The sequence below is a fragment of the Lithobates pipiens genome, unplaced genomic scaffold (genome assembly GCF_037356315.1).
Source record: "Lithobates pipiens isolate NorthernLeopardFrog02 unplaced genomic scaffold, aLitPip1_a1.2 Scaffold_3, whole genome shotgun sequence".
NCBI classification, from domain to species: Eukaryota; Metazoa; Chordata; class Amphibia; order Anura; family Ranidae; genus Lithobates; species Lithobates pipiens.
In genome coordinates this window covers 171,545,501-172,000,309 of record NW_027507790.1, presented here as the reverse complement: position 1 = coordinate 172,000,309, position 454,809 = coordinate 171,545,501, and the positions used below count along the sequence as shown (strand labels likewise).

General features: G+C 45.1%; 1 protein-coding gene across 3 annotated transcripts; it reads right to left on the bottom strand.

Moving 5' to 3' along the window:
* Nucleotides 1-122,991: 122,991 nt before the first annotated feature.
* On the bottom strand, nt 122,992-404,532 carry TNPO1 (transportin 1). Of its 3 annotated transcripts, none has more exons than XM_077462501.1 (24): nt 404,319-404,531; nt 359,037-359,112; nt 313,159-313,308; nt 292,876-292,982; nt 255,835-255,968; nt 247,252-247,333; nt 227,243-227,365; nt 222,318-222,436; nt 209,598-209,658; nt 209,337-209,505; nt 208,220-208,372; nt 193,586-193,811; nt 191,534-191,705; nt 189,506-189,592; nt 163,152-163,259; nt 160,430-160,573; nt 160,231-160,318; nt 159,013-159,111; nt 152,071-152,166; nt 132,944-133,019; nt 131,734-131,833; nt 131,179-131,253; nt 128,698-128,841; nt 122,992-125,004 (listed from the first exon to the last, which is right to left on the bottom strand). In XM_077462501.1, exons 1-23 carry the CDS (start codon nt 404,421-404,423, stop codon nt 128,734-128,736), a joined length of 2,658 nt encoding a protein of 885 aa, XP_077318627.1. In that variant the 5' UTR covers nt 404,424-404,531; the 3' UTR covers nt 122,992-125,004; nt 128,698-128,733. The 3 variants fall into 3 exon arrangements, 2 of the variants coding, with proteins under 2 accessions (XP_077318627.1, XP_077318626.1); XM_077462500.1 differs by having other exon boundaries at nt 160,430-160,588; nt 404,319-404,530; XR_013263933.1 differs by lacking the exons at nt 122,992-125,004; nt 132,944-133,019 and having other exon boundaries at nt 128,773-128,841; nt 160,430-160,588; nt 404,319-404,532.
* Between the last annotated feature and the right edge of the window lie 50,277 nt (nt 404,533-454,809).

Here is a 454,809-nt window from a genome sequence, read left to right as displayed (position 1 = left end):
CCTGCTATAGTTAACTTTCATAAGCTCCAACCTCCCACTCCACCTTTACACTGTGTTTATATTATAGTGTAGGAGGTAAGAAGAAACTTTTTTTTTGGTTTGGGCTACAATCCACTCAGTGGCAGATCTAAAGGCGATTCACCATAGATCGCTCCCTACATCCTTTTAATTGAGGATTTTCTGTGCAAACCTATGCAAGAGCTACGTAATTGATTGTTTGAAGCCTGCAAATAGCTATTTACCAGGCTAAACTGGTAACCACCTCTTCTAGAGAGGTCTTAAATTGGTCTCTAGGGCTGGGCTCATTGAGACTTTAGTTGCTAATCGGCACCACCTGGATTTGTGCTGGCTAGCGTTTGCTCAGTCTATGGAGGTAAGGTAGGACAACAACTACTACTAATAGTAGGGTGTCCAACCATTTTAGGATCTGTTCCTTCACTGGTGGTGAAGGTTTAGTATCTACAGCCCAGGCTATGCCTATGAAATAAATTGCCTGTTGGTTATTTCATAAAGGGATAGACCATGACTCCTCATTGGCTGCACACCAGTAGACCTCAGTAGTGAAGGTTTGTGCTTGCTGGGATGTTTTTGTGGCACAGCAGAAATACACATTGAGATTTGTGACATCTCTGCTTAATAAGGGCTATATTGCTGTACATCAGAAATGCACTGCACTGAAGCTTGTTTTCTGTCCTTTATATACTAAAGGTACTGCTTTGTTTGGCTACAGATCAGAAAAATACAACAGTGAAGGTGGTCTGTACTTTCTGGTTTTGTGTTGCACAGCAGAAATGCACATCATTGAGTCTGGTGACATCTCTGCTCATAATGGTTATATTGCTGCACATCAGACATACACAAGATTGAGGTCTGTCTGTGGGGCTTTGTGTCCAGTTTTACTGCCTTGTTGGTTACTTATCAGAAAGGCAGCAGTGAAGTCTGATGGTCCTGATTTGCGTGGCATTGTGCTGATTCAGACAGTGCGATTAACGGCAATGGCTGCCGAGTTTAAGCATGCGATTTGACATGTTGAGTCGCATGACAAATCATTTCAATATGGATGTGCTATCTCTATTCATAGTGTTTTATTGTTGCACATCAGATTTATACAGCATTAAGGTCTGTGAGGTTTTGTGTCCTGTATTACTGCCTTATCAGAAAGGCAGCAGTGAAAATTGATGGTTCGAATTTGTTGGGCTACATAGCAGGAATACAAATTGAACCCCTGCCAGGTGTAGTACATATACTGCCTTTGGTAATCCATGTAGCACCACAAAGTGGTGTTGTGCTGATTTTAGCCATGCGATTTGACATGTTGAGTCGCAAGGCCAAATTGCTTCAATATGGATGTGCTATCTCTATTCAGAATTGTTATATTGTTGCACATCAGACATATACAAGATTGAAGGTTGTCTGTCCTTTTATGTCTTGCATATACTGCCTTATTGGCTGCATATCAGAAAGGACACAGCAGTGAAGGTTGCTTGTCTTTTTCTGATTTTGTTTTTGCTGCTCAGCTGAGAGACACATTGAGGATGGTGGCCTCTCTGCTCAGTATTGGTATATTACTACACATCAGACATACACAAAGATTGAATGTTTGTGTCCTGTATGTCCTATATTTACTGCCTTATCGTTTGTATATCAGGCACAGCAGTGAGCAGTGTTTCTCATGGATCTACCTTTCTGCATCTTAGGGATACACAGCAGGGGTTTGTTGGCTGCAATCCTCCAGGGAGTCACAGCATTGGGGACCCCTTACTTGTTCGACCTGAAAATTGCTTTTTTTTTTATTTTCCCTGCGACCTGTGTAATCTTGAGGTCTGTGGATCCAGGAATCAGGGACTGCTGGTGTCGCACAGACACAAATGGTACCCACTGGAAGCCATAGTATATGACTTCTCATGCGTCTTGCAGTCCCAAGTCGCAGGTTGGGTCGCATGGGTGTGGGAACCCTAAACTTATCTGTCCCTTCTGATTGAGGTTACACAGCAGGAATACTCATCATAGCGATATTGTTTTATTTTGCAGCAGACCAGAAAGATTGCAGCTGTAAAGGCTGTCTGTCTTTTTCCTCAGTGTCTGCTTTTATGTTGTTGCACAGCAGAAATACTCAAGATTGAAGCTTGTTGGTGCTTTCTGTTTCAGAAAAACACAATGCTGCAGGTCGCTTGTGTCCTTTCTCAGTGTTGGTTCTATCTGAACTACACTACAGAAGTGCATGACAGAAAGGATTGTCTTGTGTTCCATATTTTTCCCTGTGGCATAGCAGAAATGCACAACACGGGAGTTGGTGTTCATATTAATCTTATAACTGTGGTGGTTTGTCAGAAATACACAACATAGAAGTTTGGGTCTTTCTGTCTTTATATTTATAGCCTTGTTTTGCTGTACATAGGTAAAGCACAACAGTATAGGGGGTTCCTGTCCTTTCTGTATTTATATATCAGTTATGACCTAGCTAGCTGCACTAAAGAAATACGCAGCATTTAGGGTTTGCTTGAGTCTTAATGTTTTTACGTCTTGGCAGCACATCAGAAAACCAGACTGTGAGGACTGTTTGTCTACATTGAGGTTCAGATTTGGGTCTCTTCCCATATTTGATATATTGGTTTAGCTAGTCACACTCAGGCACACAACATTGTTGTCTATGCTTGTGTCCTTTCTGTCTAAATCTATTGTGCCGTGCCCACAATCTATGATCATTTTATTTGTGATATTAATAATGCATGTATCACCTTTTTGTATTTCAGCCTTCTTTTCCATGGAGGGGCCAGGAGTTCGGGCTGCAGATGCCACATGTCAGAAAACCTTGACCACTTGCATTCAGGGATGCCAGAACCATTTCCTAGGGTTGAAGCCCTGTAGGGTTATGGGACACTGGAGGAAGGGGATAATGAATCGCCCTGTTTAGTAAGAACTTGGAGAGTTCTGTTCAGAGGAGTATTAGGGCCTGAGGATGAAGTATAAAGATGTATACCCGATCGAATAGGTTTCGGCTCGGTGCATGGCCTTCATTTTGCCCTTTTAGCAAAACTAGACATAGCAATATGGGTAGTCTACTCCTGCTAGGGACTTTAATCTCCTGAAGAAGGCTCTCAGGCGTAAGTAAGGACATAGATTGGGCATGCCTTAAACCCAGGGTTCAAGCTTCTGTTAATCTATTTCCCTTAAGTAGGCTTCCCTTTAGTCTTTTGCTGACATAAAGATAAAAAGGAAGCAGTTTTATTTCCCTCAACATGATGGTGTTAAGACAGGCCCTCTTATTGATTAATGTAGTGTCCTTGTCTTACATAGGTCTCTTATTTATCTTTTTAGTGGTTCTAAGTAGCACCTACAGGCATAATAGGCCATGGTTGTTAGATGTGTGAGATAGGCAACATTGCTAACCTACAAGTTTAACATGTTTTCTGATTCCATTTTTAAGAGCCCATTTCACCTAGATACTGCATCTGAAGGGGAAAAGGCAGGAACATCTGTGGAGCAGACCTGCAGATCAGCCGCATGATCCAGCTAAGATGCCTTCATCAAGCATATGAGCGTATGGAGTGGAGGTAAAGCTCACTGCAGAGCCAAGGTTCGCCAAGAGGGTCTTGCAGTGGCCCCACCCTAAGGTAGGCCTGAGGTACTTGTTTATCCTCTCAGGTGTGCCGTCCTGGAAGATGACTTGAGAAAAGTACCAGTTACTTACCGGTAACTGTCTTTCTGGGAAATCTTCCAGGACGGCAGGCCTACTTCCCGCCCGTTGGAGGAGGGAAAATTCTAGAACACTAGAAGGTGAGTACCTATGAGGAATGATTTCCCTTGTGAACCTGGTTCAGGAGTTACTTCTCTACAAACTGAGGATCAAGGGGAAGGGTGGGGACTTAAAACAGCTGTCGATTGATTGTGTTTCCTGTAGGGAGGAGCCTCTCATCTCTCAGGTGTGCCGTCCTGGAAGATTTCCCAGAAAGACAGTTACCGGTAAGTAACTGGTACTTTTTTTGGTGACAAGTTCTCTTAAATGAGACATCAGATGGTAACAGGGGAGTGTGGAAGGGACCCAGCCACCAGATTGTCTACAGTTGTGCTCATAAGTTTACATACCCTGGCAGAATTGATGATTTCTTGGCCATTTTTCAGAGACTATGAATGATAAACCTAAAAACTTTTCTTTCACTCATGGTTAGTCAACTGTGTTTACTCTTTTTAAATCACAACAGAAACTACCAAAATAACCCTGATCAAAAGTTTACATACCCCAGTTCTTAATACCGTGTATTGCCCCATTTAATGTCAATAAGAGTTTGAAGTCTTTTGTGGTATTTGGGGATAAGGCTCTTTATCTTCTCAGATGGTAAAAGTGCACATTCCTCTTGGCAAAAAGCCCCCAGGTCCTGTAAATTCTTGGGCTGTCTTGCATGAACTGCACGTTTGAGATCTCCCCAGAGTGGCTCAATGATATTGAGGTCAGGAGACTGAGATGGCCACTCCCGAAAGTTCACTTTATTCTGATGTAGCCAATGACAGGTCGACTTGGCCTTGTGTTTCAGAGGATTGTCATATTGGAATGTCCAGGTATGTCCCATGTGCAGTTTCCTGGCTGATGAATGCAAATTTTCCTCCAGTATTTTTTGATAACATACTGCATTGATCTTGCCATCAATTTTGACCAAATTTCCTGTGCCTCTGTAGTTCACACATCCTCAAAACATCAGTGATCCACCTTTGTGTTTCACAGTAGGAATGGTGTACCTTTCATCATAAGCCTCATTGACGCTTCTCCAAATTTTGGTCTCATCACTCCAAATGACTTTGTGCAAGAAGATTTGAGGCTTGTTACTGTGCTGTTTGGTATATTGTAAGCGGGATACTTTGTGGTATTTGCGTAGTAATGGCTTTCTTCTGGCGACTTGACCATGCAGCCCATCTTTCTTTAAGTTCCTCCTTATTGTGCATCTTGAAATAGCCACACCACATGTTTTCAGAGAGTCCTGTATTGCACCTCTAGTTATTCGTGTATTTTGCTTTGGATCCCAAACAATATTCCTGGCAGTTGTGGCTGAAATTTTAGTTGGTCTACCCGACTGTGGTTTGGTTTCAACAGAACCCCTCATTTTCCACGTCTTGATTAGAGCTTGAACACTGCTGACTGGCATTCTCAATTCCTTGGATAATATGATTTTTAAATACAGCTTACCTGTAAAAATCCTTTTCTTGGGAATACATCACGGGACACAGAGGCTTAGCAATTACTTTAGTGGGTTAGATAGTCACCTTTAACCACTTGAGATCCGCGCTATAGTCAATTGACGGCTACAGCGCGGATCTCCTTTTCCGGGACTACGTCTATTGACATCGTCCCGTGTACGAGCGGCCTGCGTGCCCGGCGCGCTCTGTGATCGGCGAGTCCATGAGACTCGCCTGATCACCGATCCGTGCAAGGGGTCGATCCCGACCCCTTATCACGTGATCAGCTGTCAGCCAATGACAGCTGATCATGTGATATAAAGGAGACGGTAATCGGCTATTATTCCTCCTCGCGCTGACAGCGCGAGGAGAAAAAAAAAAAGCAGATCACTGGCGGCCGTGATCGGGACATCAGTCCCAATCACGGCCAGCCCTGCTAGCGACCACCTGCCCCCTGCCAGTGCCCACCTGCCCCCTGCAGTGCCCCACTTATTAAAAGTAAGTGCCCCCCGTCAGTGCCACCCAGCAGTGCCCATAGTGCCACCCAGCAGTACCCACAGTGCCACCCAGCAGTGCCCACAGTGCCACCCAGCAGTGCCACCCACAGTGCCACCCAGCAGTGCCCACAATCTGCCTCAAAGGTGCTGCACCCCAGTGCCGCCCATCAGTGCCCAGCAGTGCTGCCCATCAGTGCCCAGCAGTGCCGCCCATCAGTGCCCACCAGTGCCGCCCATCAGTGCCCACCAGTGCAGCCTATTAGTGCCGCCTTAACTATGCCTATCAGTGCCCACCAGTGCAGCCTATCAGTGCCCACCAGTGCAGCCTATCAGTGCCCACCAATGCAGCCCATCAGTGCCCACCAGTGCAGCCTATCAGTGCCGCCTAATCAGCGCACTTCAATGAAGGAGAAAAATGACCCGTTTGCAAAATTTTATAACAAACTATTAAAACATGATTTTTTTTTTTTTTTTTGCATCTTTTTTTGTTTGTTTAGCAAAAAATAAAACTTCGAGCTGTAACTAAATACCACCAAAAGAAAGCTCTATTTGTGGGAAAAAAATGATAAAAATTTCATTTGGGTACAGTGTTGTATGCCCGCGCAATTGTCATTCAAAGTGCATCAGCGCTGAAATCTGAAAATTGGTCTGGGACTGAGGGGGGTTTAAGTGCCCAGTAAGCAAGTGGTTAAGGTGATTGGACACTGGTAACCCTAATTACAAGTCAGTTCCTCCCCTATATAACCCTTCCTATATGGAGAGTACCTCAGTTTTGTAGCAAAGCAATAAGTACCCCAATGTATAATCCCGAAGAGGGGCGGAAGCTCTGTGTCCTGTTATGTATTGCAAGAAAAGGATTTTACAGGTAAGCTGTATTTAAAAATCCTATTTTCTTGTTCACAGGACACAAAAGGCTTAGCAATTGCTTAGTGGGATGTCCTAAAGCAATGCCAAATTGAGGGGAGGGAGACAGATCAGAAAATACAAGACCGCCAATGGACAAGAGGATCTAAACTGCTGCCTGCCGAAGGCGGCATCCACATGCCCTCTTACATCCACCTCATAGAATCTAATGAATGTATGGACTGAAGACCAAGTTGCAGCCTTGCAGATCTGAGCCAAGGAGGCCTGGTGATGCACTAACTGCTCTAGTTGAGTGTGCTTTAACCTGAAAAGGAGGAATCTTGTTTTTTTTTAAACCATAGGTCTGAATAATAACCTGCCAAATCCATCTAGAAATAGTGGATTTTGACGCTGCCTGGCACTTTCTCGGGCCTTCTGGCAGAAGAAACAGACAATCAGACTTTCGTATCTGAGCGGTTGCCTGCAGATAAACTCTTGCGATGTTGTAAGAGCAGTCAGTAACAACTCCTCTTCCGCGGACTGCGGATCTGGAAAAAAGGACGGTAGGACCACATCTTGATTCAGATGGAATCCTGACACTACTTTAGGTAGAAAAGTCAAGGACTCAACACCACCCTGTCTTTGTGAATAATCAAGTATGGCTCTTTATAAGAAAGAGCCGCTAATTCTGATACCCTTCTAGCCGAGGAAATGGCTACCAAAAAGACCAGCTTTGTTATCAGAAGAATTAAAGAAGCATGGTGTAATGGTTCAAATGGTTGTTCTTGTAAAACAGACAAAACCAAATTCAGATCCCATGGGCAGACAGGAGGTTTGGCTGGCGTATTCAAGCAGTGCCCCCTGAACAAAGGCCTGGACCAGGGAATGTGAGGTAATTGGCTTTTGAAAGAATACTGATAAGGCCGAGATCTAGACCTTGATCGTGCTCAAAGCCAGTCCCATTTCAATGCCTAATTGAAGAAAGGCAAGAATCCTGCTAATGGCATACTTTCCTGATGTGAACCCAGGGGATGGCACCCTAGAAACATATGCCTTCCAGATTCTGTAGTAAATGAGCATGGAGGCCGGCTTCCTAGCGTTAACCAGAGTGGAAAGGACTGATTCCGAGAGTCCATGGCCTTTTAGAATGTGGGTCTCAGCAGCCAAAACATCAAATTTAGATCTCTTAAAGCAGGATGGAATATTGGACCTTGTGAGGGTAGATCTGGACACATCGGAAGAACCCAAAGTCTCCCCACTGCCATCTTTACGATCTCTGCATACCAAGGTCACCTGGGCCAAGTCGGAGCCACCAGAATGATTGACTTTGCTTCCCTCTTGACCCTCCGAAGGAACCACGAAAGAAGCAGAATTGGAGGGAAGGCATAGTTCAGAGTGTACTGGAATCGTTAAGGCATCTGACCCTTGTGGTAGCAGATCCTTTGTCCTTGATACAAAGCTGTTCAGTTTTTTGTTGAACCTGGACGCAAACAGGTCTACATTCGTGGTGACCCAATTTTGACATATGATCTGAAATATGTCGGGGTGTAGGGACCATTCTCCTGGACACAGCTGCTGGCGGCTTAGAAAAACTGCCTGCCAATTTTCTACCCCTGGAATAAAGACCGCAGACAGTCAGGGAATATGCCTTTCTGCCCAGAAAAAAATGTGATTCACTTCCTTTTGAGCATCCATGCTCTTGGTTCCTCCCTAGTGCTATAAGCCACAGCCGTTGGACTGTATCCAGGCAGGATGACCCTGTAGTCTGCGAGTCCAGATCCTGAGGGCTAAACGAATTGCCCGAATTTCCAGAATGTTGATGGGCAAGAGTTTTTTTGGCTCTGGACCATCTTCCCTGGGTGGAAGCTTCTTCCAGAACTGCTCCCCAGCCTATTAGGCTGGCATCTGTGGTTACGAGCTTCCAAGTAACTGGGACAAAGGTTTTTCCTTTTAGAAGATTCTTGTTCAGTAACCACCAATTGAGGCTCTGACATACCCCTGGGGGTAGGCACATTGGAATATCCAAGGCTTGGACCTTCTTGTTCCAGGCAGAGAGAATGCTGTTTTGTAAAGGCCTCGAGTGAAACTGGGAGTAAGGGACAGCCTCGAAAGAGGCGACCATCTTCCCCAATAGTCTCATACATAGTCGGATAGAGGGTTTTCTTTTTACTGAGACTACCAAGACTAAATTCTTTATGGCCCTGGCTTTTGACCTGGGTAAGAACACTCTGCTTTGGACTGTGTCTATGACCATGCTCAAATACTCTAGCCTGCATGGAGGGATTTTTCTAGATTAAGGACCCAACCTAGGTACTCTAATTACCTTACCGTGCAGAGCACATTGTGGTTTGGGCATGTTGTGGAATATTCTACATGTAGTAAATCATCCAGAGAAGCTATCAAAAGCTATGCCCTGAGCCCTTGGATTTGCTAGGGGCAGGGCTAGAATCTTTGTGAATACTCGAGGGGCAGTAGCAATACCAAAAGGAAGAGCCACAAATTGAAAGTGGTGCTGATCCACCACAAACCTTAGGAATCTTTGGTAAGCGGGAAATATTGGCACATGCAAATACGCTTCCTTGATATCTATTGACACCAGAAATTCTTCCCCCTAAAGGGTGGAGACTACTGAGCGGATAGATTCAATGCGAAAAGGACGGATGTCTAGAAATTGATTCAGGTCTTTTAGATTCAGAATAGGTCTGACATCGCCATTTGGTTTTGAAACCGTAAAGAGGTTTGTGTATGTCCAGACCTGGACGTAGCTGGTGATTTTCTGGTGCCTCTTTTACCTCCCCCTGAAGCCCTCTTACGAGGAGACATAGTCCTAAGCTGCAAGGCAGAGGCACTAAAGTGTAAAGCGCAATCACTGTTGTGCTATAGTCTTATAATATAAACATTTGCTATACACTGCACAACCTGATGCTTATGTAGGTGTCTTGGTTTTGCCAGGATATGATCCACTGGGATGCTTACCAAGCCCACAGCTCGGTCTCCCGCCGTTTACAGGAGCTCTGTTGCTTTTGGCTTTTAAAAACAGCCGCTTTGCGCCTGCACACTGGCGCTGCAACCACACACCCCCTTCCCTGCCAACCCTGCTGTAAAAGCGCGCGTAGGACCGTCATGGTGGTGGCCTGGGTGGGGGGGGGGGGGTGGAGGAGACCATAGGAGGACTGTGTGAGACCCCCAGTAAAAAAAAAAAATTATAAAAAATGCCATAAAACTATCCCCCATTTTGTAAACGATCTCACTTTTGTGCAACCCAAACGCTTATTGCGTTTTTTTCTTAACCAAAAATATGTAGAAGAATACGTATCGACCTAAACGGAGGAAAAAAATATTTTTTTTATATATTTTTGGGGGATATTTACTATAGCAAAATGTAAAAAAATGTGTTTTTTTTTCTTTAAATTGTCACTCTTTTTTTGTTTATAGCGCAAAAAAAAACAACGCAAGGGTAATCAAATACCACCAAAAGAAAGCTCTATTTGTGAGGAAAAACGTCCGTCAATTTTGTTTGAGAGCCCCGTCGCACGACCGCACAATTGTCAGTTAAAGCGACGCAGTGCCGAATCGCCAAAACGTTTTCTGGTCTTTGACCAGCAAAATGGTTCGGGGCTTAAGTGGTTAAAAAAAAATTTATATATTTTTTTAAAGTGTCAGTTTAAGTGGGTATGTTAAGGGCGCCGGACACAGGGGTGCTATTGGAGGAATGACCCATGTGTAAACACGTGACTGGGGCTAAGAAGCTCTATTGGCATAGTTTAGAGTTTGCTCGAGGCTATAAGCTCTGCTCCCCAAAAACTCCACCTCTAGCATTAGGTTTCCTGTTGTTGTAATTGATTGGCGGGTCTGTAGGGTGGGGGTTTTATTGCACCTGCGATGTCATTGGCTCACATGCTGCCCGTCTCCTTCAGCAAGTGAGGGTAATCACCAGCAGAATGGTGGCGGGCTCAGGGCAGACAGGGAGCAATAGGTCTGTGCAGAGGTAGAGGCAGCTGTCCATTCATCTCCCTGTGACACAGGCTCGGCATCCAGCAGTGCACACAGAAATCTCCAGGTACAGTACATGCCAGGAAGGGAGGGGGGCAGAAGAGGCTATTATCACTGTGTCCTGAGTGACTCCACAGCAGCACTTTTAATCTCCAACTTTACTTCCCCTCTCTCTTCCCTATCACACTGATCCTCCCCCTCCTTCACTATCTCCTGTTTGCATAGATCTTCACTGCCCTCAGAATTGACCATTCCAATCCCTGACTGCCACCCTTTACTTCCCAGACTACTTTATATCTCTTTTACCTGTTCAGCAGCTCAGTACATTCTCTGCACTCATTTAAGGTGGCTGTAGTAGGAATGAAATTAAAAAGGAATCATCTATTCTATGGTCACCTTGAATGAGTGCAGAGAATGTACTGAGCTACTGAACAGTTTGGAAGAGATAAAAAGTAATGTTGGATGGAGAGGGTTTCAGTCAGTGATTGGACCCCTAGAGAGGAATGCCCAGATCCGAGACAACACTTGTAAAGAAGAACTCCGCACAGGGATGATGGTACTAGCGTTTGTAATGGAGATATCACATTTGTGATGCGGCAAATTATGAAATCTCTCAATGCAGCGTACATTCTCTTCTTTATAATGGGATAATAATGAAGCTGCTTTGCTTGTAATATTGACAGATCTGCCAAATGTATTTCAATTTTTTTCTTCTAGTGATCTCCAGAAGAATATATACATCTTTTGGGTCAAGTTACCACAACATCATTATCTCATAGTTTTTAAGCTCAACGATACAACTATGTTGGTGTCCCTTGTTAATTTGACATTGTATTTTTGTACCTTTGTATATGAAATGTACCTGCTTACTCACAAACTGTCCTTTTTTAAGTAAAACACATAGTCAAGTCTTTTTCTAAATAAATATTTTTTTTTGAATAGGGAGCACAAGGTCATATAAAAATCAAGAGGAAGACAATGATGGAGAAACAGTTGCAATTGGTGAAGCACTTGTACCCCAGGGCAGACATCAATTATGTGAATTTCAAATTTGGTAACCTGAGGAGTCCATTTAATAGGGAGCACAATACAGTCCTGGACTCAGAGAGATTGGGAGCAGAAGCAGATGACATAAGTCCTGAGGCTGTGGTCTTGCAACATTTTTTGCCCGACCAGACCGTTCCCAGGCCATCACTCAATGCTTCCTTTCACACAAATAAACTAAATTAAAGAAAAAAATGCATTCTCTGCACACAAAAAAACGCAAATTATAATTTTCTAAATAAAAAAAAAACAAAAACAAAAAGATAAATTGTAGGGTTGAAAATCCCCAGTGGGCTTCTTGGGGGTGTTGGGGCTGCATTTTCCACAGTCTGCCATGCTGCTGTGGTGGGTGGGATGGCTGTGGTGTCTCTTTGAGGTGGTGGAGAATTGTGCTCTAATTCGCATATGCAGGTTTTTGGGGTAATCTGGCTCCTCCCCTTGTTGAGGAGCTGCAGGATCATCTTCTCGCACATATGGCGTTGGTCCTCCATAATCTTCACTTTCTTGGCGGTCATGCATCCAAATGCCTCCTGTGCCACTGGTGCCGTGCTAATGGTACTTGTTGCATGCTTGAGGAAGGCAGTCATGGCTTCATCCAAATTTCTTGTTTTCCTGGCCCTTTTAGTTGGAGGGCATAGGGGAGGAATCTGAGACTCAGTCTGGCTGCTGGGCATGGGCTCCTCCTGACAGACTTCCCTGTATATGAAAATGGGACATATTTTTAGGTTTTCTGTCAATCACACGCAATTTTGAGCTCTTGACTGTTGTAAATTGAATGTTAACAAATAGAAAAGACTATCATTCTGACCCCAGCATTTTTCATTCTTCTCCCAATCATTTTTGGCCACTACTGTCTATTGATATGTAAACCACTTGGTTAAGACAGAAATTTGGGATCAATAACATCTAGTTAACATCATTCAATTTTTGTCTACAAATATGTTCAACAATGCTATACCTGGGTCAAGCTGGGCTCCTCCACAGTTCTTCCTGTGTAGAAGGACCAGGGTGGACCTCAGGAGCTGTGGCCTCAGCCGATGTGGAAGGAAGCGTTGAGAGTGATGGGCGTGGTTCTGTTTGGTCTGACAAAAAATGCAGGCTGTTGTAGTACCACAACCTAGGGACATACTGTATATGTCATCTACTGCTCCCTATTATATGTACTACGCAGGCGACCAATTTTGGCCTTCAAATAATTGAGGTCTGCCGTGGGATACAGAGGCTTCACCAATTCCAACAGTTTCTAAATTGCTACCTTCATCTTGATTTTATTGGAGTAATCCCTACTTTTGACTTGCCATAGACACGGCAGCTCCTGGTAATGCTTAATAAAATCTGGCAAAAAATCTGGCAGTGTGAATTTATCCACCATTGTGCCTGCAAGACACAAGACAAACCCTAATGTCAGGCTAAACTCAAATAATCTGGCCCCAATATAGGCCTCAATCTATAAGCAGTATAGGCCACTAACCACTGATGTCCCAATTTACAATTGTACCTTAGTTTTATCCATTGTTTTGGCAATGTCGATCGTTTGTTCTCCACTCCCAGATCATTCCTACGGCCATAACAATGACCGCGCGTTATGGCTTTATATACACAGCACATGCGTGAAACTCTACTCTCAGTGCGTCATGACGCTGGTGCGTGACCGTCTCTCTTCACATGGCGGAACAATTGGGAGTGTGACAGCATGGCAGATTCCAAGCATCCTCATGGTGGTGTATCTTATAGGAGGCACAAAGCCTTCCCCATGAGCAAGGCTGAGATGGTGCATATCCTTAAGAAGCATGACTACAATTGTAAGCTGCACAACTATGAAAGGCCCAATAGCCGTAAAGACCTCATTTTGGAGAAGGTCCTCGCCATTTCAGAGGTCGAATCTTTGGTCAAATGAACGAAGGGCCAAATCTGAAAGCGATGGTCAGATTGAAAGCACCTCGAGCAAGAGCAGATGGAGTCCATCCATCACATCAAAAAAAGTAAAAATATTTGTATGTAAACAATATGTATGTGTGTAAATTGGCTGTCTGTATATGTGCTTTCTGCAAGTAGGTTTTTAAAATTCTAGAAGTTTTCTCTAATCTTTGTCTGAATTTGTTTTTTTTAACATGAAGTTAAATATAAAGCAGATATGACCATTTAAATATTTTTGCAATTTTTTGTGTAAATTATTTTTTTTTTTAATCTTCTTTCAACAGGGAAGCACAAAAAAAGGGGGCTACAGACAAGCCACCATGCCCAGGCCCCAACAGGGGAGACTTCAAGACCATCTTCCCCCCAAAATCGTAACTGACAGCTTCCAACACTCATTTAGCCACTGACAGGGGTGATTCTAGGTGTGCCAAAGGCTCTGGGCTTACTAAAAAACACTTTGTTTGATGCCTGAATCATCGTTGCCCATTAACGCAGCCTTGCCAGGGTAGACATGGGTAGAGGAGAGGCAACGGGGATCACAGTCACACAGAGTCACGCCTGCTAGAATGAGCCTCATATATCTCCTATCCCATAGGAGACAAGAGGGGTGGAGGGCAATTGCATGAGTTTTTCAATGTTGGCACTTGTCCAGCGTTTCCCCTCTCACCTTCCCTTTTCGATGTATTTTTAAGGGGAAAAAAACCCACAGTGCAGTATGGTATAGTCCACTAGTCATGAGCAAACATTGTCTCCAGTGCAAGGTTGGTCAACTAATGCAGCAAAATGGATGCTAGAAACATATGTGGCTTGGGGGGGAGGGGGGATTTATGAATGTTGTTTTATTTATTTTTAGAGGAAAGTGAGTGCTCTCAGCTAAACCAGGATGTTGGCTTGGAGGCGTGGGATATGACACCTGGACCCAGCACAGACCTTCCTATTATGGATGTCACATCCTCTAATGCAAGTCAAACATAGGGCAAATAGAGACCCTGAAGTGGAAAAAAAAATATTTGTGAGCTTCTTGTTTGCGCAAGTATTTTTGGAATCTGTCTTCAAATGTTTATACATGTCAAATGTTAAGATGTCCAAAAGAAACACCCACGCAACACATTAGCTAAGTATGTAGTGCCTTAACATTAACATGGAGAAGGAAGAGGTGGAAGGAGCTGGCAGTATTGCTGGGTACCCGAGTTTTGTAGACCCAGGCACCAGGGCCAAGATTACAGAGCAGTTGCCGTTCAGATGCCTATACTACTAGGAATGTAAAGAAGGTTGCAAGCAACAATGGACTGGGTAGGTAAGTATTTCCCCAATTTAACACAAAATCCGGAATTCCCTCATGATCCCATGCCCAAAATGTGTCTTTCCCTACATCTAGTTTGCTAAAGCCCCACAACACACAGTGTGTCAACATGTGCTATTTGCCATCATGGGATATCAATGTATGCATTTTGGGGGTTCAACCCCTTCCTCAAAAGTAAAAGTAGGTGAGTGGAAGGGGTTGCACCCCTGAAACACATCCATTGATCCCCCATGATGGGAGCTAGCACATGTTGACACACTAGCACATGTTGACACATTTCTGAAAGGCAGATCCACTTTGCACTACAAGTGCACTTACACTGCACTTGTAGTGCAAAGTGGATTGGCTTTCAGAAATACTACTTTAGTTTTGAGGAAGGGGTTGCACCCCCAAAACGTGTACATTGATATCCCGCAATGGCAGACAGAACATGTTGACACACTGTGTGTTTTGGGGCTTTAGGAAATAACCGGTTTCTACCTACACACATTTTAGGCAGGAGATCATAAGGGACATTTAACATTTATGCCTCTATGTGTAAGTGGCTTCAAATTTTGGCTTTTAGAGGGGTGAGATCACCCCATCTGAGGTAGGCAACATCAACACAGTTTTTGGATACTAATGTCTCATATAGCCTTCACTCGAAGTTTGTAAGTTCCTGAGTTGGGGATGTGTATGCTATGTTTTTAAATATGCCTGTTTAGCCCAAAAAAAGGCAAAATAATGCCAAACATACATGTTATACACCAAGATGTTGGTTTGTTCAAATACCTTTTAAAAAGCACATGTGAATTTGCTTGGAGTAAAATGTTTTATATTAAGCAATGTGTGGCTTCTTATTTCAATACTCAATACCAATGTATTTGTTAAGTTGGTGTAGTTACAGTGACAATGTGCTCTAAAACGTGGCAAACTCAGGCAATCTTAAGGCCTCAAAGCAATTAAAGGAGTTGAAAAGAAAGAATATTTTTTATCATTAATGCATTACATACATTAACAATAATAACATTGTATGTGTGTAGCAGACCCACAGCACAACATAATAGTTAGCTGAAAAAGAGATTGTCACCTCATGGAGCAAATAAAGTATGTTTGCACTACTGAAGAAAATGGCCAAAATTAAGGCCATTTGAGACCCTAGGAGACAGATAAGAAACACTAACAGTAATTCAAATGAAAATAGGATTTTTATAACAGCTTACCTGTAAAATCCTTTTCTTTAAAGTACATTATGGGACACAGAGCCATAGTAGTTACTATGTGGGTTATAGGCCACCTTCAGGTGTTGGACACTGGCACGCCCTAAGACAAGAAGTCCACCCCCTATATAACCCCTCCCACTACTGTGAGTACCTCAAATTTTGTATACCAGAAAGAAGGGAGGGACCTCTGTGTCCCGTGATTTACTTCAATGAAAAGGATTTTATAGGTAAGTGGTTATAAAAATCCAATTTTCTTATCGTACATCACGGAACACAGAGCCATAGTACTATGTGGGATGTCTCATAGCAATGCCAACTGAAGGAAGGGAGACACAACAAAAGTAAGGCACCAAGAGACTAGAGGACTTATACTGCAGCGTGCAGTACACTGCGCCCAAAGGCGATAGCCTCATGACCTTTTACATTTACTTGATAGAATCTGGTAAATGTATGGACTGAAGACCAAGTTGCGGCCTTGCACATTTGAGCCATGGAGGCTTGGTGATGTACTGCCCAGGAAGTACTAACAGTCCTGGTGGAGTGCGCTTTAATATGAAAAGGTGGAATTTTCCTCTTCAAACCATAAACTTGAACAATCACTTGACAAATCCATTTAGAAATAGCAGATTTCAATGCTGCCTGTCCTCTCTTAGGACCTTAAGGCAACACAAACAAAACATCTGTTTTACAAATCTGAGCAGTCGCCTTCAAGTAGACTTTGACTGCTCTCACCACATCAAGAGAATGCAGTGACCTTTTCTTACGTAGAACAAGGTTCTGGGAAAAATTAAGGTAGAACAATATCCTGGTTTAAATGAAAACCTGACACTACCTTTGGTAGAAAATTAGGATGAGAACGTAATACAACCTTATCCTTGTGACTCAAATATGGCTCTTTACAATAAAGAGCAGCCAACTCTGATACCATTCTTGCAGAAGATATGGCTACCAGAAAAACAAATTTCCTTGTCAAAAGGGCCAAGGGAATATGTCGGATCAGCTCCAAAAGCAGTTTCTGTAATGCTGACAGGACTAAATTCAGGTCCCAAGGGTTCAGGGTGACCTAATCCGGAGGAGTAAGCAATGTTATCCCATGAATAAAGCTAGGAACCAGAGAGTGCGAAGCAAGTGATCATTGAAATAATACCGATAAGGCCAAAACCTGGCCCTTGATGGTACTCAAGGCCCATTTCATTTTTAATCCCATCTGTAGAAAGTCAAGGATCCTACCTATAACATATTTCCTGGGGTGCCAACCCCTGGATTCACACCAGGAGACATAAGCCTTGCAGACTCTATAATATATGACTCTGGGGGCCGGCTTCTTTGCATTAACCAGAGTAGACACTACTGAACCGGATAGCCCACACTTCTTCAGAATGTGGGTCTCAATAGCCAAACCGTTAAATTTAGCATTTCTAAAGTAGGATGGAATACCAGACCTTGCGAGAGAAGGTCTGGCTGCGGCGGTAGGTTCCACGGGTCTCCTATTGCCATCTTTATGATCCCTGCATACCAAAATCTCCTGGGCCACGCGGGGCCAAAAGAATCACCGCCTTCCATACCTGTTTGATCCTGCGTAAAAGCAACAGAACAGGAGGGAATGCATAAAACAGTGAAAACTGATTCCACGGGAAAACCAAGGCATCTGTTCTGCATGCCAGCAGATCCTTTGTCCTTGACACAAGTTGTCAATCTTTTTGTTGAACCTGGACGCAAGCAGATCCACGTCCAGAATTCCCCTTCTTTGACATATTGACAGAAAGATGTTGGGGTGAAGAGACCATTCTCCCGGGAGCAACTGCTGGCGACTCAAGTAGTCCACTGGCCAATTCTCTATTCCTGGTATGAAGACTGCCGATAGGCAATGTATGTTTTTTGCCCAAGTTAGGATATGATCCATCTCTCTGGGCCACACGACTTCTCGTGCGCCCTTGGTGATTGATATAGGCCACTGTTGTGACATTGTTGGATTGGATCCTGACAGGACAATTCTGTAACCCGAGCGTGCAGGCCTTCAGGGCCCGAATCTCTAGAATATTGATGGGCAAGGTCATTTCTGATTTGGACCATTTTTCTTGGATATATCCTTCTTCCAGGACTGCTCCCCAGCCCAGAAGGCTGGCATCTGTTGTTAACACCTTCCAGGTAACTGGTAGGAAGGATTTTCCTTTTTGGAGATTTTTGGCTATCAACCAACTGATGCTTTGGCGCACCTTTGGGGATAAACTCCTTGAGAAGTCTAGAGCTTGGACCTTCTTGTTCCAAGTCGATAGGACATTGTTTTGCAGGCGTCTTGAGTGAAATTGAGCATAAGTAACGGCCTCGAATGAAGGCACCATCTTTCCCAACAATCTCATGCAAAGTCAAATAGAAGGATTCTTCTTCGCTTTGACCACCTGAATCAGTTCCCTTATGGAGCTGACCTTTGGGGCAAGAACACCATCTTCTGAGCTGCATCTTTGATCAAACCCAAGTATTCCAATCTCTGATGGTTTTAAGGAAGATTTCTCTAAGTTGTGAATCCAACCTAGGTATTCCAGGTAGCTGACTGGTGATCAAACTTTGGTCTAAGCGGGCTACCGACTGGTCTATCAAGAGTAGATCATCTAAGTAAGCTAGAATCGTTATACCTTGAGCCCTAAATCTAAAGGGGAACCAAGACCTTTGTAAACACTTGAGGTACAGTAGCTAGACCGAAAGGCAGAGCTACAAACTGAAAATTAAGATTTTTCTATCTCAAAGCGTAGATATTTCTGGTGAGTGGGAAAAATAGGTAAATGGAGGCAAGCATCCTTGATGTCTATTGACGCTAGCAGTTCTCCACCTTGTAGAATGGAGACCACTAATCGAATTGACTCCATGCGAAAAGAGCAGATATTCAAAAACCGGTTTAGATCTTTGAGATCTAAAATGGGCCTGACACCCCTGTTTGGTTTTGGTACCGTTAAAAGGTTTGAATAAAGCCCTAATCCCTGCTCTTCCATGGGGACCACCTATATCATATTTTGAGACAAAAGATGGTCCAAATCTTGATCTCTGGAAATGTTAGATCTGAGAAAACGGGGAGATGGGAACTCTAGTTTGTATCCTAGAGATATTGAAGAAGCCATCCATTTGTCTCTACACTCTTCCTGCCAGACCCTTGAGAACTGCAGAAGTCTTCCCCCACTTGAGCGAGCAAGGGCGCCCCTTCATAAGGAGGTCTTAGTATTTTGTTTTTGTGGGTTTCCTTCCCCAGGGCCTCTTTTGTCCCTGGGGTTGACCCTGAGGTTTACCTCTTAAACTTGATGGTGGAGGCCATCCTGACTGCCTGGAGGCTAATGCTCCCAGCACTGGAGAAGAAGCTTGCTTAAAAGAAAAACTTGGGCGTGGTCTGACTATGGAGGAGTGAGGACGTGCTGTGCCCGAGCTCCGTCCGATCTGCAGCTACAACAGCTACAGGGGAGAATACCCCCCTTTCTACATCCAGGGAATGCCACAACGGTGTCGGGCACCCTCACAGCCCAAAAAAAACATATCAGCAAGGCCAGGGATCATTGGATTTGTTCCTCTCCGACACCCCCCATCAGCAGAGGGGAAAATCCAAGATGACGCCGGAACGAGCGGCCCTGCAGCAGCAACACGCGGCTAAGCCTGCACCGCCAGCGCTGTCTCCTATCCCCTCTCCCAAGGTGGTAAGAGACTCCACCCCCCGCTCCACCTCATCACAAGACCAGGGCACGGAGTTAGCAGACCTGGCAGCAGACAGGGACATAAGGCAGCACCTGTGGTCTCTCCGCACTAAAGACGACCTGGAGCGTTTCACCAGCAGGATTGAAAGGGCTTTTAAGCAGGACATTGAGCAATTGAAGACAGACACCACTGAGCTAGGACACAGGGTAGAGACTTTGGAGCATAAATTGATGATACTGTGCCCACTATTTCTCAGCTCAGAGAACAGTCTTTGGCCCACGGTCACCAAATTGAAGCCCTCTTATGTCAATTAGATGACATGGAAAACCGCAGGAGACGAGTGAACATTCGTATGCGTGGCTTACCAGAAGCAACTGCACCCAAAGACATTATACGCTGCAGGGGGTGTTCTGTGAAATCCTAAGCCTACCACCCTTGACCTTGAGATAGATAGGGCCCACAGGGCTCTCAAGCCCCCATCTGAGGACCCGGAAAACCCCAGGGACATCATTTGCAAACTCCATAAATATACTTTAAAAGAGCGAATCATGCAAAAGATGCGCAACAGACCGGTTTTTGACTTTTATGGAGCTTAGCTGTCCTTTTAACAGGACCTCTTCAGACATACCCTAATGCAGCGACGGGTCGTGCGTCCACTCCTGGTGGAAATTCAAGCAGCAGGCCTCACTTATTGCTGGGGCTTTCCATTCAGCCTCCAGTCGTCCAAAAGTGGCTGATGGGCCATGCTGCGCACTAAGGATGACCTCTCCACTTCCTGCACACTTTGGAGCTTGGCCCTGTTGATTTCCCAGATTGGTGCAACATCCCTGATATCCCAATTCCACAGCTACCTCAACCGTGGATCCAAGCAGCTGGTGGGCGCCGCTCCCGTGGCCGCAAAAGGCAGACGGAGGGACCTTCTCCGGGCATCTCTGCCACTAGAGACTGACCATGCCACCGATGAGCTTATCCATTATTCCATAGTCCCTTGAAAGGACCAAGATCACCTCCTTCCCTCTTTACTGGACCTTGTAAAGGAGCTAATAGACACAACCCTGTAGGACAGACCCATTCCAGAATTGACACTGAATCTTGATGCCTCTGTGTTACTATCCAGCATTAAGTTGAGACTCCTGCTGCACACTGGAATGGAGGTCTTGTTATGCAGCCCACTGTTTGGATGCCGTTTTTCTTTTTTGCACTTTTGGGGAGTACAACTTCAAGTACTCGGTTTCTACACCCTGTTCATTTGGTTTCATGGACTGGACGGGGCACTGGGTCCCACGTCCCCTTAGTGGTTCCCCATGTACCCCACCTAACGAGGCAGTTTATACCCCCCTGGGTGGGCTTTTTAGTTTAACACTGTACAGTGCACCAGACCTGCTAGACAAGGTCTGGCCCTTATTTACTTTTGTGTCTTATCCCTCTATTCTTCCTCTTTCCCCTCCTCCTCCTTCCCTCCTCCTTTTTCCCTTCCCCCCAGCTCATACCCCCTGCCTGCCTTTCCCTCCTTCTCTTACTCTCATCCGTGCCTTCCATATCGCTTCTGATAACTGTTTGCTGCTTTGGCCTTCAGGTTGATTTTTTTTCAAACTCGTGAAGGCATGCAAAGGACTTAGAGGGGAACAGAGGGTCCGATTGTCAGCGATTTCAGGTATGCCATCACTGAAAATACTGTAGTACAACGTTAGGGGACTCTGCTCTTCACAAAAGCGCTACAAGCTGTGGCTCGAACTAAAACACCTAGGGACCCAGACAGTGTTCTGCAGGAGACCCACTTTAGACAGCAATCACTCCCTAAGATACCAATGCATCTCTATAACCAATGGGTCTTTAGCAACTCCCCGGTGGCTAAATCACGAGGTACAACCATCGTATTTCACAAATCCTGCCCATTCTTAACCTCAGAGAGCTACATGAATGGGATCATGGGCAATACAAAATTCACGTTTGCAACTCTTTACGCGCCCAATACCCAACAACTCTCTTTCGTAGATTCCGTGCTAGAAAAACTGACTTATTTTATGGAGGACATCCTAATCCTTGGAGGCGACTTCAATGTTAGTCCAGACCCACTTCTAGACACATCTCATGGCCACCCCATGCACTTCCAGGCCTTCCTCAAACATTTTTCAAATCATTGCAAAATAACTTCCTGTTAGACACATGGAGAGCACTGCATGCGTCGGACAGAGATTATAGCTACTACTCAGGGGTACATTATGTTTATAGATGCATCAATCTTATGTGCGTCGATCATGATACCTTAGAACTATTGCAGTCAGCTGAAATAGGGAATATCACCATATCTGATCACGCCCCCGTTCTTGCTGTGATCAAGTTCCTCGATGGGTCACCGAAGGCATGGTCTTGGAGACTCAATGAAAATCTCCTGGACGATGCCTCAGTGGTAGCTAAGGTGTCCGAAACCATCACACACTTTTTTGCAGAAAATGTGTCTGTGGAAATAGCAGAGGGAGTTGTATGGGAAAGCCACAAGGCTGTACTCAGGGGCGCACTGATCTCATTGGGCTCTAGACTCAAAAAGGAAAGACCGAGAGATTTCCAAAGGGTGCTGTCAGCTTTGCAACAGGAAGAACTTAGACATAAACGACAAGGGGATGCTGAGACCTGTAAACAGCTGACTGAGCTGAGGGAGTTATTCTCACGCCTCCTTGACCATCGCACCCAAAGGCAACTACGCTACCTATCCCATAAATATTACGAACACGGTAATAAGTGCGGCAGAATGCTGGCCAGAGCACTTTGAAAGCGACGAGTGTAACCTCCCATATACACAAGCTTTGATCCCCTGACAGTACGGCATTCCTGCACTCTTCCGGGATTACTTTTACATTCAGAGACCATTATGCAGACCTGTACCACTTAGACAAAGACATTTCCCAGACGGAACAGACTGCTAAACTACAAACTATCGGCAGCTACCCCGCCTCGGCAGGGCTCCCCTCTCTGACACCAGAGCAACAGCTAGACCTCGAATAACCCATTTACCCCCAGGAGGTTATTGGGACAGCGAAGGCTCTACCTAATGGGAAGAGCCCTGGCCCGGATGGATATACCAAAGCATACTACGTTAATTTTCTCCCCCTTCTACAAAATCACATGTACAGGTACTTTAATTCCTTTGCCACAGGCCACCCGATCCCACCTGAAGCCTTGCTGGCTCATATTACAGTGCTTCCTAAGGAAGGCAAGGACCCGACCCTCCCACAATGCTACCGACCTATATTGCTACTTAATGTCGATATAAAAATGTTAAAAAAAATTATGGAAAACCAACTAAAACATATCATACCATCCATCATTCACCCCGATCAGACAGGATTTATATCAGGCAGAGAGGCCAGAGACAATTCCATCTGGGCCATGCAACTCATTCAATGGGCTCGCCTCCGCAATGACTCCACTCCCTACCTCATTCTGTACACAGACCCCGAAAAGGCCTTTGACAGAATAGACTGGTCATACCTAAAGGCGGTTCTGGAAACCCTGGGATTTGGCCCCCACATACTCCAATGGATTATGGCCCTCTCCACGACCCCCATCGCAAAGTTTAAGGTTAATGGCCATCTGTCTTTTGGATTCCCCATACGGAATGGCACGAGGCAGGGGTGCCCCCTCTCACCCCTTGGCTATGGAGCCTCTTCTTAGAACAGTGAGGGCGAGCAGGGATATTAGAGGGGTGAAGGTGGGGTCCACAGAGCACAAACTCTCAGCTTATGCTGATGATGTGCTTTTTCACCTGACTAACCCCCTTGTCTCGCTCCCAAAAATTATGAAAGAACTTTTTTGGACAAATATCTAATTTCAAGATTAACTACACTAAATCTGAGGTCCTGCCCATCACTATACCTGAGACGATGGTCATTAATCTACAGCAAGGTTTCCCATTTAGATGGGCCAAAGCCTCTATTAAATACCTGGGAATCCAACTCACAGACCAATTTGACACAATATACTCTGCTAACTTCCCTTCTGGGCACGGTGCGTAGAGAAAATACCAAAACCAAGACCAAAATATTCTTCAGGTGGCTAGGCAAAATCAACATACTTAAAATGAATGTTCTCCCTAGAGTACTTTTTTATCTGCAGATGCTACCTATTCCCCTCCCCAAAATTTTTTTCACACAGCTCCAAAGCCTAATGATTGGCTTGATATGGCACAATAAAAAACCCAGGCTAGCCATGTCCTTACTACAGAAACCTAAGGAGATGTGCGGTCTCGGCCTCCCAGACATCCGTCGCTAATACAGAGCCATTGCGATTCAACACATCCTAAACTGGTGCCACCACTCTGGCACCAAAATGTAGGTCTCCTTGGAGAAAAGCCTAGCGGGTCGCAACCTGTCATATGCTCCTTGGCTTCCCCGGGAATACAGAGGGCTATCACAGACAACCTCCCCACTGACCACCCATGCCCTGCGGGTTTGGGACCGCACCAACACTTTGTATGCCCTTGCGCCCCCATGCTCTCCGCTGGCACTGCTGGGGGGGGGGGTTCAGGTGGTTCCCTCCTGGGGAGCAGGCAGCCTTTTTTGGGTCCTGGGTCAGCGATGGTAACTATAGCGGTGGCAAATTCCTATATAAGGGTAAGCTGATACCCCTAGATACCTTGAGGGATAGACATGGAAGATTTCCAATAGACTGGTGGAGACAAACAGCTCCATCACTTAATTGTAACCCACGGTGCCACGATAAGAGGACTAGACACTCTTACCTTGCTTGAAAAGTTGTTTATAGGAGAGGAGCCCACTCCCCACCTGATTTCCGAACTATATCAGCTTCTAGGATCAGCCTCTACTGTCAGCAGATCGGCTTTTATACGGGAATGGGAACATGATCTGCAGATTGCATTCTCAGCAGACCAACGGTCGCATATGTACAGTGCCTTGCAAAAGTATTCGGCCCCCTTGAACTTTTCAACCTTTTGCCACATTTCAGGCTTCAAACATAAAGATATAAAATTTTAATTTTTTGTGAAGAATCACCAACAAGTGGGACACAATTGTGAAGTGGAACGAAATCTATTGGATAATTTAAACTTTTTTAGCAAATAAAAAACTGAAAAGTGGTGCGTGCAAAATTATTCTGCCCCTTTACTTTCAGTGCAACAAACTCACTCCAGAAGTTCAGCGAGGATCTCTGAATGATCCAATGTTGTCCTAAATGACTGATGGTGATAAATAGAGTCCACCTGTGTGTAATCAAGTCTCTGTATAAATGCACCTGCTCTGTGATAGTCTCAGGGTTCTGTTGAAAGCGCAGAGAGCATCATGAAGACCAAGGAACACACCAGGCAGGTCCTTAATACTGTTGTGGAGAAGTTTAAAGCCGGATTTGGATACAAAAAGATTTCACAAGCTTTAAACATCCCAAGGAGCACTGTGCAAGCGATCATTTTGAAATGGAAGGAGTATCAGACCACTGCAAATCTACCAAGACCTGGCCGTCCCTCTAAACTTTCAGCTCAGACAAGGAGAAGACTGATCAGAGATGCAGCCAAGAGGCCCATGATCACTCTGGATGAACTGCAGAGAACTACAGCTGAGGTGGGAGAGTCTGTCCATAGGACAACAATCAGTCGTACACTGCACAAATCTGGCCTTTATGGAAGAGTGGCAAGAAGAAAGCCATTTCTCAAAGATATCCATAAAAAGTCTCGTCTAAAGTTTGCCACAAGCCACCTGGGAGACACACCAAACATGTGGAAGAAGGTGCTCTGGTCAGATGAAACCAAAATCGAACTTTTTGCCCACAATGCAAAACGATATGTTTGGCGTAAAAGCAACACAGCTCATCACCCTCAACACACCATCCCCACTGTCAAACATGGTGGTGGCAGCATCATGGTTTGGGCCTGCTTTGCTTCAGCAGGGACAGGGAAGATGGTTAAAATTGAGGGGAAGATGGATGCAGCCAAATACAGGACCATTCTGGATGAAAACCTGTTGGAGTCTGCAAAAGACCTGAAACTGGGACAGAGATTTATCTTCCAACAAGACAATGATCCCAAACATATGGCAAAATCTACAAAGGAATGGTTCACAAATAAATGTATCCAGGTGTTAGAATGGCCAAGTCAAAGTCCAGAACTGAATCAAATTGAGAATCTGTGGAAAGAGCTGAAAACTGCTGTTCACAAACGCTCTCCATCCAACCTCACTGAGCTCGAGCTGTTTTGCAAGGAAGAATGGGCAAGAATTTCAGTCTCTCGATGTGCAAAACTGATAGAGACATACCTCAAGCGACTTGCAGCTGTAATCGCAGCAAAAGGTGGCTCTACAAAGTATTAACGCAAGGGGGCGGAATAATTTTGCACGCCCCACGTTTCATTTTTTTATTAGTTAAAAAAGTTTCAAAAATCCAATAGATTTCGTTCCACTTCATAATTGTGTCCCACTTGTTGATGATTCTTCACAAAAAATAAAATTTTTATATCTTTATGTTTGAAGCCTGAAATGTGGCAAAAGGTTGAAAAGTTCAAGGGGGGCAAATACTTTCGCAAGGCACTGTATAGACTCCTCGCACACTCCAGCTCCATTGATTCCAGGACACAAGAAACTAACTACAAGCTTCTGACCCGCTGGTACCATGTACCGGTGGTACTATCCCGCATCTACCCCTTGGTCATGGACCGCTGTTGGCGTGGCTGTGGTCAGAAAGGCACTCTCTCGCCTAGAGGCGATTCAGTTCGCATTGTGCGCTATATAAGTATTTCATTCATTCATTCATTCACTCTCCTCCATAGTTGGTGGGACTGCCCTGTAGTAAACCCATTTTTGGTTGTGATCCATGCCTTAATAAAAAATGCTCTGCAGATCGAGATTCAGTTTTCCCCAACCCAATTTCTCCTGCACCTCCCCGCCCTTCCTTTGAGCCACTACAAGAAGAGCGCACTTCCCCACCTCTTAAATGCTGCTAAGCGGATTATACCTCTCCATTGGAAATGCCTGCAGATCCCTACTATAACAGAGTGGCTTAAGAAGGTGGATGAAATTAGGGAGGTGGAGGAATGGGTGGCAAGGTGCAAGGACAGGAGTGAACGTTTCAACGGTATCTGGGATCAGTGGTGGAATCATACTGCCGACACGGACCCAGTGCCATCTAGCCTGGATGTTGCGCTGTTGGAGTTATCAGAGCCCTCACTGAGGCTGAGGAGGCCAGTGAATAGTTATGTGCATGCCTGATCATGGTGCTTCACCAACCCTAATCACAGTGGAATGACCTGTACCCCTCTTTTCTTCTCTAAGGTTCACAAGGCCTACAATGGAGAACTCCAAGGTGCAGCACACCCTTTGTAATCTCTTGATATGTTTTACCCCTTTAGCCACTGTCTTCTCTGTACTCTGACAGTTGCATTGCATGGAGGACAGACCTGGTGGCCCTGGGGTTATGGTAGGACCTACAACCAACAAGGCCATGGCGGGGGCCCGGGAGATGCTCCCCCCTCAGATGGAGGTATGATGGAGGCTCTTTAGCCCCTCTCCAGGGGGTTATCTGTCGGGACCCTATTGGCTACAGGGGGGTGAAGTGCCCCAATATAAGAGCAGAAAGCTGAGGGGTGTGGGTCCTGTCCGGGGTCACCGGGGTGGAACTTCCTCCATGCTGTAAAACAATTCCGGTATAACCCTGTTCCCCATCCCCCTCCCCATGTTCCTCCAGTTTTTATGGTTATTGCTTTATGCTTTACTCAGACTCAGGTGTTGTACAAAGTCAGGTCTTTTTGGCTAGAACAGCCACGGAACACCCTCAATAATGATACGTTGTTGAATATTGTGCATTATATGTTTTGTATGTTCAACAAAAATAAAGATTATATTAAAAAATATTAAAAATAAAAAATAAAAATGCTTACTACTCCTCTTAACTGGCAAAAGGGAACTTTTGCCATTATAAATTCTTTGGATATATTCATCCAGATCGTCCCCAAACAGCCATTCACCGCAAAATGGAAAACTAGCCAGGAGCTTTTTGCATGGTGCTTCGGCTGATCAATTTTTCAACCACAGAACTCTATGCATATGCACCAGCCCAAGCGTAAGCCGGGAGGCCTGGAGAATAGAATCTCTCATAGCGTCTATTGCCAAATATTGGGCCTGCTGATCAGGAATAATCTTGAGCACCTGTTTAAACTGGTCTCTTAAGGACTGACATACACCAATTGCTGCTAGCGCAGGCTGAGCCACTGAACCTGCCAGAGAAAAATTGTTCTTAAATAGGAATTCCAACTTCTTATTCGTTGGATCCTTCAGCATTTGAGCATTGTCTACTGGACAAGTCAAAATTTTATTCACAGAGGATATAGCAGCATCACTTGCTAGCACCCCCCATTTCTTATTAAATTCTTCCTCCAAAGAATAAAGTGTTGAAAACCTTTTTGGAGGAAAAAGCTTTATCTGGGTGATCCCACTCAGAGTACATAAGCTTTTTCAGCAATAGATGAATAGGAAAAGCATGAATAGCTTGGGGAGGCTTTAGCGAACCCAAACAAGAAGTAAGATCATCCACTGACTCAGCTAATGGCAGCATGAATGTGGAGCAGACCAATTCAGTAAAAGATTGTACTATCAATCTTTCAAATTGTGAACCTGATCCTTCCGTATTTGACTCTTCAGAAGAGGAGTCATCAGCCTCTTCCCAGTCCCCTGAGAGAAATTCCTCATCTCTCTTCCCCCGTTTGAGGGTCCTGGGTAATGGAAGGGGACCTGTCGTGCTTAGTCCCACACTGGGATGCAATTAAAGCATAAATCTTCTGCTCCAACCCTAAAAAGGTTGAGGAAAAAACCTCTTCAGTAATATATACAGGGGCTGCAGTGGTGGCTCACTCTGACCAGCCACCTCAGAACTTTCAGGGGAGGATGCCTTTTTAAAATGGTTCTAGGCTTTTTTGTGGCTGAAGTCTTTTTTGAGCCCTACTTATTTGGGGTGCTTTTACCTCCCCTTCCGACCATAGCTCGATGCACAAAAACAGAGGTACTACCAGAAGGATCTCATCCACTGCTTGAGCAATAGTCCAGCCCTGCCACTGCAATTAATGCTCAGCCTGATGCAAATAGTAAATGTGTCAATAGGAAATGCCTGTGTCACCAAACCTCTTTCATGCCCCTCTTTGCTCATGTCCATCCGACACCTTGCAGCAGCACAAATGGATTTTTTAAAAACACTCCGGCAATGGACGTTGCGGGAGTGTGTCTTTCAAAAAGTTTTCCTGCGCGAGCACGGGCCTCCGATCCAATGGGATCAGCTTGTGAGTGAGGAGGGATGGCGAGGAGGAGATCTGAGAGCCACCGCTGTGCAGGGGCAGGATCAATTTAGCTCTCCCCTTCCCAGTGAAGAAAAGGAGAGTTTAGCACAGGTGGGGGTATCTGTTGAAGCAAATCCCCGCCCCCCCCAACTCACTGGAGTTCTGCCTGCTAGCCAGAGGAAAAAGCCTGCTGCTACCTGACAGAGCGTGATCTCTGAGGAAAGCATGAAAAGGTACGTGCTCTATACAGCCCTCAGTGGTGACACTTAGGCATGACAACATTTACTTTTTAAAGGAGACATTTCATAAGAAAATGTTAAAAATTCCTTGTAAAAACTCCACTTACCTTTCCCGCCGCAGGGTTTTCTGTGGTAAAAATCAACAGACCCAATCTTTACCCTTCACGGTGTGTTCCGTTAACAAACCTTCAGGAAACGGGGACCCTCGGGGAACCCACACTCCTGGACCTGTAGTAGCACCCTGCCGGTAAAACTTTATGGCTTTAAAATACCAAAAGTACTGGATCTCGGGGTCCAGCTCTCTAAAAAGAGAAGCGTTACAGGCAAAACCTTGTTTCTTCGGACACGAGCCCCGGGTACCATTCAATTTGGCCTAAAAGACACTTTGAATGGATCCAGCTGCATAGCTAGCCCCAGCAAGGATTGCTCCAGTGGAGCTCAGCACAGCACATCTTTAGTCGTGACCAACACCTTAGACACTGGCGAAAAAACTGAGGTACTCCCAGTAGTGGGAGAGGTTATATAAGGAGTGGACGTCCTGTCTTAGGGTGTGCTAGTGTCCTTTACCTGAAGGTAGCCTATAACCCACATAGTAACCACTATGGCTCTGTGTCCCGTGGTGTACGATAAGAAATAGGAGTTTAGTATCAAATAAAAGTTTTATTCCACATCAGCAACATTTTGCTGCAAAGCCACTGCCCCTCAACCCCATTCTTCAAGTAATTGTGCAGGATGCAGCAGCACAAGACAACATGATTCAGCTAGTATTGGGCCAGGTTAATTGCTGTTAGAAAAAGTCTGAACCGACTTGATAGTATTTCAAATACATTTTCAACAACACTTTGGGCATGAGACAGCCTTTAGTTGTAGATCCTTTGCTCTGGGGTGAGGTTCCTCATGGGAAAGGGCCTCATAAGATGTTCAAATACAAAATTGAGGCCCTCGACATTCTCCTCAGGAGGTGGAAAATGTAAGGTCCCATTCTGTAGCCGATGGTAGAATTTGGTCTAGGCAATCACTCCTCCATCCGAGCTGTGGTCGTTCTTCCCAACATCAAGGTACAGGAATTCATAATTTGCTGACACCACAGCTAGCATCTCTATACTGCAAAAGCCGTTATAATTATAATAAAAGCCAGAGTTGGGTGGTGGGACAATGCGCACATGCTTCACATCGATTGCCTCACCACATTTGGGAAAATACCACTGATGGTGTAATTAGGAAGTAACAGCCTGCCATTCCTGTGGGTTGGGAGGAAACTGCGAAGCAGTGGAACAAGAAAAAAAAATCCACTTTTGCACATAACATTGCAAGCGGATTAGACACAAACATTCTTGGCCAACATAAGTATAACATTTATTTGAATCAATATTTAAAGACAAAAGTATAAGGTCAACATATGAGATTCCTCACCCATTCTGGTGGCCCATTCTAAAAATTTTATGGGGGGGGGAATAGCTACATGTTAAGGACAGGTAACCCTTGCCACTTCAATGAGAGCTGAATGCATAAATAACCACTTGCTGACCGCTGCACTCCAATATACGTCGGCACATTGGCAGCGGTGGGCAAATGGGCATACCTGTACATCCCCTTTAAGAGCCGGAAATATCAGGCATGCGCGCTCGCCACATACAGTGTTACCGTGCCCGCGGGACCGGCGAACTATGTCTGCCGGTCTCCCGGCAATTGTGTCAAGGCGCCTCAGAACGGGGAAGTGCCTTTTTAAGCAAAGCATTTCCCCGTACTGGCTAGTCTCATGACAGAGATCACCGCTCCCCTCATCATCTGGAGCGGTGATTGCTGTCCTGTGACTTAAAGCCCACCCCTCCGTTAGAATCACTCCCTAGTACACCCTAACCCCTTCATCACCCCCTAGTGGTTAACCCCTTCACTGTCAGTGCCATTTACACTGTAATCAGTGCATTTTTATAGCACGGATAGCTGTACAAATGACAATGGTCCCAAAATAGTGTCAAAAGTGTCTGACGTGTCCATCATAATGTCGCAGTCCCAATAAAAAAATCTGATAGCCGCCATTACTAGTAAAAAAAAAAAAAATGTAAAATAAAAATGCCATAAAACTAGCCCCTATTTTTTAGACGCTATAACTTTTGCGCCAACCAATCAATATACGCTTATTGCGATTTTTTTTTACCAAAAACATGTAGAAGAATACATATCGGCTCAAACTGAGGATTTTTTTTTTTATATATTTTTGGGGGATATTATAGCAAAAAGCTAATTTTTTGTTTATAGCACAAAACATAAAAACTGCAGAGGGGATCAAATACCACCAAAAGAAAACTTTATTTGTGGAAAAAAAAAGGACATCAATTTTGTTTGGGTGCAAAGTCACAAGACCACGCAATTGTCAGTTAAAGCGACGCAAGTCCGAATCGCAAAAAGTGCTCTGGTCAGGAATGGGGTAAAATCTTCCGGTGCTGAAGCGGATAATATGTGATACTTTGGCAAGCCCCTCCTTACACACACTATTGGCAGCCCACTGGACAGGTAAGAAATGTCATAATCCAAAAATATGGATACACACTGTCCAAACTGAATTTTTTTTTACATTCATAAATTTGTTATCAAGATAATAGAAGACAAAAACTTTCAACAGTACCATTTTAAAGTATTCAGGCAGTCCCTTGCACTACATGCTCTGGTGAATTCATCCAGAAATATGACCACAAAAACATAATTTATTTAAAACAGCTTACCTGTAAAATCCTTTTATTTGATGTACATCAGGGGACACAGAGCCATAGTACTTACTATGTGGGTTATAGGGCCACTGATAGGTGATGGACACTGGCACGCCCTGAGGCAAGACGTTTACTCTCTATATAACCCCTCCCACTGCTGGGAGTCCTCGGTTTTGTAACCAAGCAATACAAGTGTATACCAAGAAAGGAGGGACTGCTGTGTCCCCTGATGTACATCAAAGAAAGGATTTTACAGGTAAGCGGTTATAAAAATCCTGTTTTCTTTTCTTACACAGTGCCATAGTACTTACTATGTGGGATGACTCATAGCAATGGCAACTGAAGGGAGGGAGACACAACAAAAAAGGAGGCCAGAGGACTCATACTGCAGCCTGCAGTACACTTCGCCCAAAGGCAATATCCTCATGACCTTTAACATCGATTTGATAAAATCTGTTAAAAGTATGAACTGAAGACCAAGTTGTGGCCTTACAGATCTGAGCCATAGAGGCCTGATGATGCACCGCCCAAGAGGCACTAATCGCCCTGGTTGAGTGTGCTTTAATATGAAAAGGAGTAATTTTCTTCTTTAAACCATAAGCCTGAATAATGACTTGACAAATCCATTTGGAAATAGTAGATTTTGATGCTGCCTGTCCTCTTTTTGGACCTTCTGGCAGTACAAATAAAACCTCTGTTTTGCGAATCTGAGCGGTCACCTTTAAATAGACTCTGATCTTGGCGCATGGCGAGAGCAGACGTCTGAGAGACCAGCTCCCGCTCCCATCTTCACTACCGGCAGCAGCAGCGCGGACCGAGACCTCCCTGGCTTCCCCTATGAGCCGGAGAGGACCCAGCAGTACCCCCCACACCTCCGGGACCTCCAAATCGGGAGAAATAGGTAGCTATTTCCCCACAAAGAGCACAGGAACCAAGGCCGCACAGACGCCCAAGATGGCGGCGACCCGCTCGGCGGCCGCACACGCTGTACATGGCGCAAATAAGTTACCATCCACCGCTCACTCTCCTCATGCTCCTCACTCCCCCCGGTCCTCTGACCCAGATTCTGACCATCCCAAAAGTCCTGCACAACCCAGGAGCCCATCTCCCTTCCATCACACCCAGAGGGACAGTTGAGACATGGAGGCCTACATTAAAGCCCTCCCCACTAAACAGGACATACATCAGCAGATTGGAGAGACCATATGAGAGAAAGATTAACAACCTCTGGCAAAATATAGGACACAGATTTGAGGACATTGAACACACAGAAGAGGAGTCCACCGCCAATCAGAACATGAGGCTTAAGGATGATCTGAACACCCTCCGGTTTGATTCGCACCAGAACCTGCGAACAGACCTAAAATTTGCGTGAACTTTAGAACCATATTAAAGTCTATGGGACTCGAACGTTCAAAAACAAAAGTGCTAATTTTAAATGTTAATATGCTAGTTATTGTCATAAAAAGTGTTTGGGGACCTGGGTCCTGCCCCAGGGGACATGTATCAATGCAAAAAAAAACTTTTAAAAATGGCAGTTTTTTCAGGAGCAGTGATTTGAATAATGCTTAAAGTGAAACAATAAAAGTATAATATTCCTTTAAATTTCGTACCTGGGGGGTGTGTATAGTATGCCTGTAAAGGGGCGCATGTTTCCCATGCTTAGAACTGTCCCTGCACAAAGTGTAGTTTCTGCAGGGAAAAAAAGTAATTTAAAAGCACTCGTGGCTATAATGAATTGTCAGCTCCCCGTAATACAGAAAACAGTCATTGATAAAAAAAAAAAAAATGCGTGGGGTTCCCCTCAAATTCAATTACCAGGCCCTTCAGGTCTGGTATAGATACTAAGAGGAAACCCGCGTAAATAAAAAAAAAAAAATGAAGTGGGGTTCCCCCTAAATATCCATACCAGACCCTTTATCCGAGTGCGCAACCTGGCAGGCCGCAGGAAAAGAGGGGGGAACGAGAAAGCGCCCCCCAAACCGTACCAGGCCACATGACCTCAACATTGGGAGGATGCTTTGGGGGTCTGTGACCCCTCAAAGCACCATGTCCCCATGTTGATGGGACAAGGGCCTCATCCCCACAACCCTCGCCGGCGGTTGTGGGGGTCTGTGGGTGGGGGGCTTATCAGAATCTGGAAGCCCCCTTTAACAAGGGGACCCCCAGATCCCTCCCCCTGTTTGAAATGGTAACGAGTACATTGTACCTACCATTTCACAAAAAAAGTGTAAAAAATTGTTAAAAAACACACAGACACGTTGGGATAAGTCCTTTATTAAAAAATAAAAAAAATAAAAAAATGTATTCCAGCGGTGGTAATCCATCCTTGGTATCCAGCAATGGGTGATCTCTTCTCCGGGGTCCAGCGATGGGTGATCTCTCTTGATGGAGACACTATGGGAATCCCGGCAGCCTGACAGGTTTCCGTTACATCAGAGGGGGGCAGGGTCACCCACACGTCACCGGGGAAGCCCGGGTTTCCCCTTGCGTCAGAGGGGGCGGGGTCAGGTGATGGGTGGCACCGTCCTCCTCAGCTAAGACCCGTCAGACTGCCGGGATTCCCGCAGTGTCTCTGGTGGAGACAGGATGTGCCATCGGGAGAGATCACCCATCGCTGGACCCCGGAGAGATGATCAGCCATCGCTGGATGCCAAAAGTGGATTACCACCGCTGGAATCTTTTTTTAAAATGTTTTTATTTTTAATAAAGGACTTATCCCAGTGGTGTCTGTGTGTTTTTTAACAATTTTTTACACTTTCTTTGTGAAATGGTAGGGGTACAATGTTTAAATTTGGGGGGAACCCCACGCATTTATTTTATTTTTTTATCAATGACTTTCAATGATTGTTCTCTGTATTACGGGGAGCCGACAATTCATTATAGCTGCGAGTGCTTTTAAATTACTTTTTTTCCTGCAGAAATTACACTTTGTGCAAGGACAGTTCTAAGCACGGGAAACATGCACCCCTTTACAGGCATACTATACACACCCCCAGGTTCAAAATTTAAAGGAATATTACACTTTTATTGTTTCACTTTAAGCATTATTAAAATCACTGCTCCCAAAAAAAACGGGCGTTTTTAAAACTTTTTTTTGCATTGATACATGTCCCCTGGGGCAGTACACAGGTTCCCAAACACTTTTTATGACAATAACTTGCATATAAGCCTTTAAAATTAGCACTTTAGATTTCTCCCATAGACTTTTACAGGGTGTTCCGCGGCTTTTCGAATTTGCTGCAAACACCCCAAATTGTTCGCTGCTCGGCGAACAGGCAATGTTCAAGTCGAATATGAGTTTGACTCGAACTTGAAGCTCATCCCTAATGAGGTTAAATTGCAGGCACATACCAATCAAATCCAGCAACTGTTTTATGGATTAGATGCCGCAACAATATTCGCATACACGGATTACCAAAAACTGTGGAAAACAAGCATCTTACTAAGGCGGACACCAAAGTGTTCAACCAACTCCTAAATGTCCCAGCTGACACTCCGATCGAAATTGATTGCATCCATATAGATCTTTGGGCCCCCGTAACCCAAATACTGCTTACCCCAGAGATGTCATATGTCGTATACATTTTTTTAATGTGAAATCTGACATCATGCAGGCAGTCTGTCTTTAGAAGTCCATCATGTTTAATGATACCCCTATCCTGCTGCTGACTGACCTCTCTAAAGAAAACCCTACTCATGAGAAAAGCACTGAAACCCGTCACGGCTGCCCTCCAAGCTAAGCAGATCAAATACCGTTGGGGATTTCCATTCCAGTTATTGCAACTGCAACTTAGAACGGCACTACTGCGACAATGCACACTCAGGGGGACCTGGCCACTTTCCTAGGAACTTTTGAACTACCTCAAATCCAAATCCCAGACTGGCCTCTCCACCCCGCCACCCCGGGCCTCCCCATCTCGTCTGGCTGGAAAACAATCTACAAGAAGAAATGCTCCCAGTCACGCACCTCTAACTCACCAGCGGGATGAACCCTCTAATACCCCACCAGCTGATGGGGACCCTATCCAACTTATTTCTCTCAGTCCACGATTCTCAGGGACAAGTTTGCCGTTTATATTTTCATTATTCTGGTTACAATGCACCTCAGATACCCGGGACTTAATGTCGTTAGAAATATTTTGTCTATCTCTCCGAGTGGTGCATATTTTACCCACACTCTAACTTGAATTAGCACTTATTATTAATTATTAATTATTATTAAATGGCTATTTTACTGTTACTTTAGACTTAGACAGGGGTGGGACACCTCTTGTTAGACCACCCACGTTCCCACCCTTAGGACTAACATAAGCTTCGTTACCTCTGTACTTACAGTTTACTTAACTATCCCCCTTAGGTGATCAAGGTACACTATGTCGCACACAACTTCCCGAACCTCAACATAACCTCCCTCTGCATCCCTTCTCAGGACACTTTGCGCTCATAACAAAGACAACTGACTGCAACATGCCACTACCTCATTACAAGGTCCATTCCCTACTTCTTTGCTCCCCTCTCACACCTCCTTTCTCCCCTTCCACTCTCAGCACTCTTTCTTGTAAACAAACTCCCTGGCTTCATGAGCATACATTATATGCCACATTACTCTCACGCCGCCATCTCATGGCTTCCACCTTAGAACTTAAGATATCCTCGCATAATTGCAGAGGATTCAATACACCTGAAAAACGCAGACAGATCTTACATCACATTGAGCCTTTGAAGATGTGTGGCCTCTCTCAAACACCCAAGCATCCGTTATCCCTAATCTACAAAGACATACAGTTACACACATACAACTAGAGATGGCCTTGCAGTTTGCCCGGTTGGTTCGCGGCGAACTTTGCTCGTTCGCGATTCGCCAAACCGGCGGACTTCTGGCGCTGTTCGCGGCGGACATATTCGTTTACATTGTGAAGGACTTTGACCCATGACACATCCATCATGGGGTACAGGACAGCCAATTGAGACATTTCAGCACATGGACATACCCCCTACCTTTTAAATAGACCTGATCTGGTGGCCATTTTACATTCTGTCTTTTGTCAGTGTAGGGAAAGGACACTGTGTGGAGCAGGGACAGTCAGTAATCACTAGCTATTACTATTAGGTCCACAAAGGTCCTTTTAAGGACTGGTATAGGTGTACAGTATATAGGGTTGTAATACACTTATTATATACTTTCAAATATAGAAAGCATATTATAGTGCACTGCAGTGCTGACCGATTCTGCAGCTGTCTTTTCTCAGTGTAGGGACAGTTTGGCGTTTGGAGCAGGGACAGTCTGCAATTCACTAGCTACTAGCTAGCTACTATCAGGTCCACAAAGGTCCTTTTAAGGACTGGTATAGGTGTACAGTATATATGACTGTAATACACATATAAAATACTTTCAAATATAGAAAGCATATTATAGTGCACTTCAGTGCTGCTGACTGATTCTGCAGCTGTCGTTTCTCAGTGTAGGAACAGTTTGGTGTTTGGAGCAGGGACAGTCTGCAATTCACTAGCTACTAGCTAGCTACTATTAGGTCCACAAAGGTCCTTTTAAGGACTGGTATAGGTGTACTATTTGGTGCGCAGTACATAGGGGTGTAATACACGTACAAAATACTTTCAAATATAGAAAGCATAGTATAGTGCATTTCCACTGTGCAGCATTGTGACTGCTGAGTGGTTCTGCAGCAATACTACACAGAGTTACAAACGCAATTAGAAAAAAGTATTATAACTGGTGTAATAGACCAGTGGCCCCCCAAAACGACAGATTGAAGTGTGGTGTTATATACCTTCTTCCACATATACTGCACTTCTCTAGAGACTTTTGTCACAGGGTCATTTAAAAAAATTACAGGCAGAGGAAGAGGCAGGCCCTTCCGCAGGGGTGGTAGGGCAGGAGCAACAGGCTTGAGCCAAAGTGGCAAATTGCAGAAGGTGCGTTCGATTACGCCAAAGGACGCACCAGACTTGGTTGAGTGGCTCACTCAGCCTTTCTCTTCTGCACCCTCCTCATCCTCTCGATCTGCACCCTCTTCACTCTTTGCTGTGTGCACCCCCAAAGAAACTACCACCAACACCACCACCATATACCCTCCGCTTGAGTCACAGGAATTATTTTCCGATCCATCACAAGACATTGCCCATGCGCAGCCATTCTTGGCATTGGATCAGGAAGAGGAGGTAGCAACAACCGCCACTAAGCAGTCTGACGACAGTACCCAGATCAGCCCAAGGAGGTTGGTCCCTGGTGTTGCTGCCTACTCCGAGATCTCTAATTATAGCGGTGGGGAAGGTGACGTTGATGATGACATGTCTAGTGATGTCACGTGGGTGCCCACAAGAGAGGAAGAGGAGGGGAGTTCAGAGGGAGATATGGACCAGCAGATAGGGAGGAGAAACATATAAACTGGTGGACTCGGAGGCCTTTCGAAAATGTGTGGCCATTGGAACACCACAATGGAAGGTCCCAGGAAGGAAGTATTTCTCACAGAAGGGCATCCCAGAGCTATATGGCCATGCTCAGCGGCAAGTGAATGTATCTCTGGCACACAGTGTCGGTGCCAAGATACATCTGACCACAGACACGTGGTCTAGCAAACATGGGCAGGGAAGGTATATAACTTTTACTGCCCACTGGGTGAACCTTCTGACGGCCGTCAAGCATGTAACCTGTGGCACCCGTGTAGATTTGGTTTTACCGCCACGGATTGCATGCAGGCCTGCCTCTTCTTCATCCTCCCTCTCCTCCTCGGTGGACTCCTCCTTTTCTGCTGCTAGCGTCTCTTCCGCTGCGCCGCCCAAGATCCCCAGAACCTATTCGACATGCCAGGTGAGACGTTGCCATGCTGTGCTGCGTCTGTTGTGCCTGAAAGCCAAGAGCCACACTGGCCCTGCACTCCTTTCAGCTTTGTGTTCACAGGCAGATCAGTGGCTAACACCACTCAATTTGACAGTTGGTAAAGTGGTGTGTGACAACGGTGCCAATCTGCTTAGCGCATTGAAACAGGGCAAAATTACACATGTGCCATGCATGGCACACGTCTTAAACTTGGTCGTGCAGCGATTCGCTGTCAAATACCCTGGGGTCCAGGACATCTTGCGGCAGGCAAGGAAAATCTCGGCCCATTTCAGAAGATCTTACACGGCCATGGCTCACCTTGCTGACATTCAGCAGCGACACAATCTGCCGGTCAGACGTCTTATTTGCGATTGCCCGACGCAATGGAACTCAACCTTCTATATGCTTGATAACTGCACGTCTCTGCTGGAGCAGCCTAACGACTACCTGTACGAACTCTGCGGTAGAACAGGTTCTGGGGAGCTTTTTTTTTCACCGCGCCAGTGGCTGCTCATGGGCGACACATGCAGACTTCTGCGGCCATTTGATGAGATCACCAAACTGGTCAGTCGCAGCCATGGCGCCATCAGTGACATTGTACCTTATGTCTTCTTTATGGACCGTGCATTGCGTCGTGTCACTGATCAAGCTGTGGAGGAGCAGGAAGATGAGGAAGTCGCAATGCTGGATGAATTCCCAGGGGGGCTACTCTATCTGAGACAAGTCAACAACAGGAGTCTGAAGAGGAGTCAGAGGAGGATGGTGTCGGGGCGGATGAGGAGGAACAAGAAGAGCATGCTTTAAAACTTTCTGGGATTCCTGTTGTTGTCCATGGATGGGGGGAGGAGAACGAGGAGGACGGCATTATCCTGGATGATGAGCAGGAGCCAGGCCACCACACCGCTTACAGTTTAGTGCAAATGGGGACCTTCATGCTCCAGTGTTTTAACAGGGACCCCCGTATAAAAAGCATAAAGGTCAAGGACCAGTACTGGGTGGCAATGTACTTAGACCCCCGGTACAAACACAAAATGGCGGAAATGTTACCACCATCACAGAGGGCTGTTAGAATGGAGCACTTCCAGGCCTTGCTTAGAGAAATGCTGCATTCTGCTTTTGTGTGCGCAGAGAAAGAGTTGCAGGTACCAATCCAACAGCGCCTGCAAGAAGAGGGCGGTTTGAAGATGTGTTGGTCAGTTCTGGTATGAGGTCATTCTTTCAGCCGACCCATCGACAGGTGTCATCCGGATCCAGCCTCAGGGAACGCCTAGACCGACAGGTGTCTGACTACATCAGGTTAACGGCCGATGTGGACACTCTGAGAAGTGATGAACCCCTGGACTACTGGGTGGGCACGCTTGACCTCTGGCTAGAGCTTGCACAATTTGCAATGGAACTGTTGGCTTGCCCCTCGTCCAGTGTCCTGTCCGAAAGGACGTTCATCGCAGCAGGGGGGATTGTGACGATAAGCATACTCGCCTAGCTCACAACAGTGTTGACTACCTCACATTTATAAAAATGAATGAGGCATGGATCTCGGAGGAATTCAAGACATGTGACCAGTAGACCATGTATATGCATAACTCTATAAACGATTTATATAATCTAGCACACGGACCTTTTTTCTACCTTTGGCTCACTTGTACAAAAAAAGCACACTGTACTATATTCCCGTACCCTCCTGTTTGAAGAGGTTGAGCGGTGTCATATTTTTGGGTCCCGCAGAGAGTTGCTGGTATCATTGCTCTCTATCACGGTGCTGGTGTGGTGTCAGTGCTATCACGGTGCTGGTGTCAGCGCTCTCTATCACGGTGCTGGTGTCAGCGCTCTCTATCACGGTGCTGGTGTCAGCGCTCTCTATCACGGTGCTGGTGTCAGTGCTCTCTATCACGGTGCTGGTGTCAGCGCTCTCTATCACGGTGCTGGCGTCAGCGCTCTCTATCTTGGTGCTGGCGTCAGCGCTCTCTATCTTGGTGCTGGCGTCAGTGCTCTCTATCTCAGTGTTGGTGTCAGTGAGGGAGATAGCAGCGGAGAAGCCAATCAACAGGCAGTACCAGCACCATGGCTGAGGATCAGCACTGGACTGGCACCTCCGGACCACCGCAGTGGAGCCCTGCATAGGTGGGGGTAAGGGCCGGGCAGAGGGAGGGGTCAGGGGCTCAAGCACAGGTTGGCACACTGGGACACTGGCACAGGACTGCGCTGCCCTGACTGTGGCACTGATCATCCCCTGCTCCCTCTTCATAGCCTGGCCTGACCTTGCCTCCATGCGCTCCTGAATTGACAAAATTTCACAGATAAAAAAAAGAATGCTTCTTGTTGTCGATCCCAGATTCACTTAATACCTCTGGTATGTCAGTGTCCATATTGTGGGACTATGTGTGCACAGCTAATAAGTATTTTGTGGCTGAAAATATGACCTGGAGGTTTGCCTGCCATTAAATTGAATGCGGTTCGCGAACATTTGGGCACATTCGCGGATCGCACTCTACCAAGCTTCACTCAAAAATGGTCATGAGACCTGGGTATGGAAATATCCCCCGCACAATGGAACACCTCATTCATAGTAACACAAATCTTCCATATCCGGATTCTCACAAGAGAAAAACTATAAGTTACTATCCCGATGGTATAGAGATCCAGTCATGGCGAGTAAAATGTATCTAGGAACGTCGGACAGATTCTGGCGCTGCCATGGAGGAGAGGGCACATGCGAACATGTGTGGTGGAGCTGTGACTGGATTCAACCGTTCTGGGACAAGGTATTCAATGTCTACAATGCTCTATGGTTCCTTCCCCACAAATAGCACGGCTATCCATCTTTCCAGGGACAATTAGTTCACACGGTAGGAGCCTTCTCAGGTTTTTTCTGTCTGCAGCTCGTCACGTTATATCAAAATTTTGGAAGCCCGACGCCACCCCCCCCCCCCCGATTACAAGATGGGTAGATACCATGAATGATATTATGCTCATGGAGGAGCTGCAGGCAAAACAAAACGATACCTGGGATGAATACAGTTCCCTGTGGTTCCCCTGGCTCCATCACTCTTCGTCTGACCCCTTCCTCGGCAGCATTGCTGTACAAATGGGGGGGGGGCCCACATCCGTGGAGGGATGAGAGGGAGGAAAAGCACCAATCTAACTTTAAAAGAACTCTATATGATCCACAATGTTATGTGACTATCGAAATGTTGCGAGAGCTATGCTGCTGAGTACCACCCCCCCTTTTTACCCCTTTACCCTGCACCCTGGACTTGTTCCGCTTTGTACCCAGTTACTTCACCCCTTACCTGTCCTATACCCTCCTATAAAGGTTAGCTTGTCCACCAAGCAAATGTTCCAGGCAGTGCCTTGAGATAGATGACACTGCGTGGATGGGTTTCACAAGTATTACTTTACTGAAATGCCTTGATTGGACATGTAATATATAATCTGTGTTACTAAACATAATGGATGATATATACGAGCATTTCACCCCTCACCCTGTCCTTCCCACCAACCTTTTTTTACCCCCCCCCCTTTCTTCTTTTATACTGTGGTATATGTTACACTGAAATTTAATAAAAATATATTCAACCTTAAATAGACACTGATCGCTCTTACTACATCAAGGGAATGTAGTGCCTTCTCTTCCCTAGATTGAGGCTCTAGGAAGAATATTTCTAGTCAAAAGAACCAAGGGAATTTCTCGTAAAGGCTCAAAAGGCTGATTCTGCAAAGCCGATAAGACCAAATTCAAATCCCAAGGATTTATAGGTGCCTTGATAGGGGGATCGTCAGGTCAACTTGAGGCGAGGTGACAGATGCACACCGTAGGGATCAGGAGTGCACCGCAAGGTTGTGGACCCTACGGCTGACTGCTGCGGACGGGAGACAGATCCCACTGGGGTTAGAGCGTATGATTCCCTGGGGCGCGGAGTCTAAGAGCCAGCAGGTGTTCACCAGCACCTCTAGTGGTGAGGATGGACTTGGCTGCAACTGGCTCCAGGTCGCGACCCCCAGGGTCCCCCAGCTCACACCCACAGTAGGCAACAGGAGGATAGGGATAGTGAGGGACAAAGCCAAGGTCGGGGCCACAAGCAGACAGGAATAGTCAGGGACACACCAAAAAGGTCAGGATCACAGGCGAACAGGGATAGTCAAGGAAAGTCGGTAACGGAAAACAACAGAAGAGCACACGGCAGGTAACAGGAAGCTAACACACAAATGTTGATCAGCAGGGTTGGCCTGCAGTGCACAGGTTAATATAGAGCTCCCTGATAGGAGCTAGGGTGGAGCCATGCCAGAGGATGGATTACAAAAGCAGACAGGTGCGGGTCGGCTGGTCTCTAGATGAACACATGGAAACAGGTAAGCAGACAAACTATTGCATAACCATGACAGGGATTAATCCGTGTTACCCCCTGAAGAAAGCTACGCACCAGAGAGTGGGAAGCAAGAGACCATTGAAAAAATACTGACAATGCTGAGATCTGGCCCTTGATAGTTCTCAAGGCCAGCTTCACTTCTAATCCCATTTGCAGAAAATCAAGAATCCTACCTATGACATATTTACTGGGGTGTCAACCCCTGGATCCACACCAAGAAACATATGCTTTCTAGACTCTATAGTAAATGATTCTGGAAGCCGGTTTCCTGGCATTAAGCAAGGTAGACACTACCGAAAGAGACAACCCATGATCCTTTAGAATGTAGGTATCAATAGCCAAGCCGTTAAATTTAGCGTCTGTAAGGTAGGATGGAATACTGGACCTTGTGCGAGAAGGTCTAGCCATAATGGCAGAGTCCAAGGGACTCCTACTGCCATCTTTATGAGCTTCGCAAACCAAGATCTTCTAGTCCATGCTGGGGCCACAAGAATTACCTCCTTTTGTTCCTGCTTGATCCTGTGAAGACGATGCAAAAGTAGCAGAACTGGAGGAAACGCATAGATCAGTGAAAACGAATCCCATGGGAAGATTAATGCGTCTGTTTCGCATGCTAGCGGATCCCTTGTTCTCAACACAAAGTTGTCGACCTTGTTGCATCTGGACACAAACAGGTTCATGTCCGGAGAACCCCATCTCTGACATATTGCTAGGAAGATGTTGGGGTGAAGAGACCATTCCTGGAAATAATTGTTGGCGACTCAAGTAGTCTGCCTGCCCCCCCAGACCTGAGACTGAATGATCTATTAAAAGTAGATAGTCTAAATAGGCTAGGACCGTTATGCCTTGAGCCCTTAATCTGGCTAAAGGAGGTGCTAAAGGAGGTGCCAGAATTTTTGAGAACACCCGTGGTGCTGTGGCTAGACCGAATGGCAGGGCCACAAACTGAAAATTATGATTTTCTATTTTGAAGCACAGAAATTTCTGGTGAGCGGGGAAATATTGGCACATGGAGATATGCATCTTTGAAATTGATAGAAGCCGAAAACTCCCCTCCTTGCAGGATGGAAACAACCGATCGGATTGACTCCATGCGAAAGGATCAGTTGTCTAAGTGCTGATTCAGATCTTTGAGATCTAGAATAGGTCTTACCTCTCCATTTGGTTTTGGAACTGTGAAAAGATTTGATTAAAACCTGTGCCCTGTTCCACTAAGGGGACCTCTGATATCACCGACTGGGATAATAGATGATCCAGAGCTAGAAAGAGAGACTCTGGGTCTTTGGGAACATTTGACCTTAGAAAACGAGGAGACGTAAAACCTTGGAACTCTAGTTTGTAACCTAGAGAAACTGCAGAAGCCACTCATCTGTCTTGACATTGTTCCTGCCAGATCCTTGAGATCCTAATCCTAATCCAGATCCTAAATGAGGAGGGTGCAGATCAGCTGGGATTGAGGATGGCCAAAAAGTTAGAGGGTTTTTTAAACTAGGTGATGGGGGGGTGGGTTCAGAGATAGAGATAGTCAGCGTGGAGCATATTCCAGAGGGTAATATTAGGGGCATTAGTGGTGGGGTAACCAAAGCACATAAACCCAAGGTAAATATAGTAGCAAGTCCTAGTTGTAATCTTGGAACACCCAAGAGGATAGTGTGTGACCGGTCAAAATATATTAATACATTAAAATGTTTGTTCGCCAATGCCAGAAGTCTGCCAAGCAAAATAGGCGAGTTGGAAGCTCTGGTGCATCAGGAGAGCTATGATGTAATCGGTATTGCTGAAACTTGGCTTCATTCCTCACATGACTGGGCTATTAATATTCCTGGCTATGCACTCTTTCGGAAAGACAGAGTAAAAAGGAAAGGTGGAGGGGTCTGTCTGTATGTGAGAAGTGATCTCAAAGTGAGTGAGAAAGAGGACCTAGTGGATAGAGAGTGTGATGAGTCTGAAGCATTATGGGTGGAACTGCATACAGATGTGCGTAGTTCAAAGTTAATCATTGGAGTTTGTTATAGACCACCCATAGTTAATGAGGAGGTGGAGACTCCGCTCCTTGCACAGATAGAAAGGCCTGCAAGGGCTGGGACAGTGATAATAATGGGGGATTTTAACTACCCAGAAATTGACTGGGGTAATGGCACTGCTGGGACAGTTAAAGGGCAAAAATTTGTAAACATATTACAGGACAATTTTATGGTACAGTTTATTGAGGCCCCAACTAGGAATGATGCTCTGTTGGACCTGGTAATCTCAAACCATGCAGAACGTATTACTAATGTTCAGATAAAGGAACATCTGGGTAGCAGTGACCATAACATGATTTCATTTGATGTTAGCTGTAAGCCAAAATCACATACGGGAAAGATAAAAACACTTAATTTCAAGAGAGCAAATTTTCCAAGGATGAGGGCTGCTCTCCAGGACTTAGACTGGGAGAGAATATTGGCACCAATGGGCACAGAACAGAAATGGGAATTCTTCAAAAAGCTTGTTTGTGATCTCACGGCAAAGTATATTCCCATGGGCAATAAGTTTAAAAGGTTAAAAATAAAGCCGATGTGGCTCACGGCCAAAGTTAAAAAAGCTATAAACTATAAAAAAAGAGCTTTCAAAAAATATAAAAATGAAGGAACACTAGTGTCATTTAAATGTTACAAGGAATTTAACAGAATATGTAAAAAGGAAATCAAGGATGCAAAAATTCAAAATGAAAGACAGATTGCAAAAGACAGTAGGACAAACCCCAAAAAATTCTTCAAATATATTAATAGTAAAAAGGTTAAGTCTGAGCATGTAGGCCCTTTGCAAAATAATCTGGAGTGGGTGACTGGGGACAAAGAGAAGGCTAACTTATTAAATACTTTCTTCAGCTCTGTGTATACAAAGGAGCATGGGGGAGCTCATGTCCACAATGGGGGTGGTACTGATGCAGCCCCTAATCCACAATGGCTCATAAGTGATATGGTCCAGAAATATTTGGACAGAATAAAGGTGGAGAAAGCACCTGGACCTGATGGCATCCACCCACGGATCCTAAAAGAATTGAGCTCTGTAATTTCAAAGCCATTGTATCTAATTTTTAGGGACTCATTAATGACAGGAATAGTACCACTGGATTGGCGCAGGGCCGATGTGGTGCCTATATTTAAAAAGGGAACAAAGTCTTTACCAAGTAATTATAGACCCGTTAGTTTAACTTCTATAGTTGGGAAGATACTGGAGGGATTAATAAAAGACCACATAGATGAGTTCTTGCAGGAAAAAAATATTTTGAGCAACAGACAGCATGGATTCATGAAAGACAGGAGTTGTCAGACAAACCTGATTTCTTTTTATGAGGTGGTAAGTAAAACCTTGGACAGAGGGGTGGCGGTGGACGTGATATATTTGGATTTTGCAAAAGCGTTCGATTCTGTTCCGCACACACGGCTCATGTGTAAGGTAAAGTCTACAGGTTTGGAAACATCAGTTTGTAGATGGATAGAAAACTGGCTAAAAGACAGAATTCAGAGAGTAGTGGTTAATGATTCTTACTCTGAATGGTCTAAGGTCTAAGTGGTGTACCCCAGGGTTCAGTGCTGGGACCCTTACTTTTTAATATCTTTATAAATGATATTGGGTCTGGGATCAAGAGTAACATTTCCGTCTTTGCAGATGACACCAAGCTATGCGGTGCAATAACGTCCTTACAGGATGTCACCAATTTACAAGCAAACCTCAATGCTCTGTCTAATTGGGCGACTATGTGGCAGATGAGGTTTAATGTTGAGAAATGTAAGGTTATGCACTTGGGGGCTAAGAATATGCATGCATCATACACGCTAGGGGGAGTACAACTGGGGGAATCCATAGTGGAGAAGGATCTGGGGGTTTTGGTAGATCATAAGCTCAATAATAGCATGCAATGCCAAGCTGCGGTTTCCAAAGCGAGCAAAGTCCTTTCCTGTATTAAGAGAGGTATGTACTCCAGAGAGAGAGATATAATTTTGCCCCTGTTCAAATCATTAGTAAGACCTCATCTGGAATATGCCGTTCAGTTTTGGGCACCAGTTCTCAAAAAGGATATCGGGGAACTGGAGAAAGTGCAGAGAAGGGCAACCAAACTGATAAGAGGCATGGAGCAACTCAGCTATGAGGAAAGATTAGAGGAACTGAATTTATTCACTCTTGATAAGAGGAGATTAAGGGGGGATTTGATCAACATGTACAAATATATAAGGGGTCCATATAGGGAACTTGGTGTCGAGTTATTCACTTTAAAGTCAACAAAGATGACAAGGGGGCACTCTTTACGTCTAGAGGAGAAGAGATTTCATCTCCAAATACGGAAAGGTTTCTTCACAGTAAGAGCTGTGAAAATGTGGAATAGACTCCCTGCAGAGGTGGTTATGGCCAGCTCAGTGGATTGCTTTAAGAAAGGCCTGGATTATTTCCTAAGTGTACGTAATATAACTGGGTACTAAAATTTATAGGTAAAGTTGATCCAGGGAAAATCCGATTGCCTCTCGGGGGATCAGGAAGGAATTTTTTTCCCTGCTTTAGCAAATTGGATCATGCTCTGCTGGGGTTTTTTGCCTTCCTCTGGATCAACTGTGGGTATAGAATTGGGTATATGGGCTGGTATATGTATATGTGTATGTATGTGTATATATATATATATATATATATATATATATATATAGTATATATATATATATTTTTTTTTTGTTGAACTGGATGGACTTGTGTCTTTTTTCAACCTGACTAACTATGTAACTATGTAATTGCAGGAGCCTTCCCCCCACCGGAGTGAGCTGGGGCGCCCCTTTATAAGGAGGCATTAGCATTCTGCTTTGTGGGCTTTCTGCCCCAAGATCTCTTCTGACCTTGGTGCTGCCCTTGGGGTCTTCCCCTTGAACCTGACGGTTGAGGCCGTCGAGATTGCCTAGAGGCTGATGCCCCTGGTACAGGTGAGGCAGCACATTTAAAAAGGAGAAATGTTTGAACCTCTTTGCTGTTAAAAGAGAGCTTTTCCCATTAGAGATCCTTTGGATGTATTTATCCAGATCGTCTCTACATAGCTGTTCCCTATGAAAAAGGGAAACTGGCTAAGAGCTTTTTACACAGTGCTTCGGCTGACCAATTTTTTAGCCATAGAACTCTGCAAGAATGCACTAGTCCAAGCATAAGCCGTGAGGCTTGAATGATAGAATCTTTCATAGCATCTACTGTGAAACACATTGTGTCTGATATACCAGCTCATTGCTGGGCCTGCTGATCAGGCAGAATTTTAAGTATCTCCACAAACTGTTCCTTAATGGACTGGGATACACCAATTGCAGCAAGAACCGGCTGCGCTACTGAGCTTGCTAAAGACATATGGCTTTTAGAAAAGTTACAACTTTTTATCTGTTGGATCCTTTAACATTAGCGCATTATCCACTGGACATGTGAGATTCTTGTTCACTGAGGCGATTGCAGCATCAATCGCTGGAACCCCCCATTTTTTATAGAAATCCTCTTCCATAGGATAAAGTGTGGAGAATCTCTTAGGAGGATAATATTGTTTATTCGGATGTTCCCATTCAGCATACTTAAGTTTCTTTAGCCATGCATGAATAGGAAAGGCATCCCCAGATGGGGGAGGTTTTAATGATCCCAAATTAGAGGTGAGTTCCTCAAGAGACTGCGCTGCAGGCAGCAAAATGGTTGAACGAACCAATTTAGTTAGAGAGTGCACAAGCAACCTGTCTTGTGATGTTACTCCTTCTATATTAGGATCCTCGGAAGAGGATAAATAAGTATCTTCCAAATCTTTGGGAAGATCTACCTGATCCCCAGCCACCTGAACCTCAGTAAAGAGGGTCCTGAACACTAGATGGGAATCTGCTATGTTTGGCCCCACTATGGAGAGATATCATGGCATCAATCTTTTCCAAGTTACAAATGGTAGAACAAAAAAACTCTTGTGTGATATATACAGGGGCTGAAGTGCCTAGCACAGCTGCAACAACAGATTCCCCCAACGACTTAATCTGACCAGCCGCATCACTCTCAGAGGAGGATGACATTCTTTTGGAAATGGATTTAGTTTGTTGTGAAACCATTGACCCATTAGAACCCTTAGAGGAGTTCCTGGTCCCTTTACCACTCATAGCCTGAAGCACAAAGCAGAGGCACTATAAGCAAAAGAATGTAAACTGCTAGGTTATAGTCCAGTGCTAATAGCTGCTATTAATACCTAGCCTGGTAAAGTACAGTGTGTCACAGGGAATGCCTGTGTGACCAAACCTGAATCCAGCCAACCTTATGATCACGTGTCCCTCCGCAGCCAGTACACACACAGCACTTTAATAACTTCCTCCACATGTGGCCAGCATCTGACGCCGTTAGCCATGCCCCCCCACACAAATTACTCCCCTCCTTTCCTTTCAAAAGGAAAGTTTTTTCCCATTTGAGCGGCGAACTCAGGCGGTCTGTCCCTTTTTTAATTTTTTTTTAAAAGGAAACTGCTTTTGGCATATCAATCCCCCAAAGGGGAAAAAAAAAAAATATCGGGCGCAGGAGGAGAGCCAGACCCCCCTTTGTTACCGGAGGATCTGCTTGTGGCCTGAGGAGAGGAGAAATGAAGGCTTCTGTTTCCAGCATCAGGTGATGAGTGCTCAATACAGCCCCCAGTGGTGACATGTAGGCATGACAGCATTATACACAGAAGGAGAAATTCGTAAGAAAATCTCCCTTACCTTTCCTCGCAGCAGGGTTATCTGATCTTCAATCAGTGCAATAATTTTCAAAAACTTTATGTGACACGTATCTCTCAATAGGTGTATGCTTACCCTCACCCTAACTAAAAATAAAAATACCAGTAACATTCACATGTATAGCATTAAATATATATGTAATCTGTGCTAAACATATAAAAATATATATATAAATAATTATATATATAATCAGTGCTAAATATATATAAATAAATATTCCAAAATCTCCCAGTGCAATTGAATCACATAAATATTCAAAATTAATTGAAATACATAAAAATAAAAAAAATTGAAATATATATATCAATCCAAATGAATAAAATCCAATAAGTGAAGTCCACGTGAAAAGTGATGATCAGTGTCCACAAAAATTAAATTGCTCCTTCACCACACCAGCTGTGATCGTGAAGACCCCCTGTTGTGGGTGCACTCACCGGCTCATAAGCCTCACACCCACGTGTTCGGCAAGACAAGCTTTGTATCCTCTAAATAGATGCCAACTGTATACCACCAGACTTGCAGAGCTCATGTGTCTTGATCCCTTCTCATCAGGTCATATAAGTATATACCTTGCGAAAGAATGACAGTGGAAGCCTCCAATAGCGTAATACAGTTAAACACTTTAATTAAAATCAATCAAAATCCAATGCACTCACATGAAAAAATAAACGACCAAGCCCAAATATAAATCCACTCCACACTTGAACACTTGAGGTATCTCAATATCCTGGGGCATTGGTGGTCACGGCGGACCTTTAACTAGAAAAACAAGTTGCTTCCTTCTCACCCCTCCTCACACTCGGTCTCGCACAGCTGATTAGAGGCCAGTGTGGGTGTTTCCAGCAATCTCCTTGGTTTCCCTCCGTCCAACACCACCGCACATCACCCAGAGCTCAAGATAATCCACAATTAGATTCGCCAGATAGCCACGCCCCAACATGTTTCGTCATCCAATAGACTTATTCATGGGTTTGGCTATCTGGCCTGGTGACTCCCCTTTTATTTATCTCCCACAACTAGTCCGCAATCAGTGTCTGAGTCTCGCGCATGCGCAGATCGTGTCTTCCGCGCATGCGCAGTTCGCGTGTCCCCATACCACCAATGCCTCAGCATTTACATCATAAATGGGAGATAACAACACATTTCTAACTCCCTTCTATAGATATGGTGTTCACGGCAAATTCAAAAGGCCGCGGAACACCCTGTACAAGTCTATGGGAGAAATCTAAAGTGCTAATTTTAAAGGCTTATATGCAAGTTATTGTCATAAAAAGTGTTTGGGGACCTGGGTCCTGCTCCAGGGGACATGTATCAATGCAAAAAAGAGTTTTAAAAATGGCTGTTTTTACGGGAGCAGTGAAACAATAAAAGTGTAATATTCCTTTAAATTTTGTACCTGGGGGTGTGTATAGTATGCCTGTAAAGGGGCTCATGTTTCCCGTGCTTAGAACTGTCCCTGCACAAAGTGTAATTTCTGCAGGAAAAAAAAGTCATTTAAAATCACTCGCAGCTATAATGAATTGTCGGCTCCCCATAATACAGAAAACAGTAATTGAAAGTCATTGATAAAAAAAAAAAGCGAAGGTTCCTCCAAATTCAATTACCAGGCCCCTCAGGTCTGGTATGAATATTAAAGGGGAACCCCGCATCAAATTTAAAAAAAAATGACGTGGGTTCCCCCCAAATATCCATACCAGACCCTTCAGGTCTGGTATGGATTTTAAGGGGAACTCCACGCCAAATAAAAAAAAAATGGTGTGGAGTTCCCCCTAAAAATCCATACAAGATCCTTTATCTGAGCACACAACCTGGCAGGCCACAGGAAAAGAGGGGGGGACGAGAGAGCGCCCGTCCCCCCTCCTGAACCATACCAGGCCACATGCCCTCAACATTGGAAGGATGCTGACGTGTGGGTGACCCCACCCCCTCTGATGTAACGGAAACCTGCGTTACATCAGAGGGGGCGGGGTAACCCATACATCACTGGGGAAGCCCGGGTTTCCCCTTGTGTCAGGGGGGGCGGGTTCAGGTGACGGGTGGCCCCGCCCTCCTCAGTTAAGAAGTGTCAGGCTGCTGGGATTCCCACAGTGTCTCCGGTGGAGACAGAGGATGGATGCGCTGCGCTTGAGAGAGATCACCCATCGCTGGACCCCAGAGAGATGATCATCCGTCGCTGGATAGGAAGAGTGGATTACCACCCCTGGAATCTTTTTTTTATTTTTAATAAAGGACTTTTCCCAACGGTGTGTGTCTCTTTTTTACACTTTCTTTGTGAAATGGTAGGGGTACTTTTGTACCCCCTTACCATTTCAAACGGAGGGGGGCCGGGATCTGGGGGTCCCCTTTGTAAAAGGGGGCTTCCAGATTCTGATAAGCCCCCCGCCCACAGACCCCCCACAACCACCGACTCATCAACATGGGGACAAGGTGCTTTGGGGGGGACCCCAAAGCATCCTCCCAATGTTGAGGGCATGTGGCCTGGTACGGTTCAGGAGGGGGGGCACTCTCTCGCCCCCCCTCTTTTCCTGTGGCCTGCCAGGTTGTGTGCTTGGATAAAGGGTCTGATATGGATTTTTAGGGGGAACTCCATGCCATTTTTTTAACCACTTTCAGACCGGACCATTTTGCTGGTAAATGACCAGAGGTCTTTTTACACTTTGGCACTGCGCTGCTTTAACTGGTAATTGCGCGGTCATGCAATGTTGTACCCAAACAAAATTTGCGTCCTTTTCTTCCCACAAATAGAGCTTTCTTTTGATGGTATTTGATTGCCTCTGCGATTTTTATTTTTTGCGATATAAACGTAAAAAGACCGCAAATTTTGAAAAAAAATGATATTTTCTACTTTTTGTTATTAGAAAAATCCAATAAACTCAATTTTAGTCATACATTTAGGCCAAAATGTATTCAGCCACATGTCTTTGGTAAAAAAAAAGTCAATAATTGTATATTTATTGGTTTGCGCAAAAGTTGTCACATCTACAAACTAAGGTACGTTTTCTGGAATTTACGCAGCTTTTAGTTTACGACTGCCTATCTCATTTCTTGAGGTGCTAAAATGGCAGGGCAGTACAAAACCCCCCCAAATGACCCCATTTTGGAAAGTAGACCCCCTAAGGAAATTGATAAGAGGCATGTTGAGCCCATTGAATATTTTATTTTTTTGCCTCAAGCGATTGAATAATGACAAAAAAAAAATTTTTTTTTTTTTTTTTACACAAAGTTGTCACTAAATGATATATTGCTCACACATGCTATGGGCGTATGTGAAATGACACCCCAAAATAAATTCTGCTGCTTCTCCTGAGTACGGGGATACCACATATGTGGGACTTTTTGGGAGCCTAGCCGCGTACGGGGCCCCGAAAACCAAGCACCGCCTTCAGGCTTTCTAAGGGCGTACATTTTTGAGTTCACTTCTCACTACCTATTACAGTTTTGAAGGCCATAAAATGCCAAGATGGCACAAAACCCCCACAAATGACCCCATTTTAGAAAGTAGACACCCCAAGCTATTTGCTGAGAGGCATGTTGAGTTCATGGAATATTTTATATTTTGCCACAAGTTGCGGGAAAATTACAAACTTTTTTTTTTTTTTTTTTTTTTTCACAAAGTTGTCACTAAATGATATATTGCTCACACATGCCATGGGCATATGTGAAATGACACCCCAAAATAAATTCTGCTGCTTCTCCTGAGTACGGGGATACCACATATGTGGGACTTTTTGGGAGCCTAGCCGCGTACGGGGCCCCGAAAACCAAGCACCGCCTTCAGGCTTTCTAAGGGCGTAAATTTTTGAGTTCACTTCTCACTACCTATTACAGTTTTGAAGGCCATAAAATGCCAAGATGGCACAAAACCCCCACAAATGACCCCATTTTAGAAAGTAGACACCCCAAGCTATTTGCTGAGAGGCATGTTGAGTCCATGGAATATTTTATATTTTGCCACAAGTTGCGGGAAAATTACAAACTTTTTTTTTTTTTTTTTTTTTTCACAAAGTTGTCACTAAATGATATATTGCTCACGCATGCCATGGGCATATGTGAAATGACACCCCAAAATAAATTCTGCTGCTTCTCCTGAGTACGGGGATACCACATATGTGGGACTTTTTGGGAGCCTAGCCGCGTACGGGGCCCCGAAAACCAAGCACCGCCTTCAGGCTTTCTAAGGGCGTTACAGTTTTGAAGGCCATAAAATGCCAAGATGGCACAAACCCCCCCCAAATGACCCCATTTTGGAAAGTAGACACCCCTAAATTTAGGGGTACACTAGTGAGACTAGGTAATAAATGGCGGGTGCCCTGAAACTATAAAAAAAATAACTAACCAATCAGCGTCACCTGTAACAGTTATATGGTGATCACTGGTGAAAGGGTTAACTAGGGGGCAATCAGGGGGCTTTATGCGGTAGTATATGGGGGTCCCTGGCGCTATAAAAAGCTGCGGCGAACCTAAATACCTACCTGCCTAACTAGCGTCACCTGTGACACTAATACAGCGATCAGAAAAACGATCGCTTATTAGGCTGGGTTCACACTGGAGCGATGCGGGAACGCCACGAATGCGCGGCGGGTTCCCGCATCGCATGCCTCCCGGCGGCAGTTCACACTGCCCTATGCGAACTGCTGGGAGTGTCAGTGAAATGTTACTGACACCCCCAGATCAGTTCGCATATCGCAGTGCGATCTGCAAACTCGGATCGCATGGTGTGAACACCCATGCGATCCGATTCTGCTGCGGGCCAAAAAAAGGGTCCCGTGCGAATTTGCGGCGGGTGCGGCGGGTGTGGCGGGTGCGGCGAATGGCTGAACTCGAATCGCACAGAGATCGGATGTGATTTGCACTGCAGTGCGGTGCGAATCACATCCGTTCTCAAACCGCTGCAATGTGAACCCAGCCTTAGTGACACTGGCGACGGGGGGTGATCACGGGGTTAAACCTTTATTGGGGGGGTTAGGGGGGTACCTTAGAACTAAAGGGGGCTAACCCTAACTGCCCTAACAGTTATTAGTCACAAATGACACCCGCCGGGTGATCAGGGGGTTAAACCTTTATTAGGTAATAAATGGCGGGTGCCCTGAAACTATAAAAAAATAACTAACCAACCAGCGTCACCTGTAACAGTTATATGGTGATCACAGGTGAAAGGGTTAACTAGGGGGCAATCAGGGGGCTTTATGCGGTAGTATATGGGGGTCCCTGGCGCTATAAAAAGCTGCGGCGAACCTAAATACCTACCTGCCTAACTAGCGTCACCTGTGACACTAATACAGCGATCAGAAAAATGATCGCTTATTAGGCTGGGTTCACACTGGAGCGATGCGGAAACGCCACGAATGCGCGGCGGGTTCCCGCATCGCATGCCTCCCGGCGGCAGTTCACACTGCCCTATGCGAACTGCTGGGAGTGTCAGTGAAATGTTACTGACACCCCCAGATCAGTTCGCATATCGCAGTGCGATCTGCAAACTCGGATCGCATGGTGTGAACACCCATGCGATCCGATTCTGCTGCGGGCCAAAAAAAGGGTCCCGTGCGAATTTGCGGCGGGTGCGGCGGGTGTGGCGGGTGCGGCGGGTGCGGCGAATGGCTGAACTCAAATCGCACAGAGATCGGATGTGATTTGCACTGCAGTGCGGTGCGAATCACATTCGTTCTCATAAACCGCTGCAATGTGAACCCAGCCTTAGTGACACTGGCGACGGGGGGTGATCACGGGATTAAACCTTTATTGGGGGGGTTAGGGGGGTACATTAGAACTAAAGGGGGCTAACTCTAACTGCCCTAACAGTTATTACAGTCACAAATGACACCAATGCAAAAAAAAAAAAAAAAAAAAAAAAAATGACATTGGTGTCACTGTGACTGGGGGGCAGGGGTAATTGGGGGGGTGATCGGGGGGTAAAGGGGGGGTGTGAGTGTGCCTGGCATGTTCTACTGTGTGTGGGATGTGTTGGTGCAACTTACTGATCCGCTCTCCTCCGTGTCGGAACGAAAAATACCGACACGGAGGAGAGAATACATCACTTCCTCTCCTGTGTTTACATTACAGGAGAGGAAGTGATGTCACCGGGGATTTCTATTCGTCGGGAGCGATCGCGAGGGGGTGGCCATGAATGAATGGCCGTCCCCTCGTCCGGGATCGCTCCCGTACGAATACCGACCGCCGCAGGCACCGGGCGGGGGCCCGATCGGGCCCCCGACCCGCGGGAGGCAAGGGACGTACATGTATGTCCTTATGCCTGCCCGTGCCATTGTACCGACGTACATCGGCGTGCGGCGGTCGGCAACTGGTTAAAAAATTGGGCGTGGAGTTCACCTTAAAATCCATACCAGACCTGAAGTGTCTGGTATGGATATTTGGGGGGAACCCCACGTCATTTTTTTAAATTTGATGCGGGGTTCCCCTTAATATCCATACCAGATCTGAAGGGCCTGGTAACTGAATTTGGGGGAACCCCACGCTTTTTTTATCAATGACTTTCAATGTTCTCTGTATTATGGGGAGCTGACAATTCATTATAGCCGTGATTGATTTTAAATGACTTTTTTTTCCTGCAGAAATTACACTTTTTTTTTTTCAAATATAAACTTTATTCATTTTTAGAGATGCCCAACATGGGCGTTAACAAAACATGTACACAAAAGGGGGGAGGGAGGAGACAGCAATACATAAAAATGGGGGGCATATACATATGCATATTACATATATAACATATACATCTCAGATATGTCAATGTATTTCTGAAAAAAAAAAAAAAAAGTAAAAAAGAAAAAGGAAGGGGGGGGGGGGGGGGTTAGTTCTGGTTGATTCTGGACAGCCCTGGTTTTGGCGCTTGCTGAACTAATGGCCTCAGCGCAAGGTCCTGAGGGAGGTACCCTCCGTCGAGAAGATGAACTGGTGCCACAGTGCCCAAGTCTTTGTAAATTGTTCGTGTTGTTGTCTCGCAGTGAGCACCAGGTCTTCCATTTTACTGACGTCTTCTACTTTCTTAATCCAGGACGCCACCGAAGGTGGGGTTTGGCTTTTCCACTGAAGGGGGATACAGGATTTAGCGGCGTTTACCAGGTGGCATACGACCGATTTTTTGTATCGTTTAGTGGACATTGTGTTTACGTGTAGGAGGAAAAAGGCCGGGTCGTCTGGAATAACGTATTCTGTGAACTTCTGAATAATGGTCCTGACTGTAGACCAGAAATAGGATAGCTTCGAACAGGACCAAAATATATGTAACAAAGTGCCCCTTTCCCTCCGACATCTCCAGCAAAGCGCCGAGGTGTGCGGGTAGTAGGTATGTAAAGTTTGGGGGGTGAGATACCACCTTGTCAAGAGCTTGTAATTAGTTTCCTGTACTTTCGTACAAATAGAGGATTTTAGGGCAAGTGTTATGATACGTTGAGTCTGGTTCGAAGTGAACGTACAGTTCAGTTCCCTCTCCCATTTTTTCAGAAAGGCCAGGTGCGCGTCATCTCGGGGGGCGACAAGAAGGTTATACATTGTGGACAACGTTTGCGGGAGTGTGCCCTTTTCGGAGCAGTAGCCTTCAAAGGTAGTCTGGGGTTTGGCAAACCCTTGTGGGGAGGGCAAAGAGGCAAGGAAGTGTCTTAGTTGGACGGCGGTCCAGAAAGGTAATTTGAAAGGGCCCGTGGTATTACTTAATACCTCTATGGAAGGCCATGAGTCACTAGTCCAGAAGTGTCGTGCCTGTGTGCAATTTATAGCCGTCATAGCGTTCCTAATGTGGGGGTCTAGTCCCGGAGGGAATAGTGGGTTCCCTATAATAGGGTACAGCAGAGAATTGGGCTGGGATAGTGAGTGTGTAGTACAGGATTGTGATCCCACTCTAAGTGTTGTCCCTATCAGAGGGTGTGTTCTCACTCCCGGTGCGAGATGGGCATAGCACCAGACAGCCCCTTGCAGGGGAACTTGTATTTGGGCTTGCTTCAGCTGTGTCCACAGCTTCAGCTCCTGATGCCTCCACCAATCTATAATCCTACCAAGGTGTACAGCCTGGTAGTATTTCCTCACATCCGGGACAGCCAGTCCCCCATTAATCTTGGGTAGGGAAAGCAGGGTTCGGAATAATCTCGTTTTTTTTATTAGCCCATATAAATTTAGTGAATTGACTGTGCACCTGTCTGAAAAAAGATGTGGGGATTGCAATTGGTAGTGCCTGCAGTAAGTATAAGAATTTGGGCAGAATGCACATCTTAATAAGATTGCACCTGCCAAACCAGGAATGTAGGCCTTTATTCCAGGAGTCAAGTAAGGCTCGAGTTCGGGTCAATAATGGCGGGAAGTTCATTTTAAAAGTGTGGTTTAAATTTGCTGGGACAGAGGTACCCAGATATGTCAAAGCTACGGACGCCCATTTGAAGTGGAAACTAGATTGTAGAGCCTGCAGTACTGTTCGCGGGATCTCAACGCTCATGGCCTCTGACTTATTATAGTTAATTTTGAGATTGGATATCTGCCCATACTCCTCAAATTCCCGTAAAAGGTTTGGAAGGGAGATTACCGGATTTGAAAGGGAAAACAACAAGTCATCTGCATAGGCAGAGACTTTGTACTGGATATCTCCTACCACCAGGCCCTGGATATCTGGATTGTTCCGAACTTTACACAGAAAAGGTTCCAAGGAAAGAGCAAGGGGGAAAGCGGGCAGCCCTGCCTAGTCCCATTCCTGATAGGGAGGGGGTCTGAGAGAATCCCATTTACTTTGACCTGAGCTGTAGGAGTAGTATAGATCTGAGCAATCCATCTGAGCATTGTTTCACCTAATCCTATATGGCGTAAAACCGTGAACATATATTCCCAATTAACCCTGTCGAAGGCTTTTTCGGCATCAATGTTTAGAAAAATCGAGGGTGTACTAGTTTGAGTAGCTATATGTATTAAGTTTAGCACCTTAATCGTGCTATCCCTAGCTTCCCTCATAGGGATGAAGCCCACCTGATCCAAGTGGACTAGAGGCTGTAAGTTACGGGCTAAGCGGGTCGCAAAAATTTTGGTGAACAACTTAAAGGGGAGGGCCACCCTGAAAAACAAAAAAATGTTAAAAATTACAAAAAATCTAAAAAAAAAAAAAAATGAAAATTTTTTTTTTTTTTTACTTACCAGAAATGCCTGTTGCTAGGCACTTTATCCTAATCTTCCTCTTCCTCCTCCGCGGAGATCTTCTGTCTTCTCTCTTCGTCGCGGCGTCTTCTGGGTAATGAGTCGCGCTGTGTTCTGGGAACTGTGTGTTCCAGAACACAGCGCGTCCCATTCAGAAAGCGCTGCGGGACTCGCGCATGCGCAGTAGCTGCGGGACTCGCGCATGCGCAGTAGGAAACGGGCAGTGAAGCCGTAAGGCTCCGCTGCCTGTTTCCCTTACAAGGGATGGCGGCGCCGGGACCCGAGAGCCGAGGGACGGGTCGGCCTCGGGTGGCCGACATCGCGGGCGCCCTGGACAGGTGAGTGTGTTTATTAAGTCAGCAGCTGCAGTGTTTGTGTTTTTTTTATAACCGGCCCTCCGCTTTAAGATCCGTGTTTAGGAGAGATATCGGTCTGTAGCTGCTGCAAGCTAAAGGGTCTTTGCCTTCTTTGGGGATGACCGTGATATGTGCCCGCATGGTATCGTTAGAAAAGGTCGCTGTGTTCCCTATATCATTAAAAAATGATACCATCTGGGGGCAGAGGGAAGGGAAGAGTGTTCTATAATATTGGAGGGTAAAGCCATCAGGCCCAGGAGCTTTCCCCGGTTTGGTCAAGTTGAGTGCCAATTCCAGTTCTTTGGGGGTTATTGGGGCCTCCAATTCGGCTACAATTTCCGGGGACAATGTAGGCATCTGACTAGCAGTCAGATAGGTTTCTATCCTGGATTGCATTCCCGATGGTGTCTGCAAGTTGTATAAGGTTTTATAATATTCTTGAAATGTGTTTGCTATTTGGTGTGGCAAGCTAACCTTCACATTCGTCTCTGTCTTAATATGGGGGACATAAGTTTGCCTCTTAACCTCCCTGACCGCTCTTGCCAGAATGCGCCCGCATTTGTCCCCTGATTCGTAGGCTATAAGCTTACACCGTTGCATCGCGCCTTTAGCTTTATAACCGAGTATATCATTAATCCAGCTCCGAAGGGAGGACAGTTCAGCCTCCACCAATGGGTCAAGAGAGTGTTTATGTTTTAGCTCTATAGTGTGAAGACTGGACAGGAGCGAGTCTAGTTGTTGCCCCGTTTCTCTCTTTATACGTGCACCATGTTTGATAAAGATACCCCTGACGACCGCTTTATGTGCCTCCCACACCGCTCCCGGGGAGCAGTCGGCTGTTGTGTTAGTTTGGAAATAGAAAGTTAATTCTCTGGCCACCTCCTCCATGACATCCGAGTTCTGCAAAAGGCTCTCATTTAGACGCCAAAACCGCATCCTTTGGGAGGGGTTTGTGGATAGAGCGTAGGTCAAAGAGATCGGGGCGTGATCCGACCACATCCTCAGGCCTATAGCGGAGTCTGTGACTGCGTGCAGTTGACTATGAGGGATTAGAAAATAGTCTATTCTTGAATACACTTTGTGGGGAGGGGAATAGAACGTGTAATCTCGTTCATTTGGGTGCTGGAGACGCCACACATCAATTAACTGTGTATCATGGAGATGTTTAGTGATTTGTTTACGCATTCTCAATGACATGGAGGAAGTACCCGAGGAGGTGTCCACAGTAGGGGCTAAGGGTACATTCCAGTCTCCCCCCAAGATCAGCTGACCCTCCTGAAAATTAATCAGTTTAGAGAGATTGTTTTGCATAAAGAGATCCTGATCTTCGTTGGGGGCATATATGGTCGCTAGCGTCAGTTGCGTTTCTCCGATAAGCCCTTTAAGAAAGACATACCGCCCTTCTGGATCCACGAGAGAATCGCAATGATTCCAGGGTATCCTGCTGGAGAGGAGAATGGAGGCTCCTCGGGATTTAGTCTTATTGGTAGAGTGGTATGTCAGGGGGAAGAATCTGTTTTTGAGGACTGGAAAGCGGTCCTCTTTGAAATGAGTTTCCTGGATGAAGGCTATATCTACCCGGTCTCGTTTCAAATCCTTCATAAGCATACGCCTTTTCTCTGGGGTGTTAAGACCCTTCGCGTTTAAGGAGTAAATCTGCAGGCTGTCCATCCTCAACCAGAAAGAAGAAGGGAAATAAAAATAAAAAAAATAAATAAAAAAAGGGGGGGGGGGGGTTGTGAATTAAGGGAAAGGGAGGGGATAACAACTAACCTCAAGCCAGATGCTTGAATTTGCACTTCTCAACCGATAGCAGTCGAGGAGCGTGCTGGCCTATGTGGGGTAGTGGCTGGAACGGGCTGCGGAGGAGTGCTCCCGACCCCCCCCCCGCCCACCGGAGCTCCGGGATCATTATACACAGAAGCCGCCTCATCTATGGACTCCCCCCGTCCACCCCCCCTAGCCCCCAACACCCAGGTAACAAGGAGAGAAAAAATATGAAAAATGGGGGGGAGGGGAGGAGGAAGCGAGGGCCGCCAGTTCAACACTCCGGGTCACCGTGCGCACCGCACTGTGAGGGCCTAGAGTCTCCGCACAGCCGTAAGGAGCTAAGTAGCAACCTCACTACAGCCCACTAACAATAGACCCATCCACAGCCGGCGTAGAAAAAGGTGGATCTCGATGAAACACAGAGATCGCCCACCGGCCCAAGTGGCCCCATTCGTTGGATTCGACTGCAGGCCCCCATACAAGTTTGGGGGTCTTAGCTATGTTAAATAACTTACCCATGCAGCCCCTCACCACCCAAAGCCTCCACTACATCACAGCTTTGGCCCAGGGTGGAATGCTCGCCCGAGCAGCCGCCCCATAACCGACCTTCTTTCACGGGGGATGCTGCTGAGCGGCGACCCCCCTGCACACATTCGAGGAGCTACGTCGCCCTGTATTCGGCAGCGGGTCAGCGCATGACGTCAATCACTATATTAAGGAATAAAACGTATAACCAAAAGGCATATAAGCAACATGTAAATTATACAAACATATAAAGATATAACAGGAGGGGATCAATTGTGGAACTAGTTTATCCCACCCCTGCCCCCCTCAGCCAGGTGTCCAATGTCGGGCGGTCCCCTCATAGGTGAGGAGGGGAGAGAAAAGCCTGCCTCACCCCATGGAACTGCAGCCCCTCTCCCCGAGCCCAGGGGAAGTGTCAGCTGTTTCATCTCCGGGTGCCATACAAGATTAAGCCCCACCCCCTCCCTCGGTCCCCAGTACGAACCCTATAGGGACCCCAGATCCTCGACACCTCCGCATAAGTTCAGCGGCCGAATTTCAGTTGATGCATCGGTGCAACATGAGAACATCCAGAGGAGGGGGGGGGGAGGGCCGCACACCAGGTGTGGTGGGAGAGAGAGATATCCCCCGTCACGGGGTGTGAGGCAGCCAGGAGGGGGGGAGGGGGAGCAGTCATTATCTAGTAACAGCAATAGGCCATCCATGAACCGTCAGCAGGTTTCGTTGAGCGTTGACCTCCATTGCTCTCCCCCCCTCCCTAGCAGCCACCCCCCCACCCCAGCAAGTCAATGTCGCCTGCATAGAGGAAATGACGAATGTCCAAAAACATAAAGGGCCCGGGGGGGACAAAATTCAGCCAGGGCAAGGGGAGCACCTGTATGGTGGTTCTAGTCTCCCCCATAAAGGGGAAGACCCTCACAACTCACGTGTCCCCTCTGGAGTAGCCACCCGTGACCGTCGGCGCTGCCTCTGAAGTCCCGGCCGAGTATTCCCCTGCAGGGACTGCGATCCAGAGCGGCCTCCCGGCGGCGGAAGGAACATCAGCCAGTTTTGTACTCTGAGGGGTTCCATATCCAGAAAGGCGAACAGATCAGGTAAATCTCTTAGGGAGCGGAGGTAAAATGACCGTTGATCCCTCCGGAATGTGACCGATAACGGGTATCCCCAGCGGTAGGTGGCTCCCTTTCCGACGGGCTGCATCCAGCACCGGGCGGAGCATGGCTCTCCTCTGTAGTGTGGCTCTAGACACATCCGGCAAAATCTTGATCGTCGCTCCATCAAAGTCTGTCTCATCCGCTTCCCACGCTCTGCGGGCAATTAGTTCCTTATGGGAGTAGTGATGAAGACGGCAAACCACATCCCATGGTCTGTTGACATCCTGCGACTTCGGTCCCAACGCTCTATGGATTCGATCAAATTCCAGGGTCGGGGGAGCGGGTCCCCCGGTAGCGCTCGGAAGATGGCAGTGGCGGTGGCCGCCAGGTCGTCTGGTCAGGTCGCCTCCGGGAGGCCGCGCAGGCGGAGGTTGTTCCGTCTGCTCCTGTCTTCCATCTCTTCCTGGTGTAATTGGAGCAGTATCGCGGCATCAATATGGGCATCCTGGAGGCGCTCCAGAGCACAGACCCTGCTCGTCAGATCTGCCACAGACGACTCCTCCGCTGTCAGCCTGGTTCTTATTGAGCCCAGCTCCCCCCGCACCTCCTGCATGTCCTTGCGATGCTGTGTGTCTATACGGCTGATGAGGACCTCGATATCTGCTTTAGTGGGGAGGGCTTTAAGAAGTGCCCATATCTCGGCCGTTCCCCCGGGACCCGAAGAGCTCGTCAGCGGCTTCCCGATCTCGAATGCAAGGCAGGGGGGATATCTGACATAGAGTCCGAGTCAGCTGAGGCCGCCGGCGACATCGGTCGGCTCCTCAGTTCCACGCCGTTCTCCCCACGTGAGTTCGCCATATTAGAGGCAGTGGAGGGGAGCCGGGATTGCCGCAAGTAGTGCTCGATAGAGCCTCCGGAGTCCCTCGGTCCCGCTGGTCTGGTCTTCCCCCCGGTTCTCCTCTTCCTAGCGGACATGCCTCGAGCAAAAGGTAAAGTTCAGATCATAATAGGCTCCGATAGCTGGGAGAAGGCCGGGAGCTCGGAATACAAGCGTCCTCACCCAGCCATGCCCAGGCCACGCCCCAGAAATTACACTTTTATTGTTTCACTTTAAGCATTATTAAAATTACTGCTCCCAAAAAAACTTCAGTTTTTAAAACTTTTTTTTGCATTGATACATGTCCCCTGGGGCAGGACCCAGGTCCCCAAACACTTTTTATGACAATAACTTGCATATTAGCCTTTAAAATTAGCACTTTTGATTTTGAATGTTCGAGTCCCATAGACTTTAATAGGGTTCTAAAGTTCACACGAAGTTTAGGTCTGTTTGCAGGTTCTGGTGCGAACCGAACCGGGGGGGTGTTTGGCTCATTCTTACTCTGAACCAACACCTTAGACACTGGCGAAAAAACCGAGGACTCCCAGTAGTGGGAGGGGTTATATAGGGAGTACCCTTCTTGCCTTAGGGCGTGCCAGTGTCCATCACCTATTAGTGGCCCTATAACCCACGTAGTAAGTACTATGGCTCCGTTTTCCCTGATGTAAGAAAAGAAAGAGGTTGATTAAGCAACCAATTCTTGGTCCAGGAACAAGCGGGTGGAGGAGTTCTGGGATCAAGGTCAAAGCAATAACTCCAAGACCAATAATAGCAAGATCTTTCCGAGGAGAACGCCACATGGCTAGTAGACGAACAGCCGTTCACAAACAAACTGACAAAAACGCATTGAAAATAAAAAAGGACCTGACAAGCACGACATGAAAATCAGAAACGACCTGACAAACACGCACTGGAAATCAGAAGCGAACAGAAAAGAACGTACTGAAAATCACAAACAACCCGACAAGTACGCACTGACAAGCACAAGGCTGAAAAGCACAAATCGACACTCAAACTTCTACTAACACAAGATTAGCAGAAGGAGCCCAAAGGGTGGTGCATGACTAGTGAACTTCCTTTTTATCGGCTGGTAGTACATCACTACATTCGGAATTGTTGGTCAACGTTTGTGTGGCCGTGTGTGCAAGACAAGTTTGGGCCAATGCCCTTCGGACAAAATTTCCTGGTTTTGTTGGCGAACAATCCAATTGTGCATACGAGGCTTAAGGGAGGGATGTGTGCCCCTGGAAGCAAACAGTTTGTATTCGGCTCCATTCATTTGTCCCTATACCATGTAAATGCTTGGGTGTACATTCACCAACACAGTGCACTTACCTACATGGAATGTCAGCTTCCAAAGCAATCCTTCAGATATGTGGTATACCATACACAGTCGCTAACATTTCCAAAAAGTTTTTAGGAACACCTTTTTATTCTGTGTCCAGGAAGCCATTATAGGTAGAGCATGTACGTTAATTAGTGGGTGGGACAATCATTTAAAATCGGCGTGGTTCTACAAGAAGCATTTCATTAATTGAAATTGTTTTTTTCTATGTATTAGATCAGAGTTTGGTGATTATTTAAATTCAGGACTCAGGGATCCCTTGTATGCTCTCTGTATCATGCTCATCAACGTGCTCTTTAGATAGTATTCTGACTACTGGGGTGACGCTGTACATTGTATTGTGATAATTTAGGTACGCTTTAAAAATGATGATTTAAATCGATTTATGTAAAGAGCAACCAACTGTCATCTCTGTCCTGGCGCGGCTCCTCCTCTGACCCACTGTTATTTCACCGACAGCCACATTCGCTTTAATGGGGCGGCTGGTGATGCGGCAGTGACAGAACAAGGTCAGGGACGTGGCAGGCAGCAGGTGAGTGGATTCCCGCTAACAAGCACTGCCATGATGGATCCGTAATGACAGGTGCTCATTAATCATAAGGACTTATTCTTGCTGGTAGTTAGAATCTTTAATATTTGCAAACAAAATAAAGGTTTCCCATTTTAAATAATAAACTGTCAGGTAAGTAATGGTAGTTTCATGTCATGGTTACTGTGACATTGTGTGAATGAATCAATACAGTGTATGTTATCGCAGCTTGGATTCATCGAATGAGTTTACCAAAAATGTCAATATTGCAGAATATACAGCCTCATGCTATATAACTAAGCTCCATATCATGGATCCTAAATAGAAAACTATCTTTAGATAGATTTTTAGTCCAAAAGCATTTTATTAAAATAAATTTGATAAAAAAATAAAAAAAAATGATTAAAAAAATAAATCATTGAATTTTATACACCTTTCTCTTCATTGTATACTGATCACAGAGTGCTTTCTATATTATATACTGATTACCATGGTGCTCTCTACATTTTTTACTAATCTCAGGCACTGCTCTCTACATTGTATGTTGATCACTGGGATACTGTGCCTTTTTACCCAATCATTGGCGTGTACTTTATACAGATCGCTGTGATGCTTTCTAAGAAGAAGTGAGTTCACTTGCCTCCTCCTCTGGTGTGTTGCTTTCACACACTCTACAGCCTCACACATGCACTAAGGCAGGCCATCTACCCGAAGGCCGCCCAATCAAACAAGCCCTGCAGGCTCCACCCCTCAGGAGATGCTCTGTAAGTCTAGAAAGAGTGCCTGATCATCAGCTGCTGGGAATGAAAAAACGAGATTCCCGTGTCACTGAACACAGCTGTGTTGTTTACATTCACAGATCTGTGTTTATTGAAGCTCAGGACGATCACCGGCCAATCATTGGCTGGGATTCGGTGATAAGCCTGTGCTGTGAATATTCTCTACACAGCCGGGCAGGTGTGAGCTCCCTACCTGTAAATGCAGAATCACTAATCCTTCCTGTGCACTGGTCCAAATCATTTGGTGGAGGGGGGATTATAGTATGGGGTTGGCCCCTTAGTTCCAGTGAAGGGAACTCTTAAGGTGTCAGCATACCAAGACATTGTGGACAATTTCATGCTCCCAACTTTGTGGGAACAATTTGGGGGTGGCCCCTTCTTGTTCCAACATGACTGCAAGACTTAAAGCTTGTAGTCCACAGTGTATGCAAGGCACGATGGGATATCCATGTCAATGGAATGAGACGTGTAGAAGTGGATGGATGAAGGAAAGATTACTCCCTGTCAATTTTTACTGCTGCCTGTGTCCCAAGCTGGTGAGATCTGATCCTTTGTCTTGGTGATCATTATAACAGGGATAGAAGAACAACTTTTACAACTGTCACCAAAAAAAAAAAAAAAGAGGGGAAAATCTAATCAGCAGGAAACGGACAGGGGCTTTAACCACTTCTCGTCCAATCATCAATTTAGCGTTCCCGGGTAGATGTCATATGACATCCTCCCAGAACGGGCCTCCTTGTGGCTCAATCTGGCACCGGTTGTGTCCATCAGACAGCTATCACCACGTGATAGCTGTAACCAATAACAGCAGATCACATGAAAATTGTAAACAATGGATGGCTTTCTTTAACCACTTAAGGACCGCCGTATTGTCATTATACGTCATCAGAATGGCACAGGCAGGCACAAGCACGTAGATGTACGTGCCTGCCTTCCAGTGGGTGGGGGGTCCGATCGGACCCCCTCCTGCTGGATACGGCGGTCCGTTTCCCTCCAGCAGCGATCCGTGATGAGGGGATGGCCGTTGGTTTCTGGCCACCCCCTCTGGATCGCTCCTGGCCAATGACGAACTTCCTCCCACTGTGTATTGTTTACACAGGAAGGAGGAAGTGATGTCATTCTCCTCGGGGCGGTCTTTTTGACCGGACTACGAGGAGAAGACTAATAGTAAGTGTGCACCAACACTACACTGACATGTAGGTACACACAGGCACACAAACCCCCCCCCCCCCGATCCCCCTCCCCCCCCCAGTCACAGTGTCACTGATTGCAGTGATCATTTCTTTACTGATCACTGTATTCAGTGTCAGTTGTGACTGTAAAAACTGTCAGGGCAGTTAGTGTTAGGTCCAGGGTAGCCCCCTATCACCCCCCAATAAAGATTTAACCCCCTGATTGCCCCTAGAGTTAACCCTTTCACCCCCTTTTGCCAGTGTCACTAAGCGATCATTTTTCTGATCGCTGCATCAGTGTCGCTAGGTAGATATTTATCTTTTTAGGTTCACCGCCAGGTTTTTATAGCGCTAGGTACCCCGATATACTACCCAATGATGGTTTTAACCCCCTGATTGCCGCTAGTTAACCCTTTCACCCCCTTTTGCCAGTGTCACTAAGCGATCATTTTTCTGATCGCTGCATTAGTGTCGCTACGGTCGCTAGGTAGCTAGTTATTTTTTTAGGTTCACCGCCAGGTTTTTTATAGCGCTAGGTACCCCGATATACTACCCAATAATGGTTTTAACCCCCTGATTGCCGCTAGTTAACCCTTTCACCCCCTTTTGCCAGTGTCACTAAGCGATAATTTTTCTGATCACTGCATTAGTGTCGCTAGTGTCGCTAGGTATCTAGTTATTTTTTTAGGTTCACCGCCAGGTTTTTATAGCGCTAGGTACCCCGATATACTACCCAATAATGGTTTTAACCCCCTGATTGCCGCTAGTTAACCCTTTCACCCCCTTTTGCCACTGTCACTAAGCAATCATTTTTCTGATCGCTGCATTAGTGTCGCTACTGTCGCTAGGTAGCTAGTTATTTTTTTAGGTTCACCGCCAGGTTTTTATAGCGCTAGGTACCCCGATATACTACCCAATAATGGTTTTAACCCCCTGATTGCCGCTAGTTAACCCTTTCACCCCCTTTTGCCAGTGTCACTAAGCGATCATTTTTCTGATCGCTGCATTAGTGTCGCTAGGTTTTAGGGTCAGGGTCTGCGTCGCCCCAGGCAGCGCTAGGTTAGTGCCAGTACCGCTAACACCCACACGCAAAGCATAAACCTCCCGTAGTGGTATAGAATCTGAACAGATCAATATCTGATCTGATCAGATCTATACTAGCGTCCCCAGCAGTTTAGGGTTCCAAAAAAACGCATTGTTAGCGGGATCAGCCCAGATACCTGCTAGCACCTGCGTTTTGCCCCTCCGCCCAGCCCACCCAAGTGCAGTATTGATCGATCACTGTCACTTACAAAACACTAAACACATAACTGCAGCGATCGCAGAGTCAGGCCTGATCCCTGCCATCGCTAACAGTTTTTTTGGTAGCATTTTATATTTAAATCCGGAAGGCAGTGCTTGGTTTTCGGGGTCCCGTACGTGGCTAGGCTCCCAAAAAGTCCCCTACATGTGGTATCCCCGTACTCGGGAGAAGCAGCAGAATTTATTTTGGGGTGTAATTTGACTTCTGCCCATAGCATGTGTGAGCAATATATCATTTAGTGACAACTTTGTGCAAAAAAAAAAAAGTTTGTAATATTCCCGCAACTTGTGGCAAAATATAAAATATTCCATGGACTCAACATGCCTCTCAGTAAATAGCTTGGGGTGTCTACTTTCCAAAATGGGGTCATTTTGGGGGGTTTTGTGCTATTTTAGCATTTTATGGCCTTCGAAACTGTGATAGGTAGTGAGGGGTGAAATCAAAAATTTGCACCCTTAGAAATCCTGAAGGTGGTGATTGGTTTTCGGGGTGCCGTGCGCAACTAGACTCCCAAAAAGTCCCACACATGTGGTATCCCCGTACTCGGGAGAAGTAGCGGAATATATTTTGGTGTGCAATTCCACATATAACTATGGCATGTGTGAGCAATATATCATTTAGTGACAACTTTTTGTAAAATATATATATTTTTTTTTATTTGTCATTATTCAATCCCTTAGGACAAAAAAAATTAATAATGGGCTCAACATACCCATCAGCAATTTCCTTGGGGTGTCTACTTTCCAAAATGGGGTCATTTGGGGGGGGGTTTGTACTGCCCTGCCATTTTAGCACCTCAAGAAATGAGATAGGCAGTCATAAATTAAAAGCTGTGTAAATTCCAGAAAATGTACTCTAGTTTGTAGACGCTATAACTTTTGCGCAAACCAAAAAATATACGCTTATTGACATTTTTTTTACTAAAGACATGTGGCTGAATAAATTTTGCCCTCAATGTATGACTAAAATTTAGTTTATTCGATTTTTCTTATAACAAAAAGAAGAAAATATCTTTTTTTTTCAAAATTTTCGCTCTTTTTCCATTTATATCGCAAAAAATAAAAATCGCAGAGGCAATCAAATACCATCAAAAGAAAGCTCTATTTGTGGGAAGAAAAGGACGCAAATTTCGTTTGGGTGCAATATTGCATGACCGCGCAATTACCAGTTAAAACAGTGCAGTGCGAAATTGGAAAAAGACCTCTGGTCCTTAAGGTGTTTATTGGTCCGGGGCTGAAGTGGTTAATGCCATCCATTGCATATAGTTGTGTTGCTAGCTGCGATTGGCCACAGTGATCAAATGGTACAGACAGAGCAAATCACAGTCAATCTTTACCATGCAATCAGCTATGGCCAATCACAATACACACTGAAGGAATCCATTTCATTCGGTAAAAATGGTTGCTTATACCTTTCAGGGCTGGCTTAGACCCCTTTCACACTGGGGCGTTTTTCGGGAGTTTTTCATACGCTTTAGCGTTAAAAAAAGCACCTGTAAAGCACTTGAAAGAAGCTGCAACTGCAATCCCAGTGTAAAAGCCTGAGTGCTTTCACACTGAGATCCCTTTCACACTGGGGAGTTTTTCAGGTGCTTTAGCTTTAAAAAAAAAAGCGCCTGTAAAACGCCTGAAAGAAGCCACAACTGCAATCCCAATGTAAAAGCCCAAGTGCTTTCACACTGAGGCGCTGCGCTGGCAGGGCGTCAAAAAAAGTCCTGCAAGCAGCTTCTTTGCAGTGCTTTTGGAGCGGTGAATACAACGCTCCTAAAGCGCCCCTTCCCATTGAAATCAATGGAAAGCGCCTGTAAAACGCCTGAAAAGTGCTATTGGCAGTAGCGTTTTGTGGGCGCTTTTAACCCTTTATTTGGCCACTAGCAGGGGTTAAAAGCACCCCAATAACGCTTGAAAAATGCTGGTAAAGCGCTGATAGTTGAAGCGGCGCTTTACGAGTGTTTTTCGGGTGCTGACATTGTGAAAGGGCTCTTAAAGCACTTGGGCTTTCCCATTGGGACTGCAGATGAAGCTTCTTTCAAGCGCTTTACAGGCGCTTTTTTTAATGCTAAAGCGCCTGAAAAACGCCCCAGTGTGAAACGGGTCTTAGCCCTTCCTTCTCTGGGCTGGCTGCTCAGCTGTCGGCTAATTGCCAGCTCTCATCTCTCTCCACAGTTACCAGCTGTTCCTTATCCAGCTCGTCTGACCTTCATACTTAAAGCTGTCCAGCTCACATCATATCTGCCTTCGCCTTGGTCACATCACCAGAAACCATCTCCTGCAGTTCTGTTTAAAGACTGGATTGCTGACATCTCTTCTGGCTCCTTATCCTGCTTGCTGTTGCTCCACTTGGATCCCTGACTTCTGGCCTGGCTGATTATCTGATTCTTGAACTCTGGACTGGCTGACTACTCGATCCGGTTACTGGACTCTGGCTATGCTTTGAATACACTTACTCTATTTACCTTTTTATTAAAAAACAAGTGTGATTTAATTGTACTTCTGTCTCGGTCTGATTCATGGTTTCTGACAATACCACTGAAATTTACAATTACTGAATAAGCAATCCAAAAAATAATAATAATAAATTGCACACACCAGTGTCTTTGATCACCCACATCCAAAACTATCCAAAACTAAAAAGAAAAAAAAAAAAACACATTTTGGCTATGGTACATGAGAGCTTGCCACACAAGATGCAATCTGCTTTTTTACAATCCCCACCATCCCCTATATATGACTACACATGTATCAACATGATCATTTAATTGATCATCCAAAGTGACCAATAGTGACTCTAATCAAATGATTCTTCACTGAAACCGATAATATGATCAAATCTATGAATTATCAAAAACCCACAAACTGTGTCACTGTTAGTTTTGAGCAAAAGCAATCAATATAAGGAAATTATTTTGAGCAGTCTTGACAAAAAATCCAATAGTAACAAAGAAATAAAATAACATGATCATTAAAGTAGAACTAAAGGCAACATTTATATTTTTTAGTTTTGAGTAAAGAGTGATTAGAATACTTGTTAGGCAGTGGTGTATTTAGGCTTTATGCTGCACTAGGCAAGATTACAAATGGGCACCCCCCCCCCAGCCAAATATGTCCCATAACTGGCGCCAGTCTCTGCCCAGTCCGCCCCATAACACTAGTGCTACAGCAAGCTGCGGACTGTTTTTGTGCTGGAGGCAGGGACAAGGAGGGGGAGTCTTTTTGTGAAGGGGCTTTTTTTTGCTGCCCCCCACAAAGTGCCACCCTAGGCCAAGACACAGCGCTGCTGTTAGGTTAGTATTGGTATCTGTGCCCCCGTTAGGATGATTTACCCTCTCTATTTTTCCTGCATTACTGATATTACTGGGAGTGAACGAAAATTCACAAATTTTAGGCTGCCCCCAGAACAGGAAGAGAGGGGGAACTCTCTTAATGGGAGTTCTGGTGACAACCAGGGATTCCCTCACTATGGAGGTATTTCTTCACACTTCCTGTTTTGAATATGGGCCATGAAGCAAATTAAAATCTTCCCAATAGGACATTCTTGTGTAATATAAATAAAAAACCTTCCCTTACCTATCAAAATTGAATAGAAAAGTTTTGCCTTTAGTTCTACTTTAATGCAGAGTTCCACCCACTTTTACAACTTGTTTTAAAGGAAAGACCACACCTCCTTTTTGGACAACTATTTTTTTTTCTTTCTTACCTTTTCTGAAGTACATAGTGTACTTCCATCCCAGCTTGGCCTCAGCCCAGTGTGCCATTTCCTCCCCCACTGCCTTATGGGAATTGTGCATGTCCCAGAAGACGAAGGGGCCATTTAGAAAGCGACTCGCACATGAGCAATAGGAAACCAGCTGTGAAGCCTAAAGGCCCCACTCCTGTTTCCCTTGGTTACAATGGTGGCGCCTGCACCCGATAGGATGGAAATATTGGCCTTGGGGGGCCAGCATCGTGGGCTCCCTGGACAGGTAAATGTCCTTATTAAAAGTCAGCTACGGTGTTTGTAGCTGCTGATTTTTAAAAAAAAATGCGGCTGGAACACCGCTTTAAAGGCCTCATTCAAACTGTTAATTTCAAATCTACATCTATATACATTTAGAACCCATTCCTAAACTCAAATGCATGCAATGATTTTTCAATAGCGCCATTCAAACATTGCCTATACCTGCAGTTAGGTGCAGTCAGTTTAGCTGCCTTTAGAGAAACACAAAATTCAGATAAACGCATGTAAATGCAGCTAAACCTACTTTTAAGCAGACACATCTAACGCCTTCATTCACATTGCATCTGAGCAACTGCTGTGTCCCAGTTGAAATTAATTGGACTACCTGCACAGGAATGCAGAACAACTGTGCAACCCCGTACATGCAAACAGGGCCCTCGCATGGGTCTACGTTTAAGTAGGCCCCTATGAACAGCACTTAAACTTAAGAAAAAAGTGATCTGTGAGGCATAAAAGTTGAATACATTTCCCAAATAACTTCCCCTTTGGTTAGAAAATCTAAATGGAGGAGAACCAGTGTGAATTTATACAAATCGTTTTTTTTTATTCCACAAAAAGGGGTAAAAAAACATGTTTGCTTTAAGCTTTACTATTCTGGAATGTTACCTAAAGGTTGCCTTAATACAGGGGTGTCCAAACTTTTTTGAAAGAGGGCCAGATTTGATGAAGTGAACGTGCGTGAAGGCTGACCATTTTGCCTGACATTCTTTGAACCATTAAAATTCGGTCCAAGTGTGTTCATCCGAGCATCAATACACTGCCCAACAAGAATTCTCTTGCCTTTGTGGCTGTGTGGGGAAGAGATGAGCTTGGATGTGTTATTTAGAGATTATATATCTTTTTTTCTCTTTTGTGGGCCCCAACGAATCCCCGAGCTCTACTCAGGACTAAGGATGAGCTTGAGCATGTTAATTGTATATACCGTATTTATCGGCGTATAACACGCCGATAAATCCCTTTAAGAGGCAAGTATTAGGAAAACAATTACATTTTAAATAAAGAACTGTGAAGGAAAATAAGATTTGGGTGTTCATCAATCCAGCCTAATCAGTGCCCATCTGCAGGCTTACCATTACCATCAATGCAACCTCACCATTGACATCAGTGTAGCCTGATCAATTCCCAGCTGCAGCCTCGGAGGGGAGCAGGACGAGCGCCAACAGATTACATACAGGGGAATCTCCCGTTTACTTGGCAGCCTCTTTAAAACAAAGTCCCGCCTCCTATGATAGACAGTCATCCAATGCCAGCCCAGGAGATGGGACTTCCTATTACAGAGGCCGCCGAGTAAACAGGAGATTCTCCTGTATGAAATCTGTCTGCGCTCGTCCCACCCCCTCCCTGTCCCCTCCGAGGCACATATAAATATGGGTATGTATCTTGTGGCCCCCACGGCGCTTGGGGATCCGTTGGGGGCCACAAAAGATATAAATAGCCAAATTACCAGTGGGGCCGTTTGATACTAGAACGCAGACCAGACTTTGGACATACCTGCCTTAATGTGATATCATTTTAAATAGCATTTGGGATAAATTGATGTGGGTGGGCTAATTTCAAAACCATAGCATTTGGAAAAATTACAGAAAAAAAATTGCAATTTTTCTAATTTGTTACCATCAATAAACAATACGTATATGTATCCTAATTTGCTACTAAATTAAAGCCCTATTATGACAAAATTATGACTAAGTATTGTAAGCATCTGCTGCCCTCTAATGTGAGCTAATATGCTAGTTTTATGTAGAATTATGTAATAGCACTCCCTATATCTGGTGGGATAGCTTAAAAACCCCCAGGGGGAGGAAGTAGAGGGAGGCAGAAGCTGACCCCATGTGTCCACATACAGGAGTTTCATTACTGCAGTAATTTTTGGTTATGTGCTACCTATGGTGAATGGACACTGGCAGATCAAACAGACAGGAGTGCCTCAGTTTCTAGCAAGCAATGAACCCCCAGAAAGAGGGAAGGGACACCGTTTCCCACGATGTACTCCAAGAAATGCATTTTACAGGCAAGTACAAAAAATAGGATTTTTAGAACAGCTTACCTGTAAAATCCTTTTCTTGGAGTACATCATAGGACACAGAGTCTCAAGTAATTACTTGATGGGTTATGGGCCTACCTTCAGGTGTTGACGCTGGCATAACCAATACAGGAAGTTGACTCCCTTATATAACCCCTCCTCCTTCCAGGAGTACCTCAATTTTTGTAGCCAAGCAATATAAGTAATATACTCTCACACCGAAAAAAAAGAGGGGCGGGAGCTCTGTGTCCTATGATGTACACCAAGAAAAGGATTTTACAGGTACAGTAAGCTGTTCTAAAAATCCTATTTTCTTTATCGTACATCATAGGACACAGAGTCAAGTAATTACTTGGTGGGATGTCCCATAGCAATGGTACTTGAGCGGAGGGAGACACAACCCTTAGGATAACCCCCAGACCTGAGGAATTATACTGCTGCCTGCAGCACACTGCGCCCAAAGGCGATGTCCTCATTCCATCTTACATCCACTTGATAACATTTTGCAAATGTATGTACAGAAGCCAAGTAGCGGCCTTGCAGATCTGAGGCATGGAGGCCTGGTGACGCACTGCCCAAGAAGCACCAACCGCTCTGGTAGAGTGCGCCTTCACTTGCAAAGGGGGAATATTTCCCTTTAAATCATAACTTTGAACTATAACTTGCCGAATCCACTTAGAGACAGTGGATTTCAACGCTGCCTGTCCCTTCTTAGGACCCTCTGGCAGAATAAATAAGATGTCAGTCTTATGAATCTGAGCAGTTTTCTTTAAATAGATCTTCACTGCTCTCACTACATCAAGACAATGTAGAGACTTTTCTTCCCTGGAACCTGGTGTTGGGAAAAACGAAGGCAGGACAATATCTTCATTCAGATGAAAGCCTGAAACCACCTTTGGCAAAAAGCCTGGACGAGGGCGTAACACCACTCTGTCCTCATGTTCTTTACAAGAAAGAGCAGCCAATTCTGACACCCTCATTGCTGACGATATAGCAACCAAAAATACCAGCTTCCTTGTCAAGAGGACTAAAGGAATATGCTGTAATGGTTCGAATGGCTGTTTTTGTAACACAGACAAAACAAAATTTTAGTCCCAAGGGCTTAAGGGCGATCTAACTGGCAGATTAATCCGCAGTACTCCTTGCGTGAAACCCCGGACTAAAGAATGCGTAGCAAGCAGTCTTTGAAACAAAATTGATAAGGCTGGGACTTGGCCCTTAATAGTACTCAGGGCCAACTTCATCTCTGCGCCTAACTGTAGAAAGGCAAGAATTCTGCCTATGATATATCTCCGAGGGTGCCAACCCTTGGATTCACACGAGGAAACATAAGCTTTCCAGACTCTATAATATATAGCTCTAGAAGCTGGCTTCCTAGCATTACAGTAGAGATAACTGACCTGGAAAGCCCACGCTTCTTCAGAATGTGGGTCTCAATAGCCCAGCCGTTAAATTTAGCGCTCGTAAAGTAGGATGGAATATCGGCCCCTGGGATAGCAGGTCCGGCCTTAGTGGAAGGGTCCAAGAACCCTCCACTGTCATCTTTACGATCTCTGCGTACCATGACCTTCTGGGCCATGCTGGTGCTATCAGTATTACCAACTTTCTTTCCAGCTTGATCCTGGAAAGAAGCCGAGGCAGCAACCGGATTGGGGGAAAAGCATAGATCAGTGAGAACTGATCCCACAGGGTCACCAACGCATCTGTTCCGTATGCGAGTGGGCCCCTTGTCCTGGACACAAAGTTGGCTAGCTTTGTGTTGAATCTGGATGCTAGGTCTATGTCCAGAGTCCCCCATCTTTGGCAAACAGCTCGAAACACTTCGGGGTGAAGAGACCATTCCCCTGGGAATAGCTGCTGGCGACTTAGATAGTCCACCTGCCAATTCTCTACCGGAATGAAAACTCCCGATAGGCAGGGGACATTCTCTTCTGCCCAAGTTAGAATCTGGTTCACCTCTCTCTGAGCTGAGAGACTTCTGGGGCCCCCTTGGTGATTGATCTATGTCACAGCCGTGGCATTGTCGGATTGAATCCTGACAGGAAAATTCTTTAACCTGGAGGTTCAGGTCTTTAGAGCCAGATACACTGCCCGAATATCTAAGATATTGATGGGTAAGGTACTTTCGGTTCCTGACCATCATCCCTGGACAGTCATCTTCTCTAGTACTGCTCCCCAGCCTGAAAGGCTGGAATCTGTCGTTACTACCTTCCAGATAATTGGTCTGAAGGTTTTTCCCATCAGCAAGTTCCGGGATAGTAACCACTAACTGAGGCTCTGGGACACTCTTGGGGACAGTGTCAGTAAAATTCCATTCCTCTTACTGATCAGTCAACTCCGGTAATGTTGATTAGAAGACAGATTTATTACAGATGTACCAGTACAAACGGATGCGGGACCCTTCTAGCAGGAGGTCCACAGCAAAGTCATACCAGGAAATATCTACACAGTCATTTTATAGTAGTATTTGGCAACCTGCCATTGGCTAAGGCACACTGGTGACTCATGGTGCATTGTCAGCTTTATTGCCAAAGCCAGAGTGCCTTTTACAAGCTTTTAGTAATATTTGGTAATATCTGCTAGTTTCTCAAGTATTGCCTCAGGTCTTGGTCAGGCTCTTTAGCTACACAAAGTACATATAAGGAACAAGGCAAACATCGATATCACCTGTAATTCTTTGCATATTTCTTATCATTCCCTCCTCGGATATCTATATTTGCCTCCTCAATTTATTATTTCAGTGCAGGTCCGTTCCACAACTGGGTTTTCAGACCTTAGGCCGCGTACACACGGGCGGACTGTTCGCCCAACTTTGTCCGCTGAACAGTGTTTCAGCGGACAGTCCGCTTGTGTGTGGGCTTCAGCGGACAGTTTCAGCGGACTGTTTGACTAACAAAGTCTTTACGGAATTTCCGTAAAACTGTTCGCTGAAACTTGGTTTCAGCGGACAGTCCGCCCGTGTGTGGGCCAGTCCGCTGTACTTTCGAAATGAGAGGACTGTTCCCGCCCGGAGAAAAGTCTGCTCATTTCGAGCGCGTCTCCAGGTAGGCGGGGCCCGCGAAGGAGACGTCGCGGGCTCCGCCGCCTGGTATGGACTTAAAGGGGAACTCCAACGCCGAAAAAAATCGGCGTGGGGGTTCCCGCAAAGTCCACAACAGACCCTTGTCCGAGCACGCTACCCGGCCGGCCAGAAAAGGGGGGCGAGCGAGCGCGCCCCCCCTCCTGAGCCGTACCAGGCCGCGTGCCCTCAACATGGGGGGTGCCTTGGGGAAGGGGGGGCCGCGCGGCCCCCCCACCCCAAAGCACCTTGTCCCCATGTTGATGAGGACAAGGGCCTCTTCCCGACAACCCTGGCTGTTGGTTGTCGGGGTCTGCGGGCGGGGGGCTTATCGGAATCCGGGAGCCCCCTTTAATAAGGGGGCCCCCGGATACCGGCCCCCCACCCTATGTGAATGAGTATGGGGTACAATGTACCCCTACCCATTCACCTGTAAAATAAAAGTACCCAAAAAAAAACACAACACACGAGATAAAATATTTTATTGCACAGCTCCGGGGGTCTTCCGTCTTCGGGGGTCTTCTCGCCGGACTCCTCCACTATCTTCTTGTAGCTCTTTTGCTAGCGGAGGAGTCCGGCTTTCTTCCTCCCCGCCGCCGGCCTCTTCTCCCGACTTCAGGGGTCTTGTCCCCCTCTTCGGTTCTTCTGCCGGGCCACCGCGCCTTCTTATAGCTCTTTTGCAGGCGGTGGCCCGGTCTTCTGTCGCCGTCGCCTTCCGTTCTTCTTCTTCTTCTTCTTCTCCAGGAGATGTTGACACGTCGCTCTCTCCGGCCGGAATGCCAGAGCCGCGCTGCGTGGCCGCTTATATAGTGACAATGGGGCGGTGTCACATGGTATATGTCACATGGGTTGGTCACATGGGTTGATGTCACATGGGGACTATGACATCGTAAGGGGGCGGGGTCACCATGTGACCAACCCATGTGACATATACCATGTGACACCGCCCCATTGTCACTATATAAGTGGCCGCGCAGCGCGGCTCTGGCATTCCGGCCGGAGAGAGCGACGTGTCAACATCTCCTGGAGAAGAAGAAGAAGAAAAAGAAGAACGGAAGGCGAGGGCGACGGCGACAGAAGACCGGGCCACCGCCTGCAAAAGAGCTATAAGAAGGCGCGGTGGCCCGGCAGAAGAACCGAAGAGGGGGACAAGACCCCCGAAGTCGGGAGAAGAGGCCGGCGGCGGGGAGGAAGAAAGCCGGACTCCTCCGCTAGCAAAAGAGCTACAAGAAGATAGCGGAGGAGTCCGGCGAGAAGACCCCCGAAGACGGAAGACCCCCGGAGCTGTGCAATAAAATATTTTATCTCGTGTGTTGTGTTTTTTTTTGGGTACTTTTATTTTACAGGTGAATGGGTAGGGGTACATTGTACCCCATACTCATTCACATAGGGTGGGGGGCCGGTATCCGGGGGCCCCCTTATTAAAAGGGGGCTCCCGGATTCCGATAAGCCCCCGCCCGCAGACCCCGACAACCAACGGCCAGGGTTGTCGGGAAGAGGCCCTTGTCCTCATCAACATGGGGACAAGGTGCTTTGGGGTGGGGGGGCCGCGCGGCCCCCCCTTCCCCAAGGCACCCCCCATGTTGAGGGCACGCGGCCTGGTACGGCTCAGGAGGGGGGGCGCGCTCGCTCGCCCCCCTTTCCTGGCCGGCCGGGTAGCGTGCTCGGACAAGGGTCTGTTGTGGACTTTGGGGGAACCCCCACGCCGATTTTTTTCGGAGTTGGAGTTCCCCTTTAAGTCCATACCAGGCGGCGGAGCCCGCGACGTCTCCTTCGCGGGCCCCGCCTACCTGGAGACGCGCTCGAAATGAGCGGACTGTCCTCCTCGTGTGTGGGCGAGTCCGTTCATTTCAAAAGTTGCGCGGACTTAGTACGACGAACTTAGTCCGCTCAAAAAGTGCCGTGTGTGGGCAAGTTCGTTCATTCAAAAGTTTGAGCGGACTGTTTGACGAACTTAGTTTCGGCAGACAGTCCGCCCGTGTGTACGCAGCCTTACTTCATTCAGAGGAGTACTCTCATCATCATAGATATCTTCTCCTTGGGGAACTGTGTGGTACATTGTCCTGGTCATGGCTGTCTCAATTAATCTTTGAGAGAGTCCTCGAATACAGGGAATACATCATCACCCACAAATGACTAAGATGGCTAAAACCACGGCGATAGAGATCAAACATGAGGTGACAAATCCAGTCCATTTCCCAAACCAACCTTCAAGCCAATTTGTGAATGGATCATTAATACCCGAGTTTTCTACGAATTCATTCGATAAAGCTGTCAATCCTTTGAGGGCTCTAGTCACGGTTCCTCCAGGAGCTGTATTGTTAGGAATAAAAGTGCAACACATACCGCCAAACATTTTACAGACCCCTCCTCTTTCTGCTAGGATCATATCTAATGCCATCTTATTCTGCCATGCCATCAGAGAGGTAGGGGCTAATTGCTCTGCTAATCCCTTAACTGCATCCCTGGTGTAGTTTACAAACCTTTGTTGGTTATAGTGTATATATAGTTAATCTAGTCAACATTCTTGTTTACTGTCACCCACCAAAGAAGAGACTCAAATCCAGCTGCCACTTGATTCCTAGCCTTAAACTCACTCGGCACTCCACATGGAACCCCAATCTCATCCATGTAGATCTGGGGGTCAAAAGACCCTGCAGAAGAGGTGTCCCTTCGGCTCCTCTGGTGACCCTTCTTCCAAAGGGACTCTGACAGTAAGCACAGAGGCATTGCCAGCTATACCAGGGCACAATCCTCTCGGGAATTGGCTGGGATTCAAGCTCTGAGCCTCTTATCTCCGCATAAGCACCAGACGTCCGCCCTCTGGGTGTCATGCTCAACCCAGTCGTCACCCTCTCCCTTTACAATTTTGTTAATCCTCTCCATGCAGTAGTCATCCGGTAAAGACCCCAAATCTGTGCTACTCTCATTCCCCCGGAAGTGCAAAACAAGTAAAGTTGCCAGGGTATGCCATGACAGCTGGGGGTATCTGAGGTCTCTGAACCTGGGGAAAGAACAAACTTAACGTGTGACAGGAAGTGTTAGTGTCAGGTTTGTATGTTTTTTGATACAGCTTTAGCATACACCCTAAGCCATCTGGATCTGTATTATTATTTAAGGGAAAGGGCACTGTAGCTAACTGGGGTCTGGCCCCTGCACAGACCAAGCAGTTCTGTTTTTAAGGGTATTAGCAGTATATATTAACTATTCAAGCCATTCATTCTTATCCTGGTATCCTGTTTCTAATATTATAGTTTCTTCCACTGTGAGATTGGTGAATCTCACTGTGGGTCCTAATACCTCTACTGTAAGTTGGTCCTCATTAGCTAATTCTTTCTTATTGTTTGTCTCATTCTTGGGCTTGACTTCAAGGAAGAATTTTCCCAAAGGGTCAGTTCCTGATATCCAAGCTCCTATACGGTATAACCTCTGATCTTCTAGTTTTGGGTCCTTCAGGGAAATCAATAATATATTGAAATTCTTTGGCTCTGTACAGGGAGAGTGGGCCGCTTTAGTTATGATTAATCTATTCTTTAAATCTCCTGCTGCTGGGATCTCATATCCCCAATCCTGGGCTGCAGTTGTCCACATGACTGAATCCCAAGTAGTACACCCGGTAGTTCCAGTCAAGTAGCACACGTATTTGTCTGCCCAGGTCAGCTTACCCGCTACCTTATCTCCACAATCTGTCATCTGGCAGAAATCCACCTGTATAGTACTGGTGGTTCCCTCATCAAAGGTGAGGTTCAATGCTCTTCCTGCCTCTTCCCAATTGATTGGTTCCACTATCCTCCTGTGTCTCCTACCTCCCCGTATAGAGGCCTCACCTAGAGTCACCAATGCTGCCACAAGGAACAAAATCCCTAACATCCTATCTGAAGTGAGGGGGGCCTAAATAGGGCCTTTTCTTCACAAAGGTTGAGACAAGCAGACCTTTTATCTGCCTCCCTTTGTAGTTGGACTTTCCCCCTCCTTCAGTCTTTCCGTCCCTACTCTGCCTATGTTTACCTTTTTACAGTGGGATTGGTGAATCCAGGTAGACCTTTCAGCAATTCTTACTGCGGTGGGAGTAGTAAGGAGTACTTGATATGGACCATCCCACTTAGGGGAGTGCCAGTGATTCTTTTTGATCACCTTGATGAGGACCCAGTCTCTGATTTGTACTTCGTCTTCTCCTATAGGCTCTCCACTTGGTTAATTTGTTTCTGTTTTAATAACCTTGACATGTATTCTGCTAAGGTTCTCTCCACTTCCTCTATGTGGGTTTCATTTGGTAATAAAGGTATTTTATAAGGTCTACCATACATCATTTCAAATGGACTCAGCCCCTCCTTAGTGGGGGTGATGTGCATGCTTAAAATAGCTAGTGGGAGACAGTACATCCAATTTTTCCCTGTCTCTGCCATAGCCTTTTTTTAGCTTGCTCTTTAATATCCCATTATGTCTTTCTATGTGCCCTGCTGACTGAGGGTGATATGCACAGTGATTCTTTACTTCTATACCCATCACTTCTGTCAAGTGTCTTATGGTCTGATTTACAAAATGTGGACCATTATCACTATAAATCTTCTTTGGTATCCCAAATCGTGGAATGATATCTTTTAGTAAGGCTTTGGCTACTGTTAAGGTATCAGCACTTCCTGTGGGGAATATCTCTACCCGTTTGGTCAATGCATCAATGATTACTAAACAATATTTCTTCCTTTCACATTTGTCTAATTCAATAAAATCAATGCAAATGTGTTGGAATGGATATTGAGGTGTGGGGGACTTCCCTTTCTGTGGTCTTATGCCTCTCTGAGCATTGTCTTGCACATATAATGCATTGAGAACAAAAAGTTTTTTTAGTAGTTTGTAAAGCCATAGGCTGCTACCACTTTATTTAGTATCTCACTCATCCCCCTGTTTGACACATGTGTTACTCCATGGATCAAGAATGCTGCATACTTAAATAAAGTCTTTGGCGGGCCTGGTTTGTTCTCTGGAGATATATATATATGTCCTCCTGTAGGGTGCATCCTTTTGTGACCCAAAGTTGTTTTTCAGATGGGGGTGCACAAATTTGCATATCCTTCAAAATTGTGTGATCTAATTGTATATCTTCCTGTTGTACTAAGATTTGTGTAGATTGATTAGCTGCTTGTTTATCAGCTTTGTCTGCTTTTTTTATTCCCCTCACATATTGGGTCTTTGCCTTTTGTATGGGCCTGACATTTACATATTGCCAGCTCCATTGGAAGCTGGATAGCATTGAGTAATCCTAAAATGAAATCAGTATGTGAAATGGGTTTGCCCCCAGAAGTGACCATTCCCCTGTTTTTCCATTGCTGGGCAAATACATGTACTGTAGAAAATGCGTACTGGCTGTCTGTGTAGATGGTGGCCTTTTTCCCTTCAGCTAGGGTACATGCTCTTGTAAAAGCGATTAATTCTGCTACTTGTGCTGAGTAATGACTAGGTAACATTTCAGCTTCCAGTACCTCTGTTTGTGTGACGACTGCATATCTAGTAGCATTCGTGCCATTGGGATTCTTTCTGCTGGATCCATCAACAAAAAGTGTCATTTCAGAATATGGTAATGGGGTGTCTTTAAAGTCAATCCTAGGTAATACCTTCTCAGCAATAGCAGCCGTACAATCATGTTTTTCACCGTCTGTTGGAATTGGCAGAAGTGTGGATGGGTTTAAAGTAGTGCACCTTTGGATGGTTATATGCGGTTGTGTCAAAAGCACAGTCATACAGGATAAGTGTCTTGCTGGGCTAAGGTGTGAAATTTTCTGTTGTAGTAATATTACTGATACAGCATGTGGGACTTTTAATATGAGCGGGTGATACAGTACAATGGAGGCTGAAGACTTAATCGCTTCTGCTGCTGCGACCACTGCCTGCACACATGGGGGAAGTGCTCTTGTCACATTATCAAGTTTAGTAGAGTAATATGCGATTGGTCTTTGTTTACCCCCATGTGTCTGTGTCAGTACTGATGTCATGTGTCCATTTCTTGAATCTACAGTTTGCTCAAACAGTTTCTCATAGTTGGGTAGTCCCAGCACTGTTCTTTTTAATTCAGTAAAAGCTGTCTCACTTTCTTCATTCCACTGTATGTCATCCTTCTTTGTTCCCTTCATTCCTACCTCTTCCTCTATACCTGCCCCTTCCTCTCCCCCTGTTGCCACCCCGACCTCTCCCTCTGTTCTCAGGCGCGGCATCAACAGTATATTCCTCCCCATCATCCTCATTATTGTCACCTTGCAAGAAAACTTTCACTTTCACATTCTTCTTTCCTTTCTCCTTAAGCCACCTTTCATTATGTTTTGTCCATTGTAATGTGTCTAACACTCCAGCCGTTCTATATGTGACCATACTTTTTGTGCTCTGGTTTTAATCCATTAACAAAAGTAATCTTCAGCTGTTGCTGATATGCACTATTAACGTCCTCTGATTCCGGTAACCCGGAGTATGATTTGAAAATTTCCCTTAATCTATTTAAATAATCGTTAACGTTTTCCTTATCCTCTTGTGCAGTCATATTGATATTTTGTCAATCTGTGCGCTGGATGAATCTATTAGTTATTCGTTGGAGAAGATTATTTACTCTCGCATTTAAATCTGCGTGATTTGGAGCAAGAGGGAGTCCCCTATTCCCTTGGTGGTCCACTGCACATGGTTCCCAGTCTCCTTTTTACTGAGGCCCAATCTGGCCCCAACTGATTGCCCGCTCTACCTCCACCCCATTTAATTTATAGCTATCTCGTAGCCCTTGAATATTTTTAACAAATTCTGCTGGACCTAATTTGGGGTGCTTAATATGTTTGGTGGCTTTTTGCACATTACTTTCAGTCCAGGGCCGATATACGGTCATAGTAAGAGGCTGGGCTTGTCCATTTATGTTTTGACCTGCCATTGGATTAGGGACCTCAATCAGAGGGCACATATTCTCCTCCTCGTCCTCCCCAGGGTATCTTGTGGGAGCTCTTTGATTTTGGGCTGTTTCCCCCCCTGTGCCCACCCCTTAGCAATGGCTTCCATTAATGTCTCTATCATGGATCTGTTTAAGCTAGGGCTGTCATGGGCTGCTTGTGCAATAGGGGAGACGCCCAAGCCTTCCTGTGGGGGCTGGTTGGGTCCCTTCTTGGGGGTGGAGGCTTGAAGGGGAAGAGGGTGTGACTGCAGGATGAAGGGGTTAGTTCCAGCCCCCTGCGGCAGGGTGGAATATGTTGGCTGTGGAGGGGGCGGGGCATGATAGGGCAGTGGTTGCTGCACTATACACATAGTATCATCTTCTCCATCAACCAAAGGCAACTGCATTCGGGATTTATTCCTTTGGTTTGATTTAGCTTTACTTTCTGCTCTACTCTGCGCTTGTTGCAACCATTCCTCTGCTACTTGAAGTCCATATCGCTTCTAAACCGTGGGGCCAAACATTTTAATTCTATCTACTAAAGCTTGACAACCCCTCACTGTTAGTTTCCCATTTACGGCAATATTTAACATTCTTTGGACGTTTACCATGCATACATTTCTTATCACCTTCTAATGGTACATTTGGTACACAGCAACAACACAAACAAGCGCAAGAAATACCTTTGCAGAGTCTATTCCCCATGTCTGTCTGTCTTTTTTTTTTTACACACACACAAATAAACAAAAAGGGAAGTGCACTAGAAGTCCGTGGGGGGGGGGGGGGGGGAAGGGTGAGTCCAGTGTTTTTTTTTAACCACAAATCTGCAGGGACACAGAGATATAGAGAGAGATTTTATATATATATATATATCTGCCTTAGCAAACAAATTCCCTACCATTAGCATTTAAGCGGGCCTTTTATCAATTTGTAAACCACCAGACTAGCAACCCTTGGATCATGAACAATAAGAATACAAGAAAAGCAAAAATATCAAGACACTCCACACTCAGTAGAGAATCCCAAAAAAAATTGCTGCAGTAAGGTTAAACATGAGGAAGAAAGACCAAGAGAGTTAGTCTCATGTGTTAACAAATGCAGCAAAAGGAACAGTGCTAGAAATATTACTCTCGAGAGAAAAAGAGAAAAAAGATTTGATCTATGGGGGGAAGTGTTGCTGAGAAAGTTACTCACACATTCACTTCCTCTTTTGTCCCAACCATCAAAAACCTGAAATGGCCATCGTGACTCTCTGTAATCTATCCAGAATACTTGTAGTCACTATTCACAACAATTATCAATCATCTTCCTGTACCTTATATTTTTTGTAATCTGTCTGGGACAGCGGGCTACGTCTATTTACCATAGGCAACGTCCCCAAGTGCTTCTGTCTTCGGCCACTGTGTCACCTAGCCACAGTGCCGCCATACTCAAATAAAAAAAAAAAAAAAAAAAAAAAAAACCAAATCACCTTCAGTAGAAGAGAAAAGACAAGATCTGTCTTACCTTTCACAGACGGAGGACTGGATCAAATAAGTCCAGTAGCAGAGCTTAGGTGTGGTTCCGGAACCGACCAGCCTCTTTTTACCACTTAACTTGAGTGGGAGGACCTAGGTCTCGGTGAGAGGGAGTCTGATACTCACCGATATTTTGGACGGAACCGTTCGATCCACCACCTAATCCTTGCTTCCGGCTCGAAAGGACCATGATGTCAGTAAAATTCCATTCCTCTTACTGATCAGTCAACTCCGGTCATGTTGGTTAGAAGACAGATTTATTACAGATGTACCAGTACAAACGGATGAGGGACCCTTCTAGCAGGCGGTCCACAGCAAAGTCATATCAGGAAATATCTACACAGTCATTTTATAGTAGTATTTGGCAACCTGCCATTGGCTAAGGCACACTGGTGACTCATGGTGCATTGTCAGCTTTATTGCCAAAGCCAGAGTGCCTTTTACAAGCTTTTAGTAATATTTGGTAATATCTGCTAGTTTCTCAAGTATTGCCTCAGGTCTTGGTCAGGCTCTTTAGCTACACAAAGTACATATAAGGAACAAGGCAAACATCGATATCACCTGTAATTCTTTGCATATTTCTTATCAACAGCCGCATTGGCAAAGCCAAAGCTTGAATCGTCTTGTTCCAAGCAGACAGGATACTGCAGTCTCAAATGGAATTGAGCATAGGGAACTGCTTCGAATGAAGCTACCATCTTCCCCAACAATCTCATGCAAAGGCGAATTGAAGGATTTTTTCTTGACCTGATCATCCTCACTAGCTTCTGTATGGAGTTGATCTTTGCAGGAGGCAAGAACACCCTCTTCTGGGCTGTGTCTATGATCATGCCTAGATACCCCAGCCTCTTTAATGGCTTCAAGGAGGACTTCTTTAGGTTGAGAATCCAACCCAAACTTTTCAGGTAACTGCTTGAAATGGCTACACCCTGTCTTAAGTGAGCCACTGACCGGTCTATTAACAATAGATCGTCTAAGTAAGCCAAGACAGTTGTGCCCTGTGCCCTTAACCTGGCTAGAGGTGGGGCAAGTACTTTTGTGAATACTCGAGGTGCTGTAGCAAGGCCGAAGGGCAAGGCTACAAACTGAAAATGCTTGTTTTCTACCTCGAAACTCAGAAACCTCTGGTGAGGAGGGAATATAGGGACATGCAGATATGCATCTCTGATGTCGATGGATGCCAGAAGTTCCCCTCCTTGTAGGATAGATACGACTGACTTGATTGACTCAATGCAAAAGGAGTGGATCCTCAGGAACGGATTTAGATTCTGTAGATCTAGAATTGGTCTAATATCTCCATTCGGCTTTGATACCGTAAATAGGTTTGAGTAAAAACCCAAACCCTGCTCTTCTTTGGGAATCTGCATGATCTCCCCTTGAGCCAATAATTGGTCCAACGCGTGCAACAGGGATTGCTTTTTGGCTGGATCCCTCGGAACGTTTGATCTGAGAAAATGGGCCCGGTGGAAACTCGAAATGCTATCTTGTATCCTAGAGATACAGTTGAGAGGGTCCATCTGTCCTGAATTTCCCTCTGCCAGCCTTTTGAGAACTTCAGAAGTCTTCCCCCCCACCTTGGTGAGGGAGGATGCCTCTTCATGATGAGGCCTTGGTATTCCACTTTGCAGACTTGCGGCCCAGGTCATCCTCTGTGCCTGGGTCTGACCCTAAGATCTTCCCGTGGGGTCCGGCGGCAAAGGCCGTCGCCCCAGTCTAGAGGAGGATGCCCTTGGCGCTGGGGAAAAAGTCTGTTTAAATGAAGGACGTTTATATTTTCTTTTGACTGGTAAAAGAGTACTCTTTCCCTGGCAGAGAAGCCCGTGACAACTCAATTAAAGTTCTCAATCTACTTCATATAGCCAACTCTAGGGGCACTCCATGTGTATTCCTGAGTACCGATGCTGAAAAAGCGTTTGATAGAGTGAATTGGAACTTTACGATTTATGGTCCTCGCCACATTGGTCTAGGACAGTGATGGCGAACCTTGGCACTCCAGATGTTTTGGAACTACATTTCCCATGATGCTCATGCACTCTGCAGTGTAGTGGAGCATCATGGGAAATGTAGTTCCAAAACATCTGGGGTGCCAAGGTTCGCCATCACTGGTCTAGGAGATAAGATGCTGGGTTGGATAAGCAAGATATATTCTAATCCCACGCCGCAAATGAAAGCGAATGGACTACTCTCGTCCCCCTTCCCCATTCTTAATGGCACCAGGCAAGGTTGCCCCCTATCACCTCTTCTCTTTTCACTCTCCCTGGAACCCTTCCTGTGCAAAATAAGATTAAACCCAGACGTTCAGGGACTCACAGTAGGCGACATAGACTGTAAAATAGCAGCATATGCTGATGACCTACTGTTCACTCTAACTAACCCGCAGATTTCTCTCCCAAACCTTCTTAAAGAATTTGACGTGTACGGCGCACTATCAAATCTGAAGATAAACTTTTCCAAATTGACGGCCATGGGACTGGCCATGACCGCTCAGGTCGTGAAGTCCCTGCAGCCGTGTTTTTGCTTTAAGTGGACGAGTGTAGCGCTTCCATACCTGGGCACCCAAATCCCGACAGACATCAAACACACCTTTGAGCTGAACTTTCCACTCATCCTGATTACAGTCCGGACCCTCTTGGCGAAGTGGAGTCATGGCCTGCCCTCCTGGTTTGGCAGGTGTAACCTCCTCAAAATGTGCATCCTACCTAAATTTTTGTACTTACTCCAAGCTCTTCCCATTCACATCCCAACCTCCTTTTTTAAGCAGGTACATGCTTTGTTCAGCCGCTTTGTCGGGGCCAACAAAAAACTGCGTATAAAAAGGACCCTCATCTCTCTACCAAAGCAACAGTGAGGATTGGCGTTATCAGACGTCAGAAAATACTATTTAGCCGTACACTTAGGCCGCATCGTAGACTGGAGGAGCAACGCGGCTTCCAAACTGTGGGTACAGGTGGAGCAAGCCCAAGTGGCTGTTGACCTGAAGCGTGCACTTTGGTGCTATGACTCTCTCTCTAGAGACCTGAAAGCGCACCCTCTATTGGGGGCTATTCTCCGCCAGAGTAGACGGGCAGCGGCTCAATTTTCCCTCACCTCCAACTCCCCTCTCTCCCCGATCTTAGGAAACCCATATTTTGCACCCGGCCTCACCTCTGAGGTGGTTGGCACCCTGAGGAGGTCTGGCTATGACCATGCTGCCAAGTTTGTGCTAAACGGACGATGGCCCACTATAATGGAGTTGACAGCTCCTACAGGTGAGTACCAGCTCGCCTTTTGGAGAGCGGCACAATTACACCACTTCCTGCACTCACTGGCGAATCCCAGTAACTTTGGCAGACAACTGCTGCCCTTTGAAGATCTCTGCTCGGGTGTTGGTGCGCTCACAAAATCTCTCCCCACAATGTATGGCCTACTCAACACACCCTCCACACGAACTATCCTGCCATATTTAGAGAAATGGGAAAGGGAGCTTAACTGTAAATTTTCAAAGTCGCAACAACAAAAAATTGTTGATTGCACAGTCAAATCCTCCATCTGCACTAAGACACAGGAAAACAATTACAAAATTATGTCCCACCGGTACCTTACTCCCTCCAGATTGCACAAGTGTTTCCCCAACACCTTGGACCGCTGTTGGCGCTGTGGGGAAGGGGAGGGTTCAATGTTGCACATCTTCTGGTCCTGCCCTGCTGTCAGAAACCATGAAACAGAGAGAAGTACAATCAAATCACACTTGTTTATTAATAAAAATAAAAAGGTAAATAGAAAAAAAAGCCTAGTCAAGCATAGCCAGAGTCCTGTAGCCAGCTCGGGTAATCAGCCAGGCCGAAGTCAGGGATCCAAGGAGAGCAAATGCAAGCAGGATAAGCCAGGTGAGATGTCAGCAAGCCAGTCTTGAAACAAACAGCAGGAGATGGTTCCCTGTGATGTGACCAACAGGAAGGCAAATGAAAAAGTGAGCAGGAAGGCTTTATATAGGCAGGTCAGACGAGCATCATCGGGAACAGCTGGTAACTGTGGAAAGAGAAGAGAGCTGGCAATTAGCCGACAGCTGAGCGGCCAGCTCAGAGGAGGAAGGGCTAAGCCAGCCCTGACAGTAACCCCCCTTCAATGACCCCTCTCCCTCGGAGGGCCACCGGGCTTGAGGGGAAACAGTCTATGGAACTCGAGGAGGAGAACAGGGGCATGTACGTCAGAGGATGAAACCCAGGAGAGTTCCTCTGGATCGTACCCCTTCCAATGCATCAGGTACTGTATGCGCCCACGGAACCTACGGGAGTCAACAATGGATTGTACCTCATACTTCTCATGGTTCTCAACCAGAATAGGGTGAGGACGTGGCACTGAGGTGGTAAATCGCTTACAGACCAACGTTTTCAATAAGGAGACATGAAACACAGAGATGCGCATACTAGGAGGAAGGTCCAACACGTAAGCTACCGGGTTAATCCTGTGAAGGATACGGAACGGCCCAATAAACCGAGGTGCAAACTTCAGTGAGGGAACGCGAAGCCGGAGGTTGCGAGATGACAGCCAGACCCTGTCCCCAACCTGGTAGGAAGGCGGAGGCAGGTGTCCGCGGTCAGCATGGAGTCTGTAACTATCATTAGCATGACGCAAAGCCTCCTGGACTTGTACCCAAGTGGAATGAAGACCACGGAGATGCTCCTCTAGTGCAGGAATACTCTGCGGAACTAGTCAGGCAACATGGAAGGTTGGAAAACATAATTCACCATAAATGGAGACAATCGGGAGGCAGAATTCAAGGCACTGTTGTGAGCAAACTCTGCCCAAGGTAATAGGTCAGACCAGTTGTTATGATGGTCAGAAATATAAAGCAACGTAGGAATTGCTACGACTGATTGGCTCGTTCTGTGGCCCCATTAGACTGCGGGTGATACGCAGAAGAGAACGCAAGCTGGATTCCCAACTGTGCACAAAAGGCTCACCAGAACCGGGAGACAAACTGACTGCCCCATCCGAGACAATCACCTTGGGTAGCCCATGAAAGTGAAAGATCTCCCGAGCAAAAATGGAAGCCAGTTCCTTAGAGGTGGGCAACTTCTTAAGTGGAATACAATGACACATCTTTGAGAACCGGTCAACCACCATAAGGATAACAGTGTTGCCTTGGGAGTTGGGCAATTCCACAATGAAATCCATAGACAGGTGAGTCCAGGGCCTCTCTCCATTGGGTATGGGTTGTAGGAGGCCCACTGGAAGGTGTCGTGGAGTCTTACTCTAAGCACACACGGGACAGGCAGCTACCAGAATTGTTGGGAGATGGCCCAAATTAGTTGATTCTTCCCAGGATGGCCAGCTGCCTTGGGAGAATGGCAAGTCTGGAGCACTGCAGTACGGACACTCTCTGGGACAAAGCAGCGGTCACAAGGTTTCCCAGGAGGAGCATGGACCTGAGCAGCAAGAATTTTGTCACCCAAAGGAGAAGTAAGACTGGTGCGAACCGTAGCCAAGATACGATCAGGAGGAATCATAGGAACCGGAACCGACTGACTTGGAAGTGGAGGAAAATTGTCGTGACAAGGCATCAGCCCTTACATTCTTAGTACCGGGTAAGAATGAGACAATGTAATTAAAGCTCGACAAGAAAAGAGCCCATCGCGCCCTTCTGGGAGAGAGTCGCTTAGCCTCAGACAAGAATGTAAGATTCTTATGGTCAGTAAGAATAAGCAGTGGTACCTTCAAGGAGATGTCTCCATTCTTTCAGGGCTAAAATGATCGCCAACAGCTCTCTGTCACCAATCTCATAATTGCATTCAGCAGGTGACAATTTCTTGGAAAAGTAGCCACACGGATGCATAGCGCTCTCAGAGTTAGGACGTTGAGACAGAAGGGTGCCAACTCCCATCTCAGAAGCATTAACTTCCAGGATAAAAGGCAACGTAGGATCAGGATGTGCCAACACAGTAGCAGAAACAAAGGCAGCCTTGAGAGTCTCAAAGGCCTTAATGGACTCTGGAGTCCTTTCTGGTCATATCAGTCAGAGGCTTGACCAGAGACGAGAAGTTACGAATAAACTTCCGATAGTAGTTGGCAAAGCCCAGGAAATGCTGCAGAGGACGTAAACCCACGGGTCGAGGCCACTGTAGGACTGCCGACAGTTTCTCTGGGTCCAACGAAAAACCAGCAGTGGAAATGACATAGCCCAGGTATGTAACCTGTTCACAATGGAATTCGCACTTCTCCAGTTTACAATAGAGATTGCTCTCTTAGTTTCTGAAGTACACAACAGATATCTGTGTGGTGGCTCTCCAGGGACTTGGAAAATATGAGAATATCATCGAGATAAACCACCACACACAATTGCAACAAATCTCGGAGGACATTGTTAATAAATTCCTGGAAAACTGCTGGGGCATTACAAAGGTCAAAAGGCATTACCAGGTATTCATAATGGCCTGTTCTGGTATTAAACACAGTTTCCCACTCGTCGCCCTCCTTAATGCGCACAAGATTGTATGCCCATCTAAGGTCAAGCTTTGTGAAAACCGTTGCTCCCTTGAGGCAGTCAAATAACTCCATAATCAATGGAATCTTGTAGCCATTCTTAATCGTGACACGATTGAGACCCCTATAATCTATACAAGGTCTCAGTTGACCACTCTTCTTTTTCACAAAGAAGAAACCAGCACCAGGAGATGAGGACTTGTGGATGAAACCTCGAGAAAGTGCGTTAGCAACATACTCCTCCATGGCCTTATCCTCCAAGACTGACAAAGGGTAAACCCGGCCACGAGGAGGTATGGCACCAGGTTGAAGGTCAATTGTGCAATCATAAGGCCAGTGGGGAGGCAAACTACCAGCTTGACCTTTATCAAAGACATAGCAAAAATCACGGTACTCCTCCGGCAAGGAGGGGAGTGAAGCTGTGCACAGGACCTTGGATACCCTCAGGAAGCATGTCTCACTGCATTGTGGTGACCAGGAGAGAACCTCAGCACGGAGCCAATCAAAAGAGGGGTTGTGCCTCTGTAACCAAGGATAACCAATAACCAGCGGAAACCTGGATGAGGAAATAACTTGAAATTGGATTATCTCATTGTGAAGAGCCCCTACGGCCATGGACAATGGAACAGTCTCATGAGTCACGTGGGCAGGCTGTAAAGATCTCCCGTCAAGAGCCTCAATGGCAAGTGGAGTGTCACGCAGCTGCAGCGGAATAGAGTGCTGCGAAACAAATGCAGCATCAATGAACAGGCCTGCAGCCCCAGAGTCGATTAGAGCCTGTATCTCGATGGACGACTCAGCCCAAGAAAGGGTGACCAAAACCAGGGGCTTATCCTTCTGGATAACTGGGGACGAAACAACGCCACCTAAGGTCTGTCCATGACAGGACCTCAAGGTTCGGACGTTCCCTGGACGGATAGGACAAGACTTCAAAAAGAGACCTGCCTGGCCACAATAAAGGCACAATCTCTCCCTCCTCCTAAAGGCTCTCATCCGCAGAGAGACGCGTGAAGCCCATGTGCATGGGTTCATCTTCACTGACCAACTCGGTACCAGGAGGCATGGGAGGTGAGGGAGGCATGGGTGGGACTACAAAGCTCGGAGGCAAACGTACAGGAGGCTTCCGCAAGCGCTCCTTAAGAGAAAGTCTTTCTCTGAGTCTGGAGTCAATGAGGATGGCAAATGAGATCAAGCTCTCCAGCTCAGTGGGTATATCTCGGGCTGCTATCTCATCCTTGATGGAATCCGAGAGACCATGAGAAAAAGCAGCCACGAGGGCCTCATTGTTCCAAGCAACCTCTGCTGCCAGAGTACGGAATTCAATGGCGTAGTCGGAAACAGTTCTCGTACTCTGTTTGATGGACATGAGGCACTTAGCAGCAGAAGCGGAGTATGCGGGAACATCAAAAACCCTTTTAAAAGGAGGCCACAAACTGAGGGTAACTCAAGACAACAGGTTTTTGCGTCTCCCATAGAGGGTTAGCCCAGACCAAGGCTCTCTCAGAAAGCAAAGATATCATGAAACCTACTTTGCTTCTGTCCGTGGGAAACGCCTGGGGCAGCATTTCGAAGTATATCTCAACCTGATTGAGAAACCCTCTGCATTGAACTGGATCGCCCCCAAATCGCTGGGGAAGCGGAGCAGAACCAGACATACCTCTTATAGAGGTAATACTCGTCGACGGGTGTCTGCACAGAGACTGGCGCAGTAGCAGGGACAGCCTGCGACTCAGGTTGTACCAGATGCAGCCACCGTGGGGGATTCCAGGTGAGCCGTGCGATTCAGGAGCGTTTGTATCGCCAGGGCAAACTGATCCATGCGTTGATCTTGCTCATCCAATCTGGAAAAAACATTACCAACAAGTGGATTGACTGTATCTTCTGAATTCATGGCCTTCGCGTACTGTCAAAAACCATGAAACAGACTGAGACAGAAGTACAATCAAATCACACTTGTTTATTAATAAATATAAAAAGGTAAATAGAAAAAAGCGTAGTCAAGCATAGCCAGAGTCCTGTAGCCAGATCGGGTAATCAGCCAGGCCGAAGTCAGGGATCCCAGGAGAGCAACCGCAAGCAGGATAAGAAGCCAGGTGGGATGTCAGCAAGCCAGTCTTGAAAAACAGCAGGAGATAGTTCCCTGTGATGTTACCAACGTGAAGGCAAATGAAAAAGTGAGCAGGAAGGCTTTAAATAGGCAGGTCAGACGAGCATCATTGGGAACAGCTGGTAACTGTGGAAAGAGAAGAGAGCTGGCAATTAGCCGACAGCTGAGCGGCCAGCCCAGAGGAGGAAACGCTAAGCCAGCCCTGACACCTGCCCTGTTAAATTTCTGGAAGGTTAGATGTATCACGCAGTTGTTTACGGAGTATAAGATCCCCGACGAATCGGCCTTTTTCCTCCTTCACTTATCGGCAATCCCGATGAATAGATACAAAAAATCATTGACCCGTCATCTGGTAAATGCGGCTAAGACGTGTATCCCAACCCGCTGGAAACAGCAGTGCCCACCGATGGTGGCGGATTGGCTCCATAAAGTGGAGGAAATTCGTAAGTTTGAGGACTTGGTTCTCACAGCGCAACACCACCGCAAGACGTACTTAACAACCTGTGGCAGGTGGAATATTTTCCTTTATTCAGCTGAGGGAACCTCCCTCTTGCATCCCCGACTGGCGGTTTGAATACGCAGGCCGGATAGAGCCCAGGAGTGTCACAACGGTCTTACCCTCCCTCTGGCTGCTGCACCCTCCCTTCACGCCCCCCCTCCTGGCTCCGCCCCCAACCTCCCTACACCACCGCCCTGCCCCCCCCCACCCCTTACCTTCCCCATATAGTTTGACTTTCCCAACGTCATCACCAAACTAAAAGAAAAGTGGAAGACACGGGGAACAATGCCAGCTATAGATAGTCTTTCGTGTGCAGCCATGACATCCGTGGGTCTAACAGTCGCGACTGTTGCATGTTGGGTAGCCTGCTTATAGTGTATGTACCTTTGCTGGTTTTCAAAACTGTACAGTATGACGATGCTTGTAAACATGCACGTTTTCTTATGACTTCATGTATTGCTGTTTTTTTTTTCCCCTAAGTTGGCGTTCAATAAACCTTTTTTTTTTTTTTTTCAAATATAAAGAGTACTCTTTCCGCTGGAAATAGTCTGAATGTATTTATCCAAGCTATCTCCAAAAAGGCGTTCTCCATTAAAGGGGAACCCAGTTAGAAGATTTTTACAAGGTGTTTCATCTGACCAACCCTTTAACCAAAGGGTCCTTCGCACGTGTACAAGTACAAGCGTCAGACGTGATGCCTGGTGAATAGAGTCCTTTATAGCATCTATGGCAAAGCATAATGCTTTAGGAAGCTCGGCCAACTCCTGAGCTTGTTGTGCAGGGAGCTCTTTGAGGGCATCTGTAAACTGGTCCTTTAAGGACTGACAGATGCCTATGGCTGCTATTGCAGGCTGGGTTACGGTCCCTGCTAAGGAAAAATTGTTTTTTAACAGACCTTCCAACTTTTTATCTGTTGGATCCTTTATATGCATTGTCCACTGGACAAGTTAAATTTTTATTCACATTGGAAATCGCAGCGTCTACTGCTGGCATCTTCCACCTTTTAGTGAATTATTCCTCCATAGGATAGAGATTAGAGAATCTTTTGGGATGGGAGAAATGCTTATCCGGATGATCCCATTCAGAATAAATAAGCTTATCAAGTAATGCGTGTACTGGAAACGCATATAAAGGCTGAAAAGGTTTTAAGGATCCTAAAGAGGATACCGGACCTTCAGCTGACTTCGTTAGGGGTAACATGAAAGTAGAGCGAACTATCTCTGTAAGGCTCTGTACTTCAGTTTGTGAAGGTGAATTTCCAAGTACTGTTTCCTCTGCAGAGGGATAACCGGCTTGTTTTTCTTCCCGATCATCTGCGGGAAAGACCTCGTCATGTCCCCATAGTTCTTTAGGACCCTCCACTGACTGTAAACAGTGTAAGGTGGGGGAGAGAGATCTAGGAAGTTTCCTATGCAACTGGATAGATGATGCGATTAAAGTCGCTAATCTTCCTTCTAAGCCCTGCAGGGCAGAGGAAAGTGCTTCTTCAGTCACATAAACAGGGGCTGAAGTGTGTGAAGCAGTTGCACCACCGCTAGCTTCCAATGACTCACCCTGGCTTGCCATGTCTGATCTCTCTGAAGAGGAAGACAGTATGGAGACATGACTGGGGTTCCCAGCACCTGAGGGTGACACCTTAGGTACCTTTACGGTAGGTCTGGAAGACATAATGCCAAGTACAAAAGCAGAGGTACACACATTATCATCTGCTAAATAATTCGAGCCAAACAATGCATGCTAACAGTTCTTTTCCTGTACTGGAAATGCCTGCTTTACACCCTTACGTCCCTTGCGCTAAATGTCTCTTAGTATAACAGACTCCTCTCCTTAGTGAACTCTGGCTGTGAAGGCTGAGTTTTCTTGTAGCAGAGTGCTTTAATGTGTGAGCCTCAGGTGGACCCGATTGGCGTCCACAGCGCTTCAACCTCAGTAATCAACCCTGTATGGATAGACACTGTCTCATACCTAGCGTCATGTGACCTACAGCCACGCCCCTCTGCATCCTCCGGCAACCCCCCATTCAGCTTGAATGTGCTTAGCTCGTGCGCGCGAGGCATACAGGTCTGTATTATGCAGATCTGAAGGGAGAGGGAACCCACGCTGCTTTGAAAACGACTGGCGGTTTATGCCGCGCCACAGCAGGCTAGGATACCTACCATAACTGAGTAATATATAAAAAAAACGCCAAACTCCTCCTAAAGGAGGAGAGGGGGAGGAAAGGGGGGGTTCTGTCAGCATGCTGCTAAACTCTGCAGATCTTTAATGATTATGGGTGGCACAGTGGTGTAGTGGGTAACACTCTCACCTAGCAGTAAGAAGGGTCGCTGGTTCAAATCCGACCACGACACTACCTGCCTGGAGTTTGCATGTTCTCCCTGTGCCTGCGTGGGTTTCCTCCGGGTTCTCCGGTTTCCTCCCACAATCCAAAGACATGCAGGTAGGTTAATTTGCATCTAGCCAAAATTGGCCCTAGTGTATGAGTGGGGACCTTGGATTGTGTGCTCCTTGAGGGTAGGGACTGATGTGAGTGGGCAATGTACAGGAATAGGGACAATTGTAGATACTCACTCAGGTTGAACTGGATGGACTGTTGTCTTTATTCAACCTTAGCAACTATGAAACTATGGGAACTTTTCCCCTTAGCTACTAAGCAGCTGATAACCAGCCTGCTAATTCCCTCAGGAAAGCAAGAACCCCCTCTGCTGGACAACACATATGCTGAGACAGCGCTGTTCTATGGCATTAAGGCATATAAAGGATTCTCAAGAAAAAAAAAAATCGCATAACCTTTGGGTCTTGTATAGCACCCCTCAGGACAGTTTTAGGAAATGTAGCAAGACCAAAAAGCATCCTGGTTCCTAGGGTCCAGCTCTCAAAGAGAAGAATTACAGGCAAAACCTCGTTCTTGCATCAAGGTCCAGGTACCATCCTATTGCCTCAGTGGCGAGGAGAGATCTGATTGTGGAGGTTTCTTTAAATCCAGCATGGATCCCTCCTGGAGCTCCTTAGAGCACATCTTCACTTGTGACCAACACCTTTAGATCACTGGCGAAAAAACTGAGGTACTCCTGGAAGGAGGAGGGGTTATATAGGGGAGTCAACTTCCTGTATTGGTTATACCAGTGTCAACACCTGAAGGTAGGCCTATAACCCACCACGTAATTACTTGAGACTCTGTGTCCTATGATGTACGATAAAGAAATGGAGAATAATACAAAAAAAAAAAATGCGTTTATCCGTTTCAGTTATAAAACTTTGCAAATAAGTATTTTTTTCTTCACTGATGTGCGCTGATGAGGCTGCACTGATGAGAACTGTTGAGAAGGCACTGACAATCGGTGCCCTGATCATCAATATTAATGTGCCCTGTTAGCCTTGCCGCTAATCGGCTCTCCTTTCCTCACACAGTGAAATCGCATGAGGAAAGGAATGCCGATAATCGCAAGTTTGTTTACATGTGATCAGCTGTGATTGGACCCAGGTGATCAGATGGTAAAGGGTCACTGTGATTGGTGTTTTACCTTTACCCTTACCCCAAGGGGGCACACAAGTGGTCTGTTGTGGGAGGACATCCATGGACGCACTCTCAGAACAAGAAAGCCATGCTGTAGCCTTCTTTCGGCTATGGCCGGTAATAAAGTGGTTAAATCCCGAAATGCACTGGGGGTCTAGGGGCACTCAGTTGTTCAAACGATTGAACTCTCCTGTTCCGTTTGGAATAGAATTGAGCATATGGAACCACCCCAAACGTGGCCACCATCATCCCTAGAAGTCTCATGCAAAGATGATTAGATGGGAATCAAACTCCTTGGTTTTGCTACCCCATTTCTCAGACAGGCTCTTTCCCGGAGGCAAAAACGGCTTTGCCTGAACCATGTCCAGGATCAGGCCTAGATACTCCAGGGCTCTGTGCTGGCTCTAATGCGGACTTCTTCAGATTAAGAATTCAGCCCAGACTCTCCAGCATATAAAGCTTGAGACCCACATTTTGCCTCAACCGAAAAGCCAACTGCTCCCTGAGCAACAGGTCGTCCAAATATCCCAGGATGCAAACACCCTGAATTCTCAACAGGCCCAGCACTGGAGCCTGCACTTACATAAATACCTAAAGGGTTGTGGCAAGCCCACAAACTGAAAGTGCCTGGCATTAGGGACGAGCCGAACACCACCAACACCACCACACACCCCCCCCCCCCCCCCCCAGGTTCGGTTTGCACCAGAACAAAAAATTGTGTGAACACTGTTAAAGTCTATGGGACATGGACATGAAAAGTCAAATGTGCTCATTTTAAAGGCTTATATGCATGTTATTGCCATAAAAAGTGTTTGGGGAACCAAACTCCCTGGGTGAGTGCTTCTCCTAGGGGGTTATCTGATGCAGGGAGGAGCTGAGAGAGCTGCCGAGTGACCCCAGAAGATGGTGTTCGGGGGCCACTCGCTGCAAAATGAGCTGCATAGTGGAGGCAAGTATGACATGCTTTTTTTTTTTTTTTTAAATAATCAAAGCTTTACAATCACTTTAAGGGAAACCCCACACCAAAATTGTGTAGGGCGTCCCCCCAAAATCCATACCAGGCCCTTCAGGTCTAGTATGGCTGTTAAGGGGAACCCTGCACCAAACAAAAATGGCATGGGGCCCCCCAAAATCCAAACAAGACTTATCTGAGCATGCAACCTGGCAGGCCGCAGGAAAAGGGGGATTGATCAAACCTCAAATTTGGTTGGGATTTTTAAGGCAATGAAAAAAATATACTGAATATATAAAAAAGTAATTTTTATTACAAATACAAAGACAAAATACAGCAAAAGAAAGAAATTCCATAAAATAACATTGTTTTGCTAGCATATATGTGAAGCATAAAACGATACCACATGCATAAATTTATGCGGCAAAGCAAGCGGCTATTTACCCTACGCTTTCCGAAAATGTGTAAATAGTATCTTCTTCAGGGAAGCCACTTTCTGTAAACACATAACAAGCAATGAATATATCAAAAAATACATTTACAAACTTAACATAATAGGCTTGAATCCCAACACTTGAATACTCACATTTTTGTTTTTAATACCTGGAGGACATTTTTCTCTTTGTTTGGCTCCGCCCAAAAGCAAAAAAGACAGGCCAAAAAAGAAAAAATTATTATTAAACCAATGATGAAGATGGTCTGCTATATTGTCACCACACTGCAAAGCCCCGGAGTCAGAAAGACTCAATAGTAGATGGGAATAAAGGACTCCTTTAATAATATGTCCAATGGCTCAACGAATGGGGAAACGACACATTGTGTGAACCCAATTTTATCTGGAAAACCTAAGGCAGAAAAGAGAACCAGGAAATATTTAGTCCAACCCCTATCCTTGCACTTTTCATAAAGAGAGAGGTTACTGAATCTTAGCTTACCGCCGTATCAAGGTTCCATGTTCATAGACCTGTGTTCCCCAGTTGTCCTGCCAGTATAGTTAGATCTTAAGAATCCAAAGGACATATGGAGAGTTCCCATCTGATCGGACTTCTGGCGTCTGCTTTAAATACCCACATTCAATTGATTAGCACCAAAAGATCCTCCAATGAAAACACTGGCTCCTCCTAGTTATCCACAAACTTTTTTTGATAGGAGGTTTCTACAATACACGCCTCCTCACCATTAAACGACTTCTTTAATAGGCAGTCTAACTTGGAGACTCCTCCAATTGCAGAGCCTATTGTTACCCGGACAGCGGCGTCATTGCCGCAGTCCTTCGCACTTCCGGTGTGTCATCATATACCGGAACCAGAAATTACGTCACCCTCCGGCACGTTATCCTCAACCGGAACCGGAAGTGACGCTTCTCAGGAACTTCTAGATGTAACAACCTTTCCACAACAGGAAGTAACTATATTAAACAATAGATAGCTTGAGCATATACCTCCGGAAGAGCAAATATGGAGATGTCGGCATAGTTACCAAAGGGACAGCGCCGTCCATCTCTATTTATATGCACATAAAGCTGTATCTAAACAGGCAAAAACCAAATAAGAGATTATGAATCGCTGAATGTATTGCAATTCTAATCAGACTTATAATATAATTTTAAACTCACTACAGTACTCAAGGGGGCCTATCTCAATCAACTCTTTTAAAAGGGCATGTGGAAATTTAATCCACACAAAATGGCAATTTATTCACAGACAAACCTCAATTAGATTTATCAAATGTGATGTGCCATTAAAGGCAAGAACTGAAACCACCGACACAGGAATAACTTGGAAAAGCCCATGACAGCCACATAAAATGGAGGCCAAGAGTAGAACCAGTGCCCATCTGCGGTCACTACACTCCCGGCACAGGTAAGCCCACCTGTATGGCCCTAATGGGAGGGGTTTTGTTGGGGTTTCAGTCCACCCCTTTTTTTCTCCTTTCCAGATTTTGGGGTCTTTTACGTGGGCACTGGTTCTAAAAAAAAAAAAAAGAGCCGATCACCGGCGGCCGTGATCGGGACATCAGTCCCGATCACGGCCAGCCCTGCCAGTGCCCACCTGCCCCCTCATTAATAAATAAGTGCCCCCGTCAGTGCCCATAGTGCCACCCAGCAGTGCCCACAGTGCCACCCATCAGTGCCCATAATCTGCCTCAACAACGGTGCTGCACCCCAGTGCCACATATCCGTGCCCATCAGTGTCATCTACCAGTGCCCATCAGTGCCACCTATCAGTGCCCATCAGTCCCATCTATCAGTGGTACCCATCAGTGCCCCTTAGTGCCACCCATCCGTGCCATCTTATCTGTGCCCATCTTTGCCCATCAGTGCCACCTTATCTGTGCCCATCAGTACTGCCTTATCTGTGCCCATCAGTACTGCCTTATCTATGCCTATCAGTGCCCACCAGTGCAGCCTATTAGTGCCCACCAGTGCAGCCTATCAGTGCCGCCTCAGCGCACTTCAATGAAGGAGAAAAATGACCGGTTTGCAAAATTTTATAACAAACTATTAAACGTGATTTTTTTTTGCATCTTTTTTTGTTTGTTTAGCAAAAAATAAAACTCCCAGCTGTAATTAAATACCACCAAAAGAAAGCTCTATTTGTGGGAAAAAAATGATAAAAATTTCATTTGGGTACAGTGTTGTATGCCCGCGCAATTGTCATTCAAAGTGCATCAGTGCTGAAAGCTGAAAATTGGTCTGGGCAGGAGGGGGGTTTAAGTGCCCAGTAATCAAGTGGTTAATATAGTTACATCCTGTTGTGGAAAGGTTGTTACATCTAGAAGTTCCTGAGAAGCGTCACTTCCGGTTACGGGTGAAAATGACGTCACTTCCGGATAACGTGCCGGAAGTGACGTCATTTCCGGTTGATGACACACCGGAAGTGCGATGGACGGCAACGACGCCGCTGTCCGGGTAACAATAGGCTCTGCAATTAGAGGAGTCTCCAAGTGAGACTTCCTATTAAAGAAGTAGTTTAATGGTGAGGAGGCGTGTATTGTAGAAACCTCCTATCAAAAAAAGTTTGTGGATAACTAGGAGGAGCCAGTGTTTTCATTGGAGGATCTTTTGGCGCCAATCAATTGAATGTGGGTATTTAAGGCAGATGCCAGAAGTCCGATCAGATGGGAACTCTCCATATGTCCTTTGGATTCTTAAGATCTAACTATACTGGCAGGACAACTGGGGAACACAGGTCTATGAACATAGAACCTTGATACGGCGGTAAGCTAAGATTCAGTAACCTCTCTTTATGAAAAGTGCAAGGATAGGGGTTGGACTAAATATTTCCTGGTTCTCTTTTCTGCCTTAGGTTTTCCAGATAAAATTGGGTTCACACAATGTGTCGTTTCCCCATTCGTTGAGCCATTGGACATATTATTAAAGGAGTCCTTTATTCCCATCTACTATTGAGTCTTTCTGACTCCGGGGCTTTGCAGTGTGGTGACAATATAGCAGACCATCTTCATCATTGGTTTAATAATTTTTTCTTTTTTGGCCTGTCTTTTTTGCTTTTGGGCGGAGCCAAACAAAGAGAAAAATGTCCTCCAGTTATTAAAAACAAAAATGTGAGTATTCAAGTGTTGGGATTCAAGCCTATTATGTTAAGTTAAGTTTGTAAATGTATTTTTTGATATATTCATTGCTTGTTATGCGTTTACAGAAAGTGGCTTCCCTGAAGAAGAAACTATTTACACATTTTCGAAACGCGTAGGAAATATAGCCGCTTGCTTTAACGCATAAATTTATGCATGTGGTATCGTTTTATGCTTCACATATATGCTAGCAAAACAATGTTATTTTAATGGAATTTTTTTCTTTTGCTGTATTTTGTCATTGTATTTATAATAATTACTTTTTTATATATTCAGTATATTTTTCTCATTGCCTTAAAAATCCCAACCAAATTTGAGGTTTGATCAATCGTATTTACCATTTCAGGGATGATGGCAATAACATGCCACAGCACATGAGTCCAATCAATATTTCCAGCAAGAAAAGGGGGGACATGAGAGAGCGCCCCACTCCTGAACCCCCAGACCTGAAGGGCCTGGTATGGATTTTGGGGGGACTCCCACGTAATTTCTTTCTTCAATTTTGGTGTGGGGTTCCCCTTAAAGTGATTATAAAGCTTTGATTATTTAAAAGAACAAAAACATCATACTTAACTCCACTGTGCAGCTCATTTTGCACAGTGTCCCCAAATACTGTCTTCTGGGGTCCCTCGGTGGCTCCTCCCTGCATCAGATAACCCCCTAGGAGTCCATCATTTGGCGTCCATAGCCTCCGAATGTATGACACGCCCCTGCCCCCTTGTCATTGAATTTGATTGACAGCAACGGGAACCAATGGCTGCGCTGCTATTTATCCAATCAAGAGCCGAGAATCCTGGCAGAGGGACAACGCATCCCCGCCGGGTGAAGTTCCAGGGCTCAGGTAGGTAAAACAGAGGGGGGGTGTTCACTGCCAGGAGTTTTTTTACCTTACAGCCCCTTTAATATTCATACCCAACCCAAAGGGCATGTGGCCTGGCACAGTTCAGGAGGGCTGGGGGCACTCTTGCGCCCCCCTTTTCCTACGGCCTGCCAGGTTGAGTGCCCGGATAAGGGTCTGATATGGATTTTGTGGGGGACCCCCATGCCATTTTCTTATTCAATTTTGGCTCAGGGTTCCCCTCAATATCCATACCAGACCCAAAGGGCCTGGTAATGGATGGTGAGGGGAACTCACCCCTTTTTTTGCACAGATTTTTTATTATATTTCCGGGATCCGGCAATACATTACAGCCGTGAACAGTTTTAAATTATACTTTTTCCTTTACAAATATTTTGCTGCTCTTATTCATAAAACTATGTATGGCTGCTATGTAAGCAGTCTAACATAGCGTGGGGCATGGACTCAGCCCCCTGAGCCATGATTGGCAAAAGACACCCTGCAGAGCACGCTGTGATTGGTCAAAGCACGCAGGTCAGGTGCATGCTTTGGCCAATCAGCAGCCTTCAATGCACTGCGATTTCGCAGTGCATTGACGGTCTCGCTGTTCATTATGGGGCGTTCTGCGGACACTCAAATTCCCTGCTAAAGCCCCCTTAATGTACTAAATTTGGCGAACAACCGATGTTAGAGTGGAACTTAGGTTTGTCGCGAACATCGTTCTCATACTAGTAATTTTTGATGCATGGGAAAAATAGGCACATGGAGATGAGCATCCCTGATGTCTAAAGAAGACAGAAAATCCCCCTGCTGGATGGAGGCCACCACTAACCAAGCGGATTCCCTACAAAAAGACTGAACTTTTAGAAACTTGTTCAGATTCTTAAGATGCAGGATTGGTTACACATCCCTGCTCGGCTCTGGGACCATGAAGAGATTGGAGAAAAACCAGAGGAACCTTTCGGTCACCAGAACCACCTTGATTACATCTGGAGTCAAAAGATGATTGAGCACCTAAATAACCCAAAAACGGCAACTTGTACACATGGGAGACTGCGGAAAGAACCCACCTGTCTGAAAACGCATTGTACCAGTCTTCTGCAGACGTTTGCAGCCGCCTCCCCACCTGCACAGTTTGGGGCGCCCTTTTATGACAGCCTGGTTTCGCCAGAAAGAGTCTCCCTTTGCCCCTAACCCTGCGCTTTGCCTCTGGACCCAGCCAACTGGAAGCAGTGAAAGGACTGCCTAGAAGAGGAACCAGGTGCTGAAGCAGCTGATCCCCCTATAGGCTGGACACCTGCCCTTTTTCTTAAAGTGGAGTTCTACCCAAATATGCAATTTCCCCTTTAAGGGAGGGTCCCAGCTCCCACTTCCCCCCGGCGCACCGCGGCATCAGAAGGGAGATCACCTCTCCCTCTCGGCAATCATCTGGGACACGTCACAGTTCCCAGATTGCCCAGACAGCCACGGTGCGCACATGTGCAGCAGGTGTCCAGGTGTGAAGCCCGCATCGCTGGACCCTGGGACAAGTAGAAGCAGAACTCCCCTTTAAGTGGCAAGAGGGAGCGCTTTCCACCATAGATCGTTTGGATGCATTTATCTAAATCTTCTCAGAACAGGCACTCTCTGTGAAAGGAAACCCTGCTAGTCGTTTTTGACAAGGTAGTTTGGCGGAACAGCTCTTTAACCCAAGAACCCTCCACATGTATAAAAGTACTAGAACAAAATGAGAAATCTGTTGGATAGAGTCCTTCAGGGTATCTATCACAAAAAACAGAGCCCATGACAGCTCTACTAACTCTAACCAAAGTCCGTCGCTGCCTGTGCTGGGTTTTCCTTTACCAACCTTTTAATGCAGTCCTTGAGGCTTTGGCAAATGTCAATGGCTGCTACTGCAGGTTGCATAACAGAAGCTGCCAAGCAAAGGAGGACTTCAACAATTTCTCAAGCCTTTTGTGAGCTGGGTCCTTAAAAGACCTGGACATTGCCCAAGTGTATGCCCGATTGGGGAAACTGAGGACTATACAATCGCAAGAGACATCATGATATCTCCTAACAGGGAATATTAGGTATCTTTATGACCTGCTGTATGGTTCAGGTATATACGATATACCAGCCGTTAAGATGTCATTTTTTTAAACTCATTGTAAATAAAGTTTGTTTTATCTCATGATTTTGCTACTGCCTCTAAAGTCCAATGGCAAAATATAGAATTTGCTTATTGCAATAGTGTTCATATGCAGAGTCTTTTTAGTTAACCATCTCTTCTGGTCTGAGATTCTACAGCTAGTTTTAGTTCAAGGCTCAATAACCAACACAGGCCAAAGCCAGGTTAAGCATCAGACTGTCACTTCTGATAGAAGTCCGTTTGCATGACAGATTAGATGTTACTAGGGAGAGACTAAAGCACAGAGTAGAGTAGATAGGCCAACTCTGCATTCCAGTGCTACACCACAGTTCTTTCTGGTGAGAAGTTGCATTCCAGGCTGTTAGGAAAACAGTTGGAGGATCCAAAGCCCCCCCAAATCACCGCTGATCTTGTCTCTAACACAGACACACATTCATCTGGAGGTATCTCTTTTTTTTTTTTTCAAAAAAATTTTATTCAAGTTTTAACAAACGTCTACAAACATTGGTTACACGGTGTAAGACAAATCACGTATGTAGTACAGAAATACAATTGGCCGTCATACTTATAGTGTATATGAAAAACTGTTTGAATACTTCGTAGAGATAGAGAAGTAAATGAAGTAAGACGCAATATAAAAAGAAGATAAACTAAAATAAACTAAACTAAACTAAACTACACTAAAATAAAATAGATTCTGTTGCAGATGTGCATAGGCCAATTAAAGGAACAAACGGTTATTCCCTCCAAATATGAGGGCAGATAACATTGGGTCAAGTAGCATTGTTAGATTTAAAAATAAAATAGCACCTCAAAATGCATTAGTAATTAAGGAAAGGGCATAATAAAAAAGTTATAGGCTATACAGCATTGAGTCTATTGTGCAGAATATCATCTCCGGTCACCCCTACTGGGATCTGACTGTGACCGGCGACGGAATCGATTAGGGATTCCTAAAAGAATGATTATCAACACCTAACTGCCAGTGATGGCACTAATAACTTTTTAAAAACAGGTAAATATGCACAATTCCAGCATGATTCCTATCGAGCCCTTTACTGATCAAATCTGTTTGTACATTGGCTGCATGGACTAATATTAATCTCTTATGTATAAAAGCTGTACTAGCTTCATACTTAGTTATTTTTATATGCTGTCACAGTTGTTTCTCAGCTCCCAATTCATTTTAATAAAATACTGGTGATTTTCCTAAGAAGGAAAATCCAGGCCCTGTCCTGGATGGAGACACTGCCAATTTTACTATCAAACCAACTCTTCCACGTAGCGAAGTGTTTTGCTTTCTTATAAGGTCAATAGCCCACTGCATCTATTAATCAAACCAGCTGCCTATGGCTGGTATGGGATGTGGCACAACCAGTGCACTTCAAAAAACCCACTACTGTACTGCTGATCTGGTGCAGTGTGAGCCGTTATCACTTTAGGACAACCATAAGCAACGACAAGTTTCTGAAGTTGAAGCGTTGAGGCTTGATCTGCACGTTTGCAAGGATGAACAAGCAAAATTCCTGAATAGGTGCCCACTGCAGTACAATAATATCTTAGTCCATTGTTTCCCCGGGACAGATGAAGTCAATCTGCCATATCTCTGCAGGCCGATCTCCCCTCTTAATCGACCCAGTGTAGTACTTTTGCAATGGCCATTTTTGCACTTCACACACACTGTACAATTCCATATTACAGTCTTTATCATGTCCATGGATATAGGCAATCCTCTCTGCTGTGCCCATTCATATGTTGCTTTCTGCCCCTAAATGTACAGATTGCTTGCGGGCCCAGTTGGCCAAATTCATCAAGACAGGATAAATTGGCACAACTGCTTTCACTTTGGCAATTTAATCTGCCACTCTGTTCTAGTTCTCAAAGTCTGGGACCAGAAGCACATATGCGTCAACACGCCCCTTTTATGGTGCGGGAGTGAACTTCCTTCCAGATGTAGTCCCAGACTTCCTTGCCTCCCCACATAACCTTTACACAAATCATCCATTTATTGGACTTACATGTGGGCATCCAAGTTGTAAGTCCTTTAAAGGCCACCCAGCTGTCAGTGTAGATAGTGACACGTGAAGAAGGATCCTCCTGAAGAGTCATCACTACAGCTTGTAAGTCTACTGACTGAACCCTTCTAATTATGGTCTCCTGCAGGACTGTGTCTGTACTTGGGTTGTAGAATGCTGCTGTCCATTGGCGCCCAGGTGAGGCAACTATGGCGGAACCATCAGTAAACCAGACTGACTTTCATGTCTTCCGACAGCCTCAAAGGGGTAAAGGAGGATGACTACAGCACAGGAATTTTCTTCTGGCTGGGTGCTGGTAGAAGTAACATGGCCTGCCAGCTGTTTTGAAATGTTTCTGACATCACCCCTCTTTCTTGAAGGTACCACTTCCATTTCATCAGCGTCTGGTTCTGGGCTACAGCTGCCCTAGTGGTCAGTCCATTATCTCTCACCCATACTGCTATTGGCAATGCAGTATAAATGGTAACTGTGTCCTTTTCTGTAATGGTCTCTACATGTTGAAGTGCTGTGCAGGCCCCAAACAGGTACATCTCTATGGGGCATGCATCTCTTCTGTGCCCGTCAGTTTTTGGACCAAAATCCAATGGGTATTGCTCTCCATCCTTTTTCATTTGGCTGCCACAGACTCCAAGATATGATTCCATCCTGCTCCACTACATCCAGTTGAAATTGTACTCGTCTCACGGGTCCCAATCCTTGATGCTGCAAAATGGCTCCTTTAGCAGCAAGGAATGCAGTCCACTGCTCTGAACCCCATGAGAACTCTTTTTCCTGGTAACCTTGTATATAGGCCTCAGAATCAGTCCAAGATGTGTAATGAACAAGCTCCAGAATCCCACAACTCCAATCAATTTCTGTGCCATCTTTTTGGTAGTAGGGGATGACAGCGCCTGGATAGTTTGCACAACTGTCTCTGGAATTTTCCTCTGTGGCCCAGTCCACATCATTCCTAGAAATGTTGCCTCTGTGGCAGGTCCTTTGTCTCTGTTGATAGCCCACCCTCTGTGCTCCAAGTGCTGTATCAGCAGGTGCAGTGCTTCAGTTACATCTCCTTTTGTCACAGAGATCACAAGGTCATCAATGTAGCAAAACAGAGCGACTTTCAAATTCAGGGTACTTAAATCTCAGGCAATCAGTCCATGACAAAATCGTTAAAGAATGAAGATAGCCTCGTGGAAGGAGAGTGAAAGTGTACCGACGACCGTCCCATACCATAGCAAACTGGTATTGACACCCTGGGCCTTTCAAAATTGAAAAGAAAGCATTAGCCAAGTCTATCATGATATTCTGCCTCTTTCGCAATTTTCTCAACAATCGAGATCATATCCGGTACAGCTGACTTCAATGGAGATGCCACTTTTAGACCTCTGAAACCCACAGTCATTCTATATGTCCCTTCAGTCTTCTTTACCGGGAACACCGGAGATGAGAAAGGACTTACAGCAGGTCTAAGGATCCCTACTCTCAACAGTTCTTGAATAGTCTTCCCAATTTCTTTGTGGCCTCCAGGAAGTCTGTACTGCTTAAGACAGATTGGCATCTCTGATAGAGGTATGTAGATAGGGGTCCATTTCGCATGACCTCTGACCACAGGCTTCACCGCCCTAACCAGATACGCTTTATCAGGATACCCGAATGTGAATGTACCTTTTTTAGTCTGAATTGACTGACCTTGAAGTACATCCATCCTAAGAATATTTTCGGGTAATGCTGATACCAAAACTTTTGTCATAAATCTTGAACCCTTGTCAATAGCCAATTTCACCCGTATCCTAACTGCTGGTGTGGTTTGCCCTCCCAAACCTTATACATAAATCATTTCTCCTTTGTGATGGGAAGGATTTCCTTGCAAAAGTGTAACTTCAGCTCCGGTATCAAATAAAGCTATTAAGAGACAATGACTTCCCCCACCATACAGTGACAGGTGCATATGGGCGTCGGTCTGCTGTTACTGTCCTCACTGCTATTACAGGAGACTTACCTTCCCTTAATAAACAAGGAACCTCCCAATCCCCTTTTCCAAGTCTCTAACTCCTCCCCAGGATAAAGGGATTTGGGTTCATGTTCAGTTTGGGGAATTGGTTTGGAGCCAACAGGAGGGATCTGTTCTGTTTTCTCTAGGCTGATGTTATCTTCACTAGGAGTAGTGTTTCTAACTCTGACAGTTTTCCTCATTAAATGTTTCCACCTCTTAAGCATTTCTGCAGCAGAAACCCCATCCATCTCATCTTTAGGTACCTCTGCCTTTAATAGGTCCACCCACATTTCTTTCCTAGAAATAACTAGCCTGGGTTTCTCTTCACCTCCTGTCTTCTCTGTAAAAGTTATTTTCTGCTTGTATTCTTCTTGTGTGGCCTTGACCTTATTTACTGCCCTGACAGGTTTTGTTTTGGTCTCCTCTAGCTCCTCCAACTGGCTTAAAAGGGTAGTGGCTTCATGAATCTTACCATTTAATCCCAGGCCTCCCAGCAAGGACAATAAAGGACCCCTGAGATTAAATATCATTCGGGATATATATTTTATCCAGTTATACAACCCATCTCTCGTAACCTGAAAATACCCTCTTCCTATTGTTCTTCAGGAGTAGGTATTTTCCAGGTCAGTGGAACTAGCGTATACTAGGACTATTCCATCTCTCAAAAGTGATTGCTCAGGAGCATAGGTAAACCAAAAGGAGCCTGTTTTTCCAGGTTGACATTTTTAGTTAAGAGTTCTTGAATGGAATTGAGCAAATGATACTGCTTCAAAAAGGAGGCTACCATTAGACTTCAAGCTCCCATGGGGAACCTCATCGTAGAATGTCACTTGGATTTCGCTATAAAAGCATGATCCTGAAATACAGGGTCATGATGTTTTTTCTGTCCTAGTTCAGTTAGCTGCAGTTTGACATACAGTGCATCCAGAGAGTATTCACAGCACTTTACTTTTTCCAGATTTTGGTGTTACAGCCTCATTCTAAAATTGAATAAATCATTATTTTCCTCAAAATTCTACACATATCCTATAATGACAACATGAGAGAAGTTTGTTTGAAATCTGCAAATTTATTTAAAAAAAATAAAAATCACATAAGTATTCATAGCCTTTGCTCAATACTTTGCTGAAGCACCTTTGGCATCAATTACAGCCTCAAATCTTGAGCACGCTGCTACAAGCTTGGCCCACCTGTTTTTGGGCAGTTTCTCCCATTCGCCTTTGTAGGATCTCTCAAGCTCCATCAGGTTGGATGGGGAGCATCAGTGCACAGCCATTTTCATAGCTTTCCAGAGATGTTTAATCAGGTTTAAGTGTGGGCTCTGGCTGGGGACTCGAGGACATTCACAGTTGTGCCATAGCCACTCTTGTTATCTTGCCTGTGTGTTTAGGGTCGTTGTCCTGTTGGAAGATGAACCTTCGCCCCCAGTCAAGTCCAGCGTGCTCTGGAGCATCAACGATGTCTGTACATTGCTGCATTCACCTTTCCCTCAATCCTGACTAGTCTCCCAGTTCCTGCTGCTGAATAACATCACCACAGCATGATGCTGCCACCACCATGCTTCACTGTAAGGATGGTATTGGCCAGGTGATGAACGGTGCCTGGTTTTCATTGCCATTCAGGTCAAAGAGTTCAATCTTTGTTTCATCAGACCAGAGAATTTTCTTTCTCATGGTCTGAGTGTCCTTCAGGTGCCTTTTGGCAATCTCTGGGTAGGCTGTCATGTGCCTTTTACTAAGGAGTGGCTTCCGTCTGGCCACTCTACCATAGAGGCCTGATTGGTGGAGTGCTGCAAAAATGGTTGTTCCTCTGGAAGGTTCTCCTCTCCCCACAGAAAAACACAGGAAATTGTCAGTGACCATCAATGTTCTTGGTCACCTCCATGACCAAGGCCCTTTTCCTCTGATCACTCAGTTTGGCTGGGCAGCTCACTCTAGGAAGAGTCCTGGTGGTTCCAAACGTCTTCCATTTATGGATGGTGGAGGCCATTGTGCTCATTGGTACCTTCAATGCTGCACAAATTATTCTGTTACCTTCCCCAGATCTGTGCCTAGATACAATAATGTCTCGGAACACACAAATCCTTGGACTTCATGGCTTGGTTTGTGCTCTTACATGTACGGTTACCTGTGGGACCTTATATAGACAGGTGTGTGCATCTTTCCAAATCATGCCCAATCAACTGAATTTACCAGAGGGGGAATCCAATCAAGTTGTAGAAACATCTTACGGATGGTCACTGCAAACAGGATTCACCTGAGCGCAATTTAATGTGTCATGAAAAAGGCTGTGAATACTTAATTTTTTTTTATTATAAATTCTCAAAGATTACAAATTTCTTTCATGTTGTCATTATGGGCTATTGTTTGTAGAATTTTGAGGAAAATAATGAATTTAATCTATTTTGAAATAAGGCTGTAACAAAACAAAATGTGGAAAAAGTGAAGTGCTGTGAATACTTTTTGGATGCACTGTAATGAAATTGCAAGAACGGGTTGCAGGGCTGTGCCTGCAAGAGTAAAAGCCTTAAAGTGTAACTCCACTTTTGTTGAGAATAAAAAAAAAAACATTCCCCTCTGGGTGATCTATGTACATTGCAAGGATAACAACCTTTCTTGCAGATTCCTAGCTTTTATTATTCTGAAGAAATCCAAGTGTTGTCTGTGCCTCTGTACTGAGTGGGTCTAATTGGAGTGGTTTCATAATTAACTGTCAGGTGTGCAGCTGCTGGGCACTAATGAGGAAAACTGCTGGGCCTGTATCCCTTTAGATGTGCTTCTATTAAAAGTATTTCTCCAAAAATGAAATGTTTGTTGGTGAGCCAATCACACAAGCAGGAAATTATATTTCTGGGGAGTGGGCAGTACAGTCTGTACAGAACTCCAGGTAGACATTTTGCATTCTCAGAAAATTACAGTGGCTGCAGATTGAAAAGTTACGGTCATTTTTAATAACATTCATTCATAATAGGATTAGTGCCAAAATTACGTGTGCTGTATTTTTTTGCCTTTTTTTATCCATGAAAGTGAGTTGCCCTTTAAGAAGCATCTCATATTTTATGTCTGCAGAATCTTTGAAAGAAGGAACATCTTCTAAAAGATACAGTGAGATCCGTATGACAGACAGCAGGATCAACCGTACTTCTTTGCAAACTCTTTACCACTAAATAAAGTATACCAATGATTTTAGGTGAGCGAAAACACTTTCTAGCTCGATCCAGCTGTCAGACTGCACATCATAATCATAAACAGTATATTTTGCTGGTATTTTTGTACCCAAAGGGGCATGGCAAGACAGGAGATTCAGGTTGCACAATGGCAAGTCTTTGGTAGACGGAGCAATGACCTTTTTAGCCTTTGGCAGCGCAAATGTTCACCTGTGAATTTGCCTTTCGTACCCTTTACGATTTCCGCCATAGCTAAAAATGAAGGCATTTTTCTGTGGAGTATGCACTAGTAGAGTGCAGAGAATAGGTTAAGCAAATCCATAAGGAGTATGCAGTAACCTATGTGTAGAACATCTTGTAACAAATCCTCATGGAGAAATGGTAGAAGGCAGCACTTGATTATAAAGGCTTTAGGCAGAAGTAGCGGTACAATGTATGTGTGATGGAACATAAAGTCACCCCTCAGACTTCAAAAATTAGTGGCACAGTTTTAGGGCCAAGTTTAAAAAAAAAAAAAAAAAAAAAAAAAAAAAAAATGTACACTGAGGTGAATGCATTCCAAATGTAGCTCTTTTTCTTTATTATGGTGACCCTGTCCTAGATGCTGAACAGTATATGAAGTCAAGGGTTCGCCAGTCACGGATGACATACCCTGAAGTGGCCTTCAGGGACTGGGTTCCTTAGCAATGGTTAACAGCTATAGCATATTCTATCTTTTGTGTGGTCCTTATCTGATATATGGAATAAAGGATAAAAGCATCTCTACAGTGTGGTGTGCGGCCAATTTCCTCTATATTCCTTAGCGATGGCCCTGGTTCTGCATCTCACCCTGTGGCTAAATCAACTTGTTGGACCAAGTGCCAAAGTGAGCAGCCATGTATTATACAGGATTTATATAGCATCAACAGTTTACACAGTGCTTTACAATAAAAAGGGGGAAGTCCAATTACAATACAGAAGGAATAGGAGGGCCCTGCTCATGGAGCTTACAATCTAAAGGGAGGGGGAGATGGTACAAAACGGTAATAGCTGCAAGGGATGATCTGATGGAGAAGACAGTTCTTAGGTGAAGGTGGGGTAAGCTTCCCTGAATAAGTGAACTTTCAAGGATTGCCTAAAGGCAGACAGGGTGGGCGCTGACTGGACATACTGGGGCAAGAAGTTTCAGAGGATGTGAGGCTCTGCAGAAGCCCTAGAGGCTTGCATTGAATTAGGTAACAAGGGAGATAGAGAGAAGGAGGTCCTGGGAAGGGCAGAGAGGACTATTTGGGCGATATCTGCAGATAAGGTTGGTGATGTAGCTGGGGCAAAGTTGTGGATGACCTTGTATGCTATGGTTAGTATTTAGAATTTTATACAATGGGGTAGGGGAAGCCAGTGAAGAGATTGACAGAGAGGCAACAGTCACAGATTGGTTAGTAAGGTGTATTAGCCTTACACCCAGCAACCTGGCGTGTGGTGGGACCAATGGTTGTGCCATTGATGTCAATGGTAAAGTTATTCGGAGGGGAGGAAATATTACAAGCTCAGTTTTAGACAGATGGAGTTTGAGGAAGTGGTGCGACATCCATACTGATAGGCAAGTTGAGGAGTCGAGACACAGATTTGGGTGTAGTCAGCATAGAGGTGTTATTGGAAGCCATAGGAGGTTATTAACTGGCCAGGGGAGGAGGTATAGAGAGAATAGGAGATGTCCAAGGCTAGAGGTCTTGGGGTACCCCAACAGGAAGAGGAGCGGAGGTGTTGTATGCGACAATAAAAGTGCGCTGAAATAGGTAGGAGAACCAGGAAAGTGCAGAGTCATGGAGGCCGAGGGAGTGGAGTTTGAGTAGAAGTGGGTGGTCAACTGTGTTAAAGGCAGCAGAAAGGTCTAAGAGTATGAGTATGAAGTACTGGCTGTTGATTTAAGCATTTAGTAGGTCATTGGTGAGTTTTATTAGGGCAATTTCAGTGAAATGTGAGCGGAAACCAGACTGTAGGAGATAGAAAGGTTGGTGTCACTGAGGTAGCAACTCGCTGTAGGATTGTATGTTGGCATTAGAAGATACCAGGGGGTAGATTGAAGAAGCTGAAGAGAAAATATTCAAGAAAAACAAGCAATTTAAGCTACCAGGCGATTTTCTGTTAAGGAGAAAAGGTCCATCTTCTTATTCAAAACATGTCACAATAGAACCTGTTCCTGGCTGACTATTTTAAATAAAGAACATTTTTCATCTCTATGTACGGTGTTCTTGTTGCTGATACAATTAATTTGGTGGAGAGCTGAAGCTCCAACTAAGACTTAATCATGGAATGTGGAGTCTGATTTCTCCTTGAGCAGCATGTGGAATATTTGATTCTGGATAGATATCACAGACAACTGGGCTAAATAAACCACAGCACACAGTATTATGACAGCTGTCATGCTTATAAACATCCACAGATTGCTCAGTGAAGATCATGCAGTGCAAAGAAATTGAGGACCAAACTTAAACTAAAGACAATATTTTTTTTTTTAAAGTTTTGGACAAAGTGTAGATGGATTACAATACCTGTCAGATCTTTATTCCAATAGGGACACCTATGGGACCCCAAAAAAATATCTTAATTTCCTGTTTTAGCTATGGGGCAAGTGAATGGAAATCTCCCCAATGGGAGGGATATAGATAGCAAAAAAATTACAGGTGTTCTAACCTTCCCTTACTCTATTCAAAATAAAAATAATAATTGCCTATAGTTTAAACTTTAAAGCCTTGCCTCCTATTGTAAATACATGATGCATACTTTATAATTGAGGATGTTAGCCAAAAAATGATGCCAGTTTGTACTTAAACAATTTTATTAACACAGCCAAGCAGTGATTAACATTCACATCTATTATCACATCATACAAATGTAAATACAAAATTACTACAGTACAATATATATATTCTCTGCATGATCCAAAATATTTGGTGGCCCCAAAAATGTTTAAAATTCAGCAGCTTATCAAAAACTAAAACCATATTTATTTATTTTTTTCTTTTATTTAAAGTTTAGTTCAATAATCATAGGCAAACTTGAGAAATATCACTCAGTTGAATAGACCGGCAAAAGGAAGCCTTTGGCTCTCCAGCTATTGAGCCTCCATGACATGCACATCCTGTTTGCATCTTCAATGCTGGACAGCCACAGGTTGCCCTACACCTGTATTAGACTGTTACGTAGCATGAGGATACAAGTCTAAAAATGAACATTGTCTAGGGTAAGATAAAGAAATTGAATATAAAGCTTTCATTCAGAAATGCTCTCAACCTAAGTTGCTAGCAGAAAGATATCTTATCTGCTTGTAACGAAGCAATACAGTGGATGTTTTTCATGGGAACATCAATCCCAAATTCTTCTTTATGTATATGTGCATATTGCTTTATAAAAATATTACATTTGATTGTTTTCTCACATGGCTGATTGAACTGTTCAGAAATCACAGTGCTAGAGATTCTATTTCTGATGGCTATCTATTCCAAATTTAGTGCTTAAGTACCCCCACCCTACCCAAAGCAGTGGTCCTCAAATTTGTCCTTCGGACCCTGAGAAAAGACATCTTGGGGAATCTTGAAAAACATTCGTCTGATTCATAAATTAGTAACATTCACCTAAAAGCACAAAATATGCTTGGTTCTAGAAAAATAAACCTAAGAACCACTTCCAAGGCTAAGTTATTTTTTTCCCCATTTATTAGTGAGCAATACATAGAGAAGAGTAGTAGCTGTGTCAACATGACATTGGAAATGATGCACAATGAAACATGCCTGTTTTCACAAAATGATCACACAAATGACAAACTCAATGTTGTTAAGAAAAGTACACATAACACACATACATACTATTTTAATGTTGTGGAATCACCTCCAAAGTAGCCATCTACCAGGCATCATTTAGATTAATTCAGTTTGGTTACTTTTTTTTTTTTTTAACTCCAAATGGATGCAAAACAGAAATGGGTGCACTACTTCACAGCTACCAATCAGCATTTAACGTGCTTGAGAAGACCAATGCTTAGAACCTGTTTAATGGCCCGCCTACTACTCAGAGCGAGAATCAAGCAGGGAGCATTCCATGAAAGTGCTGGTAGGGTTGAGTGGACCCTACAGAACTGGGGCATCTCTAGGACATGATCAGTTCTGCACAGCACAGCGCTGGCAGAAGAATGACTGGAGGAGAGAGCACAGCGAGCAAAGGAATGAGCTCATCAGTCCTCTGTGTCTGAGCTAATTAGGCTGTACTGTTTAAATGCATTAAAGAAATTGGATTACCCAACTGGCTCCACATTCTGGCTGGGCTGTGTAAATCTCAGACCGGATGAACAAAAATGCAAGTCCTTAGGCATGTAAAACAACGCATTTGTATTTAGTCATTTTCTTAGTGTTCAGCTATTAAACAATTCTGCAGTTTCATAAGAGGGAGCTCAGATGGGCTATCAGACTCTCTTTAACCGATTCCTGACCAACCGCAGCAGTTATACTACGGCAGGTTGGATCCCCTGCGCGAGCCGTCATAGCAATGTCGGCTCGCGGGGCCGGGATAGCAGACACATGCCCCCTGCAAAGCAGTGGTGACTGTGCTTGTGGCCATTCAGGATGACTGCCAGTCACGAGCGATCGTGCGCAGGAGAGACAGAACAGGGACGAGTGTGTGTAAACAAACCCTTCCCTGTCGTGTTCTGACAGATCGTGTGTTCCTATTAGCTAGGAATCACAATCCGTCACTTCCTCCAGTCAGTCTTCTCCCCCTTCAGTTGGATTCACCTCCCAAGGAACATAGTTAACCCCTCGAGCGCCCCTAGGGTTAACCCCTTCACTGCCAGTGATATTTTTACAGTAACCAATGCAATTTTATACCGTTAATGGCTGTATTAATGCCAATGGTCCCAAAAACGTGTCAAAATTGTCCGATGTATCCGCCATAATGTCACAGTCACAATAAAAATCGCAGATCACCACCATTACTACTAAAATTTTTTTTATAAAAATGCTATAAATCTATCCCTTATTTTGTAGACGCTATAACCTTTTGCGCAAACCAATAAACATACGCTTATTGCAATTTTTTTTTACCAAAAATATGTAGAATACATAACAGCCTAAACTGAGGGGAAAAAAACAACGTTTTTTTATATATTTTTGGGGGATATTTATTATAGCAAAAAGTAAAAACGAATGCTTTTTTTCAAAATTGTGGATTTTTTTGTTTATAGCGCAAAAAAATAAAAACCACCAAAAGAAAGCTCTATTTGTGGGGGAAAAAAAGGACATCAATTTTGTTTGGGTACAACGTTGCACAACCGCACAATTGTCAGTTAAAGTAACACAGTGCCGAAATGCAAAAAGTGCTCTGTCAGGAAGGGGGTAAATTCTCCAGGCGCTGAAGTGGTTAATCACTTTAACCCCGGAAGAATTTACCCCTTTCCTGATCAGGCCATGTTTTCTGATACGGCACGTATCGCTTTAACTGACAATTGTGCGGTCATGCGACATTGTACCCAAACAAAACACCCCCCCCCCCCCCACACAAATAGAGCTTTCTTTTGGTGGTATTTGATCACCATGCGGTTTTTATTTTTTGTGCTATAAACAAAAAATTGACAATTAAAAAAAAAAAAAAAAAAAAACACAATATTTTATACTTTTTGCTATAATATTCCCCCCCCCCCCCCCCCAAAAAAAAACATTCATCAGTTTAGGCTGATATATATTCTTCTACATATTTTTGGTAAAAAAAAAAAAGTCAAACGTATATAGATTGGTTTGCGCAAAAGTTATAGTGTCTAAAAAATAGGGGATAGATTTATGGCATCTTTTTATTTCATTGTTTATTTTTTTACTATGTAACGCCAGTGATCTGCCATTTTTATTGGGACTGCAACATTGCAATGGACAGACACTTTTTTGGGACCAGTGACATTTATACAGTGATCAGAGCTAAAAATAGTCACTAATTAGTGTATAAATGTCACTGGCAGGGAAGGGGTTAACACTAGGGGGGGATCAAGGCGTTAAATGTGTTTCCTAGATGTGTTCTAAGGGTGGATGGAATGTGGCTGACTAGAGGCAAGATCGTTGTTCCTACTTAGTAGGAACAGACGATCTGACTCTTCTCCCCTGACAGAACCAGGATGTGTGCGTTTACACACAGATCCTGATTCTTGCTCTGTCACGAGCGATCGCGTGTGCCCAGCGGTCATCGTGCTCCAGGGAACGCTGCGGGAGCCTGCTACCGCATCTTAAAGAGCCAAGATAGAGCTACAGCAGTGCCTTCCCGTCGCAGCTGGTTTGGAAGGGGTTAAAGCCTAACTCCTGGAATAACTTTACCAAGGTTAAAACTGTAAAACATTTTTTTCCCTAAAGAGCAACCTGGATTTCTTATACATCCATCAAATGTGCCTGCTTGCTTGAATTAGTACATTTCCTTGCATTACTTCTGGTCAGCTCAGATTAAAGAGCTGCAGGCCTCATGGACCCCAGTGCTAAAGTGGTGTCTTCACCTCCCCCTCCTCCTAGCAATTCACAAAATGAAGTTTGGGACCATTTTTTTTAATTACCTGAATAAAGGGGGAAGGAAGGGCCGTTGGCTTTGGCAAGACAGCAGTGCCGAGTTCTATGAGACCTGCATAGCTTATATCAGCACTACATAAGCACCAATGAGAACTAATTGCATTGGTTTGTATAGATTATAGCACACCACTGTTCTTCATGACTGTAAAGCATTATGCAGTGCAGCTCTTTCTCATATGAGATCTTGCCATCTATATCTCAGCTTTACATTACTGCTATATCATTAACCAGAATGCAACCCTAGGCACATGACCATCAGTAATTGGTCATCCTTTCTGAGATCTTTGTACTTCTCTCACTAGTGACAGTTCTTTTACTTGCACCTGTGTATTGAGGGCGACATAGTAGCACATTGCTAATGCATTATATGCAAAGTCTACCCTTCCAATATCAGAACCCATACAAGAACACATGTCAAAACTACACATTTACATGGTTGAATACCTTCAGTCTGTACAGGGTTTATTTTTTATTTTTTTACAAAATCAAAAAAAGCTGAGATGCTATAACAAAAACTTAAATTAAGTTTTTATATATCATTTTAAGTTATAACTAAGTTATTGGGCTCTCTGAGTTTAGTAATTAGAAATAGCAGAGAACAGTAGGTGCCAACTGGAAATGCTAGCCCAAACCTTTATATATACTAAAATGTGCCTTACCTGATCTCAAGAGCATGGGCTTTTGAGAAATTACTTAAAACATACATTCTCTTGGTGCAATGCACAATAAAAGCATTTCATAAGCTGTACTAGAGAATGCATCCTCTAATCTTAAGACTAGTGACATGACTAAAATAGTGGCTCAACTTATGACATTGGGCTTAAAAGACAAGTACTTACAAATTCTGTTAATATGATCCAATGTAAAAGATTTAACATTTTACATTTACATGTTTGGCTGGATTCCAAAATGCTTACATTTTGGGTTCTTACATCCCTTAGGGACACCCAGGGAAAGTTCTCTTACTTCCCTTAACTTACTACTGCTGTTAACCACTGCATATACTAATTGGATGTCCCATTCCCATAAAAGGAATTACTAGTATATATTTTACAAAGAATGCAGGAGGAAGGGCTATATACCCTTTGCAATGACTGCAGTGAAAAGCCTTGGTTATCTGGAGAGATCAACTGCTACCCCCTAGTGAGATGTTAGAAACTTGGAGATGATTCAACCCACCAGAATCCACCTATAATTCAGCTGTGGATGGCTTCAGCCTTTAACTACAGCACTGAAGTGAGTCCCAAGAGAGGTCCTTCCTACATGTCAACTGAAGAATGTGTATGTTTTAAAAGTGTTCACTTTCTGTTACCAACTTAGGTTGACGGGCAGTTTTGATCATAGTTAGAGTCCTTCAAAACAGGGAAGCTCAAACAGGAAAGAGAAGGTAGATATAAAAACAGTAAACACAGACCCTCCTGAGGTTCCTACAACATAAAAATATTCAAGTAGAGAATCTACATCACATAGCAGCGGCTATTTCTGTAGTTTAGCACTCTAACAGCACTTTTATTCAGTGTGAAAGACAGACAGTTGTAAGCCGTGCTTTTAGCATGCCAAGAGGCAGAAAACACTGGAATGTAACAAGACAAAGACCCACAATTCTATAAACATTCCACCGACATTCAAAAACTGTCAAAACGAGACTACAATAGTAAGATGCTTTTAAATATCCCATGATGCAAGAATTGAACAAAAAAAAAAAAACACACAACTAAAAGGCAACCCTGTCTCCTGTAGCCATCAAGACGAAAAGACTGGTATTACAGTGTCAAACATGGCTTTTATGTGAGGGAATTAAACAGGTTAAAAAAACTCGTTTTGGTAAAATGCATATCAATTTTGCATTTGAATGGTTTTATAAAAATGTTCCGACTTATGCTGGCAAAGTTTTGTGACAAATCACATGAATTGCAATGGACATTAATATAATAAACTATAAATACAAATTATAACTGTTACGCATTTGCCTTGTCAAAACTGAAGATCTACAATGAACACGTTATCTCTGGAAATTAAATCAAGTAAGAATTTCTTTAAAATAGTAAATGGTTAAAGTGTAACTAAAAAGGCAAAACTTTTTTTTTGGCTAGCGTAAAGGAGGGTTATAAACCTAAGTTTTTTTTGTCACCGGTTTCCCATTGGGTAGATTTGTCTTCACTTCCTGTGCCATAGCTAAAACCGGAAGTTAAAGGAAATCCCTCCAAAGTGAGGGAATCCAGGTGTGTCACCAGAACTATCGTACCCCATTGGAAGATTTCCCTTCCATTAGTGTTCTGATGTCAACCCAAAATTTGGGATTTTCTTCTACTTTTGATGATGATCGTACAGGACAGAGTATTTCACCCTGCAAGTAGCACTGATAGCAATAAAAAACTGGCAAATTGTTCGAATCCCTCTCTACTTATTAAAAAAATTATGATTTTAAACTTTAAATGCCAACCAAAAAAAATATATAATTGTGTGCACTGTCCATTAAAGACGACTAGAGAATCTAAGCACTTGGCAAATTTTCAGTTTTCTAAAGAAAAAATGAATTGGAGAGCAAACTTTACATTTTATTAGATTATTAAATACCTTAGCAGCACTATTAATACTAATGATTGATTAGGTATAATAACTTATAAAATGCTGGCATTCATCTTTTTTTTCCCACACAAAATGCAATTTTTTTTTTTATCTTAACACAAAACAAGAAATGTTGTCAAATGAAAACATTTGCTTTTGCTTTCTAGGATTACTTTTAGACATCATCCCAGAATCCTTTGGTTTCTTTGCATTTTTCATCACTTATCAAAATAAAATAAATTAGTTTTAGCAAGCTATGAATATATTTTTTTACTTGCCAAGGATTTGCCAGAGCAAAACTACACACTTCCCAGCACCCTTTTTAAGTTTTCTTTTGAGCTCACCTGTCCTCAGTTACCATTAAAGCTTTAATAAAACCATGCAAAATTAAACAATACTTCTTACAAAATTGATTTCAATTGTTTAATTGCAAAACGAGTTTAGGGCAAAGTAAATATTCTTTTAAAAATGGTTATGGCTTAACATTGCAAGTTTTTATAATCTGCTTTAAGAAAGTGTAAAAGTGTCTGTTTCAGCTCTGGCCCGCAGAGTTTAAGTCCGTTACTTTTCTTTATCATCATGGGATACCTTTGAGGCGACTTGAATTATTAAAGACTTGCACTTTTACATCAGCACTTCTGTTAAAGAGTGCCAGTTAAAGTTTTCACATTCACAGTACATAAGAAAATACACATGGAAAGAAAAATAAAAGGTTAACTTAATAAGGGTTTATTCACAGGAATACAAATGAAGGGAGAAAAAAAGCAACATAAAAGCTGAACAAATTAATTTTGGGATGTAAAGGGGGACCACAACCCAACATTCATTCTGTAGCTATTTAAATTATACCCCAAAAGTTTTAGCTCAGGGTACATAGGGCCACCAACATGCGCCATCGATACAGTGCATATACCCTGCATCACATCTACAAAATCAATGCTTTATGATCATGCTTTGACAAACATAAAAAAAAAAAAAAAAAAAAAAAAAAAACTTATGATGGGTAATATGTTGTGAAGTGACAATGAATACAAAATCATAGCAATTAACTTGTTGTCTAAAGTTTTCAGTATGAGCCATCTAATTTGATCTTACTCCATGTAACTTTTAGTAATCACTAATACTTAATCATGCAGAAAGCACATCACACTGATAGCACAAAGGCAAACAGGTTTTTGCACAATTCAACCAGCTTTCCACATTGTGTTGCTATATGACGTTTATTTTTTTTTTTCCCTATGCTGGAGATTTTATCATTTAACCCTCCCTTTCCCATCAATGAGACTCACAGGGCAGTGAGGTAGGCCCTGCTGACAGACAAAAGGGCTAGGGTTTAACCGTATTCTATAGCACTTAAAGCAATAATCTATCTAACCTAAAACAGACAATATGGATGCAGGGTGAAACTTGATGAATAAACCGCAAAAAAAAAAAAAAAAAGGCGCATATAGGTAATGTTGACCTACCTTACTATGTGATACAAACTTAACCCCACTAAATTTATTAATTCTTAACGACTACAAGAATCCTGGACTGCATGCCCCGGGAGAAGGAAAACCCTCACGACACTGGTGCAAAGCACTTCATATTCTCCTCTAAACTGGAAGAAACAATATGCCTTGGTCTATTTTTTTTACTATTGCTGCCAAAAAAAAATTGCAAATTATCATTCAGCAAAGGAGTGATTCTTAAAAAAATATATACTTATATTAAAGGTTCTTCGTAAACTAAAATAAGGAGTTTTTTTTTTTTTTTTTAACTTGTTCCTTCCCCTCCTGAAGAGAAAAAAAATAAATAATATAAAAAAAAAAATACTAAATTTGGCATTTTGGTGGACATCAATTTACGCAGTAGATCTTAACTTATTTCACAGGCATTTGAAGTGCAGACTGCAATTATCTGCTCGTAATACGCGCAGCAAGCTGTGTTTAACTTTGCCAACTTCATTTATGTCTTCATTAACATGCAAACACAGAAAATTCCCAATTAGCGGGATAGTTAGGCAACCCTTTTGCTTTAATATAAATGCCATTTACTGCTATAATCCCCCATTCTTAAGATTTCCTCTGAAGTGTGCAAAAATTAGTTTCTTCTTACTTAACCCTCTAGAGTTCAATTATAAAGTACTCTTAAGTACAATTCCCTATATACCAGAATGTGCTGTTTGGCGATGAGAATTTGCTTCTTCACATCCAGTGCAGAATTGTAAAGGAGACATATTTCCACCCACAAAGGCTCCAGACGGTTTAAACGTTTCCCAACATCGACTTAATACAGTGACGGCAACACCTCCCTCCCGCCCCTCCCAGTAGGCTTTGGGATTGTACTGTATTCCCTACTGGTTTGCCCTTCCCCCCTCTTAAAGGGTAGCTTTTTTTCCCTGGGTGCAGAGGCTCCCCCGCTGTCTCCCAGACTGAAGGACCTATGAGAGGGGGAAAAAATATATATATATTAAATATACATACACACAAGCTTTTCAAACAGTTTAGGTTTCTTCTTCATGCATTACAGAACATTGGATCTGCAAAACCACATACACAGATAGGAACATATCCAATCAATGATTATGAGTGGAGGGGGAACTGACTGATATGTTTTAGAGACAAGTGTGGGACAACCTTAACCACTTGCCTACTGGGCACTTTTATACCCTTCATGCCCAGGCTAATTTTCAGCTTTCAGTGCTGTCGCACTTTGAATGACAATTGCGTGGTCATGCAAATTTGTACCCAAATGTAATGGGGTTTTTTTTGAGACAGAGCACTTTCTTTAATGATATTTAATCACCAGTTTATTTTTAATTTTTTTCCTAAACAAAAAAAAAAAAAAAAACAAAAAAAAAAAAAAAAAAAAAAAGAATACTGAAAATTCTTTATTTCTGTTATAAAAATTTTCAAACAAGTAATTTTTCTTCTTCACTGATGCGTACTGATGAGGCTGCACTGATACCATTGATGAACAGTGCCCTGATTACTGGTGTAAATGTTCCCAAAACTGGACAACCACACTGTAGCCATCTTTCAGCTATAGGGGGGTAGGCATGTGGTTAAAAATAGATCCTTCAGGGAGCCAAAGGGGGCTCAAATTTCAGGCGAACCCTGCTGAATTGGCAGAAAATTTAAAACCCATCCATCATTTTGCAATCCCTTATCCAAGACGTGATTCTAAGCCTTATTTTTTATTTATCCCCTTAGTGCCGACCGAATGCACATATGTGGCCTGTAGGTTTAAAGTGGAAGTAAACCCCCCTATCGTTTTCAGCCAATAAAGTATGCAAAAAATAAATAAAATAAGAAAACTGTTTTTTTAAAGCGCCCTAGTCCCCGCAAGCTTGCCTAGCAAAGAAAAGGCGCACGCAAGTCAGCTTGCCTTAAGTGGACTCCAGTTGTGCAATATATCTTTGGATTTGAAAGTGGACTTTCATCTTTAACTACTTCCATACAGGGCATTTTCGCCCCTTCCTACCCAAGCCAATTTTCAGCTTTCAGCGCTGTCACACTTTGAATGATATTTGCGCGGTCATGCGACGTTGTACCCAAATTACATTTTTATAATTTCCCCCCGCCCCCCACAAATGGAGCTCTCTTTAGGTGGTATTTGATCACCTCTGCTTTTTTTTTTTTGCACTATGAACAAAAAAAGCGTCAATTTTGAAAAAAAAAAAAAAAAAAAACGCAATATTTATTACTTTTTGCTATAAATAAATATCCCATTTAAAAAAAAAAAAAAAGTTCCCTCAGTTTAGGCCGATATTTATTCTTCTACATATTTTTGATAAAAAAAAAAAAATCCCAATAAGCGTATATTGATTGGTTTGCGCAAAAGTTACAGTGTCTACAAAATAGGGGATAAATGTTTTTTTTTTTACTATTAACCGGTTCCCGACCGGCGCCTGCCGATGTACGTCGGCAGAATGGCACGGGCAGGCATATTGGCGTACAGTTTCATCCAATCTTTAATGCAGCCCTGCCACCTCGAGCACGCCCCGTCTCACGGGTCGGCTGAGTGGAGAAATGCTGTTGTAAACAGCATTTCCCCGTTCTGCCTAGCACCTAGTGACGCTGATATCTGCTCCATGTGATTGGAGCAGAGATCAGTGTTCACTAAATGAAAGCCCAGCCCCCCACAGTTAGTAACACACCCCTAGGAACACTTAACCCCTACACTGCCACCCACTGGTTAACCCCTTCACTGTCAGTGTAATTTACACAGGAATCACTGCATTTATATAGCAGTGATTGCTGTATAAATGACAATGGTCCAAAAATGTGTCAAAAATGTCCGATGTGTCTGCCATAATGTCCTAGTCACAATAAAAATCGCTGATCGCCGCCATTACTAGTAAAAATAACTTTTGCGCAAACCAATCAATCGCTTATTGCGATTTTTTTTTACCAAAAATATGTTTATATACGTATCGGCCTAAACTGAGGGAATTTTTTTTTATATATATATATATATATATATATATTTTTGGGGGATATTATAACAAAAAGTAAAAAATAATGCGTTTTTTTCAAAATTGTCGCTCTATTTTTATTTATAGTGCAAAAAATAAAAAACCGCAGAGGTGATCAAATACCACCAAAAGAAAGCTCTATTTGTGGGGGGGAAAAAAAAAGGAAGTCAATTTTGTTTGGGAGCCACGTCGCATGACCGTGCAATTGTTAAAGCGACGCAGTGCTGAACCGCAAAAAGTGTTCTGATCTTTATCGTGACTGACATTGCGGCGGACAGATTGGACACTTTTGACACTATTTTGGGACCATTCAAATTTATCAAAGCGATCAGTGCTATAAAAAATGCAGATTACTGTATAAATGTGACTAGCAGGGAAGGGGTTAACACTAGGGGGCGCTGCAGGGGTTAAATGTGTGAACTAGGGAGTGAATCTAACTGTGGGGGGAACGGACTCATGAGGGAAGGAGACTGATCGGTGTTCCTATGTACAACGAACATCAGTTCTCCTCTCCCCTGACTGTGTTTACACACACACAGAGCCACGTCCCAGCTCTGTTACCGGCAACCGTGGGTGCCCATGGACATCGCGGCCGCCGGGAATGTGCACCGGGTCCCCAGCGATGCGGTGAGCGTGCTCTCCATAATGCCGGGAAGCAGAAGACGTCACAATGCCCACCCGGAGGAACAGTTCCTGCCGCCATTTTACAATAAGGCGGTAGGGAACTGGTTAAATTACATTGTGGACCATCCATATAAACTTTTTATAGCAATTTTGTGTGGTAATCAATACTATCTGGTTCCTTCTAGTGCCTGCACTACACCCATTTTTTGGAGCCAATCGCTCCCCACTGCTCTCAATCTACCCCATGAGGAAAGAGTGGGAAGCACCACTGCTGTTGGATACATCACTGGATGGAGATCAGGCAAGTACATAAGTATAGGGGGTAAAAAAACCTTAAGGCTTTAGAAGCACTTCCCAAATAAAAGTATGGTGGAATCCAATGGGGATTTTCTGGAAAAAGGTAAATATCTGGCTGGTATGTTGACTTTGATACTTTCTAAATCACTGACCAAGTACAATTATGGATATCAAGTCAGAATAAAGTCAAAATTCCTTATCTGAATATTTTATTTTGGTTGCGTGAACTAGACTACTCAAAGAGTTTTGCCAAGCATCGATCACTTTCAGAGGGGAAGATAACAGATGGCAATTTCAAAGCTTCCTTCGGGAAAGGATTATCTAAAGCCGAGTATACATTAAAAGTTTTTTTTTTTCCCGTTCAACCCAGCGAGCTGAAGGGGGGGGGGGGAACTGACAGCTCAGGTCAGAGCTGCTGTACTAGCAATCCGATGTTAGTGCAGCGATCTACCCTGCTGTTCTGACGGGGGCAGCCCCCGCGCCAGAACACTCCAGTCAGCGCTCTCGGCTATCGCCTTCTGTCGGACCGGCTGAAGTACACATGGACCGAATGCCAGTCGGTTTCTATTGAACCACCGATGCCACCCGGCATGTGGCCCGTGTACTAGGCTCTAGTCTTAAAAAAAAAATGGCAACCAATGAGCTAGAAGATTCAGATAATTTTAACAAAAGAGCATGCATTAGTAAAGGAAGGAGAAGCTTAAATATTGCATACCAATTTGTAATGCTACTTACCCCTAACGGTGAGACTGCAGCTAGAGCACATCTAGGTTAAACTCCATAGTATGCTGCAAGACGCTCTTTAAGGGGAAGTGGAAATTGGTCTGAAAAGCGTCTCCAATTTTCATCCCCTACTTGGTTTTTAAACCCATGAAGAATCTACAAAGAAAATGAAATGCATTTGCCTGAGACTCCAGAATCAGAATGAAACAGCTGAATTTATTAATGCATGCTTTGGTTTAAAAAAATAAAAATAAAATAAAAAAACCCCACTAGCTTAAATATTGGTAAACAATGTTCTGTGGTATATCTTGGTTTTCCCATAAACACTATTATGCAGATTCCATACCTACCCTGTCACATAAACTCCTGCGACATCAATCATCTCCCTCTAAATACTGACTTCACTGCTGTCAAACGTTTGTCCAGAAAAATCAATGGAAGTGAGGAGATAGATGAATAAAGGCTTTTGTCTATGCCATCTGAAGCTACCCAAATATGGCTGCTCCAGAGCATCTATCTACTTAGAAAATACAGACTACATGTGGTCCACAGATTGCCTCTAAGAACTCTGGTATGAAATTACATTAGGTCAATCAAAAAGTATATATAGTGTGTGAAAATTAGTTTGTCCAGAAAGTATTCACAACTGTTACAGCCTTATTTCAAAATTGATTTCAATTATTTTCCTAAAAATTCTACAAACAAATGCCCCATAATGCTAGTGATGGAGTGAACAAAGTCCAATTAATATTTAAAATGAATCATGCAGTCTTCCGTCACCAAAAGTGCAAACACCAAAAAGAATACACGCTTACCAGATGGCAAACATCAATAGCTTGCATAAAATAACCGACAGGGTCCCTGTAGTAGATCTCATATGGCAAAACAGCAAGTCAGAAATGCACTGGAATGCACATCCGATAGTAAGCCAGGGAGACTTTCAATTGTGGGATGTTGGTCTCTCAAACGAAAAAACAAAGGGACTTCTCATAGTGTAAATCTGATGGATAACTATTATAAAATAAATGGAAATACTCAAAGGTTAAAATCAGCATATATGCCGGCCGGCAAGCGAGTGCCCGTTCGCTCAAGATCCCACGTGACTGCGCCAGCACATCCTAGCCACCCGACGCGAGTTTTGTCACACAAGGACGTCTTCTGGGGTAACCCTTACTATCGGTGTGCATTCCAGTGTATTTCTGACCTGCTGTTTTGCCATATGAGATCTACTACGGGGACCGTGTCGGGTATTTTATGTGAGCCATTGACGCTTACAATCTGGGAAGCGTGTATTCTTTGTGGTGTTTGCACTTTTGTGTTTGCACTGCATGATTCATTTTAAATATTAATTGGACTTTGAGTTCTTTCACTTTGGACTTTGTTCACTTCATCACTATTTTTTATATATTTTATTTGAATATTTATATATATTTTCATATTTATTAATTTAAAGTAGCTTAATATCATTTTCGCATTTGTATTCATTATTTCACGTGAATGTTTGATTATTTAAGAGATTCACTTATAAATTAAGGTTTCCCACTAGATGGGATAAAGTATTATTAGCACAGCTATTTTTTCCCTTTTTTCTTGTATTTGGTGTGTATCAGTAAAAGGCACATAACAGCCGCCTGGAGTTTGCCAAAAAGCACCTGAAGGACTGAGCATGAGAAACAAAATTCTCTGGTCTGATGAAACAAAGACTGAATTATTTGGCCTGAATGACCAGTGTAATTTCTGGAGGAAACCAGACATTGCTGACCACCTGGCCAAAACCATACCTACCATACCTACAGTGAAGCATGGTGGTGGTAGCATAATCCTGTGGCGATGTTTTTCAATGGCAGGAACTGGAAGACTAGTCGGGATTGAGGGAAAGATGACTGCAGCAATGTGCAGACATCCTTGATGAAAAACTGATCCAGGGCGCTCTAAACCTCAGACTGGGGCAAAGGTTCATCTTCCAACAGGACAACGACCCTAACACACATCCAAGATAACACAGGAGTGGCTACAGGACAACTCTGTGAATGTCCTTGAGTGGCCCAGTCAGAGCCCAGGCTTGAACATCTCTGGAGAGATCTGAAAACAGCTGTGCACCAACGCTGCCAATCCAACTTATTGGAGCTGGGAGAGGTCCTGCAAAGAAGAATGGGAGAAACTATCCAAAAATAGGTGTGTCAAGCTTGTAGTATCATACTCCAAAAGACTTGCTGCTGTAATTGGTGCTAAAGGTGCTTCAACAAAGTATTGAGCAGAAAATGTGAATAGTTATGTACATAGGATTTTTTCATTTTTTATAAATTTGCAAAGATTTTAAACTGCTTTCATGTTGTCATTTAATCCATTTTGGAATAAGGCTGTAACAACAAAATGTGGAAAAAGTGAAGCGCTGTGAATACTTTCCAGATGCACTATACATTTTTAGCACATGAAATAATGCTTCAGTTTCATAACAGTGAAACAGTGCATAAAACTAAAAGCATGTTATACCTTACAGAACATGTCCCGAAGATCTTCCTTTGGATTAATCCACGATGCAACAGCATCACAGAAAAATATAAAATCCTGAAAACAACAAAACATTAGATCAATAGCCAAACATTACATTGGAGAATTAAGTTTCCTTTCTAGAAAAATTCATAAACACTATAAATCACCCAATCCTATGATAAATGTGTACACTGAGGAGCATGCCCTGTATGAGCTCTGTCAAGAGCGCATACAGGGATGATTATAAAAACAAAAAAACACATGACTACATTTTAAAATACAGAAAAAAAAACCCCATAGGCATAGATACAGAAGCCAATACCATAAAAACACAAGTACCAAATAAAACAGGCTTTATTGAGTAACTTCTAGACAATTCATCTGCACTACATTGTTTTCATAAATCTGGCAGCTGTTTCTACTTAAGCAAATGCGGCAACGAGAGCAGAATTTCCAAATTTAGTCCTGTAGAAACCATGAATCCCTTTCAAGTGAAGAAAGCTAACCTTTTATGAAACGTCCTAGGAAAAAATAAAAATGGATGGATAAATTTACCTGAACTACACCTCCAGGATTAACACTGATCATAGTACAAATTCCACGAAAAGCAGAATCCTTCTCCTCATTGTCCCGAATGTTTCGTAATGAAGTACACCTAAGGAAATCCCAGACAAGTTACACTACCCTCAACTTTAAAATAACAAATAGAAAGATACAGAAGCAGGTGTTAAAACCCTAATACAAAGTTGCTGTAGAGCTGAGGTTTTCTTTTAAATTTTCAGAAAATAGCATTTAACAGGCTAAAGAAAAAAAACAAATGGTATAGCAAATCTCTCACTATAACCACGATTAAAATGGGCATTCATATACAGATAATCTGCAGAGTAGGATAATTTAACAAGACTCTGCCATTAACCAGCACACACTTTAGCGGTCACTGACCTTTACCTGCTGGACATCTGAACAAGGAGAAAGATATGATTTGAGATCTGTGGTCTTTAAGGGAACATTATTTGACTAGGTTTTTATCATATTTGACCATCAACACTGATGGTCATCCCTGCTGTATAAGAGGCAGCCAAAGCAGAGAAATCTAAGGTGGCTCCATATGCCTGTGTATGTCCTCCTTTTTAACAAAAGTCCCCATAGTATGGACCATGCCTAATATATTTTTAATGTAGCAAAATACAAATTTTAATTGTATATTTAAAACTGCCATATACCACAAAAAACTATAGATTTCAGGAAAGTCGCCAATGTAACTACTGCATTGTAAGACATAATTCATTGGCGTGCAGAATATGAGCATGCATCATTTCTATCAATTCACAATTGATGCCGCTTTACGTATACTTGTAGTTTACTCATGGAAGCGGGCTCCATAATGTATTTTAACAATAAGATCACTAGTTTCTAGTACAGCAAAGAGGCAACCTTCACAAAATGGATCCCTCCAATGTCTAGACTACAGGTATACTTGTATACAACAAGCTCTAGACACAGCAAGCATGTGACAATCTTATCCCATGCTCCCATGCATCATCAATTAGTTAGCCACAACAAAGAAATAGGTAACAATTTACATGACAATGTTTGAAGAAAAAAAAAATTGACGAAACCTAGGACAAGATTAGTCACATGGCTGACAAATGACTTCATGTAATAACTGACGAATAAATAAATAAAATTAAAAAAATCCAAAAGATGTGAACTATAAAGAAAACATGAAGAGAAATGAATTAAAAAAAGATTGAAGAATACACACCAGGGTCTTATAAACTGCTGTAGCATGGGGGCCACCTCTTGAGGACAAACGTAACCAAGACGACCAATTGTTATTGCTAAGGCAACGCAATCACGGTTATACACCACCAAACGCCAACCAAGACATGAGCAAATGAGGGGGGAGGGGAGGAGAAAAAAATAAAGAAAAAAAACAACAAATAACTCAGAAACAGAAAACAGAATCTGTGTATGATAATAACATAAGATATCACTAGTGTAGTTTATGAGCACTGCCTTTGCAAAGGTAGTGACACATGACAAAACCATCTGAGGAAGGTTAGAGGTTTGGAGGGGAAGGCAAGGAGAATGAAGAGGAGGAAATATGAGAGAACACCTAAAACACAGAGCCTACTTTGCTCCTTTGACAGACTAAATGCATAAATATGGAAATTTTAATTTTTTTTTATTTTTACTGCCGAAACCACTCATAAAAGCTCTCAAGTTCCATATTGTCAGTGATCTATTTTCTAGGCTTCTGATCCATCCCTTAATCTTTTTTTTCCATCCATTTAATAATCAAAGTCACCAATTTTTACAACACATGCAATGGCACTGTTCTGCCATTAGTGAGAATGCAATTAACTAACTACATCAGCCCCAGAAGATTTGGCTGCTCAACGACAAGGCCATTTTTTGCGATACGGCACTGCGTCTCTTAACGGACAATTGAGCGGTCGTACGACGCTGTACCAAAACAAAACTGATGTCCTTTTTTCCTCACAAATAGAGCTTTCTTTGGTGGCATTTGATCATCTGTGCGGTTTTTATTTTTTGCGCTATAAGCAAAAAATAAAGAGCGGCAAGTTTGAAAAAAACACAACATATTGTACTTTTTGCTATAAACCGCCAATTATAATTTTTTTTTTTTTTAAAAGCTAATTTTTGTTCTCAGTTTAGGCAGATATGTATTCTACATATTTTTGGTAATAAAAATCACAATAAGTGCATATTGATTAGTTTGTGCAAAAGTTATAGCATCTACAAAATGGGGTATAGATTTAAGGCTTTTTTTGTTACTAGTAAAAGCAGTGATCTGCGATTTTTATTGTGACAGACATTATGGTGGACACTTGACACATTTTTTGGACGATTGACAATTACACAGTGATCAGGCATACATTTCAAATCTAATTTGACTACCTATTACACTTTTGTGAGGCACTCTATTGGCATTGATGAGCAGTGGATGGCTGAGCGTGGATGGGATGAATGAGCGTGGATGGGGGTGGATGGGATGAATGAGCATGGAGGGGGGTGGATGGGATGAATGAGCATGGATGGGGGTGGATGGGATGAATGAGCATGGATGGGGGTGGATGGGATGAATGAGCATGGATGGGGGTGGATGGGATGAATGAGCATGGATGGGGGTGGATGGGATGAATGAGCATGGATGGGGGTGGATGGGATGAATGAGCATGGATGAGTATTGCTGAGGATGGATGAGTATTGCTGACTAGGGATGGTTGGCGGAGCATTGCTGATTAGGGATGGATGGCTGAACGTGGATGAGTATTGCTGATTGGGGATGGGTGTATGAGTATTGCTGATGGATGGATGACTGAGCATGGACTATGGATGGATGGCTGAGCAGGGATAGATGGCTGAGTGTGGATGAGTACTGCTGATTAGGGATGGGTGGATGAGTATTGCTGATTATGGATGGATGAGCAAGGATGTATTGTGGAGTAGGGATGGATGGCTGAGCATGGATGAGTATTGCTGACTAGGGATGGATAGATGGCCGAGCATGGATAGATGGCTGCGCATTTTGGGGTGTCATTTTTGCCATTAACATGTGTGTTAGAAATATTGTATAAATGGACATCTGTGTAAAAAAAAATTCATTTTCTTTCCACATTTTCCAAAAACTTGTAGAAAAAAAAAAAAAAGGACATGTGCAAAAAGCACGATATGCTTCAGATTATACGTTGGGTTGTTTTCTTTCCAAAATGGGGTCATTTTTGGGGCATTTCCATTATCCGGGTGCTCCAGGGCCTTCAAAGTGTAATAGGTAGTCAAGAAATTATATGGAAAATTTATGCTCCAAGAACGCCTGAATGTGCTCCCTGCATGTTGGGCCTCTGTATGCGGCCACACTGTGTAAAACTCTCACACATGTGGTATCGCCATACTCAGTAGTAGAATGTGTTTTGGGGTGTAATTTGTGCTATGCATATGCTGCGTGTGAGAAACCTGCTAATAACCTGCTAATATAACAATTTTGTGGGAAAAAAATAAATAAAAAATCTTGATTTTGCAAAGAATTGTGGGAAAAAATTACAACTTCAAAAAACTCACCATGCCTCTTACTAATATCTTGGGGTGATTTGGGGGGTATTTGTACTTTCCTGCCTTGTTAGGGTCTCAAGAAATGAGACAGGCCATCAGTACATCAGGTGTGATAAATTTTCAGAGATTGGCACCAAAGCTTGTGGACTCATTTGGATTATTTTTACCAAAGATATAAATTTTGGCCAACATTTATGAAGAAAAATTACTAATTTACTAAATTGTATAACAGAAACGAAGAAAAATGCTATCATTGAATCAGTAGTGATTAAATACCACCATATAAAAAGGTACAATGTTGCATGACTAACTGTAATTGAAAATGTGAGAGCACCAAAAGCTGAAAATTGGTCTGGTTAGGAAGGTGGCTTTAAGTGCCCAGTGGTCAAGTGGTTAAGCCCGATCAGATCTGTTTTTTTGCTAGCCATGAGTTTAAAGGATAAGTTCACATCCATCTACGTCCATATTCAGGGTGTAACATGTTACAAAAAAATGTGCATTATTTTTTGTTAAAAAGTGAACTTATCCTGCATGTCATATACACCTCAGAGACCACTTTTAGCTGCAAGAGGACTGTCCCCACTGAAGATACCGGGGTTATTGCAGCTAGCTGCTGCCATAACAATGATATTCTTCATCAAAGTACAGACGTAAAACTGCAATGGGTGGTCTGTGAGTGGTTAAATCCAGGAGCACACTGACCTCTTTAGGAAGCCTGTGTGCGACTACTTTTTAGGACTATTTCTTTATTTTTTTCAGATTAGCAAGTACACTGAAACTTGCAACTTAGGCCGGACAAACACGGTTCAAATCTCAGCCAGTTCCTGGTGATCCCACCAAGATTCAAACTGTTAAGGGACAGGCTGAATGAACCAAGTCGACTGATCAACTTGGGTGCAACCAGCCTGCCGGATTACTGCTAGCGGCTGCTTCCCCTAAAGGGTTATGCAAACACTATTCAGGATGAGGAGATAAAGCTCATCTAAACTCAAGAACACACACTCTCATATATATATATATATATATATATATATATATATATATATATATATATATATATATATATATATATATATATATATATATATATACATATACACACATATATATATACATATACACACACATATATATATATATATATATATATATATATATATATATATATATATATATATAGTGGTTGCACTAGCTTCCTTTATTCAGGCTTTAATTTCAACCTGGTAAACCTGCCAGTAACACGCTCTTTCCCCCTAAGGTGGCAGCACTCACTAAAATGTAATAAAATATAGCTAGAAGTTGTAGAACCACCCCAGGCTGCTCTATCATTTGGACTGCAAACACCTCCACCCTCCCATCTTCATACCATAGCAGGGAAGCTTCCTGTTTACATTAGAGCTTCAGTTTAGTGCACAGGAAAAAAAAAATACTGGGGGAATGTATTAAAACTGCAGCAGACAGAAGCTTATTGGTTACTATGCTCAACTGCTCAAGAGTCTATTTAAATTTATTCAGTTACACTTTGAAAATGAAAGGCAGAAGCTGATTGGATGGGATGCACAGCTACATGTTAGCCCAAAAAAAAAGGGGGGGGGGGGGGGGTAAATACATCCAAAGGCTTTGACAAGCTGCAATTTTTTTTTAAAGCAGAACAAAATCAATCCCATCCTTTACAGCCAAGGAAGCGGCTATCTTAGACTCTGATCTGCAGTATCCATGATGCTGCATGTGTTTTCAGTTATAACACCAGCTATCTGATGGCTTGACAGTTCAACTAAGAGCTAACATAAGCATACTAGCAAATTTAACAGTTCTCATTTAAGAAAATTAAATTGTTCGGTTTAATTCCATTTTAAAATTTTGTTGTTGGGTTTAGATATACTTTGTAAAGGAAATTGATTTAAAAAAAAAAAAAAAAAAAGTGTAGACCCCAGTTACTGGTCACAGGGTCCCAAAACCAGCTTGTATGTGTGTTGTGTCAGGAACATATACCTGCCTGCCATGGAATTAAACACGTTCACTTCACACATTGTATAAGATGGGGATTTGAATACACACATACCATTATCATCAAAAGTCAAGTTATTTCAGAGGCAAAAGTGACTAGGAAACCCTAGGAAACACATAACCAAGATGAAAGTGTAAAAAATGTGAAAGCAAATCCCAAGCATTAGAAGAATGAAATGTTTTTAGGCATTATATAATTTTATTTCAGTCTGTGCATTTTAGGTGTGCTCTCTCATTTGGGATGATTTAATTGTCTAGACAAGAGAAATGACAGGGGATGCGGGAAGTAATTTTAAAACTCTGTAAGCAAAGTAAACAAATACTAAAAACTCAGCAGATCTGTATAGAAGCAGCATAAAACAAAGCCTATGTTCAGGTGACACAAACTATGCAACATTCCCATTAAACAGGCATTTGTGAACAGTCTGATGACAGCATGCAATTAAAAGCAGATGATGTTCTTTCCGTTTAAAAGCTCAATGTGGGATCATTACCTAAACAAATCACTAATTGCCCTTGTGACAAGTGTTCTCTGGGACAAAATGAACGGAAATCAAAAGTTAATGTTTGTCTCTCTCACTTTGGAGATGCTTCTACTCATACTTCCTGTTTTGTCCACAATACAGAAAGTGAGAAAGTATTCCCAAAGGGGATACAGATAAAAGAAACAAACAAACCTGGAGACGCAGTAATGGAGGTCTACAATAATGATCTATTAGAACCGCCATAGGGAGAAATGTAAGCTTGTCATTTTACATCCTGGTATTTAGCCACTGTGCATGACATGTTTTACTCCACCTGATGATTCTTTTTTTCTGCCGCCTTTCATGTAACTGTAAATGCTGTGACCCATGCTCTCATGTTTCAAATAAAAGATTTGAAAAAAGAAAGAAAAGAAAACAGCCCATTTAAAAAGAATTTAGTTTGAGCTGTATTTTAAGCTAAAATGTTCCAGTAATTTGCTTTTCACACACATGTTGCTGCTCAATAAGCAAATCTTCACAGCATAGCTTCACTCAAAAAGGATTGTTCTGCTTTAACAGACCCCCCCCCCCCCCCAAATTGGGGGGGGGGGTAGCAAGTATCTGGTTTTGACAGGCGATCTGAGCAGAAATTCACCCCAGCAGTCTTCTGGGACACGTCATAGGTTCCAAAAGACTGCAGGACCATGCACAGCGCCGCTCGCCCAGTGGGAAGTCCCAAGCTGTAGCAGCCAGGTGCCGACAATTGAGACGCAATCGCCAGAAAACCAAGGGAAGGTACAATTCAGATAAGCACATCACAGGATACTGGGACAGGCGATTGTCTGTTAAAAGTCAGCAGCTACAGTTTGCAGCAGCTGCTGATATTTAACATACATTAAAATGACTGGAGCTCCTCTTTTAAAGTGTCATCTTAAAAAAAAAAAAAAAAATAAGTGGTTAAATTAAGCCACTGCTTCACAAAGCTACACAATCACTGTAGTGCCCAAGGGCAGCACGTAATTATGCAGACATTAAATTTACTGTGGGATGTTTGCAATTATCATACATCACCTACCTAGACTCAGCTTTGTCAGCATCACCTTTATACACTACCCAGCAAATATCTGCACGGTTTCCCTTTCCTGTCCCTACTCTGTCTGCTAAAGATTCCCATAACTGCTCTCTGCCATATCCATCTAACACAGAAACTTCTCCCCCAAAAAAATAGCCAGTGATCACAAAAGTCAACAAAACCTGTCCACACTCTGTATCACCTCATTCTAGTACAGAACTCTCCATAGGTTATCTAGTAGGAACCCCGTCATATTGCAGCAAGCCGTCGACAGTAAAGCTGTCCCGTAGATGGATCACAATTTGGTTGGTTCAGCAGGGACTGGCCAGTTTTATTTATCTCTTTATGGCCATTTCCACCCAAGAGCAATCAATCTAAGGACTGACTCGCTCTGGAATGGGCTTGTTGGCAAATGTTGCTTTGATCAACGCTACATGCAGCTGATCAGTGTATTCTGATGGCAGGGGTGTCCCCGCTCTCAGAATACAATACAGCAGGGAGTATTTCCCCCTCCACCATGCTTGTGTGGAAGGGGGGCATCTGTTTAGCTTTTTTGACCTGCATGCTGACTGATACAGTGCATCCAGAAAGTATTCACAGCGCTTCACTATTTTCACATTTTGTTATGTTACAGCCTTATTCCAAAATGGATTAAATTCATAATTTTCCTCAAAATTCTACAAACAATACCCCATAAGAACAACGTGAAAAACGTGTTTGAAATCTTTGCAAATGTATTAAAAATCAAAAAAATCCAATGAACACAAGTATTCACAGCCTTTGCCATGACACTCAAAATTGAGCTCAGGTGCATCCTGTTTGGACCGATAATCTTTGAGGTGTTTCTACAACTTGATTGGAGTCCACCTGTGGTAATCTCTATGATTTGGAAAGGCACACACCTGTCTATATAAGGTCCCACAGTTAACCACATAAGCCCCGGACCATTTTGCTGGCCAAAGACCAGAGCACTTTTTGCGATTCGGCACCGCGTTGCTTTAACTGACAATTGCGCGGTCCTGCGGCATGGCTCCCAAACAAAATTGACGTCCTTCTTCCCCCTCAAATAGAGCTCTCTTTTTGGTGGTATTTGATCACCCCTGCAGTTTTTATTTTTTGCGCTATAAACCAAAAAAGAGCGACAATTTTGTAAAAAAAAATATTTTTTTACATTTTGCTATAATAAATATCCCCCAAAAATAACGAATTTTTTTTTTTCCCCTCAGTTTAGGCCGATACGTATTCTTCTACATATTTTTGGTAAAACAAAATCACAATAAGCGTTTATTGACTAGTTTGCACATAAGTTATAGCGTTTACAAAATAGGGGATAGTTTTTTTTTTATTCATTTATTTATTACTATTAATGGCGGCGATCAGTGATTTATCGTGACTGTGACATTATGGCAGTGCTATACAAATGCATGTGTAAATTCCTGTGTAAATGACACTGGCAGTGTAGGGGTTAAGCGTGTCCTGAGGCATGTTTCTAATTGGTGGTGGGGGGCGTGGCTGTGTGACAGTGACAGGAAGCAGAGATCAGTGACAATGTCACTAGGCAGAACAGGGAGATGCTTGTTTATATTAGCATCTCCTCGTGAGACGATCACGGGTATCCCTGCAGTGATAGAGTCCGCGGGACCCACGATCCAACTCACGGAGTCCCTGACCAGCGCGTGCACGCCACCAGCCGTGCGCATGCGATGCCACGGTGGAAAATTTAAAGGTACGCCCATTTGCCTCTCTCTGCCATTCCGCCGACATACATCGGCGTGCACGGGTCGGGAAGTTGTCAACAGTGCATGTCAGAGCACAAACCAAGCCATGAAGTCCAAGAAACTGGCTATAGACCTCCGAGACAAGATTGTATCGAGGCAGAGATCTGGGGAAGGGTACAGAAACATTTCTGCAGCATTAAAAGTCTCGATGAGCACAGTGGCCTCCATCATCCGTAAATGGAAGAAATTTGGAACCACCAGGACTCTTCCTAGAGCATGCTGCCCAGCCAAACTGAGCAATTGGGGAGAAGGGCCTTAGTCAGGGAGGAGACCAAGAACAGGATGGTCACTAACTGAGCTCCAGTGTTTCTGTGGAGAAAGGAGAAACTTCCAGGAAAGCAACCATCTCTACAGCACTCCATTAATCAGGCCTGTATGGTAGAGAGGCCAGGCGGAAGCCACTCCTCCGTAAAAAGGCACACCTGGAGTTTGCCAAAAGGCACCTGAAGGACTGTCAGACCACGAGAAAGAAAATTCTCTGGTCTGATGAAAGATTGAACTCTTTGACCTTAAAGCGGGAGTCCGCCGTTTTTTTTTTAAAAGCCAGCAGCTACAAATACTGCAGCTGCTGACTTTTAAAATAATGACACTTACCCGCCCAGCGCGCCCGCGATGTCGGCACCCCGAAGCCAATCTCTCGATGCTGCCGCCGCCGCCATCTTAGGTATGGGAATCAGGAAGTGGAGCCTTTCGGCTTCATTTCCTGGTTCCCTACTGCGCATGCGCGAGTTGCGCTGCGCAATAAGGATGGTCCCCGCTGTCTCTGGGATCCGTGTTTCCCAGCAGGGGACCTTCGGAAAGGGGCGTAGATTCTGCAGAAAGCGGCGTACCTTCTGCAGAATCTACGCCGGAAGTGGGTGCAGATACCTGTACTGTACAGGTACCTGCACCCCCCCCCCCTGAAAGGTGCCAATTGTGGCACCGGAGGGGGGGAGGGTTCCAATGAGCGGAAGGTCCACTTTAGGGTGGACCTCCGCTTTAATGACAAGCATGTCTGGAGAGAACCAGGCACCGCTCATCATCTGGCCAACACCATCCCTACAACGAAGCATTGTGGTGGCAGCTTCGTGCTGTGGGGACGTTTTCCAGTGGCAGGAACTGGGAATAGTTAGTATCGAGGGAAAGCTGAATGCAGCAATGTACAAAGACATCCTTTATGAAAACCTGCTCCAGAGCGCTCAACCTCAGATTGGGGCAAAGGTTCACCTTCCAACAGGATGACCCTAAGCACACAGCCAAGATAACAAAGGAGTGGCTATGGGACAACTCTGCGAATGTCCTTGGGTGGCCCAAGCAGAGCCAAGACTTGATCCCGATTGAACATCTCTGGAGAGATCTCTGGAGAGATCTGATCGGAAATGCACGGTTTGTCAACCAACCTGATGGAGCTTGAGGGGTTCCTGCAAAAAAGAATAGGAAAAACTGACCAAAAATAGGTCTGCCAAGCTTCATACTGAAAAAAGACTTACGGCTGTAATTGGTGCCAAATGTGCTTCAATAAAGTATTGAGCAAAGGCTGTGAATACTTTTGTACATGTGTTTTTATTTTTTTAAATAAATTTGCAAAGATTTTAAACAAACTTCTTTCACAAAGTCATTATGGGGTATGGTTTGTAGACTTTTGAGGAAAATAATTTAATCAATCAATTTTGGAATAAGGCTGTAACATAAAATGTGGAAAAAGTTTAGCATTGTAAATACTTGAATACCTATAATTACCGCATTTATCGGTGTATAACATGCACCCTTTTCCCCTTAAAATCAGGGGATAATCGCAGGTGAGTGTTATATGCCGATACCCCGCCGTTGAGCGTCTGGGCAGCTTTCAGCCACCTTCGGGCCCTTCTCGGCCGCCTTCGGCCCTTCTCGGCCGCTTTCGCCTTCAGCCGTTCTCGGCGGCCGAAAGCCGCAGAGAACTACAGAGTGCCGCTGAGATACACAGGACATCCGGCTCTATATCTCGGCGGTGCTATTTTTAAAAGGAAAAGCTGCAAAAAAAAAAACTGACAAGGCTGCAAATGGACAAGGCTGCATGACAAGACTGCAAATGACACTGACAAGGGTGCGATGGACAAGGCTGCAGGTGGACACTGATAAGGCTGCATTGATGGGCATTTAAATGTATTTTTTTTTCCTTAAAATTCCCTCCTAAATTTGGGGTACGTGTTATACGCCGATAAATACGGTAATTAAATCCATAGATCTAATCTGAATCTAAACTGAATCTAAACTGAATTTTGGCCCATCCAAACCAAAGTTAAGTAGGCTAAATTGTACACATTTAACCACTTCAATACCGGGCACTTAAACACCTTCCTGCCCAGACCAATTTTGAGCTTTCAGCGCTGTCGCACTTTGAATGACAATTGCGCGGTCATGCTACACTGTACCCAAATAAAAATATTATAATTTTTTTCCCACAAATAGAGCTTTCTTTTGGTGGTATTTGATATCCTCTACAGTTTTTATTTTTTGCGCTACAAATAAAAAAAATACCGAAAATTGTGAAAAAAAAAATGTTTTTTCTTTGTTTGTTTCAAAACTTTGTAAATAAGTACGTTTTCTCCTTCACTGATGGGCACTGATAGGGCTACACTGATGGGCACCAATGAAGTGGCTCTGATGAGGTGGCATTGATGGACACTGATATGTGACACGGATGGGCGACACGGATGGGCACTCATAGGCGGCACAGGTGGGCACTCATAGGCGGCACAGGTGGGCACTCATAGGCGGCACAGGTGGGCACTCATAGGCGGCACAGGTGGGCACTCATAGGCGGCACAGGTGGGCACTCCTAGGCGGCACAGGTGGGCACTCCTAGGCGGCACTGGTGGGCACTCATAGGCGGCACTGGTGGGCACTCATAGGCGGCACTGGTGGGCACTCATAGGCGGCACTGGTGTTATACTGTACTAATGGATGCCAATCAGTGCCAAACAATAATGCATGCCAATCAGTGAAGCCCATTGTGGGCACTGATTGGCATCCATTATGGACACTGATTGGCATCCATTGTGCTGACTGGCATCCCTGGTGGTCTAGGGAGGATTACCTATTCCCTGGTGGTCTGGTGGCGTCCCTGGTGGTCCAGTGTGGGCATCCTCGGGGGGGGGGGGGGGGGGCGGGGGGTTGTGCTGATAATCGTTCGGCACAGACCCCCCGTCAGAGGAGCAGCCGATCGGCTCTCCTCTACTCGCGTCTGACAGACGCAAGTGAGGAAAAGCCGATCACCGGCTCTTCCCATTTACACTGTGATCAGCCGTGATTGGACACGGCTGATCGCGTGGTAAAGAGTCTCCGTCGGAGACTCTACCGAGATCGTAGTTGCCGGGTGTCAGACTGACACCCCGCAACAACGATCGCCGCGATGCGCGCCCCCGGGGGCGCGCAGCGGCTCATAATCCTGATCACGTCATATGACGTCCGATCAGGATTATGAAACCACTTTGCCACCGTCAATTGCCTATAGGGCGGGCGGCAAGTGGTTAATACACCTACAGTGGGGCAAAAAAGTATTTAGTCAGCCATCAATTGTGCAAGTTCTCCCACTTAAAAAGATGAGAGGCCTATAATTGTCATAGGTATAACTCAACTATGAGAGACAAAATGTGGAAACAAATCCAGACAATCACATTGTCTGATTTGGAAAGAATTTGTAAATTATGGTGGAAAATAAGTATTTTGTCAATATCAAAAGTTCATCTCAATACTTTGTTACATATCCTTTGTTGGCAATGACAGAGGTCAAACGTTTTCTCTAAGGCTGGCCATACATTATACAATTTTCTTCTATAGATTTCCTTTAGATTTTCCAAAACCATATAATATGAGGTCAAATCTAAACACTTTCAATTTGTGTGCAATCAGGCAGGCCCTTCTACTACGCAGTTGAAGGTAAATCTAAAGGAAATTGAATAAGAAAGTTGTATGGTGTATGGCCAGCTATAGTCTGTCCAAGGTTGTCACACACTGTTGCTGGTATGTTGGCCCATTCCTCAATGCAGATCTCCTCTACAGCAGTGATGTTTTGGGGCTGTCGCTGGGCAACACAGACTTTCAACTCCTTCCAAAGGTTTTCTATGGAGTTGAGATCTGGAGACTGACTGGCTAGGCCACTCCAGGACCTTGAAATGCTTCTTACGAAGCCACTCCTTTGTTGCCCGGGTGGTGTATTTGGGATAATTGTCATGCTGAAAGACCCAGCCACATTTCATCTTCCACATTTCATGTCTTAGCTGATGGGAGGAGGTTTGCACTCAAAATCTCATGATACATGGCCCCATTCATTCTTTCATGTACACGGATCAGTCGTTCTGTTCCCTTTGCAGAGAAACAGCCCCAAAGCATGATGTTGCCATCCCAATGCTTCACAGTAGGTATGGTGTTCTTTGGTTGCAACTCCGTATTCTCTTTCCTCCAAACAGGATGAGTTGTGTTTGTACCAAACAGTTCTACTTTGGTTTCATCTGACCATATGACATTCTCCCAATCCTCTTCTGGATCATCCAAATGTTCTATAGCAAACCTCAGACGGGCCCGGACATGTACTGGCACTGCAGGATCTAAGTCCCTGGCGGCGTAGTGTATTACTGATGGTAGCCTTTGTTACGTTGGTCCCAGCTGTGCCGGTCATTCACTAGGTCCCCCATGTGGTTCTGGGATTTTTGCTCACCGTTCTTGCGATCATTTTGACCCTACAGGGTGAGATCTTGCGTCGAGCCCAAGATCCAGGGAGATTATCAGGGGTCATGTATGTCTTCCATTTTCTAATTATTGCTCCCACAGTTGATTTCTTCACACCAAGTTGCTTGCCTATTGCAGATTCAGTCTTACCAGCCTGGTGCAGGTCTACAATTTTGTTTCTGGTGTCCTTCACCATAGTGGAGTTTGGAGTGTGACTGTTTGAGGTTGTGGACAGGTGTCTTTTATACTGATAACCAGTTAAACAGGTGCTATTAATACAGGTAATGAGTGGAGGACAGAGGAGCCTCTTAACATCCCTAGCGGTAATCCCGAGTCTGGCTCGGGCTGCAATTTCAGTACCACGAGCGGTAACCCCGAGCCAGACTCGGGATCGCATTGCTGGATACAGGGAGAGGTTACTTACCTTGTCCCCTGGATCCAGCGATGTCCCCCCGCTGTGTGTGGAAGCCGTCCTCTGCTCAATTCACACAGTGCCCGAGTGCCGTCAAACTCTGTTCCCTCCGACGCACAGGAGTGGAGATCGGCACCAAATTCAAAAAAGTTAAAATACACAAAACACATAGTACTGTAATCTTACAGATTACAGTACTGTATAAAAAAATACACATCCCCTTTGTCCCTAGTGGTCTGTCCAGTGACCTGCATGTAGTTTTATATTATAAATACAGATTTTTTTTCTGCCTGGAATTTGGAGATTGTCCATAGCAACCAAAAAGTGTCCCTTTATGTCAAAAGTGATTTTAGACCAACTAGAAAACAGCGATAATAAATTATTATCACTTGCAGAATTGAGTGATAGCGATTTGTGGGGCAATTTTTCAAACAATAAATCTAATGACAGCGACAATTCTGCAAATGAGCAAATTTCAGTGTTTTCGGATTTGATTACATTATTGAATAATTTTTATTATTTATTATCATTATTTATTATAAACTTTATCATACCCAGGATGTCTACTGGACTCTTGTTTGAGCAGATTTGAGAGTGTTATTCCTACGAATTGCAGGCCTACAATATAAAACGCCAAATTTCCATGCAAAATAATTGTACCACTTTCAGCACCTAAAATCAGAAATAATCATACCGCCATGGAGGTTAAAAAAACATACAGGTCTGTGAGAGCCAGAAATCTTGCTTGTTTGTAGGTGACCAAATACTTATTTTCCACCATAATTTGCAAATAAATTCAATAATCCAGGCCATCTTTTTAAGTGAGAGAACTTGCACAATTGGTGGCTGACTAAATACTTTTTTGCTCCACTGTACATGGCTTAACTTTCAAAAAAGACAAAATGATACACTGTGGCCAGTACTGGTCATATTGCTGACTCCACAACTGTAAACAAGGCCCGGGCCACTGCTTTGGCCTTCCTGTTAAGGTCCTTAAGTGCAGGAGTCCCCTCTACCGGGACTTTGTTTAACCTGGATACTGGGGGGTTGGGTGGGGTCTACGACCGGAGGAGCTGACCATTTTTTAAGGCGGCTCTACTCAAAAGGGGTAGCGCACCGCCATTCTTTTAGGGACCGAAAAGTTGCATGCTTCCCCCATTCCTTGTATATGAAGTTGTTGAAATAAGGACCCGTACGGGGACTCACTGTCCGATCAGTCCTGGTCAGCGTCATCTGAAACAGAGCAGGGGCCCGCCAGTCATCAGCAGGGCCCGAATCTGCGTCAGAGCTCTCCCCGGGGGGGGGGGAGCTTGTGTGTGGCTGGTCCCGCTTTTTACCCCCTTTGCGCCCGCACACTGCCTCCACCCTGGCAACGAACCTTTCAAGGACTGCCGACAAAGCATCCAAAGGCTCTGCACAGTTTGCAGACGAGCCAGGTGCAATTGCAGGGAGTTCTGGGGAAGAAAGCCATGCTGACCCACCCCGTCTGCCACCCTTGGGGACTTAGGACAGGTGCACACCCTCCTAGCTACTGCAGACTGGGGGGTCCCCACCGCAGGACTCACCACCCTGACCGAATGCTGCGCCGTTCAGTTACAGGTGTCCGGTTCCAGTACCAGCTGTCCTGAGCAAAAAAAAAGTGCCGTTCTGAGCAGCAGGGACCAGCTCTGAGGATAAAAAGCTGGGCCACAACAAAATAAAGGGACATAATCACAAAGAAAATGGCCACTGAGCTACAGAAAAATGGCCCCTGACCACGCTTTCCACTAAGGCACACCAAAAATGCCCGACAAACAACTGTACACAGTTAAAGGACAGAAAATGGCGCTAATCGATCAGCACATGCAGACCTCCAGGCACCCAGCGAAGAGACCACAGATACCCAGCACAGCCCCCAATCTAAGGTGAGAGCCCGCCAGGGGACCCCTGGCTACAGGTACACACACCGCTCAGCAGCCCATCATGCAGCAGTGGGGGACAGGGAGAGAAGAAAGGGAGGAGATGGACCCCCTAATTGACCTCCCAGGGAATGCCTAGCTGCTCAATTCCACCGAGGCAGGAAGAGGTGTACTTACCATCCGGACAAGCTGGGGACATCCTATCAGAGACCCACTCCCGAGCAGTACAGGGTGGCTGCTCGCCACGGCACACTGTGACAAGGACATCAGTAGTCTGGTCATATGTGTGCCCCGGAGCGTTGCGCTCACAGGCCGCCCCAGAGCCTAAGGGGCATGTCGTGGCTGACCCAGCGCGTAGCTAGGGTCTGCATATGCTCGATCGCCAGCCTGGGGAGACTACAAGGATATAAATAATCCAGCCTGTCACCCAGCCGGCTGTTAATAGCAGATCACAGGATCTTAAAATCTTGCGCAAAAGGCAAACATTCAGCAAAAAAAAAAAATCACAGGACTGATGGTCCCGCAGGGAGCCTAGGTCCTTCTCCTTCAGTATGCAGAAAAAAAAAACAGAGTTGCAGGAAGCAGGCTGAGGGGATATTACCAGAGGGACCACCCCTTGGGGGCAACTAACGTTCTGTTTTATCACATGTATTACATGTTCTGCCTAGTCCTCTCCTGAAGGTGGCGTAATAACCCTATGGTCAAGATTAATGGAGCTGTGTCCATCAATGAACGAAAGAGAAATGTGCATTTTTTTGTTGCAGGCACCTGTAAAGCATTGCACCATCTATTAGTAGATTGCTCATGCCATGCAGGTCTCCTGCACACGGTCAGTGTATCTGCTTACCCGTACATCCCATACGGGTAAGCAGATGTTCCGACAGGATGACTCAATGAACTACCAGAGCACCGTGGTTGTTCATTGGTAACTACAAGCCAACCACCACTAAAATCGGGTTGAACATGCAGCATGTTCCCAAGAGTGAACTTATCCTTTAAGCTCAAAAGTTTTTGTGAAACAAAGGTTGTATAAAAAAAATAAAAATAAAGTGATCTAAAGGGCCGGGAATTGAACAGGAACGTGCTACGCATTCCTGTATGATTCACATGCAGTTATTCCCTTCCAGGTGTGACAGATACTTGCACCCCTGGTAGCATGACGTGGTTCCTCCTTCAGATTCATATGTTCTACAGTGACATAGGAGATAATGGGTGGAACCAAAACATGCAGGAGGAGGTATGCATCACACCCAAAAGTGTAGTACCTGCAGCAGTTAAATTTGAAGAGAAGGGCCTCTGGAAACTTAAGCATGCACTTTTATAGCCTGGGCTGTGTTTACAAGGTACTCTGTGGTGTCTGTCACTTCAAAGGATGGTTTATTTGCTTGCATGTCACATAAATATACATTTTCTTTTATTATCAGGGCCAACGTCTACATTTTGGGAGAAAATAAAACATCTAAGGCTGGCCCATACATGTTCAATTTTCTTGTACAATTTCCCTATAGATTTACCTTAAACTATGTAGTGCAAGGGCCTGCCTAATTGGATACAGATGGAAGTTGCTTTGTTTTGACCTCATATTATATGTTTTTTTTTGGAAAAGCTAAAGTAAAATTGTACAAGAGAATTTAACATGTATGGCCAGCCTTAGTCTGGTGAAATGGGAAATACTGCCTTTGAAAACTTACTTTTTCCAGACAGCAAGAGGAGCTCCAGGTCCTGTTCGCATATTACCAGATAATCTTAACTGCTTAACTGAAAAGGCTTTAGGTTTAGGTTGCTCAAATAACTTGCCCCAACAAGCATAAATGAAGGAGTCAGAAACGTTTACCACATATTGTATTCTCTCAAGTCATTTATCATCCCACAGTGAACTTTTAGTCAAAAAGCACATCACATTTAACATTTATAAAAAGAAAATACAAAAAGTAACTAAACAAAAATACAAGAGTATATGAGCCTTACAATAATGTTGCTATAATTATCGACTTTTTCCTTACTATGGCTTGGAGATAATATTTCTCTTTTACACCATCTCCAATCACACAGGATTAAATCATTCACAGGGTAGACACCCTGCTGTAACGGACAGCATTGAGCTTCCGTATATACAGGCACTCCCTTTAAAGCTTAACACACAGCAAAAATACATTAGTTTGTAAATGTGGAAGTTTTCTGATCATTTAAAGTAAAGGCTAAAAAAAAAGCAGTTTAAATACCTTGCCCTCCCCAAATAAATATGCTGCTTGCAATAAATACTGTGTAAATGCCTGTTTACTCTTTTTTTTTTTTTGTTTGTTTTTAGATCGGTCATGTTGCTACAGAGCTTTGTCTGTTGTGTGTCAGTGCAAGGCTTGCTAATCTCCCATCCTTGATAAACATTACAGCGGTGACGTCACAGTTAAGTGAATTCAGTACTGCCATCAAGCCTCTCACTAATGCACAGTATAAGGAAGCTCTGCGATTATTTAAGTGACTGCTCCAAAGTGGAGGGTGGTATTGATTTATTGCAAACAGTATGAGGCATATTAACTAGAGGGGGAGACAAGGCCTTAAACCTTCATTTCCTCTTTTAAATTCACATTTTATAAAAAATATGCTAAAATGTACAAGTCCAGTCCATTACACTAAAGCGGTAGAAACCTAGAACCCTCACTTTTTTTCTGGGGGTTCTCGTCTATAGGAACCCACACATTCTCTTTGTTGAGAAACCTAGAGCAGCATGACCTACCATTTCTAAACCATTTCCATAGTTGTCAACGGAAGTAAAAGTTCCCTGGCTTCTTAAATATGAATTCCAGATATGGTACATTTTTACAATTACATTGATCCAACTTGGAGCAATATTGTATCTGTATATCCACACCATACCTGGCAGATGCCCCTGAAAACTGGAACTAAATTGGACACCGCTTCTCTAGTTGATCTCCTCTTGGTTCTGTGTCCTGAGCAGCTGGCCTGCTGCACTGAGAACACAGGTAGGCGGCCATTGGGCATCTGCCCGCCTCTCCTTCTCATTCAATCAGAGAAGGCTTTGCATTGATTCAGAAAATGCAAACCAGTCTCTGCATGGTGGGCATGCTGAGCAGCCAACCTTCTGTGTACAGAATGCCTCAGCCCAGCCACTCGGCATGAGACACAGAAGTGGAGATCACTAGAGTAGCGGTGTCTACTTCAATGATTTCTTGATTCCAATGGCATCAGCCAGGTATGGTATATATACAGTTACATTAGTCCAAGCTGGACCAATGTAACCATACCCATACCTGAAATTCAGCTTTAAAGCCAAACTCCAGCCAAACTTTAATATTTGGGATAGACATGTAAGAATACTTAAATTGTTTATATTGCTGTTCATAACCCCATTGTTTTCATCTCCCTTCCTAACCCCATGTCAGCAGGACAAGAAATGAGAAGAGCAATAAAAGGGAATCATTTCACTTCCTGTTCTGACAGGAAGGGGAAACTTTGCCAACAAGGACATACACAAAAAATATAAAATAAATTCCCCACTCAGTCCAAAACTAAATATTGAACAAATGATTTGGCTGTAGCTGTGCTTTAACTTTAGGTGCTGAACCAATTTTGTTTTTCCTCACGAGTTAAAATTAAAATATTTGGCCTGAAAATTACTTAAAATCCAAAATACGTTACACATTTTGAGAAAGCAGAGGACCTGTGGAATAAAAGATGGCAGTTGAAAATTTTAAAGTCATAAGAAATTAACTAAACTTTATCAAACCAATATTTGCAGAAAAGATACAATTTTAGTGTACAAAAACACAATATCTATTTTTTGTAAAATAAAGATGAGACTGTCAAGCCAATACCAGCTATGTCAGGACTCAAAAATCCATACGCCTACAAAACTACCACAAATTACAATATTGTAGTAATTGCACATCGGGAAGGTTAAAATTTTTACAGCTCATCAATTTAGAGTGACGGTAAAATGATGACCCTAGAATTATTCCTCTCACTCTGGTGTGCGTGATTATACCCAATACGTGTTACACAATCGCTTTACATATTACATGTGCATTCTAGGTGTATATTTAAAATGGTGTTCCCTTGTGGGCCAAATGCATGAAAATGTAAATCTCTCTCGGCGACAACATTTTCGTCACCTGGAACACAGACTTTAACCCATTTACTGACCTGGAAATGAATGCCTAAGCTGCCTTTTTTTTCTAGACAATTTTGGAGAAGGCAACACTCCCTTAGGAAAAAGTGGCTCACCCACATGGACTAAAAGTGAAAAATGTCAGTGAAAGAGATAAAATACAAAGCGTGCTTCATTAATTCTCCCTAGGCTGTACAGCACTGAAGAACATTTTCTTTTGATAATTGCTAAATGTAGTGAACTGTAAAAAAAATCTGACTTGTAGACATTTTGGCATTTGAAGAAGTGATTGAGTATAAAAAGCAGAAAACTCCCACATCTTAAAGCAAACTAAGCGTTTTACTCGCTCTTCAAACAGCTGGCATAAGGTACCTGTATTCTCTAAGAGAGTCTTTGGCGTGTTGGGTTTGTTAATGATTTCTACAAGTTGGTGCAACACCATTGGAACATAAGGCTGCATTTCAAGTCCTAAAAAAATAAAATAAAAACAGGCTTCTTAGTTAAGACACCTACTGCGTATTCACAAAAAAATAAATAATAATAAAAAAATAAATTCACAGAGGTCTTTCACTTTCAGGTTATATTGGAGTATTGGGCAATGGAAAACAGTAGGCCAGCCAGAGAACAATTCAGTTTTGCAGCAAAGCAGTACAGAGTATGATCATAAACACAATGTGGTGGAACATATTTCCCTCAAGGGACTCCAAGAGAAGGATTTCACAATAAGTACAAAAATCCTATTTTCTTTCTTATCCACTGTAGGGACACACAAGATTTCACCTCTGGAAAAAATGTAAAAAGACAACCAGGTGGCAACGTTGCTTAATGCCAAAAATCCCAAGAAGTACTAACTGATCTAGTAAATTGCACCTTCATAGAAAAGGGTGGGTCCTAATCCTTGAGAACATAAGTTTAAAATGATGGCTCTGTCTGAGCCACCTAAAGATAATGGAAGAAGTGGCACATGCATCCTTACCGCTCCATTCGATCCCCATAACGTCCAATGGCAGCCTGATTGTGGTGCAATTTTGCCGCAATTGTCGCCTGACAAATCGTGGTAAAATCGTACAAAACCGAATCGCAGGTCATTTGTCGTCCCAAAAGAAGTTCCCAAACGGGGCATAGGGTGCCCCGTGATTTGCAGCGATTAGGGATCCCGGCAATCCGGGATGCCTGGATGTGAACGAAGCCTTAAGAGATCATCTGGGATGAAGAGAGGAATCCATCTTTCTGAAAGAAGCAATAGCCAAGAAATAGACTCTCTCAGTCTTTAAACCACATCTAGAGAATGGAGGGAAATTCACTTTGGTTCACTGTAGCCGGTAGTGGTGAAAGGCAGAAAATACTTTAGGCAGGAAGGAAGTCCTGGGCCTCAACACCACCATGTCAACATGCACAGCCAGAAAAACCTCCTTTTAAGACAAGGATGCAAGTTCAACTTTCACCCTTCAAAGGTGAAATCTACAAAACACCACTTGTGGGTAGGAGTAGAAGAAAGAATGTTTGACCAGTTCAAACAGCAGCTTGTGAAGTGCAGAGAGAACTAGATTCAGATCTAACACATTGGAACATTTGGGGGAGTTGCATGGAAGACTGTAATAAGGCGTGGGTCTCTGAAACAAGATAGAAAATAAAAATGGCAGAAATCAGACCTTAAGTAATGTTCACAGTCAAAAGCTGGTCTAGACCCAGCTGAAGGAAGGAAAGGATCCATCCCACAGGGAAACTGCTAGAGTGGGAGCTCCGAGACACTCCACATGTAAAATATCCCTTCCTAATGACAGACCTTGCTGGAAAGACTTCCTAACTTACAGCATCAAGGAGAATCTGACTCAGATGACCATTTCTCAAAACTTGAGCTTCAACAGCCATGTTGTTAAAGGCAGCAAACAAAGCAGGATGACAAATCAGTCCTTCAGACAAAATATCCAAATGATCTGGCAGAGACCACGAAGCACCTAACAGGACTCTTGCCAGGTTGCATTTAACATCTGCCTGGAACAGTGCAGAAGGCCCCCTAAGGGCCTTATGTGATAGATAACCACAAGGTATTTATAAAATATGCAAGGTTTGGATCACCTCAGTTTACCATTCTTAGATGTATGATACAGGGATGCCCTCTATCCTCCAAATAATGTGCCCCTACAATTGAATCTTGACCCTCACTATAAAGGCAAACCTGGATGTCTGAAGCGTAGAGGTGGCCAGATACCAACAAAAAGCTTGCCCTTTTGCAGATCCTTGTGTCCTTTTGTGTCTTACTACTACCACCACAATCTCGCTTCCAAACCTTATTCAAATCCTCAATGACTGTCATTGCAGGATCGCAAACAAATTATTTGAAATTCATGGCCTTAAATGTTACATTTACAGAGGTAAAAGTCCAATTTCCCAAAGATACCTTTTCTCATCGCGTCTCCATTTAGGAGCTATTCACACATATTACAAGACTTTGCATCCAAGCTAGCTGCACAGTGTTTTTTTTTTAACAAAACGTATAATTGAATCCTGGAAGAAAAATCAATATATTGGCTGGGAAGGACAGTAACTGATAAGGACGCTATTGTCCTAAACTGTTGTACCCATTCAGGGTCCACCCTTTTAACGGTCCTCTGCACTTATGATTCATTCAAAGCGCATGTAAGCGGTTAATCTGACAAGATTTTAGACCAAGACATTAGCAATACCACATATTACTTACTACTTAGCAGCACAAATCGCCACCCCCTCTTCATCATATAACCTTCAACACTCCATTGTGGGACAGCATAGAAGAATACTGGATCATGTCCCTGCTGATACATGGTCCTATGGATGGCTCCAGACTATCAAACAATTTTGTGCGCAAGCGCTTGCTGAAGATATGGGAGTCTTAAAATATTCTGGTAGACTGCCATCACCACTTACATCCTTTGCAAACCTCACTAAAAATCCCTTTTTCCCCCCAGGATTCAATGAGCCACATTGATTTTGTGTCAGTATAAAGGCAGGTTTTTGCTGGGCATTATGTTAAGATATCCTTCACTGTAATCTTCACACAAGGCTCCATCTACAGATAACGAAATTTGAACCATTTCACCATCTTCAAATTCAAAACTATGTGCAGTCGACCCTAAAACACAGATTCGCTTTTGACTCTCACCCCTTTTGAACATATAAGCCTGCACGATTCATTTTCTAAAGGTATACCACCTTCAATCGAAAATTCCTTTTTTGCAGAGCAATCGGTTATGTCGGTCGGTACGAAAAAGACCTGGGTGGTCCACTGGAGCCGCAACAGTGGAAACAACAAACCTGGGATACAATCGCACATAGATTGCTAAACTCATTTATTGAAGTCAACAACAAGCTTTGGTTTAGGTGGTAAGTGGTACCTTATAGACTGGCCATATTTGCCCAGGACACCTCGGACCTTTGCTTTCAGGTTGATCGGCTGGTACGCTAGCATAATTTGGTGGGAGTGCTAGAATCAAACTTTTGTACTAGGTACGATCAACTAGATTACATGGCCTTGGACTTTAGTATCCCTAAAATCCCTCTGAAGCCTTATTACATTTAAAAACCATTTTAAACACATGTCAGAGGAATTTAAGTTCTGCACTTAACTTCACGGTCACTAAATAGACTCTAGCTAGACTATGGTGGTTTGGAACTGGTTTTGAGCACTGCACAGATGAAACACAAAATGTCAATACTTCAATCAAAAGCTGGCATCTATTTTAGAGGATAAAGTACAGCTGGGCGATTTTCTCCCAAAAAGTTTTTTGATGGACATCGCAGGTCCTGAGGATCAGTGGGCAGGAGTTTTAAGGCGAGGCTGCGGGTTCGGCCTAGTCCACGGTGTCCAGCCTCACAGACTAGGCCGAAGCCTCGCCTAAAAACTCCTGCCCGCAGCGCCTCAGGACTGGTGCAGTGTCAGCGCTGATCCTGGTGAAAAACAACAACAATAAATATCTAAAAAAAATAAAAAATCGATTTGCTAAAAATTTGAATTGATTTGACCCCTCAACTCGATTCAAGATTCTAATTGATTTTTTCCCCAGCCCTAAGATAAAGTCACAATTTTTACAAAAGGTTTGGAATCCATGGATGTCTCATTACTTCAGGAGTTTTCCCATGGGTAAGTTAAAAGAGAAAATTGGGTTTTCAACAAAATAAGCCTAGGTGATTGCAACATTGATCCGATGCTGCAGCTGTCCCCCGCCAGCTCTACACAGAGAACTTGCGCGATCAAAAACAGCTGGTCGCTTAGATCTAAAATTGTCTCTGAAGCTGGACTTAACTATTGTTGCTCATAAATAACTACGTTTGTGGGTAATTTGGAGTTGGGCTGTACTAACTGGACTCCAAGAGGAAGTGGCGTTTTCTACTCAGTAATAGCAGCAACTAGAAAGATTTTTTTGTTGTATAGTTTATTTTTGTATGTTATTTGGTTCACGATTTAAACCTAGGTGGATGCAGCACCGATCCAATGCTGCAGCTGTCTCCTGCCTACACTACACAGAGAACTGAGTGTTCAAAGACCCCCGATTGCTCAGTTCTCGGGTCTGCTCTGAGCACAGAGAGGCGACTATCAATCATTGGATAGCCCTGAGAGGCAGAGCCAGCTGCCGTCAGGCATCTGGGTGGAACCCACCGTTATCAAACTTTCATCATTTCTGTTGTAACTTGGAATACACACAGAATGGTGAACAGCAGCAATTTGAAAAAAAAAAAAAAAAGTTAAGGCTGATGTGGAGAAAATTCAAATCAAAGGCCAACCAGCTATTAACGATAAGCTGCCAAGCCTTCCGCAAACCATTACAACTGAAGTTAAAGCCATTTTCTCCATGCATTCTACGCCCAATAGAGCTATAAAGGGGACTCTGATGAATGGATTAAAGGTGCAGAGGGCAGCAGTATTAGAGGCTGCAGATGTTGGCACAATCGGGATGTGTGCTGCAAACAGTGCTGGAGCTATTAATAAAAGTCAAAGTCTGAAAGCACTCACAAAACCCAGACAACTGGTAGCAGGTGGGGGTCAGATGACTAGAGGCGAACAAACTAACTGGGTGGGCAATAGTTATGAATGAAGATCACAATTCAATGTGGCTCTTTGCAAGCAGATACTGTAGCAAAAAAAAATTTTGGTGGGAAAGAGCCCATGCAACACTCCATCCAGTGGGGGGATGTCAGTGCTTTGGGTCAGTCTCAACTCATTCCATGGTAGAAACAAGCAAGTGACTTTTTAAAGGCATCTTTACAGACAGGGCAAGTGCTGAAGCAATGGTAGCTGCTCTGGACCTGGAAAGTGTTCTGCGGTTAACTACCAGAAGGGAATCTGAAAAGCACATTACGTTGAACCCAGTTTTCAAATGTTGTTCTCAGGCTATCAGTGTCCAGTACAGCAGAATTCAGACATGATACTTTAAATCCAAGCTGAGGACAGCTGTTTTGGATAGCTGCGTGAAGAGGCAAGCTCCAGCAGCGATGTAGAGACATCAAAAAAAAAAAAAAAAGAATGAGGCATGCTGTACTGAGAATGCCAAGAGCCCCCCCCCCCCCCCCCCCCAGATATCTTACAGGAGGCAGTATAACCTGAAAGTAAAGATAACTGTGACCCTCAAAGGACAAGAAAGAAAATTTTTTAAAATAAAAACACAGCATACTAGGATGAACACACAGGAGACTAGGTAACAATAAAAACACGTATAAAGTAAATATGACAGTTTTGAAGTAGTCAGTTTGAAAAAGGTTGTGGGTTTTTTCTATAAATGTGCCACGTAAACAAAATCAGCTATTACACTTACACCAAATTTGCTTTTCAGGCACTTTTTTCAAGGCAGCACTAATAAGCTAGATTGTCTTAGCATTCCAACTTGAACCTAAAAGTAGGGGGCTGAAAAGGCCTTGCTTAAACCAACTCTTTCTTTTGCCAAATAAGTTACAGTGAAAGCCACTTATCAAAGCATTCATAATAAGGAAATAATTATCAGGGCGCTTTCAAGATTTCCCCAAAAGCAATTACTGTAACCATGCTCAACTTGCACCCCAGCACTTTTGCAAAGAGGTTAATAAGGGTTCCCTGAACTACAACCTGTTGATGCCGGCCAAGTTTTAGCATCAACATCTCATAGCAGAGCCAGTAATGCAGAAGCAGTGAAACCTCTTCTCTCATCTCTCGGGTAAGAAACCAAGAGTCTGTAAAAAGGAGCATTCATTCACTAGCCATGTATGCAAGAACCCCTCTCCACTAACCCCCCATGTATGGAAACCCTTTTGCAATGATCAAAGTGTTTTTTTTCTGGGCGTTCTACATTTCTGAACAAGGTGCTTGGTGAAAAAAAAAAAAATAAATAAAAGTTGAGAAAGGCTGATGTGGAGAAAATTCAAATCAAAGGCCAACCAGCTATTAACAACCTAATAGTATAATTTTATTTAAAAGTAAAAAAACACAGCTTAAAAGCAACGACACCATGAACAACAAAGAAATGCTAAAAGGGAAACTGATCGTCAACAGTCCCGAATCAAATGAATAAGGTGATAATCAGATTATTTTTTTTTTTGTCTAGTATTTTTGTAAGTGTATAGGGTTAATACCTGCTATTTTTTTTTTACATCTTTATATGTAGGCCAAGTTGGACAGCAAAAAGGTACAGTTATAGAGGGACATATCACTGCCAGGGGGCTTACAAGGGTTGGCTTTTATTCATACGGCTTTAGGGCCAGTTCACACCACATGCAGCCCATTGCATTTTTTTTCTACTGTCAAAAATGCATGGAAAGTAGGTTATATGGTTTCCAATGGCATAGTTCACACCAGTGTGATCAGTTCCAGGGCTTTCAAGTTCCAGAAAAAAATGAAATAAAGAACATGCTGCATTTTCCCTTCACTGAACTGTACTGGAACACAGAAAAATCATCAAAAAGGCACCAAAACACACAAAGACGCCCCAGACCCCAATAAAGCTTGAGAGAGAAAAAAACAAAACAAAAAAAATCTGTAATGGATCCGGAAACGCATCAAAAACATGTTAATGAGCATGCAGAAATGCACCCGGAAGGGATCTGGAGTGCGTTTTTGTGGTGTGAACCAGTCCTTAAAGCGGAACTTTACTCATAACGCAACAGCAAGGGTATTTTTTAAACTTTTCCCCACAGAATTCATGTTCAAAAGGTAAGCGGAGTGAATTCTAGTTTAACATTGCAGTAATTTTAAGAGAACGTTAGCATTTCACAAACCGATTACTCATTTCATTTTAAACACCGCTGAACTATACCTAAATTGAGTACCTGACAGACAACAGTCAAGTTTACACCTTAAGTAAAACTTACCCATTTGTATAGAAATTTCACCAATTGCCCAGGTAGCATTGTTGCATACAGAAATTAGCTCAGGGTTTAGGTTTGTTCCTAAGATAGGCATAAAATCCGCTAAAAGAAAAAAATAAATAAAAATTTTAAAAAACTGGAGCATGTGTTATAAAAATGTTTACGTATTATAAGTTATAAGGTTAAAAGCAACAGTCACAAAAATAATATAACCCAATAAAAGTAATATTATATTTATCTGTCCTGTCACCCATGTCTTTTAGTCTTTGCTCTCCTTAACAGTTAAATGTAAACCCAAGCATTTTTACCCCCTTCACGCTCAGACCAATTATCAGATTTCAGTACTGTTACACTTTGAATGACAATTGTGTGGTCATGCTACACTGTACTCAAACAAAAGGTTATTTTTATTTATTTTTTTGAGACAGGGCTTTCTTTTGGTGGTATTTAATCACCACTGGGTTTTTCATTTATTGGCTGAACAAAAAAAAAAAATTGGGGGGGGGGGAGAAATTTTTTTTCTTAATTTTTGTTATAAAATGTTTGAAATAGGTAATTTTTCTCCTTTACTGATGTGCACTTATGAGGCTGCACTGGTGGGCACTGTTGGGACTGCACTGATCATCAGGATACTGATGATCAATGCCCTGATTATCAATGTAGATGTCCCCTGTGTGGATTTGTCCGTTATTTTCTCTCCTTACATGCCCAATCTGTGATCAGCTGTCCACCAAGCACACAGAAACCACAGATCCACACCAGTGCTTGCCACAGGAGGCGAGCAGGAAGCTTGATAACGCCCATAGACAGCCTCCCAGCAATGTGGGCTCACGCTGTAGTCTTTTGGCTATAGTGCAGGCAGGAGGGATTAAAGTCAATTGGTTGTTTTACAAAGGTGATCGTTTACAATCACGTTCATCTTAAAAATCCAATATGTACAAGAGAGTGTCAGATGCCTGGTCCCCCACTGCAAGCTTAACACAGTAGTGACTGGAGCCCAGAAAGAGAAACAGTGCAAGGGACAGTGGGACCAGGCATCTATTGCTCCCGGCAGATGCTAAAGATTCTTCAACCAATGTAGTGCTTGAAAATAGTGAAGACCAGAAGTAAAAGTGCATGACTGATAAGTATAACCCCCTTTAATAGATGGGTGTTTTTTTTCCATATTGTTTGTGACAGAGTGGCTTTAACTGGAATAGGAAAGCATAGCAGTATACGTACCAATGCATGATTTGACATGTTGAAAGCATGCCTTGGTAAGGTCTCCCAATAATGCAAAAGAACTTTGCCTCACCTCTGGCATCTTATCCTATGGAAACAAAGTTTACATGGAGGTTAAAAGGCTGTAATACAAAATGGCTTAATATTTACCAATAGATGGTCAAATTTTCTACTGTGCTGTCACAGTCAGATCTCTTACCTGCATACACTGGTACATTAGAGTCAGGATGTTGCTCCGAGCCACAAGCTGTTCAATGTTACCACCAAGCCCTTCAGCCAGCCCACTCAGTAGATCTAGGGCCACAATCATAAAATCTTTATCTGGAGACTCGTACTGGTCTGGCTGTGCATTGTGCATCTAAAATTGAATAAAAAGTCACTACTTTCTATAGAGGTTTAAATAATCATAGTTTTTTGCTTTATTATATTATCACAGGTACATATATAGCATTGTTAATTTTTGCAGCACATTACATATATATTGTACATTCACATCAGTCCCTGCCCTCAAGGAGTTTACAAACGAAGATCCCTAACTCACATTCATACATATACTAGGGCCAATTTAGACAGGAGCCAATTAACCTACAAGCATATCTTTGGTGTGTGGGAGGAAACCCACGCATATAAACTCCAGGCAGGTAGTGCCGTGACTGGGATTTGAACTGATGAACCTAGTGCTGCTAGGCAGAAGTGCTAACAACTTAGTCACTGTGCTGAAAGATATTGCTTTTTCTGAAGAGATTTAAAAATGTACAATTAAAGTGGAAGTAAACCCATAGATATAACAGTTTCAAAAAAAGTTACATTTCCAGCACATGCCGGGACTGTAAGAGCTAGTTTACACTTGCTTCAAAACATGGCTTCGGGCACGCTTTGTTAAAGCTCTCTGAACGCCAGTTAAAGCTCCTGTCGCCAAATAAAATGGGTAGCTTACAGTCCTGTTTACACCTTGCTTTTGCTTGGTACTTCAATGAGGCTTCAAGCAAGCTATGCAATAGGCTTTTATGGAGGCTTTGAAGATGCTTTGAAGCACCACTAAAGCTACATGTGGTATAATTTTTCAAACAAAGTCAAGCCAAAGCAAAGCAAAAGCAAGGTGTAAACAGGACTGTAAGCTAACAATTTTATTTAGTGAAAGGGCCTTTGACTAGTGATCAGAGAGCTCTAAACACTTCAGCCCCAGAAGAAATTGACCCCCTTCCTGACCAGGCCATTTTTTGTGATACGGCACTGCGTCACATTACCAATTGTGCGGTCGTACGGCGTTGTACCCAAACAAAATTGATGTCCATTTTTTACCCACAAATAGAGCTGTCTTTTGTCGTTTTTTTTTACTAGTAATGGCAGTGATCAGCGATTTTTACTGTGACTGCAGCATTGCAGTAGACAGATCAGACAGCGATCAGAGCTAAAAAAAAAAAAAAAAAAAAAAAGCAATTGATTACTGTATAAATGTCATTGGCAGGGAAGGGGTAACACTAGGGGGCGATCAAAGTAGCCCTGCAACTAACGATTAGTTTGTCGACTAATCTATCGATTATTTTTTCGATTAGTCATCGACTATATAATTTTTTTTTTTTATTAATCTAGTGTTTTTTTTGATTTGCTAATTAATCCTTTGGGTAACTTTACAAAAAATGATAAGTACATAAAAAAAAGGTAAGATAAAAGAATATAACTAGTACATGCATATTATATACACGTATGTAGTTATATTCTTTTATCTTACCTTTTTTTTATGTACTTATTTTTTGTAAAGTTAAGATAAAAGAATATAAATATATATATTCTTTTATCTTAGCTTTTTTTATTTTCTGTTCAGAAGTTCATGAATGTTTATAATTTTTTACAATGCTTTCTTTTTTTTAAGGGGGCGGGTGTGTGGGGACAGTGTCAGTGTGTTTTTTTGTTTATTATTTTTACAATTTTTTTTTTATTATGTATTGTAATTTTTTTTTATCAGCCTTGTTGGGGGGGCTATGGTGAGATATCAGGGGTCTTAGACCTCTGAAATCTCCCATTTGAGACAGGGAAAGGGACTGGGGACAGAGATTCCCCAGTCCCTCTCTCTGCAGCACTGATAATGAATGGAGAGAAGACAGCGGCTTCTCTCCAGTCATTAACTGAGACATCTTAATCACAGGAGGTTACAATGTTTCAGTTATGGGAATGGACAGAGTCAGTGGTCACTGACTGTCCATTCTGAAAACGAAGGAGCTGGGTTTACCGGCTCCTACCTCCGCTCTCCATCCTGAGATACGGAGGGGGAGAAGAGAGGGGGACAGATGCACGGAGGGGGAGAAGAGAGGGGGGTGGCAGTACGGAGGGGGACAGGTGCACGGAGGGGGAGAAGAAAGGGGGGCAGCAGCACGGAGGAGAGCAGGAGACCCGGAGCAGGATGAGAGAAGCACCATGCTGAAAGCCGCAGTGGGGGTGTGGACCTGCAACTCTCACTGTGTGACGCATTGACGCCTTGCACGCACGTCAATGTATTTTCGTAGTCGACGTAATTGATTACGTTGACTCTTTGTGGCAGCTCTAGATCAAGAGGTTAATTGTGTTCCCTAGGTGTGTTCTAATTGTGGGGGGATGGGACTAAGGGAGGAGACTGATCGGTGTTCCTACTTAGGACCACACAATCTGTCTACTCCCGAGAGAACCAGGATCTGTGTGTGTAAACACACAGATCTCGATTCTCGCTCTGTCATGAGCGATCACAGGTGCACGGAAGTCACATACATATATTGCCAAATGCTTTTGAACACCTTATCACATATATATCAGCCCGGCCTCTCTCATTTGAATAATTGCAAGCCAAAAAACATTTGTGAAGCAGATATGACAAGAGCTAAATGTAAAATAAAGACAGACAGCCTTTTACTATACTAATGTGTAGACTTCTGTTAAATAAACTTTACCATTGCTTGCTGAAGAGTCTTTTGTACCAAGTTCACACAACGCTGGTATACAGGTTCACAGTATGGTAAGAAACCAGACTGAAGTGCAGTAGCAACGGAAGATAGGCACTGAAACATAATGAAAAAAATACATACTCAAGATTATTTTTTGTGTAGGAGCCCATAGTATTGTGAGTATTTTAACGGCTTTATGTCTTTTTTCAAGGTGAAAAGATTTATAAGTCACAACTTTCACAACATATTACACACAATGGACAATGAAATAGTTATGTTCAGTTTATTATTATTATTTTTTTTCGCAAAAAAATAAATAATAATAAAAGGATTAAAATTTAAAAAAAAAAAACTATATAGAGTTCTAATGAACCAATAAATGGTTTTATTAAACCTGCAGTATTTGTTAGCTAAACACATTTAGCACAATGAAATAAACATTCCCTAGTAAACTATGGGGGCATGGTCACTGCCAGGTGTTTTTTCACCTTAATGCATGGGATGCATTAAGGTGAAAAAGCACAAAGGTTTACAACCCCTTTAAGCCAGTCTGTTTCTGTTGATGTACAGAGTGTAAAGAGACATAACTAGCATGCAAGGGTGGCTCCACAGGATGCTGCAAGAGAAATAAGCCACCTTGAAACGGGGACTGTCTGCAACACACCTAAAAAAGGGCCAACATCTAAAGTAAGGCAAAAAAATGTTTAGTCTTGTATAAATTACAGAGGGATTAGAACACGTTCATTCTTATTGTGGTCTGTGCCCGTCATCTTCTATTTATCCTGCTTACCATTATGATTGAAAGTAAAAAAAAAAAATCCAAAATTTTGGGTTGTCACCAGAGAAGTAATACAAGGGAAATCTTCCAATGGGGGCATTCGTTTTGGTGACCTGGGGGTTCCCCAAAGAATGTCCTTAATTTGCAGAGATTTAATAGCTTCCTGTTTGCCTATGGGACAAGAAGTGAAGGGAAATATCTGCAACAGGACACAGATGGGAAAGAAATAAAATAAAAAATCTGATAGGGGTTATAACCCTCCCTTGGTCCAGCCAAAATAGGGGGGGGGGAATAAAAAAAAAATAGGATTTTTTATACTCACCGTAAAATCCTTTTCTCTGTAATTCACAGACCGACACAGCTCCTCTCTAACTAAATGGGTTGTATAGCCTGCCATTAGGAGAAACTAGGCAAAATTGTTACACAATACACAGAACTTTAATCCCGCCCCATGCTATCAACCCTTCCCACTGCTCCTAGCAGCTTCAGTACGTCAACAAGCAGTATAATGTAGAAAAAAAAGGAGGGGTGGGTGTTGTGTCGGTCAGTGAATTACAGAGAAAAGGATTTTACAGCAAGTACAAAAAATCCTATTTTCTCTTATATTCACCGACCGACACGGCTCCTCTCTGTAACAAAGCCCCAAGCAGTGCCAAATGAGGGGTGGGAAAAACAGCATTAAAAAAAACTTCATCCACCATGGCAAGTGGGAACTAGTGAAACTAAACCCACAAAAAAAATAAAAAAATGCAGTGTGTGGAAAAACAGAGTATCCTCAACAGGAGTGATCCCCAAGACCGCAACATTGCGGAAGTAATGCAACAGTGCATTAACCAAAACAGTACTGCGTTTTTAATCGAAAAACCAGGAAACAATTCAATTGCAACTACACGGCCGCCTGCAAAACAGGCATCAGCCGATGCACTGACGTCTACCTTGTAGAACTTGGTAAATGTATGGACAGACGACCAGGTCGCCACCTTACACACCTGAGCGACAGACGCTTGGTGTCGGAAGGCCCAAGACGTTCCGATTGCTCTTTTAGAGTGGGCCGTGACTGGAAAGGGAGGCACCTGCCCCTTCAAGGCATAGGCTTGGACTACAATCTGTCTGATCCACCTGGAAATGGTGGCCGACGAGACCGCCATGCCGTTCTTAGGAACAGCCAACGAAACAAACAGTGAGTCTGACTTCCGAAAGGAAGCTGTGGCAGACAAGTACACCTTCAGAGCCCTAACCACATCCAGAGCGTGAAGGGCAACCTCCTTGGGGTGCTTCAGCTTAGGACACAATGATGGCAATACAATGTCCTCATTGATATGAAAGGCCAAGACCACCTTAGGTAGAAAGGACGGTTGCGGACGCAACACCACCTTATCCCTGTGGATGACCAGATAAAGTGACTTGCAGGACAAGGCTGCCAGTTCCAAAACCCTCCTGGCCGATGTTATGGCCACCAGAAAGACCACCTTCTGTGAAAGGGTCAGCAGAGGAATCTCCCTGGTATTCTCAAACGGCGGCTTCTGAAGCGCCGACACCACCAGGTTCAAATCCCACAGAGGTAACGGAGGGCGCACCGGAGGGACTACATGGTCGCACCCCCTGCACAAAAGGTACTCACTAATGAGTGAGACGCCAGGGGTCTTTGAAAAAAAGACAGCCAGAGCTGAAATTTGCCCCTTGATGGTGCTCAACGCCAACCTCTGGTCTACACCTTGCTGAAGAAACAGCAGGATCCTGGATATAGAGAAGAAGCGCGGATGCCATCCTTTCTCCTCACACATGGAGATGTAGGCCTTCCAAGTACGATGATATATCTTTCTGGAAGAAGATTTTCGCGCCCTCAGCATAGTTGGAATCAACGAGTCCGACAGACCCCTGTTCCTCAATACCTGGCTTTCAATAGCCGTTAAAGCCAGCGATGGTAAAGCAGGGTGAAGGATTGGACCTCGAGATAGGAGGTCCTCTCTCAACGGCAGTCGCCAGGGAGAGTCTGCCACCAGGTCTGCGTACCAGGCCTGCTGAGGCCAATCTGGGGCAACCAGGATTACTGGAATCCCCTCGGCTTTCACTCTGCGAAGTAGATGTGGCAACAGTTTCAGAGGAGGAAAGGCGTAGATCAGCTGGTACTGATCCCACGGAGCCACCAGTGCGTCTGACGCGTCTGCCCACGGATCTCGTCCTGGACACGAATCTCTGCACCTTACGATTGAGCCGGGAGGCCAATAGATCCACATCTGGTGTGCCCCATTTCAGGCACAGCCGTCTGAATATCTCCGGATGCAATGCCCATTCTCCTGGATTCAGCATCTGACGACTCAGATAGTCCGCCTACCAATTTTCCACCCCCGGGATGTAAACGGCCGACAGGGCCGTAACATATCGCTCTGCCCACCGAAGTATGTGAGCGAACTCCCGAGCAGCAGCTGAACTTCTTGTTCCCCCTTGGTGATTTATGTACGCCACAGCCGTGGCATTGTCTGACTGTATCCTGGTCGGATGCCCTCGAAGACACGCCGACCATGTGTGGAGGCACAGCCCGATTGCTCTCAATTCGAGCAGATTGATCGGCAACTTGGATTCCTCCGTCGACCAGTGGTCCTGACCCGAAAATCCCCATCACTCCACTCCAGCCGGACAGACTGGCGTCCGTGGTGACCACCGTCCATTTTAGGAGGAAGGAACGATTTTCTGGCCTGAATCACCGGGGACCTCAACCACCAGATCAGGGAGTCCCTGACTGGCTGGCTCACCTGGATCTGCCGATCCAGGAACAATGGAGATTTGTCCCATTTAGTCAAAATCTCCTTCTACAGGACTCTGGTGTGGAACTGGGCATAAGGTACTGCCTCGAAGGCAGCCACCATGAGCCCCAGCACCCGCATGCAAAAGCGGAGTGATGACCACTTGCTGTTCAACAGTAGTTTGACCGCAGATCTGAGAGTCAGCAATTTGTCTGAGGGGAGAAAAACCCTCGCTTCCCTGGAGTCCAATAGTAACCCCAGGTACTCCAGACACTGAGTCGGTACCACCACCGACTTCTTTAGGTTCAACAGCCATCCAAACGCTTGCAGGGTCTGCAAGGTGATCCGCCACATCCTCCTCTAACTCTGAGGCCGAAGAAGCTCTCAGGAGGAGATCATCTAGGTAACCCACGATCGCGATCCCGCATTGTCTAAACAACGCCAACACTGGAGCCAGTACTTTGGTAAAGACTCGGGGGGCTGATGCCAGGCCAAAGGGAAGAGCCACAAACTGGTAATGGGCTTCCCCGACTGCCAAACGCAGAAACTTTTGATGCCAAAGGCATATGGGTATGTGCAAGTAGGCATCCTGAATGTCCAAAGGACGCCAGGAAGTCGCATTGATGAGTGCAGCGACTACTGAGCAAACTGATTCCATTCTGAACCTCTGCACTTTTACAAAATGATTGAGAGCTTTCGAGTCCAAGATTGGACGTACCCCTTCCTTCTTGGGAACCACAAACGGATTGGAGTAGGACCCCTGGAAGCGTTCCGATTACGGAACTGGTACAATCACCCCCTGATTCAGCAAGTCCCTCACTGCCGCTAACAGGGCCTCCCGGCGAACCGGGGACACGGGTATGCTGGAGGGGAAGAATCTGTTTGGTGGCCAAGAGAGAAACTATCTTGTAGCCTGTAGAAATCAGGTCGCAGACCCATTGGTCGGATAACCGGGAGGTCCAACGGGCTGCAAACTCTCGAAGACGACCCCCCCATCTGTGGGTGGGGGCAGACCTTCATGCGGTAGATAACTTTTGTTCGCAGGCTTGTTAGGCTTGTGGTTCCAGGGACGCTTCTGACCGTCCGTGAGCATCCTGTCGGGCTGGGGGCGTTTTGTCGAAGCACCCGGCGGACGAAAAAGCGGATTGTGAGCGGAAAAGGAAGGCCCTTGCCTGCGGCGTGGCTCCTCAGCCTTCCTGGCCTGTGGGAGTAGTGTACTTTTTTAAAATAATGTCATCCAACGAGGCTCCAAAGAGCCGATCACCAATGAAGGGAAGATCCATCAGGGCTTTCTTGGATGCCTGGTCAGCGGACCAGCATTTCAGCCAAATAAGGCGCCTCAGCACCACAGCTGACACTGAGGCCGTGGATAACAGAGGGAGAGTATCCAGGGCCGCGTCACAAACGTACTTAAGGCCACGCACTAGTTGGTCTGCTAACTCCACGCAGACAGGGGAGGCATTCTGCTCTCCCAATTCGCAGTGCAAAAGTTTTGCCCACTCAGTCTCTGCGACACCAGTGCGGATGCCAGTACAGGTCGCACGGCTGACCCCACAACCGTAAACAAGGAACGAGCCACTGCTTCGGCCTTCCTGTCCATGGGATCCTTGAATGCAGGAGTCCCCTCAACCAGGATCGAGGTTACTTTATTTAACCTAGACACTGGGGGTCCACGACCAGAGGAGCCGACCACTTTTTGAGAAGGCTTTCCTCAAAGGGGTAGCGCACCGCCAAGTTTTTGGGGACCGAAAAGGTCCATTGCGGGCGACCCCATTCCCTGTAGATGAATTTGTCAAAATAAGTCAAATACGGGAACACCTTAGGTGAACGTGCTGGCTTGTGGGACCCAAAAGGGACTGGTACATCAGCAGAGGAATCCGCTGGCTCCTGAATCTTCAGGGTATCACGCACAGCTGTGATAACTGCTCCATCAAGCGCCTTGTCGTGCCCGGATGGGGAATCATCCTTACTGTCCTGGTCAGCCACGACTGATAGGTCAGAGCAGGGGTCTCCAGCCAAAGCAGGGCCCGAGTCTGCATCAGAGCTTTCCCAGGAGGGGGGGGGGGGGGCAGAGGCCTCTTACGTGCGCTTTCCTGCCACGTGCCGCATCTATCTTAGCAACATAGGAGTCCAGGAACGCCATCAGGGTGTCCGTGCGCACCAAACTAACCGCAGGTGCCCCGGTTGCTATAGCCTGGATTTTGGGGGAAGAAACACCAGTTTCTGAAGCCATGCTGACCCTATCCTGTCTGCCACCTGCAAGGAAACTTAGGACAGTGAAGGTCCCACCCTCCTGCTGCTGCCGCGTGGGGGTGGGTGCTTAGTGCTAGACTCACCACCCTGGGGCGTTCTGTGAACAGTGCCTGTAGTCCCTAGGAAGTTCCCAGATGCAGAGGAGAAAAACTGTCAGCAGCAGCAGCTCTAACAGCGGTGCAACGTCTGCAGAACAGCTTCAGCGTTCCACACAGAGCCATCCAGTGTCCCTCACACACAGGGAATACAGGAAGTGACAAGAGAAAGCACATTGCAAGCTGTCACAAGAGGCCAGTGTTGAAGAAAGAATTTTGCCAAAATGGCTGTCAATATAATCCATAGGAATCCCAGGGAAAATTAGGTGCCATTAGGAACGGAGCCATTAGGTGAAAAAAAAAGCAAAAAATAAAAACGAACTGCCTGCTGACACACAGACATCCTCCACAAAAACTGCCTTTTTTGGACCCCCAGACCTGGACCAGGCCTGAACAGCAACCGAACAGAGCCCCACAGGTGAGAAACAGCAACCCACACACACACACACCTCCCGCAGCGCATGCAGACACCCCCCTCAGAGGGGGGAAGGAGGGGTGATAGGGACTTGGGAGAGAAGATAAGGAGGTGAGATGGCCCCCTAATCGCCCCCCCTCCCCGGAAATGCCCAGCTGCTCCCTCCACCGAAGCAGGGAGAGCCGTACTTACCAGTCCTGAAGAGCCGGGAGACATTCCGTGGTAGCCAACTCCTGCGCAGTTACAGGGAAGGTTACTGGCCCGGTATACTGTGATCCAGACATCAGTAGCCCGGTCATATGTATACCCCGGAGCATTGAAGCTCACCGACCACCTCTGGAGCATGAGGTATGTCGTGGCCTGCCGAGCCGTAGCCGTGGCCTGCTCACGCTCGATGGCCGGACTGGGGAGACAACAAGGATTTCATTAACCAGCCTGTCACCCAGCCGGCAGTTGATAGAAGATCTCAGGATCTCTCTTGCGCAAAAAGCAGCAAACCTGCAGAAAAAACATGGACCAAGAGGCCTGCAGGGTTTCCTAGGTCATTCTCCTTGCTAGGCAAAATAAAAACTGAAGCTGCTAGGAGCAGTGGGAAGGGTTGATAGCACGTGGCCCGCCCCCATGGGGCGGGATTAAAGTTCTGTGTATTGTGTAACAATTTTGCTTAGTTTCTCCTAATGGCAGGCTATACAACCCATTTAGTTACAGAGAGGAGCTGTGTCGGTCGGTGAATATAAGAGAAAAAAAAAGTTTTGTTTATAGTTCTACTTTAAACCTGACCTAGACGAGTACAACCCTGTAATATAGGGGAAGCTACTAATGACCAGGAGAACACAGAAGATCATCCTGATGTTCAAGACCAGGACAGAGGAAATAACCACCAGCTGGGAATTAAGGGACACTGAGCCTGAAACCAAAAATAAATCAAGCAGGTATAAAAACCAAGACAACCTGATTGGCAAAGAACAAACCCACGACACAATATGGACAACTGAAGAAAAACACGGTCAATCCCCAGGAAAACCGGTCCCCACAAGGAAACGCAATAAACAAAATTTCATGATCAGAAGGTTGCCTACCTAGAAAACCAATCTCAAAATATCCAAGAATATTGAGCAGCATCACAGCACAATAGTCAATTAAGGGTTGTAAGGTGATCCTTGAGCCTAGTAGAGAACTCAAGGGTACAGCCCCATAAAGTCCATCAACAGAAAGGTGTAGAATGCATGGGAGACACCGCCATAAGGCTAGGCAGGGATAGAAGTTATACATTAATAAAACATCTACTCTAAAGTGAAGTACGTATGAATAGTTTTGTTTAGGTATTGTATTCTGATGGTGAGGACTCCAATGATTGGCTGATCGAATGAACGTTTTCTAGCAGTCCAGTTTGACAGGAGTAAATCTACAGTCTCTGCCGAAATTCTGATAAAAGTGTACCCAGATTAACACCTGGAGGTGTTTCTGGAGAGTTTGGCAGGGACATATGTCTAACAATCGCCTTACCGTTCCCCAGTCCAGTGAAACACCCATAGCTGGGGAACACAGAATAGAACAGGACACCTAGCCTCACTGCTAAGAATTGCCTGATTAAGGGCAAACACTACCTCAAGGCGGTGTTGCAGATCATCCAAAGAGGACTTGTACTCCTAGGTCAGGGGTAGGCAACCTTGACCCTCCAGCTGTTTTGAAACTACAAGTCCCATTAGCTACTGCAAGACCCTAACAATCACAGGCATGACTCCTAGAGGCAGAGGTATGATGGGATTCGTAATTTCACCACAGCTGGAGTGCCGAGGTTATCTACCCCTGTCCTAGGTGATCAGGTCCAATGAAGGCATCCCATTGTAATTTATTCCCCAGGTGTGCAAAACCTCTTACTTCAGCGCAGACACTATTGGGTGAGGAGAGACAGTTCAAAAGTAGGGGCCAGAGTACTTGACTTGCTGCAGGGAGAACTCAATCTCCTTTTTGGATGTGAAGGCTCTGTGATGTTCAGAATTACTAGCACTTTTAGTTCTTAGGACAATGGTTATAGCCTTCAGATTTAATTTTGTTACTAATCTAAAGAGGTCATCTTTAAATCTGTAAACTCCATTTTAACTTCGCACATGTATTTTTGATAGGTCTCCCCCCCCCAATCTCTATCTAAGTGGTCAGGACTTCTATTCAGCCTATACGTAAGATTATAGTTTCACCATCATCACTAGAAAGGAGAGAAGTTTGGCTGATGGGAGGAATGTTCTTGCCTAATATGGTTTCTATACCATATAGAGGAAGACTATGGGAAGTTACCAAATATAGATTGTGGTTTGTATACCAAAATAAGAACTGTAGTATGTCTGCTCTTGTTTGTATAAATGTAGGTCTGAGAACCATTGAGCAGAGCAATTTCTATCTGAAGCTTATGTCACTGCTGTGCCATTTCAAACACACTTTCAAAGCCGCATTTTAGTGCGGGTTCATGCACAGGTGTCTACTGAAATCGTCACCAAAAGTAGTGCAGGAATTACTTTTGGAAACCGGTGCAGCGCTGCAAAGTCAGCTTTGCACTGGTTGGGGATGCTCCTATTTCCAGCAAATCGCACCGATGTGAATGGGGGCTCAAAGTAACGCAACAGTTGGCACTCAACTGGTGGAGAATTTGGGCACAACACAGTCTAGAATGGAGGACGCAGGCACAGCTTTCTTAGGTTGTGTGTGCTTATCCCTGAAGAACAGCTTTCTAAATTTACTTTGAGGATAAAACCCTGTGGCTGTGAGGGTCATCCTGGACGGTTGGGTGGTTGTTGCATCTGTGCACCCCCTTTGATGGTGGACGTCTTATGGATGCCCATGCGTCACCACCCATACAGGATGCTGTGGGCTTATCTAGACATTCAGCACGGCTGGGATTCCGATTCACAACTTGACGATTGCATAGAGCAGTCACATCTCTAAAAACAAACTGACAACCACTGGATTTTTCACTCCATTGCGGTACAATTTTTTTAACTTTCTTGACACCTATTGGGTTTTGTTACATTGATTTTATACACATGTAATACATTTCTATATTGCCCCGTAGTCTCTCTGCCCATACCAGCTTTATAACTGTGTTGGCCTGCATTCATGCATCTACCATATTCCAGATAGTCCTTCTTACCAACATACTCTGAATTAAGCTTATTATTTATTTACATCTTTATGTGTATATAAATTTTAGAACCTTATACATTAAGCTCATTTTGCAATTATGATGCCCTCCGATATATGTGCATCCTTGCAGACATTTTCCAGACATGATTTTAAGGGTCTAAGTGGAGACCGCAGTGAGAAATACCCCTATCCAGACTGTGCTGTTCCTGCAGATGTTCCCCTGTTGTGGCCTTGGTTTGTTCCAACCCCTCAGCTCCCAAGCTGGATGCACTAAACGGCTGCCATTTTGATATCCAGCGTTTGGCGATGTATCTCGGACCTTCAGTAAGTATGAGGTCTCTGTTTCAGACCTCTCTTGCCAATTATTCCGCCTGCCCCCATTTATCAACATACATTTATCGATCTTATTTACATTGCAGATACAACATTCTTGCATCCGCCCCTGAAGAAATGAGCAGGGTCTTGCGAAATGCATAGGGCTTTATTGATGCTTGTTTTATGCCAGTAGATGCTGGGTATTATTGATGTCTGCATACTCCCCTGTCGACATGTATGTACATTTTATTTTGTTATTGTGTATGTGTATTTACTGACCCAGCAACTTTCAAGTTTTTTTGCTCATGGATGTACAACATTTGTAATAAATCTTTGTATATTTACTTTCATCTGTGTTGTGTACATTGGCTATTATGTCAGGTAACTCACAATCATTGTTGTTGCCGCCCTGTTAAATAACATTTTGAAACGAATTGATTTTGTCTCAGTGTTCGCTGTGGACATTGGCTTAACCTCTCTCACCTTATCTAAAGTCCCAGGACTATTTTTCTTGTTTTTTTGTGTGCATTATTAGGGATGGAGGTGTCACACCAGACCTTAATCTCCCTTCTTTCATCTCTCAGACCTGCAAAGGCCTAAACCGAATTACCATAATGCATTTCCTCCATCTCGAACATTTTTTAGCGTCCTCTTTCGATCCAGAGCTGTGCCAGGCTGCAACTCTTCTCATCCTCCTTCCTGGATTCACAGGCTATACTGAAAGCAACAAGAGCTAAAGGTTCCTGATGCTGTCTGTCAAATTCTGTGAGCAGAGCCCCTCATATCTATGGGCGCACACAGCCGGGATCAGGAACGCGTCCACATGTGTGCCCACCATAGCACACAGCTTACTAGGTGGGCACTTGGGTGAGGAGCAGGCAGAGAGCCGAGAGGGGACTCCCAGAGGAGGTAAGGGACAACTCTTCAAAAACTGCACAAAAAAAAAAAATGCAAAAACGCAAATCACGTGTTCAAAAATCAAAAACACAATCAAAAGCAAACTGCATAGGTGTGTACCAAGCCTTCGCTGGCCACACGGATCAAATTTCAGACGAGAATATTGACGAAAAATCTTTGCACATTTGCCGAATATTGTGGTTTTTAACATTCTGTTAAAATGAATGTTAATTCTAAACGAAAACCACATACATTCTCTGAAAATTCCTTTTTTTTTTTAATTCTTTAATTTTATAAATTTTTCAGCATACAAAAAACATAGAACAATTAAAATTACATACAATCTTTATTCAAACCCCCCCATTTTCCCTACCCCCTCCCTCTGCACATGTATTTCTGTCCATGCGGCAGTCAGCAGACTCCTTTCCCTTACTTTTCTCATCTTCTCCCCTGATCCTCCCTTCTCACTTCTCTCCTGTCTTATTTTCTAGTTCGAGTTATCTCCAAGCGCTTTTAAACTTATCCGACTCTTTCCATTTATCCTTCCATTCTACCTCTACTAACTGGTCCTCCTCCCATTCTTCATCCCTCTCTAATTTTTGTATGGTATTTACTGCAAATATCCAATCTCGAATTTTAGGGCTATTTCCTGCCATTTTTGGGGATTGAGCTCTTTGTTACATTAAGCAAAGTTGGGATTATCAAAACTTTATATTGTCTCACTGATCTATTTGTCCTATGGAACTAACATGTCCATGGGTCTGCTGGAATAGTTTCGTTAGTAATTAGCTTTATAAGTTCTAAGGTCTCTATCCAAAATTTTTTTTAATGATGGCGCACTCCCACCATATGTGGAGCATTGTACCTTTGATTTTACACCCTTCTCCAACACTCAGAGAACCTCTCTTGCTGGAAGTTACTTGGTTCTGTCAGGCGTATAATACCATCTTGCCAAGCATTTATAATTTGTTTCCGCCATCTTGGAGTCTATCGCGGAGCCATGTGTCAATTTCCAAATTTTTTCTAATGTGTTTAGTGCAGCTAATTCCTATTTCCCTTTCCCATTTCTTGACATATGTAGGGACCTCCAATCCCTCTCCCTCTGAAAGAATTTTATAGAGTCGTGCAATGTTATTTTTTGAGTTTGCCTTCATAACAAGCCTCTCCATCGGAGTATAATCTTCTCCAGATCGAATTGGGATTGGTAATTTCCCCACAAAATATTTCAATTGGATGTACCTCCATATGTCAATATTCATCCCCTACGTGTCCAATTGAAGTTCTTGTAAAGTGCGGATTTTAAAAATTTTTACTATATCTTTCACTTGCGCGTTTTCTTTTTTAATCCAAATTTCCTCCAACTTTCATCATCCCAGGCTCAAAATATTCATTTTCATTTAAATAAATCAAAGGTGAATTGTAATTGTGTTTTTTTGTGTATGTACCCTATCCCATATTTTAAGTGTGGTGCGTGTTATATCATGTGTATTCTGTCCCAATGTCTAAATTGTGGTGGGTTCCATATTATGTGACCTAAATGTATATTACTCATAGTGTATTCTATATTTATCCATCTCTTATCGCTAAATTCTTTTGTCCATTCTATTAATCGTGAAAGTGGCACCACATTATAATATTTTTTATAATCCGCCACCGCTAGGCCTCCCTGATTTTTTTCCTAGGTTTTTTTTTTTATTGCGAAATATAAAGCTAGATATTATACCCTTTAAGGTTCTAAAAAAAGGATTGTGGAATTTTTACGAGAGCATCTGAAATTTGTAGAGGATTTTGGGGATTACTTTTACAGCGTCTATTCGCCCGAACCATGACAGGGGGCAGGTTGTCATTTTTTTTATTTTCTCTTCTTCTTTCTCGTCTAATAAGGGTATATATTTTATCAGGTAGATTTTCCCAAGGGTGTCCGTTAATATATTTTCTCCATGAGAAGTGAAATTGTTTTGAGAGTTTTTCTTCCTCTAGTTTATTTATATTGATGTTTAATATTTCCGACTTATTAGGGTTTATTTTAAGATTTGAGAATTCTCAATTCTTTTTTTTTTTAGAACATTTAACAGATTGGGGATCGTTGTCCTGGGATTTGTTATAAAGAGCACATCATCAGCAAATGCTGCAATTTTGTGCTCCTCCTCTCCCACCCTTATCCCCCTAATGTCCACACATTTTGTAATGGAAGCCAATAAAGGCTCCAATGATATGGACAATAAGGGGGACAGTGGGCACCCCTGTCTTGTTCTGTTTTTCATTGAAAATGGGAGAGCGGATACTTCATTCACTTTTACCGATGTTTAGGGGTCCTTATATAACACTTTTATCCAGTTGATCATCCTGGGGCCAACTCCCATGACCTTCAAATATTTCAACATGTAACCCCAGTCTACCCTGTCGAAGGCCTTTTCAGCATCCATCGACAGGAGTAGACTGGGGTCCCCACCGATCTTAGTTGCCTGCAGGAGCAATATAGCCCAGACACAAATATCCCTTCCTTCTCAGGCAGATATAAATCCGAGCTGATCTGGATGGACCAATTCGGTCATCTTCTCCTTCAGTCTTTTGGCCAATATAATTGTGTATAATTTGGCGTCAGCGTTCAATAAATCAATGGGTCTATAGCTAGAGCATAGCTGGCTATCCATGCCTTCTAATATCACTGTTATTGATGCAGACAATGCATCTCTTCCCATTTCACATTCCACTCCTAATTTATTCCAATAGTGGCAGAGTTTTGGGACTAATATTTCTTTATACTTTTTACGATAAAGCGTCATAAAGCCGTCTGGCCCCGGGTTTTTGCCTGAGGGAGACTTTAAGGCTTCATATATTTTCTCCTGTGTTATTGGTCCCTCCATGATGTTTGTGTCACTCTCTGATAATGAAGTTAATGCACTATTTTCTAAGAACTCTTATTTTATTCTTTCTCCTTTTGCTTGGGCTGGTCCTTCTTCTTGACTGCATGAAGTGATTTATAATAATTCCTAAACTCCTGCGCGATCTCGTTTGTAGTGTACACGGTCTCTCCTGCTTTATTTAGAATTTTTTCAATGAAGTTACCTTCCCTTTTCTTTTTCACCAACCTGGATCAATCTTTACTTGATTTATCTCCCCAATGGTGCTTATCTTGTAGAATTCTATTTTTCTCCTTTCTAGATTCTTGCTCAAAAACATTGTTAAGCTCTTCTCATTTACCAATGCATGAAAGATTTCCTGCTGTTGACCCCTATGATTTTTATGCTCTTGTTCTAGTCTAAAAATTTCTTCTGTAAGATTTTTTTCCTTTTCGTTTTCCCCTCGCCCCTATGGAGATGAGGATCCCTCTAATATAGACCTTGTGCGCCTCCCATAGCGAGGCAGCCGAGGTTTCCCCAGTATCATTATACAAGAAGTAAAACTCAATTTCTTTCCATACTTCTTCAGCCGTCTCCTCCTCCTGTAGCAAATTTTCGTTTAACCGCCAGGTAAACGGCACTCTTTGGATCCCCGGGATCCTCATCGAGACCAGGCATGGTCTGATAATGACATTGTTTCTATCTTAAACTTCCCTCACTTGTTCTAACAGTCTGTGATCTACTAATATATAGTCTAATCTTGAGTAAGTCCCGTGCACAGGGGAGAAGAAGGTATAGTCTTTAACGTTAGCATGTTTTACCCACCATATATATATCTATCAATTGGCATTGATGCAGCTTGGATTTTATCCCTTTTAATTGAACCTTACTCGTCCCCTGAGCACAGGACGTACTATCCATCAAAGGGTCCAAGCCAAAATTAAAATCCCCCGCCAGGATAACCTTTCCCACCTTGAAACCCTCCAAACGGTTCAACACCTGCTTCAGAAATCTTACCAGGCTTTTATTTGGGCAGTAGAGGTTAGCCAAAGTATATGTGTTCTCTCCCAGTCTACCCTTAAGTAAAAAGCGGCCCTCCGGGTCAGACACACTAATACCGTCAATTTTATTTTCTTAGAGAACCTGACTGCCACCCCCTTTAGCCCACTAATAGGGGAGTCACTGCAATACCAAGTGGGGGAAGTCTTTTGAATATATTTTAATGTTATTTTCCGGAGTTAAATGTGTCTCTTGTAAGAACAACACATCTGCCTGGCTTTGTTTAATTTCTCTAAGAATCTTATGTCTCTTAATCAGGGAATTAAGTCCCTTGACATTATGTCAGAAAATGTAATTCTATCTTCTACCTGTTTTTTAGATAAAGTTTATCGGGAGCAATTGTACTGCCTTAGACTCTTGTAGATTACTCGTACCTATAAGGTGCACCCCATCCTACGCTCCTCCCCCCAATCGCCATCCCCTTCACCCTCCCCCCTCCAGCCATAACTCAGCCCTGTGCCCACAGTTGGGTATCTGAACTGATCCCATCTTGGCCACCATCTCCTGAGGGTGGATCTCAGGCCATATAGGCCCATGTCCAGACAAAAAACAATGCAAAAAGGCAAGCACCCACAAAATTAACCCTATATCAATATCAGTTACATATTGACCACCGCCCCTTCCCACACTACAGATCTTATTTCCTTCCACTAGCTTGGAATGCTAGGGACTGGGATGTCCAGATATTTACAAAACTCTTGGAGATCATTGAGAAACCTCAGTCGAACTGTCCTCCCTTCTTTGTGAACCAATAGCAATGACTGGAAACCCAAGCTATACTTTAAATTTGCCGCCCTCAATGAGTCTAAAAGAGGTTTCAGTTTTAGTCTCTGGGCGAGTATCCCTGACAGACCAAAGAAGACTTGAATCTCAGTTCCTTCAAATTGTAGTGGGGGGTATTCCTCTAAGTTTGCTCCAAATCTTATTTTTAGCCTCATAAGCACAAAGCTTAACAACATCTCGAGGTATCCCTTCTCTCAACCCCGGGGGTTTCCTGATCCTATGGACCCGGCCTATTTTTAGAACCTCTCCTCCTCTACCTAGGATTGGGTTAAATATCTTTTTCATTTTTTCCATCAAGTCCTCCCCTTGCTGTTCTGGTAGGGATCTGATGCGTAGGTTTTGGAGTCTACTTTGGGTCTCCTGCTCTTCCAACTTATATAGAATATCTCTATGGTTAGTTTGCAAAGCCTTCACTTGAGATTTAAGTCACATTATATCTTGCGCTTGCTTTCCAGAAATGTCCTCCACTTCCTCAATCCTCCTTAGAAAATGGGCCATATCCATCCTTAGATTGTTAATATCTGATTTAATTGAAATTTCTAGTTTGCTAAACATTTCCATCATTTCTATTTTCGTAGGGATTTATGCCATATCCCCCCTTGTTCAACTGTCTAATTTAGTACCCGTGCTCCCTCTAAGCCTGTTTCCTCCCTAGATTTATCTTCCTGTTCTGCCTTTACTTCTCCAGTTCCTTCTTTTTTTCCTTTAGTTATGCATTTCTTTTTTTCCATTCCTGGGCTCTTTAAATTACCGTCCTTAAGATATTTCTGAGCTGAGCTGGTGTATATGCTCTCCCTTGTGTTCTTGGGATCCGTCCCTCTCTGGGGACGTCCTTTCATAGTTATTTGGATTTCCTTATTCTGTAAATCTCTGCAATTTTCTCTCCTCGTCCCCCCCCCCCCCCCCCAGTGGGAGAGAAATATCTCTTCTACTTCCGCACAGTATCCTAGTGCTGTTAGCGCATATAATTATCCCTCAGGAGGAAAGAAAAAAAAAAAAAAAAAAAGAGGAAAATCTCATAGTCCCTTCATCCTGCACCAGAGGGGAATAGAACACTGCTGACTCTTGTAATTCAGCCATGTTGGATATCACAGGCACAACCGTCCAAAAGTTACTAAGTAATGCAGGCTCAATACCTTAAGCTTGAGAATATAAAATTATCAATATTTCTCCACTATGAACACAACTTCACATACTGTGTGCATTTATGCTTAGCTTATTTGCTTACGGATCATTCAGCCATAATTCAACCTCCTTGGAGTTTCTAGCAAGTCTCTGTTAAACAGCTATGCGGTCTTTTATCATTAACCATTGAGAGCTTTAAGATCACACCTGTGGAACAGCACCCAGCCCCATTCTCTAACTTTGACGGTCTTTAAAAGTGGTGGAATTGACATTCAGGTGGGGTTCTAGCGTGTACTCATAGATGAGAGTTAAATAGCTGCCGCTAGACACAGGGGGCTTCCAACCCCAGCAAGTTGGGCGGTCTCTGGCGGCTCCTGGAGGTTCCTGGGTGCAATGCAGCCTGCCACTTTGCTGCTCTGCACCCCTGTGCCTGCCGTGTTCCTTAATCGGTCGCCGGTCTCTTCGGACCTGCGAGTCTGGGGGGCTCACACACGGCGGACAGGAGACTCCCGTCTGGCGGGGCCAACGTGGGCTCTCACTCCGCCTATCCTCCCCCGCTGGCTTTCCGGAGCATCTCCTCTCCGCTCGCTTGTATGGCCGACACCACCTGGCCCCTCCCCTCTGGCGTGTCACGTTCGCATCTCACACAATCATTCTAATCTGACTGAAAATTGTTTTGACCAAGAAGTTTTCCATTTCCAAATTTTCCCGTCACTGTGGTTGAAAATGAATGTCGATATTACCCCACTAACGATTAGAAAATCGAATGTTCTTAAAATGACTTTTTGAAGGAAGAAATTGTTTTTTTAAATAAAAATGTGATGTCCAATATTTAACAGATTCACCCTCTAGTATATCTCTAATAGTATATACAGTATATCTCTGCTAATAGTATTTAAAGTATATCTCTTCGGTCTGTTATTCTCAGAGTGGATTAGATATTTTGCTCCCTAACCATATAGTTGGTTATTTATATTTACCACTGCATAGAGATATTAAAGAATAAATTGCCTTTTTTTTAAACTTTACATATTATACAATACACTTTTTTTCTTAAGGTTATTAACTGATTAATCGAAAATATGCCAACTAACAGATTATGAAAATAATCGTTAGTTGCAGCCCTAAATAAGAATTTGATAATGGTTCTCTTTTCAGGGTCTGTGCTGATAACCAGCACATTATCAGTGTAGCCCCCATCAGATGTGCCCATCACCTGCCAACCAGCGACCCATAATAAACACCTGCCAGTGCCTATACTATTGCCCCATCAGTAATGCCTGTCAGTGCCCTTCAGATGCCACTCAGTCATGTCTGTCAGTAGCTCCTCATCAGTGGTGCCTTTTTTTAATTATCTTTTTGTGTCATAAAAATATGCAAAATAGCCATAAAAGATAAGGTAACAGCATTACAAAACTGTGCAACAAAAGCTTGATTTTGAAATGCCCAAGGCATGATAATAGATCTGGTAGAATGAGCCCATAAAGTAGTATTAAACCCAAAAGCAATCATCATATTGCAGCTTACCAATTCTTAGAGGTGGTGGCTGCATTTTTTCTTTTAGGCTTTCTTTCCTTTATTTTCACCTGGTGATCCGGCCAGTAAGTCTGTTTTTGAAAAAAACAAGCTTGCTGATGTAGCAATTACAAGGATCAGACAAACCATATACCACTGACAAACTGTTGCTATAACCAATTGTGTAACTGCAGTGTGAGCTGGAGTCTGGCTTCGATTTGTTAGTGTATCTAAACATGCTAGTACATTTAACACCTGTCTAAAGGTGCCCCCCTGTGCTCCTTCATCCAGAAGGGTATTCTACTACAGGGAGTATTTTACTGACCAGATCACCAGAAGGAAAAAGCCTAAAGAAAATGAATGCAGCCACCACATCTAATGATTGTTATGCATTTTTGGCTTAATATCGCTTCGTAAGGGAGGTTCCTTAACTCGGAAAAAATTGGCCAGAAAAATCACCTGGCAAATTCACCGTGCAATCATGGATTATGATGCAAAATAACCCCTTTAGATCACCTTCAGGCAAAACAAAGTTAATCTCAGTAATATTACTTTTTTAGGGATAAGTGGGTTACCCAATTATAACTGTTCAGTTTCAAGATAAGGGTACAAAGGCTTATATGGTACTATCAAGTTATTGAAATTTTCTGAGATAAACGTTATGATACCTACTGCAAGTTCACATTATTTGAATGAAGAATTCACTAGGATCATGAATAATAATGGATTTAAATGTTTCTGCTTTTGTATAAAATGCAAGATACCAGTACACTCTAGCACAGATAAATTTGCATCTGAAGCTCATCTCACTGCTGCTATATTATTTCATGATCAAAAATCAAGCCAGCCAACGTCATCTTTGGCTGAGCGCACTAAAGTCTTGAGATAACTGACTGATGCCAACATGCAAACACCAAGGTGATGTCCAATGGATTCCAACATAGAAAGCGGTCTCAAGAAAGGCTCCATCATTGTGAAGGGAAACCTCTGTTCTGGAGTGCCAGACTGAAGCCATGGTAATGGAGACAACCCCAGTACATGGAGTCCCCACGGGGGGTCACACCAGGGATAACCTGGTCCATAAAGAGAATTTGATTGTATGCAAGTATGAGGAAAGACTCTTTACAGGAAAGGGCCCTCCAATTCAGAAACACGCCTGAAAGACTTTATAGTGACCAAGAATCTGCAAGGGAATATCCCTGATGGATTCAAAGGGCAAGTCAAAGAGAAACAAATTAAGCTCCGATGGAGGCAGTGGGTGCTTGTAAAGGGGACCTGACATGAGAAACACCATAGATAACAGTTTTAACAAGGGTATGCAAAGCCAAAGGCCTTTGAAAAAGGATGCAAAATGAGGATACCTGTCCTTTCAGGATGTCAAGAGCCATATTCTGGTAAAGTCCTGTTTGCAAGAAGGTAAGAATGTGACGCAAATAGTAATCTCTAAGATCCAATAGACTAAGGCTGCACTAGGTGACCCTGGATTTCCAGGTATAATAAATCTTCCTGAAAGTAGATTTCAGTAAGGCAAGAAAAAAAAAAACTGAAATCCCTCTATCCTTTTACAACTGGGTTAACAACTAGGAGGGCCTTGGGAGAACAGACCTGGCCCCTTGGGAAGAGGCCAAGAGTCTTCTGTCAGAAGTCTGAGCAAGTTTGTGTAACAGGTTGCTCAGGGCCAATTTTGTGCCAGAAAAATCACTGTCTTCCTTTTTTGCCCTATTTCATCTGTGAGGAAAAAGATTTTACTACTGTTCATAATTGCAGTAGTGATCCACCAGGACAAGGATTTTCTTGCTTGGGCTGTTAGAAGCATTATTATTATTCAGGATTTCTATAGCGTCAACAATTTACGCAGCGCTTTACAACATAAAAAGGAAACAATATAATAAAATACAAGAGGATTAAGAGGGCCCTGCTCAGAAGAGCTTACAATCTAATAGGGTGGGGCAGGTGGAACAAAAGGTTATAATTGTGGGGAATGAGCTGATGGAAGTGGTAGGAGATTAGTTGGAGACAAGATAGGCTTCCCTGACGAGATGAGTTTTCAGGGATCTCCTGAAGGTAGCAAGAGTAGGGGATAGCCGGACCAGTGGAGGTAGCAAGTTCCAGAGGATGGGAGAGGCTCTGGAGAAATCCTGGAGACGAGCATGGGAGGAGACAAGAAGCATGGGGAGATCTAAAGAAAGACGGCTTTTTCCATTTCGATAGAATATTTACTGAAGTTGGAGAATACTTGAAAGGAATTGGGTGAAAGATACTGTCTCAAAGGCGGCCACCATTAGGCTCAGAACTCACTGTGGATTTTATGAGCTCTTCGAGAACTTTTTCTTCTGTGAGAAAGACCTTTGCCAGAGATGTTTTTAGGATTAGACCCAAGTATAGGGGGTGCAGGGAGGGCTGGAGAGCAGATTTGTTGAAGGCGATTTTTGGACATTTGATGAGACCTGTAAGGTAGGCGACTACTTCGGGATAAGGTCATCTAGATAGTCTGTCACCTTTGCCTTGTCAAGTAGGCAAAAAGTGCTAAGATTCTGGTGAACACCCTGGGGAAAGAAAACAGGCCCGAAATGCAATGCAACAAACGAAGTGGTCACTGCCAGTGCAAAGCATAGGAAGCGCTGATGAGTTGGGTTGAATGGAAATTTGTAGGCAAGCATCTTGCATGTTCTCCTTGTCTAGAAGTGCAATTTATGACCTTGCAGATTCCAAACAAAACATTAGAACGTGTAGGAATTCATTAGGGGAGTTCAAGTCTGTTGAGTTTTGGCACCATGAACAAGTTTGAGTGGAACCTCTTCTGTGGCTGTACTGATACCACAACTGCCTTTGAGAAGAGGTAGCCTTAGTGGGCCAAGTCTCGTGTCAAAAGTAAGGTCTGAACTTCGGTAAAGTTGAAGCCTAGGGAGAGCATGGAGGTGCTCAGCGTTTAGAGGAGCAAGGATTTGCCTCCTGGGGAAATAAAACTTTCACACCCATCACCTTTCATGAATTGGTCAAGTGAATCAAACAGGCATCTTTCCTGGAAAAGTACATGTGTGAGGAACCTTTTACAGGTAGCTTCCAAGCCTGAGCCAAAGAAATCTGCACATATAAAAAGGAGATTGAGACCATTCTCAATTTTTGTCTCATGACGTGCTGCAAGGCACAGAAACACAGAAAAGACGAGCAGAAGGCAGTGTTGGCAATTGCACAATCAACCACAGGAAGAGCCCATTTTTTGCGCAAACACGTGTTTCACTGGGTACATTTTCCATTAGAGGTGGTTCTCTTTAAGGGTTACCTTGGGCCAGACACTGGTCAAGACCAGACTGCAGAAATGCCAGAATACAGAGTATTCCCCAGAATGCACATTTGTCTTCACACCAGGCAAGGTAAGCAGGACCTACGATGTATGGCATCCTCACGCTGGACACCACGGCAATCTTTTTGGTTTGAAACAAATTATTACTCCTTGATACACAAGTGGGTTACTTTAAAAAATAATTGATTTTATTCGTACATACTACACTATTTTTATTTCACTGAGGATATGTCCATATGCCTTAGATCTGTGCCAGCTATTAAATCATGATTCAACCCTTGAAACATCAGTGCCACTGGAGGGTTTGTGGGATCTGCATAACCTTGACCTTTTGTGACCACTATTACTTGAGGGTCCCTTATATTTTGTAAGCAGCTTGGGTTGATCACCTTGGTGCCAAGTGCCATCTTATATCACATTGGCCGGTGTTGGATTATTTTGTTTAATTTCTATATTGATTCAGTAGTCTCAATGCTAATGTAATGAAATGTGTATGGACTTTATTATAACATTTTAGCGCTGCATATTTTTTATAGTTCATGTGGGGGGTAGTTTTCTATATTTCAAGACCTGGGTTTCAGCAACCATGTTAAAGACAGCCACTGAGAAGCAGGGTGGAATAGGGGCCTTGTGCAAGGAAGGGGGGTCTGTTTGGAGGAGGTCAAGGCTCGTGTGCTAAGAGTGAGCAGGTGTTTATTTCCAGTGGTGTGCTTAGGGTGGATCACATACAGGGGTTTGAAAAAAAGATGGAAACACTGCATGATTTGCAGGTGTGAAAGCGACAAGTTTTGCATTGAAAGCAGAAGTAATGCAACATTCTTTTGCTTCCACTGTGTGATGAGACTTAGCAAAAAGGTGGGAAGCCTCGCTTTCGTCGCAGCTAGGAGTACAGAGTCATGTCAGAGCCTACCGAGTTTTAGGGCAAATTGTTGGTGCCCGCTTAGCTGTTGACTCTGACTGAAGTTGCCAATCTGCAGCAGCGTGAGGTACAGTATCAAAAGATTATGATGGCATATACAGTTTCCAAGAATATGTAGTCTGACACGCATAAGCGCAGTTGAAATGGTCAACTAACTGAAAGACAAAAAAGGACATTGCGCAGGATGGTGACCTGGAATAAGAAAAGTGCAAAATTGACTGCAAATTGCCAAACCACTAGTGATCTATATTAATGCTCAGAAGAGGAGAGTGTGGTGTAACACTCAAATTGTGGACCATCGATCAATGGAAGACTAATATGGTCCAATAAATAGAGCTTCGCACTATTCCCAACCACCGGACATGTTTATCTGGCGAACACCATTCCAAGTTTATGACCGTGGACACCCCATGGTAAAGACACTGTTTCCCGAAAAAAAGCATAATTTGCCAAGACCATAATGCTCCAATTCACAGCTGGTGTTGTCAAATCGTGGTTTGATGAGCACACAGATGAAGTCTCCCACCTTCCTGAGGTCACCGTACATCAATATCATAGAGCCACTATGGTCAATTTTGGAGAACGCGGCTCCTTTTACGAGTCAGGCATTTCTGCAACTGTTTTTGCATGAAGAGTGGTATTTGATTCCATTGTCCACCATCCAAGACTTATATTTGTCAATTTCCAGGAGAATTCAGGCAGCCTTGGATGCCAAAGGCGGTCTAGCACTAGATTAGGAATCCATACTGTTTTTAACTAGTGTTTCCATAATTTTGTCCAATTCTTGTATATCCTTTATACATAAATGTTTAGGGATGTGCTCTCCTCTGGTCCCTGGCAGCGCCTCCTAACCCATCCTGCCTTGTAACTGCCGATATCCACATGATTGCATATGGATGTTTATGTCTTCTTTTAGTATGATAAATACTAGATTGTTTACACATCATCGACCCCTGAAGATGCTGGAAATATTCAACAAAACATGTTTATACTATAACTAATGTACTGTTAAAAGATAGGGGAATAAGGTGTGTAGTTCTTAAGATGTTCTACTATGTACGAGTTTTGCTGTAGTAGGTTAGACTATGTAAAATTTTATGACCGTTCAAATTAAATATCAATTTTGATTACATTGTATGTACTTTAAGACTTTTCTCTAGTACTTTAAAGCGTTTGTTAACCCAAAAAAAACTAAGATACTGTTCCTTTAAAGCACTTTATACAGCACAGTGCTTATGCTGTGTATTTTGGCCCCCTGTATCACCTGAAATACCTGGCTGATCCTGCCAGTTTCTAACTTTGCCCTCTGTATGCTGAATCTGATATATCAGGGCTGCTGAGCCCTGACACTGTTGTCAGCGTACGTGGCTCCGTCATACGCTGCTATCTGCAGCTCTCCTGCATCTCCCTTTGTCCTCCTCCCCGCCATCTCTCACTATCGCTGATCTGCTCCTCCCCCCACTGCTTCAAAACAAACTGATCTGTATATCATCCCCTCTGTCAGATAAAAAGCTGCGTCTTCGTGTCTATGCTTTATTTTTTATTTATTTTTTTCATAAAGATTTCTACCTGTTTAACAGGGTCTTCCAGGCTCTCTGCTCCTGTCCTCTCTGGCCGACAGCAGGGGAATCTTGGCCCCACCCACTGGAGATATATGGGGAGAGCAAAAGCCTGGAGTCATCTCATCCTTGAGAGATGCTGTTTAAACAGGTAGAAATCTTTTATTTTATTTTTTAATCAAGCACAGGCACTAGGATGCAGCTTTTTATCTGACAGAGGGATGATATAAATATGACATAGTGGGCTTAACAACCACTTTTTAGGCTCGGTTCACACATATGCATTGCGAGAACCCGTGCAAATCCAGCAAAGGTTCCAGCATCGCATAGGGCTCCCAGGCAGTTCACACTGCCATATGCGAACTGCTGGGAGTGTCAATACAAAGTTAATGACACCCCTAGGATCGGTTTGCACATCGCAGTGCGAACGATCAATTCAGAACATGAATCGTATCAGATTCTGGATTGGACCAAAAAAAAGGGTCCTGTACAACTTTGGTCCGAATGCGATGCAAATTTAGTCATACAATCTGTACACCTCGCATCGTGAACCCAGCCTGAAAACCCCACTATACAACCTCTTTAGATGTCACTGTTCACCTTTATGTCTGAGACTTGAGACATGTACATAAAACCATAAATGCTGAAAAAATAAGTTACACAAGTACCAATAAACCAGGTCATCCTTAGAGCCCGTTCACACAGCGGCAACTCAAGATCTGACTTCAGGTTGCCCCTAGTTGCACTACATGTAAAAATCAATGTAAGTGAATGAGAGCCGAATTAATGCACTCCAACTTCAGAAAAAGGTTCCTGTACTACTTCTATCTGACTTCTAGGCGACTGGTACCCATTGATTTCAATGGAAGTCACCTCCAAGTCGGATCTCAGTCTATATTGAGGCGACTCTCACAGAACAATCGGCTCTCGAGAGGGAACTCCACGCCAAATTTATTTTAAAAAAATCCGGCGTGGGTCCCCCCTCCGGGAGCATACCAGGCCCTTAGGTCTGGTATAGATGTTAAGAGGAACCCCCCCCCCCCCATGCCGAAAAAAACGGTGTGGGGGTCCCCCCCAGGTCCATACCAGACCCTTATCCGAGCACGAAGCCTGGCCGGTCAGGAAGGGGGTTCGGACGAGCGAGCGCGCCCCCCCCCCCGGACTGTACCAGGCCGCGTGCCCTCAACATGGGGGGTTGGCGCTTTGGGGAAGGGGGGCGCCCCCCACCCCAAAGCACCTTGTCCCCATGTTGATGAGGACAAGGGCTTCTTCCCGACAAGCCTGGCCGTTGGTTGTCGGGGTCTGCGGGCGGGGGCTTATCGGAATTCGGGAGCCCTCTTTAATAAGGGGGCCCCAGATCCTGGCCCCCCCACCCTATGTGAATGAGTAAGGGGTACATTGTACCCCTACCCATTAATCTGGGGAAAAAAAGTGTCAATGAAAAAACACAAGTTTTAAAAGTAATTAATGAGCTCCGGGGGTCTTCTTCCGACGTTGGGGGGGGGGGGGGGGGGGGGGGGTCTTCTGACGACTTCTCCGCTCTGTTCGGCCTCTTCACCCACGTCTTCTCCCGGGCTCCTCCGCTGTCTTCTTGGAGCTCTTTTACTAGCGGAGGAGCCCGGTCTCCTCCATCCTCTGCCCTTCTTCCCATGTTGACACGGCGCTGTCTTCCGCTGTACTGGCTTGTGCGACTTATATAGGTACAGGGCGTGGTCACCGGGTGAAGTCCCTTTATGACGTCACAGTCCCAGCATGCCCAGGACGTGACGTCATAAACGGGTGGGGTCACTGTGACATCACCCGGTGACCACGCCCTATAGCTATACAAGTTACCTCGGACATCGCACAAGCCAGTACAGCGGAAGACAGCGCCGTGTAAAAGAGCTCCAAGAAGACAGCGGAGGAGCCCGGGAGAAGACACCAGAGAGCAGGAGGAGAGGCCGAACAGAGCGGAGAAGTCGTCAGAAGACCCACCAACGTCGGAAGAAGACCCCCAGAGCTCATTAATAAATTACTTTTAAAACGTGTGTTGTGTTTTTTAATTGACACATTTCCCGAGGTGAATGGGTACGATGTACCCCTTATTCACATAGGGTGGGGGGCCAGGATCTGGGGCCTCCCTGGATTCCGATACGCCCTCTGCCCGCAGACCCCGACAACCAACGGCCAGGGCACCAACCCCCCCCCATGTTGAGGGCACATGGCCTGGTACGGTCTGACTGGCCAGGCTTCATGCTCGGGTAAGGACCTTGGGGGGGGGGGGAACCCCCACTCCATTTTTCCGGCGTAAGGGGGTTCCTCTTAACATCAATACCAGACCTAAGGGCCTGGTATGCTCCCGTCCCGGAGGGGGAACCCATGCCGTTTTTTTAAAAAATTTGGCGTGGAGTTCCCCCTTGAGTGCTCATTCTCTGATTGGCCACAGCCAAAGTCGCCTGGCCTGGGGCGACTTAAAGTCGTGTTGTAAGTCGCCCCAAGTCGTTTTGACAAGTCGTGTCCAAGTTGCCTACAAAGGTGGCATTGGAAGACGCGTTGCCCCGGTGTGAACCGGCTCTTACACATGACATTCTTAAAATAACCAAAAAAATCCCTCTGTCATCACGCTCAGAAGGGCTTACCTCAAGTAAAGGGAAAAGATCCTTATCTTCATCCTTTAAAACATTCCATTTTTGAATAAGTGGAGGCATCAGCATCTGAATATATTCCTGACAAAAGTAAATGATTCAATTAGGCCATATCCAATCTGCTTCACTGTATTAAATAAATACAATTGTAATGATTCAAATATGTGCTCAAACAAGCTAGAAAACCAAGATTAGTTCTGCAATACAAATTACAGAAAGTAGTATTAATGGCTAACTGCATTAGGATTAAATCCATTTTATATTAAGTTTGGATTTTATCTTCCTTTGTGGTGCCGATTTTGGAACATTTGCGTCTACAAAGATCTTGCAACCAGGATATATCCCTAGATGAACATATGAAGGGTGAGCTGGTTGTTACAACATTTTCTATCTATATACCCAGTAAATAGAGGAAAAGCAAATCTTGATAATTATAAAGATCTGTTTATCTGTGCAGGCATTTTGTACCTGGATGCAATGACTGGCAGAAGAGGTATAATGGTTGTGAACCCTTACATGCACCCACTGAAGTGACTAGCCTCAGGTGACGATAGGATAAAACAAATCCTTAAACATAAAATTGTACCCGTTTATCTGGAGCTCTCTCATCTACATCCTCCTAAAACACATATAAAAGGCCACATCTCAGCATTAGAAAGGGGCAAGCATCTGACATCACATACTGCAGAGGTAGAGCACAGAGCTCAGTGAAACCTAAGTGAGGGTATGGACACAACTGCCTCTACACATTGAGAGGGAAACATACAGAGTTAAAGCTGTCAGCTGCTGTGTACCAAGGAGGGGAGAGGGAGAGGTGGTCATCAATGTAGATAAAGGGAAGAGAGCTCAAAGAGAAATGACACTTGGGGCAAGTACAAACGATATGCTTTGTTCATTTTCATGTGAGAGATTTAGAACCACTTTAAACTATATTAGGCTAAAAGGTCTCTTGACAAAGGGTATCTCTATATGTTTAACCGGTTCCCGACTCGCGTACGCCGATGTACATCGGCAGAATGGCACAGCTGGGTAAATGGGCGTACCTGTATGACCCTTTAAATTTGCCTCTGTGCCATCGCGCGCTGGCCGGGACCTCGTGAGATGATCGCGGGTATCCTTGCAGACACCAGCGATCGCCTCACAGAGAGGAAGAATGGGGAGATGCTAATGTAAACAATGCCATTTTAAATTGCACTGATCGCTGTATAAATGAATGGTCCCAAAATGGCATCAAAATTGTCCGATGTGTACGCCATAATGTCGCAGTCACGATAAAAATCTGATTGTCATTACTAGTAAAAAAAAAATTATTAATAAAAATGCCATAAATCTATCCCCCATTTTGTAGGCTTTTGCTCAAACTAATCAAAAGCTTATTGCGATTGTTTTTACCAAAAATATGTAGAAAAATATGTATTGGTCTAAACTGAGGAAAAAAATGTTTTTTTAAGATATTTTTGGGGAATATTATAGCAGAAAGCAAAAAAACAATGCTTTTTTTTTGTCAAAATTGACGCTATTTTTCTGTTTATAGCACAAATAAAAACCGCAGAGGTGATCAAATACCACCAAAAGAAAGCTCTATTTGTGAGGGGGGGGGGGGGGGAGGGGAATAGACGTCAATTTTGTTTGGGAACCACACAACCCCATTGCACGACCACGCAATTGTCAGTTAAAGCGAGGCAGTGCTGAATCGCACAAAAGTGCTCTGGTCTTTGGCCAGCAAAATGGTCTGGGGCTTAAGTGGTTAAGACCACTTCAGCCACTGCAAACTTTAATCTGAGCAAAAAGTTAGACATTCCAATATTTAACAATGGTAAACAGAATTCCTAGTGATGCTTCAGCATCATACTTGTGCATAGAAATTTCTGATGCCCAGACTTAAAACTGTTTATTGCACTGTTGATATATAAAACTTGATATGTCAAAACCAACAATTCTTACGTTTTTACGAAATGGCTTTGTATATGAAAAAGCCAACAGCCAGTATAAAAACCGTCAGGAAGAATTTTATGTACTCACTGCCTTATTTAGGTGATGTCCAACAGAATCCGCTAACGTTCCTATAGCATCATAAAGGATGAGAAGGTTTTTGTGCTGGTATTTACTGAATGCAAAGACCAATGTATCCAGAATGTAAGCTAAGTAGGGAACGAGCTCAGTACAAGCTTCCTCTTCTAAAGTAGCAAAGGCACTAAGGGAATACAAAAACAAATGACATTTAGCCAAACACATCAGAAAAATTATACCAGAGTAAGCTTTGTATACATAAACATCAGATGCTACTTTACATCTAGCACTCATCTTTTGCTTCAACAGGTAGTTGAACACTCATGTACTGAAATTTTTTTTTTGACTGTTAAGACTTCAAATAGTTTATATTTCACAGGCCTAAAACAAGCATGTGGCAACTGAAGCTGAAACTCCTAATCTGTATACTTGTTCCAGGTTAGTGACTCAAAAACAAAGCCTGGGAGTCTTAAAGGGGATGTAAAGCCTCAGTTTTTCACCTTAATGTATTCTCCAGCCACTGACTCCATCCTCATTGGATAGACTGATAACAGCAGGATCCATTGGCTCTGGCTGCTGTCAATCAAATCCAGTGATGGGAGCAGGGGACAGGGCCAAAGTCCTGCTCTCTGTGCCAATGGACGCAGCAGCAATACTCGGCAGCGTGCGCATGGGTGCCCCAAAGGAAAGTAGCTCTCCAAGGGGGCACCCAATGAAGAGAAGGAGCCAGGAGCACCTCCAGGGCCCCCCAGAAAAGGAAGATTGTGGCTGCCCTTTGCAAAAAAATAAAAAAAATAAAAAAAAATTAACATTTACAATCACTTTAAAGGTGAACTACTCACCTCCAATCCAGTGATGCTCCCTTGCCCAGAACTCACCGTTGGCCACTGCCTTCTTCTGGCTTCCAGTTTTGGGTATTGATTGCCAGTCGCCATCAGCCAGGCCGAGATTACATCACTCACACGCATGTGCAGGAGTTATGTCAGATTCGGCATTGCTGAATTTGTGTACTGAGCTGTGCTTGCACAGCTCACTGTACAAGGGCAGACAAACAGGTAAGTAGCTTTAATGCAGAAGAGAAAGCCTGTCTGTCCAACCATTTTAATTTTGGAGCCTAACATTCTACTTCAAAATGGATCTAAAAGGCAGGAGTTTTCTTTCCCTTAAACATAAGGTTTTTGTTTTGTTTTTCAATAAAAATAACAAATGTTATACTTACCTGCTCTACGCAGTGGATTTTCACAGAGCAGCCCAGTTCCTCCTCTTTTTGGGTCACTCTTCACTGCTCCTGAATGCATTAAGATAAAAAAACCTTCTACCTCTACAACTCCTTTAATGCATCCTCTACATTAAGGTAAAAAACAACCTTTTATGTTCAGCTACCCCCAGACCCCCTAAATACTTACCCTGAGCCTGATCTCAATACAATGCTCTGTTCAACAGCTGCAACACTGCTCTCCTCTCTCCCCTCATAGGAGACAGCAGCAGGAGCCATTGACTCCTGCTACTGTCATTTAAAAACTGAGGAGGGAGCAGGGCTGAGCTGCGCACATCAATGGACACACAGACTAGTTCAGAAGCAAGCCCACAAGAGTTCCATCCATAGAATGTGGCTTGCTGAGGGGGCACTCAGGAGGGGAGAAGGGGCCGAAAGCTCCAGTGGCGGACCCCAGAATAGAAGGGTTTGAGGCCGCTCTGTACAAAACTATTGTACAGAGCAGGTAAATATAAAAGTTTTAATTGATAACAAAAAAAAGCTTTACAGTCACTTTAAATGCAGTCAGATGACGGCAGTCTCCAATTTCCAGATTAATTCACCGTTTCTCACTCAGGCATCATAAGGACATAAATGTATACAGAATTTTATAATACATGTGGGATGATGGGATTGTTTAAAAAATAAATTGACTACAGTACCTTATTGCTATTGCCCCCCCACAGCATTATAGTTAGAAAAGACTATGCATTAACACCAATGTAAGGCATAAAATACCTAATCTCTTGCAATCCTTAACAAAAACATTTGATATAAAACACCAACATATACACCAAACGTAAGCATACCTGCAAGCAGCTTCTTGTACACGCTTGTTGCTGTCAAGAATGCGTTTTAGAAGCTCTGTCATTAATGGCTTTAAATACATGTCTGGTGGCTGGCTGACTACCCAGTGTGCATAGCGGCTAAGGGTCCAGCAAGTAATGGAACGCACAAGAGCCTTTTTATCAGAAAGGCACTGAATAAGATGGGGGATCAGCTCAGGAAGGTAAGGAATCATACCCTGCATGCAACCTGGAACACAAAACATGAGCAATCATTGACAATCATGTATTCTACCATACATTTTATCACTACCTGACAAAAGTTGCGGTTTACCCCCTTTACATTTTTCAAGCCATCTATAGAGTAAAGGGGGGAGAAAAAGGTCAAATGGTCTTTATGATCATGTTTATGCAAGCTTCTTTACCGTTACAAGCTTAACCTAAAGCCTAAATCAACCTCCAGTTTAAATGGTCTAAACACATCCCAGGTGCATCAAAACAAAAAAGATATTTAAAGTGGTGTTCCACACAAAAATAAAAAAATTATAAAAATTCCAAAAAACTCGCCTCCAAATGGCTGTTGCTAGGGGGCCCCTCGTAGTCTGCCTCCCTCAGTGCCTGGGCTTCTGACGTCACTTCCCCTCGCCACAGGAAGGGCTCAGCTCTGCTCCTTTCCTCCTGTCAGTCACCTGGGACACGTGACAGGTCCCAGATGACTGTGCGGCCAATCACGGTGTGCGGCGCAGCTCGCGCATTTGCGGTGGGTGCCCGGCTGTGAAGCCACAGCCGAGTTCCCACAGTTATAATGCCGGTGCCGCAGAGAGGAGGGGGGAATGAGCGAGGCTTCGTTCCCCTGCATCGCTGGACCCTGGGACAGGTAAGTGTCCGATTATTAAAAGTCAGCACCTGCAGTATTTGTAACGGTTGACTTTTAATTTTTTTTTCAGGGGAACTCCTCTTTAAGATCTTAGGCAGGCCATAGGCTGTGCAAGTTTCTTTCCTGCAACCACAGGTTACAGGAAAGAAATTTGTACAAATACCGCGACGCACAGATAGCGCTGACAGGGACATTGCCGAGACATTGGGTTCCCCCAGCGGAAGGTGGGGGTCGTGACCGCCGGGAGAAGATAGTGACTATTGCTAGTGGCTATGATAGCTGCTCACAAAAAACATGCTCTCAATCTTTTGCTGGCTGGAATTCCGCCAGCAAAAGTCAGATGAAGCATACACATGGTTGCAATTTCCGACCAAAAGATCTCATCGGACTTTTGCTGGCGGAATTTCCGCTCGTGTGTACAGGGCATAAGGGATTGAACACCTTTTGTTTTGAAGAACCTGGAACATATTTAGTAGATTTACTACTAAAGGTTCAATTAGCCTTTAAATAATTACTGCTGTATCTACATTGCACAAATAAAAAATTTTCATACATAAAATCTATTAGCATAACAATCATGGAAAAAATCCATGTCATATCAAAATTTCAGCAAACAAATCGGAAGATGCTTAAAACCTGCAAAAGAGACAAACGCTCGCTAATATATTTTCCCCATAGAGCAAAGCAAAAAAAATAAAAAAAGGGGGGCAGAGGCACATGTCATAAAAAACAAAATAGGATTTTTTGTACTACGCGTAAAATCCCTTTCTCTGTAATTCACAGACTGACACAGCTCCTCTCTTAGACCACTGGGTTGTTACACAACCTTTAGGAGAGGACTAGGTATAACATGTTAAAGAGGAAGTAAACCCTAATGGGTTTACTTCCTCTTTCATTCCCTGCAAAGGCAAAGCATAATGGCCTACTATGCATCGCATAGTAGCCCATTATGTGTCACTTACCTGACACAGGAGCCAGCGATGTCACCGCTGTCCCCTGTAGTCCGGCGCATCCATCTTTTCGGTGGGGTCTCGCAGCTCCGCCGCTGTCATTCGGCGGAGCCGCGATGACTTCACTCCCGCGCATGCGCACGGGAGCCGACACGCGCGGCAGCTCCGTTGTTGGAAATTATGTGCTCAGTGCGCCTGCGCGCCGCTGTCTACGGCGCTTGCGCCGTAGACAGCGGTGCCTGTCTTCGGGCAAATATCTCCTAAACCGTATAGGTTTAGGAGATATTTCTTGGACCTACAGGTAAGCCTTAATCTAGGCTTACCTGTAGGTCAAAGTGGTTTGTAAGGGTTTACAACCACTTTAACATGTAATATAAACCGCAGAACTTCTAGTTCCGCCCAAGGGGCGGTCCCTTAGGTAACATCCCCACAGCCTGCCATGCAGCCTCAGTACGTCAACAAGCAGTATAACGTAAAGAAAAATAGGAGGAGGGGTGGGTGCTGTGTCAGTCAGTGAATTAAAGAGAAAAGGATTTTAGAGTGCGTTAAAAAAAATTCCTATTTTCTCTTATATTCACCGACTGACACAGCTCCTCTTAGACCATTGGGACGTCGCCCAAGCAGTGCCAAAACGAGGGGTGGGAAAAACAGCACAAAACTTCATCCACCATAGCAAGTGGGAACTAGTATGAACTTTACCCACAAAAAAAAAAAAAAAACAAAAAAAAAAAAAAAAAAACAGTGTGTGGGATAACCAAACTTTTACCCACAAAAAAACAGGGTGCTCCTCAACAGAGAAGCACTACCATCAAACAGCAACAGAACTGCGGTAACAAATGCAACTTTGAAAAGTGCATTTACTGAAAAGTACTGCGTTCCCCCCCCCCCCCAAAAAAACGGGGGGGGGGGGGGGGAATGCATGTGCAATTGCAATTATACAGCCGCCTGCAAAACTTTGCAGCCAAAACAGGCATCAGCCGATGCACATCTACCTTGTAGAATTTTGTAAAAGTGTGAACAGACGACCAGATCACCGCTTTACACACTTGAACGACAACGCTTGATGTCGGAAGGCCCAAGACGTTCCGATTGCCCTTGTGGAGTGGGCCGTGACCGGAAAGGGGGGCACCTGCCCCTTCAAGGCATAGGCCTGTACTACAATCTGTCTGATCCATCTGGAAACGGTGGCCGACGAGACAGCCATGCCTTTTTTCAGACCAGCCCCCGAAACAAACGGAGTCTGACTTGCGAAATGGAGCAGTGGCAGACAAAATACACCCTCAGAGCCCGAACCACGTCCAGGGCATGAAGGGCCACTTCCTTAGAATGTGTCAGCTTAGGACACAGATGGTAACAAAATGCCTTCATCGATGTGGAACGCCAAAACCACCTTCAGCAGAAAAGACTGTTGCGGACGCAACACCACCTTATCCCTGTGGATAACCAGATAGAGCGACTTGCAAGACAAGGCTGCCAGTTCCAAAAACCCTCCTGGCCGATGTTACGGCCACTAGAAAGACCACTTTCTGGGAAAGAGTCAGCAGGGGAATCTCTCTGATATTTTCAAATGGCGGTTTTTGAAGCGCCAATAACACCAGGTTCAGATCCCAGGGGGGTAAAGGTGGACGCACCAGAGGAACTACATTTCGGACCCCTTGAACAAAAGTGCTCTCTAGAGAGGGAGATGCCAGGGGTCGCTGAAAAAGACACAGCCAAGGCTGATATTTGTCCTTTAATGGTGCTTAAAGCCAATTTCTGATTTACTCCTTGCTGTAGAAACAGCAGGATCCTGGATATAGAAAAGGAGCACGGACGCCATCCTTTCTCCTCCCACAGAGATGTATGCCTTCCGGGTACAATGGTATATCTTCCGGGAAGATTACCGTGCTCTCAGCATAGTTGGGATCACAGAGTCCGAAAGACCCCGGTTCCTCAACACCTGGCTCTCAATAGCCATGCCGTCAAAACCAGCGATGGTAAATCAGGATGAAGAATCGGACCTCGAGACATAAGGTCTTCTCGTAACGGCAGTCGCCAAGGGGCGTCTGCCACCCCCCGTGCGGCAGCAAAGCTTCTTGTTCCTCCTTGATGATTGACATATGCCACCGCCGCGGCGTTGTCTGACTAGATCCTGATCGGGCGCCCTCATAGTCTTATCGACCATGATGAGAGGCATAGCCTGATCGCTCTCAGTTCGAGCAGATTGATCAGCAACTTTGATTCCTCCACCGACCAGAGGCCCTGGGTCGACTGAACTCCCATTACTCCACCCCAGCCAGATAGGTTGGCTTCCGTTGTGATCACTGTCCATTTCAGAGGTAGGAACGACTCCCCAGACCAAAGTGCCAGGGACCTCAGCCACCAGAGCAGGGAATCCCTGACCAACTGGCTCACCTGAACCTGCCGATCCAGGGACAACGGAGATTTGTCCCATTTTGTCAAAATCTCCTTCTGCAGGACTCTGGTGTGAAACTGGGCATATGGTACTGCCTCGAAGGAGGCCACCATGAGTCCCAAGACTCGCATGCAGTAGCGTAGCGACGACCACCTGCGGTTCATCAACAGTTTTGCCACAGCTCTGAGGGTCAGCAGCTTGTCTGAAGGGAGAAACTCTAGCTTCCATGGAGTCCAGTAGTAAGCCTAGGTACTTCAAACGCTGAGTCGGTACGATCACCGACTTTTTTAGGTTCAACAGCCACCCAAATTCCTGCAGGGTCTGCATGGTGATCGCCACATCCTCCTCTAACTCTGAAGCGGAAGATGCTCTAAGGAGGAGATCGTCTAGGTATCCACGATCGCGATCCCGCGTTGTCACAGCAACACCAAAACAGGAGCCAATATCTTGGTAAAGACTTGGGGGGCTTATGCCAAACCAAAAGGGAGAGCCACAAACTGATAGTGGGCTTCCCCGACTGCAAATCGCAGAAACTTCTGATACCGAAGGCATATGGGTGGGTGCAGGTACATATCCAGGATGTCTAAGGACGCCAGGGAGTCCCCTTGATGGAGTGCAGCAACTACTGAGCAAACAGATTCCATTATGAGCCTCTGTACTTTCACAAAGTAATTGAGGGCTTTTAGGTCCAGGTTTGAGTAGAAAACCTGGAAACATTCCGATTCCAGAACAGGTACTATCACCCAGCGACTCAGCAGGTCCCCCTTACCGCCCCCAATAGGGCCCCCCGGCTAGCCAGGAGTATGGGTATGCTGGAGGTGAAGAATCTGTTTTGTGGCCAAGAGAGGAACTCTATCTTGTAGCCTGAGGAAATCTGATTGCAGACCCATTGGTCGCACAGCCGAAAGGCCCACTGGGCTGCAAACCTTCATGCGGTAGCACTTTTGCTCGCAAGCTTGTTAGCCTTGCAGTTCCAGGGACGCTTTGGTCCTTCAGAGGTCGACCTGTTGGGCTGGGTACGTTTGGTGGAAACCTGTTGCTCTCCCAATTCGCAGTGCAACAGTTTTTCCCACTTGGCAAGTGCGGATGCCAGCACTGGTCGCATGGTTGACCCCGCAACTGTAAATAAGGAACGAGCCACTGCCTCAGCGTTGTCCCCTCTACCGGGATCAAGGTTACTTTGTTTAACCTGGATCCTGGGGGGGTCCATGACCGGTGGAGCCGACCATTTTTTGAGAAGGCTCTCCTCAAAGGGGAAACGCACCGCCATGTATTTGTGGACCGAAAAGGTCCGTTGAGGTCGACCCCCTTCCTTGCAAATTAACTTATCAAAATAAGTCAGATACGGGAACACCTTAGGTGAACGGGCTGGCTTACGGGGCCCAAAGGGAACCGCTATATCAGCAGAGGGATCTGCTGGCTCCTGAATCTTCAGGGTATCACGCACAGCAGTGATAAGTGCTCCAACAAGCGCTTTGTCGTGCAGGGACCCGGACGGGGACTCATCCTCACTGTCCAATTGGTCCTGGTCAGCGTCATCTGAAACAGAGCAGGGGTCACTAGCCTCAGCAAGACCAGAGTCTGCATCAGAGCTCTCCCCGGAGGAAAGGGGGGGAGGGGGGGCAGGGGCAGTTTTTTACCACCTTTGCGCCCATGCGCTGCCTCCATCTTGGCAATGAACGAATTGAGGACCGCCGACAAAGCCTCCAGAGGCACTGCACAGTCCGCGGGTGAACCGGTTGCAATTGTCTGGCTTTCGGGGGAAGAAACACCAGTTTCTGAAGTTATGCTGACCCTACCTTGTCTGCCACCTGATGGGGACTTAGGACTGTGATGGTCCCACCCTCCTAACTGCCGCTGGCTGAGGGACTCTCTCCTGCAGGACTCGCCACCCTGACTGGTTCTGCGCTGTCCAGCTAGTAGTGTCTGTGTCAGCTCCCAGGTGCATAGGAGATCACACTACACTGTCCAGAGCTGCTGCAAATGGCGCTGAAACTGATCAAAAACGTGGTTAGGGTTCAAGAAAATGGCCACCGAGCGTCCAGTATAAAGGACAAACACAGGGAAAATGGCAGCCGAGCTACAGGAAAGCATGTTGCTCCTTGCCCCACCAAAGATGGCCGCGAACACTGTATACCACGAGGGACAGTGAAACAAACACAGGCAGATAAATGGCAGTGAACAGCGCTACAGCGATCACAGGTACAGCCTCCAGACACTCCCAGGGAGAGAGCCACACACATCCAGGGCACAGCCAGGCAGCGCAGTCCCCCCCGGTGAGAGCGCCCCTGCATATGGACAAACACACACTGCTCAGAAGCCTTATGCAGCATCCCCCACGGGGGGGGGGGGGGGGGATATAAGGACAGGGAGAGAAGAGAGGGAGTTGAGGGACCCCAAATCGACCTGCCAAGGAATGCCCAGCTGCTCAGCCCCACCGAAGCCGGGAGAGCTGTACTTACCAATACTACAGAGCTGGGAGACATTCCATCACAGACCCACTCTCCGATCAGTACAGGGTGGCTGCTGGCCCGGCACACTGACACAGACATCAGTAGCCTAGTCATGTGTGCCCCGGAGCATTAATGCTCACCGATCACCTCTGGAGCTGAGGTACATCGTAGCTGACCCAGCATGGAGCTCTGGTCTGCACACGCTCGCTAGCCAGGCTGGGGAGACTACAAGGATAAGAGTATCCAGCCTGTCACCCAGCCGGCTGTCGATAGCAGATCACGGGATCTTTAAACTTGCGCAAAAAGCAAAGCTTCTGCAGAAAAAACATGGACCGATGGGCCCGCAGGGTTCCTAGGTCCTTCTTCTTCACTAGGCAAAATAAAACTGAGGCTTCATGGCAGGCTGTGGGGTTGTTACCCAAGGGACCACCCCTTAGGCGGGAACTAGATCTGAGTTTAATATTACAAGTTAACATTTTAATGCCTAGTCCTCTCCTAAAGGTGGCATAACAACCCAATGGTCTAAGAGGAGCTGTGTCAGTCGGTGGATATAAGAGGAAATATACTTATCCAGTCAGCTCTAAAAAGGTTAATCAAGAGACTGCCAGCAAAAAGGGTAGATATACAGACTTAGAAACAACAAAGTAAACACATTTTGCAGCACACAAAAAAAAAGAAAATAGGATTTTTGTACTCACCGTAAAATCCTTTTCTCTGCAATTCACCAAGTGACACAGCTCCTCTCTGTAATTAAATGGGTTGTTTAGCCTGCCATTAGGAGAACTAGGCAAAATTGTTACACAATACACAGAACTTTTAGTCCCACCCAAGGGGGGCGGACCCTGTGCTAACAACCCTCCCCACTGCTCCCAGCAGATTCAGTACATCAACAAGCAGTATACGGTAGAGAAAAGGAGGGGTGGGTGCTGTGTCGGTCGGTGAATTACAGAGAAAAGGATTTTACGGTGAGTACAAAAATCCTATTTTCTCTTATATTCACCGACTGACACAGCTCATTTCTGTAACTAAATGGGACGTCCCCAAGCAGTGCCAAACGAGGGGTGGGAAAAACAGCATAAAAACTTCATCCACCATGGCAAGTGGGAACTAGTGAAACTAAACCCACAAAAAAACAGCAGTGTGTGGAAAAACACCACCATATAACCGGGTATCCTCAAACAGGAGTGATCCCCAAGACCACAACATTGCGGAAGTAATGTAACAGTGCATTAACAAAACGGTACACCGTTTTTATTGGAAAACCAAGAAAAAACTCAATTGCAACTACACGGCCGCCTGCAAAACTTTGCGGCCAAAACAAGCATGAGCCGATGCACTGACGTCTACCTTGTAGAACTTGGTAAACGTATGGACAGACGACCAGGTCGCCACCTTACACACCTGAGCGACAGACGCTTGGTGTCAGAAGGCCAAAGACGTTCTGATTGCTCTTGTAGAGTGGGGCGTGACTGGAAAGGGGGGCACCTACCCCTTCAAGGCATAGGCTTGGACTAAAATCTGTCTGATCCACCTGGAAATGGTGTCCGACGAGACCACCATGCCTTTCTTAGGACCAGCCACCGAAACAAAGAGTGAGTCTGACTTCCGAGAGGGAGCTGTGGCAGACAAGTACACCTTCAGAGCCCTAACTACATCGAGAGCGTGAAGGGCCACCTCTTTGGGGTGCTTTGGCTTAGGACACAACGATGGTAATACAATGTCCTCATTGATATGAAAAGCGGAAACCACCTTTGGAAGAAAGGACGGTTGCGGACGCAACACCACCTTATCCCTATGAATGACCAGATAAGGCGACTTGCAGGACAAGGCCGCCAATTCTAAAACTCTCCTGGCTGATGTGATGGCCACTAGAAAAACCACCTTCTGAAGCGCCAACACCAGGTTCAAATCCCATGGGGGTAACTGAGGACGCACCGGAGGGACTACATGTCGTACCCCCTGAACAAAGGGTACTCACTAATGAGTGAGACCCAAGGGGTCGCTGAAAAAAGACAGCCAGGGCTGAAATTTGCCCCTTAATGGTGCTCAACGCCAATTTCTGGTCCACTCCATGCTGAAGAAACAGCAGGATCCTGGATATAGAAAAGGAGCGTGGATGCCACCATTTCTCCTCACACATGGAGATGTAGGCCTTCCAGGTACAATGCTATATCTTCCGTGAAGATTTCCGCACCCTCAGCATAGTTGGAATCACTGAGTCCGACAGACCCCGGTTCCTCAATATCTGGCTCTAAATAGCCATGCCGTTAAAGCCAGCGACGATAAAGCAGGGTGAAAGATTAGACCTTGAGATAGGAGGTCCTCCCTCAGTGGCAGTCCCCAGGGAGAGTCTACCACCAGACGCACCAGGTCTGCGTACCAGGGCCGCTGAGGCCAACCTGGGGCAACCAGGATTACTGGAATCCCTCAGCTTCCACTCTGTGAAACAGACGTGGCAACAGTTTCAGTGGAGGAAAGGCGTAGATCAGCTGGTACTGATCCCACAGAGCCACCAGCGCATCTGACGTGTCTGCCCACGGATCTCTTGTCCTGGACACGAATCTCGGCACCTTCAGATTGAGACGGGAGGCCAAGAGATCTACATATGGCGTGCCCCATTTCAGGCACAGCAGCTGGAATATCTCCGGATGCAACACCCATTCTCCTGGGTCCAGCATCTGACGACTCAGGTAGTCCGCCTGCCAATTTTCCACCCCCGGGATGTAAATGGCTGACAGGGCCGGAACGTGCCGCTCTGCCCACTGAAATATGCGAGTGACCTTCCGAGCAGCGGCTGAGCTTCTTGTTCCCACCTGGTGATTTATGTATGCCACAGCCGTGGCGTTGTCTGACTGTGTCCTGGTCGGATGTCCTTGAAGACACGTCGACCACATGTGGAGGCACAGCCTGATCGCTCTCATTTCGAGCAGATTGATCGGCAACTTGGATTCTTCCTTTAACCAGAGGCCCTGAGCCGACTGAATCCCCATCACTCCACCCCAGCCGGAAAGACTGGCGTCCATAGTGGTCACCGTCCAGTTCAGAGAAAGGAACGATTTTCCGGACTGAATCACCGGGGACCTCAACCACCAGATCAGGGAAGTCCCTGACTGGTTGCCTCTCCTGGATCTGCCGATTTAGGGACAACGGAGATTTGTCCCATTTTGTGAATATCTCCTTCTGCAGGACTCTGGTGTGGAACTGGGCAAAAGGTACTGCCACGAAGGAGGCCACGCATGCAAAAGCGGAGCAAAGACCACTTGCGGTTCATCAGTAGATTGACCGCAGACTTGAGAGTCAGCAATTTGTCGGAGGGGAGAAAAACCTTCATTCCCTAGAGTCCAACAGTAACCCCAGCTACTCCAGACGCCGAGTTGGTGCAACCACCAACTTCTTTAGGTTCAACAGCCACCCAAATTCTTGCAGGGTCTGCATGGTGATCGCCTCAGGAGGAGATCGTCTAGGTAACCCACGATCGAGATCCCACGCTGCCTCAGCAACACCAACACTGGAGCCCGTACTTTGGTAAAGACTCGGGGGGGGGGGGGGGGGGGGCTAATGCCAGGCCAAAAGGAAGAGCCACAACGCAGATATTTTTGATGCCGAAGGCAAAATGGGTATTTGCAGGTAAGCATCCTGGATGTCCAAGGACGCCAGGAAGTCCCCTTGATGGAGTGCAGCGACTACTGAGGGAACTGATTCCATTCTGAATCTCTGCACCTTTACAAAGTGATTGACGGTTTTTAAGTCCAAGATTGGACGTACCCCTTCCTTCTTGGGAACCACAAACACATTTGAATAGAACCCCTGGAAGCGTTCCGATTCCAGAACTGGTACAATCACCCCCTGATTCAGCAAGTCCCTTACTGCCCCTAGCAGTTATGCTGAAGGGGAAGAATCTGTTTGGCGGCCAAGAGAGAAACTATCTTGTAGCCGTTGGAAATCAGATCGCAGACCCATTGGTCGGATAATCGGGAGGTCCACCGGGCTGCAAACTCCCGAAGACGACCCCCACCCGATAAGTGGGTGGGGGTAAACCTTCATGCGGTAGCACTTTTGTTCGCATGCTTGTTAGGCTTGCGGTTCCAGGTACGCTTCTGGCTGTCCGTAGACGTCCTGTCGTGCTGGGGACGTTTTGCCCGTGCGGACAAAAGACACGTTTGAGTGGAAAAGGAGGGCCCTTGCCTACGGCGTGGCTCCTTAGCCTTCCTGGCCTGTGGGAGTAGTGTACTCTTACAACACGTGGCATTTTTAATAATGTCATCCAATGAAGCTCCAAAGAGCCGGTCGCTGAAGAAAGGGAAGATCCGTCAGGGCTTTCTTGGATGCCTGGTCAGCCGACCAGCATTTTAGCAAAATCAGGCGCCTCACCACCACAGCTCTGGATTACAGAGGGAGAGTATCCAGGGCCATGTCACAAACTTACTTAAGGCCTTGCACTAGTTGGTCTGCTAGTTCCACGCCGACAGGGGAGGCCTGTTGCTTTCAAAATTTGCGGTGCAAAAGTTTTGCCCACTCCGTCAGTGTCTGACACCAGTGCGGATGCCAGTACTGGTCGCGCGGCTGACCCCACCACTGTAAACAAGGAAGGAGCCACTGCCTCGGCCATCCTGTCTGTGGGATCCTTGCATGCCGGAGTACCCTCAACCGGGATCGTGGTTACTTTATTTAACCTGGACACTGGGGGTTCCACGACCGGAGGAGCCGACCATTTTTTGAGAAGGCTTTCCTCAAAGGGGTAACGCACCGCCAAGTTTTTGGGGACAGAAAAGGTCTGTTGTGGGCGACCCCACTCCCTGTAGATGAATTTGTCAAAAGTCAAATACGGGAACACCTTTCTGTCGCGCCCGGACTGGGAATCAGCCTCACTGTCCTGGTCAGCCTCGTCTGATAGGTCAGAGCAGGGGTCATCAGCCGCAGCAGGGCCCGAGTCTGCATCAGAGCTCCCCCCAGAGGACGGGGGGGGGGGGGGCAGGGGCCTCTTACGTGCACCTTTCCTTCCACGCACCGCCTCTATCTTAGCAATAAAAGAGTTAAGGACCGCTGTCAGGGTGTCCATGTGCACCGCGCTATCCGCAGGTGACCCGGTTGCTATAGCCTGGATTTCGGGGGAAGAAACACCAGTTTCTGAAGCCATGCTGACCCTAGCCTGTCTGCCACCTGCAAGGGGACTTAGGACAGTGAAGGTTCCACCCTCCTGCTGCCACCGCCTGGGGGGGTGGGGGGGGGGGGGGGTACTAAGCGCCAGACTCACCACCCTGGGGTGTTCTGTGAATGCCACTAGCCGTGCCTGTAGTCCCTAGGAGGTTACCCGCAAGCAGAGTGGAGAAAACTGTGTCGGCAGCAGCTGTCTAATAGTGGTGAAACATTCTGCAGAGATCGCTCTAGCATTCAGTAAAGAGCCATCCAGCGTCCTGTACACACAGTGGACACAGGAAACAGCCTGTGAGAGCACATGTAAAGCTGTCACAAGAGAACTGCGGTGAAAAGAGCGCTCGGGCTTCAGGAAAATGGCCGCCAATGCAACTAATAGGAGAAGCCCATAGAAGATGGCTGCTGAGGCTCACAAGGGGAACCTGCCTTTTCCACAGTCAAGATGGCCGCCAGACAGCACCATGCGGTGACAGGACAAACCCAGAACAATGCTGCCTGCCTACAGCCAGAACACCTCCACAGACACTTTTTGGGACCCCCCAGACCGGGGACCAGGACCAACGCTAGCCGCACCCAGCCCACAGGTGAGAGACCCAGCGAACCCTCCCCACACACACCGCCCGCAGCGCATGCAGCCACCGCCCTCAGAGGGGGGAAGGAGGGGAGATAGGGACTAGGGAGAGAAGATAAGGAGGTGAGGTGGCCCCTGACTCGACCCCCCAGGGAATGCCCAGCTGCTCACCCCACCAAAGTAGGGAGAGCCGTACTTACCAGTCCTTAAGAGCTGGGAGACATTCCATCACAGACCTACTCCTGCGCAGTTACAGGGTAGCTGTTGGCCCGGTATACTGTGATCCAGACATAAGTAGCCCGGTCATGTATATACCCCGGAGCATTGAAGCTCACCGACCACGTCTGGAGCTGAGGCATGTCATGGCCTGCCGAGCCATAGCTGTGGCCTGCAGACACTCGATGGCCGGACTGGGGAGACTACAAGGATGACATTACCCAGCCGGCAGTTGATAGAAGATACCAGGATCTTTCATATTGCGCAAAAAACATCAAACCTACAGCAAAAACATGGACCAAAAGGGCCCGCAGGGTTCCTAGGTCATTCTACTTACTAGGCAAAATAAAAACTAAAAGTTCTGTGTATTGTGTAACAATTTTGCCTAGTTCTCCTAATGGAAGGCTAAACAACCCATTTAGTTACAGAGAGGAGCTGTGTCGGTCGGTGAAATAAAAAATTGAAAATTATTATATAAATCCTAACTAAAAGGTGATGAAGTTCTTATCAAAGTTCATCCCAGTGAATCAACTAAATCAGTCTTAAAGCGATTGTAAAGCCTCATTTAAAAAAACAAAAATATTATACTCATCTCCTCTGTGCAGTTGGTTTTGCACAGAGCAGCCCGGATCCGCCTCTTTTCAGGTCCCACTTTGCTGCTCCTGGCCCCTCCCTCCTATCGAGTGCCCACAGTCAGATGCTTCCTATGGGGGCACTGGAGACGAGTCACAGACACAGAACCCCGACCCGGTCCCCTCTCTCCCCTTATTGGATGGCTGACAGCTGTAGGAGCCAATGGCACCGCTACTGTGTTTCAGCCAATCATGAGTGTCCCGGATAGCTTAGACATTCGTGGGCATTGCTAGAGAGATGGGGCTCGGGTAAGTAATTAGGGGGGGGGTGCTGGGGTGGCTGCAACACACAAAAGTTTTTTTTTTATCTTAATGCATGGAATGCATTAAGATGAAAAACCTTCTGCCTTTACAACTCCTTTAACTGTCACCTCATCTGATTGTGAGCCCAAATCTTGCAGTGTGTAGTATCCAATCACAAAGTGAATCTCTCACCAGAAATAATGGCTACAAAGAATTTGCTGCAAAAACAGCCTGAGTAGGCAGTGTGGCAAACTTACTTGGTATGCCAGCTCCTGCCTGTGACAGATGTCAATATGTCCTCCTCTATGCCATCAGGGGGCAGTAGGACCACCCAACAACTACAACAAAGCACAGTGCAAAATGCTGATGTCATTGCAGTGATAAATAACAGGAAGGTGGTAGAACAAGACACTTATATTATAACCAACTTTCCTTCTGCAATGTAGCTGCTTTGCCTTCTTTCACAAAACTTGATAAACATAATACTTTAAAATTACTTCAAATATCAAAAGTCTGCCAAACCTGCAGTATGCAGTGGAAACAGATATTTCCACTGCATAGTGCAGGTTTGGAAGACACTTGATGTTTTTAGTCATTTCAATGCTAAATATGCTTACCAACTGTGTGAAGGAAGTAAAACTATGAGAGTAAAGCAGAGACACTGCAAAATAAAAGATGGTTCTGAGTGCCTTGTTCTATCACCCTCCTGTTCTTGACCACTGCGATGACATCAGCACTGTGCTTTGTTGATACAGCTGCTGGCTGGTCCTAATGCTCCCTAGTGGAGTAGCGGAGAAAGCCACATCTGTCACAGGCACAGGATGGCATGAAGAGGGAACCACTGTGTCTAAATCAGGCTGTTTTTTTCTGCTAAAACCTATAAAGCCATTATTTCTAGTGAGTGAGCGATTCATTTGGTGAATGGCAGATAATACAAACTGGAAGATTTTTGGTTTACAATAAGATGAGGCGGCTGATGCTATAAGATTAATTTGATAGATTCACTGATATTAAGAACTTTTCATCCCCTTTTGGTTTGGATTTATATTACAATTTTCATTTATTTGCATTAAACTCCTCATTTCACAGATGTATGCAAGTGGATTAGGGACGATGTGCACTCTCAAAAAGGTCATAAGCAAAAAAGGAGAAAAAGCAAATAGTAACCTTCTGCAATAGCTCCAAGAACAAGGATTCCAGATTCCTTGACCACCCATTCTTGATGAAAAAGGAGTTCTTTTAACAGAGGCAAAATGTGTGGCAGAAGTTCATCCCGAAATACATTGGCTAGAACATCAAGAGCTGCAGCTGAACATTTCCCTTGAAAAAAAAAAAAGAAAAAAGGAGACATTAATCAATAGTACCAGTTTGGTTTGGATATCCAGTTTTGTGTCAAGCTAAAAATGTTTAATAAAATGCACAAGTCAGTCACCAATTCATTATCTGTGTTTACAGCTTTTCTGTGTGTACTATGGCAGGATTCTAAGACGTAATAATCTTCAGTTCTGTTATAGGGAGTTCATCCCAAAACCTTACTGGGGCTAAAAAAAAAAGCTGCAGTGCTACATCAAATTCTCAAAATCCATACATACTATACTGAGAATCCAACAGTGATTCCACTTTTAGCACCCCCATCCCAGGCATAAAAGGATAGTTTATCCACATGGCCAAGCAACTGAGCATAAAGTTATCCTTCCTGTGAATAGAGAAGAACTTAAAAGACTTAAGTGTTTGCTAACCCAACATTTCATATTCTTGATATGTGCATGCTGTACCATGTAATTGTTTTCCTTTTTAACCTGTTCGCCAGCTATTTCAAGCAAAGGAAACCATGCAAAGAAACCTTGCTAGTCTGCCTGCTTTTCTATTGCAAAATGACCACACTAGGCTTGAGAGCACATCCATCCCAGTGTGGTCAGTTTATGGTTGCGCTGGTAGCACAGCATGCCCGTCGTCCATTGGCCAAGACTGTGCAAGGGTAACGATAGATTCCTCACCGGTGCTCTCCACTGCTCCTCTTCCGAATATGCTCCCATAACAATTTGTATGCTATGGGGGAACATGTGTGAACTCCCTGCTCTCTTCTCACTGGATTTGACTGACAGCAACTGAGTGAATTCAGGAAGAGGAAAAAGGAGCTGCAGCAGATGGGCACAGCACTGGATCGAGAATGGACTAAGGTAAGTGTTAAAGGGGGGGCTGGGGGAAGCGACTAGAGAGGTTTTTTAATGCAGAGAATGCATTAAGGTAAAATAATTTTGCCTTTAGATGCACTTTAACGCACTTATATTCCAGTCCGATATCGTGTCATCATCATCAAGGTCATCATCATCATCCTCCTCTTCCTCAATACCATCCTCCTCATGAGCCTGGGCCACCGTTCGCGATCTGTGAAACCGAGGTCGGATATCCTGCTCACTGTCGGGCACAGCTTCATCCTCTTCTACATCACCCTACAAAGTAAACAAACATGGCACAATCAAAACCTACACAGTGTGAGAAACAGAAGGGACACCTGTATAAAGCATACTGTAAGGTCCCTTACCTTTAGTAAGATGATATCTATTTCTGAATATTTCATCCCATTCACCAAGATCGGTATCAACCTATCAAGAAAAGATTATAAAACATTTTTAGGAAGTCACTTTCTTGGTGACGTCAAACAGTAAAAGGAAAAAGCCAATAATATGTCAAGGTATGTATGTGTCTCTCTAAAATGTACATTCACCCTGCACGTATGAAAGGCTTAATACCAATAGAAACTCCCTATATAACCCCCTTCCAGGAGCACATCAGTTTTTGTAGCAAAGCAATATACTTAAATCCCAAAAGAGGGGAGGGACCTCTGTGTCCCAATGATGTACTCCAAGAAAAGGATTTTACAGGTAAGCTGTAATAAAAATCCTATTTTCTTTATCGTACATCATGGGACAAAGAGCCTTAAGTAATTACTTAATGGCATGTCCCATAGCAATGCTACTTGAGGCGAGGGAGAGACAACCTGCAGGGTACCCCCAGACTTGAGGACTTATACTGCTGCCTGCAGCATACTGCGCCCAAAGGCGATATCCTCATACCGCCTTATATCCATCTGATAACATTTTTGTGAATGCATGCACTGAAGACTAAGTTACGGTTATGGCCTTACAGATCTGAGCCATGGAGGCCTGGTGATGCAGAGGCCTGGTGATGCACAGCCCAAGAAGCACTAACCGCCCTGGTAGAGTGCGCCTTGACTGGAAAAGGGGAAATCTTACCCCTTAAATAAGTTTGAGTTATAACTTGCCGAATCCACTTAGCGACAGTGGATTTCAATGCTGTCTGTCCTTTCTTATGACCCTCTGGTAGAATAAATAGGACATCAGTCTTACGAATCTGAGCAGTTGCCTTTAAATAGATTTTCACTGCTCTCACCACGTCAAGACAATGTAGTGACTTTTCTTGCCTGGAACATGGTTTTGGGAAAAAAACGATGGAAGGACAATTTCTTGGTTCAGGTGAAAACCTGGAACTACTTTTGGCAAAAAGCTTGGATGAGGGCATAACACCACTCTGTTCTCATGAATAATCAAATATGGCTCTTTACAAGAAAGAGCAGCCGATTCCAAAACCCTCCTTGCAGAGGAACAACCAAAAATACCAGCTTCCCTGTTGGAAGGGAATATGCTGTATCGGTTCAAATAGCTGTTTTTGTAACACTGACAAAACCAAGTTCAAGTCCCAAGGGCTTAAAAGGTGATTTAACTGGAGGAATTATCCGCATCCCCCTTGCATAAAACCCCAGACTAAGAATGCGTAGCAAGCAATTTTTTAAATAAAAAATCGATAAGGCTGAGACTTGGCCCTTAATAGTACTCAAGGCCAACTTCATCTCTATGCCCAATTGTAGAAAGGCAAGAATTCTGCTTAAGACACATCCCCAAGGGTGCCAACCCTTGGATTCACACCAAGAAACATAAGCCTTCCAGACTGTATAATATATAGTTCTGGAAGCTGGTTTGCATGCATCAAAGTAGAGATAACTCAACCGGAAAGCCCACATTTCTTCAGAATGTGGGTTTCAATAGCCAGGCCATTAAATTTAGCATTCGTAAAGGAGGGTGTAATATCGGCCCCTGTGAGAACAGATCTGGCCCTAGGATCCTCCACTGCCATCTTTATGATTTCTGCATACCATGACCTTCTGGGCCACGCTGGTGCTGCCAGAATTACCATTTTTCTTTCCTGCATGATCCTGCAAAGAAGTCGAGGCAGCAATTGAATAGGGGGAAATACAAAGATCAGTGAAAACTGATCCCACGGCATCACCAACGCATCTGTTCTGCATCCGAATGGATCCTTTGTTGTGGACACAAAGTTGACCAACTTTATGTTAATCTTTGACAAACAGCCCGAAAATATGTTGGGGTGAAGAAACCATTCCCCTGGGAATAACTGCTAGCGACTTAAGAAGTTCGCCTGCAAATTCTCTTTTCCCAGAATTTAGACTGCTCAAGATAGAATATGGTTCACCTCTCTCTACACTGAGAGACTCTTGGTGCCCACTTGTTGATTGATATAGGCCACAGCCGTGGCATTGACAGATTGGATCCTGACAGGACAATCCCTTAACCTAGAAGTCCAGGTTTTCAGAGCCAGACGCACTGCCCGAATCTCTACAATGTTGATGGGCAAGGCTCTTTCGGTTCTTGAACACTGTCCTTGGACAGCTGTCTTCTGTCGTTACCACTTTCCATATAACTGGTCTGAAGGATTTACCTTTTAGCAGATTCTTTAGTAACCACTAATTGAGGCTTTAGGACACCCTTGACAGCTGCATTGGCAAGTCCAAAGCTTGGATCATTTTGTTCCAAGCAGATAGAATACCGTTTTGCAACAGTTTCGAATGGAACTGGGCACAGGGAACTGCTTTAAATGAAGCCACTATCCTTTCTAACAATCTCAAGCAAAGGCGAATGGAGGGATCTCCTTTTGACCCGACCATCCGCACCAACTCTCTTATGGAGTTTTTTTTTGCCTGGGCAAGAACACCCTTTTTCTGGGCTGTATCTATGATCAGACCCAAATACAATTTTTTAGGGGTTTTAATGGAGAGTTCACTAGGTTGAGAAGGCAACCCAGACTTTTTTCAGGTAACTGATTGTAATGCGTACCCCTTACACCAAACATCGATTGGTCTGTTAGCAATAGATCTTCTTGATATGCCAAGACTGTTTATGCCTTGTGCCCTTAACCTGGCAAAAGGTGGGGCTAGCACTTTTGTGAACACTTGAGGTGCTGTAGCTAGCCCAAAGGGAAAGACTACAAACTGAAATGGTTCTGTTCTACTTCGAACTGCAGAAACCTTTGGTGAGCGGGAAATATAGGAGCAGGCAGATATGCATCTCTGATGCTGATTGACGCCAGAAATTTTCCTCCTTGTAGTATAGAAATTACTGACCTGATCGACTCCATAGAAAGGAGTAGATCTTCAGGAACTGATTTAGATTCTTTTAGATCTAGAATGGGTCTGTTTAATTTCTACGTGGATATGTACAGGAAATGCATGAAAAAGGCAGTGAAGGTTTTAAGGAACCTAAGAAGAAACCGATCAGCTGAGTCTACTAGAGGTAGCTTGAAAGAGGCATGAACGATTTCTGTAAGATTAGTACCAGCAATCTTTCAGATTGCGAGGCTGAAAAAAGGTTCAAATCCAGTTGTCTCCTCTGCAGAGTAGTAATCGGTTTGCCTTTCTTCCTGATCACCTGAGAGTAACCCCTCATCCTCTACCCACTGTTCCCTTGATGAGGGATTTAAGGTGGGGGATCCATCACGCTTGAAAAACGCATTTTCAATCATGCATACAGGGGCTGAATGTTCTCTCCTCTAGAGTCTGACGGTGGAGGCCGTCACTACTGCCTAGAGGCAGCTGCCCCTGGTGCAGGGGAATGAGTCAGTTTAAATAAAAGGACATTTATTCATTCTTTTGAACAAAAGAGTACCTTTCCTGATAGAAATCATTTGGATGTATTTGACCAAATCTTCCCCAAATAGTCAAAATAGATGCACACTGCGCTTCCAAATATAGAGAGACTATACTCATTAAGTGTATGTGACAACCAAAGTGCATAAATAATTTGTGAACCATACAGTGAAACACAGTTTCAGACAACTGCAAAAAATGACCGTAGTGCAGAAAAAAAAAAAAAAAAAAATAATATATATATATATATATATATATATATATATATATATATATATATATATATATATATATATATATATATATATATATATATATATATATATATTATATATGTGTGTAAACAATAATGCAAGAAATGTTCAAAACTTATGTGCTACTGTGCATCCATATGGCAACTAATAGTGTGTGATATATATATATATATATATATATATATATAAATAAATGTCCGTGTGTGTCCATAGGATCATATATGCTGAACTTGATCCACTAAAAAAAAAAAAAATCAAAAAATAGTGCTTCCATGTGCAAATGTGACATACAATTGTGTCCATTCAAAAGTGCTTAAAGTCCATGTGATTTCTGGAACTGCTACGTGGATAATCCAAAGCAAGCCGTAGACATCACACTCAGGTGCTCCCCTTTGGACTTGAGTTTAGTCTATACATGCCTTTGAACCACCTCTGGGGCTCTGCAGTTTCAATCAGACTCCTGAACCCATCAGCACAATACCTCAGTATAGTAAAAAGGGACAGGAATATAGTTTGAACAGTTTATTGATCACACATAAAACCCTAATGCGGGGTACTTGCATAGACCAGGTGCGTCAGTGTGCCACTCTACATCAAGCAGAAGTGTATAAAAAAAACGGACTGTTATCGGGATGGGCGAATATGATTGGACGGCTGACCTGTCAGTTAATATAGATTGTCCATAACCATTTTGATGTGGCCTGAGGACACTAGTGCTAGAGCCTATATATTTAATGCAATTACTCCATGGAATTCAGCTGCCTGGAATAATTCATTGAGAATAGCAGGATAAGAACTCAATTATGCCGGTGCCCTACAGTGTCCTGCATATTCCACCCATGCTGGCAAAACAATTTAGGCATTTTACTACTAATCAGGACGAACACGATGGAATTTGCATGCCATCCCGTGTGGTTATTAGCATAATCTGATAGCTCCCCACACAATAAATAACACATTAAAATTCATTATAAAAACATTACCAAATTGTATATATAAAATTATATAAAAGGACCGTAAATAACAAAATCCTATTATGTTTAAACGAGGTTATTGACATTAACATTGAAAAATTGCATCTAAAAGATGCATTACAATAAAATGTTTCATTAAAATTCTTTAAAAAAAAAAAAAAAAAAAAAGGCGGAAAGGGGGTCTTATTAAAATCCTATAACTACATAAATATTGAAATGGTAGATATGCAATAAAGAATTATTCTGAAACTCCAGATTATATAGATAAAAAGATAAAAATTAAATATAATAAAAATATTGGCACGTGGAGATAGGCATCTTTGATATTGATTGAAGCCAAAAACTCCCTTCCCTGCAGGATGGACACAACCGATCGGATTGATTCCATGAGAAAGGATCGGATGTTTAAAATGCCAATTCAGATCTTTGAGATCTAGAATGGGTCTTAGCTCTCCATTTGGTTATGGAACCATGAAAAGGTTTGAATAAAAAAACCTGTGCCCTGTTCCACCAAGGGAACCTCTGATATCACCAACTGGGACAATAGATGATCCAGAGATAGAAAGACTTATTTTTCTCTAGATCCTTGGGAACATTTGACCTTAGAAAAAGAGGAGACGGAAACTCTCGGAACTCTAGTTTGTAAACTAGAGCAACTGCAGAAGCCACCCATCTGTCTTGACATTGTTCCTGCCAGATCTTTTAGAATTGCAGGAGCCTTCCCCCCCACCCGAGCCAGGGGTGCCACTTCATAAAGGAGGCTTTAGCAATTTGCTTTGTGGGCTTTCTGACCCAAGATCTCTTCTGACCCTGGTTCTGCTCTTGGGGTCTTCCCCTTGAACCTGACGGTTGACGTTGAGACTGCCTAGAGGCTGATGTCCCTGGCACAGGAGAGGTAGCATGCTTGAAGGAGAAAAGTTTGAACTACTTCTTTAATAAGAGGGTCCTAAGCACTAGATGGGGGATCGGTTAGGTTTGGCCCCACTATGGAGAGATATCGTAGCAATCTTTTTTTTATTTTTATTTTTTTCAAATTACAAATGGTAGAAGACAAAACCTCTTGTGTGATATATACAGGGACGTGTCTAGCGCAGCTGCAACAACAGTTTCCCCTCAATCTGACCAGCCGCATTACTCTCAGAGGATGACATTCTTTTGGAAATGGATTTAGTTTGTTGTGAAACCATTGACCCTTTAGAACCCTTAGAGGAGTTCCTGGTCCATTTATCACTCCTAGCCTGAACCACAAAGCAGAGGCACTACCAGCAAGAATGTACACTGCTAGGTTATAGTCCATCGCTATAAGCTGCTATTAATACCTAGCCTGGTAAAGTATAATGTGTCAAAGGGAATGCCTGTGTCACAAACCTGAAAAAAGCCATCCTCCTGCACGTGTCTCTCCACAGCCAGCAGCAGCTACACACAGTGCTTTAACAGCTTCCTCCATGTGTGGCAGGCGTCTGATGCTGTTAGCCATGGCCCCACGCTAATTGCACCCCCCCCCTTCTTTCAAACGAAAGTGTCTTCCCGCACAGGCGGCGGACTTCAGGCGCCTTGCAAACAGCTGATATGGCGGCGGGGGGTAAATCTAACGCAGAGCAGCTGCGCGGTTCGTCTTTGTTTTTGCTATAAAAAAAATGCCTTCGCCATACAAGTCCCCCGAAGGGGGAAGATTCCAACATTGGGGACACAGGAGGAGAACCAGTCCCCCCTTACCCCGGTAATTACACCACCCCCTTTCAAAATAAAATGTCTTCCCGTGCGAGCAGCGCCTTGGGGGGGGGTTGGTAAGTCTACCGCCGAGTGGCTTTTTTTTTTTAGAATGCTTTTGGCATACAAGTTCCCCAAAGGGGGGGGGGGAACAACATTGGGGGCGCAGGAGGAGAACCAGACCCCCCTACTTACCGAAGGATCTGCTTGTGGCCCGGAGGAGAGGAGAAATGCAAGCTTCTGATACAGCGCTGTTTCCAGCATCAGGCAGCGAGTGCTCAATACAGCCCCCAGTGGTGACATATAGGCACAAGAAGATTAAAACTTAAAATAAGAAATTCTTAAGAAAATCTCCACTTACCTTTCCTCGCTGCAGGGTTATCTGAGATGAACCCAATCTTCACCCTTCACGGTGGGCTCCGAAACCTTCAGGAACAGGGGAATCTAGAGGTTACCCACAATCCTGGACCTGCAACAGCACCCTGCCAGTAAAAACTTTATGGCGTTACTACCAAAAAGTAATGGATCCCAGGGTCCAGCTCTCTAAAAAGAGAAGCATTTGCAAGCAAGCCTCGTTTCTTCAGGCACGAGGCCCGGGTACCATTCCTTTAGCCCAGTGTTTCTCAAATCCAGTCCTCAGGCCCCCCCAACAGGTCATGTTTTCAGGATTTCCCTCAGATGAAACGGCTGTGATAATTGCTAAGGCAGTGAAACTGATCAAATCACCTGTGAAAAATAATGGAAAACCTGAAAACATGACCTGTTGGGGGGGCCTGAGGACTGGATTTGAGAAACACTGCTTTAGCCCATGAAAGGACATCTAAAACGGATCCGGTCAGCATGGTTAGCCCCAACAAGGCTTGCTTCCAGTGGAGCTCAGCACAACACATACTCGTGACCAACACTTTAGAGGGCTGAGGACTCCGAGGAGTGGGAGGGGTTATATAGGGAGTACACTTCTTGCCTTAGGGCGTGCCAATGCCCATCACCTATCAGTGGCCCTATAACCCATATAGTAAGCACTATTGCTCTGTGTCCCTGATGTAAGAAAAGAAAGTTTTTAAAAGTAACTCATTTCAGGAAGGCTAAGTTAATGGGTTCGAAAGGTTCCCTGGTCAGGGCCTGTAGAACTGATAAGTCCCATACTGGACAAATTTTGTTCACCACTGGTCTAGACCGGTTGAGAGCCTTTAAGACGCTAATCACTAAGGGTTCAGATGAAATAGGTTTTTCCAAAAATACCCCAGTGCAGCAACTTGAACCTTGAGGGAGCTGACCGCTAGACCCTTGTCCGCTCCATCTTGCAGGAATTCCAAAATAGAGGAAATTTGTTTTGATGATCTGCCAGATGCTGTGCACCAGGAATTGAAGACTTTCAAGACTTTTGAATATGTGCTCTTGTAAACTTCTTTCTGCTAGATAGGAGGGTCGACAATCTATCCAAGAAACCTTTTCTCCTCGAGAGCTGCCGTTTAGAAGCCAAGCTGTCAGTTTTAGCTTTACTACATCCTGGTGAAGCAGAGTACCATGTAATAGAAGGTCGAATTAACGGAAGGTGCCAGTACGGTTTTAGTTGCATCTGTAGAAGGGATGAAAACCAAGGCCTTTTGGGCCAGAAGGGAGTGATGAGGATTACTGTCGTATCCTCTTTCTGGATTTTTGTTATGACCCGAGGGATAAGCGGAAACGGGGAATGCGTAACAGAGGTGAAATTTCCAAATGTGCGCCAGAGCATCCACTCCCAGTGATGACTCATTCCTGTTCAGGTAGACGAAACGAGACAATTGTGAATTTTCCAGAGTCGCAAAGAGATCCACTCTTGGCCGCCCCCATTTCTTCACAATCAAATGGAAGACCCCTGGATTCAATTGCCACTTCGTTTCGAATACCTGGTTCCTGCTGTGGAAGTCTGCTACCCTGTTTAGAGTTCCCTTTAAGTGGACCTCGGACAAGGATAGAGTATGGAGCTCTGCCCAACTTAGAATGCCTCTTGCTAGGTCTTGCAGAACTCTGTTTCTGGTTCCCCTATGTTTATGTAGGCCACCGCTGTTGCATTGTTTGCCAGGATCTGAGTATGCTGTCCCTGGACTTCTTCCTGGTGATAACAGATTTTTAACAAAAAAATAAATAAATTCGCATAGGTCTGAAATGGAGCTTCGCCCACTGAACTGCCGGTATGGAAGACGTCAGGGTTCCCAACACTGACGTTATCTTCCTAATGGACAGAATCTGATTGGACTGTAGCAGTGACACCTCTTGTACCGATTTTTTTTCTGTTTTGCTTCAGGAAGAAGCATTTTTTGCTCCAAAGAGTTGATACGGAAACTTGCTGTGAGGAAATCAGATTTGATTTGAAGGTTTAAGATCCTAGGTGAACACGGGCTCTAAACAAGTTTTCTTGAAGACCTTCTCTGGGTTTAAGCAAAAAACAGCAGATCGTCCAGATAAGGAATCACCTAGATTCCTTCTAGGCACAGAGGCGCCAATGCTGCGGCCATTATTTCCGTGAACACCCTTGGGGATGATGACAGACCGAATGGAAGTGCTCTGAATTGCAGATGTACCACCTTCTTCCCTTCTTTCAGTGCTAACCTCAGATATTTCTGGGACCTGGCGGCAATAGGAATGTGGAGGTAGGCATCTTGTAAATCTATTGATGCCATGTAGCACCCTTAAATCAGGAGGTTTCTTACTGAGAAAATGGAATCAGCATTTGAGATTTAGTATGAGGCTGAACTTTCCTAAAGGTTTCTGAACAGGGAATACATGCGAGTAGAAACCCTGGAAGAACTCCCCTGTCGGGAATGGAACAAAGACTCTGAGTTTTCAGTTCCTGAATTAGGGACTTCATGGCGAGAGCCTTGACCGGATCCCTTGGGACGATGGTCATCAAGAATCTTTTTGGAGGTTCTTCCGTGAATTCTATCATGTATCCCTGGGAGAGCATATTCACAATAAACTGGTTTGAAGTAATGGCTCTCCACTGAGGAACAAACTCCTGGGTCTTCCCTGACCTTGAGGGGAGAAGTCATTGCGGTTTTCCGTAGGATTGAAGAACATTCCATTCCTACCTTTTGTCTTCTGGGAAGACCATGGCTTCCTCTTGTGCTGCGGTTTTCCTACCTGCTGCCCTTTTTGGGGCTGAAAAAACGTTTACGGGTCTGCATCGGTTTCTTCTTGACCGGAACGACTTTTTATCAGCCGTACGGTCAAGAATGGACTCTAGCTCCGAACAGGACAGCAGATCTCCTGCAAAAGGAATACTACACAGTTAGATGCAGCATCCCCTGGCCAAGTTTTCAGCCACAAAGCCCTCCTCGCAGAATTAGTTAAAGCTGTTGACCTGGCTGACATGCAAATAGATTTTGCTGAAGCATCCACAATGTATGATATTGCTGCAGACAAAGTTGAAAAGGAGTCTAGAATCTCCCGTTTTGGGGAATCTGCTGTAACATGGGCCTTCAGCTGGTTAACCCAGTGATCTAAATTCCTTGCAACACAGGTTGTTGCCATTGCCGGTTTTAGATTGTTCATCACCGATTGCCAGGTTCTTTTAAGAAACAGGTCCATCCTTTTATCCATGGGCTCCTTCAGAGAGTCCATAACCTCAAAGGCGAGGTCCGTAGACTTCGAGACCTGAGAAAAGGCAGAGTCCAATTTTGTAACTTTGCTTCATATGGAGTCCGGATTTTGCTCAAATGGAAATCTCTTATGAGCCTGGGAAAAGAATGTATTTTTCTCGGATTCCAGCCATTCTTTTTTTAATCATACCTGTGATAATTGAATGGACTGGAAAAGGGCCTTTTGAATCTCCTAAACCAGCGTACATACGGTCATGTAGGGGGAGATCCTTCTTTTCCTCTTGTACCCCCAAAGTAGTATGGATTACTTCCAGGAGTCCTCCAACCTCTTCTAGCAACACTTTGTATTTAGAAAACACACCCGTTTCATTTTCCTCCTCCTCAGAATCTGATTCATTTGGAGCGAGGGAAACTGACTCTTGGGAAGTGTCCTGGGATACCGGACCCCCTATTATTTGACAGCCGCCGTGTGATTCTGAAGATGTCTGCGGAGCCCTAGGATCCCTTGAGGGACCCGATTCTTCTCTTAGGTTTGACCTAAAAGCTTGACAGGTTAAATTTGCAATGCAATCTGCTCAAAGTGTTTTGGTCCAAGCTTTGTTTAGCTTTTCCTTGCAGGCAGGGCACCTTCTCTTAACTGGTTGGACAGAACTTTTGACCTGGACAAACAGAAAGAAGACAAGGAACCCACTTGAAATGCTGTTTCATATCACAGATAAAACACCCAGGTACACTAGGAAAGACCACATCTTACTCCCCTGTGCCCAGCAAGTTACCACCACCACCTAAAGGTCCACTGTTGCTAAGCAGATATGCCAACACTAGCCACTGCAAACAAATATTCCCAGGGAGATGGGGGTGGGGGAGGGGAAAACGGCCCAGAGTTACCTTGGTCTTGTTGGTGCCTTAGCTTGCCCCCTTATCCGCTGCATCGCTGTCCATAGCTGCACTGTGGACACATGGTGAAGAACGCTGGTTCCAGAACCGGAACTTTAAGGCACTAGGTGACCCTGCCCTCTCCCCCTGTGCTTGCGGCCAGAAATGACGCCACGCGCCGACCCGGAAGTACTGCCCTTTCCTATACAGGAAATGGCCGAGGCTCTCTTTGGCCATGAGAACAATGGTGGCTGCTACGTGTGCATCCCGCAGTACAGGTGTCAGTGGGGAAACAAAAAACAGCTACCACCCACCTGAGAAAAAGGGGAGACAGCACTGCCAGCCGTACAGGCTCTTCCCAAGCACGGGAGAGGGCGCCCACGGGACCATCCAAGCAGGAGGTAAGTGGGAGGATCACTCTCCCAGCAGAAAAAGACTAACAGGTGAGAACCCGTGTCTCCCAGGAAAGTCCTGTGATCATGGCTCCCAACCACAGGTGTTCCTCCAGCTGGAAGAAACACGAAAAAAACTGATGGAAGCAACGTGGAGGCCTCCTATTTAGGACTTAATTGATGAGGTGTTTCCTGTGGGAAGAGGAGCCATGATTTCTCTGGTGCTGTCCTGAAAGAAGTTTTGGAAAGTTTTTTTTTTGTTTGTTTTGTTTTTTATATGATCATCTGAGGGTAATACCTCATCCTGTGCCCACTGTTCCCTTGGTAAAAGGGTTTGAGGTGGGGGAGGGGGGATCTAGCACCCTACCTATCCCCATAGATGGAGGATGTGATTAAAGCTGGTAAACTTCCTTCTAAGCCCTGCAGGGCAGAGGAACTTTGCTCATGCCTCTGAATCTGCTTCAGTACTACCTGTCTGTGTATGGCCCAGGCTTACCTGACCCTCATGCCTGTTTTGAGGCTTACAAGAAGTGTGATTTAGCCTTTAGTGATGTCACACTGAAAATATGCTCAAAAAAACTGATCAGGATGCAATGTACTGAACTGTACCCGTTTCCCCAAATGGGGGGGGGGGGGGGGGAGAGGAAAATATGCTGCTAGGACACCCCACACTGTTGTGGCTGGACACAGAGCTGCTGAAAGGATTATGTGTATTCTTACTCCCTCTAGAGGAGATTTTAAGGCATTACACTATAATGTGAAAAAAGAAGAGGCATAGGTGGACTTTGCAGTTCCTAATCTTTTCTTTTACCTTTTCCTCACTGAAGGATACTGCTGAAAACAGACAGATCCAAACTCCAACCATCACTGTGGGCAGCGTAGTTAAAACTTCAAAGACCGGTTCCCTTTTAATAGGGCTTCCACTCCTTTGGACCTGTATAGCACCTCTCAGGACAGCTTTAGGTAATGCAGCAAGACCAAAGAGTGTCCTGGTTCCTAGAATCCAGCCCTCAGAGAGAAGCCTTACAGGCAAAACCTTGTTCTATGCGAGGCCCAGGTACCATCCTGTGGCCGCAGTGGCGTGGATGGATCCGGTTGTGGAGGTTTTTTAAAGCCAGCATGGATCCCTCCTGGAGCTCCTCAGAGCACATCTTCACTCGTGACCGACACTGGTGAAAAAACTGATGTGCTCCTGGAGGGAGGAGGGGTTATATAGGGAACTCCTTGATTGAGTATACCAATTTCAATACCTGAATGTGGCCATAACCCATTACTTAAGGCTCTGTGTCCCATGATGTACGATAAAATAGGCCTGGTCCTTAAGTGGATAAAAAGAGCTCAAGCATAAAAGTTAACCCTCTTGTACAACAGTGAGGTACCACAACCTGGGCAATGTCAGGTGCAACAGTAAGATTTGCTTAGTGGGGAAATCAGTAAGAAACCAGTGGGTGAGTCACTTCAACATATAGCATTTTAGGAGGGCTTGCACTTCAAATGTACAAAGATGGTCACTTACTTTGCAAGATGCCGGGTGAGGACTTCTTTGCAAATCGGCTGCTCAGCAAGTGTCAGCCAAAACTCACAAGCCTCCAACGCCACATTCTCATCATGGTCCTGCGTCCTCAGCAGCATGTACTGTTGTCACAAGGAAGAATAAGGGAGAAGTCAAATAAGAACATTATGAGCTGTTAACATAATACAAATTATGTAAACGTTTGGTCGATGTGTACAATGGCAGTCACTGCTAGGACACACTGAAACAATTGGCACTCCAATACAGGTGTGTTACTGGCCAGATCAGCAGGTAAGAACAGAGAAGAAAAAAATAGGATTTTTGTACTCGCCGTAAAATCCTTTTCTCTGTAGTTCACCAACTGACACAGCTCCTTTACTTTAGACCATCGGTTGTTACACCAACTTCAGGAGAGGACTAGGCAGAACATGTTAAGTACAAAAAAACTGAACTTTTAGTTCCGCCCAAGGGGCGGTCCCTTCAGTAACAACCCCCCAGCCTGCATCCTCAGTACATCAACAAGCAGTATAACATAATCAATAGGCAGTGTCATAACGAGGGGTGGGAAACAGCATAAAAAAAAGTAAACCACAAAACAGAAGTGCTCCTTAACAGAGTCACCACCTTATCTAAACGCATCAGAACTTGCGGTAACTTAAATACTGCATTATACATAAAGGTCACTGTTTTACAAAAAACAGAAAAAATGAAGTGCAATTGTGGCCAAAACAGGCATCAGCCGATGCACTGACATCTACCTTGTAGAATTTTGTAAAGGTGTGAACAGATGACCAAGTCGCCGCTTTGCACACTTGACCGACAGACACTTGATGTCGGAAGGCCCAAGAAGTTCCAATTGCCTTGGTGGAATGGGCCGTGACAGGAAAGGGGGGCACCTGCCGCTTCAAGGCATAGGCCTGTACCACAATCTGTCTCATCCACCTGGAAATGGTGGCCGACGAGACCGCCATGCCTTTTTTCGGGCCAGCTACAGTCTGACTTCCGAAAGGGAGCCGTGGCAAATACACCCACAGAGCCCAGACCACATGCATGGAATGAAGGGCCACCTCCTTAGGGTGTGTCGGTTTAGGACACAAAGATGGTAACACAATGTTTTCATTTTTGTGGAACGCCAAAACCACCTCTGGCAGAAAAGAAGGTTGTGGACGCAACACCACCTTATCCTAATGAATAAACAGATAAGGCGACTTGCAAGACAAGGCCGTCAGTTCCGAAACCTTCCTGCCCGATGGAATGGCACTAGAAAGACCACTTTCTGAGATACAGTCAACAAGGGAATTTCTCTAATATTCTCAAATGGCGGTTTCTGAAGCGCCAATACCAGGTTCAGATCCCAAGGGGGTAGAGATGGACGCATCGGAGGAACTACATGCCGAATCCCCTGAACAAAAAGGTGCTCACTAGAGGGGGAAAAAAAAAAAACAGCCAAGGCTGATAATGGTCCTTTAATGGCGCTCAAAGCCAATTTCTGGTCTACTCCTCGCTGTAGAAACAGCAGGATCCTGGATAATAGGAGCGCGGATGCCATCCTTTCTCTTCACACAGATGTAGGCCTTCCAGGTATGATGATACATCTTCAGAGAAGATTTTCATGCTCTCAACATAGTTGAAATCACCAAGTCCGATAGGCCCCGGTTTCCTTAGCACCTGGTTCTCAACAGCCATGCCATTAAAACCAGCGATGGTAAAGCAGGATGGAGAATCAGACCTCGAGATAGAAGGTCCTCTCGTAACGGCAGTCGCCAGGGAGCATCCACCACCAGGTGCACTAAGTTGGCGTTCCAGGGACGCTGAGGCCAATCTGGGGCAATCAGAATTACTGGAATCTCCTCTGTCTCCACTTTGCGGAGCAAACGTGGAAGTAGCTTTAGCGGAGGAAAGGCATAGATCAGTTGGTACTGACCCCCACAGAGCCACCAGTGCGTCTGACGTGCGTGCCCAAGGATCTAGGATACAAATCTCTGCACCTTCCAATTAAGACAGAAAGCCAGGAGACCCACGTCTGGTGTGCCCCAAGCCCGCAAGCACAGTAGCCTGAACACCTCCGGATGCACCGCCCATTCTCCTGGGTTCAGCATCTGGCGACTTATGTAGTCCGCCTGCCAGTTTTCCACTCCCGGGATGCAAATGGCCAATAGGGCCGGTACATGTCGCTCTGACCACTGAAGGATGTGAGCAACCTCCCGTGCTGCGGCCAAGCTTTTTCCTGCTTGATGATTGACATATGCCACCGCAGTGGCGTTGTTTAACTGCCCTTGAAGTCTCATTGACCATGTGGAGAGGCATAGCCTAATCGCTCGGAGCTCGAGCACATTGGTCGGCAACTTTGATTCCTCCCCCGACCAGAGGCCCTGGGTCGACTGTACTCCCAGTACTCCACCCCAGCCGGTCAGGCTGGAGTCCGTTGTGATCACTGTCCAGTGTAGAGATAGGAATGACTTCCCGGACCAAAGTGCCGGGGATCTCAGCCACCAGAGCATGGAGTCCCCGACTGACTGGCTCACCTGAATCTGCCGATCCAGGGATAATGTCCGATTTCGTCAAGATCTCCTTCTGCAAGACTGGCATGAAACTGGGTGTACAGCACTGCCTCGAAGGAAGCCACCATGATCCCCAGGACTCGCATGCAGAAGCGTTGCGACGACCACCTGTGGTTCATCAACAGTTTTACCAAAGCTCTGAGAGTCTGCAGCTTGTCTGAAGGGAGAAACACTCTCGCTTCCATGGAGTCCAGCAGTAAGCCTAGGTACTCCAGTCGTTGAGTCGGTATAAGCATCGACTTTTAGGTTCAACATCCACCCAAATTCCTGCAGGGTCTGCATGGTGATCGCCACATCCTCCTTTAATTCTTAGGCAGAAGATGCTCTCAGGAGGAGATCGTCTAGGTAACCTACGATCGTGATCCCGCGTTGTCGCAGCAACGCCAGAACTGGAGCCAATACCTTGGTAAAGACTCGGGGGGCTAATGCCAAACCAAAAGGGAGAGCCAAACTGGTAGTGGGCATCACCAACTGCAAATCGCAGAAACCTCTGATGCTGTAGGCATATGGGTATGTGCGGGTATGCATCCTGGATGTCCAAGGACGCCAGAGAGTCCCCTTGATGGAGTGCAGTGACTACTGAGCGAACCGATTCCATTCTGAATCTCTGTACTTTCACAAAGCAATTGAGGGCTTTTAGGTCCAAGATTGTGGTTTACAAAAAGGAAGTGGTATGTTCAAACCGATTTGAGTAGAACCCCCTGGAATCTTTCCGGCTCGGAAGAGGTGCCATCACCCCGTGACTCAGCAGGTCCCTTACCACTTCCAATAGGGCTTCCCGGCGAGCCGGGAGTAAGGGTAAGCTGGAGAGGAAGAATCTGTTTGGTGGCCAAGAGAAACTATCTTGTAGCCAGAGGAAATCAGTTTGCAGACCCATTGGTCGGACAGCCGAGAGGCCCACCAGGCTGCAAACTCCTGAAGGCGACGAACCCACCCCCTCAGAGGTCATCCTGTTGGGCTGGGGACACTAAGCCAAAACCCCAAAAAAGCAGTTTTTGAGTGGAACATGAGGGCCCTTGCCTACGGGTTGGCTCCTTAGCCTTCCTGGCCTGTGGGAGTAAGGTACTCTTCCCACCTGTGACATTCTTAATGTCATCCAATGAGGCTCCAAAGAGCCATTCACCAAGGAAGGGTAGATCCGTCAGGGCTTTCTTAGATGCCTGGTCCGCCAACCAACATTTTAGCCATATCAGGCACCTCAGCACCACTGCTGACACCGAAGCCCTGGATAACAGAGGGAGGGTATCCAGGGCCACGTCACAAACATACTTAACGCCTTGCACTAACTGGTCTGCTAGTTCCACACAGACAGTAGAAGCCAGTTTCTCACCCAATTTGCGGTGCAAAAGTTTTGCCCACTCGGTAAGTGTCTGTGACTTAAGTGCGGAGGCCAGTACTGGTCGCATTGCTGACCCCACAACCGTAAACAAGGACCACTGCCTCTGCCTTCCTGTCCGTGGGGTCCTTAAAGGCAGGAGTCCCCTCTACCGGGATCGTGGTTACTTTATTTAACCTGGATACAGGAGGGTCTATGACCGGAGGAGCAGACTATTTTTTAAGAAGGCTCTCCTCACAGGTGTAACGCACCGCCATATTTTGGGACCGAAAAGGTCTGTTGCGGTCTACCCCATTCCTTGTATATGAACTTATCAAAATAAGTCAGATACGGAAATGCCATAGGTGCACGGGCTGGCTTACAGGACCCATAAGGGACTGCTACATCAGCAGAGGAATCTGCTGTATCCTGAATATTCAGGGTATCACGCACAGTTGTGATAAGTGCTCCAACTAGCGCTTTGTTGAGCGCGGACCCGGACGGGGACTCATCCTCACTGTCCGATCGGTCCTGGTCAGCGTCATCTGAAACGACAGAGCAGGGGCCGCCAGTCTCAGCGGGGCCTGAGTCTGCGTCAGAGCTCTCCCCAGAAAAAAATCCCCAGACCGATGGGACCGCAGGGTTCCTAGGTCCATCTCCTTCACTAGGCAGAAAAAAAACAGAGGCTGCAGGATGAAGACCGGGGGTTGTTACTGAAGGGACCGCCCCTTGGACGGAACTAAAAGTTATGTTTTTTGTACACGCTAACATGTTCTGCCTAGTCCTCTCCTGAAGGTGGCGTAACAATTGATGGTCTAAAGTAAAGGAGCTGTGTCAGTCAGTGAACATAAGAGAAATAAAGAAAACAGATGCAGCCAACACATGTAATGATTGGTAAGCTGCAAATACACTTTTGTTTTGGGTTTAATACTGCTTTAATATACTGAGATCAAACAAATCAAAATTATGTGAAAAACATAAAAGCTCTTATAAAATAATACATTTAAAGCCATACAAATATATAATCATGATGTAATTAAGTGAAAGCTAACCTCCACTATGTTGTGCATATGAGGAAACAGGCGGTCCATCCGAACTTCAAGCAGCATTACAAGTGCCCGGCAAACATTTTTCCGAACTTCTGGCTCATCGTCTGTGGCCAATGCAAATAAGTTCTGTAAGAGAGCACACTAGTTACTTTTGCTACATGCCATGCAGATCTGTACAGTCTAAATTCTTGACATACTTGTTTTGGGGCAATGATTCAACAACATGACATGTAGATAAATATTTTCAGATGGAGAGAAGAGTAGAAGAAGCCCTTTTGTTTTTGTAAAGACAAGTTTTTTCAAATCTGTTGGAGGATCACCAGGGAGCATGGATAAATAAATTCAGAAAGCTGAAGCCAAGCTGACTAATCTAGGAGCAGAGGCACGCACATGTGAGTCTACGGACAATAGAAGCTCATGAATTAGATCATGCCTAATCTCGAAGAGGGAAGTCAGATTCCAACCGTTCTACTTGTTTGGGGACGGGGCTTTCTAGAATAAGGAGCCTGTTATGGGTGACTTGGATACCCTTGAGCTTTCAATATTTTTTTTTGTACTTGTGTACAGGCAAAGGTGAATCCACTTGCTTTTGCAATGCACCAGCATATACACTCATGAGCCATAACTTTATGAACACCCACCTAATACTGAGTAAGTCCCCTTTTCTGTCGCAAAAAAAAAAAAAACTTGACCTGTCACAGCATGGATCACACTAGAGCTTTAAAGTATATTGTGGTATCTGGCACCAAGCTGATACTAGCAGATCTTTCAAGCCCTGCAAGGTGGTGGTGGTGCCCAACTTGCATCTGACTTGCTTTTACAGCCCATCCCAAGTCAACATCTAAAAACTCGTTTAATGTTGCTCATAACACTAACTTTTCAGTGCGACAGGGCACATTATCCTGTTGAAAGATGCCACTGCCATCAAGCAATACTGTTTCCATAAAGGGGTGTATTTAGTCAGAAAATGCTTATATAAGATGGTACATGTCAAGCGACCCAGCAGAACACTGCCCAAAGCATCACAAAGCACACTTGGTGCCATCTTTTCTCAGGTAAGTGACACATGCACCAAGCCATCCACATGATGTAAAAGAAAATGTGATCAGACTAGGTCACCTATTCTGTTGTCCAGTTCTGGTGTTCAAGTGCCCATTGTAGGTGCTTTTGGCTGTGGACACAGGAGAAGATGAGCACCCTGACCAGCCTGCAGCTACTCTGCCCCATACACAAACTGCGATGCCCAATTTTTTTCTGCTTCCAACATATCGGCTTCAGTGACATGTTTACTCACTGCCTAATGTATCTCAATGAAGATCAGATGCCACTGTAACAAGATAACCAATGTTAAACACTTAAAGCATAAGTTTAAATTTTTTACAGAAAATCTGTAAGGTAAACTTACACTGGACCACATCGCACCCGGTCCCGCTGTACAGATTGTTCTGTAAAAAGGTGAACTTACCCTTTAATCCGTCAGTGATCTTAATGTTATGGCCGATATTGGTGTAAGTGAATTCGAATTTAGATCAAATGATTATGACCAGAAATGTATTTGTAGGTGAACATTTGAAAGCTTTTTATTTTGCGCTCTCCCTCCAAAACAAAATGCATATCTGAGGCAAAACTGCAGTGCCCCTATTTATGTGCGTCACAATCCATAAGAGCGTATGCTGGTTTGAATTAAAGCCAATCCAAGATGATAGTGCCTTCATTTAAGGTCAGACCTATGCAATACACGCCCCGCCAGTACACCCAAGAGAGGAGAAACTAAATGTTGTACATTCTGTGGATATTTACCCATAACAGATACAACCCTAACTCCAAATAAGGCTGTGTAAAATCTACATAAAAACAGAATGCAACGATTTGCAAATATCATAAAACCATATTTTATTCACAACAGAAAACATCAAATATTTAAACTGAGAAAATGTACAATTTTAAGACAAATATAAGGTGACTGAAATTAATGGCAGCAACAGGTCTCCAAAAAGTTGGGACTGGGCAATCATAAGCTGGCAAAGTACAACCGCAATTATATATATATATATATATATATATATATATATATAAAAAAAGAGAAGATGGGACAGGGTCATGTTTACCACGGTGTAGCCATCCCTACTTTTTTTAAACACTTGGAACACTGGGAACTGAGACCAGTTGCTGGAGTTTAGGGAGAGGAATATTGTCCCTTTCATGCCTGTTATAGGCTTCTAACTGCTCAACAGCCCTGGGTTATCTTTGCGTTTCAGGATACACCAAATATTTTCAATAGGTGATTGGCCCGGACTGCAGGCAGGGATATGGGATATTGCACTGAAAAAAACAGAATATGACTCCTTTCAATTCTCACACCCCGCTATGGCACAATACCCATATGCCTGTACTCGACACAGTTCCAGACCCAGTGCTACGGGCCTCATATGGTATAACATACAGTGGTGTGAAAAAGTGTTTGCCCCCTTCCCCATTTCTTGTTCCTTTGCATGTTTGTCACACTTAAGTGTTTCGGAACATCAAACCAATTTAAACAATAGTCAAGGACAACACAAGTAAACACAAAATGCAATTTGTAAATGAAGGTGTTTATTATTAAAGGTGAAAAAAAATCCAAACCATCAGGGCCCTGTGTGAAAAAGTGATAGCCCCCCTTGTTAAAACATACTATAACTGTGGTTGTCCACACCTGAGTTCAATTTCTCTAGCCACACCCAGGCCTGATTATTGCCACACCTGTTCACAATCAAGGCATCACTTAAATAGGAGCTGCTTGACACAGTAAGGTCCACCAGAAGATCCTTAAAAGCTACACATCATGCCGAGACCCAAAGAAATTCCGGAACAATTGAGAAAGAAAGTAATTGAGATCTATCAGTCTGGAAAGGGTTATAAAGCCATTTCCAAAGCTTTGGGAATCCAGCGAACCACAGTGAGAGCCATTATCCACAAATGGCAAAGACATGGAACAGTGGTGAACCTTCCCAGGAGTGGCCGGCCGCCCAAAATTACCCCAAGAGCGCAGCGACGACTCATCCAAGAAGTCACAAAAGACCCCACAACAACGTCCAAGGAACTGCAGGCCTCACTTGCCTCAGTTAAGGTCAGCGTTCATGCCTCCACCATCAGGAAAAGACTGGGCAAAAATGGACTGCATGGAAGAGTTCCAAGGAGAAAACCACTGCTGAGCAAAAAGAACATCAAAGCTCGTCTCAATTTCTCCACAACACATCTTGATGATCCCCAAGACTTTTGGGACAACATTCTGTGGACCGATGAGACAAAAGTGGAACTCTTTGGAAGGTGTGTGTCCAAGTATATCTGGCGTAGAAGGAACACTGCATTTCATAAAAAGAACATTATACCAACAGTAAAATATGGTGGTGGTAGTGTGATGGTCTGGGGCTGTTTTGCTGCTTCAGGACCTGGAAGACTTGCCGTGATAAAAGGAACTATGAATTCTGCTGTCTACCAAGAGATCCTGAAGGAGAATGTCCGACCATCTGTTCGTGTACTCAAGCTGAAACGAACTTGGGTTCTGCAGCAGGACAATGATCCTAAACACACCAGCAAGTCCACCACCGAATGGCTGAAGAAAAACAAAATGAAGACTTTGGAGTGGCCTAGCCAAAGTCCTGACCTGAATCCTATTGAGATGTTGTGGTATGACCTTAAAAAGGCCGTTCATGCTCGAAAACCCTCTAATGTAACTGAATTAGGACAATTCTGCAAAGATGAGTGGGCCAAAATTCCTCCAGGACGCTGTAAAAGCCTCATTGCACGTTATCGCAAACGCTTGGTTGCAGTTGCTGCTGCTAAGGGTGGCCCAACCAGTTATTAGGTTTAGGGGGCAATCACTTTTTCACACAGGGCCATGATGGTTTGGATTTTTTTTCACCTTTAATAATAAACACCTTCATTTACAAATTGCATTTTGTGTTTACTTGTGTTGTCCTTGACTATTGTTTAAATTGGTTTGATGTTCCCGAAACACTTAGGTGTGACAAACATGCAAAGGAACAGGAAATGAGGAAGGGGGCAAACACTTTTTCACACCACTGTACCTGTCCAAAGTTGTGACGGAATCCGGTCCTAAGACCTTTCAAGCACTTAAAGAGGAATTCCCACTCCAGAACCATTCATTGTTTAGATACCTATAACTTGGACACGCTGTTCAGGCACAGTTCACTAGTATTGCGACTAGACACCCACTCTGTCCTTAACACCTTTCTGGGGGCAGAACTATCCAACATCTACTACACCCTTAGACTCTAAAGGGCAAATGCAGTTATTCAGACAGCTAAACTTGCATGGGAAACTGATGTGGGATCCATAGATGACTGACTGGGTAGAAATACTGGAGGGGGACAAAACCACATCTCCTAAACTTTCAGACAGACTGACGCAACTGTACATAGTACACCATGCATACCTAACACCACTGAAACTAGCCAAGTTTCAAACCACAAGAAGCCCACTATGCCTCCTATGTATGCTGGTCCCTGGCTCATTCTATCATTTGACATGGGACTGCCCTAACATACAAACATACTGGGTGCAGACAGTTTGCTTCCTTCATGACATCATGGGCTCCCCAGTTGTCCTGGACCCAAAGCTATGTCTATTGGGCTTATTGGCCGACGTCAAAGTTGACAAATACCAGGCCATATTTATGTATGAAACCTTATTCACAGCACAAAAAGTGATAGATCTTGGATGCAGACATTGCCCCCTACACTTCACATCTGGAAAAAGGAAATTAATGATACCCTTCCATACAGGAAAATGATCTATACAGAGAGGATATACACAAAAATACTGTAGAGTGTGGGATACATGGCTGGAGGATGGCGAGACATGTACCTAACCGATCCACTCTATTGAGGGCAAATAAAAATAATACAACGGTTATTGTATAAACACATTTATTAAACATATGGTATGTACAATACTATATATTTGTGTTGAATGTACCTATGTATACGATGTTTACATCAGTTTTTTTTTTTTGAAAAAACAAGACTGCTGGGTTTCTAGATATGTTCAGATATGGCTTCTCTTTGCATGATAGAGCTTTATCATGCATTTTTGGATGGCACAGTGAACTGTGTTCAGACAGCAATTTCTGGATGTATTCCTGAGCACATGCAGTGATGTCCAATACAGAATTATGGCTATTTTTAATACAATGCATTCAGAGGACCAAAAGATCATGGGCATCCAATATTCAATGTCACGTACTGTCGATGAGAAGTACTGTAAGGCCAGGTTCACACCGCTGCGATGCGGGAACGTCGCGAATCCGCGGCGTTTTCCCGCATCGCATTACTCCCGCCGGCAGTTCACACTGCCCAATGCGGACGGCTGGGAGTGTCAATGATATGTTAATGACACCCCCAGATCCGTCCGCATATCGCAGTGCGATCTGCCGACTCGCACAGGAATCGGATCGCATGGTGTGAACCCCCATGCGATCCGATTCTGTTGCGGACCAAAAAAAGGGTCCCGTGCGAGTTTGCTGCGGGACCGATGCGAATTCAGCCATACTATCTGTATGGCTGAACTCGCATCGCTACGGAGATCGGATGTGATTTGCGGTGCGAATCACATCCGGATCTCCCCCCACAGCAGTGTGAACCCAGTCTAAATGATATATTTGAAGGCTTTGCAATTTTACATTGAGGAACATTACTCTGGAATTGTTTAACAATTTTTAGACACAGCTTTTCAAAGATTGGTGAACCTTTACTACTGAGACACTGACTCTCCAAGATGCCCTTCTTATACCCAATCATATTACTGACCGGTTGCCAATTAATCCAATTAGTTGTTAAATGTTCTTCTGGCTCTTCCTACTTAGTTAAACTTTGCCAGCTTTTTGTTGCCTTGTTCAACCTTTTGCTTCCATCAATTCCAAAAATAACCTATTAAACTGGTACATTTTCTCAACATTGGATATGTTTTCTATTATAAAAAAATATGGGTTTAGGAGATTTGCAAATCATTGCATTCTGTTTTTATGTAGATTTTACACATCGTCCCAACTTTGTTAGAGTTGGGGTGGTATAACAAATATTCACTAATTCCATAATATGAAAACAAGCTTTTTTAAATGACCGTGCAATTGCATTTTATTTTAGATAACCTTCCATCCTGTGTTACAGAAGCCTGTGTTACGAAAGAGCCAGCATCAACTGGGCAGATCATCTGCTAGCATATTAATAGCATTTCAGCTGTGTCAGATTCAAATACTGCAAGTACTAACATACTGCTGCTGTCAATATCTGCAGGTGTCAAACACATTATCATCCTGATCAGTTGGTCATGCTAATTGAAATCATTGGAATGCGAGAGATATGAAATAATTTCAAAGCATTAATGTTGTTCTATCACATCAGTACACTGCAGTAATGCGATGAGTGTCCACAGCATTGAATGAAAATGAATAAAATAAATAAAATGTCCTTGGTCTTATTCTCTTTAGAGACATAACTTGCTTTAAGGAAATATGTTGTTTCTGCATTGCCTTTCTTTATCTTTATGGGTTGTTTCAACGTGTATATTTCTGAGGCACAGAGAGCTTTCATTTCAGGGCAGATGTGATAAATGCATGTTTTTCATTAGGAGCAAGGGGGGAAAATCCCCTTATATTTGGCCTCCCCCCCCCCCCCCCTTAATTTAATCTTTTTATTTATTTATTTATTTATTTTTTTATTTTTTTACACACTGGGCCAGATTCAGGGGGCCTGACCCCAGCCTTTAAATGATCCTCAAACAAAACAATACTTAACTGAAGTTTTCAGTCACTGTAGGAAGGAATGGGCAGAGTTGGATCAACTTTGTTTGCCCATCTACACAAGTCCATGCCATGTTATTTGTTTTAAATAACGAGCGCTGTAAATACCCAATATCAGCTGTCTTCAGGCCGGTCCCATCACTTGCGGCCCCTTTACAGCTAAGATACACATCTTCTGAGTGAGGGGCAGTGATCTCTCTGATGTCAGCCGGAGAGATTACTTGGCCGCTCGTCTCCTCTGCAGAAAGCAATGCGTCATAGCTGTAAAGCGGTCGTGAGTCCCATGACCAGCCTGAAGACGCCTGATATTAGGTATACAGTGCTCGTTTTTAAAAACAAAGGACAGTCTGCTATGCCAGTCTAATAGAGAGGCTGGCAGTGAAAATTTAGCAAATGTAATTTTACAAGAATAGCAGCGGGGGCAGGCCAGAGAGACACACAGGGAATGACAGGCAGGGAGGAGGGTGAGAGGAGAGAGGTAAGCAGAGCAGCCCATCACAGAGGAAGGCACTTTGACCACTGTGATCAGGGCGGAGCTGCCCTGGTTATAGTGGTCTGATAAGAGAGGGCATGCAGTTTACACAGCACAAGTACTGTGCTGTGTAATCTGCTTTAAGGGACCAGAATCTGCAGTTTCTTGGGGGGTTAAACTCTTTAACCACTTCAGGACCGCCGTATTGCCATTGTACGTCAGCACAATGGCACAGGCAGGCAGAATCACGTACATCCACGCGATTGCCTTCCAGCGGGTGGGGGGTCCCATCGGACCCCCTCCCGCTGGTTACGGCGGTCCGATTCGGTCCAGGAGCGCTCCGTGATGAGGGGATGGCCGTTCGTTTTCGGCCACCCCCTCTGGATCGCTCCTGGCCAATGAGAAGCTTCCTCCCCTGTGTATTGTTTACACAGGAAGGAGGAAGTGATGTCATTCTCCTCGGGGCGGTCTTTTTGACCGGACTACGAGGAGAAGAGTAAAAGTAAGTCTGCACGAACACTACACTGACATGTAGGTACACACAGGCACACAAACCCCCCCCCCGATCCCCCCCCGCCCCCCCTCCCCCCCCAGTCACAGTGTCACTGATTGCATTGATCATTTCTTTACTGATCAATGCATTAAGTGTCAGTTGTGACAGTAAAAACTGTCAGGACAGTTAGTGTTAGGTCCAGGGTAGCCCCCTATCACCCCCCAATAAAGATTTAACCCCCTGATTGCCCCTAGAGTTAACCCTTTCACCCCCTTTTGCCAGTGTCACTAAGCGATCATTTTTCTGATCGCTGCATGTGTCGCTAGTGTCGCTAGGTAGCTAGTTATTTTTTTAGGTTCACCGCCAGGTTTTTATAGCGCTAGGTACCCCGATATACTACCCAATAATGTTTTTAACCCCCTGATTGCCGCTAGTTAACCCTTTCACCCCCTTTTGCCAGTGTCACTAAGCGATCGTTTTTCTGATCGCTGCATTAGTGTCGCTACAGTCGCTAGGTAGCTAGTTATTTTTTTAGGTTCACCGCCAGGTTTTTATAGCGCTAGGTACCCCGATATACTACCCAATAATGTTTTTAACCCCCTGATTGCCGCTAGTTAACCCTTTCACCCCCTTTTGCCAGTGTCACTAAGCGATCATTTTTCTGATCGCTGCATGTGTCGCTAGGTAGCTAGTTATTTTTTTAGGTTCACCGCCAGGTTTTTATATCGCTAGGTACCCCGATATACTACCCAATAATGTTTTTAACCCCCTGATTGCCGCTAGTTAACCCTTTCACCCCCTTTTGCCAGTGTCACTAAGCGATCGTTTTTCTGATCGCTGCATTAGTGTCGCTACAGTCGCTAGGTAGCTAGTTATTTTTTTAGGTTCACCGCCAGGTTTTTATAGCGCTAGGTACCCCGATATACTACCCAATAATGGTTTTAACCCCCTGATTTCCGCTAGTTAACCCTTTCACCCCCTTTTGCCAGTGTCACTAAGCGATAATTTTTCTGAACGCTGCATCAGTGTCGCTAGTGTCGCTAGGTAGCTAGTTAACTAGGCTCCCAAAAAGTCCCCCACATGTGGTATCCCCGTACTCGGGAGAAGCAGCAGAATTTATTTTGGGGTGTAATTTGACTTCTGCCCATAGCATGTGTGAGCAATATATCATTTAGTGACAACTTTGTGCAAAAAAAAAAAAGTTTGTAATATTCCCGCAACTTTTGGCAAAATATAAAATATTCCATGGACTCAACATGCCTCTCAGTAAATAGCTTGGGGTGTCTACTTTCCAAAATGGGGTCATTTGGGGGGGTTTTGTGCTATTTTGGCATTTTATGGCCTTCGAAACTGTGATAGGTAGTGAGGAGTTAAATCAAAAATTTGCACCCTTAGAAATCCTGAAGGTGGTGATTGGTTTTCGGGGTGCCGTGCGCGACTAGACTCCCAAAAAGTCCCACACATGTGGTATCCCCGTACTCGGGAGAAGCAGCAGAATGTATTTTGGGGTGTCATTTCACATATAACCATGGCATGTGTGAGCAATATATCATTTAGTGACAACTTTTTGTAAAAAAAAATTTTTTTTTTTTTTTTGTCATTATTCAATCCCTTAGGACAAAAAAAATAAATATTCAATGGGCTCAACATACCCATCAGCAATTTCCTTGGGGTGTCTACTTTCCAAAATGGGGTCATTTGGGGGGGGATTTGTACTGCCCTGCCATTTTAGCACCTCAAGAAATGAGATCGGCAGTCATAAATTAAAAGCTGTGTAAATTCCAGAAAATGTACTCTAGTTTGTAGACGCTATAACTTTTGCGCAAACCAAAAAATATACGCTTATTGACATTTTTTTTACTAAAGACATGTGGCTGAATAAATTTTGCCCTCAATGTATGACTAAAATTTAGTTTATTCGATTTTTCTTATAACAAAAAGAAGAAAATATCTTTTTTTTTCAAAATTTTCGCTCTTTTTTCATTTATATCGCAAAAAAAAAAAATCGCAGAGGCAATCAAATACCATCAAAAGAAAGCTCTATTTGTGGGAAGAAAAGGACGCAAATTTCGTTTGGGTGCAATATTGCATGACCGCGCAATTACCAGTTAAAGCAGCGCAGTGCGAAATTGCAAAAAGACCTCTGGTCCTTAAGGTGTTTATTGGTCCGGAACTGAAGTGGTTAAACACTTTCCATTCGCTATACATCCATCTTCAACAATTTATTCTCTAGGGTCTCCAAGTAATTTTCTAGCAAAAATATGTATTTTAACTTGTACGCAACAAATGTCAGAAAATGCCCTGGTCTTCAAGTGGTTAGTTAAAGATACCAATTTTTCCAGAGGTGTGTGCAAGTTTAACCACTTGCTTACTGGGCACTTAAACCTCCCTCCTGCCCAGACCAATTTTCAGCGCTCATGCACTTTGAATGACAATTGCGTGGCCATACAACACTGTACCCAAATGAAATTTTTATCTTTTTCCCACAAATAGAGCTTTCTTTTGGTGGTATTTAATTACAGCTGGGAGTTTTTTTTTTGCTAAACAAAAAAAGATGCAAAAAAAAAAAATCATGTTTCATAGTTTGTTATAAAATTTTGCAAACAGGTCATTTTTGTCCTTCATTGAAATGCGCTGATGAGGCGGCACTGATAGGCTGCACTGGTGGGCACTGATAGGCACAGTTAAGGCAGCACTAATAGGCACAGATAAGGCAGTACTGATGGGCAAAGATGGGCACAGATAAGATGGCAAGGATAGGTGGCACTAATAAGTACCACTGATAGATGGCACTGCTGGGCGGCATTGATGGGCACTGGTAGATGACACTGATGGGCACGGATATGTGGCACTGGGATGCAGCACTGTTGAGGCAGATTGTGGGCACTGATGGGTGGCACGTTTTTATTATTATCTAGGTGGCACTGGCAGGTGGGCACTGATGATCTGGTCGTGATCGGGACTGATGTCCCGATCACGGCCGTCGGTGATGGGCTTTTTTTTTCTCCTCGCGCCGTCAGCAAGAGGAGGAAAAATAGCCGATTACCGGCTCTGTTGTGTCACATGATCAGCTGTTATTGGTTGACAGCTGATCACGTGATAAGGGGTGGGGCGCGCAGGCCGCTCGTGCACGGGACGACGTCAATAGACATATTCCCGGCAAAGTAGGTCCGCGCTGTAGCCGTTATTTGGCTATAGCGCAGATCCCTAGTGGTTAAAGTGTTACTAAACCCACAACAGTAAAATCGGTCAGTATAACCAGCATGCTTTACTGCATATACAAACTGTGGGACCAATGTGGTTAACCTTCTGTACTGTGTAAAAAAGCCATTTGATTTGTCTTATCTGATCCTCCCCTTCTTTTGCCATCCCCAATCTTATAGAACAGAGACGTAGAAGGCACTCTGCACATGCTCAGTTTGGTGTGGACTGCTTTAATTTTGTTTTGGGAGGGTACATGTGATCAACACAGGGCCAATCAGCACTGTTCAGACAGGAAGTCATGGGTTATGCAGCCTTATAAAACAGTCATAGGAGAATTAAAGCTCTTTGCCCATGTTGTGTTTTTGATGCTGTTTTTGAGTCATGTGATCAGGGCCGTCTTCAATATCGATTGGACCCTGAGCAAACATTTTTTTGGGCCTCCCCCAATGCAATTTCACTCTCCATCTGCTCTGAGACATACAATAAATAGCAGCTAGACTTAAAATCAGTTTACTGTATCAGATCAGGCAGCAATTGCAATTGGTTGCCAGCAGTTTCAGCATATCATTACTGCTTACTGACTGGTTGCTAGAGGTTACAGCAAATGATTACTGTACAGTATTACTACTCACTGATTGGTTGCTAGAGGTTACAGCACATTTCCTCACTGCAGGGGGGCATGATATACATATGAATGCTGCCTTTATTTACATATCAATACCGCCGGCCGCAGCTATTTACTTATGAATGCTGGTTATTTACATGTAAACACAGGTTCTGCAGGTGAGTCATCTGTACACAACAATAAGGCAGAGCTGTGCAGCATTAGTACCAGCACTTCACACAGATATTGGGACACAGCACAGGACAAGGGAATTTAAACTGGGATAGTTGGCAAGTATGAGGCAGCTGCTTTGGGCCCCACAACAATGACAGGGCCCAGGGCAGCTGCCTCTTTTGCCCTGCCCGTGACCCATGAAAAAAGCAGTTTTCCCATGGCCATTATTGCCTTTTTTCTATTGGCAAAATGCTGATAACCCTACTTTTAATCGATAGTACTGCTATATACTGTGGATGAAAAAAGGTATTTAAGCGTTATTTACTAAAACAATTGCATTTCCACGTACCGTAAGAGACCAGATATAGTAACTGCCGTGTCCTGGGTTTAGAAACACTTGAAGGTTTGACATGCTGGGTAATCATTTACATAGCACAACCTCATCTTTTACATTTTACCAAAAACTGAGACATATATTGCATTTGTGTGCCCTATGATTAATTAGCTTTAATTTTCTTACTGAATATTTGTGCTTAAAGTGGTTGTTAAAATGGAAGTAAACCCTTCCAAACAACTTTGACCTACAGGTAAGCCTAGATTAAGGCTTACCTGTAGGTCCAAGTAATATCTCCTAAACCTATATGGTTTAGGAGATATTTGCCCGAAAATGGGCACCGCTGTCTACGGCGCATGCGCCGTAGACAGCGGCGCGCAGGCGCACTAAATGCGGCAAGTCCAAGAATGGATTTGCCAAATTTGTCTACTCCCGTGCGCATGCGCGGGAGTGACGTCATCGCGGCTCCGGCGAATGGCAGCGTCGGAGCTCCGAGACGCGACTCCCGTGCGCATGCGCGGGAGTGACGTCATCGCGGCTTCCCCGCTGTCATTCGTCGGAGCTGCGAGAGACGCCACAACCAAGATGGATGCGGCGGACTACAGGTGACAGCGGCGACTTCGCTGGCTCCTGTGTCAGGTAAGTGACACATAATGAGCTACTATGCGATGCATAGTAGTCCATTATGCTTTACCTTTGCAGGGAAAAAAAGAGGAAGTAAACCCATCAGGGTTTACTTCCTCTTTAAGTCACTTTCACATCTTCATATCATACCCTCTGTTTTCTAAATCCTGTGTGCCCCTGTGTGATTAAGAAAAAAAAAAAATCTGCTATGCCTAAATTTCAGAGCTCTTCTCAGCGATCACATGATAGGCTGGCTTTCTTCTCTCCCGTCTGATAGATGCTGCAAGCAGGGCGGAGATTTCCCCACTGAAAGCATTTGGGAGAGGAGAGAGACAGGTGATCATGTGATCGCTGAAAAGAGCTCTGAAATAAGGTATAGCAGTTTTTTTTATAAATCATTAACACAGGGGCACATAGGATTAGAACACAGAGTGGATGGTATGAAAATGTGAAAGTTATGTGAGCAGTGGGAGTTGAGGGGGCAGGTACTGTTACAACAAGCCAACAGGCGGGGGGGGGGGGGGGGGGGGGGGGAGCACAGATGAGACAGATAGCAGGCTGCGTATGAGGGATGCAAGTACAGATGACTGGTGTCAAGGCTCAGCAGCCCTGATATATTGGAGAAAGCATAGAGGAGGAGGGTATAGCCAGGCATTTCAGGTGTTAAGGGGGCCAAATGACACAGCACAAGCACTGTGCTGTATAAAATGCTTTAACCACGAGGCCTATTTTTCAAACTTGTTGTTTACAAGTTACATTTTTTTTGCTAGAAAATTACTTAGAACCCCCAAACATAATATCTTTTTATGACACCCTAGAAAATAAAATGGCAGTCATTGCAATACTTTATGTCACACTGAATTTGCTCAGCAGTCTTACAAGCGCAATTTGATTGGAAAAAATACAACAGTAAAGTTAGCCCAATTTTTTTCTATATTGTACAAGATAATGTTACGCCAAGTAAATTGATACCCAACATGTCATGCTTCAAAATTGCGCCTGCTCGTGGAATGGTGTCAAACTTTGGCACTTAAAAATCTCAATTGGCGACATTTCAAAATGTATGCAGGTTACCAGTTTTGAGTTAGAGGATGTCTGGTGCTAAAATTATTGGGCTCACTAACGATTGTGGCGATACCTCACGTGTGGTTTGAACACTGTTTTCATATGTGCACAACCTATGTATGCGATTGCTTCTGCGTGTGAGCTTGGAGGGACAGGGCGCTTTAAATGATTTTTTTTTTTATACTGTCCTTTTTTCCATTTAAAAGTTTTGGGTCACTTCTATTCCTATTACAATGTAAACCTCCCTTGTAATAGAAAAAAAAAAAAAAACATTACAGGACCTCCAGGCCTGTAAGGGGATAGGATCGGATCATCTCCGCCACAACAGACTGCTCTTAGAGACGACCGGAGTGTGGCGGGAGGGGGCACCCCTCCTGTCGCTGATCTCGCAGCGAATCTGCCACAGAGATTGACTGAAAGCAGACCGGCCACCGTTTAAGATAATGGGGTTATGGAAGATATCTGCTGCTATAGCGACAGTATTCCACATCAAAGTACTGATGTATAACGACGGCGGCTGGTCCATATGTGGTTAAACTGCAGGGGTGTCCACACTTTTTTCAAAGAGGGCCAGATTTCATCAAGTGAACATGCGTGAGGGCCAACCATTTTGCCTGACTTTCTTTGAACTATTAAAATGAAATGCAAATTAAATATTTTATGCAAAGTTTATTGCAAACCGCATACTTTTCATTTTGTCACATGGATGACAAATCTAAACAGGTGTTAAATCACTCGACCTTTCATATCTGAAGGCCAGATGAAGAAAAATCCAAGAAGCTGAAATGTATGTCAGGAACATTGTAAAGTACATTACATATTATTAGTTGTAAACTTTTAAGTTAAAAAAAATATGAACAGGAACATAACACCAAGTATACATCTTGTGTCCAAATATATTCATAACTGATTTAGACCAATTGACATTAACTGAGATTTTACAATATATTCATCTCAATTGTTAAAAAAAAAAAAAAAAAAACTTGCCTGCACTAATGTGAAGGGTGAAACTGAGATCTGGACTGCAGCACATAGGCTAGGTCTGGGTCAGAGGCAGTGGTTTTGATGCGCAAAATGTCACGCAGGTAAGTCACTGAATCTTGCCCTCACACAGTTCTTGTTAAAGTTCATAGCAGAGAATGTCTTCTCACACATATATGTTGAGCCAAACAAGCTCAGCATTTTCTTAGCCAATGTTCGAATCTCTTGAAACTGGTTCTTATCCAGTTGGGGGTAAAAGTTCACAAGAGAGCTGTTTGTGACGACTGCGTAACTCGCTATCACAATGCAGCTCAATGAGCTCGATCTGGAGAATTATTGGGGTCAACAGAGAATGGAGAGGAGAAAAGGCTGAGCTCCTTTTCAACAGCTGCAAAATCCTGAAAGCGCCATTTAAACTCCCCAGCAAGAGATGTGATGTCTGCTGCATACCTGCGCACTGATATTGTCCTGTGGAAAACTGTTCATTAGTTCCTGCAACGCTGAAAAATTTATAGTATTGGGCTGCGTTTGTGACAACTGCCTTATGAAAAGTTGCAGCTTTGTTCCAAAGGCTTTGAGGTGTGAATAAAGTTGGTTCACCGCTGCATCTTTCCCCTGAAGACTCGTGTTCAGTACATTCAGATGCTTGGTTATGTCAATTAGAAACCCCAAATCAGCCAGCCAAATTGGATCAGATAGTTCTCGCATCGGTTGTCCCTTTGTTTCCAAGAATTTTCCAATTTCCTTTCTGAGAGAGTAGAAATGCTGCAGTACAGACCCCCGACTGAGCCATCTTACATTGTAATATAAAACATCTTCGTATTCAGCCTGGATGTCCAGTAGAAACTGTTTAACCACTTCCCGACTGGCGCACGACGATGTACGTCGACAGAATGGCACGGGCAGGCATAAGGGCTTACATGTACGTCCTTGCCTGCCCGCGGGTCGGGGGCCCGATCGGGCCCCTGCCCGCGGGTCGGGGGCCCGATCGGGCCCCCGCCTGGTGCCTGCGGCGGTCGGTATTCGTTCGGGAGCGATCCCGGACGAGGGAACGGCCATTCATTCATGGCCACCCCCTCGCGATCGCTCCCGACGAATGAAAATGCTCCGTGACATCACTTCCTCTCCTGTAATGTAAACACAGGAGAGGAAGTGATGTAATCTCTCCTCCGTGTCGGTATTTTTCGTTCCGAAACCGAGGAGAGAGGATCGGTGAGTTGCACCAACACGACACTACACAGTAGAACATGCCAGGCACACTCACACCCCCCCGATCACCCCCCCCCCCCCCCAATTACCCCTGCCCCCCAGTCACAGTGACACCAATGTCATTTTTTTATTTATTTTTTGCATTGGTGTCATTTGTGACTGTAATAACTGTTAGGGCAGTTAGGGTTAGCCCCCTTTAGTTCTAATGTACCCCCCTAACCCCCCCAATAAAGGTTTAACCCCGTGATCACCCCCCGTCGCCAGTGTCACTAAGGCTGGGTTCACATTGCAGCAGTTTATGAGAACGAATGTGATTCGCACCGCACTGCAAATCACATCCGATCTCTGTGCGATTCGAGTTCAGCCATACAGACAGTATGGCTGAATTCGCATCGCACCCGCCGCAAATTCGCACGGGACCCTTTTTTTGGCCCGCAGCAGAATCGGATCGCATGGGTGTTCACACCATGCGATCCGAGTTTGCAGATCGCACTGCGATATGCGAACTGATCTGGGGGTGTCATTAACATTTCACTGACACTCCCAGCAGTTCGCATAGGGCAGTGTGAACTGCCGCCGGGAGGCATGCGATGCGGGAACCCCGCCGCGGATTCGTGGCGTTCCCGCATCGCTCCAGTGTGAACCCAGCCTAATAAGCGATCGTTTTTCTGATCGCTGTATTAGTGTCACAGGTGACGCTAGTTAGGCAGGTAGGTATTTAGGTTTGCCGCAGCTTTTTATAGCGCCAGGGACCCCCATATACTACCGCATAAAGCCCCCTGATTGCCCCCTAGTTAACCCTTTCACCAGTGATCACCATATAACTTACAGGTGACGCTGGTTGGTTAGTTTTTTTTTATAGTTTAAGGGCACCCGCCATTTATTACCTAGTCTCACTAGTGTACCCCTAAATTTAGGGGTGTCTACTTTCCAAAATGGGGTCATTTGGGGGGGGTTTGTGCCATCTTGGCATTTTATGGCCTTCAAAACTGTAACGCCCTTAGAAAGCCTGAAGGCGGTGCTTGGTTTTCGGGGCCCCGTACACGGCTAGGCTCCCAAAAAGTCCCACATATGTGGTATCCCCGTACTCAGGAGAAGCAGCAGAATTTATTTTGGGGTGTCATTTCACATATGCCCATGGCATGTGTGAGCAATATATCATTTAGTGACAACTTTGTGTAAAAAAAAAAAAAAATTTTTTTTTTGTCATTATTCAATCGCTTGAGGCAAAAAAATTAAATATTCAATGGGCTCAACATGCCACTTATCAATTTCCTTAGGGTGTCTACTTTCCAAAATGGGGTCATTTGGGGGGGTTTTGTACTGCCCTGCCATTTTAGCACCTCAAGAAATGAGATAGGCAGTCGTAAACTAAAAGCTGCGTAAATTCCAGAAAACGTACCTTAGTTTGTAGATGTGACAACTTTTGCGCAAACCAATAAATATACAATTATTGACTTTTTTTTTTACCAAAGACATGTGGCTGAATACATTTTGGCCTAAATCTATGACTAAAATTGAGTTTATTGGATTTTTCTAATAACAAAAAGTAGAAAATATCATTTTTTTTCAAAATTTGCGGTCTTTTTACATTTATATCGCAAAAAATAAAAATCGCAGAGGCAATCAAATACCATCAAAAGAAAGCTCTATTTGTGGGAAGAAAAGGACGCAAATTTTGTTTGGGTTCAACATTGCATGACCGCGCAATTACCAGTTAAAGCAGCGCAGTGCCAAATTGTAAAAAGACCTCTGGTCATTTACCAGCAAAATGGTCCGGTCTGAAAGTGGTTAAACTGGCAGTGGCACAGGGCTTTAGAGTGAATAAAATTAATAGTCTTCACCACCGGTTTCATAACATGATCATATTTGAGATGTTTAGCACAGAGAACTTGATGAATGATACAATGGAGTTTAATAGCTTTGCCTCCTTCGATTACCTTGTTACAGATTAGGGTTGCTAATCCACTTCGTTCACCAGCCACGGCAGGTACCCCATCAGTAATAATATCAGTAAGTTTGTTACAAGGCAGTTTCATGTCGTCTATGGCAGAGCTAACAAACAAATAAATCTGTTCCTCTTGTTTGGTCCGTAAGGCTCTGGAGGTCAAGTAGCTCTTCAGTCACATTCATTTCATCATCCACCCCTCTCATAAAAATCAGCAACTGAGCGTGTCAGATAGGTCCGTGCTTTCATCACAGGCTATTGAAAAGAAGTCCAAATCCACTCCTTTGGATGTTAACTGTCTCAATATCTGTTGAAATCTCTTCAATTCTCCTTGCTACAGTGTTACGAGCCAGGCAAATGTTAGCAAACTCTTGCTTCTTCTCAGGATAGATATTCTCAGCCATTTTTATAACGCATTCTTTGATAAAGTCGCCCTCAGCAAAAGATTTGCAATTTTTAGCAACGTTGCCACCTCATACATAGCTGGCCTTTGTGGCATTTTCATTTGACTCATGGGCTCTTGTGAAAAATTGCTGTTGTGAGATTAAAATAGCTTAAAGTTGCTTCAACTTTTCACTTCGGTCGCGCTCTGTTAGCTTGTTGTATGTGCTATGTCTCTACTGGTAGTGTCTCTTGACATTCAATTCCTTATAAACAGCTGCAGTCTCTTGGCATATCAAACACAGTGATTCCGTATTTCAGAGAAGAAATTTTCCATTTGTCCTGGAAGCGGCGGCCCTCACTCAACTTTCCTCCTCTTGTTTACAGTCGCCATTTTAGAAATTGACCAGAAGGGGAAGGAATCATGTGAGCGCAGTGCCAGAGGTATTGGTCTAAGTGTGTTCGTCCGATACACTAAACAAGAATTCTCATACCTTTTGTGGCTTTGTGTGGTGAAGTGTCTGAGAATGAGCTGTATGTGTAAAATTTTATATATATATATATATATATATATATATATATATATATATATATATATATATATATATATATATATATATAATTTCCTTTTTGGCCCCCAATAAATCCAAGAGCTCCGCTGAGGGCAAGTATGAGCTCAGTTTTTACTAAATATTTATTTTCTCCTCCATCACTTCTGTGGCCCCCAGGCTCTGATCAGGGCAAGGATGAGCTTTTGTTTTTATTAGTATCTCTGGGCCCCACTTATAATTTGCCCTTATCTCTTCTGTGGTCTCAGGCTCCAATCAGGGCAAGGATGAGCTGTGTTTTTTTTATACATCTCTTTGGCCCCCACAAAGATAAACTGTTTTTTATATATATATATATATATATATAACTCTAGGCCCCCACAAGGATGAGCTCGTTTTTTTTTTTTTTTTATTATAAAAAAAAAAAAAAAAAAAGAGGTGTATATATATCCCCTGAGAAATCCCTGAGCGCCACTCACCGACACTCACAAGTCGATGTGCCCAAGCCCCCTAGGATTCTGATAGCACGCAGCGCCGGCAATCACGGGCACCGAGTCTGAGCTCTGCAGCGGTGGAAATGACTTGGTGTCTGTTATTGGTGTGCTGTCCACTTCCCAATGGGCTTTGGAACATGCCTCAGCAACAGCTAGCATCACGCCCCAGCTTATCAGTGAGAGGCGCTCAGGATTTCTCAGGGGATATATATATATATATATATATATATATATATATATATATATATATATATATATATATATATATATATATATATTTATTTTTTTTTTTAACCGGGCTACCGGGCTCATCCATACCCTTGGGGGCCACGGGCCGCGGGTTGGACTTTGGACATGACTGGGTTGAACAGGATTTTTTCGGGTTAAACGCTTTAATAAACTGTGTTGCAGATCTAGCACGTTTTATTCTCCAGGGTCTCTGCTTTCAGAAAATATATACTCTTATCTTATTTAAGCGTTAAATGGTTATCTATATGACGCATCATCTAATCTCAAATTAAATTACTGTATAAAAACTACCACTTAAAAGGCAGCGAAATTTACTACTTTTATTGCAGCAGGCTAAAAATTTCTACTTGTCTATGTTGTTTGCTTTTGTTGCTATTTTCCCAACTCTTCATTATTTAGCACTGTGTATTACACAGGAGATCAACAATCATACCTCAATAAAGGAATCAATGTGCATCATAAGAGCTTGTGTTCTCCCACTAATGAACTGGTTGACACAGGCAACAGCATGTGACCTATGTTGAAGGAAAGAAGGAATACAAAATCAAATTCATAGGCAATAAAAACGGTTTACACACAGAACACACTACATAAATATGAGATTGTGGAAAGAGAGAGGATACAAAGAACATATTAAAATGCCTTATTGAGATTGTTGTAAATCTCAAGTGCCCCTAAAAGGAAGCTGATACCCATGACGACGTTCGCACATTCTTGATCCTGAACCAAGCTGTTTGCGTCAATTCAGACACAGCCCGACTCAGCCATGCCCTCTGCTGACAGGGTTTGATTGTGTGACAGATGAGTAATTAGATGGGGCAGTGCTACCATTAAAAAAAACTTTTACCTTTACAATCAATTTAAGGAAGAAATACTTTATAACAGCACAACTAATGCATGCAAAGTAAAATTAGCTAGACAAAGCAAGCATTGTTCTAATAAAACCATTCAGTAAGGTCTTTCCTACTAGTTTCATTCAGATTTGATCATAATAGAATCACTTAATGAGCACAATACAGAACTTTTTAATGAATAAAACCTTGCAGCAGAGGTACAGTTAGGTCCATATTTGGACACAAGCACAATTTTCTGGCTCTGTATGCCACCAGAATGAATTAAAATGAAACAATCCAAATGAATTTGAGGTGTAGACTTTCAGCTTTAATTCAAGAGGTTCAATATAAAAATAGGATTTTTATAACAGCTTACCTGTAGAATTCTTCTCTTTTGAGGTACATCATGGGACACAATGTTTCAGTAATTACTGGCGGGTTATAGGGTATCACTAGGTGATTGGACACTGGCACACCCTAGACAGGAAGTTCAACCCCCTATATAACCCCTCCCCTTACTGGGAGTACCTCAGTTTTGTAGCAAAGCAATATAAAGTGTATTAGAAGAGCGGAGGGACCTCTGTGTCCCATGATGTACTTCAAAAGAAAAGGATTTTACAGGCAAGCTGTTAAAAATCCTATTTTCTTTCTCATACATCACGGGACAGTGTCTCAGTAATTACTGATGGGATGTCCCAGAGCATGCTATCTGAGGGGAGGGGAACCACACAAAGTAGGGTTTAATCAGACCTGAGGACCTTGTACCGCTGCCTGCAGCACACTACGCCCAAAGGCAATAACCTCATGTGTTCCCAAACCCACCTGATAAAATTTGGTGAATGTATGGACTAACGTACAGGTTGTGGCCTTGCAGATTTGAGCCATGGAGGCCTGGTGATGCACTGCCCATGAAGCACCAATAGCCCTACTGGAGTGCGCCTTGACCTAAAAAGGCGGAACTCTCTGCTTCAAACCATAAGCTTGAACAATTACTTGTCTAATCCACTTGGCAATGGTAGATTTAGACTCTGCCTGTCCTTATTATGACCTTCTGGCAATACAAACAAATCATCCGTTATGTGAAACTGAGCAGTCGCTTCCAGGTAGGCTTTGACTGCTCTCACTGCATCCAAAGAATGTTGTGACCCTTCTTCCGTAGAACAGGGATTTGGAAAAAAGGAAGGCAGAACAATATCTTGGTTTAGATGAAAACCTGAAACCACCTTTGGTAGAAAACTAGGATGGGGGCGTAACACCACTCTATCCTTGTGCATTATTAGATATGGCACTTTACAAGAAAGGGCCGCTAATTCTGATACTCTTCTGGCAGAAGAAATGGCCACCAGAAAAAATAGTATTTTTATACTCACCGTAAAATCCTTCTCTGTAATTCACCGACCGACACAGCTCCTCTCTAACTAAATGGGTTGTATAGCCTGCCATTAGGAGAACAAAGCAAAATTGTTACACAATACACAGAACTTTTAATCCCGTCCCAGGGGGACGGACCCTGTGCTATCAACCCTCCTCTGCTCCCAGCAGCTTCAGTACGTTAGCAAGCAGTATAATGTAGAAAAAAGGAGGGGTGGGTGCTGTGCCGGTCGGTGAATTACAGAGAAAAGGATTTTACGGCGAGTACAAAAATCCTATTTTCTCTTATATTCCCAGACCGAGACAGCTCCTCTCTGTAACTAAATGGGACGTCCCCAAGCAGTGCCAAACGAGGGGTGGGAAAAACAGCATAAAAAACTTCATCCACCATGGCAAGTGGGAACTAGTGAAACCAAACCCACAAAAAACAGTGTGTGGAAAACCTCCACCATATAAGCGGGCATCCTCAACAGGTGTGATCCTCAAAACCACAACATTGCGGAAGTAATTTAACAGTGCATTTAAAAAAAAAAACAGTACTGTGTTTTTATCGAAAAACCAGGAAAAAAAAAACTCCATGGCAACTACACAGCTGCCTGCAAAACTTTGCAGCCAAAACAAGCATCAGCTGATGCACTGACGTCTACCTTGTAGAACTTATAACGTATGGACAGACGACCAGGTCGCCGCCTTACACACCTGAGCGACAGACGATTGGTGTCGGAAGGCCCAAGACATTACGATTGCTCTTGTAGAGTGGGTCATGACTGGAAAGGGGGGCACCTGCCCCTTCAAGGCGTAGGCTTGGACTACAATCTGTCTGATCCACCTGGAAATGGTGGCCGACAAGACCGCAATGCCTTTCTTTGGACCAGTCAACGAAACAGAGTCTTGACTTCCGAAAGGGAGCTGTGGCAGACAAGTACACCTTCAGAGCCCTAACCACATCCAGAGCGTGAAGGGCCACCTCCTTGGGGTGCTTCAGGTTAGGACACAACGATGGTAATACAATGTCCTCATTGATATGAAAAGCCGAAACCTCCTTTGGTAGAAAGGACGGTTGCGGACGCAACATCACCTTATCCCTGTGGATGACCAGATAAGGCGACTTGCAGGACAAGGCCGCCAATTCGAAACCCTCCTGGATGATGTGATGGTTACTAGAAAGACCACCTTCTGTGAAAGGGTCAACAAGGGAATCTCCCTGATATTCTCAAACGACGGCTTCTGAAGCGACAGCACCAGGTTCAAATCCCATGGGGGTAACGGAGGACGCACCGGAGGGACTACATGTCGTACCCCCTGAACAAAGGTACTCAATAATGAGCGATACACCAGGGGTCGCTGATAAAAGACAGCCAGGGCTGAAAACTGCCCCTTAATGGTGCTCAATGCCAATTTCTGGTCCACTTCATACTGAAGAAACAGCAGGATCCTGGATATAGAGAAGGAGCACGGATGCCATCCTTTCTCCTCACACAGCCAGCGATGGTAAAGCAGGGTAAAAGATTGGACCTTGAGATAGGTCTTCCCGCAGTGGCAGTCGCCAGGGATGGTCTGCCACCAGACGCTCCAGGTCCGCGTACCAGGGCCTCTGAGGCCAATCTGGGGCCACCAGGATTACTGGAATCCCCTCGGCTGCCACTCTGCGAAGTAGACGTGGCAACAGTTTTAGTGGAGGAAAGGCGTATATCAGTTGGTACTGATCCCACGGAGCCACCAGCACGCGTCTGAGGCGTCGGCCCACAGATCCCTCGTCCTGGACACGAATCTCGGCACCTTCCGATTGAGATGGGAGGCCAGCTGGAATATCGCCGGATGCAACGCCCATTCTCCTGGGTCCAGCATCTGACGACTCAGGTAGTCCGCCTGCCAATTTTCCACCACGGGATGTAAATGGCTGACAGGGCCAGAACCTGTCACTCTGCCCACCAAAGTATGTGAGCAACCTCCCGAGCAGCGGCTGAGCTTCTTGTTCCCCCTTGGTGATTTATGTTTGCCACAGCTGTGGCATTGTCTGACTGTATCCTGGTCGGACTCCCTTGAAGACACATCGACCACGTGTGGAGGCACAGCCTAATTGCTCTCAATTCGATCAAATTGATCGGCAAACTTTGATTCCTCCGTCGACCAGAGGCCCTGAGCCGACTGAATCCCCATCACTCCACCCCAGCCGGAAAGACTGGCGTCTGTAGTGATCACCGTCCAGTTCAGAGGAAGAAACTATTTTCCCGACTGAATCACCGGGGACCTCAACCACCAGATCAGGGAATTCCTGACTGGTTGGCTCTCCTGGATCTGCCGATCCAGGGACAACGTAGATTTGTCCCATTTTGTCAATATCTCCTTCTGCAGGACTCTGGTGTGGAACTGGGCATAAGGTACTGCCTCAAAGGAGGCCACCACGAGCCCCAGCACTCGCATGCAGAAGCAGAGCGACGACCGCTTGCGGTTCATCAGAATGACCGCAGACCTGAGAGTCAGAAATTTGTCCCCTGGAGTCCAACAGCAACCCCAGGTACTCCAGATGCTGAGTTGGTACAACCACCGACTTCTTTAGGTTCAACAGCCATCCAAAAATTCTTGCAGGGTCTGCATGGTGATCGCCACATCCTCCTCTAATTCTGAGGTGGAAGATGCTCTCAGGAGGAGATCGTCTAGGTAACCCACGATCGCAATCCCGCGCTGCCTCAGCAACGCCAACACTGGAGCCAGTACTTTGGTAAAGACTCAGGGGGCTGATGCCAGGCAAAAAAGAAAGAGCCACAAGCTGGTAATGGGCTTCCCCTACTGCCAAACGCAGACATTTTTGATGCCGAAGGCAAATGGATATGTGCAGGTAAGCATCCTGTATGTCCAAGGACGCCAGGAAGTCCCCTTGATGGAGTGCAGCAACAACATATTCCATTCTGAACCTCTGCACCTTTACAAAGTGATTGAGGGCTTTTAAGTCCAAGATTGTGGTTCCCAAGAAAGAAGGGGTACGTCCAAACAGATTTGAGTAGAACCCCTGGAAGCGTTCCGATTCCGAAACCAATCACCCCGATTCAGCAAGTCCCTTACTGCTCCCAACAGGGCCTCCCGGCGAACCATGGATGCTGGAGGGGAAGAATCTGTTTGGCGGCCAAGAGAGAAACTATCTTACAGCCTGTGGAAATCAGATCGCAGACCCATTGGTCAGATAACTGGGAGGTCCACCAGGCTGCAAACTCCCGAAGACGACCCCCCACCCGATAAGTGGGTGAGGGTAAACCTTCATGCGGTAGCACTTTTGGTCGCAGGCTTGTTAGGCTTGCTGTTCCAGGGACGCTTCTGACAGTCCGTGGGCGTCCTGTCAGGCTGGGGGCATTTTGTCAAAGCACCAGGCAGACGAAAAAGCCGATTGTGAGCGGAAAAAGAGGGCCCTTGCCTGTGGCAAGGCACCTTGGCCTTCCTGGCCCGTGGGAGTAGTGTACTCTTACCACCAGTGGCATTTTTAATAAGGTCATCCAACGAGGCTCCAAAGAGCAGCTCGCCAAGGAAAGGAAGATCCGTCAGGGCTTTCTTGGATGCCTGGTCAGCCGACCAGCTTTTCAGCCAAATTAGGTGCCTCAGCACCACAGCTGACACTGAAGCCTTAGATAAGAGGTAGAGTATCCAGGCCCGTGTCACAAACGTACTTGAGGCCTTGCACTAGTTGGTCTGCTAGCTCCGCGCAGACAGGGGAGACATTCTGCTCTCCCAATTCGCGGTGCAAAAGTTTTGCCCACTCAGTGTCTGCGACACCAGTGCGGATGCCAGTACAGGTCGCACGGCTGACCCCACAACCGTAAATAAGGAACGAGCCACCGCTTCAGCCTTCCTATCCGCGGGATACTTGAAAGCAAGGGTCCCCTCAACCGGGATCGTGATTACTTTATTTAACCTAGATACTGGGGGTCCACGACCGTAAAGGCCCGTTGCGGGGGACCCCATTCCCAGTAGATGAATTTGTCAAAATAAGTCAAATACGGGAACATCTTAGGTGAACGTGCTGGCTTGTGGGACCCAAAAGGGACCAGTACATCAGCAGAGGGATCCACTGGCCCCTGAACCTTCAGGGAATCATCCTCACTGTCCGAATGGTCCTGGTCAGCCATGTCCGATAGGTCAGAGCAGGGGTCACCAGCTGCAGCAGGGCCAGAGTCTGCATCAGAGCTCTCCCCAATGGGGGGGGGGGGACAGGGGCCTCTTACGTGCACCTTTCCTTCCACATGCCGCCTCTATCTTAGCAACATAGGAGTCAAGGACCGCCATCAGGGTGTCCACGTGCACAGCGCAGGTGACCCGGTTGCTATAGCCTGGATTTCGGGAGAAGAAACAACAGTTTCTGAAGCCATGCTGACCCTAGCCTGTCTGCCACCTGCAAGGGGACTTAGGACAGTGAAGGTCCCACCCTCCTGCTGCCGCCGCGTGGGGAGGGGTACTTGGCACTAGACTCACCATCCTGGGGAGTTCTGTGAATGCCACTAGCAGTGCCTGTAGTCCCTAGGAGGTTCCCAGTTGCAGATAGGAGAAAACGGTCAGCAGCAGCTGCTTATAACAGCAGTGAAACATTCTGCAGAGCTAGCTTCAGCATTCAGCAAGGAGCCATCCAGCATCCTGTATACACAGTGGACACAGGAAACAGCAAGTGAGAGCACATGTAATGCTGCCACAAGAGAAATGCGACGAAGAGCACTCAGGCTTCAAGAAAATGCCCGCCAATGAAGCTCACAAGGGGAATACAGGCTTTCCCACATCCAAGATGGCCGCTGGACAGCGCCATGCGGTGACAGAACAAAACTACAAATGTGCTGCCTGCCTACAGCCAGAACAACCTCCACAGACACTTTTTTGGGACCCCACAGACCGGGACCAATGCCAGCCGCACAGAGCCCCCACAGGTGAGAAACCAGCAAACCCACACACACCGCCTGCAGCGGATGCATCCACCCCCCTCGGAGGGGGGAAGGAGGGGTGATAGGGACTTAGGAGAGAAGATATGGAGGTGAGGTGGCCCCCGAATCAACCCCCCAGGGAATGCCCAGCTGCTCACCACACCGAAGCAGGGAGAGCGGTACTTACCAGTCCTGAAGTGCTGGGAGACATTCCATCACAGAACTACTCCTGCGCAGTTACAGGGTAGCTGTTGGCCCGGTATACTATGATCCAGACAGCAGTAGCCCGGTCATATGTATACCCCGGAGCATTGAAGCTTGGAGCTGGGGCATGTCGTGGCCCGCTGAGCCTTAGCTGCGGCCTGCTCACGCTCGATGGCCGGACTGGGGAGACTAAGGATATCATTAACCAGCCTGTCACCCAGCCCTACATGTTGACCCCTTTCCAGCCAGTGTCTTAAGTACAGTCACAGTGTATTACAGTAGCATCACTGGGGATGTCAGTGGCAGTTAGTCAAAGTCAGATCGCTCACCACACAATCACATAAGTCGCTGATCACCATGAGTAATATAAAAAAAAATAATAGAAATTCCACATACACTTATTGGGATTTTCTATGAGGAAATTATATTTTGTTTTAATTGGAATACATTTTATAGCAGAAAGTAGCAAATACTGTTTTTTCGAGAGGTTTCAGATACTGGGAGACAATGCTTATGATCATGTGACCTGACATGATCAGAAAACTCCCAATTGCAAGAAGCAAATCAGGAGCTTTCCATTAGCTGCCAACTGTCGGGATCACAGCTGTGTCTGCTAACTGGTGGGCGAATATTCGGCCACTCTGCCCCAAGTCGCACCTGCCGAGAGGCTGCATATTTGCATAATGGCAGCACCTGGGGTTTAAAGACAGCAGCCTTAAGGACCCAAAACGGGCATCAGATGGGGACTTAATGTCCACATGGTAAGAATAGTGAACAATTGCAAATCTAGAACAGTTGCTTCATACCAAAAAGCCCAAAAATCACTCAGAGGTCTAGCAGAATGCACCTTGAGATAATAGGATTGGATGCTGGTCTGTCTAAGCCATCTTGAGAAGGTGGAATAAAAAAACAAGTCCACCCTTACAGGGACAATCTGGAATAACAAAAAGGAAATTGATATTGATCAAATAAGCAGATAGGTAGATACAGCTCAAACCACGACCAGACTATGAAGTGAAATTTTCTTTTGGTGAACTGGAGCCAGACCGAGGGAGAGAAGAAAGATGTACTTGAAGTGAAAGGCAGAAACTACCTTCATCAAGAAGTCCTGGGACCAACACATTTTCCCCAATGCAAACCCAGGAAGGGTTCCTTGCATGATAATGTCATCAGTTCAGAGTCCTGTCCATTTTTCAGTCTGGTTCAGGTGCGAATTCAGGTAAAAATTTGCATCTGGACCAATGAACAAAACCACACCAGACTCCTTTTAAAAACTGTGCTGAAAGCACAGCTGGACATGTGTGAACCGAGCTTTAAGAGAGGGATGTCTCTACTGGGTATAAATGGCAGCTTATGAAGCACAGAGAACCACATTCTAGGAGTGGTCTCTGAAATAGCCACCCTTTAAGACACTAGCTCAATGGCACTGGATGTTATACAGGGCTGGCCAACAGTTTTTTTTGCCAGTGTCCAATCTTCTTGTCGAGGGTAGAATAACCTGAAGGTCAAAACCTTGTGGACCCCAATAAATAGGCATGAATGTAAATGCTCGTGTGCATGATCTGGGCAGATTCTTTTTAAAGAAGCGAGCACAACTATGACTTCACATTAAGCAGAAAATTAAAACTTAAAAGTCCTGACAGCCTGCTAAATAGAATGGGATGCGGTAAGTCAAATCTCACACGGTCACAAATAAGAGAAAAAGGTTACCTTATTTTTGGACTACTGTGTTTGAAGAACTGCAAAAACTTTGGAATCATAACATTAAGCGGCCTTTCCAACACATCACTGTCTAAAATTTCAGTAGAGTCTTCACAGATTTTCTGAAGGGCTCCAAAAGCTCCCTGGGGTCAGAAAAAAAAAAGTTAAAGCACTACATTTATTTACGTAAAGGACAATAATCAACAAAATGTATTTTATGCTAATCAGGAAGCTTGGGAATTGCTACCAGTAAACAAAAATACTTCTCACATGAACACAGGGCTGGACAATTCTTTGTCAACAGGTCACCATGGCAACCTGAGAAAAACCCTGTCAACTACATTGAGATCATCAAAATAGGTTACGGATAATCAGAAAATAAATAATACCCTGTAGCGCTAATACTATGTTAATATTAATTCACCCAATCTGAAAAAATTCCTTTGTGCTTATTGCATAGATCAGTATACTAAATACACTCCATACACAAAAAAATTGCATCAATTTCAAGTATCCACCCCTCAAAGTGAAAATAAACATAACATATATAATTTCTTATAAATAAAATATAGTGAACAAAACCGTGCAACTGCAATTATCCAAAAAATAAAATAAAAAAAAATATATATATATAGTCTGTCACCAAGGGGTGATTCAAAATCTTCCAACAGTAATCCCTCTATCAGTGTGAAAGGCTATTCAGTGTCCAAACTGCTTTCTTAACCTCCCTGGCGGTATGATTCAGTCTGGAATTAGGTGCTGAAAGCGGTACAATTATTTTGCACGGAAATCTGGCTTTTATTTTGTAGTCCTGTAATTCTTAGGAATAACGCTCTTAAATCTGTTCAAACCAGAGTCTAGCAGACATCCCGGGTATGATAAAGTTTATAATATAATAAAGAATAATAAAAAGTATTCAATAATGTAATCAAATCCTAAAACACTGAAAAATTTACACTTTTTGGTTGCTATGGACAATCTCCAAATTCCAGGCAGTAAAAAACAGTATTTATAATATAAAAGTGCATGCAGGGCACTGCACAGACCACTAGGGACAAAGGGGGTGTGTATTTTTTAATACAGCACTGTAATCTGTAAGATTACAGTGCTGTGTGTGTTTTGTGTGTTTTTACTTTTTTGAATTTGCCGCTGTTCTCCGCACCCGTGCGCCGTAACGCCGCAGGGAACGGAGCTCGGCGGCATTCAGCACTGTGAACCGAGCGCTGGACGGCTCGATCACTCCCCTGCATCGAGCGAAGCCATCCCGAGTCTGGCTCGGGGTTACCGCTAGGGGGGTTAAATCCTTCACCACACCATCCGTGATTGTGACTAGGAGCGTGATTAGGAGCACTCACCAGCTGATGAGCCTTGCACTCTCATGCTAGGCTAATAAGGCATTAAATCTCTCACGAGATGATATCAGATATTCAATCACCAATCTCTGGACATTCTCCCTTTAAAAGGCTCTTGTAAGTATACCTCAAAAGAAAAGAGACCTCCAATAGTGCAATACTGTAAACACACTTTAATTTAAAATAATCCACTCTTTATGCACTCACATGAACAACTTGAAAGAAAGCACTCCAAAAAAAACATCAAATCACTCCATTCTTCAGTTCCAACACAAGTTACTCCGGGGCATTGGTGGTCACAGCGGACCCTTTTTATTAGCCGGTAGCGTAATTGCTTTCTCTCACCCTTCCGCCTGGTCCCACACAGCAGGTATGCAGTTTGAATAGGGCGCCTCAGCTTGCTAGTACCATCCCTTACGTCCAGCACCTCCTTCCGCCTTCGTATGTAAACTTAGTGTCTCAATGTTAGTTGCCAGATAGCCACGCCCCCGACATGTTTTGTCATACCAGACTTAAACATGGGATTGGCTATCTGGTCTAATGTTCCGCCTTTTATTCCAATGCCGCCCATCCTATAATATCACGTCTGCCGATCGCGCATGCACACGATCGGCATCAAGTCAAGTGCACAGATGACCTCACCATCCACCCGGCGTCCCAAACAGAGCACTCACGCATGCACGAGCCTCTCACTCCCACGTCTCATCTCATGCACATAACGAACCGCCCATCAACTTCTTCATATTACGCTGTCACTCTGCCAACCCACTATACCAGTGCCGCGCTTGCGCAGACACAATCCACCCCATCTTCCATACGTTCTCCTACGCAAGTGACAGTCTTCTATGCCCACATAAAGGATATACAGGCTCCGCATAAGCGTAAAGATCATTCCCTTATATTCCTCACATATCCCTACATGTGCGAGTCTTCACTATTTACTGTGCTCGAGAGACATCCAATCTCTAACACTGCTCAGACCCCGACAATCGTCATTGCGCATGCTCTACCCCTGATACTTATGTCCCCAATTGTACATTGTCCAGGCAGTGTGTCTGTGTCACCAATGCGCCGGCGTTTCCATCAAACATTATTTTTAATCAGCTTTATAGAAATACACATCTATATCCGCTTCCCATAGTGGTGCACAATAAAATAAGAATTAAAATAAAATGCAATAAATACATTGTGTGTATGTATATATATATATATATATATATATATACATATATATACATATATATACATATATATATATATATACATATATACATATATATATATATATATATATATATATATATATATATATATAAATAAGCCTCTAAGACCTTTATAGAGATAAATTGTTTATCTGTTCATCTGTGTAGAAATAAACAACTAAACTCCTCATACTATCCCCTACCCAAATGGTATATGGCCCTGGGTGACCCCCTAACCCCCTACACTTATTTCTGCTGGCTATATGAGGCCCATATACATCACATTAGGAAACCTCTCAGGAAAAAATACTAAATTAAATAAGGTGTCACTTACAGCATCCCAATTTTCAAGAATTGTTTTATAAACAATTCAAGTCCAGCCCCCTCGGCGCAAGGCTTCTCATCGAGATCCATTTCGTTTCCCTCTGGGATAAATCCCTAACTCGATTTGAGCCCCTCCAAGAGGGATGAACATAATCTATACCACAGAACTGTAAAAGGCTAGGGCCCTGTTGATCGCATTTCTTAAAATGCATTGATACACTGTGGTATTGGTAACCCTTCCCAATGTTGGCTAGATGTTCCGAAATACATATCCTCAGCACCCTTTTGGTGCGTCCCACATAGAAAAGGTTGCAGGGGCACCATAGTATATACACCACATACGACATATTACATGTCAAATTCATCAATCCTAAAGATTTCTCCCTCTCCATTAGTCACTGAGGTCACGCCTCTATTTATCTGCCGAACAGTTCTACAGCAGACATCTTCTACAAGCATAGAATCCTCTCCATTCCCCCGAAATTGTCTGTCTCACCGGGGGGTCAAGAATCTTTTTTACGTTCCTATCCCCAATATTGGGTGCCCTTCTGTAGATAAACTTGGGGAGTTTAGGTAATATAGATCCCAAATGCTTATCCCTACCTAAAACGTGCCAATGTTTCACAAAAATCTGCTCAACCTCCCTATATTGATGGTGGTACCTTGATAAAAATTTTAACTGGTGCTGTACCTCATCCACTCTCTTATTACTTCCCTGAAGGCATAGCGCCCTAGGAGTATTAGCAACCTCTCTAATTGTATCCTCCAGACCGGTCTCCTCATATCCCTTCTGTACAAATCTATTTTTCAAGATCTGAGATTGGGATATAAAGTCCTCATTAGTAGTGCAATTCTGACGGACCCTTAAGAATTGTCCTTTCGGAATATTCTTAATCCAGGAGGGATGGTGTCCACTTCTCGTTGACAAATAACAGTTTCGATCAGTGGTTTTGAAAAATACAGTCGTGTTCAAGCTACTTCCCTTTCTCTCTATAGTGAGATCAAGGAAGTTCACCCTAATGGGGCTAATATTGAATTCCAGTCTAATGTCATTAGAATTGGAATTCAATCTTTCCAAAAAATCCATAGCTGACTGTTCTGTTCCCACCCATATGAAGAACAAGTCATCTATGAATCTTCGGTAGAAGATTAATTGCTGACAATTAGTTCCAAACACATACCTATCCTCCCACTCGGCCATGAACAGGTTGGCAAGGCTCGGAGCATACTTAGCCCCCATTGCCGCGCCAACACATTGGGAGTAAAATGCCCCATCGTACCAGAAGTAATTGTGGGCCATGCAAAACTCTAACGCATGGCCCACAAACACCTTCTGTGCATGGGAGACATCCTTCCTCCTGCTCATGGCCCAATTAAGGGCCAGCAAGGCGTCCTGGTGTAGGATGATAGTATATAGGCTCGCCACATCGGCTGTCACCAAATATACCTCAGCCAAAGGGGGCACAGATACCTCACTCAGTGCTTTCAAAAGATCTGTGGTGTCCCTCAGATATGCTCTACTATTTCTTACACTGGGCTGGAGGGATTTGTCAAGATATTGGCCTAATCTAGACGTCACTGATCCTATCCCATTCCCAATAGGGCATGGAGGGGGGGGCCACCACATCCTTGTGAATCTTAGGCAAGGTATAAATCACCGGTATCCTACAGGCACTGGGGATCAGATATGTTTTCTCCTTAATACTCAGGACTCCCGTTCCATAACCCCACTCAAACTGCAGTGTGCTCGTATATATCCAGAAGCATCTGGCTTTTTAATGTTCTGGCTAGTGCATGGGGCAGCAGGAAGGCAAGTAAAGATTTCCCCCACAGGATGGATCCCTTTTTATGTCCAGGAGACAAATCGGGAAGTGTGAATTTATTCTCGGTCACCAGAATCAATGTTCCCATTAGAAGATTTTACACACATTTTTTTTTTTTTTTTAAAAGAACAGTGAAAAAAATAAAAATAAAAGTTAAAATAAGAAAAAAAAATATATAGTTTTAAATGCGCCCTGTCTTGCCAAGCTTGCGTGCAGAAGCGAATGCATATATGAAAGCGGTGTTCAAACCACACATGTGAGGTATCGCTGCGATCGGTAGAGTAAGAGCAATAATTCTAGCCCCAGACCTCCTCTAACTCAAAACGTGCAACCTGAAGAATTTTTTTAAACGTCGCCTATGGAGATTTTAAAGGGTAAAAGTTTGTCGCCATTCCATGAGCGGGCGCAATTTTGAAGCGTGACATGTTGGGTATCGATTTACTCGGCGTAACATTATCTTTCACAATATAAAAAAAAAATTGGGCTAACTTTACTGTTGTCTTTTTTTTTTTTATTAAATAAAAAATTTTTCCCCAAAAAAAGTGCGCTTGTAAGTCCGCTGTGCAAATATGGTGTGAGACAGTATTGCAACGACCACCATTTTACTCTCTAGGGTGTTAGAATAAATAATAAAAAAAATATATATATATATATATATATATATATATATATATATATATATATATATATATATATATATATATATATATATATATATATATATATAAAAATATAATATATATATTTTTTTGTTTTGTTTAGGGGTTCTAAGTAAAGGGATGGAGAAAGACTGGCAGGCAATCCCATTAGCATTGTTGGTTGTAATTCCAACGGCCACCACAAGAGGGTGCCAGATTCCAGAAGGAACCATAGGATCACAGAAGGCCTCAAAGCCAGGGGATCAATTACCGGCCGCCTGCGGCGCGGCCCGACGCGATCGCGCGGGGGGGGGGGTCCACGGAGACGGGATACCCCCAGCTATGCTGCCCCAGGCGCAAGGTCGCTGATTCTAGTCGCCAATGCGAGCACTGTTGTAAAGGGCCATACACCCACATATGCATGAAGTATCATAGTATCTAAAGCGGCAACAGGAAATCCAAGTGGGATCATAAGCAAGTGGAATAGTAACCCCAAAGGTGGAGAAAGGGTTTCCTGACCTGGTACTAGGCAGGTTCACTCTATAAGGGGAGTGCATAAGTAAACAGTGTTGGTATTCAAAGTGTATGCAAGTACATTTGTACAGTTTCCATTGCCATATTAGGGGCTAGGGAGGTACTATGGTAGGCCATTTATAAGTTTCTTTTGAACCTCTCATGTTCTTTAGCAAGACAGCTTGGCCTTTGCATCATATCTTTCTGACATAAAGTTCACTTTGTATTTATATTATTTTGTGTGTGGATACTTGTATGACTGGTAAATTGCCTTTTTCCTTTACAATAAAATATGTAGAAAAAAAACCCCACCGAAGGTGGAAGAGGAGAATAAATGTTTTGGATGCAATGAATCTTCTATTTAGATTTGGAGAGGTAGGAAAAATTAATAATATGATACATACTACAACCAGCAGCAACACTACTGATCATCAGCCTAGGGAACTATTAACCAATTAAGGACCAGGCCACTTTTTTAGACTTGGTGTTTACATGTTTAAAATATTGATACCCAACATATCATGCTTCAAAATTGCACCCGCTCGTGGAATGGTGTCAAACTTTTACCCTCAAAAATCTTCATAAGCAACATTTAAAAAAAATTCTACAGGTTGCATGTTTTCTGTTACAGAAGAAGTCTATGGCTAGAATTATTGAATCGCTCTACCGATCGCGGCGATACCTCAAGTGTGGTTTGGCTACAGTTTTTATATGCGGATGCTACTCATGGATGCTTTCACTTCTGCGCGTGAGCTCGTCGGGACAGGGTGTTTTAAAAAAGATTTTATATTTTATTTTTAAACCGTTAATTAAAAAAAAAAACACTTTTATTCCTATTACAAGGAATGTAAACATCCCTTGTAATAGAAAAAAAAGCATGACAGGTCCTCTTAAATATGAGGTCTGGGGTCAAAAAGTCCTCAGATCTCATAATTGGACTTGAATGCAAATAAAAAAAAAAAAAGTCATTTGAAAAAAATTATTCTTTAAGGGCTATGGGCGGAAGTGACGTTTTGACGTCGCTTCCACCTTCCTATGGTATAGAGACGAGTGGGGGCCATCTTAGCCTCACTCGTCTCTATACCCAGCAACAAAAAGGGCCCGATCACCTCAGCCACTACCGGCGGATGGTGCGGAAGGGGGGGTGTCACCTCTCCCGCCGCCTATAATGGTGATCTCGCGGCGAACCCATCGCAGAGACCACCATTATCGTAAACAGGACCGCCTCCTGTAAAGAGGACAGCTGCTGCCGTTACCAAGATATCCCTCTTCAAAGTCCTTAAAGTGGAGTTGCCCCCCAAAAAATAAAACCACTTAAAAATCTTTAAAAAAATAAAAAAAAAATAATTGGCAAAAAAAAAAATTTTTCCTCACCTCTAAATACCGGTTGCTAGGGGGTCCCTCGTAGTCTGCCTTCTTCATTGCCCGGGCTGGTGACATCACTTCCCCTCGCGCCGCACATTCACCTGGGACCTGTCACGTGTCCCAGGTGACTGTACGGCGTATCACGGCGCCCTGCGCCGCTCGCGCATGCGCAGTGGGTGCCCGGCTGTGAAGCCACAGCCGGGTGCCCACAGTATGCATGACGGCGCCGCGAGCGGAGCGGGGAGCGAGGGGGGGGGCTTCGTTCCCCTGCATCGCTGGAACCCGGGACAGGTAAGTGTCCGATTATTAAAAGCCAGCAGCTGCAGTATTTGTAGCTGCTGACTTTTAATTTTTTTTTTTTAGGGGATACCCCACTTTAAGTAAAGAACCAGTAGCCAATACCCCAATAATACCTTGGAACAAAGGTACTGTAATACATCAGTTAATCAATATTATGGATATGATGGGAAGGAACAATGGAGTCCATAACCCATTCCTACCTCTAATCTGTAGGAGATATTAAATGATTATAGTGCCAAAACCTCAAAACCAGCGGAACCCTTGGAGAGAACGCCCTCCAAAAACCATCCAATACCACAGGGATCAATGGGGAAGACCTTGCAGTCATTTGGAGACAAGAACAAAGGACGGAGAGGTTGTAGAAGTGGACAGAGAACCCAACAAAAAAAGCTGAAGGGAGATAGATTAGCGGGGATCTATAATTTAGCTAAACTAGAACTAAAAAGGAAATCAATATTCTGAATATAGGACTAAAGTGTGCATTTAAACCGATTAGCAAGTTTAGCTTCTATATAAATGTGCATAAATACATAAGGGAAATTAACATGAAAAGATATTTAGGGATTAAACCAGGTTCAACAAATAGAATGTATACCACATCAATTGGTATTGACAGTGGCTTAAAAAATAGATTTAATCCTCCACAACCTTCCAATAAACATGTAGAAGTGTTCAAACAAATGGTTTTGAAGGATGTTGATAATTTAGCACTCAAAAGGAATATTAATCCTAAATATATAGAGGATGGCATTAAATCTTTAGAGAATAGAAATAATGTGATTATCAGACCAACAGATAAGGGGAGAAGGGGCGGTGATTTTAGAAAAAAAGTTTTCATCATTCTCAATTAAAAAGGTATGTTGGAAGATAAGGACACTTATGTGGAATTAAATTATAGGAAGGACCTCAGCAACTTGGCAGATTATGGTTAAGACTCGAGTGCTTAATAAGAGGGAAAGGAGGTATTTGATTGCTAGTTTTATTTGGGTGCCAACGATTTATACACTACCCAAAGTCGATAAGGACCCTCAGAACCCTCCAGCTAGACCTATAGTGAATACAATTGGTTCTGTGTCCTCTAGAGTAGGACAATATTTGGACAACTTCCTTTAAAAAAAAAAAAAAAAAATTATGTTTTACAACTTTTAAAAGAAATTTGTATTCTAGACTCAGATGTGTTTTTAGTAGCAGCCAACGTTGCATCATTATATACTGTGATACAACACAATAATGCTTTTCTAGCTTTGAACTGGGCATTCAGTTCCACGCATACAAAAAAAGTTTGTAGGGATCGCTTTAGCTCGTTTGTCCCATAATTATTTTTGGTACGCTGGTAAATTCTTCATTCAGAAGAAAGGCGTAGCAATAGGTGCCAAATTTAGCGAATCTCTGCATGAGTGCAGGATAGATTCATTTATGGTCAACAGACAGGGGAGATTTTATTTTATAAAAGGTTTATTGATGACCTGTTCTTTATTTGGGTTGGTACAGAATTATCCCTGACAGAATTCATTGAAGGACTTAATCAAAATAAAAATAATATTAAATTAGAATGCCAATGGAGTAGGGAACTAATTATTTATATGGATGTTACAGCAATGATAAGCAACAGATAATTATTAAAGTTTACTTCAAACCAACAGATTGAAATAGCCCGACATAGCTTAAAAACATACCAAAAGGGTAATTCACAAGAATTGGAAGGAATCGTTCATGTGATGAAGATTTCTTAGCACAGGCCCAAATAATTAAAAAAACAATTCATTGAAAAGGGTTATAAACAGCTATTTTTAGATAACACCATTCAGGAGGTTAACCAAATCTCACAAGATATGTTCCTAGTGGATAAGGAGAGGCAAACTGACACTAAACACGAATGGGGCTTCATTAGTAATTATGATGCCCAGCATAAAGAAGTGAAAATGATTTTCAGGAAGTATTGGCCAATATTGGGCATGGATAAAATATTGATGAAGGGTATTCCAGAAAATACAGTCTGTGTTTACAGAAAGGGACTATAATTTGGGCATAAGGTGATGCAAAAAAACAAACAAATCTTAGATCCACCCACAAAACCCTCTGTTCTGGGATAGACCTGGGATTTTTTTCATGTTGAAGGTGTCTATCATGTTGACAGGTGCATGCACATATTAGGGCATTAACAATATTCCAATCTACAGCCAATGGGAAATCGTTTATCTCATGTAATTCTACTTATGTGGTGTATGCGCTCCAATGCCCGTGCGGTCTGATGTATATTGGCCGCATTAAACGTACTGTAGGGAAGAGGGTATCAGAGCACATTAATAACGTTAAGATTGTGTTTAACCACTTAAGCCCTGGACCTTTTGGCTGTCCAAAGGCCAGAGCACTTTTTGCGATTCGGTACTGCGTCTTTAAAATGACAATTGTGCGGTGGTGAAATGTGGCTCCAAAACAAAATTCACATCCGTTTTTCCCCACAAATAGAGATTTCTTTTGGTGGTATTTGATCACTTCTGCAGTTTTTATTTTTTGTGCTATAAACAAAAAATAGCAACAATTTTGGGGGGGGAAACAAATTTTTCAATTTTTGCTATAATATCCCCCAAAAAATACTTTATTTTAATAATCGCAATAAGTATTTATTAATTGGTTTGCGAAAAAGTTAGTGTTTACAAAATAGGGGATAGTTTAATTGCATTTTTATTTTTTACTAGTAATGACGCAATCAGCGATTTTTATAGTGACTGCGACATTATGGCAGACAGATCAGACACTTTTGGCCCGATTTTGGGACCATTCACATTTATACAGTGATCAGTGCAATTAAAAATGCATTGATTACTGTGTAAACGTGACTGGCAGTGAAGGGGTTAACCACTAGTTGGCGCTGCAGGGGTTGTGTCCTAGGGAGTGATTCTAACTTGGGGGGTTGTGTGTGACATGACACTGATCACCGCTCCCAATTACAGGGAGCTGTGATCAGTGTCACTAGGCAGAATGGGGAAATGCTTGTTTACATCAGCATTTCCCCATTCTTCCTCTCCGTGAGACGATTGCGGGTATCCTCATGAACATAGAGTCTGCGGGACCCGCGATCACACCCGAAGAGGTTGCGTTGAGCACACAAACTGCTTCTTAAATGGCCATTATACGTTAATCTGCCTGTACATGCCCTTCTGCCGACATATCGGCGTGAGCCGGTCGGCAAGCGGTTAAAGACCACAGCGTGTCAAATCACTTTAGACTAAAACACAATAGGGATTCTTTAGGTCTCAAATTTTGGGGAATAGAAAAAATGCACCCAGAATGGAGAGGGAGTAATAGGGTCAGAGAGTTTTCAAAGTGAGAGACAAAATGGATTTGACTTTATGTCTCGGGAATGAACGTTGAATTCGTTTTTTTTTTTTGTTTTTTTTCCTTGTTAAAAGATTTTATTGCATGTACAAATGACATTCATATTAGATACAATAATGATTATACAAACAAGGTAATGAAGTTTACTCACACAGATCTCAAAGTATTATATGAATTCATTTAAAATAGTAAATGTTTAATCAATCAGTTATATCCTAATAATTTGTAAATCAAGAACCTTGCAAAATAAGATGCAATCCTCGGAACTATAATTAGACAGAAACAACTTGTATGCATATTTTTAATGATATGCGAGTATGAGTATAGTAAAAGAAAAGAAGATGAGATCGAAATGAAAAGATACAAAGAGAAAAAAGGAAAGGAAGAAAAGAAAGAGGGGAAGGGAAGAAGTCAGCGGAAATGGGCTGAGAGCCGCCACTATTTCTGAAATAAATGCATTCAGGATATCTTCTCAATCAACTGCCTAGGAAAAAGCACTTTCAAGTCAAATGGCGGTGATAAAAAGATATCTATCCATGGCTGCCATATTTTTCCAATTTAGGAATCGTGTTCAACTCAAGAGCTATCCATTTAGCATGAGACATAGTATTGTTCATTCTATTCCCAGCTTCGTTAGTCACCAAGTCCGGAGTTCTCAAGGCTTTTGCCATCGTCTATGAAAATTTGAACCAGCAGGTTAAATTGGTAATGTGATATGTAATCCGGTTTTAAAATTAAGGAGAGCCATTACAGGATCAATAGGGATTTCCTTTTTAAACAATTTAGATGCCATATTGAATATTACTATCTAAAAAGTTTGTGCTGTAGGTAGAGGTCGACCGATATATCGGCCGATATTTAGCATTTTTTAATTAATCGGCAGATTGTGCTGTTAAAAAAGGCCGATGATATATTCAGAGCGACTTGCAAATGACTTCAGTAATAGAAGTCAGTGTAAGTTGCCTGGAGACTTGAGTGAAGCGACTTGTCTCCTCTCTGGGCAGTCTGCCAAGAAAAGATCAAAAAGATACAATGTGTACACTTGAATGAATGAACTCATCCCAGTGTGTAGAAGTTCTCAGTTTAACCATTTAAAGACTAAATCTTTTTTGACACTTGATGCTTACAACTAAAATCCCTGTATTTTCTGCTAGAAATTCACTTAGAACCCCCAAAACTTATATATATTTTTTTAGCAGAGATCCTAGGGAATAAAATAGCGGTTGTTGCAATATTTTATGTAACACGGTATTTGCACAGCGGTCTTTCAAACTCAATTTTTTGGGGGAAAAAATACACAGATTTAAAAAAACAAAAAAAAAAAAAGTAATGTTAGCCCATTTTTTTTTTTCATCCAAAAGTTTTGATTACCTGTTTTTGTGTAAAATATTATATATATATATATATATATATATATATCATTCTAAATTATACATACAAGTGAACTGTTTGGATGTTTGTTTTGTTTAATAAATGTAAGAAATTTTCTGTATCACTTAAGGCTGCTTTCATACTGGAGCGAGCAGGCGTTGACGGTAAAACGCTGCCAGTTTTAGCGGCGCTTTACCGTCATTTTAGCGGGGCACTTATAATCCAGCTAGCAGCCCAGGAAGGGGTTAAATGTGCCCGTGAAGCGCCGCTGCCAAATCGCATTGCAGGTGCTTCGGCAGCGGTGCCCATTCATTTCAATGGGCAGGAGTGGTGGAGGAGCGGTATACACCACTCGAAAGATGCTGCTTGCAGGACTTTTTTTTAACGTCCTGCCAGCGCATTTCCTCAGTGTGAAAGCACTCGGGGCTTCCACACAGACTGCAGGGGAGCCGTTTTGCAGGCACTTTACAGGCGCTATTTTAAAGCGCCTGAAAAACGCCCCAGTGTCTGTTAGATTTTATGAAAAGAAGGGGAAAAAATAAATAAATAATCGGCCTAACATATCGGCCCACAAAAATCGGCATCATATATCGGCCGTGGCGATTTCTAAATATCGGTATCGGCATCGGCCAGAGAAAACCCCATATCGGTCGACCTCTAGCTTTAGGGCATACCCACCAGGTGTGGAAATATGTGCCCAAATCGGAACAACCATGGAAACATTGTGCTGAGCAATTCTGTGCATATTTAGCAGTTCTAACTGGTACAAGGTACCATCTGGTTATCACTTTGTAGTTTGCCTCAACCGCCAATACATTGGGGGAGATTGCTTTTGTTACTGACCAAATTCAGTTCCATTCCGCATTTTCAAATGTTCTTTCCAGATCCAACTCCCATTTTTGTACATAGGAAGGTTTTCCCAATTCAGGATGTGTTAAAATCTGGGAGTAGATTAGTGATATTATACCCCTAGTATGAGGAACATTCTTACAAATACTTTCAAAAGTAGTGAATTGATCAAGTATCAGAGTTTAGGTAGGTTGTGAAGACATTTTTAATTTGGAGGTATCGAAATAATTCAGATTGCGGTATAAACCATAAGATTCGCAGAGACAGAGAAAGGGATAAAAGGATGAGGAGTTTAAGATTTTATGCATCGTCAAGAGGTTAAGGGATACCCATTCTCTAAATCAGGGGTGTCCAAACTTTTTTCAAAGAGGGCCAGATTCGATGAAGTGAACATGTGTGAGGGCCGACCATTTTGCCTGACATTCTTTGAACCATTAAAATTCGGTCATTCAAGCACTCATACCTGGCCCAACAAAAATTCTTGTGCCTTTGTCGCGCTCGTTTGCCCGACACACAGACGAATGCTCTGTTCTTTAGGGGTACCGTTAAGTCTTAATGGTACCCCACACATTGGAAACATGGGGTGCTTTTGGTGCAGCGCAATTAAAAAAAAAAAAAAGCTCTGGGACTTCTTTCCCTGCATTTTTGTGGGTATGGAAGCCCATTGAAATGCATGGGCTGCCCTACACACAGCATGCAGCCATGCAGATGTGAGCCAAGGGCTTATTGGAGGGGCAGTAAAACTACATGGTTAAGCTGTTTTTACCACCCCCAACTTCTCCCCCTTTAGCTGCAGAGGGAGCAGCTGGGGGTGTACACATGCTGTGGCTGCAGCTGGAGGTATGCTCAGGGTGAATGGGCCTGCACTGCAACTACCTGTGCGGTATAGTGATGCTACATTTACGGGCTTAAAACAGGTGGTGAGGAGGCAACATAATGCCTCTTTACCACCTTTCAAATGCCTCTGAAAAGCGATCTGTATATGGATTGCTTTTCAGAGGAGCAGCAGTCCTGGCTGCTATCACACACACAAGCACCGCAAAAGCAGTTCTGATGGTACAAGAATGGGGGGGGGGGGGGGGTCTGGATTAAAAGTAACACACATGCATACACATACACACAGACATACACACATACAGACACATGCATACCTATACAGACACATGCATATACTTACATACATACAGACACATGCACACACACACATACAGACACATGCACACACGTACATACATACATACATACAGGCACATACATACATACATACAGACATACACGCACATACATACACGCACATACAGACATGCATACACACACACACACACACATACATGCACACAGATACATACAGACACACATGCTGCACACACATACATACAGACAGACATACACGCACATACATACAGACACACATGCACATACGCATACATACAGACATACATGGACACACACACACATGCAATCATACATGCACAGACACACACACACACACACACACACACACACACATGCACACACACACAGACACACATGCACATACAGACACACATACACACACACACACATACATACAGACAGACATGCACACACACACACACACACACACATATAGACACACATGCACACACATACACAGACACACATACATACAGACACACATACATACAGACACACATACATACAGATACACATGCACACACACACACATACATACAGACACACATGCACACACATGCATACAGACATGCACACACACACATACATACATACAGACATGCACACACACACATACATACATACAGACATGCACACACACACACATACAGACAGACATGCACACACACACACACACACACACACACACACAGACATGCACACATACAGACACACATGCACACATACACATACAGACAGACATGCACACACATACATACATACAGACACACATGCACACACACACACACATACACATAAATAAAGCCTTTTTAAAACGAATCTAGCTTGTAGTACAGTACCTTTCCATTCCATTTCCTCATTCAGCCGGGTACTGCACTGTAGGGGGAAGCAGAGAGCACAGCACACTCCTCTGCACTTTACTTTCACTTTTGAAGCCGACGGAGCTTCACACAGTGCCGGGGATCGGCTCATTTGACAGCCCTGATCCCGCAGCACACCAGGCGGGCCGTTCAAAAGCGGACTGCGGGCCGCGATTGGCCCGCGGGCCGGACTTTGGACATGCCTGCTCTAAATGATTTGAGAGAAACCCATGCAGGATAGAAAGCTGTATTTTTGTAGAATGAGAGGAGAGGATTGTGCATTGATTGCAAACAGCTCCCAATTTTAGTTTTATCCCATAGAGAAAGAAAAAGCTTAGTAATAAGATTACGCAATTCTTTGGGGTCTTTCGGGGAAATCTAAAGTAGGTTGGAAATAGACAATGGGTCACATTCTGCAGCTTCTATGGTTGAATTGGATAAATCTGTTTTATTAGTGATTATTAAATGCAGTGATTTTAATTTATATATTTAAAACAATTAACTAATCAGCTTATGTAGTTAGCAATGATATTTTATTAAGATTTTAAAGTATTTATTGAATTTAACGTGTATTAACATTTTATAAAAGGTTTATGGTAAGAGTAACAATTTAATATATCAATACAGTTGATGAGATATATCACGGTAGTATGATAAAACGTTTATGTTGAGATTGATTATTCCTGGCACATTATGTTATTCCTTGTGATTGTTTAGAAAAAAACTTGGATTTTTGTACTAAAATCATTTTCTCTGAACTTCATTGACGGACACAGCTCCTTGACCTTAGGGTTATTACACCACCTTCAGGAGAGGACTAGGCAGAACATGTAACACATGTAAAAATAGGATATTTTTTTTGTACTTCTCGTAAAATCCTTTTAGCTATAATTCACCAACTGACACAGCTCCTCTCTTAGCCATTGGGTTGTTTGCCCTATTACTAGGAGATACTAGACATTAGTTGTAACAACACTCAGAACAGGGGGCGATCCCTTGGGCAACAACCCTCTAGTCTGCCAAACAGACCTCAGTACATCAACAAGCAGAATAAAGTAAAGGGAAAAAAGGAGGGGCAGGTCCTGTGTCAGTCAGTGAATTACAGAAAAAAGGATTTTACGGTGAGTACAAAAAATCCTATTATCTCTTATATTCACCGACTGACAGCTTCTCTCTTAGCCATTGGGACGTCCCCAAGCAGTGCCAAACGAGGGGTGGGAAAAACAGCATAGCAACTTCATCCACCATGGCAAGTGGGAACTAGTGAAACTTTACCCACAAGAAAGTGCATGGAAAAAACCCACAAAAACCAGGGTACCCTCAACAGTGATTACCCAAAACCGCACCAAAAATTGCGGAAGTAATGCAACAACGCATCAAATTAACAGTACTGTGTTTTTAACGAAAAACCAGGAAAAAAAGGAAAAATTATATACAATATCTATATCTATCTCATATTCAATTGCAACTATACAGCCAATGCACTGACATCTACCTTGTAGAACTTGGTAAACATGTAGAGAGACGACCGGGTCGCCGCTTTACACACCTGAGCGACAGACACTTGGTGCCGGAATGCCCAAGACGTTCCGATTGCCCTTGTGGAGTGGACCATGACCAGAAAGAAGGGCACCTGCCCCTTCAAGGCGTAGGCTTGTACTACCATCTGTCTGATCCACCTAGAAATGGTGGCTGACGAGACCGCCATGCCTTTCTTTGGACCAGCCACCGAAACAAACAGCGAGTCCAACTTCCAAAAGGGAGCCGTGGCAGACAAATACACCTTCAGAGCCCGAACCACGTCCAAAGCATGAAGGGCCACCTCCTTAGGGTGTTTCGGCCTAGGACAGAGAGATGGTAACACAATGTCCTTAATGTTCGGTAAAAAAGACGGTTGCGGACGCAACACCACCTTATCCTTGTGGAAAACCATATAAGGCGACTTGTAAGACAAGGCCGCCAGTTCTGAAACCCTCCTGGCCGATGTGATGGCCACTAGAAAGACCACTTTCTGGGAAAGAGTGAACAGGGGACTCTCCCTGATATTTTCAAACAGCGGTTTTTGAAGTGTCAACAACACCAGGTTCAAATGCCATGGGGATAACGGTGGGCGCACCGGAGGGAATACATGTTGTACCCCCTGAACGAAGGTGCTCACTAATGAGCGAGATGCCAAGGGTCGCTGGAAAAAGACAGCCAAGGCTGAAATTTGACCCTTAATGGTACTTGGCGCCAATTTCTGGTCTACTCTTTGCTGAAGAAACAGCAGGATCCTGGATATAGAAAAGGAGCGCGGATGCAATCCTTTCTCCTCACACATGGAGATGTAGGCCTTCCAGGAAGAATATTTTCATGCTCTTAACATAGTTGGGATCACCGAGTCTGACAGAACCCGGTTCTTCAACACCTGGCTCTTAATAGCAATGCCGTTAAAGCCAGCAATGGTAAAGCAGGATAGAGAATTGCACCTTGAGACAGGAGGTCCTCTCGCAACGGCAGTCGCCAGGGAGCGTCTGCCACTAGACCGTCCAGGTCTACGTGCCAAGGACGCTGAGGCCAATCTGGGGCAACCAGTATCACTGGGATCCCCTCAGCTTCCACTCTGCAAAGCAGGCGTGGTAACAGTTTCAGTGGAGGAAAGGCGTAGATCAGCTAGTACTGATCCCACGGAGCCACCAGCGCGTCTGCCGCGTCTGCCCACGGCTCTCTTGTCCTGGACACAAATCTTGGCACCTTACGATTGAGACGGGAGGCCAGAAGATCCACGTCTGGTGTGGCCCACTTCAGGCACAGTAACCTGAATATCTCCGGATGCAATGCCCATTCTCCTGGGTCCAGCATCTGTCAACTTGGATAGTCCGCCTGCCAGTTCTCCACTCCCGGGATGTAAATGGCCAACAGGGCCGGTACGTGGCGCCCCACCGAAGTATGTGAGCGACCTCCCGTGAAACGGCTGAGTTTCTTGTTCCCCCTTGGTGATTGACGTATGCCACTGCATTGGTGTTGTCTGACTGGATCCTGATCGGATACCCTTGCAGTCTCATCGACCATGTGGAGAGGCACAGCCTGATCGCTCTCAATTCGAGCAGATTGATCGGCAACTTGGATTCTTCCGTCGACCAGAGGCCCTGAGCTGACTGAACTCCCATCACTCCACCCCAGCCGGATAGACTGGCATCCGTTGTGATCACTGTCCACTTCTGAGGTGGAAACGATTTTCTGAACTAAATCACCGGGGACCTCAACCACCAGATCAGTGAGATTTGTCACATTTTGTCAAAATCTCCTTCTGCAGGACTCTGGTGTTAAACTGGGCATAAGGCACTGCCTCGAAGGAGGCTACCATGAGTCCCAGTACTCGCATGCAAAAGCAGAGCGACTACCAGTTGCGGTTCATAACCAGTTTTACCTCGGATCTGAGAGACTGCAGTTTGTCTGAAGGGAGAAACAATCTCTCTTCCATGGAGTACAGCAGCAAGCCTAGGTACTCCAGATGCTGGGTCGGTACAATCACAGACTTCTTTAGGTTCAACAGCCACCCAAATTCTTGCAGGGCCTGCATGGTGATCACCACATCCTCCTCTAATACTAAGGTGGAAGATGCCCTCAGGAGGAGATAGTCTAGGTATCCCATGATCTCCAACCCACGTTGCAGTAGCAACTCCAAAACTGGAGCCAATACCTTGGTAAAGACTCGGGGGGCTGATGCCAGACCAAAAGGAAGAGCCAAACTGGTAGTGGACTTCCCAGACTGCAAACCGCTGAAATTTTTGATGCCGAAGGCATATGGGTATGTGCAGGTATGCATCCTGGATGTCCAAGGATGCCAGGGAATGCCCTTGGAGTGCAGCGACTACTGAGCAAACTGATTCCATTCTGAACCTCTGCACTTTTACAAAGTGATTGAGGGCGTTTAGGTCCAAGATTGGACGTACTCCCTTCTTGGGAACCACAGATTTGAGCAAAATTCCTGGAAGCGCTCCGATTCCAGAACCGGTACATCCACCCCACGGGTCAGCAGGTCCCTTACTGCTCCCAAGAGGGCCTCCCGGTGAACCAGGGATACGGGTATGCTGGAGGGGAAGAATCTGTTTGGCGGCCAAGAGAAACTATCTTGTAGCCTGTGGAAATCAGATCGCAGACCCATTGGTCGGATAACTGAGAAGACCACTGGGCTGCAAACTCCCAAAAGGCGACCCCCCCCCCACCCGAGATATGGGTGGGGCAAACCTTCATGCGGTAGCACTTTTATTCACAGGCTTGCGGTTTCAGGGACGTTTTTGACCATCCGTGGGCATCCTGTCGGGCTGGGGATGCTTGGTCAAAGCCCCGGGCGGACGAAAAAGTCGTTTGTGAGCAGAAAGAGAGGGCCCTTGCCTACAGCGTGGCTCCGTAGCCTTCCTGGCCTGTGGGAGTAAGGTACTCTTACCACCGGTGGAATTTTTAATAATGTCACCCAAAGAGGCTCCAAAGAGCCGGTCGCCAAGGAAGGGAAGATCCGTCAGGGCTTTTTTGGATGCCTGGTCAGCAGACCAGCATTTTAGCCACAGCTGACACTGACGCCCTGGATAAAAGAGGGAGAGTATCCAGGGCCGCATCAAAGACGTACTTAAGGCCTTGCACTAGTTGGTCTGCTAAAGCCACACAGACAGGAGAAGCCTGGTGCTCTCCCAATTCACAGTGCAAAAGTTTTGCCCACTCAGTGTCTGCGACATAAGTGCGGATGCCAGTACTGGTCGCACGGCTGACTCCACAACCTTAAACAAGGAACGAGCCACTGCCTCTGCCTTCCCATCTGTGGAATCCTTGAATGCAGGAGTTCCCTCAACCAGGATCGTGGTTACATTTTTTTAACCTGGATACTGGGGGGTCCCCGACCGGAGAAGCCGACCATTTTTGAGAAGGCTCTCCTCAAAAGGGTAACGCACCGCCATGTACTTGGGGACCGAAAAGGTCCATTGCGGGCGACCCCATTCCTTGTAAATTAACTTGTCAAAAGGTCAGATACAGGAACATCTTAGGTGAACGTGCTGGCTTACGGGACCCAAAAGGGACTGGCACATCAGCAGATGGATCCGCTGGCTCCTGAATCTTCAGGGTATCACGCACAGCTGTGATAAGTGCTCCAACAAGTGCTTTGTCGCACCCGGACAGACTCATCCTCACTGTCCGAACGGTCCTGGTCAGCGTCTGGCAAGACAGAGCAGGAGTCATCAGCCTCAGCAGGACCCGAGTCTGCATCGGAGCTCTCCCTAGAGGACGGGGGGGGGGGGGGGGGGGGGCGCGCTTTAGTGCACCTTTCTTTTAACGCATCGTCTCCATCTTGGCAACAAACTAATTGAGGACCGCCGTCAGGGTGTCCATGGGCACTGCGCAGTCCGCAGGTGACCCGGTTGCAATTGCCTGGATTTCAGGGGAAGAAACACTAGTTTCTGAAGCCATGCTGACCCTACCCAGTCTGCCACCCGAAGGGGACTTAGGGCAGCGACAGTCCCATTCTCCTTGCTGTCTCTGGCCGAGGGGCTCTTTCTCGCCGGACTCACCACCCTGAGGAGTTATGCGCTGTCCCACAAGTGTTGCCTGTAGTCCCTGTGTGCTCCCAGGTGCAGGGGAAACAAAAGCTGTGTCGATGGCAGCCGCTGTAATTAGCGCCAAACCGCTGTGAAATGTGCTCAGGCTTCAATAAAATGGCCGCCCAGCGTCCAGTACAAAGACATAAAACACAGTGAAAATGGCTGTGAGAGCACATGAGCCATGCTGCTGCTAGAGAACACTGAAAAAACGTGTTCAGGCTTCCAGAAAATGTCCGCCAGTGTCCTGAATAGGAGATCACTAGGAAAATGGCCGCTGAAGCCCAGGAAGGCATGCATGCTCTCGCCAACACCTAAAATGGGCGCCAGCCGCTCCATGAGATACAGAAAGAAAAACGATGGCAGAGAACACAGCGCCGTACAAGACATCAGCAAACCCTTACAGGCACCTTCCCGGGGCATGAAACACAGGACCCAGGACACCACTAGGCAGCACAGCCCCCCAACGAGCCCCTGTATAGGGGGGCGCACGCACACACACGCACGCACGCTCGCTCAGCAGCCACATGCAGAATCCCCCGGGGGGAAGATAGGGACAGGGAGAGGAGAAATGGAGGTGAGGGACCCAAGAATCGACCTCCCAGGGAATTCCCAGCTGCTCAGTCCCACGAGGCAGGGAGAGCTGTACTTACCAGTCTTGAAGAGCTGGGAGACATTCCATTACAGACCCACTCACTGATCAGTACAGGGTGGCTGCTGGCCTCGGCCCACTGTGACGTAGACATCAGTAGCCCGGTCATATGTGTGCCCCAGAGCATAAAATATCACGACCACCTCGAGCTGAGGTTTCGTCGTGGCCGACCCAGCGCGGAGCTCTGGTCTGCACACGCTCGATGGCTGAACTGGGGAGACTACAAGGAGAAGGGTTATCCAGCCTGTCACCCAGCCAGCTGTTGATAGCAGGATCATTTATCTTGCACAAAAAGCCAAGCTTCTGCATAAAAAAAGCATGGACCGATGGGCCCGCAGGGTTCCTATGTCCTTCACTAGGCAAAATAAAATGGAGGTCTGTTTGGCAGACTGGAGTGTTGTTGCCCAAGGGACCGCCCCCTGGGCAGAACCAAGTTCTGAGTGTTGTGTTACAACTAATGCCTAGTATCTCCTAGTAATAGGGCAAACAACCCAATAGCTAAGAGGAGCTGTGTCGGTCGGTGAAAATAAGAGAAAACAGCAAGACTGCACATCACCGCCCAGGGGGCGCTCCCTCTGGCTATGACCCCCTTACCCTGCTTCCTGCAGCTCAGTTAGTCAAAAAGCAGTACACCAGTAGGAGGGGTGGGTGCTCTGTCCGTCTATGAACTTCAGAGAAAAGGATTTTACGGCAAGTACAAAAATACCATTTTCTCTGAAGTTCATTGACAGACACAGCTCCTTTAATTCTTGACCTTAGGGACATCCCCGAGCAGTGTCAAAAAAACAAGGGGTGGAAACAGCAAAACATAACTTCACCCACAACAAAAGGAACACCTCAACAGAGGAGCTGCCTTCTTAAACGGATGCCATCAAAACATGCGGCCAACTTATGCATCGAAAGATGAGTTCACAATAAAACGTGTAACTTAAGCATAATTTCAACCTTGCACAGTCACCTGCAAAACCTTGTGGACAAAACAAGAATACTAAGATGCGCTTACATCAACTTTGCAGAATTTAGTTTAAGTATGAACGGACGGCCAAGTCGCAACCTTACACACCTGGGAGAGAGATGCTTGATGTCGGAAAGCCCAGGAGGTTCCAATTGCCCTGGTGGAATGAGCCGTGACAGGCAAAAGGGGGCAACAGCCCCTTTAAAGGCAAAGGAAGGCCTGAACCACGATCTGTCTCATCCACCTAGAAATTGTGGACGAGACCGCTAGACCTTTCTTTCGGACCAGCCACCGAAGCAACAGTCTGATTTCCGGAAGGGAGCAGTAACAGACAGACACCCGTAGAGCCCGGACCACATCCAGGGAACGTAAGGCAACTTCTGCTGGGTGTGTCAGCTTAGGACAAAGGGATGGTAACACGGTGTCCTCATTTAGATGGAATGCCGAAACCACCTTTGGAAGAAGATAAGGCTGCGGATGTAGCACCGCCTTATCCTTGTAGATGACCAGGTAGGGAGAATTGCATGACAAGTCCACCAACTCAGAAACCCTCCTGGCAGATGTAATAGCCACTAGGAAGACTAATTTCTGAGAACGTCAACAATCTCCCTAATGTTTTCAAATGGCGTTTTTTTTGGAGCGCCAATAGCACCAGATTCAGATCCCATGGAGGTTGAACCGAAGGGACTAGGTGTCGAACCCCCTGCACAAAGGTACCCACCAATGAGTGAGTCACCAAGGGACCCTGGAAAAAGACAGCCAAGGCTGATATCTGTCCCTTGATCGTGCTTATGGAAAGTTTCTGATCCATCCTTTGCTGCAAAAACAGCAGGATCCTGGAAACTAAATAAGTGCGTGGACGCCACCCCATCTCCTCACACATGGAGATGCAAGCCTTCCACGTACAATGGTAAATCTTCCGAGAAGAAGACTTCAGTGCCCTCAGCATAGTGGAAATTACCTAGTCTGACAGACCTTGGTCCCTTAGCACCTGGTTTTAAACAGCCATGCCTTTAAAACCAGTGACGGTAAAGCAGGATGACGTATCGGACCTTGCAATAGAAGGTTCTCTCGCATCGGTAGCCAAGGAACATCCACCACCAGTCGTATTAGGTCGGTGTACCAAGGACACCGAGGCCAATCTGGGGCAATCAGAATTACTGGAATCCCCACGGCCTCCACTCTGCGCAGCAGATGTGGCAGAAGTTTGAGTGGGGGGGGGGGGGGGGAAGAGGCATAAATCAGCCGATAACACCCCCATGGAGCCACCAACGCATCCGACCAGGGGTCTCTTGCCCTGGACACAAACCTCTGCACCTTCCAATTGAGCCAGGAGGTCCACATGTGGTGTACCCCACCTTAGGCAAACGAGCCAGAAAACATCCAGATGCAACGACCATTCACCTGGGTCCAGCATCTGACTAGTTAGTCCATCTGCCAGTTTTCTACACCCAGAATGTATATGGCCGACAGGGACTGCAAACGTGTCGCTCTGCCCACTGGAGGATGTGAGCGATCTCCCGTGCTGCAGCCAAGCTACTTGTGCCTCTTGGATGGTTGACGTACACCACCACCGTGGAGTTGTCCGACTGGATCCTGATCGGACGCCCCTGTAGCCTCCTTGACCATGTGGAGAGGCACAGCCTGATTGACCTCAAGCACCTTGATCGGCAGTTGGGATTCTTCCCACGACCAAAGGCCCTGGGCTGACTGGTCAGGTTGTCGTCCATTGCAATCACCGCCCAATGGAGAGAAAGGAATGATCTCCCAGACCGAAGGGTCAGAGACCTCAGCCAGCAAAGCAGGGAATGCCTGACTAGCTGGCTCACCCAAATTTGACAATCCAGGGATAATGGAGATTTTCCCCATTTCGACAAAATCTTTTTGCAAGACCCGATTGTGTGAAATTGAGCGTATGGTACCACTTCGAAAGAGGCTACCACTAGGCCCAGAACCCGCATGTAAAAGCGCAGCGGTCGACCACCTGCAGTTCACCTCACTGCAGCTTGAAGAGTTTGCAGCTTGTCTGAAGGGAGAAAAACTCTCACTTCTGAGGAGTCCAAAAGTAAGCCCACGTACTCCAGGCGTTGAGTCAGCACCAACACCAACTTCTTTAGGTTTAGCACCCAACCAAACGCCCGGAGAGTCTGCATGGTGCATCCTCCCTTAATTCTGAGGCAGAAGCTGCCCTCAGAAGGAGGTTGTCTAGGTAACCCATGATTGCGATCCCACGTTGCCTTAACAGCGCCAGAATTGGAGCTAACACTTTGGTAAAGACACAAACTGGTAGTGTTCTTCCACGACTACAAATCGCAAAAACCTGATGCCTGAGGCATATGGGTACATAAGTCCCCCTGATGGAGTGCAGCGACCACGGAGCAAACTGATTCCATCCTGAATCTTTGCACTTTCACAAAGCTATTGAGGGCCTTCAAGTCCAGGATTGGAGGTACCCCTTCCTTTTTGGGGACTACAGATTGGAGTAAAATCCCTGAAACCTTTCCAGTGTCGGTACAGGTCATATCACCCTACGTAGTAGAAGGTCCTGTACTGCCCCGAAACAGCGCTTCCCGATGAGCCGGAAGTAGAGGTAGGTTGGAGGGAAAAAAATCTGTTTGGTGGACAAGAAAGAAACTCTTGTATCCCAATGAAACCAGTTCGCAGACCCATTGGTCGGACAGTAGAGACGTCCACCGAGCTACAAACTTCCAAAGGCGACCCTCCACGAGAGTTGGGCGGGGGCAAACCTTCATGCGTTAACATTTTTGCTCGCAGACTTGTTTGGCTTACGAAACCAGGGACGCTTTTGTCCTTCAGCAGGCGCCTTGTCGGACTGGGAACGCTTACCTGCCGCCGCGGGCGGCCAAAAAAACAATTTTTGAGTGGAAAGAGGGCCCTTTCCTATGGCGTGGCTCCTCACCCTTGGACTGTGGGAGCAACGTGTTCTTCCTACCGGTAACATTTTTAATAATGTCATCCAGCCTAGCTCCAAATAGCCTCTCACCTTGAAAGGCCAAATCCGCCAGTGCTTTTTTTGGATGTCTGGTCCGCAGACCAGCATTTCAACCAAATCAGGCGCCGTAGAACCACTGCTGCTCTAGAGAGCAGGGGGACCGTATCCAAGGCCGCATCACAGACATACTTAAGGCCATGCACCAACTGGTCTAGCAGCTCTATGCAGACCGGGGGAGACTGTTGCTTCTCCAATTCACGGTGCAACAACTTTGCCCATTCAGTAAGCGTCTGCGACACTAAGGCCATGGGCAGCACAGGCCGTAACGCTGACCCCACAGCCGAAAACATGGACCGGGCCACTGCCTCGGCCCTCCTGTCGGCAGGGTACATGAAGGCAGAAGTCCCTTCTAACGGAATCGTGGTTTATTTAACCTGCATACCGGGGGGTCAACGAACGGAGGAGACGGACATTTTTTCAGGAGGCTCTCCTCAAAGGGGTAATGCAACGACATTCTTCTTGGAACTGAAAAGGCCCCCTGCGGACTTCCCCATTCCTTGTAGATAAACGTATTAAAATAAGTCAAATACGGAAACACCTTAGGCGTATGGGCCGGTTTGCGGGACCCAAAAGGGACCGCCACCTCAGCAGAAGTTCCTGTTGCATCCTGTATCTTCAGGGTATCCCGCACTGCAGTGATAAGTGCTCCTACTAGCGCTTTTTCCTGCGCTAGTAGGAGCCATTCTCACTGTCCGAACAGTCCTGGTCCGTATCCTCTGGCACGTCCAAACAATGGCCGACAGCCACTGCGGGGCCAGAGTCTGAATCAGAGCTCTACCCCAGAAGACAGGGGGCATTTTTACCCCCCTTTCTCCCACACACAGCTTCCACCCTGAAACAAAGGTCTCCAGGAGCACCGACATACAGTGGTGTGAAAAAGTGTTTGCCCCCTTCCTCATTTCCTGTTCCTTTGCATGTTTGTCACACTTAAGTGTTTCGGAACATCAAACCAATTTAAACAATAGTCAAGGACAACACAAGTAAACACAAAATGCAATTTGTAAATGAAGGTGTTTATTATTAAAGGTGAAAAAAAATCCAAACCATCATGGCCCTGTGTGAAAAAGTGATTGCCCCCCTTGTTAAAACATACTATAACTGTGGTTGTCCACACCTGAGTTCAATTTCTCTAGCCACACCCAGGCCTGATTATTGCCACACCTGTTCACAATCAAGGCATCACTTAAATAGGAGCTGCTTGACACAGTAAGGTCCACCAGAACATCCTTAAAAGCTACACATCATGCCGAGACCCAAAGAAATTCAGGAACAATTGAGAAAGAAAGTAATTGAGATCTATCAGTCTGGAAAGGGTTATAAAGCCATTTCCAAAGCTTTGGGAATCCAGCGAACCACAGTGAGAGCCATTATCCACAAATGGCGAAGACATGGAACAGTGGTGAACCTTCCCAGGAGTGGCCGGCCGCCCAAAATTACCCCAAGAGCGCAGCGACGACTCATCCAAGAGGTCACAAAAGACCCCACAACAACGTCCAAGGAACTGCAGGCCTCACTTGCCTCAGTTAAGGTCAGCGTTCATGCCTCCACCATCAGGAAAAGACTGGGCAAAAATGGCCTGCATGGCAGAGTTCCAAGGAGAAAACCACTGCTGAGCAAAAAGAACATCAAAGCTCGTCTCAATTTCTCCACAACACATCTTGATGATCCCCAAGACTTTTGGGACAACATTCTGTGGACCGATGAGACAAAAGTGGAACTCTTTGGAAGGTGTGTGTCCAAGTATATCTGGCGTAGAAGGAACACCGCATTTCATAAAAAGAACATTATACCAACAGTAAAATATGGTGGTGGTAGTGTGATGGTCTGGGGCTGTTTGGCTGCTTCAGGACCTGGAAGACTTGCCGTGATAAAAGGAACTATGAATTCTGCTGTCTACCAAGAGATCCTGAAGGAGAATGTCCGACCATCTGTTCGTGTACTCAAGCTGAAACGAACTTGGTTTCTGCAGCAGGACAATGATCCTAAACACACCAGCAAGTCCACCACCGAATGGCTGAAGAAAAACAAAATGAAGACTTTGGAGTGGCCTAGCCAAAGTCCTGACCTGAATCCTATTGAGATGTTGTGGTATGACCTTAAAAAGGCCGTTCATGCTCGAAAACCCTCTAATGTAACTGAATTAGGACAATTCTGCAAGGATGAGTGGGCCAAAATTCCTCCAGGACGCTGTAAAAGCCTCATTGCACGTTATCGCAAACGCTTGGTTGCAGTTGTTGCTGCTAAGGGTGGCCCAACCAGTTATTAGGTTTAGGGGGCAATCACTTTTTCACACAGGGCCATGATGGTTTGGATTTTTTTCACCTTTAATAATAAACACCTTCATTTACAAATTGCATTTTGTGTTTACTTGTGTCGTCCTTGACTATTGTTTAAATTGGTTTGATGTTCCGAAACACTTAAGTGTGACAAACATGCAAAGGAACAGGAAATGAGGAAGGGGGCAAACACTTTTTCACACCACTGTAGCATCCATGGGCACCGCTGTTTTAGCAGTTGAGCCGTTTGCAATAGCAGGGATGTCTGGGGAAGAAGCGCCAGCTTCTGACGCCATGCTGACCCTCGCTCGCTTGCCACAACTTAAGGCTCATAGCAGACTGAGGGGGGCCCCCCGCAGGACTCCCCACCCTGACAGAGTGCTGCGCCATGCTGCCACTGACAACTCTACCCTGTGTCAGTCACCAAGTGCCCAGATTTAAAACCTCGCTGTTCTGAGGTAAACAGATACAAGCATTAGAGATAACCTGCGCTGAGGCTACAAGAAAATGGGTGTCATAGCAAAAAACAAACAAAAAAAAAAACACCAAGAAAACCTTCTGGAAAATGGCTGATGGCACAAACACTGCATAAGACTACAGGAAAATGGCAGCGGCCTCTCCTCCTGCTCAAACAGCCCAAGTACCTCACAGTGAAGAAAAAAAGGGCAGAACACACAAAACTGACCCCAACAGTCAGCGCAGCCCCCTGCCAAAGCCCTCCGTGACTGGGGATGAGGTGCGGTGTATGTACCTGGATGGGGGTCCATGCAGCTACCTACACTGTCCAATCAGCTGTCATCTCAACCTGGGAACACTGCTCCTTCAAAGAACAGTAGAGTGGTGAGAGATAGACACGCGAGTGAGATGGGATTGATAGTTATATGCTTGATATTTTTATATGATTTGTAAGTGCACATTTGTAAGGGGGGATTTTTTTTTTAAATCATTAAATCTTTACTGGATTATGCTATGTGTACACTCCTTTCTTGTTATGAGCAATATCTAGATGGAAGGATGCAGTGCCTGTATAAGGAATGTATGCAATTGATGCATTCATCTGGTAAGTTCATTACCACAGGAGTTTTCACACGCTGTGTGGTAACAGGATTCAGTTTGGACTCCTACCCCATATGAATTTTTAACGATGGACTTATGATTCATTCATTTAAAATTTGGACACTAGTTTTAAGTTTTAGCGCTGCTAATGTTATAGCTTCACTGTAGCATATTTAAGATTAGTTTATATATATAGCGGCTGCTTATGTATCTGTTAGGAAACATCAGTATTATTCTATGAGCGCTGGGAGAGAGGGACCAATTACTTTTGTTTTTGACTACTTTTCACATTTTTAAGAAAATTACCCCAGTGTTGTTTATACAACCCAGAAGTATGGTATGGGATAAGACTACCAGATTTCTCAGAATAGGCCAAAACGTGCCAAGAGAGGGCTGCATGACCAGGAGAGCAAGTTGGGTCTGGCAAACATATCTGGCCACATACAGACGGTTTTAGAAATACTCAGATTAGGCCAATAGCCTCAAAATATTCATATCAGTGGACATTTAGCAAACAAAGAATCCTAGATAGTTTAGATTGTAAGCTGTAATGAGCAGGGCCTTTTGATTCCTCCTTTATTGAATTGTATCTGCTGTTATAAAGCTCTGTGCAAACTGCTGATGCTATATAAATCCTGTAACATACCATAACATGGAGAGATCAGATTGCACAAGCTGTTATGTGACTAAGGACACAACTTAGTTATGCATAGTATATCATTCCAGAATGTCATTACATATACATATACATATACATATATATATATATATATATATATATATTTTTTTTTAATAAATGCATATAATTGTATTCTGTTTGAATGTTTTTTAATGTCTACATTAGTCTAGAGCAGGGATATGCAATTAGCGGACCTCCAGCTGTTGCAAAACGACAAGTCCCATCATGCCTCTGCCTCTGGGTGTCATGCTTGTGGCTGTCAGAGTCCTGTTATGCCTCATGGGACTTGTAGTTCTGCAACACCTGGAGGTCCGCTAATTGCACATCCCTGGTCTACAGCAAGGTTTCTCAACTCCAGTCCTCAAGTACCCCCAACAGGTCATGTTTTCAGAGTTTCCCTCAGATGAAACAGCTTGTGGTGATTACCAAGGCAGTGAGAAACTGGTCAAATCACCTGTGCCAAATAATGGAAAGCCTGAAAACATGTCCTATAAGGGGTACTTAAGGACTGGGGTTAAGAAACATTGGTCTAGAGCAGGGGTGTCAAACTCAATTTCATTGCAGACAGAATCAGCATTATTGGTTGCCAGTGGCACAAAAAATATGTTTGAAGAAAAAAAATAAAAAATGATTGCAGCCACTGTGCTCTTAAACGCTGTGCCACTGTGCCCATCAAACACTTCTGCTGTGATAATTCACAGTAAAAGCCGGTCTGTGGGTGCCTGTCTCTATACAGCTGGCCTCTTACTACAGAAAAACATGCAAAATAAGCAGTTGAATTTAATGCTACGGGATCACTGCCCTTTAACACTAACAAAATATCGGGCATAATTAGGCTGCAAGTTACTTTAACTGCAGTGATTTTATCACATCAACATGCAATGCTTTCTTTAAAGCAGCACTCCAAGCACAGATTTAAATAGGAATTCTATAAATTTCTAATATTAATACCTAAACTTCTTAATGTCAGCCTCCTGTAACCCCCTGCACAGCAGCACTTACAAAAAGGATAGGCAGCAGAATAAGTGTCTGAGCTCTACAGTATTGAGCAGTGCTCGTTGGCTTAATGCAGATGCTAACAGAAGAGGAAAACATGCGATACCCCTCATCAGTATCATGCTGATACTTCACTGCCCAATCAGTAGGCTGGAGCATGAGGGACTGCAAAGTAAGGCCTCTTTCACACGGGGCGGATCAGTAAAGATCCGCCCCGTGATGATCCGCTCGCTCAGCGGGAATCGCTCCGTTGTCCCCGCTGAGCTGGCTGCGGACAGGGCGGTCTCCGCACACTGTGCGGGGACCGCCCTGTCAGCTCTCCGCTCTCCTCTATGGGGATCGGACGAGCACGGACCGTGTGTCCGTTGTTCATCCGATCTGCAGACGGACAGAAAAATAGGATTTTCCTCCGTCTGCAGAATCGGACAGTTGCGGAGGCGGACAATAGCGGGTGTCTGCGGATGCTCATCCGCAGACACCCGCTATCCCATAGGGATGAATGTATGGCCCGTATTTCATCCGCAAACGGATGGATGAAATACGGACATACCATCCGCATGTGTGAAAGGGGCCTAAAACTATTACTTTCCTTTTGTCCAATTTCAGATGGATAAGTACAAATACTGTAGCATGAGAGGAGAAAGTATGTAGAACTGTGCACAGAGATAAGGGAATTTATGAAAACTGGAGCAGACAGAATCTGGAGCAGCTGTGCCTGGCAACTAATCAGCTTCTAAATTCAGCTTGCTCATTTAACCACTTCAGCCCCGGACCAATAAACACCTTAAGGACCAGAGGTCTTTTTCCAATTTTGCACTGCGCTTCTTTAACTGGTAATTGCGCGGTCATGCAATATTGCACCGAAACGAAATTTGCGTCCTTTTCTTCCCACAAATAGAGCTTTCTTTTGATGGTATTTGATTGCCTCTGCGATTTTTATTTTTTGCGATATAAATGGAAAAAGAGCGAAAATTTTCAAAAAAAAAAAAGATATTTTCTTCTTTTTGTTATAAGAAAAATCGAATAAACTAAATTTTAGTCATACATTGAGGGCAAAATGTATTTGCATGTCTTTAGTAAAAAAAATGTCAATAAGCGTATATTTTTTGGTTTGCGCAAAAGTTATAGCGTCTACAAACTAGAGTACATTTTCTGGAATTTACACAGCTTTTAATTTATGACTGCCCATCTCATTTCTTGAGGTGCTAAAATGGCAGGGCAGTACAACCCCCCCCCCCCCAAATGACCCCATTTTGGAAAGTAGACACCCCAAGGAAATTGCTGATGGGTATGTTGAGACCATTGAATATTTTTTTTTTGTCCCAAGGGATTGAATAATGACAAAAAATAAAAAAAATTTTTTTTTTTTTTACAAAAAGTTGTCACTAAATGATATATTGCTCACACATGCCATGGTTATATGTGGAATTGCACCCCAAAATATATTCCGCTACTTCTCCTGAGTACAGGGATACCACATGTGGGGGACTTTTTGGGAGCCTAGCCACGTACGGGACCCCGAAAACCAAGCACTGCCTTCCGGATTTAAATATAAAATGCTACCAAAAAAACTGTTAGCGATCGCAGGGATCAGGCCTGACTCTGCGATCGCTGCAGTTATGTGTTTAGTGTTTTGTAAGTGACAGTGATCGATCGATACTGCACTTGGGTGGGCTGGGCAGAGGGGCAAAACGCAGGTGCTAGCAGGTATCTGGGCTGATCCCGCTAACAATGCGTTTTTTTGGAACCCTAAACTGCTGGGGACGCTAGTATAGATCTGATCAGATCAGATATTGATCTGTTCAGATTCTATACCACTACTGGAGGTTTATGCTTTGCGTGTGGGTGTTAGCGGTACTGGCACTAACCTAGCGCTGCCTGGGGCGACGCAGACCCTGACCCTAAAACCTAATTGATATCACCCGCCGGGTGATCAGGGGGTTAAACCTTTATTGGGTAATAAATGGTGGGTGCCCTGATGCTATAAAAAGTAAACTAACCAGAGTCACCCATAACACTTATACGGTGATCACTGGTGAAAGGGTTAACTAGGGGCAATCAGGGGGTTCAAATTTTTATTAGGTAGTATATGGGGGTCCCTGGTGCTATATAAAAACCTGACGGGGAACCTAAATAACTAACTGGCTAACCAACGTCACCAGTGACACTTATACTGTGATCGCTGGTGAAAGGGTTAACTAGGGGCAATAAGGGGGTTAAAACCATTATTGGGTAGTATATGGGGGTACCTAGCGCTATAAAAACCTGGCGGTGAAGCTAAAAAAAAATAACTAGCTACCTAGCGGCACTAGTGACACTAATGCAGCGATCAGAAAAACGATCGCTTAGTGACACTGGCAAAAAGGGGGTGAAAGGGTTAACTAGGGGCAATCAGGGGGTTAAAACCATTATTGGGTAGTATATTGGGGTACCTAGCGCTATAAAAACCTGGCGGTGAACCTAAAAAAAGAAACTAGCTACCTAGCAACACTAATGCAGCGATCAGAAAAATGATCGCTTAGTGACACTGGCAAAAGGGGGTGAAAGGGTTAACTAGGGGCAATCAGGGGGTTAAAACCATTATTGGGTAGTATATCGGGGTACCTAGCGATATAAAAACCTGGCGGTGAACCTAAAAAAAGAAACTAGCTACCTAGCGACACTAATGCAGCGATCAGAAAAATGATTGCTTAGTGACACTGGCAAAAGGGGGTGAAAGGGTTAACTCTAGGGGCAATCAGGGGGTTAAACCTTTATTGGGGGGGGGGGGGTAGGGGGCAACCCTGGACCGAACACTAACTGCCCTGACAGTTTTTACTGTTACAACTGACACTGAATGCAGTGATCAGCAAATAAATGATCAATGCAATCAGTGACACTGACTGGGGAGGGGGAGGGGGGGAGGGGGGGCGGGGGGTTTGTGTACCTATGTGTCAGTGTAGTGTTTTGGTGCACTTTTTGTCTTCTCCTCGTAGTCCGGTCAAAAAGACCGCCCCGAGGAGAATGACATCACTTCCTCCTTCCTGTGTATACAATACACAGTGGGAGGAAGCTTCTCATTGGCCAGGAGCGATCCAGAGGGGGTGGCCAGAAACCAACGGCCATCCCCTCATCACGGATCGCTCCTGAAGCGAACCGGACCACCGTATCCAGCGGGAGGGGGTCCGATCGGACCCCCCACCCGCTGGAAGGCAGGCACGTACATGTACGTGCTTGTGCCTGCCTGTGCCATTGCGATGACATACAATGGCAATACAGCGGTCCTTATGTGGTTAAAGTGTTTGTTAACCCAACATTTCATATTTTGACAAGTGCCTGCTGTACCATGTACTTGTATGAGAAAGTATCCTGTTCCCTTTGTATTGCTTCTTTTGTGTGAAATCCCTTGGGTTATTGCTACTCCCTCTGCTTTCCTATTAAAAACTGACCACTCTAATGCCTGGTTTACTCAATAAGATTATTGGAAGAATGATGGTCTTTTTTTTGCATGCTAACCTCAGATTGAACCTGAAGTTTATTAACCACTTCAGCCCCGGACCAATTTTCAGCCTAAGGACCAGAGGTCTTTTTACAATTTCGCACTGCACTGCTTTAACTGGTAATTGCGCAGTCATGCAATGTTGTACCCAAACGAAATTTGCGTCCTTTTCTTCCCACAAATAGAGCTTTCTTTTGATGGTATTTGATTGTCTCTGCGATTTTTATTTTTTGCGATATAAATGGAAAAAGACCAAAAATTTTGAGAAAAAAAAAAAAAAAAGATATTTTCTACTTTTTGTTATAAGAAAGATCGAATAAACTCAATTTTAGTCATACATTTAGGACAAAATTTATTCAGCCACATGTCTGTAGTAAAAAAAATGTCAATAAGCGTATATTTATTGGTTTGCGCAAAAGTTAAAGCGTCTACAAACTAGAGTACATTTTCTGGAATTTACACAGCTTTTAATTTACGACTGCCTATCTAATTTCTTGAGGTGCTAAAATGGCAGGGCAGTACAAACCCCCCCCCCCCCCAAATGACCCCATTTTGGAAAGTAGACACCCCAAGGAAATTGCTGAGGTGCATGTTGAGCCCATTGAATATTTTTTTTTGTCCCAAGTGATTGAATAATGACAAAAAAAAAAAAGTTTACAAAAAGTTGTCACTAAATGATATATTGCTCACACATGCCATAGTTATATGTGGAATTGCACCCGGAAATATATTTTGCTGCTTCTCCTGAGTATGGGGATACCACATATGTGGGACTTTTTGGGAGTCTAGCTGCGTACGGCATCCCGAAAACCAATCACTGCCTTCAGGATTTCTAAGGGTGCAAATTTTTGATTTCATTCCTCACTACCTATAACAGTTTCGAAGGCCATAAAATGCCAAAATAACACAAACCCCATTTTGGAAAGTAGACACCCCAAGCTATTTACTGAGAGGCATGTTGAGTCCATGAAATATTTTATATTTTGCCACAAGTTGCTGGAATATTAAACTTTTTTTTTTTTTGCACAAAGTTGTCACTAAATGATATATTGCTCACACATGCTATGGGCATAAGTCAAATTACACCCCTAAATACATTCTGCTGCTTCTCCCGAGTACGGGGATACCACATGTGGGGGACTTTTTGGGAGCCTAATCGCGTACGGGACCCCGAAAACCAAGCACTGCCTTCCGGATTTAAATATAAAATCACTGGTGAAAGGGTTAACTAGGGGCAATCAGGGGGTTCAAATTTTTATTAGGTAGTATATGGGGGTCCCTGGCGCTATATAAAAACCTGTGTGCCTGTGTGTGCCTATGTTAGTGTAGTGTTGGTGCACATTTACTGTGTCCTCTCCTCGTAGTCTGGTCAATAAGACGGCCCCGAGGAGAATGACATCACTTCCTCCCTGCCTGTGTTTACTATACACAGTGGGAGGAAGCTTCTCATTCGCCAGGAGCGATCGAGAGGGGATGGCCAGAAACCAATGGCCATCCCCTCATCCCGGATCGCTCTTGCAGCGAAACGGACCGCCGCATCCAGCGGGAGGGGGTCCGATCGGACCCCCCACCCGCTGGAAGGCGAGCACGTACATGTACGTTCCTGTCGGTGCCATTACACCGACGTACATTGCCATGCGGCGGTCTTTAAGTTGTTAAAGTCATGAAAATTCTCATACAACAGAATAAAAATTTGGAATTATGTCATGTGTTGTAGCGTATTTGCATTGCATTTTCAAACGACAACTGTACAAACGAAAACCATATGATCTGGCATCATACAAAAAAATAAAAAAAATTGTGCATGTTCGATCAAATAATATCGGGTGAACTGCCCCGAGTGGATTTTCGAAAACTCTGTACTAACAATCAGATTATCGCACGATTGCTTTGAAATCTGTATTTTTCGTACGATTTTCTGATTGTGTGTGTATGGGGCTTAAGGAGGAAAAAACATCTTGCTCAGTTCTCTTGCTGTGCTGGGAATTCAGCCTGCTCTCCACCAATGATCAGATTTGTCCTGACATGCTACCCCTGCAGAGCCATTCAGTGAGAAGCTTAGTGTACTGTTGCTCTCCCCCCCCCTCGGCTCCTATGCAGCTAACAGAGGGAATGTAATCACTTATATTAAAAAAAAAAAAAAAGGGGGGGGGGTATGTTTATAAATGTTTTAACTTTCATTTCTATTTGAAACTAAATGGGTTGTTTTACAAGGTGATCGTATACAATTACTATAAGCCTCGATCTCGCATAGCCAAAACGTGTATTCCCACTTGCAATTTTCATGCGCTTCAACATGTTGCGCATAGGGCAGCCAATTCACTTGAATGAGCTGCCATATGTGTCATTTGTTATGCAAAGAAACTCATGTACCTTTTTGGACGATTCTGCCAAGTGAGTTTTTGACGTGCGATAATCGCCAAAAAAACAAACTGCGCTTGGAGTGCTAGTAAGAACGAATGTCATCCAAACACATATTGTACTTTCCCTGCGATTTGGAATTGCAAGCAAAATCACAACGATTCTGCCCGCGTTTCCAAATTGCTAGGTGTCAAGTGGAGCCTAATGGCCCCTACACACGATCCAAAAATTGGAAAACCGATCATCCGACTTTTTTCGCTTAATAGTCACAAGTAGAAATTGGATAAGGTTAACTAAAGTCACAAAAATTACCGTACGACAGAAAAAATACAAAATAAAATAATCGGAAGTGATGTCATGTGTTATAATATATTTGAATACTATTTTCGGTCTTCAACTGTACTGACAAATGAAAAACGTATGATCTGGTATCGTACGAGGAAAATGTCCGCGCTTGTTCGATCGAACAATAAAATCGGATGAATTGTCATGATCAGCTCTTGAAAGCTCTGTACCAACGATCCGATTATCGTACGATCGCGTCAAAAGATGTATTTTTCGTCCGATTTTCAGATCGTGTGTACGGGCCATTAATCATATTCCTCCAGAGAATGTTTTCAACCATTTAAAGTAGAACATTGAGGTACACAATTGAGATCCTGATATGCTATTTTTCTGGAGTTCTACTTTATCTAAATGAAAGCCTTTAATTTCTAACGAACCAGTATGAACCTTCCAGAAGGCATCAGTATTTTAACATAGATTTAGAATTGACTTTTACAATCAAAACACTAAAACCAATAAAATGTATGGGGCAAATGCAACAGATACTTGCTGTAAAAACATCAGTGAACAGAAAAACACATTTCATAAGCACTACAGGGACACTTAAATATTCTTACTTCACATGTGTTATAATCCTCCGAGTCCAACAGACTACACAACTTTGGCAACAGTTCTGGCCAATTCTGCAACTCTCCTTTTGAGGCAATCGTCGTGATCAAAATTCCTAAAAACACAATAAAAAACAGATATGTAAAAATTAGTAAACAATGGCCTTCACACACAGCAACATAAGGCCTCTTTCACACTGACGTCCCGTTCAGGCCCGCCTGTCAGTTTTTCAGGCGGACCTGAACGGGTGCTCCATAGAGCTCTATGGAGCGTCGGATGTCAGCGGTGACATGTCCGCTGACATCCGACCCGCTCCGATCCGAAAAAGTGTAACGGAGGAAAAAGCTATTTTTCCATCTGTCTGCGGATCGGATCGGGTGACGGCGGGCACTGCGGTCCGTCGTCATCCGATCTCCCATAGGGGAGAGCGGCGCTGTGACAGGTCCGTCCCTGCGCAGTGTGCAGAGACGGAGCCGTCATCTCCCTGCTCAGCGGGGATCGGCGGAGTGATCCCCGCTGAGCAAACGGATATCCACGGGGCGGATCGCCCCGTGTGAAAGGACCCTAACACTTTAACTTTCCCCACACCTGACTTTCATAAATGATTTCCCTGGGGAGGAACGGTTTCTTAAAAGCCTGTGAAAAAAAGGGGGGGGGGGGGGGGGGTGCAGAGAGCTACTTTTTTAATTGTCATTTTTGATGATCCAAAAAAAAAAAAAAACCAAAACAAATGCAAGTAGTATTAAGTGTTGCTGGAAAGACACCAATGATTTTCTTTTAAGCCAGCTGTCAAGAGTCAAAAAAATACAGTCCACTTTTCGATGCTTATAGGAATTTGAAAAGCATGTCGTAACAAATGAAAGCTTAAGGCCTCATGCACACGGACGTTTTTACAGCCACTTTTTTGAGCTTTTTTTGCAGCTTAAAAACGGCTGTCCATGTTAGTCTATGGCTTCATGCCCACCTAGGCGTTTTTGAGCTGCAAATGGCATAGGCGTTTTTAAGCTGTAAAAAAAATCCAGGACCAGTGCGTTCCGTGGCATGGAGCTAGAGCTGTAAAAACGCGAATCGCGGGGAAAACGTGCAAAAACGCGCAACATATTTTCTTTGTTTTCTGAGTGCTATAGCCAAGAGATGTGTTTCTTAAAAAACGCTACTTAACGCTAACGTTAAAAAACGCGCAAAAACTTGCAAAAACGCCAATGCAAAACGCGGTAAAAAAAATCACGTTTTTAACAACAATTTTTCCAGGCATCGGAGCTAGCTTTGCAGCCAGTTTTTTAAAACGTCCGTGTGCATCAGCACTTATAAAGGAAGATAACACACTTAATAGGAAAAAATGAATTTTTTTTGTACCGAACTACTACATTTGTCGGCTTAGTATTTAGAAAAGGCTCCTTTCCCCCAGTTCTTAGTGCTCTTCTAATGTGTTTGTTTTCTTCTCTACAAGCAGTTTGTATGTAATCTGGCACTTGTCTGCATTTCCAGTTATATAATTGCGTTGCCGATTTTTGTTCAGCGATCTCCAGGCATCTTAAATTCTCTCTTTGTATTCTCTCAATGTATGCCGCTACTTCCAAGGACCGAGTACCCTGGAAACAGTTTTTTTTCTTGCTTTCCTGGGGCTCTTTCTCCCATTCTGTCATTTTCTCGTGCCATGTCAAGCCTGAAGGCATTTCAAACTTTTTACATTTAACCTTATGTGTGGGGTCTCATGTATGGCTACCTGTCATGTCTTTACATGGGAATAGACTACTCTTCTCTTGCCTCACAGGGCAGTCATGCTGTGGGATTCCATCCTCCTCTTCACCACATCTTCGGGTACGACTTGGGGTAGGACGTACCCCCCCCCCTTTTCTTTGTAATCTTTTTTAATGGGGGGGGCGCATCGTCACGGTACACTGGGAGGGGGGTCCAGATGAAGCCTTCACCAGTCTACAAACACCTTAAGGTAGTGGTCTTGGTCTACGAATCAATTCTGTGTAATGTACTGTACTCCAAAGTACAAAATGTATAGGTACATCAAATTTCCTATTGTCTACGCGCACTGTAAAATCCTTTTTTTGAAGGCCACTGCCGCAAGTCCCATCCCTCTTCATTTATCACTCTTTGTTCTGCTTTGCTACAAAACGGAGGCATGCTGGTATTGGGAGGGGTTATTTTGGACTGGCCTACAGTTTTGTTTGCCAGTGTCCAATCCTCCTTTAGGCAGCAAAATTAGCCAAAAAGTTTAAAAAATGTTGACTCTCAATGGACACCAAGAAAAGGATTAAGGCGAGTACAAAATTTAAATTTGATAAGAACGGCTTCATAGCCTGTAAAATAAAATGAGTGACTTGACAATCCACAGCTCTGATTAGAGGAGGGAAGGGCAAAATTAGAACTCATGGCAGAGTCTGAGGGTTGCAAGCCATCAAAATATATGTATTATGATAAGGGGTAGAAGAAGTTCTAGCTAGTGGAGCTAACCACACATTTAGGGAAGAGGAGAGTCCCAGTGATGCTTGTGTGGGGAAAGCCAAGTACAGGATGTCTCAAAAAGGTCCCTCAGCATAACATGAGAGGATTTCTCAGATGGGCAACCAAGCTACCAATAAGTATGTTCCTGAATATGGAAACAGACAAATGACATGCTAAAGGAGCGTGTCGATGTTACACCCAGATACCCCAGAGAGCATAAAGTCAGGGGAGGTGCCTGAAAAGGAGTGATCAACCATGAAGTTGAAACGTGAGCATCAGCACTGGGGCATATGGTTCAAAGAAACAGGCACAGGAGCTATGTAGTTGAAGGAGGATTTTGAAAAGTAGTTCTATCAACTGACATCTGCAGATACATTATCAGACAAAAGTGGCACACACTAGTCATGGGTAAGAATTAAAGCAGTGTTTTTTTTACATATTTGCGTGTGTCCAGCATCCATCACGGAAGCTGATCATGATGAACTGAGTCTGAAGTCTCTCCTGTGGAAGAAACGATCTGGCCTAAACTACATCCAGTACTAAACCCAAATACTTCAGAAAATATTGATGGTGTAGACTCATTATTTGAAGTTTTAGAATACATCAGAACCAATGTAATGTTTGGACAGTCAAATAGTCATGTTGGCCAGAGCCCTCGCCGACTGTGGAGGAGGTAGTCAAAGTATCCCACAACTGGGATGCCACAAAAACAGAACGAGGCTAGTACAGGGCCAACACCTTGGTGAACTCCCAAGGTGTACATGATCAGGGGAAGAGCAAGGCCACAAATTAGTTGCATTAAAGGACCCACAACAGAATGAGAGAATTGCAGATAAGCTAGAAAGATGGGCACGTGCATCCTTGGCATCCACAGAAGCCAGGAGAGCTCAATTGGTCAACAAAGTGGATTCAATGTGAAATTTCTTGGCTCAAAGAATGACATTTAAAAACTTCAAGGTCTAAGATGAGACAGATACTCCATTTGATTTGAACAGGCTCAAGTAAAACATCTGTAACTGTTCTTCCAAAGAAACTGGGAAACCTCCTGGTCCAGGCAACCCAAGAGGACTTGATGGGAGATCTGCCAACCTGTGTGGTGACAAATGAAGTTGGAAGTAACTGAGGTGGTTTGATGGAACAAAGTTCCAGCTTGTATTTCTGGGATACCACCTCCTACACCCCACGCGTCTGAAATGCAAGCTCTCCAAAGATCCACAAAATGCAATACAAGCAACCCCCTAGTTCAAGCTTGGTCCTTCACGTTAAAAAGACTTCTTCCACCGATATGATAATTGCTTTCTTAAAGTGAGACACTGCCAGATACACAATGGTGATAAAGCCACTTTTCCACAAAATACTACCCAAAAGGTTACAAGGCTTTTCAGAGTATCTCCATCGAGGGGAGAAAAGAAGAAAAAGTTGAACAGTAGGTGCATTGGAAGAGTCTTTGTTGCCTTAGGCACTTTGAAACAACCCAAGATTGAAATCAGTACTAGTAGAAGGAACAGGCTGATCTAGTTTCAGAATGGTGTGTACTACATCAATAAGAAAAAAACAGGTCTTCTCCTAATTTGGGAGAAAGAGCAGTGAACTGACTACAAGGGGCCCCGTGCTTACAAATAAGATAGGGACTGTAGGTTTGTTCTTAAGTTGAATCGGTTTGTAAGTCGGAACAGGTACATTTTTTAAGTGTAGCTCCAGCCAAAAAAATCAATTTTTAAGCTTTTTGGATAACAGACAAGGGTCATCACCCCTGTAACATTTGTTTAGCTGTCTGTGCCCTTGTACAGATGATTTCACCTCACTTTCTGACCCAATGATAATTGTATTTTGAAAATTTGGGGCTGTTAGGGAAACAAGGATTGGTGATAAGCATCAGTGGAGACACTTTTTTCACATATTAATTCTTACAGGAGACAATTTCCCTGCCTAGAGGTAGATTTCCTCTTCCTTCCGGTTATCTCCCTCCGTTTGTAAGTAGGAGTCGTTTGTAAGTCGGATGTTTGTGACAAAGCCACAGGAAAAACATGCAATCTGCAGGAGGTGGTGTTGGAATGTGCTTGCTGCCTTTGTGATAGAAGTCAGAAAATAACTTGGCCATTTGGACTATAAAGGCTTTCCCAACTATTAAAAACATCAGTCAAAAGGAAAGCGTTACTGGTCATATCCAACAGTTAGAGGGGACTCTAATAGCTTGGAAAAGCCCTGTGATCGAATTACTAATATTGAAACACACTTACTAGGATTTGGCTTAACCAAAAAAATTGTCAGCACACTTTGAGATAAGCAATCGCTGTTCAACAAAGTTTGAAAACCTCGACTGTCTTACCTACAACTACCACCTGAATAGCGGTGGATTAGCGGTGGGGCGGTGGCGGGCTCCTGGCCAGCTGTTTTCCCTTACTTCTTCTCCCTACTTCCTCCTGTACTCTTGTCTTGCCCCTTCTTTGTACCCTTTGTACTTGGTTGCATTCACATGGTAATTTTTTTCCCCCTTCTTTAACCACTTTCAGACCGGACCTGGCTTTGCTGGCTTAAGACCAGACCACTTTTTGCGATTCGGCACAGCGCCGCTTTAACTGACAATTGCGTGGTCATGCAATGTGGCTCCCAAACCAAATTGATGTCCTTTTTTTCCCCACAAATAAAGCTTTTTGGTGGTATTTGATTACCCCTGCAGTTTTTTATTTTGTGCGCTATAAACAAAAATTGAGCGACAATTTTGAAAAAAAAAAAAAAAAAAAGAAAAAGGCATTTCTTTTTACTTTTAGCTATAATAAATATCCCCCAAAAATATATATTAAAAAAAAAAAAAAAAACTTTTTCCCCTCAGATTAGGCCGATGCGTATTGCTCTACATATTTTTGGTAAAAACAAAAAAAAAAAAAGATCGCAATAGGCGATTGGTTTGCACAACATTTATAGCGTTTACAAAATAGGGGATAGTTTTATGACATTTTTAGTACTCTTTTTTTTTACTAGTAATGGCAGCGATCTTTATTGTGACTGACGTTATGGCGGACACATTGGACATTTGAGAAATTTTTGGGACCATTGTCATTTATACAGCAATCAGTGCTATACAAATGCACCAATTCCTATGTAAATGACACTGGCAGTGAAGGGGTTAACCGGGGAGTGGCAGTGTAGGGGTTAAGTGTGTCCTAGGGGCTCGTTACTAACTGTGGGGGGCTGGGCTGTGTGTTAGAGAACACTGATCTCTGCTCCAATCACATGGAGCAGAGATCAGTGTCACTTGTTGCTAGGCAGAACGAGGGGATGCTGTTTACAACGGCATCTCCCCGTTCAGCCTCCCCGTGAGACGATCACTGGTATCCCCTCGGCGATAGAGTCCGTGGAACCCATGACCAGACTCACGGGATTCCCGACCGGCACGCGCCGTCGGTGGCACACACGAGATGGCAGAGCAGCAAATACAAATGGACCTACTTGTACGCCAATTTGCCTCCCCGTGCCATTCTGCCGACGTACATCGGCGTGCGTCGGTTCGGATGTGGTTAATTATTCATTATAGGACATGGTGCTTATACAAGTATTGTAATTCCACAAAGGCCATAGATTTATTCCTCTATGGTATCCCAAGTCCCTTATCTTGGGTTGGGTTCCATATTAGAACTTTATTACAGAGTTCAACACTCATGAGATACTGCTGTTAGCCCTCCCAGGCTTCCTTGACCCCAGGAACAACACCTCACACCATATCTAGCTCCCAAGAGCATTATGCTCAATTTAGCTATGTACTGAAGGATATTTTGCCCTTATGCACTACTTTGATTGTTGCACAAAACATTTTCTATTGTTTAATTGTACACTTTGCCATCAGAGAAGTATTGTTACATTTTCCTTTTACTGAATAACAAAGTACTGAAATAGAAAGAGGACGAATGATGAAAAACTCGCAGCTAGGAGCAACATACAGTGGATAGAAAAAGTCTACACACCCGTTAAAATGTCAGGTTTCTGTGATGTAAACAAAATGACAAAAATGAATCATTTCAGAACTTTTTACACCTTTAATGTGACCTACAAACTGTACAACTCAGTTGAAACAACAAACTGAAATCTTTTAAGTGAAGGGAAGTAAAAAATAAGACAAAAATAGGATTTTTTGTACTCACCATAAAATCCTTTTCTCTAATTCACTGACTGGCACAGCTCCTCTCTTTAGACCATTGGGTTGTTGCGCCACATTTAGGAGAGAACTAGGCATAACATGTTAACATGTAATGAAAAAACTCAGAACTTCTAGTTCCGACCAAGGGGCGGTCCCTTAGGCAACAACCCCTGAGCCTGCCATGCAGCTTCAGTACGTCAACAAGCAGTAGAACGTAAAGAAAAATAGGAGGGGCGGGTGCTGTGTCAGTCGGTGAATTACAGAGAAAAGGATTTTACGGCGAGTACAAAAAATCCTATTTTCTCTTATATTCACTGACTGATAGAGCTCCTCTCTTTAGACCATTGGGACGTCCCCAAGCAGTGCCAAAACGAGGGGTGGGAAAACAGCATAAAACTTCATCCACCATGGCATGTGGGAACTAGTAAAAACTTTACCCACAAAAAAAACAGTATGTGGGAATAACCAAACTTTGTGCTCCAAACAGAGAGGCACTACCCTCAAATCGCACCAGAACAGCAGTAACAAATGCAACAGTGCATTTACTTTAAAGTACTGCGTTTTTTCCCAAAAAAACTGTAAAAAATGTATGTCCAATTACAATTATACAGCCGCCTGCAAAACTTTGCGGCCAAAACAGGCATCAGCCGATGCACTGACGTCTACCTTGTAGAATTTTTAAAAGTGTGAACAGACGACCAAGTCACCGCTTTACACACTTGAGCGGCAGACGCTTGATGTCGGAAGGCCCAAGATGTTCCAATTGCCCTTGTGGAGTAGGCCGTGACCAGAAAGGGCAATCTGTCTTATCCACCTGGAAATAATGTGGAACGCCGAAACCACCTTCGGCAGAAAAGAAGGTTGCAGAAGCACCACCACCTTATCCCTGTGGATAACCAGATAGGGCGACTTGCAAGACAAGGCCGCCAGTTACGAAACCCTCCTGGCCAATGTAATGGCAACTAGAAAGACCACTTTCTGGGAAAGAGTCAGAGGAATCTCTCTGATATTTTCAAATGGCGGTTTTTGAAGCACCGATAACACCACGATCAGACCCCATGGGGGTAAAGTTGGACACACCGGAGGAACTACATGTTCAAAACAAAAGTGCTCACTAGAGAGTGAGCTGCCAGGGGTCACTGAAAAGAGATAGCCAAAGCTGATATTTGTCCTTTAGTGGTGCTTAACCACTTTCAGACCGGACCATTTTGCTGATCAATGACCAGAGGTCTTTTTACAATTTGGCACTGCGCTGCTTTAACTGGTAATTGCGCGGTCATGCAATGTTGTACCCAAACAAAATTTGCGTCCTTTTCTTCCCACAAATAGAGCTTTCTTTTGATGGTATTTGATTGCCTCTGCGATTTTTATTTTTTGCGATATAAACGTAAAAAGACCGCAAATTTAGAAAAAAAATTATATTTTCTACTTTTTATTAGAAAAATCCAATAAACTCAATTTTAGTCATACATTTAGGCCAAAATGTATTCAGCCACATGTCTTTGGTAAAAAAAGTCAATAACTGTATATTTATTGGTTTGCGCAAAAGTTGTCACATCTACAAACTAAGGTACGTTTTCTGGAATTTACGCAGCTTTTAGTTTACGACTGCCTATCTCATTTCTTGAGGTGCTAAAATGGCAGGGCAGTACAAAACCCCCCCAAATGACCCCATTTTGGAAAGTAGACACCCTAAGGAAATTGATAAGAGGCATGTTGAGCCCATTGAAATTTTTTTTTTTTTTTTTTTTTTTTTTTTTTACACAAAGTTGTCACTAAATGATATATTGCTCACACATGCTATGGGCATATGTGAAATGACACCCCAAAATAAATTCTGCTGCTTCTCCTGAGTATGGGGATACCACATATGTGGGACTTTTTGGGAGCCTAGCCGCGTACGGGGCCCCCGAAAGCCAAGAACCGCCTTCAGGTTTTCTAAGGGCGTAAATATTTGACTTCACTCCTCAATACCCATTACAGTTTTGAAGGCCATAAAATGCCAAGATGGCACAAACCCCCCCAAATGACCCCATTTTGGAAAGTAGACACCCCTAAATTTAGGGGTACACTAGTGAGACTCACAGGTAAAAAAGCACCTAGGCTGTCAGCGACTGTATCAAAACGCTACAAGAAAAACTGTTAGCGAACGCAGGGATCAGGCCTGACTCTGCGAACGCTGCAGTTATGCGGGTTGTGTTTTGTAAGTGACAGTGATCGATCGATACTGCACTTGGGTGGGCTGATCTGGGCTTGGTGGAGGGGCTAAACGCAGGTGCTAGCAGGTATCTGGGCTGATCCCGCTAACAATGCGTTTTGGGAAACCTAAACTGCTGGCGACGCTAATATAGATCTGATCAGATACTATATTACTAAGGGAGGTGTATGCTTTGTGCGTGGGTGTTAGCGGTACTGGCACTAACCTGACACTGCCTGGGGCGACGCAGACCTTATCTGACCCTCAAACTTATATCACCCGCCGGGTGATCAGGGGGTTAAACCTTTATTCGGTAATAAATGGCGGGTGCCCTGAAACTATAAAAAATAACTAACCAACCAGCGTCACCTGTAACAGTTATATGGTGATCACTGGTGAAAGGGTTAACTAGGGGGCAATCAGGGGGCTTTATGCGGTAGTATATGGGGGTCCCTGGCGCTATAAAAAGCTGCGGCGAACCTAAATACCTACCTGCCTAACTAGCGTCACCTGTGACACTAATACAGCGATCAGAAAAATGATCGCTTATTAGGCTGGGTTCACACTGGAGCGATGCGGGAACGCCACGAATCCGCGGCGGGTTCCCGCATCGCATGCCTCCCGGCGGCAGTTCACACTGCCCTATGCGAACTGCTGGGAGTGTCAGTGAAATGTTAATGACACCCCCAGATCAGTTCGCATATCGCAGTGCGATCTGCAAACTCGGATCGCATGGTGTGAACACCCATGCGATCCGATTCTGCTGCGGACCAAAAAAAGGGTCCCGTGCGAATTTCCGGCGGGTGCGACGCAAATTCAGCCATACTATCTGTATGGCTGAACTCGAATCGCACAGAGATCGGATGTGATTTGCACTGCAGTGCGGTGCGAATCACATCCGTTCTCATAAAACGCTGCAATGTGAACCCAGCCTTAGTGACACTGGCGATGGGGGGTGATCACGGGGTTAAACCTTTATTGGGGGGGTTAGGGGGGTACCTTAGAACTAAAGGGGGCTAACCCTAACTGCCCTAACAGTTATTACAGTCACAAATGACACCAATGCAAAAAAAAAAAATGCAATTGGTGTCACTGTGACTGGGGGGGGGGCAGGGGTAATTGGGGGGGGGTGAAGGGGGGGTGTGAGTGTGCCTGGCATGTTCTACTCCTGGCCTGGCCCCCCAGCCGCGGGAAGGCAGGGACGTATATATACGCCCATATGCCTGCCCGTGCCATTCTGTCGACGTATATAGTCGTGCGGCGGTCGGCAAGTGGTTAAAGCCAATTTCTGGTCTACTCCTTGCTGTAGAAACAGCAGGATCCTGGATATAGAAAAGGAGCGCCGACCACATCCTTTCTCCTCACACAGATGTATGCCTTCCAGGTACAATGGTTTATCTTCTGAGAAGATTTCCGTGCTCTGAGGATTGGGATCACTGTGTCCGAAAGACCCCAGCTCCTCAACACCTGGCTCTCAATAGCCAGGCCATCAAAACCAGCAATGGTAAAGCAGGATGGAGAATCGGACCTTGAGACAGGTGGTCTTCTCATAATGGCAGTCGCCAAGGGGTGTCTGCCACCAGGCGCACTAGGTCTGCGAATGAGGGATGCTGGGGCAATCAGTATTACTGGAATCCCCTCGGCCTTCACTCTGTGAAGCAGACGCAGTAACCGTTTCAGTGGAGGAAAGGCATAGATCAGCCAGTACTGATCCCACGGAGCCACCAACGCGTCTACCCAAGGATCGCTTGTCCTGGACGTGAATCTTGGCACCTTCCGATTGAGACGGGAGATCGAGCCAGAGACGCTGGAAACCACCGGCGCCACCGGACGAGACGCTCCAGCGCAAGAGGATCACCTTCCCCTGAGAGTCCTGTGATGAACTCTGGAAAATTTTCCTTACATACATGGTGTGCCTGATTTTCTCCTACACAGAGTGAGTACTACATTCTAAATAAATATTTGTGGACTTTAACCTCCCTGGCGGTATGATTCAGTCTGGTTTAAGGTGCTGAAAGCAGTACAATTATTTTGCATGGAAATTTGGCGTTTTATTTTGTAGTCCTGTAATTCTTATGAATAACTCTCTTAAATCTGTTCAAACCAGAGTCTAGCAGACATCCCGGGTATGATAAAGTTTATAATATAATAAAGAATAATAAAAATTATTCAATAATGTAATCAAATCCTAAAACACTGAAAAAGGGAAACGTTTTGGTTGCTATAGACAATCTCCAAATTCCAGGCAGGAAAAAACAGTATTTATAATATAAAAGTGCATGCAGGGCACTGCACAGACCACTAGGGGTGTGTCATTTTTAATACAGCACTGTAATCTGTAAGATTACAGTGCTGTGTGTGTTTTGTGTCTTTTTACTTTTTTGAATTTGCCGCCGTTCTCCGCTCCCGTGCGCCGCAACGTCGCAGGGAACGGATCTGGCGGCATTCGGCACTGTGAATCGAGCCGAGGACAGCTCGATCACACCGCGCAGAGGACATCGCTGGATCCAGGGGACAAGGTAAGTAACTCTCCCTGTGTCCTCCCCTGCATCCAGAGAAGCGATCCCGAGTCTGGCTCGGGGTTACCGCTTCCGTTAGTGAAATCGCAACCCGAGCCAGACTCGGGATTACCGCTAGGGGGGTTAATACTGCACTAAGGTTGGTGCCGTTTTGTGTTTCTGCTTGTACGACTGGAGGAGCCAACCATTTTTTGAGAAGGCTCTCCTCAAAGGGGTAATGCACCGCCATGTATTTGGGGACTGAAAAGGTCCACTGCGGTTGACCCCATTCCTTGCAAATTAACTTATCGAAATAAGTCAGATACGGGAACACCTTAGGTGAACGGGCTGGCTTACGGGACCCAAAAGGGACCGCTACATCAGCAGAGGGATCTGCTGGCTCCTGAATCTTCATGGTATTACGCACAGCTGTGATAAGTGCTCCAACAAGCGATTTATCGCGCACGGAGACTCCTCACTGTCCAAACGGACCTGGTCAGCGTCATCAGCCTCAGTAGGGCCCGAGTCTGCGTCAGAGCTCTCCCCGGAGGACGGGGGGAGCCGCTTTTTCTTCACCAGTTTCTGAAGCCATGCTGACCCTACCCTGTCTGCCACCTTATGGGTACTTAGGACAGTGATGGTCCCACCCTACTAACTGCTGCTGGCTGAGATGCTCTTTCCCGGAGGACTCACCACCCCGACTGCTATGTCCAGCTAGTAGTGCCTGTGCCAGCTCCCAGGTGCATAGGAGAACCCACTGCACTGTCCAGAGCTGCTGCAAATGGTGCTGAAACTGATCAAAAATGTGCTCAGGCTTCAAGAAAATGTCCGCCAAGCGTCCAGTATAAAAGGACATGAACACATGAAAGATGGCCGCCGAGCTACAGGAAAACATGCTGCTCCTTGTCCCACCAAAGATGGCCTCCAGACACCCCCAGGGCAAGATCCACACACATCCAGGGCACAGCCAGCCAGCGCAGCCCCCCCCCCCCCCCCCAGTTGAGACTCCCTGCATATGACACACACACACCGCTCAGCAGCCTCATGCAGCATCCCCCACGGGGAGAGGGAGGGAGGGAAGATAGTGACAGGGAGAGAAGAGAGGGAGGTGAGGAACCCCCAAATCAACCTCCCAGGGAATGCCCAGCTCCTCAGCCCCACCGAAGCAGGGAGAGCTGTACTTACCAGTCCTGCAGAGCTGGGAGACATTCCATCACAGACCCACTTTCCGATCAGTACGGGGTGGCTGCTGGCCCGGCACACTGACACAGACATCAGTAGCCCGGTCATATGTGTCCCCCGGAGCATTAACGCTCACCGACCACCTCTGGAGCCGAGGCCTGTCATGGCCAACCTAGCGCGTAGCTCTACACATGCTTGCTGGCCAGGCTGGGGGGACAATAGGGATAAGGGTATGCAGCCCGTCATCCAGCCGGTTGTTGATAGCAGATCACAGGATCTTTAATCTTGCGCAAAAAGCAAAGCTTCTTCAGAAAAAAACATGGACTGATGGGCCCATCAGGGTTCCCAAGTCCTTCTTCACTAGGCAAAATAAAACTGAAGGTGCATGGCAGGCTGAGGGGTTGTTGCCAAAGGACCGCCCCTTGGGCGGAACTAGAAGTTCTGCGTTTTTTGCATTACGTGTTAACATGTTATGCCTAGTCCTCTCCTAAAGGTGGATTAACAACCCAATGGTCTAAAGAGAGGAGCTGTGCCAGTCGGTGAATATAAGAGAAAATATGGTTGCTTAAGTGTGCAAACTCTTAACCACTTCCCTACTCGCCCATTGTCATATGACATCTGCAGGAACACTCTGTCCCTCCGACCGGGAGTCATACAACGCCCTTGGCTTCCCGGCGGTATATTGGGGGAGTGCGCGTGCCACGTCACTTGGGAGCCGATGGATCTGTGTGTAAACGCACAGATTCATGTCCAGTCAGGGGAGAGGACACAGATTGTGTGTTCCTAGTGTATAGGAACACCGATCAGTCCCCTCGCTCCAGTTAGAATCACTCCCTAGGTAACACAGTTAACCCCTTGATCGTTCTCTGGTGTCAACTCCTTTTACTGCCAATGACATTTATACAGTAATCAGTGCATATTTACAACACTGATCGCTGTACAAGTGTCACTGGTCCCAAATCGGTGTCAAAAGTGTCCGATCTGTCCGTCACAATCAAGATAAAAATTGCAGATCGCCTCCATTCCTAGTATAAAAAAAAAAAACGAATAAAAACGCCATCAATCTATACTCTATTTTGTAGGCGCTATAACTTCTGTGCAAACCAATCAATATACGCTTATTGTGATTTTTTGTTTTACCAAAAATATGTAGAATACATATCGGCCCAAACTGAGGGATATTTATTAGAGCAAAAACTAAAAAAATTTAGTTTTTTCAAAATTGGCGGTTTTTTGTTTATAGCACAAAAAATAAAAACCGCAGAGGTGATCAAATAACAAAAGAAAGCTCTATTTGTGGGGGGAAAAAATGATAATTTCATTTGGGTACAGTTTTGCATGACTGCGCAATGGTCCCACTCTGCGAAAACACTTCAAATCTGTCAGGTTGCAAGGGCATTTCCTGTGCACAGCCCTGTTCAGACCACCCCACAGATTTTCAAATCAGATTCAGGTCTCGCCTCTGGCTGTGCCATTTAAAAAACCTTTACTAATCTTCTGGTGAAGCCATTCTTTTGTTGATCTGGAAGTATACTTTGGGTCAGCGTAATGCTGAAAGATGAAGTTCCTCTTCATTAGGGATGAGCTCAGGCGTGTTCGCATGGAACACGTGCAGAGCCCGCCAGGAAGTCGGTGCATTGCTGCGCTAATCACAGGCAATGAGAAATTGACCTTGATCTCTGCAGCCGCACATCGGGGCAATGTCTCACTGCCTGTGATTAGCGCCGCCCTGCACCGACTTCCTGGGGGGCTCTGCATGTCTTCCATGCGAGCACGCCTGAGCTCATCCCTACTCTTTACGTTCAGCTTTCTAGCAGAAGCCTGAATGTTTTGTGCCAATATTGACTGGTATTCAGAACTGGTCATAATTCCCTTTACCTTGACTAAGGCCCCTGTTCCAGGTGAAGAAAATAGCACCAAAGCATGATGCTGCCACCTCCATGCTTCACTGTGTGTATGGTGTTCTTTTGGTGATCTGCAGTGTTTTTGCGCCAAACATATCCTTTGGAATTCTGGCAAAAAGTTCAAACTTGGTTTCATCAGACCACAACACATTTCCCCACATGCTCTTGGAAGACTTCAGATGTGTTCTGCAAACTTTAGCCAGGCTTGGACATTTTTCTTCATAAGAAAAGGCTTCTGTCTTGCCACTCTAGCCCAGACATATGAAGAATACAGGAGATCGTCACGTACCACAAAGCCAGAACTTGCCAGATATTCCTGCAGCTCCTTTAATGTTACTGTAGGCCTCTTGGTAGCCTCCCTGAAAAGTTTTCTTCCCGTCTCTTTCATACATTTTGGAGGGATGTCCAGTTCTTGGTAATTGTGCCATATTTTCTCCATTTGATGACGACTGTCTTCACTGTGTTCCATGGTATATCCAATGCCTTGGAAATTTGTTTGTACCCTTCTGACTGATACCTTTTAACGAGATCCCTCGGATGCTTTGGACGTGCTCTGCGGACCATGGCTTTTGCTTTAGGATATGACTAAGAAAATGCCAGGAAAGACCTACTAGCTGAACTAGTAGCTTAACTTTAGTTGGGGTTAATAAGAGGCACTTTAAATGATGGCAGATGTGTACTAACTCCTATTTAACATGATTTTGAATGGGATTGCTAAATTCTGAACACAGCAAAATCCCCAGTTATAGGGTGTGCAGTTATGCAACCACATTAATTTTTAGCCGTTGTCACCGCAGGTTCAGATCCCACGGGGGTAAATGTGGACGCACCGGAGGAACTACATACCTAACCCCTTGAATGAAAGTGCTCAATAGAGAATGAGACGCCAGGAGTGATTGGAAAAAGATAGCCAAGGCTGATATTTGTCCCTTAATGGTGCTTAAAGCCATTTTCTGGTCTACTCCTAGCTGTAAAAACAGCAAGATCGTGGAAACTGAAGAGGTGTGCGGACGACACGCTTTCTCCTCACACATGGAGATGTAGGCCTCCCAGGTACGATGGTATATCTTCAGAGAAGATTACCGTGCTCTCAACATAGTTGAAATCACAGAGTCCCACAGGACCCGATCTCTTAGCACCTGGTTCTCAACAGCCATGCCGTTAAAACCAGCAATGGTATAGCCGGATGTAGAATCGGACCTTGACACAGAAGATCCTCTCGTAACGGTAGTCGCCAGGGAGCGTCCGCAACCAGGCGCACTAAGTCGGCGTACCAGGGGCACCGAGGCTATCTGGGGCAATCCGTATTACTGGATTCCCCTTAGTCTCCACTCTGCGGAGCAGTCATTGTAGTAGCTTTAGCGGAGGAAAGGCGTAGATCAGTCGATATTGACACCAGGGAGCCATCAGCGCGTCTGATGAGTCTGCCCAAGGATCTCTTGTCCTGGATAAGAATCTCTGCACCTTCCAATTGAGGCGGGAAGCCAGAAGATCCACGTCTGGTGTGCCCCATCGCAGGCACAGTAGCCTGAATACCTCCAGATGCAACGACCATTCTCCTGGGTCCAGCACCTGGTGACTTAGGTAGTCTGCCTGCCAGTTTTCCACTCCCGGGCTGTAAATGGCCGACAAGGCCGATACATGTCGCTCTGCCCATAAAGGATGTGAGCGACCTCCCGTGCTGCAGCCAAGCTTCTTGTTCCTCCTTGATGGTTGACATATGCCACCGCCGTGGCATTGTCTGACTGGATCTTGTTCGGCCACCCTTGAAGTCTCAGCTACCATGTGGAGAGACATAGCCTGATCGCTCGAAGCTCAAGCACATTGATCAGCAACTTGGATTCCTCCCCCGTCCAGAGGCCCTGGGTCGACTGTACTACCAGTACTCCACCCCAGCCGGTCAGGCTGGCATCTGTTGTGATCCCTATCCAATGTAGAGGTAGGAACGACTTCTTGGACCAAAGTGCCGGGGACCTCAGCCCCCAGAGCAGGGAGTCCCTGACTGGCTCACCCGAATCGGACAATCCAGGGAAAACTGAGATTTGTCCCATTTTGTCAATATCTCCTTTTGCAAGAGACTGGTGCGAAACTGGGCGTACGGTACTGCCTCGAAGGAGGCCACCATGAGGCCCAGAACTCGCATGCAAAAGCGCAGCAATGACCACCTGCGGTTCATCAATAGTTTTACCACGGCTCTGATAGTCCGCAGCTTGTCTGAAGGGAGAAAAACTTGCTTCCATGGAGTCCAGCAGTAAGCCTAGGTATTCCAAGCGCTGAGTCGGTATGAGCACCGACTTTTTTTTAGGTTCAACAGCCACCCAAATTCCTGCAGGGTTTGCATAGTGATCGCCACATCCTCCTTTAATTCTGAGGTGGAAGAAGCTCTCAGGAGCAGATCGTCTAGGTAACCTACGATTGTGATCCCGCGTTGACGCAAAACAACGGCAAAATTGAAGGCAATACCTTGCTTGCAGACTCGGGGTGCTGATGCCAAGCCAAAAGGGAGAGCCACAAACTGGTAGTGGGCTTCCCCTACTGCAAATCACAGAAACCTCTTATGCCAGAGGCATATGGGTATGTGCAGGTACGCATCCTGGATGTCCAAAGACGCCAGGAAGTCCCCTTATTGGAGTGCAACGACTACTGAGCGAACTGATCCCATTCTGAACCTCTGTACTTTTACAAAGCTATTGAGGGCTTTCAGGTCCAAGATTGGACGTACCCCTTCCTTTTTGGGGACTACAAACAGATTGAAGTAGAACCCCTGGAACCTTTCTGACTCCGGAACAGGCACCATCACCCCGCAGCTTAGCAGGTCCCTTACTGCCCCCAATAGGGTCTCCCAGCGACCCGGGAGTAAAGGTATGCTGGAGTGGAAGAATCTGTTTGGTGGCCAAGAGAGGAACTATCTTGTAGCCAGAGGAAATCAGTTCACAGACCCATTGGTCGGACAGTTGAGAGGCCCACCGGACTGCAAACTCTCGAAGGTGACCCCCCACCTGAGAGACTGGCAGGGTCAAACCTTCATGCGGTAGCACTTTTGCTCGCAGGCTTGTGGTTCCAGGGTTGCTTTTGTCCCTCAGAGGTCATCCTGTGACTGGGAATGTTTAGCTGAAGTCCCGGACGGATGAAAAAGCCTCTTGAGCAGAAAATGAGGGCCCTTGCCTGCGGCGTAGCTCCATAGTCTTCCTGACCTGTGGGAACAAGGTACTCTTCCCACCTGTGACATTCTTAATGATGTCATCCAATGAGGCTCCAAAGAGCCGCTCACCAAGGGTAGATCCGTCAAGGCTTTTTTAGATGCCTGGTCCGCAGACCAGCATTTTAGCCAAATTAGCGGCCGCAGCACCACTGCTGACATAGAAGACCTGGACAGCAAGGGAATCCGTATCCAGGGCCAAACAACAAACGTACATAAGGCATGCATTGACTGGTCTACTAGTTCCACACAGACGGGAGTAGCCTGCTGCTTCTCCAATTCGGGGTGCAAAAGTTTTGCCCATTCAGTAAGTGTCTGCTACACAAGTGCTGTGGCCAATACAGGTCGTATTCTGGACCCCACAACCGTAAACAAGGAATGAGCCACTGCCTCTGCCTTCCTGTCAGCAGGGACCTTAAATGCAGGAGTCCCCTCTACTGGGATCGTAGTTACTATATTTAACCTGGATCCTTGGGGGTCCACGACCAGAGGAGCCTACCATTTATTAAGAAGGCTCTAGTCAAAGGGTAACGCAATGCCATACTTTGTGGACCGAAAAGGTCCGTTGCGGGCTTCCCCATTCCTTGTATATGAACTTGTCGAAATAAGTCAGACAGAAACACCTTAGGTGTACGGGCTGGCTTACGGGACCCAAAAGGGACCGCTACTTCAGCAGAGGGACCTGCTGTATCCTGAATTTTCAGGGTATCACACACAGCTGCGATAAGTGCTCTAACTAGCACTTCGTCTTGCGTGGACCCGGATGAGGACTCATCCTCACTGTCCGATCGGTCCTGGTCAGCGTCATCTGAAACAGAGCAGGGGCCGCCAGTCTCAGCAGGGCCAGAGTCTGCGTCAGAGCTCTCCCTGGAGGGCAGGTGGGGGGCAGGGGCCGCTTTTTTACCACCTTTGCGCCCGCACACCGCCTCCACCCTGGCAAGGAATGTTTCAAGGACCGCCGACAAAGCGTCCAAAGGCACGGCACTGTTTGCAGAAGAGGCGGTTGCAATTGCAAGGAGTTGTGTGGAAGAAACACCAGTTTCTAAAGCCATGCTGACCCACGCTGTCTGCCACCCTTGGTGACTTAGGGCAGGTGCACAGTCCCACCCTCCTAGCTGCTGACTGAGGGGCCCCCACCGCAGGAGTCACCACCCTGACTGCCGTTCAGCTACAAGTGCCTGTGTCCTGTGTCAGCTCCCAGGTGTCCTGAGAGAAACCGCGCTGTTCTGAGAGGCAGGGAGAGGCAGGGACCAGCGCCAAGGATAAAAACCACTCTGGACTACAACAAAATGGCCGCCCTGTATAAAGGACATAATCACAGAAAATGGCCGCCGAGCTACTGTAAAATGGCCCCTGACCATGCTGTCCACTGAGGCACACCAAAAATGGCCGACAAACTGTACACAGTGAAGAGTGTGAAAATGGCGGCAGAACAGTGCTATGGCGATCAGCACATGCAGACCTCCAGACAACCAGCGGGGAGACCAGACACCCAGGGACACAGCCACCCAGCTCAGCCCCCCAACCAAAGTGAGAGCCCCCCCAGGGGACCCCTGGCTACAGGTACACACACCGCTCAGTAGCCCATCATGCAGCATCCCCCATGGGGGGGGGGGAGATAGGGACAGGGAGAGAAGAGAGGGACCCCCTAATCGACCTCCCAGGTAATGCCCAGCTGCTCCATTCCGCCGAGGCAAGGAGAGCCATACTTACCATCCGGACAAGCTAGGGACATCCCATCACAGACCCACTCTCCGATCAGTACGGGGTGGCTGCTAGCCACGGCACACTGTGACAAAGACATCAGTAGTCCGGGCATGTGTGCCCAGAGCGCCACACTCACCGGACGCCCCTGGAGCCTGAGGGGCATGTCGTGGTTGACCCAGCGCGTAGCTATGGTCTGCACATGCTCAATGACCAGGCTGGGGAGACCAGGATAAGGATCTCCAGCCTGTCACCCAGCCGGCTGTTGATAGTAGATCACAGGATCCAAAAATCTTGCACAAAAGGCAAACTTACGCAAAAAAAAATCCCAGGCAGAAAAAAAAACTGAGCTGCAGGAAGCAGGCTGAGGGGATGTTACTGGAGGGACCGCCCCCTGGGCGGAATTGTAAAGTTCTGTTTTTTTCACATGTATGACATGTTCTGCCTAGTCCTCTCCTGAAGGTGGCGTAACAAAACGCAAGAGAAAAACTATTTTGAAGCTTTTTGGATAGCATAGGGAAGGGTCAACACCCCTGTAACGTTTGTTTTGCTGTCTGTGCCCGTGTTCAGAAGATTTCACCTCACTTTCTGTCCCAATGACAATTGGATTTTGAAAATTTTGGGTTGTTGTGGAAACAAGCCTTGGTGAATAAAAGCATCAGTGGAGACACCTTTTCCCCATAGTAACTCTTACAGGAGTTAATTTCCCTTCCTAGGTGTAGCTTTCCTCTCACTTCCTGTTGTCTCCCTCCGTTTGCAAGTCAGATGTTTGTAACTAGGGGACCGCTTGTAGTATGACCCTTTCTTGAATGGGATCTTAAGAGATGCTACAGTAGATAGGCATAAGGCATCCAACTAAAGAAATTGCTCTCCCGGTTAGGGATTTGGGAGGTGTTTAAACAAAAAAAAGTGTGGGCAATTTCAACTACACAATTTTACTGTCCTTATTGCTGCCCAGATAAAAACTGATGTGATGTTTACTGACAGTGTGATTTTACCAGAAAGCACTTACCTACAGTTGCTCTAATTAGTGGGGATGAGTCACCAATGTTATTCAAGCACTCGCTCTTTATAAAGTCCGTCACCCCATTGGGGAAGTTCTGAAAATGAGCTTTCACATTATTTTTCAGGATCAGTCCACTCAAAGAGCGTGTAGGCTCATCTGTAAGACAAAAGCATTTGGCATAGAGTCATGATTGGTTTAACTAGAGCTTAACAGTATAGCCATAAAAGTCTGTAGCGATATGAAAATTAAAATTTTTTTGCAATTCACTTAAATCATGAACTTCATTCACCTTCTCTCCAGCTCGATCAGCATCTGGGTCCCTCTCCTCATAGGCAGAGACTTGCAGAGCTGTGCATTGACCAGCTATTTGCTAATCTATTTATAGCACCCGACCCTGACAAAATTTCAGGCTGGTTTTATCACAGTTGACAGAGAACTTGCAGAAGTTATGCCAATAACAGAAGAACGGTGCAGGAAAAAGCCACAGGACATAGTGTTTTGAAATTTCATAAATCAGGTTTACATCCACTTTAAACTTGGCACAGAGAAAGAAATTAGATGAAGTTAGGAAGATTTGGTTGGACTGTGATCTTTCTGTAGCCTAATGATTATATGGATTGCACTAATAGGGAGGAGGTTGCCTGGGTGGTGATGGATATGGGTGTATATGGCTCTGTACTTCTTGTACTAACAATGTGATAATATTAGGGACTGGACTGCTGCTTAGATAGCTGCATATAGGGATGACTGATGGCCTTATTACCCCGAGAACTGCAAAATCGTTATACTAATGCTTATAATACGTTGGTATAGTTGCCCCTTCTTTGATTTAATGGAATTGCATCCGGGAAGGTGGATTTGTCCACAGGGTGGTGAACCTGGACTGGGAGGGGTGTTGTGGGAGTTTCTAATTTTTACTTGTTTTTTCTATGAATCCCACCCTGCGTGGCCTGGTTTTGTTTACTTTCTTTTTGTGCCTTTTCTATTATGCAAAATATATAAAAAATAAAAAAAATTGGTATAGATAAAAAAAAAAAAAAATCATCTATAACTATATCTATATTTGTGATGATGAACATTGCCTACATATGCAGTTCACCTAAAAGCCGACTTAAGGGTGCTATAGCCTGTATAGCACAAACAAACTGTTATGTTTTTGATAACTGGAGCCGCCAGGAGATGTGTGTTATCTAGCTTCTGTTACTCTGATGCAGTGGCTGTACTGACAAAGTATGTAAAAGTAACTAAATTGTGCGCTCGTCTCTAAAATATAAAACGCCACAAACTTATAAGATTAAATACTGACTGACAAAGCCACATGTTCCAATTTAACAAGTATGAGTGGGCAAACCTGCAGTCACACTGTCTGTACAGTCACTCCATCACCACAGAGTAACATAGGCTGCATGCTCGCAGCTCAATAAACAGCTTGTGCACACTGTAAGGGCCACAGAGTCCATGTGAAAGCGCCTTTCCCTGAATACCGGGTAGAACAAAGTAAAAGCCTGTGAAAAAGGCAACTCCACATTCTTTTCTGACTATAAACTGAGAAGTCTTGATTGCATACGTATTCCTCCCAATATATAAAGAACATCCTATATAAGTTCGGATGTAAATGCATTGGAGGAAAAAAAAAAAACACACACACACACACACACACACACACACACACACACACACACACACACACACACTCTCCTCTGAATACTATGGGGCTATCAGAGCGATTTCTGCTTTTCCATCTTAACCACTTGCCGACCATGCAGGACGACACGATCACACGAGCCGGCATAGCTGTACATCGGCTCCTTTAACCACTTGCCGCCCGCCCTATTACAAATTGACGGTGGCAAAGTGGTTTCATAATCCTGATCGGATGTCATATGACGTGATCAGGATTATGAGCCGCTGCGTGCCCCCGGGGGCGCGCATCGCGGCGATCATTGTTGCGGGGTGTCAGTCTGACGGAGACTCTTTACCACGTGATCAGCCGTGTCCAATCACGGCTGATCACAGTGTAAATACGAAGAGCCGGTGATCGGCTTTTCCTCACTCGCGTCTGACAGGGGGGGTCTGTGCTGATCGATTATCAGCACAGCCCCCCCGAGGATGCCCACACTGGACCAACAGGGACACCGCCAGACCACCAGGGATGCTAAGCAAAAGGTAATCCTCCCTAGACCACCAGGAATGCCAGTCAGCACAATGGATGCCAATCAGTGCCCATAATGGATGCCAATCAGTGCCCACAATGGGCATCACTGATTGTCATGCATTATTGTTTGGAACTGATTGGCATCCATTAGTACAGTATAACACCAATGCCGCCCATTCGTGCCCATCCATGCCGCCCATCCTGCGCCCATCCGTGCCGCCCACCCGTGCCACCTATCAGTGCCAATTTGTGTCGCCCGTCAGTGCCGCCCGTCAGTGTCCATCAATGCCACCTCATCAGTGCCACTTCACTGGTGCCACATCATTGGTGCCCATCAGTGCCGCCTTATCAGTGCCCATCAGTGTAGCCCCATCAGTGCCCATCAGTGAAGGAGAAAACATACTTATTTACAAAGTTTTGAAACTGAAACAAAAAAAAACATTTTTTTTCTCTAAATTTTCAGTATTTTTTTATTTGTAGCGCAAAAAATAAAAACCGTAGAGGTGATCAAATACCACCAAAAGAAAGCTCTATTTGTGGGAAAAAAAATGAAAAATTTTTTAATTTGGGTACAGTGTAGCATGACCGCGCAATTGTCATTCAAAGTGCGACAGCGCTGAAAGCTCAAAATTGGTCTGGGCAGGAAGGTGTTTAAGTGCCCTGTATTGAAGTGGTTAAGTGGGATAGCAGCCACGTGCACGCTGCACTGCGGAGGTGCAGATGCTGGTGACCAGCGGTCGCAGGCACAAGAGGCAGAAAAGGTACGTGTGTGTGTAAACACACAAATCCCTTTTCTGAGAGGAGATGTAGATCGTGAGTTCATAATATCTAGGAACCACATTCTAATATCTCCTCTAGTCAGTCCCCTCCCCCTACAGTTAAAACACACAGTCGGGGAACACAGTTATCCCCTTCCCCGCCAGTGACATTTATACAGTAATCAGTGCATTTTTATAGCACTGATTGCTGTATAAATTGTCAGTCGTCCCAAAATTGTGTCAAAAGTGTCCGATGTGCTCGCCATAATGTCGCAGTCACGATAAAAATTGCAGATAGTCGCCATTACTAGTAAAAAAAAAAAAAATTAGTAATAAAAATGCCATGCATCTTTCCCCTATATTGTAGACACTAACTTATGTGCAAACCAATCAACATACGCTTATAGCGCTTTTTATTACCAAAAATATTTAGAATACATTAGACTAAAAAGAAAAAAAAAAAATTATTTTTGTAATCACCGTAAAATCCCTTTCTCTGAAGTTCATTGACGGACAAAGCAGCTTTTGTTGACCTTAGGGTTATATCTCCCCATTAGGAGAGGACTAGGCAGAAAGTGTTAAAAACAGCAACACTTGCACAGGGGCGGTCATACTGGCTATAACCCCTCACACTGCATCCAACAGCTCAGTTCGTAAAAAGCAGTACAAACAGAAACAGGAGGGATGGGTGCTGTGAGTACAAAAATCCTATTTTCTCTATAGTTCATTGACGGACAAAACAGATCTTCTTGACCTTAGGGACGTCCCTAAGCAGTGTCAAAGAAACCAGGGGTGGGAACAGCAAACAACAATAACTTCAACCATAGCAACCAGACCTCCTCAACGGAGGAATTGCAACCTTAAACAGCCACCTGCAAAATGAAGTAAGCATCCGAAGATGCGCTCACATCAACCTTGTAAAATTTAGCGAAAAATGTGAATGGACGAACAGCGAGTCCGACCTCCGAAAAGGAGCCGTAGCTGACAGATACAACCGCAGAGCCCAGACCACGACCAGGGAATGCAAAGCCCCCTCTTTGGGGTGTGACGGCTGAGGACATAAGGACGGAAAAACAATGTCCTCATTTAGATGAAAGGCTGAAACAACCTTTGGAAGAAAAGGCTGCGGACGCAGCACTGCCTTATCCTTGTAGAGGATCAAGTAGGGAGACTTGCAAGACAAGGCCGCCAACTCATAAACCCTCCTGGCAGATGTATTGGCCACTAGAAAGACGACTTTCTGAGAGTGTCAATAAGGGAATCTCCCTAATGTTTTCAAACGGCGGTTTCTGAAGCACCGAGAGCACCAGATTCAAATCCCACGGCGGTAGCGGTGGTCGAACCGGAGGGGCCACAAATGTCGAACCCCCTGAACAAACGTACTCGCCAATTAATGAGTCACCAAGGGACACTGAAAAAGAAAAAAAAAAAAAAAAAAAGACAGCCAAGGCTGATATCTGCCCCTTAATGATGCTTAAGTTTCTGATCCACTCCTCCCAGCAAAAAACAGCAGGATCCTGGAAACCGAATATGTACACGGACGTCACCTGATCTCTTCACACATGGAGCTGTAGGTTTTCCACGTAGGATGATAAATATTCCGAGAGGACTTCCATGCCCTCAACATAGTGAACATAATGGATATTACCAAATCTGACAGACCTCGGTCCCTTAGCACCTGGCTTTCAAAAGCCATGCCGTTAAAGCCAGTGACGGTAAAGCAGGATCAAGTATTGGACATTGAGACAGAAGCTCCTCTCGCATCAGCAAAGAACATCCGCCACCAGTCGTACTATGTCAGCATACCACGGACACCGAGGCCAATCTGGGGCAATCAGAATCACCGGAATCCCCTCAGCCTCCACTCTAAGTCAGTGATCCTTTGACCTGGCCACAAACCTCTGTACCTTCCGACTGAGTCAAGAGCCAGGAGATCCACATCTGGCATGCCCCACCTAAGGCACAGTAGCACTGAACACCTCTGGATGCAACGCCCATTCTCCTGGGTGCAGCATCTGTCTACGCAGATAGTCCGCCTGCCAGTTCTCCACTCCCGGGATGTAAATGGCCGACAGGGCCGGTACATGTCGCTCTGCCCACCGAAGTATGTGAGCGACCTCCCGTGCAGCGGCCAAGCTTCTTGTTCCTCCTTGGTGATTGATGTATGCCACAGCCGTGGTGTTGTCTGACTGGATCCTGATCGGACGCCCTCGCAGTCTCATCGACCATGTGGAGAGGCATAGCCTGATCGCTCTCAGTTTGAGCAGATTGATCGGCAACTTGGATTCCTCCACCGACCAGAGGCGCTGGGACGACTGAACTCCCATTACTCCACCCCAGCCTGATAGGCTGGCTTCCGTTGTGATCACTGTCCATTTCAGAGGTAGGAATGACTTCCCGGACTGAAGTGCCGGGGACCTCAGCCACCAGAGCAGGGAATCCCTGACTAACTGGCTCACCTGAATCTGCCGATCCGGGGACAACAGAGATTTGTCCCATTTTGTCAAAATCTCCTTCTGCAGGACTCTGGTGTGGAACTGGGAATACAGTACTGCCTCGAAGGAGGCCACCATGAGTCCCAGGACTCGCATGCAGAAGCGTAGGGACAACCACTTGCGGTTCATCAGCAGTTTCACCGCGGCTCTGAGAGTCTGCAGCTTGTCTGAAGGGAGAAACACTCTCGCTTCCATGGAGTCCAGCAGTAAGCCTAGGTACTTCAAACGCTGAGTCGGCACGATCACCGACTTCTTCAGGTTCAACAGCCACCCAAATTCCTGCAGGGTCTGCATGGTGATCGCTACATCCTCCTCCAACTCTGAGGCGGAAGATGCTCTCAGGAGAAGATAGTCTAGATAACTTGCGATCCTGCGTTGCTGTAGCAACGCCAAGATGAGCCAATACCTTGGTAAAGACTTGGGGGGGCTGATGACAAACCAAAAGGGAGAGCCACAAACTGGTAGTGGGCTTCCCCCACTACAAATCACAGAAACTTCTGATGCTGGAGGCATATGTGCAGGTACGCATCCTGGATGTCCAAGGACGCCAGAGTCCCCTTGATGGAGTGTAGCGACTACTGAGCAAACTGATTCCATTCTGAACCTCTGTACTTTCAGAAAGTAATTGAGGGCTTTCAGGTCCAAGATTGGACTTACCCCTTCCTTCTTGGGGACTACAAACAGGCTCGAGTAGAACCCCTGGAAACATTCTGAGTCTGAAACAGGTACTATCACCTCACAACTCAGTAGGTCCCTTAGCGCCCCCCAAAGGGCCTCCAGGCCCACTCAGTGTCTGCAACACAAGTACGGATGCCAGTACTGGTCGCATGGTTGACCCCACAACCGTAAAGAGGAACGAGCCACTGCCTCAGCCTTGCTGTCCGTGGGATCCTTAAATGCAGGAGTCTCCTCTACCGTGATTGTGGTTACTTTGTTTAACCTGGATACTGGGGGGGTCGACCGGAGGAGCCGACCACTTCTTGAGAAGGCTTTCCTTCAAAGGGTAACACACCGCCATGTATTTGGGGACCGAAAAGGTCCTTTGCGGTCGACACCATTCCTTGTAAATGAACTTGTCAAAATAAGTCAGATACGGGAAAACCTTAGGCAAACATGCTGGCTTACGGGACCCAAAAGGGGCCGCTACATTAGCAGAGGGATCTGCTGGCTCCTGAATCTTCAGGGTAGCTGTGATAAGTGCTCCAAGAAGCGCTTTATCGTGCATGGACCCAAAATCATCCTCACTGTCCGAATGGTCCTGGTCAGCGTCATCTGAAACGACAGAGCAGGGGTCACCAGCCTCAGCAGGGCAAGAGTCTGTGTCAGAGCTCTCCCCAGAGGGGGGGGGGGGGGGGCAGGGGATGCCTTTTAGCACCTTTGCGCCCAGGCACCGCCTCCATCCTGGCAACGAACAAATTGAGGATCGCCGACAAAGCATCCAGGGGCACTGCGCATTCTGCAGGCGAACTGGTTCCAATTGCCTGGATTTCGGGGGAATTAACACCATTTTCGGAAGCCATGCTGACCCTAGCCTGTCTGCCACCTGAAGGGGACTTAGGACAGTGATGGTCCCACCCTCCTAACTGCTGCTGGCTGAGGGGCTCTTTCCCACAGGACTCACCACTCTGACTGGTTCTGCTCTGTCCAGCAAGTAGTGCCTGTGTTCTGTCAGCTCCCAGGTGCAGAAGAATTCCCACTGTCATCCAAAGCTGCTGCTTATGGCACTGAAAAGGATCTGCAATGTGCTCAGGCTCAAAGAAAATGGCCGCCAAGCATCCAGCATAAGGATATAAAGCACTGGGAAAATGGCCACTGGACTACAGGAAAGCATGCTGCTCCTAGAGACTAAATGAAAAATGTGCTCAGGCTTTAAGAAAATGGCCGCCAGCATCCAGCATAAAGGACCAAATAACAGGGAAAATGGCCGGCAGTTACAGGAGAGCATGCCGTTTCTTGCCCTCACCTAAGTTGCTCAGCAGCCACATGCAGCATACCCCCCAAAGGGAGGGGAGGAGGGAAGATAGGGACAGGGAGAGAAGAGAGAGGTGAGGGACCCCCGAATTGACCTCCCAGGCAATGCCCAGCTGCTCAGCCCCACCAAGGCAGGGAGAGCTGTACTTACCAGTCCTGAAGAGCTGGGAGACATTCCATCACAGACCCACTCTCCGATCAGTACGGGGTGGCTGTTGGCCTCGGCACACTGACGCAGACATCAGTAGCTCTACTCCTTCAGAGATGGAAGTTGTCATATGTGCGCCCTGGAGCATAAAAGCTCACCGAATATCTCTGGAGCTGAGGTATGTTGTGGCCGGCCCAGCGCAGCTCTGACCTGCACACGCTTGCTGGCCAGGCTGGGAAGACTACAAGGAGCTGTGTCAGTCTGTGAATATAAGAGAAATCTGTTTATACAGAAAGCACAATGACATCCCCAGCCCTGAAATCCAGGAGGAGACCATCACCCCCCAAACCCTGCCATGTACACAGCACAGGGGATCCTCTACCTCTGATGTTCCTCACCTGCAGGACTGATGACCATCCTAACATTCTCCCTTTGATTCTTCCATCCTTCAGTTCCTATCTCCAGACTCTTCCGGGTCTTCCATTCTCTATCCATGGATTCCTCCATCCCCAGACTCTTACATCCTTCCATTCTTATAATTATTGAATTCCTCCATCCTTCAGTCCCTACCCCTCCCTCATATCCTGCACTCTTCCATGTCCTTGTCCCGCTATATGCAGGGAATTTTTTTTTTTTTAAAGCTGATAAAATGTAAAAAAATGTTGTTCTACATGTTTAAAAATTTTTTTGATGGAAACCATCAAATTTTTTAAAAAGTTTTTTTCATTTAAATAAGATTTTTTTTGAGATTATATTTGAGAGAAGTTAACTTTTTCAGTATCACTTGCAATGTATGGACCAAATGAGTCATGCGATTCAAATATCGCATGCAATATGGTTTAGTGAATTGAGCCTTAAAGTCCGTAAACATCCATTTACAGTCAATTGTCAAGAAACGACTCAGGAGAGAACATGGAAGTGTTACACGTTAAACTATAAATAAAAAAAAGTCACTTCTGCCAATGCCATTTATTCATAATGTGCTAACAAAGGCACAGTTCAGCTTTAAAAATAAAATCTGGTAAAATATTAGTTGGCCAAATAACCCAACAGATGGATCTTATTTTTCATTCCATTTGATTTACACAAGTCGAATCAGGAATAAATGGAAAAAATTAAACCAATTCATTGGCATGATAAATTTACAGGGAAAAAAAAAAAAAGTGTAGGCTGAAGCTGCACATATTTCATAAACATTTAACATACTTTAACCACTTTCAGACCGGACCATTTTGCTGGTAAATGACCAGAGGTCTTTTTACACTTTGGCACTGCGCTGCTTTAACTGGTAATTGCGCGGTCATGCAATGTTGTACCCAAACAAAATTTGCGTCCTTTTCTTCCCACAAATAGAGCTTTCTTTTGATGGTATTTGATTGCCTCTGCGATTTTTATTTTTTGCGATATAAACGTAAAAAGACCGCAAATTTTGAAAAAAAATGATATTTTCTACTTTTTGTTATTAGAAAAATCCAATAAACTCAATTTTAGTCATACATTTAGGCCAAAATGTATTCAGCCACATGTCTTTGGTAAAAAAAAAGTCAATAATTGTATATTTATTGGTTTGCGCAAAAGTTGTCACATCTACAAACTAAGGTACGTTTTCTGGAATTTACGCAGCTTTTAGTTTACGACTGCCTATCTCATTTCTTGAGGTGCTAAAATGGCAGGGCAGTACAAAACCCCCCCAAATGACCCCATTTTGGAAAGTAGACCCCCTAAGGAAATTGATAAGAGGCATGTTGAGCCCATTGAATATTTTATTTTTTTGCCTCAAGCGATTGAATAATGACAAAAAAAAAAATTTTTTTTTTTTTTTACACAAAGTTGTCACTAAATGATATATTGCTCACACATGCTATGGGCGTATGTGAAATGACACCCCAAAATAAATTCTGCTGCTTCTCCTGAGTATGGGGATACCACATATGTGGGACTTTTTGGGAGCCTAGCCGCGTACGGGGCCCCGAAAACCAAGCACCGCCTTCAGGCTTTCTAAGGGCGTAAATTTTTGAGTTCACTTCTCACTACCTATTACAGTTTTGAAGGCCATAAAATGCCAAGATGGCACAAAACCCCCACAAATGACCCCATTTTAGAAAGTAGACACCCCAAGCTATTTGCTGAGAGGCATGTTGAGTTCATGGAATATTTTATATTTTGCCACAAGTTGCGGGAAAATTACAAACTTTTTTTTTTTTTTTTTTTTTTAACAAAGTTGTCACTAAATGATATATTGCTCATGCATGCCATGGGCATATGTGAAATGACACCCCAAAATAAATTCTGCTGCTTCTCCTGAGTACGGGGATACCACATATGTGGGACTTTTTGGGAGCCTAGCCGCGTACGGGGCCCCGAAAACCAAGCACCGCCTTCAGGCTTTCTAAGGGCGTAATTTTTTGATTTCACTCCTCACTACCTATTACAGTTTTGAAGGCCATAAAATGCCAAGATGGCACAAAACCCCCACAAATGACCCCATTTTAGAAAGTAGACACCCCAAGCTATTTGCTGAGAGGCATGTTGAGTCCATGGAATATTTTATATTTTGCCACAAGTTGCGGGAAAATTACAACCTTTTTTTTTTTTTTTTTTTCACAAAGTTGTCACTAAATGATATATTGCTCACGCATGCCATGGGCATATGTGAAATGACACCCCAAAATAAATTCTGCTGCTTCTCCTGAGTATGGGGATACCACATATGTGGGACTTTTTGGGAGCCTAGCCGCGTACGGGGCCCCGAAAACCAAGCACCGCCTTCAGGCTTTCTAAGGGCGTTACAGTTTTGAAGGCCATAAAATGCCAAGATGGCACAAACCCCCCCCAAATGACCCCATTTTGGAAAGTAGACACCCCTAAATTTAGGGGTACACTAGTGAGACTAGGTAATAAATGGCGGGTGCCCTGAAACTATAAAAAAATAACTAACCAACCAGCGTCACCTGTAACAGTTATATGGTGATCACTGGTGAAAGGGTTAACTAGGGGGCAATCAGGGGGCTTTATGCGGTAGTATATGGGGGTCCCTGGCGCTATAAAAAGCTGCAGCGAACCTAAATACCTACCTGCCTAACTAGCGTCACCTGTGACACTAATACAGCGATCAGAAAAACGATCGCTTATTAGGCTGGGTTCACACTGGAGCGATGCGGGAACGCCACGAATGCGCGGCGGGTTCCCGCATCGCATGCCTCCCGGCGGCAGTTCACACTGCCCTATGCGAACTGCTGGGAGTGTCAGTGAAATGTTACTGACACCCCCAGATCAGTTCGCATATCGCAGTGCGATCTGCAAACTCGGATCGCATGGTGTGAACACCCATGCGATCCGATTCTGCTGCGGGCCAAAAAAAGGGTCCCGTGCGAATTTGCGGCGGGTGCGGCGGGTGCGGCGAATGGCTGAACTCGAATCGCACAGAGATCGGATGTGATTTGCACTGCAGTGCGGTGCGAATCACATCCGTTCTCATAAACCGCTGCAATGTGAACCCAGCCTTAGTGACACTGGCGACGGGGGGTGATCACGGGGTTAAACCTTTATTGGGGGGGTTAGGGGGGTACCTTAGAACTAAAGGGGGCTAACCCTAACTGCCCTAACAGTTATTAGTCACAAATGACACCCGCCGGGTGATCAGGGGGTTAAACCTTTATTAGGTAATAAATGGCGGGTGCCCTGAAACTATAAAAAAATAACTAACCAACCAGCGTCACCTGTAACAGTTATATGGTGATCACTGGTGAAAGGGTTAACTAGGGGGCAATCAGGGGGCTTTATGCGGTAGTATATGGGGGTCCCTGGCGCTATAAAAAGCTGCGGCGAACCTAAATACCTACCTGCCTAACTAGCGTCACCTGTGACACTAATACGGCGATCAGAAAAATGATCGCTTATTAGGCTGGGTTCACACTGGAGCGATGCGGAAACGCCGCGAATCCGCGGCGGGTTCCCGCATCGCATGCCTCCCGGCGGCAGTTCACACTGCCCTATGCGAACTGCTGGGAGTGTCAGTGAAATGTTACTGACACCCCCAGATCAGTTCGCATATCGCAGTGCGATCTGCAAACTCGGATCGCATGGTGTGAACACCCATGCGATCCGATTCTGCTGCGGGCCAAAAAAAGGGTCCCGTGCGAATTTGCGGCGGGTGCGGCGGGTGCGGCGAATGGCTGAACTCGAATCGCACAGAGATCGGATGTGATTTGCACTGCAGTGCGGTGCGAATCACATTCGTTCTCATAAACCGCTGCAATGTGAACCCAGCCTTAGTGACACTGGCGACGGGGGGTGATCACGGGGTTAAACCTTTATTGGGGGGGTTAGGGGGGTACATTAGAACTAAAGGGGGCTAACTCTAACTGCCCTAACAGTTATTACAGTCACAAATGACACCAATGCAAAAAAAAAAAAAAAAAAAAAAAAAATGACATTGGTGTCACTGTGACTGGGGGGCAGGGGTAATTGGGGGGGTGATCGGGGGGGTAAAGGGGGGGTGTGAGTGTGCCTGGCATGTTCTACTGTGTGTGTGAGTGTTGGTGCAACTTACTGATCCGCTCTCCTCCGTGTCGGAACGGAAAATACCGACACGGAGGAGAGAATACATCACTTCCTCTCCTGTGTTTACATTACAGGAGAGGAAGTGATGTCACCGGGGATTTCTATTCGTCGGGAGCGATCGCGAGGGGGTGGCCATGAATGAATGGCCGTCCCCTCGTCCGGGATCGCTCCCGTACGAATTCCGACCGCCGCAGGCACCGGGCGGGGGCCCGATCGGGCCCCCGACCCGCGGGAGGCAAGGGACGTACATGTATGTCCTTATGCCTGCCCGTGCCATTGTACCGACGTACATCGGCGTGCGGCGGTCGGCAACTGGTTAAAGTGTGAGTAATACACTGTACCACCGACTCCCAAGAACGGCTTCTCCTAAACACTAAACTTGTGCATTTACAAGCAAAATAAAGAAGCTAAAAAGCACATGGACAAAATACATAGCACACTAGATTAAAAGTCGATATATCATTTTAAAGTCAATATAGAGAGACTTTCAACCTGGGTGGTGAGAAAATTAGCCACCAGTCAATCTTGCCTTTTGAAAATGCCAGTTGCTTGGCCATGCTTCGTGCCACAATGCTTGGAGGAAAAAAAAAAAAAAAAGGAAGGAAGGAAGGACAGTCACTTCCAAAAAACTCCCCACCTGCTAATGCTCAACTTTACACGCTCTACTCCTTCAGAGATGGAAGTTTAAAACTTTTAGGGTAAAGTCTCTTAGGCCTCATACACATTGGACAAAATAAAAACACAAGCAGCGTTAGCTGTAGAAAGCTGTAGCAATAGAATGAGTTTTGCATAGTTTTTGCAGTAGCTTTTTTTTTTTTTACAAAACTACACTCTCACAAAACTTATGGTTCAAAAGACGCTAATAAATGGCAAATAGCCACATTTTTAAACTTTTATCAGAGTTGGATCATTTTAAAAACTGAAAAACTCCTCTAAAAACCCACTGGTTCTGGGTGTTTTCCCAGCCAAAAAAACGCTGATAACAGCCTATGTGTGCATGGATACATAGGGGTTATTTACTAAAGGAAAATCCACTTTGCACTGGAAGTGCAGTCACAGTAGATCTGAGGGGGGCATGCAAGGAAAATAAACAGCATTTTAGCTTCCACATGATTGGATGATAAAATCAGCAGAGCTTCCCCTCAGATCTACGGCGACTGCACTTCAAAGTGCACTTGTAGTGCAAAGTGGATTTGCCGTTAAATATGCTGGGGAGTTTACTGGCTGCAGAAAAAAAAAATAGCAGCTGTAAAAACATTGAGTGTGCATGAGGCCTAACATGACGGTATTTGGGTCAGGCAAATGACCACCCTGGCCAAAGCAAAGCGTCCTGGGAGGTGGTCACATGCTCCTCGCATTAACTTCAACAGCAAAAGTGCTGGTGGCAGAGCATGGGCGAAAGTATCATCTAATAGCCGTACACGCGATCCGAAGACGAGATGAAAAATGCAGCATTTCGACACGATCATACGATAATCGGATCGTTAATGAAGAGCTTTTGAGAGCCGATCACAACAATTTATCCAATATTATTTGGACAAGCGTGAAAAATGTCCTCGTATGATACCAGATCATACGATTTCCATTTCGTTAGTACAGTTGTCTTCCGAAAATACAATACAAATACATTAGAACACACGACATCACTTCTGTTTTTTTTTCTCCCTGACGTACAAGAATGTGACTTTAGTAAATTATTCAATTTCTACTTGCGACTATTAAGTGAAAAAAGCCGTGCAATCTGTCATACGATATTCAGATCATGTGTACAGGCCATAAGGCTGGTCATAAATTGATCAGATTCTCCCATCGACACATTCAGGGGGTGGATAAAAAGGAATCCTCCCAGCTGCGCTATTGTATTGACAGCTTGACTTCTAATGCTCAGTACACACAATAAGATTTCTCGGACGATTGACCGTCTCTTTGCATGATAATTGCAGATCGAATCTGATGAGGTTACTAAAAATGTCATGAAAATTCCCATACAACATAATAAAAATTCGGAAGCCATGTCATGTGTTGTAATGCATTTGTATTGCATTTTTGAACGATGGCCGTACCAATTAAAATCATGCGATCTGGCATCATACGTAAAAAATTTCCATTCATATCCGACTGTTTAATCAGATGACCTGCCATGGTCGGCACCCGAAAGCTCTGTACGAACGATCCAATAATTGTGCAATCGATTCGAAAGCGGTGTTTTTTTGTACGGTTTTCTGATCGTGTGTAGGGGGCTTAAGCTGTCAGAATACACTGACTAGCATTAAAGCCATCTACGGCATTTGCTGCTTCCCTGGACCGAGAATGGTTCGAAATTTGGCTGGTCACTGCTGATTTTCTAAGATGGAGTTACTGACCTAGAACAAGAGTGCATGCTGTGGGTCTTATTCAGCATGGAAGGGAGAGAAAATATGCAGGTAGCTTATCTCATTCACATGACAAGGCAGTTGAAAAGTTTGTACTCTTTCCATTCAGTCCCATGGGGAATTTATACAAGTTAATGGCACACCATGCCCTGAGCTGAAGATCAAACCCTGCTTCTCGGCCAGCATTGAGTAACCACCAGTCTGTATGACCCTGTCCATCAATGTGTTTTGTTACTCTTGCTTATTGCACTTCCAAGCATAAGTCTGGCATAAGAGAGCTTCAAGTGTGTCCCTGGTTTGTACCAGCCACGTGCCTACTCAAAAACAAATCTGCTACATGCAAATGCTAACATTTTTAAAACTTTATTTTCAGGATTTATAGTGCCAACAGTTTCACAACACTTTGTATAAAGGGAGACAGTAATTACAATACAATTCCAGATGTGAGATTTGGGAGAGCACTGCTTATGAGCTCACAATGTAAAAGGGAGGAACAATTCATACAAACAGCAATAACTGTGGAGGGGGGGGATGAGTTGATGAAGGTAAACGTTACATTTTTAGGTAGGAGCAGCATAGAGGAGAGCTGTCAAGGATCAGCTAAAATGCAGAAATGGTGGGAGGTAGGAGATATTGAGTAGGGATTTCAGAAGTTTGGAGAGATTCTAGAGAAGTCCTGGAGACTAGCATGGGAGGTGGCAATGAGGGAGCAAATGGGCAGGAAATGTTGAGACATGGCGATATTAACCGCTTCAATAGCCGACTTTTAGCCCCTTCCTGGCCAGGCCAGTTTTCAGCTTTTAAGGCTAGTTCACACCATAGAAACGCAGTCTGGATGCGTTCCGGTTGCTTTTCTGCATGCGTTTTTGACACAGTCCGGTGCATTTTCCCCCCTATTTTCCTTAACCTAAAATGAGGAATGTGCATTTTTGATGCTTTTTATAGTGTTTCAGTACAGTTCAGGAAAAAATGCAGCATGTTCTACTTTTTTTTCCTGGAACTGCAAGCACTGGTATGAACTATGCCTTTAAAAACCATACAACCTACCTTCCATGCATTTTTGATGCAGAAAAAATAAAAAAATAAAACACTGGACTGCATGTGGTGTGAATTGGCCCTTAGCGCTGTCATACTGTGAAGGACAATTGTGTGGCCACGCCAACACTGTACCTATATTAAAGGGGTTGTAAAGAGATTTTTTTTTCTTTTTTTTAAAAACAACCACCACTGTGCAGCTCGTTTTGCAGAGTGGCCCCGAACCTGCTCTTCTGGGGTCCCTCGGCGGCTGTCTCTGCTTCTCCCCACAAGTACTTCTCACATTTATGCAAGCTCCCTCGCGTGGTGAGAAGCACTTGCGAGCGCGCTCCCTTGATACAGCCAGCGGCTATAGCCATTAGCTGTATCACTCGGCCCCGCCCCCTGGTGCGCAGTGTCATTGGATGTAATTGACAGCAGCGCGGGCCAATGGCTGCACTGCTTTCAATCCATCCACTCCAGCCAATCAACGGCCAGGCTGAGCGGCAAAGAGGAGGTCGGGGGCGAGCACGGGACTTTCAAGTGGTCAGGTAAGTAAAACGGGGGCTGAGGGGGCCGGCACTGTCAGATGTTTTTTCACCTTAATGCATTGAATGAATTAAGGTGAAAAAACTTTTACCTTTACAACCCCTTTCAAATTAAATTTATCCATTTTTTCCACATAAATTGCATTCTTAACCACTTCAATACAGGGCATTTTCACCCCCTTCCTGCTCAGGCCAAATTTCAGCACTGTTACATTTTGAATGACAATTGCGTGGTTATGCAACACTACCATTTTCCCCCCACAAATAGAGCTCTCTTTTGGTGGTATTTGATCATCTCTGGGGTTTTTATCTCTTGCGCTATAAACAAAAGTGACAAGTTTGAAAAACAAAAAACAAAGAAAAGCATCTACAAAATAGGGGATGACATTTTTTTACTATTTTTATCGTGACTGACATTGCAGTGTCGGATACTTGACACTATTTTGGGACCATTCACATATATTCAGCGATCAGTGCTATAAAAATGGGAACTGGAAACATACGATCTGTCTCCTCTCTACTGACAGGACATGGAGCTGTGCGTTTACACACACCCACACACAGATCCATCCTCCGGCTCTGTTACTGGCAATCGCGGGTGTCCGGCAGACACAACGGCCACCGGGCACACGCATTGGCTCCTGAGTGACACGGCGGGTGCACGCACCCCCTAGACAGCCGGGAAGCCGAGGACGCCATATGACAACCGTCCAGGATGGGAGATCCCTCCTGCACACATCATTTGACTATGGACGGGGTAGGAAGTTAATCACTGCTGTTTTGTTTTGCAAAATAAAATGGAGACTAAAAACTAGGGATGCACCGAATGGGTTTTTGGTGCTCAAACCGATACCGAAGATACAGTGGTGTGAAAAAGTGTTTGCCCCCTTCCTCATTTCCTGTTCCTTTGCATGTTTGTCACACTTAAGGGTTTCGGAACATCAAACCAATTTAAACAATAGTCAAGGACAACACAAAACACAAAATTTACAAAATGCAATTTGTAAATGAAGGTGTTTATTATTAAAGGTGAAAAAAAACCCAAACCATCATGGCCCTGTGTGAAAAAGTGATTGCCCCCTAAACCTAATAACTGGTTGGGCCACCCTTAGCAGCAACAACTGCAACCAAGCGTTTGCGATAACGTGCAATGAGGCTTTTACAGCGTCCTGGAGGGATTTTGGCCCACTCATCTTTGCAGAATTGTCCTAATTCAGTTACATTAGAGGGTTTTCGAGCATGAACGGCCTTTTTAAGGTCATACCACAACATCTCAATAGGATTCAGGTCAGGACTTTGGCTAGGCCACTCCAAAGTCTTCATTTTGTTTTTCTTCAGCCATTCGGTGGTGGACTTGCTGGTGTGTTTAGGATCATTGTCCTGCTGCAGAACCCAAGTTCGTTTCAGCTTGAGTACACGAACAGATGGTCGGACATTCTCCTTCAGGATCTCTTGGTAGACAGCAGAATTCATAGTTCCTTTTATCACGGCAAGTCTTCCAGGTCCTGAAGCAGCAAAACAGCCCCAGACCATCACACTACCACCACCATATTTTACTGTTGGTATAATGTTCTTTTTCTGAAATGCAGTGTTCCTTCTACACCAGATATACTTGGACACACACCTTCCAAAGAGTTCCACTTTTGTCTCATCGGTCCACAGAATGTTGTCCCAAAAGTCTTGGGGATCATCAAGATGTGTTGTGGAGAAATTGAGACGAGCTTTGATGTTCTTTTTGCTCAGCAGTGGTTTTCTCCTTGGAACTCTGCCATGCAGGCCATTTTTGTCCAGTCTTTTCCTGATGGTGGAGGCATGAACGCTGACCTTAACTGAGGCAAGTGAGGCCTGCAGTTCCTTGGACGTTGTTGTGGGGTCTTTTGTGACCTCTTGGATGAGTCGTCGCTGCGCTCTTGGGGTAATTTTGGGCGGCCGGCCACTCCTGGGAAGGTTCACCACTGTTCCATGTCTTCGCCATTTGTGGATAATGGCTCTCACTGTGGTTCGCTGGATTCCCAAAGCTTTGGAAATGGCTTTATAACCCTTTCCAGACTGATAGATCTCAATTACTTTCTTTCTCAATTGTTCCTGAATTTCTTTGGGTCTCGGCATGATGTGTAGCTTTTAAGGATCTTCTGGTGGACCTTACTGTGTCAAGCAGCTCCTATTTAAGTGATGCCTTGATTGTGAACAGGTGTGGCAATAATCAGGCCTGGGTGTGGCTAGAGAAATTGAACTCAGGTGTGGACAACCACAGTTATAGTATGTTTTAACAAGGGGGGCAATCACTTTTTCACACAGGGCCATGATGGTTTGGATTTTTTTCACCTTTAATAATAAACACCTTCATTTACAAATTGCATTTTGTGTTTACTTGTGTTGTCCTTGACTATTGTTTAAATTGGTTTGATGTTCCGAAACACTTAAGTGTGACAAACATGCAAAGGAACAGGAAATGAGGAAGGGGGCAAACACTTTTTCACACCACTGTAAATCTTCCTTGATCCCGAAACAGCACCGATACCGAAATTGACTGTTTTTAAAAAATATTTTTATACAGGAGCTGGCCAGAGACTGCAGACGTGCTACAGGAGATCAATGCAGCCTCACCAGTGCCCATCATATGCAGCCTCACTGTGCCCAGCAGCCTACCAGTGCTCGTCATGTACCCTGCCTGTGCCTCACCAGTGCATATAAAACACACACAAACACACACACGCACGCACAGATGCATACAAATTATATACATCAGGACTCGACAAACCCCAGGCGCCAGGTCGCCAATGTGACCAGAAATCGCAACCCGACGCCTAAGCTGCCACCAGCCCACTCACTATTGATGCCCCAGACATGCAGCAGCATTAACACTGACTGCCGTCCTCCTCCCTCCTCCACACTCAGCGGCGCCGCGCTGACAAGCAACGGAGAGAGGAGGATCTGTCAGATTTCAGCCTGATGTCGGGGTGGGAGGGACCCGGCCGGGGTGGGAGGGACCCAGCAGCTATCAAACACCAGCCAATGGGATCTGGGCGGGCCGCTACGTGTATGTGGCCCGCCCCTTTTCTTAAGCAGCCCAATCGTATCGTTGATAGCTGCTGAGTCCCGCCCACCCAGCCGACCCCGACATCAAGCTCAAATCTGACATATCCGCCTCTCTGTTACTTGTCAGTTTCACACCCCAGCTGGGTCCCGCCCATTCCGACATTAAAGCGGAGGTCCACCCTAAAATGGACCTCCGCTCATCGGAATCCTCCGGCGCCACAATTGGCACCTTTCAGGGGGGAGGGGGGGTGCAGTTACCTGGATAATCCAGGTAACTGCACCCACTTCCGGGATAGCTGTCTGCGGAAAGGGGCGTAGATTACGCCCCTTTCCGCAACTGCCCGCCCCTTTGCGCAAGTGCCCCGCTGCCTGCTGGGAAACACACAGTTCCCAGAGGCAGCGGGGACCGTCCGGATTGCCCCGCGCGGCTCGCGCATTCGCAGTAGGGAACCGGGAAATGAAGCCGAAAGGCTCCATTTCCTGATTCTCATACCCAAGATGGCGGCGGCAGCACCCGAGTGTCGATCTAGAGATCGGCTTCGGGTGCCGACATCGCGGGAGCGCTGGACAGGTAAGTGTCACCATTTTAAAAGTCAGCAGCTGCAGTATTTGTAGCTGCTGACTTTAAAAAAAAAAAAAAAAAAAAAAAACCGCGGAGTCCTGGCGGACTCCCGCTTTAAGCTAAATTCTGACAGCTCCTCTGTTACATTTCAGTAACAGAGTGCTCCGTGTGAAACCTGCCAGTGCCACCTGCCAGCGCCAACCAGTGTCATCTGCCAGTGCCAACCAGTGCCACAGCCAATCAATGCCACCTGCCAGCGCCAACCAGTGCCACCGTCAATCAATGCCACCTGCCAGCGCCAACCAGTGCCACCGTCAATCAATACCACCTGCAACCTACCAGTGCCGAGTGTCACCGCCAGTCAGTGCCACCGCCAGTCAGTGCCACCTGCCAGTGCCACCTGCCACCGCCAGTCAGTGCCACCTGCCAGTGCCACCTGCCACCGCCAGTCAGTGCCACCTGCCAGTGCCTTCTGCCCCCGCCAGTCAGTGCCACCTGCCAGTGCCACCTGCCAGCGCCAACCAGTGCCACCTGCCAGCGCCAACCAGTGCCACCACCAATCAGGGCCACCTGCCACTGCCAATCAGTGCCACCTGCCACCGCCAACCAGTGCCACCTGCCACCGCCAACCAGTGCCACCTGCCACCGCCAACCAGTGCCACCGCCAATCAATACCACCTGCAACCAACCAGTGCCACCTGCCAACCAGTGCCAATCAGTGCCACCTGCCAGTGCCGAGTGCCACCGCCAATCAGTGCCACCTGCCACCGCCAACCAGTGCCACTGCCAACAAGTGCCACCTGCCACCGCCAACCAGTGCCACCGCCAATCAGTGCCACCTGTCAGTGTCACCACCAATCAGTGCCACTTGCTAGTGCCAACCAGTGCCACTGCCAACCAGTGCCACTTGCCACCGCCAACCAGTGCCGAGTGCCACCGCCAATCAGTGCCATCTGCCACCGCCAACCAGTGCCACCTGCCACCACCCAGTGCCACCGCCAACCAGTGCCACCAACCAGTGCCACCTGCCAGTGCCACCGCCAACCAGTGCCACCTGCTAGTGCCAACCAGTGCCACCGCCAATCAATACCACCTGCAACCAACCAGTGCCACCTGCCACCACCCAGTGCCACCACCAATCAGTGCCACCTGCCACCGCCAATCAGTGCCACCGTGAACCAGTGCCACCTGCCAGTGCCACCGCCAATCAGTGCCACCTGCCATCACAAATCAGTGCCACCTGCTAGTGCCAACCAGTGCCACCGCCAATCAATACCACCTGCAACCAACCAGTGCCACCTGCCATCACCAACCAGTGCCACCGCCAATCAGTGCCACCTACCAGACAGTCTTTTTTAAAAATTGGCAGCTGCAGCTCTGTACCTTCAATCTCCATGCTGGGTACTGCACTGTAGGGGGAGGCAGAGAGCACAGCACACACTGCTAGACATCTCTCCCTTGCTTTCACAGTAAACAGCGTGACCGAGCTCCTGCACAGCCGATTTACACATTGGCTGAGGAGTCATATGCAGCCACCACTGGGGAGAGCGGGACTTTACAGCGAGTCCCCGCAGGCCGCCTGCAGCATGGGTGAGGAGGGAGGGGAGGAGGAGAGAGTAAAGATGGGCACTCCAGAATGACACCCGATGGGCAGCACCCGGGGGTGGGTGTTGGAATCAGACAGGAATTAATATTATACATCTACACAGCTGTTTGTACAGCCGAACTCAGCCATATTGATACCATGCAGTCTCACATGTTTAAAAGCAAGGAATGTGACACCAAGACACAATTTGAATAGCAGAATGAGTTCTATTCAGCCCACCTGGAATGTACTGAACTTCAAAGAAAATATGGTGCCGGCCTGTCTGCAAGAACAAAGAAGATAGTTTGTGAGCGGGAGGGGGCGTCTGAGATCGAACCACAAGATGGGAACCCAGTCGGAGCAGTTGCAATTCATGGGCAGACACTGCCCCCCAGAGGCCAAGTATGGCAGGACTGTCCGAGGTGATTAGCCTGGGGGAGGAAACGCCCCAGAGACGCTGATTGGTCCACGGGAAAGGCAGGGTGGACTATGGGGTGTGGTATGGCTGAGGTATGTTTAACAAAAAGGGTTGCAACAAGAGTTTGGTCTCTCTCACTTCCATCATGAGGCTTAGCTGCGAAGGTCTGATAAGTATGGCTTATATTGTAATTTGATTGTATGCTATGTATTATTGTAACTTCTATTGACACTTGATGCACGTTTTCTTATTTCCTTGGGAAATAAATGAGATTTAATTGAACTTAGACCATGTATTGATTTCATAGCCAATGGCGATAGTATTGTGATATTAACAATAGCATGTGCTTGGCGTATTTGAGGCTTAGCTGAACTATAGGGACTAGACAAAGGAATACATAACTGATAATAATAATAATAGATTGAATTGATCAGTTACTTCAGTGGGGCCAAGCCCAGCAGGCCCTGTCCCATTTTCGACACCAGTATCTGCGAAAATTCTTTCGGCTTTTTGCTGAAAGGGCCCTTTTCGGGCGATACGTTTCGGTGGATCCCTACTAAAAACATTGGGGGAACAAAGCGTTTTTGGCTTCTGTTAAAGCTTTGCAAATAATATTTCTTCATAAATTTAGACCAAAATGTATTCTGCTACTTTTTTTGAGGGAAATAACATAAAACAGTTTATATTTAGTCTGTAGAAAAGTCCACAAACTATAATGGATAAAATGGCACCAACAGTTTGTGCAGTGCTTTACAATGTAGGGAGACACTACAACAGTACGACTCAAAACGAGAGGGTTAGAGGAGCCCTGCTCATGACAGTTTACAATCTAAGATAAAGTATACACACATACACACTATACAGATAAATCAATCCTGACGTATCTACTCATTTCTTGAAGTCCGAAAACGTCAGTACAAAATATCTCCCAAAATTACCTCTTTTTGGAAAGTAGACAGTCCAATGTATTTATGAAGAGGCATTGTGTGTTTTGTTGGGGTTTTTCCCCCAAAAATAGTGACAAATTACAATTTTCGGACATGCTGTCACCAGTGCAGTACAGCGTCATAACTGGTGTGGCGGTGATCAGGGACATTGGTGACAGTATGTAAAAAAAAAATGGTTCATTTTCTTCAATTTTCTTATCTTAAAATTACTTTTTTTACAATTTATTTTTTCCACATACAGTGACCAGAGACATACAATACGCCATAGCAACACTCTGGGGATCAGGATTTTATTTTTTTTTTATTTTTTTTTTAACTACACACCATGATTGCTTAGAACTAAATTTTTACAATTAGAAGCAACCATTTTTTCTATAAAACTACTATATGGCTATAAAACTACTCATTCCATATTTACTACTGTGATTAGATGCAATTGGCCACAGCTAATAGTACACAATGAAAGGCATGAGTCAAAGCCTTTCATTGTGTATAACACGTGGTCTGCTGTAATTGGCCACAGCGATCACTTGGCAGCGGGAGTGGGCCAGGACAGTGATCTATCATTGCCAGTGTCCGGTGGACATGGAGGGTAACCGATAGCGCCAGGGTGTGGGCCATGAGGCACAATCCTGGAAGGACATATGACATTAAGGAAATGTTACATATGTGAATGCGGCAAGATTTGGATTGAATGTGCTGCTGAAAGGAGTGGTCAGAGTCCAGGATTACACTTAGCACCCTGGAATGAAGAGAAGGACTGATTTGAGTTGTACTACTGATCTCAATGGAAGTCAGTGGATGACATATGGGATAAATGAATGGGCAGGCTTGAGCACGCTTTCAATATTATAGGTGCATATGTCACCTGGATACCACACAGAATCTCCTGATAACTCATTCAACTCCACATTTAGAAACAGCTTACAGGTTCAGGTAGTAATAATGTACATGAATGTAAATCTAGTACATTTAGCACAGAACTATTGAAAGTCATGCAATTAAGAGTAAATGTGCCAGTGTCTAAGGACAGTGATTACCCTTTGTAAATCACCACTGTCAGAAGCCAATTTGTATTTTTCAGCCTAGAATGGGGGCAGGCAGAATGATGTGGAACTGCATAGAAAACCAGAAACAGAAAATGCTCACCGCCAAAAAGGCTTTGACTGCAAGAGAACTGTGCAGACAATAGACACTATTCAGAAAATCTGCCTATTGTAAAGCAGCAGTTGCTAGCCAAAAGAAAATTAACTATACAGATTATTGCTGCACGTGAGGAAAAAATGTGAGACCACAGTACAGATCCATGTCACACAATTTATAGTTTGATGGTGTGCACATTGAAAGAAACCATATTTATAATATATATATATTTATATAGGGCTGAAAGGATTAATCGAAATTGTCAACGATTTTCATTATCGATTAGCTGGTCCGCACCATGCGATCCGCGGAGCGGGCCGCGGCCTTAGGAAAGGCCGCAGCTTCGGCCTAGCTCCGGAGCTGGCGGCCATCTTGGTACACCCGGCGGCAACGAGCTGCGCGCTGATGTCACCCCCAGCACGTTGTTCAGCCTGTGTCAGCCCAAGTGAAGGAATTCTGGAGGAGTCACGCTGGATGCCTTGCCTGCCCTCATTTAAAACTTCTTTTATGCAGGTACCACTACATTTATTACCTAATCTAACCTAATAACTAACTACTATGTATTAGATAGTAGTTAGTTATTATCTAATCCTATCTAAGCCTTTCCACTTGCTCGGCACAGCCACATTGTTGATTTAAATAAAAAGGTACAACACTATCTCTCCCCTCAATAAAATGCAGCTTATTACAAGCATAAAAACATAGCATATCACTGACGATTTGCGCCAATAGGCATCCCGGGACTCTTCACGGCGGTCTGTTTGGAGGAACTTTGATCGGTGGTGAGCTTGGCGCAAATCATCAGTGATATGCCGACTATGTTTTTATGCTTGTAATAGCTGCATTTTATTGGGGGGGAGATAGTGTTATACCTTTTATTTAAATAAACAATGTGGCTGTGGGGGGCGGGGATATTTTTTTTTTTTGCGGATCCGAAAATTGATCCGATCCGTGACTCTGATCCGAGGAACGATCCGATCCGTGAGTTTTTTGATCCGTTGCACACCTAGTCCGCACCTTCCCCCCTGCCAGTCCGTTAGAATCCTGTGTATCCTCCCGTGTCCTACGCATGCACCACGTCCATGAGCACGCAACTACGCCTGCTTGCATTCTCCACCCAGCTGACGTCCCGCCAGCAACGCGCCTGTGCCGCTTTCAGCTCCTCCTCCTCCCCCTCTACCCAGCAGCCTTCCGATAGACCCGCCGCAGAGCGCAGGCGCGGCAAAAGCCCTCGCCGGGCCGCTTTTCAGCGCTGCCGTGATTGGAGGTTGTGCTCTGCACATGCGTGCATCCATCTCCTGGCTTCGGGGTGTCCTTCGCTCCATTCGGAGGAGTCGGCCGAGTCACGTGTGGCGGGTCCGAACTGAGACCCCGCCCCACACCACCCGGCACACCGAAGAGGAGCCGCTGTCACCATGAAGGGATGAGAAAACCCGAGACACCGGAGGAGGGGGGGGGGGGCACTGAGAGGAGGTGGGGCAGTGACACCATGTGAGAGGGGAGGAATGTGTCATCTATACTGGGGGGGGGGGGTTACGTGTGTGTGTGTGTGTGTGTGTGTGTGTGTGTGTGTGTGTGTGTGTGTGTGTGTGTGTGTGTGTGTGTGTGTGTGTGTGTGTATATATTTCTCCCCTTTTTCAGTTTTGTTTTTTATCCGGTTAATCGAAAAAATAAATCGGCCGATTAATCGATTATGAAAATAATAGTTCGTTGCAGCCCTAATACATATACACATATCTATCTATATCTCTATCGATATCTATCTATCTATCTATCTATATCTATCTATATCTATAAAACACTAACCCCCGGAGGAGTTGCTGGTTTGATTGGGCTTACCATTACCTTCTTCACCTCGATTTGCGTCTAGGGGTTCCCGTGGTAGATGGCCCAGAAACTTTAGAGACTGGCGACAGATCCGCTTATAGGGATTTTTATTTGCAAAAAAACGTAGTTAAAGTGGTTCTGCACCTAAAAAAAAAAAATATTAAAAGCCAGCAGCTACTAATATTGCAGCTGCTGACTTTTAATAAAATCACACTTACCTGTCCCAGGGTCCAGCGATGTCGGCGGCAGATGACGAGCGATCGCTCGTCTCGCTGCTGCCACCGCCACCATCCTCTGGCATGGCAGCTTCACTGCCCGGTTCCCTACTGCGCATGCGCGAGTCGCACTGCGCGTCTCTTCAGATCCCCGCCTCTGCCCGCAAGTGGGTGCAGATACCTGGATTATCCAGGTAACTGCACCCCCCTCCCCCATGAAAGGTGCCGACTGTGGAGGGGGGAGGGATCAGATTAGCGGAACTTCCCCTTTAGGGTGAAGAACCGTTTTAACGAACAGTCTCTTAGAACAGGATCAGAGAGTTAGGAGGACAAGTTCAGGTACTCTTAGTGTAAAAAATCAATAAAATAACTCTCTTACATTGACTAAATCCAGAGAATAGCCATTCACAGCTGGATGTTCACTAAAGTTGGATTGTCCCTCTCACAAGGCCTAGCAACCAACAAGGTGCTTAAATCAGGAACAAGTCTCTGCCACAGACATTGTTGTAGAACATGTAGGAAACTAGAACTTGTAGAACACTCGTGTAATACCTGGATGTTTCAGCCGGTTTGGCGATATCCACAAGATTGGATTCACTTGAGTACTTCAGCCTCACCAGGCTCTTGCTAAGAAGCCAACCCGTACGTGGCCTTTTTCTGAAGAGTCCTCCCCTGGATGGCTACAAAGTTGCTGGGCCTCTCCCCGACCGGAGACAGCACCGGACCACCTTGGAATCCTTTTAGTTTCCTTGTCTCGAGCTAGCCAGCCCGAGACAAAGTCGGGTGGATCCGCACCCCAGGGCATAGCTTTCCTGGGGGCTGGTCAGAAGGACCAGGATCATTGAGTCAGAACATACTTTCTGGACCGGAACCTCGAACCACGTGACATGCGCATCTTAAGTACCCTCTCAGAAAGCACAGCAAGAGTGACACTCCCACTGGGCGGGCGGGCTCGGAGAGAAAGTAACCTTAAAGCACCCAAGACTGTGGTTCCATGCCTGTCAGAAGGGACAGTGCACCCGGTGGCCAGGCTGAACACCCTATAGAGTCCAGTCAGACTGATGCTGAGATCAAAATTTGGAATAATCATACCCAAACCAAACTGCAGTTCAGGTGTAACCTTAAAATTTCAAAAACACAGCGTGTGCTCTTCAGGAGCCGGCGCCATCTCTCAATTATTTTTTTTTTTAGGGGACCCTGTTCCCCAGTGTTCCGACGCAAACGTAAGACGCAAACATACGCGAGGTAAGGCCACGAACGTCAGAAAAAGAACAATTCAAGCACCAGACCTCCTGCATACTCCACTGGTAACCTATAAATACTTTTAAAGCGTACATAAAATTTTAAAGCATGACATGTTATGTTACGCCCAGTAAATGGATGCCTATTTTGTATCTCAACAAATTAGGTATTATAAATTGTTTGGGTGCAATAAAAATTGCGTTTGAAAAAACGCTGCGCAAATAACTTGCAAAATAAAAAATTGTAACAGCCACCATTTTATTCTCTAGGGCCTCTCCTAAAAAATAAATACCAGGGGCGTGGCCTGGACATGGCTGAGTGAAGCTGCTTTTTTACAGAGCTCCCAGCCTCGACCTCTACAACCCGGAAGAAAACACCCTAAAAATTGGTATGCAATCAGCCAAAAGACATAGGACGAGAGCAGTGACACAAGTGAAATATACAATTATTTCAAGAACTTACAAGTGATCTCACCCGGAGCAAGAGTGGTGGCATCACGAGGCCTAACACATGGCGCCCCACAGAAAGCACAAGATCAAGCTACACGACCTCCAACTCCTAGCCCTCCTGCCTCACCTGACCACCACCATGATACACCAAGGAGCCAAACAACCATGGCATCCAACTCCCAAACACCCGAAAGCACCCCGATGGAACAAGACATCCACGCACTACTGCAAGCCCTCCCCACCAGGATGGACATCGAGGCTCTGATACTCCGCCTGGAAGAGATTCGCCGTTGTGATATACAGAAGGTGAGGGAAGAGGTCTCCAACTTGGCAGACAGGGTGACGTCAGGAATAGCATTGGCCTCCTCGCTAGGATGGATGGCGGCTTTGGAGCAGTCCAGAGACCAACACCGCGACACCGCCATAGCACTGCAGCTCCACCTGGAGGACATAGAAGACCGGAGCCGCAGAAACAATCTGCAGCTCTGGGGACTACCAGAAGGAGCGGCTATGGAAAACCTGGGAGGTGTAATCACGGAGATCTTCCGCATGGTGCTCGGTAGGGGTGCAACGGATCAAAAAACTCAGGGATCAGATTGTTCCTCGGATCAGAGTCACAGATCGGATCATTTTTCGGATCAGCAATTGATAGAATATGCAAAAACCTGTGAAAATTCCACCACCATATAGTCCCCACTGTAATATCCACATCTCCCCCACTGTAATATCCACATCATCTCCCCCACTGTAATATCCACATCATCTCCCCCACTGTAATGGACATCTCCCCCGCTGTAATATTGGCTGGGTACAGCTGAGCATGGCTGGGTATTACCGAGTATTGCAGGGTATGGCAGACTATTGGCAGAGTATGGAGGGATAGCTGTGACTGCAATTGTCACAGAGCAGCGCTGTGGGCACTACAGATCCAGATCACAGCGCCGCTCCCCCCCCACTGTACAGATAAGTACACAGAGGGGAGAGAGGAACCGGCATCATGACATGACGCTGGTTTGTTTACAAGTGATCACTCTGTGGAGCGATCACATTGTAAAACGGCCACCAGGTGTACAAAGATGGCCGCCACTCGAGATAGGCCAAAGCCGTGGCCTTACCTAAAGCCGAGGCTGCGGAGCGCTCCGCGGATCGCGGCGTGTGCCGATCCGAACAGGGTGACCCGTTCGGATCACGGATCGGTGACGATCCGCTGCACCCCTAGTGCTCTGGGAAACGGACTCTACCATAGTCCTAGATCGATGGACCCGACCATGTCACGAGATGTAGCATGTAGGCTGCATCGCTACACCAAAAAAGAGGCAATCCTCCGGTGGGCCTGGGAGCACGGAGACATGGACGCAGGGGGCTCACAGGTGAGGATTTTACCGGACCTGTCAAGGGCGACATTGATACGAAGAGCACTGCTGCAGCCCATCCTTGACCTCGCTAGACAAAATGGCTTCACATACCGCTGGGCATATCCACTGGCTGTGACATTCCGCAAAGAAGCAACAGCCTTCACCTTACAGTCCCCAGCAGATCCCCCAGCGCTCTTACACTATATGGAAACAGAACCGATCCCGGTACCAGACCGGCTCCAAATACTCCATCGTGCCACTGGCAGGTCGGGAATCTCCACATTCCGCAGGCCCCTGCCACCATACCAGCAGAGAGGCAGGAGACCTCAGACTGCCTCAGGAGGGGAAGCACTGAGCCAAGTCACCCCTGACTAATAACCCCCACCATACCCACAGTATTTAACGTTTAAAGAGGAAGTAAACCCTGACGAGTTTACTTCCTCTTTCATTCCCTGCAAAGGTAAAGCATAATGGACTACTATGCATCGCATAGTAGTCCATTATGTGTCACTTACCTGACACAGGAGCCAGCAAAGTCACCGCTGTCCCCTGTAGTCCGGCGCATCCATCTTCTTGGTGGGTCTCCTGCTCCGCCGCTGTCATTCGGCGAAGACGCGATGATGTCACTCCCGCGCATGCACACGGGAGCCGCCACTTGCGGCATATCGCCATTGACCGCGGCGTACTCAGTGCGCCTGCGCGCCGCTGTGGTTTAGGAGATAAAGGAGATATTTCTTGGACCTACAGGTAAGCCTTAATCTAGGCTTACCTGTAGGTCAAAGTGTGTTGTAAGGGTTTACAACCACTTTAATATGCAGTAAGAGGCAGACCTGCACCGTCTCACTCTAGGACTCCGCTTCTCTCCCCCCCCCCACCAGAGCATGCATGTAAAAAAAAAAAAAAAAACAGGGCTTGAGACAATCCTGCAGCACACACTTAAAACACAATACAGCCCCCTCCTAAGCCAGGCAAGCAGCCTAGCATAGTCCAGCACAGCGCCAAGAGTGGCCGTGCAGGATTTCCTCCCCCCCCCCAGAACTGCGTAATCTCCAACATGCCTGGGACGCCAGTATCCTCAAAATCTCATGCTGCTTGCAAGGGGTGCCTCCATTTTACCCCGCTCTAAAACTGACGGAGACACAGAGAATAGTCTTTCAACACAAAACACCCTGACCCCAATGAAAACTGCACAACGCTGTGAAGCGCACCACAGGAATGCACTTGGAGGCTGACAGAGGATGGACTACCTGAATACCACAGTGACATTTCCTCGACCAATGCCTCTGCCCACCCAAACTAAGAGGAAAATGCAATCCCCACCAGGTTCAACAAAGAGATGGTGGAAAAAGACACCATGTAGAACTTAAAACTACACACCAAAGAAACAGATGGACAGTAGTAGAGATGGGAAAACTGAAGCTGCAGGGAAAGGACAGGATTCCCCATCAGATGACAACTCCGATATGAGGGGTATAACTCAACTACCACAGTAACTGGGCTGGGAAGAGGGAAATGTTCTCATCAGAAGTGGAAAACGGGGTGCAGGGTGGGGAGAGGTTGTCCCAAAAACGTCATGCCCAGCTGCACATAAGAACCTCTTGCGGGACAATTAAAATAACAGGCGACTCCTTGAACTGGGAACCGTTAAGGGGAACCACTGACACATGAAAACTTTCCTGCCAAATATAATGTGTTGAATGGGTAAATTGAGGGGCCGAATTTTTTTGAAATTCCCTAGTCAGGGACAGGAAAGAAAGAAAGCTCAGAACAAATAATATATATCCTGTTAGTCAGGGGTTGACAAATTTGCTTGGAATCTAAGAGCCAGCTTAAAAAGTTAGGAGCCAGGTCCGTGACGACGATCCGGACCTGTCCCTGGCCTGACATGGAGACGAGTGAGGGGAAGATAGCAGCGCCGTCGCCGCCCCCCCACCCCCCACCCCGTCTCCAAGTCATTGCCCATAGCTCTTAGAGGGACATTTTTTTTTTTTTCAAATGACAATTTTTTTTTCAATTGCATTTTAGTGTAAATATGAGATCCGAGGTCTCTCTGACCCCAGATCTCATATTTAAGAGGACCTGTCATGCTTTTTCTATTACAAGGGATTTTTACATTCCTTGTAATAAGAATAAAAGTGACAACATTTTTTTTAAAAGAACAGTGGAAAAAAAAAAAGTTAAAATAAAGCAGAAAAAATAATAATTTTTAAACGCGCCCTGTCCTGCCCGCATATAAAAATCGGTGTTCGAACCACACATAGGAGGTAGCGCCGTGATCGGTAGAGCGAGAGCAATAATTCTACCCCAGACCTCCTCTGTAACTCAAAACGTGCAACCTGTAGAATTTTTTTAAACGTCGCCTATGGAGATTTTAAAGGGTAAAAGTTTGTCGCCATTCCATGAGCGGGTGCAATTTTGAAGCGTGACATGTTGGGTATCAATTTACTCGGCGTAACATTATCTTTCACAATATAAAAAATAATTGGGCTAACTTTACTGTTGTCTTATTTTTTTATTAACTAAATTATTTTTCCCAACAAAAGTGTGCTTGTAAGTCCGCTGCACAAATACGGTGTGACAGACAGTATTGCAACAACCACCATTTTATTCTCTAGGGTGTTAGAATAAAAAATATATATAATGTTTAGGGGGTTCTAAATAAAGGGAAGAGGCAGGTAATATAATACAGGCAGAGGAATCTTCATTAACATTGCTGGTTTGTCATACCAACGGCGACCACAAGAGGGCGCCAGATTCCATAAGGAATCATAGGACCGCAGAAGGCCTCAAAGCCGCGGCCTAAATTTTCGGCCGCCGGCGGAACGGCCCGACGCGATCACGCTGGGGGGGTCCACAGACACAGGATACCCCCAGCTGTGCTGCCCCAGGCGCGAGGTCGCTATTTCTAGTCGCCAATGCGACCTGGCGACCGGGTTTTGTCGAGCCCTGCTGTTAGTAAAGTATTACTCATACTGCCTAACTGTTGGTAATGTTTATGCCATTATTGCCTTTTAAAATGTTACATACCTCAAAACAGTTCAGTCTTCTACATACTGATTTAAGATACAAAATCAACAATTGCTGGGGGTGGAGGAAGAGGTCCGGGTGCTCGCTTCCCAAAACTGTCCCTCTATCAACCCACATAGGCCGGCGCCCAGTAACCAGAAATTCTCATGAGCGTTCTAGCAAATTTTTGCTAAATTAGCACTTTCTCTTACGGCTGAACACTCTAGTGACAGCCCAACACTATCCTGAAACAGTCTGAAACACCCCACTCTACTAATACCACTCCCCCTCTCTCCGATTCTGAAACTCTTGCTACACCCCAAACCAAAATATACCCATGACCTACCCTATACCCCTTCTACCCTTACAATCCACAAACATGGAGGTACTGAACATAGTCTCATTGAACGCGAAAGGACTGAACATGCATGAAAAGAGGCGAATGCTGCTTCATGACATGCAACGCATGAAAGCAGACATCATCCTATTACAGGAAACACAATAGAGAAAACACTCTGCCAATACTAAAACACAGGCATTATCCCACAGTATACCACTCCACATACACTGAAGCTAACTCTAGGGGAGTATCTATACTAATCTCAGCCAAAATACCATGGACGCACTTAGACACAAAAAATGACCCACAGGGACGATATCTATTTCTAAGAGGATGGATTGGAGAAGTAAAGGTTACCTTTGCAAATCTATAAGTCCCAAACGACCATCAGGATAGGTTTCTAAAGCACCATCTAAATCAGCTTTCACAATACTCGGAAGGGCAGATCATCATAGGAGGCGACCTTAACATCCCCTTGATGCCTACAGAGGCTGCTTCCTCTGGTCTGTCCTCAACCTCAAGAGACATTACGCAAAAGAATATACACGCCATTACATACCGCTCAATTGATAGACGCTTGGCGCCTCTTATCCAGGAGAGAGAGACTACACATTCTACTCTACCACACCAAACATATTCCCAGATTGACTATTTCCCAATCCCACAGTCACCTACAAGCAGTCAGACACCACAATAGGGCCAATCACGTGGTTAGATCATGCCCCAATAACCCTGAGATACGCCATATCATATCCAAAAAGCACAGAGACAACCATGGAGACTAAATGAGAGCCTATTACAAGACCCAGAGATCCTGGTAGATGTGGTAAAGGAACTAATTACTTCAGCGCCAACTCCACCCCCAACAGTAAGAAAGGACTAGTTTGGGAAGCGCACAAAGCTGTAATACGGTGAACACTCAAACACGGCTCCCAACTTAGACAAAAAAATGGAACAAACCTCACTATTTAACAAATTACTCGAGACAAACAGACCCTAACCGGGCAACTAGGTGTGGCACTCGACACTACCCGCAAACAGATAACTGACCTTTTACAATTTAAAGCCAAGGCAGCACTACAGATCTACTAGCCTCTTGCATACCACACATTATATCCCCCACAGGGCAAAAAACGTCTCTACCTCTACACATCTCACAGGTATTTAGATCCTTCTACAATTCCCTCTATAACTTGAACTCAACGCAACCACTACCAGAAACTACGACTGAATACATAACTTCCTCCCAAATGCCAACCCTACCTGTTGAAGCAATAGACTTGCTAGAAGAACCAATCACACTACCAGAACTTCGGAGGGTTTTAGGTAACGCTAAACCAGGTAAAGCACCAGGCCCAGTTTACCTCACTGTCCCATATTACAAGATCTTACTCCCATATCTTGGCAATCACCTGATAAACTTGTTCAACGAACTTAGTTTCGGGGCAAAACTACATGGAGTTACATTGCAAGCGCAGATCTCAGTCATACCAAAAAAAAAAAAGGTAAAGACCCAGCCCAATGAAGAAGCTACTGCTCAATCTCCCTTTTAAACACCGACCTTAACTCTTCACCAAGATTATAGCCACAAGACTACAACATTTACCCCATCTATCGCATACCCTTAGATCAAGTGGGCTTTGTGCCACCCAGAGAAGCCAGAGACAACAGTACCAAAGTACTGAATTTACTACACATAGCCAATAACAAAAAAAAAAAAAAAACACATGTGTAGTCATCGGAAAAGACAACGGAAATACGTTTGATCGGGTTAGCTGGTAATTCATGTTCCAGACACTAAGATATATAAGGATAGGCGAAAAAAATGATAAATTGGATATCGGCAGCATATTCGGGCCCGACTGCGAGAGTAAGAGCAAAATGGTGTGATCTCAGACGCATTCCCGATAACCAATGGGACTAGACAGGGCTGCCCACTTTCACCCCTACTCTTCGCACTTTTCCTAGAACCATTCTTGTGACATATAAGATCAAACCCAGATATCAATGGAGTGAAAATGGGCAACTCACAATATAAAGTCTCTGCTTACACAGAGGACTTGATGTTTTCACTAACAAAAAAAATAAAAAAATCAACTTTAACAAATCAGAAGCTATGGGGCACAACTCACACACTTACGAGCTAGTTTTAAGTTAAAATGGACGGACACGGCCCTGAAATATCTAGGCACACACATCCCCCGAAATTCTCACAATTTAAACTTAACTTGCCACCCCTCCGCAAAAAATGTCCAAACACTCCTCAACCAATGGAACATTGGCCTGCAGTCGCTGTAACATTCATATCCTTTTGGGCAGGGAAAAAAACCCTGATTACACAAAAAGTTACTTTACCTACCAAAACAATATGGAGGTATAGCAATGCCAGAGATTCGCACCTATTATCAAGTGGCACACATAAGTAGACTTGTAGACTGGTGCCGACAAAGAAACAAAACCATGGGCACAGCTAGAGCAAGCACAGAGTGCGATCCCTCTACATAGAGCACCATGGTGTAGTGAAGCCCTACCGACGCATATTAAAACGGCATCCACTGATGGGTAACACTACCAATATGAGCCCAAATATCCAAAACCACCCTATCCTCCCAAAACTCACCCTTACGACCTATACGAGTGAACCCCCACTTTGAGCCAGGCATACAAGACCCGAAGTTCCGTGACTTCAGAACCTCGGGCCTATATCAAGCCTCTCATTTCAGCATAGCGGGGAGATGGAATACAATTGCGGAACTCTCAGGCCCCACAGGCCAATACAAACTGGACTTTCTTTGAACGCTTTAGTTTTGCCACTTCCTCAGTACCCTACCACCTCCTAGCAATGCTAACCAAACACTCACAACTTTGGAAGAGCTCTGTACAGAAACAGGAACAATACTGCACACACTTTCCCCATCATATAGCATGCTGATAAAACCACTAGAGGATTACCAACTCCCAAGTCTCATCAAATGGGAAAGATACCAAAATTGTCAGTTTAGCACCCCAAACATATCCTTAAATTCACACATAAATCATCCATATGCACCAAAATCTAAGAGACCAACTACAAAATCCTCACACGTTGGTATAGAACCCCAGCTCTATTGCACAAACTCTTCCCCACATCATCAGACCAATGCTGGTGATGGCAAAAAGAAAGGCACCCCGTTACATATTTTCTGTTCATGCCCCCGATCCAAGAATTCTGAGGGGAAGTCGGCCGGATCACACAGAAATGCACAGACCGCGTGGTTCCAGATGATCCGGCGTACTACCTTCTACATGCAAATGACACCCCTGCACGCGTATATAAGAAAAATCAGTAATACGCCATATACTAGACGCAGCCAAAGCTTGTATCCCACTTAACTGGAAATCACAACATCCGACAATTGGCCTGTGGCTCCAAAAAGTAGACGACATTAGCAAAAAATTGAAGATCTCATCCTCATAAGCCAAAACAGATAAGAGACATACTGCAAAACATGGCAATTATTGAACATTTTTAAATACTCAGAAGGACAATCCCCCGGGGACAGCAAAACAGTAAATTAGATGCCCAATGCCTCGCTTACAGTGCACACATTGAGTGAAAGTAAAGATCCATGTTCGTGGATTCTACTTAACCCCCCCTTCCCACTTGCCACACATTTCTTCCTTCCGCTCATCTTCCCGCTACCTCTTTCTCTTTACCTTCTAGGGATCTGCCCACTCTCCACTACCATCTTCTCTTTCTAGTTATATTTAAGAAAAAAAAAAAAAGGGGGGGAATTGGGCCCGCAGGGACATTACACCCTGTTTCAGTGCGAACGGAAACAAGAAATAACCATGCGGAAAAGGTGTTTAAACAACTCTACAAGAGGATAGAAGTGTTAACATCATCCGTAATTATTCTACCCAACACCAACCAGCATAAGATAAAGATGCTAGTTCGAAAATCACACACACATGCTGTAACCTACACCAAGGTACCCATGTCTGTATTTGTACTGCTGTTACTCTGACTATACTGTGGTCTATGTGGACCTTATTTTTTCCCTGTTTATAAATTTAAAAAAAATACATACCGTATTTATCGGCGTATAACACACACCTTCCTGTTAAGAGGGAAGTTTCAGGAATACATTTTTTTAAATAAACACCTTTGAAGCCAATTAAGGGTCAGTGCCCATGAACGCAGCCTCCTGCCATCAATGCAGCGAGATCAATGCCCATCTGCAGCCTGATCAATGCCCATCTGCAGCCCATCTCCCATCAATACAGCCTGGTTAATTTTTTTTTTTTTTTAGCCTCACCATCTCTCAAAGCAGCCTGAACTGTGTAGGAAAGCACCGAGCAGTCATCTCCCGTTTACTCGGCTCCCACACACACAGTCCCGCCTCTGTCAGCATTGGACCAGCTCCTGACCGAACACTGGTCCAAAGCTGGTGGCAGAGGCGAGACTGCGTGTGTGATGTGGGAGAGTAAACAGGAGATGACGGCTCTGAATTCCGGCAGCACTCATGCCCTTCCTTCCCCTCCGAGGTACACTATCGTCATATAACACACCCATGCTTTGCCCCCTATTTTAATAGGGGGGGGGGGGGAGTGGTTGTTATACACTAATAAATACGGTATTTGGATTATCAAGTCCACATCAAGCCACAGCCGGATGCCCACAATTAGAATGGCAGCATTGCCGAGTGGAGGGGGGAACTAGCGGGGCTTCGTTCCCCCGCATCGCTGAACCCTGGGACAAGTAAGTGTCCGATTATTAAAAGTCAGCAGCTGCAGTATTTCTACATTCTACATATTTCTACATTTCTACACTAAAACTAGATACATGATCCAGCGCAGGAGAGCCGATCTGCCGCCGTACTCTTAAGGGACACTGTCGGCAAGCAGTTAAACGCATTTTTTTAAATGCAAGCAGTGGAGGCATCTGAATTTGACCTAGTACCAGCCTCTTGCAATCCCTGTGCAGTACAAATGGAGTGAGGAAATAGCAGTACAAAGAGCCAACCTGTTTACATGCCGACAAGAAGCATGCAGATAGGAGAAAGCAGAGAAAAGGCAGTCCATCACTGCGCTGCTTCTGCTTTCACTGTACAGTCACAGGTTTCAGATTGTTGAATGACGTTGGACATCAGATTTAAGACATCTAGCAACAGAAACAACTACTGCAGGGGAGAATCCTCTGGATTACAGGTGCAGGTTAGTGTCACAATTTGTCCATTTGGTTGAGTTATACTTGCAGGAAACGTAATTAAAATAGATATAGATACAAACACACATATATACACTACCACTAATTGTTAAAGGCCTGTTTACAGAGCTCACTTCAGCAGCAGAAACTAAAGTTCACTTACACAAGTCTTGGATGTTTCAGAGACGATGAGACCAATTTGCTAATGGTGAGGAAAAAAAGATGCATGACTATTCACTTCAGTTATCCAAATCTAGTGAAATGCATGATTGGATATTTGCAGTGATCAAGATGACATGATTGGATAAAGGAATTCAAAATATTCACTCTTTTCAGTGAAGATTTTCAACTTTAGCCTCAATGTGTCTTGAAGGAAAACTTCTGCTGTATTCACGCTTTTTAAAATCATTTTTTTGCATACGATTTGTAAAACAAGGATTTACTATATCGCCTCAAACAATTTAATCAAATCCAGCCTTGAAATTCATTGTGACAATTAGGGCTGCCCATTACAGTGATGGGGCAGGAGTTATTGGGAAACTCAAGCTCTTTGCTAGTCAGAACGGTCATGCATTTAGGATTTTTGACCTACTAGTAAAATCTCATTTTTTGGAGAACATTAACCACACAAATGCGCTTAAACCTCTACAATACAGGACACTTTCACCCCCTTCCTGCCCAGGCCAATTTTCAGTTTCTAGCACTGCCACATTTTGAATGCCAATTACTTAGTCATGCAACACTGTACCCAAATTAAATTTTTATAATTTTTTTGAGACAAAGCTTCCTTTTGCTGGTATTTAATCACCACTGGGTTTCTTTTACTCATTATATAAAATTTAAAAAACTGAAAACTTTGTAGTTTCCATTATAAAATTTTGCAAATGATCATTCTTTATAAAATTTAGGCCAAAATGTATTCTGCTACATTTCTTTGGCAAAATAACCCTAGTCAGTGTATATTATTTAGTCTGTGTGAAAATTAGAGAGTCTACAAAATACAGTGCATTTGAAAATTGATCAATCCTGAACTGACGGCCTCTCATTTTTTGAGGCCCTAAAATGCCAGGACAGTACGAATATCCCTTTTTTGGACAGCAAACACCCCAAGATACTGGGGTTAATCATAGACCCTGGGTTTTATGCAGCCGCCTTTAGGCGAGTGGGCGCTGGCAAACAAAATTGTAACAGAGCAGATTTCTGGCTTAGGATTCTTATTTCTACTTAGATTGAAAAATTCCTCATCGATTTTCACAGACATTCCTTTCTCAACCAGGCTGCACCTACAGCTTCTGGATTTGTACTAACTACTCTGCACCAACTACACTGCAACAGCCTTGGAGGCGATACCTTAGGTCAGCCCCTAATGTTGCCTCCAGCAGGGGTTGCTGTGTTTGGTGCTTGTGACAGCGCCCTTCTTCAACAGGATTAAGTCCACCGTAAATAAGTTTCCGTGACCAGTACCAACACAATCCAAGACCCCTTAGCTCTATAATATATGGAATTACTTGGATTTCTACTTTATGAAAGTGGAGATCAACCATGAAATTCACAACAAAGTTTAACATAATAAAAAAAAACAAAAAAAAACACACACCTAAAAAAGGTAGTAACACCACTTTTATAGAGGAAAAAAAAAAATCCACTTTGGGCGATGTACATTGCAGAATTTTAACAAATTTTGTTCCAGATTCCAACCTTTTGTTATTCTGAAGAAAAAGTTGTGTCCAAAATAAATGTGAATAGGACTGACTGTATAATCATCAATCAGCTGCTGCACTTGCAGGGTTCCAATGAGGCAAAGTGGGAGGTTCCACATTTCTTTAGATGCAATTTCCCTTCAGGAGTATCCCACCAAAAATACATTTTTATTACAGGGGATGCCCAAAGTCTGACTTCTCTTCATGCGAACTTCTGAGAAAATCAGTAGGGCAATCACAAGCAGGAAATTAGATTGGGGGGGGGGGCGGGGATTCTTTATACCATCTGTGTACAGAATGCCTCCAGGTTGCAATATTGCACTGTACAGAAAGTTGCAGCTCTGCAGATTGAAAATGAAAGGTAACTTAATCCCACGAAAGTGGAGTTACCCTTTAAACACTATAGCAAATAATCCAGACTGGCATTAAGTGAATTCTTGCAGGTTTTGCTTCATCAGCAGAAAGGTTTTGATGCAGCTGCCAATTAGACCTGCACAAAAATTAGGAGGAACATTGGATCACTCTTCCAAAAACGCCTCAGTTCATTTTTATTTCTTTGATTATTTTCATTAACAGCTCTTTGGGTCACATCACAGATTTATTATTGATGTTTGCACTTTCTCCTTCAAAATTCCAAGATCTCTTCAGCTCAAGCCATTCTGCTGTGTTAAAAAGGCATTGCCATATTGTACAAATCAACCTCTACTGAAGTATATTAAAAAAAAAAAAAAAAAAAAAAAAAAAAAAAAAAATACTCCTTTAGCTCCATTTTGATTTTGGTAATTGTACCACTGAAAGTGTTGTGTCTGTTAGGTTAAAAAAACAAAAACACACAACTACCCATTGTGTCAAATTTAGATCTATTCTGTGTACACTTGCTGCGTTCTCTCAAGCTGTCCTCCAAGTACTTATCTTAATCTATGGAACAAATCAGTCCCTATGGCAATGAAGGGTCAAAATGTTTTCTTGTACAATAGTCTTTATTGAAAATTCACACAATATGGAAAATAGATTTGTGCGAAAAACAAGCATATATGCATATCTTCAACAGGAACATAAAAAGTATACAAATGACCATCCTAAGGAGCATACGTAGCATTTGTCCATAATAATTCATTAGGTTACCATAATTTTGAAAAAATGATGCAAGTTCTACATTTTCTGAAAATCTAATAGAGGTCATGGCAAAAATTTAAAACATGTATGGTGATCTATAAAAAGGTGAGAGTACAGTGAAGCCTTGTAATAGGGCACTAGAGTGATGCATGTTTGTTGCCATCACAGCATGTGTCAGGGATAGAGAGAAAAGCATGATTGAATAGATAAGAGTAGAAAGGGAAAAATACATGGGATGGGAGGATTGGCAGGAAAGAAAGGGGTAAACCATATAGAGCAGGGGTGCTCAACCTGTGGCTCTTCAGCTGTTGCAAAACTACAAGTCCCATCATGCCTCTGCCTCTGGGTGTCATGCTTGTGGCTGTCGGAGTCTTGCTATGCCTCATGGGACTTGTAGTTCCGCAACAGCTGGAGAGCCACAGGTTGAGCACCCCTGATATAGAGTAAAGAAAAGGCATTCAGTAAGTGGGATGAGGGGGCAATACCTCAGGGTGGTCCGATTATTTTATCAACTCAAGGCTCTGGTATTTGGTTGGAAAACTTAACCAGAGGGACCAAAATTTTGAGAAATCAGTCACAAACAAAAAAAGATGCCAATTTTCCGTCTGACATGGTCCCCTTTAGGAAAATTTTAAAGTGGTTGTAAACCCTTACAACCAACTTTGACCTACAGGTAAGCCTAGATTATGTATATATCAAAGATTGGACTAAAATTCAAAATGGAGAATAAACTGAAATCCACAATCTTTGTACTTCGGGACAAGTGCACCAAGAATAAAACACAGTTCTGTCGTGTCCAGTTACTAAAACAGAGTGGTGAGAACTGAGGTCCAAATTTGGTGATATGGGAGGGGCGAGATTGGCAGCAAGAAAGTGCTTTGTACGAGTGCTCTTGAGGTAGACTGTTGAAAAACAATTTGTTGTAGAGGCCCATAGCTCCTCCCGGCACACATCTGGCAAAATTGTACCCAGCTCCTCCTTCCAGCAGAGTATATATTGTGTTTTAGGATGAGTTTTAGAGGAACATCTTGGGGGGGGGGGGGGGGAACCCTCACACACTTTATTTGCCCATTTTACTTCAATACCACTTCCTGCCCAAGCCCATTTTCAGCGCTGCAGCAATTTGAATGACAATTGCGCGGTCATGCTACACTGTGCCAAAATTTTTAATCGTTATGTTCCCACAAATAGAGCTTTCTTTTGGCATTTGATCAAAAAAAGACCAAAAATTTTGAAAAAACAAGTTTTTGTTTCTGTTAAAAATGTATGTAATTATGTTTTCTTCAATGACGGGCACTGATGAGGTGGTACTGATGAGGTGGCACTCATAGGCGGCACTGATGGGTGGCATTGCGGGGCATCACTGTTTATTTTGCTACATGGTGCCCAGTCACTGACAGGGTCCTTGAAAGAAGGGGACCCTTCAACCGGAATCATGGTCACCTTATTCCACCTGGATACTGGAGGGTCAACAACCAGAGGAGATGTCCAATTTTTCAGGAAGCTCTCCTCAAAGGGGAAACACACCGCCATTCATCTCGGGACTGAAAAGGCCTACTGTGGGCTTCCCCACTCCTTGTAAATAAACATATGAAAATAAGTTAAATAAGGAAACACCTTAGCAGTGCGGGCTGGCTTGTGGGACCCAAAAGGGACCGACACCTCAGCAGATGCCCCCGCCGTATCCTCTATCTTTAAGGTATCCTGCACCGCTGTGATAAGTGCTCCTACTAGCACTTTTTCCTGCGCTGATACGGACGAGGAATCTTCCTCACTGTCCGAATGGTCCTGGTCCGCATCCTAAAACATCAGAGCAGGGGCCACCTGACACAGCAAGACCCAAGTCTGAATCGGAGCTCTCCCCAGAAGAGCGGGAGGGAGCGTTTACCCCCCCCCCTTGCACCCGCACGCCGCTTCCACCCTGGAAACAAATGATTCCAAGACCACCGACAGAGCATACATAGGCACCGCAGGTGCAGGAGAACCGGTTGCTATAACTGGGTGTCTGGAGAAGAAGCGTTATAATTAGAAACACAGCAGCAACATATCAGCACTGAGTTATGACAGTCCCTCTACCAAGCTTCATAGTGTGCATTTCTGTGGGAAAAAAATTATTCACAGAACACAGAAAACATATGATTGGAGACACTGGTAAGTTCAAGAGATTCCTGAAATGCAGTTTGGTTTTTGGAGAGCACCCACTCCTAGAGAGATTGGCAAACAGCAGTGCAAGGAATTGTCAGCCCACAAACATGAACGTAGTGACATACTATGTGGTTTTTCAGCTCTTTAGCACCAACCTTTGGGCTCTCTGCTAATTTTGTGTTAGAAGTTTGTTGAGCGTTGATTCATGCTATTCATTTTGTTTCTGAACAGCCATTCGTCAACCAGACATGTTACGATATTGGATGAGATAATGTGTTATTTATTATTGACCTTGGTGTTATTGCTTTGACCCAAGTCCAGTCCAGGAACAGGAGGAGGAGTTCTTGGACCAAAAATTGGTTGCTTTATTAATCATGTCCAATTATGTCATATGCCTTTGCTGCGGGAGCTCCAGGAGAATAATCCGGATATTTAGAATTATCTTCGGATGACAGACCCCTGCTTTGACCAACTCTTGGCATAGTTGACACCCTATATTAAGAAGCAGGACTCATGCATGAAGCTTTTATTCTATTCTTTGGTTGAATAATAATTTGATATATTTTTGGATGGATAGAATGTTCTATTCGCTAATGGCATGTCTAAATTTGTTTTCTTTCTTTAATGCACAATAAAAAAAAAATCGTGGCAAATACTACTTGGCTATATGTTTTACATCAATCAGTTTGGGAGTAGGCATTTTCAAAAAAAAGAAAAAAAAAAATGTAAAATTGACAAGGGACACCAACATAGTTGTATCTTTGATCTTAAAAACTACGGGATAATGGTGTTATGGTAACTTGCCCCAAGAAAAAAAATAAAAACAAAAAACATCATATTCTGGATATCACTAGAAAAAAAAAGCCTTTGAAAATTTGTTTGCAATAACTCCATCAGTATCACCAAAGCAGCTTCATTATCCCATTAACCACTTAGACCGGACCATTTTGGTGGTCAAAGACCAGACCACTTTTTGCGATTCGGCACTGCGTCGCTTTAACTGACAATTGCACAGTCGTGCGACGTGGCTCCCAAACAAAATTGACGTCCTTTTTTTCCCCACAAATAGAGCTTTCTTTTGGTGGTATTTGATCACCCCTGCGGTTTTTATTTTTTGCACTATAAACAAAAATAGAGCGACAATTTTGAAAAAAACACATTCTTTTTTACTTTGTTATAATAAATATCCAAAAATATATATATAAAAAAACAAAAAAAATCATTTTTTCCCTCAGTTTAGGCCAATACGTATTATTCTACATATTTTTGGTAAAAAAAAAAAAAATTTTTTTGGGACCAGTCATTTATACAGCGATCACTGCTATATAAATGCAGCGATTCCTGTGTAAATGACACTCGTAGTGAAGGGGTTAACCAGTGGGTGGCAGTGTAGGGATTAAGTGTTCCTAGGGGTGTGTTACTAACTGTGGGGGGCTGGGCTTTCATTTAGTGAACACTGATCTCTGCTCCACGGCGCGTTTGCGATGGCAGGGCGGCATTGAAGATTCGTGCGCTGGTCGGGAACCAGTTAAACAAGAGAATTGTGTGCTGCATTTCGAGATTTCATAATTTGCCACCTCACAAACGTTTATTCTCCATTAAGAATGCTAATTACAAGACCGACCGCTTCTGGCTCGTCCATCCTTTCAAGCATGTGTGTTTGTACTTTGGACTTTTGTCCGACGGACTTGTGTACACACGTTCGGAAAATCAAACAGACATTTGTCCGCAGAAAATCCGACAATTGTCCGATGGAGCGTACAAACTGTCTCCGCCAACAGTCTGTCATCACATATTTCCCATCAGAAAATCCAATCGTGTGTACGAGGCTCAACTGTGTGTAGAATTCTGACACTGGAGAAAAACAGGAGATCCGTGTTTCTGCTTAGCAGAAACACAAGATCTCCATTTTCCTCCCTCAAAGAATGGGAGTCTGCCTTGTTTACATAAGCAGACCGTGGTTTTTTTCTCTTCTCTGAAGGATCGGCGTCCCAGCGGCTGGACCAGCCGATTGGCTGCAATGGCACGTGCCCCAGCAGAGTAGACATTAGCGTTCACGTACAGGTACCCGATTTTGCGCTTAAGGGCCGCCCTGCCGCCATAAATGTACGTTGGGTGGTCCTTAAGTTTTTAGAGTTACTCCACTTTTTCCCCCCTTAACAAAACACAACCCCCTCTGGGTGACCAACGTACATTGCAAGGACATAAACTTTGTTGCAGATTCTTACTTTTTTTGTTCTTAAGGACGAGCTGCCTGCTTGTGCACAGTGAACATGCATAAGGGAGTGACTTTTTCATGATCAATCAGCTGATTGCCTTGCAGGGTTCTAAAGAGGAAACAAATCTAAATCCCTTTAGATATGATTAACCCTTTGGAGGTACCAAAAAATCTGACCTGTATCTTAAGCCTGGTACAGTTTTTTTTTTTTTAATCGCCCAACTCAGTGGCTTGAACAAAAAACGAATAAATAAATAAAAAACACAACTTGTCAGCTCCGGTCAGAGCAGCTATACTAACAACTCAATGTTGGTACAGCAATCTCCTCTGCTGAGCTGTTGTGTTCTGACAACAGGAGGGAGGGCGGCTTCTGTTGATCTGGCTGGCACACACACAGGCCAAATGTCGAACAGATCAATGCCACCCACCATTCAGCCCCTGTGTACTAGGCTTAAAAGCGTTACCCAAAAATAAATGGATCCTGTTCCTCTAAAGCACTAATAACAGCACAGTGCTTGTGCTGTGTAATTTGGCCCCTTCTAGCAACTAAAATACCTGGCTGATCCTGCCTGGCGCTGCCCTCCCCCTGTAAACTAACCATAGTTTATCATGGCTGCTGAGCTAGACACCATTGTCAGTTTACGTGCCTCTGTCATCTGCAGCTCTCCTCTGTAATCCCCCCCCCCCCCCCGCCGTCAGCCCATACCAGTGGCCGCCCCCTCCCCTCCTGCTGCTGATGTAACTATCATTATCATAACTATGAATCCCCAGTGTTAGATAATGCAATGTCTCCACGGTATGCGCTTTATTTAAAAAAAATGCTGTTGTATATTATAATATTATATTTCAGAGCGCCGCTCTCCTCCTCCCAACTCATTTCAGGGAGCATTCACAGCCCCCATCACTGAAGCTGTGAGATCAGGAAAGGGAACGGCGACGCTCTGAAATATGGTATACAACAGCATTTTTTTTTTTTTTTTTTTTAACTAAAGCACATACAGTGGAGACATTGCATTCTCTAATGCAAGGTATTGCCTAAAAATTATAAAGTGTGTTTACAACAAGTTAAGTGCAGACTTCTAAGAAACTTAGCAGCTCAGAAAGAGAACACGAGCAGGAAATTACATTACTGGGGCATTTTGTACACCAGCTTTGTACAGAGCACCTCCAGCTTGCCATATTGCAAAGAATTTTAGAGAAAATTGCAGAGCCACAGACTGAAAAGGAAAGGTAATTTTATACAACAGCCAATTACAAAACAACTTGTAGTAGTTAAATAAGCTCTATTTATATTTTATTTTTCTCCACACAAAGTGAAGTTACCCTGTACAAATTCATAAACACACAGAGGAAAATGGCACTTACCTTCTGATTTTAACTTTGTAAGAACAAAAATTAGATAATTGTTGAAGTCTGGAAACTGGTTTAGCTGTTCCAATTTCTGAGACACTGAGTCAAGGATGTAACATGCACAATATAAACAGGACAAAAAAAAAAAAAAAAAAAAAAAAAAAAAAAACACACACACACAAACTTTTTGTTATTATCCATACTGATAAAACAATTCTGTCAAGCACATTTACCGAAGAATGCTACCAACTCAACCGCTTAACTCCAAGCATACACAAATATGCAGCCCCACTGGACTGGGCTTTTTACCGTGGGGCTGAATATTTGCATATCTCCCTTTGTGCTGGGAGCACGACACGGTGCACTCCCAGCACAGAGACGAGGGTCTCAGCAGGAGCCCCGTACTAACCATCGGGACCTAGAACTCTGGATTCCGGGTCACCTGACTGCTGTGAAAGCATCTGATCTGCTATCACAGTCATCAGTCACTGTGAAGCCTGCCCATGTTTTCTCTCTCTGTGAATGGAGGCGAGAGATCGAGTCTCTATCCTTGCAGAAGAAAAACTGGATTTTTAAAAACAGCTTACCTGGAAAATCCTTTTCTTTGATGTACATCAGGGGACACAGCCATAGTACTTACTATGTTGGTTATAGGGCCACTGATAGGTGATGGGCACTGGCACGCCCTAAGGCAAGAAGTGTACTCCCTATATAACCCCTCCCACTACTGGGAGTCCTCCGTTTTGTAGCCAAGCAATAGTGTTCTGCAGGCTGCAGTATGAGTCCTCTGGCCTCCTTTTTTATCTCCCTCCCTTCAGTTGCCAATGCTATGGGACATCCCAGATAGTAAGTACTATGGCTCTGTGTCCCCTGATGTATGAAAATAAAACAGGATTTTTAAAACTACTTACCCGTAAAATCTTTTTCTTTGATGCACATCAGGGGATGTGTATACCCTTCTTGTTATACACTTGTATTGCTTGGCTACAAAACTGAGGACTCCCAGTAGTGGGAGGGGTTATATAGGGAGTATATAGGCATATAGGCAATATCCTAATGACCTTTAACATTGATTTGATAAAATCTGGTAAACGTATGAACTGAAGACCAAGTTGCAGCCTTACAGATCTGAGCCATAGAGGCCTGATGATGCACCGCCCAAGAGGCACTAATCGACCTGGTTGGGTGTGCTTTAACATGAAAAGGAGGAATTTTCTTCTTTAAGCCCTAAGCTTGAACAATGACTTCAATCAATTTGGAAGTAGTCGATTTTGATGCTGCCTGTCCCCTTTTTGGACCTTCTGGCATCACAAATAAAACATCTGTTTTGCGAACCTGAGCGGTCGCCTTTACATAGACTTTGATCGCTCTTACTACATCAAGGGAATGTAGTGCCTTTTCTTCCGTAGATTGAGGCTCTGAAGAAAGGAGGAACAATATCTTGGTTTAAATGAAAACCTGTTACCACTTTTGGTAGGAATTCAGGATGAGGACATAAAGCCACCTTATCCTTATGCATGATCAAATATGGCTCTTTACAAGACAGACGCTAATTCCGATACTCTTCAGAAGAAATGGCAACCAGAAAGATCATCTTTGTCAAAAGAACCAAGGGAATTTCTTGTAAAGGCTCAAACGGCTGACTCTGCAAAGCCAATAAGACCAAAATTTAAATACCAAGGATTTAGAGGTGCATTGATAGGGGGGATTAATCCATGTTACCCCCTGAAGAAAGCTACGCACCAGAAAGTGGGAAGAGGCCATTGAAAAAATACTGACAAGGTGGAGATCTGGCCCTTGATAGTACTCAAGGCCAGCTTAATTTCTAATCCCATTTGCAGGTAATCAAGGATCCTACCCATTACATATTTCCTGAAGTGCCAACCCTTGGATCCACACCAAGAAAACGTATGCCTTCCAGACTCTATAGTAAATGATTCTGGAGGCCGGTGTTCTGGCAGATAGTGTCCTGCCATCATATAGTGTCCGCCCCGTACTGCACATGCGCAATACGGGGCAGAAGAAGTTTCGGAAAATCTCCGAAGATGAATGGTGCCTGCGCCGTGAGTGGAGGTGGTAGCCCCACCATCCAAGCGGACCTAGGGTTTGGAAAATTAGAGGGCTTCACGCGCCATGCTTCGGGCTTGGCCTCGCTGCGCTCAGCTCTTTTATATTCCTACTCTATGTCCACTTGGATGGTGGGGCTAGAACCTGGACTCACGGTGCAGGCGCCGTTCATCCTCGGCTATTTTCGGAATCTGTGTGTGCTGCGCATGCGCAGTACACAGCGGACACTATCCGATGGGGGACCATATGTGATAGGACACCGGCTTCCTAGCATTAATCAAGGTAGACACTACCAAAAGAGAAAACCCACGATCCTTTAGAATGTGGGTCTCAATAGCCAAACCATTAAATTTAGCGTCTGTAAGGTAGGATGGAATACCGGACCTTGTGGCCAGAAGGGACTCCTACTGCCATCTTTATGATCTCAGCAAACCAAGATCTTCTGGGCCACACTCCTTTCGTTCCTGCTTGATCCTGCAGAGAACACGCGGAAGTAGCAGAACTGGAGAGAACGCATAGATCTGGAGTGCCAAGGTTCGCCATCACTGATGTTTTGGAACTACATTTCCCATGATGCTCAACTACACTGCAGAGTGCATGAGCATCATGGGAAATGTAGTTCCAAAACATCTGGGGTGCCAAGGTTCACCATCACTGGCATAGATCATTGAAAACTGATCCCATGGGAAGACTAATGAGTCTGTTCTGCATGCTAGCGGATCCCTCCTTCCACACAAAGTTGTCGACTTTGTTGTTGAATCTGGATGTGAACAGGTCCAGGTCCAAGTCCAAAATACCCCATTTCTGACATATCGCTAGGAACATGGCAGGGCGAAGAGACCATTCCCTCTGAAATAATTGTTGGCGACTCAAGTAGTCCGCCTGCCAATTCTCTATTCCTGGAATGAATATTGCCGATGGGCAGAACACAACATTCCTTGCCTAAGCTAGAACATGATCCACCTCTTTTTGGGCTGCACGACTTCTCGTGCCCCCCTGGTGATTGATGTAAGCCACAGATGTGGCATTGTCAGACTGAATCCTGACAGGACAATCCCGTAGTCTAACCGTCCAAGACTCTAGGGCCAGATGTATCGCCCGAATCTCCAAAATGTTGATAGGCAAGGTCCTCTCTAAAGAATCTTCTTCCAGGACTGCTCCCCAGCCTAGAAGGCTGGCATCAGTTTTCATCACTTTCCAGGATACTGGTAGAAAAGATTTTCCCTTTTGGAGGTTGCTGGATATTAACCACCAATTTAGGCTCTGACGTACGTCGGGAACCAATCGTATTGTAAAATCCAAGGCCTGAATCTCTTTGTTCCAGACCGAATGCACAGAATCTTTGCGAACACCCGTTGTTCTGTGACTAGACCAAATGGCAGGGCCACCAACTGAAAATTAGGGATGCACCGAAATTTCGGCCGCCGAAACATATCAGCTGAAAATGGCACTTTCGGCAAAAAGCTGAAAGAGAATTTTCGTTGATACTGGTGCCGAAAATGGGGTGGGGCCTGCTGGGCTTGGCCCCGCCCATTACGGCGGTGTCATTCCGTCTTTACCCTCTCCTCCTCCCTTCCCTCCTCACCCATGCTGCAGTCAGCCTGTGGGGTCTCGCTGTAAAGTCCCCCTCTCCACAGCGGTGTCTGCATACGGCTCCTCGGCCAATGTGTAAATCGGCTGTGCAGGAGCTTGGTCATGCTGTTTACTGTGAAAGCAAGGGAGAGGAGTCTAGCAGTGTGTGCTGTGCTCTCTGCCTCCCCCTAGAGTGCAGTACCCAGCATGGAGATTAAGGTACAGAGCTGCAGCTGGCAATTTAAAAAAAATAAAAAATATATATATATATATTTTATATGTGTGTATGTTTATTTACATGTCTGTTTTTATATGCACTGGTGAGGCACAGGCAGACTACATGACAGGCACTGGTAGGCTGCTGGGCACAGTGAGGCTGCATATCATGTGCACTGGTGAGGCTGCATTGATCTCCTGTAGCCCGTCCCCAGTCTCTGACCATCTCCTGTAGCACGTCCCCAGTCTCTTACCATCTCCTGTAGCACGTCCCCAGTCTCTTACCATCTCCTGTTGCACGTCCCCAGTCTCTTACCATCTCCTGTAGCACGTCCCCAGTCTCTTACCATCTCCTGTAGCACGTCCCCAGTCTCTTATCATCTCCTGTAGCACGTCCCCAGTCTCTTACCATCTCCTGTAGCACGTCCCCAGTCTCTTACCATCTCCTGTAGCACGTCCCCAGTCTCTTACCATCTCCTGTAGCACGACCCCAGTCTCTTACCATCTCATGTAGCACGTCCCCAGTCTCTGACCATCTCCTGTATAAAAATATTTTTTTTTAAATGGTCAATTTCGGTATCGATGCCGTTTCGATATCGGTTTCGGGATCGAGGAAGATTTATTTTCGGTCTCGGTTTTGGCACCAAAAAAAAAACAAAAAAAAAACAAACATTCGGTGCATCCCTACTGAAAATGATGATTTTCTATTTTGAAGCGCAGAAATTTCTGGTGAGTGGGAAATATTGGCACCTGGAGATAGGCATTTGATATCGATTGAAGCCAAAAACTCCCATCCTTGCAGGATGGAAACAACCAATCAGATTGACTCCATGCGAAATGATTGGATGTTTAAGTGCTAATTCAGATCTTTGTGATCTAGAATGGGTCCTACCTCTGTTTGGTTTTGGAACCGTGAAAAGGTTTGAATAAAAACCTGTGACCTCTTATATCACCAAACTGGCATAATAGATGATCCCTAGCTAGAAAGAGACTACTTTTTCTCTGGATCCCTGGGAATATTTGACCTTAGAAAACAAGGAGACGGAAACTCTCGGAACTCAAGCTTGTAACCTAGAGAAACGGAAGAAGCCACCCATCTGTCCTGACATCGTTCCTGCCAGATCTTCGAGAATTGCAGGAGTCCCCCCCCCCCCACCCGAGCGAGCGGGGGCGCCCCTTCATAAGGTGGCTTTAGCATTCTGCTTTGTGTGCTTTCTGCCCCAAGATCTCTTTTCACCCTGGTGCTGCCCTTGGGGTCTTCCCCTTGAACGGGTGAGGCTGTCGACACTACCTAGAGGCTGATGCCCCTGGCACAGGTGAGATGTTTTATCTGTTGGATCCTTTAACATTCACACATTATCCACCAGACACGCAAGACTCTTGTTGACTGAGGCGATTGCAGCATCAATTGCTGGAACACCCCATTTTTTATAGAAATCCTCTTCCATAGGATAAAGTGTGGAGAATTTCTTAGGAGGATAATATTGTTCATCCGGATGTTTCCATTCAGAATACATAAGCTTTTTTAGCCATGCATGAATAGGAAAAGCATCCCCAAATGGGGGAGGTTTTAATGATCTCAAATTAGAGGTGGGTTCCTCAAGAGCCAGCGCTGCAGGCAGCAAAAAGGTTTGCAACAACAGTCTCCCCTGACAGCTCAATCTGACCGACTGCATCACTCTCAGAGGATGACATTCTTTTGGAAATGGGTTTAGTTTGTTGTGAAACCATTGACTCTTTAAAACCCTTAGAGGAGTTCCTGGTCCCTTTACCACTCATAGCCTGAAGCACAAAGCAGAGGCACTACCAGCAAAAGAATGTACACTTCTAAGTTATATTCCAGCGCTATAAGCTGCTATTAATACCTAGCCTGGTAAAGTAATAATGTGTCAAAGGGAATGCCTGTGTCACCAAACCTGAAGCAAGCCAATCTCCTGCTCATGTGTCCCTCCACAGCCAGCAGCAGCTACACACACAGTGCTTTAACTTCCTTCTTGACGTGTGGCCGGTGTCTGGCGCTGTTAGCCCCGCCCCCGCACAAATTACACTTCCCCCTTCTTTCAAAAGAAAGTGTCTTCCCGCACAAGCGGCAGACTTCAGGCGCCTTGCAAACAGCTGATATGGTGGCGGGGGGTAAATCTAATGCAGAGCGGCCGCACGGTTCATCTTTTTGTTTTTGTCAAAAAGTAAATGCTTTCGCTATACAAGTCCCCCGAAGGGGAAGATTCCAACATTGGGGGCACAGGAGGAGAACAAGTCACCCCTTACCGGAGGAGAGGAGAAATGAAGGCTACTGACAGCGCTGTTTCCAGCATCAGGCAGTGAGTGCTCAATACAGCCCCCAGTGGTGACACATAGGTATGACAACATTATAACAAAGTGGTTCTCCACCCTAAAGTGGAAGTTCTGCTCATGTGATCCCTCACCCCCTCCGGTGCCACAATCGGCATCTTTCAGGGGGAGGGGGGGGTGCAGTTACCTGGATAATCCAGGTATCTGCACCCACTTCCAGGACAGACCGCAGCAGATGCCCCGCCCGTTGTGTTCTGGGAAACACACAGTTCCCAGGACACAGCGGGAACCAGCAGAGACACGCAGCACTTGTGCATGCGCAGTAGGGAACCGGGCAGTGAAGCCGCAACGCTTCACTTCCCGATTCCCTGACAGAGGATGGCGGCGGGGGCAGCAGAGACGAGCGATCGCTCGTCATCTGCCGCCGACATCACTGGACCCTGGGACATGCAAGTGTGAATTTATAAAAAGTCAGCAGCTGCAATATTTGTAGCTGCTGGCTTTTAATATTTTTTTTTTAAAGGTGCAGAACTGCTTTAAAAGGAGAAATTCTTAAGAAAATCTCCACTTACCTTTACTCACTGAAGGGTTATCTGAAATAGACCCAATCTTCACCCTTTGCGGTGGGGTCCGAAAACCTTCAGGAACAGGGGAACCTAGAGGTTACCCACAATCCTGAAACTGCAACAGCACCCTGCCAGTAAAACTTTATGGCCTTACTACCAAAAAGTACTGGATTCCCAGGGTCCAGCTCTCTAAAAAGATAAATGTTCCCAAGCAAAACCTCGTTTCTTCGGACACGAGGCCCGGGTACCATTCCTTTAGCCCATGAAAGGACACTCTGAACGGATCTGGTCAGCATGGCTAGCCCCAGCAAGGATTGCTTCCAGTGGAGCTCAGCACACTCGTGACCAACACTTTAGACACTGGCAAAAAAAACTGAGGACTCGCAGTAAACAAACCAACACCACACACAAATGAAATAAAATATACGAATACCCAAATCAAGGTTTTATCTAAGTCAGTGCCAGGGTTTTTTTTTTTTATCATTTGTGTTTTAGGTAGAAAAAAAAAAAAAGCAGGTCCATCCAGCTCAACTAAAAAAAATGTGAAATAATCATACAATCCCATATACACAATCCTTCCCGCAGGTGATCCAGAGGAAGGCAAAAAAAACAGCAAAGCATGATCCAAATTGCTACAGCAGGGGAAAAAATTCCTTCCTGATCCGAGAGGCAATTGGATTTTCCCTGGATGAACTTTACCTATAAATGATGGTACCCAATTATATTATGTACATTAAAGAGGAGTGCTACCTTAAAAAAATTATTAAAAGTCAGCAGCTACAAATACTGCAGCTGTTGACTTTTAATAAACTGACACTTACCTGTCCCAGGGTCTAGCGATGTCAGCAGCAGATGACGAGCAATCGATAGTCTCTCGGGTGCCCCTGCCGCCATCCTCTGTCAGGGAATCGGGAAGTGATGCGCTGTAGCTTCACTGCCCAGTTCTCTACTACGCATGCGCGAGTCGTGCTGCATGTCTTTACTGGTCTTCGTTGTGTCCTGGGAACTGTGCGTTTCCCAGAACACAACGGGGGGGGCGGGGTATCAGCGGCTAGCTATTCCCAGAAGTGGGTGCAGATACCTGGATTATACAGGTATCTGCACCCCCCTCCCCCCTGAAAGGTGCCAATTGTGGCACCGGAGGGGGGAGGGTTCCAATGAGCTGAACTTCCACTTTAGGGTGGAGGTCCGCTTTAAGAAGAGAATTCAGGCCTTTTTTAAAGCAATCTACTGAGCTGCCCAGAACCACCTCTGGAGGGAGTCTATTCCACATCTCTTACTTTGAAGAAACCTTTCCGTATTTGGAGTTGAAATCTTTTTTCTTCTAGACATAAAGAGTGACCCCTTGTGCTCTGTGATGACCTTAAAGTGAAATAACACCACCAAGTTCACTATATGACCCTTATGTATTTACAAAATGTTGATCATATTCCCCTTAATCTCCTCTTCTCAAGAGAGAATAAATTCAGTTCTTCATAGCCGAAATAATATATATATATATATATATATATATATATATATATATATATATATATATATATATATATATATATATATATATATATATATATATATATATATATATATATATAGGCTAACTTTATTGTTGTTATATTATTTATTTTTTTTGTATTAAAGAAAAGTGAGAATCGTTTCCAAAAAAAAAGCACGCCTGTAAGACCGCTGCGCAAATACTGTGTGACAAAGTATTGCAATGACCGCCATTTTATTCTCTAGGGTGTTAGAAAAAAAAATGTATAATGTTTGAGGGTTCCAAGTCATTTCTAGCAAAAAAAAATAGTTTTTAACTTGTAAACACAGGCTTGGTCCTTAAATGGTTAAGATTTTTTTACCCTTATGCGCAAAGGGGTTAAACTGAACATAACCTGAAAACAAGTTGTAAAACAAACTCCTCTCCCCCCCCCCCTCCCCCCATAAACACACAGAACATCTTTATACATCAGTAAGGTTTGGTTCACACCTATGAAAATTCACATACGAGGAGAATAAGCCCGCATGCGCAGTACACAGTGGACACTATCCAACGGGGGACAGTATTTGACAGGACACCGGTTCAAATGTCTCGGGGGCAGCTGCGGAGCACACTGCACAGAAACGCTGTGTGTCTTTGGCTCTGTTTCAGGGCTGAAATCAGGCAAAGATTCTGCCCAGATTCTTCCCCGATATGGAGAACAGGGACAGACAGCTTTGCTGTGCATTCCGCACACGGTTCAGGTGTGAGCTGAGCCTAAGACCCCATTCACAGTGAACGCAACTTTGTAATCGTGCTACTTCAATTGAAGTAGAAAAATTTCAAAGCCGCAGGTCAGTGCAACTGCAGATGTAACTTGCCTGACAACTGTCCAACAGCATGAATAGATGTCAATTCGCACTAGAAATCGCAAAAAATGTGTACGAAAAAATGTTTTAAATGAGTGCAGCACTGCAAGGTCGGAGTCACACCAATCAGTTCCATTCCCAACAATAGGGTGCTACTTACAGTGGGGATCTAATGTTTGGGCACCCCAGGTAAAAATGTGTATTAATGTGCATAACGAAGCCAAGGAAAGATGGAAAAATCTCCATTCTTATATGTCAAAAAAGTTACATTTTATTTCCATCATTTACACTTTCAAAATTACAGAAAACAAAAAAATGGCGTCTGCAAAAGTTTGGGCACCCTGCAGAATTTATAGCATGCACTGCCGCCTTTGCAAAGCTGAGACCTGCCAGTGTCATGGATTGTTCTCAATCATCTTCTGGGAAGACCAGGGGATGTCAATCTCAAAGGCTTTAAATGGCCAGACTCATCTGACCTTGCCCCAACAATCAGCACCATGGGTTCTTCTAAGCAGTTGTCTAGAAAACTGAAAGCAAAGCGTTTTCAGATGTCAATATCCTCTGTTCGGAAGGTAATTAAGAAATGGCAGTCATCAGGAACAGTGGAATTTAAAGCAAGATCTGGAAGACCAAGAAAAATATCAGACAGAACAGCTCACAGGATTGTGAGAAAAGCAATTCAAAACCCACGTTTGACTGCACGATCCCTCCAGAAAGATCTGGCAGACACTGGAGTTGTGGTACACTATTCCACTATAAAGAGATACTTGTACAAATATGGTCTTCATGGAAGAGTCATCAGAAGAAAACCTCTTCTATGTCCTCACCACAAAAATCAGCGTTTGAACTTTGCAAATGAACATATAGACTGAGGCATTTTGGAAACAATTTCTGTGGATCGATGAGGTTAAAATAGAACTTTTTGGCCGGAATGAGCAATAGGTACGTTTGGAGAAAAAAGGGCACAGAATTTAATGAAAAGAACCTCTGTCCGACTGTTAAGCATGGGGGTGGATAAATCATGCTTTGGGGTTGTATTGCAGCCAGTGGCACAGGAACATTTCACAAGTAGAAGGAAAAATGGATTCAATAAAATTTCAGCAAATTTTGGATGGTAACTTGATGCCATCTGTGAAAAAGCTGAAGTTAAAGAGAGGATGGCTTCTACAAATGGATAATGATCCTAAACACACCTCAAAATCCACGGGGGATTACATCAAGAGGCGTAAACTGAAGGTTTTGGCATGGCCTTCACAATCTCCTGACCTCATTATTGAAAATCTATGGATAGACCTTAAAAGAGCAGTGCGTGACAGACAGCCCAGAAATCTTAAAGAACTGGAACACTTTTGTAAGGAAGAATGGGCAAAGATACCTCAAACAAGAATTTAAAGACTCTTGGCTGGCGTTTACAAGCTGTGATACTTGCCAAAGGGGGCAGTACAAGATATTACCTCTGCAGGGTGCCCAAACTTTTGCAGACGCCTTTTTTTGTTTTCTGTAATTTTGAAAGTGTAAACGATGGAAATAAAATCTACATTTTTTTGACATATTATAAGAATGTCTAATCTGTAATTTGATGATTTTTACATCTTTCCTTGGCTTCGCTATGCACATTAATACACATTTTTACCTGCGGTGCCCAAACTTTTGATCCCCACTGTATGTGATTTGCAACTGCCAAATCGCATGACAAGTCGCACAGGTGTGAGCAGGGGCTGAAAGTGACATTCCAATTCTTTAAAGGTGGTGAATCACCATTTAAAAAGGTTTTTTTCCCCCCCTAATGATACTTACCTAGGTGGATGCAATTTATTTTAACACTTTTCTATACTGAGAACCGAGCGATCGCAAAAGTGAAACATCACAATGGAAAGTTTTACATATACTTAAAAAAGGAGAAGTAGATGGATCACAGGAGTGCAGAACAAACTCATTTTCAGCTGACAGCGGACTGAAGCCCACCGTTGGCTGAAGTCACAGATAGTCCAAGCTCAGGCAAGAACACAACAATGAAGTCGGGATCCGCCCACATGCCTGGACCGGCAACTGGCTCAGCAAGCCGCTGAGAGCCTGAGCTGGGCACTCCAGTCCCATTCACAGCTTAACACTTCAGTGAGCAAGAAGGGGGCAGAGCAGATAGCGGTGACTGAAAGTCACCAGATCTCTGCTCAAGGAGCCCCGAGAACTGAGCGATCAGCGGTGTTAGAGCCGACAGGGGGGACCGATGCAATATCAAAAAAATAAAAATAGAAATATATATATATATATATATATATATATATATATATATATATATATATATATATATATATATATATATATATATATATACACACACACAGTTTTTAACTGAAGTGGAGGCAGCAATTACAATTTTCTACAGAAGCATAATGTATATTATTACTAGCTTTTGTAGGACACAACTTGCACATTTCAAAACTAATTTTGAAAACACTATAAATATGTCCGTGCATTCAAGAGTTATGCTATGAATGTAAAGTATATTCCTAACCAGCATCTATTTTTACTCTTGATGATTGGTTATATTAATAACTTTGTGACAAAGCGCTGCATCAAGTCCCTTCTAGCCACCTCCTCCCTATACAGCACAAGACAAAATTCAGTGATTACATTACCTCGAGTAATTCCATATATTACCATAAAAGTATTAAAGAATTAACATCAATGCAACAAGTTTGTGGTCTCATGAAAGTGTTTACTAAACCAACAGTAAAATCAGTGAGTATATGCAGTAAAGCATGCTCGTTCTACTCTACTAATCCTCTTCTTCCACTGTCCCCAATCTATCTGCTGACAGTACAGTAGCGAGGGGGAAACTGCACATGCTCAGTTTGTAGTGTATTGCTAGCGTTTTTTGTTTTTTTCCTTGGTAGGGTGCATGGGATCAGCACAGGGCCAATCAGCACTGTCCAAACAGAGGGTCAGGGGTCCTGTATCCTCAGACAATCATGGGAGAATGAAAAACACCTACAAGCTTTAACCAGATACTGATAGAAGTCACATGACTGCTAACTGCTGATGTGAAAAGGTATTTAGCAGTTTATACTTACTAAGCTTATTGCATTTCCATGTTCTGTGTACTGAGGGAGACTAAATATAGTGAATGCAGGGTCTTAGGTTTAGTAACAACAACATAGGTCTGTGGAAAAGCAAATTCAAAGGCTCTCTCCAGAAAATCAAACTTGACTGAAAGCAGGGAGGACAGGACTTGAGCAAAGTGTCTGAGAGTATCCAAACCAACTCTTATCACAAGAGGTGCTCCTATGCCTCCCAGGTGCTAAACAAGTAACTAGCTCAATATGCACCAATGTTCATCCCAGGAAACGTTCCCAAAATTGATGAGGATCCACCATTGCTGAAAATATAGAACATGATACAGGAAATGAGAAATCACCGAAGACAGGAACTTGCTGGAAGAAATAGGATTTTTTGTCATACTTGCCTGTAAAATCCTTTTGAATACATCACGGGACACAGAGTGAGGCCATTATTCCTTACTAGGTTATACTCCATCTCCAGGTGAATGGACACCGATAGACCAAAATGTCTTTGGACAGGAAGTGATTCCCTATATAACCCCTCCCATACAAAAAGTACTTCAGTTTTGTAGCAAACACTTAATCCTCAAAGAGGGGAGGGACCTGTGTCCCATGACATAGTCAAAGAAAAGGATTTTACAGGTATGACAAAAAGGGAGGGAGAGATCCTGCCAAAACAACAGCTATCAGACCGATATGACAGCCTGCAGTACACTGCAACCGAAAACCAAATCCTCGGCTGTTTGAACATCCACTTGATAAAATTTTGTGAACGTATGCACTAAAGACCAGGTAGCAGCCTTACAAATCTGAGCCACAGATACCAGGTGGGCGAAAGCCAAGGAGGTTCCTCCACATCTGGTAGAATGAGCTCTCACCCTGAAGGGAGGAACCCTACGTTTCAGACCATGGGCCTTAATTACCAAATGGCAAACCCAATTGGCAATGGAAGCCCTGGAAGCTGCCTGTCCCTTCTTGGGTCTTTCTGGTGAAACAAAAAAATGATCAGATCTCCGCAGATTTAGACAAAAAAAATCTGACTGCTCGCACTACATCCAAGAAGTGCAGTCTTTTCTCTTACGCTGAACGAGGCTTAGAGAAAAAAAGAAGGCAAAACAATTCAAATGAAAGGCCAACACCACCTTAGGCAAGAAGGATGGAACAGGTTGTAACATGACCCCTTGTGGTGAAGGATCAAGTATGGTTCACTGCACAAAAGGGCCACCAAGTCCGACACCATTCTAGTCAAGGTGATGGCCATCACGAAGGCCAGCTCGTATGACAGCAATACTAATGGAATTTCCTTGATAGGCTCAAATGGTTGTTTCTGTAACACAGACAGTACGAGGTTTAAGTCCCAATGACACATAGGTGACCTAATGGGGGGGGGGGGGGGGGGAGCAAATGAGTTAGCCCCTGCATAAACGTTCGGATCAGGGAATGGGAGGCTAAGGGCCTTTGGAAGACTACTGACAAGGCCGATATATGACCCCTGATTGTACTCGAAACCGATTTCCACAGCTGACTGTAGAAAAGAGAATTCTCTCAATCATGTATTTCCGAGTATGCCATTTTCTTGCTTCACACCAAGCAAGATAGGATTTCCAGATACTAGGATAGATCTTCCTAGTGAGCGTTTTACTGGAATTCACTAAGGTAACACCACCAGTCCCGAGATGCCAAGATCCTTTAACACCCTAGCTTCAATAGCCATGGCATCAAATTTAGAGACTTTAAATTGGGGTGGAATATAGGACCTCAAGACAATAGATCGGGGCGGCGTGGAAGCGTCCATGGCGCATCTATTGCCAATTTCATGATCTCTGGGAACTAGGGCCTGCTGGGCCACCAGGATGATTGGAACCCACCCCCCCCCCCCCGAATCCTGTGCAGCAAATGTGGAAGGAGAGGGATCAGGGGGAAAGCATAAACAGGGAGAACTACTAGGAGCATCTGCTCCGATTGCCAGGAGATCCCTTGTTCGGGACGCAAACTGCTGTAGCTTGTTGAATCTGGATGCCATTAGAGTGACCTCTGGCCATCCACAACACTGGCAGATTTCCCAAAACACATTTGAGTGTAGGGACCATTCCCCCAAGCAGATCTGCAGACGGCTGATATAAATCTGTCTTCCAGTTCTCTACTCCTGGGATATGGACCGCTGATAGAACTGGTACATGTCCCTCTGCCCAGGTTAATATGCGATTCGCCTCCTCCCGAGTTGAACAGCTCCTGGTACCACACTGGTAATTGATATAGGCCAATGCAGTGGCATTGTCTGACTGAACTCTGATGGGGTAGTCCTGAAGCACAACCGCCCAGGACCGTCGGGTCAGACATACCACCCGCAACTTCAGGATGTTGATGGGAAGGCTCTGCGCTCCTTTAGTATCTCCCGAGAGAGATTGGAGTCTGTGGTCAGTACTCTCCATGACACCGGGAGGAAAGATCTTCCCTTTTGCAGGTTCTGATCCTACAACCATCAGCTTAAGCGTGTTGTGGGAGATAAGGTCATGGGGAAATCCAGGGCTTGTGCTCTCCTGTTCCAAGCCGACAAGATGTTTTGTTGTATAGGCCTGGAATGGAATTGAGCGTAGGGAACTGCCTCGGAGGAGGACACCATCTTTCCCAGAAGACTCATACAGAGCAAAATGAAGGGAGGGGGTTGCCTGGTGCCCCTTATCCAACGTGATCCTTCAGGGCACAGATCTTTACGGATGGCAGAAATACCTTTGCCTGAACCATATCCAGGATCAGACCTAGATATTTGAGACGAAGGGTCCCGTGGGCATGGTCACACACTACGCGGTGGGTGCCCGCTATCCCGCCAATTAAAAGGGACGTACAGGTACGCCCATTTGCCCACTGCTGCCATTGTGCCAAGGTATATCAGCGTGCAGAGGTTGGCAAGTGGTAATGACTCCAGTTTCTTTACAACAGGGTCTTTCAAGCCTTGCGCGTTATCCACTGGACAAGTTAAGTTCTTGTTTAAAAAAGACTGCCGCCAGCATCTACAGCTGGTATGCTCCATTTCTTAAACTTTTTCTCCATGGGATAGAAAAGGGAAAACCTCTTAGGAGGAAAAAAAAATGCTGCGAGGATGTACCCAATCAGCATACACATGTTCCAACAGCAGGTGCAAGGGGAAAGTCTGTGCAGCCTGAGGAGGCTTCAGGAACCCCAAAGAGGACAAGGGTGGCTCAGAAACCTCAAGAGGGAACTTAAAGGCAGAACAAACCATCTGGGTAAGAGTCTGGATCAAAAGCCTCTGCAATTGGGAGGCCGATATCAACTGGACATCATCTGGTCCAGATCCCTCAGAAGCAAACTCATCTGCTGGGACATCTCCCAAGTCCTCGTTAGCATATAGCTCTTACCCTTCCTCAACCCATTCCTGCTTCAAAATTAGGAGGTTTGGGGGGGGGGGGGGAGGGGTGCGGAATGGAGGCAAACATGCCAGCAATCCTGTGCTGTAACCAGGCTAGGGCTGAGGACAGGGTGAAGCAGGAGCGTTGACTGTAAGCACAAGACCAGACAGACACAGCGGCTTAGATTGCCCAGGAGCCTCTGGTCTCTCAGGGGATACGACACTAGGGTTTCGACTAGGCTCCTCAGGAACTACTGACAACATAGGTGTGCCCTTCCCTGTAGTGTTAGCCCCGCTCCTCTTTTTTGAAGACATTGCAAGACACAAAAGGGAGTACCTGGGTTTAGTATTTTACCCCAGAAGGGAGATCCTTTAACCACTTAAGCCCCGGACCAATTGTCAGCCTAAGGACCAGAGGTCTTTTTACAATTTCGCACTGCACTGCTTTAACTGGTAATTGCGCGGTCATGAAATGTTGTACCCAAACGAAATTTGTGTCCTTTTCTTCCCACAAATAGAGCTTTCTTTTGATGGTAATTGATTGCCTCTGCGATTTTTATTTTTTACGATATAAAAAGAAAAAAAAAAAAAGACTGAAAATTTTGAAAAAAAAATAAAAATGATTTTCTACTTTTTGTTATAAGAAAAATCGAATAAACTAAATTTTAGTCATACATTTAGGCCAAAATGTATTCAGTCACATGTCTTTAGTAACAAAAATGTCAATAAGCGTATATTTATTGGTTTGCGCAAAAGTTATAGCGTCTACAAACTAGAGTAAATTTTCTGGAATTTACACAGCTTTTAATTTATGACTGCCTATCTCATTTCTTTCTTCGTGCTAAAATGGCAGGACAGTACAACCCCCCACCCCCCCCCCCCCCCAAATGACCCCATTTTGTAAAGTAGACACCCCAAGGAAATTGCTGAGGGGCATGTTGAGCCCATTGAATATTTTTTTTTGTCCCAAGTGGTTGAATAATGACACAAAAAAAAAAAAGTTTACAAAAAGTTGTCACTAAATGATATATTGCTCACACATGCCATAGTTATATGTGGAATTGCACCCCAAAATATATTCTGCTGCCTCTCCTGAGTACGGGGATACCACATATGTGGGACTTTTTGGGAGCCTAGCCGCGTACGGCACCCCGAAAACCAATCACTGCCTTCAGGATTTCTAAGGGTGCAAATTTTTGATTTCACTCCTCACTACCTTCGAAGGCCATAAAATGCCAAAATAACACAAAACCCCCCAAATGACCCCATTTTGGAAAGTAGACACCCCAAGGAAATTGCTGAGGGGCACGTTGAGTCCATAAAATATTTTATATTTTGCCACAAGTTGCGGGAATATTAAACTTTTTTTTTTTTGCACAAAATTGTCACTAAATGATATATTGCTCACACATGCTATGGGCATAAGTGAAATTACACAACAAAATAAATTCTGCTGCTTTTTCCGAGTATGGGGATACCACATGTGGGCGATCTTTTGGGAGCCTAGCTGCGTACGGGACCCCGAAAACCAAGCACCGCCTTCAGGATTTAAATATAAAACGCTACCAAAAAAAAAAAAAACTGTTAGCAATCGCAGGGATCAGGCCTGACTGCGAACGCTGCAGTTATGCGTTTAGTGTTTTGTAAGTGACAGTGAGCGATCGATACTGCACTTGGGTGGGCTGGGCGGAGGGGGCAAAATGCAGGTGCTAGCAGGTATCTGGGCTGATCCCGCTAACAATGCGTTTTTTTGGAACCCTAAACTGCTGGAACGCTAGTATAGATCTGATCAGATATTAATCTGTTCAGATACTATACCACTACGGGAGGTGTATGCTTTGCGCGTGGGTGTTAGCGGTACTGGCACTAACCTAGCGCTGCCTGGGGCGACTCAGACCCTGACCCTAAAACCTAATTGATATCACCCGCCGGGTGATCAGGGAGTTAAACCTTTATTGGGTAATAAATGGTGGGTGCCCTGATGCTATAAAAAGCAAACTAACCAGCGTCACCAGTGACACTTATATGGTGATCGCTGGTGAAAGGGTTAACTCTAGGGGCAATCAGGGGGTTAAAACCTTTATTGGGTAGTATATGGTGGTACCTAATGCTATAAAAACCTGGCGGTGAACCTAAAAAAATAACTAGCTACCTAGCGGCACCAGTGACACTAATGCAGCGATCAGAAAAACAATCGCTTAGTGACACTGGCAAAAGGGGGTGAAAGGGTTAACTCTATGGGGCAATCAGAGGGTTAAACCTTTATGGGGGGGGGGTATCAGTAAATAAATGATCACTGCAATCAGTGACACTGACTGGGGGGGGGATATCGGGGGGGGTGATTTGTGTGCCTATGTGTACCTACGTGTCAGTGTAGTGATTGGTGCACTTACTAGGTCCTCTCCTTGCAGTCCGGTCAAAAAGACCGCCCCGAGGAGAGCGACATCACTTCCTCCCTGCCTGTGTTTACACTACACAGGCGGGGGAAGCTTCTCATTAGCCAGGAGCGATCGAGAGGGGATGGCCAGAAACCAACGGCCATCCGCTCATCCCGGATCGCTCCTGAAGCGAAACGGACCGCCGCAGTCAGCGGGAGGGGGTCCGATCGGACCCCCCACCCGCTGGAAGGCAAGCATGTACAGGTACGTGCTTGTGCCCGTACATGCCATTCTGCCGACGTATATCTCCATGCGGCGGTCCTTAAGTGGTTAATAGGGCTTACCAAGGCCCTATACAACAATCCTGCTAAGCACTTTTAGCTTGCCAACCAACAGCGGCTTAGATTGCCTGGAAGCCTCTGGTCTCTCAGGGGATACGACACTAGGGTTTCGACTAGGCTCCTCAGGAACTACTGACGACATAGGTGTGCCCTTCCCTGTAGTGTTAGCCCCGCTCTTTTTTGAAGACATTGCAAGGCACAAAAGGGAGTACCTGGGTTTAGTATTTTACCCCAGAAGGGAGATCCTTTAATAGGGCTTACCAAGGCCCTATGCAACAATCCTGCTAAGCACTTTTAGCTTGCCAACAACACCTGGTGACTCATGTGCCCTGGGTAAGTAGGAACGAATTGCTGAAAGCAAAAATGTTTTCAGAGCCTGCTGTGTCTCACAACTATCCCCTGGAAGCGGCGTATGTCAGCCACTCTCAGCTTAAATAAGATGGCTGTGTGCCGGGACACTGAGCACCCAAGGGCACGCGCACGGTTTGTGCATGCAACAAATTTTTGTGTACGGACCATCCACAAGAAAGCAGCCACAACAAGGTGGTACTTAGCCCAAAATTCCCCTTCGCGGTCACTACGCAGGAGTTCAGCATTAGCTAGATTGACAGTTTGTTACACACATGAGGCACCCCACAATAAATAAGGGGGGGATTTCCCTTACCCGTCCAGGAGTAGGGAGCAACTAGAGAAACTAGGAGCCTAATCTTCGGGTTCCGTCCCTTGGGGGGGAGGGGAGACAATCAAGGACTGGGTACCCTTTTCACGTTTTAGGCTTACGCTCACTTGGACTTGTGCAGCACCATGCAGGAATGCCTTAGCTCTGTGGTGTCCAGGATTCCATTACGCAGTGTCCAGCAACCGGAGGTCGCATTACAGGCAAAACCTCGCTAGATCGCTGCGTCTTTGCAAGGCTCCAGTACCATTTATCTAAGCACATAAGCCAGATTCAAATGTATCCGATCGGTCAATCCTTTGATACATCTAAGACCCGTGCTGGGACTCAAGACCTGCTGCTTGAGAGCACTCAAACAAAACGTGCACATACACCTTGCAGACATTGAAAAAAATTCAGAACTGGAAAGCTGATTAATCATCATTAATCGTCTGACTTTTTTTTTTTTTTTTTTTTTTTTTTTATTAAGGTAAAGCTGAACTCTGGAATGTAAAACAAAGCAGTTAGTTTTAAACCTCACCTTGGACCTCAACATGGACTAATTTCTGTGACATCTCTTCAATTCATATATAGAAATTGAAGCTTCAGCTGGCTCCGGGAGGAGATGCAAATCCAGCCATGTACATCACATCCTGTTCCTCACACTCCCTTATGAGAAACTAGTTCCAATTATGGGGCAGCACAGTGGCCAAGTGGTTAGCACTTTCGCCTAGCAGCACTAGGGTCGTCAGTTCAAATCCCAACCAAGGCCCTACCTGCCTGGAGTTTGCATGCTCGCACTGTGCCTTCATGGGCTTCCTCCAGGTACTCCAGTTTCCTCCCACACTCCAGACATGATGGTAGGTTAATTGGCTCTAGTGTATGCATGAATGTGGGTTAGGGACCTTAGAGATTGTAAGCTCCTTGATGGCAGGGCCTGATGTGAAAATAGATCCACTGCCAATTTACACAGCACTTAACTTGTAATTGTAGTGAATGGGTCTTATTGAGGGCATGGGCTGGTACATTTACCATGCAGTTACTGGACTTGATGAGCCTGTTCGGCCACCTGCACACCTCTAGCTGTGCCTGTGCCCCTCTCCCTTCTGGTTAAATCTCCATGGACAGCTGTGACAGACCAAGAGACTCTTGGCCTGTCAGTCATTTTATGAGGACATAGGAGATAGGACAGACTGGGAGCCTCCTAGCATGTCAATTAAATGTTGCTGCATCAGCAGGCAATTCAGAACGGCAGTCTCAGACTCCCAAGTAAACTGACTACAGTGAGCAGTGCGTAATTGGTTCTTTTCAAGAGAGCAGTGACATAATTACACAACTGCTCTCTTGGAAAAAACCATAGCCGGACAGAAACAAGTCTGGTGGCTAAAGGGATACATGGCATAGTAGCCACCATTCTTACAACACAGATGTCACAAAGAATTAAGCCCCGATTTTAAAAATGCAGACTGGATTTCTCGCAGATGAAACAAAAAAAAAAAAATGTATTGGCAGAGGTACGAAAGCACCAATATTGAGGGGCCATAAATTTTCTGCCTTGAGTTCAGCTTCAAATCTAAACTAATAACCTGTAAAAGGCTTTTAAAGTAGCACCTATGTAGAAACGGCACCAGACAGGGGTGCCCCTCGTCACCCCTGCTGTTTGCACTCACGACTGAACATCTTGCACAAGCGATTCGGGCCAACCCGGGCATTCACGGGATCCCGACCCCCACAGAACCCAGCAAACTCTCGTTATACGCAGATGACCTGCTCATTTACATTACCCAACCACTAACTAGTATCCCGGCATTACTACACAAGCTTGACCGATTCGGAGCTCATAGTAACTTTAAATTAAATATAACAAAAACTGAGGCCTTGAATGTATCTCTGAAGCCACGAACAGTATCTTTACTAAAACAGAGGTTCCCATTTAAGTGGCAATCGCAATCGGTTAAGTACTTGGGGACGGAGATACCCAAGAATTTCACAGACATCTATGCCTTGAATTACAGCCATATGTTGGCGAAAATTCGTCACTCGCTGGAATCTTGGCATAAGCTCAAACTATCCTGGTGGGGCCGTATGAATTTGCTGAAAATGGACAACCTGCCTAAGCTACTTGTACTTGTTTCAGACATTACCCATAACTCTTCCCTGGGCCTTTTTCCACACACTTCGCTCCTTAGCGGTCAGGTTCATCTGGCAGAATCACCCACCCAGACTAAGACACAGGATTTTATGCGCCCCTAAAGACAAGGGGGGCATGGGTCTCCCAGACTTTCAGTTGTACCACCTATCAGCCATCTCGTCACGACTCCTTGAATGGTTTCCACGCCCCTTGACTAAACCGTCCACGATAATTGAACAAACCATGGCTCAGGTTGACCTTAGAGCCCTCCTGTGGGGCTATCATGTGAAATTTCGCACCATGTCCGGACTATCCCCTTTGACGATAGCAGCACTCACCCTCTGGTACCGCAAAAAAATGTCTTCTCTCCACGGATCCGAGCCCATTGTCACCCCTATTTGACAATCCGGCAATCCCGACACTTCACACGGGGAGACAATGCGTCTCTTACTCTAGGGACCAGTGGCCTACCGCCAAACAGCATGTACAGGCCTCCACCAGTCTATTTTGGGCACCTGTAGACCCCCGACCATTGACCCAGATAGACTGGCTCTCCAGACTAACTATTACACAATACTGTAAGTCACTCCATCTCTCTGGACAGGTACATAGACCTCTCACAACCTTTGATATGTGTGCTCTCTCTCAAATGCCTAAACACTCATTATCTCTGATCTACAAGGACATCCAACTACATTCTTATGACACACTTCCAAATTTCACACAAAAATGGTCCAGGGACCTCGGCACTGAAATATCCACGACACAATGGAACACATCGTTTATGAAAACTCACAAATCTTCCATATCTGGATTCACACAAGAAAAAAATTACAAACTGTTGGCGAGATGGTACAGGGATCCAGTCACGGTGAGCAAAATGTATCCCGAGGCCTCAGATAGGTGCTGGCGTTGCCACGGAGTGGGCACGTATATCCACGTGTGGTGGGATTGCGACCAAGTACGCTTATTTTGGGATAAGGTATTCAAAATTCATGATAATTTGTATGAGGTCTCTGTGTTACCGACACCACAAATAGCTTTACTTTCCATACTCCCAGGACCCCTGAGCTTACACCGAAAGTCTGTTACGGTTCTTTCTGTCCGCAGCTCGTCATGTCATCTCGCAGTTCTGGGAAAAGGATGTTGTCCCCCCGATTGCGAGGTGGACTGATGCCATGAATGATATTATGCTCATGGAAGAACTGCACGCCAAACGAACTGACAAATGGGATAAGTATATGTCCCTCTGGTACCCCTGGCTCCTTCACTCCTCATCGGCCCGTTTTCTCAGTAGTGTGGCTTAGTGACAATGAGGCCTTGTAAACATGGGGCACAGGCAGACTGTTAGGGGTGGTCTCACGAATCAAAGGGCTTAACCCGGACCCCCAGGTGGACAATCCGGGACCTTTCTTGAATCCCTCTTATTTGCACCCTGCCTCCCCCTACCTAGGTGGACCAAGAGGTCACGCAAGCAGCGAACCTGTCTCATGCCGCATAGGCTACCATTTTAGGCTCACAAGCTCTCTGACTACATAGACCCCCCGAACAAGGTCCTTGTATGGACGTAACCGCAGAGGAGGGTTTATGATAATTTCCTTCTTGTGTGGGTTTCACTGTAACTTGATGAGCGAACTCTGCAGATGCCTGCAAGTTGTTTTGTATGCAATGCACTCCCTACCCTTTCCCAACCTTCTTTATTCTGTACCCCCCTTCCCCCCTCAATTCTTATTGTATTAAACTGTTACCTGAATTGTAACAATAAACAAATATTCAACCTTAAAGTAGCACCTATGGAAATATTTGTACTGAAGCTTACCGCTCTCTCAGGCACGTGCAGTTTTAGGCTGGGTTCACAGTAGTGCGAATTGGATGCGGATTTCCCTGCATCCAATTTGCATGACATGTGTGCCTGGCTCTCAATGGAACTGGTTCACCCATCTCCATTGCGGCTGCGGAGCGGATTGCACAGGGGTCCTGTGCGTCTTTGGCTCCGTTTCAGGTCCGAATTCAGGCAAAAATTTGGGCCCGAACAAGAGAACAGGGACACACCGGACCCCTGCTGTGAGACACATCCGTATTAGGTGTGAGCCCAGCCTTAAAGCTTGGAACGTTTGGTATCTATTTATACGGCACAACCTAATCTTTATTATTTTTATTTTTTTGCAAAAATTGGGCAATATATTCTGTTTCTGAACAATAAAATTAACGATGTACTTATACTGGAAATTTGGATAAGCCATTGTGCCAAAATCATGTGACAAAAGATTGGAACTACCACTATTTTATTCTCCAGGGTCTCTGCTTTTCAGAAAATATATTAAGTTTTAGGGTTTTAAAAAGGGCTCTGGCAGCAAAAGGGTTAAGGGATTTACAAATTCTGTAATAGTTTGACAGATTAAGGTCACAGCAAGAATAGGGTGAAGGGCAGTACCCACCAGCGAGAACCGGGTGTTAAAAAAAAAAAAACGAAAAAATAAAAAAACCTTAGAACATAAGAATGCTCACTGTGCCAAATCTGAGCCAAAATCTTACTGAAAAATATTTAAAAGCAGATTGGTTTCTAGGTCAGTTCAGATTTGGGGGCTAGGGAGGGTGGACTTATTAAAAAAGATTAGTAAATTTAACCAGAGGCCATTTGTGCCTAAATGCCCAAGCCAAATTTAGCAGTGTCAATTTGACAATAACTCATTTGATTACTTAAGGACATTAGACTTTTTTTTTTTTTAATTAAAGACTCCACTAAAGACCGTTTTCTTTAACCAGTTCCCGACTGACGCATGCCGATGTAAGTCGGCAGAATGGCACAGCTGGGCAAATGGGCGTACCTGTACACTTTGCTGTCAGCGGAGCGTGCGCCGGCCGGGACCTCCGTGAGTTGTGTTGCGGGTCCCGCGTACTCTATCGCCGCAAAAACCTCTGGAGGAACCCTAAGATTACAAGGATCTCTGGCTGAGAATTGCTGCCATGGAAATAATAAATAAGCACAGTAAAATTATTAACCACTTGACAACTGGGCACTTAAACCCTCCCTCATAAGGAGACCAATTTTCAGCTTTCAGAGCTCTCACACTTTGAATGACAATTACTCAGTCATGTAATAATGTACCCAAATAATTTTTTTCATCCTTTTTTCATACAAATAGAGCTTTCTTTTGGTGGTATTTGATCACCTCTGGGTTTGTTTGTTTTTTGCGCTATAAATGAAAAATAAAGACCGAAAATTTTGAAAAATAAAAAAATTTTCTTTGATTCTGTGATAAAATTTTGCAAATTATTCTTTTTTCTTCATAAATTTTGGTCACAATTTATACAGCTAAATATCTTTGGTAAAAATAACCCAAATTTGTGGATATTATTTGGCTCGTGAAAGTTAGAGTCTACAAGCTGCTGTGCAAATCATAAAAAAATGTATCACATCTGATGTACTGGTGGCCCATCTCATTTCTTGCAACCCTAACAAGCCAGAAAAGTACAAATAACCCTTTTGAAAGTAGACATTCGAAGGTATTTAAGAAGATGCATGGTTAGGTTTTTTATGTCATTTTTTTCACCACAATTCTTTGCAAAACGAAGTTTTATTTTTTTATTTTTCAAAATGGTCATTGTAATAGGTTATTTCTCTCACATGGCATGTGTATACCACAAATGACAGCCCAAAATACATTCTGCTACCCCTCCTGAGTATTACGATACCACGTGTGGGACTTTTTCACAGTCTGGCCACATAGAGGCCCAACATGCATGAAGCGCCATCATGTGTTCTAGGAGCATAAAATTACACATCTAACTTGTTGACTACCTATTACACTTTTGAAGGCCCTGGAGCACCAGGACAATGACACGTGACACTGATGTGGCACTGGGGAAACAATTTTCTTTCCCTTACTCTGCAGCCGTTCGCTGTCACTCCTCACCCGCCGTCTGTGTGAGGAGGGAGAGCCCGCAAAGAGAGATGATCTCATATGTTTACATATGAGATTATCTCTCATTGGACACTCAGAGAGCTAAATGGCCGCTGCGATTGGCCAAGGGACACGGCCAACACAGAATTTCCCCTCTGTGCGCCAAACAGGAGGATGTCCAGGGACGCCCTCCCGGCAATTGGCGACCACGCTGAAGCCGTCTTTCGGCTATAGTGTGGACACCTAGTGGTTAAAGCATGTAAATGTGGATCAGACTATCAATATTGAAAAAAAAAATAAAAAAAATTGCATGCAATTTGCATAAGTAAAGCACATCCTTATGCAAAAAGCATGGAACGAATGAATTGCAAAGTAGCATTTTATCAGGGGAAGGTTTTTGCCCCAGTGAAACCAGCATAGTACAGGCCTGGTAACCAGGTCCATCTCAGCATTTTCTGATACTCCTGATGCCAAATCCAGCAGAAAACTTCTAGGAACAGCCCCCCCACCATCGGCACATAAGCAGCTTTTAGCTACAGCTCTGCCAGAACTAAGGAGTTTGAATTAGATGCCTCCACACCTACTTTTCCATCAAGATGTGGAATCCACAAGCACACAGATAAAATGCCCACTGCTTACAGATGGAGGAATGTTTTTCCAAGTAATCTTCTAGGATCAAACTCCATATCACATATTCCATAATGGAAGATTCCTGGAAACTAATCCAACAAACCGACTTTAAAGCAAAAAAAATTTCATGCTTAAAATATATAGTGAAAACTGCCTTGCATGCAAGTGTAAAAAAATCCCACAATTTATGCAACACCAACAGAATTTAATTTAGTGATGCTGCCGATATAATATAGTGCAGGTATAGGAATATACATCGTTAAAGATCACAATATATGAAACAAAAATCTAAGCAAAATGCAAGAAAAGCTCAGCATAAACCAAAATTTTATGTGATACAAACACAAGATCATGCATCTCTCCATACAGTAACCAATTGGATGTCAATCGCCCCTGGATGGCTTTCACCCATGGGCAATCGTAGGACTACCAAATACCACCTATTATGCCAGGACAATGAAACGCTATCTGTATTTAAAGAGCATTTTTAACAACTGCAGAAATTACATTTAATAGACTGTTTAAGCAGCCCAGCTTCTGAAATGTCAAAGGCATTCGAATATACATGAGGATTCAAGCAAACCAATAGACATTACTCCTCAGAAACCTTCTCGTACTGATAGGCATGCAGAATATTTTAAAACATTAAAAACTATTTGGCATATACTTTATATACACATATAAAAATATATTTTTATTAAAATAAATAGGATATAATCAATAGCTTTGTGCAATGGGAATGCATTGAGCAGCCCCGAACATCCTCTTCTGCGATCCCTTACCAGAGATGTTGGATCCTTCTCTTCCGTGCCTGCGCCCTTTGCAAGTGGACTGCTATGGGGTAGAATCGCAGGATTTTTACTAACAGCAGCAGGAGCCAATGGCCCCCACTGTTCTGTGTAGCGTAATGAGACCAGGGAGAGGGTAGAGAAGACCTGCAGAAAGGCACAGTGCTGGACTGATGTAGAACCCAGTAAATAAGTGTTTGGGGAGAGGACGGCACAGCAAGTGGCAAAATGTTTACTGGTGAAACTTGTTTTAGTTTTAGAACCACTAGTTAAATGGCACGTTCTAAGGCCTCATTTCATTAGTTCCCAAAAAAAGCGCCATCCACAGTTGAACAGGGGCTCATGAGCAAAGCAGGACAGAACCAGCTTGGCAATTAAAACAGGGAAGATAAATACATATAAAGACAGATACTAAACAAATCTAAGCTAAAACAATCTGATCACTTTCTTTGTCATATCAGGGGAAAACAATCCCATAATTCACCTCTAGGTAAAATCATTACAATAATATCTCTGCTGATGTCCCCACCTGTGGCCATTTGTAAAATTTCCTTTACATAATCCAGTGTGTGCAGTTGTGCTATCAGTTAAAAGAAAAATGCCCAATAGAGCTGCACAATTAATTGTCAAGAATCGTTATCGCGATCATGACTAAAGGGTTGCCCGAATCTTTCTATGCAAAGAATTCTCTCTGCTCTTCTGAAGCCACAGCCATCAAAAGAAAGGAAGAGAAAAACTGGGCAGTCTGCCAAGAATCAACAACATTCTTTATCAGTTGAAGTGTAAACATTGTAACAGTTTGTCAATGGAATAGACTGTGGGTGTAAGTGAAAAAAGTTTAACCACTTAAAGCGGAGCTCCACCTTAAAAAAAATTATTAAAAGCCAGCAGCTACAAATACTGCAGCTGCTGACTTTTAATAAATGGACACTTACCTGTCCAGGGTGCCCGCTATGTCGGCAGCAGATGACAAGCAATCGCTTATCTCTCGGCTGCCCCTGCCACCATCCTCGGTCAGGAAGTGAAGCGTTGCGGCTTCACTGCCCGGTTCCCTACTGCGCATGCGTGAGTTGCAATCAAAAAAGCTGTCCTTAGAACCACCCAGTTGACAGATTTTTCCAGCGGACTTTTTGTAAGTGCGCTGAGTACCAAGGATAGATCCCATGAGGGATCTTCACCGCCCTGGACCTGGAGAGAGCCTTAAAGAAACTCCTCATAAAACGATCTTGTTGCAGGGAGACCTGAAAAAAAAAAAAAAAAAACGCTCAAGCCAGTAGCCTGTACCTTCAGGGTACCGATAGAAAGACCCAATTCCACTCCTGCCTGGAAAAAGTCCAACACTGCCGGAATTCCTGGTTCTTCCTGCCCCTGTTCCTCTAACCAGGAATTGAACCTCTCCCAGACCTTGATGTAGATAGCTCCGGTTACTTGTTTGCGGCATTCTAAGAGTCTTGATAACTCTTTCCGAGAAACCCTGGGCCCTTAACAGCTGTTCCTCAGATACCACGCTGTATGTCTGAGGGTCTCTGAGGATGCCGGATAGGACCTTGTGTTGCCAGATTCTCCCTCGTCGGAAGAGGAATCTGAAGACATATGGCCAACCTCTTTAGGACTGTCAACCAGGCCCTCCTTGGCCAAAATGGGGCCATCAAACTGAGATGTTTTCTGGGTCAGAAACTTTTGGAGGGCCGCCTTGCTGGGACACTGTTCGAACAGTTCCTGGTCCCTTTTAAATGTACCGCCAATAGAGAAGCCAGATTTGATTTGGCCCAAGTGAAAATTTCACCAGCTATCCTCTGCAAAGCAGGGCTCCTGGGTCGTCGTCGTCCCCCCTGCTTGTTTATGTATGCGACCATTGTCTGACCTTACTTAAAAATGCCATCCCACTATTCTAAGGCTTCTAGCGCCCTCTGTACTGCCAAAAGCACTCTCTGATTTGAGGTCCACCTGGCTTCCACCTGAGACCAGGACCCGAAAGAGCTGGCGTTTGTTGTCACCACCAGAGCTGTTGGTCTGAACCACAACAGACCCTTATCCAACTTGTGATTGGTCCGCCACCACCAGTGTCCTTTTGACTGTGGTGGATATAGGCATAGGTTGATCCAAACCCTGCTGGCTGCCATCCCAACACTGCAGAAGGAGAGCCTGTAACAGGCACTAGTGGAACCTTGCCAAGGGACTGCTGGAAAACAGGATGTCATTAACCCTATCACTCTCGTGACATCTCTGACTTTGGCTTTCCGATTGGTCTGAAGCTACGCTACTTCTAGACCTACTTTATCTTTTCTGATGGGAGAAAGACTTTCTTCTCTACCGAAAAAAATCTGTAAACCAGGTACTGTACTTCCTGGGTTGGGATCAGCTGGGACTTGTCCAGATTGATCAATCAACCAAGAGAACGCAGGAAGCTCTGTAGATTTTCTCCTAGCTGCTGGTAAGACTGGGCGACAAACAGAAGATCGCCGAGATAGGGGATCACTGTAATGGGCCTGACGTGCAGCGGAGCTAGGGCCTCTGCCAGAACCTTCGTAAAAATCCTGGGAGAGGATGCTAGGCCAAACTGTAGTGCCCTGAATTGGAAAATTTCCGAATTCACCCTGACTGCCAGTCTGAGGAATTTCTGGAATTCCCGATGTATCGACACATGTAAATATGCAACCCTGAGGTTGATCATTGCCATATAGCAATCGGGAAACGGGAGACTCGTTACCGAGAAGATAGAATCCTAAAACGCTTGTATCTGATAAAATTGTTCAGTGCCCGGAGATTAAGAATCGACCTGAACTTGCCTGATGGCTTTCGGACTACGACAACATGGGAATATACCCCCTGTTCACGTTACGCATCTGGTACTTGGCTGATGACCTGTTGATCCAACAACTCTCCCAACAGTAAACTCAGAGCTCCTGCTTTCTTACGGTCTCTGGGTAATGGGGGGTTACTAAAAACATAGGTGGAGGAATTGCACTGAACACCAACTTGTAGCCATTTTCTATTGCCCGCCTGCCCTATAGCCGAAAGACTGCTACAGAGCGGACGCTAACTGCCGGGAGGCCGTTCCTGGACGACAACCTGTTTACTTCCGCAATGCGCGCTCCCGCGAGCGCGCATTGGGGAAGTTCTGTGCTGGTCGTGTCCCTCGGACACAGCCAGTCACAGATCGCTGTAAACGGCCAATCACAGCGGCAGTTTACAGCGCAATCAGCGTGTCCAATGAGAGATGATCTCATATGTAAACATATGAGATCCACTCTCAGCGCCGTTCTCCCTCCTTACACAGACATCGTGTGAGAAGGGAGAGATCAACGGCTGCAGCGGCCGCGAGTATAAAAAAATAAAAATAAAAAAAAAATTAAAAAAAAAACGGAAAACGTGCCATCCTCGCCCCCAGTGCCACCTATCCCCCGTGCCACCTGTCCCCCGTATCAGTGCCACGTGCCATCTGTTGTCAGTGTCATCAATGCCATTTATCAGTGCCAATTGTCATGCGTCATCGGTGCCACGTAATAGTGCAACCTGTCAGTGCCACGTGTCATTGTCCTGGTGCTCCAGGGCCTTCAAAAGTGTAATAGGTAGTCAACAAGTTAGATGTGTAATTTATGCTCCTAGAACACCTGATGGCGCTCCCTGCATGTTGGGCCTCTCTATGTGGCCAGGCTGGGAAAAAGTCCCACACATGTGGTATTGTAATACTCAGGAGGAGGAGCAGAATTTTTTTGGGGTGTCATTTGTGGTATACACATGCCATGTGAGAAAAAGAACCTATTACAATGACAATTTTGTGGGAAAAAAAAAAATCTTAATTTTGCAAAGAATTGTGGGAAAAAATTACATCAAAAAGCTCACCATGCCTCTTACTAAATACCTTGGAATGTCTACTTTCTAAAAAGGGGTCATTTGGGGGGTATTTGTACTTTCCTGACTTGTTCGGGTCGCAAGAAGTGAGATAGTCCACCAGTACATCAGATGTGATCAATTCTGTATGATTCGCACCACAGCTTGTAGACTCTCTAACTTTCTCAAAGACCAAATAATATCCACTAATTTGGGTTATTTTTACCAAAGATATGTAGCAGTATAAATTGTGGCCAAAATTTATGAAGAAAAATTAATAATTTGCATAATTTTGTCACAGAAACATTCGTTTTTTTTCCCAAAATTTTCAGTATTTTTTCCAAAATTTTCAGTCTTTTTTCATTTATAGCGCAAAAAATAAAAAACCCAGAGGTGATCAAATACCACCAAAAGAAAGCTCCATTTGTGGGGAAAAAAAATAAAATAAAATAAAAAAAAAAAAAAGGACAAAAAATTCATTTGGGTACAGTGTTGCAGGACTGAGTAATTGTCATTCAAAGTGTGAGAGCACCGAAAGCTGAAAATTGGTCTGGGCAGGAAGGGTATTCAAGTGTCCAGTAGGCAAGTGGTTAATATAAACGGGCTTGAAGTTGTATTGGTCCATTGTCTGGGGCGCTTTGGGGTGGTTTGAGGAGGATTGAATAGTATTCCTCCTCTGCCATGTCCCTTGTGACCTGTCCAGTGTTTTTTAGGATGACCCTCTCTCTCCTGCTGGGTCTGTTGCCTAAAACCTTGAAAGAGACATCTGCCCTCAGCTTTCCCAGAGAAAAAAAAATCTTTCTTGTCCTGGGTACGCTCCAGGGCCTCCTGGAACCCAGGACCAAAGAGGTGATCACCTGAGAAAGGCAATCCACAAAGCCTGAGCTTTGATGCTGCATCACCCGTCCAAGCTTTCAACCATACAGCCCTTCTTGCAGCATTAACCAAAGCTGCAGACCTGGCTACTAGCTTTACAGATTCCGCAGAAACATCAGCTAGGAACTCAACAGCTTTAACCACTTGCTTACTGGGCACTCAAACCCCACTCCCACCCAGACCAATTTTCAGCTTTCAGTACTGACGTATTTTGAATGACAATTGCGCGGTCATACAACACTGTACCCAAATTAAATTTTTATAATTTTTTCCCCCCAAATAGAGCTTTCTTTTGGTGGTATTAGATCACCTGTGCGAATTTTTTATTTTTTTTTTACAAAAAAGATCAGTTTTGTTATAAAATGTTAAAAAAGGGTAATTTTTGCCCACTACTGGATGGTGGGCACTACTGATGGTGGGCAGCACTTATGAGCCATAATTGCCTCTTCCGTTTCGGGACCGATGTCCCTTTAAAGGTGAGCCAGTGATTGCCTTTTTTTCTCCTCCGCTGTCAGCGTGAGGAGAAAAAAAAAAAAAAGTGATCACCGAGCTTTTGTTTTGATCATGTGATCAGCTGTCATTGGCTGACAGCTGATCACATGGCAAGGGGCCGGGACCGGCCCCGCCCCTTACTCAGATCGGTGATCACCCAAGTCTCAGTGACTCTGATCACACCGCGCGCAGGGAGCGTGCACAGGGGTGGACGTCATGACGGCCTCCCGGGAATTCACATCCACACTGTGGCCGTCATTCAGCCATAGCGTGGATGTCAAGTGGTTAAATAATAAAGGAAAGGATTTTAGCCGCTGTTGTCGGGACTTACCTGCAGAAATGTGATAATGCAACTGGGTTAACCAGCATTCTAAATTTCTAGCGACACAGGTAGCTACAAGGGCTGGTTTAAGCCCAATAGAAGAGGCATCTCATGCCCTCTTTAGCAGCACATTACCCCTTTTGTCCATGGGGTCCTTAAGGGATCCCAGATCGAAGGCCAAAATCAGTCTTTTTGGAAACCTTCGCTAGTGGTGCATCCAGCTTAGGAACCTTGTTCCAAAGATGGGCGGTATCCTTTTCAAAAGAGAAAATAGGATTTTTGTACTCGCCGTTAAATCCTTTTCTCTGTAATTCACCGACTGACAATGATTCTCTCTTTAGACCATTGGGTTGTTATGCCACCTTCAGGAGAGGACTAGGCATCATATGTTAACATGTGATAATAAAATTAGAACTTTCTAGTTCCGCCCAAGGGGCAGTCCCTTGGGTAACAGCCCCTCAGCATGCTACTGCAGCCTCAGTACCTCAACAAGCAGTATTACGTAAAGAAAAATATGAGGGGCAGGTACTGTATCAGTCGGTGAATTACAGAGAAAGGGATTTTACGGCGAGTACAAAAAATCCTATTTTCTCTTACATTCACTGACCGACACAGCTTCTCTCTTTAGACCATTGGGACGTCCCCAAGCAGTGCCAAAACGAGGGGTGGGAAAACAGCAAAAAAAACTTCATTCACCATGGCACGTGGGAGCTAGTACAAACTTTACCCACAAAAAAGCTACAGTGTGTGGAATAACCATCACAAAAAAAAAATAAAAAAACAGGGTGCTCAGAGAACACTACCCTCAAACCACGCCAAAACTGCGGCAACAAAAGCAACAGTGCATTAACTTAAAAGGTACTTCGTTTTTACCCCAAAAAAATAAAACACAGGAAAAAATTATATGTGCAATTGCCATTACAAAGCCACCTGCAAAACTTTGCACCCAAAACAGGCATCAGCCGATGCACTGACATCTACCTTGTAGAAATTTGTAAAAGAGTGAACGACCAAGTCACCGCTTTACACACTTGAGCGACAGACGCTTGATGTCGGAAGGCCTAAGACGTTCCAATTGTCCTTGTAGCGTGGGCCGCGACCGGAAATGGGGCATCTGCCCCTTTAAGGCGTAGACCTGTACAACAATATGTCTAATCCACCTGGAAAAGGTGGCCGACGAGACCGCCATGCCTATTTTCGGATCAGCCACCTAAACAAACAAGGAGTCTGACTTCCGGAAGGGAGCCGTGACAGACAAATACGCCACAGAGCCTGAACTACATCCAGGGAATGGAGAGCCGCTTCCTTAGGATGTCGGCTTAGGACAGAGGTGGTAACACATGCTTCATTGATGTGGCACGCCGAAAAACACCTTCGGCAGAAAAGATGGTTGCGGACGCAACACCACCCTATCCTGTGGATAACCAAGTAGGGCGACTTGCAAGACAAGGCCGCCAGTTCCGAAACCCTCATGGCCGAGTGATGGCCACTAGGAAAGATCACTTTCTGGGAAAGAGTCAACAGGGGAATCTCTCTGATATATTCAAATGGCGGTTTCTGAAGCACCGCCAACACCAGATTCAGACCCCACAGGGGTAACGGTGGACGCACCAGAGGAACTACATGCCCTGAACAAAAGTGCTCACTAGAGTGAGATGCCAGGGGTCGCTGAAAGAAAAAAAAAGAAAAAAAGAAAAAAAGAAAATACAGCCAAAGCTGATATTTGTCCCTTAATGGTGCGTAAAACCAATTTCTGGTCTAGACCTTGCTGTATAAACAGCAGGATCCTGGATACAGAAAAAGGAGCATGGACGCCATCCTTTCTCCTCACACCTGGGAGATGTAGGCCTTCCAGGTACGATGATATAGCTTACAAGAAGAAGATGTCCGTACTCTCAGCATAGTTGGGATTACCGAGTCCGAAAGACCCTGGTTCCTCAACACCTGGCTTGCAATAGCCATGCCGTTAAAGCCAGCGATGGTAAAGCAGGATGGAGAATCGGACCTCCAGACAGAAGGTCCTCTTGCAAAAGCAGTCGCCAGGAAGAGTCTGCCACCAGACGCACTAGGTCTGTGTACCAAGGACGCTGAGGCCAATCTGGGGCAACCAGGACGTCTGGTATCCCCTCTGCGAAGCAGACGTGGTAACAGTTTTAGTGGAGGAAAGGCGTAGATCAGCTGGTACTGATCCAACGGAGCCACCAGCGCGTCTGACGCATCTGCCCACGGATCCCTTGTCCTGGACACGAATCTCAGCACCTTCCGATTGAGATGGGAGGCCAGAAGATCCATGTCTGGTGTGCCCCACTGCAGGCACGGTAGCCTGAACAGCTCCGGATGCAACGCCGATTCTTCAGTTTCCAGCATCTGGTGACTTAAATATTCTGCCTGCCAGTTTTCCACTCCCGGGATGCAAATGGCCAACAGGGCCGGTACATGTCGTCCTGCCCACCGAAGTATGTGAGCGACCTCCCGTGCGGCAGCCAAGCTTCTTGTTCCTCCTTGGTGATTGACATATGCCGCAGCCGTGGCGTTGTCTGACTGGATCCTGATCAGACACCCTCGCAGTCTCATTGACCATGTGGAGGCATAGCATGATCGCTCACAGAGCAGATTGATCGGCAACTTGGATTCCTCCGTCAACCAGAGGCCCTGAGTCGACTAAACTTCCATTACTCCACCCCAGCCAGATAGGCTGGCGTCCGTTGTGATCACCATCCATTTCAGAGGTAGGAACGACTTCCCGGTCTGAAGTACCAGGGACCTCAGCCACCAGATCAGGGAATCCCTGACTAACTGGCTCACCTGAATCTGTCGATCCAGGGACAACAAAGATTTGTCCCACTTCGTCAAAACCTCCTTCTGCAGAACTCTGGTGTGGAGCTGGGCATATGGTAGTGCCTCGCAAGAGGCCAGGACTCGCATGCAGAAGCGTAGCGACGACCACTTGCGGTTCATCAGCAGTTTTACCGCGGCTCAGAGTCTGCAGCTTGTCTGAAGGGAAAAACACTCGCTTTCATCGAGTCCAGCAGCAAGTCTAGGTACTCCAAGTGCTGAGTCGGTACGATCACTGACTTCTTTAGGTGCAACAGTCACCCAAATTCCTGCAGGGCCTTCATGATCGCCACATCCGCCTCTAATTCTGAGGCGGAAGATGCACTCAGGAGAGCATCTAGGTAACCCACGATCACGATCCCGCGTTGTCGCAGCAACCCCAAAACGGGAGCCAATACCTTGGTAGAGACTCAACTGCGAATCGCAGAAACCTCCAATGCCGGAGGCATAAGGGTATGGGCAGGTACGCATCCTGGATGTCCAAAGACGCCAGGGAGTCCCCTTGATGGAGTGCAACGACTACTGAACGAACTGATTCCATTCTGAACCCCTGTACTTTTACAAAGTAATTGAGGGCTTTTAGGTCCAAGATTGGACATATCCCTTCCTTCTTGGGGACTAAACAGTTTGAGCAGATCCCCTGGAAACGTTCCGATTCCGGAACGGGCATCACCCCCCGATTCAGCCGCTCTCTTACTGCCCCCAAGAGGGCCTCCCGGTGAGCCGGGAGTACAGGCATGCTGGAGGGGAAGAATCTGTTTTTCGGCCAAGAGAGGAACTCCATCTTGTAGCCGGAGGAAATCAGATCGCAGACCCATTGGTCAGACAGCCGCGAGGTCCACTGGGCTGCAAACTCCTGAAGCCGACCCCCCACCCGAGTTGCGGGTGGGGGCAAATCTTCATACAGTAGCACTTTTGTTCGCAGGCTTGCGGTTCCAGTGATGCTTTTGTCCTTCAGAAGCCATCCTGTCGGCCTGGGGACGTTTGCCCGACGCTCCGGGCGGACGAAAGCCATTTGTGAGCGGAAAAAGGGGGCCCTTGCTTATGGTGTGGGCTCCTTAGCCTTCCTGGCCTGTGGGAGTAGTGTACTCTTACCACCTGTAGCATTTTTAAGAATGTTATCCAAAGAGGCTCCAAAGAGCTGGTCGCCAAGGAAGGGTAGATCCGTCAGGGCTTTCTTGGATGCCTGGTCAGCAGACCAGCATTTTAGCCAAACCAGGCCCTTCAGCACCACAGCTGACACTGAAACCCTGGATAACAGAGATAGAGTATCCAGGGCCGCGTCACAGACGTACTTAAGACCTTGCACTAGTTGGTCTGCTAGTTCCAGATAGAAGAAGCCTGTTGCTCTCCCAATTCGCGGTTTAAAAGTTTTGCCCACTGAGTGTCTGCGACACAAGTGCGGATGCCAGTACTGGTCGAACGGCTGACCCCACAACCGTAAACAAGAAACGAGCCACTGCCTCGGCCTTCCTGTCCTTGGGATCCTTAAATGCAGGAGTCCCCTCTACCGGGATCATGGTTACTTTGTTTAACCTGGATACTGGGGGGTCCACGACTGGAGGAGCCGACCACTTCTTGAGAAGGCTTTCCTCAAAGGAGTAACGTACCACCATATAATTGGGGACCGAAAAGGTCCGTTGCAGTCGACTCCATTCCTTGTAAATGAACTTGTAAAAATAAGTTAGATATGGGAATACCTTAGGTGAACAGGCTGGCTTACAGGACCCAAAAAGGACCGCTACATCAGCCGAGGGTTCTGCTGGCTCCTGAATTTTCAGGGTATCACGCACAACTGTGATAAATGCTCCAACAAGCGCTTTATCGCGTACAGACCCGAACGGGGACTCATCCTCACTGTCCTGGTCAGCGTCTAAAAAGACAGAGCAGGGGTCACCAACCTCAGCAGGGCCCAAGTCTGTGTCAGAGCTCTCCCCGGAGGGGGTCCCTTTACAGCACCTTGCGCCCATGCACTGCCTCTATCTTGGCAACAAACGAATTGAGGACCGCCGACAAAGCGTCCAGGGGCACTGCGCATTCCACAGGTGAACCAGTTGCAATTGCCTGGATTTCAGGGGAAGAAACGCCAGTTTCTGAATCCATGCTGACCCTACCCTGTCTGCCACCCGAAGGGGACTTAGGACAGCGACAGTCCCCACCCTCCTTACTGCTGCTGGCTGAGGGGCTCTTTCCCGAAGGACTCACCACCCTGAGGGGTTCTGTGCTATCCAGCAGGTAGTCTCTGTTGGCTCCCAGGTGCAGAGGTATCAGCTCTGTGTCAGTGGAAGCAGCTGCTAATGGCGCTGAAACCACTCTGCAGTGTGCTCAGGCTCAAACAAAATGGCCACCCAGCGTCCAGAATAAGGACATAAAATACAGTGAAAACGGCCGCCGGAGCACAGGAGCACATGCTGCCACTAGAAAACACTGAAAAAAATGTGTTCAGGCTTCCAGAAAATAGCTGCCGGCATCCAGTATAAGGACAAATCACAGGGAAAATGGCCGCCAAAGCCCAGAAGAGCATGCTTTCCCTTGCCCACACCCAATATGGCCGCTGATGCAAAAACCATGAGGGACAGAGAAATAATGGCGGTGAAACAGCACAGGACACAAGTAAGGCCTCACAGGCACCTTCCAGGGACATGAAAAACAGGACCCAGGACACAGCCAGCTAGCGCAACCCCCCCTCCCCCCAGATGAGAGCCCCTGCACAAACACACACCGCTCTGCAGCATCTCCCACGGGGGAGAAGAGAAAGGAACAGGGAGGTGAGGGGACCACCGAAGGAAATGCCCAGCTGCTCAGCCCCACGAGGCAGGGAGAGCTGTACTTACCAGTGCTGAAGAGCTGGGAGACATTCCATTACAGGCCCACTCTCTGATCAGTACAGGATGGCTGCTGGCCCGGCACACTGACGCACTGATGTTTCGTCGTGACCTGCCTAGCGCGGAGCTCTGACCTGCACACACTCGATGGCCAGGCTGGGGAGACTACAAGGATAAGGGTATTTAGCCTGTCACCCAGACGGCTGTTGATAGTAGATCACAGGATCTATCATCTTGCGCAAAAAGCCAAGCTTCTGCAGAAAAAAAAATAAAAAAGACAGACCGATGGGCCCCGTTAGGGCTCCTAGGTCCTTCTCCTTCACTAGGCAAAATAAAGCCGAGGCTGCAGTAGCATGCTGAGGTGTTACCTAAGGAACTGCCCCTTGGGCAGAACTAGAAAGTTTTAGGGCCGGTTCACACAGCGAGGCGCGGCGAGGCGTCTCCGACTTACCTCGCCGCGACCTGCGGGGAGCTCAGCGGCGACTTGCAGAGGACTTCTGTATAGAAGTCAATGCAAGTCGCCCCCGAAGTCGCCCCGAAGTAGTACAGGAACCTTTTTTCTGAGTCGGAGCGACTCGAGTCGCTCCTCTCAGAACGGTTCCATTGTACAGAACGGGGGCGACTTGCGGGAGCGAGGCGAGGCGAGCCGTGTCGCCTCGCCTCGCTGTGTGAACCGGCCCTTAGTTTTATCACATGTTAATATGTAATACCTAGTCCACTCCTGAAGGTGGCATAACACAATGGTCTAGAGAGAAGCTGTGTCAGTCGGTGAATGTAAGAGAAATCTACGTTTAAGACTGCCTGACAAGAACGGTCTCCTTTAGGGTGCTCCCACTCCAGCAAGATCACTTCTACTAGAGACTTGTGCATGGGAAAAACTCTGGATTTCTGGGCAGAGACCCCCTGATGGATAAGGTCATGCTTAAAAGTTGTTCCGACTCCTCTCTGATCTCTAGGGTGTCATAGAACGCTTTTAATATGTCCCCCACATCGTCCAGTGTCAATCTGTACCTGGACCCTCTGGAGCAATCTTCCTCCTCTTCAGTATCAGACCCAGAGTCCGGCTGAGAAGAGGCAAGCGATCTGGGTTCCCCATCTTCCGTATCCTCCCGACAAGGTTTAGACAGGGAGGGCAACTTACTGCTCTAGATAGGATGCAGGGTCCCTCTGTGCCCATATCAATCATTCCTCTAAATGATTTGAAAGTGGATGCAATGTCGTCTTTTATGGATGCAAGGATTTTATTGACCTTCTGTCATAGAATCATCCTTAAATTATTGACACATTCGGGGCAAAGAGGTTTCTCCCAAATGGGACCGAGTTTTGTCCCACAAACGGCACACTTTCTCCTGGGAGGCTGTAATCTGGGACCTTTCCTGTGCTTTACCCTAAAAGCAAAAGAAAAGGACAGAAAACCAACCCATAACAGCCTATCCTCAACCGCCACCACAACTGTGCTCAAGGGGAAGGAGAGAAGTGCCCAGCCCTTCACCTGTGGTTCCCCACCCAGGGAAGGGCTTTGGTCACAAGGACCCTACCCCCTCCCAGAGTAAGCTATGGTCTGCCATTACCACGCTTACCTGAGAGGTGTTAATATATGCTAATTGGGATTTTTTTTTACCAAAAATATGTAGCAGAATACATATTGCCCTAAATTGATAAAGAAACGCTTTTTTTTTTTTTTACACATTTTTCCTGGATGTTTTAAGGCAGAAAGTAAAATTTTTTTTCCCCCAAATTGGTCGCTTTTGTGTTTATAGAGCAAACAATAAAAACTGCAGATGTGATCAAATACCATCAAAAGAAAGCACTATATGTGGGGGGGGGGGGCGACAAAGATCAAAAGTTTTGTTTCGGTAAATTGTCGCACGATGGCCCAATTGTCAGTTAATGTAACAGTGCTGTATCGCAAAAAATGGCCTAGTCCTGAAGGGGATAAAAGCTTCCGGGGCTGAAGTGGTTAAGGCACTTGTGATATAACCAGGGTCTCACAGATAAAGATTGGAAACAATTGGTAAGCAAAGTTGCATTTATTGTAATTTTTTGATAGGGAGAATAATTTTTTTTTTAATATCTGGGAAAATCATTTTTGGACATTTGCCCTATAAAAATAAATGGCCTCTGACAATGCTGTGTTAGGTGAAACCGTTTCATTCATCCTAGACTAAAGCACTGAACATCCAGCCCCAGCTCTCGTACAGTGGTGATAGTGGGTCACTTGCTCTCTGCCTCATTCATTTACAAAATACCTTGTATTCCTTTGAGGGAGTACAAGGTGTTCTGTGAATAGACAAGGGCAGATGGTGACATTCATTGTCCTCTCCCATTATCCATTCACAGAGCACATACTGTGAAAATAATACAAACATTATGTGAATTGATGAGGTGAAGAGTAAGCAATCCCTAATCATCACTGTCAATTTCAGTTAGCAGAAGTTTAGCGCCTATGTCTGGGATACTGAAAACAAGAATTTTACTCCAAACAGCAATAGCCTCACATGGGACACCCATCATTAACGATCATGTATTTTTGCATAGCAAACATCAGATTTTTTTTTTATGTTCTCTAACTGGAGACCCCTATATCAATGCTCTCTCCCCACCTCTTCTAATCAGAGAAAGCCTTGTACTCTTTGAGAATACAGGGCATTCTATGAATGGTGGCAGTGGTGAACAACTGACCATGATCGAGTGTCCTGGGTCCCGATTGTTGGCGAGAGCCCGGTCTCTGTGCTGGGAGTGAATGCACAACCAAGTGATGATACGTGCTGCCCCAGGTGTAATTAACAAAAAAACTCAATAGCTTCTGCAACCATTAAATGTGTCCCTACACCAATACAACAAAAAAAAAAAAAAAATGTTTTTGCACCGCTTTACATATCAAGTGTTTTTCACTATAGGTGTACTCCCTCAGAGGCTGTGCCTGGCCCCAGATCCAGGGTCCCGCCGCTACCTCAGGGCAGGAGATCCTTGGGTTCTCTGAATGCCCTGCCACTAGGCCTGTGTTAGGCCAGGACCTGACAGGAGAGGACTCGAGAGGCAGAAGATCAGGCCACCAGCTGATTGCCAGGAGAGGTAAGGGAGCCATCACACAGAGGCTGAGCAAAGTCCTTAGTGGGGTGACTGGGCTTGAAATTTGTGAAGAGGGTGTAGTTATTTGTGGAGTGTAGGGGGTAGTGCTGGGGGCCAACAGGGCGTCCGCTCACGCCAGTGCTGGCGGTTAACAGCATGTCCGCTGACAGCAGTGCTGTTGTTTTTGAAGTTTGAAAGTTTGCATACGGTCCCCATGGGATATGAAAACTTGCCTTGTGGCCCTCAGGTAATTTGAGACCCCTGATTTAGAAGAAAAAGACAGCCACAAAAAGCGTAGTAGGTTGCATTTATTGTTACCAATAAAAAAAATGCTACTTTATCTACTCACATGTAGCAAGACATTAAAAGCACTTGGTTCATGCCTACATAGGCAAACATGTGTCTCAGCTGATCCCAGCATCAGTATCCAGGTGCAAGTCTGTCGCCACTTGGCTCTTTTTCTTCTTTTATACCCTAAATATCCTGACAACACCACTAACCCTGGCAAGCCTTTATTTTGTTATTTTATTAACTACATTTTTTTTTTGTACACTGTATCTTTCTTTTCATTAAGAGGAAGTAAACACAGGAGCAGGCTCACATTGACTGTTCACGGTGATAGCCAATCAGAGGATATCACAGCGACCAGGTGACCAAGAATCTTGGGTCCTGGGTCCTGATCCTTGGTGAGAGCCTGCACATCACGCTCCCAGCACAAAAAGGGGAGATAAACATATACGTGGCCCCACGGAAAAAAGCCCATACATGTGCGGTCGGCAGGAAGGAATTAAGATACAATTTTAAGCTGAACATAGTAACATTAGCAAAATATTTACGTGTTCTTCACAAACAATGCAACAAACTCGGTTTAGGTCAATTTAACACAAATCAAAAAATACCTGTGAAAGACATCCAGATTCATGGGTTATATCATAACAGCTTTAGCTTTACTGCCCTGAAGCTACATGTACTGGAACGACAACTTACAATAGCATCTTGTACAGATATGCTGCTCTGACACATTCTCAGCAGCTCTAAAGAAATAAATTAGTACGTTCAAGCCATCAGAAGTACTTAAACTTAATAACAAATACTAGCAAGTAAGATCACCACTACTCCTTCCCAGTGCACCGTTGTCTGCTCACATAATTTGTAACAAAAACATATTTGCCATTCCGAAGCTTCCCTCCAACCACTTTGCATATTATTTTATGCATACTGTGATTCTGTACTTGCCAAATATGCTGCAGAAAGCTCCCTCCACTAAGTCTGGCTGCAACCATTTTATCTGTGGGCATCTGAATCTGCTGCCCATTTACTTTGTGGATTTATACAGGAGGCACACTTCCAGCTCTGCAGCTTTCTTTGGCCCTCTTATGACTCAAACCCCCCCCCCTCCTGGAAAACTCTCAAAGAGAGATGTGCATGATGTCATAAGTCTAGGCTAATGACCAGACAAGAAACAAGAAGTGGGCTGTATAAGGTATTTACTGGCAAATTTAAATCAAGGGCAGAAGATTTAATAGATGGAAAGTTGAAAAAAAAATGATTGAAGATCCACTTTAAAGTGGTAATAAACCCAAAAGCAAACTATTATAATGCAGCATGCCAATTCTCAATGTGTTGACTGAATTTGTTCTTGTTCTAGTCTTATTTTCACCTAGTGATCTATCTGGCCAGTAAGTCTGTTTAAAAAAAGCTGTCAGATGTAGCAACTACAGGGCCGAGACAAACCACTTACCACTGACAGGGTGCTTTTTGCGGTCAGCTTTTATTCATGTGAAACCTTTATTCCAAAAGAAACAAAACCATTAGCTGGAGTTGGGCTTCAATATGTTAGTGTATTTAAACCTGCTAGTACAAACACTACACTTTCCTCAAGATTGACAATGCTGTCCAAAAGTGTCTGTTGCCATTTCATACAAAGTTGGGCCATTGATACAGGTGGTGTGTTACTGGCCAGATTATAGGGTGAAAACAGGAGGGGGGGGGGTCTAAAATAGAAAACGAATGCAGCCACCACATCTAATGATGTGTATATAACATTTTTGTTTTTATGTTAATACCGGTTTAAGGTTTACGTTCACCTTTTGGGAAAAAATTATGTACATATTTTTGCAGAGATAAAAAAAAAGTGCATCCCCCCACCTCCAAGAGCCTGCAAATCATTCCACCTACAATAAGTGAATCATGGGTACAATGTCAAGACTACTGCAGACAAGTCCCACAGCTTTCAGCCCTTTCCTCTGTGTCAGTTTGATAGCTGAAAGGCTTGTGAATGAACAAGTGTGTTCACCAGCGCTTTAGCAGCTGAAGAACTACAAACCTTTTGCCGTGGTGGAAGACAGGACTTGTCGTTCTCATTCACAAATCACTGTGAGTGAATGAAACAGCAACAGAGGGCAAAGCACCACACAATCACACCGTTGTTAAAAGGTGATAGTGAGGAGAAAGGAACCCCTGCCTGAGCATGTTACACTATAAACATGGGTGTAACACAGCAAAAAGTGAGCTTTAAGTTTGGATCAAACTTGGAAGCAAGCTGCCCCACCACCGCTGCCAAATCAGCCATGGCATTGGGCAGGGATGCCGGTGACATTGATATAAGGTCCCATGGTCAATTCAGGTCAATGACATTATCCAAATATGGCCACATGGCCATATTAGGTCAATGTCATCACATGTATCACCGCCCCATTGTTGCATGCGGCTGAAGGGAATGTGCTGGCTGCGGCTGATTGAATGGGTGTGAAAGCTTGCTGCCAGGTTTGTCCTGAACCCAAAGCTGCCCATAGATGGATGGAAAGTCAGCTTGATCAGGAGGGACCGGCTGAATTTTGATCCATCTATGCCCATTCCTGCTAAGAGAAGTCAATATAATCGACTTCTCTCAAATGGGAAAGTTTAAAAATTTGCATTTGATCAGTATCTGTAGCCAAATCGCACCAGTCAGAATAAAATAGCACAGCAGGGAGGATTCCTCCATCTGCCTCGCTTGTGTGTATGGGGTAACCTGTTCAGTCCCCCCCAAACAGCCTGCTGGTAAACCATCTAAGACCAGGCAAAAGGCCCCATCAAAGTTTGCAGAGAAAAGGCGGGAAATGCAGGCAGCTGCGCCACGGTCCTACTGCTCACCAACACCATGACTGACCAACTTCCCGCCATTGACTCCTGTTGCTGTCAATAAAATCATGTGATCTGGGCTGAGCTTCACTGTGTTTGTCACTATTGAGTCCACAGGTTTGCCCCCATAGAGGCCACTCAAGAGGAGGGGCCTGGAGCGCCAACGGTGAACCCCAAAACGGAGGATCGAGCTGCTTTGTGCAATATCATTGTACAGAGCAGGTAAGCATGACAAGTTTGGTATTTTCCTAAAGAAGAAATAACACTAGCCTTTACAAGTGCTCACTGGAATGGTTGGCTCAGTCTCCTGGTGGCTTACTGTGAGGCTGAGCCAGCTACCAGCCCAGGCATCTGGGTGCATCCTGACAAGTGACGTTAGCTGACAGCATACTTTAGCCCGACATCAGCTGAAAACAGGAAACAGAAGAGCAGAATGAAGTGAAATCCTGCGACCAACAGGAAGAGTAGGGGCAAAGAGCTTTGGACCTACTTCTTCTTTAGGCTGGGTTCATAATAGTGTGAATTGGATGTAGGTTTGCCTGCATCGAATTCTCATGACAGGAGAGTGTGCCTGGCTCTCGACGGAGCCGATTCACACATTTTTGTGGCAGCTACAGAGCAGATTGCATAAGGGTCTTGCGCATCTTTGGCTCAGTTTCAGGACTGATTCGTCCCTTAAACTTAGAATGATGCACCAGGCGCCTGCCGTGAGCTGCGCCCCAAGTGTGAACGCCGCTTTAAACCTAAAGTCTGTACCTAACCCATGCTTCTCTCTGTGTCATAACCATGTAGACGGTGACTGCCTAAGCATATATCCATGTTGGAGTGGGCAAACTGCAGCAGGCCTCCAGCTGTTGCAGAACTATAAGTCCGATGGTGCTTCTGGGAGTCATGTTTGTAACAGTCATTCATGCAATGCCTCATGAGACTTTTAGTTCCACAACAGCTGCAGGGCCAAAGTTGACCTCTCCCTCCTGGCATTGAGGTGGCTTTGTTTACACCTTTTTTTTTCTCCATGTGGGGGGGGAGATAGGAGAAAATGGTCTCGGTCACACCATACACCAGCAGGAAAAGCAGCCAGCGGGCAAGGTGTGAAGAAGCAGACAGGTACAGGCTGATGTCTGGAGCAGTAATAAAGTCAGATATCTGAACCTGATCCATCGTTCCCCGGACAGAGGTTTGCAATTCTAGGATCAGCAATGGTCTCATTTCTACATGCAGACCACCTGTTTCCAGGGGCTCCTCCTACTTCCTATGACAGGTAGATGTGACAACAGGTCACCCTGGAGCAGGGCCATGTGGTCACCCCTCTGAGCACCCCGCCATTCCAATCCTCTTCTAGGATCCCAGGGCCTCCCTATGACCCCATAATCCAGAGCTTCCTCCTCAGCCAAGCCTGACATGTGGCGGGAAGAAGGCTCAGGCCTCGGGCTCGCAGTGACGGGACAGCCCAGGCTATCAGCACACACCATCCTTCTCTCCCCCTCACACACTTCCCCGCCCCGCAGCCGGCTTCTCCCCTAACTAGGCCGCGAGCCTCCGACCTGTCCGCCACTACACAAGCCGGGGCGGGGAGTCGACGGGCCTTGGCGCCCACATGAAGGATACTTGTTGCACGGCCCTCTGGGTGGTCGTGTCCGGAGACTGAGACTCTTTCAGCAGCTGCAGGATCTGCTGGAGGCCCTGCTCGTCCGGCTTCCACTCGTACTCCATGCTGGGGGCGCGGGACACGGACGCGGCGCGGCTTTCCCGAGCAAGGCGGAGAGGAGGAGGCGGCCTGCCTGGCCGGGAAATGGAGGCGGCTACGGCGCGGTCCTACTGCCCGCCAACACCACGACTGACAGACTGCCCGCCCACTGCTACAGGCGCTGAGAATGTAGGGGGAGCGCCGCCTACAGGCCGCCCGGGGTGAAGGAGGGACCCTGGCTGTGTGGCAGGCTGTGTGTGATCAGCTATCACTTCACAAGTCGGCCCCACGTACCTAAACACCCCACTGACTCCATGGTGCCCCTCGTACCAAAACACCTCACTGTCTCCATGGTGCCCCTGGTACCAAAACACCCCACTGTCTCCATGGTGCCCCTGGTACCAAAACACCCCACTGTCTCCATGGTGCCCCTGGTACCAAAACACCCCACTGTCTCCATGGTGCCCCTGGTACCAAAACACCCCACTGTCTCCTTGGTGCCCCTCGTACCAAAACACCACACTGTCTCCATGGTGCCCCTCGTACCAAAACACTCCACTGTCTCCATGGTGCCCCTTGTACCAACACACTCCACTGTCTCCAGGGTGCCCCTCATACCAAAACACCCCACTGTCTCAATGGTGCCCCTCGTACTAAAACACCCAATTGTCTCCATGGTGCCCCTCATACCAAAACACCCCACTGTCTCCATGGTGCCCCTCATACCAAAACACCCCAGTGTCTCCATGGTGCCCCTCATACCAAAACACCCCACTGTCTCCATAGTGCCCCTTGTACCAAAACACCCCACTGTCTCCATGGTGCCCCTCGTACCAAAACACTCCACTGTCTCCATGGTGCCCCTCGTACCAAAACACCCCACTGACTCCATGGTGTCCCTCGTACCAAAACACCCCACTGTCTCCATGGTGCCCCTCATACCAAAACACCCCACTGTCTCCATAGTGCCCCTTGTACCAAAACACCCCACTGTCTCCATGGTGCCCCTCGTACCAAAACACCCCACTGTCTCCATAGTGCCCCTTGTACCAAAACACCCCACTGTCTCCATGGTGCCCCTCATACCAAAACACCCCACTGTCTCCATAGTGCCCCTTGTACCAAAACACCCCACTGTCTCCATGGTGCCCCTCGTCCAAAAACACCCCACTGTCTCCATGGTGCCCCTTGTACCAAAACACCCCACTGTCTCCATGGTGCCCCTCGTACCAAAACACTCCACTATATCCATGGTGCCCCTCGTACCAAAACACCCCACTGACTCCATGGTGCCCCTCGTACCAAAACACCCCACTGACTCCATGGTGCCCCTCGTACCAAAACACCCCACTGTCTCCATGGTTCCGCTCATACCAAAACACCCCACTGACTCCATGGTGCCCCTCATACCAAAACACCTCGCTGTCTCCATGGTGCACCTCGTACCAAAACACCCCACTGTCTTCATGGTGCCCCTCATACTAAAACACCCCAATGACTCCATGGTGCCCCTCATACCAAAACACCCCACTTTCTCCATGGTGCCCCTCATATCAAAACACCCCACTGTCTCAATGGTGCCCCTCCAGAATAACCTACTGTCTCCATGGCGCCCCTCTCATACCAGAACAACCCACTGTCTCCATGGTGCCCCTCTCATACCAGAACACCCTGCTGTCTCCATGGTGCCACTCCAGAACACCCCGCTGTCTCCATGGTGCCACTCCAGAACACCCCACTGTCTCCATGGTGCCACTCCAGAGCACACCATTGTCTCCATGGTGCCACTCCAGAGCACCCCACTGTCTCCATGGTGCCCCTCCAGAACAACCCACTGTCTCCATGGTGCCCCTCTCATACCAGGACACCCACTGTTTCCATGGTGCCCCTCTCATACCAGAACACCCCACTGTCTCCATGGTGCTCCTCTCATACCAGAACACCCCACTGTCTCCATGGTGCTCCTCTCATACCAGAACACCCCACTGTCTCCATGGTGCTCCTCTCATACCAGAACACCCCACTGAATCCATGGTGCCCCTATCATACTAGAACACCTCTCAGTCTCTATGGTGCCACCCTCATACCAGAACAACCCACTGTCTGCATGGTGCTCCTCTTACACCAAAACACCCCACTGCCTCAATGGTGCCCCTCTCACACCAGGACACCCCATTGTCTCCCCGGTGCCCCTCTCACACCAGGACACCCCATTGTCTCCCCGGTGCCCCTCTCATACCAGGACACCCCATTGTCTCCCCGGTGCCCCTCTCATACCAGAACACCCCACTGTCTCCATGGTGCCCCTCTCATTCCAGAACACCCCACTGTCTCCATGGTGCCCCTCTCATACTAGAACACCTCTCAGTCTCTATGGTGCCACCCTCATACCAGAAAAACCCACTGTCTGCATGGTGCTCCTCTCATACCAAAACACCCCACTGCCTCAATGGTGCCCCTCTGACACCAGGACACCCCATTGTCTCCCCGGTACCCCTCTCATACCAGGACACCCCACTGTCTCCATGGTGCCCCTCTCATACCAGAACCCCCCACTGTCTCCATGGTGCCCCTCTCATGCCAGAACACCCCACAGTCTCCATGGAGCCCCTCTCGTACAAGAACACCCCACTGTCTCCATGGTGCCCCCTCATACCAAAATGCCCAAATGTCTCCACGGTGCCCCTCCAGAACACCCCACTGTCTCCATGGTGCCCCTCCGGAACACTCCGCTGTCTCCATGGTGCCCCTCTGGAACACCCCACTGTCTTTATTTTGCTCCTCCAGAACACTCCGTGCCCCTCTCATACCAGAACACCCCACTGTCTCCATGGTGCCCTTCTCATACCACAACACCCCACTGTCTCCATGGTGCCCTTCTCATACTAGAACACCCCACTGTTTCCATGGTGCCCCTCTCATACCAGAACACCCCCCTGTCTCTCTGGTGCCCCTCTCATATCAGAACACCCCACTATCTCCATGGTGCCACTCTCATACCAGAACAACTCACTGTCTCCATGGTGCCCCTCTCATACCAGAACATCCCACTGTCTCCATGGTGCCACTTTCATACCAGAACACCTCACTGTCTCCATGGTGCCCTTCCAGAACACCCCACTGTTTCCCTGGTGCCCTTCCAGAGCAACCTCTAAAACCAGAACACCCCACTGTCTCTGTGGTACCACTCTCATACCAGAACATCCCACTGTCTCCATTGTGCCGCTCTCATACCAGAACACCTCACTGTCTCCATGGTGCCCCTCTCATACCAGAACACCCCTCTGTCTCCATGGTGGACCTCCAGAATACCCCACTGTCTCCATGGTGCCCCTCTAATACCAAAACACCACACTGTTTCCATGGTGCCCCTCTCCTACCAGAACACCATGCTGTCTCCATGATGCCCCTCTCATACCAGAACACCATACTGTCTTCATGGTGCCATTCTTTGTCAAAAACCAGGAATCAGACTGAGACAGAAGTACAATTAAATCACACTTGTTTATTAATAAAAATAAAAAGGTAAATAGAAAAAGCGCAGTCAAGCATAGCCAGAGTCCAGTAACCAGATCGGGTAATCAGCCAGGCCAGAAGTCAGGGATCCAAGTAGAGCAACAGCAAGCAGGATAAGGAGCCAGAAGGGATGTCAGCAAGCCAGTCTTTAAACAAACCGCAGGAGATGGTTTCTAGTGATGTGACCAAGGCGAAGGCAGAGGTGAAGTGAGCTGGAAGGCTTTAAATAAGCAGGGCAGACGACCATCTTCAGGAACAGCTGTTAACTGTGGAGAGAGAAGAGAGCTGGCAATTAGCCAACAGCTGAGCGGCCAGCCCAGAGAAGGAGGGGCTAAGCCAGCCCTGACGGTACCCCTCCCCAATGACCTCTCTCCCTCGGAGGGCCACCGGGCTTGAGGGGAAACCGTCTATGGAACTCGCGGAGGAGGACAGGGGCATGTACGTCAGAGGATGAAACCCAGGAGCGTTCCTCCGGACCATACCCCTTCCAATGCACCAGGTACTGTATGCACCCACGGAACCTACGGGAGTCAACAATGGATTGTACCTCATACTCCTCATGGCTCTCAACCTGAATAGGGTAAGGACATGGCACCGAGGTGGTAAATCGGTTACAGACCAACGGTTTCAATAAGGAGACATGAAAGACATTTGAGATGTGCATACTAGGAGGAAGGTCCAACGCGTAAGCCACTGGGTTAATCCTGTGAAGGATACGGAAAGGCCCAATAAACCGAGGTGCAAACTTCAGTGAGGGAACATGAAGCCGGAAGTTGCGAGATGACAGCCAGACCCTGTCCCAAACCTGGTAGGAAGGCGCAGGCAGGCGTCTGCGGTCAGCATAGAGTCTGTACCTATCATCAGCATGACGTAAAGCCTCCTGAACTTGTACCCAAGTGGAACGAGGACCACGGAGATGCTCCTCTAATGCAGGAATACTCTGCGTAACAAACGAGTCAGGCAACATGGAAGGTTGGAAACCATAATTTGCAATAAATGGAGTCAATCGGGAGGCAGAATTCAAGGCACTGTTGTGAGCAAACTCTGCCCAAGGTAATAGGTCAGACCAGTTGTTATGATGGTCAGAAATATAGCAACGTAGGAATTGTTCCAAGGACTGATTGGCTCGTTCGGCGGCCACATTAGACTGCGGGTGATACACAGAAGAGAACGCAAGCTGGATTCCCAACTGTGCACAAAAGGCTCGCCAGAACCAGGAGACAAACTGACCACCCCTGTCCGAGACAATCACCTGGGTTAGCCTATGTAAGCGAAAGATCTCCCGAGCAAAAATGGAAGCTAGTTCCTTAGAGGTGGGCAACTTCTTAAGTGGAATACAATGACACATCTTTGAGAACTGGTCAACCACCATAAGGATAACAGTGTTGTCTTGGGAGTTGGGCAACTCCACAATGAAATCCATAGACAGTTGAGTCCAGGGCCTCTCTCCATTGGGTATGGGTTGTAGGAGGCCCACTGGAAGGTGTTGTTGAGTCTTACTCTGAGCACACACGGGACAGGCAGCTACGAAGGCAGTAACATCAGCCCGTAGACTAGGCCACCAGAATTGTTGGGAAATGGCCCAAATGAGTTGATTCTTCCCACGATGGCCAGCTGCCTTGGGAGAATGATAAGTCTGGAGTACTGCAGTATGGAGACTCTCTGGAACAAAGCAGCGGTCACAAGATTTCTCAGGAGGAGCATGGACCTGAGCAGCAAGAATTTTGTCACCCAAAGGAGAAGTAAGACTGGTGTGAACCGTAGCCAAGATACGATCAGGAGGAATCATAGGAACCGGAACCGACTCCAACTTGGAAGTGGAATAAAATTGTCGTGACAAGGCATCAGCTCTTACATTCTTAGTACCGGCTAAGAATGAAACAATGTAATTAAAGCTCGACAAGAAAAGAGCCCATCGCGCCCTTCTGGGAGAGAGTCGCTTAGTCTCAGACAAGAATGTAAGATTTTTATGGTCAGTAAAAATAATAACAGGCACAGTGGTACCTTCAAGGAGATGTCTCCATTCTTTCAGGGCTAAAATGATCGCCAACCGCTCTCTGTCACCAATCTCATAATTGCACTCAGCAGGTGACAATTTCTTATAAAAGTAGCCACACGGATGCATAGCGCTCTTAGCCCTTGTACACACGGTCGGACATTCTAACAACCAAATCCGTTGGATTTTGTCCGACGGATTTTGTCCTACGGATTGTGTCCGAAACTGTTGCATACACACGGTCGGACCAAGTTGTCGGAATTTGCGGTTGCCAAGAACGCGGTGACGTAAGCCGTGTACGGCGGGACTAGAAAAGGGAAGTTCAGCACCACGTCCGGCACCCTTTGGGCTCCTTCTGCTGATCTCGTGTTAGTAGAAGTTTGGTGAGAGACGATTCGCGCTTTTCAGATTAGTGATTTAGATTACTACTGCTCTTCGGTTTGTGCTTGTGTGTGCGTATCTGATAATCAGTGCGTGCAGTTAGTAAGTATTTGTTTATCATTGTGGACTATATCTTGGTATAGTACACTTTGAAAGGCATTTCTTATTGTCTGCTTGCTTCTGCTATTCAGGTCGTTCTTTCAGGCCTTGCTGTTTATCGGTGCTTCCTGGTGTTCGTTCTGACGTGCCGACCGTTTTGAAACCATGTTTCGTCTACGTACTCGTCGTAGAGTTTGTGCTGTGCAGGGGCTTCGTGTTGGGGTTCTTACTTTGACACAAGCCCGGTCCATGAACAGGGAGGGGAGGCGTTTGTGGACCAAGAATTGGTTGCGCCAGCGTGACCAGTTCTCGCACATCAAAAGAATGTGTGCTCAGACCTTACAGATCCCAGGCCGCGCTACGGAGGCTCAAATGAGATGTAGGCGTAAATAGAAGGACTCACAACCAATGTCGCCAACCCTAAAAGTTACTACCCCCTAAGGGGATGCAACCAGAATCAGAGGAGGTTATTTATAAAAAGGGGGTTCGGCACCACTGTAAATTTGCTCAAATGGGGTGTGTACATAAAATAGAGGTACACCTCCACCACTAGCCTATCACAGAGCCACAAGAGGTGTCATATAGATATCAGATCCTATCCAGAAGAGTGTATATATGAATTACACAGGAGGAGAGAGTGAAGGGAAGTACATATATAAAAAAATAGAGACACACTGCCAACAATATTATACAACAATTCCTGAACACAGCCAATCAGGTACCACAAAAGATGGCTATAAATTAGGCCAAGCTTGACTACATAGACACAAAACTAGACAACTACGTAAGCAGCGGAAATTAGTAATATGGTAAATATATAGTAATATTAGTAATATGCTAAAGCTGGGCATTGTGAGCCTTCATACAGGTGGTAGCGCTACACCCCCGTGTGAGGACCGACGGCGGAGCTATCTCCATCCCCCCAGTTGTTAGCCTGTTTGGACGGAGTGGACTGTTGACTTGGGGACTGGTCGGATGCACTGAATCCCCCTGTCCATCCAACCCTGCTGCCTAGTATTATATTTAACATCCTCTAATATCAGCGCCTTAAAAAGCTTCTCACCAGGGCTCGCTATAGGGCTTATGGTTTTGGAGAGGTGCATATACGTTTAGCCACCTACACTCTGTGCACAGTATGAGTCTTTTATATATATAGACTTATATTTGACATTTTGCATTTTTTCTGCATTTTTGATTTTTATTTTCAGCTTTATTTTTCAAATTTATTATATAGATTTTTGGGTTTTTTAATCATATATATTTTTTATTCCTTGGTACCGATATTTACCCTTTGTGTCATACTGGGGTGGTACATTATATACCCCCCAAAGGGTTTTCTGTGTGGTATTTTCTGTGAATGGCATAAAAACATTTTTTTGTAGTTTAGCTCATTTTATATATTTACCTTCTGTTATTACATTTTTTGTTATTATATTTTTATTTTTGCAAAACACATCTCTGTCTGAATACCGATGTGTGAATAAAAGTTTATGGTTTTTTAAAACTACACACCTTTGTTGGAATTACTACACTATGGAATCCTCCCCCCTTCTTTTTTCCTTGAGGAAACTCTGAATACCAATATCAGTCTCACCTGCTTATCAGGACTTGAGTGGACTACAATCTCTGCAAATAATCTCTCATCAGCGCATCTACGTCAGCAGTGTGATATCTAGGGGCCTGACTGCCCTGTGTGGGCTCATATTTTCGGTGAGTGGGGAGCTAAAGGGGGCGAGCACGAAAGTCACCTGAAAATCTGTTCCTGGGCACCAGTCACTTTTCCACCTACTGCACTCTTTTTGCTGTGAAGATTTTGTGGACTTATTAATTACTAATTTTTTAATTTTTTCTAGTAATATATTTTTTCACTTTTTGGACTGCATTTATAGCTCTTAATAGATTATCTGGGGCTAACTTTGAGATTTATATGCATTTTCTTGGGTAATAATTATCACATTGATTTATTTAATATTTATTTATTTATGTAATATCTCCTATTTTATGGATTTACATTCCTGGTATTATCACATATTTATTTGAGGGTATATTACACTGTATGGTCACCGCATTTTCACTTTATTTATTTTTATTCATGTAATTAACTTCACTGTGTTAATTTTTCAACACACTTATCAATTTAGTGGCATATTAATATCTTATTATTTACCACGTATTTATCACTGCTGCACGCTATGCATATGTTATTTACCATATTACTAATTTCCGCTGCTTACGTAGTTGTCTAGTTTTGTGTCTACGTAGTCAAGCTTGGCCTAATTTATAGCCATCTTTTGTGGTACCTGATTGGCTGTGTTCAGGAATTGTTGTATAATATTGTTGGCAGTGTGTCTCTATTTTTTTATATATGTACTTCCCTTCCCTCTCTCCTGTGTAATTCATATATACACTCTTCTGGATAGGATCTGATATCTATATGACACCTCTTGTGGCTCTGTGATAGTGGTGGAGGTGTACCTCTATTTTATGTACACACCCCATTTGAGCAAATTTACAGTGGCGCCAAACCCCCCTTTTTATAAATAACCTCCTCCAGTTCTCGCACATGCCTTTGCTCCGTGAGATCCGGGAGAATAATCCTGATCATTTCAGGAATTATCTCCGGATGACGGACCCCGTTTTTCACCGTCTGCTGGCTTTGCTGACCCCTTATATCAGCAGGCAGGGTACCTGCATGCGGCAAGCCATCACTCCGGAGCAGAGGTTCATCGCCACTTTGCGCTACTTGGCGACAGGGAGAAGCCTTCAGGACCTCAAGTTCTCTACAGGCATCTCCCTCCAGGCTCTGGGGATCATTATTCCAGAGACCTGTTCTGCTATCATTCAGGTCCTGCAGAAGGACTATATGAAGCTAAGTTTTCTCCTTAAACATCACATTCTATGTATTTCATGATTGCTAATGTCTTGCATTTCTTTCCTCATTCCCTAATTACCATCATTGCAATATGCTCTAATTCATATACTCTGCCCCTTTGTCCTCAGGCATATTTGCCTCACTAACTTCCCCACCATGCTCTTCTTGGCCCATAAAACTATAGTCTAGTGACTTACCAATGTCTTTTGTCAGCTCCATAGTATTGCTTTCCCCTAAACACCCCCTATAATGTCTACAAATGTGATGTGTGTGCTTCAATTCATGCAGAGTCACATTTTTTTAATATTTGGGGTTGTGCCAAACTCATTAGGAACCCTCCTCCCCCCAACTGCTAGCTCAGCTGATGGCAATCCTCTATCTGATGACTTTACCAAACCCAGTACACACTATACCTACCTTTTTTGATGCTCACATTTATGAATGAATTCACCTAAGCATGTAGTGCAAGGGCCTGCCTCAATACTTTCAAATGCTAGTTTTATTTTGTTTTTTTAACATATTAATTATCTGGATATGTAATAGCAGAATGTCAAAATGTGCTTCCATTTTGTTTTCTTTTTGGGATTATGACACTTCTTACCTGTCCGGTGGGCTGTCAATAGTGTAACTAAGGAGGGGCTTCCCAAAGTATCACACATTATTTAGGCATTCAGCTCTCAATCAAGTGGAGAGGGTTACCTGTCCAAAACATCCCCCCTCATTTTTCAGCAAGGGCCCATCAGATGGTGGGTGGGGGAGGGATGGGGGGGTGATTACTCTCATAAGGAGACCTTATACTTTAGGCTTTAAATACTTAGTTCCCAAAATGTTATACTAATTTTGTCCAAAAATGTTGGTGTCTAATCTGCTTGCAATGTTGATTTGTCAAATTACTAATTTTTGTTCTTGTTGCACTACACAGTGTCCTTCAACGCCACAGGAATGGCAGACTGTGGCCTCCCACTTTGCCAGTTTTTTTCAAGTTGTGCCTTTTTCAACAACAGTGCAAACCCAAGTTCAGAGCGAGATGAGGGGACAGTCTCTTCTTCAGATAATCTTATTATGTTGTGGGTCTGCTACACACACACCTTGTTTTTGTAACTAATGTATGTAGTGCATTACTAACCAAAATCGTGCTCATTTTCAGCACCATGGCAGGAAAATGGCATGATTGTCTAAAAATTTACACCTCACTGTGGGTGTTTTTTACTAAAGGCACATCCACTATGCACTACAAGTGCACTGCAAAAGTACACCTGAAACTGCACTTGGAGTGCAAAGTGGAGTTACCTTTAATAAATAACACCCATTCGCACCGCAATCTAAAATTTTACTCCAAATACATCTTTGGCGCAATGAAAAGGGAAGCCACACATTGTTGATAATTAAACTTTTTAATACAAGCACATTCACATATGCGTTTAGAAAAGGTTTTTACAACAAACCAAGAAATTGTGTGTATCGAAAACAGAGTTTAATCAAAACCGTAAAATAAAGAACAGAGGAACTTATAAAGTTCAACTTTGAAAAGTGAAGACAATATCAGACATGAGTATGTACAAACTGGGCTGATATTGCCTTCATCACATGGGGTGTGACCCCTGAAAAAATCAAATTTGGAAGATGCACAAAGTGTGTCAACATGTGCTATATCTCATCATGGGGGATCAATGTACATGCTTTGGGGCTGCAACCCCTTTATCTCAGCCACTTTACACAAAACACGTACATTGATCCCCCATGATGGGAGATAGCACATGTTTACATACTCTGTGCATCTTCCAAATTTGTCATTTCGATAAATACAAAAGTGGTGTTTTAAAATATCAAAAATAAAATCCTATCTAGTTTTTTTCTGTTTCACACTCTCCCCAAAACATCAATGATGTTCTTCATTTTATTTTTAACATCATTGATGTTTTGCTGTATATTTTCCAAATCCCGATTGCACCCCATTATCTCCCCAATCAGGATCTGGGCACTTTTACTGGTAAAACGGGAATCTTCTTCCACATCACCTACAAAACAAAGCAAAAAAACACACCATGTAATAAAAATATGGTGACATACATTAATGAGCTTACCGGAAGCTGTGTTCTCCGACACTCACCTGTTGTGGTGACAATTTGCCCAACCTCGACGATCTCTCCTTCCTCCTCCTGCTCCTCTGTTTCTGGTTTTCGAAGTTGCCCTTCTTTGGGAGGGGTGTGGTCCCTGGTGTGCTCATACTTGCCGAGTCTTCTCTCCCCTATGAGAATGTAAAAATAAAAAAATTAGCACACAGAGGGCATAAATAGGAATATGAAACATTGCTTGGAAGTGTTGTACAATTGTTTTTTGGCCGAGTTCAAAGGTGAGAACATTATTGTGGACACTTTGTTAAGCTGGAATACTTACCTGCAGAACGATTTTCTTACAAACGAATGAAACCATGAACTTGAAAGTGGCCATTTTAAAATGCACTACATGAAATCAAAGCACATGGAGCAGTATGCAAGCAAGAATAATCATATGAACACACGACAACTACTTACTTTTTTTAAGAACACACTTGATCCTTAGGTACTGCTCGTGCTCCCTCAGTTTCAGGTCTGACCAGCGTTTTCTCAGTTGATCCTTGGATCGTCGTACCCCAAAATTCTTATGAAGACTCTTCACAACTTTAGTCATGATTTTGGCCTTTCTGATATTTGGGTTTGGGTAAGGTCCATACTTCCCATCATAGTCGGTCCTGTTCAATATTTCCACCATCTCCAACATCTCTCCAAAAGACATATTTGAGGCGTTAAATCTTCTCTTCCTGGATCGGGACGTTTCAGGCTCCGGGCTTTCCTCACCCGTTAGTGGAACTATTATTAGTGCGCACCTGCGTTCTCTCCGCCATGTGCTCTCCCTACTGCGCCGGAAGCGAAGGGGCGGGGAATAGTCTAGAAAGAACGTCAGGGGCAGGCGGAGTTTCACGCATGTGCACTGTATATAAAACGCAACACGCATGTATCGTCCGTACGATCTGGGAAGAGAGTGAGGCGTGGACGCGACGATCGTGCAAACGAAGGTAAAATTTTTAACTTGGTGCATCACTAGACTAGACTGCTTCTATCTAGGCCGGTGTTGGGACAAGATTAGGAGGGTTTTTAATGGCATTATTAGTATTTGAGGGTTTGTCTTGTGTTGTGTCTTGCAGACAATATGGATCCATTCAAAAACCCAAATTTTATGGGGCTATTCCTCGAACTATACAAGAAGATGCCCTGCCTGTGGCAGTTCCACAACGAGTTTACAACGACATAAGAAAGAGGAACGCAGCGCTGGAGAAACTTCTTTCTTTGGTGCGGATCATGGTCCCCACGGCAGACATGGCCTATCTGAAAAGGAAAATTGAGGCCATGAAGATTACATATCTCAGGGAGAGAAAGAAGCACCTGGAGTCCTTGAGAGCAGGAGATCCAGATGCCGTTTACTACCCTAGGATGGTTTACTTTGAGAGGCTGAATTTTCTGGTAGACCAGGGGGTACCCAGGCCACCACTCAGGCCACCACTCTCCAGTTTTCCTTCAAGGCATCCTTCACCCCCAGCAGAGGCTTCTGATGTCCAACCTGGGCCTTCCAGGCAGCAACATGTGGTGGGGCCCAGCTTGAGACAGGTATTGCATTGTTGAACATATTTCTTGTGTTACATTTAATGATGTTAACTAGATGTTCTTATTGATCAGTAAGTTGTGATTTAACAAAGTGGTTTACACATCAAGAGACAGTAGTGACCAAAAATGATTGGGACGGGAAAGAAAAATACTGGGCTCAGAATGATAGTCTGTTCTATTTGGTAACATTCAATTTGCAAAAGCCAGGAGCACAAAATGGTGTGATTGATGATCAAAAAACTAAAACTATGTCCCCTTTTCATACACAGGAGACCTCAGTCGGGGGGAGGCTGTGGCAAGTGGCAGCCAGGAGGTCGACCAACGTCCTCCTCCTGCCCCAACTACAGGAGCCGAGCCACAGCCTCGAAGGATGCCTGGAGGGAAGTGCCTAAGGAAGACGAGTGAGTGATGGCCTGGGTTCAGTCTGGTCTGCCAGAAGATGCAGCCTCTTGAAGAACCACATCATGGGGACATAAATGGCATCTGAATTTCCTGTTCTCTAGGACTTCTGGACCAGACTTCTCTCGCTGAGATATGTACTCCTCAGGCCACCAATTTTTCTTATTCTAATTTGTTCATGTCTGCCCTGGGGGCCAAAGGCTGCACCAAAGTAACAAGTTTCTCCAGCGCTGCGTTCCTCTTTTTATTTTATTGCGACCAAAATAAAGTTTTTTTTTTGTTTGATGAAATACTTGTGTATGTGTTTTCCTTCCAAAAGGCCAGTTTATTTTTGAGCAGGCAGGTACATTCAAAAAATACAAAGTGAAATGAATAAGGGGTACCAACACTAAACAACCTCCTGTAGATTAAAAACGAAAAACCAAAGATAAAAAATACAATAATGTTGTTGTGGTAAGTTTACACACAAAAAACACCCCAAAAAAAGGAGAAATTAGCAAACTGTCTTTAAAGGAGATTTTTAGAAAATCAAAAAAAAAAAAAACATCCAAAAAAGAATAAACAAAATCTAAAATTGTGTAGATGTGACGCAAACTAAAATTGTATTGCCGAAATGGTTAAAAAAGAGTCATGAAATACGTTCGGGAGAAGTGTGTGTGACTATGAGCATCAAAAGAAGTTCCTTCTTGCAGCATTGTAAAGAACAAGAGAATGTGCTTCATGAAAGAATTTTTAACATTGCAGCGTGACGAATGTGCTATATCGCTTACGAGCAGTAGTTTTACCTGAACGAGCGCTTCCGTGTCGGAATTTGAATGTGAGCATGCGTGGCACTTTGTCTGTCAGAGTAGGCTACACATGATCGGAGTATGTCCGATCGGACCAGTTTGTCGGAAAATATTTCCAGCAAGTTGGAAAATTTGGTCCGACGGATATTCCGACGGAAACAGTCCGATGCATACCACACACAGTCGGAATATCTGACAAAACGGTCCGATAGGACACATTCCGACGGATTCTCCGACCGTGTATACAAGGACGTTTAGACAGAAGGGCGCCAACTCCAGTCTCAGAAGCATCAACTTCTAGGATAAAAGGCAACGTAGGATCGGAGCAGAAACAAAGGCAGCCTTGAGAGTCTCAAAGGCATTAATGGACTCCGGAGACCAACTCTGTGGGTTACCATCCTTTCTGGTCATATCAGTCAGGGGCTTGACCAGAGATGAGAAGTTACGAAAAAACTTCCAATAGTAGTTGGCAAAGCCCGGGAAACGCTGCAGAGGACGTAAACCCACGGGTCGCAGCCACTGTAGGACTGCCTAAAGCTTCTCTGGGTCCATCGAAAAACCAGCAGTGGAAATGACATAGCCCAGGAATGTAACCTGTTCACGATGGAACTCGCACTTCTCCAGTTTACAATAGAGATTGTTCTCTCTTAGTTTCTGAAGCACACGACAGATCTGTGTGGTGGCTCTCCAGGGACTTGGAAAATATGAGGATATCATCGAGATAAACCACCACACACAACTGCAACAAATCTCGGAGGACATCGTTAATAAATTTCTGGAAAACTGCCGGGGCATTACAAAGGCCAAAAGGCATTACCAGGTATTCATAATGGCTTGTTTTGGTATTTAAACGCAGTTTTCCACTCGTCGCCCTCCTTAATGCGCACAATATTTTATGCCCCTCTCAAGTCAAGCTTCGTGAAAATCGTTGCTCCCTTGAGGCGGTCAAATAACTCTGTAATCAATGGAATTGGGTAGGCATTCTTAATCGTGACACGATTGAGACCCCTATAATCTATACAAGGTCTCAGATCACTGCTCTTCTTTTTCACAAAGAAGAAACCAGCACCAGCAGGAGACGAGGATTTGCGGATGAAACCTCGAGAAAGTGCGTCAGCAACATACTCCTCCATGGCCTTATCCTCCAAGACCAACAAAGGGTAAACCCGGCCACGAGGGGGTATGGCACCAGGTTGAAGGTCAATTGTGCAATCATAAGACTGGTGTGGAGGCAAACTACCGGCTTGACCTTTATCAAAGACATCGCTAAAATCACGGTACTCCTCCGGCAGGGAGGGGAGTGAAGAGGTGCACAGGACCTTGGATACCTTCAGGAAGCATGTCTCACTGCATTGTGGTGACCAGGAGAGAACCCCAGCACGGAGCCAATCAAAAGAGGGGTTGTGCCTCTGTAATCAAGGATAACCAATAACCAGCGGAAACCTGGGTGAGGAAATAAATTGGAATTGGATTATCTCATGGTGAAGAGCCCCTACAGCCAAGAACAACGGAACCGTCTCATGAGTCACATGGGCAGTCTGTAAAGGTCTCCCATCAAGAGCCTCAATTGCAAGTGGAGTGTCACGCAGCTGCAGTGGAATCGAATGCTGCGAAACAAATGCAGCATCAATAAACAGGCCTGCAGTCCCAGAGTCGATTAGAGCCTGTATCTCAATGGACGACTAAGCCCAAGAAAGGGTGACCAAAACCAGGGGCTTATCCTTCTGGATAACTGGGGACGAAACAACGCCACCTAAGGTCTGTCCATGACAGGACCTCAAGGTTCTGGCGTTCCCTGGACGGGTAGGACAAGACTTCAAAAAGTGACCTGCCTGGCCACAATAAAGGCACAATCTCTCCCTCCTCCTAAAGGCTCTCTCATCCGCAGAGAGACACGTGAACCCCAGGTGCATGGGTTCATCTTCACTGACCAACTCGGTACCAGGAGGCATGGGAGGTGAGGGAGGCGTGGGTGGGACTACAAAGCTCGGAGGCAAACGTACAGGAGGCTTCCGCAAGCGCTCCTTAAGAGAAAGTCTTTCTCTGAGTCTGGAGTCAATGAGGATGGCAAACAAGATCAAGCTCTCCAGCTCAGTGGGTATATCTCAGGCTGCTATCTCATCCTTGATGGAATCCGAGAGACCATAAGAAAAAGCAGCCACGAGGGACTCTCGGCCCTCTCAGCCAAGAGGGTCTGTTCGGAATTCAATGGCGTAGTCGGCAACAGTTCTCGTACTCTGTTTGGACATGAGGCACTTGGCAGCAGGAGCAGAGAGTGTGCGGGAACGTCAAATACCCTTTTAAAGGAGGCCACAAACTGAGGGTAACTCAAGACAACAGGTTTTTGCGTCTCCCATAGAGGGTTAGCCCAGGCCAAGGCTCTCTCAGAAAGCAAAGATATCACAAAACCTACTTTGCTTCTGTCCGTGGGAAACGCCTGGAGCAGCATCTCGAAGTATATCTCAACCTGATTGAGAAACCCTCTGCATTGAACTGGATCGCCCCCAAATCGCTGGGGAAGCGGAGCGGAACCAGACCTACCTCTTATAGTGACAGGTATTCAGGTACTCAGATGAACTGGGACAGGTACTCAGGTACTCAGATTGACTGGGACAGGTACTCGGGTACACTGATGGCCTGGTGACAGGTACTGGGGTACTCTGATAGCCTGGTGACAGGTACTCGGGTACTCTGATGGCCTGGTGACAGGTTCTCTGATGGCCTGGTGACTGGAATTTGGTTACTCTGAAGGGCGGTGATAGGTACTCAGGTACTCATATGGACTGTGACAGGTACTCGGGTACTCAGATGAACTGTGACAGGTATTCAGGTACTCAGATGAACTGGGACAGGTACTCAGGTACTCAGATGGACTGGGATAGGTACTCGGGTACTCTGATGGCCTGGTGACAGGTACTGGGGTACTCTGATGGCCTGGTGACGGGTACTCTGGTACTCTGATGGCCTGGTGACAGGTTCTCTGATGGCCTGGTGACTGGAATTTGGTTACTCTGAAGGGCGGTGATAGGTACTCAGGTACTCATATGGACTGTGACAGGTACTCGGGTACTCAGATGAACTGGGACAGGTACTCGGGTACTCAGATGGACTGGGACAGGTACTCAGGTACTCAGATGAACTGTGACAGGTACTGGGGTACTCAGATGGACTGGGACAGATACTCGGGTACTCTGATGGGCTGTGACAGGTACTCGGGTACTCTGATGGGCTGTGACAGGTACTCGGGTACTCTGATGGGCTGTGACAGGTACTCTGATGGGCTGTGACAGGTACTCGGGTACTCTGATGGGCTGTGACAGGTACTCGGGTGGACTGTGACAGGTACTCGGGTACTCTGATGGGCTGTGACAAGTACTGGGGTACTCTGATGGGCTGTGACAGATACTCGGATACTCTGATGGACTGTTCAGGTACTTGGGTACTCTGATGCACTGTGAGTGACAGGTACTATGATGGACTGTGAGTGACAGGTACTATGATGGGTGGTGACAGGTCCTCTTTATTGGGGGGCGCAATCAGTGTGATTTGTGTGTACTGTAAGCGGTAACAAGATGTTACCACAATCTCTGTTACCGCGGTTTGTTTACATTTAGTGATCGGCTGAAAGGATCACAGCCGATCACGTGGATAAACAGCCAGCCATTGGCCAATGGCTGTTTACCAGCGTCAGTGACAAGCAGTGTTCCCGAGAAAACGCACCCACCGACGTGCACGTGCAGCGCGCTCGCGATCGCGTGCACGTGCTGTGCACAGTAGGGGTGTAACCATCTGTGATCGGCCGTGACTTCATCATGGCCGATCACGTGGTAAACAGCCATGCCCAATGGCTGTTCACCCCCCTCAGTGGCGAGCGGTGTCTCCGTGACACGCCGCCACCGAAAAAACAGGGATGCGCGTGCACGATCGCCACAATAGGTATGCTGCCTGGCCGTCATTTGACGGCCGGTGGTCAAAAACCAGTTAAAGTACAACTTCACTTACTAAAGGAAGTTTCATTGATTGTTCTACATCCTCTTCTACTGCTTATATTGGAGGGTTTTTTAGGACGTGTGTAGCTAGTTTTGCCACTTGTACTTGCTCCCACTTCCATTCGGATCACCTTGTAGTGAAAACTATGGTAGTGTTAACATGTGGTCACACCCCTTTAGTGCCTATGAGTTGAATTAATCATATGAATATATGTGTAGCCCTGATCCCCGAAGGAGCGGCTGATTTAATTGGGCTTACCGTTACCTTCGTGACCATTCACAGCTGGATCCTCACCCTTATTGGATAGTCCTTCTCTCACCAGGCCTAGCAGTTAATAAGGTGTTTAAATCAAGAACAGTCTCTGTCAGAAACTTGTTGTAGAACACTTGAATAAAGTCTCTGCTACAGACTTGTTGTAGAACACTTGAATAGAACTGAAAGATGTAGACAACTCAGAGAACCCTTGTATGGCACTAGTATCTTGCAGCTGGTCTGGAGATACCACACGAGACCAGATTCACTTGGGTTCTTTCAACTTAGCCTCAAGGCTCCCTCTTAGAAGCCATCCTTTGCATGGCCTTCTCCCAAAGAGTCCTCCCCTGGATGCTTCCACAGTTGCTGGGCCTCGCCACAAACTGAGACGGCACCGGACCACCTTTGAATGCTTCTTTCAGCATCTTTGCCTCAGGCCAGCCAGCTCAGAGACTTGGAGTTGGGTGGATCCGCACCCCAGGCCATGAGAGCCCTGGGGGCTGGTCAGGAGGACCAGGACCAAACAGACAGAAAGCACTTCTGGACCGTAACCCCAAAGCACGTGACGTCAGTACCTTAAGTACCCTCTCCCAGAATGCACAGCAAGAGTGACACTCCCACTGGGCTGGTTCAGAGAGAGAATAAACTCTTAATGCACCCAACTAGACTGTGTTCTAAACCCTGCCAGAGATGACAGCGCCACCTATGGTCAGGCAGAACACCATGCAGTCCAGCCAGACTGGTACTGAGGTCAAAATTTAGGGTAATTAAACCCAAAACCAAACTGCGGTTCTAGGAAAAGTTAAATGACAAACCACATAGCGTGTGCTCTTCAGGAGCCGGCGTTACATATGTATTAGCTATTGGGATATGAGCCTGGGTGTATCTTATTTCTATTGCATAGTAAGTGACCAGCAGCTCTCCTACAACTTATGTACCCCATGTTGGAACTATATCCACCAAAGCATTTTCATATTGCAGAGCAGAGCAGAGTAGGGACTGGCCAGAGAGGGATTATTCTGACATCACTGCCACCTTAAACATGTATTGCAATGTATGTAAACTAAAAATCCCTGTTTTTGTGCAAAGTTTGCTAGAAAGGGTGTATAGCAGTGTGCAGAGGGTTCTTTCACAATTGACAGTAGTGAAAACTAGGCACATTTCCTTTTTTATGAAAACAAAATTACCCAGGAAAACTCCCACTCCCAGCTCAAACACCTTTTACTAGTTCAGAATGTATATACAAATAAGTTGCGCTTATAACGTAAGGGATATTGTGTAGCAAACGAGAAAGCACAAAGGGTGCACTATTTCAATAAAAACAAATGAGTAAACAAAACATAAATAAAAATCTATATGTGAAAGTCTATATGGAAAACTCTTCATCAACTGTGAAAAAAATATATGAGTTCATAACAGAAACAAAAAATTAGCAGTGTGATTCCAAAACTGTAGTAAAAGTCCAGAAATCCTTCCACCTTCACGCAAGGAGGAAAAGAGGATGAGACAAAAACCCACTCAGTGTGTGGGGACCCTTACCCGAACTGGTGGACCTCCTAAAAAGCAAGGTCTAATGTGCCAGCAGATTTAGCTCTCTGCAGGTTCTAACGAGCCTCCTTCCTCTTGGAGCACTCCAAACGCAGCGAGCAATCCTCCATGGTGTCTTGATTGGGAACGGAGAGTCCGGTCAACACTGCGGAGGATCGCTCGCTGTGTTTGGAGTGCTCCAAGGGGACAGAAGCGCATTAGACCCTACAGAGGGCTAAATCTGCTGGCCCATTAGACCTTGCTCTTTAGGGGGTCCACCAGTTCAGGTAAGGTTCCCCACATACCAAGTGAGGTTTGGTTTTTGATTCAAGGGTCTCCCTCCCCCTCTTCTTGTCCCATCCTCTTTTTCTCGAGTGAAAGTGGAAGGATTTTTGGACTTTTTTTTTCCAAATAACGTTTTATTTCGTTTTTGTTTTTTCGTAGGAAGGTAGACAGTACATGTATACAGTAAAAGCAGTATGACTTCGAAATATTGCAAGGTCAAGGTTAAACATGCAGTATGTGGTATTAGTTCACGGGCATATGCGCCAACATTGATTAAACTGGCCGGCGGTGTACTGGGGGACGGAAGCCCATGCCCAAACCCCTATAGCCCGACAGGGTCTAGTATGCGGCCTACACGAGAAACTAAAAGCACAGCAGAGGGAGTCCGCTGTATAAACACAGAAAGTGGAAAGAGAAAGAAAAGAGAGAAGAAGGATAGGGAAGAGCCAGAGATCCACGTCACCATACCTCCATCGGTTCGCCCTTAGTCCTCCAGCAGCCGCCATCTCCCCCAGATCTGGTCATGTTCCTCCAGCCTATCTCATATTCTAGCAGTCATCTTTTCCATAAGTTCTATGTCCTTAATCCTTGAGTAGGGGGCTTCCATGGTTGGGGCCCTTTGATTCTTCCAGTTAAGGGCTATGAAACAACGGGCTGCTGTGAGGACGTGCCTTAGGAGTTTCCGAGATGGTTTAGCTATCTTAGGTTGGGATAGGCCAAGTAGGAAGAATTTGGGGTCAAACGGTATGGGGACTTCAAATAGCCGAGTAAGGAGCTGTCGGGTCAGGTTCCAGAATGGGGTTATCAGAGGGCAGGTCCAGTATATATGAAACAGGGAGCCCCTGTCTCTCAGGCAACGCCAGCAATGGTCAGAGGAGGAGGGATAAATTTTGTGTAGTATGTCTGGAGTCTGGTACCAAAAAAAAAAAGTATTTTATAAGAGTTTTCTTTATAAAGGGTGCATAGGGAAGATTTAGCTGCCTGTCTCCACGACCCCCGCCATGCCTCTAGTGGAAGTTCCTCGCCCAGCTCCCTCTCCCAGCGTTTCATATATGTGTATTTACCCCTTGTGTGGAAATGGTGTGAGTTGAGGATGCGGTATATGTCCGAAATCAGTCCCCTGCGATGACGTCCTTCCAGTATGATCAGTTCAAATGGGGAGGGTGGGGAGAATTGGAGCCACGGAGCTATAGTTTGCGCAAAATGTCTAATTTGTAAGTAGCTATAGAACGTCTGTCGGGGGAGGTCATACTTAGCCTGAAGCTCCGAGAAAGGCAACAATCTTCTCGTTCCGGGGTCCATCAAGTGTCCCAGGTGGAACAGACTGTGGGAAGCCCGTGGCCAGGACATCCGATGGGTCAAGCTATCTGGGAGCTTAGGGTTGGAGAGAAACAAGGTCATCAGAGATGACTCCAAGTGGAGCCTGCATTCATGGGAGAGCTTCCGCCACAGCTGGCGGAGCTGGGCAATCGGCCCCAGCAACCGGCTCGGGTCGATCTCTACGTCCGCACCCCAGAGTAAACTGTTCGGGTGTACCGGGGCTAGCCATATTTTTTCAATCTCTGACCACTTATTATAAGACCTTTGCGGAAACCATGAGACTATTGCCCGTAACTGGGCTGCCTGATAATACCGAATCAAGTCAGGAAACGCTAGGCCGCCGTCTGAGCTCAGAGCGGTCAAGACGGAGCTTGGGACCCGGTGTTTTTTAAAGTTCCACACAAATTTCAACAAATCTTTCTGGAGCGTACGAAGGTGTGCGCAGGGGATCGGGATGGGGAGCGTTTGAAATAGGTAGAGGAGTTTAGGGAGAACCACCATTTTAATGGAGGTGATCCGCCCCAGGAGCGATATGTGATGCGCCTTCCATTTGTGGACAAGTTCCCTAACCTCTCGATAGAGGGGGGGGGGAAATTGGCCTGGTACAGGGTGTGGTAGGACGGGGTAATAAAACCCCCCAAATATTTAAGAGAGGAATTCTCCCACCTATAGGGAAACACTGACCGTAGATGGGCCACCTCGGCTGACGCTATATTAATCGGGAGGGCCACCGATTTAAAGGGCATTGATTTTGTATCCCGAAAGCGTCCCGTATCGGCTCAGTTCCGCATGGAGGTTGGGCAGTGAGGTCCTAGGCTGGGTCAGGGTAAGGATGATATCATCCGCGAAGAGTGATACTTTAAATTCCCTACCCCGAACCGGTACCCCCCGGATATCCGGGTTGCACCGAATGGCAGCCGCCAGGGGTTCCACACAGAGTGCAAACAACAGAGGAGATAGCGGACATCCCTGGCGGGTGCCACTGGTAACAGGAAACATCGGAGATGTCGCGAATGGGGTTTTAACTTGTGAGGTCCTTAAAGCCCATATGACGCAAGGTTCCCATCATGAAGGACCAACTCAGACGATCGAACGCCTTTTCTGCATCCAAGCTCAGGACCAGGGAAGGGAGGCTGGTCTTGTTAGCTACCTTGACAAGGTCGATAATTTTCCTGGTATTGCCGCCTGCCTGTCTTAGAGGTACAAAGCCCACCTGGTCCTTGTGAATTAAAGCGGAAAGAATCCCATTTAGGCGGTTTGCTAGGATTTTTGTAAAGATTTTCAAGTCTGAGTTTAAGAGAGCAATAGGCCTATAGCTGGCACACGAGGTCGGATCTTTGTCCGGTTTCGGGATAAGGAATAGGTAAGAAGCAAGCATTTCGGTCGGAACAGGGGATTGTTTAAGAAAATCGTTGAACAATTTGGTCATGGGGGAACTCAGAATAGGCAGGAATGCCTTATAGTACTCGTACGGGAACCCGTCCGGCCCCGGAGATTTGAGGTCCTCATCCCTTAGTTGGGGCAGTGCTACATTTTCTAAGTACTTGGTGATACTGTCGGTCAGGCCAGAGGTTGGAGGGTCATAGGGTATGTCTGGCTTATTGTACAGGTCTGTGTAAAAATCTGCGAACGTGTCTGCGATGGTCTGGGGGTGGGACAGAAGGTCTCCCCCTACTGTTTTTAATTTGGGAGGGCGTGGAGGCCTGTACGCAGTCTGCCAGCTTCCTGGCCAACAAAGACTGCACTTTATTGCCCTTGTCATAGTAGAGCTGTCATAGGCAGATGAGCGCTTTTTCAACGGAGCCCAGCGCGAGATCCCACAGTGTTAGCCTCACCTGTACAATTTGTTTAACAAGAGGCAGGGAGGGAGACTCCCGGAGCCGACCCTTGAGGGTCTTCAGCCGCCCCTCAGCCATCTGTCTCGCAGCCTGTCCATCTCTCTTCAGAGCTGAGGAAAGAGCAAGACATCGACCCCGAATAACCGCCTTATGGAACAGGGGATTGACATACCCCATGACCCTCCAACCTCTGGCCTGACCGACAGTATCACAAAGTACTTAGAAAATGTAGCACTGCCCCAACTAAGGGATGAGGACCTCCAGGAGCTGAATGCCCTGATTACTGGGGAGGAGCTGTCGGCAACGGTGAAGGCACTCCTGGAACAGGGGATTGTTTAAGAAAAGCGTTGAACAATTTGGTCATGTGGGAACTCAGAATAGGCAGGAATGCCTTTTAGTACTCGTACGGGAACCCGTCCGGCCCCGGAGATTTGTAGGCCGGGAGTGCCTACATTTTCTAAGTACTTGGTGATACTGTCGGTCAGACAGAAGGTCTCCCCTACTGTTTTTAATTTGGGAGGGCGTGGAGGCCTGTACGTAGTCTGCCAGCTTCCTGGCCAACAAAGACTGCGCTTTATATATCATAGTAGAGCTGTCGTAGGCGGATGAACGCTTTTTCAACGGAGCCCAGCGCGAGATCCCGCAGTGTTAGCCTCACCTGTACAATTTGTTTAACAAGAGGCAGGGAAGGAGACTCCCGGAGCTGAGCCTCGAGGGTCTTCAGCCGCCCCTCAGCCATCCGTCTCGCAGCCTGTCCATTCAGAGCTGAGGAAAGAGCAAGGCATCGACCCCGAATAACCGCCTTATGGGCCGCCCATAGGGTAGGATGAGTAACGTCTGGGGTGTCATTTTCAGCGAAGTAATGTTGGAGCGAGGTTTCCAACTCCGCTCTGGCTGGGGGGTGCTGCAAGAGGTAGTTGTTCAATCGCAAGCTGCATGGTTTCGAAGGGGCGCCCCTATGTCCAGCGTCATAGTTATGGGGGCATGATCGGACCAGGAGATGGGTAATATGTGTGCGGATCGAGTAGCCCTCAGCGTGTTGTTATTTACAAAGAAGTGATCGATGCGTGAGTGAGTGTGATGGGGAGCAGAATAGAAGGTGTACTGGCGGTCCTGCGGGTGCAGAGTTCGCCAGGCGTCAAAAAGAGCCCGTCGTCTGGTGAGCTGGCGGAACAGCTTGGAGTCACTCAGGACTCTGGTTTGCGACGCCTGGGGATTCACCACCAAGATTAAAGTCCCCCCTATCACCAGAAGCTCGGAGGGCATCCTAAAAAGGCGGGATAGCACCCCAGATAAGAAACGGTGTTGTTGAATATTGGGGGCATAGAGGGCGCATAAGGTCAGGGCCTGCGACCTCCACGTCCCACGGAGGATGACATAGTGTCCTCTCCGGTCTAGATATGTCGATGTGCATGTAAAGGGGGATCCCTTTCTGAAGAGTATGGCGACCCCTGCCCTCTTACGTGGACTAAAGGCCTGATATACCTGAGGGAAATGTCTAGATGCAAACTGAAAAGAGTCACCCCGATTAAAATTAGTTTCCTGGACCATCACTATGTCTGCCCCGGACTGCCTAAACTTCCGGAGTGCCAGGTGCCGTTTTTTGTTGGAATTTAATCCGTGTACATTAAGTGAGAAAATCTTAACCATAGTCAGGTGGAAGGTAGGGATCAGTCATACTTAAAAAGAAAAGGGAAAGGAAAAAAGAAAAAACATGTAAAGCTCGGCCCATCGGGGGGGGGGGGGGGGGAGCGCTCCCCAAATGAAGAAGAAAAAGGAAGAATAGTTCCTCGGATGGGGGGATCCGTTTCATTTGTGTTTGGGTGATCTGCGGTCAGGCTCCGGTCCTCTGTGTCGTTTAGCCGAAGGTACTTTCTGCCAAATCACCGGTGGAGGGGGTGGAGAGGCGATCAAGTCCCATTCAGGGAGTTTGGGTATGGGTATGCCCAGGGTGTCACAAAAGGAGGCCAGGTCCTCGGGGTAGCGAAGAGTCGCTGACTTCCCATGGTGTCTTGCCGTGAGGCTGAAGGGAAAATCCCATCGATAGAGCACATTCTCGTCTTGCAGGGCTCGGAGGAGTGGCTGCAGCAGCCTACGTTTTTGGAGGGTGATACAGGAGAGGTCTGGATAGACTTGGATCGGAGAGTTATCAAATACTAGATTGCGAATAGAGCGAGATTTGCGCATAATGTCCTCCTTGAGCGGGAAGGAATGGATCCTGCAAATAATATCTCTCGGCTTGGAGGCTGGGCCTTTAGGTCGGAGGGCGCGGTGGGCCCTATCCATCTCGATGTGTTTGGCTGGGTCCTCTCCTAGCATCTCGTTGAACAATGTTTGCAATAAGGTCTGAAGATCCTCAGATCCTTCAGTTTCAGGGAGGCCGCGGATGCGGACGTTGCTCCTGCGGCCTCTGTTATCAAGGTCCTCCACATGGCGCTGCATGTCTCGCAATAGGAGTCGGTGGTCCGAGTTCTCCACTTGGGTGCGATGAACTGCCAGCTTAGTCTCCTGGATCTCCTCCTCTGCCATCTCGACCCGTTCAGCTAGGTGTTTAAGGCCGGCATGTAGGGTCTGGATTTCAGCACGGCATGTAGCTTTCACGTCTGCCACAAGCTGTTTAAAGTCATCCTTCGTAGGAATGGCTTTCAAATAGGAGTGCCAGGGGGGATAGCCACCCCTGTGTTGTTCCAGGGTGGATTGGGGGGGCAGTGGGCGGTGGCGAGAGTCTCCCTGTTTGACCCCTGGGGTGGGAGAGGGGGGCCAGGATGACGGAGGGTTCCAGGGGTCAGTCGACGAAGTAGCATGGGGGGAGCGAGGGGAGGGTTCCGGCTGGGTGTCCCTCGAAAGTGGGATGTTGGGACGGACCACCTGAGCATAGGAGGGATGTGTAGCGGAGTTCTCCCTAGGCAGGCTGGGGTCCCTGGAGCGTGGCTGCCTCTGGGCTTTGGGGGAGGCAGGCGAGAGCCGGGTGGATCGGCCACCCTCTTCACTTGGGGGGGTGATGTGTCCCCCGTGTAACAGGGGGGAATGTGGGGGTCCTCCGTGGCTTCCGATGGAGAAGGGGAGAAACACCCTGTGATAGCTGGGTCAGGGGCTGTCCGCAGCAAGCGGGGGAAGGACTCCAAGCACTGGGTGAGGTGCTGGGGGAGCGGTGGGGATGCATCCATTGCTCCCTGGGGGGTGGACAGGGCGTAGGGGGGACAGGGCTGCTCACTCACCCCCGAGATCGGCCCGATGCACATGGGCTCCTGCGGGGATGCCCGACTGTCCTGGGGCGCCTCCCGGCCCGGCGGGGATGAAGGCATGGAGGACTGGTGTTGGGCCTCCTGGCCGGCCGGTGCCATCTTGCCAGCGCGGCCTGGTCCGGGCTGCGGCCTATGCTCGATCGCGGCCCGTTCACACCGGTGAGGGAGAAGCGCGGGTCGCCCATCTCCCATGGAGGCTCGGCGGAGCGTGGGCGCTGATGTTCCAGGCGGTGATCGTACTGCCACTGCGGCGACGATGTGAGAGCCTGCTGCAGCGTGGCGGGGCCGTCCGGCACCATTTTGTTGCCGCCGCCCGGTGGCATCCCGGGGGGCTGGAAAAAGGCTTTCAGGCATGAAGTGGGGGTTGGGACGAACCCCGAGCTGATGAGGACCGCGTGGCTCTCGATCTCCCCGTCCTAGAACGCTAAATACCCCCGAATCAGGCCTCTGTAGCGGGGGGCTGGAGGAGAGCTCTCCCTCGCAGCGTCCGTCCAGGTCGGCTTCCGGTCACGCCCCCCGATTTTTTGACTTTTACTACACTTTTGAAATCGCACTGCTAATTTTTTGTTTCTGTTACGGACTCAATTATTATTTTTATCACTGTTGATGAAGAGTTTTCCATATAGACTTTCACATACAGATTTTTATTTACGTTTTGTTCACTCAGAACTTGTTTTTATTGCAATAGTGCACCCTTTGTGTTTTCTCATTTGTTACACAGGATCACTTACATTATAAGTGCAACTTATTTATATACACATTTTTGCACCTTTAGAGATATTTGATAGTTTTTGTTGCAGCTATATAAATGTTTGAAACTATAGCGCAGTATAACCCTATATATTTTCTCATTTGCTATCAGAAAAATTACAAAGGTCTTTTCTAGTTGCTATGGCAACTAAAGATCAGTTCTTTGTATCTGACTGTATAAGTGTGTTCCTGATAACATGATTTTTATGTGCAGGGTAGTATCTGCAGTTTCAATTTTTTTTTTTGTGTATGTGATTGCATTTACACGTTATTCACCCCCAAAAATTGTAACAACAGGTACCAGCAAAAAAAAAGCTTTTATACTTACCAATTCACCTATCCCTACATCCACGTGCAGGCAGTCTTATTCATGTCTATTGCTAATGTGTGCAACTAAAATGTCTGTGAATTGTTAGACAGGGTAAATTTTTGTTTTGTAGGCTAGCTGTGGTAAGTGTGCTTGGAAATAGGGGTGGTTACTATCTTCTTGTAATGCTTTTTCGCTAGATTTGGCGTGGGGATACAATGGATACCTTCAGCCGCCATTGTGCTCTTGCTGGGTGTCCAATGTATCCTTGTGCCTTTAAAGCCCCACACTCACTCACACACTATCAGATTGTCTGCTGATTTTTTCCATCAGATTTACCAAAACCATATAATATGAGGTCAAACCTTAGGGGTTTCAATGTGTATGCAATCAGGCAGGCCCTTGTACTACATGGTTTTGGTAAACCTGAAGGAAAAAATCAGCAGACAATCTGATAGTGTGTATGGGGCTTAAGGATGAGTGGTCTCCCTCTAGTCAAACCTTCCCTTCATTTATCTACTGCTATATGTTCTCAAACTTAGAGACTTATGCCGCGTACACACGAGCGGATTGTATGGCGTACTTAGTCCGTCGAAACACATTTCAGCGGACAATCCGCTCGTGTGTGGGCTTCAGCGGACTTTTTCAGCGTGCAGTCCGGAGTACTAAGAATTTAGTTTTTTTCTAAATTCTGTCCGTCGTACTTTGGTTTCAGCGGACAATACGGTCGTCAGTATGCTAGTTCGACGGACTAAGAATGGCGCATGCCCAGAAAGGATTTACACGGCGGAAGGGTGCTTTTCTGTGTCTTGGACTTCCTATTTCTAGTCCCGTCGTACGTGCTGTACACGTCATCGCGCAAGTTTTCGACGGACTGTTTGTGTATCCGTGTGTGGTCAAGTTTGTTCAGTGGAAACTACGACGGATTGTCCGTCGGATTGTATGACGGACTAAGTATGCCATGTAAGTGGAGTGGCGGATGTAAATGGACATATGTCCATTTACACCCACCTACATGTAAGCCGATCTGCTAAAAACAATCGTTCCCTTCCATCTGGTTGGATGGGATGGCAGTTGGGTATAAACGGACAGACGGTCCATTTACATCCAAACACCTATAGAGGAGAACGGGCTGTGTCCATGTCCACTCTGCATGCGCGGAGCAGACACAGACCTGTCATCCACCTACTCAACGGTGGATCAGCAAACAGACCCCCGGCTAAGCAAGCGGATCACAGACGGAGTTCGCCCTGTGTCAAAGGGATCCTAAAGTGTTACTCAACCCAGGACCTTGCATTCACTATATATGGTCTCCCACAGTACACAAAACATGGAAATGAAATTATTTTAGTAAATATAAACTGCTAAATACCTTTTCTCATTAACAGTATATAGCACACTTGTGACTTCTATCAGTGTCCAGCAGAGGACTGGTTAAAGCTTGTAGGAGGAGTTTTTTAATTTTTTTAATCTATGACTGTCCTATGAGGCTGCATGACCTCTGACCCTCTGTCTGGACAGTGCTGATTGGCCCTGTGCTGATCACATGCACCCTCCCAAAAAAAAGAGAAACTCTAGCAATACACACAAAACTGAGCATGTGCACTTTGACAAAGCGCATGCACGCGCACAACATGTCAGTCACGGCAACAGCACAGCTTGCGTTCCACAAGCTGACCACAGACTCCCCCCTCTTTTGTCCCCGGCGCAGCACTGACGTCACTCCAGGTGTGTTAGTTGCTCTTGGCTCTGTTCGGTTCCCCTCAATTGTGCTGTCACCGACAAGAGGACTGACCCGCTGAGTCTGGACATACACGGCCCTCTGTCCTCCTGCTCATAGCAGCTTCATCCATCTTGGACCCGGCTATATGACCATCTCCCACAGCCTCTGGGCTCCTTGGGACCTGATTTCTATCCTCTTCAACATGGGCATTGGCGCCCCCCATGTGATACCAGCAAGCTCTCCAGATGTCTGTTCACCCCTCTTGCCTATATGAGGTCAGCTGTGGTAACGTGGAATAACTTTTATCTGTCCATTACATCATTGTTTTTGCACCAGCTCATCATATCTATAATGGAATAAACATTGTTGGATCATCATTCCATGGTTAATAGTGCCTGTTTTTATGACCACCACACTTCAGATCTTACTCATAGAGTGCTGCTTATAGTTCCTTTTGTTTGTTCTACATTATTCCAGTACTGTGTCAGCTGCACTGAGTTTAATCATTATCAACCACAGATTGTTTACTTTACAGATACATCCAATCTTATATGACCCTATAGCCCCTTGTAGCACTTCAGGATTTTTTTTGTTTCTCTTTAGAACCTCGGTATACAGAGGAGCCTTGACATAGACACTGTGGCTTCAACATATACAGTGTTTGCAAATGTGCAACTAAACACTCTGTTAAATTGTTAGACAGGGTTAATTTTTATTTTTTTTGCAGGCTAGCTAGTAAGGGCTCTTTCACATGAATGATCCGTTCAGGTCTGCTTGTCAGTTTTTTAGGCGGACCTGAACAGATGCTCCATAGAGGTCTATGGAGCGTCGGATGTCAGCGGTGACGTGTTCGCTGACATCCGACCCGCTCCAATCTGAAAAAGTGTGATGGAGGAAAAACCTTTTCCATCCATCTGCGGATCATGTGACGATGGACTCTGCGGTCCGTCTTCATCCGATCTCCCATAGGGGAGAGCAGCGCTCTGACAGGTCCATCCCTGCACAATGTGCAGAGACAGACCTGTTATCTTCCTGCTCACCGGGGATCGACGGAGTGAGCCCCGGTGAGCAAGCGGATGTCCACAGGGCTGATCAGCACAGATCTGCCCTGTGTGAAAGAGCCCTAAGTGTGCTAAATTGCTGTCTGTTTGTGATGTCTATTGCGATACAGCAGCTGAACAGACACAGCTGCTGGTCCCATATTAACAGTTGTGTGTGTGCTGGTGCATTTTCCAAAATGCACACTATTTCCAGTCGGAGACATGCACCCGTATGGCTGTCAAATTGGGTCCAGGGGCTGTTTCCATGAAGCCATTGCATCCAAAAGACATGAACGGGAATGCTTGCATGAAGATGCATGGAACATCTGTGCATCCTGGCCCTCCACACAGGTGTACATATAGGTAAGTCCGTGTGAATGAGGCCTAATGCCTTCAGACTCATCAGCACCATTCAACACCTCCAGAAGTGCTGCATGTCAATGTCTCCCTCGTGGTGCTGTGGTTCCATCCTATGCTTGTCACTGAAGGATACAGCAGTGACGTACAGTAGGAATCTGAGAATTAAACCACAGTGCCCAACAGGGAGCATCTCACACAGTGTCAACATTATTGCTTTTGCATGGCTTTTAGATATTTTGTGTTGGAATACATTTTTGGCAACTACAGATAGATTCTTCAGACAGTAAATAGCAGTGTTTAAATGTTTATAGATGCATCTATTGCTAAACTCTAGCTGTTCTCTATAATAAATGTTTCCTGTTCCTGTCTGCAGTTAATCAGCAAATCCCATGTGGACTATGCATTGTCTGTCATTTCTGTAAGGCTATATAAAGAATTTCTAAAAGGCTATGGGCCCAGGCACCCAAAGAAAAGCTGAGAATCCAGTCATAGTCCAGTCATAGCCAGCAACAGCAGAAAGAAGACTGCAACAGAATAAAAGAAAAATTGCCGTAATACAGCTGCAACATAGCTTTCATTTGCAATTCTGACAAACCAGAACTACCAGTCCTTGAAATTCAAGGTGAGCATACTGCTAATAAAAGAAGGTACGTGGTAATGTATAACTTAAGTTAGGCCGGAACATCCTTCAGACAGTGGATACAGAAAAACCAAAAAGCTCAGAGCACAAGCTCTCTAAATATAGAAAATGATCAAATCATACATATACAGTATGTAAGTGTGAAACTGCTAAAGAAAGGTGGGAAGGATTACAAAAAGTGCACAAAATAGCTAATCTCAGCAAACTAGTCTTTTGTCAATGAAGAAGCTCACACAAAAAGGCAATGTAGCGACCCTCCAAAATGACAGGTATGCTATCACAAAATTATAGATGAAATTTCAATGTGTTAAAAATGTTATGAACTAACACCAACACTTCAAACTGAGGGAAATTCCACATCAGTGTCACATTAAAGCGGACCTTCGGTCATTTTTGCATCTTTCCATCTATTAAATCCTCTGCCCTTGTTGTTCTAACTTTGGATTGTAAAGCATTTTTTTTTCCTGCCAGTAAATAGCTTTATACAGCCCACTTCCTGTTTCTTGTGTGGAAAAAAGCCTAGGCTTTTGACATCATGCACAGCTCTCTCTCTCACTCTCCTGAGAGTTTGCTAGCAAGGGAGGGGGAAGAGTCATAGGAGGGCCAATGAGAGCTACAGAGCTGGAGGTGTGCCTCTGTGTTTCTGTGAACAGGCAGCAGTTTCAGCTGCCCACAGTTAAAATTATTGCAGCCAGACTCCGTGAAGGGAGATTTCTGCAGTATATTTGGCAAGTACAGAATCACAGTATATATATAAAGTAATATGCAAAGTGGTTGGAGAGAAGCTTCAGACTGGGCCAAGCCACAAGAGGCTTCAATTAGGAAATCCAACAGAAGCAATAAAGGCATCCCAGCCAAATGTCTGTCCTATGTTGCGCACATAGCAGTAAAACCAGAGCTAGATTCATGGGATGAGATGCAAAGACTTCCAACTCATGAGAAACAAAAGTAGGTCAGATGTTTTGACTAAACCACTTACAAGAAACAGATTTATATAACTGAGATCCGAAATGGGACTAATATATAAATATAGAGTTGTTGCGTGGGGGTAGAGTGGGGGTGTTGGAACACATTGTTCATGTATTTTTGTACAACAACTACAGATACATTCTTCAGCCAGTGGATGGTAGTTTTTATAACCAAAATGTTTTTTCAAAGTTTTGGGTAGAGAAGGGGTTAGAAGCCCTGACTGTGGAGGGAGGAGTCTAGTAATGGCATGGGCTAGGTGCATGCCGTAGGAGCTGGCGCTCTCCAATCCCCTCTAAATGGAGCAATAATAAGTCTCCCTTACTCCTCTACTCCCCTACTACAGTCTCGTTATAGTCTGTCAGAACCCATGTCTTATGTGGCCATACCTGGTGCGAACGTTCCGGGGCAGGGTTGACGCGGTTGTAGATGAGGGAGATCATCTATGCCCACAGCTGCGGGGGTGTCTCTCTGTCTCTCTGTCTCCTTGTGTTGCTGTGTGAGGATGAAGGAAGGTGAGGACTAGTGATGGATGAACTTCCGATGGGACGTTTCGCGAACGCGGACGGCGAACGCGGCCGATAGTTCGCGAACTGTAAAGTTCACGGTGGGCCCCATTGACTTCAATGGGAGGCGAACTTTGCAAACCTACAGGTCAAATTTGCAGCCACAAAATAATTACTAGCTGTGCAAACATAGTCCCACCACATGGCCAATGACATAACACATGTATGAGGTGAATCTGGGATTGACAACTACAAGCATTCTTTTTTTATATGTGAAATTGTTGTGACAATTCAGGACTGTGGAGCGCATGAAGGCAATGGAGGAGAGGGAAGGTCAGGGTAGGCCAAGAAGAGGGTGCAGGAGATGATCACCAGCAGCGTGACATACAGCAATGACACCTGCACCGTGATAGAGTCATCTGACACCAGCACCATGATAGAGAGCACTGACATCAGCAGCGTGACATAAAGCACTGACACCAGCACCGTGATATACAGCACTGACACCAGCACCGTGATTTACAGCACTGACATCAGCAGCGTGACATACAGCAATGACACCTGCACCGTGATAGAGTGATCTGACACCAGCACCGTGATAGAGAGCACTGACATCAGCAGCGTGACATAAAACAATGACACCAGCACTGTGATATACAGCACTGACACCAGCACCGTGATAGAGAGCACTGACATCAGCAGCGTGACATACAGCAATGACACCTGCACCGTTATAGAGTGATCTGACACCAGCACCGTGATAGAGAGCACTGACATCAGCAGTGTGACATAAAGCACTAACACCAGCACCGTGATATACAGCACTGACACCAGCACCGTGATATGCAGCACTGACATCAGCAGCGTGACATACAGCAATGACACCTGCACCATGATAGAGTGATCTGACACCAGCACCGTGATAGAGAGCACTGACATCAGCAGTGTGACATAAAGCACTGACACCAGCACCGTGATATACAGCACTGACACCAGCACCATGATATACAGCACTGACACCTGCACCGTAAGCAGCCCCAGGAGGAAGTCAGCATAGCACAGGGATGGTGGGAGCCCCTCATAATAAGCAGCCCAAGGAGGAAGTCAGCACAGCACAGGGATGGTGGGAGCCCCTCATAATGAGCATAGCACAGGGATGGTGGGAGCCCCTCATAATATGCACAGCAGAGGTACAGCCCCAGGAGGAAGTCAGCACAGCACAGGGATGGTGGGAGCCCCTCATAATAAGCAGCCCCAGGAGGATGTCAGCATAGCACAGGGATGGTGGGAGCCCCTCATAATAAGCAGCCCCAGGAGGAAGTCAGCACAGCACAGGGATGGTGGGAGCCCCTCATAATGAGCATAGCACAGGGATGGTGGGAGCCCCTCATAATATGCACAGCAGAGGTACAGCCCCAGGAGGAAGTCAGCACAGCACAGGGATGGTGGGAGCCCCTCATAATAAGCAGCCCCAGGTGGAAGTCAGAACAGCACAGGGATGGTGGGAGTCCCTCATAATAAGCAGCCCCAGGAGGAAGTCAGCACAGCACAGGGATGGTGGGAGCCCCTCATAATAAGCAGCCCCAGGAGGAAGTCAGCACAGCACAGGGATGGTGGGAGCCCCTCATAATGAGCATAGCACAGGGATGGTGGGAGCCCCTCATAATGAGCATAGCACAGGGATGGTGGGAGCCCCTCATAATATGCACAGCAGAGGTACAGCCCCAGGAGAAAGTCAGCACAGCACAGGGATGGTGGGAGACCCTCATAATAAGCAGCCCCCAGGAGGAAGTCAAGTATGTGCAAGTATTTTATACGTGTATTACACAACTACATACTGCACACCAAATAGTACACCTATACCAGTCCTTAAGGACCTTTGTGGAACTAGTAGCTAGGGATTAGCAGACTGTACCTCAGTCCCTATACTGATAAAGGACTTCTGCGGCAGAAGGGCAGCAGTCAGCAGTAGTGCACCTCAACCCTATATATTGTGGATCTATACCAGTCCTTAAGGAATAGCAGACTGTACCTCACTCAACCCTATGTACTGTAGTACCCTATACCTTACCAGTCCTTATAAGGACCTTTGTGGAACTAGTAGGTTGTGAATGATTAGCAGACTGTACCTTAGTCCCTATACTGATAAAGGACTACTGCAGCAGAAGGGCAGCAGTCAGCAGTAGTGCACCTCAACCCTATGTATTGTGGACCTATACCAGTCCTTACGGAATAGCAGACTGTACCTCACTCAACCCTATGTACTGTAGTACCCTATACCTTACCAGTCCTTATAAGGACCTTTGTGGAACTAGTAGGTTGTGAATAATTAGCAGACTGTACCTCAGTCCCTATACTGATAAAGGACTGCTGCAGTATAGGGCAGCAGTCAGCAGTAGTGCACCTCAACCCTATATATTGTGGACCTATACCAGTCCTTAAGGAATAGCAGACTGTACCTCACTCAACCCTATGTACTGTAGTACCCTATACCTTACCAGTCCTTATAAGGACCTTTGTGGAACTAGTAGGTTGTGACCTAACAGCTCAATTACAGAAGAGCAAGAACGCAAAATCGGCCGATAATGAACGGTGTATACTGTGTTGAAGGTACACAGAGAACACCCACTAACTCCTACAGATGCCAACACACTACACAAAGCCGCCGCGCTGGCGGCCTTATATAGTGTGGGGCGTGTACTACACAGCCTGAGCTATGATTGGCCACAGGCATCCTGCCTGTGGCCAATCATGGCTCTCCTCGCTGCCGGCGTTGTGATTGGCCAAGCATGCGGGGGCACAGTGCATGCTTGGCCAGTCATGAGCCAGCAATGCACTGCGATGGCGCCATGCATTGTGGGCTGTGAGCGCCACACGAATTTGGCGCGAACGGCCCATAACGTTCAGTATTTGCCGAATGGGAGAACAGCCGATGTTCGAGTCGAACATATGTTCGACTCGAACACGAAGCTCATCCCTACTCACTAATTAATTTGTAATTAAGCCACAATAAACAGATCACTGCATACAGATATACATAGCACATTTTACTTACTGAATAGTAACATAATAAAATGGTACTTCTATATTCAACCCGGATATGGAAAGAGATGTCCATAACGGGAAGGATTCTTCTATCACATTCGTTTTGGGGGTACATACCTAGGTATACTTAGTTAGGACCTAGAGGTTTTTTGGATGTGGGGTATTTTTCTATGAATAATACATTTTCTCCTTTTTTTTTTATTTATTTATTTTTATTTCTTTTTTTATAACTTTTTAGGGTGTAGTGTTTTAGTAATGGGCTTGCACATGAATGCTCTGGACTTGCCTGTACTGGGGGTGACTAGTGCCATATGGTCTGTACCTACGAAGCGAATACCTATAAAAGCTAAGGTACCTGGGGTCAGGATGTGTTGGGCCTGTCCCCCTCCCTATATTTTCTTTTTTCCCCCCTCTTTTTTTGGGGGGGGGGGAGGTGGAGGTGGAGGGGGAAGGGGCTGGCCCTTTCTTCGTTCTACCCCCCCTTTTTTTCCTCCTTTTTGGCCCTTTATCTTGAATATGATACCCAGAGCCGGTATAGATTATAGTTTTTTTGGGGTATTTTTTGGACATATAGGTCGGTGTAAATAATTATATAAAATAAACATGATTTTATGGTCATTGGAGGGAGGGGAGTGGCTCTTATTCCATTTGTAGTTGACCACGCGCCCATTTAGGGTTGCGCTCACTTAGGTGGTAACATGTATGTGAGCGCTTATATATTCTTTCTTAGATCTCTCTTGGTCTGCAAGAGGGAAATGTGAGAGGTTAGTAAACCCCTCACTGATACATGAGGGTTAATAGAACCCTTTTGTGTTTTGTTTTGCCTTTTTTTTTCTTTTTGTCTCTTTTTCTTTTCCTTTTTTCTCTTTTTTCCGCCTAAAGGGAAGATGGAGGTACTGAAGATTACATATTTAAATGCCAAAGGGCTTAATGTACCTGAGAAATGTATGATGCTCCTCCAAGATCTGAAACAATCACATTCTGATGTGGCATATATTCAGGAAACCCACTTTAAAGATGGCAAAATTCCAATCCTAAAGAATAGCCTATATACATCGGTATATCATGCTGCAAATAGAATATCTAATGCCACGTACACACGACCGGACTTTTTGACAGCAAAGGTCTGACGGAACGAGTCCATTGGACAATTCGATTGTGTGTGGGCTCCATCGGACCTTTGCTTGCCAAAAATCCAGCGGACTTTAGAAATAGGACATGTTTTACATTTTTCCACCAGAACTCTGCCGGACCGAGAAATCCGTTCGTGTATGCTAGTCCGACGGACAAAAACCGATGCTAGGGCAGCTATTGGCTACTGGCTATGAACTTCCTTATTCTAGTCCGGTCGTACGTTATCACGTTCAAATCCGTCGGACTTTGGTGTGATTGTGTGTGGCCAAACCTGTTCATTCGGAAAGTCCGTCGGAACTCCGCCGAAAGTCCGTCGGAAAGACCGTCGGACCTAGTCCCTCGAAAAGTCCTGTCGTGTGTACGCGGCATAAGACTAGAGGAGTATCAATCTTAATATCTAGACGAGTCCCATGGAATGTGCAAGACATAAGAGCAGACAGGGAGGGTAGATTCTTGTTTCTCAAAGGTACGATTAGTGGTATTAAGGTAACATTTGCTACAGTTTATGTACCAAATTACAATCAAGACCAATTTATTAGCTCTACTCTCAATGATCTTATGAAATTTGCTGAAGGCAAGCTTTTGTTGGGGGGAGATCTTAACTTAGCGCTAGAACCTAAAGTGGATACATCGTTGGGTAACTCCTCGACTACTAGGGGATGCTGTAAACAGGTATTACAGGCATTACATAATCACCAACTTGTAGATGTATGGAGATTATTTCATTCTGAGGATAGGGACTTTACCTTTTATTCTCCCCCACACAAGACGTATTCCCGAATTGATTTATTTATCATCCCATACCAAATGTTACCGGAAATAAGGGCAGTGGACATAGGAAACATTACATGGTCGGACCATGCCCCGGTCACTCTGACATGGAATGTAACTGAATATCCAAACTCTAACAGAGGACAGTGGCGACTCAATGAGAGCCTATTAGATGATAAGATAGTAATTGAAGAGGTGACTAAATAACTGCAGGATTACTTCCAATATAATACTACACCAGAAGTGGACGCGGGGACAATATGGGAAGCGCATAAAGCCGTAATAAGGGGGATCCTTATTAAACAAGGCTCTAGAATCAAAAAGGCCAGAGAAGCAAAACTGACTAAAATACTGATGAAGATACAACCTTAGAGACTAAACAAAACCTGAGATAACAGTGGAGACTGAACTTAGTAAATTACGTAGACAAGTGACTTCTTTACTTCACTAAAAAGCTAAGGCCACAATACAGCATTGCCGGAAATATTATTATGATTCAGGAGATAAATTTGGTCGTTTATTAGCTAGAACCCTACAGGAACAGCGGGCACAAGCCTATATACCCTTTATTGTAGACTCAGAGAATAGAAAGGATCATACCCCTACACAGATAGCATCTACCTTTCGAAAGTTTTACCAATCTCTATACAACTTATCTGTGACACAGCAACCACAACAGAACATGGAGGAATATATTTAATCCTCAAGTATCCCACAGTTAACAGAACAGATTAGAGAGGAACTAGAGACACCTATTACGTTAGAGGAATTGCAAAAAGCAATGAATACATCTAAACCCAGTAAATCGCCAGGCCCAGATGGGTATACTTATAAATACTATAAGGTATTCCTACCTAGAGCTCGACCGATATGGGTTTTTCTCTGGCCGATGCTGATGCCGATATTTAGAAATCGTGGCGGCCGATGGCCGATATATGATGCCGATTTTTGTGGGCCGATAAGTTAGGCTGATTTTTTTTCCCCCTTTTTTTTCCCCGTCATCTCATAAAATCTAAGTTGGACACCTTTCACACTGGGGTGTTTTTCAGGTGCTTTTGGGCTAAAAATAGTGCCTGTAAAATGCCTTCAAAATGGCTCCCCTGCAGTCTGTGTGAAAGCCCGAGTACTTTCACAATGAGGAGATGCGCTGGCAGGACGTTAAAAAAAATCCTGCAAACAGCATCTTTGGAGCGGTGTAAACCGCTCCTCCCCCACTCCTGCCCATTGAAATGAATAGGCACCACTGCTGAAGCAGAAAAAACGATCAAAAACAGCGCATCAAAGGGACTAGTAGATTGATGTGAAAAAGACTTTAAAATGTCATTTATTAAATGTAAAAAATGAACACAGACATCTGATCCCTGCAGGATCTAAAACACATAGAAAAAACACCAATCATAAAACGGACAGATGTTTGATAATGAAAAGCTCCTCAGATCTCTCAATTATAACTTTGGAAAGGTCAAAACCAAAGACCAATGTGCACAGCTTTCGAATGCCTAATGAATGCAATCAATCATCTGAAAGAACCCAAAAAGTCAGTGTAAACGAATAGAACAACGTTCCTAGGGACACTCACTTCATAGGTGTTCAATGGGCTGCAGAGCTGATGAGTCCAGTCTGATGACCGAGGGGGAGGTGTTTATTTCAGCTCCATCTGAAGCGTTCGGCTTGGAGGCAGAGGTGTAATGCTGCACGCTGGGTGGTAAGGATCAAGCTTAGTCACCAGATGATATCAGCTGTACACATAGGCAGCTTAGAGAGCGCTGCACTGCTTGCGCAGGAGCGCGAAACATGTAAGCAGGAGAGTCGGCATAGCAACCTTCCCCTTCACAGCCTTCCACGTGACAAGCCTCTCATGTGATCCACAGCCGCTCGGACAAGCGGCACTGCAAGCAGTGCAGCGTTCTCTAAGCTGCCTATGTGTACAGCTGATATCATCTGGTGACTAAGCTTGATCCTTACCACCCAGCGTGCAGCATTACACCTCTGCCTCCAAGCCGAACGCTTCAGATGGAGCTGAAATAAACACCTCCCCCTCGGTCATCAGACTGGACTCATCAGCTCTGCAGCCCATTGAACACCTATGAAGTGAGTGTCCCTAGGAACGTTGTTCTATTCGTTTACACTGACTTTTTGGGTTCTTTCAGATGATTGATTGCATTCATTAGGCATTCGAAAGCTGTGCACATTGGTCTTTGGTTTTGACCTTTCCAAAGTTATAATTGAGAGATCTGAGGAGCTTTTCATTATCAAACATCTGTCCGTTTTATGATTGGTGTTTTTTCTATGTGTTTTAGATCCTGCAGGGATCAGATGTCTGTGTTCATTTTTTACATTTAATAAATGACATTTTAAAGTCTTTTTCACATCAATCTACTAGTCCCTTTGATGCGCTGTTTTTGATCGTTTTTTCTGCTGCATCCATTTTTTGCCAAGTCCATAATGGGTTAACAGCCGCACATTGAGACCATCTACAGGACATTTATTTAAATAAACAAACATCCCACGAGATAGTCAAGCGCTCTTAAAGAGACCATTCATTTGTGCGCCAACTTTATATTGTTTTGTTTTACCACTGCTGAAGCGCCTGCAATGCCATTGGGCAGCAGCGCTTCACAAGCGCATTTAACCCCTTCCTCGGCCATTAACTAGGTTATAAGTGCCCCGTTAGCAGCTGAATAGTGCCGCTAAAATGATGGTAAATCGTCGCTAAAACTAGCAGCTTTTTACCGTCAACGCCTGCCCGCTCCAGTGTGAAAGCAGCCTTCAGTAATAAGTGATACAGAAAATTTCTTACCTTTAAACATTTATTAAACTAAACAAACCTCCAATCAGTTCACTTGTATGTATAATTTAGATTTAAAAAAAAAAAACAACTATATATTAATACACAAAAACAGGTACTCAAAACTTTTGGACGAAAAAAAAGGGCTAACTTTACTGTTTTATTTATTTATTTATTTATTTTTCCCCAAATTGGTGTATGTCCAAAAAAATTGAGTTTAAAAACCTCTGCACAAATACTGCATCACATAAAATATTGCAACAACCGCTATTTTATTCCCTAGGGTCTCTGCTAAAAATATATATATATATATATATATATATATATATATATAATTTTTGGGGGTTCTAAGTGATTTTCTAGCAGAAAATACAGGATTTTTACTTGTAAGCAACAAGTGTCAGAAAAGATTTAGTCTTTAAATGGTTAAACTGAGAACTCTACACACAGGGAGTTCAGTAAATTGAAGAAGAAACATTGTATCTCTTTGATCTTTTCTTAGTGTACTGCCAAGAGAGTAGGAAAGTCGCTTCACTCATTAACTTCAGGCAACTTACATTGACTGCTATTACAGAAGTCTTTTGCAAGTCGCGCTGAACATATAATCAGCCTTTTTATCAGCACAATCGGCCCATGCCGATTAATTAAAAAATGCCAAATATCGGCCGATATATCGGTCGACCTCTATTCCTACCTCAACTTGGCAAACAGATGATACAAACATTTAATACCTTTGGACTGGATATGGTATTTCCTAATGAAGCCTTGAAAGCATACATTACGGTTATACCTAAGGAGGGAAAGGATCCGTCAGTATGTGGAAGTTATCGCCCTATTTCGTTATTAAATGTGGATCTGAAGTTATTTACAAAAATTATAGCCACACGTATTAAACCACATCTGACGGACTTAATCCATCCTGATCAGGTGGGCTTTATACCAACCCGTGAGGCCAGAGATAACACCATTAAGGCCTTGAACCTTATCCACCTAGCTGATGCCTCTAATATTCCATCTGTGTTCTTGGGAACGGACGCAGAGAAGACGTTCGATCGAGTGAACTGGCCATTCATGTTCTCGGTCTTACGATATGTGGGACTAGGGGAGAGGATGATTGGATGGATCTCGAGTGTATAATCAAAACCAACAGCACAAATAAAAATAAATGGACATTTATCGGATCCGGTCTCAATTTCAAATGGAACCCGACAAGGGTGCCCCCTATCACCCCTTCTGTTAGCGCTATCCCTAGAGCCATTCCTTTATAAAGTACGCAAAACCCAGATATCATGGGGATATGAACTGGAGATTTACATCATAAGGTATCCGCTTATGCGGATGATCTCCTGTTTTCATTTACTAAACCAAGTATATCCCTACCAAATCTCTTGAGAGGGCTAGATCAATATGGTAATCTATCTAACTTAAAAATCAATATGTCAAAATCTGAGGCAATGGGGGTAGCCTTGCCCCCATCTCAGATTGAAACTCTAAAGACGAATTTTAATTTTAGATGGACGACAACGGCCCTTAAATACCTGGGTACGTTTATTCCATCTAAGTTAGCTCAAGTATATGTATTGAATTTTCCACCTTTACTTAGTAGGATATGGAAGTTATTGGCTAAATGGCATCAAGGCCTTTTCTCCTGGTTCGGGAGGTGCAATATAATTAAAATGTCAATCTTGCCTAAACTTGGGTATCTGTTTCAAACACTGCCAATTCATATCCCTTGAGAATTTTTTAAACAGATTAACATGACAATAACCCAATTTATTTGGGCTAACAGAAGACCGAGACTACAACGCCGACTTTTGACCCTACGAAACAGTATGGATTGATGGAAGTACCAGACACTCAGAAATATTACCAGGCAGCACACATGGAGAGATTAATAGACTGGTGTAGACATGCAGAACTCAAATTGTGGCCAAGGATCGAGCAATTTCAGAGTATGGTCCCGTGGAGAGGGGCAGTTTGGTGTTATGCAGATCTTAGTCGGACCTTAAGAAAACACCCAACCATAGGCCCCACCATGCGTATTTGCTCTCGAATATGCTCCACTACTACACTATCACTGGTCCACTCCCCCCTGTATCCTATTGTGGGGAACCCTTGCTTCCCCCCGGGACTACAGGAGGGCCCATTTAAAAGATTACTGGAGTCACAATGTTATCAGGCTTCGCATTTTGCGCAAATGGGGACTTGGCCCTCATTTATGGTGCTGACCTCATCAAGGGACCGATTTAGTCTTGACTTTTGGAGTGGGGCACAACTGCGACATTTTTTAAATACTCTCCCGCCCCCAGACAGATTTCAACGACTGTTGACTGAGTTATAAAAACTATGTGAAGAGAAAGGCCCACTATCCCATACACATTCACAAATGTATTCGCTATTGATCACCCCAGATGAGGGGTATATTCCCCCCTTTATAAGGAAGTGGGAAACGATATTGGATAGGACCTTTTCTTCGGTACAACAGAAACAAATAATAAGCAGGGCATTAAAATCGCCTATATGCACATGGGTTCAGGAACGCAATTTTAAAATTCTGACGAAATGGTACCGCACTCCGTCAATACTCCATGAATACTCTCCCTCGATCTCTGACAAATGTTGGAGATGTCTGGAAGACAAGGGGACGTTATTTCACATTTTCTGGTCATGCTTGAAAATGGAACACTTCTGGAAGGAGGTGCATCGGATATCTCACTCTTCCTGAGGATCCGGCCCTATTTCTATTACCTGTTTCGCATATACCAGAAAAGATATATAATAAATTAATTTTGCGTCACCTCTTTAATGCTGCTAGATCATGTATTGCACGGCAGTGGAGAGATCCAAGGCCCCCTCTATCTCTTCCTGGCTAATGAGAGTGGAGGAGATAAATGAGATGGAGGACTTGGTACTCTCAGCTCAAAATCGACACGAGATATATTTAGAAACCTGGGCTAAGTGGAATAAATGTAAACTTTCCGAGGAGGGAGAGGCCTTTTTTGCAAGTTAGGATGATCAAATATAATGTGGAATGTTAGTAAGTCCCTTCATTCTCCCAGAGGGCAGTTATAGTTGTTTTAGTATTTTTTTTTTTTTTTAATTATGTAGGTTTTCAGAACAGACTAAAGCCCCATACACACTATCAGATTTTCTGCTGCTTTTCTCCTTCAGATTTACCAAAACCATATAATATGAGGTCAAGCCTTAGGATTTTCAATTTGTATGCAATCAGGCAGGCCCTTCTACTACATGGTTTTGGTAAATCTGAAGGAAAAAATCAGCAGACAATCTGATAGTGTGTATGGGGCTTATGACTTGATATATCGAATTACAAATATAGGCTTAGGAATGACCAACTATATATATGTTATCTTTGTATAACTGCACCAACTGGAAGGGAAGGGAATAATTGGTATATAGAGATTTGGTGTAGAGGTATTAGAGTTAATGATATGTGTGGACTAATCAACTGTGGAGTGTATTTTGAAAGCTATAAATAAATAAATGAGACTTCACTGAAACTAATGAGCATGACCTAACGACCCCCAACACCTGACACAAAAAAAAAAAGTTATAGCGTCTACAAAATAGGGGATAGATTTATGGACTTTTAAAAATGTTTTTACTGGTAATGGCGGCGATGTGCGATTTTTAGCTGGACTGTGATATTGCGGCAGACAAATCTGACCGCAAGTGACACTTTTTGAGGATCTGTGACATTATTACAGTGATCAGTGATAAAAAAATATATACTGATCAATGTATAAATGACACTGTCAGGGAAGGGGTTAACACTAGGGGGCAATCAAGGGGTTAACTGTGTTCCCTGGGTGTGTTCTAACTGAGTGGTGGCTGGGCTCGCTTTGACAACACAGAGATCGCTGTTCCTGATCACTAGGAACACCAGATCTCAATGTTGTCCCCTGTCAGAATGGGGATCCGCCTTGTTTGCATAGGCAGATCCCAGTTCTGCCTCTCTCTATCACGATCGCGGACGTGCCCACAGTATCTATTACACGAAACGACATACAAATACATTGTTTCGCGCAATAGAGCCACCCTGCCACAGTATATGTGCGGTGAACGGTGTTAAAGTGGATAAAAAGCTAACTTTTGTCAAGTTCGCTGTTTATCGCTGTCTATGCCCCCATTAGGGAGATTCAGAGATCCTCTCTATTTGTCTTGTTTACCATTAGAAACAAAAGTGAATGTAAAAGAAAATACAACATTTTGGGTTGTCCCCAGAACAGGAATAGAGGGGAAATCTTCTAAGCCCTTGTACACATGGTCGGAGAATCCGTCGGAAAAGTGTGTCCTATCGGACCGTGTTGTCGGATAATCCGACTGTGTGTGGTATGCATCGGACTGATTCCGTCTGAATATCCGTCGGACCCAATTTTCCAACTTGTTGGAAATATTTCCCGACAAACTGGTCCGATCGAACATACTCCGATCATGTGTAGAGAATTTTGATCGGACCAAGTGCCACGCATGCTCAGATCAAATTCCTACATCAAAGCTATTGGCTACTAGCCTGAATGTAGTCTCATCGTAACGAAATTACGTCATCACGTTCTGAAAGATCGGATTTTTCGACAACTTTGTCCGACTGTGTGTATGCAACAGTTTCGGACAAGATCCGACAGAATTGGTTGTCGAAATCTCCGACCGTGTGTACAGGGGCTAATAGGGACAGAATATCCTTTGGAAGGATTTCCTCTCACTTCCTGTTTTGGCTATGGGACACGACATGAAGGGAAATCTTCCCAATGGGACACAGATGGTAAAAACAAACCTGACAGGGGTCATAACCCTCCTTTGTTCTATGCAAAATTTATAAAAAATGTTGTTACCTTAGTTCTACTTTAAGGGCACAGTGCCACTTCCAATCATTGTTAGGGTTTACTTAAAGCAGAGTTCCACCCAAAAGTGGAATTCCCGCTTCAAGCAATCCTGACTCTCTGACATGCCACATTTTGGCATGTCATTTTTTTTTTGGTGTGGGGGGGTACCTAGTTTTAACAGGTACCCGGCTCCCACTCTCGCCTGGGCCGCCTAGGCAGCTCCTCCCTCCCTGCAATCTTCAGGGGCACATCACAGGTCCCAGAAGATTGCAGGGCCATTCAGGGCACGCAGTGTGACTCGTGCATGCACAGTGCGCACCTGGTTGTGAAGTCCCAAGCTGTCGCAGCCAGGTGCCCACAGTAGTGATGTCGGTGCCACAGAGGGAAAGAGAGAGAAGCGAGGCTTTGGTCAGGCCACATCGGTATAGTGTGGAGGTGAGTTGTCATGGTTATGCAATAGAGTTCGTCTGCTTACCTGTCTCCACATGTTCATTTCTAGAGACCACCCGACCCTCACCTGACTGCTTTTATAATCCATCCTCTGGCATGGCTTCACCCTAGTTTCTATCAAAGAGCTCTATATTAACCTGTGCACTGCAGGGCAGCCCTGCTGATCAACCTTTGTGTGTTAGCTTCCTGTTACCTGTCGTGTGCTCTGCCGTTATTCCATTACCGACTTTGGCGTGTCCTTGACCATCCCTGTTTGCCTGTGATCCTGACCGTTTGGCGTGTCTCTGACTATTCCTGTCTGCTTGTGGCCCCGACCTTGGCTTTGTCCCTCACCATCCCTATCCTCCTGTTGCTTACTGTGGGTGTGAGCTGGGGGACCCTGGGGGTCGCGACCTGGAGCCAGTTGCAGCCAAGTCCATCTTCACCACTCGAGGCTCTGGTGAACATCTGCTGGCTCTTAGACTCCGCGCCCCAGGGAATCTTACGCTCTATCCCCGGTGGGATCCATCTTGGTGTTCTGATGGCCCTGCCTTCCTATCATCTTGACCTCCGTCAGCAGCAGTCAGCCGTAGGGTCCACTACCTTGCGGTGCACTCCTAATCCCTACGGTGTGCATCTGTCACCTGGCCTCAAGGTGACCTGACATGAGTGTGTGTTTATTAAGAGTCAGCAGCTACAGTTAGCTGCTGATGTCTAATAAACACAGAATTGGGTAGAACTCCGCTTTAATTTCGCATTAGCATTATCAATTGTAATAAAGTGTTCCGAGCATAACTGTTGGTAGAAGAGTGGCAACTTGCTTTGCTTTTTCATGCACCTCAGACCTTAGGAAATAAGGATTCTGTCCAACCACGACAAGAGGAGACATGAAATATAGCTTAAGGATGATTATTTACTGGAAAGCTTTAGCAGGGACCATGCTAACAATATGTATTTTTAATTAAACCATATCTAAACCCAAAAACAAATTGCAACACCTGGCAGCCTACCAGTCCTTTTGATCTGGTAGTTACATTTATTTTCATTTTTTTGGACTTTTTTTCCTTTCATTTTTGTTTGGTAATTATGCAAATAACACACTTCCTGTCTGTTTGTGGCTATGCTCATTTCTACACTGTATCTATGAAGGAGCCAAGGTTGTCACACAGGCTAAGACTACAACCAAGTTTGCCTTTGTTCATCTCCTTTTTTTGGTTTGATGTAACTAGTGATGTACACAAGAAAGATAAGGATGTGTTTGCTTTATTTTCAGTTCACAAGAAGTGACAAGGGCACTGCAGAAAGGTTTGCTGATACAGAGTTCAAACAGATAAAAATCACTTACATATATAAAACAAAACATATACATCAATAACAGTAGCTTAAAAATAAGGGAAATAGCCCTCTCTATACCAGTCTAGCATCACCAGAAATGGTACAGACCATGTGTCCTAGTGCAGCCTTAAATTTAAAGCGGAAAAACAGTACAGCAGAGTAAGCATGTTACATAATTACACTGAGCTCCATGCTCCTGATCCTTCAATCTGCTGTTTGTCCCACAGCTAACTGCCTTTTGTGACCTTTGTCCTGATCCTGCATAGTCCTGGAGTCAGCCTTAGAGTAATAAATGGTGTAAATTCAACAAACCAGAGATACAGGCAAAAAACTCAAAGGTAATTAGAGCAGCAGTATGAAACAGTTTATTGGGCACCTGAAATCATATAGATAGATGTGCGCAATGTACATTCATTACCACTAAGGCCCAATTCACACCTATGCATTTTTAGTGCTTTTTGCATATTGTAGATTTGCACTACAGAACGTGTTCCATAGCAAACCATGGTGAATGGACTGTAGTGCAAATCTGCAAAATGCAAAAAGCATTAAAAATGCATAGGTGTGAATCAGGCCTAAGGGATTGCAGATACTAAAGTGAACTTTGTATAGGTGTGAATCCAGTATAAAAGGTAAAGTCCACCTCAGTATCTGCAATCCCTTAGGCCTGATTCACACCTAGGCCGCGTACACACGCGCGGACTGTTCGCCCAACTTTGTCCGCTGAACAGTGTTTGGGCGGACAGTCCGCTCGTGTGTGGGCTTTCAGCGGACAGTTTCAGCGGACAGTTTGACGAACAAGGTTTTACGGAATTTCCGAAAAACTGTCCGCTGAAACCTTGTTTCAGCGAACAGTCCGCTCGTGTGTAGGCTTGTTCGTCAAACTAAGTTCCGCGCATGCTCAGAAAGGATTTACACGCCGAAAGTTATAATGCAGTGTATAGGACGTCGTATTTTTCGTCCCGTCGTACGTGCCGTTCACGTCATCGTGCACGGTTTCAGCAAACTGTTCGTCCGTCGTGTGTGGCCATGTCCGTCCATGCTAATTTTGAGCGGACTGTTTGCCGAAACTGTTTGACGGACAAAGTTGGGCGAACAGTCCGCGCGTGTGTACGCGGCCCTATGCATTTTTAATGCTTTTTGCATTTTGCAGATTTTCACTACAGTGCGTTCACCATGGTTTCCTATGGAACACTTCCTGTAGTGCAAATCTGCAAAATGCAAAAAGCACTAAAAATGCATAGGTGTGAATCAGGCCTAATGGATTGCAAATACTGAGGGGGACTTTACCTTTTAGGCTGGATTCACACCTATACAGTTTTAGTGCTTTTTGCATTTTGCAGATTTGCACTACAGTCCATTTAACATTGTTTCCTATGGAACATGTTCTGTATTGCAAATCTGCAAAATGCAAAAAGCACTAAAAATGCATATGTGTGAATCCAGCCTAAAACCCAAGACCACGAATATAAACCCAAACAACTAGACAACTACAGTTTCTTTTGGGGTGGAATGGCCACAACAACCATTTATAAATAACAAAAATCCTAACATATTTTTTTTACAAAAGTACATTATATATCAGTGATAGTTACATAGTTACAAAGTTAGTAAGGTTGAATAAAGACACCAGTCCATCGAGTTCAACCTGAGTGAGGGTCTACAATTGTCCCTATCCCTGTACATTGCACACTTGCATCGGTCCCTACCCTCAAGGAGCCCGCAATCCAAGGTCCCCATTCATATACTAGGGCCAATTTTGGACAGAAGCCAATTAACCTACCTGCATGTCTTTGGAGTGTGGGAGGAAAACAGAGTACCCGGAGGAAACCCACGCAGGCACAGGGAGGTAGTGTCATGGTTGGGATGCGAACCAGTGACCCTTCTTACTGCTAGGTGAGAGTGCTAACCACTACACCACTGTGCCGCCGGTTGATGGTGATGGCGAACCTTGGCACCCCAGATGTTTTGGAACTACATTTCCCATGATGCTCATGCACTTTGCAGTGTAGCTGAGCATCATAGGAAATGTAGTTCCAAAATATCTGGGGTGCCAAGGTTTGCCATCACTGTTATATATGTAGCGCTGGATCCTGATGAGCAGGCGCTATGTTTTTTCTAAAGTTAATTTGCCTGAAACCACAGTTGGGTTTCAGGACTATTCTCTAAATTTCTGGTTTCAGTACCAGTCCAGCTGGGTTGCGCTGGGTTCTCCTTGGCCGATCCGGTGTCGCTGTCTCCGCCAGCAAGAGTAGGAACGCAGTTTAGCTGGGTGTATTGAATGCCACTGTTCTCTCAGAGCCAGCCCAGTGGTAGTGTTCTCCTGCTGTGCATTCTGGGGGGTGATAGTTAAGGTACCGATGCCACGTGGTTCAGGGTTCCATCTTTGATTTTCTATCTGTTCTGTTCTGGTGGTCCTCCTGACCCAGCCCATGGCCCTCCTGGCCTGGGGCGCAGAACCATGCATTGCGAGTCTCGGGGCTGGCTGGCCCGAGGCAATGCGACTGCAGGGACATACAAGAGTGGATTTTGGGGCCTATTGATCCAAGGGTGGTCCGGTGCCATCTCATCTGAAGGTAGAGACCCAGCAACTGAAGAACCCCAGGGGAGGACTCTTCAGGAGAAGGCTAAAGGAGCCTGGAGGCTTAGTTGATGGACACAACCTGGATCTACACTCATACGGTATCGCCGGATCGGCTGAGAGAACCTGGTACTGTATGATAGCTCTTTAAATTTATCTACGTCCCTCAGTAACGCTCAAGTGTACATCACAACTCTGTAGCAGAGACTTTGTCAAGCAGCCGGTAAGCACCCTACCGGTTGCTAGGCCTAGTGAGAGGAGGTCTATCCGGGGGTTGTAAAATCCAGCTGTGAAACAGTCTTTATTCTCTGGATTTACTATAAGGACTATTTTTTGCAAATTAAGTACCTGAACTTACTCCTAACCCTCTACCCTCTATTGAAAGACTCTGTTTCTGTTACAAATAAATAACCCAAAAGAAAATTCAGTGTCAGTTTCCACATTCTTTGGGCCCTCTACCACGGGAACCCCTAGACGGAGAAGCAAACAAGGAGGTAACGGTAAGCCCAATAAAACCAGCAGCTCCTTCGGGGGTCAGTGCTACATATATCATCAAATAGAACAACATATTATATATAACTTAGTTCATTATAAGTCTAAGGTCTTTCAAGGTACGTATAATCTAAAACTAGGTGTATCTGACACAAATGTCTATATCAAGACCCCCAGCTGCTCCTATGTTGCCCCAGGGACAATTTACTACCAAGGTATCCCAGATACAGCTTATTAACCATTACTATGTTACTAATGTAACCCATTTAGGAAAGGAATACCAATACCTAAGACCTAAGAAGTCTGCATCTACAGACATCCCCAATCTAGCACTAACCTATCTAGCCCTGTAAAGAAGAAATCAGTTTACATACCTTCTTTGAAGCTGATCTGACCCAATCTCATGCTGAGTTGTCATCTGTGGCTTTGCTGTGGAGATGGGTGCAGAGGACACATCTGACAATGGAATCCCCATAGTAAGTCTATGGATGATGTCACCCCCATTAATTTCACAACCTACAGCTGCGTCTTCTGCAGAGCTTCCATCACTGG

Coding starts and splice junctions, on each gene's coding strand:
- TNPO1 (XM_077462500.1), bottom strand. CDS start 404,423: ATGGAGTACGAGTGGAAGCCGGACGAGCAGGGCCTCCAGCAGATCCTG. Junction 222,437..227,242: donor ATATGCACAACATAGTGGAG/GTTAGCTTTCAC, acceptor TTGTGACAACAG/TACATGCTGCTGAGGACGCA. Junction 209,659..222,317: donor CTCACCCGGCATCTTGCAAA/GTAAGTGACCAT, acceptor TTTTCTTGATAG/GTTGATACCGATCTTGGTGA.